This window comes from Pleurodeles waltl, chromosome 2_1, assembly GCF_031143425.1.
Source record: "Pleurodeles waltl isolate 20211129_DDA chromosome 2_1, aPleWal1.hap1.20221129, whole genome shotgun sequence".
In the NCBI taxonomy this organism is placed as follows: Eukaryota; Metazoa; Chordata; class Amphibia; order Caudata; family Salamandridae; genus Pleurodeles; species Pleurodeles waltl.
The window spans coordinates 304,730,916-305,307,631 of NC_090438.1; the positions used below are offsets into that span (position 1 = coordinate 304,730,916).

Below are 576,716 nucleotides of genomic sequence, written 5' to 3' on the forward strand. Positions count from 1 at the left end.
ATTGGAATCATAGCCTGAATATCGTGAACTTGCTTTTCGGGAGGATAGGTCCGAAACTGCACTGTGTCCCGAACAGCTCTGATGATAGGGAGCGCCTAAGAAGGAGCCAGGTGTGACTGTGGCACGTTTGTAGTGAACACCAGCGTGTGCAGGAGGTTCGCCGTAGTCTGAAGTTGGGAGACTACTTTCTGGGGCGAGTCCGCCTTCAACAGCCAGTCGTCGAGGTACAGGAAAGACTGAAAGTCCCAACCTGCGCAGATGAGCTGCAACTACTGCCATTACTATCGTGAACACCCGAGGGGTGCTTGTAAGGCCGAAGGGGAGCACGGTAAATTTTAAGTGCTCGTGACCTACCACGAATCGTAGATAACATCTGTGGGCAGGCAGTATGGGAATATGGAAATAAGCGTCCTGCAAGTCCAATGCTACCACCGGTCTCCTGGGTCCAAGACAGACAGGACCTGAGCCAGGGTTAGCATTTTCAATGTCTCATTCTTGAGGAAGGATTGAGGGTCCGATGGTCTAAGATAGGACGTAAACCCTTCTCTTTTTTGGGCACCAGAAAGTAGCGGGAATAACAACCACAACCTACTTCTGGCACAGGGAGCCTCTCTATGGCTCCCTTGGCCAAGAGAGAGACAACTTCCTGGCGGAGAAGTGCCAAACGATCCTCTGGTATACAGCTAAATGATGGAGACATGGATGGTGGGACAGACTCGACGGGGAGAGAGTAGCCCCCTCAAACGATCTGCAAAACCCACCTGTCTGTAGTGATGGATTCCGAGTGGGGCAGGTGATAGCGAATCCTACCGCAAACTGGACAAGAATGAGGGAATGGACTAGGAGGGTTTGGAGGCTGTAGCATGGTCATAGGTGGGCTGGTAAGACCTCTCTGGTTCCCTGTCCCACAACCAAGTGTGATTCTGCGTCCTCTGCCTAGCAGCGGCTGAACAGCATTGGTGGCACAGTGGCTGGGAAAGGGACACGACAAGGAGCCCCTTCCAAGGCCATGAAAGGCGAACTGTTCGGGACGAGGGGTAGTGGAAAGGCCGAAGGACCGAGCCGTAGCCCGGGAGTCCTTGAACCTCTCCAGCGCCGAGTCCACCTTGTCACCAAAGAGAGAGAGCCATCAAAGGACATTTCCATGAGGGTCTGTTGTACATGTTCATAATCAGGTGTGGCGCCTCAAGGTCACCATCGTTGCAACCGATCTACCCAGAGAGTTGGCTGGGTCCAGCCCACATCGGATAGTGAAATTTGCTATGTCTCTCCCATCAGTAACGGCTTGGGAGACGATAGCATTAGCCTCCTCCGGTATCGGCGGCAAGACTTGCACAACCATATCCCACAGAGAGTGAATATAATGGCCCAAAAGGCATGCAGTGTTCATTGGCCGCAACGCTAGAATGGAGGAAGAAAACATCTTCTTCCCAAATTGTTTCAGTCTTTTTGTTTCCCTATCCGGGGGTGCGCAAGGGAATGCCTGGATAATTAGGCTCTCAGGTGGTGGGTATTGGGACAGGAATTTAGGGTCGTTCAGGGTGGGCCAATGGCGGCGTGTGATTGTCCTGTTCACAGGAGCCCCTGTGTTGGGTCTGGACCAAGTACCCAAAAGAACATCGGTGAGGACTTCATTGAATGGGAAAAGAGGTTCAGAGGTGGAACCACCTGGCTGAAGCACCTCCTTCTGGAGTTTAGATCTGACCTGAACAATAGGCAGATCAAGGGCGAGGACCTCAGCCGCCCTACTGACCACCATGGAATAAGAAGCTCCCTCTGCCATAGCCACAGTAGGAGGAGACAGCATGCCAGGGTTTGGAGAGGTATCCAGACCACTGGCCCAGTCCATTTGAGGATCAGCGTGGTATTCATAAGGGTCCAGAGACCCCTCCAATCCTTACCTGTATTCAAACCCATAAGCAAAAGGTTCAGAATCGAACCTGAGGTGAATAGGCCCCATCGAAGGAGGCGGTGTCGGCCGTTGCGTTCCGACTCCGAGTTGCCGAGCATCGGGTCGACATCGATAGTGAGCACCACCGACATCAGGAGCGTCGTTATTCGAACCGGCAACAGGGAAGGTCTTGAAGGTACGACCGGCGTCAGTACGAATCAGAGGGCGGACCCCGGAGGGGACTTCGGTGGCCTGAGCCGAAGCCTCTGGCACGGAACCCAAAGATCCTCAAACCGAACCCCCTGGGCCTGAAGGCGTTGTAGCGCACGGTCTCATTGAATTCTTAATTGGGCAATGGTCGCCCAGGCTCCCGGAAACTCGGGGAGGTGCAGAGTGGACCCAAAAGCAGGCTCTGCGGATGGAGGCCTAGAGTGTCAATGCTCTTCCCGTGTTGCAACAGCTGAGTCAAAGGATGACAAGACTTTTTCAACTTCTTCTTACCTTGACCCCGAAGACTTCAAGGAGGACGAGTGGTGATGGCTCTGTGAACGGTCTTGAGAACTTTCTCTCGAGCGAGACTGGGACCGATGTGGAGTCGAGCACCGGGCCGCCATGAGCTTGAGGGACCGCTCCCTCAAAGCCTTCGGGTTCCAGGTACCAGAAACAGACCCCATGCAGATCAGTCACTGAAATCATGCGGTGACAGTCCTCGTATGATGTGAAGACAACTGGGGACATCATCAACGCTCCAAAACTTCATCCCAAAAAAAAAAAAACACAACAAAAAGGGTTGAAGCCGGTCAAAAATTGACCTAGGGTAGCTCTCTCCGGATCAGCGCATGGCACGGAAAGAAAAGAACTAACGTCACTGCACTGAGGTGGCATTTATATACTACTCCCGATGTCATCACAGCAACTACATCGCTAACGACACCCACGGAGTTGACCGACACCACCTAACGATGCGCATGGGTATTGTTCGAAGAAAAATCTCCAGATCCAGTCTGACTCCTGGAAGAAAATTCTACGGTAAGGGATCTCCAACTAGAAGTCTCTCTCAGATGTACAAAATACTAATGCTCTTTTTTTGTGGTAGTGTGGTTGAGCAGTTAGGCTAATCAGATGGTAGTGCTAAGCACACACAGTCAAGAAATGAGGCACACTAACTCTAGGGCAATGCTTAGGTATCAAAAAGTATACTTCCTTACTTTATTTCTAGAACCAAAGGATTTTTGTTGCAGTTAAGTACAGTTTCAAGAGTGTAGCACTTTCAAGTATCAAATGCACTTAGTTTAGAATTCACAGATAAAACAGTTTTCAGGTAAGTAATACTTTTTCATTTCAAAAGTACACAGTGCAATTTTCATAGAAAGCAATGCAATGCTAGGGGGAGGAAAGGTATCAACAAAGTTTGCAGGTAATGACTTGACTTAGGATCCCAGCCTTAGGGGGCCAGGGTGTCCACAGGGCAAAGTTTAGGAAGACACCAAGGTTGCACCACCAGCAACACGGGGCCAGCCGGGTGCAGACGTCAAAGTTTGTGTGGGGCGCCCAATGGAATCCTATGGATCCTGGGGGCACTTAGAAAGAAACAGCTTGCAGGTAGGTTCCTGCAACTTCAGGGCACATACCTGGGGAGTTTAGAGCAGCGGGAGGGGGGGGGAAATCACAGGTCACCACCAAATCCACACTCTTAGGCCAGAGGCAGGGTGCGCAAACAGCTTCGGGAGACTAATGCTTTTCAATTTTTCAATGGAGGAAATACAGGGGTCACAAAGAGGCTGCAGGCTTGGTCCAGGGAGTTGGCTGAAGAAGATTAAAAGCTGGACAGGTAAGGAAGGGGTACCTTTAGGTGTTGGGAAATCTTCACTGGAGCCTGTCACAATCGGGGGGGGGGGGTTCTCTGTATTTAGGCTGCAGGCATCCTTGTGTTGGTCAACCCAGGGTGGACTCGAGGTCGGAATCGCCTGGGGACCTTCTCTGGACTGGTGGGCTACCTAGACTCAGGCTGTGGGCGTCGGGTGCAGAGTGTGGATCCGGGAGGGTCTGGACTGCGGGTGTGGCTCTTCAGTCCTTCTTTTTCTTTAAGGTTTCCAGGAATCTGAAGAGTAAGGTTCAGGGCTGCCCCCAAATACTAGATTTAGGGGCGTTAACAGATGGGCCCATCCTGTGCCCACTCCCTTTTGGGGAGGGGGGCACATTCCTATCCCTATTGGCTATCTTCCTCCAAAACAAGATAGAGGATTTGCCAGGAGGGGGTCACCTCAGCTCTGGGCACCCTAGGGGTGGTCCTCACTGGGGTTGACACTCCTCCTGCTTAATAATTTTTCCGCCAGACCTGCTGACAAAAGTTGGACGGGCATCTCCACTAGCCGAAGTGCCCTGAGGCAGCAGAACAAAAGGCAGGAACCTTTGAGACTCATCGGCAAGTGTTGCTGTTCCTCCAGGGGGAAGTGTGAAGCACCTCCACCCAGGGCAGGCTTTGTCCCTGTCCACAAAGGCCGTCGCCCCAAGGGGGTCAGAAACTTGTCTGGTGGTGGCAGGCTGGCACAGACCAGCTAGTCACACACTAGAGAGGTGAATTTCAGGGTACATCTCTAAGATGCTCTCTGTCTGCATTTTAAAATAAATCCAACACTGGCATCAGTGTGGTTTATTGAGCTAAGAAGTTTGATAGAAAACTTAAACTTCAGCATTCAGTGAAGCCATCACTGAGCTGTGGAGTTTGAAATGACAAACTCCCAGCCCATGTACTCAATATGGCTAAACTGCACTTACAGGGTCAAAGAATGCTTAGACACTGTATGGGCATATTGCTCATTCAGCTATGCCCTCACCTGTGGTATAGTGAACCCTACCTTAGGGTTGGAAGGCCTGCTAGAGGGGTGACTTACCTATGCCACAGGTAGTGGTTTGTGGGCATGGCACCCAGATAGGAGTGCCATGTCGACTACACCTTTTTCTCCCCACCAACACACACAATCTGCAATGGCAGTGTGCATGTGTTTGGAGAGGGGTCCTTTAGGGTGGCGCAATACAAGCTGCAGCGCTTAGAGACCTTCCCTGGCCACAGGGCCCTTCATACCACTGGTACCTTTTACAAGGGTCTTAGATGTGTGCCAGAGGTGTGCCAACTGTGAAAGCAATAGAACAGTTTAGGGAAAGAACACAGACGCTGAGGCCTGGTTAGGCGTCTCCCAGCACACGCTTAGTCAAGTTAGCATCAGATATCAGGCAAAAAGTGGGGTAGGGGTGTAACCATGCCAAAGAGGACCCTTTCCTACAAAGATCACACCAGAAAGTCCTGCAGTACCAAACAGACAAAGTACCCAATCCCTACAGACCTGACCGTCCGAGAAGTAGTACAGATAAACCTGCGCAGAGATGCCCACGTTGCTGCCTCAACATATATCAAGGACTGGAACTCCATGTGCTAACGCAGTGGTCGTGGCTGTAGCTCGAGTAGAATGAGCAAGCAATCCCTTAGGGGGTTGCTTTTAGGCCAGTGCATAGCAGATCTTAACGCAGAGTACAACGCATCTGGAGATGGCCTGCTTCTGCACTGCCCGAGGTTTATGGGGCATAATGAATGGGGATGGAAGAAAAAGATGTGTAAGATCTTTGAGGAACCTATACAATAGGGGACTTAAGAAGAGAAGTTTAATCAGGCAACCTCAAAAAAGCAGAAATAGCAGATAGATAACCTTTAAGAGTACCCAAAGCAGAGCCTGCTGGGCCGAGGAAAGGATAATCAATAGTACCGCAAAGAGAGGGGGAAGAGGGGTCAACATACTTGTCTGTGCACCATGCCACAAATTTCTTCCGACAGGTGTACACAATATTGGTGGAGGGATGTCTGGCTGCCAAGATTACGTTACAGACTTCTGGAGGAACGTCAAAAGATGTCAACTGTCACAGCTCAATCTCCACACAAGAAGGTGGAGAGTGGACTGGTTCGGATGCAAAACCCTCCCCTGCTGCTGCTGCGACGATCCTCCTGAAAAGGCAGTTTGAGCAGAGGATTGATGGACATGCTAAGCAGCTTGGTATACCAGACCCTCCTTGCTCAGATCAGATCCACAAGGACTGGGCTTAGTCATTCTTGATCTTGAGAACTCTAGGCATTAGTGGTATGGGCTGAAAGGCATACAGGAGGCCTGAGTTCCACTCTAGATGAAAAGCGTCTCCGAGCGATTGCCACTGGGAAACTCAAACACGCAAAACTGCTGACATTGCGCATTCTTAGAGGAGGTGAACGGATCTAATCAATGCTCTCTCCATTGCTGAAAGACCTCAGACACCTCTGGATGGAGATGCCATTCGTGATCCGCGAGGCATTTTCGGCTGAGTCTGTCTGCTCTGGCATTCAGAGATTCTGCCAGATGTTGAACCACAAGGGATATGCCCTGCTGTTCCAGACAAGACCAGAGGTGCACAGCCTCTTTACAAAGGGATCACAACCCCACCCCGCCGTGCTTGTTGCAGTACCGCATGGCGGTGGTACTGTCCATGAACACCTGCACCATATTTCTTTGATAGAGGGAAGAAATGCTTTCAATGCTAGCCGCATCGCATGGAGGTGCAACAGGTTGATGTGGAGTCTGGATTCTGCCAGACCAGATGCTTCTGATTTCCACCTCTCCCAGATGACCACCCCATCCCAGGAGTGACCTATCAGTCACTAATGTCAGATCAGGTTCCAGAAGGGAGGGGGATATGCCTTTGACCCAATTGCAGTTCATTAAACAACAGTGCAGATCTTTCTCAGTTCCCTCAGAGATCTCTGCACCCCCTAAACTTAGAAAACAAAAAAAACAAAAAGGGCCCAGAGGATGCGGTGCCAGGGGCCCAAAGTGGATCATTGAGGGGGTCTGTAAGCCTTGTCCATTGAGAAAAAAAAGGCCCCTTGGGATGAGGTCCCAGCGGGCCACAAAGTGGTTTGTGGAGCAGGGGCTGCACCAATGGGTTGGATGCAGAGCCGTGTTGAAGGCCAATCATGTGGCCAACCTCGTGCCGTGCAAGGCCGAAGGCTATGTGCAGCAGGGTCAGATTTATGTATGGTAATGAAATCTTACTTTACGTAAAAAAAAAAAAACTAGAAATTCACCGGAAAAAAGAAAAGGTTTAAAGCGATGTTATAGTAAGATGACAATTTAAAAAAAAAAAAAAAAAACATTTTTTTAAAAATAAAAAGCATTGGCTAAACCAATATGTTTCACCTATGTGAGAGCTACATGCTTTGCCTATTTTTTCTTGGCCAGGTTGTACAGCAGCATGGACTGAAGTATAGGAGTGGAGTAGAGTGGCTGGGAGTGGCATGCTGCACAGTGAAGTGGCATACAGTGGCATAGCGAAGAGTGGAGTGGATAGATGTAGAGTGACGTAGAGTAGAGTGATGCAGAGTGGACTGGCATAGAGTGCATTGGAGAGGGGTACACTACAATGGAGTGGAGTGGTATGGCATAGATTGGTGTAGAGTGGCTTGGAGGGGCATAGAATAAAGGGGCGCAGAGTGCACTGTGTGGAGTGGGGTAAAGCGACACTGTGTGGAGTGGCATGGCATTGAGGTAAGTGGCAGAGTGCAGTGGTGTAGAATGCAGTGATGCGGAATAGAGTGATATACTGCACTAGAGTAAAGTGGTGTACAGTGCAGTGGCATAGAGTACAGTGGTGCAGAGTAGAGTGCAGTGGTATAGAGTAAAGTGGTGTGGAGTGCAGTGGCACAGAGTGGAGTGGTGCAAAGTGCAGTAGTGTCGAGTTGAATGCAGAGGCAAAGTAGAGCAGAGTGGAGTGGCGTAGAGTGCAGTGACGTGGACAAGAGTGGCTTAAAGTGCAGTGGCATAGATTAGTACAGTGTAGAGTGCAGTGGTGTGTAGGGCAGTGCTGTATAACAGAGTGCAGCAGTGTAGTGGCACAGAGAAAAGAAGGGTGGCAGAGAACAGTGGCACAGAGTAGTGCAGCGTGGAGTACAGTGGTAAAGTGGTGCAGAGTGCAGTGGCATTGAGAGGAGTGGTTCAAAGTTCAGTGGCATAGAGTGGCATAAAGTGTAGTTGCAGAGAGTGGTGCAGAGTAGAGTGCAGTGAGAGTGATGTAGAGTAAGATGCAGTGGCACAGAATACACTGCAGGGGCAGAGTGCAGTGGCAGACTTCAGTGCTGTGTAGTGCAGTGGTGCACAGTAGAGTGGTGCACAGTGGAGTGCAATCGCATAAACTACAGGGTAGGGGGAGAGGGTAAAGAAGCTACATGAACAGGAATATAAGAGACTGACTGAAAAATAAACACTCATAAGGTGTGTTTGATCACAAAGAAAAAAAGCATCTCCAAAAACAGGAGCAGTGGATGTACACAGGTAATTGGTCATGTTACAGCGGAGGGCAAAGCACAAGAAGAAGAAGAAAGAATGCTCACATGCTGTGACAAAGGGGGACAAAGGGAATGACAGCAACATTGAAGCTAACAAGTGGTAAGCTATGGGCAGGCTGTAAGCCCAGTGTGTACATAACCTGTCTACCAGAGAAAGCCCATGCACTCTCTACAAGAAACCTAAAAACACTGAAATTACACAGTTATAGTTATCTTAACTAATTATAACTTGTTTCCTTAGGTACCTACAACTTGCACTCTCGCCATGTACATCTAATCACCCCACATATTACATCACTCAGGACATGTTCCATGATATCAGTGATAGCATGACTGCAACATTTGAAATGACATCACTGGTGACAAGACTGTGCATAGTGGGGATGTGAACTATATTTACTTTAGGGCATAAGTTATAGTTACTTGATATAACTATACCTAGTCAATTTCAGTCGATCTTTTTTAGTTTAAACCATTACGTTGTCAGTGAAATTTTCACCTAACTATAACGCCACATATGTGACGTGCTCACTGGTGATTGGATTAACACACACAGTAATGAAAATGACTTTACGTAGAAAAAAAAATAAAATCACTGAAAAAAATAAAGATTACAGGGACGTTATAGTTAGGAAATAGAATTAAAAAAAACATAGAAACTCACTTAAAAAAAAAAAAAAACATAGGTTACAGGGATGTTATAGTTAGGTTCTGAATTTACTCGTACAAAACCTTAGAAATGTACCAGTTATAGTTATTCCAAGTAAATATAACTTGTGCCCTAAGGTAACTATAACTTGCGCACCCGCTATGCACTGTTTTTTTATGAAGAATTTTAAAACAAATATTAGTGATATTATCAATGATGTTATAAAGGTTGTCATGAGTGCAGTAATATCTGGGGTGACTAGAGGTGCATGGTGGGGTTGGCCACAGGGACTGGCCGCCCCTAACCACCCAGCACTGATAGAGAAATACAGAGAGAAAGTGAGAGAGAGCGATTTAGGCTTTGATGAATGGTATACTTAGAAAGACATATTTCTAGTCAAATTGAAAAAGAAACTGTTTTTGTCAATTAAAAAGAGTAAGATCACCTTTCAGTATATAACTAAGTATTACTGATAAGAAACCAAAGCAGGATATGACCACAGACTCACCTAGACTAGAACCCTTAACCTTTTGTGTGGATGTCTGGGGCCGTAACCACTAGGCTAGAGGTGACTCCTTACTGTGCAATGTCCAGACTTAGCTATAACATTCAACCCACAGATTTTGAGGGGGAAAGACCTCAACTACTAGGAACAGTGAAAACAATATAAAATATGCAGACACACTGCCAAGTGGTACTAGGATTTGAACCTTTTGCCTAATGACTGACAGCATAAAACCTTGACCATTAGGCCAGAAGTGACTGTTCTGCATCCAAATCTAACTATAACATTCGTACCAAACATCTTGGTAGTCTGACTCTGACGTCACTGTATGGAGAGACCATTGCAATAACAGTCTCTCTGGGGGGGGAGAGAGAGAGAGGGGGGAGAGAGAGAGAGAGATATATATAGAGAGAGAGAGACTGTAAGGAAATGCCTCCTTGGCATGGTTACCCCCTAACTTTTTGCCTTTGCTGATGCTAAGTTTTGATTGAAAGTGTGCTGGGACCCTGCTAACCAGGCCCCAGCACCAGTGTTCTTTCCCTAAACTGTACCTTTGATTCCACAATTTGCACAGCCCTGGCACTCAGATAAGTCCCCTGTAACTGGTATCCCTGGTACCAAGGGCCCTGATGCCAGGGAAGGTCTTTAAGGGCTGCAGCATGTCTTATGCCACCCTGGGGACCCCTCACTCAGCACATGCACACTGCCTCACAGCTTGTGTGTGCTGGTGGTGAGAAAAAGACTAAGTCGACATGGCACTCCCCTCAGAGTACCATGCCAACCTCACACTGCCTGTGGCATAGGTAAGTCACCCCTCTAGGAGGCCTTACAGCCCTAAGGCAGGGTGCACTATACCACAGGTGAGGGCATATGTGCATGAGCACTATGCCCCTACAGTGTCTTAGCAAAACCTTAGACATTGTAAGTGCAGGGTAGCCATAAGAGTATATGGTCTGGGAGTTTGTCAAACACGAACTCCACCGTTCCATAATGACTACACTGAAATCTGGGAAGCTTGGTATCAAACTTCCCAGCACAATAAATGCACACTGATGCCAGTGTACAATTTATTGTAACATGCACCCAGAGGTCATCCTAGAGATGCCCCCTGAATACCAATCCCACTTCTAGTGTAGGCTGACCAGTTTCTGCCAGCCTGCCACAAACCAGACAAGTTGCTGGCCACATGGGGAGAGTGCCTTTGTCACTCTGTGGCCAGGAACAAAGCATGTACTGGGTGGAGGTGCTTCACACCTCCCCCTGCAGGAACTGTAACACCTGGCGGTGAGCCTCAAAGGCTCACCCCTTTTGTTACAGTGCCCCAGGGCATCCCAGTTAGAGGAGATGCCCGCCACTCCGGGCCACCTCCCCCACTTTTGGCGGCAAGGCTGGAGGAGATAATGAGAAAAACAAGGAGGAGTCACCCACCAGTCAGGACAGCCCCTAAGGTGTCCTGAGCTGAGGTGACCCCTGCCTTTAGAAATCCTCCATCTTAGTTTTGGAGGATTCCCCCAATAGGATTAGGGATGTGCGCCCCTCCCCACAGGGAGGAGGCACAAATAGGGTGTAGCCACCCACCAGGACAGTAGGCATTGACTACTGCCCTCCCAGACCTAAACACCCCCCTAAATCTAGTACTTAGTGGCACCCCAGAACCCAGGAAATTAGATTCCTGCAACCTGAAGAAACAAGAAGGACTGCTGACCTACAAGCCTGCAGATAAGATGGAAGATGACAACTGCTTTGGCCCCAGCCCTACCGGCCTGTCTGCTGACTCAAAAACCTGCAACCAGCGACGCATCCGACAGGGACCAGCGACCTCTGAAGTCTCAGAGGACTGCCCTGGAATAAAGGACCAAGAAATTCCTGTGAGCAGCAGCTCTGCTCAACAGCAGCAACTTCTTTGCAACAAAGAAGCAACTTTTAAAGAACTCACGTTTCCCGCCGGAAGTGTGAGACTTCACACTCTGCACCCGACGCCCCCGGCTTAAGATCCAGAGAACAAACACCACAGGGAGGACTCCCTGGCGACTGCGAGCCCGTGATTAGCCCGAGACGACCCCCCTGAGCCCCCACAGCAACGCTTGCAGAGAGAATCCAGAAGCTCCCCCTGACCGCGATTGCCTGTAAAAAGGGACCCGAAGCCTGGAACCAGCACTGCACCAGCAGCCCCCAGGACCTGAAGGAATCGAACCTCAGTGCAGGAGTGACCCCCCAGGCGACCCTCTGCCTAACCCAGGTGGTGTCTGTCCCGAGAAGCCCCCGTGCCTTCCTGCACCGCTATAGTGACCCCCAGGTCCCTCCATTGTTTCCTATCTGAAACCCGATGCCTGCTTTGCACACTGCACCCAGCCGCACCTGTGCCACTGAGGGTGTGTTTTGTGTGCCTACTTGTGGTCCCCCCAGTGCTCTACAAAACCCCCCTGGTCTGCCCCCCGAGGACGTGGGTACTTACCTGCTGGCTGACTTGAACTGGAGCACCCCTATTCTCCATAGGTGCCTATGTGCTTTGGGCACCTCTTTGACCTCTGCACCTGACTGGCTCTGAGCTGCTGGTGTGGTAACTTTGGGGTTGCCTTGAACCCTCAACGGTGGGCTGCCTATGCCCAGGAACTGAGACTTGTAAGTGTCTTACTTACCTCACAAACTAACCTTTACTTACCTCCCCCAGGAACTGTTGATTTTTGCACTGTCCCCACTTTTGAAATAGCTTTTTGCCATTTTAACAAAGACTGTATATGGTACTGCTTTTATTCAAAGTTCCAAACTTACCTATGTGAAGTACATTGCATTTTATGTGTGTATTTCAAATCTTGAACCTGTGGTTCTTAAAATAAACTAAGAAAATATATTTTTCTATATAAAAACCTATTGGCCTGGAGTTTGTCATTCAGTGTGTGTTCCTCATTTATTGCCTGTGTGTGTACAACAAATGCTTAACACTAACCTCTGATAAGCCTACTACTCGACCACACTACCACAAAATAGAGCATTAGAATTATCTAATTTTGCCACTATCTTACCTCAAAGGGGAACACTTGGACTCTGTGCACACTATCTCACTTTGAGATAGTATATACAGAGCCAACTTCCTACACGTGACAACACATTTTTCTGTGTAGGGTATACAATGTACTCTTTGGACCGGCAATACCGGGTAAATATTGTGCACAGTCGTGGGTTGAGCACAGGATGAAAATGTTCTGCAAAGAAATGATTAACAAATTCTGCGTGGGAGGGCAACTTAATGAATGAAAAAACATCTCCACTACAATGAACCTTTGCTAAAATAATAAAAGTGAGCTGTAACTGGGTGAGAGGGCACACACCTCAGGCCCGGGGTAAATAATGTATCCATGTAAATGCTTGGTGAAAGTGAGGGTAGACGACCAGGTAGACCGCATATATATATCTACAGCAAGTACATGCTACGAATAGCCCTGTTCATTTAGAGGCAACCTTCTAATAATTCTTCCTTACTGAGGATGGATGGTGAGGTTCTGTTGCTTGATGTTGAGCTCCTCCTGGAGTCGAGGAAGGATGGGTTGCTCCTAGACCTCTGACAACAGGGCTTTGGCTGCCGAACTTTCAACGTCTTATGCTGAGCGAGAGGCAGTTCCTCCGCCTTGGAGTCTGACTGTGAGCTTGGTTCTGGACTGAAGCACAATGCCAGTTGTCCTGAAGTCTATGGCTGTGGCTCCCCATCTTCATCCTGGTCCCGAAAGAGATCAGGGGTGTTGTCTTCCTTATGGTGCACCCTGGCACATTGAGCTAAGTGTCGATTTCAACGGTAACGGAGTGTCTTTTTGGATCTGAAGGTGAGGCAGGCAGCGCAGGAGGTCTCATCATTCTCCATTGAGAAACACAAGTTGCAGAACCAATGATGATCTGACCGGGGTTTTTGAATGGCATTGTGGACAGTACCAGAAAGGTGTTCTTTTCGTTATTGAGCATGCATTCTTGGTGAAAGAGGCTAAGGAGAAGACCCCATATTGGGGGCAAATGCCCCAAGGGATGGGGGGGAGATGTAGATAGGAACATGGATGGTGAAGTCCAATGATAAAACGAAGCTGCAGAAGACTGATTTAAACAGGTCAGGGGGGAAGAACTGGGAGGTACCAGTACCAAACAGAGGGCACCAACCCAGAGCTCATGGGATGAACGTCCAAACTAAGTGGCGGAAAGAAACCATTTAACAAAGGAGCCGATGCCCATGCACATTACCAGCTATTGGTAGAGTTACCAAACCTTGTGCGTCGAAGAAAGATAAGATGCATAAACCCGAGCCCAACACTAAATTGCAGGAGTATGCACAGCATGTGCATCTACAGTTACAAATGCCACAAATATATTTATGATAGATATAAATATAAAAAACAATACATATTTACAGGGGCTTTCAGTCAGACCTTTTCATCCATCTGTCTACTGCAGTGCTGTTCACATTTTGTTTCTGTCCATCACTGCATAGATCATGGGGCACAGGGTCCCCCCAATTTGCACATCTACACAACACGGAGTCCCCTTCAGTGCCAGAGGTCACTGGTGCAAACACGTGCTTTCACATAAATTATATACATTGTGGCTTTTAGACAATGCTAGTTCTCAAACAATGCATGCAGACATACTAAAACTATTCACAAATTAAATAAGCGTTGGCAAAGCTAAAACGGTCAGAAGGCAAAATCACACCTATTGGCTTTGACAGTACTTGTTGTTACTGGAGAAACTAGCATGCAGCAATTATATTTCAGACCAAATCCGGACTAAGTGACTGTAATAAAGCTTTCTCTACACTTATCACTTTCTGGTAAAAGAAACAATCAACTTATGCACGTCAGAAATAATAGAACCTTTAACATATGAATTATATTGGACAATGAAAGTAGTAAAAGCTTAAAAAAAGAGACCCGATTCTACAAGAATGACCTATGGGCCAATATTTTTTTTAGCAGTTTATTGGTACATTTTTGTTTCTATGTAACATTGGACCATCAATAACATTTTATGGGTTACACCACCCAAAAAGTTATTTCATTGGTACATCTGATGACTATTTACAGATACTTTCGATTCCCGTAGCTCTACACTTAGAACACAACTGAAAGCATTTTGCCTACAATATTTAAAAATATGTAAACGGTTTATTTTTTTCATTGTTGAAAAAGGTACTAAACATGTCCTATAATAGCTTAATTATATTAGATCACCATAGCCTGTGCCCATGACCGAAGGAATGAGACATATTTTTCACGTTATGCTCCAGTGCAGAAATAAAAAAAGTACATTAAGGGGTCTAATATTCACAACATTTAAAAGACAACAACGATGAACATGTCTTGAAATTAACTGTTTTTTAAATAAAAATGACAATGCATTTATTGTACACCTGACCCATCAAAATGTGTTATAGACCCAGAAATATATCGCAAACTCATAATATACCTTTCTTAGAAATTTAAACTTGTGCAACAGAAAGGATTTAGATCTCCCCAAAATGAACTTTCGAAAATAAAGTAAATTAATTTTTCTCTCGCTTGAGAGGCAATGCAGTCAAATATTTGATTTTTATTGACATGTTCAGGATAGTGCATGTATCAGTAGAAGGCACACAAACGTGTGAATATATTAATATAATTTCATGCAGAAACCTGCAACAGTTCACAATTATGTAACAAAACACAAACATAAAAAAGAAAGACTTGGTTTGGCATTGTTATTTTTTTCACATGTTCGCAATCTAGGAGCCCAACGGTTACTGGGTTATAGAATTTAACTGATACGTTAAACATTAAATTAACTAGAAATGAAGAAAGTGACACATAAATCAGCCTTGTAACCTGGATCATAGTAATATGTGGAATTTTACCGATACCATTTGCCAGATTGTTGGCTGGCATTGTCCCCACTTTTTAATGTACGTGCTTCTTTTTGTTAACAAACACTTTGATAGCACCCGTAAAGTCTGCAGATAAAAGCACTTCAGTGTGATCCGATTTCAAAGCACCTTGAAACAAAAAGATAGAAAAATGTTAAATTAATACTGAGTACGAACCCAGCTGAGTGACTTGAAGGTTCGAGATTAATGGGGCGCAAATTTGCATGCATAATTTCCTATCTTGTCATGTAATTAAAGTAAATAGCTCAAACTGAAAAGGTGACTTAACCTTATAGGCCAAAGGTAAACCCAGATTAGATATTAAATGCAGGGTGTGTTTCGAATAACGCCCTACTCACGCATTACATCAGTTTGTAAGGTCTGAAATATTATTTATTAGGTGTTTTGAGTGAAAACATAATGAATCGTGTTAAGTGGTAGTATTTACTTTTGGGATTGCTGGGGCAAGAACATCATAACAGAAGCACATTGGAAAACTCTAAAAAAACATTATCACATACAATTGTTGATGTACACCCTTTTGTAGCATTTAGGCACTTTTGGATCAAACTGTGATAGGTAGAATACATTTTTTCAAAAATATATATATATATTTTTTTTTTCTCCAGAGTTATGATATTAGGCTATGTCTGCAAATATCCAAGTTATTCTTATTTACCGAGTTTTATTGGAAAATGCAGAGTTCTTGTTTCTGGGTAACTTACGAACTGGCGTAGCTATCTAGGTACGGGTGTGAAGTGGACAATCTGGGTTTAGGCTATAGGTGTAGGATATAGCTATAGGCTATATATTATTGTGGAATGATATACCAACTGTACCTTCCTTAAAATGAAGTAACCCATAACATTCCATGGGGTAATCCAGAACTCACCAAACTTCATCTACCCATGCACAAGAAAAGCATGAGCAATATATCTTGTCTACAGAATAGCTGAAGGAAAGTCATGGAACATCTACCAGCAAATAAGGTAGGTGGCGTTATATAAATTTAGCATAAGTTAAATATGAGAGATATTTATCATCTCAGAAACTGGAATTATCAACCATAGTCCAGGCAGCAGGGTTATGTAAGGAGAGGTGGTTAGTTTAAATAGGTAAAGGAATTTGGCACCTTGACTATGAGTAGTATGAGTGTAGGGAAAGGGTGAATCCAAAACTACTAGGATGAGGAAATCTGAAGGTGGAAACTTGTGGAGGACTGAGGGGGAACAAGGCATTTAAGTAGTTTTCATTCTGGTCATCGTCTTGAGACATAGAGGTGAGAGGAATGGTGGTGCGTCAGTTGGAGGTCTGTGTGATCTGGTCTTTTTGGGCGTTCAGTTGGGTTTCTTCACCTGCTTTTGGTTTCTGGGGCATATGACCTGCTACTGATTGTGTCTAGGTAAGGAACCTGCAACTAGATGTCTATCAGATATACCTGACAGTTCTCCTTTTCTCTGAAGAGAGTGCGTTTTTAGGAGGATAAGTGGATCTAATGAGTATGACATAATATAAATTAATACTGGCATGACTATGATACTACAGGCAATTCAGGCCTCGAAGAGGGGTCTCTTCTTTGTCTTTCCCATTTCCATATTAAAAAACAGATGAAAGTGCTCAGACTGCCACAGCAGAAATGGAAGATTCTATTTCCAGTAACAACCTGAGGCCAGGAAAGCAGTGTGATTCTCAAGGGTAGAGCAAAAATTTACTGTGACGATATGCAGGTTTTTCATTGTCAGTCAGACAACCTGTTTTTTTTTTGCTTTCATCCGTTTTCAGTTAATTATTTTGAAACCTCAAGTCCTTCAAGCATGAGGACTAAGTGTTTAATTACACTAAATATCTGCCTCTGAGTCATCCAAGGACCATATCGCCCTGCAGTAAGAAATACCTGCTGAGAAAGACCTGGATTGTAAATACAAGGTGCTGTTGTCTTCATAGTCTACATTTAAAGGTGTACAAAGACAGTTTAAGCATAACCTCATGAACAGAATTAACAAGATGTCTGTAGACGAAAGCCTCTGAGCTCACCATTTGGTTCACCAAAAAGATAAACTATGGATATCCCCAAGACACCAAAAATGGCAGCTTTGCTATTTCATATAGATTGTCCGCTCTACTAGATTAAGAAGAATATACCAGATGGCAGGTGCTTGCTAAAGTTCAGAGGTCTTGCACTGGAAGGTGGCAAACTGTCTGGCAAGTGTACCAGAAAAGAGGAAAATTCTCCTTGAAATGTGGCATGTTGTGACTTGTAAGTATATAAAGGTAAATACAATAAGAAGCATTCACTTCATCTTATTTCATTGGGGCAATGATAATTATTGGAGCATGAGTGACATCAGTCATAAGAACAGAAGGACTGTTGAAATCAGACATGCGTAACAAATAAAGATTTATGCATGAATACAGAAAAAGTCATTTAGGAACTTGTTTTGGTGAAAATGTGGCATCACTGGATAAGTCTAACCTGTGTGGGGTGAATTACTTTAAAAGGTGCACTGCACTTGTGTAAAGTCTTCTCTCTGTTGATTCTCTTCTGAAAATTGATTCCTTGACACCATTAAAGTCATTGTGAGATGTAAGTTTCCAACTCTTGTTCCTCCCTAATGGGTGACTGATCTCTTTGTGGCTATTTACAAATGATTTTACACCAGAGTTGATTATATTCAAAGGTTATATATGCAGCTGGAAAAATAAAAACTTGATTTACATAATTAGGATTCAATGATGAGTCTGAATGCAATATCCATCTATTATTGACAAATCCGTTAGCATGACAAACATGTTACCATGACAACGATAATGCTGATAATGGCCAGGAACATGGGTCTTCACTGGAAGAGGGCAGGTGGGTGCTGGCTGCAGAGAGGGAGGCGGACATACAAAAGGCCACATAAAAAAGGCCTTGAGGCTGACAAGGTTGCAACGCTGTGGTTATTCAGAAGCACAGTCTTTGGTCAGGACATTTTAGAACCCTAAACGTCCACTCCACAGACCACGGAGGAGAGAAAGAGGCAAGGAATCTGCAATCAGTACCTACCCAAAAGGTGGAGAGTCTGAGAAGTGGACTTAAAACAGCAAAACCTTTAGAAATTAATGGGTAAAATGGCATCCCTTGTGTAGTTGAATGTCAAGACAGTAATACCATGTGAAGGTGTATAAAGACACCCATGTTGCAAGCTTGACAAATGTCAATACCAGAAGTACAAGTTACTTACCTTTGGTAACAATACAGGGAGTGCAGAATTTATAGGCAAATGAGTATTTTGACCACATCATCCTCTTTATGCATGTTGTCTTACTCCAAGCTGTATAGGCTCGAAAGCCTACTACCAATTAAGCATATTAGGTGATGTGCATCTCTGTAATGAGAAGGGGTGTGGTCTAATGACATCAACACCCTATATCAGGTGTGCATAATTATTAGGCAACTTCCTTTCCTTTGGCAAAATGGGTCAAAAGAAGGACTTGACAGGCTCAGAAAAGTCAAAAATAGTGAGATATCTTGCAGAGGGATGCAGCACTCTTAAAATTGCAAAGCTTCTGAAGCGTGATCATCGAACAATCAAGCGTTTCATTCAAAATAGTCAACAGGGTCGCAAGAAGCGTGTGGAAAAACCAAGGCGCAAAATAACTGCCCATGAACTGAGAAAAGTCAAGCGTGCAGCTGCCACGATGCCACTTGCCACCAGTTTGGCCATATTTCAGAGCTGCAACATCACTGGAGTGCCCAAAAGCACAAGGTGTGCAATACTCAGAGACATGGCCAAGGTAAGAAAGGCTGAAAGACGACCACCACTGAACAAGACACACAAGCTGAAACGTCAAGACTGGGCCAAGAAATATCTCAAGACTGATTTTTCTAAGGTTTTATGGACTGATGAAATGAGAGTAAGTCTTGATGGGCCAGATGGATGGGCCCGTGGCTGGATTGGTAAAGGGCAGAGAGCTCCAGTCCGACTCAGACGCCAGCAAGGTGGAGGTGGAGTACTGGTTTGGGCTGGTATCATCAAAGATGAGCTTGTGGGGCCTTTTCGGGTTGAGGATGGAGTCAAGCTCAACTCCCAGTCCTACTGCCAGTTCCTGGAAGACACCTTCTTCAAGCAGTGGTACAGGAAGAAGTCTGCATCCTTCAAGAAAAACATGGTTTTCATGCAGGACAATGCTCCATCACACGCGTCCAAGTACTCCACAGCGTGGCTGGCAAGAAAGGGTATAAAAGAAGGAAATCTAATGACATGGCCTCCTTGTTCACCTGATCTGAACCCCATTGAGAACCTGTGGTCCATCATCAAATGTGAGATTTACAAGGAGGGAAAACAGTACACCTCTCTGAACAGTGTCTGGGAGGCTGTGGTTGCTGCTGCACGCAATGTTGATGGTGAACAGATCAAAACACTGACAGAATCCATGGATGGCAGGCTTTTGAGTGTCCTTGCAAAGAAAGGTGGCTATATTGGTCACTGATTTGTTTTTGTTTTGTTTTTGAATGTCAGAAATGTATATTTGTGAATGTTGAGATGTTATATTGGTTTCACTGGTAATAATAAATAATTGAAATGGGTATATATTTTTTTTTGTTAAGTTGCCTAATAATTATGCACAGTAATAGTCACCTGCACACACAGATATCCCCCTAACATAGCTAAAACTAAAAACAAACTAAAAACTACTTCCAAAAATATTCAGCTTTGATATTAATGAGTTTTTTGGGTTCATTGAGAACATGGTTGTTGTTTAATAATAAAATTAATCCTCAAAAATACAACTTGCCTAATAATTCTGCACTCCCTGTATGTATGGTAGAGACATATTCTAGTTGCAGATTCCTTAACTTAAAATTCCCCTGAGGCGTCAAACTGGATCTGGAGATTTTTCTTCGAGCAATACCCTTGCTCGTCGTTAGGTGGCGTTAGTTGACTCCGCGGGCGTCATAGTGATAACGTCAGGAGTAGTACATAGACACAGCCTTAGCACAGTAACGTCAGTTTATTTTCACGACTTTCCGCGCCAAAGCGCAGAACTGCAAAGAACACTGAAACTGGTGCGCCAGAGCTAAGACCCTAAGTGGGGAAGCCCTGTCCCTAGAAATCAGTTGGCAAATGGGGAGGAGGGACGGGTTGGTAAGGAATCTGCAACTAAAATATGTCTCTACCAAATATATCATTACCAAAAGTAAGTAACTTGTACATCTGATAGAGAATTCTAGTTGCAGATTCCTTACCTTAGAATAGGTACCCAAGTAATGCCTTTCTCGGAGGTGGGCTGCGAACCAAGATCATACTAGATAGTCTTGCAGAACCGAACAACCAAAGTAGCCGTCACTATCGACCTGACTGTCCAGGCTGTAATGTTTAGTAAACCCGTGCAGGGATGCCCACATTGCTGCCTGGCAGATATCCAGGACAGTAACTCCGCGTGCTAACACTGTGGAAGCAGTAGTTGCTCAGGGGGAATGAGCGTGCAAGCCCTCAGGGGATTGCTTCTTTGTCACAGCGTAGCAAATCTTGATGCAAAGAAGGACCCATCGCAAGATGGTATGTTTTCGCACTGCCTTTCCTTTCTTCATACCCACATATCCAATGAAGAGTTGATGATCTACCCGGAAATCTTTAGTACAATTGAGATAGATCGCCGACGTTCTTTTTGGATCCAGGCGGTGGAGTCTCTCCTCCTCATGAGAAGGATGTGGAGGTATGTAAAAAGTTGGCAAAGTGATGGACTGGCCTACATGAAAAGGTGTAACTACTTTGGCAAGGAATGAGGCCTTAGTGCGTAACACCACTTTGTCAGGGTGCACAGACAAAAATGGGGACTTTGAAGATGGAGCCTGAAGCTCATTCACTCTGCGAGCAGAAGCAATGGCAACAAGAAAAACAGTTTTGAAAGTAAGGAGCTGTAGGGGACAATTGTGCAATGGCTCAAAGGGAGCACGCATTAAGTAAGGACAAGATTGAGGACCCACTCAGGCATTATAAGCGGAGTGGGAGGAAATAAATTTGTGAGACCCTTAAGGAATCTACTAACAATAGGAGACTTAAAGAGGGAAGGCTGATTAGGCAACCTAAGAAAGGCTGAGATAGCTGATAAATAGCCTTTAAGGGTGCCCAAAGCAGAGCCCTGCTGGGCCAAAGAAAGAATGGACAAAAGAACCTCAGCTAGAGGAGCGAAGAGGGGATCAACAGATTTTTGGTACATCATGCCACACATTTATGCCAAAAGGTGAATACTGTTTTGGTGGAGGGACGCCTGGCTGCTGAGATTACCTTCGGGTGGAAGGTCAAAAGCCGTCAACTGCAGCTGCTTAATCTCCACGCATGAAGGCGGAGATTCGACAGGTTCGGGTGGAGAACCGTCCCCTGTTGCTGCAACAGAAGATCTTCCCAAAGGGGAGGATCGGTGGCCATGCTCAGTAGCTCTGAATACCAAACTCTCCGTGCCTAGTCTGGAGCCACCAAGATTACTTGGACCCGGTCGTTCTTTATCTTCTTGAGACAGAAGTGGTATAGGCAGAAAGGTGTAAAGGAGGCTAGAGGTCCACTCGAGACGAAAAGCATCGCAGAGCAAGTGCCGCTTTGGAAACTCCAACGTGCAAAACAGCTGACATTGGGCGTTCTCTGCGGAGGCGAACAGAACTAACCAAGGCTTTCACCACTGCTGAAAGAGACCTTGCACCACCTCTGGATGGAGACACCATTCGTGATCGGCTATGCATTGACGGCTGAGTTCGTCTGCTCAGGTGTTCAGCGAGCCTGCCAGATGTTGAACCACCAGGGTGATGTCCTGATGTGCCAGCAATGTCCAGAGGCATAGCGCCTCCTGACAAAGGGTCCAGGACCTTACTCCACCCTGTTTGTTGCAGTACCACATGGCGGTAGTGTTGTCCATGAACACTTGCAGCACTTTCCCTTTGAGAGAGGGAAGAAATGCTTTCAGTGCAAGCCTGATCGCCCGGAGTTCCATTCCAAAAGTTTGATATGGAGTCCAGAATCTGCCGGAGACCAGAGGCCTCTGATCTCCACCTCTCCGTTGTGGCCGCCCCATCCCAGAAGTGACACGTCCGTCATTATGGACAGATCTGGTTGGGGAAGAGAGAGGGATCTGCTGTTGACCCAATGCCAATTCAAAAGCTACCATTGCATTACTTTCGCAGACCCCTCCGAGATCTGGACCAAGTCTACCTGATCTGGGCAAGATCTCCCAGATGCTGCGCCCACTGGAATGTCAAGTCACACTGCAGAGCCTGCACATGCCATCTGGCATGTGTCACTAGCAGGATGCAGGAGCCCATGAGGCCCAGCAGCCTCAGAATCATTCTCACAGAAAACCAAGACAGAGGCTGAAAGACCGGCATCATAGCCTGAATATCCTGGACTCACTTTTCAGGAGGATCGGCATGAAACTGCAATGTGTCCAGAACAGCTGTGATGAAAGGGAGCGTCTGAGAGGGAGTCAGGTGTGACTTCGGCATATAGTGAACACCAGCAAGCAGGAGGTTCGCCGTAGTCTGAAGTTGGAAGATGACTTTCTGGGGCGAGTCCACCTTCAACAGCCAGTCAACGAGGTAGGGGAAGACAAACTCCCAACCTGCGCACATGAGCTGCAACCATCACCATAACTTTGGTGAACACCCGAGGGGCACTCGTAAGGCCAAAGGGGAGCACAGTAAATTGAAAGTGTTCGTGACCTACCACGAATCGTAGGTAACGTTTGTGGGCAGGCAAGATGGGGATATGGAAATAAACTTCCTGCAAGTCTAACGCTATCGTCCAGTCTCCTCGGTCCAAGGCAGACAGAAGCTGAGCCAGGGTGAGCATTTTGAATTTCTCCTTCTTGAGGAAGAGATTGAGGGCTTGAAGGTCTAGGATACGATGTAAGCCCTTGTCTTTTTTGGGCACCAGAAAGTAGCAGGAATAAAAACCGCAACCTACCTCTGGCACAGGGACCCTCTCTATGGCTCCCTTGGCCAAGACAAACCGCGACTTTCTGGCGGAAAAGTGCCAAATGATCGTCTGGTATACGGCTGTATGATGGAGGCATGACTGGTGGGGCAGTCTCAAAGGGGATGGAGTAGCCCCTCCGAACAATCTGCAAAACCCATCTTGTTCATCAATTCTGTTATTCATAAAGGTCCAGGCACTTCTCCTATCCTTCCCCGTATTCATAAACCATAAGAATAAGGATCAGAATCCAACCTGAGGTGAATAAACCCCATCAAAGGAGGCGGCGTTGGCCAACGCCGTTCTGACTCAGAGTCGTCTGGGGTCAGGATTGGGTCGATGTCTATAGTGGGCACCACCGATGTCAAGAACATCAATAGTCGAACCGGCGCCAGGGAAGGGCTCGATGGTACAATCGGCGTCGGTACGGATCCGGGAGCAGATCCAGAGGAAACCTCAGTAGCCGAAGCGGTCGGCACAGAACTTAAGGGCCCTCAAACCCAACCCCCTGGGCCTCAAGATGCCGTAGCAGGGTTGGACTGCCCAAAAATGAGGCGCATGGCCTCAAAGAATTCTTTAAATGGGTCAGGGGTCGCCCTGGCTCCTGGAAACTCGATGAGGCATGGATCGAACACAAAAGCAGGCTCTGAGGAACGAGGCCTAGAGCGTCGACGGTCCTCCCACATTGCATCAGCCGAGCGATGGGGTGAAGTCGAAGGATGACAAGATTTCTTCAACTTCTTCTTACTTTGACCCGAAGACTTCAAGGACGAGTGGTGGTGGCTCCGCAAACAGTCCCAAGACCTTCCTCTTGAGTGAGACTGGGCACTTGGAGCACGACTTCGGGTCGCGGTTGCGCTCCAGGCACCACAAGCAGACCCGATGCAGATCAGACACCGACATCGTGTGATGAGTCCTCGCAAGGTTTGAAGCCGGTCTTCGGGGACATCTCGACGCACCAACTCTTCACCAGCAGTCAAAAAATGACCAGGATAGCTCTCTCCAGATCAGTGCGTAGTGCGGAAAGAAAAGAACTGACATCACTTTGCCGAGGTGGTGTCTATGTACTACTCCCGATGTCATCACACCGACTACAACACCAACAATGCCTTTGGAGTCGACCAACACCACCTAACGAGGCACAAGGGTATTGCTCGAAGAAAAATGCCCTGATCCCATCTGATGCCGCTGGGAAATTCTCAGGTAAGGAATCTGCAACTAGAAGTCTCTATCAGATCACCCATTCTCAATGCTGTGGTGGCAGCCTTGACTCTGCTGTAATGTGGCCCAAGACCAGCAGGAGGCTCCTTTCTGTCCAGGGTATAGCACACTTGATTGGCCTAGATAACAATTATTTCTGAAATGCAGTCCTCTTAGCTCCAGGAAAGCCAATAAAAACTAATCACTTAGCTGGCAATCTTTAGTGCACTCAATGTAAAAGGTAACATGTCTTTCTGGGTCATACTGGTGAACATTTTCCTTCTCCTTAGAGGGGTGTGGAAGACCAAATAAGGAAGAGAGAAAGATGGCATGTTTTATATGGAAGGGCGCACCACTTTCAGCATAAAAAGTGTCAGTTAGCAGCACCAATTTGTCAGGAAAGTAGGTGGTATACGGAGGCTGCGCTGACGTCACCTGTAGCTCGTTTTTAAAAGGAGAAAATAAGTATTTCAATTGATAAATACCATCTTCATGATCAGCAATCTCAGTGATCAACTGCCAATTGAAAACCCTAGAGAGGAATAATAATAGGTGCAGGAGGAAACCTTTATGCAACAATGCCTACTGCAAAGCCTTGCTGGGCCAGTGATATAACAAAGAGCAAAACATTAGATAGTTTGGCCAGCAGATAATAAGCCTGATGACCTCCACACCGTAGCAACGAAAGGGGCTAAAAGCAGACTGAAGTGGACAAGGGGCAGCTGTGAGGCCAAGAGATTTTGCCATAGCCCGGGACTCCTTAAAGCGCTCGAGCATCGAGTCTGCTTGGTCTCCAAAGAGACAGGTGCCATTGTGCGCTTTCCTCTGTCCTCGGTTTGTTCAGCGCTTCAATGCTTTTGCCGGAATGCACTCTATAAATATAATCAATACAATACAATACAATACAATTAAAGGGCATGTCTATCAGTGAAGAGTGGACATACCCTGAAAAGCCAGATGTCCTTAACCAGGCGCGGTGCCTCAAGACCACCTTCAAAGCAACCAATCTGCCTAGCGAGTCAGTCATATCCAGTCCACAAATTATTGTGAACTTAGCTGCGGCTCTCCCATCAGCAACAGCTTGGGAGAGAATGGCCCAGGCCTCCTCTGGGACCTTTGACAGCACCTGTGCAACTGTGTCCCACAAAAGTATGGGTTTAATGGCCCAAAATGCATGTGGGGTTCACGGACTGCAGTGCCAGGCTGAAGGAAGAAAACTGCTTCTTCCCAAGGCGATCCAGCCTCTTGGATTTGCTATCCGGGCGAACAGAAGGGAATGCGCCATGGGATGTTGAGGCTTGGATGACCAGCTCTTGGGGGTAGGGTGTTGGGTAAGAAACACTGGGTCGCTAGGAACAGGACTATGGTGTCAGGCTGTGGTCCTGTTCACAGGAGCCCCTGTGCTGGGTTTGGAGCAGGTCCCCAGCAGGACATCAATGAGGGTTCATTAAAGGGCAAAAAGGGTTTTGATGTGGAAGCCCCAGGGTAAAGGACCTCAGTCAGGATGTTAGCCCTGAAAGCCACTGAAGGCAGCGCAAGACCCAAGACCTCTGCCGCTCTCCGCACCACCATGAAAAGAAATGCCCCCTCCTCGGTAGCCACAGTAGGGGGAGAAAGCATACCAGCTTCAAGTGAGGTTTCCAGACCGCTGGCTTCACCCAGTTCCAGCATCAAGTTCATAGGTCTTTAAGCTGGTATTCTAGAAGGTCCAGCGACCCCTCCATACTCTCACCGAATAAGGGTCAGGATCCGACCTAGGGCGCAAGATCTCCACCAAAGTCGTGATCTGTGTTGAACGACACTACTTCGGCTCCATGTCGGCAATAAGTATGGGATCGATGCTGCCGGTGGGTGGTATCAGGAGCATGGATGCCAGAACAGTTGTCGGGGAAGGTCGCAATGGTACAACAGATGTGGGTTCGGATCCGGAAGCGGATCCCTGGGTGCCCCTGGAGCCGAGGCCAAAGCAGATGGCACAGAACCCCAAGGGGACCCCGCGGGACCCAAAGGCACTCCGACAGGGGCAGACTGACGAAAGATGAGGCGCAAGGCCTCGTAAAACTCCTTCAATTCGGCAGGGGTGGCTCTGGCTTCCGGAAACTTGGGGAGGCATGGAGCTGACCCAGAAGTAGGCTCAGAGGATGGAGGCCTAGAGCGAAGACACTTCTCCTGCGTCACGTCATAAAACAGACGGGGTGAAGTCAAAGAATGCCTGTGCTTCTTCATCTTCTTCTTATGCGTACCCGAGTGTGCTGATGATTTTGATTGAGACAACGAGTGGCGAGCTCTCCGTGACCTCCCTTTCCATTGAGACTAGGACCTTCCTCTCCACTGAGACCGTAAGTGATGGGCACCGGGCTGTGAGTTGCTTTAGGGACCGCTCCCTCAAAGATTTTGGGTTTATGGCCCAGCACTCAGGGTACGACTTAAGGTCGTGGTTGAGCTCCAAACACCACAGACAAGCGAGAAGCAGATCCCTCATGGACATCATCCGGTGACAGAAGTCGCATGGCTTGAAGCTGGCCGCCTGTTGACATTCTCGACGCACCACGAAGTAAAAAAACTTCAACAAGAGGTCGAAAGGCCAGTCAAAAAGCGACTGTGGGGATAGCTCTCTTTGAATCAGCGTGTAGGCTGACACGGAAAGAAAAGAACTGATGACAGGTCACTGTGTCACCTGTGTTCAGCTACCTGATGGTAACTCCGAACCTGAGCATGTGTGGTATCAAACATGTTGCCAGTATTGGTGGTATGATTCCATGCACTCTGGGGGCTCCTGAGAGGACCCCCAGCATTGCTCCTAACAGTCTTCTGGGGTTTTCTGGGCAGCCCACGCTGCTGCCACCCCACAGGGTTTTGCCCTCCTGCTGCTTGAACAGGTCAGAAAGAGGAAGGCAGAACAAAGGATTTACTTTGAGAGAGGGAGGCAACACCCTTTCCCTTTGGAAATAGGTTACATGGCTTGGGAGGGGTAGCCTCCCCAAGCCACCGGTATGCTTTGAAGGGCACACTTAGTGCCCTCCTTGCAGAAACCGGTTTGCACCAGTCCATGGACCCCTGTCCCTGCTCTGGAGTGAAACTAGACAATGGAAAGGGGATTAACTACTCCCCTGTCCATCACCGGCCAAGGGGTGGTGCCCAGAGCTCCTCCAGGTGGCCACTTGATTCTTCCATCTTGAATCCAAAGTAGGCAGAGGCCCCGGGAGCATCCGAGTGGCCAGGTCAAGCAGGTGACGTCACAGCCCGCTGCTAATAGGTGGTCACCATGCTAGGTGACCAATCCCCCTTCCTGGGCTACTTAGTGTCTCCCTCCAGGATGGCTCTTCAGATTCGACGTGCAAGATTCCAGCAGGACTGCTCTGCATCATTTACTTCATCTCCTGGCCACCAGGACTACAACTGGACCCTCCAAGAACCAACAATCTGCAACTCTGATTTGAAACATTGTTTCTCTGGCGCCTTCCAGCAACTGCAACATTTCCCTGGCTGTGCATCCTCTGAAGGCAACGAATCTTGAGCCTGCACAAGATGCAAGGAATCTCCCTTGGAGTGAAGGAGTCACCCCCCTGCATTCGCAGGCACCAACTGCAACGTCCGGATGCATGGATCTTCTCTCCTGCAAAACTGTGTGAATCCTGCAACACAGGCGGTGGTCTGGAGTGGTCCCCTCGGTCCTCTCTACCAGCTGTCCAATTTGGGAGACGGTAAGTCCTTGCCTCTCCTTGCAGGACAGTACCCCTGTGCATTGCGACTCTTGCAGCTACCAAGGCTTTTTGGCTCTCCTTCCAAGGGATCTTCAGGCTTTGTGTAGCCCCGGCCTCCAACATTCTTCCCTGGAAAGCACAGACTCTTGTCTGGTGCGCCAGCGACTTAGGACTCCTCTTCAGGCGTGCTGAGTGGGCCTCACTGCGACCCCTCTGCCTGCGAGTTGCCTGTGGGGGCTGCATCCTCGTCTTCTGACTCTCCTCACTGCTGAGGGTCACCTGGGACTCCCCTCCTTTGGTTGAGTCCCCCTGGACCTTCATGGTCCGCGGCAGCTCTGCAACTCTTCATCTACCATTCTTGCCTTCACCAAGGCTTGTTGGTAGCTTTTCCACAACCCTGACTGACTGCAACTCTTCTTTCGACATAGGACATCGTCGGCATCAGTTCTGGAGCTCTTCTCCTGCTCCTGTGCTGCACAGCTGATTCTTTGTTGTAGGAAGCTTGCTCTGTACATACTATATCAAAATGAGATATAGTGTGCACAGAGTCCAGGGGTTCCCCAGACTTAACAGAGGCTAAAGTAGATAATACTAATGCTCTCTTTTGTGGTAGTGTGGTCGAGCAGCTAGGCTTATCAGAGGGTAGTGCAAAGCATTTGTTGTACACACACAGACAATAGAAGCAGCACACACTCGATGACTTAACTCCAGAACAATGGTTTTTAATATAGCAAAAATATATTTTCTTAATTTATTTTTAGAACCACAAGATTCAAGTTGCAGGTAAGTACTTCAATAGATTCATATTTCACAGAGGTATCAACAATACTTTGAAATCAATAAGTGATACAGTTTTTGAAATATTGGCAATAATCTGTTTTAAAAATTGACACCATTTTCAGAAACAGTTCCTGGGCGGAAGGAAAGTTAGTTTGTTTTACACGTAACTTCAACACTTACAGTTCCAATCTCCAGGGGTTAGGAAGTCTACAGGTTGGTGTTCAAGTTAACCCAAAGCACCCACCACCAGCAACACGGGACCGACCGGGTGCAGAGGTCAAAGTGTAGACAAAATTAACATGGGCTCCTCTGGAGACTGGGGGCACTCGGTTTCAGATCTGCAGGCCGGTACCAGCGACTTCGGAGGGCATACCTGTGGGGTTTAGAGAAGCACTGGGGGCCACAATTAGGCACCAAACATACACCCTCAGCGGCAATGGGGTGGTCGGGTGCAGGGTGCAAACAAGATGTTGGGTCTCCAACGATTCTCTACGAGGGGATCCCAAGGGTCACTCAGAGGCTGCAGGCGAGGTCCAGGGGGTCGTCTCGGGCAGGCCACAGGCTGGACAGGAAGGAGGGCCACCTGCTGAACGTTGCTGCACTGGGGATTGGTTCCTCCAAGGCCTGGGGGTCTGTGGGTGCAGTGGGTCTTTAGGCGTCGGATATCTTCATCCAGAGCTTTCTCAGTCAGGGGGGGTCCTCGGGATTCCCTCTGCAGGTATCATCAGGGAGGGGTGGAGAGGTAAACCAAAGGTGGGCACTTGCTCAGAATTGCCTGATGATCTTCACAAGCTGGTTGGGCCACCTGGACACAGGCCATAGGCGTTGGGTGTAGAGTGGTTAGGAGTCACGCATTCGGAGTGAGGTTGGAGTCCTTAGTTGTTGGTTTCTTCTTGGATAGGGTCGCTGTTGACTGGAGTTCTTGGTCCTTTTGGGTGCAGTACAGTACACTGGACCTTGGCAGTGGTCGCTGGTCCCACTGGATGCGTCATTTGTTCTTTTGCAGGTTTTTTGAAGCGGGAGACCGGCAAGTAGGGCTAAGGACAAAGTTGTCGTCTTTCTTCTCTGCTGGGGGTTTCAGCTAAGCAGTCCTGCTTCTTCTTGTTAGGTAGCCAGGAATCTGGTGAGCTGGGTTCACGGAGGCCCCTAAATCATAGATGTAGGGGTGTGTTAGGGGTCAGAGGGAATTAGCCAATCGCTACTGCTCCTGAGGGGGGCTACACCCTCCTTGTGCCTACTCCCTTTGGGGAGGGGGGCACAAACCTAATCCTATTGGTACCTGTCCTCCAAACCAAGATGGAGGATTCTGCAGGGAGGGAGTCACCTCAGCTCTGGGCACCCTAGGGGTGGTCCTGGCTGGAGTGGTCACTCCTCCCTGTTTTCCCTTAATTTTACTGCCAGACTTGCTGCCAAAAGTTGGGCTTTGCTTGGGGGAGGGGGGAATAGAGGGGAGGGGGAGCAACTCCACTAGAGTTATGAGTGAGGCCTTTAAGAAACTTCCCAACAATGGGAGATTGATAAAGTGAAGGTTGGTCTGGTAGCCTTAGGCAGAGAAGACAGACTAATATCCCTTGAGGGTGCCCAGAGCAGAGCCCTGCTGGGCAAGAGGGAGAATAAAGAGGAGAACTTCTGAGAGAGGTGCAGAGAGGGGATCAACAGATTTGTTGATACACCATGCCACAAATTTATTCCAACAACAGGCGTATACCGTTTTGGTGGAGGGACGCATGGCTGCCAAGATGACATTACAGACTTCGGGTGGAAGGTCAAAAGTCGTCAACTGTCACCGTTCAATCTCCAAGCAAGGAGGCGGAGACTGGACAGGTTCGGGTGGCTAACTGTCTCTGGCTGCTGCGACAGAAGATCCTCCCGAAGGAGCAGTCTGATCGGAGGATCGATGGCCATGCTCAGTGGCTCGGGATACCAGACGCTTTGTGCCCAGTCCAGAGCTACCAAGATTACTTGGGCCCAGTCTTGTCTGATCTTCTTCAGAACCCTGGGCAGAAGTGGTATTGATGGGAAGGCATACGGGAGGCCCGAGTTCCACTCGTGACGAAAACCGTTGCCAAGCAAGTGCTGCCTTGGAAACTCCAACGCGCAAAACAGCTGACTTTGCGCGCTGTCTGCGGAGGCGACAGATCTAACCAAGGCTCTACCCACTGCTGAAACCTTGCGCCACCTCCGGATGGCGACGCACATTTGTGATCGACTATGCATTGATGGCTAAGTTCGTCTGCTCTGATGTTCAGAGAGCCCGCCAGCTGTTGAACCAGAGGGAAGGAATGCTTTGAATGCAAGTCGGATCGCTCGGCGCTCCAAAAGGTTGATGTGGAGTCCTGAGGCCTCTGATCTCCACCTCTCCCACATGGCTAACCCATCCCAGGAGTTATGCATCTGTGATTACTGTGAGGAAGGGAGCAAAATCAGCTGTTGACCCAATCCAGATTCAACAACCACCAATGCAGGTCTTTCGCAGTTCCCTCCGAGATCTGAACCACTTCGGAGAGATTCCCCTGATGCTGTGCCCACAGGAACTTCAGGTCCCACTGCAGAGCCTGCATATGCCATCTGGCACGTTGCACTAGCAGGATGCAGGAGGCCATCAGGTCCCACAGCCTCAGAGTCACTCTCATCAAAATCCAGGATAGAGGCTGAAACATCAGTATCATAGCCCGATTATCCTGGACTTGCTTTTCGGGAGGATAAGCCAGAAACTGCACCACGTCCAGAACAACGCCGATGAAAGGGAGTGTCTGAGAGAAAGTCAGGTGTGACGTGGGCATGTTAACAGTGAACCCCAGCAAATGCAGGAGGTTCGCTGTAGTCTGGAGGTGGGAGATGATTTTCCGGGGCGTGTCTGTCTTCAACAGCCAGTCGCCGAGGAAGGGGAACACTGGAACCCCTAACCTGCACAGATGAGCTGCAACCACTACCATCACTTTCGTGAACACCCGAGAGGCGCTAGTAAGCCCAAAGGGAAGCACAGTAAACTGAAAGTGCTCATGACCTACCATAAATGGTAGGTAACGTCTCTGGGCCGGCAGGACGGGAACGCTACCATCCAGTCTCCAGGGCAGTAAGGACCTGAGCTAGGGGCAACATCTTGAACTTCTTCTTGAGGAAGAGACTGAGGGACTGGAGGTCTAGGATAGGCCTAGCGGGAATAGCGACCACGACCTACTTCTGGCACAGGGACCCTCTCTATGGCTACCTTGGCCAGGAGAGCCTTGACTTCTTTGCGGAGAAGTGCCAAATGGTCCTCCGATAGATGACTGAATGATGGTGGCATGGCTGGAGGTCTGAAGTCTCGAAGGGGAGGGAGTAGCCCCTTCGGACGATCTGTAAAACCCACCTGTCCGTGGCAGTGGATTCCTAGTAGGGTAGGTGAGGGCAAATCCTGCCGCCAACTGGTCCAGGATGTCTCAATGGACTAGGAAGGTTTAGAAGCAGAGGAGGGGGTGGACCAAGAGGCCCGCTGACTCCCTGATCCACGAGGTTGTTGGATACTGTGTACGCGCAGGGTCTATTCAGCATGCGCGGGTCGGTGGCCCGGTGGAAATGGACGCGGTTGGGTGCCCCTTCCGTAGCCACAAAATCAGCGAGAGGCGGACTGAGGGGGGCGAGGAGTGGCTGTGAGGCCAAGGGACCAAGCCATAGCCCGGGAATCCTTAAAGCGCTCGAGCGCTGAGTCTGCCTTGTCTCCGAAGAGATGAGTGCCATCAAAGGGCATGTCCATCAAAGATTGCTGGACATCCCCCAAAAAGCCAGATGTCTTCAACCAGGCATGGTGTTTCAATGCCACTATCGATGCAACCGATCTGCCCAGTGAGTCGATCGTATCCAGTCCACAACGCATCCTGAACTTGGCTGCTTGGGAGAGAACGCTCTGGGTCTCTTCCGGAACTTGAGGCAGCACTTGTGTGACCATATCCCAGAGAGTATGAGAATAGCGGCCCAAAAGGCATGCGGTGTTCACGGACCGCAGCACTAGACTGGCAGAAAAAAACATCTTCTTCCCTAAATTGTCGAGTCTTTCTGATTCCCTCTTCGGGGGAGCGGTAGGGAATGCGCCAGAGGATGACAAGGCTCTCAGGCCTAGGGTGTTGGGTAAGGAAATTTGGGTCACTGCGCAGGCCGATGGCGGCGGGCAATCATCCTATTAACAGGAGCCCCTGTGCTGGGTTTGGACCAGGTCCCCAGTAGGACGTCCGTAAGGGCTTCGTTGAAGGGAAGAAGGGGTTCCAAGTTGCAGGCCCCAGGCTGAAGCACTGCGGTCAGGAGGTTAGGCCTGACCTCCACAGAATGAAACTCAAGGTTTAAAACCTCACCAGCCCTTCTCACCACCATAGAATATGATGCTCCCTTCTCCTTAGCCATGGTACGGGGAAAAAACATGCCAGTGTCAGGGGAGGTGTCCAACCCACTGGCATCACCCAAATCATGTACCCAGTTCAGTTCAGGCTCAAGCTGGTCTTCTAAAGGGTCCAGCGACCCCTCTACACTATCCCTGTATCCATACCCATAGTAATATGGTTCATGATCAACCCTGGACACAGCAGAGCCCATAAAAAACGGAATCAGCGCCGAGCGCCTTCGTTCTGGCTCAGGGTAGTCAGGAATGCATATAGGGTTGACGTTGATTGTGGGTCCAATTGGTGCCGGGAGCGTCGACGTCTGACCCGACACCAGGGAAGGATGTGTTGGTATGGATCCGGAAGCGGATCTCGAGGTGCCTACCGGAGTCGGGACTGAAGTCGCCGACTTGGAACCAGATGGGACCCTCGCCAACTCCCCTAGGCCCGAAGGTGCCGAGGGTGGGTCGGATTGCCCAAATATGAGGCGCATGGCCTCATAGAACTCTAAGTTGGGCAGGGGTAGCACCGGCTCCTGGAAATTCGGGGAGGCGCGGAGCACACCCAGACTGAGGCTTCCTAGATGGAGGCCTACAGCGTCGACATCTTCCTGCGAGCGATGGGGGCGAAGTCGAAGAACATTTTACCTTCTTCAACTTCTTCTTCTTACCCGAATGTCCAGATGACTTGGACGAAGATGAATGATGGTGACTCTGCGACCGGTCTCCTGACCTTCTTCTCGAATGGGACCAGGAATGACGCAGAGTCCAGTGTCGGACTGCCATGATCTTCAGGGACCGCTCCCTCAAAGCTTTCAGGTTCATGGCCCGACACACAGAGTACGACTTTGGGTCCTGGTCGCACTCCAAACACCAGAGGCACACGAGGTGCGGATCCGTTACTCACATCATGCGGTGACAGGAGTCACAGGGTTTAAATCTGGTTTTACGGGACATCCCTTGATAAAAACCAAAACGCGTGAAAAACGAATTAGACAAAATGTCATAGTTAGTCAAAAAATGATCGGGGTAACTCTTCTCCAGATCTGCGCATATTCTGGTGCGGAAAGAAAAGAACTGACGTCAGCGCACTGGGGTGGCGCCTATATACGACCGTGATGTCATCACAGCAACCATGACGCCAATGACGCCCGCGGAGTCAACTGATGCCACCTATTGGCACACAGGAGTACTGCTCGAAGAAAAATTCTCCGGATACAGTCAGACGCCTTGGGCACTTCTAAGGTAAGGAATCTGCAACTAGACATCTCTATCAGATTTACCTATACAGTATTTTAGTAACTGTGTTACCAAAACAAAGTACCTTTATTTTCGTAACACTGTGTGGTTCATTCATGTGTTTAAGGGCTGTGTGACTGCAGTGGTATTGCATAAGCTTTGCACGTCTCCTAGATAAGTCTTGGCTGCTCATCCACAGGTACCTCTAGAGAGACCTGCCTTCGTAGACACTGCCTACACTTCACTAAAAGGGGATACCTGGACCTGGTATAAGGTGAAACAGCATAGGTGGCTCATCACACACCAGGCCAGCTTCTTACACCTACCTCCAGAGTCGTAGTGCTTTGTGGCACAGAACCCCTAAGTCTACCCTGCTTGGTGCAGTACCACAAGCATACCCTTCAAGGAAGGGAGGAAGGCTTTTAGAGCCAAACAAACAGCACTAAGTTCCAGTATGGGGCCTCCACTCCACTGGGGATTAGAAGCCATATTTTCCACCTCACCCAGAAACACTACTGTGAGCTTTGGATGGGATAGAGAGACCAGCCTACCAAAGGCCAGGGTTGGTGTCTGGCAGACACCACCAGAGTTCCCAAGCTCTCTTTCCTCAGATAAATATGTGGCCTGGGAGGTAACACTAGTGCTGCATTCGCTGCAGGCAGAGGTTCCACTGAGAGGCTTGCATATGACAATGGCAAAGGGAAACCAGCAGGATTCCTCAGAACCCTTTGTGCTGGAACCTAGGAACTAGCCTGAAACATCTGGATCATAATTGGATGGTCCCATTGCGTGGGTGGAAAAGTCTTGAAAGCCACAGTGTCAAAGGTGGCCCTTACTAAAGGGAACCTGTGCATAGGCTGCAGGTGGGATTTTGGCTGGTTGATGGCAAGCACCAGGAATGGCAGAACAGCTGTCTGCAACTGACTGTGGTGAGCTCACCTTCAACCACCAGTTGCCAAGGTATGGGAATAAATGTATCCCCAGCTGTGCAGATGGGCTGCAACCACAGTCATTACTGCAGTAAAAACTAGTGGGGCAGAGGTGAGGCTGAAGAGCAAGAATGTAAAATCAAGGTGTTCACACACCACCACGAAACAAAGGAAGCATAAGTGAGACAGCAGAAATGGTGCATAAAACTATGTGTCCTACAAGTCCAAGGACACCATCCCATCCCCTGGATCCTGGGCAGAAGGAACCTGAGCCAATAGAGAATTAAGTTCCCAGGCTAGAATGGGGGCATAATCTGCTAAAATATGACCAGACATAGGTGGGACAGAAGGAGAACATATTCCACAGGGCATGTGTATAGGTATGTATCACAGCAGGCAGAAGGCATTCAGGGATCTCAAAGTCAATTTGGTGGATGGAAAGACTTATTGCCCAAATGCTTCAAATGTGCTCAAATTCCTGATCTGCCAGGACAGAAGTAAATGCACTGTGATTAACTTGGCTGGTAGAAGCCTGAACTACCAATCTCCCAGGGTTCTGGTGCTGGGTCAGAAAATCTAGGGCACTCAGTGGCAGACCTGTGATGCCCAACCACCAGATAACATGCAGGGGTGGGGGGAGGGGTAGAGAAGAAATACATTTTACAGAAGGTTGGCATTAATGTTTTTTTCAAAGTTTCATAAAAGGGCAGTAAAATGTCTGAAGTAGCAGGTCCAGGCTGCAAGATTTTAGTCAGTAAATATGCCTTTCACTTTATCGTTGGCAGCAAAAGTTCTAGCACTTCTGCTGCTCTTTGGACCCTACCACAAAACACGCACAGTCCCCAGTGAATAACAAAGTAACAAACTTATGCTTTCTGTCTCCAGGGCATACGTAGCCCACGTTGGGGGTTCAAGATAACCCCAAACACACCAGCAACACAGGGCCAGTTAGGTGGAGAGGTCAAACAGGAGCCAAAATAACATAGGCGCCTATGGAGACCGGGGTACTCCGGTTCCAGTCTGCTTGCAGATAAGTACCCACGTTGTCGGTAGTGAAGACCAGGGAGGTTTAGAGGAGCACTGGATGGGCCCGAAGTAGGCACAAAACCATACCCTCAGCAGCACAGGGGTGGCCGGATGCAGTGTGCAAACGGCATCGGGTTCCCAATGGAACTCTATGAAGGGACCCGGGGGTCACTTAGGTGCTGCAGGCAAGGCACAGGGGGGCTTCTCAGGCCAGCCACCGATGGGCAGGGATGAGGGCTGCCTGCTGGTTGTCGCTGCACCGCTGGTTATTTTCTCTCGGGCCTGGGGGCGGATATTGGGTCGCCCTTGACGGATGGAGACTGGCTAAAAATGTGGGAAAATGTCCCTAGAGTGTCCCGAGGTGCCTGATTCAAGCGTATTCACTATTATATTCCACATCGGGAATATCTTGCCCCTCAAATGCTTAACATCCTACTTCCCTGCTTACAGTACATGCAGAGAATGGTGCTCTACTTCACATGCTACGGAACTGTGTCCTCCTGGGTCCTAGATTCTACACCTACCGGCTGAGGTCACGGAGAGCTCGCTGAACTTCTTCCCTAGGCTCTGTTTGCTGGGGATCTTTCACCAACTGGCTAAATTTAGAGTGACGTCCAACTTCATTGAATTGGACCTGCGCTAGGCAAGCAGTGGATAACAATGCAATGGAAGGACACTGCTGGCCCTAGGGTTCAGTGCTGGGGAGCTGACCTGCTTGGATGGGCAAGCTGGGAAGGGAGCACATTGCTATAGGAGGGACAGCAAAATATTGTCCCCACTTTATTATGGAGATTGTCGACTCAGTCCACTCGTCCCAGTGCAGCAAGTAGAAAAGAGAGAGAGGGATGTGGTTACTGCAGGGTTGGGGGTGGGGGGGATGTTGGTTGTTCTGCATGACCCTGGGGCCTTCCTTCGATTGCAACAATACGTTCCTTGCTTGCCCGCTAATTTGGCTAGGAGAGTGAGCCACTAATACAGAGGGATGTTGTCTTTATTGAGGAGTTGTGCAGTGTAGGAAAATGCCACTGATGGCATGGTTATCCCCCACTTTTTGCCTAGTGTTGATGCCAACTTTGATTGAAAGTGTGCTGGGACCCTGCTAACCAGGCCCCAGCACCAGTGTTCTTTCCCTAAAACTACCTTTGTTTCCACAATTGGTACAGCCCTGGCACACAGTTAAGTCCCTTGTAAAAGGTACCCCTCGTACCAAGGGCCCTGTGGCCAGGGAAGGTCTCTAAGCACTGCAGCATGTATTATGCCACCCCGGGGACCCCTCACTCAGCACATGCAAACTGCCTGGCAGCTTGTGTGTGCCGGTGGGGAGAAAAGACAAAGTCGTCATGGCACTCCCCTCAGGGTGCCCTATCCTTTAAACCACTGCCTGTAGCATAGGTAAGTCACCCCTCTAGCAGGCCTTACAGCCCTAAGGCAGAGTGCCCTATACCACAGGTGAGGGCATAGCTGCATGAGCAATATCCCCCTACAGTGTCTAAGTCAATTCTTAGACATTGTTAGGGCAGGGTCGCCATACTGAGTGTATGGTATGGGAGTTTGTCATTACGAACTCCACATTACCATAATGGCTACACTGAACACTGGGAAGTTTGGTATCAAACTTCTCAGCACAGTAAACCCCCACTGATGCCAGTGTGGGATTTATTGAAAAATGCACACAGAGGGCATCTTAGAGTTGCCCCCTGTATGTTAGCCCAACTGCTAGTGTAAAGCTGACCGGTCTATGCAAGCCTGCCACTTCCAGACGAGTTTCCGACCACATGGGGTGAGTGCCTTTGTGCACTCTGTGGTCCGAAACAAAGCCTGTCCTGGGTGGAGGTGCTTCACACCTCCCCCTGCAGGAACTATAACACCTGGCAGTGAGCGTCAAAGACTCAGGCCTGGTGTTACAGTGCCCAGGGCTCTCCAGCCAGTGGAGATGCCTGCCCCACCGGATGAGCCCCCACTTTTGGGCAGCAAGTCCAGAGGGGTAATGAGAAAAACAAGGAGGAGTCACCCGCTCAGCCAGGGCTACCCTTAAGGTGTCCAGAGCCGAAGTGACCCCCTCCTGGAGAAATCCTCCATCTTGCTTTGGAGGATTAGGACCGATAGGGATGTACCCCACTCCCCAGACAGGAGTGGGCACAAGGAGAGTGTAGTCACCCTCAGGGACAGTAGCCATTGGCTACTGGCTACTGCCCCCTGCCCCTAACACACCCCTAAATTTAGTATTTAGGGGCAACCCTGAACCCAGATCACCGGATTCCTTATGACCTCCAAAAAGAAGGACTGCTGAGCTGAAAACCCTGCAGAGAAGAAAAAGAGACAACAACCGACTCAGCCCCAGCCCTACTGGCCCGTCTCCTGCTTCAAAGACCCTACAAAAGAAAAGGGACGCGTTCTACAGGACCATCGACCCCTGAAAAGCCTCCAGGGGACTGCCTGCATCACCGAGGACCAAGAAACTCCTATGGACAGCGGACATGTCCAACAAGAAGAAAAAGCAACCATCTTTAAAGGGACTCCCACCTCACTCCAGAAGCGCGAGTCCAAAACTACTCTGCACTCGATGCCCCTGGCCAGTGTCCAGAGGAATCAACTAACCAGAGAGGACCCCCAGGCGATTCTGACCAAGTCTCCACATTGGGCTGCCCTCTCCAGACTCCCACGACGACGCCTCCCACAGTTGAGTAAGAGGCCGTAACCATAAGGACCACAACACCAGTCACTGAGTGAAGGCACCATTACAAATTGACAACTACGATGCATCAAGGGGTTTAGAGTCCCGTCCCCCCACACATCCCGAATATCTGCACTGCTACAGTCAAGAGTCCCATTTAGCAGAAACTGCCCCGCCAGGAGGTCAAATTCCTCATGCAGGTCCTCAAAAGAAGTTGTTCTAATGACAGCCTCATTACTAGATAAATGTTATTTCTCTATAGTTCAAATAGAACATTTTTATGTGATAGGTGTATTACTATCAGCATGATTGGTAAGCACTTTATCGAGCTCAGAAAGAAGAACGAATGAGTATCCTCTGACAGGATTCCGTCATTCAGCCTGGAACTTAACCACATACATGCCTCTGCAGCAACTGCTTCAGTCACACAGTTTTCATGCTTGCTAGGTCTTGTTTATGCGGCTGCAGATTCATAAGTTGACTGGGGCTAGCTTGCTAGCATGTTGCATTATACAAGGTCCCACACAAACCATACTTAAAATTGCTTTATGATCCTGCCTGCTCATCACTGGACAATACATGTTCTGAATAGTGTATTGGCAGAGTATATTACAGCATGTATGACAAGAAACTCTTACCCTTACTCCAAAAATGTCAATGAAACCTGAAAAGGTAGGAGTATAGATTCACAAGGAGATGTTAAGAGTAATATGACACAGCAAACATGCTTTTTGTCTACTTTTATATAATTTGATCCATTAAGTTCTGTATTAGAGCAACAAAACTTTAGGAGCTTTTTGCAAAATATTTATCATAGAGCGGACAATAACTAATAATATTGGCCAACAGATAAGAGCATGTCTAAGCAGCTACACACTACAGTTTGACAAACTGAATGGCAGCTCCAAACTCAACATCTTAATGAAAGTTTAAATGTTTGGTACAGCCAAATACAGGGTCTCGGTGCAGCTTCATTGTGAACCAAAAACACAACATGCAGGTCAAAGGGTATTTTAGGTTTCAAAACTAAAATACATAAAACTGTACATCAACATGGTTACACTAATCGTTAACATATTCTTAAAGGTGATTTCTGACTAACTAAATAAACAATAGGAAAACACTGTATTCTTAAGCATATTAAAGTAATGACTGATTATAAATGCTCCAGTTCATAGGGCCTCATAGGCCTCTTTGCCATTAGTTTTTCTCACCTGAAGGTATTTTATCAGATACTTCATCATCTTCCCCCTTGCTGTCAGCTTCCAGTTTCTCAGATGGTATTTCTGGTGACACTATCAAACTGGGGTTTGGTGCAAAGATAGCAGATGTGACAACTGCATTATGTGCTAAAATGGAATAAAGAATTGAATTCTGTGTTAATAACTATCAATTAAATTCTGTAAATCTATGAAATAATTCTTAGATAGTGAGAGCAACATGGGGAACCTCACATACTTAGCACATGTACTGTAAAAACCGAAAAGGACCAGTTTGGAACAAAAGAAAAAGGCAAATGATGAATGAGGCAATGCATTTTATGAATCTATGATGCATTTTAGTACACATAAGGAAAACAAATCACACACTTTAGCCCTGAGTCCGAAGGCTTTTCACCATATTACCAATGAGAAGTAAGTTTGTTCTGGGCGAGAGGTCAGGAAACCATGCTTGGCAATTGTTGTGGAACACAAGCTGGTAATGCCAATTGGCCTGGAAATAAAATTACTGAGCCATTGCAAGCCACAATGGATTTAGGCATTCACTAAACTACAGCGGCGGCTCCTCCGCTATTGTGGAAGAGCAACGCCCCCCCCCTCCCTCGTACAGCAGCTGCAAACCGAAAAAACATTATAATTGTTTTTATTTTTCAGGGGGCGGGACCACAGGCGATGACAGGGACAGAGGGGGAGTGCACAGGACTTCCCTCAGTGCGCATGTATGTTTGGCCGACTGTCTCGGGCTGGTCAAACACACATGCGCACTGGGCTCTCTCCAACCCAGGACTGTGTTGCCGGGTTGGACACAGCAGGCAGAGGCTCCCACTCTGCCTCAGAGCACCAAGCCAGGGCGCTATGGCCAATCTGGCAGCAGGGCAGGCTGGGAGCCTGCGCCTGCTGTGACGAGGAGCGACGCAGCAGAGGAGGAGGGACGTCAGGTAAGTTTTTAAAAAAAATGTATTTATTGTTTGTCATCCCCCTCCGCCACACGCCGCCCCGCACCTCTGAATCACTGTAAGCTTTGACTGCTAAACCATCATACATATTTTGGCACACCTGCAGCCAGGACACCATCAGACTGCAAAGTAAAAAGTGAAAAAAGAAAATATAAGGCATCAGGCAGTTTCTAACTATGCACCCAGGATCTGGAAGAACGTCACTGTATCCAGCAGTACTACCCCAAAGCTGCTCCAATTTAGGAAATAATTGAAGATGCACCTCTTGAAAGAATACTACATCGCAATGCATTAACAGTCCACAATCCAGCTACTTCTCCTATCACTCTTTGTGCTTGCTCCGTAGTGCTCCTCTGCTTTCTAGTAAGGTTTGGGCTATGAAATAACAAGTTATTTACCTTTGGTAAAACTCTTTCTTGTGGATACTCCTATTTGACCACTGATTCCGCACCTTGTGAACACCCCAGGCACCAGACCGGATCTGAAGATTTTTCATAGCATTGCACCCGTGCACCGGCAGGTGGCATCGTGTGGCTCCAAGTCTACTTCGTCCTGTTCCGGAAGCAACATCAGAGTCGCATATAAGCACCACCATGAATGCAGACTTCTTGACTTTGTCTGCACCCTTTGACACAGAGCTCATTAGCTAATCAGATGCGACAGTGTACAGGTCTGTATATTGGGATCTTTTTATGTATGAAAAAGAGACCATTCCACAGAGCAGGGAGTTTGGATTGCAGTGAGGAATCTGCATTGGGGAGGAGTATCTATCGGAAACAGCCTTAGCAAAGGTAATAATCTTGTTCTTCTTGTAGACACTTCTAAATGCAGATTCCTCACCTTGAGATAAGATACAAAAACAGCACCTGTTAAGTGGTGGGTGTGTGGAATGGCTCAAACCAAAATGTCCTTAAGGTCTGAATGGCAAACCACCCCTCTGACCGGACCTGGCTAATCAACAATAGTGCTTTGTAGATGTGTGAACTGATGTTCACGTCATGGCCTGACAGGGGTCTATGACAGGTACTTTGCGTGCTAGGGCAGTGGTAGAAGCCTTAACTCTGGTCAAACGAGCCCTCTGACCTTGTGGATGCTGTTTATTGGCTAATGTGTAGTAGATCTTAATACAGAGAACTAGCCACTTTGATATGATCCATTTCTGCACTGTCTTACCCTTCTTTGCCTCTGAGAACCCCAAAAGGAGCTGATTGTCTGCCCAATGACCTTTGGTACAACTGATGTAAAAACCCAATGCTTTTTTGGGGTCCAACCGATTAAGTCTCTCCTCTTTCAAGGGGTAAAGTGGCACAAAGAATGCCTGAAAAGTGTTGGACTGCCTGACACGACATGGAGTCACAATGTTTGACAGAAATGCTGCTCTGGTCCTCAATACCAGTGTGTCCAAGAAAAAAGTGGTGCATGGAAGCTGAACAGAGGGAGCCTCTAGTTCATTCGTGTGACGTACTTGAGTTATCGAATTGAGAATGCTTTAAGTGTCAGGAGACACAAAGGACAGCTGTGCATTAGCTCAAAAGGGATACACATAAGGAATGTTAGACCCAGAGTACTGTCTCACTTCATTCTCACAAAAGGACTGGGTGGGAATATGTGAAGTAATGCTTTAAGAAAAAAAACTACAACTGATGGTGTAAAGAAGGACGGTTGTACTGGCAAACACAAAAAGGTAAAATGGGGCATGAAATAACCTTTAACAGTACTCATGGCAAGAACTTGCTTGGCTAAAAACACCACAAAAAGCAAAACATGAAACTTCACTTGAAGTGGTTCTGTGTGATGGGACTACAACAAACTTATCCCGCTTCCTATGGTAAACAGATGGAAGCTGGCCACTACAATGACATCCACAACTTCAAGAGGGAGTTGAAAAGCAGTTAAAATGTTGCCACTCAATCTCCACTAATGGGGATGGAGAGGTCACTGGCCTGGGCGCAGGACCTTGCTTTGATGCTAGTGACAGAAGGTAGTCTTAAAGCAGCAGCCTAGTTGACAGACGCTCATGTCCATAAGTTCCAGATTCCATACTCTTGTGGCCCAATCCAGAGCCATTAGAAGGATTTTGGCTTGGTCGTTATTGATTTTTTTCAGAACTTGGGGGCAGGAGAGAAGACATAGAGGAGTCCTGAACCCCACTCTAGGCAGCATATATCTCTGAAAGTAACCGTTTTTGAGAACTCCAGCATGCAAAAATGTTTACATTGAACTTTCTCAGAGACGGTGACGAGATCGAGTCAGGGTCATCTCCACTGCTGGGAGACATCCTGAACCACCTCCGGATGTTGCTGTCGTTTGTGATCTGTAGGTTTGTCCACTCTGGTCCTTAAAGATCCTTCCACGTGGTTTCACGACAACAGAGACTGCATGATGGCTCAGCAAGATCCAGAGGCAGAGAGCTGCCTGGCAAAGGAACCAAGACCCCACCTGGTCCTTCTGAAACAGCCTCTCTTGGGTGGTCAGAAGAAAGGCTTTCAGTGCCATGAGAATAGGCAAGAACTCCAACAGTTTGATGTGAAGTCCCCTGATCTCCACCTTAGGTTAACTTCCATATCCCAGCAGTGATGCTTCTGTTACCCTGATCACCTCTGGGTGGGAAGGGCTCTGCCACTGGTCCAACTGCAGTTGACCGGCTACCAATGCACATCTGAGGGGTTTTCAGGTGCTGAGCTCACGATTAGTGAGATCTGGTGCAATCGACAAGTAGGATAAAGGAGGCCAAGAAGTCTCACAGTGACACTCACCAAGACAGAGGCTGAAACATCAGGATCATAGCTCGAGTATCACAGACTCATCGGTCCAGACAAAAGGCTCTAAGCTGCACTGCATCCAGAATGGCTATGATGAATAGGAACCTCTGTAAAGGAGTCTGGTGTGACTTTGGCATGTTGATCAAGAACCCAAAAGATGGCAATCGTCTGGAAGTGGTCTACAACAGCCAGTCCTCAAGGTAGGGGAAGACTGGTATACACAACCTTTGAAGATATGCTGTGACCACTGCAAAACCAAGGAGCACTGATAACACAGATGGGAAGCACAAAAAACTGAAAAGGCTCTTTGCCCACCCTGAACCGCAGGTAACACCTCTGGCATCGCAGGGCCAGGATGTGAAAACAGATGTCTTGCTGGTCCAGCCAACAATCCAGTCTCCTGGATTCGGGACATACAGAATGTGGCCACTGTCAGCATCTTGAATTTGTCCTTTTTCAGCAGAGAAGGTGAAAGCCACAAATCTGATGAAGGTCCCAGACCTTCTTTGGCACCAGTAAATAACAGGAATAATAATATCTAGTCCTGTTTCTGATGCCGCAAGGAGCAATGCTCTCCATTGCTCCTTTGTCTAAAAGAGCCCAGACTTCCTTTCACAGAACGTACAAATGGGTCTCTGAAAGCCATTGTGATGTGGGCTCGGTATGTAGTGGCATCTGACGGAAATGGTAAGGTGTATCCTTGTTGAATCTTTTGTAGCACCCATTTGTCGATATTCTAAAGCTCTTGGAGGTAATCATTACTTTTGATTCCTACAGGGTGGCCATGTGCTGCCATGGGCAAACCAAAGCAGCTTGGAAGTTAAAGCTGAAACAGGGGGAATTTGGGGGTCGTGCAAGAGTCTGTGAAGTATGCTGCCCCTGCTGGCCTGGGTGCTGACAGTTAAATCCCCAGCTTTGAAATGAGTCCGTGGCTGCGGCGAAGGATCTTGGTGTTGCCTTTGCAGTACATTCCCTTTCAAAGAGTCAAAAGGGGTGAAATTACTGAGAATATTGCCGCAAAGGTGCAAAAAAGGCCAGAGGAGCGAACTGTGGCCCTGCTTTCCTGGTGTATCTTGATACATGTGTATCTCATCCAAGTATGGCATCGAAGTACCATGCTGGCACAGACCTCACTACTTAAGTAGCCAGCAGAGTCCAGCGCAGAACGAATCACATACTCCGCTGCATCCTGGCCATCTGGTCAGATTTGTGCTCAATTGGCACAAAATTCTTCAAGGACTGCAGCAACATTTCGATCACCATATACCACAATGCATGAGTATCTCTGTAACAGGCAGCTAGGAATTACTGAATGAGCAGCAAGTCTGGCTGCAAAAAACACTTGTTTTCCAAACACTTCAGTATATTCGGATTCTCTGTCAGGACTCGTCGCATGAAAAAGGTTCGGATTAAGCCAGCTCAAAGGACTCGGCAACCAGGCTTCCAGGTGTAGGGTGCCGGATGAGGAAGGCAGGATTTTCTGGAGCAGGTCTGCGGAGCGTAGTTACTTGCTGTTTACTGGTGGACAAGAGAAAGGTTTGGTTGAGGTGTCCATTATGTGTCAGTGTGAGGCTTGTTAAAATGAAGAGGTGGCTATGCAGACGCCTGCTTGGGCTGCAGAACTTATGTCAGCACATTGGTCTTGACCTCAGCTGAAGGTCTTTAACTTTGGCTGCACACTGAACAATCATACAAAAGATGCTGATTCCTCCATGGGGGGCCGGAAACGTGGGGGCTGGGGATGTGTGGCACTCACTCTAAGGTCAGGGGAATTATTCATACTACCAGTCATGTAAATGCATGTACAAATTAACAACATCATCATGCTAGCTTTGGTCAGAGTCTGAAAAAACACAACCTGTGGAGGGCTTGTGGGTGGTTCGGTCTGAGCCACAATGTAGCTGATGGCTGGCATTGAGACATGGAGGTAACCAGTGTGTGTCTAAGAGCCAGTATTGAAGTAAGGTTGCTCATCAGCAAAAGAGTCTGGGCAGACCCCATAGTGGGGTCAAGAGGCACTGATAGAGTTAAGGATGGAGGTTTATTGTCTGGACGCCTCGTTGGAACCGTGGGGTCTGAAGGTGCACTGGGGGAGCCAGAAAGGTAGCAAATAACAGCAGCATGGTTCCTTTGAAACAATCTACAATCTGAAACGATGCAGATGGAGCTGGAAATGTTGGGTGCAACAACATAACTTGGGAAATTAGTTACTAGGGTGTGGACCATGTCAGAGTTAGAAAGGCATCTAGACATTTGTGTGACTTCTCAGGTTAAGGGTTGCAGGACGGGGAGGAATTCTGCATCAACAGATTGCTTTTTTTTGTTTTTTCACTTACCTGAAGACTTAGAATAGAAAGAGGATCTGTCGCCAGAATGCCTTTGAGAGAAGTTCTCAACGTACATAAGGGCTCAACGCTGACTGGGAGCTGGACATATTTGCCCTTTGTCGGTGTTCAATGATGTAGAGTTTGGCCTTGTGACCCCGTATCACCTTGGGGTTCATTAAGACGCAGGCTCTGGAGTCTTGCAATGAGCCCTGAAACCAGGGTCAGACCACCTAGGGATCAGTCACAGACTTCTGCTTGTAACAGTGCCTACCAGGTGTAAAACCTATTTGAGGTGGGGATGTTTTCCCTTGCACACTGACCAAAAATTTTGTAGCACACATTCTCATGAAAGACGAGGAAAAACCTGCGGATCTGCATTTGAAATCAGCATGGAGAGATAGTGCTTATATGCAGCTCAAAAGCCATTTCTGGGGTGGGTCAGAGCCGCATGACCCCCATCTGCTGGTGCATGAGAGCAATGTAATAAAAAGTTTCTGGATCCCGTTGGCAGAATGGTCTGTAGGTGAGGAATGTACGATTAGAAGTAACTATAAGAAATCCAAAATACATACACTCATGAATCCATTCATCCACCCACGAAGGACTTCTTGCATTTACCTACTTTCATGACCACAATAAAACACAAAAAACTCAACAACATAAGCAAGGTTATGTTTCCAATAACAACTAAAGCTGAACACAGCAGTGGTCATGTTTATAACCAACATGTTGGCCAAAGGTTGGTACACCATGGACAATACCATTCCATGATGACAGCCTGGTTTAGAAGCAGTGGTCACGCTGGATGTGGTGCACTGAAGGTGACAAACAGCAAGCAAGTGAGCTGCAGTATGTTCTAGAAAATGAATAAAAATGAAGGAAATAAAATGGGACCTATAAAAGGAAAACATGGGAAGTTAAAGGACTGCAACACCAGCCCTTGTACTGAAGAACACTCATTTCCAGACAGGTGTGTACATGTGATCAGACAAATGGCACTACTCACAGAGCAACACAGACAATGGCTGAAGTGGGTTTATCCATTGCCCATGCTGAGTTCTATCATGGATTGAAGCACAGCATAAGTGGCACTCGTACAGAGCAGTGGCAGAAGAGAGCTGACCAAAACCCCTCTATGTGCACGCAAGCTCACACACATGCATAGTAGTAGAAATGCTTTATTCGGTCGCTTATAAACAACCATAAAAGCACATAAAAATAGAATAAATAAGATAAACATTACTTATTTGACTTAAAATCCGAAGTAATTTGCATCAATTAATAATAATAGAAACAAAAATATAATTTGTTATAAAACCTCGAGACATTTAAAGAGTTAAAAACATCTGTAAACTTATCTAAATCCTTTTCTGGCCTTCAGAACTGCACATAGATAAACAGCGAGACTGTTGCACAATTTGAATGATGGAAGAGTTCGTAGGTACAAAAAGGGCAGGCGACACTGTTGTATTTGTAACAATGGTATTAAAAATGTCTTTCTCTGGTTAGTGTACAGTTTACAAAATAAGACTGTATGTATTGTACTGTGCTTTGAAACTGAATCACAAGGGCAGTTCTCCAATTCACCACTCCAGTCATTCATTACAGGAAAGCTAACCAATCGATGAAATGTCTTTAATCTTAAGCAGGTGAGAACAAAGAGATGCCTAGGGTTCAAAATATGTTGCAAATATGGTTCCATGCCATCCGTCATCTGCATCAGTGGGTTCCTCATAACACTGGGTTTATGTGCTTCTACAGCCTACCTTAAATCAGCCAGATGGGTGAGGCATTTCATTTTGAGTTCTTTCCTGGTCAGTGTTTCCATTATTTCTGGAGTAGCGTAATAGTCTGGATAATACAAGCCCATAAAAAAGTTCCTAATATACTTCAACCAAGAGATTTGCAGTGAATAATTTGAAGTTTGACAATCTTTTATTATTGCCCTATTCAGACTTGCATGTTCTGAGAATCAGACTTTGGGCCTGATTCTAACTTTGGAGGACGGTGTTAAACCGTCCCAAAAGTGGCGGATATACCACCTACCGTATTACGAGTTCCATAGGATATAATGGACTCGTAATACGGTAGGTGGTATATCCGCCACTTTTGGGACTGTTTAACACCGTCCTCCAAAGTTAGAATCAGGCCCTTTATGCCATAACAATACTGGTTGTATCCTTATTAAATCAGCAATTTACGTAACCCCCCAGTTCTGAATGGCACACAAATGATGAAGTAGATTTAGAAACATTCAAAAGTGACTTTAAAAAAATAATTTTCCGCTGTCTTCAACACATTACACTCTCTATATTCCCATAGGCCTGTCCCATACACTGCAACAGAAACACATTTGGCATTACAGATTGTCAGCATATCTTTTGGAGTAATCCTCCCTAATCTTTTAGAACAAATGTTTATGGCCGTATTAGTTTTGATAAATTGTAGTTTCCTAGAGTTAATGCATTGGGACCAAGTGCCTTTATTATCAAACAGGATTCCTAGGTACGAGAATGTCGATGTAACATCTATTTTCTCTCCCTTTATTGTGATGGGGTAGTTTTTAGTAAACTTAAAGCCACATTTCATCACAAATGTTTTAGAGTGATTAACCCTAAGGCCTAGTTCTCCCATATAATTGACAAAAGTTGCCAAAAGACGTTGGAAAGCTAATGGGGTTTGTGCCAAGAGAATGGCATCATCAGAGTACATAAGGGCTGGTATTGGTCGGTGTCCAATTTGTGGTAAATCCTTACATACATTAACTAACACTGACTCAAGTTTATTTATATATAGTGAGAAAAGGAAAGGCACTAATACACAGCCTTGTTGTACCCCCTGATTTATGTTGAATGAGCTGGTGCACTCTTGTGCACCCCAAACGGTAAGTACCTTTGCACTGTTTCCAGAGTATAGCTCCCTTATGAAGTGGACTATTGTTTCATCTACTCCTAGTTGCAACAGGGTAGACCATAGTTTGCTGTGGATCACACAATCAAACGCTGAGGTCAAATCTACGAAGACCATTTATAGGTTTCCTTTCCTAACCTTGGTATATTTGCCAATCAAGATGTCTAAATTTAGCACCTGTTCCACCGTTCCTATCCCTGCACGGAAGCCATATTACAAGTCTGTTAAGATGTTATTCGTTTCAGCCCACTCCTGTAGTCTGTTCAAAATAATACGACCAACTATCTTTGCAAGGGTGTCAAGAAGCGAAATTGGTCTGTAACAGGCAGGATTATGACGATCGCCTTTTAAAAATATTGGTACAATAATAGATTTTGCCCAGGTTGAGATAAGACACGTGGAACAACATGCTCTAAGAACCTGTGTCAATAGGGGGCCCCAAAGAGCACTGTTGGACTTGTATATGTACACTGGGACTCCATCTGGACCTGGTGCTTTCCCACTCTTGCTTGCATTAATGGCTTCAATAACCTAATTTATACTAAACAGTGGAATAATAGTTGGTAAATCGCCTCTATAGGCATCTGAATCTGAAGTTGCCATTTTTGAGCAGTATATTTCGGAGAAATGGACTACCCATTCCTCTTCCGTAATAGCTATTTCTAAGCTGTGAGATTCACTTTCTCCCAGCAACAAGGAATTTACTACCTTCCAGAATATACCGTTATTGTTTTGAACACTTGCTTCATACAGGGTATTCCAAGCGTCCTCTTTTATAAGTTTTTTTCTACGTTTTACAGCCTTCTTATATTCCTGTCTATAGATAGAGATCTCGCTCCTGCTTCTTTCTGGATTATGTAGGGCCTTCTTGAGGGTTTTATGAGCCGGTGTGCATTCGGAGACGAACCAGCCCTTTTTTTCCGAGGACTCTGCTTTTTCGCGTTAACACTAAGTGACTTTTTAATCCCACGTGTGATTGCTGTAAAAGCTCTAATACATTCTTGTGGGTTTATATGATCATTAAGGCAAATCTCAAAGTCATTGGCGTGATCACTAAGCAACTGCTTCATAAAGCCTATTAGCTCAATCTGGGGCCAGCATAGAAAATACCAGTTTCTTGAGTCCAATTCTATTTTACTAAGATTATCCACATTTCCCACTTTTTACCTGAAGGCAAAGCAAGATGTATGCTTTCAGGATAGTGATCATTAAGTGCAATATCATGGATATGAGGATTAGATGTGCTATAGGAAAAATTATTAGATATTAAAATAAAATCTATTGTTGTGTCTGTGCGTCTGCCGTTAGAGGTAGGTTTAAATTGTGAATTACTGCTGTGAATTCCATTTGTGAATGATAAATCAAACTTGAACATGGTATTGTTACATATACTACCATAATAGTTATGGTTGAAATGGAATTGGACCTCATTACCCTCTACATAGAGGCTACAAGCTTTCTCATTCAAGTGTGTGCATAGGTGTGTATTAAAATCACCTCCCCATACAATCAAAGTCGCTCTCCCGGTGGAATTACACGCTAATCCCAAATCATCCTGCAGTTGTCTGATTATATTGGAGATTTTATCCAAAGCGGCGTTATTGTAAACATTTACAATAACTAACTGTAATAGCTTTTGGAGTTTACTCACAATCAGCTGGTAAAAAACAATTGAAATTAAATTGATCTCCTTTATCAGATCAGACTTATTTGAAATATAGGTGCAAGGCCCCACCTTCGGCCTGCCGTGTATGGAAGGAATAGCGGGAGTATGGAATGTCCTATATCCATTTATATGTATGGGGTCTGTACACCAAGTCTCTTGGAGGCACAAACAAGGAAATGATCCAATAAAGCATAACCATTTAGTGTTATTGGTTTTTACTACGGAGGCCTGCCACATTCTAAAACAGAAGGTTGAGGCCTGGTCTTGCAGCCCTTGAATCATATAGATCAGGGGTGGCATGATCTGCCTCATTACAAGTGGGTAAATGAGTGAACAAAATCTCCTCTATCACACCCTCCAGGTCTGATGTTATCCTGTTCATTGTTGGTTCCCGCAGGTACTTCCCCACTATTGCCCACCATACTATTACTATTATTTAGTGGATTAAGTGGAGGTTCCTGGAAGGTAACCCCCCCCCACTACCACCAGCCTGATCATCCAGCAGTCAGTCCAAGTCTTCTAAAGGTGAAAGAGCTTGAAATTTATTGCTAGTGGGGACAGCATTATTACGCTCTGTTCTCATCCACAATGAGAGGGTCCCATCTCTAGGTTGAACCCGGCCTTTATTACCTTGACAAAAATAGTCTAAATGTGAGTAATGAGATACCGTCATTAGACACCCATTCAGGACTTATTTCTCATATAATTCTTTCTACCAGTTTTGGAGATTTGAATGAGAGTACCACACAGTCTCCCATTAATGATTCCTGGCTCCTACCTACCCATTTAACTCTCCTGGCCATTTTTTTTTATCTTTGAATAATGTACCAATCATGCCGGGTTCCATTCGAGATCTTATCTAGTTTAAGCATTTGTTTCTTAACGCCGTCCGTGTTTCACGGTTCTCGTCTGATATGGTGGGAACATTCGTAAGCACCACTACGTAGGGAGTTGCTGCGGGGGTAGTTGTAAAGTATCACTCGGTAAAGGTGAAAAGGTGAGATATCCGAAGGGGGGTGGGATATATTACGGGTCTCAGGGCCTCTTGTACTTGTCTGCACCATCATCATTTGGTGTGTACTATCGATGCGACCTGATTGTGTACAGGGCTCTATGGGAAGCTGCTTAACTGAAGATGAAGTTTGCAACTCCATTACTGGACGTAGATTTAAATCAACTATACCATTTGGTTGAGGGGTTATAGAAGTTAGATCAACCGGTCGTGTCTTCACTAAATCAAGTATAGACGGCATGTTACTCTCCACTTGGATTAAGCGATTTAGAAGAATATCAAGTGATGTTTTAAATGTGAGTTCTAAAGCTTTAATTGTATCTAATATGTTTACATGTGCTTTTACCGTAGTTTCGGTCATCTTCTGTGGGGGCTTCTTAAAGGTGGTTTTAGTTTGCGACTGTCCGATCGGTTGAATACTTATAACATCCTTATAACGAGGTTCAGCTGTCGAAGGGCTTAAAGAGCTCCCCCTTTGCAATACTCGAGGTTTCCGTATACGTTTGGGTAGTGGGGGAAATCATCAACCTCTAATATGGACTTGTTTACATATTGAATACAGCCGTTTTAGGCTTCATCCTGGTTCCTAATCCCTGTAACTGGTGTATGAAGTCAGGGTCTGAGTTTAAGAGGTTACTATGGACGGGAAAGGCCTCTATAGGACTCCCTTGTAATAATAACCTTTCTTCTACATTTGTAACTTGCTTATCTATAGCCCCCATTGCCCTTAAAATATACTTTAATATTGATGTATGCTCTTTATAAGGGGGTGTGTTTTTTTGCATTTGATTGCTTCCTCTAACCCATGTCTGGATTTTGAATCTGCCCTGGAATATCCAAAAATGCTTTTGCTACACTTATTTCCACGCTACCCCGGACTTAAATGCATGTGTTAATATAACATTAATGTTAAGAGAAATGGTAAAACTGCACTTTCTAACATTAACATTAACTTTAACTTTAACATTAACATTAACATTAACTTTAGAGGGGTGGCCCAGCCAAGTCTCCCCGCGGGCGCGCCCAGGCGCAGACGGGCCCGCTCTTGGCCTGGTCTTCCCCCGGGTGCACACATGCACCTCCCGCGCAGCGGGTGAAAGATCCTGTTATAAGCGCCTCCGGGCACGAAATGGCAGCAGAAGCGTCTTCATGCCGCTAAGTAATCTGGGGAATGTAGTCAGCAGCCCCCAGTCCCCTCTCGAACCACCCCGCGCAGTGGGTGCAAGATCCGGTGATAAGCGCCTCCGGACACAAAATGGCAGCAGGAGCGGCTTCCTGCCGCTAAGGAATCTGTTGAATGTAGTCAGCAGCCCCCAGGCCCCTCTCGAAGCGTCCCGCGCAGCAGGTGACCGATCCGGTGATAAGCGCCTCCGGGCACGAAATAGGAGCAGTTTCCTGACACTAAGGAATCTAGGGAATGGTAGTCAGCAGCCCCCAGACCCCTCTCGAAGCGTCCACATATACACATGTATATATATATATATATATATGGAAAATGTCACTTACTCAGTTTTTCTTCGAAGAAGTCTTTTCGGAGAGGGAGAAAAGCGTAAGCAAATATACCTGAACAGCTGATCCATAGAGCATTGCCCTTGGACTGAGGGTGTGGCTACCTGGATGCGAAGTTTTGGCATTTTGCATTTTGTTTTGTTGCAAACAGATCTATGTTTGGTGTTCCCCAGCGGTAGAAGTAATCTTGTATAATCTGGGGATGTATTTCCCACTCGTGAGTTTGCTGGTGATCTCGACTGAAATTGTCGGCTAACTGATTGTGAATGTCCACCGCATGCCCTGCTTGTAAAGCCCCGTGGAGAATCTCCCTCACCTCCTTTTTGCATGCCCCGCGTATACTGCCCCCCGTAGGAAATGGCTGGCCCCGGCATGCAGACTACTGGGAGCACGCTGCTCTGCGCTAGCTCTGCGAATCCTTAGATCAGACACCAGACCAACGCTAGTGATCGCTATCGCCAAATTCCTCGGAGCTAGTTGGCTTATTAGAGGGAAAACTCTCCTGGACAAAGACTCCAAATAAGACTGTCCCAACATCCTGCAGAGTGCATTTCACTTCATTTCATTTTTTCTAATTTCATTCCATTTTATTCTATCTCATTTTTATTCCATTTTTATTTATATTTCATTCCCTTTTATCACCATATTTACCTGCAATTTTATTTTATCATGTGCATTTATTTGTATTTATTACTGCTCGCGCTTTTTTGGCTCTTGTAGCCGCAATAAAGCTTCTTTGAATTGATTGTGAATGTCTGGTATATATTGTGCTATCAGGCGAATGTTGTTTTGAATTTCCCAATGCCAAATTTTTTGTGCTAGGAGACACAGTTGTGACGAGTGTGTCCCCCCCGTTTGTTTAGATAATACATTGTTGTCATATTGTCTGTTTTGACAAGAATGTGTTTGTGGACTAGAAGGGGCTGAAAAGCTTTTAGTGCTAGAAAGACTGCTAGCAGTTCTAAGAGATTTATGTGAAGTTGTTTTTGTTGTCCTTTCCCACTGACCTTGTATGCTGTGATTGTTGAGGTGTGCTCCCCACCCCAATCATGGGGGCGTCTGTTGTGATAATGGCGTGAGGCACTGGGTCTTGAAAAGGCCACCCTTTGTTTAAATTCACAGGGTTCCACCATTGAAGCTAAGAGTGTGTTTGGCGGTCTATCAACACTAGATCTTGGAGATGACCCTGTACCTGCGTCCATTGTCTTGCTAGGCACTGTTGTAAGGGCCGCATGTGTAGTCTTGCGTTTGGGACAATAGCTATGCATGAGGACATCATGCCTAGTAGTTTCATCACAAACCTGACTGTGTGTTGTTGGTTTGGCTGTATGCTTGATCTTATATTTAGAAACGATTGAACACTTTGTGGACTTGAGTGGCAATTGCTTTTTGTGTGTTGAGTGCGGCTCCCAAGTATTGCTGTATTTGGGATGGTTGTAAATGAGATTTTTGGTAATTTATAGAAAACCCTAGTTTGTGTAGAGTATCTATTACATATTGCGTGTGAATTTGACATTGGTGTTGAGTGTTGGCTTTTATTAGCCAATCGTCTAGCTACGAGAATACGTGCATGTGATGTCTCCTTATATGAGCTGCTACTACGGCTAGGCATTTTGTAAATACCCTGAGTGCTGCTGTTATCCCGAAGGGCAACACTTTGAATTGGTAATGTTTGCTTTGTATTACAAACCTGAGGTATTTCCTGTGAGATGGATGAATGGGTATGTGAAAATATGCATCTTTTAGATCCAGTGTTGCCATGTATTCCCCTTGTTTTAGTAACGGAACTACGTCCTGTAGTGTTACCATGTGGAAATGATCTGATTTGATGAAGAGATTTAACGTTCTGAGATCTAGAATAGGCCTCAACGTTTTGTCTTTTTTTGGAATAAGGAAATATAGGGAGTAGACCCCTGTTCCTTTCTGGTGATAAGGTACTAGTTCTATGGCTTGTTTTGCAAGTAGTGCTTGGACCTCTATTTGTAATAGATCTGGGTGTTGTATTGACATCTTGGGCATTCTTGGGGGAACATCTGGAGGGAATTTTGTGAACTCTATGCAGTAACCATGTTGGATAATTGATAGAACCCATGTGTCCGTGGTAATGTGTGCCCAATTGTTGTGGTATTTTGTTAATCTCCCCCCCCCACTGGTGATGTGTGTTGGGGAAGTGTGACATTGAAGTCACTGCTTGCTACTAGGGGTCTGCTTGGCAGGCTGAAATTTCCCTCTTCCTCTTGGGAACTGTCCTCTGTAGGAACCACGAAACCCCCCTCTCTGGTATTGAGACAGGTAAGTGGGTTTTGTTTGGGAGGTGAATGGTTCTGAGGGTTGGTGTCTAAACCCTCCCCTAAACTGTGGTTTCCTAAACGTTCCCCTATACTGAGAGGAACAGAGCGCGCCCATGGCTTTGGCCGTGTCCGTGTCCTTTTTCATTTTTTCTATTGCGGTGTCCACCTCCGGCCCGAATAGCTGGTGTTGATTGAACGGCATATTCAATACTGCCTGCAGTATCTCTGGCTTAAAACCAGAACTTCGCAGCCATGTATGAATTCTAATATTGACTGCTGTATTGTCAGTTCGTGACGCTGTATCAGCAGAGTCTAGTGCAGAGCAGATCTGGTTGTTGGAGATGGCCTGTCCCTCCTCCACAAATTGTTGGGCACGCTTTTGATGCTCTTTTGGTAGATGTTGGATAATATCCTGCATCTCGTTCCAATGTGCTCTGTCGTAGCGGGCAAGGAGGGCTTGTGAGTTGGCAATACGCCATTGATTGGCTGCTTGCAATGCCACTCTTTTCTCTGCCGCGTCGAACTTACGGCTTTCTTTATCAGGGGGTGGCGCATCCCCTGATGACTGAATTTGCCCGCTTTCTTGCAGCCCCCACTACAACTGAGTCCGGAGGGAGCTGTTGTGTAATAAACACAGGGTCTGACGGGGGCGGTTTATATTTTTTCTCGACCCTTGGCGTGATGGCTCTCCCTTTTACTGGTTCTTGGAAAACCTGTTGTGCATGTTTAAGCATGCCTGGTAACATTGGCAGGCTTTGGTACGAAGCATGCGTGGATGCCAAAGTGTTTAACAGAAAGTCATCCTCCACTGGTTCTGAATGCATTGTAACATTGTGAAATGTTGCTGCTCTGGCCAGTATCTGCGTGTAGGACGTGCTATCCTCTTGAGGTGAAGGTTTTGAAGGATAACACTCCGGACTGTTGTCCGAAACTGTAGTACACCCAGTAAGTGTGGGTGACTGTGCCATTGGTGTACCCACTGGTGACAGTTGAGGCGAGTGAAGTGGGGACGTTTGTGGTGAGAAATGTGGGGGTGGTGACTTTTCTCTATCCACTTTGGCCTTTGGTTGCATTTCAGTCTCATGAAAAGGCAGTTTTCTTTTGAACTTGAGCAGAGGGATGGTTTGTATTTTCCCTGTGTCTTTTTGGATTTGTAGCCTTGATTGTGTTTGGTCTAGCTCTTCCAAATCCAGTTCTTGCTCAAATCTGTGCCTTTCCTTGAGATGTTGAGAGAGCCACTGCTCTTCCGTATAGGAAGTCTTTTTTGGCTCCGAAGCCGTTTTTTTCGGTACCGAAACCCTGATGGATACTGTCGGTCTCGGCTCCGAGAGGCTTTTCCGAGGTTTGCTCGACTCTTTTCGGTGCCGGTTTCTCAACCCGAATCGGAAGTCTTCGGCATTATTTTGGCTTTTTTCGGTGCCGATGATGGTATTTGGTCACCGCCTTTTTTGTGGGTCGAGCCATGGCCTTCCGGCAGTGGCGTCCCCGAGGCTTTCTGTTTCTTTATGTGACCTTGGGTCTGGGACGGGGCAGGTGTACTAACTTTTTGCACCGCCGTCGGTGGCCGATCCCCGTCGGAGTCATCCGAGTCCGAACCCTGAATGGAAATTCTCGTTTCTTCCTCCTCGACGTCGAGGTGTTGTGTCGGCTTCAACGCCATCTGCAAACATCTTGCGCGTCGATCTCTTAGGGTCTTATTGGATCAAGAAGCTTTGCAGGCTTCACAAGTATCCTCTCTGTGTTCGGGCGACAAACACAGGTTACAGACCCGATGCTGGTCTGTATAACGATACTTGGCGTGACACGTCGGACAGAAACGGAAGGGGGTCCGGTCCATGAGTCTTCGACGACGGGTGTGGTCGGGCCGACCAGGCCTTGGTTAAATGTGGAAGCCCCGAAGGGCCGCCGAAGCGGTCTTGTTGTCGGTGCTGATGTCTTTGTACTAAACCGGTCCTGAACGCAAACAATACCGACGGATTTAGATGATTTTACAAGTTTTCCCGATTCGAATCACGGAGCAAAGAGGAACACGTCCGAACCCGATGGCGGAAAGAAAACAATCTAAGATGGAGTCGACGCCCATGCGCAATGGAGCCGAAAGGGTGGAGTCACTCGGTCCGTGACTCGAAAAGACTTCTTTGAAGAAAAACAACTTGTAACACTCCGAGCCCAACACTAGATGGCAGGAACAGTGCACAGCATGTGTATCTGCACCTACACATGCCATCGAACATATACATATATACATTTATGTATATACACACACACACATGACATACATATATGACATACATATGTATACACACAGAGGGGAAAAAAAAGGTTAAAGGGAAATTATAAGTTGTTAGACTGAATGAGATACAAGCTAATGTTAAAAACAAAAAAACAAAAAAATAATAATACACCAGTGATAATTTAGTGAACTATTATCTGCGACCCCTCATGAACTGCTTATAATATCACTCATGACGTTAAATGACATCACTGTTTATATTTCATTAACAACCGTGTTGAAATTACTAATGCGATCAACTAACGTACACTGTGCTTATAGGCTTAGTAACATCAGTGGCTGGACTCATAAGCTAGCCCATAAGCTTTCAAAAGATACAAAAGAAACTGCCTATTTCACAACTGAAGCACTCTTGAAATATGCCACTGTCTTTTTACCTGCATTCACTCAAAGGATGAGTGCTGTGAGTGTAGGTTACTTGCGGACAGGCTGCTGATCATCACTGATCAATAGATCCTTTAGTCAACTTTTGCTGTGAAGGCTGAACAATTAGGGTGGTAGGTGGTCATGGAGGGGCGAGTCCAGTGCCTGGACAAAGGAAGAGCCCACCACTCAACTGTTATATTATGCTTGATGCAAGGTCTGGTGTGACATGAGGCACAGCAAACAAAGTCCACTTTATATATCCAAAGTTAGTGCACAGTGAGCGTTGGTCACCTGGGGGTTCGGGAGGTGCAGATCCTGGTCACAGGCTAAGCCCTGTGTAAAACCTGTCTTACCTATCATTGAAAAGTGTGTGCAGTGGAGGTTGGATGGTTACGGAGGATTGGATGCAGGGCCTTGCCGTAGCCTAAGCACTGATGCGGAGTGGAAGCAAAACCTGGGGGACGTCTATTACATTGGTGTCATGAGTGATGCCATCAAGTACGTCATTCGGCATGTCATGAGAGATTTAATATGTGATGTCATAAGCAGTGCAGTACGGGGCACAAGATATAGTTAGTTCTCTAAATTATAACTGGAGTATTTCAAGGAACTTCTATTTTGTATTTTTTTGTAATTTAGGTAAAGTTAAGGTCATAGCACTGTACCTAACAAACATCACATTAACCTTATTTTTGCACTGAATATTAAAAAGAGGGAGCTGTTAAGTGACTGAGAAAATGGGCAGGCTGAGTAAACAGATGCAGAAAGTGGTTGCTGTACGTATGCATATATATTATGCCTCAATTTACTAAAACCCCATTCCTCCCCTATTTAACCCACGGGTTACATAACTGCATTAACATTTCAATGCCCATTTACTTCAGCCAGCTCCTCAGAAAATGTTTTAAATGCAACAATCCATATTCCAACAAAATGGCATTAGGAAGTGTCTCACTTTAGTCATGAATGCAAATTGTCAGAACTCTAATTGTTCATCAGAACTCCTTGGTGACGCTGCAATTGATTACTATGGAGCTAACTGACAAACTGCTGCTGGTGTTTGAATTACGTTTCGCTCAGCATGTCACAATATTTTACTGAAACGGATGTGTAAGAAATTGAAGAACTCACAGAAAATGTGCCCTCATTTTAGCTTTGTTGAGCACCAACTATAATTTCTATGACCAAACAAAACTATTCATTTTGTTAATCTACGTCAGTATACTCAGTATAAAATTCCTATAAGATTTTCAGCTTTGATTCCATCAAAATGGTATTCAAGTGTGCTACACATCTATCATGAATGAACAAGTTACTTACCTTCGGTAATGCCTTATCTGATAGAGACTATTTCTACCTGCAGATTCCTTACCTTAGAATTATCCCATGTGTCAGACTGGATCCAGTAGATTTTCATGAACAGTATCCCTGCGCACCAGTAGGCAGCATTGTTCAGCTCTGCGTGTGCCATCGGTGTCGGGTGTGACACCTATGGCACCTACATAGACATCACCCAGGCATGCTGACGTCAGTTACTTTTCACAACTTTGCACGCCAGAAGCACAGAGCCAAGAAGAACACTAACCACTGGTGTGGAAAACAAAGGCCATGATAGGTTAATAGCCCTGTTCCTAGAAATCTGTTCGCATAGTGGGGAGGATGGGTGGTCCGGTAAGGAATCTGCAGCTAGAAATAGTCTCTACCAGATAGGGAGTTACCAAAGGTAAGTAACTTGTTCATCTGATAGCGACTTCTAGCTGCAGATTCCTTATCTTAGAATAGCAACCCAAGCAATACAATCCATAATGGTGGGTGTGCGGACCAATTTCAGATAAGGAAGTCCTGTAGGACTGAAGGGGCAAAATGCCTGTCACAACAGACCTGACTGTCCAGGCAACAGCGTGTGGTAACCGTGTGCAGGGAGACCCACGTTGCTGCCTGGCAGATATCCAGGACTGGAACTTTGTGTGCTAACACCGTGGTCACAGCTTTGGCTCTGGTGGAATGAGCACGCAAGCCCTCCGGGGGTTGCTTCTTGGCCAGTGCATAGCAGATTTTATTGCAGAGCATGACTCATTTGGAGATGGTTCTCTTTAGCAGAGCATGATCCTATTTAGCTCCAGCATACCCCACGAAGAGTTTATCATCCACCCAGAATTCCCATGTGTGGTCAAGGTAGAATGACAATGCTCGTTTGGGGGCCAGATGATGGAGACACTCCTCATCCTGTGTGCAGAGTACCACTTTGTGAAGATGGATGAATAAATAAGGCAGCATAGACGAGAAGGCCTGTACCTCACTAACTCACTGGGCAGATATTCAAGCCACGAGGAAAGCTGTCCTGATGGTGAGTAACCGCTTAGGAAAATTGTGAAGCTGCTCAATGGGAGTGCACATTAAGAACTTAAGCAAAAGATTTAAGTACCACTGAGGCAGTGTAGAAAGAGAAGGGGGAAAAAGATTAACTAAACCTTTCAAGAATCTATGTACAATAGGTGGTTTGAAAAAAGAGGGCTCATCACTTAATCATGGAAATGCAGAGATAGCTGAAAGATAACCTTCAAGTGTGCCCATGGGCATGAGGGAGATTGCATAGAACAACTTGAGAAAAAGGATCAGAAAGGAGATCAACATTTCTGTCAGAACACCAAGCCAGAAGTAGCCCTTTTGGACTATCTATAAAAAAAAAACACCTGTCCAGTGTCATGGACTGCCAGTGGAGCGAGTGATGACATATCCTGCCCGCCAACTGGGTGCCTGCGATGCTATATTGGCAGATTAAAAGGGTTTGGAGGCTGCAGTTGTGGGTGGGGAGGAGGAGGAATGTCTGGGGGGTTTGGTTTACTGACCCAACCTCTGGCTGCTTGATCCACTAGGCTTGTGAATACGACACCCTTGGCCGCACAGGGACTGGGAAGCATGCGCAGCACAGTGGCAAGGTGGGAGCTGGTACAGTTGGTAGCCTCTTCTGTAGCCATCAAAGGGGTGAAAAGTGGATTAGGGTTGACGCGGGTGAAAATGAGCCCAAGGACCAGGCTGTAATCCAACTGTCCTTAAATCTCTTGAGAGCAGAGTCCGCTTCGTCTCCGAAGAGATGGCAGCCATCAAAAGGCACAGCCATTCAAGATGATGTGACATCCCCCGAAAAGCCTGCAGTATGTAGCCAAGGGTGGCACCTGAGGCCACAGTCAACTAAACTGAACTGCTGAGCGAGTCAGTCGTGTCAAGTCCACATCCAATTGTGAACTTTGCTGCATCTCTCCTGTCTGCTACTGCATGGGAAAGCACAGCCCGGGCCTCCAATGGGACCTTACACAGCACTTGTACAACCGTATCCCACGTTAGTAGCAGTCCAAAATGCATGTGGTGTTAACAGATCGCAATGTCAGGCTGGCGGAAGAAAACATCTTCTTCCCAAGTGTCTCCAGTCTCTTGGATTCCTCATCCGGAGAAGCAGTACGGAACACAGCCGGGCTGACATGGAAAGTGGAAGCCTAGACCACCAAACTCTCAGGGATGGGGTGTTGCATACGGAAACTTGGGCCCCCTGGGGCCTGGCAGTGGTGAAGGGAGATTGTCCTGTTTACAGGAGTCCCTGTGTTGGGTTTGGCCCAGGTACACAAAAGGACATCTGTGAGAACTTTGTTTAAAGGGAGGAGTGGTTCAGATGGGGAGGAGATTGCCGGTTGAAGCAGCTCTGTCAAGACATTAGTTTTGACCACCATTGAGGGCAATTTAAGGTCGAGGATCTCGTTGGCCCTCCACACCACTATTGCAAAAGACCCTCCCTCCTTTGTAGCCGGAGTAGGGGGAGAAAACATGCCCACATCTGGGGAAGTATCCAGCCCATTAGGTTCAACCACTTTCTCACACCAGTCAATGTCATGTACAGAAGGCTGGACTTCAAGGGTCCAGTAATGACTCCCATTCCTATCCGAAGCCTAGCCCATAGGAATAGGGCTCAGGATCCGACCTGGGAGGCTAGGCTCCCAATGGCACCAGATATGTCGTCAAGAGATGCCCCTTCGGCTCTGTAACAGAGTCGGGGATCAAAATGTTGATGCTGCCGCCAATAAGTGCTGGGAGTGTCAGCATCGGGTCAGGTGCTGGGAAAGGTGGAGGAGGAACAACTGAAAGTGGATCCTTCGGGCCCCATTGTTGCCGGAGCAGAACCAGCTGGGGCCTCTCCCAACCCCTCAGGGCCTGAAGATATGCCAGAGGGGTCGAGCCGCCCAAATATGGTGTACGTGACATCAACTCTTTGTGTTGGGCAGGTGTTGCTTCAGCTCCCAGGAACTCGGGGAAATGCAGTCAGCCCAGGCTCAACTGTGGAGCGAGGCTTAGAATGCAGACGCTTCTGTGTCTCATTAGGAAACTAACACAAAGAAGTCAAAGCACGTCTCAACGACTTCTTCGACTTACTTGAGTGTTCCCAAAGATTTTGAATAGTACGACGATCTCGAACTATGCAACCAATCCGAGGACCTTCCTCTCTACCAGTGCAGAGTCGCACAACAGGCTACCATGAGCTTCAGTGCTCGCCCAAGGCCTTCGGGTTCATCGCGCGGCAGTCGTAGCATGACTTGTGGTCTCGCTCAACGCACCACAGGCAAACAAGATCAGGGTCTGAAAGACGGCCTTCCTGGATGACATCCTGCAACACCAGGGGGAAAACCTGAAAAAAAAGCTTACACAAAAAGTCAAAAAAAGCTCAATTTAAAAGTGACTGTAGGGGTAGCTCTTCCTGGATCTGAGCTGGCTGGCAGAGAAAGAAAGAACTGATGTCATTACGCCCGGGTGGCGCCTATATAGGTATCAAGGACATCACATCCAGCACGGAGGATGGCGACGACACTCATGGAGCTGAATGACGCCACCTGCCAGTGAGCAGGGTTACTGCTCACAAAAAATCTTTCGGATCGGTCTGATGGCAAAGGTAATTCTAAGGTAAGGAATCTGCATCTAGAAGTCTCCATCAGATACAGAATGTTAGAGTTCTGGTTGTTCATTTGAACACTATGGTGGAGCTGCAAAAGAACACCCGGAAACAATATGACAGGCTGCTGGTGCTTTGGGAAGCACATTTTACTCAAAATATCAGAGTTTACTCACACACTGCTGAAGAAGATACTTTGAACTTATAGAAAATGTACTCTTATTTTAGAGCACTTCTGGAGCACCTTCAATAACCTCTATGAGTAAATCATGAGAGAAAACAATTTTCTCGCGAACAGGCTTTGTCACATTCTGGTGGAGGGTCAGCATTATTCACAGTATAAAATGACCTGAGAACTCATCCGAATTCCTAAAATGAGTAAAACACCAGCAACAAGAGATCCCCCCAACACCCCTTGGGAGTTAAGATGTGTCCACGCTGCCAACTTATATATATATATATATATATATACATATTTTTTTTGTATTCAGTGTCAGGATGCAGGGACTATGTCATTGAGTCCTGTAAAGGCTGTCACAACATATTGTTCACACTGTGTCCAGCCTATCCGGAATAACTAGTCCCCTTTAAACTGGCCAATCGGAGCATATCTGCAAACAAATGGTAGATATCTACCTAACTTTTGAACATCTTCATGCCTAACCTGAGCCTCTCTTAAACCCTAAATTCTCCAAAGCAGAGGAACGGATTAAGACCAAATCATAAAACGCAAGCTTTCTAACCATGGTTCTAACCTTTTGCTAAATTTATGGCTGCACTGCACTGCAGACAAAATGCCAATCATACAGAAGGAGGTGACTGGAGAGCAATAACAGACAAAAGGTTCTAAAGCCAATGATGATCTACCCCCTTAAGCCCCCCCAAAAATAAAAGAGAGGAGGACGAAGATTATGAGCCTACATAGATGACAATAATGGCCACATTTGTTAAAATTCAGCTTACTCTGGCACGGACTACCCATAACAGTTAACAACCAGATAGAGATAAACAGGCAGCTTATCAATAAGTATCTTATGTGCCAACATGAAGGGAGTAAAATAACTATCAGAGAATCCATTGCTAAAGTCTGCCTTCAAGCACATGACCTACAAGACATGACTCAGAACTATGTGAAAGAGATTCAATCTCTTCAGAAACAAAATTAGAGTTTTGGGGTTCTCTTCAGATCAGTGGGAAAATCACTCATGTCCCACTATTCATATTAATAGTTCACTTGAGGAGCAGGGTAATAATAAGTATTTAAAAAACATGGCTGCTGATTAATTTACAGAGAATATATCCAACCTAAAATATGTAGTTTTACAGCTGAAACAATGTAAAAATTGCAAAATGTAATTTGCCAAGAAAAAGACTCCACAAAACTAAACAAGGTTTTGGTAAATTTTCTAACCTCCACCATGACATGAATACTCCAGATCACAAGGAAACCACTTAATTGACAAAATGACAATCTAAATCTGCCCTGATTTAGTGTGTCATTCAGATTAACACAGTTAGGAGGAGAAGCAATGCAGCACTAGACCAAAAGCAGTTGTCAAAGCTCTCATTGCTGCACGCATCTAAACTGGAGACGTTAAGTGGCACTCTGAAATTTGTTTTCTCCAGAGCTCAGGCAGAAAAGACACTTCAATATTCTCCATCTACTCAATGTTATTTGTGCCTATTGGTGAGTGGTAGATTAGTAGAAATCAACATTAAAACATAAAAAATGACTTGATCAAGGAGAATAAAATAAATGTTTGATATTAAGTGATGGAAACACTCTGAAATTTGTTTTCTCCAGAGCTCAGGCAGAAAAGACACTTCAATACTTTCCATCTACTCAATGTTATTTGTGCCTATTAGTGAGTGGTAGATTAGTAGAAATCAACATTAAAACATAAAAAATGACTTGATCAAGGTGAATAAAATAAATGTTTGATATTAAGTGATGGCAACACTTAAAATAAATACACAGAACGTTAATACATTATTTTTTTGATAAACATTTTTTATTATTTTCAAAAGGAAGGGAAAACAAAAAACGAACAAAAAAGGGGGGGAAGGGTACAAGGCAAGGGAGACAAACATCTTAAAAATTTTTCCATTTCCGTCTTCATAGTAATAGTTAGATAGCATCTTTGTTGTTAGATAGGTTAACAATTATAGTAGCAGCCTTTCCTTCCTTTTGAGCCTTTTTATAATCATGTGTCAATACAATATTTTCAGTGATTTTTCCCCTGTGATCAGTCTGGTTTATGTCAATAGTTCCAACCATCGTCCCCATATCTTTCGAAATCTTTGTGGGCACCCTCTGGATTCGAAGACTATCTTCTCCTGATTGGCACACCAGTCCACTCCTCTCTTCCATTTTTGGAGCGAAGGGCCCCCCGGGAGGCTCCATGCTGCTGCAATGTCTCTTTTGGCAACTAATAATGCTGTGGCTACTAGGGCACGTTTTGCACGTGTTCCCTTCATTTCTTCCATTATCCCTAATAAAGTTAATTTTGCAGATTTGTGTAGTTCTTGCCCCAGGGTTCTTTCCAGTTCCTGAAATACCCCATCCCAATATTTCTGTATTGTTGGGCAGGTCCATACCATGTGGAAGAAATCTGCTGGGTCGCATGTGCATCTTGGGCATCTGGAAGAGGGGCGGGCTCCCATTTTATGAAGCCTGGATGGTGTCAGGTATGCTTCATACAGGTAATAAAATTGTATTACTCTGAGTCTAGTTGACACTGCCAGTACCTTGGGTGCCATTAGGGCCTCTCTCCACTCCGCTTCCTCAAGGGGTCCCACCCAGGTTTCCCACTTGGCCCTAATGGGACTAGTTTGTCCGGAGTGTTGTTAATTAGTGTCTTGTATATTCGCGAGATGCCTTTCCCTTCTAGGTTTCCCATGAGTAATTTGGCTTCAAGCGGGTTAAATTCTGGCATGTGGCCTGTGGTGGGTAAGTGCATTTTTAGTGCGTGCCGTAGTTGGAGGTATCTGAAGAATTGTGTTGTGTTTAGTTGAAATTCTGTCTGGAGCTCCTGAAATGTTTTCATGGATCTCCCCCTCCATACGTCCCCCACCATTGAGATACCTATTCGGTCCCATTCTGTAAATCCCTTTAGCGCAGCTAGGGCGCTCAGCCATTTCCCCCTCCACAACGGGGTCTGGAGGGTGATAATGGTGTTCCAGTTGGTGTACCGCAGAGCCGCTCGCCAAACCAGGAAGACTGCCTTAGTTATGTCTTCCATATCTCTGGGGAGCGGCGATCCGTAGAGCACCGGGGAAGCCTAGGATTGTCAGTTCTGTTTTGTAGGCCGGGTCATCCCATCCTGCATTAAACCAATCGTGGATCATGATTAGTTGGGTGGCCAGGTAATACAAGTAGGGATTTGTTGCGCCTAGGCCCCCATCGAAAACATCCTTCCGACAGTTGTGTATTGCCAATCTGTGTCTGGCTCCTCGCCAAAGAAATTTCCCTGTGATGCCTTCGAGGTTCTGGAACCAGGAATGGGGGATACGGAGGGGAAAATTCTGAAACATGTATAGGAGCCTTGGTAGGATCATCATTTTATATAATGCCACTCGGCCCATCACGTTTAGTGGCAGGGTTTGCCATTTCTGTAAATCTGTTTTAATTCGTGTTAACAAGGGGGATAAGTTCTTGGCCCATGTCATCTCGGGCAGAAGGGATACCCAGATACCAAAGTATTTGAAGCTGAGCCTACGCAGGGGTATTGTGCTTTGCCAATCAAAGCAATCCCGTGAAATTGCCAGCGGGATCAGAACCGATTTGGTAGAGTTCATTTTGAGTCCTGATATTTGTTCATACTTTCGTAGGAGGTTGAGACTTCTTGGGCCGGTTATGCTGGGCTCTTGCATGTATAGCAAGACATCGTCTGCGTACAGCGCTATTCTGTCCTCATGGGAGGGGCCCCATTTCCACCTGCGGTAGATTGTGTCAGTCCTGATCATCTGGGCCAGAGGTTCGATGGCCAGGGTAAATAAGAGGGGGGACAAGGGGCATCCCTGTCGCGTGCCCCTGCGGATATCAAATGCAGGGGACAATATCCCGTTGACTAGCACCCGAGCCGTAGGGTTGGTGTACAGTGCTTGGACCCATCGACAGAATTGTGCTCCGAACCCTGTGCGTTGGAGCACCAGGAGAAGGAAGCCCCAATCAACCGAATCAAATGCTTTTTCAAAATCGATGAGCAGGAGGGCAATGTTTCGGGGCAATCGGTGTCTCTCTGTTAAGGCTACATGTAATCTGCGGCTGCAGTGCCGTGTACTACGGGCTGCCATAAACCCACATTGATCTGGGTGTATTAATTGCGCTAAGACCCTCTTGAGACGAATGGCTAGGATGGATGCAAAGATTTTAACCTGTGTTTATTAGTGATATTGGTCTATAGTCTGCGCAATGAGGTGAGGGGGGTTGGGTTTTGGGAAGTATCACGATCGTGGCAGTGTCTAGTTCTTGGGGGAAGGATCCTTTTTCGCTGACTTCCATGTAAAGGCGCAACAGGTGTGGGGTCAGTTCTTCTTTATATGTTTTGTAGTATTCCGAGGGGAACCCATCAGGGCCTGGCGTCTTGCCCGTGCCTAGAGTTGAAATTGCGCCGCCAATCTCCTCTATCCCAATGGGTTCTTCCAATGATTGTTCCTCCACCCTGGGGAGCTGTGGGAGGGGGATCCCTTCTAGTGTTTGACGGGCCTGGTGTAGGTCTACTTGTGTGGATGCTTGGTATAAAGTGGTGTAGTATGTGGCGAAGGCATTTGCAATTTTGGCGTGTCCTTTGACCAGGGTGGTTCCCTTATCATAGACTTCGGGGACAATTCTGGAGGCATGTTGGTTGGAAATTAGCGAGTATAGCATTTTCCCGGTCTTATCTCCCCACCCGTACAGTTTCCCGGCGTTTGCCCTTCATATGTATTTTGCCGTTTCTAGGGAGCGGTCTCGGATTTCTTCTCGGATCAAAAGGAGTTGTCTCCTAAGCTTTTCGCTTGGGCTTGTTACGTTTTGATTTTCGAGGGCAATCGCCCGGAGTTCTAATTGTGTAATTTGTTGGGTTTTGGCACCTTCTTGATTACGTATCAGGTTTTTTGCTACCCCTCGCAGTACCGCTTTACCCGCTGCCCATAGGGTGCTTGATTTGGACACTGATCTATCATTAAGGTGAAAATATTCTGTTAGTGCTTGCTGTATTTGTTCCCTGTATTGTTTGTCTTGGAGTACCACGCGTTTAGTCGCCATATCGGGCGGAGCTGGGTTTGGGGTTGGCCCAGAGTGAGCCGGAGTGGAGCATGATCTGAGATTCCCCTCGTCAGAATTTCAAAGTGTGTAAGGGCAGCGCATTCTGTGCTTGGGAGAAGTATCAGGTCTATTCTAGATTGGGAACCATGGGCTGCCGAGGTGTGAGTGAACTGTCGCTTTCTAGGATGCCGTATTCTCCAGGCGTCGCATAGCCCTGTCGCTGAGAGCCAGCCGTTGATTTCTGTCGCTAGTGTAGTCCTAAACGTTGAAATTGGTCCGGTTACGTCAAGGGCTGGATTTGGAGTTGCATTGAAGTCCCCACCTAGTATAGTACGTCCCGGGGGTAAGTCAGAGAGGAGTGTGTTGAGTGCTTGGAGCGTTTTGTTGACCAGGGGCAGGGGAGTGTAGACACTGATTAAATTAATTGTGGCTCCCTCGATTTTGCCAGTGAGGGCTATGTATCGACCTTCTTTATCTCTTCTTATCTGGATGTGTGTCATGGGGAATGTGCGGCGTAATATTATAGCTACTCCTCGTGATCCGCGTGTGAATCCTGCATGATATACTCTGTCAAACCCGCGACGGGCTAGGAATGGACAACTATCACCCAGCAGGTGTGTCTCCTGCAGCATAAGTATTTCTGGTCGATATCTTTGTATATACGAGAATATTGCGGTGCATTTGATTTTATCAAGGAGACCATTGACATTCCATGAAATAATTTGTGTCTGGTTCATGGTGGATGGGTGGTTTGGTTTTGGGTAGCTTGCCACAATGGCTGACCTCGTTTTGGGTTAATGAGATTTGTGTTTGTGAGGGGTTTACGTTATGTTTTCTCTGTATCTCTAACTTGTTTGGTGCCTCAATTGTGTCAGTAATGTTTTTAAATCCCTTGCCCTGTGTGTGAGTTAACAAATAAGAACATGAACATTGCAGTAATAGAACCGAGTGAACAATGGTCTTGAGAACTAGGCCTGAACCCCTTTGCCCCCCAACTCCCTCCCGTCCCCATACTTCCCCCCAGAAGCATCTGTCCCCCATAAATATGTGACATCTCACTTTTGTAACTTGTGAGGTGGCTTTCAACTGGTGGGTTGTGGTATTAATGGCGGTGGACCCCTCCATCGTGTCGGATCGACGAAGACTGCATAACGAATAAATAGTAGATATTTAGGTTGTTCAAGTTCAGCCTTGCTTTCATCCATTAGTTCAATTTCAGTTTCAATTTAGTTTCAGTTTCCCCCTTTGGGGTGTTCTTGGCCTGTGGCTTCATAAGGTCGGGCTGCGGGATAGATCAGTGTTTTCAGGTGTGTCCTTTGGTGTCCGGATGTCCTTCCGTGGACTTTGCTTTTCGGGGTTTTTTACAAAGTTTTCGGGAGACCGTGATTTCCTTGGTCCCGGTCGGTGAGTCCCGGTAGGGGAACTCGAGCAAGATCCTTGTCTGTCTTTTCCTCGCTGTGAACGAGTGCGCCCGCGGCGACTGGGTGGTCTTCCTTCTGAGTGGGTTGGTATTGTTTTGAGTGGTGGCCTTCATTCCAGTTTGTCTGTGTTCAGCTGGATCTCCTCTGTCAACCACATCCAGGCTGTGTCTGGCTGTTCAAAGAAGTGTGTCTTATTTTTATAGATCACCCGAAGTCTCGCTGGGAATAGGAGGCGGTATTGGATATCCATAGATCTTAGTTTTTGTTTTACTTCGATAAATGACCGGCGTTGTTGTTGGACCTCGTATGTGTAGTCTGGGAAAAGGAGGACTTTGGTTCCATCGTAGAGAAGATCTCCTTGGGAGCGTGCCTCTTGCAACACCATGTCTCTATCTTTGAAATTAAAGAGGCGGATTATTACCGGTCGGGGCGGGGATCCAGGCGGAGGCCTAGCTCGCAGCGATCTATGGGCCCTTTCAATCATAAACCATGGCGTGAGGTGGTCCATGGGTACCCAGGTTTTGATCCATTCCTCCAGGCGGGCGGCCAAGGATGATTCTGCGGTGGTTTCGGGGAGCCCCACCAGGCGAAGGTTGTTGCGTCTCGATCTGTTTTCGCCATCTTCTGCTCTCTTATGCAGTTCTGATGTGCGCTTAGTTAACAACGAGATCTGGGTTTTGAGTGCAGCTATTTCATCCTCTGCTGTGGAGATCCTGGATTCAGCTTCCGTGATTCGAGCCGTGGCATTGCGCAGGTCTTGTCGGACCAGGGTGACATCCACCCTAACTTCTCCAATTTTGGATTCTACCGCCACATGGGAGGCTTGGATCGCCTGAAGGATTGCTGCCAAGTCGCCAGATGTTGTCCGCTGCTCACCAACTCCGCCCGGATTTGGGTCCTCCGATCGAGGGCCCGTCGCCCCTGTGGTGAATTGCTCTATGCAAGTTTGTGCTGTTGCCTGTTTGGCAGATTTGTCTTTACCCATGGCGTTCGCTGTTGGTCTTGAGCTTACTTGGGCCGCCGTGTTCGGCTTTTCGTGTGTTTTATTGAGGTTGTCCTGTTGTATTTGGAGGTTCAGCGGTATTTTCAGGTTCAGAGTTGTGGTATGTTAGTGTCTAGGTTCAACCTTCCATTTGGCGGCACCTCGTATTTGGGGGGAACCGCGAAGTCACAGTGGGCGTTTATGGCATTTAATGGCCTTCCTCTTGTTGCGTATCTCTCTTCAAGATGGTTCATCGCGATGACTCCATTGCTCTTTCTTAGTGGGTTTTCTGCTGTTTAATTACTTTCTGTAAGGGGGGGAGAAAGGAAACCTTCCCCCCCCCTTCCCTCTATGTTTGGGTATTATGCCAGAATCGTGCGCTCCGGAGGAGGTTCGGTTTCGCGCCACTTTCTGCGTACCCCGTAGTACCCCTGCTTTTTCAGTCCCCAGCCGCGGCTCACCTTTCAGGGTTTTGCAGAATTGGACCGATTCGTTAGGCTCCTTCTGTGTTCCACCTTCGTTTACTACCTTTGCGTTGCCACAGGATCCCAACCACGATCCTGGGCCGGGGACCGCACCTTCACCGGGCGCCACCTCGCAGCCCGATTGCGGATTTTCTTGCTGCCGAGGCGTTTCCTTGTCTCAGCACCGGTCCAAGGTTAGGGGGGATTTTACCCCTGGTCGTTTCTTCAGTTTCTGCCGGTAGCAGAGCGATGTCAACGGGAGGGAGGAGGAGGGAAGCGCGACCGCAGGCCGCACGGCCGTCGGTCAGTGCCCCTCAGGGCCGGCTCCGCGTGCCGCATCCCCGTTCCCGGAGCTCACCTCTCAATGCCGAGGTCATTCGGCAGGCATCCAGGCACCACGAGCCGACACCGATCGTTCGCCCCGGGCCCCTCGTCCTCTGGTCTCACTCTCCGGCCGCCATCTTGGCCCGTGGTGTTTCTGACCGGATCGTTCAAAATCAGGGCCAAGAAGGATCGGAAACCCCTCTGCCGGTGTGGGGTGGGGGGGAAACTGTGGGACCCCCAGGGGTCAATCGTAGCGCGATGGGAATGGATGGCCTGTCCTTACTTTAGGCGGATGACGGAGGGGTCCGGAGCACTATTAAAGTGCGACCGCCATCTTGACGCCTTGGCCGCGCCCCCTAATACATTATTATTTAAAGAGAAGAAAGGAAGGCTACGTTTCACAAGTGGCAAATCAAATCTGTGATATCTAAACAAATATCAATTCAGAAGTCATCAATATACTGCTCAGGAATATCAATGGAATAACATTCCTTATAAAACATGTAGATCTTCTGTGTAGATGGGCTGCTGTTACCTTAAAAACTGATAAAATGCAATTTAATATAATGAGTGTCCATCATGGTCTCCTAACTTAGATGAGTACGTTATGTTAAAATAAACTGGGATAGAGCTGGTTAATATTCCCTAATTATTTCAGGTGCTGGCGGGATTGAAATATGGACTTGACTCCCAAAGACCAATTTACAAAAAGAGTGTCAACTGATAGAAGCAACAAATGTTGTCATGTGCCATCTGAGCTTTTATGACATGCGTCACAGCACATTTCTTAGCTATAAAAAACTTTTTTCAAGTTATAAGTCTTTGCCAAAAAGTATTTTCTCACGCCGAACTAGGTTTTTCAAATTAAAATATAAATTAAAATAGACCCCACAAATATACTGGATCGTTCAATGCTTTTGCTATCAATTCAGAATTTTAAGAACATTAAAGGAACCCACCAGTAATGGATCATGAATCGTAACTCACTGAATGAAGAGGACTATATCTCAAAAGCTGATGAATTTCAAATGGAACGATGAGGCAGGTAAACTAGTAAACAGTATGTCAGCAACATATTCAGAGTCTGGTGTTTTGGATCTGAGCTTATGGGATCAATAAGGTGTTAACCTCTGTCCACCCTTTCTGATGGACAGTAAACACGATAAAATACTTACTTAAATATGTGAAAAAAACGGTGGATCAACTAATAATGGTAAAGCCAAAGGTTCTCTTGGGCTAGCTGGTGAATGCTGGAAGGCAATAGCACATCAAAAATTAAAATCGCTCACTTTGCTCTCACCATAAATATTTAAGCAAGGCTGCATACCACTATCTTGTCAAGAAGATAAGATCAAAGTTTCAAAACTGATAACACTGTTAAAACTAGAAAGGAATGTCATATTCAAATTAACAGTTACTAATTTTCAAAAAGTGATAGGTAATCCAGTACCTCTAGAAAAGGTTACTTATTCAGTCTCAGGGTCATCTTTCACCATTTCTGGTTTGCACTGATGTTTTACCTACTCCTTCCTGTCCCCTAAACGCCACTTAGATTGTGGCAAAGAAATTTGTTGACTTTTTTCAATGAAACTATATTTGGGCGGTCTTTAATAGATTTGCATTTCCTTTAACTATGATTGTAAGAAATGGGATTACTAATTGGAAAGGATGACTATCCTCCTCCAGGATTAATCACAACACTTGTCAGGTTGAAACCCTTGAAGTAACCAAATTAACCGGAGGTCAACCCACTTGTAGTTATGCACAGAGCAGACAGGCTTAACTTAGAGCAATGTGTAAGAGATTTATGCAGTACTAAGAAAGTAATAAAGCTGAAATGCAACACAATAAGAATCTGAAAACAAATTGGGAAATCAGAGTAAAATGTAATAAGCAAAATGACACAAATCCAACAGAGGAACAAGAGACATGATTTTTACATTTTTTTAAGTAGAAATAGCACCAAGAAGCATGAAGTGCTAACAATAGACGTGATAGACCGGGCCAGAGAGCAATCTGATGTTGAGCATGGTGAAGCGTGGATAGGATACATCAACCAGGTTCATCCTGGTAAAAGATTTTACCTTCTCATGTTAGTGCTGTATACCCTAATCCACCATAGGATCACAAGTCTAAGCCCCTCAGGAGAGGTGCTCAGAGACTCAGAGGGTGTCAGGCAGAGGTTCAGTCCAGGTTTGATTGACACTGGTCAGTTAGGCAGCTGCAGATAAAGGCTGGTTGAAGCTTGTTGTCCTTCCTATTGCTTTAACATGAGGACAGTCTTATGACCCTTGGGGCCCACTTCTTTGTCCTGGGTACAAAAGAGGGCAGGTACAGTCATTTCACGGCTCTTCTCAGGTCACTGACAGGTTCAGTCCTCTTCTGATCTTCCTCAGGTCCAGGAGTTTTCTGAACTGAGAGCCTGGAGATGCCACATTTCACTGGCACACCTAGTGGGTAGGAAGACTCCTAGGTACACCATAATCAATGGGGTAAAAGTTCCTGTGGTCAACTCTACCCACTTTAGGCATTTTCATTATGGCAGAAGTCTTCAGCCACACAAAGGTTGGGCTCTGAGGGCTGGGGGTGTGAGGAGTGTACTATGATAATCCTAATTTGCACTCACATTTAAGAGTGAAATTGAGTTTCGGCCATCACTGTACCTCAATGTACCTACTAAACCTACAGATACAGGTCTGGCAGAATAAAGCAGGGTTTTCAAGTTACCAGACATTAGATATACAAGAATTATTTTGGCATCCTGTTTCCCTGCCTTTCAAGTGCACCCCCAGTGTGACCCAGAAGACCTGTAAAGCAGGATTTTACATTCCAGCATGGATTTGAAACTGTAATTAAAAAATAGGCCAAGTGTGATTGAAGGCTGTCTGGCTGCGGAGACAAAGTAAGGGCCCAGTCCAGGTTTCAGCAAACACTTGCCTGTGGACAGGGGAGACCTCTCTGAAGTTATTAAATTTCTCTGCCTCAAACCACTGGTCATCCTGTCAAGGGAACATAGTCACCTCCCCACACCCAGGTCGTTATTCTCCGCTATGGAGGCAGTTTCCACAGCTTCTCAAATACTAATTACTGGCTGGCAGGAGTGAGAGAGCAAATGCACCTCCAAAGGCTTTAGGTGGGAAATAAGATACTTTCTGAAACTAAGTTTACCTTACGGTTTACCAAAACTTTGACATCACCATTAAATTAGATTTCAGATAACAGAAGTTAGCATTAATAAATGTAATATGTAACTCAGTGTTTTCCTGTGGAACAGAAGGCCTTGCTACAGTGAAATTGCTTGAGGGGCTTTGTCACTGTAAAAACATGTTTAACATTAAATTCCTATATGTCTTACTTTTAAATACCATGTGTCCTGCCTTATGGGAAATTAGGCCCAGATAGGAGAAAATTATAAATATTTAAAAGGAATATGTTACTTACCCTGTAAGTATCAGTTCGTGACATGCAGTGCTGTAGATTCACATACTCTGCATGCTCCTGGCATAAGTGTTGGATCTGGAAGTGTGCAGGCTGTTTTTCTTAAAGAAACTCTTTCAAGTCACGAGGTAGAGTGACTTTTCCTTCTTGGTGATACTGTGCATGGGCATAGACTACATTGTTTTCCCGCAGGAGGGTGAGAATGGAGTGTAGGTTAGGTGTAAGTCATGAGATGTCCCTGGGAGAAAGAGAAGAATAAACTGCAACAGACATGTATCTGGGGAAGAGGGTGGGCACATTTGAATCTACAGCACTACATGCCACAAACAGATGCTTACAGGGTAAGTAACATATTCTGCTCGAGGTATGTGTGGCTGTAGATGCACATGCTCTACATTGACTGAAGCAGTTCCTCTCAAAAGTGTGGGTGTTGCAGTTCTTTGCTAAATAGTACACAGCACAGCCTGACCTATACTCCCTTGCAGGCATGATAAAACATCCACACAATAATGTTTGGTGAAGGTGTGTGGTGTGGACCATGTAGCTGCTTTACATATGTCAGCAATGGGAATGTTTCCTTGAAAAGCCATGGATGCTCCCTTTTTTCGAGTGCAGTGTGCTCTGAGTGGAAGAGGTAATGGTCTCTTGGCCTTAGCCTAATGAGTTTGAATACACTTTACTATCCATCTGGCTACTCCTGATTTGGATATAAGGTTGTCTTTACGTGGAGGTGAAAAAGTTACAAAAATATATTTTTCTGAAGGTTTTAGTTCTATCAATATAGAACAAAAGGGATCTTTTAACATCTAATGTATGAAGAGCTGTTTCCTCAACAGAAGCTGGCTGTGTGAAAAAAACTGGCAATTCAATGGCTTGGTTAAGGTGAAACTGGGAAACCACTTTAAGGAGAAATTTAGGTTGGTGCAGAGAACAACCCTGTCCCTATATAGTCTAAAGTAAGGTTTTTCCCAGGTTAAAGCTCACAGGCTTCAACCTGGGAAAACCTTTCTTCCAGGCTCACTAACATGTCTAAGTGAAGTGATGGCAACTAAAAAGGCCACTTTCTAAGATAGGAACTGAAGAGGACATGAGTGAAAGGGTTTAAATTGAGGGCCCAACTGAGGTCCCATGAAGGTGCGGTTGGAACCGGTGGGGGTGTAGCTTGTTTGAGCACCTCTATTAAGTCACTTGTACTTTGAACAAAGAAAGGAGTTGCCTTTATTGAAGATAAGCAGCCGTTACAGTGAGATATAATTATATAGATGTAAACGCTATCTCAGCATTTTTTAAGGGACACAGGTAGCACACAATGTACACTGGCTTTGAAATGGTTGATTTGTTTTGAGTGACAGTAACAGACAAAAATGTCCACTTTGCTGCATAGCAAACTTTAGTGGTAGGTCTAGGGGCCTCCTTAAAAACGTCTATACATTCTTGTGGCAAATTAAGGTAACCAAATTCTTTTTACCTCAGGAGCCAAATTGCTAGGTTGAGGGGTTTGGAATCTGGGTGTCAGATTTCTCCATGGAGTGAGAAGGTCCGGCCTGTTGGGGAGCTTCTTGTGGAGAACTACAGAGTGGTCCAGTAGTGTCGTAAACCAGGGTGACAAGCCCAGGTGGGAGCTACTAGGATCATTGTGAGACATTTGCCTGAGTTCCAGACCAGAAGTGGAAGGAGAGGGAGAGGAGGAAAAGCTTAGACAAATGTCCCTGACCAAGTCACTCAGGGTGCGTTGCCCTTGAATAGTGGATATGGGAATCTGGAGGAAAAGGTTGGGCATTTTGTGTCTTCTGCAGTTGCGGAAAGGTTTGTGTGAGGGAACCACCATCTGGGGAAGTACGAAATTAGGATTTGTGGGCGGAGATCGCATTTGTGGACTTGTTGCTGCATCCTGATCAGCAGGTCTGCAAAGTCATTGTTCGTGCCTGGGAGATACTCTGTTATCAGGTGAATGTTGTAACGCAAAGCCCATTTCCAGATGGGCCGTGATAATTGTGAAAGTTGCAGTGAAAGTAACCCCCCGACACTCCCCCACCCTTGTTTTTCTATATAATACATGGCTGTGATATTGTCCATCCGGACTAGGACAACCTAGTGAGGTGAGGAAGGAAAGCTTTCAAGGCTAGGTGAACAGCTTGAAGCTCAAGGAAGTTGATATGGTGACCCTGGTGCTTGGTGTCCTGTATCATGAGATCTTTCATATGTGCACCCTATCCTATAAGTAAGGCGTCTATTGTGAGAGTAATGTGGGGAACAGTGTCCAGAAGAGGCTGCCCCATCGACATGTTGTTTGGATTCCACCATTGCCAAGAGTGATAAGTTTGGCGGTCTACCAACCCTAGATTCTGTAAGTGACCCTGTGACTGGGACCACTGATAAGCTAGCCATTCCAGCAAGGGATGCATGTGTAGATGGGCATTGGGTACTATAGCAATACAGAAGGCCATCATTCCTAGAAGATGCATGACTGTCTTCAATGTTATCTCCTGGTTTGGCTGAAAATGAGGTAAAAGGTCTGAAAATTCTCAACTCTAGCGGAATTGGGATAGGCTAGCCCAATGTGTGTTCAGAATTTAACCTAGATATGGTTGTATCTGTTGCGGTTGTATATGGGATTTGAGAACATTGATTGTGAATCCCAGGCTGCAAACAATGTCTATTGTTACCTGAGTATATTAGTGGCATTGTTGCTGGGTTGTGGCTTTGAGAAGCCAATCATCCAGGTAGGGAAACACGTGTATTTGTTGTCTGCGGAGATAGGCCGCTACTACTGTCCGACATTTGGTGAAAACTTGTGGTGCAGTCGTGACCCCGAATGAAGGGACTCTGAATTGGTAGTGTTTCTCATTCACTATAAACCTGAGATACTTGAGATGAGCTGGGTGGACTGGTATGTTCAAGTATACGTCTTTGAGATCTAATGTAGTCATAAAGTCACCCTGATGAAGAAATGGAATCACTTCTTGCAGAGTGACCATGTGAAAATGTTCTGAAAGAATGTATTCACTCAGTGGCTTTAGGTCTAAGATTAGCCACAGAGAGCTGTCCTTTTCGGGTATGAGGAATTATAGAGAGTATACTCCCCGACCTTGGTGCTGGAAAGGGAGTTCTATTGCCCCTTTGAGAAGGAGAGCCTGAACCTCCTGTTTGAGTAATGTTTGATGTTCTATTGAGATCCAATGATTACGAGGTGGAATGCTGGGAGGTGTGGTATTGAGCTGTAGACAACAGCCAGATAGGATAATATCCAACAACCACTGGTGTGCATATGTCTCCCGACAGATGGTGTGTGATCGAAGAGAAAGCGAAGTGAGTCACCGTTTGCTGGTGGTGGTAGCACCACTTGGGGAAGCATTTTTGCCTCTACCTTTGGTGGTGTTCTCTCTACAGGAGTAAGCCTTTGTGGAAGAGTAATGGCTCCGGCCACGCTGGTAGGCGGTGGAGGCTTCTGGGGTGGTGGTCTTTGAGTCTCCACGATTTGTGGAGTGGCAAAATGAGCCCCTAGATGTAGAGGTCTGAAGAGCTCCCATGGACTTCCCTGTCTCAGTGTACTGTTTATTTTTTGTAACATCTCATTAACCTGAGGGTCGAAAATATGTTTTTATCATCAAAAAGGGAATTAAGAATGTTCTGTTGGACATCAGGCGTGAAGCTGGAAATATGCAGCCATGCGTGTTGTTGAAGAAAAACACTAGTAATAATACTCCTGGCTGCTGTGTCAGCAGAGTCAACAGCACATCTAATGTACTTGTATGAAATTAGTTTGCCTTTAGCAACTAAATCTTGCCCCTTTTCCTGTGCTCATCTGCTGGAGGAATTCTTCCCTCTCACACAGTGAGAACTGTCCTATCGTGCTAATAAGCTCATGGAATTGGCAGTGCGCCACTGATTTGCAGATTGCGCTGCAAACCGTTTACTCACAGCGTCAATTCTTTTGCTCTCTTCATTGGGTGGCAGAGTGTCACCCGACGCTTGGGAATTAGCTCATTTTCTAGCACTTCTTATCACTAGAGAGTGAGGTGGTACTTGGCTTCGTATGTATATTGAGCCTGAGGAAGAGGGTTTGTACTTTCTGTCGACCCTGGGAGTGAGAACACGTGGCCTAACAGGGTCCTTTAAGATGTCTTCAGCATGGCAGATCTTGCCTTTTAACTTAGGCAGGTACTGGGTGCCTCTGTGAGTGGAGAAGAGTGTCTGAAATAAGAAATCCTGTTCTAGTGGTTCCTTATCTAGTTGTACTCCATGAAAATTAGCCACTCCTGCTGTAAGCTCCTGGTATGTGGCTGAATCATCAGGAGGTGATGAGGGTGCTGGGTACAGGTTCGGGTCTGTATGCCCTGATAGATCTACATCATATCAGTCCCACGATTAAGTGTCTTGGAGAACATGAAAAGAATCATCTGCAGGGTTGGGGGGGATGTCATCTCCAGGGGAATCTTGAGGGGGGATATCTAATGGTTCTACAACAGAGTGTGGTGAATGAGGCATGTCTGGTAGAGGTGGTGGAGGCGGGATTGGTGGTGGGGAAGGTGGTGTTGGAAGCAAAGGGCTGGTGGCCTTGTCCAACTTCTTCCGTTTGGATGAAATGGGTACACCCAAAGCCTCCTGAGATTAGAGTTGTCTCTTGGAAGATAGTGGCTAAGAAGATAGGGGTTTCGCCAATATGGTCCCAGTTTTGGCTGAATCTGGAACTGTTTATGTTTAGAGTCCATTCTTTCTTGCAGTTTGAATGGGCTTCACAGCAGTTTCAACATTTTTTTTTGATGATGGCAGCTCTGAAGCTGTTTTTGTTTTGGCACCAAGCAGTCCACGGTCACATGACCCTAGAGGGAGTGGAGGCCGTAGAGGGTGCTGGCACCAAAGCTTTCAGCTTCGAGTGGTGTTTCGACGCCGAGTCTGAGGGCGGGGCGTCCGAACTGGATGCTGGGTGCCGACCATGGCCTACAAGCAGTGGCGGTCAAAAGCCTCTTGATATGGAGGCGTATTTTTTTTAGGAGGTTCGACTCAAGGCTGAGGAGTAGGGAGCAGCGTACTCACCAGACTCCATTGATATGCTGGTAATCTTAAACTCTGAATTGGATTCCGAGATGGCCTCAATGGAAAAAGCCTGCTCTTCAGCCACCAAAGCCTCTGGGTGTTGTTTCTACTTCACGTACTGATATTCGAAAAGTGGTCAGGAGTCTCGTCGGCAAATCTTCGCTCCATCTTGAGGCGGTGTGCCCGATGATCACAGAGCGTTTTCTTCTAGCGAAAAGCTCAAAAGCCTTCACAGTCAGCTTCTCTGTGGTCCAGGGAGAGCCACTGATTACCGAACTGAAGAGAGTCAGTCTGAGGGTACTTTGCATGGTAACACGGACAGAATTAAAATGGCATTCATTCCATCACTGGGAGGGGCACTGTTTAGAAAACGGATCCAGATACGAAGAAGGAAGGCCCTGAAGGGTGAAGCCCCTCGATGGACCCCAACAAATTTGATTAGACTCGATTGTTTCTCTATGTGCATAGGAAGAAAACACGATCAATACCAATACGGAACCTGAAGAGAGATCCAGCAACAGTTTTGACTGACAGTGGTAGCACAAACGGCCAAACCCAACGGTGGAGAAAAAACAATATAACAATGAAGTTGAAGCCCATGTGCAGTGGCAACAAAAAGGTCACTCTACCTTATGACTCGAAAGACTTTCTTTGAAGAAAAACAACTTGCACACATCAGGACGCAACACTAGATGCCACACATGCCTCAAACTGAAGGTTTTGACTTGTCAAAAGGAGTTACTTTGACATACTAAATTTGCAGTTTAAAATCGCAACAGCCAGGCTAGCAGTGGTACTCCTGTAGTAATGTAAGCACTGTAACTGTAGTAGATGGTGCAATGGGTGGTGCAGTCCAAAAGTGCCACTTAACGTAAAGAACCTGCGTACCTCTTGTGCCATATAGTAGGGACTTACAAGTAAGTTAAATATGTAATTAAGGGGATTCCAGTTTCATTATGTTTCAAGGGGGAGCACAGGCACTTTACCCCTGGTTAGCAGCAGTGAAGTACACAGTCAGACAGCCAACAAAAAAGGCTGTTTGTTGTTCCCACTACTTTTTTGCATTGTTCTATAAGTGACAGTTTCTAATATGCAAGCTAATATCAGTATACCAGGTTTTCCACTTGGACCAATATTTGTAAAAACACATTTATAAACACAGTACATTTTTGTCTTACAAGTTAGAGACACATTGTATTCTTGAACCACCCAGATCCTCAATTTATTGGCACCTCCTCTGGGTATATGATCAACAAAGGATAAATTATGGTGTGACCCACGTCACATTCTGATAGTGAATCAGTATTACAATTTGCAAAAAAGCTAAATACCCACGAGTAGTTATCCATGAAAATAAATGATATTTGCCATTTAAATTATTGAAGTAAGTGGTCGGAGGGGTCAGAGAGAGAACAAAATATCAGATTAATTCTCTACCACTTCAGTAACTGGTAAAATGAAAAAAACAAAATGATTATTGTTCAAAAAACATTATTGTTCCAACATCTTTGTGGTTATGTCCCAACATAATTTATCAACAAATTAGAATATAGAATTATTAACTTTATTTTATGAGGCAAGACACCTTGACTAGCTAGTGAAAAATCTGGTTGCATGATTCAAGGAATGGGATACTGACATCCAAATTGTAGACATCTATTTATGGGCTGCTAGTAAATAGTTGTCTCTCCATCCTCTTTTGTCATGTGGTTATGTGAGTCTGACTGAGATGCTTCAAATGATTTGACAAGAGTAACTAAGTGTCTGACATGGGTCTGCAGCCAGGCAACGTTTGGATTTTCTCCAAGGATAAGAAAATATCTATTTATCTAACAGTCCCCAGGCTCCGCTAAGGGGTGTAGAGACATATCTGTGCCCCAGCATGGAGTCATACGCTGTTTGGAATTTTTGGAGACAAAAAAAAAAAATTCCAAACAGCCACCCGTTTTCTGCTGGGGTGTAGATATGTTTGTCTACATCCTAGAAAGGAGCTACCTCGTAGATGTATTAATAAGATAAAAAAAGCAAACAGTCTCTGGCTCCTTGCTGTGGCACAGATGTGATTGTCTGTGCCCCGGAAAGGAATCTGGCACTGTTTGGGTTTTCTCTTAGGCTAAAGAAAATCCAAACCAGTGCCTGGCATAGAGGCACGGCCCCTTCCGCTCCTAATGCTTCTCTGGGAAAGCACTGAGAGACAAACGGGCTGAATGAAACTGAATCTGAAAGTGGGGATATGAAGGTCTAGTAGATTCCTCTTATAATCCCCCACCTCCTGGTTCATTTCTTCTGTTGGTGGGGAGGGAGTTTAGGATGAGCTGGAATGCTCCCCCCCCCCCCTCTCATCCACCAATATTCCTCCCATCCACCCACCAACAGAACAAAAGTGGTTTATGCTGGTGGGCATGATGAGGATGGAGCTGAGGGCCATATCAGCTTCACCCACCACATCTGTGTTTGGATGGACCCAAGAGGGCAAAGCGAATCCCTCTGAAACCCATCTGATAAGTATGCAGAATTTCACATTCGTATTAAGGAGACATCCCAGGTGCACCTGTATACTCCTTCCTACCAACCCCAAGGCAATAAAAAAATGGTCTCCCCCATTAGGGGGGACAAAATATTATTATGTTATTTAAATGGCCATTGAGTGCAGTGGTCCCTCAGACCTTCTTGATTTCAATGTCTCTTATGGGTGCCTTGTGGACACTGTTTCATGACAAATATAAATATCAATAGAGTAATGAAACAGTAAACCTGGCGATGCCAAAGCAGAGAATATGCCAACTACACAACTCTTGACTACACCAGTGTTAAGCGTTTTCTAATCTCCATTAGTTACATAGAGGGGCAATTAGCTGCATACCATTTCACAGCCCCTTACACCTCCAAGTTGAAGTCCGTGCTGAATTTAGAAACCGATTCCAAACACACTTCTTAGACTGCTTTCAAGTGTAAATGTTCTAGGCAAGTACAAACTTCCTGTCACAAAATCATGACTAATTTTTGAGAGAATACTTTTTGAGGGTAAGCTTGTAGTAGATAAAAAGGTGCAATTTTTATTAGTAACTACAATTTATCCTTCCTAACATAAGCTCTTTAACTGGTTATGAAAATGAAAATGTCACTTACCCAGTGTACATCTGTTCGTGGCATCAGTCGCTGAGATTCACATGGTATGCATGAGCTCGCCATCTGGTGTTGGGTCGGAGTGTTACAAGTTGTTTTTCTTCGAAGAAGTGTTTTCGAGTCACGGGACCGAGTGACTCCTCCTTCTGTGCTCATTGCGCATGGGCGTCGACTCCATCTTCGATTGTTTTCCCCGCAGAGGGTGAGGTAGGAGTTGTACTACAGTAATAGTGCCCGCGCAATGAAAAATGTAAGTATGTACCTATTAAAGGATTAAATAATATATATACAAATGTACAAAATTGAAGGTAACTTCTGAACTGCTACAGGCTTCCGGGGAGGTGGGTGGGTCCATGTGAATCTCAGCGACTGATGCCACGAACAGATGTACACTGGGTAAGTGACATTTTCAGTTCGATGGCATCTGTCGCTGTAGATACACATGGTATGCATAGACTAGTAAGCAGTTAGTTCCCCATAAGCGGTGGTTTAGCCTGTAGGAGTAGAAGTTGTCTGAAATAGAGTTCTTAATACAGCTTGACCTACTGTAGCTTGTTGTGCGGATAGCACATCTATACAGTAGTGTTTGGTGAATGTGTGAGGCGTAGACCAAGTGGCTGCCTTACATATTTCCTGCATTGGGATGTTTCCTAAAAAGGCCATTGAAGCACCTTTTTTCCTTGTTGAATGTGCCCTGGGAGTAATGGGCAGTTGTCTTTTTGCTTTAAGGTAGCAGATTTGGATGCATTTAACTATCCATCTGGCTATACCTTGTTTTGATATTGGGTTACCTGCATGAGGTTTTTGGAATGCAATAAATAGCTGTTTAGTTTTTCTGATGTTTTTTGTTCTGTCAATGTAGTACATTAATGCTCTTTTGACATCTAATGTATGTAGTGCTCTTTCAGCCACAGAATCTGGCTGTGGGAAAAAAACTGGTAGTTCTACCGTTTGATTTAGATGGAATGGTGAAATAACTTTGGGTAAAAATTTTGGATTAGGTCGTAGGACGACCTTATTTTTATGTATTTGTATAAAAGGCTCTTGTGTTGTGAACGCTTGAATTTCACTTACTCTTCTTAGAGATGTAATGGCGATGAGAAAGGCAACTTTCCAGGTTAGGAATTGTATTCCGCAAGAGTGCATGGGTTCGAAAGGTGGGCCCATGAGTCTTGTTAGAACCACGTTTAGGTTCCATGAAGGAACAGGTGGTGTTCTTGGTGGTATAATTCTTTTAAGCCCTTCTATGAATGCTTTGATAACTGGTATCCTATACAAGGAAGTTGAATATGTAGTTTGCAGGTATGCAGATATTGCTGCAAGGTGTATTTTAATAGAAGAGAAGGCTAGCTTTGCTTTTTGTAAATGGAGCAAGTAATTTACTATATGTTTTGGAGTTGCGTCTAGTGGTTGTATCTGATTATGATGGCAGTACCAAACAAATCTTTTCCACTTACTTGCGTAGCAGTGTCTAGTGGATGGCCTTCTGGCCTGCTTTATGACTTCCATACACTCTTGGCTAAGTTGTAAGTGTCCGAATTCTAGGATTTCAGGAGCCAGATTGCTAGATTCAGCGATGCTGGGTCCGGGTGTCTGATCTGTTGGTTGTGTTGCGTTAACAGATCTGGTTTGTTGGGCAGTTTGATGTGTGGTACTACAGACAGATCTAGCAGTGTTGTGTACCAGGGTTGTCTTGCCCACGTTGGTGCTATTAAAATGAGTTTGAGTTTGTTTTGACTCAATTTGTTTACTAGGTAAGGAAGGAGAGGGAGAGGAGGAAAAGCGTAAGCAAATATTCCTGACCAGTTCATCCATAGGGCATTGCCTTGGGATTGCTTGTGTGGGTATCTGGACGCGAAGTTTTGGCATTTTGCGTTCTCTTTTGTTGCAAATAAGTCTATTTGTGGTGTTCCCCAGAGTGTGAAGTAGGTGTTCAGAATCTGTGGGTGGATTTCCCATTCGTGGACTTGCTGGTGATCTCGAGAGAGATTGTCTGCCAGCTGATTCTGGATCCCCGGAATAAACTGTGCTATTAGACCAATTTGATGGTGGATTGCCCACTTCCATATTTTTTGAGCTAACAAGCTTAACTGCGTTGAATGTGTTCCTCCTTGTTTGTTTAGATAATACATCGTTGTCATGTTGTCTGTTTTGACAAGGATGTATTTGTGGGTTATGATTGGTTGGAAAGCTTTTAGTGCTTGAAAAACTGCTAATAATTCTAGATGATTTATATGCAGTTTTGTTTGATGTATGTTCCATTGTCCTCTTATGTTGTGTTGATTGAGATGTGCTCCCCACCCTGTCATGGAAGCATCTGTTGTTATTACGTACTGTGGCACTGGGTCTTGGAAAGGCCGCCCTATGTTTAAATTTATACTGTTCCACCATAGAAGCGAGAGGTAAGTTTGGCGGTCTAGCAACACCAGATCTAGAAGGTGACCCTGTGCTTGAGACCACTGTGAGGCTAGGCACTGTTGTAAGGGCCTCATGTGCAGTCTTGCGTTTGGGACAATGGCTATGCATGAGGACATCATGCCTAGGAGCTGTAGTATTGTTCTTGCTTGTATTGTTTGGTTTGGAGACATGTGTTGAATGACCCTGTTGAAATTGTGGATCCTTTGTGGGGTTGGCGTTGCTACTCCTTTTGTCGTGTCTATTATGGCTCCTAGATATTGCTGTACTTTGCTTGGCAGAATGTTTGATTTTGCAAAGTTGACGGTGAACCCTAGTTTGTAGAGGGTTTGTATGACTTGATTTGTGTGGTTTGAGCATTGTGTGAGCGAACTGGTTTTGATTAGCCAGTCGTCTAGATACGGGAACACATGTATTTGCTGCCTTCTGATGTGTGCAGCGACTACTGCTAGGCATTTTGTGAATACTCTTGGAGCGGTTGTTAAACCAAAAGGCAATACTTTGAATTGGTAATGTATTCCTTTGAATACAAACCTTAGATATTTCCTGTGTGATTGATGTATTGGTATATGGAAATATGCGTCCTTGAGGTCTAGGGTTGTCATGTAGTCGTGTTTTTTGAGCAATGGTAACACTTCTTGTAGTGTGACCATGTGAAAGTGGTCTGATTTGATGAATGTGTTTACTACCCTGAGGTCTAGAATTGGTCTCAGTGTTTCGTCCTTTTTTGGTATCAAGAAGTACAGTGAATAAACTCCTGTGTTTATTTGTGTGCTTGGTACTAATTCTATTGCATTTTTTTGCAGTAGTGCTTGAACTTCTATCTCTAGAAGCTGTGAATGGTATTTTGATAAATTTTGTGATTTTGGTGGTATGTCTGGAGGGAATTGCATGAATTCTATGCAATAACCATGTTGGATAATTGCTAGGACCCATGTGTCTGTAGTTATTTTGTCCCATGCTTCGTAATATTGACGTATCCTCCCCCCCACTGGTGTTGTGTGGGAGGGGTGAGTGACGTGTGAGTCACTGCTTGTTGGTAGTGGTTTTGGGGCTTTGAAATCTTCCTCTATTCCTAGGGAATTGCCCCCCTCTATACTGGCCCCGAAAACCTCCCCTGTACTGTCCCTGGTAGGTGGGCGGTGCGGACTGTGAGGTGCTAGCTTGTGTGGCCTGACCCCGAAACCCTCCTCTAAAAGGTGTTTTGCGGAAGGTGTTATAAGATCCTCTGCTCTGCGGGGAGTAGAGTGCGCCCATGGCCTTGGCAGTGTCAGTGTCCTTCTTGAGCTTTTCTATGGCTGTGTCGACCTCCGGACCGAACAGAAGTTTTTCGTTTACTGGCATGTTAAGCACTGCCTGCTGAATTTCTGGCTTGAATCCAGACGTTCTGAGCCATGCGTGCCTACGGATGGTAACCGACGTATTAATGGTCCTTGCGGCCGTGTCTGCTGCATCCATGGAGGAGCGTATTTGATTGTTGGAAATGTTTTGACCCTCCTCAACAACCTGTTTTGCTCTTTTTTGCAGATCTTTTGGGAGATGTTCAATGAGATGCTGCATCTCATCCCAGTGGGCTCTGTCGTATCGCGCTAGCAGCGCTTGTGAATTTGCGATGCGCCACTGGTTTGCTGCTTGGACAGCAACCCTCTTCCCGGCTGCATCGAACTTCCTGCTTTCTTTATCTGGGGGAGGTGCATCCCCAGAAGTGTGTGAATTTGCCCGTTTTCTGGCAGCCCCTACCACCACAGAATCTGGTGGCAGCTGAGAGGTGATGAATACAGGGTCCGTAGGAGGCGCCTTATACTTTTTGTCCACCCTAGGCGTCACTGCCCTACTTTTAACTGGCTCCTTGAAAATGTCCTTTGCATGGCGTAGCATGCCTGGGAGCATCGGCAGGCTTTGGTAGGAGCTGTGGGTTGAAGAGAGGGTGTTAAATAAAAAATCATCCTCTACTTGTTCCGAGTGTAGTTCCACATTATGGAATAGTGCTGCTCTAGCCACCACTTGTGAGTAGGCTGTGCTGTCTTCCGGTGGTGATGGCCTAGTTGGGTATGTGTCTGGGCTGTTATCAGACACCGGTGCGTCGTACAAGTCCCACGCATCCTGATCTTGGTCATCGTGGCTCATGGCGGTGTGAGCTGGCGAATGTGACGGGGTGTAAGTTGGCGAAGCCGGAGTTACAGGTGGAGGCGAGGGAGGAGGTGTTACCTTTTGTGCTGTTTGTTGCTGAGGAGTAAACTGAAGCGTTCTCTTTCGTTTGACAGGTGGAAGGGTACTGATCTTCCCAGTCCCCTGCTGAATAAAGATACGCTTTTGCGTGTGATCCACGTCAGTGGATTGCAGTTCTTGTTCAAATCTATGTTTCTTCATTTGTGAAGACATAGAATGCTCTTCAGTATAGGAGCCTGAAACAGGGTCTGATGTCGCTTTTTTCGGCTCCGAAAACCCTGTTGATTGTTTTTTCGGCTCCGAGGTAACCTTCCTCTTTTTCTGTGCCGAAAATTCTTGGCCTCTATGGTCTTCGGCGCCACTGTCTCGGCGTCGATCCGTGTCGACACCGAACTCTCGGTGTCGATGCTTCTGTTTAGCACTCTCTCGGTCCCGAGGAGGCTGCGTGCCGGTGTCTCGACCGAAGTCGGACGATCTCGACACTGAATGGGCCTTTTTCGGTGCCGATTGTTGGTCACCGAGAATTTGGGTGGAGCCATGGCCGGTTGGCAGTGGCGTCCCCTGGGCCTTCTTTCCTTTTTTAAGTTCTGATCTCGACGTCTTACTCACAGTTTTTGTAGAGTCTAGCTCGTCGGAGTCTGAATCCTGGATGGAAAAGGATTCCTCCTGTTCCTCTTCTGTCTCGAACTGTCGACGCTCCTTTGGCGTGGACGCCATCTGCAGTCTTCTCGCTCGACGGTCGCGCAGAGTTTTTCGGGACCGGAACGCCCGACAGGCCTCACAGGATTCTTCGCTGTGCTCGGGTGACAGGCACAGGTTACAGACCGAGTGTAGGTCCGTATAAGGATATTTGTTGTGGCATTCGGGGCAGAATCGAAACGGGGTCCGTTCCATCGGCGTTGTTCTCCACGCGGTCGGGCCGACTAGGCCCCGACGGGGTGCCGAAATCTACCCCGAAGGGCACCGAAGCGCTTCGATGTTCAACGCGTCGTCGTATGTGTCTATCTCGAACCGGATCGCAACGATACCGTCGAAAATCTTCTGGTTTCAGCTATCTTTCCGTTCCGAAACTCGGAGCGACAGGAACACGTCCGAACCCGATGGCGGAAAGAAAACAATCGAAGATGGAGTCGACGCCCATGCGCAATGAGCACAGAAGGAGGAGTCACTCGGTCCCGTGACTCGAAAACACTTTTTCGAAGAAAAACAACTTGTAACACTCCGACCAAACACCAGATGGCGAGCTCATGCATACCATGTGTATCTACAGCGACAGATGCCATCGAACACATTAATACATTTCACTATTCTTTCCAGATAATCATGTTTACAAAAAAAAAAAATTTTTCAAGACAACATGGATTTATAGAACATACATGTCTTACCCGATTCAATCTATTTTTTTTAACATAAAAAGATGTACAAGTTTGGTAAATTGATGCCATAAATGAAACACCGCATCCTTTTGTGCTGTGGTTGTTCAGAGGCAGGTGCGACACCCTATAATAAGCCTCCCCCTTTCTCTCTTAGTGGTTGAACTTTGCTGCATCCCAGCCACGAGGATGGTGTGACCCTACTCAGGAAGTATCACAAGCAGCAATGCAACCGAAATTAAAAAGTTTTATACACTGCAAACAAATGTTCAAAGGAGTCACGGTGCTAATGGGATTACTCCAATGGGAGGAAAACTGATGGAACTAAAGAGTAAAGAATATAGGGTTCCAGAACCTCTATTAAAGAGTGAAAAGCTAGTTTTGAAGGCCTTTCAAAACTTAGTGTGAACAGAGTCCCACAGTGCATGGGAGTAACGATTCACCCGTGTGGTGCTCACCGGCCACAAGGCTGGTGGGGAAAAGAACGCACTTGACAAATGTGTCCAAGCCTCTTGAATTCTCCTCCCGGTGAGGTGGAATGGAATGCGTTGGGCTGATCTTTGAGGTTGAGGCATGCACAACCTAGCTCTAAAGGAAAAGAGTGCAGGAAGAGGAAGGCTTATGTCACCTAGATCAGGGAAATGGCATAGGACAGTCATGAGTGCACAGGAGCCCTTGTGCAAGGTTTAGCCAAGGCCCCCAGGGGAAGTCTGAGAGGGTTTCATTAAAGGGGAGCAACGCCTCATCCGAACCAACTCCTGGGTGGAGCATCTTTTTCAAGACATTGGTCTTAACCTTCACTACTAGCAGCTGCAGGTCAAGGACCTCCACTAGCCTTCACATCACGGTGCTGAAGTATGTGCCTTCTTCCGAAAATAGTTAATGAGGGAAAAGAATGCCAGAGTCCAAGTGTCCAAACCACTGGCATAACCCAGCTCCTGGTAACAGTTTTCAACTGGATCAGTGTCCTAATCCATGGATCCAAACAATTTCTTCTCATTTTCCCCGTAGGGGAGGAAGGGGCTATCAAGTGGCAGGAAGTCCGAGGGTTGGTAGGGTCTGGACAGCGCAGGCAACAACATCAAATGACGTGGCTCGGACTCGGAGACAATGACAGTTTTGACGCTGAGTGGTGCAGGCACGGAGGGAGCATGGGTGAAAGATGTCATCTTTGGCAGGGGTGGATCCAGGAGGTCCAGCTGGCATCAGGGCAGCCCTATGGCGGTAACCCAGTCGGGGCACCATGTGGCTCCGTGGAGCCCAAAGGCAATGTCAGAGGGAGTCGGTGCCCAAAAGATGGTGTGCATGGTGTCATTGAACTCTTAATTGGCTGGGAGTCCCTTCTGAGAACTCGGGGTGGCACGGAGCAGGCCTGATGCTAGTTCCACAGGTGGAGTGCATGAGCGGGACCTAGAAGCACTGAGAGAAGCTGAAGAACGATTCAACTTCTTTTGTGCTTCTTTTACTTACCAAACTTAGAGGAAGAGGTCGGAGTGTTAAGACAACACCTGCAGAAATGGCTCCGAGATCTGCCTTGAGAACCCGACCAGGAATGATGTGGAGCCTTCTTCATTTGCAGAGGCATGAGCTTCATCACCCATTTGCAAATCGTCTTGGGCCCATCGACTTGCACGAGGAGCAGGCTTGACCAAAGCCACCAGAGAGAGACAAAGTAGGGATGAGACACGACACAGACATCCGCCTGTGACATGCCCTTCAAGGTTTAAACCTTGAAGGTTTCGTAGGTAACATGTCCCTAACACACTGGGAGCTGTAGCTCACAAATAGTTGACAAAAAGGTCGAAAAAATGGTAAAAGAATGACCAAGGTAGCTTGCCGGATCCATGCTGTTTGATAGAAACAAGCGGATAGTGGGCAGGGGTGAGGCTTATATGGGCACCACAAAACCCTTTCCGATGTGGACCCTGTCAATGCCACCTACCGGCATGCTGAGGTACTGCTAAAGATTTTCCAGATCCAGCCTAGGACCTGGGGAATATTCTAAGGTGAGGAATCTGTGGTCTCTTTCAGAAGTGTATGTTTCAGCATATTTCAAAACAGAAGAATCCATTCTAGCCTGCTGTGAGGCAGCTCTCAGATGGTTGATAAGGTGGAAGTACAGTATTAAATAGTACATGGAAAAAAATGGGGTTCAATACACTGGAAAGACTCAAAACTGTATGGGCTCATTAATTGAGCATTTAATAGAAGAAAAAAATGCTATTAAGTTGATCACTTGTTATTCACCCATTGTAAACAGTTATAAGTATTTAAACAAGAAACATTTATTTTAAATCCTGACTGAACTTTGAAAAGCTATTGCAAATCACCACGGTATTACAACCATAACATATAAAAAATAAGTACATTTAGAAAAATCATATTTACCTTTAATACCTTCCCAGAAGTCATTACGATCTCTTCTTACTGACGTGAATTTGCTTAAGTCGTGATAAGTGTTCCAAGTATATACATATTTATCCTCAGAACCACTGACTATGTAAGTATAATCGTGGCTGAAAAACAAATGAAAATACCAAATTAACCGACTGACATAAAGACACGATTTTACTTTGCAAATGGACTTTAAAGTCACTGTAGAGTTAAGAAGCACAGTCTGAAACACACTCAACTGTCCCTCAAACGAAAGAACAGCGTCACAGGAAAGGGTCCTGAACCCCAACGCAGTAAAAAAAAAAAAGCCCTCCAACCCACTGGTAGGCAGTAAAGACAGCCATAATTGATGTGCAGTGGCCTCCCACATGCTTGGGCTGGTGCTACTGCACCTGTTACAGTAAAGACAGCTGCGCACCCGGAACTACATGTAAATAAATAAGAGGGAGTACAGACTATTTGCTATGGGCCCAAATATTCCTATCTGTCCACGAGGAAATCTGAAGAAGGAAAAGTGCCTTAGTGAACTAAGAAGGCACCACCATGTACAGGCCTTTAACAATGCCCCAACATTTTCTTTGGATATGTGAAGATTCTGCACCCCAGCAGAATCCGTTACGAAAGTCCTTACAATATGGCACTAGAAAAGAATACACGCATTGGAAGAATAGACTAAGTTAAGTACACAGTGAAGAGGTAAATACACAATTTGAATTAGTTTTTTTAAGGATGTGAAGATACATTTTACTGAATAAGAAACGTAATGGCTTAAAGGGCACCCTTTGCCCCAAAAGAAAAACGGGTATGACAGGTGGAAAAATAAATGTTTGTCAAGAGGAAAGTTTTTTAATTAATTTAAGTAAAGAGGCATCAGGTGCAAGCACAGGCGCAAGTACCTGTCCACTTTTTTTTAGTTACAAAAGGTGCTTCATCTAAATCCGGAGATGGATACTTTACTGGAACCCGGCTGCTAATCTACTGTTCGGCTTCTGTTGTAACCCAAACACAACTAAAGCTGAGCCTAAAGCCCTCTCACGAATCAGCGACCAAGCAAGGTAGCCAAATACATTCAGTGTTAAGTATCGAAGCAGTTCCAGAGGAACTCTGAGATGCAACCACAGATCCCAAGAGACAAATAGTGAAACCGGTAGCAGGAAGCAATATAACGAGAAAACTAGAGGCAGACAGAGGCAACTATGGACAGAGACAAACACTCAGAAAAACACTCGGAGAAAGACACCTAGAGGCAGTGGTTGAGAGAGACACTGGGGAGAGGGACAAGGTGAAGACATTCACCTAGACAAGATTGATGGCCGTGTAGCAGGCCCCAGCCATCAAGTATCCTCACACAAGTGCACTTCTATCACGTAAAAGAGCAATGTATCGAAGCAGTGGGAAAATTAAAGATTTTGATTAAATAGGTCATGCCACTCATCTTTACTAAGATTTCTTGCCCACTACGCTACAAATAAATAATCTTTAGTCCAGTAGTCGAGTTCAATAGGGTACCTAACAAGGACTACAGATGGGGGTCACCTATTTTGTTAAATACTGAATGGGCAAGACTAGGGAATTCAAGCCTTGTTAATCAAAGCAAAATCCATCCTTCAAATGTCGGTGGATAGATCAAAATAAAACTGAATCATCTGTTTACTTGCCCCTAACATCACAATCCCTTTGACCGAGCAGCAGATGGAAAAGAGTCATCAACAAGCGAGTGATCCAGAAGCCAGGAACGTCTGGCATGGATCATGTACAAACGACATTGAGCATCTCAAACAAACAAGTCCCTAGCTGCAGAACAGACAATTTTCTCTTGACTCCTCAGATAAAGAACACAAATAAATGTGATGACTCGTACTTTGCAGGGATGAGAGAATGCAATGATGCGGTTGGTCAGGGTAGTGGGGGTGAGTAAGGAAACAACTAACATCTCTGCATAGTCTCCGAGAATCAAACAAATGGTAATTTATACGCTCTTAACGACATCTTTTGGAACTATCCGTTTCATTTAGTGAAACAAAGATAAGAAATGTTTTGTTCAAACGGTTATCTGTCATCTTTAGGAGAAACAGAGGGTAGTGTTCTGTAGGGGGATAGAAGCAAGCAAGTTACTTACCTTTGGTAATGTCTTATATGGTAGACACTCCATCTAGTCACATATTACTTACTTTACAGTATTCGCCAGGTGTCAGACTGGATCGGACATTTTCAAGCATAACCTCTCCGTGACGGTAAGAGGAGTTGTTAGGTTCCATGTAGGTGTCGTCCATGACATGTGCAGTGCCTATATAGGCGCCACCCCAGCACACTGACGTGTTACTTTTCATGACCATTCCACAACAGAAATACTGAGCTACAAAGGTTACCAACGTATTGTGCAGACACTAAAGAGTTCATAAGGGTTTACCCTACATGGAGAAATCTGTTTGCAGACCAGGGAGGGTTGGAGGGTCGGTAAGGAATCGATGGCTAGTTAGAGTCTCTACCAAACACAACGTTACCGAAGGAAAGTAACTTGTTTGTTCGATAAAGACTTCTAGCTGCAGACTCCTTCCCTTAAAATGCAGAAAGTCAGTCTGTGAACATAGTTAGATCAGGAAGTTCTGAAGGACAGGATGGGCAAAGTGTCCCTCACAACAGCCCTGACAGTCGAGGCCGTAGTTCTTAGTAAACATGTGTAAAGATGCTCATGTTGAAGCCTGACAAATGTCCAAGACAGGGACTCCTTGAGCTAACCGAGTGGTTGCAGTTTTGGCTCTAGTGGAATGAGCCCTCAAGACATTGTGAAATGCTCTGTTTCTGCACATTCTTACCTTGACAAACCAAATTAAAAGTTGATCATCCACCTGGATCTCTCTGGTGTGATCAATGTGAACACTTCTTGGGTCAAGGCGGTGGACTCTCTTCTCCACTTTGGAAGGGGGAGGCGGGGCAAAGAAGGCAGTTAATGTGATTGTCTGGCCTACGTGAAAAGGTGTTACCACGTTCAGCAGAAAAGAGGCAAGTGTTCTCAGAACCAATTTGTCTGGGGAAAAAAGTTGTGTAAGGATGGTTCATAGAAACTGCCTGCAGTTCACTAACCTACCTGTCTGATGTAATGGCCACTAAGAAGGCCGTTTTATGGTCAACAGACAGACAGCAATAGTGCACAGGCTCCAAGGGTAAGCACATCAGGAAGATCAAAAAAAAGGTTCAGGTCCAATTTGGGCATGACAAAGGGTTTTGGAGGGAACATATGCTGTAGGTTTTTCAGAAAACAAGTCACAAAAGGTGATTGAAACATTGAGGGCTATTCAGGCAACCACAAGAATGCCAATATGGCGGAAAGGTCCCATTTAACAGTGCCCAGAGCATAGCCTTGAACATGCTAACCAGAGAAGAAACAGCAAAACCTCAGACAAGTGTGCAGAAAGGGGATCCAGATTTTTTGAAGCACACCAAGCCACAAATGTGTCCCAACTGCAGGCATGTGCTATCTTGGTTGAGGGATGCCTGGCTGCCAGAATTACATCACATACTTCTGGAGGAAGTTCAAAAACTGTTAACTGCTGCTGCTCAAACTTCATGCATGAAGGCAGAGTAGGTGCAGGATCCTGCCCGGTTGCTGCAACAGATCATCCCAAAAGGGTAGCCTGATCGGAGGACTGATGCTCATGTTCAGGAGACCATTCTCTCTGTGCCAATCCGGAGTCACAAGAATGACTTGGGCCTGGTTGTTCCTGATCCTCTTGAGAACACTGGGCAGGAGTGATATCGGTGTAAAGGAAAACAAGAGGCCTGAGAGCCATTTAAGACAAAATGCATCTCCTAGCGAGACTCCCTTTGGAAATTTCAGTGTGCAGAAGAGCTGATATTGCCCGTTAGAAGTGGTGGCAAATAGATACAACCAAGGTTCGACCCAGTATTTAAAGATACCTTCCACCATCTCCAGATGGAGCCACCTTTCATGATCTGCTGGTCATTGATGGCTGAGCTAAATCACCAAGGAAATGCCCTGATATTCCAGCCATGTCCAGAGCATGTCTTGACAGAGGCTTCACAACCCTACCACATTGCAGTGGTGTTGTCTATGAACACCTGAAATAGCCTTCCCTTGATGGAAGTAACAAAGGCTTTCAATATCAGTAGGATCGCTCCAGCTCCAACAGGTGTATGTGGAGCTGAGACTCTCTTGGATTCCAAAGTCCTCAGATCTCCACCTCTCCCAGATGGCCACTCCAGTCCAGAAGTAATGCGTCTGGCACTAGTGTGCCCTGGGTGGGGAAGGGACAAGGGTCTGCTGCTGATCCAATTGTGACTCATCAGCCATCGGTGAAGGTCTTTTGCAATGCTCTCAGATATCTGGACCAGGTTGGACAGATTCCACTGATGCTGTGACAATGGAATCTCAGGCCCCACAGCAGAGCCCACAGATGGCAACAGGCATGCGTCCCCAGCAGGATGCAGAAATCCATAAGTCTCACCAGCCTCAAGGTCATTGCCACCAAAATCCAGGTTATCCAGAATCATAGCCTGAATATCTTGGACTAGTCATCCTGGAGGATAGGCCCAGATCTGAACTGTGTCCAGAACAGCTTTGATGGAAGGAAGCATCTGGTAGGGAGTCGATGTGACTTCATCACACTTAGAGTGAACCCACTGGGAATGAAAGTGGTCTGCTGTAGTCTGGAGGGGTGGCCTGCTGTCGACAGATCTGAAGATGATGACATGGGTGGTGGGGTTTCTAAGAAAGGTATGTAGTAACCCAATGAACAATTTGTAGTACCCGCCTGTCTGATGTGATGGTCTGCCCGTGGCACAGGTGATGACAGAATGTGCAGCCAACTGGGTGCCTGTGATGGTATGAGAACAAACTAAAGTGGTGCTGAGGCTGCAGCTGCCGGAAGGGGGCGGACTGGGTAAACATCTGGCTGTCTCTCCCACACAGCTTATGGGAACCGCGTCCATGGCCACAAAAGGACTGGGGAGCATATTGGCTTTGGTGGCTGGGCAGAAATGGACAAGGTTGGCAGCCCTTACAGTAGCTACAGTAGCCTCATGTCCGGCGCCTCAGCACCCTTCTTATCACCGTAGCATAGGAATCCCCTTCTTCCAAAGCCACACTAGAAAGAGAGACTAAGCCATTGTCAGGAGAGGTGATCAGACCACCGGCATCTGCCAGTTCCTCGTACCAGCGGTCTTCTGTCTCATCAAGGGTGTTAATGTACCCAAAGAGATCCTCAGATCCTGCTCAATTATACTCCTTCCCAGGCCTGCTGAAAAAAGCACGTCCTGGCTCCGATCCAGAAGGTTGAGATCTAGCCAGCACCAGAGTCCAGCTTACGTATCTGAGTCAGGTATTGTTAAACCTGTCAGCCTCAGGGTGGGCCCCCCAACTCTTTGCCTTTCTCCTCCATTTTTGTGCTGATCTCGTTTTTGCTGGTCTTAGGACTCTGTACACTTCACCACTGCTAATCAGTGCTAAAGTTGTGTGCTCCCTCCTCTGTACATGGTAATATTACATTACCCGCTGTAGTTAGTCTGGACCAGGGTAGGAAAGGCAAGCTGCCTAAGGACATCAAAGGGAGACCTATAGATGCTTCTCCCCCACTTCAAAGGAACAACTGCGTATAAATACTGGACCTCTGACACCAACAGTTCAGTATATTTTTGAACCTGTGGATACTCAGCTAGGAAGGACTGCTGTGCTGCTATAAAGACTGACACTCTGCTGTTCAAAAGGAACTGCTGCTGTACTGCCCTGCTGCCTTTTTGCCTGGGGAACAAGAACAGGACCCGCAACTTCATCTTGAACCCGGGACCCCAGAGTGACTCCAAGGGCTGGTCTGCTAGCCTCCGGATTTGATCCTCAGGGATGTAAAAGGTTCCCCAACCAGCTCCTGGACAGAGATGCAGCGAGTTCCTGACCCCCCCCGCACTCCCCCCCAAGTGGTGCCTCTCAGGACCTGGACCAGTGGAGTCGCTCAAAGACTCTTAAAGAACAAGTTACTTACCTTCGGTAATGTATTATCTGGTAGAGACAGGAACTAGCCACTGATTCCTTACCTTAGAACTCTCTCCTAGGTGCCAAACTGGATCCAGAAATTTTTCCCAGTAGTACCCCTGCACGTCAGAAGAGGGCGTTGTGCAACTCCATAGCTACGTTGTCCAACAGATGTGATGTCAATAGAGTCCAAATAATCCCTTCTCCGACGCGCTGTCAGTTTCTTCATTGACTTTTTTCTGAAGCAAAACATAGTCCCCCAGTGTAACTGCCTAAGGAAACCGGGTGCCAAAAAAGAGAATATTCATGAGGCATGTCCCTTACAACACAATTGTGAATCGCAAACAGTGTAGTTAACACTGATGTACATTTTGTTTTGTGACTCGCAATTTGAGATTCACGAATGGAAAACAAAAGGTTGTACATCTGGCCCAAAATTAGGGCACTGGAGGAAGTATCCTAATCCTAGAAATCTCTCCTCAAAGCAGGGAGGATCGGTAAGGAACCTGCAGCTAGATCCTGTCTCTCCTAGATAAGGAGTTACCAAAGATAAGTAACTTGTGCATGTGATAGGGACATCTAACAGTAGATTCTTTAACTTCAAATTGATACCCAAGTAATACCATGTCCAGAGGTGAGACTGCGGACCAATTTCAGAGAAGAAGGCCTACAGGTCAAATGAGAAAATTGCCCATCACAACAGACTTCACTGTCCAACTGGTAATGTTAGGTAAACATGTGCAGGGAAATGCATGTTGCTGCCTGGTCAGTATTCAGGATCGGAACTCCACATTGTAATGCAGTGGTCGCAGACCTGCCTCTGTAAGAATGAGCATGGAAGCATTCAGCGAGTTGAGTCTTGGACAATACACAGCAGATTGTAATGTAAATGTGACCCAACCTGAGAAAAGCCTAGAATAGCTGATCTATAAAAGAGACTGAAAACTCTGAGGAATTAGGTGAATAAAAAACATACTCCTCACCATAAGAACTGTGGAAGTACCAGAGGCAAGTAAAGCCCTAAAGGAATTCAACAGGGGAATAGCATTACCCTGGCAGTGGGACAAATATGTCGGAGGACAAATGACAACATGAAGATAAAAAAAACACCTGCTCCAGAGGCGGAATGAACCCATGTTCGCCAAGTACATGGAAGATCAAAGTCAACAAGCAGTACCACTGAGCAGTAGCACATCGCCATAAAAACATCACTGCAGCCAAAGCTGCTCTGCAAAAACAGAGATAAGAAGCATTGAACAAACATGGCAGACATACATGGCAAAGACCACAACAGCAAGTATTGGAATAGAGCAACCGTTGCCCTAAGAAAAAACTGGGAGGAATAAAGGAAATGCCTCTGGGATCAACTAGAAATAAAAGAATGGAACAAGTGGAGAACAGCATACACTCCAGTTGGGCGAGGGAAGGTATCTACAGGCACCACCGGCGCCGCACCTGACGGCATCCAGCGTCGGGTAGGGTGATTTGTTTGGTGTCGACCAGCTTTGCTGACATCAGCTGATCGAATTCCCGCATGGCAGGTGGGAGCCCCAAAGGTTTGTACACTGGAGCCGGTACAGATTCAAGTATGGACCAGAGTATGGATTCAGAGGGCCTAAATGACACAGAGTGTGAACCCACCGGCAAGGATTCAAGTAGGACACCTTTTGGGGCTAAAAAGCACGCCAGAGCAAGGTAGGGGCCAGAAGATGGTGTGAAGGGAGTTTTAATAATTCTGCATCTGGGCGAGAGTCACTGGGCTCCAGGGAAGATATGGAGACACGGGGTGGACTCATGCTCTGACTCCTCAACTGGGGATTGGGAGCGGGCAGTGGAAACGCGCACTTACCTACCGCAGACAGATGCCGCAACTTCGACTGTTGGTGCTTTGTAGTCTGCTCCTTTGAGTTGGATGGACGACTGTGGGAACAGGTCCTGGAACAGACTCACAACCGCTCCCTGGACTTGGATCAAGACTGATGAAGGTGGGGGGTCTCTGCCAGACATGCCGTCAAGACCTTCATACAGCGTTCTTGCAACACCTTTGGATGAAGGCGATGAAAGGTGCTGCAATCCTCTGAGTCATGGTGTTTCCTGAGACACCACATGGAAACTGTATGAGGGCCCGTGGCAGACATATAGAAAATTGGCACACCGTTCCCTCATCATAAGAAAGTGTTTTTGAGATAGGCCAAAGGCCAGAGAAACACTCCGGATCCGCATTGTACCACGTAAAAGAAGGAACTGACATCAGCGTGTCGAAAAGGGGATTATATTGACTACGTTGAAGTCACATCTGGTGGAATACTTCATTACAGAGTCGCACAACACCGTCTTCCGGCATGTAAAGTTACCAATGGGAAAAATTTCCGTATCCAGTCTGGTGTCTGGGAGGGATTAGATTTTTGTGAAATTTTGGTCGTTTTATTTATTAACCTTTGCTCTATTGTTCTAATCTTGTGTGGGATCTAATTGTGTGGTGATATCACTGTTTTGCTGCTTAAGTGTTGCACAAATACTTTGCACGTTGCCTCCAAGCCAAGCATGAACACTCTGTCCCAATTACTAGGGGGCTGTGTACAGGTTAGTTTGGGGTTTGCTTGTGCCTTACCTGACAAGGATTGTGGTTGCTCTTTGACCAGGGCTCACCCCCCAGTCAAACAGAACCCAATTTTTTTACAGGTATGATGAATCGGTTGGCGGACTTAGGAACAACGTTACTGGAACAGGCTCTGGGGAAGGTTGCTGTCTGCTGATCGGAGTTGACACAGATCCCAAACCAGACCCAGTAGGCCTGACCCACACCGAGTGTAGACCAGCCAGTAGAAATCCAGTGGGGGCATTCTATGAACCTATGGGCCCAAAGCTTTACAGAGGGCTAGGGCCGCCCAAAAATTAGACGCATGGCCTCATAAAATTCTTAGAGTTGGATGGGGGTTACTCTGGCTCTGGGAAACTCAGGGAGGCACAAAGCAGACCAAGAGGCAGACTCTGCGTGGGAGCAGAATTAAGTAACACCATTCCTGCGCCTCGTCCTAGGATTTGGACTGGAGGAGTGAAGTTGAAAAGTGCTTCAACTTCTTGTGAGACTTACCTGACAGCTTTGTGTGTGACAACAAGTGCAAACGGGTCCTGGAACACCGGGAAGGGTATCAGCATCGGGTGACTTGCAGCTTAAAAGAACACTCGGTGCCTTGGGTTTAATGATGTGGCAGCCCTCACAAGTCTTGGAGTTGTGGTCCAGCTCCAATAAGCAGGGGCAAACCAGAAGGAGCTGGATTCTGGTACACTACACCCCCTGCCTGGTTTGTAGATGCAACTTCTACTGATGTGCACTGGGTTCCTGCTAACCTGGTCCCTAGTGCCAGCGTTCCATCCTTAAAACAAGACACCTGGTCACTTGATTCCCAAATGACCAGGCCCTTCAGCCCCCTGTATGTCCCTACAAAATGCTACCCCTTGTACCTACGGGCATGGGTACTGAGAAGGACCCCTCAGAGCTGCAGCACAACCTTTGCCATGCTGAAGGACCCAGCACCAACCTTAAGCAGACTGCCATTGCAGACTGCTTGACAAGGTGCTCCAAAAAACTGAAAACACAACATGGCACGCACTTGTGTGCCATGTCCTCTAAAATACTGCTTGCAAAATCTATAAGTCACCTCTACAGCAGGCTATAAGGCAGGGTGCATTATATTACAAGTGAGGGCATAGATGCATGAGCAAATTTGCACCTACTGGGTCTTTGCCCATTCTTAAGCATAGTAAGTGTACATGGAAGCCATTTTAAATACATGTGCCGGACACTGGTCACTACAAATTCCCCAGCTACATGATGTCTTCTCTGAACCTAGGGATGTTTGGTATCAAACATCTTCTATTACAGGGAGTGCAGAATTATTAGGCAAGTTGTATTTTTGAGGATTAATTGTATTATTGAACAACAACCATGTTCTCAATGAACCCAAAAAACTCATTAATATCAAAACTGAATATTTTTGGAAGTAGTTTTTAGTTTGTTTTTAGTTTTAGCTATGTTAGGGGGATATCTGTGTGTGCAGGTGACTATCACTGTGCATAATTATTAGGCAACTTAACAAAAAAAAATATATACCCATTTCAATTATTTATCATTACCAGTGAAACCAATATAACATCTCAACATTCACAAATATACATTTCTGACATTCAAAAACAAAACAAAAACAAATCAGTGACCAATATAGCCACCTATCTTTGCAAGGACACTCAAAAGCCTGCCATCCATGGATTCTGTCAGTGTTTTGATCTGTTCACCATCAACATTGCGTGCAGCAGCAACCACAGCCTCCCAGACACTGTTCAGAGAGGTGTACTGTTTTCCCTCCTTGTAAATCTCACATTTGATGATGGACCACAGGTTCTCAATGGGGTTCAGATCAGGTGAACAAGGAGGCCATGTCATTAGATTTCCTTCTTTTATACCCTTTCTTGCCAGCCACGCTGTGGAGTACTTGGACGCGTGTGATGGAGCATTGTCCTGCATGAAAATCATGTTTTTCTTGAAGGATGCAGACTTCTTCCTGTACCACTGCTTGAAGAAGGTGTCTTCCAGGAACTGGCAGTAGGACTGGGAGTTGAGCTTGACTCCATCCTCAACCCGAAAAGGCCCCACAAGCTCATCTTTGATGATACCAGCCCAAACCAGTACTCCACCTCCACCTTGCTGGCGTCTGAGTCGGACTGGAGCTCTCTGCCCTTTACCAATCCAGCCACGGGCCCATCCATCTGACCCATCAAGACTCACTCTCATTTCATCAGTCCATAAAACCTTAGAAAAATCAGTCTTGAGATATTTCTTGGCCCAGTCTTGACGTTTCAGCTGGTGTGTCTTGTTCAGTGGTGGTCGTCTTTCAGCCTTTCTTACCTTGGCCATGTCTCTGAGTATTGCACACCTTGTGCTTTTGGGCACTCCAGTGATGTTGCAGCTCTGAAATATGGCCAAACTGGTGGCAAGTGGACTCGTGGCAGCTGCACGCTTGACTTTTCTCAGTTCATGGGCAGTTATTTTGCGCCTTGGTTTTTCCACACGCTTCTTGCGACCCTGTTGACTATTTTGAATGAAACGCTTGATTGTTCGATGATCACGCTTCAGAAGCTTTGCAATTTTAAGAGTGCTGCATCCCTCTGCAAGATATCTCACTATTTTTGACTTTTCTGAGCCTGTCAAGGCCTTTTTTTTGACCCATTTTGCCAAAGGAAAGGAAGTTGCCTAATAATTATGCACACCTGATATAGGGTGTTGATGTCATTAGACCACACCCCTTCTCATTACAGAGATGCACATCACCTAATATGCTTAATTGGTAGTAGGCTTTCGAGCCTATACAGCTTGGAGTAAGACAACATGCATAAAGAGGATGATGTGGTCAAAATACTCATTTGCCTAATAATTCTGCACTCCCTGTAGTAAATCCTCATTGATTCCAGTGATGGGTTTGTTAATACATGCACCCAGAGGGCACCTTAGAAAAACCTCAGGTGCACCCTGAAAAACCTATCAACTGCTGGTGAACTCACCAACTGGTTCTGGCCAGCCTGCCACCAATAGATGAGAATTTGAAATCCCAGGGGGAAAGCCTCCGCTCTCGAGAGGTCAGAAATAAAAACCTTTCCGGGCTGGAGTGTTACCCACCCCTCCCCACAGGATCCCCTTCATTCCAGGGCAGGAGCTTTAAAGAATCTCACTGCCTTTGGTACGTAGATCTGGCCTTCCTCAGAGGAAGATGCTAACCCCCCTGCCTCAGGGCCCGTCTGGCACCTGGACAGGCGGGAAAATTATCTATGCAGGAGGGGTGTCACACTTCCAGACAGGGAACTTCCCTAAGGTGGCTAGCCTGAAGTAGACACCACTTACAAAATTCTGCCATCTTGCTTGTGGTGGAATTTAGGGACTCTGGACAGGGTGATAGCCACTCCCCACAGAAAGTGGTCATCTAGGGGGTTTAGTGAACCCAAGGGTAAGCAGCCCATTGTCTACTAACATTCCCCTTAGTGGTCCCTAAGTTGAGTATTTAGGGTACTCCCGGATACCAGATCTTCGCTGGACTCAAAAGGAGAAGTAGACGAGAAGCCTGCTTAACCTGAGAACCGAGGATAACAACTGACTTAGTGCCAACCCTTCTGGCCTGCTGCATCAAATCCTTGAGGAGCAATGCCCTGTCCTGACGCTGCAGCCTCCAAGAAACTGGGAGAGCTGCCAGTGCTCTGCAAATCACCAAGAACAACTCCCTTGGAGTGAAGGAGCTGCTGCCCTACATCCACAGACACCCAAGAAAAAACTGTGAGGACCGGGACTGCCAAAAACACAATGCCGGACATCACCACTGCATTTGAGCCACTTACCCAGAGCTGAAGTGGGCCAATGGTGTCAGCATGGTCCCCAGGCCCTCCAGAGATGAAGCCCACCCCAAGCTTGCCCTCTGGGGACTTCCTGATGGCGTCTGCAGAATGATTCTTTAGGACCCCCCCTTCACTGGGACTGCCACCGGTGACGATAAGCCAGACCAAACCACTGCTGCAACTAGACACCCCGGACCGAGGAGAGGAGGACCACTGGTGTCCATACGTCCCTCAGGCTCGTGAGACCCATGCCCACCTGTTGGTTCGGCCAGACCGGCCCCCCAGTCCATGTCTGCAGCCTGTTTTTGTGGGTCCCCTGCACAGTGACTGCCTCCAGTGACGGTAAACTCGAATGTCCAAACCACCTCTGCACCTGGATGTCCCAGGCCGAGGAGTACAGGACCACTGGTGACCCTACAACCCTGAGTACCACAAGAACTGAACCCCCTTGATCATTCACACCGATTGGACTCTCAGTCCACCTCTACTTCAACTTTGTGACAAGACTGATCCCCATTTATTTACACAGGGGACCCGACACTGAAGTGCACCACTGCACCCAGCTGCCTCTGGGCCACCCAAGGTGCCCTGTTGGTGCTGCCTTGGACCTTGCCTCACACAGACCCTAAGTCCAGGTGATTGGTCCCATAAGTCACTGTATTATATCTGTACGCAGGGCTTTTTCTTCCTCCACAGGATAACATTACCGCATCAGAAAAACACTCTGTCTACATTTGAAAACGATAAAAATTCATAACTCAAAAAGCGCTCACCTGATTCTGATAATCTTGGTATCTAAATTTATATAAAAGTATGTGTTATTTTTATAAATTGGTGTTGGATTTCTTGATTGAGTGAGTGTCTCACTTACTGCATTAGTGTGTCCATTACATGCTCAGAACTACCCCCTCCCATATGGTAAAGTGTTGGACCACACCACCAAAAAAGAGAGCATTTGGGATGTCATTTATGTCTCTGTGCTATCTCTAGGGATTGCTTGGACTCTTTGCACAGTGTACCTCATTTTGGTCCACTATATAAAGAGCCAGCTTCCTACAGGGGTCTGTCGCAGATATCTGTCTGTGACAGGAACCATAAGGTTTAAACCCCATCATTTTTTGGGGGGGGAGGGGGGGCATCCAGTCAACATTGGGAGACAACATCTTGAAAAGGGCTTGACAAAAGGTCAAATAAGTCAGTCAAATATTAACTGGAGTTAGCACTCTCCAGATCTGCACTGACTGGCGTGAAAAGAGAAGAACTGATGGCAGTGTGCTGGGGTGGCGCGTATGTAGGCACAGCGCATGTCACTTGTATTGCGGACAATATGGAGATGAGCAATGCCACCTACCGGCATGCAGAGGTAATGCTTGAAAAGTTTTGGGGGCTCGTCTGACACATGGGGCATATTCTAAGGTAAGGAACCTACGGCTAGAATTCTCTATCAGACAATAACTTTTAAGAGGTAGGAAACAAGAACCAATCTGGAGACTTGGGGTCAAAAAAGATACTCAGCACTGAGGCCCAAATTTTAGGAAGAGTAGATGATCATCTTAAATTCATGGAACCATGATAAGCTGCTAAAATTCATAGAACTACACCAGATAACAAAATGACAGAAGCGTTCAAAGCCTGGAAAAAGACATGCAGCATGAAAATAGGAAACATTTTTAAAACAGAGGTGAATAAAATCTATTGAAGAAATGAGGGTACAATAACAAATGCAGGAATCAGAAAGCGTTTGATACATACAAATGCCAATCAGAGTTTTAAATCCAAGTATAAAGACACCTGAAACTCAATCTCTTACCACATTTGAAAACAACATACAGAAAGTCTGACAAAAAAAAGCACTTGATATCTAGGATATATAAACTAATTCAAGAAGAAGAAACACAAGGGAAATACAGATACCAAACCAATTGGGGAAAACAACTAAGTGATAATCTTAATGAGGAGCAACGAGAAGAACTAATAAATGGATGGACAAAAGGTATCACACATGAAGATGGGGTGAAAAACGGTGGCAAGATTATTTATTGAAGGCATCTCAGTCCTGCCCACCTTTATTAATCTAGTGTATACCAACCTGATGAATGTTGGAGGGGTTGTGGAAACAAAGTGACCTTCTAGGGTGGTTCCAAAGAGCAAGTTGGACCAATCTGAAGAGAGTGTCTCATGCTTCTTACAATTAAACAACAGATCTTATCTACATAGGGCAAATCAATTACACAACAATGCTCCTTTAAGGACTGGTCTTTACTCTCCTATACTATTTTGAGAGTGTCTGAAGAGTGATTACATGCCCCCGAATGCTGACAGCCTTGTAGTTCGTGCAGTGTTTCCCTCCATCCTCAATTTAATGCAAGTATCGACACCAAAGAAAGCTGCAACATAAAGACTATGTGCCTAGCTAGGTATACTGGGAATCCAGGTCGGTCTGGGGTATGGAGTGAAGGATAAAGTTTGGGGACGGTCTTACAGTCTCTAAATTTGATGTCAAAAATGTAATAAAAACTTACTAAAATATAAACAGAGCCACCACTTAAACGCATCACAAGTAAAGACATATTTTTGTGAGATGCAGCACAGTGTCAGAATATTGGCAACATGGCATCTCATCACCAAGGGGCATGTGTTTTAGAGAGCAGTATACAAATTTAATAAATAATCCAATAAATCAAGCAAATAAATCGAAAGGGGCTTCTCCAGCTGGGTGCAGCCGTCTCATAGTGTATACACTTCTCAGCTTCCACTATGCTGCACCCATTTCTTCCAGCATTTGCAGTCACATAGGAATCAATGCAGTTCAGCAGTCTGAAGAACATCTCAGGCTTCACTACCATCCAGAATCCTGTGTTTGGCATCTTCTTATCCAGCAGACAAACAGATTACCCCTGCATCATATGATCAAAAATGTCTAATTGACACTGGTCTAGAATCTGGCTACTCCTGTTCTGCCACAAATTTAAGGAAGAGGGATTAAAGCAAAGGCAGAAAGGTCTTCTAGAGGACCCCAGGCAGTCACAGCTTCTCTCTCTCCTCTTCCAAATCATGAGCGTCTTCTAAACTGGCACTGCCAAAACCTTCAAGGCTCCGCTACGATCTATTCAGCCCACCTCACACTAACTCACTGAGCCACATACACTTCAAACACATTCCTGTATAAAACACAGTAGATCTCTGAAGACACCATTGCAGAGTTATGTGCCACACCACTTGAGAATGTTAAATATCAGACATACAACACATCCCCATAGCCGTAGGCTTGAAATCCCGCTCTGAAGACGGTTTAATGTAAAGACTTTTCTAACAAAAATATATAACGCTGTGCACTGCAGTAACTGGCAAAGCGCACACACGCACAAAAATCAGGTCAACCTGCATACAGAACTGATCTCTTCAGATCAATATATGTCACCCTTGCCTACTTTCTGATTTACGATTGCCTTTTCCAGTTTCTTTCATGAAATAGGCCCTAGCAGTAGTTAATGACATCCTTGTGGTTCCATGAGTAATGTTTTCACAGTCCTTATGAAACAAGCCACTCACAGCCTCACGCATCCCACATAAAAAATGACAAAGGGGCCTGTGACTCTATGGTTGCTGTGTGTTTGGTGAGGTATTTGTGAAAGGTATTCATGTTATACGCCCCTCTAAGTGATTCAATTGTCAATCAGGAGTGTTCTGACTTTGGGCCCGATTTAGATCTTGGTGGAGGGGAATACTCTGTCACAGATGTGACCAATATCCCGTCCGCCATATTATGATCTCATTATTTACTAGGGAGATCATTGGATGGGATATCTGTCACGTTTGTGGCAGAGTATTCAATCCACCGAGATCTAAATCATGCCCTTTGTGTCAGGCCACTTAGATTGTCACAGAGATCTACACTGAAAACAAGAAAGCGTCAATTCTCACAAACCACATTGGTTAGAAGTAAGCATCAAGGCCCAGAAGAAAATCTAAGCGTGAAGGTAAAATAAATGCACATCTAGAGACACATCAGGGCAGGTCTAATTTGCTAAACGGAGATAGCCACTGATATGCAAGGACTATAAACCTTGACAGAAGTGTACACGCAGACTGCGCAAGAAATATACACAGATGTATGTTCACTGTATTTACAAATGCTGTCACTGCCACAGAGAAACTTCCACATGCACAGATAGTTAATGAAAATATGATATGAGCACCCAAGGGATGCATGCAGTTAAGGAGCTCAGAAGAAATGCAGCTAGAAGAAGAAACAGACTTCAGAGAGAGGCATGCACAGGCACATCCAATTACTACGAGTCGGAAATGTGAGGTAAAGGATAAGAGATGTGGGCAACAAACTGGTCTGCCTGAATCCCACAGTTCACAGTGCTGAAAATTACTTTCACCTCACTTGGGGCATAGATTGACTGGGCACAGGGGGTAGCCTCAGTGAGCTAGCAAGACGCGATCAAGACCTACTGGTCTTCACAAAATGATCGGAGCAACGTGCTGCCTCTGGACCTGTTGAACCTATTTTCCATTCTGCTAGTAAGAACAATTAAACAGACTCTAAAGATTTTGGAGCGTACAGGCTCAACCCTTTGCATGTTTCTGATCCACATCTGCTTGCAAGCAAAATTTATATTATTACTTCCAAGTACATGCTTTTAACGTGGTATACTTCTTTAATTACTTTTTTTTTTTTACAACTGTAAAAGGAATTCCTCAAATCAAATTAGCTCAAGGTGCCTTTCATGATGGGCCTTAGAAAGCATCAACTGCTAGATACAGCTTTTCTCCCTTCCAGTAGCTCCTTCTCCATGCTCCTACCCTTGCTTTGGTACTCTCTCGTAGAGGAAATACACAAGAGTGCACACCCCTGGGCAGAGGATGTCACTCTGCCATAATGTTACTTAGTACACAAATTGGATGTTATGACTCCTGTTTAGGGTTTTATTAACTTCACAACAAAGCCATGTCCCCGATGAAAGTTTCCTGTATAAAACACAAAGCCATTAATTTCTGTCAGCCTTCTTACCTGAATAAAAGGGAAACAACATAAAGTGCCTCCAGAATATCACTGAGTTTTTCTATGTTATATTGTAAGTCCCAAACCTTTTTGGAACACCATAATATGACGTGCACCGTTTGAAGTTATGTTATCCAGTATAAACAGGTAGGATTTTTTACATGTAAATACTTTTATTTGGCCTTCAAATGCACTGATCATGTTATGAAAATGCATCTTAAATGATAAATACCTTAGCAAACCTTAAAAATATGTGATGAAATAACTAGAAATCTGAAAACAGGTATATACAGTGGGCAGTCAGCTTGAGCCAAAGGGACCCTATATTATTAGTGAAATAAATGATGATGTTACTTTAAGCACGTACCTATGTAAAATACTGTTTTGATACATGCAATTCCAGTGCCAAGTTAACAGGCTCAATGTATTCTGAACATATGCAGTAAAATGCAATCCCACCACTACAGACAATGGTAGACTTAATTGAAACTATACTCAGTAGACTGTTCACCATTTTATCCAGCACTTACAGAAAGATTCACAACCAAATTTGGCTTCCAGACCTATACCCCGACTAAATCACTAAAGCTTGTGCATCACATTGTCCTCCCACTATGATGACAGTCACCTAGAACAAAATGGGACATGTTCTACTTCGCAAATTACCACTATTGCCAAAAAATGGCTTGTGACCACAAGTGCTGTAAAAAACAAAACACCAATATACAACACTGCAAGTCAGGACGACGTGTGCAATACCCTTTTTATACCGCACTTCCCTGTGCTCCTTCCGAATGCAAAATATTCACACATACTGTCCTTTGTGTCTCAGCAGGACTCGGACACTTAGGGCCCAAATCCAATCTTGCCAGACAGGGGTACTCCATCACAAACATGATGGCTATCCCATCCGCCATATTACGATTCCATTATTGTTTATGGAGATCATAATATGGCGGATGGAATATCCGTCACATTGATGACAGATTATTCCATCCACCAAAATCGTAATCAGGCCCTTAGTATATCGAGCAGGAAAACTTGACCATGAGTCGTCATTACTGGTGAATTAAATATGGGACTTCACAAACTGCATTGAATCTTGGTGTTCATTAAGTTGTATGAGCAAGCATCTCCATTAGTATGAATTAAATGTTGACTATCTCGCCTGTTATTTAAATATGTGAGCTGTAAATTACATACAGGTATCTATCTAAACCATCCAATCAGCTAAATAGGTATTATACTGGATTATTTACTGTTAATTCTACACAGCCTAACCAGACAACAAAGGTGTGAACTAATTTGCAAAAACGCTTTATGCTTAGAAATGTGTACAGAAATTGCACGATTTAGAGTATTTTGACTTTATGAATTTTACCTGAAACTTGCTTTGATCTGGCTGCTGCTGTTCACATAGCCTTTGTACTTCATGGACAAAGATAAATCTCTTAAATCATACAGGCGTATTCTAGAGTCGTTAGATGTCACCAGTATCTACAAAACAAACAGGAACCTTTTGTAAATTTTTACAAATGAACCAAGAGCTATACACAATGTTAGAAATTGGGTCTTTGGTTGGCAGTCAGGTTATCCCCTGTCCAAGCAAGGACCCTCACTCTAGTCAAGGTAAAGGAGAATCACCCTCCGTTAACCCCGCTCACCTCCCCCCCGCCCCCGGTAGCTTGACACGAGCAGGCAGGCTTAACTTCAGAAGCAATGCGTACAGTATTTGTACCAACACACACAGTAATACAGTTAAACACTACAAAATGAAGAAAAATAGTTAATATTTAACTTAAACAATACCAGAACGGCAAAAATCCAACATACAGAAGTCACAATATGAAATTAAGAAAGAATAAGAGTCTTAATCCTTAGAAAACAGTGGGAATGCTGTTGTTGCGCAAAGTACCAGGTTAGCGTAAAAAATAAAGCTGCAAGGGTGCACGTGCGTCGAAAAAGGCCAGCGATGTGTCGATTTCTAACTCGCAAGCGAGGCAGTGCGATGTTCTTTTTCCGGTTGGGTCGGCGTGCGTCATTTCTTTTCTCCCGTAGGAGAGGAATGTGTCGATTCCCAGACGGGCACCTTGGGTCTGGATAGGCTTTGCGTTTATTTTTCACGCCCAGCGATGTTGCGCTGAAATCCGGTCACATGTTGGCAAAAAACTGTGTTGCGTGGGGCTTGCGTCGTTATCAGCAGCCGCTAGTGGGTGATGCACATCATTTCTCCAGTCGCGATGCACCTATCTCCCAGCTGCGATGCAGGTGGAGTGTTGATTTTAGCCGCGAGGCCGGTGCTGCGTCGTTTATCAGCTGCGTTGCAGATGGTGCGTCAAAAGTTTCCCTGCACTTTGTTCTCTGCGTGGATTTCTGTCTTTTTCCACCAGCTTCACCTTTCAAGGGCCCAGAGACAGGTTACGGCACCGTTTGGCAGGGCAGGAGTCTCACAAGAGATTCCAGGTGCTTGCAGAGAGAACTTTTTGATGTCCCTGAGACAACAGGATGCAAGCTCAGTTCAAGCCGTTGGAGATTTTTCTCCAGTGGGAAGTGACACAAAGGTCAGTCTTCGTCCTCCTTCAGGCAGAAGCAGCTACTGCAGGCCAACCCAGCAAAGCACAGTCACAGGCAAAGGGGCAGTCTCCTCCTCCAGCTCTCCTCCTTGGCAGAGGTTCCTCTTGGTTCCAGAAGTAATCTTGAAGAAATCTAGCGTATGAGGTTTTGGGTCTACTACTTATACCCCTTTCTGTTTTTGAAGTAGGCAAACTTCAAAGGAAAGTCTCTGTTGTTCTGCTTAGCCTAGGCCAGGCCCCAGACACACATCAGGGGGTTGGAGACTGCACTGTGAGAGGGCAGGCACTGCCCATTCAGGTGTTAGTGACCCCTCCTCCCTCCACTTTAGCACAGATGGCCCATCAGGATATGCAGGCTGTACCCCAGCTCCCTTTAACTCTCTGTCTGGAGGGGATTCACAAACAGCCCAACTGTCAAACTGACCCAGACAGGGAATCCACAAAAAGGCAGAGTCATTGAATGGGTTACACAAGAAGATGCCTACTTTCTAAAAGTGGCATTTTCAAACCAACAATCTAAAAACCAACTTCACCAAACTCCAAATTTCTATCTGCTCCCAAAGTGAATCTGCACTTTGAAGTTATTTAAAGGCAGCCCCCATGTTAACCTAGAAGAGAGATAGGCCGTGCAACAGTAAAATTTGAATTTAGCAGTATTTCACTGTTAGGACATGTAATACACACCAGTACATGTCCCACCTTTAAAATACACTGCACCCTACCCATGAGACTACCTTGGGCCTACCTTAGGGAGTCTTATTGGTATACAAAAGGAAGGTTTAGGCCTGGCAAGTGGGTACAATTGCCAGGTCGAATTGGCAGTGCAAGACTGCACACACAGACACTGCAGTGGCAGGTCTGAGACATGTTTACAGGGCTACTCATGTGGGTGGCACAACCAGTGCTGCAGGACCACTTGTAGCATTTGATTTACAGGCCCTGGATACCTCTAATGCACTTTATTAGGGACTTACTAGTAAATCAAATATGCCAATCATGGATAAATCAATTAACAATACAATTTACACAGAGAGCATATGCACGTTAGCAGTGGTAAAGTGCACAGAGTCCTAAAGCTAACAAAAACTGGTCAGAAAAATTAAGAGGAAGGAGGCAAAATGAATGGGGATGACCTTGCAAAAAGGGCCAGGTCCAACACACACAAACAAGGCAGCAACTGGGAATTACAGATTATATTTCTATGTCTAAGGTATGGATTCTGGCAATAAAAGAAGGTAATACTTTTTTTAATGAACGTGACAAAAAAGCTTGGTGCTGCATTCATGATTACTGACAGGAGTGTAGACATTTACTTAGAACGAAAAAGTCTCCCTTTCAGTTGGATGGTACAGAAATGAATGTAATAACGACTATAAAGAAATACTTCTTGGCCATGTCTAAAACCAAACTGGATGAGATAAAGATAAAATAGGAAAAAAGATGTAGGTTCTATAACGAAGACTGGGCGACAGTGACAAACAAGTTATTTACTTTCGGTAGTGCCTTATCTGGTAGAGACATATTCTAGTTGACGTTGCAGGTCCAATACAGGCACCACCCCGGCACACTGACACCAGCTTTTTTCCATGACTTTTCACGCCAGAAGCGCAGAGTCATGAATAACATTGACTACAGGTGCGTCAAAACGAAGGTCCTGAAAGGGGAGTCCCTGCCCCTAGCAATTAGTTTGCAGAGCGGGGACGATGGGTGGGTCAGTAAGGAATCTTTAACAAGAATATGTCTTTACCAGATAAGGCATTACCAAAAGTAACTAACTTGTTCATCTGTTAGAGACTTCTAGTAGAAGACTCCATCCCTTTTGAATAGATATCCAAGCAATACCATCCCCAGAGTTGGTTCTGCAAAACAAGATCATACTAGAAAGTCCTGCAGGACTGAAGGGGCAAAGTACTCATCCCTGCGGACCTGACTGTCCAGGCAGTAGTGATCGGTTAACATGTGCATGGGTGCCAAGGCGCAGCAACTCTTAATGCAGAGTACAACCCATGTGGTGGTGGTCTGCTTCTGCTCTGTGCGGCCTTTCTTCACACCCACATAGCCCACAAAGAGTTGATCATCCACCCGGAACACTTTTGTATTATCAAGGAAGAACGTCAATGCTCTTTTTGGGTTCAGGTAGTGGAGTCTTTCCTCTTTCTTAGAGGAATGGCGGGGTGCGTAAAAAGTAGGCAAGGTAATGGATTGGCCTACATTAAAGGGGTGGAGGGTATCAATTTTTGGCAGAAAAGAGGCCCTACTGAAAAACACCACTTCATCAGGGTAGATGGAAAGGTACAGCGACTTAGATCATAATGCCTGCAACTCACTCAGCCTGCGGGCAGATGTAATGGCCACAAGGAAGGCTGTTTTCAAAGTGAGAAACCCGAGAGGACAATTATGGTGAGGCTAAAAAGGAGCGCACATCAAAAAGATCAAGATCAAATTCAAATCCCAATAGGGCATAATGAATGGGGATGGAGGAAACATATGTGTAAGGCCTTTAAGGAACCTGTAGGAAGCTGACTCTGTATACTGGACACTGTGGAAAGAGTCCAAGCACACCCCAGAGGTATCACAGAGGCAGAAATCCCAAATGCTCGCTTTTGTGGTAGTGTGGTTGAGCAGTTAGGCACATCAGGGGGTACTGCTAAGCATGATTTGCACACTCATAGGTAGTAAGAGAGAGACAAACTCAAAGAAATCCAACACCAATTTATAAACACAATACTACTTTTATATACATTTTGATACTAAGATCATGGGAATCAGGTGAGTACTTTTCCAGTTATGAATTTTTACAGTTTTTAAAAGTTGTCATGGTGAATTTTTGGAGAATGTTATCATACCGGTAATTAGCAGTGACTTACAGGACCAATCTTCTGGAGTTAATGTAAGTATGGGGCAAGGTCCAAAGCAGCACCAACAGGTCATTTTGGGAAGCACTGGGGCGTCCCGTTGAAGAGGTGCTCTTCAGCGTGGGTGCCTTATGTTATCCTAAGGGGAAAAAACATGTACGGCATTTGGGCACTTAGCAATGACCTACAGGAAAGATCTTCTGGACTCAAGTATGGGGCAAGGCCCAACGCCACACCAACAGTTCACCTTGTGGAGCTCTGGGACATCTGGGTGCATAGGTCTGTTACGGTATCAGGTATCCCATTCACTTCAATGGGAAACGGTGAGGTCACAAAGTTGCTGCATGAATGGACTGGAATGCAAGTCCAGGAAAATCCACAGGGGGGCTCGACACTTGAGGTCCTCGGACATGAGGGGACAACATTGGTCCACTCCTCCTCGGGCTGTAGGGTGCAGGTACAGTGGCGTCTTCTGGCATCGAGTCCGGTGCTGGAGTGTCTCACGGTTGCAGGGGGGACCACAGAAACAGTCTGCAGGTGTGGACTGGGGATCCACTCTGACCAAGCCAAAAAGTGGGCTCTGATATCATGAAGTTGGGAGACGTGGGGACACCCTTAGTCCTCTTCTCCTTGGTCCAGGGCGGTTGGGTGCAGAGGTGTCCTGAGACATTGGGATTTTGTCCCCTGGTCACTCGCGGTTGCAAGGGAGTCTGCAGACTGCAGACGCTGTTGTGAAGTTCACAGTGGGTGCACTCAAAGTGGGCTATGTCTCTGGTGGGCCTTGGGACCACGCTGACACCATTGGCCCACTTCAACATGGGCTACGCGGCTCGGGTGCAGAGGTGGTGTCCTGCGTTGGGTTTTTGGTGGTCCTGGTACTCTCAGCTCTTTCTTGGGTGCCTGCAGATGTAGGGGAGCAGCTCCTTTAATCCAAGGGAGTTCTTCTTGGCAATTTGCGAAGCACTGGCAGCTCTCCCAGTTTCCTGGAGGCTGCAGCAGCAGGTCAGGTCAGTTGCTCAAGGGTCGGGTGCAGCAGGCAGGCTGGCAGTGTTGGCGCAAAGTCGGACGTACTTTTGGGTTCTCGGGTTCAGCAGGTTTTTTTGTCCACTCCTTTTGTGTCCAGCGAAGATCTGAGGCTTCAGGATCAGGGGGTCCCCTCAATACTCAATTTAGGGGGCATTAAGGGGAGTGAAGGGTAGCAGCCAGTGGGCTACTTATCCTTGTGGTCACTACACTCCCTAGATGACCACTTCCTGTAGGGAGTGGGCATCACTCTGTCCAGAGTTCCTAAATTCCACCACAAACCAGATGGCAGAATTTTCTAGTTGGTGTCCACTTCAGGCTGGCTCTCCTAGTGGTATGCCCAGAGCAGAAATGGAACACTCCTCCTGCATAGCTAATCTTCCCGCCAGTCGAGGTGCCAGATTAGCCCTGGGGCAGGAGGGTTGGCTTCTTCCTCTGAGGAAGGCCAGATCTGCATACCAAAAGTGGTGGGCTTCTTTGAAGCTCTCTACCTTGGAATACAGATCATCCTGTAGGGAGGGCCGTTCCACACCCTGGGCCGGACAGTGGACAGTTTTTGTTTCTTTCCTCCAGAGAGGCTCTCAACCTAGGGGGTCAGATTCTCACCTGTTGGTGGCAGGCTGGCCAGAACTGGTCAGAAAGCTCAGTAGCGGTTGTTAGGTTTTTCAGGGGGCACCTCTAAGGAGCCCTCTGGGTGCATGTATTAATAATGAATTCACTGGAATCAGTGAGGGGTTACTAATACAAGATGTTTTATACTAAACACCCTATCTTCAGGGAAGCCATCATGGGAACTCATATTGACCAGTGTCCAGTACATGTATCTAAAATGTCTAAAATGGCTTTCCTGTTCACTTATGTCTGGGAATCGACTAAGAGACAGAGCAGGGGCATATCTGCTCTTGCAGTTATGCCCACACATGTAATATAATGCACCCTACCTTAGGGCTGTAAGGCCTGCTGTGGGGGTGAATTACAAATATTACCTGAGGTGTCTGCCACTGTGTGCCATGTCGGGGTTTCCCTTTTAGGGTGCACGTGTTCATGCACCCTACAATGGTACTCCGACATGAGATTGGTGCTGGGTCCCTTAGAGTGGCACAAGTTGTGCTGCAGCTGTTAGGGACCCTCTGCAGCACCTAGGCCCTAGGTACTAGAGGTACCACTTACTAGGAAATTACAAAGGTGCTACAGGGCCTGGGCACTTGGGGATCACGCGACCGAGTGTCTTGTTTTGCGGGAAGGAACACTGGCAATGGGGACCTGGTTAGCAGGATCTCAGTGCACGTCAGTCAAAGTTGCATCAAAAACCAGGCAAAAAGTTGGTGGTGGGATGGGGCGGTACTGCGACCAAAACCCAGCTTCCTACAGAACCTATTTTACAATAGGAGACTTAAACTAAGAAGGTTGATCAGGCAACTTCAAAAAAGCAGAAATTGCAGGCAAATAACTTTTGAGAGTGCCCAAAGCAGAGTCCTGCTGGGCCAGAAAAAGTATAATCAGAACCTCAGAGAAAGGGGCAGAAAGGGGGCCAACAGACCGGTCTATGGATCATGCTTAAATTTCTTCCAAAGACAGGCGAACACTGTTTTGGTGGAGGGACTGCTGCTCAATCTTCACGCAAGAAGGGGGAGAGTGGACATGTTTGGGTGCAGAACCCTCCCCCTGCAACAGAAGATCCTCCTGAAGGGGTAGTCTGATCGGAGGATCGATGGACACGCTCAATAGCTCAGAATACCAGATTCTCCGTGCCCAGTCTGGAGCCACAAGGATTACTTGGATCCGGTCGTTCTTGATCTTCTTGAGAACTCTGGGCAGTAGTGGTATGTGCGGAAAGGAGTACAGGAGGTCTGAGTTCCAATCGAGACGAAAAGCGTCTCCAATCGATTGCCACCTTGGAAACTCCAACACGCAAAACTGCTGACACTTCGCATTCACTGCAGAGGCAAAACAGATCTAACCAAGGCTCTCCCCACTGCTGAAAGCAGGTAGCAAGGATTGCGCTTCCTCTGGATGGAGATGCTATTCATGATCCAGTAGACATTTTCCATTGAGTTTGTCTGCTTTAGTGTTCATAGAGCCTGCCAGATGATGAACCACCAGGGACATGCCATGCTGCTCCAGTCAGGTCCAGAGGCACAGAGCCCCACCCAGCTTGTTGCAGTACCACATGGTGGTGGTGCTGTCTGTGAACATGATCTCCACCTCTCCCAAATGGCCACCCCATCCCAAAAGTGATGCATCAGTCACTATTGTCAGATCTGGTTGGTGAAGGGAGCAGGATCTACCTCTGACCTAATCGAGGTTTGTTAACCACCACTGAAAATCTTGCACAGTTCCCTCCAAGATCTGGACTTTGAAAGAGAGATTCCCCTGATTGTGCGCCCACTGGAACTTCAGGTCCCACTGCAGAGCCTGCATATACCATCTAAAATGTGTCACCAGCAGGATGCAGGAGGCCATGAGGCCCAGCAGTCTCAGAGTAATTCTCACTGAAATCTAGGATAAAGGCTGAAACATCGGCATCGTAGCCTGAATATCCTGGACTCGCCGCTTGGGAGGAAAAGCCCAAAACTGCACTGTGTCCAGAACAGCACTGATGAAAGGGAGCACCTGAGAGGGAGTCAAGTGTGACTTCAGCACATTTATAGTGAACTCCAGAGAATGTATGAGGTCTACCGTAGTCTGCAGGAGGGAGACAACAGCCTGGGGTGAGCCCCTCTTCAACAACCAGTCGTCAAGAAAGGGGGAAGACTGACACCCCTGATCTGCGCAGATGAGTTGCGACCACCGCCATCATCTTGGTCAAAAACCAAGAGGTGCTGGTAAGGTTAAAGGGAGCACGGTGACCTGAAAGTTCTCGTGGCCTGCTGTGGACTGCAACTAACGTCTGTGGGTAGGCAGGACAGGAATATGGAAATAAGCATTCTACAAGTCCAATACCACCATCCAGTCTCTTGGGTCCCGGCCAGATAGAACCTCAGCCAGAGTGAGCATTTTGAACTTGTCCTTCTTGAGGAAGAGGTTGAGGGTCCGAAGGTCTAGGACAGGGCAGAGGTGCTTGTATTTTTTGGGTACCAGAAAGTAGCGGAATAGCAATCACAACCTACTTCTGCCACAGAAACCCTCTAAATGGCTCCCTTGGCCAAGGGAGCTATAACTCCCACTCAGAGGAGTGCAAGTGATCCTCCGTCATCTGATCATAGGATGGTGGCATGGATGGAGGGGCAGTCTAGAAGGGGACGGAGTAACCCCATCGGACTATCTGCAAAATCCACCTGTCTTGACGTGACAGATTGCCAGTGGAGAACATGATAGTGAATCCTGCCTCTGACTGGCCCCTGGTGTGGGAGAGTCAGACTGGGAAGGTTTGGAGGCAGCTGCAGAGAAGCAGCTTTAGTGGGGGTGGACTGCCCATACCAATGGCTTCCTGATCTACGAAGACGCTTGTTCTCACGTCTCTGGCCATGCCAAGCCTCAGCAGAATTTCGGCATGGTGGCTGGATAGGAAATGACATGCCTCTAGATGCCCCTTCTATAGCCACGAAAGGCAGACTGAGGGGGATAGGGGAAGCCAGGCCCAATGACCTGGCCATGGCAGCAGAATCCTTGAAGCCCTTGAGCGCAGAGTCTGCTTTCTCTCCGTAGAGACACGTGCCATCAAAGGACATGTCAGTAAGATTAGGTTGGACATCCCCAGAAAAGTAAGGCGTCCTCAACCAAGTGTGGAGCCTAAAGGCCATTGTAGATGAAACCGCCCTGCCCAGTGAGTTGGTCGTGTCTAGTCCTCATTGGATCCTGAACTTTGCTACATCAGTAACTGCTTGGGAAAGTACAGCCCGGGGCTTCTCCAGGATCTGCACAGCGGTATCCCACGGCATGTGGGAAAAATGGCCTAAAAGACATGCAGTGTTCACGGACCGCAATGCTAGGCTGGCGGAAAGAAACATTTTCTTCCTAAGCGTGTCCAGTCTCTTAGATTCCCTATCCGGGGGTGTGGAAGGAAATACTCCATGTAAGGTAGAGGCTTGGATAATCAAGCTCTCAGGGGTTGAGTGTTGAGTAAGAAAACTTGGGTCACCTGGAGCAGGGCGAAGGTAGTGGGCAATTATCTTGTTGACAGGATTTGGACCAGGTACCCAGGTGGACATCTGTAAGGGCTTCAATTATGGGGTGCAAGAGTTCGGAGGATGAAGCTCCAGGTTAAAGCACCTGTGTCAGGAGGTTAGTCCTGACTGCCACTGAAGGAAGCTCAAGGTCCAGAACCTTAGCCGCTCTTCTCACCACCATAGTGTAGGACGCTCCCTTCACCATAGCCTCAGTACGGGGAGAAAGCATTATGGCATCTAGGGAGGTATCCAATCCATTGGCTTCACCCACGTATGTATGCCACTCTATAGAGTCTTGGAGCTAGCACTCCAAAGGGTCCAAGGACCCCCTCCCATTCCTCACCGTAACTTAGCCCATCAGAAAGGCAAGGGTGCTGCCAGTGTTGGCGTCGTACGATGGCTATCTGGTTCCGTCGCTGAGTCAGCAATGAGGATGAGGCTGCCTATGGGCACAGGTGGCACCGGGACCGTCTACGTCAGGACCGGCATCAGGGCAGGTCGGAGTGGTACAACCGATGCCAGTCCGGAATCAGATTCATGGTTTCCCCCCTCCCCCACAATGCTGAGGCCAGAGCCATAGGGGGGGAACCCATGGGGCCCAAAGGAACTCCAACAGGGACGGGCTCCTCATAAATGAGGCACATGTACTAATAAAACTCAAAGATGGGCAGGAATCGCGGAAACTCGGGGAGGCGTAGAGTTGGCAGGGGCGCAGTTTTCCGCCGAACAAGGCTTAAAGTGCTGACGCTTCAACGTCTCTTTGGCCGATGAGAAGTCGCAGAATGCTTCGACTTCTTGCTCTTATTCTTGTGCCTCGACTTACCCAATCGTCCTGAGGAGTTGGGGAGGGATGATGGAGGACCCCGTGACCACTTCAGGGACCTTCCTCTCGGCCAGGACCTCGACTTGCATGGAGTCAAGAATTGGGACACCATCAGCTTCAGGGACCGCTCCCTCAAAGCCTTCAGACACATGGTCTGACACCCTGAGCACGACTTCGGGTTGTGGTCGCGCTGCAGGCATCAAAGCAAACAAGATGTGGATCCGTCATTGACATCGCCTGATGACACTACCCGCAGGGCTTAAACACAGCTTTCTTCGATGACCTCCTTGACTCACCCGGTCAACTGACACCACATAATGGCGCCCAAGGGTGTAGGAGGCTGACTCAGTTTATGGGGTACACCTATGATGTGGCACCATAAGTGAGTCCAGGCAACCCTTAGTAATAGTGTTTAGGTGTCTGTAGGAAGGTGGCTCTGTATATACTATCTCAAAGTGAGAGATAGTGTGCACAGAGTCCAAGGGTTCCCCTTAGAGGTTAACAGAGGCAAAATTAGATAATACTGATGCTCTATTTTGTGGTAGTGTGGTCGAGCAGTAGGCTTATCAGTGGGTAGTGTTAAGCATTTGTGGTACACACACACGAAATAAATGAGAACAGACCTAACACCAGGCCAATAGGTTTTTATATAGAAATATATTATTTTCTTCATTTATTTTAGAACCACAAGATTCAGAATGTAAGGTACTTCACAGAGGTAAGTATTGAACTTTGAATTAAAACAGTAATGTACACAGTTTTGGCAAAAATGGCAATAAGCTATTTTAAAAGTGGACACTGCAAAAATCAACAGTTCCTGGGGGAGGTAAGTATTGCTTAGTTTCTCATGTAAGTAAAGCACTTACAAGTTCAGTCTCCTGGACTTAGGCAGCCCACCGTTGGCGGTTCCAGTCAACCCCAAACACCCAGCACCAGCAATAAAGGACCGGTCAGTTGCAGAGGTCAAAGTAGGGCCCAAATAACATAGGCGCCTATAGAGAACAGGGGTGCTCCGGATCCAGTCAGCTAGCAGGTAAGTACCTGTGCCCTCGGGGAGCAGACCAAGGGGGTTTTGTAGAGCACTGGGAGGTCCCAAACAGGCACAAAAAAATACACCCTCAGCGGCACAGGGGCAGCCGGGTGCAGTGTGTGAACAAGGCGTCGGGTTTTGTATTGAAGTCAATGAAGGGACCCGGGGGTCACTCTGGTGATGCAGGCAGGGCACAGGGGGGCTTCTCGGGCCAGCCACCAACTGGGCTGGGATGAGGGCTGCCTGCTGATCACTCCTGCACTGGTGGTTGGTTTCTCTTAATCCTGGGTGCTGCGCGTTCAGTGCTTCTTCCAGGCGTCGGGTTCCTTTGTTACCGGGCAGTCGCGGTCCGGGGGAGCCTCTGGATCCTCTCTGCAGTCGTCACTGTGGGGGTGCAGGGAGGTCGACTCAGGGTGTCTACATCGTTGGAGTTGCCTGGGGGTCCTCTCTGCGGTGTCGGTTTCTCTGGACATGAGCCGGGGGACTCAGGTGCACAGTGTGAAGACTCACGCTTCCGGAGTGAGGCTGGAGTCTTCTTTGGAAATGTTTTCTTTGTTGCAGTTTTGGACAGAGCCGCTGTCCTCAGGAGTTCTTGGTCCTTTAGGTGCAGGTCAGTCCTCTGAGTCCTCAGAGGTTACTGGTCCCGCTGGATGCATCACTGTGCAGGTTCTCGGAGTCTGGAGTCAGGTCGGTAGGGCTGGGGCCAAGTCAGTTGTTGTCTCCGTCGTCTCTGCAGGGCTTTTAGGTCAGCAGTCCTTCTGTCTTCAGGTTGCAGGAATCTGGTTTCCTGGGTTCAGGGTCGCCCCTAAATACTAAATTTAGGGGTATGTTTAGGTCAGGGGGGAAGTAGCCGATGGCTACTGTCCTGGAGTGTGGCTACACCCTCTTTCTGCCCCCTCCCTGTGGGGAGGGGGGCACATCCCTAAACCTATTGGGGGGCATCCTCCAAAACAAGATGAAGGATTTCCTAAGGCAGGGGTCACCTCAGCTCAGGGCACCTTAGGGGCTGTCCTGACTGGAGGGTGACTACTCCTTGTTTTTCTCATTATCTCCTCCGGACTTGCCGCCAAAAGTGGGGGCTGTGTCCGGAGGGGTGGCCATCTCCACTAGCTGGAGTGCCCTGCGGCATTGTAACACCAGGCTTGAGCCTTTGAGGCTCACCGTCAGGTGTTACAGTTCCTGCATGGGGAGGTGTGAAGCACCTCCACCCAGTGCAGGCTTTGTTCCTGGCCACAGAGTAACAAAGGCACTCACCCCATGTAGCCAGAAACCCATCTGGATGTGGCAGGCTAGCAGAAACTGGTCAGCCTAACACTAGGAATTGGACTGGTATTCAGGGGGCATCTCTAAGATGCCCTTCAGGGAGCATCTCTAAGATGCCCTCTGTGTGTATTTTTCAATAAATCCCACACTGGCATCAGTGTGGATTTATTGCGCTGAGAGGTTTGATACCAAACTTCCCAGTATTCTGTGCAGCCATTATGGAACTGTGGAGTTTGTGTTTGACAAACTCCCAGACCATATACTCTTGATGGCTACCCTGCACTTACAATGTCTAAGATTTGGCTTAGACACTGTAGGGGCATAGAGCTCATGCAATTATGCCCTCACCTGTGGTATATTGCACCCTGCCTTAGGGCTGTAAGGCCTGCTAAGGGGTGACTTACCTTTGCCACAGGAAGTGGGTTGTGGACATCGTACTCGGAGGGGAGTGCCATGTTGACTTCGTCATTTTCTCCCCACCAGCACACACAAGCTGTGAGGCCATGTGCTGAGTGAGGGGTCCCCAGGGTGGCATAATACATGCTGCAGCCTTTAGAGACCTTCCCTGGACGCAGGGCTCTTGGTACCAGGGGTACCATTTACAAGGGACTTATCTGTGTGCCAGGGCTGTTCCAATTGTGGAGACAAAGGTACAGTTTAGGGAAAGAACACTGGTGATGGGGCCTGGTTAGCATGGTCCCAACACATTTTCAATCATAACTAGCATTAACAAAAGGCAAAAACTTAGGGGGTAACCATGCCATGAGAGGCATTTTCCTACAGTGTCCATATAGCAAAAACTCTCTAGGGGTAGCTGTGGTGAGCAGCTAAAGCTTATCCAGGAGTGGAAAGCACTTGCAATATCACAATAGTCAGTCAGTAACTGTTCACAAGAAAGAACCACACAAGGTATTGCAAAAATAAAGTCTGCTTTATTACAACACTAAGGATGCACTAACATTGGCATATCTCCACTTGGAGATATATGCACACAAAATATATGCTTAACAACAAAAAGGAAAATCATAAAAATACATGGGAGCCCCACTGGGGGCCATAAACTAAGAAAGTGATACAAGAATGGAGGGGCCCAACCAAGTTAAGTCTGTTACAATCCCAGGGGCTGTGGGGAGTAGTTACCAGAGGTTAATCCTAGAAAACCCACACGCACCCAGGTGCAGAGTTGTTATCGAGTCGGATGTCACATGGGCTTACACAGGACTGTCGCAGTTGGAGTTTTATAGATTCAGGACCCTTCCAAAGGGACCCAGAGAAAACCAGTTGGCACAAAGAAGGTTGGTGAGTGGCCCCACCCGTGGATACCCAGAAGACCGAAGTACCTACTTCAGGGAGCCCAGGTGCATAAGGGTGAAGTGGCGTCAGGAAATCTCGTTAAAGACAATAAAAGCCTCGGTTGTCCAGCTTCTGTCACAACCTGTGGACCAGTGAAACCCAAAGGTGGATTACATATGAGAAGAATCTGAAAAAAGGGAAATGTGTCCAACCACTCAGAGATGTCCAGGCGGTGTAGGTAGGCAATGCCCACCCTCTTGGAGGTGAAGTTCCTGCAGGACGGTGAAGAAAGGAGTCTAGCTGTGGAGTCCAGGAGGATGCAGGAGTTCCTTGGAGTCACCCACGAGCTGTCCCACTTCGGTCGCGGATTGCAGGAGGTTCAGTGGCCAGCAAGACCACCAACAAGCCTTGGCAAATGGAAATAGATGTTGCAAGGAAGACTGTAGGTTTTTGGGGACCAGCAAATCTTAGTGTTTCGACCCTTGGGGAAGAGTCGGGGCAGGCCGTCAGCAGGAAGGAAAGCCAGCCGAGTCAGAGGAGCCACCCACGAGTGACCCACTGGCAACAGACACAGAGAGGCCTCAGCAGCCCAACAAAACAGGAGTTCTATGTTTCAGGAGCTGCAGAGTAGAAGCTGGTCTTGGAATTGGAGCATGGTGGAGGATGGGGCTTCTTAGAGCCCCAAGATCTCTTGCAGGAAGAGCCGACAAGCCTTGGCAAGAGCAACAGTCGCGATGCACAGGGGTTCCGTTCCAGTCACTGCAGCAAGGGGACACCATCTCCCAAGTTGGTCAGAAGACAAGTTGGACCTAGAGAGGACCACAGAACCACCATCTGTGAGCAGAGCGTTTTTGTTGCCCGTGGGACAGCAGGATCCCCTAGACGATCTTTGTCTTGAGGTGCCTGCAGGGAAGTGACTCCTTCACTCCAAAGGAGATTTCTTCTTGTTTCTTGGACGCAGGCAGAGTCCTTGTGACCGTGGAGGATACACAGCTATATGTTGCAGATATCTTGCAGGAGCTGGAGAAACAATGTTGTAGTGGGAGCCCTCCCAACTGGATACAGTCTTTTTTCAGTTCCAAAAGCCGACCAGCAGCGGTTCTGGAGTCCAGGAGCAAAAGATGTCTTGCAGAGAGTTCTTTTAAGAGTCTTGCCCGACTAATCTAAGGACCCACCCTCAGGGGAACCCTTAAGCAAACCTAAAAGGGGGAGTGGTCACTCTCTGTAGTGACCCACCTATCAGAGGGGGTCAGGGACTTCATCTACCGGGCCAAATCAGTCAGATGCTCCCAGGGGCCGTTGCCTACCTTGTTTCCAAGATGGCAGAATCAACTGGCCACCTGGCAGAGCTCTGTACACCTCTCTACAGGAGGAGCTGGACAAGGGGTGGTCACTTCCCTGTCCTTTGTGTAAATTTGCGCTAGAGCGGTAAGCAGGGGTTCCTGCCATAGTGTAAATCAGATTATGCAAGGCGGGCACCAAATGTGCCCTTCAAAGCAGTCTGGTGGTGCTCAGAGGCCACCCTACCGAATTCCAGAGAACCCTATTTCAAAGGGAGAGGTGGTCACACCTCTCCCTTGCACAAAATCCTTTGTTCTGCCTTCCCTTGCTTGAGTTGGGCTCATCAGCAGGAGGTCAAGAACAGTGTCTGGGGTCGGCAGAAGCATGGGCTGGCAGCCAGACCGCGTAAGACTGCAAAAGCAGAACCAGGGGTCCTCTAAGGAATCCCCAGAGTACATGGAATCATGCAACAAGCACTGGAATCAATGAAGTTGCATGATTCCAACATGTTTGATTTGAAACATACCCAAGCTATGTAGCTGGACACCTTGTGCGGCACATAGTGCGGCCCATGGGAGACCCCTAGTGTACCAATGTCCTGGGTACCTAAGTACCATATACTAGGCACTTACCTGGGTGCACCAGTATGACAATTGTGGGTTTAAAAGTTTACCAGCAACCAAATTTAGAGGAGAGAGCACATACACTGGGGCCTTGATTTAGCAGGATCACAGAGTACTACAGTCTAAACACACTGACACCAGGCAAAAAGTGGGGGTCCCTATATCAGAAAGATGCTACTTTCCTACAAAAGGTACTGCTCAGAAAATTCTCCAGATCAAGCTGATGCCTCGGGGAAATTAAAAAGGTAAGGAATCTGAAACTACAAGTCTCTATCAGATAGGATAAGCTGTGAGGATGTCGCAAAATGCCCAGTTCTAATATATACCGTTCAATATTTCCACTTTATGCATCTGACCCAAAGGAGTCTGCTTTGACTATATGGCACTTATCCCAGTACATATCCCTGATGTCAATTGGACAAAACTAGGCTTTATCTTCTGGTTTGGGATTGTTCGATGCCCTCAGGTTTCTGGTGTAAAGTGATGAAGGCCTTGCAGTTTAGATATGGGCACCGTCTGTCCAGGACAGAGTGTTGAATTGTGGGACAGTTTAACGTTTCTTAAAAAGGAGGCACAGACTACAAAATCTGTAGATCGCCAGTTAATATTATCAAAGACGTGTGTTATGATGACACTGAATGTGAATACCTCTCCTGTGCAAAAACAAGTGCAGACAAATTAGTTGGTGCAAGGTAGAGAACACTTTTATTAGGTTGAGAAAGAAATCAAAAGATCTCCCAGCATGGACATCCCACAATGACTGCTAAAAATATCTGCAAACGAGACAAACTGAAACTGTGTATTAGGTATGTATTATGGGCCTATGGTAAATTGTATTGGTTATCGACTCTGTACTCCGTGCTGTGGAAAGCACTTGGCACTCCTCGAGAGAGGAGGTTAATATAAACGATTACCACTGTGTTTCGAAACTCCTGGGATAGTATTGTTGCTGTCAATCCTAGGGAACTCATACTACTCAGGTGTCTGCTTCAGTGTAATAGCCCTGTGAATCTTTACTGATACTTTCCAGCATAATTAATACCCCTGAGTTTTGTACTGCTTGAAGTACTGTTTATAGAGACAGTAATGAATATATTTGAATTATAAAATACGCTCTCCTGGCAACTCCAACATTATCTGATCATTTACTATTTACTTTTGTGAACTACTGTAAAGCCAGATAAACTGATACATGCAAACCTTTACAGAACTCGGAAAAAATGACTCTCTATGTCCATTAATGTGCTGCTAATTGCAATACACTATACAATGGTGTTCATCAATCACATGGCAGGTCTGCCTTTGTGCCATTAAACTATTTCCATTTTGGGCCACGTGTTTGCAGTTGACTACCTTCGAGTGAAACACAAAGGGCGCAGACTGATAGAGGTAGATAGCAAAATTGGATTAATATTGCCCATAAATCGTTTCCCTTTGGTTGAATTCTAAGAAACGTCCAGACATTGAGGGTGTACTATCCATATTCTAAATAAATGCTGGATATAAGGAGTATACATGCTACAAGTTAATTGAGCTACCAAATACATAACAGGGTAAATAAGAATGAATAAGTAAACAATCATAAACCAGTTTGCTCGTTGAATTAAACATATTAGAACGGAAAATAATGGAGTACCTTATTTTCTCCAGGTAAAGGCTCAATTCCGGTGATTTTCCTTCCCACTTTGTTTCGTCCTCTGGTAGAACGTACATGTATTTGAGTGTGGTACTTCAAATGCTAATGAAATAAAGTGAAAGAGTTTCAAGGTGAGAGACAGATTTTCAAAATTTTCACGGCACTGAGAAACCATCTTTTCAAATGACCAAAATATTCTAAAAAATATTCATTAGAATAATTCTATTTTACCACGACAGACTAGAAATGCTAAGGACTTAAGTATTTCCTCAATGTTAGTGCTATACGATCTCAAACAAAACCATCTACGCAACCAAATGTTTAGCTGAAAACGAACAGAAACTGTTTCCAGGCACAATGCTTCTTACATTTGGTCTAAATCGTGTTCTACTTTCAATATAGAGAGTCGGTATTACATGGCGAACTGTTATATTTTATTTGTTGTCCACAAGGTGCGCTGAGATAGTAGGTCATGGATTTGCAGAAAGCAAACTGAGTCACTGGGCGGTGGATGATGTCTGATTAGGAGACGATCACATTTAGGTGCACAGCAGCATAGAGTCAAGAAATTCCTTCTGCATGAAAGCCACTCCTGCACTTTTGTTAAGTACGTTTTTTTATTATAATCTCACATCCTGGTGGTACTGCCTCGTGCACAATGGGGATTGCATCTGCTGCTAGCTATCTTTCAAGTATGAAGGCAGTTGTTAGTTGGATATCCATGATTAAGTCATGTGCGTTATATTTACTTTTTTGCTACAGATCTGTTGATAAGTTTGCATTTGCACTCTTTTGATCTTAATGGAATGCAATTGGATTTGGTCAACTGGCGGTGGTCTAGGCAGTAAGGGCTACTTGTAATTTTACAGTGCAAAACTCTTGGGATCATTTTTCATCTATTAAAGACCTCGGCTGTATGTGGACAGGGCGTCGACTGGCATGCTTTTGAGGTTTGAACATGTAAGGTGGACTTGATTTTCATCAGCGCTGCGACAGGTGAGCTAAAAACCCTATCTCAGAGTAATATTTGGGTGTCCCTATGCTGTGGTTGCATATAGCATGCATGCTTCTGCTAGCTGCCTTATTAAGTTAATTTAGGCATGTCTTGATCATTTGCGATGTAATAATGATTGCAGTGTCAGGTGTGGGGTTTCAGCTAGCTTGCTTTGGAAATACACCTATTTAGTTAGTTGCAAATCTAATCCAGATCACTGTAGGCATGAACGTTTTTCACTGGTGACAATCTTGGCGCTTTTTAATATCAGGATGCACATTGTGGGGCATTTCAAGATGGCAGCTTTAAGTGGTTTGTTTAAAGACCTTTCTGAGAACCTAATCCCTACTCCTAGTTGCCACAGCTGCCTGGTTCTCTCACTACAAATCTTCAAAGATGAGCCTCTCCAGTGATAGGTTACAGAGGTCTGGCCTTTTCACTTTGTCCCTCTTGGGATGAGTCTACCCTGGTGCACTGTAAAAAAGCTATTATCACGTGCAGATGAACAAGTTACTTACCTTCAGTAACACCTTATCTGATAGAGACCTCTAGCTGCAGATTCCTTACCTTACAACTATCTCCAGGAATCAGAATGGATCTGGAAATTTATTTGTGAGCAGTACTCTTATATGACAGTAGGTGGCATCATTCGGCTCCGCATGATATCCGCACCAGAAGTGATGTTTGCTGTGCCTATATAGGCACCACCCAGATGAGCTGACATCAGTTTCTTTTCGTGACTTTCCACGCCAGGAGTGTGGAGCTATGAATAACACGGACCACTGGTATGGAAAACTAGGGCCCTGAAAAGGTAGTAGCCTTGTTCCTAGGAATCTGTTGGTGGAGCGGGGAATGTTGGGTGAGTTGGTGAGGAATCTGCAGCTAGATACAGTCTCCACAAGATAAGGCATTGATAAAAGGTGAAGGAGGGAACATAAGTTGAGACCTTTCAAGAACCTATTTACAACACTGGATTTGAAGAGGGATGGCTATTCAGGCAACCGCAAAAAAGCAGAGACAGCCCTTCAGAATGCCCAAAGCAGAACCGTGCTGCAAAAGAAGAAAAAGAAGAACTTGAGAAATGGAGGCAGAAAGGGGATCAATTTGCGTTTCTGAACACCATACCACAAACGGCAGCCATATATCATATTGGCGGATGGACGCCAGGCTGCCAAGATAACATGTCAGATTTCAGAAGGAAGGTCAAAAGCTGCCAAATGCCACCACTCAATCTCCATGCAAGAAGCCAAAGAGTTGACAGGTTCGGGTGGAGAACCTTCCCCTGCTGGGCAGCCTAATCGGTGAATTGATGGGCATGCTCAACAGCTCCACTCAAGACGGAAAGCGTTCCAAACAACAGTCGCCTTGGAAACTCCAAAGCGCAAAACTGCAGACATTGCACGTTCTTGGTGGTGGCGAAGAGATCTAACCAAAGCTGCCCCCAATGCTGAAAGAGGCTTTGCACCACTTCCAGGTGCAGAAGCCATTCGTGATACATAGGCATCTTTGGCTGAGTTTGTCCAACCTGGTATTGAGAGAGTCCACCAGCTGTTAAAATACCAGGGAGATATTCGGCCAGGTCCAAAGATGCAGGACCTCTTGACAAAGAGTCCACGACCCCACCACCACTCTGTTTGTTGTAGTACAACATGACTGTGATGTTGTCCATGAACACCTGCACTACCATTTCCTTGACAGAGAGTAGAAAGGCTTTCAACACAATTGGATCAACATAGCTCCAACAGGTTGATGCGTAGTCCGGATTCTGCCAGGGGCAGAGTCCTTTGGTCTCCACCTCTCCCAGATGGCTGTCCATCCAAGAAGTGATGCATCTGTCACCACTGTGAAACCTGGTTGGGGAAGGGCGAGGGGTCTATCGCTACCCCAATTGTTATTTGTTGACCACCACTGCAGATCTTTTGCAGTTTCCTCTGAGAACTGGACCATTTTGGAGAGCTTCCCCTGATGCTGTGCCCACTGGAATTTCAGGTCCCACTGCTGAGCCTGCATATGCCAGTGGGCATGCGTCACCAGCACGATGCAGGAGGCCATGAGTCCCAGCAGCCTCAGAGTCAGTCTCACTAAAATCCAGAACAGAGGTTGAAACATTGGTATCATAGCATGAATACCCTGGACTTGCCATTCAGGAGGGTAAGCCCGAAAATGCACCATGTCCACAACAACTACGATGAAGGGAATCATCTGAGAGGGAGTCAGGTGTTACTTTGGCACATTGATAATGAAACCTAGAATTTGCAAGAAGGTCGCTGTGACCTAGTTGTGGGAGAAGCCGGGGGAAAGCCCGCCTTCAACAGCCAGTCATTGAGAGAGGAGATGATAGGCACCTCTGATCTTCGCAGATGAACTGAAACCACTGCCATCATCTTGGTGAACATCCGAGAGGGGGAGGTGTATGCTAGCAAGGCCAACAAGATGCACGGTGAACTGAAAGTGCTTGTGGTCTACCCTGAACCACAGGATACGAATGTTAAAGTTTACGTCCTGCAACTCCAATGCTACCATCCAATCTACTGGGTCGAGGGCAGGCAGGACCTGCGGCAGAGCTAGCATTCCGAACTTCTCCCAACTGAAGAAGAAACTGAAAAGGCATGGGTCTAAGAAAGGACAAAGGCCTCCATCTTTTTTTGGCACCAAACATAGCGGCAATAGCAACCAAAACCCACTTCTGGTGTCTGCACCCTCTCTATGACTCCCTTGGCCAAGAGAGCCACGACTTCCTGAAGGAAAAGGGGTAGGTGCTCCCCTGTTAACCTGTTAGTCACGAAGGGAAGGGAGTATCCCCTTCAGACAATTTGTAAAACCCACTTGTCCGATATTATGGACTGCCAGTGGGGCAGGTGCTGTAGAAGAGCCATCCAGTTGCCGGAAGAATATCAATAAACAGATTTCACCATAGAGGTCGAACAAGATATTTAAATAAAATTGTAAAAAACAGCATACAGTCCAAAAAAGGGTCTCAAGATCACTGATGCCCACTGCAAAGGCAATGGTAACCAGGTATGCTGTCTTTCATGAAAGAACATTTAAGCTTACAAGAAGCCAATAGCTCAAATGGCGAAAACTGTTGGCTAAGAGGCTCTAATGTCTAAAGCCTGATTCTCGTGATAAACAACCCAATTGGGAAAACGTGAAGAAGGCAAACGAGAGAGAATGTAATGGCTTTACTGGAGGTTGGGCTAGAATACCTGTATGATAGCAAGTGCTGATCGCTGTCAGAAAGGTCATGCAAGAGTGAAGTTGTACATGTACCTCAGCCAGGTACCTTGAAAAGTATATTGCTTTGTTCACTGAACAGATGAGGAAGTTGATGTTCTTGCCTAATGCCCAGGCACAAATCTCCCCTAGTTAGTTCTGTACTTGAATGTGCTAGAGACTTACCCTGCAGACACTGGCATATCCTCACTGTCAAAAGAGACACAGTGGGGGCAAACGTCCTTTACCCAGGACTCTCACCAGTTCAGTAGTGGTAGTGAAGAAAAAGCTTTCATTCACTGATGTAGTGAAAAAAGGGCATAACATCCTTCACTTTCTGAATTAAGTTTAAAATCTTAGCCAATCTTTACCTTTTTTTTATAATGGTTATATCTGTTGTCAGTAGAAGAACTAATGATTGAGGTGATGGCTCTAGGCTTAGAATGAAAGGGTGTTCTACTTTTTAAAAGCTAGAAAGCAACAGTGCACCGGAAGGATTTATTGGCCAGTCTTGTCCCGATTAATCTAAGCAATTCAGGGAGGCCACCACTTCTTCATATTTGTACAAGGGAAAAGCCTCAAGGTTTATTCAGGCTACTTCTGTGGATCTGCAATGGCTCTGCCTTCCTACCCACCATTAGTAAGGAAGACACCTTCTACTTCAAAAGGGACTGTCCACTGACATAGACCGCAGATGTGACTGTTGTGTAGGAGGATTTTAGTCTCCCACTTCCTGGAAGCACTATGCAATGGCAACCTCAACCAAAGCTGGTGAAATTGACAAATGATACCTACACTTGTGTGTCTTTCTTGTGTTGTGATGGAGAATACAGAGGCTTACAGAACCTTAGCCAATTCCTGTAACCAAGCAAATAGAGAAAATCCCCAGAAACAAAAGCCTTCCATCCAGCCCCAGGAGCAGACTACGACATCTGGTAGTACAGGTTTCAAAGCAATGTAAGTGCAGTAGCAACTTCAGTCCTTCCCTGCAAAAGAGAGCTCTGGTGATCACTCATTCTTGGAACAGCACCACCATAAGCGTTCAGATGATGCAAGTCGCAATCTTAGTCTCTCCACTGGATGAGGCCATGGCCACTTCTGCGCCAGTTTATTCTAGGTCTGGTTGATTGAAAAGGGTCTTACTCCTCGCTGTTAGCACAGGGCAGGATTCCACATCAAAATTTCACACAGAAGGGCCGCAGTATCTTCAGGGAGACAATGACCACCAAGAAAGGAGCCCAAGACAAGGAGCCCAAGACAAGGAGCCCACAAACAGACATCTCACAAGCCTGCATCCCCTTGAAAATGTTATTTCTTTCCTTATCACGCATTAAAGTGCTATTTCTAAAAAAAAGGAAAAAACACAAGTGACTTACCAGTACACTTTAGTTCTCCAATATGGATATCTTTCATAGATTCACATTTGAATCATCCCTGCCATCGAGGTAGGAGTCCCACGGAACACATAGAGCTAAGCTTTTTAAATTTTATGGTCAAACAAGTGACAATGTTAACCAATATATTGTTTTACAAAGAAAGGAACTCCAGCCAATCAGAGAGCAACACATGAATCATCCTGCCCCGCAATACCTCAGATTTCTCAGTACTAGTGTAAATGTAAAATGACTAAGGTATTTAATCTGGTGAGTTCCAATAACGGGGAAAAAGGAAGGATTGCATGTGAATCTACAAAAGATATCAATATTGGAGCACCGCAGTGAACCCATAAGTAACTTGCTTTTTCTCCCATATTGAACTGTTCATATGTTCCCATGCTTGAATTCAAATAGCAAGCAGTATCACATTTGAAGGAATATGAAATTGCGGTGGTGGGAAGCACTTAACACGATCTGAACGCATTTCAAGTGCATCAAAAAAGGATAGCTCAGCTCACTGGAACAGATGGCGAAGAACCGCATGACCCACTGGTGCATCGTCTCTTGCTGGGGCATCTAGGAAGTAGTGCCTAGACAGCGTTTATCTGATCTTCCATGTAGTCACTGTGCATACATCAGGCAATGAAACTCCACTAAAGAGGACTGTAGACTTAGCCACACTCCTTGTGAAATGTGTACGAACTTCAGCATTCAAGGGTCTGCAGATGTTTTCATAACTGAGACCCACTGGATTATACTGCTTCTTCAAAGAGATTGTCATTTCTTGGGAGGGGCGTATTCTATGAGGAGCTGGTCTGAATTTCTAAAATATTTTATTCATCTTCTGAACACCTCAACATTTCAAGTATGAAGAGCTTTTTCTGCCGTATTAGTTAGATTTAAAAGAGAGTCTTCAATAGTATGGGTTCGGTTTAATGAAAATCAAATGGAACTTAAGGATAAAGTGAGGATTTGTTTGCAAAATTATGCTTTTCTTGAATTGCATAAATAGAGGCTGCCGTATTAGTTGGATTTGGATGAAAGCATTCAATATTATTGGTTGTGTTAAGTGAAAACCAGATGGAATTTAAGGATAAACTGAGGATTTGCTTTCAAAATGAAATTTTATTGAATTGCATAAATAGATGCTCAATAGTGAACATTTAAATCTCTCTGATCCTCCCGGCATAAGTAAGGATAAGCAATAACGTAATTTTTCAAGTGAGATATTTTAGATCTGCCTTACGAATGGGTTCAGAAGGACTTCTCATCAACTGAATCAAGAGTGTGTTAAGATGCCAAGGAATCAATGGTTTCTTAATTGGAGAGAAAGACCTAAGGAGTTCCTGCAGAATTTCTTTGATCACTCTTTTCAACCATAGCAACTTTTGATTTGAAGATCTCCTAAAGCTCGAAAATCCTGCAAGGCGGACCTTGACTGAGTTATATGAGACATCAGAACACGGCAGGTTAGGCAGGTATGGTAAAACTTGTTCAGGTGAAAATGCGAAAGGATGGTTATTGGTAGGAGAGCCCCATATCCAAAAACTTATTCAACTTTACATTATATTTTTTTTGTAGATTCAGCTCTCGCCCTTGCTAAGGTATCTCTGCATTCCTGAGAAATACTTAGAAGATGGACCTCATTATACTCAGGAGCTAAGCCAATAAACAGAGACTGTGATGGTGATGTGGATGAACAACTAGGCCTTTGCTGATCGAGTGGATTGCCTACACTGTTTTGAGTGGAATGTGATGCTGGTAACAACAGGAGGAGCTCTGTGCACTAAAATTATCTTGGCTATGCAGGGGCTATCTGGATAACACAAACCAGCTCCCTCTTCATTTAGTTGAGTAGCCTGGAAATCAGTGAGTGAGGGGGAAAAGTGCAGGAGGAAAATCGCTGCCCACACTATTTGGAAGTCTTCTTCACACAATCACTTGTGAGGGTATTTGCTGGCAGCAATTCGGCATTAGCTTGTCAGAGATGTTGCAAATAAATCTAGGTTTGGCTTTCCCCATTTCTGGTAAATCACGACAGATATTTATTGAGCTCTCATGCTTGACTCTCTTTTAGGTACTCTGCTTAAATTAACTGTCCTGATGGTCTATACCAGGGATATGCTCAATCTTCATTGTGATTTGATTTCATATAACCTATTCCCATATTGTATGGGCTTGCACAGAGAGCAAATGTGGCTTTGTTGAAATAGAATGCGTTGTTTGTATTGTCTTTCTGCACTAAATCGACAAACCTTTTTTTTTTAATCCTGAAGGCCTAGAACCACTGCCTTATGCACTAGCAGATTTATGTGCATCTTGAGTTCCTGGAGTGATCGCTTGCCGTTTACTTCAAAATCCTGCAGGTGAGCTCACCAACCTTCCACTGATGTTGCTGTTCTGCATCGAGCAGGTTATAGCGACCTTCATTTCAGGAGTAATTATGATAATATTGTCAATCTTTGGATTTGAATTTACTGTTTGTCTAAGTGTTCTTAGAGCAGCTGCGTGAATAGACAGGGCTGTATAAGAGGGATGCAAGAAGACATTATTCCTAAAAAAGACTTGTATACTTCACTTGAAGCAGACCTTTTTCTGAGAAGGATGAAGAAAGGTTTGTCATTTTTGGATACTTTCCTTTGTAGAAAAGGCTTTACGTAAGATTGCATAGAGCACTACTCCCAGAAGTGTTATTTTTCTGGATGGATGGAAACCGGATTGTTTCTTGTTCAGTTTTAATCCTAAATTTATGAAAATCTGGAGAAAGGATTTCCCGCTGTGCTTTGCAGCATGGAAGGATGGTGCTTTTATTATAGCCAGTCTAAATATGAAAAAACCTGAAAACCTTTCCTTCTTAAATAAGCCGCGATAGGTGCCATTCATTAGGTAAATATTCTGAGAGTGGACTTTAAGCGTCAGGACAGGAATTTGAATTAATAATGGCATCCGGACCTCTCCTGTGTTTTATATGGATATGGAAATAATCGTCCATGTTTTGGTGAGCGCAGGGGACCTCCTCTATAGCATCCTTGAGTAAGATTGACTGAATGTCCTCCTTTAACAGATAAAGATGTTGGTGTCACCTCCAGCGAGGTGGATTTCAAGGAGGTTTCTGATCAAAATTGAGGGTGTGTCCATGATAGATTAGGTCTAAAAACTGCCAATTTCAAGCTCCAGAACTCCAGTAATTGTACAAGGTTGAAATGTTTTTTGCTTCTTAATATAGGTCAAATGCTGGGGGGGACCAATGGCGAGAAAAGACGATGGCACTGTCGTCTTGCTGATAATTGTCTATTGGATATCTGTTTCACTACCCATGTCCAGCTACATAACGGTAACTCCGAACCTGGGCATGTTTGGTATCAAACATGCCGGAATCATACCCCAATACTTTTGCCAGTATTAACTGTATAATTCCATACACTCTGGGGGCTCCTTAGAGGACCCCCAGCTTTGCTCCTACCAGTCTGCAGGGTTTTCCCAGGTAGTCCGTGCTGCTGCCATCCTACAGACAGGTTTCTGCCCTCCTGCTGCTCGAACAGCTCAAGCCTAGGAAGGCAGAACAAAGGATTTCCTTTTGGAGAGGCAGGCAACACTCCCTTAGGAAACAGGTGTTACATGGCTTGGGAGGGGTAGCCTCCCCAAGCCACTGGTATGCTTTCAAGGGCACATTTGGTGCCCTTCTTCATAAACCGGTTAGCACCAGTCCATGGCCCCCGATTCCTCCTCTGGTGCGAAACTGGACAATGGAAAGGGGAGTTACCACTCCCCTGTCCATCACCATGCCAGGAGTGGTACCCAGAGAGCTCCTCCGGGTGGCCACTTGATTCTGCCATCTCGAATCCAAGGTGGGCAGAGGCGTCTGGGAGCATCTGAGTGGCCAGGTCAGGCAGGTGACGTCACAGCCCTGTCCTGATAAGTGGTCAACCTGGTAGGGGACCAATTCCCCTTTTAGGGCTATTTAGGGTCTCCTTCTTGGGCGGTCCTCGGTTTTGACGTGCAAGATTCCAGCAGACATTCTCTGCCAAGTTTACTTCGACTTCTGAACACTGGACCTGCAACTGGACTTCACAGGAGCCTACAATCTGCTGCTCCAGCGACGACTGCACTCTACAACATTGTTTCTCTGGTTCCTTCCAGCAACTGCAACATTTCCCCACCTGTGTATCCTCTGAGGGCAGCAACTCTTCAGTCTTCACCAAGAAACAAGAAGGAATCTCCCTTGGAGTGAAGGAGTCACTCCCATGCATCTGCAAGCACCAACTGCAACGACCGGCTGTGTGGATCCTCTCTCCTGCAACTCTGCATGGATCTTGCAACACAGCTGGGGGCCTGGAGTGGTCCCCTCACTCCTCTCTACCAGCTCCCAACTTGGGAGGTGGTGAGTCTTTGCCTCTCCCTGCAGGAAAGTACCCCTGTGCACTCCGGCTCTTGCAGAGACCTTGACTCTTCTTCCGAGAGATCTTCAGGCTCAGTGTAGCCCTGGCCTCCAGCACTTTTCTCTGCAATGCATGGTCTCCTGTCTGCTGCTCCAGCGACGTGAGATTCCTTTTCATGTGTGATGAGTGGGCCTCACTGTGACTCCTGAGTTGCCTGCGGGGGCTGCATCCTTGACTTCTGTCTCTCCTCACTGCTAAGGGTCACCTGGGACTCTTCTCCTTGGGTTGAGTCTCCTCAGACCCTCCTGGTCCCCAGAAGCTCTGCGACTCTTGCCTTTGCCAAGACTTGATGGTGGTTTTTTCACACCACTGACAGACTGCAACTCTTCTTCCAACGTAGGACGTCAACTGCATCACTCTTGAAACTCTTCCCCTTGTCCTGTGCTGCATAGCGGACTCCTGGTATTCACTGTCGGCCTGATCCTGCATCTCCAGATGGGTGGGTAGTGGCTCCTGGCCCAACCAGACATGCCAACTGGAAATGGACTTGGTCCCTCTTCATTTGCAAGTCCTCTTCTGTCAGGATCCATCTTCGGTTTCTTCCAGCTTTGCATGGGTCTAGTACAGTCCTTTTACTTACCTCTTCTCTCCTGGTCGCTGGGGGGGCACCCTGGTACATAGCTTTTGGTGTTCCTAGTTCCTCCAGCTCCCCTCTACAGATTCTACTTACCTGGGTGGGTCTGCCTTTCGCATTCCATTTTTTTAGTATATGGTTTGGCCTCCCCCTCTCTTGTTTACTGTTATTTCAATGTTTTGTATTGCTTTATATGCCCATTCCTGATTACTAAGGTGTATATAATAGTGTGTTTATTCACCTGCTAGTAGAGAATTGCCTATACAGTATTTTAGTATTTGTGTCACTAAAATAAAGTACCTTTATTTTTGTAACACTGTGTGGTTCTTTCATGTGTGTAAGTGCTGTGTGACTATAAGTGGCATTGCATAAGCTTTGCATGTCTCCTAGATAAGCCTTGGCTGTTCATCCACAGCTACCTCTAGAGAGCCTTGCTTCCTAGACACTGACTACACCTCACTGTAGAGATGGACTCTTGTGACTTGAGAACCTTTTCTAAAGGTTCTTCTGCAGCTTCCTCTTCTTTCTGCCTCTGTCTTTTGTGAGCTTCCCTTGGAGGAAAAGACGTTCACTCTTCCCCATCTCCAGAAAATGAAGTCTCTTTTGATCTTTTTCTCCATAATCACAAAAATAGCCCTGGATATCCTATCCTTGAAGGTTTTTGCTGAAAATGTGTGGTAATGCTTGCATTCCTTTGGTTTATGTCCAAGTTGCAAACAATATAGGCATTTCTTATGTGGATCATCAGAGAACAGTGAGTTTATTTGCAGGATCTCAATGCCCTAAAAATCTCTTAACAAAAAAAAAAATCTGAAAAGGTTTTGTCAGTAAATAAGCCAAGATGTTCCTTTCTGTTAGATGATGGTTGGAGTTCAGCCAAAGGTCAAAGAATGCTGAGAAAGAAGTTGTCTTAAGAACTGAGCGGAGCTCAGGGAGACTCCCTTCACACCTCATGTGGTTAGTAATCTGAGGCATAACGGCCCTTGAGCGAAAAGATGATTCATGTGTTGATCTCTGATTGGCTGGAGTTCTTTCTAAAATGATCTGAACTGTTCAATAATGTCACTTGTTTAAGCATAACTGTTAAATGCTTGACTTTACACAGCTTACTATGATTGCCATGGTACTCCCATCTCGACGATGAGGAAGATTCAAGCATGTGAATCTATGAAAGATTCAATACTGGAGAAGTGAAACTACAGTAAGTGGATGTAGCATTACATTTCCATACGCCCAGTAAAATACACGTCTACACAAAAGTAACATTTTTAAGCAAAAATAAGTTGAGTTCATGTAACAATTTTAGAATGAAAACTGAATAATTAATTGATAAGCTAGACAACAAAACCACGTTTGTATCATAAAACACAAAAACAGTCAGAAACAGTCAAGTTGCATTAGAACAATGAATTGATCCACTACAAATACACACAAAGATCCATTCAACATCATGAAGTACATTCAGATCCGCAAACGTTCACAACATTTGTGGCATGTACTAGAAGAAAAAATACGTACGTAGAGTTTGGTAGACATCCTGTGCTGTCAAAGTGCCTAGTAATATCCCATCTTACACAAATGTAATATTTTTAAGCAAAAAAGCTTAGTTCACTGTAATGATTTAAAATATTTAGAATAAAACTGAATAAGAAATTGATAAGCAAGGCCACAAACCCGCATTAGAACCATAGACACAAAAATAGAAACACCCAAGTTGCATTATAACACAGGTTAGGTCCACTACAAATGTACACAAAGATCCATTCAATACACTCAACATCAAGAAGTGCATTAATGTTACGCAAAGCTTCACAACTGAAAAACTGTGCACAAAGTATTAATAATAAAATACTTAGGACATTATGTAGAGTTTGGTGGACATTATATGCTGTCTGCCATATTTAGAATGCCATGGACCATAATACACGTGTAATACAGTGGACGAGACAACCACTATGCTTTTGATGGCTAAACTGTAAATAAGGCCCTTAACTGGTTTCCGAGGCTGAGTCAGTACACACATTTCACTTTTTTCTCCAATTTTAGAGCCTCTGTATTTTTTTAGGGGAAAAAAAACATTAGCATTTGTTTCAGAAATTCGGCTTAGGAACTGACAAAATGGAACTGACAAACAATAACTGACAAAGTTAACAATGTTGCTAGTTCTTCCAAGAATGCAATGTACCTCTGTATCATAGAAGATGCATCTACCATCATAAGTGCCAATCACTGCATATTTGCCATTCTGACAGAAGTTTGCTGCTGTTATTAGCCGTGTTTGTCCATCAACTTCATTCCATAACGCAACTTTTTTATCTGGGATATTCCACAGTCTAAGTTTTCCATCTAGTGACCCACTCAAAAAATAACGGTCATCCTGAAGAAAAACAGGAAGGTTATATAATTTAATGATTACAATTCATTTCATTACTAAAAAATACTATTGCTTCATAGCTACCTTTTGGACCTTCATTACATAATCATGATACAGCAAACAAACACCCAGAAAACAGCAAACAAATACACATAATTACTTATATTTTAAGGGATTCAGTGTACATAATTTTGAAAATTTCAACATGAGCAAGCAAAACAATATCACTGTGTATTAATGTGTAAAAATATAATACGCCTTTTATTATCAGAACAAACACCAGATTACTTCAAATATGTTTAGTGCTAGGATAAGCATACAACCCTGAACCATAAAAAGATACCTCTTCATTTACAGGTTTTAGTCTCAGAGCCACAAGAATGTCAGGAGGAGGAAGTGAAAGGCAGACTGCAGCTAAAACACAAAGCCTCCAGATAGGGATGATGTGCTTTCCCTACTAGACTTGGGTGTACTGAACTGCTGTTATGACCTTGTGGGCATGTTGTATGTTTTGCCTTATTTCCGTCTCTGAGAGCCCCCTTAAAGATTTGTGCTGGCTCATTGCTGCTTAAGGCCACTCATTTGCTCTATAGAGTATACCTACTGTGTGTCATTTTATTTATAGACATTTGCAGTGTAACAGTGTTTTATTATTCTTTGGTAGTGTACTTCTAGCTCGTGTTTAATATTCATGAAGTGTCCCCTTAGAAAAAAACAACAGTGACGTTAGATGAATATGGAAGAACATCCACATGCTTATGTTCTGATACCTTGGGTTAAGTTTTCTCAAGATAAGGTTAAAAAAATATATTATGTGTGTTGGCAAACCTCTCTAAGAGGGAGGTGGTGAAGACATTCCAGAAAGGACATTTACAACAAACAGTTTGCACCAAGGTGTTGCTTTCCTACTATCTTACCTTATTATTTTAGAAGCAATGACAACTGAGGCCAAACCAGAGAGGCGGAAGATGGGAAAATATGAGCAATGAGAACATATATGTGTAGGTCTTTTGGAAAGCATTTATTTTTTGGCAAGATTTTGGTGCCAATATGGACATTAAGAAGAACTAAGAGAAAAGTAATTTCATTGAAGATCATAGCACAGTACGCTGCCTATTTTCATATTTCCCTGTAGTTTCGTTATATTATCACCATAATTTTTATATCTGCAATGAGGTTTTTATATATTCTGTGCTTAAACAGACCTTAACATTTAATTAAGTGTTTAAAAAAGACAGCAGTGTAGAATTCTCGTGAATCCATTTTTTGAGAGAAAAACAGTACAAATAACACACTACAAATATAAATGTACTCTGAAAGTGTCTGGGGGATGACTCCTGGCCACAATATCTTCAGGTAAATTGTGGGAGATGCATGGGTTACAGATTAGATGTTCGTTCGGTTCAACATAGCAGGTTGGTACAATCATGTGCTTGACTGAGGGCCAAGAACGATCTACAGGGCTGTGGTGACAACAGAACTTGTAAAAATGTAACAGAAACCAAGCTCAAGTCAAACAGTTGTGGAAATGCACCAGATAAGGCTCCGGGAAATGCTATTATTGAGATACAGATTAAACAAGCTTGCCACTATCGCGGCAGTGATTTATATATACAAAGGTAAGCATCATAAATGTTTGAAGAGCTGATCGTCCAGAACAGTAAATAATCCTCAATCATTTTCTTTCATGAAAAAGCAGAAGTAAAACACCGGACAATATAATCTAAAGAAACATGATTCCATGCAGTAGTTCTTCTGAATCTTGAACTCTAAACGTGCAGTTTAACGATTCCCACAGGGAACCTCAGTGCGCGTGCTAACAGTCAGAGAATTGAAACTTGACAGGCTCTGGTGAATGTGCCTGTAGGGCTCTGGTTCTGCAGCAGAGAACCTTAAATCTTGGAACATGACCTCTTGCAAGATGGATCAGTAAAAAAAAAAACAGTGTTATACAGACGTATTGCTTCCTCTATCCCTAGAGCACATACAAAAATTTCTAAGGACAAATGACTACTTCACTGAGGTGAATCCCTTAAATGCTCGAGGGACAGGGACAACTGGAAAGGATGGATCTATAGACAGAATATTGCTTACCAGTAGCCAACTATTTGGCTTGTCGTGTTCTAAATCCATATGCAGTGCACTATCCTGCTACCAAGCCCTGAGGTCAGAATATTACAACCTGTTCATTTTGATGAATGAGTTCTGGTTTCGAGAAGGACCTTTGACCACATACCTGAAACCCCTTATGCATGAGAACATAGACTCCACTCAGATATAGTTTTTCCACACTTGCAGTAGGTGTGTTCAGTATTGAAATTAAACTGTTTAGTTAAGAAACCCCTATACATTCCCACCACAGGGGAGGTAGGAAGTGCATGTCAGTCTACAAATGGCAAGCTGCAAACAGTTGCTTACAGGTAACATTTTCCAATACGAGCATGAGATGTCGTAGATCACATGCTGTGCACAATCCTAAAAGCAATTCCCTAATCTCCCTAGAATTGAGGTGGATGGAAAAAGGAGGTAGGGGCTAAAGTTTTTAAAACAGTTTGGTCCACTGTATCACCTTTCCTTACATGAGTGTCCACAAAGTAGTGTTTTGTGAATGTGTGTGCTGATGATCATGTTGTAACCTTACAAATATTACTTAGGGGTGCGTTACCTAGAAAGGCCATGCTTGCACCTTTTTTGCATGTGGAACGAGCCTGAGGAATTTCAATGAGCTGTCTGATTGTTCATACATAGCAGGCCTGAATGCATCACGCAATCTATCTGGCTATATCCTCTTTTAAAATGGTTTACCCACATAAGCAGAAACAATTAAATGTTTTGTTCTGTGTAAGGTTTTGGTTGAGTCAATGTAGTACTTGAGCACATGCTTGCCATCCAGAGATTGTAATGCCCTTTCTGGTCCCTGCTTGAAGGATTTGTAAGCATGTAAGCAGTTAAACTGCTCGATTAAGGTGAAAAAGTGATACTGTCTTCCGTTGCGGATGGGGACAGGGAGGGGCAATATGTGTTGAGGCGCTCATCACTTTGTGAACCGGATTGAATGGTTCATTGACTGAAAGAGCTTGTAGGTCAATAACAGAGTAAGGAAGCGATTACTACTTGGCTTGAAGTGAGCAGGAATATTGTGGTTCTAAAGGTGCACCCATTAATATTTTCAAGATAATATTAAGAAGTCAAACTGTGCACATGAGGTGCACTAGGTGATTACCCATGCTTAACCCTTCCATGAATGCTTAGACAAAAGGAATTTTCACAAGTGTAATGAATTGTGGACCAGCCGTGAATCGAGTTGGGACTCCAAGCCCCAGCGACGCTGACTGTTAGGCGGGAGAGGACCTCCACAGCCTTTATAGCGCCAATACCTTTCCCGCAGTGAGGGCCCAGCCACAAATCAAGTGGGGACTCCAATCCCCAGCCACCCTTACACCAGGAGTCGTCCCTAAACCCATGTAAGGCGAGGGAGAACCCCTGCAGTGCTTCATAGTGCCAGCACCTTTCCTGCAGCGTGGGACCAGCTGTCAATCAAGTGGGGACTCCAAACCCCAGCAGCCCTTATGCCAGGAGGCATTCTGCACACCTATAAAGCAGGGGAGGACTCCACAGCACTTCATAGTGCTGACACCTTTCCCACAGCGCAGGACGCACACATGTGAAGTTCGGGCCAAGAGCAGGCCTGTCTGTGCCCGTCAAAGCCTGGAAGAGGCTGAGCTCGGCCATCCCCTTTGACTCGTTCCTCTCCAAAAGGTACGTCCTTCCTTTTATCTCATGTTATACCGCCTTGAACCATCGTCAGGAGGACTTATGTGTGACCTCAGTCCTAACACCCACCCTAACTTCGTTTTTGCTAGCAAGGCATCTCCCAACTAACTCTGCACCTAGAATAAATAGTGTATTTGCATCACACAGCCTATTCTGCAATTTGCTCTAACTAGCCGGACATTTCAGAGACTGTAATTTGGCACCCTTATTGTTGCATTTGTATGTTTATTCGTGACCTATTGTGGTCTGTTTTGCTTTCTTTTTCTCTTTATCAATAAGGTCTTTTGCTTACTCAGTTGATAAAGAAGAGGTATAGTTAGCAAAGACAATGGTAAAAAGGAAAAGCATAAAAAAACATTTACGGGAGCCCACCAATAAGAAAGGCCCAGGGTTAGCCCCAAACAATGTTACCCTTCAAGAAACTGATTATCTAATGAGGGCTATACACAAACTACCCCTGGACAATAAAAATTCTGTCCTAGATTCTTCCCCAGAAAATCGGGCAACTACTCCTAGAGGTAGCAAGGCCTCCGCTCCCCAACCCCAAATCCATGCAGAACCCCATGTCCTGCTAGAACCAACAATACTTTGCACCAGCCACTTTGTCCCATTAGCCACCAACGATCCACTAGATTTGGGGCAGAGTCTGCAACCCTCCAATGATCCCCAGATACTATGCCGTGATGAGCCTAGGTGGTCATTAAAGGAACTATGGGACAACATCAGTATTATGAGGGCAGAGATTACAAACCTAAAAGACAAGGTGCTCTTGCTGTCAGTCGTCTCAGTGGCTCACCTCGAGTGCTATGCCTCCAAACCACTTCACCAGGGAGGCGGGGAAAACAGCCGTGGGGTAGCTTCTAATCTTTTCCAGAAGGTAAGCTATCCCTAAATCCAATAATGTTCACCAACAACGAGGACCCAACAGTCCACTCAATATGCTCCATCCTGACAGGCATTGGGAAGCTGATCTAATAACTTATGTCCAGCTAAGGGAGTAAACTGCATGCTACCTTTATATACTGGCCCACCATGGACCCACCTCCTTCCTCCAAGACAACGGCTGCCATTATGGTTCCTTAGATTCCCCTCAGGAAGTGCATGCTATGAAAATAGGAGAGCTCAGTGTCCAGAAGAGACATCTCCTCACCTCAGACTTTTACGGATAACAATTTGATGACTTACAGACCCCTCTATAGGTTATAGTCTTATCATTCCTCGAACCCTGAAGCTCCCACTGCCCCTTAATTGTTTGACTCAACCTATTCACACACACACACCAGCTAAGGAAGGAGCCCAGAGGTGGGTCGGTATAGTTCAAGTCCAACCTCTAGCAGGATTGTTTACATGACAGGCGTCCCAAAACTACAACCACATCTAAGAGAGAACGAGGTGTCAATATTTAAAAATGTTAATCAGGGGTGGTCAATAGTATTACAGTATAATCCATTCTGACATCCTTGGGGCAACTCGTTAATCCACTTAAGCAGACAACTCTGACTATGCTATGTTGACACAAGGTCCACACACCTTGCAAGTGGCCTTCTATCCCTTGAAGCCAGCATGCTCCCGCCATTAAGCTCCTGAATTCATTTTAAAACTCAACCCCCGGTATTAGAAGGAGCCACAACACCCCAAGTTCCCTCACATACATCCCTTATTGAATAACTAGGGACAACTGCAGTTCAATTCCCCAGTGAATTAGACAGCGCCAAGTTGAACCCAGATCAGGGGAATGTTTTAGATAATGTCAGCATGACTGTAAGCTGTCCCCCCGACTCCTCTGAATCGGCCATTAACAATCATACAAGAGTGGGTGATGCACATATCCCCGTCCCACAAAATAGGATCCCATTAGCAACAACACCAAACTCACAAGGTCCTTGGATAGTCGACTCTCAAGCAACACCACCACCCTCACAAGGTACTTGTATAGTCGACTCTCCAGGAACTACCACTTCAACAGTAGTATAATGGAACATAGCAAGTTAAGGCGCAAATTGCCCTAAGAAGACTGGGAGGGATTCATTGATAAATCTAATGTAACCAAGTTCCATGAAACATCAGATCTGTTTCCATCTTATAAGCAAGGCTTTAAAACTTTCCATATACTGGCCCTGGGAACACAGGTTGGTAGATCTTCAAGAGGTCTTGTCATATAGGTTAGTACCTCAATAGGATGTTAAAGTTAAACTACTAAATATTTACCTCCCATTATATATAATAGGGCTGGAATTTCTGTCTTGGAATGCTGAAAAACTCTCTCTGTATAATATTTATAATAGAAGAACCTCAAAGACCACTGAATCATGGGTCATATCGCTGCTGACAGAGTGCATGTCGACGGCCAGTAGGACCTCAGCAAATGTAGATGGAGATGACTAACTTTTGCTTTGAGCCCTCAGCTCTCATTAGGGACATAGCACATGATGAAGACAGGAGAGGGGTATTCCTCAACTGCTAGGTCCCTATACACCATCTATGTCTAAGGTCACTTGCAGATGATAGATCTTTTGTTATCTTGTCGCATGAGAGCTTGCAATAGTCAAAGCACCTCAGATCTAACTAGGAAACCCACATGTAGAAAGGGAATGTACTTGAGTAATATCGACTACGTCCTCCCAGATCCCTATTCGTGGCCAGTCCTTAATGACATGGAAGTCCTGTCTCAGCATTAAAGTAACCATTTCCCTCTGCTCCTAACTCTCCAGGGCAGCCCGGATATCACTGTCTCTGACTCCGGTCTGTCCTGTGGAGATATACAATAGGAGGAATGTTAGATGGGATACTGTAACCAACAACGAGGTCGTCCATGACCAATTATGTTGTTGCCTAATCCCCACTCTATCTGCAATAGGTGACCCCAGCCTTTCTATGCATGCTGTCATGAGTCTCCACGTTAAATGCTCGGAGGACCTCAAGAACTTTTGCTTTACCCAACATTTCTCCCCTCACAGTCTCCCACAAAGAGCCAATTCCATCTGGTACAACAGAGAATGTAGAGAAGAAAAATCCCATTTGATTACTACTATCTACCTCAAATTCAGGCAGCTTGGACCAGATACCAAAAGACCCTTAGCCTCTTCGCTGCCTGGCCATTTCCTCTTCAGGTGCCAGGCCTTTTTTGGGGCCATATGTGCATCCTTTTATTCCAACATACTAGGGATTCTAGAGGTACCCAGAGTTTGTGGGTTCCCCTGGAGACCAAGAAATTAGCCAAAATACAGCAAAACTTTAGTTTTTTTTTAAACTAATAGGAAAAAAGGGCTGCAGAAGAAGGCTTGTGGTTTTTTTCCCCTGAAAACGGCATCAACAAAGCATTTGTGGTTCTAAAATCACCATCTTCCCAACTTTCAGGAACAGACAGACTTAAATCAGAAAATCAAATTTTTCAACACAATTATGGCATTTTACTGGGACATACCCATTTCAATTGTTTGTGCTTTCAGCCTCCTTTCAGTTAGTGACAGAAATGGGTGAGAAACCAATGCTGGATCATGGACAGATAAACATTTCTAAAAAGTAGACAAAATTCTGAATTCAGCAACGGATCCTTTGTGTAGATCCTACAAGGTTTTCCTACAAAAAATAACAGCTGAAATAAAAAATATTGAAACTGATGTGATTTTGAGGTTTGCAAAGGATTCTGGGTAACAGAACCTGGTGAGAGCCCCACAAGTCACCCCATCTTGGATTCCCCTAGGTGTCTAGTTTTCAGAAATGCACAGGTTTGGTTGGTTTACCTAGGTGACGGCTGAGCTAGAGGCCAAAATCCACAGCTAGGCACTTTGCAACAAAAAAAAAAAAACAGGTCTGTTTTCTTTGGGAAAATGTGATGTGTCCATGTTGTGTTTCATGGCATTTCTTGTCGCGGGCACTAGGCATACCCACACAAGTGAGGTACCATTTTTATCGGGAGACTTGGGGGACGCTGGGTGGAAGGAAATTTGTGGCTCCTTTCAGATTCCAGAACTTTCGGTCACCAAAATGTGAGGAAAAAGTGTTTTTGGCCACATTTGGAGGATTGCAAAGGATTCTGGGTAACAGAACCTGGTGAAAGTCCCACAAGTCACCTCATCCTGGATTCCCCTAGATGTCTAATTTTCAGAAATGTCTGGGTTTGGTAGGTTGTCCTAGGTACCGGCTGAGCTAGAGGCCAAAATCTACAGCTAGGGACTTTGCAAAAAAACACGTCAGATTTCAATGTAAAAATGTGATGTGTCCATGTTGCGTTTCCTGTTGGGAGCATTAGGCATGTCCACCCAAGTGAGGTACCATTTTTATCGGGAGGCTGGGGGAAACACAGAATAGCAAAACAAGTGTTATTGTCCCTTTTTCCTTCCAAATGTAAGACAGTGCGTAAAAAAGACGTTTATTTGAGAAATGCCCTGTAATTCACATGCTAGCACGGGCACCCCGAAATTCAGAGATGTGCAAATAACCCCTGCTTCTCAACACCTTAACTTGTGTCCAATTATGAAATACAAAGGTTTTCTTGATGCCTATTTTATATTTCAGCAAATGAATTGCTGTATATCCGGTATAGAATGAAAACCCATTGCACGGTGCAGCTCATTTATTGGCTCTGGGTACCTAGAATTCTTGATGACCCTAGATGTCCTATATATCTCCACAACCAGAAGAGTCGTGACGGTATACTGCTTTCAAAAATTTGACATCGCAGGAAAAAGTTAGAGTAAAACGTGGAGAAAAATGGCTGTTTTTTTCACCTCAATTTCAATATGTTTTTAATTCAGCTGTTATTTTATGTACTAAACCCTTAAAGATCTACACAAATTACCCCTTGCTGAATTCAGAATGTTGTTTACTTTTCAGAAATGTTTAGCTTTCTGGGATCCAGCATTGGTTTCACACCCATTTCTGTCACTAACTGGAAGGAGGCAGAAAGCACACAAAAAATAGTAAAAATGTGCTATGTCCCAGCAGAATGGCAAAATTGAATTGAAAAATCAGGCTTTCTGGTTCAAGTCTGCCTGTTCCTGAAAGTTGGGAAGATGGTGATTTTAGCACTGCAAACCCTTTGTAGATGACATTTTCAGGGAAAAAACCAACACGTCTTCTTCTGCAGCCCTTTTTTCATTTTTTTTTGCAAAAAAACCTAAAATTTCGCTGTATTTTGGCTAATTTCTTGGTCTCCTTCAGGGGAACCTACAAAGCCTGGGTACCTCTAGAATACCTAGGATGTTGGAAAAAAGGACGCAAATTTGGCATGGGTAGCTTATGTGGACAAAAAGTTATGGGGGCCTAAGCATGAACTGCCTCAAACAGCCAAAAAAAGGCTTGGCACCGGAGGGGGAAAAGGCCTGGCAGCGAAGGGGTTAAGGAAATACAGATAATATAGTGTAGGAAGGATTTAGTGTAACTCGAACTATGAATATTTGATCTCAGTAATGAACAAATCATTTCAATTTGGCTAAATGACACAATCATCTAATAAAATGATGAGCATCCCTAACAATAGTCATGCACTCAGATGGTAGGTTAATCTTGTGCTAAATTTGTAAAAGAGCGAGTGCCAATGCCCGAACAGAGCAATATTTTGGTGCATCAAATATCAAGGCTGATAGTTTTAAATCCCCTTCCTGCCTCTTTTCTCCACTACCACACATTCCCTGTCCCTTTATCTCACTCTTGCATGTTTCTGTTTTCTCTGTTTAAGACCTTTTTTTGTCTTTCTCAGTCTTTCAGATGGGTGCGTTTTTCATCTGTTATGGTCGGTAAATATTAGATGCACAAAAAAGGTAGATTTGTTTGTGCTTCTTGTCACCTGTGAGGGTATCCAGGCACAAGCAGGGTCCAGTTGATTAGCCGAACAGCCAGCTCTTCAGGGACATTAGGAACTCTGGAAGAGATCTAGATGTCCGGAGATGAAAGGGTAGCTCATTCCATGTCTTGGCTGCTAAGTAGGAGAAGGAGCGACCTCTGAATCTGCTGCATCAGATGCAGGAGGTGAGAGTTAGAGCAAGGGAAGCAGAGCACAGGTGTCTAGTGGGCTGATGGAAGTTCAGGTGGTGGTTCAAGTAGGCTGGTCTTGAAGGTTCTGTAGGGCCTTGTATGCGTGGGCAGGAGCTAGAACTGGCATCTTTGCTGTACAGGGAGGCAGTGGAGTTCTCTGAAGTAGGGGGTATTGTGGATTCATCTAGGGAGATCTGGGATGAGTCTGGCTTTGGCATTCGGTATGGTCTGTAGTTATCAGCGAAAGTGAGCTGAGATCTCTGGGTAGAGACCATTGTTGTGGTCCAGTCAGCTGGAGATGAGGGCCAGGGTGACTGTGCGTCATGAGCTTCAGAGTAGCCATTTGAATATGTTAAGAAGTATGTTGGGGATGAAGAAGCAGGAGTAGGAGACGGAGCTGACCTGAGTCGTTATGGTTAGCTTGTTGTAGAATGATGCGTAAGTCCCTAGCATGATCAGTAGGGGTAGGAGTAGGTCAGAGTTCTTAGGGCCACCAGGATACATCCCCTGGGGAGCGTTTGCTTCCAAATATCAGTACCTCTGTCTTCTCCGTATAGAGCTTCAGGCAGTTGTCCTTTATCCAGTTGACAATGTTTGTTGTTCAGTTGTGGAAGTTGGTCTTGTCTTCGGAGAGGGTAAGTTGTGTGCCGTCAGCATAGGATATGATGTTGAGTTTGTAGGTTTTGACAATGCTGGCCAGAGCTGTCATATGTTTGAAGAGGGTGGGGCTGAGCAAGGATCCTTGGGTTACTCAACCAATGATTTCCTTGGGTTCAGAGATGTAGGGGAGGAAGGTGGACTTTTTGCATTCTACCAGTGAGGAAAGTGGCGATCCAACTGAGAGCTGCTCCTTGGATGCCTATGCTGTGCAGTCTTATGATGAATGTGAGGTGAGAGACTGTATCCGTATCAAAGGCTGCTGAGAGCTCAAAGAAGATCGGAACTGCAGTCTCTCCTTTGGCAACCACACTTTCAAATGAAGAACTGGGTAAAGGTAACTCAATTGTATGACTTCAAGAACCAAATGTAGAGTGTAAGGATTGGGATGGTAAATTTGGATGTTAGACAGTCTGGCCATACATTGAGCTTGATCAGTGGCTGAACTGCCATTTCAAGCAAACATGAATACCATTACTTGTGTGTTCCATGATGGCGCACTAAGATTATTGTCACTGACTCCTTCCGAGTATTTTGACCACAAAGGTTAGTATCTTCTGAAAGGGGTGGGAAAGAGTATGGAACTGACGCTGGGCAGTTTATCCACAGATCCCTGTCAATGGAGGTGAGGGAAACTTCAAGGCGAAGCATGGACATATTTTTTTTAAGCTTGGTGAATAGATCTATGTCTGTGTGTACGCTTTTGAAAGTATGGAATGAGAATCCTAGGATTTAGTTTCCATTCCTGCATGTTTCAATTGTGACTGCTGAGGGGGTCTGCAAAATCGTTGGCAGTGCCTAGCAGGTGTTCTACAAGGAGATTAATTTTGTGTTTGAGTTCCCAATGCCATATTTGTTGAGAGAGAGAAAAAGAGAACAAACAAATGTGTCCCTTCTTGGTTTCAAACGTAATACACGGTTGTAAAGTTGTTGGTTTGAATGAGAAACATTTTGCTCTGCAGATGTTAGAAAGCTTGCAGGGCTTTAACTACTGATGTCAATTCTAACACATTGAGGAGTAGCAACTGCTCTGTACTGGTGCATTTCTCCTCAATAGTGAAATTAGCATGATGTGCTCTTGTCCATGAAAGGAGGGCTTTGATGTTAAGACTTATGTGAATAGTGGAGCTGCAAAGAGTAACCCTGTTCTGAGATCTGTGTGCATCATCAAAGTAGTGTGTAGCAGCAGCTCTATTTCTTCCTGTTAGACCTGACATGCCTTAGGGTGGTCACCCCTAACTTTTTGCCTGCCTCCCTCCACTTTTTGGACTCTGTTTTTGCTGGCTTCTAGACTCTGCACACTTTACCACTGCTAACCAATGATAAAGTGCATATGCTCTCTCCATTTAAACATGGTAACTTTGGATCATACCCAATTGGACTATTTAATGTACTTAACAGTCCCTAGTAATGTGCACTGTATGTGCCTAGGGCCTGTAGATTAAATGCTATTAGTGGGCCTGCAGCACTGGCTGTGCCACCCACTCAAGTAGCGCCTTTGCCTTGTCCCAGGCCTGCCATGGCAAGGCCTGTGTGTGCAGTTTCGCTGCCACTTCGACATGGCATTTAAAAGTACTTGCCAAGCCTAAAGCTCCCCCTTTTCTACACATGTCACCTCTAATGTGTGCCCTAGGTAACCCCTAGAGCAGGGTGTTGTGTGGGTAAAAGGCAGGACATGTACCTGTCTAGTTTACATGTCCTGGTAGTGTAAAACTCCTGAATTTGTTTTTATAGTAGTGAGGCCTGCTCCCTTCATAGGCTAACATTGGGGCTGCCCTCATACATTATTGAAGTGGCAGCTGCAGATCTGAAGGGAGTAGGAAGGTCATATTTAGTATGGCCAGAATGGTAATACAAAATTCTGCTGACTGGCAAAGTTGGAATTAATATTACTATTTTAGAAATGCAACTTTTAGAAAGTGAGCATTTCTCTGCACTTAAATCTTTCTGTGCCTTACAATCCAAGTCTGGCTAGGTTTAGTTGACAGCTCCTTGTGCATTCACTCAGACACACCCAAAACACAGGGTACTCAGCCTCACTTGCATACGTCTGCATTTTGAATGGGTCGTCCTGGGCTGGGAGGGTGGAGGGCCTGCTCTCACACAAAGGACTGCCACACACCCTACTGGGACCCTGGCAGACAGGATTGAACTGAAAGGGGACCTGGTGCACTTCTAAGCCACTCTTTGAAGTCTCCCCCACTTCAAAGGCACATTTGGGTATAAAACAGGGCCTCTGCCCTACCACCTCAGACCCCTGCTGGAGAAGAAACCTGAACCAGAACCTGCATCCTGCCAAAAAGAACTACCTGGCTGCTCAAAGGACTCACCTGTCTGCTTTCTACAAAGGACTGCTGCCTTGCTGTTGGCCTGCTGCGTTGCTGAACTCTTGTCTGGCTGCAAAAGTGCTCTCCAAGGGCTTGGATAGAGCTTGCCTCCTGCTCCCTGAAGTCTCAGGACCAAAAAGACTTCTCTTTTTCAGTTGGACTCCTCGTGCGCCCAAACATTTCACGCACACCTTGCTCTGCGGTGAGAAAATCGCTGCACGCTGACGCTGCTCGATGCAAAGCCTACGGTGCGACCGGAACTTCGACGCACGGCCTCGCATGGACAACGCCGCCAGACTTCCAGAGAGGAAATCGACTTGACGCCTGCCGTGACAAAGAAAATTCCACGCACAGCCTCCCGGAACGACGCGCAGCCGAATAACAAGCCGAGGAATCCAAGCAAGACCCTGGGACATCTGGTAATCCCACGAACCATAGTAGGAGTCGGCCCGCGTGCCGGAAAACGACTCCCGTCTTCCCCGAGTGAAAAATAACGACGCAAGTCCGTGTGTGAAGGGGCGAAACCGACGCACACACCATTTTTCTTCCCGCAGAACGACGCACGTCTCCCGTGTGAAAAATAACGACGCAAGTCCATGTGTGAAGGGGCAAAACCGACACACACACCATTTTTTCACGCATCTGCTCCTCTGCGGCCCTCTGCGGAGATTTTCCACTCCAAACCAGGTACTTTGTGCTTGAAAGAGACTTTGTTTGCTTTTTAAAGACGTAAGACACCTTATATCACTTTTCAGTGATATTTCTACAAATTCTTATTGCATCTTTTATTGTGTTGATCTAAAAATATCCAGATAAATATTCTATATTTTTCTAAACACTATGGGGGTCATTCTGACCTCGGCGGTAAAAGGCGCCTACCGCCGGTCAGAAATCCTCCATAATCCCGCCGCGGTCGCGGAAACCCGCCACGGTCATTCTGACCCGCAGAAGGCAAACCTCAGAAAATCCGACCGCCACAACAGACCGCCAGACCAGCGGTCGGCGGAAAGGTGGAGGTGACCAAACCTCCACCGCCACGCCAACAGAAATACGCCCATCCCATTACGACCCACGAATCCACGCGGCGGTCATTCAAACGCGGTATTCCATTGGCGGGACACACCGGCGCGGTCAGAATACCCACAAACGAACAAAACTCACCCACATTGGATGATTTGAATCCCACACACCTGATACACATACACACACCACTCCCACACACACAATACAATATAAAACACCCACCCACATCACCCACAAACCCCTACGCTTACAAAATCGTAAAGAAGGCAAGAGAGAGACACCAGCATCCAAAACATAACAGCCACAGCCACTCAACACCATCACCCACACACTATCCACACACAAAACAACACACACCACCACACTCAACTCACTTAAATACACATACTCCACCCCACACATCATACACACCACCCCATGGCACCCCAAAGACAACCCCGCTTCACAGACGAAGAACTCAGGGTTATGGTGGAGGAAATCGTTCGTGTAGAGCCCCAGCTGTTCGGCACACAGGTCCAATACACCAGCATTGCCCGGAGGACGGAGCTATGGCAGAGGATTGTCGACAGGGTGAACGCAGTGGGACAGCACCCCAGAAATCGGGAAGACATCAGGAAGCGATGGAACGACCTACGGGGGAAGGTGCGTTCCATGGTATCCAGGCACAACATCGCCGTGCAGAAGACTGGCGGAGGACCCCCACCTCAACCCCCACAATTCACATCATGGGAGGAGGAAGTCTTGAACATCCTGCATCCTGACGGCCTCGCAGGAGTCGGCGGAGGAATGGATACTGGTAAGTTGAAGCTTCAATACTGCTTCCCCCCCACCTGCATGCCAAATCAGACCCCAACCCTCACCCCCATCCTCGAACCCCACCCTCACCCCCACCCTCACCCCCACCACCATCCTCACCCCCACCCTCACCCCCACCACCATCCTCACCCCCACCCCCAGCACACCTATTCCCCGCCAATGTCTCACCATCACAACCCACACATCCCAAAACCTAGGCCTGCATGCGTCCACTAAGCATGGACACCCATCACCAAAGCATGCCCAATGCATATACACATCCCCCCCACAAGCCACCCTCACCAAAGCCCCCACACACGAATGCCAGCACTTGGGGACACGGGAACCCACAGATACACCCATATGCCACACATTGAAACTATAACCATACCTCTATACCCCTGCAGGACCCGACCGTCAACACACCGCGGCGGAGGGGCCAGAATTATCCACACCCCCCACCCAAGAGGCCGTCAGCGATGACAGCAGCTCTGTCGATCTGGACACCGATGACCAGCCCGGACCATCGGGGACCTCTGGACAGTCGGTTCCCCTCACACAGGCACAGGCCACTATAGACCCTAACCCCTCTGGGAACACCAGCACAGCTCCCACCCAGCGGGCCCATGCCTCTGTCTCCAGGGCGCGTCAATCTGCGGTGTGTCTACCACTACAGGGCACCCAGGATAACCCACCACCCCAACAACAACAGGGACCTGGGGGCAGTGGTAGTGGGCACACCGGCCAGGGGGCAGAGGCCCAGGGAAACAGGGCAACTCGGCGGGCAGCTGTGCGACAGGGGGGGGAGGAGAGGCCCAGGGAACCCACTCTCCACGAGGTCCTCACCACCATCATGGGAGCATACAACCGCTCCCAGGAGACGATGGCGACGGTACTGGCCCGGTTCCAGGAGATCCAGGTGCTGCAGGAGGAACACTATCGGGGGTACAGGGAGGACATCCGAGCCATCAACACCACCCTGGTTACCATGGTAGGGCTGCTGCAGGACCTCGTAAACAGCAGGGCGGACACTGAACAACACCCAAGGGCCCCTGCCACTAGCCGGGACCAAGAACAGCCATCCACCTCCGCCGGCGCTAGTGGACAGGAGGCCCCCGCACAGCAGCAGCCCACCAGACCCCCACCTCCTGCAGGAGAAGAACCACCCCGCAAGAGGGCCCTGAGATCTCGCAAGACAGAGTAGGATGTCAAGACCCCCGCCAGCAATGGATACCACCTGATGTCATCCCACTGTCCCACATTGTCACCCTGTCCATCCTCGAACTGCCCATGCTCCATCTCTCCACAGGCCTCTGGACAATGCACCTGTGTGACTGTTACTCTGGACTCTGCCATGGACATTCCTTCACCATAGCCCCCACCCACTTGAAACCACCCATCCCATTTTGAGCACTTCAATAAACACCTATTTTGCACCAAAATATCAGGAGTCTGGCTGTGATTTCAATAGATTGTAATTGACATGACAGTGCAAATATGTCCTTGTACATGGTGAAGTCAGCAAACAGCTGCCACAAAGCTGTAGTCCATGGGGAAACGAAGCACAGGACTCGTAGTGGGGACCCCAGATCTGAAATAGGGAGGGAAAAGCCAAAACTCAGTCATCATACACTGGGGCAAATAGACAGGCAGCAGAGATGCTGCAGAGTAGTTAACTTTTACTAAATTATCTTTGAAATGTTACCTGTGTCCTATTGGAAGTACTGTTCAATGATTCTGTCCCTGTTGTCTGTTTCAGCCCCGTCGTCTTCCTCCTCGTCACTCTCCTCAGGTTCCACCGCTGCCACAACACCACCGTCTCGACCATCCTCCTGCAGGAAAGGCACCTGGCGGCGCAAAGCCAGGTTGTGAAGCATGCAGCAGGCCACGATGATGTGACACACCTTCTTAGGTGAGTACATTAGGGATCCCCCGGTCATATGCAGGCAGCGAAACCTGGCCTTTAGGAGGCCAAAGGTGCGTTCGATCACCCTCCTAGTACGCCCATGGGCCTCATTGTACCGTTCCTCTGCCCTGGTCCGGGGATTCCTTACTGGGGTCAGTAGCCACAACAGGTTGGGGTACCCAGAGTCCCCCACTAGCCATACACGGTGTCTCTGTAGCTGTTCCATCACGTAAGGGATGCTGCTATTCCGCATGATGTAGGCGTCATGCACTGACCCTGGGAATTTGGCATTTACATGCGAGATGTACTGGTCAGCCAAACACACCACCTGGATGTTCATTGAATGGTAACTTTTTCTGTTCCTGTACACCTGCTCCCTGTCTCTTGGGGGAACCAAAGCCACATGGGTCCCATCAATGGCACCAATTACGTTGGGAATATGTCCAAGGGCGTAGAAATCACCCTTCACTGTAGCCAGTTCGCCCACCTCAGGGAAAATGATGTAGTTCCTCACGGATTTCATCAGGGCAGACAACACTCTGGATAACACCTTTGAAAACATGGGCTGAGACATCCCAGAAGCAATTCCCACTGTTGTCTGAAATGACCCACTTGCCAAGAAATGGAGTACTGACATGACCTGCACCAGAGGGGGAATCCCTGTGGGTTGGCGGATGGGGGACATCAGGTCGGTCTCCAGCCGGGCACACAGTTCATGGATAGTGGCACGGTTAAGACGGTAGGTCAGGATAATGTGGCGTTCTTCCATTGTCGACAGGTCCACCAGCGGTCGGTACACGGGAGGATTCATCCGTCTCCTCGCCCAACCCAGCGGACGGTGCCTAGGAAGGACAACATGGAGCACACAGTCAGGCAACCCACAGGTACGTACTCACAGCTAGCACAGTATACGATTCTCTATGCAGTGAATGGCGTGTATGAGTGGCTATGCAAGGCCTAGGCCTGTGTGACGCAGTTGAAATTGAGCCATGTGGGCCCTGGAAATGGCGGCTGCCTGACCTGTGAAGTGTGACAATGGGATGTGAGGTCAATGCGCTGGCGTGGCACACCGCGGCGGGCGGCGGGCCAAGACCGCGGCGCGAAGCCGCATTGGTTAACATTGAAGCCTATGGGTTTCAGGAGCCAATGGCAAAGGGCGCCGGCGGTGGCGGGACGCACCGCCGCGGTACGCACCGCCGCGGACGTGACCGCCATTTTCTATCTACTTATCCACTTGCGACTTGAACTTTCACAGGAGAGGACCTATACTGCAAGTGTTGCTGTGACCTCGGTCTGGAAGGGACAATGGCTGCTGCGACTGGGGAAAGGGCCCCTGCCTTCACTGGAGAGGAGTTGGAGAAACTTGTGGATGGGGTCCTCCCCCAGTATGCGCAACTCTACGGTCCTCCAGACCAACAAGTGAGTTTAATTCTATCTGGATTTGGGGCCACTGGCTGGCTTGGGGGCCTGGCGGGGATGGGGTGCATGTTGGGGCTGGCGGGGGGCCTGGCGGGGATGGGGTGCATGTTGGGGCTGGAGGGGGGCCTGGCGGGGATGGGGTGCATGTTGGGGCTGGCGGGGGGCCTGGCGGGGGGCCTGGCGGGGATGGGGGGCATGTTGGGCATGGCGGGGGGCCTGGCGGGGATGGGGGGCATGTTGGGCATGGCGGGGGGCCTGGCGGGGATGGGGTGCATGTTGGGCATGGCGGGGGGCCTGGCGGGGGCCTAGCGGGGATGGGGGGCATGTTGGGCATGGCGGGGGGCCTGGCGGGGATGGGGGGCATGTTGGGCATGGCGGGGGCATGGCGGGGGGCCTGGCGGGGATGGGGGGCATGTTGGGGCTGGCGGGGGGCCTGGCGGGGATGGGGGGCATGTTGGGCATGGCGGGGGGCCTGGCGGGGATGGGGGGCATGTTGGGCATGGCGGGGGGCCTGGCGGGGGCCTAGCGGGGATGGGGGGCATGTTGGGCATGGCGGGGGGCCTGGCGGGGGGCCTGGCGGGGATGGGGTGCATGTTGGGCATGGCGGGGGGCCTGGCGGGGATGGGGGGCATGTTGGGGCTGGCGGGGGGCCTGGCGGGGATGGGGGGCATGTTGGGCATGGCGGGGGGCCTGGCGGGGATGGGGGGCATGTTGGGCATGGCGGGGGGCCTGGCGGGGGGCCTGGCGGGGATGGGGGGCATGTTGGGCATGGCGGTGGGCCTGGCGGGGGGCCTGGCGGGGATGGGGGGCGTTGGGCCACTGGAAAGGAAAATGCTGAGTAACTTGAACGTGGTATTTCTCCCTCCCTGTACGTGTCACATAGGTCCGCGCCCATGAGAAGATTGGGATTTGGCGTGCCATCGCCAAGGAAGTCCGGGGCCTGGGGGTCCACCATCGATGGGGATGGCCTCCCAACGTAGGCGGGGTGCCTGCCGTCAACTGAGCCCCCTGATGTTCCGGATCCTGGCGGTGGCCTACCCTGATTTGGATGGGCGCGTGAGGGCAGCACAGCAGACACAAGGGGGTGAGTAGAAGCATCATCTACTCTGTTGTCGTGCAGTGGAGGTGTCTGGGTGGGGGAGGAGGGCTGTGGGTCCCCCTAGGCCAGGGCGATATCTGTAGGCTGGGCACCCCCGTAAGCCCCTGTGTCCCCAGCCACCACCCTCAGTAGTGTGTCAGTACAGCCATCCCTGGGCCGTGTCATCCATGGGTGCAGTTGACAACTCTAGGCGTGTAGGGCATGTTCCACGGAATGCGTAGCGGACCCCAAGTGCGCAACTTAGTGCAGGGGGCATCTGTGTCTGTCATGTCCGCTAACTGTACCGGAGATCCATGTACTCAATATCCCTTTATTTCTCTCTCCCCCCCCCTTTTTGTTTGTCTTTCTGTGCTTGTGTGCATCAGCATCATCAGGCGGAGGAGAAGTGGCATCGGGGCAGGAGGGAGCTGCATCTCACATGGCCCAGGAGGGCCATGCCACAGAGTCAGACTGGACCAGTGAGACGGAGGGCGAGGGGAGCTCCACGACGGGGACGACTGGAGCCTGCAGCGACACGGACACGTCCTCGGAAGGGGGCTCCCTTGCGGGGGTGGCACCATCCGTGCCCCCCGCCATTACAGGTACAGCCGCCACCCAGCGCACCATCTCCGCCCTCCCAGCAGCCCCTCCGCGTTCGCCCCGTGCCCGCTCTGCCAGGAAGCCGGGCATCTCCTTCGCCCCAGGCACCTCAGGCCCTGCCCCTGTTACCCCCGCTGCCCTCAGTGAGGAGGTCATTGACCTCCTCCGAACGCTCATTGTTGGGCAGACTACCCTTTTGAATGCCATCCAGGGGGTGGAGAGGGAGGTTCATCGCAGCAATGCGTACCTGGAGGGCATTCATTCGGGTCAGGCTGCCCATCAGCGATCGTTCCAGGCTCTGGCCTCAGCACTGACGGCAGCCATTGTCCCTGTCTCCTGCCTGCCTCTACTAACTCCCTCCTCCCAGTCTCCTGTTCCTCTGCCTGTCCCACCCACACCATCAGACCAGCCTGCACACACCTCAACACCCAAGAGAAGCTCATCCAAACATAAGCACCACAGATCACCCAGACATTCACACACGCAACATTCCGATGCAGACATGCCAACAGTCACTACCACCTCTGTGACCCCCACCTCCTCGTCTCCCTCTTTCCTCCCTGTGACGTCTACACTCACACCTCCATTCAACTCACCATCAGCCAGTGTTTCCATCACCAGCACACCCTCCACTCCAGTCCGCACACGTGCAGTCACCACCCCCACTGCCATTTACACGTCCCCTGTGTCCTCTCCCACTGTGTCTGTCACCCCCTCTTCCACACCACACAAACGCAGCCACCTACCCACCCAACAGCCATCCACCTCACGACAGCCTATCCCTCCTGCACCTGCACCCAAAGACAGCAAACGTGACTCACCTACAACCACATCCTCTCCCTCCACTCCCATTCCCACTGTACCTACCACTCTCCATTGTCCCAAGAAGCTCTTCCTCGCCACTACTAACTTCTTTCCTGACCCTGAGCCCCCCCCTCCTTCTCGTCGGGGTAAGAAGAGCACCTCAGCCACCACCAGCCCTGCAGCCCCCTTGACAAGGGTGCAGGGGTATTGGAGCCCGCCAGCCCGCATGTCTGGATCTTCACCCAGCAGCAAGGGGACAGCCAGCCCACCCCCTGGGAAGAGGAGCAGAAGGCGGAAGGGGCGCCGCAGGAGCCCGCCTTCTACATCCCCCCCGGACACCACCCAGAGACAGTCACCAGCCACAGCTCCAAAGGGAGGCAAGGGCCACAGGCCGACGACTAAGGAGGGCAAGGGCAGCAAGTTGGAGAGGTCAGGCAGCAGGCCTGCTGCCCAGGAGGAGCCCACAACCCCCATAGCCGCTGGCCCGGGAGAGCCCACCACCCCCATAGCCGCTGCCCAGGGAGGACCCAGCCCAGCTGGCCAGGAGGGCCCCACCACCCACAGCCCAGGTGGGCAGTGAAGGAGCACCATCCCCGCTGCCCAGGAGGGCACCACCATGCAATTAGCAGTTGGCCATAGACCGTCCGCCGTCTCAAGAACCGCTGAACTGGGCCCCGCCGTCTCAAGAACCGCTGAACTGGGCCCCGCCGTCTCAATAACCGCTGAACTGGGCCCCGCCGTCTCAAGAACCGCTGAACTGGGCCCCGCCGTCTCAAGAACCGCTGAACTGGGCCCCGCCGTCTCAAGAACCGCTGAACTGGGCCCCGCCGTCTCAAGAACCGCTGAACTGGGCCCCGCCGTCTCAAGAACCGCTGAACTGGGCCCTTCAAGGCAAGAACCGCTGAACTGGGCCCCGCCGTCTCAAGAACCGCTGGACTGGGCCCTTCAAGGCAAGAACCGCTGAACTGGGCCCCGCCGTCTCAAGAACCGCTGAACTGGGCCCCGCCGTCTCAAGAACCGCTGAACTGGGCCCCGCCGTCTCAAGAACCGCTGAACTGGGCCCTTCAAGGCAAGAACCGCTGAACTGGGCCCCGCGTCTCAAGAACCGCTGGACTGGGCCCCGCCGTCTCAAGAACCGCTGAACTGGGCCCCGCCGTCTCAAGAACCGCTGACCTGGGCCCTTCAAGGCAAGAACCGCTGAACTGGGCCCCGCCGTCTCAAGAACCGCTGAACTGGGCCCCGCCGTCTCAAGAACCGCTGACCTGGGCCCCGCCGTCTCAAGAACCGCTGAACTGGGCCCCGCCGTCTCAAGAACCGCTGAACTGGGCCCTTCAAGGCAAGAACCGCTGAACTGGGCCCCGCCGTCTCAAGAACGGCTGGACTGGGCCCTTCAAGGCAAGAACCGCTGAACTGGGCCCCGCCGTCTCAAGAACCGCTGAACTGGGCCCCGCCGTCTCAAGAACCGCTGGACTGGGCCCTTCAAGGCAAGAACCGCTGGCCCTTTGGCAGACGTGGCAGGGCAGGATCTATCTCGGGCAGGGCTGCAGGATGTCCTCTGGCCAACTTGCCTCCTCCAGTGGCAGTGGGGTCTGTTATGGACTGTTTGGACTGTGGCTTTGCTCTCCCCAGGATGGCCCAGTGGGCAGGCCACCCACTGTATGGACTGTATGGACTGTGGCTTTGCTCTCCCCAGGATGGCCCAGTGGGCAGGCCACCCACTGTATGGACTGTATGGACTGTGGCTTTGCTCTCCCCAGGATGGCCCAGTGGGCAGGCCACCCACTGTATGGACTGTTTGGACTGTGGCTTTGCTCTCCCCAGGATGGCCCAGTGGGCAGGCCACCCACTGTATGGACTGTATGGACTGTGGCTTTGCTCTCCCCAGGATGGCCCAGTGGGCAGGCCACCCACTGTATGGACTGTATGGACTGTGGCTTTGCTCTCCCCAGGATGGCCCAGTGGGCAGGCCACCCACTGTATGGACTGTTTGGACTGTGGCTTTGCTCTCCCCAGGATGGCCCAGTGGGCAGGCCACCCACTGTATGGACTGTATGGACTGTGGCTTTGCTCTCCCCAGGATGGCCCAGTGGGCAGGCCACCCACTGTATGGACTGTATGGACTGTGGCTTTGCTCTCCCCAGGATGGCCCAGTGGGCAGGCCACCCACTGTATGGACTGTTTGGACTGTGGCTTTGCTCTCCCCAGGATGGCCCAGTGGGCAGGCCACCCACTGTATGGACTGTATGGACTGTGGCTTTGCTCTCCCCAGGATGGCCCAGTGGGCAGGCCACCCACTGTATGGACTGTATGGACTGTGGCTTTGCTCTCCCCAGGATGGCCCAGTGGGCAGGCCACCCACTGTATGGACTGTTTGGACTGTGGCTTTGCTCTCCCCAGGATGGCCCAGTGGTCATGGAGTCCCCTCGTGGATCTGGCGTCGTGTACTCAAGTGGCTGAGGTGCCCCCCCTTCCCTTCCCCCTGAGGTGCCTGTCCTATTTTCTTTCTGATGCCCCTGCAGTGTTCTCTCCGTGGAGTTCTTGTCGTGGGACTGGGCCTTGCCCCTTTGCACAGGACCCCTGTGATCCACGGACAGTGGTTGGACTACATTTAGTAGCTGTATATATTTTGTACATAGTTTATTTCAATATATCTGGCCGTTTATGATCTCTTCTTTTGGTCTTTGCATTATTTCGGAGGGGGGTGGTTTGTGGGTTGTGACAGTGATCTGTGGGAATGCATTGATGTGTGTGTTGTAGTGGGTGTGGGTGGGTGGATGTGTGCCGGTAATCTTTTCCCTCCCCTGTGTCGTAGGTGCAGTACTCACCGATGTCTTCCGCGCCGCCGGGCGTGCTCCTGGTATATGAGGAGGAATAGGAGTGCGGGGATGACCTGCAACTCTGGCTCCATACTGCCGGAATCTCCCGTGGAGTGCGTAGAGGTGAGCGTTTTCCCGTTCGTAGTCTGTTTCCGCTGTGTTCTTATCGGCGGTGCTCCCGCCCCGGAAAAGGTGGCAGATTGGTGGGTCGTAATAGGGTGGGCGGTACTTTGTCTGCCGCCGGGCTGTTGGCGGGAACCGCCGCGCTGTTTGTTTGTACCGCTGTGGCGGTCGGAGTGTTAAGTTGGCGGGCTGTGTTGGCGGTTCCCGCCAGGGTCAGAATGCCATTTTTAATACCGCCGGTCTGTTCGCGGTCCGACCGCCGCCTCTCCGCCGACCGCCAGGGTCAGAATGAGGGCCTATGTGGTGTATTTTTGTGGTGCTATATGGTGTTATTGTATGATTTATTGCACAAATACTTTACACATTGCCTTCTAAGTTAAGCCGGACTACTTGTGCCAAGCTACCAGAGGGTGGGCACAGGATAATTTGGATTGTGTGTGACTTACCCTGACTAGAGTGAGGGTTCTTGCTTGGACAGAGGGTAACCTGACTGCCAACCAGAAACCCCATTTCTAACATTGGTGATCAGCAGTGAGGATAGGACTTGTATTTGTGCAGTGACATACAGTAGCTAAGTATTTCGCTACCTACCCACAGTTGAAGGTCAACTTGATTTTTATCTCTTTTTTTGCAAATTCGTTTTTCCTGACAATTTTCAAAAACTAAATCCTCACTCAACATGTCTCTGGCTGGGTCTCAAGTGGGAGATTTGGACCTAGCCCTGTTGGAGACATATACTGTCAAACAGCTAAGAGGGTTTTGCAGGGTGATGGGGCCTCCAAAAGGAGGACTTTCAAGTGGCGCTGAGGGCCTGGGCAGAAGCCCATTTAGAGGAAGATGATGAGGAAGAGGAACCAGAAAATGGCCTCTCAGAGGATTTATTGGTAATGTTACAACTGCAATTGTGCCCTCTTCCAGACCAGGGAGCAGAGTCTCTGAGCAAAGCCTGACCGCAGAGGAAAGGAGAGAAGAAAGGGAGTTCCAATTACAAATGGCAAAACTGAAAATTGAGGCCCAACAGGAGGAAAGGAGGGCAGAGAGAGAAGCCAAACAAGCTGAGGCTGAAAGAGCAGCCAAACAGGTGGAAGCTGAAAGAGCAGCCAAACAGATTGAAGCTGAAAGAGCTGAAGCTGCAGCTGAGAGAGCTTTGGCTGAAAATAAACTATTGTTGGCTCATGAACTGAGTCTCAAGGAGCTGGAGATCAAGGCGAGACAGTCTGAATCCAGCAGTAATGGTGGCAGCATACAGACAGGACCTGCTGGAGAAAAGAAGGTTTGTATACCCAAAAATGTGGTGCCCAGTTTTGTGGTGGGAGATGACATAGATAAATGGTTAGCTGCTTATGAAGTTGCACTAAGGGCCCATGAGGTTCCTGAAGGGCAATGGGGTACAGCTATGTGGGGTTATGTGCCGCCATTAGGGAGGGACACACTTCTCACATTGGATCAACCTGATCAAAACACATACCCACTTCAGAATGCCACTTTACTTGCCAAGTTTGGGCTGACCCCTGAGAGATACCGTCAGAGGTTCAGGGACAGCACCAAACAATCCACACAAACATGGGTAGATTTCTTTGACTTTTCCAGTAAGGCACTGAGTGGATGGGTGCGGGGCAACAAAGTAGATGATTATAAAGGGTTATATGACTTGATTCTGAGAGAGCATATGCTCAATACTACTTTTACAGAGTTGCGCCAGCACTTGGTAGATAGTAAGCTGACTGATCCCAGGAAGCTTGCTGAGGAGGCAGACCTCTGGGTTAGCACCAGAGTGTCCAAAAAGGTACCTGGGGGGGGGGGGGGGGGGGGGGACCCACAAAGGTGGTCAGGGTCCCCAACAGAAGAAAGAGGGGGGAGGTAAGCTTACAGATAAGGAACTCTCAAAAGGCCCCCAAAAGAATTCCCAGGGAGGGGGTGGCAACCATTCCTTTTCCAGATTTGGGAAAAAGCCAAGGACTTATGATAAATCATGGAGATCCAACCCCAAATGCTTAAAGTGCTACCAGTATGGTCACTATAAAGGCGACCCCCAGTGCTCCAAGAGGGCACCGTCCACTACTGGACAGACACCTGGGTTGTCTAGTGTAGCGCTTGGGGGGGGGAGATGGACCCAGATAGCTTTGGGGAGCAGGCAGAGGTTTCCCTAGTGTCCCTGGGAGAAAGAGAAATGGTGCCCAAAGCCCACATGCCCCAAAATACTTCCAAGTACAGGCAGTGGGTCACCATTGATGGGCAAAAGGTGGAGGATCTGCGTGACACAGGAGCCAGTATGACTACTATCAAGAGTCAGCTGGTGTCATCAGAGCAGATAGTCCATAATACATTCCACCAGGTCATAGTCGCTGACAATCGTGAGAGTCACCTACCGGTGGCTCTGGTTCCCTTTGAGTGTTGGGGGGGGGGGGGTGGGGGGGGGGGGGTGTCTCTGGTACTCTGAAATAAGCTGAGAGTCCTGCCATGCCTGTAGATTGTCTGTTAGGCAATGATCTTGAGCATACTGCTTGGAAAGAAGTAGAGCTCAGATCCCACCTGGAGATGTTAGGGTTACCTGAATGGGTCTGCATGACCACACGGTCCATGGCTGCCCGAGAAGGGAGTCAAGGGCGTCTGGAGCCTGGAAAAATGGCCCAGACAGCTGCAAAAAGGAAGGGCAAGAGGCGCGGGAAACCCGCCTCAAATGTTCCCACTGTGGTGGACGAGGCCCCTGAGGAGGAGGCGGCCCCTGAGCCAACTGGGGAGGACATAGCTGACCTGGGTAACCTACCTGAACTTGCTGGCTGGCAAGTAGAGGGGGGCCAACCAGAGCAGAATTCTGCAAGGCGCAGAAGGAATGCCCCGCCCTTGAAGGTCTGAGGCAACAGGCCACAGCCCAAGCAGCAGGTGATGCCTCTGACACTCACCATATTTACTGGGAGAATGATCTCCTTTACAGTGAGCGTAAGGTTCCAGGTCCTGGGGCAGCCCGTGTGCTGGTGGTCCCCCAGTGTTACTGGAACTTCCTACTGGGTCTGGCTCACGACATCCCCCTGGCAGGACACCTGGGCCAAGACAAGACCTTTAATAGGCTTGACACCCACTTCCATTGGCCCAGAATGAGGACAGCCTCAGATAACTTCTGCAGAGCTTGCCCCACCTGCCAGGCTAGTGGGAAGACAGGGAAACGGCTTAAGGCTCCCCTGCTCCCACTCCCAGTCGTTGGCACCCCCTTTGAAAGGGTGGGCATCAACATTGTTGGTCCCTTGGACTCCAAAACTGCCTTGGGCAACAGGTTAATCCTGGTTTTGGTGGACCATGCCACCCGCTATCCAGAGGCAATCCCTCTGAGAACAGTGACTGCACCGGTGGTAATCAGAGCCCTGTTGGGAATATTTACCCGTGTGGGATTCCCTAAGGAGGTCGTGTCTGACAGGGGCACAAACGTCATGTCTGCATACATGAAGTGCATGTGGGATGAGTGTGGGGTGACCTACCGGTTTACCACCCCTTACCATCCTCAATACAATGGCCTTGTTGAGAGATTCAACAAGACCCTGAAAGGCATGATTAGTGGCCTGACTGATGCCATGAGGCCTAAGTGGGAAGTCCTCTTACCCTGCCTTTTGTTTGCTTACAGAGAGGTGCCCCAGAAAGAGGTGGGGTTCAGCCCCTTTGAGCTTCTCTATGGTCACCCTGTCAGGGGACCCCTAAGCATTGTGAAGGAGGGCTGAGAGAAAGCTCCCAAGTCACCTCCCCAGGATGTGGTCAGCTACATGCTGGCCCTCCGCAACCAAACCCAACGCTTCTGGAAGCAGGCCCAGAGTAACCTCGAGGTCAGTCAAGAGGTGATGAAGGAGTGGTATGACCGGAAGACCACTCTGGTTGAGTTCTCAACTGGAGACAAAGTTTGGGTGATGGAGCCAGTAGAGCCCAGGGCTCTCCAGGACCGCTGGACTGGCCCCTTTGAGATCAAGGAGTGTAAAGGGGAGGCCACTTACCTAGTGGACCTCAAGACCCCTAGGCACCCCCTAAGGGGCCTCCATCACAACCGGCTCAAACCTCACTTTGAGAGGTCTGAGGTCAGTTTGCTCCTGGTCACAGATGAGGAGAGTGAACCTCTCCCCGACCTCCTCTCTGTCAAAGAAGGAGATGGGTCAGTGGGGGGTGTCATTCTCTCTGACCCTAACCCAGAGAGGAGACTGCTATGAGCTGTTAGAGCAGTTCTCCACCCTGTTCTCCCTTACTCCTGGACTGACCCACCACTGTGTTCATGACATTGACACAGGTGACAGTCCCCCTGTGAAGAACAACATTTACAGGTTGTCGGATAAGGTGAAGGCCAGCATCAAGGAGGCGGTCTCCAAGATGTTGACTTCAGGGGTTATTGAGAAATCTAGTAGTCCCTGGGCCAGCCCGGTGGTATTGGTTCCTAAGGCTACTGCCCCAGGTGCGAAGCCAGAACTCCGGTTCTGTGTGGACTACCGGGGTCTCAACTCAGTCACCCGGACTGATGCTCACCCCATCCCCCGAGCTGATGAGCTCGTTGACAGACTCGGCGCAGCCAAGTTCCTGAGTAAGTTCGATCTTACTTCAGGGTACTGGCATATCGGCCTGACTGAGGGGGCTAAAGAAAGATCAGCATTTTCCACCCCTGAGGGCCATTACCAATTCCGGGTGATGCCATTTGGACTGAAAAATGCCCCGCTACCTTTCAACAGTTGGTTAACGGGGTCCTAGCTGGTAAAGATGCCTACTGCACAGCTTACCTGGACGACACAGCTGTCTACAGTTCCAGCTGGGAGGAACACCTGCTCCACCTCAAGGAGGTGCTTCAGGCTCTGCAACAGGCAGGCCTGACTATCAAGGCTAGTAAGTGCCAGATTGGGCAGCGTTCCGTGGTGTAATTGGGACACCTAGTAGGTGGTGGCAAGGTGCAGCCACTGCAGGCCAAGATTGAAACTATCAAGGCCTGGCAACCACCTAGAACACAGACTGAGGTGAGGGCCTTTTTGGGCCTCACTGGATACTACCGCAGATTCGTCAAGGGCCATGGTACCATTGTGTCCCCCTTAACAGAACTCACTTCCAAGAAACAACCTAGGTTGGTGAATTGGACAGAGGCTTGTCAGAAAGCCTTTGATTCTCTGAAGGAAGCCATGTGCACGGCCCCCGTGCTCAAGGCCCCTGACTACTCCCAGGAGTAGTTATTGTGCAGACAGACGCTTCAGAGCATGGCATAGGGGCTGTTCTAGCACAGCTAAATGAGGAGGGCTCAGACCAACCATTAGTCTTTATTAGCAGAAGACTATTACCACGGGAAAAAGGTGGAGTGCTATTGAGAGAAAAGCGTTAGCTGTGGTCTGGGCACTGGAGAAGCTAAGACCCTACCTATTTGGGACTCAGTTCCGGGTTCAGACAGACCACAGGCCCCTCAGATGGCTCATGCAGATAAGGGGTGAGAATCCAAAACTCTTGAGGTGGTCCATTTCCCTACAGGGGATGGACTTTACGGTGGAGCATCGCCCAGGGGTTGACCACGCCAATGCTGATGGTCTCTCCAGATACTTCCGCCTTAGTGATGAGAGCTCCCAGGAGGTCGGGTAGCTGTCCCCACTTTCAGCTGGGGGGACACATGTTAGACCTGACATGCCTTAGGGTGGTCACCCCTAACTTTTTGCCTGCCTCCCTCCACTTTTTGGACTCTGTTTTTGCTGGCTTCTAGACTCTGCGCACTTTACCACTGCTAACCAGTGCTAAAGTGCATATGCTCTCTCCCTTTAAACATGGTAACTTTGGCTCATACCCAATTGGACTATTTAATGTACTTAACAGTCCCTAGTAATGTGCACTGTATGTGCCTAGGGCCTGTAGATTAAATGCTACTAGTGGGCCTGTAGCACTGGTTGTGCCACCCACTCAAGTAGCCCCTTTACCTCGTCCCAGGCCTGCCATGGCAAGGCCTGTGTGTGCAGTTTCACTGCCACCTCGACTTGGCATTTAAAAGTACTTGCCAAGCCTAAAGCTCCCCTTTTTCTACACATAAGTCACCTCTAATGTGTGCCCTAGGTAACCCCTAGAGCAGGGTGTTGTGTGGGTAAAAGGCAGGACATGTACCTGTGTAGTTTACATGTCCTGGTAGTGTAAAACTCCTAAATTCATTTTTATACTACTGTGAGGCCTGCTCCCTTCATAGGCTAACTTTGGGGCTGCCCTCATACATTGTTGAAGTGACAGCTGCTGATCTGAAGGGAGTAGGAAGGTCATATTTAGTATGGCCAGAAAGGTAATACAAAATCCTGCTGACTGGCGAAGTTGGATTTAATATTACTATTTTAGAAATGCCTCTTTTAGAAAGTGAACATTTCTCTGCACTTAAATCTTTCTGTGCCTTACAATCCACGTCTGGCTAGGTTTAGTTGACAGCTCCTTGTGCATTCACTCAGACACACCCCAAACACAGGGTACTCAGCCTCACTTGCATACATCTGCATTTTGAATGGGTCTTCCTGGGCTGGGAGGGTGGAGGGCCTGTTCTGACACAAAGGACTGCCACACACCCTACTGGGACCCTGGCAGACAGGATTGAACTGAAAGGGGACCTGGTGCACTTCTAAGCCACTCTTTGAAGTCTCCCCCACTTCAAAGGCACATTTGGGTATAAAACAGGGCCTCTGCCCAACCACTTCAGACACTTGCTGGAGAAGAAACCTGAACCAGAACCTGCATCTTGCCAAGAAGAACTGCCTGGCTGCCCAAAGGACTCACCTGACTGCTTTCTACAAAGGACTGCTGCCTTGCTGTTGGCCTGCTGCCTTGCTGAACTCTTGTCTGGCTGCAAAAGTGATCTTCAAGGGCTTGGATAGAGCTTGCCTCCTGTTTCCTGAAGTCGCAGGACCAAAAAGACTTCTCTTTTTCAGTTGGACTCCTCGTGCACCGAAAAATTTAACGCACACCTTGCTCCGCTGTGAGAAAATCGCTGCACACCGACGCGACGCCTACGGTGCGACCGGAACTTCGACGCGCGGCCTCACATGGACAACGCCACCCGACTCCCAGAGAGGAAATCGACGCAACGCCTGCCGTGAGAAAGAAAATTCCACGCACAGCCTCCCGGAGCGACGCGCAGCCGGATAACAAGCTGAGGAATCCACGCACAGACCCTGGGACATCTGGTAATCCTGCAAACCATAGGAGTCGGCCTGCATGCCGGAAAACGCCGCACGTCTTCCCTAGTGAAAAATAACGACGCAAGTCCGTGTGTGAAGGGGCGAAACTGACGCACACACCATTTTTCTTCCCGCAGAACGACGCACGTCTCCCCACGTGAAAAATAACAACGCAAGTCCGTGTGTGAAGGGGCGAAACCGACGCACACACCATTTTTTTACGCATCTCCTCCTCTGCGGCCCTCTGCAGAGATTTTCCACTCCAAACCAGGTACTTTGTGCTTGAAAGAGACTTTGTTTGCTTTTTAAAGACTTAAGACACCTTATATCACTTTTCAGTGAAATTCCTACAAATTCTTATTGCATCTTTTATTGTGTTGATCTACAAATATCCAGATAAATATCCTATATTTTTCTAAACACTGTGTGGTGTATTTCTGTGGTGCTATATGGTGTTATTGTATGATTTATTGCACAAATACTTTACACATTGCCTTCTAAGTTAAACCTGACTGCTCGTGCCAAGCTACCAGAGGGTGGGCACAGGATAATTTGGATTGTGTGTGACTTACCCTGACTACAGTGAGGGTTCTTGCTTGGACAGAGGGTAACCTGACTGCCAACCAAAAACCCCATTTCTAACACTTCCCAATACCTGGGTGCTTGTGCCTCACTAGGATGCCAGACACACTTGCAAATGACTCATGCGTAGATATGCATTGGTAAAAGCTCTTTGTATGACTCATGTCCAACAGAGTCATGACTATTATTCCTGTCAAGAAAATGTGATGTATGGAAAATTTGAATCAGTCTCTAAAATTCCTGTACTCTATCCAAGGTCGAGAAGCTGGGCAAACCGAGGGATTATCACTGCTGCCAGATATTTTTTGAGTTTGCAGGAGGATAGAGATAGGATTTTTCTTTAGCTTTGATGACCCCCTAACTTATGGATTTTGGACATCATTTTCAGCTTAGGAGATAAGCACTGCTGAACTGTTTTCCCTTTTAGAAAACCATGATCCAGATAATGGTTAATATGGTGAGCCACCAAGGAAATACAATTGGTAAACATTACTCGTGCAAATTATATTGTAAATGTTAAAAGTATGACAGACTGCGCCCATCATAAATGGAAAGTATTTGTGACGACTTGACAGAATCAGGTGTGTGAATAGGTGTCCTTAGAGTCAACTACTGCTAGGGAGCTGCTTTCTTACAGGTGGGAGATCACCTCCTGGAAGGGGACACGGGGGAGGGAACGGAGCGAGGAGTCTTCCTGATGTGAATGGTTTGCCAAAAGGTGTTTAAAATCCACTGAACTAAAATAGGAAGCAGTATACTCTCCTTGTTTGATATGAAGAAGTACAATGAGTAGAATCCTGTCCTTGTTGATGCAAAGCTATTTTGCCCCTCACTTAACATTGAGAAAATGTAGGGGGCGTGGCCAAGGACCCAGAGATGGCGCACGCCTGAACTTCTCGCTCCGGAGGGGCCGGCGAGAAGGTGCTTGAAATCGTGCCCTCTCCGGGCCTGCCGAGGTCCGAGCGGAGGGACTGGGCCGGAGGAAGTGGCCAAGAGTGCGTGGACCCTTGCGGCGACCACGGAGAGTGCCGGGGGGCGAAACCGGCCAGCTATAGGGCTCGGGGCCCGGAGGCCTGAGAGAGCGGCCAAAGCCGCGGCCTCGCGCTGGGCCGAGGCCCGAAGCGGCGTGTGGGCAGATGGAGTGGAGAGGCAGGGGACCCCGGACGGGTCTCCCCGCGGCGGCGCGGGTTCCGGAGGGGGCCCGAGAGCCCAAGAGTGACCGCGCCTAATCGGGGTGTGGCAGGGCAATGCTCCTAGAAGCGGTCGGCCCCAGATGAATACGGGGGCCGGCCTACGAACGAGGTTTGTGGCCGCGGGCGGAACTGCGGGCCGAGGCGGCACGAGGGCGATCGGCCCGAGGGCAGCGGGGGACGCCAAGGGAGTCGCCCCCGCTGCGGCGGGGTCGCCGGTTGGGGCCCAGTGGCCCAATAGTGGGCACGTTTTGAGGCGCTGCTCTTAGACAAGAGCATGACCCCAGAGAAGAAGAGTGGGGACGACGAGTGGCCGATAGAGAGAGTAGGAGCGGCGCGACACCGGGGTGACGGTGCGACCCGGGAGCAGGCCACGAGGCCGCTTGACTGGAGGTGGAGCTCGGGCCCCGGCAAACTCCGAAGAGGTGAAATGATTAGAGGAAAGCGGACCCTGGTGAACCCCTGTAGACATCGGTGAGTTCGCAGTGCGACTGGTGGCCCCTTGGGGTAGGGTGCCAGAGAAGAGTGGCCCGGGACCGTGCCTGCCTGAGCCCCCTGGGGGCGGACTTGGGGCCCGGGGTGGGAGGATCCAACTGACAGGATCAAATCAGCTGGGCAAGAGGAACAGCCTGTGGAACCGGTGAGTGGCGGATCGCGCCCTGGGGGTGAGCGGAACGTGGAAGGACCAGTGGATGGACTTGTGGATTCCCTTGGGCGCCCTAGAGGGCCGGAGACCCCTAAGCAAGTAGGGCAGGGAACAGTACAAGGGGGATTAGCCCCAGAGGGGTGAAACAGGTTGCCCAGAAATGTTATTGGTGCAATAAGGAAGCCAAGTGGGACGCAAAGCGGAGCCGCGAAGAGGGGAGACAGACGTGAGCCCACGACGTGCCAAAGGGCCAAGAACTGGAGAAGCTAGCGGCTAAACAGGAAAAGTCGGCGTAAAGACCCCCCGGTGCCGCGGCCCGAAAACAGCGGGTCTGGACGGAGCGCAGGGGCCCAGCTGAGGATCAACCAGGAACAAAAAAGGTGCCGCTTATGGTGAGTGGAAGTGATGCCCTGGAGGGGAACTATAAACATCGTTGGGGCCACTGCTGGGGCCCTTAGGGCAAGGCCGGCAGCCAGTCTGATGTCCCCCAAGAGCCGCCGCAAGACCAGAACCATGGATACTGCGGCTCCGGCTGAGAGCGGGGGACCGGGCACGCAGGACCACATGCAGCTCAAAGTCCAGGATACTCTAGATAAAATACTCGGAGCGATTGAGGACACAAAAGCAACGCTGCAGCGGGAGATAAGCCAGGTCGCGGTTGAGGTAAGCCTACTGTGAGCGGACCACCACAAATTGGTGGACAGAGTCAAAGAAACAGAAACTGCACTGGCGGACATTGCACCAAAACAGAAAGACTTGGCGGCCGAAATGACCTCCCTGGTTGACAGAGTGACGCGCCTCGAAAAGAGAGCTGAAGACGCAGAAGGTAGGAACAGAAGGAGCAATGTACGCGTAGTGGGCCTCCCGGAGGGGGCCGAGGGGGCCAACATGGTTGAATTTCTGGAGAAGTGGTTCAGCACAACAGTGGCGCCCGGGCGCCTGACTCCTTTCTACACGCTGGAGCGGGCGCATCGAGTGCCGGCGAGACCCCTTGCTCCGGGCAGGCCCCCCCGGGCAGTGATAGCTAAATTGTTACACCACAGAGACAGGGACACCCTCCTGCAGAGGGCCAGGGAGTCGGGCCCGTTCAAAGTCGCAAACAGGGAGGTGACACTATTCCCGGACTTCACCCTGGAGGTGCAAAATAAGCGAGCTTCATTTCTGACTGTCAAGAGAGCCCTAAGGGATGAAGGAATCCAGTACTCGCTACTCTACCCAGCCAGGTTAAGGGTAATGCTGGAAGGGAAGACAACGTTCCTCCAATCCCCTGAAGAGGCGTGGGAATGGCTGGAGTCACACAGTTCACGGGCGGAAGGGCCAGCAGGAGAGGGCGCGAATGGGGGCAGGGCTCACCGAGCTCCGAAGGGAAGGAAATCCAGAGACCGCAGACGACTGGCGCCTACGCAAACACAGAAGGAGAAAGGAAGGAAGGAAGCACTGGAAGCAGCAGCACGCATGGGTGGCGAGGCATCCCCCCAGGAAGGCTCTGGGGATGAAACGGATGACACGCTGGTGTCCTCTGCGGGAGACCTGGAACACTCAGCCCGGGCCCCGAAGGTAACCCCACAAACGGCTGACGAACTCGGCTAACATGGACCTGCGGTGGGCGCCGGAGATAGAGCGTGTCTTGGGAACTAACGGCCCCTCCGGACTTGGCCACCCCCCGGACCAGAATCTTGCCTATCCAAAAATGGCGAGTACTGCTGTTAAGAGACTAAACAAGTTGCACTGTTGCACAATTAGCTGGGCAACCTACAGGCTTAGAGGCGCCCTGGGGATCGGGAGTTGGGATACACAGTTAAAAGTTAATATGGCACAGTGGGTGGCGGAATTAGTTTGCGGCAAAGTCATGAATATGTGGAAATACAACTCTGAGGCTTGGGAGGGCCGGGGACAATGTTACCAGTCTGAAATCACAAAATGGCAGATTACAATCTCTTGACCTGGAACGTTAGGGGAATGGGTACACCAGCTAAAAGGCACAAAATACTCTCCTATTTAAAGAGAAGGGGTGTACAGGTGGCACTACTGCAGGAGACTCACCTGGCGCCTGGAGAGGGAGAGAAGCTAAGACGCAGGTGGAGGGGGCAGGTGTTCGCATCAGAATACTCAGCCTATGCAAGAGGTGTATTAATATGGATCAGAGCGGGGGTCCCCTTCACAATGATTTCTTCTAACATAGACCGAGAGGGAAGATTCGTGATATTAGAGGGGAGGCTACAAGGTATACCATTGGTCTTGAGCTGCATTTACGCCCCCAACCAAGACCAGGTACCCTTCATATCGGGCCTATCGAGACACCTCACACGCCAACACGCCGGAGAACTATTAGTGGGAGGTGATTTTAATGCAGTGATAGACACAAACATGGACAGATCCACCCCACCTCTACAAGGGGCAGCTACAATTAGAACAGCCAAAAGGTTAGGCGAGTGGTTGGGCACGTGGGGGTTGTCGGATGTCTGGCGAGTGCATCACCCAACTACTAGGGATTACTCTTATTACTTGGGTCTTCACCGGGTGCACACTAGAATTGACAGGGTAGTTTGTACTGCAGGCCTGATGAATAACATGACACGCTCAGAATACTTAGCCCGCACCTTGTCTGACCACAATCCCTTGCTAATAACGATGAGGTTGTCGGAAGATAGACCCCCCATACCATCATGGAGACTGTCCCCCTCAGCACTTGAGGACCAGGCGTACAGAGAGGTCCTGCACTGTCACCTAGCAGAATATATTGAGACGAACAGTGGGTCCACCCCATCTAGGGCCTTGGAGTGGGAGGCACTCAAGGTGGTGACGAGGGGCTTCTGTTTGGGGCAGTCAGTGGGGGTGAGGCGCACGCTAGAAAAGGAACTGGAAGCCCTAGAGAAGGATATGCATGATGGGGAGTTGAGACAGGGGAAGGCAGTCCAGGAGAATGGAGAATACAGCCGTGCCCGCAGAGAACACTCCCGTATTGAAGAGCAGCTCAGATGTCATGATAGGCAAAAATACATAGCATCCTTGCAGGCGGAGGAGGGCAGCTCAGGAAGGCTGCTGGCATGGCTGGTCCGCCCAGGGGGGCAGGGTGAGCCGGTCACATGTATGCTAGATGGGGAGGGATCGCGCAGACTCAGACCGGGCCCCATAAATGACGCATTCAGGGAATACTACACGCAGTTGTACGGGAAACCCAGTGAGCTGCGGACGGAGGTCTTTGATAATTACTTACTACAAACTCCACTGCCTACACTGAGTGCAGAGGAGAGAGACGGCTTGGGGGGTCCAGTGTCGGTAGAAGAAGTAAACGAAGCAATAGCACAGTTAGCACCTGGAAAGACCCCAGGAACAGACGGCCTCCCCATGGATTTTTATAAAAAATACAGATCACTGCTGGCTCCCCAACTGATGGAGATGTATGCGGAGGCACTGAAACAAGGAGAGCTACCGTGCACATTGCGGGAAGCCTTGGTGGTGCCACTCCCCAAGACAAAAGACAGGGAAGCTTCGGTGGCGGACTTTAGGCCTTTATCAATGCTAAACAGCGATTTCAAAATTCTTAGCAAGATCATGGCTGCTCGGCTACTCCCCCTTATGACCAAGCTAGTGCACGCTGACCAGAACGGTTTTGTCCCCGGCCGTAATACCTCCCTGAACCTGAGACGGGTTTTTACGGTTCTGCACATGCCTAAGAACCTGAGGCCGACGGCGGGGGTCTTGCTCGCGGTGGACTTCGAGAAGGCCTTCGATTCTATCAGGTGGGACTACTTAAGAACTGTGATGCTTAAAATGGGGCTGGGGGAGGAATGGGTGAAATGGGTGGATCTGTTCTACTCATCCCCACTAGCAAGAGTTAAGACCGGAAGGACGATTTCTAGTGCATACCCAGTTTACCGGGGAACTAGGCAGGGCTGCCCCTTGTCCCCACTGCTGTTTGCTCTGGCAATTAAGCCCCTGGCCTCGCGGCTGCGATGTGAAGGCATGGGTAGGGGAATTGTGTGGGGTCCGGATGAGCATATTGTTTCTGTATGCTGATGATATACTTATCTACCTGAGAGACGGGACGAGCGGACTCACGTGGGCACTGGGGACGCTGGAAGACTTCGGAGACATATCTGGTCTCCAACTTAACCGGAGGAAAACATTTGTATTCCCGGTGCTGTCAGACGGCATGCGCCCTGATGCATGCCCAGCGGATATAAACTGGGCCCCGCGGACTTTTAAATACCTGGGCATACAGATATTTCACGAATTGAACGACCTTAGAGACGGGAATATTGGCAGGACACTCAGATCCCTGCGCACCTCGGTGGGGTTCTGGAGATCATTGAAGCTAACAATAATGGCCAGAGTGGCGCTCTCAAAAATGATCATGCTTCCGCGCCTCCTTTACTACTTTGCTAACTTACCGCTACAGGTCCCCTCTGCATGGTTCCGAGAGCTGAATGCTCTGCTCAGAGAGCTGCTATGAGATGAGGGTCGCAGGAGAACAGCGCTTTCGACCATCTGTAGACCGACACACTTGGGGGGGCTGGGTGCTCCTGACTTCGAGGCTTATTACTTGGCATCCCAGCTACAATGGGTGGCCGGCTGGCTAGCGGGCAGGGGACGGCTGGACCTAGCTACCGCGCACGGAGTAATAGACACAGCTCGGATAGCAGCAAGTATGGTGGGCAGGAAGATTGCCCCCATAAGAGACAACATAATGTGCAATGTGGCGATGAAATGCTGGAAACGGTGCGAGAAAAGGACTGGGGTGGGGCCGCCGTACTCTCCCGCTCTGCCGCTGGTGGCCGTCGCTCTGGACCCGGGAGTGGGGGAGCGAGGGGGGCTGGGATTGGGACCATGGACGAGAGCAGGGATAGTGACAGTGGGGGGGCTATTCAAGGAGGGGGTGCTGAGGAGCTTCGCTGATGTAGCAGGGGGGGGGAGTGCCGCAAGGACAATTTTTACTCTTCAGGAGGCTGGTGCACACCCTGAAAGAGCATTGGGACACGATCAACGCGGAACTCACGATTCACGGGGTGTTGAACCTCCTGTTGACAGCAGGAGAGGAACCTCACTTGATTGCAAAAATATACCGGGCCCAAATAGAAGCAGCAGTGGACCCCCTGCATTCCCTAAGAGAAAAATGGGTGAAGACAATTGGGCGGGATCTGTCTGAATCCAAGTGGAACAGAGCACTAGCTTATCCCAGGATGATCTTGCGCAACACGAGGCTGAGATACATCCAATACAACTATCTACACAGAACATACCTCACTCCTCAACGGCTGCACCGCATATATGGGGGGGTGCCCAGGACATGCCCAAGATGTGGGGACGGTGAGGCCGACTTTGACCATATGGTGTGGGGATGCACGATACTCCAGAGGGGTTGGGACGCGATGATGGCAATCCTCACGGAGCTGTTCGAGATGGAGCTCAGGCCAACCCCTGTCATGTGTCTATTGGGCCTTAGAACCGGCATCAAGTGGAGTAAGGTAGGGGTCAGTTTCCTTGACCTGTCCCTAGCCCTATATAAAAGACTGATTACTAAGGGTTGGAAGTCTCCCACTCACCCATCTCTGACAGAATGGAGAAGCGATGTCACAAGATGGTCCAGAGCCGAGCTGCAGGTCCTTAAGGCCGAAGAGGCCAGGGGGGTACGCCAGACTCCCATCGCCTCGGAGTGGGAAAACCTAGTGACAAACTGGGACGACCTAACGAAGAGACCAAAAGCACCTGAGGGGGTGGGATGAACTAATTGAAATGGCCAGCGGATAGGATCGTGGGGGAAGGTCCCCGTAACTATGACAGGAGGAATACTAGGCGCCCCTCCGAGCCAGACGCGGAGAGTGAGAGAGCGGGGGGACAGGACACAATAACTAAAATGATAGAGGACGGAGGGGCGCGAAGCACAGGCCAACCCTACATAACAAGTAATGCCCTGACAATTGCCCCATTAAGAAATTAAGCAGATCCACCCACTTAAGCCAATAAGTTTATTCAAAGTTTGAAGTTGAGTTAAGTCTGTTATTAGGTCACAATATCCAAGAGGTAACAAGGGGTACTGAAAGTACTGACAACATAAAAGCGATCTGATTTAGAATTGGAAATACTGATGTATAAGTATTATATTATAATATCATTGAAATGTACAAGTAATTGTAACACGCATCGCAAGAAAAGTATAACAGAGTTGTGGCTCAGTGAGCAGAAATGTACAATAAGGACAAAATGTTACAGTAAACAGACCTACATATGTAAAACAGCAAACAGTTAATAAAAATATATTTGAAAAAAAAAAAACATTGAGAAAATGTCTTCCAGTAATAGATACATACGGTCTTTATTCATCTTGTGCTTGCAGTATAGAGGTATAATAATAGGTAGGTGCATGAACTCAGAGAACCCTCTTAACATAATTGACAATACTAACTTGTCTGTTATACTGGTTGCACTTGTGATGGCAACTGCTCAGTGTTCCCCTGACAAAGGGGTTGGTTGATTTGCGAGGGAATGACCAGAATCGCCAATGGTGGCTGCAATGGCTTCTTTGCTAGTACTTTTATTGGTTTAATGAAATGCTTAATTGAAAAAGCTGGTGCTGGGGACTTTCTGGTTAAAGAACTGGTTGGAGAAACACCGTAGGCTGGTAAGTCTGCATTTCTCCATGAGATCGAAGCAGGTTATGGAATTACTGTCTTTGCTGCAAAGCACCCAGAGACTTTACAATGTATTTTTTTTCTGAAGCCTCATTTACATGTAGTCTAGACAGATGATGCTATGTTTCAGGACAGAACCTTGTAGTATGTAAACAAACATGCGAATGTAAATAGGACATTGGTGTTAATATGACAGCATGCTGTAATCGGTAGAGGTTTAACATGCAGCAAGTTCCAGATTTGAAGGAATTCTGACTTCCACAACGATGTTCTTTGTTCTTTTACTATATATGTTATGAAGGTGAAGGTGCTACTGTTGCTCTTGCCAAGGCTTGGTGACTCTTCCTCCAGGAGATCTTCCGGCACCAAGCAACGCCAGCCTCCAGCACTCTGCAACTCAAAAAACAACTCATGTCCAGCAACTACTTCTACTCAGGACTTCTGTTTGGTTGTGCTGTTGAGGCGTCCTTGTGACTCCCTGTGTCCATGTCTGTGGGTCACTTGTGGGGTCCCCAACGACTTCTGCTGGCCTTCCCGCGTGCTGAGGGCCAGCCCTGACTCCCCCTCAAAGGTAGAGACATCTGGACCTTGCTGGTTCCCAAAACTTTGGAAATACATCTTCTGCTTGCATTTGCTAGTGCTTGCTGGTGGCCTCGCTGGTCACTGACCCTCCTGCAATCCGTCAACTATCAAGGGACAGCTCGTAGGCGACTCCTGGGTTCTTCTGCATCTCCTAGACTTCTTTCTCCACTGACCTGAGGGACCTTCACCTATAGGAGGGTGGGCATTGCCACCAGCACTAGTGGGGCACCTCCAAGGGTGCTGGACTCTGTCCCCTTCCTTTTCATGTCCTCCACACCTGGAATCCGTCCCTGGGTTCCACCAGCCTGGTATACAGGTCGTGATAGCAGCTGGACAATCCGAGGCTTCCAGTGACCTCAGTGAGAGTCTCTTCCTCCCTCTGCATCCTGGTCCCTGGTGTTGGTACCCCTTTCTTCTGGATATCCTGGGTGAGGAAACTCTCCAATCTTCCACTTGTCCGATAGTTTCCTCAGAGTCTGCTGGGAAGGGTCCCTAGACACACGAACTCCAAACACTACTTCCCTATGTTAGCCTACGAGACAACTGGGTAAGTAACCCCTCTGCACCTGGTTGCTGAGAACACTTTCTGTGCTTACCTCTGATGTTTTCATCTTTCCCCAGCTCCTAGCTAACTACCATACTCACCTTAGTTGGATTCACTATTTCGCATTCCACTTCCTTAGTACATGGTTTGGGCCCCCAATAAGGCCCTGTACATTTTACGCTATTTCTGCCTGTTATTTTGTGTATATATTGTGTGTAGATATCTCCAAAGGGATATATATCAATGTTAATCTAGTAGTTAGTGCTGCACCAAAGAATCCTTTATTTTGCAAAACTTGTGTGTTTTTTTTCTTGTGAGTAAGCCACTGTCTGACTACTGTGGTATGGCAAGTGCTTTACATTCCTCCTGGATAAGCTTCAGCTGCTCGTCTCAGCTACCCATAGAGAGCTTTTGCTATCTGGGCATCTATTCACTATCACTAAGGTTTACCTGGACTCAGTATAGGGTGCCACACCATAGGTGTACACCATAAACTGAGCCAGCCTCTGACAAGGAAAAATGTATCCTATTGTTTATTATCCAAAGTGATGCCATGCTGCATTGCAACCCTATGCAGGACTGCATTTACACTGAAGGATCGCCGATAGGAGATGCCCTAATCCCCCACGGGTCTACATTATATGACTTAAGTATGCACGGATTCAATACATCCTCATGTTGTACGACAAGAGCCTCACACAAGTAAGCCAAATCCATTTTTCCATTCTGTGATGATGCAGCAAAGATGGTCAATGTGTGGTGTCAACTTGAAGGTGGATGGCTGGAGCTCTCTATGTGACTCAGTGTTCTTAATACACTTAGGAATGAGACAATGGTGAATAGTTGGTGAAATTACACTTCAAATGATATTTTCTGCCTCATTTCAGTCTTGGCACACAATTATAAACTATGTAATGAAGGGCTGGTTGACTAGGAAGTGTGTGCTATCCTAAGCATATCCCTGTGATGCTTTGCCACAACACAGGTCAATGGATATTCATTGTTGTCTTGAGCCCCAACTATCCTTTTCAGTAAATGTCTTTTGAATATGCTTCTCTGTGTTTGTTTTCACGGTTCAGCAATATATGGCTCCAAAGAGACTGAACCTCCTCATGCTGCATGGCAGGCTTTCTGGTCTACTCAGGTGACAGGAATAGAAACTTGGAATGAGTTTGTTCGGACTCTGTAAATCGTGCTGCATGTTCAGAAAAACCATCATGTGGAGGTGGCACTTTTTTTAACCTGTGGTGAAATTTCTGTGCCTTTGTGGTATTCTTCGGTCTGGTAACAAAATCATGTTCAGATCACTCTTCTGTGAAATAAGCCGGTAATTCTGTATGACCCATCATATTTCTTGGCTCAATGCATATTTGACTTGTCCAATTGCCTGGCTGGAAGAACTGTTAAATAGGGCAGATTTTCTCCAAAACTTTGTAATTCCCTCTAGTCTTCCTAATGGAGGAACAATTCCATGCTAAGGCTTAACTCACATCTGTGTTCCTCTGAGTGTGAGAGCATAAGGCATGTGGGTTTTCAATTGGTTGATGCAGGAATTTACACACTAAGCATAAGGACATGTTTTGATGGAAAGAGCTGTCAAAGAGGATGGCCTTAGTAGCTTCCATTTAGTCATCCAGAACCCAGGAAAAATAGAAACTCCCAACATTTCTAAAAACTATAGACCTATGGGAATCCCTGAATACCAGAACATTTTATTACTTAGGATGCCCTGAAAATGTGAACTACTGGTTGCGAATTCACAACTTTTCAATGACAGAACTCTGGGCAAATGATCCAACATTCCCCCACTTCTCTCAATAAAAACAGTACACCAAATGTCTGAGTGGGCATACTGCACAGGACCGGAATAGGCTAACATTTAATCCACCAGGGAAACAAACTGACATCACAATGACTTCACATGATCAGTTTGCCATGCTTCCATTAGTTACCATCAAACCTTCCACACATGTAAAGTACTGTTTTTATATGTACAAGTGTGAGAATGCTGAGTGGTCCATTTTAGCTACTGTGCACAAACTTTTCATCACAGAAATGTGAGAACATTCTGTTATTTAGGGCAGGATGCTTGCAGGGCATTCCAGATACCCACAACCCATGGAATCCAAGCAGGTCACACCATTCATGACTCCTCTGGTGTCTACTTTTCAGAAATGTCTAAGTTTGGTAAGTTCCACTGGGTAACTCAAAGCTAAATACAGCATTAGCATACAGACCAAATATCATGTATAATTCCAAGCACCTTTCTTGCACTTTCCATGGAGGCATGCCTGAGCTTTCCTGCCTCTTGCCACATGCAGAGTGACATTTTAATCAGAGAATTGGGAGGATGCAATATGGAACTACATACATTTGAGATTATCTATTGAACTTCTCTATATCTGTGAGTAAATAAGTCAGTGTAAAACAAAAACCCTTCTTGAAAAAGCCTGATCCACATCACCTGGCATTATGTTTAATCTAATAATTCGAGTGGTACAAGGAGCTCAAAACTCAGGCTTGCATAGATTTAAACAAGCATTTGCAATGCTATATGTCTCGCATTTTCTTGAGTTAGAGCTATTGGCGTTGCAAATGCGTAACTGGACTTTTCTTGCCACATAGGTTGGTCAACCCTGCCGCATAATTTGGTCCTCTCTGCCATATAATTCCAGTGGCCCTGCATACAACTAAAGCACTTCCATTTACCTTCTTCCTCTATCTGCAGCAAAAAACAGAAAATATTGCCTTTATTATATTTGTTATATTATTATTTTGAGGTCATGCTATATGAAACTTCACGTAATCATGTAAAGTGCTCCTCCGATCGAGTTCACGCTATATGAAACGTCAGCACTCCTCTGAGTTTTCGCTATAGGAACCTTTTAAACAAAATGTATTAAATAAATAAAAAAAGAACTCCCACTCAGTTTGAAGGCTTTGTGTGCAGATACCACAAAGAAACAGCGGCACGCCCAACTGACAAGAAACAGGAAGAAGCAGCATACGGCCATGCAACGCAAAGAAGCGAGGCAAAAGAAAAAAACAGTGCATCACACTAAGGTATCTGGCCCATCATGCAATAATATCCATGTAACTGATCAGTCTGCAAGGCGTACCAAAGCAGCCTCACGGCAGGACAAACGTAAAGCATTTATGGACAAAATAAAGGGAATTTTGAAAGGCAGGCCCAAGAATGAATGAAAGTGATGGGCATGGTTAAAGCCCACAGAGTAGATTACAACATATCGAAGAGCAGAGCTTGCATGCTGCTAAGCTCAACCTAAAAATCACATTAAAACATCCATCCTAAATAGGGTTGGTGGTATAGGGTAGGTGGCGCAATGCCATTCCCCCGTTTCATCCTACTTTTTCTAGCCATTGGAGGAAGATTCAGGAGCCAACTGAGGTTGAGAAGATGGAACGTTTACAGGCTGCTTGTTTCTTAATGAGGTGGGAGGACTGAACGATTGGTGGACAGGGTACTCCACTGGGTTGGTGTTTAAATTCCTTGTTCTACAAATTCTAAATCAACTCCAAGGTCCTGTGTGTTTGTCTAGGCGTACACCCATAAAAAATAGGATAGCAATGCACTGTAGCTGTAAAAGCTGTTTCATAAGGCAGTATTGCAGAAGCTAGCGAATTAATGTTAAAGATGAGACTAGCGAGTGGTATCATATTTGTCGATGGTAATCCACACATTCACTGAGCAGTTTTATGGGAGCTTGAACATCCTACAATTGCCACAGTTATTATTATTACTATAAATGAATAAGTACGGCAGAGAGGTAAAAATACTCCGCAACCCATTTCACCAGTTTAGGTACAAGAGGCAAACCGACAGAGAATTCATATCATTGAATGCGAGCGGCTTACCAGATCTTATGTGTCTGTTAGTACCAGGACATCGCAGCAAACATCAATTAAATTTGTTAGTGGCATTAAGGGTATAAGGTTTCAGGATAAAAATCAGCAAATCAAGTAGGATATGAGGCTGGCTATTCCTAGGCCACTGATGAAAGCAAAGGCCACGGACACAGAACCTTTTCACATTTCTGCTGACCCCCACCTGCACCACATTAAGAACAACTTGGTAATGTCTTCGAAGGGGCCGGATACATCATTAGGAAAGGCACCGCCTTTCACTCGCACAAAAGTAGAACAGAAGTGACGGAGAACCTCATTCAAAGGGATGTTTAATTAAAACGTGTTATTTATTTATTTTTTTCAATTCTTTTTAAACTTTTATAAGTGAACAAATAATTATAGATTGTACAAAAAGAGAAAAAAAGAACTTAGATTCACATTAAAGAGATTCCAGTGTACAGTGAGATGTTTAGATATTTTCCATAAATAAAACATTGTTAATTATATTATATCTGATATTCCTGACAGAGATGTAATAAACAAATATATATTATGTCAAAATGATCAAATATATTATTACAAAGTTACACTTGTCTACAACCTAACTAGAAAAAAAAAAGATTATTGTCAATAATATTGAAAATATAATAAAGGCATGAGGTATTATTTATGAATTATTGAACATTTAAAGAAATACACAAGAGAAGTGAAATTATTAGCTAGTCAAGAATACATTCCATATTTGGTCAAATTGTTGTAAGTTATCGTTTGGTCTGGTCACATCTCCAGCAATTGGAATCATTACTAAGTTTAGCAGAGTAGAGTTTCGAAGGTGACCAATGCCATCTATGTAAAATTTTTAAGTAATTAAGTTTCAACCTTGCATCACAAAGCCCTTTATTATAATTCTCTAAAAGTTTAGCCCAGTCTTTTTCTGTATAGGTAATGTTAAGTCGTGTAGACCACCAAGATTGTAGATCTTTGGATGTATTATCTGAAAAAGATTTATCAATTAGTAAAGAATACAGGCCAGATACCGTGCCTTTAAAATTTCTCCATATATAAATATGGCGTGTAATGGATGAGTGAATCAAAAGGTCTGAATTCAAGGATGTTATAGTGTTTAGAATCGATGTTAGTAGTATATAGTTATGAAGTTGTGATGTCGGGAGTCGATGTGTTTCTTGTAGTTGTGTAAATGATTTCAAAGAATTGTTTCGATTATATAAGTCTGATATGTTGACTTTACATTTTTTCCAGATAAACCAATTTAGCTCTTTTCCTTTATGTATAATCGCTGAGTTATTCCATAACGGAGCATTTAAATGTATATGGACGTTACAGTTTATAATTTTATGTGCTTTTTGCCATGCTAATTGGGATGAATAAATGATTGGATTGGAGGATGAGGAGAATTTAGGACATTTAGTATAATAAATCGCCAAAGAAGTGGTAGTTTTCAATAAATGTTGTTCCAATTGACCCATATAGGTATCTTGTCTTTCTCAGATATCATGGAGGTCGAGTGAGATAATTGTTGTGCTATCCAGTAAGTTTCCAGGTGTGGGAGTCTAAGGCCACCTTTTAGGGAGGATGAGTGTAATTTCGCACCACTTATACAGGGGTTTTTCCCTCCCCAAATGAAACGGCTTATTAGAGAAGTTGTATTCTTTAAAAAAAAAAAAAAAAAAAAAAAAAAAAAATCGAGGTAAGGGGGAGTGATAGCATGTTAAAAACATAATAAAATTTCGGAATTGTGTTTATTTTAATAATCTGCACTCTTCCCCATAATGACAGATTCAGTTGAGACCATCTAACAAAATCTCTTTTAAGTTTGTCTATGATGGGGTTCAAATTATCCATCGCAATATTTTTTAGTCCCGTATTGAGAAGGATCCCAAGATATTTCAATTGAGATGTTTTCCAATTGAAAGGTAGATCCCCTAAGGTTGTTGAAGTGGTACAGGTGTTCATTGGCAAAGCTTCACATTTAGACCAGTTGATCTTATATCCAGAGAATGCCGAGAAGTGAGTTAATAAATCAATCAGAGTGTTAATTGAGGTATTTGGGTTGGATAATGTGAGTAGAATATCATCAGCATAATAAAAAGCTTTTATCTCACCGGATAAAGTAGCGATACCATGTATATCGATATTTTGCCTGATTGCAATAGCTAAGGGTTTTAATGCTATGAGGAACAACAAGGGAGAGAGAGGACATCCTTGACGGGTTCCACGCGAGATTTTAAAGTAGGGGGAAGTGAAGCCATTGCAGGTAATCGCAGCTGTAGGGGAGTTATACATTCCTTTAGCAAGCGTAATAAAGTCTGGACCTATACCCATTCTATCCATGGTATGGAATAAATATCCCCATTCTAATCTATCAAATGCCTTTTCAGCGTCTAAAGATAAAAGGATATTTTTGTCTAGTTTATTACGTTGTTGCCATAACAAGTGCAGAATGGTTCGTAGATGGTTAGAGGAGGAACGCGATGGAACAAATCCCACTTGTGAGGGATGTATGAGAGACGTGATGACTGAATTTAATCTTGTCGCTAATATTTTGGCCAAGATTTTAATATCAGAATTTATTAAAGATATGGGTCTATAGCTGGAGCATTCCAAAGGGTCTTTATCGGGTTTAAGAAGTACAGTAATGCGCGCTCTTAGAAATTCAGGTGGGAAGTGGCTTTTGATTAGAGATGCATTAAAAAAAGGAGTGTAGAATTGGAATAATTTGAGTTTTTGTGATTTTATAGAATTCTATGGGGAAGCCATCTTCTCCCGGGGCTTTATTTGTAGCTAGACATTCAATAGCTTTAGCTATCTCTTCTATTGATATATGTCCTTCTAATCTTTGTTTCTGTTCTTGAGTCAATCTTGGGATTTTTTATTTTTTAAAGAATTCATCTTCCATTAATGTATCTTCACAGTTCAAGGAGGTATAGAGTGTTTCATAGTATTGTTGAAATTGGGTTATTATATCCGTAGGTAGGGTAAGTAAGTCATTTGAAGAGTTCCCAATAGCAGAAATCGTTCTAGACGATTCTTGTTGGCGTAATTGATAAGCTAAGAGACATCCTGCTTTCTCCCCCCTTTCATAATGATGTTGTCGTATTAGGAATAAGCATTTTTCAGCTTGAGAGGTATATAAATTATTAAGTCTAAACTTAACTGATAGTAATTTTTTTTAGAAGGATAGGTGATTCTGATTTATTATAATTTTTCGTAAGCGATTGAGCTTCTTGTTCCAATGAGATCCTCTCTGCGTTCAATTTTTTTTTAAGTAGATAAGAATCCCTCATAATCATTCCTCTTATGACAGCCTTGCCTGCACCCCATAATACGCTAGCATCTGTGACGGAATCTTTGTTCTCATCTAGAAACTGATCCACATGTTGACATAGATCTAGTTTAGCTTGTGGTGTTTTATACATTGAAGTATTAAATCTCCAATGAGTTCTAGGAGATTGAGTAAGTCCAATATTGATGTGCAAATCTATTAAATCATGATCAGATATACTACAAGGACTAATTCCTGCATGTGAAATTGACTGTATCAATGTTGGTGATGTTAAAAAATAATCTATTCTAGAACGAATGGAGTGTGCACAGGATGTAAAAGTATAGTCTCTATCATGTGGATGCAGTAAACGCCAAGGTTCTTGTAGAGCAAAGTCATCCATAAGATCTTTCAGGATATATCTGTCGGTGGAATGATGGGTATCTGGTTTACCAGATTTGTCAATAAATGGGTCTATTGTAACATTCCAATCTCCACCAATCAGTACTTTGGTGGGTCCAAAAGATTAAAGTAATCTAGTAATTTTTGTAATAAATATCGTTTTGGAATCAGTAGGTGCATATATTGACCCTATAATCATATGGCAGTTTCGTTTCTGACACGTATTTTAACGAATGCATATCTGCCTTCATCATCTGTCCAGGTTTGTAAGATTTTATATGGTAGGTTTTTATTGAAAAGGATAGCCACTCCACATTTCCGGATGGGTGTGGCAGTATCCATAGGATTTTTATGAGTTATATTGGCGTGTATTACTTGACCTATCCATTCTCTCTGCAGTTTCTCACTTTCTGATTCAGTAAGATGTGTTTCTTGTAATAAAGCAATATCTGGTTTTTGTTGACCAAGATAACTAATTATTTTTGTTCTCTTAATAAAGTGCGTCAAACCGTTAACATTTAAAGATACAACATTCAGAGGTTTTAACTTGTTAGAAGACATATTATAATGATATCAAAAAATATTTAAAAAAAAGAAAAACCCAAAATATAGAAATATATAATGCCAATCTATGAAAATGGATAAAAGAAGTAGAAGAGTTGAGAGAAAAGAATATGAGAGAAGAAAAAAAGAATTTAGAATATTATGATTATAGTTATGTAATTATATGAGATTTGAATCTTTAACTCAATATGGATTCGTTGAAAATGTAGTAACAGGAAAGTATCACTTATCAGAAGAGTCGATTATTACTGGACTGTCCAACTTAATAGATAAGACAGTATGTACACTGAGTGATTGAACTTTAATCAGGGGATAGAAGCCTGGAAGCTGTGAAAGGAAGATAGAGAAGAGGAAAAAAGGAGAGGGAACACTATTGTTAGGACATAGAATATATTTTCCTACGTCATAGATATAACAAACCACCCCTCTAGGATTAATATACTGAACTTTACTCATGGTTTGATGGGAGATCTGGATTTGTCTCTTGGGTGATTTTTTTTCCATGCCTTAAATTTACCACCATGTGTCCATTGTCCCTGCACAGGTATCCATTCACCTTGATCTGTATCCTCTGCAGAGATAGAAGGTGTGGGTTCTATAACGTCTGTATTTGAGGTACATTTGTGTTCCATTTCAGTGTCTTTATCATCAAGGTCATTCAAAAAGGATTCTAGATCGTGAGGGTCAAAATATTCTTTAGTTTTCCCTTGAAAAGTCACAATCATGGTGGCAGGTTCCAAAAGGCCATATTTGATCTCTCTTTTCTTTAACCTAGTACGTAAATTTAGAAATTGTTTCCTTTTGAAATTTGTAGGTGCAGAAAAATCTGCTGTAATTATTATCTGGGATGAGTCATATTCATAAGGTCCATGTTTTTTGGCGGCCATTATGATTTGACGGGCCTGTTGATGTAAACAGCATGCCAAAACATGTCTAGGTCTCGTAGATGATGTGATTCCACGTGAACGTACACAGTGGGCTCTTTGAAAATCAAGTGGCTGTGAAAAGGTGATTTTCGTTAAGGTTGGAAGAAAAGTGGTCAAAGTGTCCAAAATATTGTCCTTTTCTATTTGTTCCGGAAGGCCAATGATACGTAGATTATTCCTTCTGCTTCGGTCTTCTAACTCGATCACTTTTTGTTGCAGGTATCCAATATCTTGACTATTGTCAGGTATCTTGTCGATGAGGTTTTCAACAGCCGAAAGACGAGCATCCGTTGATTGCATATTAATCTGGAATTTTACAACTTCATTTATCAGTCCTTGGACTTCCGTGGTATTAGTGGATACTGTGTGTTCTAAAGAGGAAATGGACGATCTTATGGCTAGAAGTTCTTTCAAGATAGTATCCATATTCGTTGTAGATGCAGCAGCGGATTCAGCCATTATGTGCTGTGAGTTTGCAATCTCTGGTACTGTTTGTAAGGTTGCACTATATGATAGTTGACGCACAACTTTAGGATCTGACATGTATGGTATCTATTACGTTCCAGAAACTTATTTATGGTTGGTATCAAAGTTGCCTTGATAAGGTAAAGCCCACTGTGTAGTGCCTTCAATGAGAAAAGAGAGCAAGATTTTTCCAGATTTAGTTTGTAAATTTAATATGAGTTGTACTTTTGATGTGTAGACCCATGTATTTGACGGAGCATTACTGCTGTGAAGAGAAAAAAAAAAATACGAGGTTGCTTGGGCAACGCTTTGTGTCACGTTTGAATAAAGAACCGATATATAATTTGTTGATAACGAGTTTGAAGTGGATTTTATTTTTGCAAAGTTTAATCGTCATGTAGATTTTATGATTTACTACACTACAGTAGTATTATTTAAGTTGTAGAAACTGAACAAGCAACTTTGTTGGTTATTAATGCAGTCTTAGTATGCCTTTTCTCTGGAGGAGAGACCAATGAAAGAAAAAAAAAAAAGAAAAATGGGAAAAGAATAAAAACTGAATCCTTTATACAATCACCCATGTAGATGTCGACTGCAGAGGTTGAAATTAAGAAGAACACTTATATTCAATGTCCGAACATTTTAGTAACCCTCCAGGGTGAGAGAGAAAGTCTCAAGCATATAAGTCCACGTTATGCGTTTCGTTTTTATAAGCTTTAATTTATATCTTTTCCCCTTGTTCCTTCGTTTCTATCCTCTTTTCTCCTTGTTTTTTTTCCTTTAAAAGAAAAAAAAACGTGAAGTAGTATTGTCAAACAAACATAAGTTCAGAGTGTGTGTTTCTTAATTATTTGACGATATCTGGTGCATCGTGGTTGCATTATCCAAAAGTTATGGATCGGAAAGTTACATTGCATGTCTGAATTTCCTTTCGTGACTTTCGATTTGAAGTGAGCGTCGTTCAAGTCCACATTTCCCCCTATTGTACACTGTGCACTGTATATTTTAAGATTTTTTGCATTATGGGGTTAGCGTGGAGTGCATGACCGATGATATCCAGATGGCAAGCATTATTTGTTATTGAAGAATGCAAAGAAAGAAATATCATTTTGTCTTGGTGCTCCGATTTCCGTATCTTTGTTTCCAAGGGAGTGTCAATAAACTCCACAGCAGTAAAGATAAGGCGAGTCTTATTTAAATTTTCCAGTTTCAGTAGTTTCCTGTGGGGTTCCGATTAACTATTTTTGGCTTTTTTATATGATTTGACGGGGGAAAAGCATGCTTAGTCCCCTTCCTTCTCCCCGTTCCGTCCGGCTCTAGAATTGAGCCGCCATCTTCCTCGGCGCTTGGCTCCGCCCCCTAAAACATGTGTTTAAAGGGCTTGAGTTCAGTACAGAGAAAATCTATGAATGTCCGTAAGAGCAAACCGTTCTCTCAATGGACACAGAAACCACAACATACGCAGCAGAAGAGTTGTAAATTAATAACTGCTGAAAGAATGCAAACATTAACGAAGCCCCTTTAATGTCCACCCAAAAAAAGACAGGAAAGGCAGAACACTAACTAGAGCAGTTAAGTGATGTGAAGCTGTTAAATGACAGAACAGAGTGCCTTCCTGCAAGGCGGGTCAGCAGTTAGCATATACAGTCTGATAAAAAACTGCACTAATTAAAAAGCTTTCCAGAAATGCAGTTTGATAGTGTGAGGGCTAATTTTGACAGGGCCAAATGCGGTGTCAGTGGAATCAGGCCGCAGTGACAGCAACGGGGAGATTTTGGGGGCACAAAGGTGAGAGACAAAAGAAAAAAGTAAACGACTCCGATTCGGTTACAGTGAAACTGATACTCATGCAAAGTGGTGCTCCGATGTAGTTTGCGCTATATGAAACTTTAAAGCGCCATGGCCTCTGCGCAAAGCAGCAAAACAGGAGAAAAAAGTAGTGCACACACACAAAGGTACATTGCCAATCATGCAATAATCCATGTAACAAAGTCAGTCCGCAAGGCATAACAAAGCAGCCTCAAGGCGGGACAAACAAAGCATTTACCTAGAAAATCAAGGGAATTTTGAAAGGCAGGCCCAGGAGCTAATGAAAGTGTTGGGCGTGAGATGGGCGTGGTTATAGCCCACAGATTACATTACTGCAGATGGAATGAAACCGGTACATTGTGAAGGACACAGTGTGAAAATTGTAGAAAACAATAAATGAGAAGTGCAAAAGTTAGGTCCTTCTCTGTGAACCAGTGGATATATATATGGTTTGTTCGGATACAAATGTACTAAATTGATTGACTTGCCACAATTAGTTCTGTGTTCGAGCTTCCAAATCACATTAATACACTTAAAATGAGTCTAAACTTTCCATCCTGGCAAATTACTTTACAGGTCTGTCGTCATCCAGAATGGAGGCAATTTTTAAAACAGCATATGACAGAACTCTATTTGTCGAGTACCATAAGAAATGCGTGGAATGGCAATGAATACCCCCAAAAAAGAGATACAGCGCCTGGAAGTCTAACAAGCAGACTGCCACTGTTTGTATCTTACTGGCAACGTTGTTTTGAGGCCCAGACACACAATCCTTGCATGCTAAATAATGTACCCTTCCGAGGTGCATAATTTGCTTGCCCTTACTTCATTAATGCATTCGTCTGTTGTTGCTCAATTCCAGTGGCACCGAGTATGAATCTTCCTCCACAGTAATGGACCCTTCTGCTCGCCAGAGACCATGGAAATTTGGGCCATCTAACACTTAAGGGCTGCTACCTCCCCCTGCAGCACCTTGATATTGTCTCCAGCAGTTGTGACTTTATCTGCTACTTTCCACAGATCAGCATGAAGGAGATTGACATCTATAGAGACAGTCTCTATTTTGTGTTAGAACGCAGTCTAGAAGCCATGTATGGTCGCCAAAAGCTCAGCCCTGGAGGGCTCCTGATGCCTCTTCCGGGAGCCCTCAGTATTGTCCGCCCCTCCCTGTCGCATGAGTCTCTGGGTCTGCTGGCTCGGAGCAGTGTACTAAGTAATGGTGTTTGCAGGATGTGAGTAGGCCAATCTGTCCTTGCCCTTGGTCTTCGTGTGGGAGCATCAACGCATATCCACCAGCTAGTTCCAATTTAAGTATCCACTGCCTATGGTCCTCGTGCCTCTGAATCATAGCCCTCAGTCTCCAGGCCGCGTACGCAGTGGTCGACAGCCAGACGCACTCCGTCTGGGGGGTAACAATTGATCCCACTCCTGCTCCAAACTGCAGGCCCTAATGAACAGTACACTCCATGTCACCCACCAGGCCTAAGGTACCACCCGCTTCGGCAACATAGCTCCAGCGGTCATAAGGCACCCCCATGCTTGCCGCACCGGCGCAGTATTGTCCCAATGGGTCATTCCACTCCCACTTGTGGCAAAGTGAATCTTCGCAGGTCAAGAGCACCAGCCCTGCTCTTTTGCCATAGTCCTCAGTGTCTGCCACCCATCCAGGCCACCTTGCGGTCTACGGCCGGACCTCAAGGTGTCTTTCCTGGCACTTCTCAGGGGCCTCTCCCATGAGCCAGCAGGCAATCAGTCAGACTGCCCCGTGATCAGCCGCTCTTCAATTTAGTCACCAAGTGGGCCACAGCGCACCCCACATCCCCTGGATCTAAGGCAGGGCCATGTGACCACAGCTGCCGAAGAAAGAAAGGAGAGAGAGGTGCCCGGGACGCTGGCCAAGACCAGAGGGCTGCCTTCAGTAGGTCCACTCTGCCACTCAGCAGGTAGGCTGTGCCCCCTGGCGTCCGCCAGCCACGGTCCCTAAACAGGCAGCAGTGTTCCCACCTGTGCTCCCCCAAGGCAGCTTAGCCACTCTGCTCAGGACTGCAGGAGAGACTTATGAGGACGCTCTCTTGGCATCAGATTGCTCTCTGCTGAAGCAGGTGACACCGGTGCACCCCTCGGTTTCAGCAAGGACTTCAGTCAGCAGCCCACTCAATTCCTGGTACGTTTGGCCAATTTGCTTGGCCGCGCTCCTTGTACTCATATATTGGCCTATACAAACAGCACCTTGTTAAATAAGCAAGATCAAGCTTCATCACCATTAAAACACTACAATGCATCGTCCCCCACCTCGGATTTGTACACAAGGTGCTGGTTACTATCTCTCTTGTACTATCTAAACTGGATTACGCTAATTGCCTCAATCATGGATCACCTGTATCTACTATGAAAAAACTGCAACACATTCAGAACTCAGCTACCAGACTACTACTGCAAGCCACAAGCCCACACCTCCCCTGCCTTGAGGGACCTATATTGCCAGAAGATCCACCTTCAAGCTGCTTTGTATCACCCACAAAACAATACATGGAACAGGACCGCTTTTCAAAATCACCAAATACATTCAACAAAGAAACCGCCACACATGATTGGCACCCCGCCTCAATAGACACCATATAGGAAAAAAACAACAGAAGGAACATCTTTTGCTTTTCAAGCGGCCAAACTATGGAATTCATTACCCCCAAATATAAGATCCACAGATAACTAACTTATCTTCAGAAGACTACTCAAGAGTTGGCTCTTTCCTACATAACCATCAAATTTAAACAGCAATGGGCTGTGTATCCCCATGTACGTAAACATTTATAATCTGATTATATGTGAATATCTAGATATGTGTATTTCTTTGTACAAATAGGTATAACTATTTTATCTTAAAATATATACATACTCTTTATACCTGTTTTTAACAAATGTATAGTTTACTTACAGTTAAATGTATATATGTGTAGGTTTATGTATGAATATATATACACATATATATATATATATATATATATATACACACCGTACGTTTAACATGTTAATTGGTCATTGCATAGTTTATATGTAAGTTGTTTGATTAGATGATTATGAGTGTTTTTATTTTATTTATCACAATAGGTAAATATCTTAACTATTTATCTACAAGCATTTCAGTATTGAAATATTGAGTAAAGATAAAATAATTTTTATAAAAGTGCACAAATAAATTAACTTCAAATACTGCAACTCTTGAAAGTCTGTTTATACAATAAAACTTACATCTCAATATAGTACATTCCTTACACACATATTCCCTTACCATGTAATCATGTATATGTATATTTATTACTTTAGTCCTGCTGTACAAGAGGAAAAAAAAATACTCTCTCAAAAGCTTTATTTTCTCACCATCACCCTATACCTCTATCTATCTATCTATCCTCTATCTCCAATCTCTGATTCATACCAAACCCATTCTCATACTATGATCTCAAAAATAACTCTTCCCTCCTCTACCTCCTCCTGGCTCACCCCAAACCTCAGTTTACTCCTGTGATCTCACAAACAACCCTACTAAATTATCTCATGTATCTCTCCTTTGACTCATCCTAAACCCCATTTTACTATTATGAATTCCGTAATCTCTTTCCACAAACTCTTCCTTCCTACATCGCTCCTTTACTCATCCCAGCCCTCATCTTACAACTATGATCTCCCAGTTAACACTTTTGGATTCTTCCCTCCTCTATCCCTCCATTATTCTATTCAATCCAAATACAGACTCACATGTCCTCTACTCAGATTAAATCAGACCTCCCTATACTAATTCTGTACTCATATTTCCTTTTACTAATCCACCACTAATCCTTTTGCGTTCCGGAGTAGCATACTACTCGCGGAAAAGCGATTCAATGCCTCATCAGGAGCAGTATGCGCTATATAAATACAAGTACAACTGCAATCCCAGGTAAATCCACAAAATCACATACAACAGTTGCAGGCAGTGATACAAAGTTTCAAAATGAATTGGTGGCAGCTCTGCTGCTAAAGAGAGAAATACTCACTCTTGGGTGAAAAGCTATTGCAGTGACAAAGTCTATATGCTGGAAGCAACATAGACATTCTCTTCTAGATATGTGCCACAGTCGTACCGTCTTGTCCATAGAAGAAGAGAGTAAAAAGTAATTCTGTAAGACAGAAAAGTATAGAATGGTAACCATCTTTGAAAATTGACAACATCAAAAGCACCTTTCACTGCGATTATAAATCAGATGTGATTTAATCTGGAACACGTTTTAAAAACACAGAATTAATTTTAATGTATTAATTTATTTGCAGTGTTAGAGCATTTATCAGCATAAATTATTAATAAAAGTCCTTTGCTACCAAGCATTGCCTTTTACAAGTGTTCCCAATGTTCAATCTTAGGCAAAGCAAGTGCGGTAATTGGGCTATATTTCCCAATTTCTACGAAAAAAAGTCTCGATCTGTAATATCTGCACCACTCCAACCACTAAAAAATACTTTTTAGAAACTGGGTCTATAGTTGGTAGAGGTATGTACCCTGTCCAAGCAGTGACCACAGGAATGTCAGGGTAAGTCACAACACAACCTAAATTATTCTAGGGTGTTGCTGCTGTCCCAATTTTGATTTGTTTGCCACCACCGCAGATCTTCTGAGGTGTCCTCCGAGATCTGGACCATGTCGGAGAGATTCCCTTCAAGTTGTGCCCACTGGAACTGCAGAGCGTGCATATGCCAGTGGGCATGTGTTACAAGCAGGATGCAGGAAGCCATGAGGCCCAGCAGCCTCAGAGTCAGTCTCACGGACATTCAGGATAGAGGTTGAAACATCAGTTTTATAGCCAGAATATCGTGGACTCCCCGTTCAGGAGGATAATACCAAAACTGCACCGTGTCCAAAACAGCTCCAATGAAGGGGAGCATCTGAGAGGGAGTGAGGTGTGACTTTAGCATACTGATAGTGAACCCCCGCGAATGCATGAGGTCCACTGTAGTCTGGAGGTTGTAGGCGACAGCCTGGGGCGAGCCCACGTTTCACAGTCAGTCATTGAGAGAAGGAAGCACTGGCACCCCTGATCCCCGCAGATGAGCTGCAACCACCGCCATCACTTTGGTGAACACCTGAGGGGCTCTGGTAAGTCCAAAGCAGAGCACGGTGAACTGAATGTGTAGCACTCTTTCACTGGAACAAGTGAAAAATGGACCTGTAATTAGACAGTTGGCAAGGGTTGGTTGATTTAATGGAAATCTAATCTGAAGTGCACACCTGGAATCTACAGAATCCCAGTCTTAAACAACAATAGGGGGTCTAACGAAGTTCAGCAAAGAGTTTGAAGGACCTTTCCTATCCCTATAATATACCGCTTACAGAGCAGTGGTTCACCCGCAATGTCTACGCACTCTATTTGTCACTTTACTGGATATTTTTGTACCTTAAAATGCATAGTTACACACAACGAAAAAGTGGAATTATGATGTTTTAGATTTTAAAACGGTTAATAGTCAAAATAATTTTTCATGGAACCTCTTGTGGAATTGCTGCTTTGAAGTAGCAGTATGGTGAAGACAAAATGCCACTTAACTATAAACAACGCAATTGTCTCTTGCTTGCTGCGCTGTATGTTCCTGAAATGAGCATTATACCGACATCTAGTGCTGTTTGTTCCTTAAGAAATGTACTTATGGTACAAAATTTAACTTGTGATTACATATCTGAAATCTACAATGCAAGAGCATGCCAACTCCAACGTTGATTACTGTATTTACCCAACCTTCCATTCAGAGAACGTGTCTGCTTGTAGATCACAAAAACAGTGTGAAATGCTTAATAAAGCTAACTGTCAACCCCCTAACTTGACCTCCATACAGAAGGCGGGTGGCACACTCAAATCTACAGGATGGCAAGCTGCAAACAGTTGGTCAGAGGTAAGACACATTTTCTGTTTGCAGCATGTGTTTCATCCTCATGAGACTGAGATGGACAGAAAGCAGAGTTAGCTGTAGATCATTAGACCTACTTGTGCTTCCATTTTTTTTAGATTATCAAATATTTTTTTTAATGTACAGGCAGATTACCAGTTGTCTTGCAAATATCCATATGATTCATGTTACCAGGGAAAATTGTAGTGTTCCTTTTTATGAATGGGCCTGCGGAATTGTTTCGCGTTAATAAGAAACCAGAATGCCTCGCAATATTCACCAGGCTATGCTCCTTTCAGAAACAGTTTATGAAACACATTTAGTATTCAATTAACATATAGTGAATGGAGTGCCCTTTCGGTCTTGCTTGAAAGTTTGAAAAGAAGGTTAGAAGTTCAATGCTTCGAGTGAGGTGAGAGGCGATGCCAACTTTGGAAGGAATTATAAACTTACCTTTGTGGACATGAAAAAGTGTCTTCCACTGATGGCACTTATAATTCACTAACTGAACAGGTTAGTAATTGCTACCGGAAATTCAACTTGCCCTGTTAACGCCTAAAGTGAGAATGACTGCAGTGGCTCAAGAGGACACAGGATAACATTGATATCCCAAGTGTGGACACAGCATGCCCTAGATTGGATAACTCTTCTTAATCCAAGCATGAAGGATTTAATGATAGCGATTTCCTAAACAGAAAATGATTGGCTATTTTGCATGCAGGCTGCCACAAATGCACACGAATTGAGCGTAGACTAGACCATAAAGGTATTGCTCTAGGTGTAACGGAATTACAGTAAGCTGAAGAACAAAGTCCATTCACAGGAGTGAACAAAGCTTTTTCGCTTTCCAGCTTAGCTCGCTCATAATGTGGAGAAGATGCTTCCTTAACAAATTGACTGTTTTACACTGTTAACATGTTTGGGCAAACGCTGAGCCTGCAACATGACTGTATGGACATCTTATACACCAGGAGCACTATACCTTTTTGGCACATGATAGTGCAATACTAAGGACATGGGTAAATGACAACATATTGAAAACCTGGTGTACTATACCTTTCTGGCATATGTTAGTGCAAGATTAACATCATGAGTGTGTGGACATTTTCTGTACCACCCAGTGAATCACTGGAAGAAGTGGAGAAGTGTATGAAGCTGCCTGATCATTTAAGACATTGAGGAATCCCTATAGACTGGGGTTGTGAAAACTGAGATGCAAAGCATGGGCATTTATTATTTTTTATTCAGATGTATGTGGAGTGTCCCCCTCCCTTGGAAGAACAAGTAGGCAAATGTCGTGGTTGGGAGAGCAGTGCTACATCTTTGATATAGACGTAGGAAGTATGCTCCTCGCTTTTCTCCAAATTTACTACATGGCTGTACTTATGTGGTGTTGAAATTAGACAAAAGCTATTATTCTAAAAACAAAATCTCACTGAAACAGTTTACGGAGCTGTCACTATAGGTCTTGATCCCCGTGTCCTGAAAAATTTATTTTTCAGTTCAAAAGTTTTTATTAGGTTATCCTGAAAACATTTTTAAAAATGTGAAAAAGGTGGCAATTTAGGAATACCCAGACTCCCCACATGTTGGTGGGGAGGTGGGGGTTGGGGGGAATTGGGTGGAGTGTGTGTGTGTGGGGGGGGGTGCGGGGGGGGACAACCCAGTGATTATATTTTTTTTCCTGGGCTGCTGGTTCTGCAGGACCCAGGCACAGTGGTACTCCAGCAGAAGCTGCTGCACAAGTTTCAACTTCATGACCACAGTGCTATGCAAGCTTCCCAGTGGAACCATGGGGTGGAAGCTTGTGTGGTGAGTACCGTGGTTCTCAAAAATAATTTAAAATAAAAAATAAAGAAGAGAATGTGAGTTGGACACGAGGGTATATGTGTGTGTGTATATATATATATATGGAAAATGTCACTTACCCAGTGTACATCTCTTTGTGGCATGTAGTGCTGCAGATTCACATGCTATGCATAGGTCACGCCATCCAGTGTTGGGCTCGGAGTGTTACGAGTTGTTTTTCTTCGAAGAAGTCTTTTTTCGAGCCACGGCATCCAATGACTCCTCCTTTCGGTGATAGTGTGCATGGGCATCGACTCCTTTGTTAGATTGTTTTCCCGCAGAAGGGTGTAGGAAGGAGTGATAGAGCGAAAGAATGTAAATGTACAACTAAATGTAGTAAGTAAATAAGATGTCCATGTAAATATAAAAAAATATATATATGTACATACATATGTACAAATAAATACTGCAACGACTACAGGCTTCCGGGGAAGAGGGAGGGTGCATGTGAATATACAGCACTACATGCCACGAACAGATGTACACTGGGTAAGTGACATTTTCCGTTTGATGGTATGTGTAGCTGCAGATCCACATGCTATGCATAGACTAAAAAGCAGTCCTTCTCCCAAAACAGTGGTGGCTAGCCTGTAGGAGTTAAATAGTTTGAAATAAAGTTTTTAGTACAGCTAGACCAACATTGGCCTGTTGCTTTGAAAATACATCCACACAGTAATGTTTTGTAAATGTATGTGGAGTGGACCATGTGGCAGCTTTACATATGTCTGCCATTGGTATGTTACCTAGGAAAGCCATGGAAGAACCTTTTTCCTAGTGGAATGTGCTTTTGGTGTTATTAAAAGTTGTCTTTTTGTTTTAATGTAACATGTTTGGATGCATTTTACAATCCATCTAGCTAATCCTTGTTTAGAGATAGGATTTCCTTTATGTGGCTGTTGAAAAGCAATGAAAAGCTTTTTAGTTTTTCTAAACTCTTTTGCTCTATCAACATAGTACATTAGAGCTCTTTTAAGGTCAAGAGTATGAAGCGCTCTTTCAGCAGTTGAGTCTGGCTGTGGGAAGAAGACCTGCAATTCCACTGTTTGGTTAATGTGAAAAGGAGAAACTACTTTTGGCAAACATTCTGGATTTGTCCTAAGTACTACTTTATGTTTGTGTACTTGGAAAAATGGTTCCTCCGGAGTGAATGCTTGTATTTCACTAACTCTTCTTAATAAAGTCATTGCTACTAAGAAAGCAACTTTCCAAGTTAGAAATTGAATATCACATGAATGCATGGGCTCGAATGGGGGTCCCATTAATCTTGTGATTAAAATATTCAGATTCCAAGCAGGAACTGGTGGGGTTCTTGGTGGAATAATACGCTTAAGTCCTTCCATAAATTCTTTAATAACAGGAACTCTAAAGAGAGAAGTATGTTGTATAGTTTTTAAGTATGCTGATATAGCAGTAAGATTAATTTTAATAGAGGAAAAAGCTAAATTTACTTTTTGTAAATGAAGTAGGTAGCATACAATATCTTGTATTGATGCTTTAAGTGGGGCTATATTTTTGGGCTGACAGTAGTAAACAAAACGTTTCCACTTGTTAGCATAGCATTTCCTAGTTGTAGGTTTGCATGCCTGTTTTAGAACTTCCATACATTCTAATGGAAGGTGTAAGTATCCAAATTCTATGACTCCAGGAGGCAAATCACTAAATTGAGAACACTGGGATTGGGATGTCTGATTTCACGTTTGTTCTGTGTTAACAAATCTGGTCTGTTTGCAAGTTTGCGATGAGGTACTACTGACAGATCTAGGAGTGTTGTGTACAAATGTTGCCGTGCCCACATGGGGGCAATGAGTATCATGGTGAGAGAGGTGTGACGCAGTCTGTTGACCATAAATGGAATTAACGGGATGGGGGAAAAGCATAAGCAAATATCCCTGGCCAGTTGATCCATAAAGCATTGCCCTTAGACAGAGGGTGTGGGTGTCTGGATGCAAAGTTTTGGCATTTTGCGTTTTCACTTGTTGCGAGTAGGTCTATTTCTGGTGTTCCCCACATTTGAAAGTACTTTTGAAGTACCTGAGATTGAATCTCCCATTCGTGTATCTATTGCTGTGTCCTGCTTAGTAGGTCTGCTAGCTGATTGTGTATCCCTGGGATGTATTACGCTAGCAGGTAAATGTGATTGTGAATTGCCCATTTCCAAATTGTTTGGGCTAGAAGGGACAGTTGAGATGAATGTGTTCCTGCTTGTTTCCTCAGTTAATACATTGTTGTCATATTGTCTGTTTTTATCAAAACAGTTTTGTGCTTGAGAAGGGGTTGACAAGCTTTTAGGGCAAGAAACACAGCTAACAATTCTAAATGGTTTATGTGATAAGTTAACTGTATTGAATTCCATTCCCCTTGTATGTTAAGGATACTGAGGTGAGCTCCCCAGCCTATCATTGATGCGTCTGTTGCTATTGTGGTCTGAGGCACAGGGTCCTGAAATGACCGCCCTTTTATTAAATTGTTGTGATTCCACTATTGAAGAGATTTGTGCGTTTGGCGGTCTAACAACACTAGATTCTGCAATTGACCCTGTGCTTGAGACCATTGCTGTGAGAGACGCTGTTGTAGTGTTCTCATATTTAATCTTGCATGCAGTACTATTGCTATGCATGATGCCATCATTCCCAATAGTTTCATGATAAACGTTACAGTGTAACGTTGATTGGGCTGTACCTGTGATATAAGATTTTGAAAAGCTTGTATCCTTTGTGTATTTGGATAGGCTAAGGCTTTTGCGTATTGAGAAGAGCACCTAGGTAAGATTGAACCTGTGTTGGTTGAAGATGGTAATTGATTGTGAACCCCAATGTGTGTAAGGTTTCTATTGAGTATTGAGAGTGTTCCTGGCATTGTATGATATTGTTTGATTTTATTAGCCAGTCTTCTAGATAAGGAAAGACATGTATGTGTTGTCTTCTTAGGCAAGCTGCTACTACTGCTAGACATTTTGTGAAAACCCTTGGAGCTGTTGTTATGCCGAAGGGAAGAACTCTGAATTGGTAGTGGTTTCCTGCTATTACAAACCTTGGGTATTTTTGATGAGCTGGATGTATGGGGATATGAAAATAGGCATCTTTGAGATCTAATGCAGTCATGTAATCTTGTTTTTGCAGTATTGGAATGACGTCCTGCAGAGTTACCATGTGAAAATGTTCTGACAGGATATATAGATTAAGTGGTCTGAGATCCAGAATGGGTCTGAGTGCGCCATCCTTTTTGGATATGAGGAAATATAGTGAATATACTCATGTTCCCTGTTGAGATTTTGGTACCAATTCTATTGCTTCTTTTATAGCGATTGTACCTCTTGTTGTACCAGAACGCTGTATTCTGGGGACAGCCTGTGATGGCGAAGGAGAATGTTTGGAGGATTAGAAATGAGTTCTAGGCAGTAACCATTGCGGATAATTGAAAGTACCCACTGGTCTGTGGTGATATTTTGCCATTGGGAGTGGAATTGCTGCAGTCTGTCCCCCACAGGAGATGTGTGGGGTTGTGGTATACTGAGGAAGTCACTGTTTTGAGGGAGTGTTTATACTTCTAGCTGCTGTATCGGCTGCGTCAAGAGCAGATCTTATTTGGTTATTGCTAATTGTTGAGCTCTTTTTTTATGTTCTTTTGGTAGGTATTGTAAAAATTCCTGCATTTTGTCCCAGTGTGCCGTGTCATATTGCACTAGCAGGGCTTGTGAATTGGCAATGTGCCATTGGTTAGCTGCTTGTATAGCTACACTCTTACCAGCAGCATCAAACGTTCTGCTTTCTTTGTCAGCAGGAGGGGTATCCCCTGAAGATTGGCTATTGGCCCTTTTCCTAGCAGTGCTGACTACAACAGAGTCTGGTGGTACCTGTTGTGTAATATAAACCGGGTCTGTTGGTGCTCGCTTGTATTTTTTGTCTATTATGGGAGTCAAAATTCTCACCTTAACAGGTTCTTTAAATATGTCGTCTGCGTGTCTAAGCATACCAGGCAACATCTGCAAGCACTGGTATTGTGAGTGATTGGAGGACAATGTGTTGAAAAGAAAATCCTCCTCCAAAGGCTCAGCGTGCATTTGAACCCCATGGTATGCAGCTGCTCTTGAAATGACCTGTGTATAAGCCGTGTTATCTTCTGGTGGCGAATGTTTGGACGGATAGAGGTCTGGGTCATTTAGTGGTATGGGATCTGGATCATACAATTCTCAGGGGTCAACTTGTCCTCCACGCGAATATGTATGGGAATGTGTTGGTGAAGGCAATGGTGATGGGGTAGTAGGTGGTGGAGAGAAAGAAAGTTGTGGCGAATGTGGTGGAGAAATATGTAAAGGTAATGGTTTCTCCTTCCTTCTAAACATCTTTGCTGGTGGTGGAGCAGTGTCAAGAGTCTCTTGAAACACCAGCTTTCTCTTGGTTAGTGGGGGAGGTGAAGCAATGATCTTCCCAGTCTCCTTTTGAACATGTATCCTTCCTTTTTTGGTGACCAAGATTTCAAGGACTGGCTGAATATCTGAGTCTTCAGAAAGATATTCTGATGTTATAGCTGTTTTAGAGGATTGATCATCAATTGTCTCTGACCTGTGTTTTAATCGGCTTGAAAGTCATTGTTCCTGTGTATAAAAAGATTTTTTTCGGTTCCGAAGTGGATACCTTTTCAGTCCCGAAGGTACAGCCTGTGGTTTCGACTCCGAAGCCGGACGTAGAATTTTCGACTCTGAAGAGTGTGGACGTCGGCTCGACTCAGATGTGGAGCTTTTAATAGATTTGCTCGACTCCGGCATCGAAACAGGTGTTGCCATTTTCGGTGCTGACCCCAAAGTTCAGTCACCGCTGATTTTCTTTCGGGTTGAACCATGGCTCTCTGGCAGTTGTGCACCCAAGGCCTTTACAGGTCTCTTGGAAGTGGGCGTAGGGGCAGGTGTACTCACATGCTGAGCCGCAGTGATCGGTAATCAGTTGGCTGTCTTCATCCGACTGCTTTGGAGTCGGTGTCCTGGATCGAAACAGCCATCTGGGCCTGCTCTTCTTCTAAGGTGTCTGGACTCTATATGCTTCGACGCCATTTCGAGTCTCCTAGCTCTCCGGTCACGCAGTGTCTTTTTTGACTGGAACGACCGACAAGCTTCATAGTCTTCTTCTCGATGTTCGGGAAAGAGACAGATTACATATCATGTGTTGATCTGTGTAGGGAAATTTTGAGAGCATCGAGGACAGAATCGGAATAGAGTCCGATCCATCAGGCTCCGGCGTGGTAGGCCTGAATAGGCCCGAGTAGGGCGGGAGCACCTAAAAGGGCGTTGTTTGGTTTCCGACAGTACTATCAGCTCGACTGCAGATGGAAACGCGATCTAAACAATACAGACGGTAGAATGAAGTTATTATAAAGCTTCCAGTTCAAAAGTCTCGGAGTAAGAGGAAACACGTCGACAGCAGAAAGAAAACAATCTAACAAAGGAGTCGATGCCCATGCGCACTATCACCGAAAGGAGGAGTCATGTGTTCCTGTGACTCAAAAAAAGACTTCTTCGAAGAAAAACAACTTGTTTCACTCTGAGCCCAAGACTAGATGTCGGGCTTATGCATAGCATGTGTATCTGCAGCTACACATGCCATCGAACAGATATATATGTGTGTATATGGAAAATGTCACTTACCCAGTGTACATCTGTTCGTGGCATGAGACGCTGCAGATTCACATGCTGTGCATTATCCTACCATCTAGTGTTGGGCTCGGAGTGTTACAAGTTGTTTTTCTTCGAAGAAGTCTTTTCGAGTCACAAGACCGAGGGACTCCTCCCTTTCGGCTCCATTGCGCATTGGCGCTGACTCCATCTTAGATTGTTTTCCCCGCAGAGGGTGAGGTCGGAGTTGTGCATATACTAAATGTGCCCATGCAATGGAGTAAGTATGTATGTACATAATGTGTATTAAAATAGTATTTATTTTCAATTTTCATTCAACTTATAACGGCTACAGGCTCCCGGGGAGGTGGGAGGGCGCATGTGAATCTCCAGCGTCTCATGCCACGAACAGATGTACACTGGGTAAGTGACATTTTCCGTTCGATGGCATGTGTAGCTGCAGATACACATGCTGTGCATAGACTAATAAGCAGTAATCTCCCAAAAAAGCGGTGGCTTAGCCTGTAGGAGTTGAAGTTGTCTGAAATAATGTTCTTAATACAGCCTGTCCTACTGTGGCTTGTGTTGTTAACACATCTACACAGTAATGTTTTGTGAATGTATGAGGCGCAGACCATGTGGCTGCCTTACAAATTTCTGTCATAGGTATATTTCCTAGAAAAGCCATTGTGGCGCCTTTTTTCCTAGTGGAATGCGCTCTTGGTGTAATAGGTAGATCTCTTTTTGCTTTAATATAGCAAGTTTGAATACATTTCACTATCCATCTGGCAATGCCTTGCTTGGATATAGGATTACCTGCATGAGGTTTCTGGAAGGCTACAAACAATTGTTTTGTTTTACGAAACTGTTTTGTTCTGTCAATGTAATACATTAGTGCTCTTTTTATGTCTAATGTATGTAAGGCTCTTTCGGCTACTGAGTCTGGTTGTGGAAAGAAGACTGGGAGTTCCACTGTTTGGTTTAGGTGGAATGGTGATATAACCTTTGGTAAGAATTTGGGATTTGTACGGAGAACCACTTTGTTTATGTATTTGTATAAAGGGTTCTTGTATAATGAATGCTTGTATCTCACTTACTCTTCTAAGAGATGTGATAACTAATAGGAAGGCTATCTTCTTGTAGTAGGTTTTCTAGCTTGTTTAATGACCCCCATACATTCTTGTGTAAGGTCTAAGTGTCCAAATTCTAAGACTCCAGGAGCCAGATTGCTAGATTGAGCGATGCTGGATTCGGGTGTCTGACCTGCTGTTTGTGTTGTGTTAGCAAGTCTGGCCTGTTCGGTAACTTGATGTGAGGTACTACTGATAAATCTAGCAGTGTTGTGTACCACGGTTGGCGAGCCCAGGTTGGTGCTATAAGTATTAGTTTGAGTTTGTTTTGACTTAGTTTGTTTACCAGATAAGGAATGAGTGGGAGAGGGGGAAAAGCGTAAGCAAATATCCCTGACCAACTGATCCATAACGCATTGCCCTTGGACTTAGGGTGTGGGTACCTGGACGCGAAGTTTTGGCATTTTGCGTTTTCTTTTGTTGCGAATAGGTCTATTTTTGGTGTTCCCCAGCGTAGAAAGTAATCTTGTAGGATCTGGGGATGAATTTCCCATTCGTGTGTTTGTTTGTGATCTCGACTGAGATTGTCGGCTAACTGGTTCTGAATGCCTGGGATGTATTGTGCTATTAGGCGAATGTGATTGTAAATTGCCCAATGCCAAATTTTCTGTGCTAAGAGACACAGTTGTGACGAGTGTGTCCCTCCTTGTTTGTTGAGGTAATACATTGTCGTCATGTTGTCGGTTTTGACAAGAATGTGTTTGTGGGCTATCAGTGGTTGAAATGCTTTTAATGCTAGAAACACTGCCCACAGTTCTAACTGGTTTAGGTGCAGTTGTTTTTGTTGATTGTCCCATGTCCCTGAATGCTGTGCTGGTTGAGGTGTGCTCTCCACCCTATCATGGAAGCATCTGTTGTGATCACGTCTTGAGGCACTGGGTCTTGGAATGGCCGCCCTTGGTTTACATTTATAGGATTCCACCACTGAAGAGAGAAGTGTGTTTGGCGGTCTATCAACACTAGATCTTGGAGTTGACCCTGGGCTTGCGTCCATTGTTTTGCTAGGCACTGTTGTAAGGGCCGCATGTGTAATCTTGCGTTTGGGACAATGGCTATGCATGAGGACATCATGCCTAGAAGTTTCATTACAAACCTTACTTGGTAGTGTTGATTTGGCTGTATGTTTAATGTAATGTTCTGAAACGCTTGTACCCTTTGTGGACTTGGTGTGGCAATCGCTTTTTGTGTGTTGAGTGTTGATCCCAAGTATTGTTGTATCTGGGATGGCTGCAGATGTGATTTTTGGTAAACCCTAGTTTGTGTAGAGTTTCTATAACGTATTGTGTGTGAAGAAGACACTGTTGTTGAGTGCTGGTTTTTATTAACCAATCGTCTAAGTATGGGAATACGTGCATGTGCTGTCTCTTTATATGAGCGGCTACTACTGCAAGGCATTTTGTGAATACCCTTAGGGCTGTTGTTATCCCGAACGGTAACACCTTGAATTGATAGTGCACGCCGTGTATTATAAACCTTAAATATTTTCTGTGCGAAGGATGTATGGGTACGTGAAAGTATGCATCCTTGAGATCTAACGTTGACATGTAGTCCTGTTTTTTGAGCAAGGGAACCACGTCTTGAAGTGTTACCATGTGGAAGTGATCTGATTTGATGAAGAGATTCAGCGTTCTGAGATCTAATATGGGTCTCACCGGTTTTGTGACATTGAAGTCACTGTTAGGTTTGACTTGTTTTAGGGCTTTGGAATTTTCCCCTTGCTCTTGGGAATTGTCCACACCCTATATGACGCTTCGAAACCCTCCTCTGTGGTATTGCCCCTGATAGGTGGGTCTGGTTTGCGAGGTGGAAGGCTCTGGTGTTTGCATACGAAACGCCCCTCTAAATTGTGGCTTTCTAAATGTGCGTCTGCTTTGTGGGGAGTAGAGCGCGCCCATGGCTTTGGCCGTGTCTGTGTCCTTCTTTAATTTCTCAATTGCTGTGTCCACCTCCGGCCCAAACAATTGTTCCTGGTTAAAAGGCATGTTTAACACAGCTTGCTGGATTTCTGGTTTAAATCCTGAGCTCCGTAACCATGCATGCCTGCGAATGGTTACCGCAGTGTTGACTGTCCGTGCTGCTGTGTCTGCCGAGTCTAATGCGGACCTTATCTGGTTGTTGGATATTGCTTGTCCTTCTTCAACAACCTGTTGGGCATGTTTCTGGTGTTCTTTGGGCAAGTGCTGTATATTGTGTTGCATCTCGTCCCAGTGTGCCCTGTCATAGCGAGCCAGTAGGGCTTGCGAGTTTGCGATCCGCCATTGATTGGCTGCCTGTACTGCCACTCGTTTGCCCGCTGCTTCAAACTTCCTACTCTCTTTGTCAGGCGGTGGTGTGTCTCCTGACGATTAAGAGTTTGCCCTCTTTCTTGCTGCTCCCACAACCAGCGAATCTGGTGTCAGTTGCTGTGTTATAAACACAGGGTCCGTTGGGGGAGGTTTGTATTTTTTCTTCACCCTAGGCGTGATAGCCCTTCCTTTCACTGGCTCCTGGAAGATCTGTTTTGCGTGCTTGAGCATGCCTGGGAGCATTGGCAGACTTTGGTAGGAAGTGTGGGTGGATGCCAAGGTGTTGAATAGGAAATCATCCTCTATTGGCTCCGAATGCATTGCTACATTGTGGAATGTAGCTGCCCTTGATAGTACCTGCGTGTATGCAGTACTGTCCTCTGGAGGTGACGGCCTTGTTCTGTAACAATCTGGACTGTTGTCGGATACCAAGGCATCATATAAGTCCCATGCATCCGGATCATCCTGTGTCATCCATGTATGTATCGGTGACTGCATTGGGGGTGTTGTTACCGGGGACAGCTGTGGTGAATGTAGTGGAGAAGGCTGTGGCGAAAATCTTGGTGGTTGTGTTTTATCTCTTGCCACCTTTGCCTTCGGCTGCATTTCTGACTCATGAAATGCCAGCTTTCTTTTGATTTTAATTGGAGGAAGAGTTTGTATTTTTCCAGTCTCCTTCTGGATTTGCAGCCTCCTTTGGGTATGGTCTGGTTCCCCCATACCTATTTCCTGCTCAAATCTATGTTCATGCATTTGGCCGGAAAGTCCTTGCTCTTCCGTGTAAGAGCCTAATTTCGGCTCCGAGGCTGCTTTTTTCAGTACTGAAGGTTTCGAAACAGTCTTTTTCGGTTCCGAGGTAACTTTTTTCACCTTGGGTGAGTCGAACTCTCGGTGCCGAGATCGTTCGGAGCCTGAATCTCGACCAGAGTCGGATGTCTTCGGCAGTTGTTTGGCCTTTTTCGGTGCCGATGTTTGGTCACCATCTTTTCGATGGGTTAAGCCATGGCCTTCTGGCGGTGGCATCCCCTTGGCCTTTACGATCTTGGAGTGAGTCTTGGACGGGGCAGTTTTACTCACAGTTTTCTGCATTGTCGCGGGTTGCTCACTTTCGGAGTTGTCTGAGTCCATTCCCTGGATGGAGATTCTTTCCTCCTCTTCGACGTCGAGCTGTTCTCTTGGTGTCGACGCCATTTGTAGTCTTCTGGCTCTTCGATCGCGTAGGCTCTTTTTTTGATCGAAATGCCTGACAGGCCTCACAAGTATCCTCCCTGTCTTCCGGTGATAGACACAGATTACAGACCAAGTGTTGGTCTGTATAAGGATACTCCGCGTGGCACTTCGGACAGAAGCGGAAGGGGGTCCGGTCCATTAGTTTCGTCGATGGACGCGGTCGGGCCGACCAGGCCCCGCTAAAGAGCAGAAGCCCCGAAGGGCCGCCGGAGCGCTTCAACTATCAGTGTCGATATGCTAACACTAAACCGTTAACAAGCGTGAACAATACCGCTGAATTTTCGATATTTAGCTAACTTTCCCGATTCGAAATATGGAGCGAAGAGGAACACGTCCGAACCCGATAGCGGAAAGAAAACAATCTAAGATGGAGTCGACGCCCATGCGCAATGGAGCCGAAAGGGAGGAGTCCCTCGGTCTTGTGACTCGAAAAGACTTCTTCGAAGAAAAACAACTTGTAACACTCTGAGCCCAACACTAGATGGCAGGATAATGCACAGCATGTGTATCTGCAGCTACACATGCCATTGAACATATGTATATATATATATATATATATATATATATATATATGGAAAATGTCACTTACCCAGTGTACATCTGTTCGTGGCATTAGTCGCTGCAGATTCACATGCTGTGCACATCCCGCCATCTGGTGTTGGGCTCGGAGTGTTACAAGTTGTTTTTCTTCGAAGAAGTCTTTTCGAGTCACGAGACCGAGGGACTCCTCCCATTTCGACTCCATTGCGCATGGGTGTTGACTCCATCTTAGATTGTTTTCCCCGCAGAGGGTGAGGTAGGAGTTGTGTATGCTAGTAATAGTGCCCATGCAATGGAGTGAATGCGTATGTACATAATGAAGTTTAAAGAATGAAAATGTCACTTACCCAGTGTACATCTGTTCGTGGCATCAGTCGCTGAGATTCACATGGTATGCATGAGCTCGCCATCTGGTGTTGGGTCGGAGTGTTACAAGTTGTTTTTCTTCGAAGAAGTGTTTTCGAGTCACGGGACCGAGTGACTCCACCTTCTGTGCTCATTGCGCATGGGCGTCGACTCCATCTTCGATTGTTTTCCCCGCAGAGGGTGAGGTAGGAGTTGTACTATAGTAATAGTGCCCGCGCAATGAAAAATGTAAGTATGTACCTATTAAAGGATTAAGTAATATATATACAAATGTACAAAATTGAAGGTAACTTCTGAACTGCTACAGGCTTCCGGGGAGGTGGGTGGGTCCATGTGAATCTCAGCGACTGATGCCACGAACAGATGTACACTGGGTAAGTGACATTTTCAGTTCGATGGCATCTGTCGCTGTAGATACACATGGTATGCATAGACTAGTAAGCAGTTAGTTCCCCATAAGCGGTGGTTTAGCCTGTAGGAGTAGAAGTTGTCTGAAATAGAGTTCTTAATACAGCTTGACCTACTGTAGCTTGTTGTGCGGATAGCACATCTATACAGTAGTGTTTGGTGAATGTGTGAGGCGTAGACCAAGTGGCTGCCTTACAAATTTCTTGCATTGGGATGTTTCCTAAAAAGGCCATTGAAGCACCTTTTTTCCTTGTTGAATGTGCCCTGGGAGTAATGGGCAGTTGTCTTTTTGCTTTAAGGTAGCAGATTTGGATGCATTTAACTATCCATCTGGCTATACCTTGTTTTGATATTGGGTTACCTGCATGAGGTTTTTGGAATGCAATAAATAGCTGTTTAGTTTTTCTGATGTTCTTCGTTCTGTCAATGTAGTACATTAATGCTCTTTTGACATCTAATGTATGTAGTGCTCTTTCAGCCACAGAATCTGGCTGTGGGAAGAATACTGGTAGTTCTACCGTTTGATTTAGATGGAATGGAGAAATAACTTTTGGTAAAAATTTTGGATTAGGTCGTAGGACGACCTTATTTTTATGTATTTGTATAAAAGGTTCTTGTGTTGTGAACGCTTGAATTTCACTTACTCTTCTTAGAGATGTAATGGCGATGAGAAAGGCAACTTTCCAGGTGAGGAATTGTATTCCGCAAGAGTGCATGGGTTCGAAAGGTGGGCCCATGAGTCTTGTTAGAACCACGTTTAGGTTCCATGAAGGAACAGGTGGTGTTCTTGGTGGTATAATTCTTTTAAGCCCTTCTATGAATGCTTTGATAACTGGTATCCTATACAAGGAAGTTGAATATGTAGTTTGCAGGTATGCAGATATTGCTGCAAGGTGTATTTTAATAGAAGAGAAGGCTAGCTTTGCTTTTTGTAAATGGAGCAAGTAATTTACTATATGTTTTGGAGTTGCCTCTAGTGGTTGTATCTGATTATGATGGCAGTACCAAACAAATCTTTTCCACTTACTTGCGTAGCAGTGTCTAGTGGATGGCCTTCTGGCCTGCTTTATGACTTCCATACACTCTTGGCTAAGTTGTAAGTGTCCGAATTCTAGGATTTCAGGAGCCAGATTGCTAGATTCAGCGATGCTGGGTCCGGGTGTCTGATCTGTTGGTTGTGTTGCGTTAACAGATCTGGTTTGTTGGGCAGTTTGATGTGTGGTACTACAGACAGATCTAGCAGTGTTGTGTACCAGGGTTGTCTTGCCCACGTTGGTGCTATTAAAATGAGTTTGAGTTTGTTTTGACTCAATTTGTTTACTAGGTAAGGAAGGAGAGGGAGAGGAGGAAAAGCGTAAGCAAATATTCCTGACCAGTTCATCCATAGGGCATTGCCTTGGGATTGCTTGTGTGGGTATCTGGACGCGAAGTTTTGGCATTTTGCGTTCTCTTTTGTTGCAAATAAGTCTATTTGTGGTGTTCCCCATAGTGTGAAGTAGGTGTTCAGAATTTGTGGGTGGATTTCCCATTCGTGGACTTGCTGGTGATCTCGAGAGAGATTGTCTGCCAGCTGATTCTGGATCCCCGGAATAAACTGTGCTATTAGACCAATTTGATGGTGGATTGCCCACTTCCATATTTTTTGAGCTAACAAGCTTAACTGCGTTGAATGTGTTCCTCCTTGTTTGTTTAGATAATACATCGTTGTTATGTTGTCTGTTTTGACAAGGATGTATTTGTGGGTTATGATTGGTTGGAAAGCTTTTAGTGCTTGAAAAACTGCTAATAATTCTAGATGATTTATATGCAGTTTTGTTTGATGTATGTTCCATTGTCCTCTTATGTTGTGTTGATTGAGATGTGCTCCCCACCCTGTCATGGAAGCATCTGTTGTTATTACGTACTGTGGCACTGGGTCTTGGAAAGGCCGCCCTATGTTTAAATTTATACTGTTCCACCATAGAAGCGATAGGTAAGTTTGGCGGTCTAGCAACACCAGATCTAGAAGGTGACCCTGTGCTTGAGACCACTGTGAGGCTAGGCACTGTTGTAAGGGCCTCATGTGCAGTCTTGCGTTTGGGACAATGGCTATGCATGAGGACATCATGCCTAGGAGCTGTAGTATTGTTCTTGCTTGTATTGTTTGGTTTGGAGACATGTGTTGAATGACCCTGTTGAAATTGTGGATCCTCTGTGGAGTTGGCGTTGCTACTCCTTTTGTCGTGTCTATTATGGCTCCTAGATATTGCTGTACTTTGCTTGGCAGAATGTTTGATTTTGCAAAGTTGACGGTGAACCCTAGATTGTAGAGGGTTTGTATGACTTGATTTGTGTGGTTTGAGCATTGTGTGAGCGAACTGGTTTTGATTAGCCAGTCGTCTAGATACGGGAACACATGTATTTGCTGCCTTCTGATGTGTGCAGCGACTACTGCTAGGCACTTTGTGAATACTCTTGGAGCGGTTGTTAAACCAAAAGGCAATACCTTGAATTGGTAATGTATTCCTTTGAATACAAACCTTAGATATTTCCTGTGTGATTGATGGATTGGTATATGGAAATATGCGTCCTTGAGGTCTAGGGTTGTCATGTAGTCGTGTTTTCTGAGCAATGGTAACACTTCTTGTAGTGTGACCATGTGAAAGTGGTCTGATTTGATGAATGTGTTTACTACCCTGAGGTCTAGAATTGGTCTCAGTGTTTCGTCCTTTTTTGGTATCAAGAAGTACAGTGAATAAACTCCTGTGTTTATTTGTGTGCTTGGTACTAATTCTATTGCATTTTTTTGCAGTAGTGCTTGAACTTCTATCTCTAGAAGTTGTGAATGGTATTTTGATAAATTTTGTGATTTTGGTGGTATGTCTGGAGGGAATTGCATGAATTCTATGCAATAACCATGTTGGATAATTGCTAGGACCCATGTATCTGTAGTTATTTTGTCCCATGCTTCGTAATATTGATGTATCCTCCCCCCCACTGGTGTTGTGTGGGAGGGGTGAGTGACGTGTGAGTCACTGCTTGTTGGTAGTGGTTTTGGGGCTTTGAAATCTTCCTCTATTCCTAGGAAATTGCCCCCCTCTATACTGGCCCCGAAAACCTCCCCTGTACTGTCCCTGGTAGGTGGGCGGTGCGGACTGTGAGGTGCTAGCTTGTGTGGCCTGACCCCGAAACCCTCCTCTAAAAGGTGTTTTGCGGAAGGTGTTATAAGATCCTCTGCTCTGCGGGGAGTAGAGTGCGCCCATGGCCTTGGCAGTGTCAGTGTCCTTCTTGAGCTTTTCTATAGCTGTGTCGACCTCCGGACCGAACAGAAGTTTCTCGTTTACTGGCATGTTAAGCACTGCCTGCTGGATTTCTGGCTTGAATCCAGACGTTCTGAGCCATGCGTGCCTACGGATGGTAACCGACGTATTAATGGTTCTTGCGGCCGTGTCTGCTGCATCCATGGAGGAGCGTATTTGATTGTTGGAAATGTTTTGACCCTCCTCAACAACCTGTTTTGCTCTTTTTTGCAGATCTTTTGGGAGATGTTCAATGAGATGCTGCATCTCATCCCAGTGGGCTCTGTCGTATCGCGCTAGCAGCGCTTGTGAATTTGCGATGCGCCACTGGTTTGCTGCTTGGACAGCAACCCTCTTCCCGGCTGCATCGAACTTCCTACTTTCTTTATCTGGGGGAGGTGCATCCCCAGAAGTGTGTGAGTTTGCCCGTTTTCTGGCAGCCCCTACCACCACAGAGTCTGGTGGCAGCTGAGAGGTGATGAAGACAGGGTCCGTAGGAGGCGCCTTATACTTTTTGTCCACCCTAGGCGTCACTGCCCTACTTTTAACTGGCTCCTTGAAAATGTCCTTTGCATGGCGTAGCATGCCTGGGAGCATCGGCAGGCTTTGGTAGGAGCTGTGGGTTGAGGAGAGGGTGTTAAATAAAAAATCATCCTCTACTTGTTCCGAGTGTAGTTCCACATTATGGAATAGAGCTGCTCTAGCCACCACTTGTGAATAGGCTGTGCTGTCTTCCGGTGGTGATGGCCTAGTTGGGTATGTGTCTGGGCTGTTATCAGACACTGGTGCGTCGTACAAGTCCCACGCATCCTGATCTTGGTCGTCGTGGCTCATGGCGGTGTGAGCTGGCGAATGTGACGGGGTGTAAGTTGGCGAAGCCGGAGTTACAGGTGGAGGCGAGGGAGGAGGTGTTACCTTTTGTGTTGTTTGTTGCTGAGGAGTAAACTGAAGCGTTCTCTTTCGTTTGACAGGTGGAAGGGTACTGATCTTCCCAGTCCCCTGCTGAATAAAGATACGCTTTTGCGTGTGATCCACGTCAGTGGATTGCAGTTCTTGTTCAAATCTATGTTTCTTCATTTGAGAAGACATAGAATGCTCTTCGGTATAGGAGCCAGAAACAGGGTCTGATGTCGCTTTTTTCGGCTCCGAAAGCCCTGTCGATTGTTTTTTCGGCTCCGAGGTAACCTTCCTCTTTTTCTGTGCCGAAAATTCTTGGCCTCTATGGTCTTCGGCGCCACTGTCTCGGCGTCGATCGGTGTCGACACCGAACTCTCGGTGTCGATGCTTCTGTTTAGCACTCTCTCGGTCCCGAGGAGGCTGCGTGCCGGTGTCTCGACCGAAGTCGGACGATCTCGACACTGAATGGGCCTTTTTCGGTGCCGATTGTTGGTCACCGAGAATTTGGGTGGAGCCATGGCCGGTTGGCAGTGGCGTCCCCTGGGCCTTCTTTCCTTTTTTAAGGTTTGATCTCGACGTCTTACTCACAGTTCTTGTAGAGTGTAGCTCGTCGGAGTCTGAATCCTGGATGGAAAAGGATTCCTCCTGTTCCTCTTCTGTCTCGAACTGTGGACGCTCTTTTGGCGTGGACGCCATCTGGAGTCTTCTCGCTCGACGGTCGCGCAGAGTTTTTCGGGACCGGAACGCCCGACAGGCCTCACAGGATTCTTCGCTGTGCTCGGGTGACAGGCACAGATTACAGACCGAGTGTAGGTCCGTATAAGGATATTTGTTGTGGCATTCGGGGCAGAATCGAAACGGGGTCCGATCCATCGGCGTTGTCCTCCACGCGGTCGGGCCGACTAGGCCCCGACGGGGTGCCGAAATCTACCCCGAAGGGCACCGAGGCGCTTCGATGTTGAACGCGTCGTCGTATGTGTCTATCTCTAACCGGATCGCAACGATACCGTCGAAAATCTTCCGTCTTCAGCTGACTTTCCGTTCCGAAACTCGGAGCGACAGGAACACGTCCGAACCCGATGGCGGAAAGAAAACAATCGAAGATGGAGTCGACGCCCATGCGCAATGAGCACAGAAGGTGGAGTCACTCGGTCCCGTGACTCGAAAACACTTCTTCGAAGAAAAACAACTTGTAACACTCCGACCCAACACCAGATGGCGAGCTCATGCATACCATGTGTATCTACAGCGACAGATGCCATCGAACATATATTTACAAATGTACAAATGTTTAAGATCTACTTCTAAACGGCTACAGGCTCCCGGGGAGGCGGGTGGGCGCATGTGAATCTGCAGCGACTAATGCCACGAACAGATGTACACTGGGTAAGTGACATTTTCCGTTCGATGGCATGTGTAGCTGCAGATACACATGCTGTGCATAGACTAGTAAGCAGTTATCCCCCCAAAAGCGGTGGTTCAGCCTGTAGGAGTTGAAGTAGTTTGAAATAATGTTCTTAGTACAGCTTGACCTACTGTTGCCTGTTGTGCAGTTAACACATCTACACAGTAGTGCTTGGTAAATGTATGAGGCGTAGACCATGTTGCTGCCTTACATATTTTGTTCATTGGAATATTTCCTAGAAAGGCCATGGTAGCACCTTTCTTTCTGGTTGAGTGTGCCTTTGGTGTAATAGGCAGTTCTCTTTTAGCTTTAAGATAGCAGGTTTGAATGCACTTAACTATCCATCTGGCAATGCCTTGTTTTGAAAATGGATTTCCTGTATGAGGTTTTTGAAAGGCAATAAATAGTTGTTTTGTCTTTCGAATTAGTTTTGTTCTGTCAATGTAGTACATTAGTGCTCTTTTGATGTCTAATGTATGTAGTGCTCTTTCAGCTACAGAATCTGGCTGTGGGAAGAACACTGGTAATTCTACCGTTTGATTCAAGTGGAACGGTGAGATTACTTTTGGTAAAAATTTAGGATTTGTCCGTAGAACAACTTTATTTTTGTGTATTTGAATAAATGGTTCTTGAATGGTAAATGCTTGAATTTCACTCACTCTTCTTAGAGATGTGATGGCAATTAAAAATGCAACTTTCCACGTTAAGTATTGCATTTCACAAGAGTGCATGGGCTCAAAAGGTGGACCCATGAGTCGTGTTAAGACAATGTTGAGGTTCCATGAAGGAACTGGTGGTGTTCTTGGTGGTATAATTCTCTTTAGGCCTTCCATAAACGCTTTTATGACTGGTATCCTAAATAATGAAGTGGAGTGCGTAATTTGCAGGTAAGCTGAAATTGCAGTAAGATGTATTTTAATGGAAGAGAAAGCTAGTTTTGATTTTTGCAAATGTAGTAAGTATCCTACTATATCTTTTGCAGATGCGTGTAAATGTTGAATTTGATTATTATGGCAGTAATAAACAAATCTTTTCCACTTATTTGCATAGCAGTGTCTGTCTAGTGGTAGGTTTCCTAGCTTGTTTTATGACCTCCATACATTCCTGTGTGAGGTCTAAGTGCCCGAATTCTAGGATTTTAGGAGCCAAATTGCTAGATTCAGCGATGCTGGATTTGGATGTCTGATCTGTTGTTTGTGTTGTGTTAACAGATCTGGTCTGTTTGGTAGTTTGACATGAGGTACTAATGAAAGGTCTAGTAGTGTTGTGTACCAAGGTTGCCTTGCCCATTTTGGTGCTATTAGTATGAGTTTGTTTTGACTCAACTTGTTTACTAGATATGGAAGAAGTGGGAGAGGGGGAAAAGCGTACGCAAATATCCCTGACCAGTTCATCCATAGTGCATTGCCCTGAGACTGATGTTGTGGGTACCTGGATGCGAAGTTTTGGCATTTTGAGTTTTCTTTTGTTGCAAATAGATCTATTTGTCGCGTTCCCCAAATTCGGAAGTAAGTGTTCAGTATTTGGGGGTGAATTTCCCATTCGTGGATCTGTTGGTGATCCCGAGAGAGATTGTCTGCTAACTGATTCTGAATCCCTGGAATAAATTGTGCTATTAGGCGAATGTGGTTGTGAATCGCCCAATGCCATATTTTTTGTGTCAGGAGACACAACTGTGTCGAGTGTGTTCCTCCCTGTTTGTTTAGGTAATACATTGTTGTCATGTTGTCTGTCTTGACAAGAGTGTATTTGTGGGTTATTATTGGTTGAAATGCTTTCAGCGCTAGAAACAGCGCTAACAGTTCTAAGTGATTTATATGAAACTGTCTTTGCTGAATGTCCCACTGTCCTTGGATGCTGTGCTGATTGAGGTGTGCTCCCCACCCTGTCATGGATGCATCCGTCGTTATTACGTATTGTGGCACTGGGTCTTGAAAAGGCCGCCCTTGGTTTAAATTTATACTGTTCCACCATTGAAGCGAGATGTATGTTTGGCGGTCTATCAACACCAGATCTAGAAGTTGACCCTGTGCTTGTGACCATTGTGATGCTAGGCACTGTTGTAAGGGCCGCATGTGCAGCCTTGCGTTTGGGACAATGGCTATGCATGAAGACATCATGCCTAGCAGTTTCATTACCAATTTGACCTGTATCTTTTGGTTTGGATACATGGCTTGTATTACATTGTGAAATGTTTGGACTCTTTGTGGACTTGGAGTGGCAATTCCTTTTACTGTGTTGATTGTTGCCCCTAGGTATTGCTGTGTTTGACACGGCAGAAGGTGTGACTTTGAGTAATTGATTGAGAAACCTAGTTTGTGTAGGGTTTCTATGACATAATTTGTGTGTTGTGAACACTGTATTTGCGTGTTGGTTTTGATTAACCAATCGTCTAGGTACGGGAACACATGTATTTGCTGCTTTCTGATATGTGCAGCTACTACTGCTAGACATTTTGTAAAAACTCTTGGCGCAGTTGTTATTCCGAATGGCAACACTTTGAATTGGTAATGTATCCCTTGGAATACAAACCTTAGGTACTTTCTGTGTGAAGGATGTATTGGTATATGGAAATATGCATCCTTAAGATCTAGTGTTGTCATGTAGTCTTGTTGTTTGAGCAGTGGGATTACTTCTTGTAATGTAACCATGTGAAAGTGGTCTGATTTGATGTATGTATTTAATATTCTGAGATCTAGTATAGGTCTTAGACTTTTGTCTTTTTTGGGTATCAGAAAGTACAGTGAGTAAACTCCTGTGTTTAGTTCTTGTTTTGGTACTAATTCTATTGCCTCTTTTTGGAGCAATGCTTGAACTTCTAATCCCAGAAGATTTATATGTTGTTTTGACATACTGTGTGTTTTCGGTGGGACTGTTGGAGGGAATTCGAGAAATTCTATGCAATAACCATGCTGGATAATTGCTAGTACCCAAGTATCTGTTGTTATCTCCTCCCAATGTTTGTAAAATTGGCTTAGTCTTCCCCCCACAGGTGTTATGTGATGGGGATGTGTGACTTGTAAGTCACTGCTTATTTTGAGGAGTTTTGGGGCTTTGGAATTTTCCTCTATTTTTTTGGAATTGTCCCCCTCTATATTGCCCCCGAAAACTTCCCCGCTGATATTGGCTTTGGTAAGTGGGCCTTGTTTGTGATGTTGTGGTTTCTGTAGGTTGTCCTCGAAACCCTCCCCTAAAAGGTGTTTTGCGAAATGTGCCTCTGCTCTGCGGGGAGTAGAGTGCGCCCATGGCTTTTGCTGTATCAGTGTCTTTCTTGAGTTTATCAATAGCAGTGTCGACTTCCGGCCCAAACAACTGCTGTTCATTAAATGGCATATTTAGCAAGGCTTGTTGAATTTCCGGCTTGAACCCTGACGTGCGCAGCCATGCGTGCCTTCTTATTGTTATTGCCGTATTTACTGTCCTTGCAGCCGTATCTGCTGCATCCATTGAAGACCGTATCTGATTATTAGAGATACTTTGTCCTTCTTCCACCACTTGTTGTGCTCTTTTTTGGAACTCCTTGGTTAAGTGTTCTATCAAATGTTGCATCTCATCCCAGTGAGCTCTATCATATCTTCCCAAAAGTGCTTGTGAATTGGCAATGCGCCATTGGTTTGCTGCTTGTGCTGCAACCCTTTTGCCTGCAGCATCAAATTTGCGACTCTCTTTGTCTGGAGGTGGTGCGTCCCCCGAGGTATGAGAGTTTGCTCTCTTACGAGCTGCCCCGACAACTACCGAGTCTGGTGTTAACTGCGTTGTAATATAAACTGGATCTGTTGGCGGTGGCTTGTACTTTTTCTCCACCCTTGGAGTTATGGCTCGGCCTTTAACAGGATCCTGAAAGATTTGTTTTGAATGTTTTAGCATTCCTGGGAGCATAGGTAGTCTTTGGTATTGGCTATGAGTGGAGGATAGCGTGTTAAACAAAAAGTCATCCTCAATTGGTTCGGAATGCAAGGTGACGTTATGGAAAGCAGCTGCCCTTGCAATCACCTGTGTGTAAGATGTACTGTCCTCAGGTGGGGACGGCCTGGCAGGGTACGAGTCTGGGCTGTTGTCCGATACTGGAGCATCGTAAAGGTCCCATGCATCGGGATCATCTTGACTCATGGTAGTATGAGTCGGGGAGTGCATCAGTGGAGGAGTTGCTACTGGTGATGTGTGCACTGATGGTGGTGGAGACGGTGGTGGAGTTGTTTTCCTTGCCACCTTTGCCTGTGGCTCCTTGTCCTTTTGTTGAAAGGCAAGTTTTCTTTTTATTTTAATTGGGGGAAGAGTGGTTATCTTCCCTGTGTCTTGTTGAATGTGGAGCCTCCTTTGAGTATAGTCTGGCTCTACTGCTTGAAGTTCCTCTCCGAATCTATGTTTTTGCATTTGGGAGGACAATCCTTGTTCCTCTGTATAGGAACCTGTTTTCGGCTCAGAGGCTGGATGTTTCGGAACCGAAACTTTTTCGGACGTCTTTTTAGGCTCTGAAGAAACCTTTGTAATTTTCGGCGTGGTGGTGTCTCGGTGCCGAATTTGTTCGGTGCCGCTGTCACGGTGCCGAAATTTCTCTGAGCCGATGTCTCGGGTCCGAGATTGCTGTGTGGCGGTATCTCGACCGGAGTCGGATGACTTCGACACCAGCGTGCCCTTTTTCGGTGCCTTGGATCGGTCACCTATTTTTTGGGTTAAGCCATGGCCTGTTGGCGGTGGCGTCCCCTGGGCTTTTGTTGACTTCTCGTGAGTCTTATGTTTCGACGTCTTACTCACGGTTTTCGGCATTTCTTCGGCCTCGAGCTCTTCCGAGTCCGACTCGTGGATAGAGAAAGCTTCCTCTTCCTCCTCGAAACGCTCTTGTCCTGTCGGCGTCGACGCCATCTGCAGTCTTCTGGCTCTTCGGTCTCTTAACGTCTTTCTGGACCGAAACGCTCGACAGGCCTCACAAGTATCTTCCTTATGCTCTGGGGACAAGCACAAGTTACAGACCAGATGCTGATTCGTATACGGATACTTGTTATGGCATTTTGGACAGAAGCGGAATGGGGTCCGTTCCATCAGCCTTGAAGTCACACGTGGCCAGGCCGACCAGGACCCGACGGGGGATCGGAAAAAAACCCGAAGGGCCACCAGAGCTCTTCAAAATTTGGTGTCGATCTGTTGTAACTAACCCGATACCGAACGCAAACAATACCGACGTTTTTTCCGAGATTCTAACTAACTTTCAGACCCGAAACACGGAGCGAAAAGGAACACGTCCGAACCCGATGGCGGAAAAAAAACAATCTAAGATGGAGTCGACGCCCATGCGCAATGGAGTCGAAATGGGAGGAGTCCCTCGGTCTCGTGACTCGAAAAGACTTCTTCGAAGAAAAACAACTTGTAACACTCCGAGCCCAACACCAGATGGCGGGATGTGCACAGCATGTGTATCTGCAGCTACACATGCCATCGAACATATATATATATATATATCATAATAATAGGTGCTGAAATGAGATCAAAACTAATGTCTGCCCCCCATGCCCCCTTCAGGTGCTCAACTCCCCAACTCACATTCTATTCTTTCTTTTTTAAATTATTTTTTACGTACCACGGTACTCACCACAAGGGCTTCTACCCCATGGTACTACGAAGAAGCTTGCATAGTACTGTGGTACCATGGAGTGGAAGCTTGTGCAGATGTGGAACCAGTAGTCCAAAAAAATATATATATATATTTTAATCTTTCGGTCTCCTTCCTCCATCCACCAGGCGACTGGAGGTCAGGGTGTTCCTACACTGCCTCTTTTTACACTTTTTTGAAAAAGGTAGTCAGGATAACCTAATAAAAACATTTGAACTGAAAAATGTTTCAAGACATGGGTACTGAATCCTATAATGGCAGCCAGAATATATTCTTCACACTTGTGGCTATCCAATCAGATTGCTCAGTACTGCCATACTGACGCCTGCTCCCTCAGTCTATCAGAAGGCCCTATTTTTTTTCCCATTTTCAAGCCCAACTCGAGCTCCACTTTAAAAGCTAATTTCTCGAAAACAGCTGATTTACAAAAAAATAGTAACAAACATTGGTAAATGCATTAGATTGCGCTTATGTGATTTTAAAATTTTTTGTAGTAATTCAATTTTGACAGTCGGATACAAGTTATGTTTATCAGTGGAAAATGCAGTATTGAACCTCTAATAGTTAACATGCTGTTGACAACAACAAAAAAACCAGCAGCTTCACGACATAGGAGTGCGTGCAACTAGACGATATGTTCAAAGATATTATGTAAAAACAGTGTGTTCTCATTACACTTGTTTTTAATAAAAGACCATGCAGTGAATGAACACTGCACTTTTAGCTGTGGCAACATAAAAACCTACAATAAAATAAAAAACGAAACAAAAAAAACGTAACACTAAAAGATGGCATTAAGCGATGACAACTTAATTTCCCTATGAAGGCATAGACCGAGGCCAACAGGATACGTCGATCAGAAGTATTACACACAAAACTTTCTCGTTGGGGGCGGAGCCAACCGCAAAGATGGCGGCCGCATAGACGACGAGCTCTGGACCGGCCCATGGTGATCCTGAAACTACAAGGCCGCGGCCAGGAGTCAAGGTGGGATGACGTGGCCCCTAGGTGCATCGACTTAAGGGAGCGAGCAGCAGTCTGCTGCTGCCGTCAGCTGGCACAGAAAAGGTGGGGGAGACGGTCGGCACCGGCAAGAGTGCAAGATGGCAGCTGCCCAGCTGTGAAGACGCTGAGCCGGCCGCAGAGGGAGAGGAAGACGAAGCCACAGCGCTTTGGCCTCCCTGCCGGCGGCAGCCGTAGAGGTGGGAGGCCCGACTTCAGGGGGCATTACAGAGGAGGCGAGGAGGGAGGAGACTGGTGTGGCCCTGGCGCCCTGCACCCCCCTCGCCGAGGACCTAGGAGCCCCAGGAGATCTACACATCGGGGCCCAGACGGCCCCCTCCCGGCCAGGTGCGGAGGAGAGTGCTAGTTGGGGGGACGCGGGCGGGGGAAAGAGCGTACAGGGTGCCGCCTAGACCCCTGGCGCCGGACTGGCCTCCCAAACCGGTAGTGGCTAAGCTTCTGCATTATAGAGACCGAGACATCCTGTTACAGAGAGGACGAGAGGCAGGCTCTTTTGCAGTAGAGAACAGCAGAGTCAACATCTTTCCCGATTAGACAGCAGCGGTGCAGGCGAAGGGAGCTTCATATCGGTCTGTGAAGAAGGCACTATGTGACAAAGGGGTCCGTTATGCACTGCTCTTCCCCTCGAAGCTGAAGATAATGTGGGAAGCAAAAACGCACCTTTGCCAGACCTCGGAAGAAGCATGGGCCTGGCTTGAATCTTCTAAAGGTGGAAAAGTTGACTGTGTGGGGAATGACACCAGGGCAGCTGGTCGTCGTAGAAAGCAACGCCGCTCCAATGATGGAACTGTCACAGACCGCCAGGTGCTACCAACGCAACTACAAGCAACCCAGGAACAACGCGCGGTGATCCAGGCTGCAGCTTCGCGGACATAATCGCCCGCCACAGATAAGGACAGAGACTACTCAACTGATGTATACGAATAAAAGGACACCCTTTAATCTTGAGTCTGTCGCCAGTCTGAATGAGGAGCTGCCCCAAGTGAAACCCCAAACAGCAGAGAACATAATTTGACATTAGATGGAGAGTCTGCCCTTGCTCTGCTAAAAGCTCCCGGCGGGAGCCGCGACTTGCAACTGGGCGGTGCAGGTCCAGTCAAGCTGGATGGTTTGTTGTAGGTTTACGGCCATATTACCTCCACTCGCCCTTGGACTGCTCAAGAAGGGCGACGATGAGAGAATGTCAAAGTTTGGTTTTGCCTGTTTTTAGTTGCTGGACTGCTCTTGGGTTGGGATGTTGGATTTTGAATATTGTTGTTCTTGTTGAAGCCAAGCTATGCAATTGGGGTGAGGGGTTGGTAATATGGGAGGGACGTGGGGGACATAGGAGGGGAGTCAGGAAAGTAGATCAGTGGACATTGCAAAAATATGTTGAATACTGGCACTGAAATTAAATTAATGCCCTGGAACATCCGAGGGATGGGGACAACATTAAAACAGTATAATATGCTGACATACACGAAGAGGAGAAGGGTCCATATAGCATTCCTTCAAGAATCCCACCTCACTAAGGCAGAGGCTGATAGTCTTCGCAGGCGCTGGTGGGGACACCTCTTTGGCACTGTTTATTCAAAATATGCATGAGGCGCACTGATATGGGTGAGGACGGAGTGCCCTTCGGGGCTATCACAGTAGACATTGACAAAGAGGGATGATATGTCTTGGTGGAGGGACGCCTTAGTGGAAGACTGATAGTCCTGGGGAGCATATACGCCCCTAATGAATTCCAGAATCTCTTTTGTCAGGTTCTTTCAGCCCACCTGGCACAATTCCCAGATGGGCCTTATTTGCCTGGGGGGAGGAATTACAACAGTATCACTGACCCAGATCGCAACCGCTCCTCTCCCCCTCTGCAGGGAGCCACAACACTTAGGGGCGAAGGGCCTGGCACAATGGATAGACCAATGGGGTATGGAAGATACATGGCAGACTCTCCACCCTCACAGTAAGGAATACTCACATTATTCTTCCCTCCACCAAGTACACACAAGGATAGATCACATGTTCTGCTCCTGAAACCTCATGAGCGATGATCTACATACCGAATTCCAGGGTAGAACAGTCTCTGATCACAGCCCATTGCTGCTGGCACAGCAAACACTGGGGAGGTGCCCACCGATACTGAAATGGCAACTATACCGTAGGGCCATAGAGGAGGAGGTCTTCCAAACTGCATTAGGCTCTGAACTGACAGACTATCTCTCCCTGAACAAGGGAACTGTCTCCTCTAGGGGGATGGAATGGGAAGCCTTGAAAGTGGTCATTAGGGGCCACTGCCTTGGACAAATAGTGGGAATTAAGAAGGAACTAGAAACATAACTCACCTGCCTTGAGACAGAGCTGCGCAGGTGGGAATCAAGGCTGGGGACAGACCTGTGGGCCACTCGACAGCTAGCAGCAATGCGAGAAGCCCAGACAGAAGCCTTAGAGTGCCTTAGATGTCATGATTACGAGGCATACTTGGGCAAGATACATGAAGAAGAGGGTAGGGCAAGGAGATTATTAGCCTGGCTGATCGAACATGAGAGCAAGGACACCCCACTTCCCGCTTGAAGTCCAGAGCCGGGACTCCACTCTATACCTGACAGACATCAATGACGAGATTAGAGCCTACTACAAATATTTGTATAGCACACCAAGGGCGGCTGACTTGGACTCTCTCCAAACTTACCTGGAGGGTCTAAGGCTGATGACGTTAGCAGAGCAGGACGGTGCGGAATGAGGGGCACAGATGTGCACTCAGGAGGTGGGAGCTGCCTTCAAAGCCCTGGCAACAGTGAAAACCCTGGGAACAGATGGCCTCCCATCAGAATTCTATCAGAGATCTACCAGAACCGTGGTGCATGACTGGTAGAGATGTATACAGAGGCCTATGAGAAGGGCGAGCTACTGCCATCCACTAGGGAGGCCTTGGTAATACCACTCCCCAAGGGTGAACGGACTGACATGACGGTGGTTGATTACCACCCATTATCAATGTTAAATACTCACATTAAAGTGCTTAGCAAGGTCCTCACGACCAGGTTACTACCCCACATGCAGACTCTCATTTATAAGGACCAGAATGGGATTATTCCTACATGTAGTACATCACACAACCTACGGCGACTCTATTCCCTACTTTACAATGGCCCACGTCCCCCAGAGATGGCAGTTACGAAAGTGTTGGTGAACTTGGAAAAGGCCTTCAACACTGTGCGATGGGACTATCTAGAAGCGGTGATGACGCATATGGGGCAGCAATGGGCATGGTGGGTTAATCTGCTTTACACCCGACCCACGGCAAGGGTGAAGACGGGACACAAAAACTCGAGTAGTTATGAAATCTGCAGGGGAACCAGGCAGGGCTGCCCCCTCTCACTCTTATTGTTCGCCATAGCTACAAAGCTGCTATTGGATAGCTTCGGGGCTGTAGCCAGAGAGCGGGGAGTGATCAGGTGGCAAACACCACACATTATTTCCCTTTACGCTGATGACCTCCTCATTTACTTACGGGATGGGAATGTGGTGCTGCCACAGGTGTTGCAGATGCTGGAGGACTTTGGCAACCTCTCAGGCCTGCGACTCAATAGACATAAGACGTGTGTCTTCCCAAAGATAGCTGGGATGCCACACCCTCTCTTCTGTCCAGAGGATGTCCTGTGGGTCCCCAGCAGATTTAAGTATCTGGGAATACAAATTTATCATGACTTTAAAGACCTTTGCGAGGGCAACCTGGGGGTAGTATACCAGGCATTGAAGACTGCAGTAGCCATTTGGCGATTGTTAAAACTCCCCATTATGGCACGGATCACCCTGTCCAAAATGGTGATGCTCCCCAGGCTTCTCTATTACTTTGTCAAACTATCGCTGCTCATCCCAGCATCCTGGTTTCGCACCTTGGACGGGCTCTTACGAGAATTGGTGTGGGACATGGGGAGCCAACGGGTGGCCCTGACAACACTCCGCCTGCTACCTGGAGAGGGTGGGGCTTGAGGTACCCGACTTCGAGCTATACCACTTGGCAGCTCAGCTTCAGTGACTGGTGAGATGGCTCACTGGGCTGGACTCCTCGATGGTCGACCTAGATGAGGGGCCTACCCGAAATGAGGGACTCCTGGCTTGCCTACTTTGGGGGAAACAGGCCCTCCCTGGATTGAATATACTGGTGGCTGTGGCCTTGGCAGCCTGGCGCAGGGCCCTTAGGCAAACACACATGACAAACCCCTATGTCCAAGCCATTCCCCTAGTTGGCTTCAAACATGGTGAACCCTGCTCCTCCTTTACCGCACAACAGCTAGAACCGTGGACAGAGGTGGGCATTGCAATGGTGGGTGACATGTACCAAGGAGGGATGTTTATCCCCTTCGGCAACTTGATGGAAAAAACAGGCTTAGTCACTGCCCAGCTCTTAAATTATGAGGCCATCTTAAGAGCCCTGAAAGCCATTTGGGGGGACGGAAGTGAGGAACCCACTGCGGCTGTGATCTTACAATCCATGCTGATTATTGGGGGTGGATCCCACCTGATAATGTGGTTCCACAAAGCCTGAATGGGATGATAGACCGATCACTGGAAAGACTAAGACGTAAGTGGGACACGGATCTAGGTAGGCAGATGACGGACACTGAATGGACCCGAATCCTGGCATACCCATACAAAATCTCGCGAAACACGCCTGAAGTATATACAGTATAACTATGGCCATAGGATATAGGACCTATCTTACCCCGCATAGGATTAATCGGATATATGGTGCAACGCCTAGGACATGCCCATGATGGCGGCTGAGCGACGCAGACTTCTGCCATTTGACTTGGGGATGCCTGGTGTTGCAACACTTCTGATGGGAGGTTATTACTAGACTTAATAGCACCCTGGACAGGCAGATGGATAATAGCCCGGCTGTCTGCTTACTGGGACTTTTCGATAGGCCCACCCAAAAAAAGGTGGAAAACAGGTTTATAGACCTGGCATTGGGACTAGCACGTAGGAGGGTAGCGATGGCCTGGAAGAATATACGGACCTAGGTTGAGCACATGGGCGGCAGACGTTACTTGCTGGGCCAGAGTGGAAGAACTGGCACTTCAGAGGGAAGAAATGAGAGGGTTGAGGAACAGACCAATAGCCCCCTTTGGGCGGAGGTGGCGGGAACATATGACAAACTCGAGGCGACTATAGATGACACCGCAGACGGGCCGCTTAACCTGCGGAGTTAAGACTACAGCAGGGAAGGGCAGGACGCCAAGTTTAAGCAGCCAAAGAGCTGCCGAGCGTGGATCTGAAACTGTTAAAACTTTGGGACAAACACCTAGAGCTCATGATTAACCGAAACTTAACGACCCCAGACTCAAAGACATCTTTGTGCTACTGCAGCTGACACGCATTTGGAAGTATGCAGTATTCTTCCGTCTGTAAGCAGAGTCCCTGTTTTTTTACGATAAACAGAGGTGTTAGGTCGAGCAGAGCCGAGCCTTGCAAGTGTCTGGCTTGTGCTCGACCTGAGCCAAGCACTGAAAGACATTTCTTAAAAGTAATTTTATAAAGCAGCAGTAGAACCAGTTTTGCAATGCTTTCTTTGTATGTTTACTGTTTAATGCATTTACTGTTAAGGGGAAACAATGACACCGCAAGCGCTGTGCAGTGAAAACATTAAAAGAATGTTCCCCAAAAGCAGATGTAAACAGTACTTGGGTCTCAAGACACTGATACATGCAAACACACAAGGAACAAGCATTGGTAAATGCAGGAAATATGCTTCAACCAACAGTAACAGAGGAAAAGTAAGTGGCAAGCACAGGGACCAATGAAAAGAAACGGGGTGGGATTTAAGCCCCTTGTAAGATATATATTAACAATAGATTTCACAAGCATAGCCCAAGCGCGGTGCAGGCGAAATGCAAAAAGCACAATTTCCCAAACCAGGCAATAGGTATTGGATTCCCCTCTAGAAATTAGCCTTGACTTGTGTATTCAGGCTAGGTACTACATACAAAATATTAAACGTTTAGCCACTTTAAATTTACGCTTACTATTGGAACATTAAAAATCCATTTTATGGTTGTGAGTTTCACAAAGCCAAGTTAACAGTAAGCTGTGTTTGAGAGAACAAAAACAAGCATTGGCAAAGCCAATAGGTCTCGTCTATACAAGAGCTATTGGCTTTGGCAATGTGTTAGTTCAGCATTACTAAAAGTTAGTAGTGTGGAGTGTTATAGAGTGGAATGGGGATTAGATTGTCGTAAAGTGGATTTTCTGGAGTTTAAGAACGGAAAGGGGGAAGTACAGTGGCAAAGTGAATTTGTAGGAGTGTTGCAGAGAGGAGTAGGGAAAGAAGAGTGTCGTTGAGTAGAGAGGAGCGGAGTTTAGTGGTTCAGTGGCAGAGTGTTGTAGATTGGAGTGGGGAGGAATAAGGTGAAGTGGATAGGAGTGGATTGAAGTAGCGGGTGGATGGACTTGGGGGTTTATTGGATTTGAGTGGGGTGGATTGAAATGGGGTGAAGTGGATTGAAATGGAGTGTAGTAGACTGAAATGGGGTGAGGTGGATTAGATCAGATTGGGGTGGGTGGTTTGGATTGGAGTGACAGAACTGGGGTGGATTGGACGCAAGTGGGGTGAAAGGAATTGGACAGGAGTGAGGTGGATTAGATTGGACTAGAGTGGGGTGGATTAGATTCGACTGGAATAGGGGTGAGTGGATTGAAATCTGGTGGGGTGAACTGAAATGAGGTGGGGTGGGTTAAATGAGGTGGGGTGGGTTTGATGGGGTGGACTGGACTGGAGTGGGGTGGACAGAGTTGGAATGGGGTATATTGGAGTGGGGTGGATTGGAGTGGGGTGGGCTGGATGGACTGGTTTGGAGTGTGTGAACTGCAGAGTGGGTAGAGAAGGGTGGATTGGAGTACAGTGGGGTGGGTTTGACTGGGTTGGAGTGGGGTGGACTAAAATGGAGTGGGGTGGGTTAGTTTGGGGTGGAGTGGGTTGGATTGGGGTGGGGTGGATTGGAGTGGGGTGGATTACATTGAAGTGGGAGGAATGTTTTGTGGTGGGATGGACAGAACTGGTGTGGGGTGAATTGGATTGAGTGGGTTGGGATAGGATGGGCTTGGCTGGATGAAATGGACTGGGGTGGACTGGAGTGAGGTGGAGCAGACTTGAAATGGGACGGATAGACTGGAGGAGGTGGACTGAAGTGGGTGGATTGTAGTAGAGTGTACTGGATTGAGTGAGGTGGACTGGAGTGGGGTGGATTGGAGTACAGTGGATCTGAGTGGGGTGGATTGAGGTGGAGTGGACTGGGGTGAGGTGGACTGGATTGAGTGGGGTGGACTGGCTTGAGTGGGGTGGATCGGAGTCAGTGCAGTGGATTGGACTGAGTGGGGTGAATTGAGGTGGGGTAGATTGGATTGGGGTGGCGTAGAGGGATGGATTGGAATGGGTTGGATTGAAGTGGGGTGGATTAAGGTGGTTTGGAATAGGGTGGCTTGGACTGGAGTTGGGTGGACTAATGTGGATTGAATTCGAGAAGGATGGATGGGGTGGTGTGGGTGGATTAGATTTGGGTGGACTTGATTGGAGTGGTGTAGATTGGATAGAGTGGAGTGAAATTAATTTGAGTGGGTGGATTGGATTTAAATGGATTGGAGTGGGGTGAAAGGTACTGGACTGGATTGGATTGGAGTGGAGTAGAGAAGGGTGGAATGGATTAGTGTGAGGTGGACCGGAGTGTGGTGTGGTGGATTGGAGTGGGGTGAATTGAGATGGAGTGGGGCATAGTTTTGGAATAGAGTGGGGCATATTGTTTTGGACTGCACTGGGGAAGATTGTTTGGGACTGGAGTGGGGCAGATTGTTTTGGAGAGGTACAAATTATTTTGGATTGGAGTGGGGAAGATTATTTTGGATTGCAGTGGGGAAGATTATTTTGGACTGCAGGGGGGCAGATTGTTTTGGATTGGAGTGGGACAAAATGTTTTGGATTGGAGTGGGACAAAACGTTTTGGACTGGTGAGGGGCAAACTGGACTGGTGTGGGAGGAGTGGGGTGGATTGGGCTGGGTGAGTGGTTTGGACTGGAGTAGGGTGGGTTGGTGTTAGGTGATCTGGGGTGGACTGTAGTGGGGTAGATTGGGATGTGCTGCACGGTTATGTGTAAAAGCATCATTTCATATATTGTACATAAGAAAGAAACAATGTCCCTTTACAATATTTAGAACATCATCACTTGAGAACAGCGCCCACAAGCAAAAACAAAAGAAAATATGAGTACAAAGTGATAAAAAAAAGGCTTGGCAAAATAAAAGTTAGTTAGCCATAGAAAATAAAACTTTGCAATTTTGTTTGTCCTGCTGGGCACGTTTTTGTTAGTCACAAACCTGTTTGCTGGGTACTAGAGTTTGCTAAAAAAAAAAAAAAAGAAAAAAAAAAAAATATATATATATATATATATATATGTCCCTCAATCATTTCAGGAGCAGCGGATGGGCACTGATTAAGTTGAATCAATCAGGTCTTGGTCCACACAGAGGAACGGAAATGGTGCCAGGACTGCAGTGATGAATTACAAGGCTGTAAAGACGAGTACCACGCAAGCCAACAAATAGTGAATAACGGGCAGGCTACAACCCCTATAGCATTAACAACGCAGTCTCATAAATGAGACACATGAGCAAGCGCATGCACTCTCAGGCTCAACCCTAAAAACAGGTTACACAGTGGGTAGCTGGGAATCCACACACACTAGCTCAATAATTAAGTGGTGGTACAGTGAGGTGAATGGTAGCTGCTCACATCTGCAGGTCACAAGCCCAAATCACAATAAAGACAACAGAGTCCTCTATCATGTTAACAGTGGTAAATTGAGGACTGTAAATTAAAGAAGAATCGCACTGGCTAGTCACAGCTCTTAGAAGCAGTAGAAGTGTGAACTGAAGCACTATATTGTAAAATAAAGGATTATATATTTATATATTGCACTCCCTTTTAAAATGGTGAATTACCTTTCATATAGTTCTTGCCTTAGAGTAATGGTTGGAGGATGCACCTTTTAGTGGATGGTAGTATGTTTTCTTTCCATTAAGTATGTGGGATGTTAAGGTATTTACAGGATTTATGGTTCCAGAGTGGCAACAAGGCACTTTCAGAGGACAGAGGCAAATTAAAGTAAAATATGGGTGTTTCTAGGATTTTGCAAATAAACAACAGGTAGGAGAAACCAATTTCAAAACGTACAAATATAAGCCGGAATGTAAAAAAGACATAGCCTTGATTTAAGCCTTGATGTGAATGCATGCAGTTAGAAAATCGGTAAAAAAACACACCAAAGACATCAAAACTGTCCAAATCCAAGTAATGAAATATTAACCCACAATATTTTAAAGGGAGACCTAGTATTTCTTTAGATCAATATGATAAAAGTACAGCTTTAATTTGAGTGGGACATGCACACGACTACGTGTCTGCTAATGCACAGCGAGTCAACAACAAAGCTATTGCTTAAAGCAAAAGGCAATCTGATGCCCACTAGATAGTCAAACTCCAGTCACAAATGGTCGGTAAACTCAACATTTTTTTTTATAACATTTTCTTATACCTCTGACGGGTTTATCTTGTCACTGTTCAACAGACGTATAGCGTAAGTAACATCTTCTAGAGGCAATTAGCACAGTTGTGATAGAAAATAAAGTTGTCTTACTTTAGACCATGATAAGTCGAGGAGGTCTGCAGTGTGTCCTTTATATTTGCAAAATGGAACCTGTCGAAAAGGTGCATTTTTATCATCAGTGTCCGAGTCATCTGTGCCGCTGTTCAGCTGCAAATAAAACATACAGCTAAAGTTATCGCACTCATAGTACTATGATGTTTTTACAAAATTAAATGCAATTGCCATCTTTAAGTGAAACTAGAATGTGCATTTAAAACCTGGTTAGTGTTCAGATGAGACCGCTCATGTATTCCTTCAACATGTAAAGTAGAATAAGGACTTCGCAAGTTTACAATCTCCAAGGAAACTTCTGATTTGGCAAAGGAAGAGGTGATACCAAAGCAGCAACTCCTCTTGAGGAGAGGTGCATACAGCACAGTATTCCTTAAGTGGCTGAGAGAACTGTAAGAATGCACCAACATACACATGCACTATCTAAATGTGACAAGTATCCACTGAGTAATGTTACCGCCCAGTTACCCCTTCACATGGCAGAGGTCGAGTCCTCTAAGACTGTAAAGAACCTACTAGGATGGCTGACTGATATGTGCTAGGCTGTTCAACAATGTCCTGGCTTGGGATGCAGGTTGAGAATTAGAACTGTTGGCACTTGCGGTCTATTTAGGGTAAGGATAAAAAAAAGTATTTATGAACACAACATTCATCTATGGAAGAGGATCACATGGCACTTCAGGGAGGACAAAGTGACTGCCCCACGTAGGGGAGGTGCACAATGCTCAGAAGTTCAAAAGAGAGTCTGGAAACTTTAGCAACCCAACACAGTGGACAAGATTGTTCTGGGAAGCACTCTGGTAGTGGCACATCTACAGGGACAGCTTCTCTTAATGGTCGTGCTGTGTGTTCCCCGAGGAAAATATCCCCCCCCTGAGCCAGAAGGTGCCCTTGAGAAGACAGAGGATTTGGCAAATTGAAAGTCTCTACTCATTTTCACCCCTGCCCCAGACTTGCTGCTGAAAATATGCATATTATAGTTACTCTAGTACTCTAGTAGCACTCACTCACCACATTCAACTACGACGACAGAAGCACTGGCATCTGTGAGGGGGCTCTATGGCTGGTACTATGTTTGGTGCTTGGTACAAGAGGGTTGGACAGCAATAATACAAGTTGGAAATGAGCAAGGACAATAGATAAATTATACATTTGTACATGACTTTACAGATGATGACTATCGGGATCAGTCTCGGGCCAAGCAAGATCTCAGAAGCTCTAAGAAATCTTGTGGTGCTTCAGCCATCCTATTGGGTCCACCCAACTATAAAGGGGGCCATCACAAAATGACATATTTTCTCACATGGTTATGTGAAGTGAAAGAAGACTTGGCATTGACACACAAACAGAAATAGTAACAAAAAAGGCCACAGGCTGCTGAAGGAAGGCCAACACAGAAAACCTTCTCAGGTGACGAGACAGACCTGTGCAGAGAACATGTTCAGCAATGCCTTGTTTTTTGGCAACAGGACATCTTGAGTATGCGAGAGAGTAAGTGCAACATATTGTTTAAGACTTGAAGTTATCACTTGTGCATGACTTCAACATCACAAGTGTGCGAGACTGTGGATACTTGTGAAATTGAGCGCTGATCCGATAAATTCAGGAAAACGTTATCACAATACATTTGCAAATACAGAAAGGCACCAACGAGCAATAGGAAGTTAGATGTAATTGCTGAAGATACCATCCTTGAACATTTGCCAGAAGATTGAAGTACAGTATATGTGCTGATTTTTATGATTGAAGATAGATGAATAGCTTCAATGGTCTGACACTAGATACTTGCTTTATTATTGTTCCGTTTTGAGATTTCTCTTGTATGTGTAAGCACGGTCAAAAAACAGGAGAGAAATTTAACTGTAAACCTTTGACTACCATTGAGGCAGTAGTTGCCCATTAAGATGCACATGTTGGTAGGTTGGTTCCAGCAACTGCTGAGTCTGCCACATGATAACACTTATTGATATGTACAGCAATCAGAGACATCTTAATAGTTTTCAAAAAGAGATTCAAACCTGATAGACTCATGTTACATGAGAGGTAATGTTCAGGTGTTGTCTTCACAGGAATACTACTTGTTGGATTGGTTAGAAATTAGTCCATGGTGGGCTTGAAGGGGAGATGGAGAAATTCTGCTGTCCTTTACCTTATCCAAGTTGTATGTGTTTTTTGGATTCCTAGATATGGTCACTCTACTGTCAGTCTGAGACCTGCTAAACAGGCCTCGGCCACTGCGTAAGTGGCATTCCTTGTATTCATTATTTCCACAGCAGAGTTCCAAAATCAGAGGTCCACAAAATATTCCATTGACAGACACAGTTGCACACTTGGAGCTCAGAATATGCATTATTCTACTAATTATGGCCCTACTCCTTGACCACAGGTTGAGCACACCCTCAGGACTTGCAATTTCAATGGTAAAAAGAAATCAATCTGATGTTGGATTTCACATTTAACAATTTGTATGGAGGAAGATACAAGCAAAAATGAATGATAGTTTGTGTACTTTTTATCAGTGCAGATACTTTTGAATTGTCAATTTAATGCCACACAACCTATCTTAGCAAGAGTGTTACCTCTTATGTTTTCATTTTGTTGGCATGCAAGTCTTGTCTGGAAGTACTTGAATAAATAATTAATACACTCCCAAGTCAATACGAACAAAATGACTACAATTTAGGAAATAATCACAAATCTATACGTCAAGAAGAGTAATAGAACTAGATATTCGATATGACGATAAATGAACACTCAATTCAAAACACAAAAAGGAGTGCATTAGAATTCCTCATATGGAAGGGTTAACAGATTCTCCTCAAATGCAACAACTTGTTTTATTTATGGCACTAAACTTATGAATTGTTTACAACACACACAAAAATCATTGCAAGCTAATTTACACAAATAAAATGATGCACTATGTAACTTATGAGGTAAATATTAGCCACATACAATTAGTCTTCAAATACTTTTTTACCCAATGCTCTAGCGTATTTCCATATACTGTATAGTGATGCTACAGCTGTTTAACATACCCCAGCATCAGTATCTGACTTGGAAGAATTCAGACTTTCCTGAGAAGGTGAAGGAGAAACGCGTCCTAAAACAGAAATTAAAAGAGGTATAAACTGTTAAAGCAAATATATCCCATTCTCTTTAAAAAAAAAAAAGAAAAGAAAATGAATGCTATATTTTGCTTTTAGCACCATTTATTCCCTACTTCTCTTTTGTAAATGTTTATTGTTTATATAGATTATGCTGCAAAATTGTTTTTGGTGTAGTAAAACAAAATATAAATATTATACGTCTACATTAAACCTTTGTCCAAACATAATGTATTCTGTACATCACATAATGTATTCAATGCATAATCACGCAACCTTCACAGTGCAGTAATACGAGACCTCTTCAACATTCCTAACTGTGGCTAGCTATACCCAAAGAGCATCCTGCTGGGTTGTGGCATCTGTAGTAGTGCTAGTTTTCCACACCAAAGTGATGAGGATGGCACAATGTTCCATTTCAAAATGTTCACCGGCAGATTAAGTCTACATCATGAAGCTACGGTCAGTTACCACATAACACTCAAAATTGTCTGGAACAACTTAGTTTGGTGAATCGCAAACTTGTTGGAGTTGTCACCAGACTTTCTGTAACTTACATAAGTTACTAAGATTACATTAGTGTTTTGTTGCGTGCTGCCAAAAGACAGCAGTGAAAGTAGTTTATTTTTAAATATCACAGTTGTGATTTAAATGTTGAAACTCATGCCCACCCTGCTGGCAAGGATTAGCATTCTTTTGTCTTGGATTACCTCACCTGGTAGCACAACCTCGCATCATGGTGATGTCAATGGCTGTGAAAAATTGGGCCACAATTTCTATCGGGGTGACCACAAAAATCACTAAATTAACCTGTGCTTACCCGCTGGTAGCTTAGCACAAAAGCAGTCAGGCTCAACTTGAGGCAATGTGTAAAGTATTTATGCAGCACACAAACAGCAATAAAGTGAAAAGACAACACAAGACAAAATTCACATCACTTTAGAAAAATAGAGTTAAATGTAAAAAATTGACACCAAAATGACAAGAATACAATCAGTAGAACCAGGGTTATGACTTTTAAGGTAAAAGCTAGTGCCTAAATTATTAATGAGCCAACCGCAGACACCTAGTGATAGAGCAAATGTCCTGGACTCATGGTGGAGGCAAGGCCCAAAACTAAACCATATCCAGGATTACACCAATAAAAGGGATTTCCTGCAAAAGAGTTGATGTGATGTTAGCATGTTAATCGTGAAACCAAATAATGTCAGGTTCACTTGCATCTGGAGGCTGTCTACAACTAACTATGGTGAGCCCGCTTTCAACAGCCTGTCGTTCAGGTAGGGGAAAACTGAGGTCTCCAATCTCTGACGGTTTGTACAGCAAACTGAAAATGATCTTGGCTCACCTTGAACAGCAGGTGCTGTCAATAGGACTACAGGACAGGTGCATGAAAGCTGCTAACAAACTAAAACAGCTTGGAGGTGGATGCCAGTGGGGTGAAGAACTGGTATGTATATGGTCTCTTTATGTAGGAAAAATGTCTCTCCAAAATTAATTAATGTGGGTACATATACTTTATATTCTAATTAACAAAACATATTCTGGAAACCAAACAATACATTTTGAATATAAAAAATATACATTTATTTTGATCATATCAAATATAATTTTTTTGCAATTTCTTGAAAACAGTAAAAAATTTGATAAATAATATAGTAGAAACAAAATTGTTAGAGGTCCAAAATGCAAGAATCTACTCTCATTCACACAACAATCAACCATAACACCATCCAATAGTACAGAAGACAGAGAACTAAAACCTAAATACAGACAAAATAATGGAATAGCTATAATCTATAATATTGTCTATCTATATTTATAATAATTTCACATCTCATGTATCTTGAAATGCCATAAGTGGTGCAGATTTGAGCAACAGACAGTCTGGGAGCCAAAACTCTGGATTCTGTTAAAAGCAAGCTGTTGAGGAGCTGTATTTTCTGAAATTTTAATTTTAAATTTTTTAACAAAATGTTTAGACTGCAGCTCCTAGAGAGCCCCTGAGTATGCCAACACCAACAGGTGTGAAATATTAGCTACACTAGTACGATTATGAGTTTCCTGAGGTCTTTTTCCTCAAAAAAGTAAAGTTGCTCAAACAAATAATCTCTTGTAATTACCAGGGGCGGCTGGTAGCCTTTGTATGTGGTGGGGCAAGTGAAGTGCTCCACCACATCCCCCCCCCCCCAAAAAAAACTCCTCCTCCCGCTAAAATCCCAAAGTAAACCACCCCTCCCTCCAAAAGTCCAAAATAAAATACCCTCTCCCCCAAAAGCCTAAATAAAAACATAACACTAACTACAAAGTAAAACACAACCAGTACACTTGCATGCATTACACACTTACGTGCATTACACATTTGAAATAAATGTTTTTTTTTGTTTTGTTTTTTTAAAGGCATTTACTCACAGGCTGCACGTCCTCCTCTGTGTTCTTCTGCTCTCCGATAGAGGAAGAGCTCATCTAACCAATCCAGACACTACTCTCATGGTGGATGGAGTGGGCTTGCTGGACGCAAAATAAGGCCCTGGAGGCCTGTGCCTGGTCTCCACCTAGTTGTCTTAAGACAGCTGAATGCAGAGCTTCAAAGTGTGCATGTCACAAAACAGTCGGCCAAAGTGACATGCACACTTTGGATGTCTAGTCAGCCCTGCTTCTGTCTTCTGCTGCCAATCGGCAGCATGTCTCAGCATGCGGGGTCAGCATGCTGCTGCAGTGTGTAACGAGCAGGTAACAAGTAAAACAGCAATAAATAAATCTATTAATTTCCATTTTATTTTCGCCTCTGTGGCCTCGCACCATTGGGGAACCACGCTACCCCACCCTCGCAAAGAAACCGCTGCAGGTAATTACCCCTTAAAATAAAGATGTCCTGGAATAATTAAAGTATATGGAAAACAAAATCATAAACGATGCACTATAGATCAGTAACGTGTTCTTGAGTTACCTTCAGTGTTATATTTCATTCGCATGTTGTTAAAATAGTCAAAAGCATTCTTTAGGACCCATATCCTTACGACGTTGTCTTGTCCTGCTGATGCAAGTAATCGACCGCAGTGAGAAAATTTCATAGTCCACACCGCACCCTATCAAAACAATAGAGAAATTAGGCACAATTAAATGGTTTGTTGCACAACAGCATTTTACAGGCACTGCTGACAGTGGACCAAGGTGCAAAACGCATTTACATATTAGCCAACTCAGGCAAAGTAAACTCTCAGTCCACCTTCAGGTATTCCATTTGAGCTGCTTTATAATGTGCCCCCACTCCAAAAACAACCTTAGCTTTTGGCAGCATATAACGAAACCTGCCAACCTTGTATTGCTCCCCTACCCCACCCTAGAACTTCTACTTAAAAACATATGTAATTGCACCCAACTATAAAATGAGCGGACTTAATATGCTAACACATGTAAATAATGGTATGCACAAATGTTGTTTCACTTGTATTTTAACCACTTCGCTGTCAGGCCTTTTCCCCCACAGGTGCAAAGCCTTTTGTTGGCTATTTGGGGTAGTTTGCGGTTAGGCCCTCATACCTTTTTGTCCACATATGCTATCCAGGGCTTGTAGGTTCATCAAGTACCCTAGGGACCCACAACCAATAAATGAGCTGCACCTTGCAAGGGTTTTCATTGTATACTGGGTATACAGCAATTCATTTGGTGAAATATAAAGAGTGAAAAATAGGTATCAAGGAAACCTTTCTATTTCCAAAATGGGCACAAGATAAGGTGTTGAGAAGCAGTGGTATTTTGCACATCCCTGAATTCCCCATACAAGCATGTGGATTACTGGGCATTTCTCAAATATACTTCTTTTTTTTTATTTTATTTTTTATTTTATTTTTTACACACTGTCTTACATTTGGAAGGAAAAATGTAGAGAAAGACAAGGGACAATAAATAAGGCTTGTTCTTCTATTCTGTGTTCCCCCAAATCTCCCGATAAAAATGGTACCTCACTTGTGAGGGTAGGCCCAGTGCCCACAACAGGAAATGCAACATGGATACATCACATTTTTACACTGAAATCTGACGTGTTTTTTGGAAAGTGCCTGGCTGTGGATTTTGGCCTCAAGCTCAGCCGACACTTAGGGAAACCTACCAAACCTGTGCATTTTTGAAAACGAGACACCTAGAGGAATCCAGGATGGGGTGACTTGTGGGGCTCTCACCAGGTTCTGTTACGCAGAATCCTCCGCAAACCTCAAACTTTGGCACAAAAAAAACTTTTTCCTCACATTTCAGTGATAGAATGTTCTGGAATCTGAGAGAAGCCACAAACTTCCTTCCACCCAGCATTTCCCCAAGTCTCCTGATAAAAATGGTACCTCACTTGTGTGGGTAGCCCTACTGCCCGCGACAGGAAATGCCCCAAAACACAACACGGACACATCAAAATTATCTATTACAAAACTACCTGTTTTTTGCAAGGGGGGCACCTGCATTTTTGGTCCTGGGCTCAACAGCCACCTAGTGAAACCTACCAAACCAAGACATTTCTGAAAACTAGACACCTCAGGGAGTCCAGGGAGGTGTGACTTGTGTGGATCCCCCAGTGTTTTCTTACCCAGAATCCTCCACAAACTTCAAATTTAGCACACACAAAAAAAAAAATCCTCACATTTCTGAGTGGGATCACTGCACCAACACCAAATGTTCCCCTCAGTCACCCGATAAAAATGATACCTCACTTGTGTAGGTGAACCAAGTGCCTGTGACAGGAAAGCGCCAAAAACATGTCAAAATTGAGAGGGAACCAAAGCGGGTCCAAAAGGACAGTTTGGAAAAAAAAAATTTTAGACTGATAAGTCGGGCAGAATTTTTATCAGTATAGATGCGACAATGCTGGGTGGTAGGTATTTTGTGGATTCCTTCAGATTCGGGAAGGTTCAATCACAAAAATGTAGGGAAAATGCATGATTTCAAGCAAAGTTAGAGGTTTACAGGGCATTGTGGGTAAGAAAATGGTGTGACTGCATGTAAAGTACACCACTCTGGACTCATCCAGATGTTTAGTTTTCAGATGTGTGTAGGTCTGGTAGATTTTTCTAGGTGGCAGCGTTCCAAAGTCCAAAAATTCCCTGGCATAAGTAGGATTTCTGCCCCCCCTCCCACGAGTGGATCGGGGGTAATTGCCCTATCTGCTCTGGTGGGCAGATCAACTGTGTCCCCATTTATTTAGGGTGGGGGTATAGCCATACCCCCACTCTCTTTAAAAAATAAAAAAAAAATCTTCCCTGGTGTCAAGTGGGCTCTCTGCCCCTCTGGTTGGGGGCAGAAGGGCCTAATATAATATACCACCCCTGGAGAGCGACCCTTCCCTGAGGGCCACTCCCCCCTTGATAAATTATCCCTGGTGTCTAGTGACTTCTACCCACCTTGGGGCAGAAAGGGCCTCATAAAAAATGCCCCCCCTTGGGGAAGACCTTGCTGCAGGAATGCTCAGAGAGACATGAAAGGGAAAGGAAAAGTCTTTACTTTCCTTTTCATGCCTCTCTGTACTCGCGTGCCCCTGTCCCGAGGAGAAACTAATCGGACGGCACTGGGGAACGGGATGAAACATGGGGAGGGGGTGGCAGGGGAAGCCGTATGCAAAAACTGGTGACAAGGGCAAAAGAGACATGCCTGCATGGAGGATTGGGTTCTGGTGGAAATTTCCTTGTCAGATTGTCTGAGGTGCTACTTCTAACAGCGATTATCTTTTGAAATAACTGGTGGTGTAACTTGAACCCATGCAAGGGCTGTCCAAGGATTAAATGTATATAAATTATGTAACCATTGCGTACACTGATGAAGAACTTCCACCATATACTTATATCTGTGTCAATTCAAATGCACTGCAAAAACAAATCTTTATTTTCCAAATGCATCTCTCCCATGGACGGAATAAAATTAGTTATTTGTAACATCAGCTTTGCAGTGTAAGCTGGTTTAAAGTCACATGGTGTGAACTAATCCATCATCTAGAGCGTGGATCAGATTCGCTGCTAGAGAGAGTCACGGAGTTGTATTGATTATAACGCACACAAACAGTGGTGCAACTCAAAATGATGGGCCTCCCCTGCACTATATGTTGAGGGGCCTGAGTTTCACAGTTATTTATTGACCTTGAACTAAATGGGGCCCCCATTTAAAGGTTGCAGGCATCCCTGCACCACAGCACCTGCGTTACACCCCTGTACAAAAGACCATAGCATATTTTGATACGGCTAAGTCCAGGAAATTGCTTGCTTACTCAAACAGGGCACAGACAAGATTCCTATCTCGACTACCCGTTTCTACCCAGACAACACTCTACATTCAATCAGCCATTCACTTCCCCTTCTGCTTCTACTACTGTGCTCTGTATGGTCCTCAGGGCCACCCAGTGCAGTGCCACATTACCAAAAGGAGTGCATGGGGAGACTGGCCATGGAGCAGGAGAACCGGTGCACCCTACACAACTTTGAAATGTATAAATCTCCCGGCCTTGATGGCCTTCCAATAGAGTTCTATAGCACATACACTGAACTACTGGTCTAGAGGTTGGCGGAGTCATACATCTATGTGCTTCATGAAGGCACGCTAATGCTTTCTATGTAGGAAGCCCTTCTGGTTTTCCTACCCAAGCCAGGTCGCAACCCCATGGATGTTTACTACTACAAGCCCTTTGCTATCCTTACTACTGATGACAAGATATTAGGTAAAATTCTAGTGGCCATATTCCAGTGTTGCATGCCCCCTTGGTCCATACTGACAAAAACAGTTTCATTCCTGGCAGGCCAATTTCCCTTAACATTTCTCGCCTTCACAGACTGCTAAAGCAGGTACAGTCAAAGTGGCCTTTTGCATCCTGCCTTGTGCTGGACTTGGAAAAGGCGTTTGACATGCTAGATTCAGACTATATATTGACAGTATCAAAGAGTGTGGGGCACACATGATCAGACTGCTGTGTACACAGCTCTTAGAGTCAAAATTCAACAGTTAATCTCTCATTCCTTTTTCATAAAAAGAGGCATTCTGGAGAGGTGCCCATTCCCGCCCTTGCTATTTAAACTTGGGATGGAGCTGCTGACCTTTTGGCTTCACCAACTAGGTTGTGGCTGGGGGAACTGCACTGGATGGTGAGAACCATATTGTGTCCCTATATGCCGACACTGTCCTGGTATATTTCAGTGAAATCTGGGAGTGTCAAAGGGGTGCACCTACTCGGTGCCTTTTAAGGCAGCTTTGGGCCTTGGGGTCAATTGGTTGAAATCTTCAAGCAACGCTGTTGACTGCGAGGCATATGCACTACATCATGCATTTTCAGATCAGCCTTTTCTTCATGAAAGTGGTCCGAGCTCTCCGTTCCCTGCACCACTACATGCCACTGCCATCCACTGACCCTAGCCACACCAGACAGTTGTTTCTTCTCCAGTGGCACAATACTATGAGAGTGCCAATAACTAAAATGGGCTGAGTAGCATAGTCCCAGTACAAAGTAGGAAAGGTCATGAAGAAGAAAGAATCCTGAGCTTGGCTTTTAGATGGGATTAGCTCCACTAAATATAAAACTTGTTATCCATGTGGTAAGCAAACAGTGATAAAGTTTTCAGGTTAATAACATCACAAAATAAAATGATGGACAGAGTGTTGAAACTTTTCAAACACTCACCCCCAGTGACAGATCTGGGTTTTATTCATCGTTATTTTGCTTGCCACATCACCCACGTTTGGACCCAGCCATATGCAAATCAGTGTTGACCCTGCTCCATATGGGAATAGCCCAGCCCAAAATGCCATGCCAGGTCCTACCTCGACAGGAAACAAGCATTCTGGGGCAGGCTTTGGGGTATCATCTCTCATCTGCCAAGCTAGCTTGAATCCAGTGGTGCAGGGAGCAAAGGATGCACGTCTGGGCAACCCCTAGCCCCTTAGGGCGCACAAAGCAACATCACAAAATAAAACGATGCACAGTGTTTAAACTTTTCAATTACTCACCCCAAGTCACAGATATGGTTTTAATCCATCATTATGTTTCAGAAGATTAATGCCATAAGACCTTATTAAACGTACCCAGTATATTTGTGTAATGACAATAAAAGTTAGATAGCTCTCAAAAAGAATACCATTGCTTGGACTTCATATACTGAGTGAGAAGTGTGTTGCTTTGACCTAGACTTTTACCCACTCAACACCATTCCCAACGAGTAAATACTCATGGTTTGACTTTCCTATCCCTTAAAAGTTGACACCTCAAAAAATGTATTCAACATTTCAGTGAGCTTGTGGTACTATATGGTGCCTGCATTTTCATTCACGGTGACAAACAATTGTTGCAAGGATTACCTAGTTGCTGGAGTTCAACAATCACTAGTATTAGAGAATTGGCTTGACAGAAGGGCTTTCTACAAACCACACGGATCTCTTGAAGAGGCAGAAAAGAAACAGCAGTATCAAGGAGTCCTCAGTTCCAAAATAGATATGTGAAGGCGCAGGCAGCAAAGAACAGACAAAGTGGGAAGAAACAGGTGCTTCAAGCACTAGTGAAACCTGAAGTGTACAGACAGCCACAAGTGGTATAGAAGGAGCCTCTGAGTGATTAGTCCGAAGATAAGTAAACCAGGTTACTACTGCAGAAATAAGATCAATAAAACAACACATCTTCAGAACCAATGGGGACAAAGCTGAACATCAGGGGGAATGTGGTCCAAGACGAATGTCATAGAACATCTCAAAGGATAAGTCCCATGTTAAAAAATAAAAGGATGACCAGGTGAGCTCCAAAAATATGGATCACCTACCGCCATGCAATAGTCCACAAAAACTAGGAGGAATTTGACTCGCATAGTAAATCCGTAGAGGGCGCAAGCCATTGCCTGCAGTCACAGTACAAGCAAGGCGCTCAAAACATGTTAAAAGGATCTGCTAAACACAAAGACAGGGCCGTCTGTACGGGGAAAACTAATTGTCCAAACAGCCAGGTAGCACCCTTGTATGCTGTCATACTGTACCCAGAGTAAAAATCAGGACCTAATGTATGAGCTAGTACAGGAATGGTACATACATCTCTGTGCTTGAGAAAGACTGCTAAAATATTAAGTGAAAGAGAGGTATAAACTCAAAGTCATGTTAAGGTCGTAGGAGATTCTAGAAATTAAAGGGTCCACAATCACATGACAGACATCTGAAATGAAGTGCTTGGAAAGTGTATATTAGGAAACACAAGCACAAGACCTACAAGTGTTATTGGAAAAGGCTTAAGGATCGACACAACCCATAGAAGCTGAAGGCCCTGGAGGGGCAAGTAGGGGTGGCAGGAGGAATTTGGTGAAGTTCAAGAAAGCATACCAGTGCCAAGGGCATGAGCCTTGGAGGGGAAAAAAAACACCCAGAAAATGCGTAATGATGCAGCTCATGTCACAGGCCTTAAGGGCATTTATGAAAAGACATAAAAACGTCACATGGCCTGAATAACCCCACCCCTTCCAAACACATCCTGTGAAGCGAGACACCCATGCAGTTGACTTTTTCAGAATGCTAGATAAAGAACACTTGGATACAGAACCTATGAAGGTCACAAGGAACAGAGCCCAGACCCAGAGAAGATACTACCAAAGTATTTTCAGGTGAAATCTGAAAGAAGGCATTTGAGACCCAGACAGCCGAACAGCAAGCAGAATGGTCTGGGGACGGGGTCTCCAACCTGTTTGCTGATAAGAGCGACTTATGTTCAGTGAAACTCATTGAGAGCTATTATTATCAGTGTTGCAATAGTGACCACATCATACATGCTTACATAGTGGCTCTAATATGCAAGATTACCTCAGGGTGCATCAGGGTGGTTGCAAGCTGTAAAAATGGCTTAGCCAATATGGAATGCTTCTACATGGGTAATAAATAACAGCCATAGCAGCAATGCCTCTGGTACCAAGATATTGTAAAAGGTCTCCCCAGTGCCTAAATTATTTAATCCTCAAATATCAAACTAAATATATTTTGGGAATTTGGCAATTATTCTTCAAATATCAGCTCATGAGTTCCTAAAATAAACACTTTTGTTGCTCAAATATACACTTTCAAGTTTGTTATACATAGGTTAATTCAACCAATTAAAAACTATTGACTTATTTGGCATGGATGGACAGAGAAGAGGTATTTACAGGTAGCTGAAGAGCTACTAGTAGCTCACAAGCTACTTGTTGGAAAAGCCTGGCCTGGGGTACAGAACTGAGTGGAGGACCTGAGGAGCACCAGTGGAGAAGCCACAGTCAGACCATCAGTACATCAGTATTAAACTAGTGAAGGACAAAATGTCCTGCATTTGTTCCTAAGTGCACAAAGTGTTGCAACTTTTGTGGAATGCAAACACTAGTTTTCATAGTTGGGTTATGCATTGTAAGGCTTCTTTTCAGATCGTTGTATGTTAGCCCAAATATCTCTGGGCCGTGTCCCCCCCCACCCCCGGTCTATCGACTGAATGAATATGAAAACAAAGGACTAGAAATACTTGTACAAAGATGTGATTTAACGAACAGACACTCTCTCTGCGCTTCGTTACTGTTGTCTGAAAGGCTTACATTGTTGCACTAAAAATGCTTCCTGTTTACTTATTTGGAGTCTATGTGATATGGATGAGTCTCTGAAGGATTTCTTATGTTTAAATCTTCACGCCAGAAACAACTTCATCAGCATTATGTTTACAACCATCCTACAAGAGGAAACTGCTTTCTAGGTACATCAACTGCTAGAAACATACATGGTGCAGTACAGATATGTTAATAATGATGACCATGCAGATTATTATCAATGTTACATTAGCCAGTGTGATGTAGAAAATGCTACACTCACAGAATAACACGTAATTTACTTAGTTTTCTAAGGATTATCGTCAATACAGTTCATGAAGAAGAGAGGTTCCATAGTGTCAAGCAAAAGGAACAGCAAATGAGAGTTGTAAAGAAGGTTTTTGCCTCATGCTGTCTGCGTCACATGGTGTGGATCGCAGAGTGAAAGAAATTTATCATGATAGCTTTTGTAAAGTCTAGCAGCACCGCGCAGAAAGAACAGAAGTTAAACAAAAAAGCCACAGCCCTCAATTATACAGCTGAGGTGCATTCAGCCAACTAGGCAATACAACTACATGCATGCTTATCTGTCACTAATCACTGGAAACAAATGAGAACCATTAGCCAGGACTGAGCCTATCAGGGATTGTGATTACTGTATTTTTGTAAAAGATAATACGCACTACATGACAACAAGCTACAGTTAACTGTAATCTTCTGCTAATCTTTGCATTTCATACAACTGTTAAAATAGGTAATTTCCAAACATGGACTTCAATCACTAGAGAGATTTGAGAACAGAAAGAATTAACTTGCCATATGTTCTCCACTGAGATCCTGCACCACTTTAATTTGTTCAAAGTCGAACGGTCCCTTGAAGCCATGAGCAGCTTTGAATTTGACTGGCCTTGTGTATGGCATCCCTTCATCATCACTCGAAGATGGGTCATCTTGGTCAGTGTGAAAAACTAAGAGTCAATAAAGAAAATGTCACTTTACATGCAAGAGAAGGACATAACTGAAAATTCTAACCGTATTTAGCCTAACGAATGCAGACTATCCCTTGCACAGTTTATACAAAGCACTCACATATGATGGTAGGTGAAGAGATGCTTCAATGATGTATCAGGGATTCAACTGGGAGTCATTGAATCAAACAACAAGGAGGGCATTTCATCATGACTACCTTCCTCAGCAGCTTGCTCAACACTAAATATACTTTCTTGGAAGATGGAAGCAGACAATTTCAAACTAAGCCTAAATGAACGAAACCACCGTCACTGTATCACTCTTCCCCACTTGTCCTCCCATGAACATCAACTTGGCAACTAAGTGGAAAAGCTCTCACCCATGAGGTACAGTAAGCAGATGTGAGTCATTGCCTAAGGAAATCTTGCACCCACTTTAATTTTTCACATTTTTGTTGTGTCAGTGCCTCCAAGCTTCTCGTCTCTACTTAAGGGTTTTTTCGACTTATTTAACATGATACTTCACAGTTTCAAGGGGGAAGGAACATGTTGTTGCTGTGACAAATGTGTGTATATTACAAATATTTAACTGAAGTTTCCACTCTCTGAATTATTGGTTGCTGACTATTTGGCAACAATCATGGGTGTGAGGCTGCTCAGATAAGTCTCTACTAATTTTTCTCTCCTAGATTTGGAAACATTTAACCATTCTTGTTTACAAAGCAGTTGAAGCTCCTAGAGGAGCACTGGTGAGCATCCTTCACTTCACATGTTCCATTAGATTTAGGTTGAGGCTCTCACTGGACTACTCAAGAATAACCTGCTTAGGTCTGATTTGTGACTGTGCAGTATTCAAACAAACCTACTGCTAACAATATACACTGAGTGGGACTTGGGTTCACCACATTCAATCAATAGTTTTACTAGACCAGCCTCTTACAGCCCTGGGCCTGGGACTCTGTCAATCTAGTCTTGGTTCAGTCAAGCAGAGTATTCATCTCTCTCTTAGCTGTTTGGGTGTATGAATATGTAATTGAATTACAGCCTGTACTGTGATTTCCTCTGTCGGTTCCTGCTACTTCTGCCCCTTTGTTTCTCGCTCCAACATACTAAGGCTATGATCACATTAAACATAGACCTATTAGCTTTGGCAATGTTTGCCATTCCTTAGCTATAACAGGGAAGCACTGTCTATGTGTTTCAGATCGATATCATAAACAAATAAACAAAGATTAATTAATTTCCAGTTTCAGCTTTCTTGTAGAGGGCAGTATTTTTTCGTCAAAGACTTTTCTGTACTTTGGTTCATTGATACTTCCTTCTATGTACATCGCAGCCTGAGTCCATGCCTATAAGCAATAAAACCATAATATGCTGCTGTTAGCACCATGCTCCACAAAAGGGGTGGTGCCCTTTAGGTGGTGTGCTATTCAACGTTTTTATATATGCCAAAATGTTCCATACCGTACTACCACATTACATTTTGGCAGAAGGATATTCTCCAGACTTTTTTTTCCCATTGTTCAAATGAGAATCAAGGTGGACTTTGCTTAACAGTTTCATTCTTGCCACTCTTACTATTCAGGCCAGATTTGTGGAGCACCATGTGAATCACTATAATTCAAGAAGTGAAGGTCAAATTATTGCTATGCAACTTTGAAATTGATGGGTTAAACCTTAGCTAATTTAGGGTTGTTGTGATAACAGGGGCACGACACGTAATCCATCAAGATATTTCAATGTATACTTTTCATGTTTTTATTAAATGTTCTATAGTATATTTGCCAACTGAAACTTGAGGGCGGGGTGTAGGCAACAATCTTTTTAAACACAATTTCGTTTCAGAATAAGCACCAAAAAAAGTTGAACATTTGAAATGGCTGAAGACTTTCTATAAGCAAGTTACATGGGATCAGGAAGTGAAGAAATTGGAAACAATTCAGGATCGCACACATTAAGGGATGGAAGCAATTTAATAAGGGCATGGTCATGAGGGGCAGAGTAAATGACAGTTTAGGGTCTACCATATATCTTCATCTATGGGATCTTCCCTCAAAGAAACTGACGAGGAAAACATGTTTAAAAGATTTTCAAGCATGCTTAATTGATCATCAACAGACAGTTTATGTTATCAAGTCATATGCTGCAGATGTACATAGGCACCCAACAGGTCTCTATGAGTAATACTAGCCAACTAAATCAGGTGATTAAAGCACTTTGCTGGGGGTGGGGGAATGAGTGTCTATAATCCACCGATTAGAGGTTTGAATCTTTATAAGTTAGCTAAAATTGCAAACTATTCATACTGTAAGTAGTTGTTCATTAACTGCAGATGTTTCCTAGTTAGATAAATCATTTGTTTAACAAGTTTGTGGCATAAATAGATGGGCAAGTTGTCAAAGGTATATCCCGGGTAAACACATGTCAGATGCACCTACAGCAAAGAGTTGTCTGCAACCTCCACGGCATATAAACCCTTGCGGATTTTAAATTAACCTATCATTCTTATCAGGGAATACTCAATCACACGTTCATTGTATACTCTTTGCTACTTCTCTCACACCTTCACTAACCGCTCGTCACCAATATATTTTGAATACAAATTCTGGGTTTTTAAACAGTACCTGTGCCTCAGTAATAAAGTTAATTTTGAAAAGCTGGCCTTTTGAAATGATTTGTGAATGTTAGAATAATGGACCAAATGGGCAATTTTAAGCACACCTTCAATATTTCCGAACAAAATGAAAATAGTTAAGATGATGAATATCTCGAATCACACGTCTTTTGTGTACTCAAGAGGTGGTTCAGTAAACAGTAAAAGCTAAATAAATTGTCTGACTTCACCAGGTCAATCTTGCTAGCCAACAATATACTTACTTTAAAAATGCGCGCTCCACTGCTTCATTAAGCGTCTAAACCTCAATATGTAATTGTCCAAGTCACTATAAATAACCACAATATCAAATATGCCCATTATCTTGCTGGAAAATACTGTCCATGAGTGAGAGGGACTATCTTGTACTTCATGATTGAGCTTCCAGGGTTCAGTAATTAAGTGTGGTAAGAAAATTATTATTATTCATTGACCTGAAATTAGTGTCAAAGACGCCGCAACTGAAAAAGTGCCTTAAGTGCAAAAAAACAAACAAACCCCCCCCCTCCCCAAAACACAAAAAAACGCCCCCAATCGCTCTGAACTTGTAATCATTTTCTAGCCACAAAATGAAGGACCACTGAGCATCTACCACACCACTTATTCTGAAGGATGCTCATTTAGTCTCCCACAACTCGTCCCATTTACTTTCAGAAATAGCAACTCTCAACCTAATTCTATTCAACCTAACAATTCCATTCTGAAAAAGAAAATAGTGCTGTACTCATGCTTCTCGCATATAAACAAACACCCAACAATTGACATTACCCTCGGGTGCAAGCTGTGAGAACTGACACGAATCCCAACTCTTCAACTCCCATCCTTACCTAAACTGTCTCCATTAACAACACGCCTCTCATGGCCGTGTATAAATCAGTCAACCTAATGCCAGAAAACAGACCCCTCATGACAAAACAGACAGCAAGAGAGGATGTGGGCTAGTAGGCATTTTCAATCCATATCACAAATTACTCCCAGAACCATCGCCATTCGCATAGATGATACCCCGATGATTCACATATATTTTGAGTGTCAGCGAATCCCACCATTATATCGACTTGCTAACATATCTGCCCGTTTATCCTCCCTAAAAGCAACCAGTAACAGAAAAATAGGATTACCTCACGATTTAGCTACAGAAACTCACTTTACTTTCAACTGTCAAAGCACCAAAGTAGACCTTTCCAAGCAGCCTCGAACATCACAGCAAGGCCGGTAATTAACAAAAAGCTGCTCTGAGATTGAATCAATCCAAATCTGCACACTCTATCCTGGCTACCACTCAATACCTGGGTCACCTGAAAGATCTTTTTACCAGTCGCAAATGTATCTGCAATAGAACCTTAAATAACTTTGTGAAGATGATATCTTTTTGCACCTACCTGCACATCCAACAAAATGTGCTCCATGTTGAAAGGGAGAGGGTCGCTTATTGCAGTCCAAGGGCACCAGCTTTTGAAGAAGTTCTTCATGACCACACACAAATGAGGCCATCTCCCTGCCTTCAGGAAAATGGCAGAGCACTATTTTCAAACCCACCCATTAATTATTTGACTGAACGGTGTATGGACTGATTATTTCATTTGTTTGTTTATTCATCCGTTCATTACCACAGTATCTATTCCTTGAGTGACCTAGAAACCTCAAAACTCCAAAAGCAGACTTCGGCATACCACACATCGTAGGGATAAAATAAAGAGATGGAGGAGAGTACAGTCAATACTTTGTTTATGTATTAATTACGTACCAATTAAATACTGTTCTAAGTGGCTAGAAATACACAAATAGGATTTCAGACGCTATTATACCTTTTATATATGTAGTTATAACTTGTGACTCATTAGAAGCTACAGCAGTTTTTTTGACCACATGCATGAAAGAAGTGGCCTTGCTCTTGTAAGGTAAAAGTGAAACGGTGACTCAAACTGAATAATTTTCATATCACTAACATTTACTCTGTTTGCGGTCTGATCTCATCAAAGCCTCCCTATTGTCCCCAAGGTGCAAGAAGTGATATATATATCATAACATCTCTGTCAGTTTGGAAATAAGAATGGGTTATATCAGCAACTCACAAGAATGAGTTTCTTTTTTTTATAATCAAACCCCCATCCACCGAATAATTCCTCATTGATAGTGCAAACCCTTTTAAGTATTAGGGCAATGTATTGGGCAACCAGGACTTCCTGAGCCTTTGTCTTAGAATAGCCCTGAGGGACCCCGCTGGTGTTCCAGTAATTTGGGAAGTTTGTCTAGGTTAATATAATTAGGACAGTGATGGACAAAAAGGAAAGAGTGACCCAGCACTTCAGCTAATTAAAACAAACAAGATATAGCATCCCAGAACTGTAAAGGCAAATTATTACAGGAAAGAAGAAAGAAAACACGTATATAAACTCAAAGGACAAGTTAGTTACCTCTAATGTATCGAATTACAAATTCTTCACCTTTTGTTTATTCCCCAGGCAACAGACTTGATCAGGACACCTTTAGCAGTACTCCCGCGTGTCAGTGGGTGGTGTTGTGAACCTCCGTGCCAGTTCGTTCTGCTCTGGAAGTTATGAGCAAAGCCACATATAAGCCCCTCCCATGTGTGATGATGTATTTTGCTTTCTTAGGCCGTTCGTGTCAGCAGAAGCCAAATCTATTGGCAGATGGGCATGACCAGTGAAAGATCCGGACTTTCTAGATGGAACAAAGGAGCTCAGTTTACAGAACCAGGAGTTACAAGGGTCGGTGCGGAATCTGTGGTAAGCCAGATTATCCACCGGAAAGAGCATTAATAAATGTAATTAACTAGTTCTTCTGATGGATAGTTCTAACTGCACATTTCTCACCTTCTGAATGGATACCATGGCAGTACCTCCCCAGGTGATGGGTCAGTGAATTGTCTTTGAACAGTAAGTCCTGCAGGACCGAGTGGTCAAAATGCCTCTCTCAACAGACCTGGCTGCCAAGGCAGTAGTGCTTTGTGAACATATTTACCAATGCCATTGTAGCCACCTGACAAATGTCCAGGGCAGGTACACTGCATGCTAGCAAAGTGTAGCAAAGTGTAGCAGACTTAGCTCTAAGGGAATCTGGTGCAATTAGTCTATACATCCACTGGAACCTGCTTCTTTGGCAATGAATAGCAGATCTTTATGAAGAGAGCAATCAAATCAGATGATCCATTACTACACTACCTTGCCCTTCTTTGCCCTGGAGAAACCCACAAACAGCTGATCATCCACCCAGTTTTCTTTGGTGAACTCAGTATAGAATGTTAGTGTCCTGTTAGGGTCCAGATGATTATGCGGAAAGTGTAAAAAGGTCATAGCCTTTTGGAGGAAGGTCAAAAGAGGTCAACTGACGCTGCTCAATCTCCGTGGAGATGCAAATTGTGCAGGTGCAGGTAGAAGACTCTGCACTGCTGCTATGAGAGAAGCCCCTCTCGAAGCTTCAGCTTGTTTAAAGGGCAGGCATTCATGCCTGGAACTTTCAGGACTCTGAGACGGGTCGCTCTTGATCTTCTTCAGAATTAGGGGGAGAAGCAGTAGTGGTGCAAAGGCATACAGGAGTCCCGAGCTCCACTCTAGACAGAAGGCGTCTCAGAGAGTCCTTGGAAACTCCAATGCGCTTAAGTGCTGACATTGCGATATCCTGGCAGTGGAGAAAAGATCAACACAGAGTTTTCCCTATTGAAAGAAGATGCCCTATGCTTCCTTCAGGCACAACTGCCATTCATTACCATTAGAGAAACACTTTGGTGGTCCAGCCACTTCCAGATGTGTAGAGCCTTCTGGCACAAGGCCCAAGACAGTACCTCTAGATGCTTGTTGCAGCACTACATGGCAGTGGTGTTGTCGATGAGCACCTGCATGAACCTTCAACTGTTGGTGGGCAGCAAGGCGTTCAAAGGTAACTATTTACACCCTCAACTCCAACAACTAATGTGGAGTCCAGTTTCTACCAGAAACCACAGGCCTCTGATTTACATCTCTCCCAGATAGCCTTTATAACCCAAGTAGTAATGCATATGTGACCACTATCAGCTCTGGAAGGGGTTAGGAGCGGGATCTGCCAATTACCCAAACACAGTCCAGCAGTTGCCACTGTAGGTCTTTTACGGTTCCCTTCAAAATCTAGATAAAATATGACAGATTCCCCTGATGCTATGCCCAGTGTGGTCGGAGGTCCCACTACATGGCTGCATATTCCAACTGGTATGATTGGCCAGTGGGATGCTGGAGGCCAACAATCCCAGCAGCCTCAGTTTCACCTATACAAAGATTCAAGACACAGCCTGAAACATTGGCATGTTGATAGTGAACAATGTCAAGAGGTTCACTGTCATCTGAAGGTGGTTTAGGAAGGTCTGGTGCGAGCCTGCTTTCAGTAGCCAGTCATCGATATAGAGGTAAACCCGTACCCCCAACTTTCAAAGGTGTGCTGCAAACACCGTCATCACTTTTGTGAATACTTGATGAGCGTTGGTGAGGCCAAATCAGAGCACTGAGCACTGAAAAGGCTTAAAATCCACTGTGAACAACAAGTAGCGCCTGTGGGCCTGCAGAGCAGTGATATGGAAATAAGCATCCTGCGGGCCCCATGCCACCATCCAGTTTCCACGGTCTATGGCAGACAAGATCTAGGCTAATGTCAGCACACTGAATTTGTTATACTGCAGGAAGTTATTGAGTGGACAAAGATCTCAATCTTCCTTGGGCACAAGGAAGTAGCAGGAGTAACACCCAGTTCCTACTTTCACTGCTGGAATCATCTTTATGGCCTGTTTGTCCAAAAAGGCCTGCACTTCCTGCTGCAAAATGGACAGATGGTCCCCCATCTGTCCGTGGGACAGATGTGGGATGAGCAGAGTCAAGCAAAATAATATAAAGTAGCTCTGATGACCTAATTGGAGGACGCACTTGTCTGAAGTGATGGCCTGCCAACCTTGAAGGAAATTTCAGATCATGTCTCTGAAAGGGTGGCTGTGTGCAATCAAGTACACAGTAAAGCGGTTAAAGCAGTAGTTTTGAGCCTGCTGATGTAAAAGGGGGGAGGGGGGAACTGAGCTGCATATGCCCCTGCTGTCCTGGGAAATTAAGAACCATAGCCTTAGCCATGAAAAAGGCTGAAAAGCCTGCTGATGTGGTGGAAGGGCCTGCCATTGGTGAAACTGAAAACCACAGCCATGGAGTGTGTTAAACTGCTAGGAGAATTATCAGGTGGGTGCACAAAGACCCAAGAAAGATGCTATGGCTTTACTCTCCTTAAACCTTTCCAGGGACGAATCCGCTTTTTCACCAAAGAGGCAACAACTGTCGAACAGCATGCCCATTGAGGATGCCTGAACATCCCTAGAGAAGCTGATAGATCTCATTTAAGCACAAAAACAAAGTGCCCCGCTGGTTCCCACAGCTCGACATACGCAGTCAGAAGAGTCCAAACCAGAAAGTATGACAAATTTTGCTGCATTGCAACCATCTGGAATAATTTCAGTATGGGACGCCTTAAGGTCATCCGACACAGCTGATAAAACTTGCACCACCGTGCTTTAAGGGCATGGAAGTAGCAGTTTAGGAGGTAGATGTCATTCAATGATCTCGGTGAAAGACTCCCAAGAGAAGAAAATCTGCTTGTCAAGCTTCTCCATCCATTTTGTCTTATAATCAGGTGAGGTGGTAGGAAAGGCATTTAGATTAACTTTATTTGTGGACACTTTTACCACCAAACTCTCTGGTGTCGAAAGGTGTGTAAAGAATGCTGTGCCACCTGGTGCAAGACAAAGTGACCTGCCTATTAACAGGTGGACCCAAACATAATTCCATCCAAGTGGCCAGAAGGGGATCTAGAAGGACCTCAATAAATGGCAGCCCATGCTCTGTCGGGGTCTCACCTAGCTGAAGTACTTTAGTTAAAACAATTTTCACCTCCATAGTGAGCTGGTCTAAAATTTGTGGCACCAGTTACATAAGAATTTTCAGAGGTGCTTTTCTCCATGGCAGGACTAGGGGCAGACACAAGGTCAGTATCTTGAGAAGTATCTAGATCACTGGCATCTTGGAGTTCTTTATACCGGTTTTTCTCATCATGTTGTGTAATACAATCATTCCTTTCATCAGAATTATCATTGTCAGACTCAATGCCGAAATGATTGCGCAGCAATTGCAAGTGTCAAAACTGGAAGGATTGGAGCCAGGTGCAACCTCAGTCTAGGTTGGGACTGATTCTGCGTGGAGCTGGACAGCACAATGGGCAGCAAATCTGCCTCTGACATCCGTGAAAAGATACACAGGGTGGCAAAATAGCCGGGGCTGAACCTGATGTGGGGTCAAGGAGCACAGAGGACGCAAGGGTGGACTTTCTAGCGGAAGTCTGACTGGAAGCCCCTGCAGATTTTTGAGGGCCAAAGGCGTGGCAAAGCAAACTGATAACAGGGCAAAAATGTGCTGCATGGCGTCCCTGAAGGCCTCTACTTACTGCAACGTCACAAACAGACCCATAAATATGGAGTATGCCAGTACTAGACTTCAAACCGGCTCCAATAAAGATTGGGGTAAAGATTGAGAGGCATGCTGATGCCCTCTCTGGAGTCTTAGCAGTAAATTGCAGATTCTTGCTTCAACTTCTTATGTTTTTTTCTTGGACTTACCTGAAGACTTCAACAGTGATGACGATCTGCCATGGACAGATGCCTTCCTTTCGACTTCCACTGGTCGCAGGGTAGAATCTTCTTATGTTTGTTAATGGAAAGTTTAGTTTTGTGGGCCTGTATGGTCTTTTGATTCATCACGGTCAATCACGTTTTAGCTCCAAGCACCAAAGGCACACTTTGTGAGGGTTCATCATAGACCGTCTCCACACAAGGTACATCTGAACCCTGATTTCTTAGGGGGGGTGACATTTCCCATGCACACTGGATAATTCTTTGATGAAAAATAGGTCTGGATCTGCATCTGAAGGCCCAGAAAGAAAGAAAATGACATAAGAGAGTATGGGTGGTACTTGCATACGACGCTGCTCATCAGTTCCAGAGTGGAAAGACACTGGTGCAGAGCAACAAGACGCCATCTGCCAGTGTGCAAGGGTACTGTTTTAAAGTTTCTGAATCCATTCTGATGCCTGAGGAATACTCACAAGGTAAGGAATTTGTGGTCAGAAGTATCCATCAGAAAATGTAAAGTACTTACATAAATTCATTACAGTTGGAGGATCACTATTTGGTTCGTTCCAGTGCCACAAATCTGGACCATTAAACATCCCTTCAATGGCTGCCGACATGCCCAGATTAGAGGAGGTGCTATTACATCATAGAGATGTCACTTTCACCAGCAAAGTCCAAGTATTTGTACCAATCCTACTTATCAGTCGTGGTATTTTGTGCAGGAGTACAATGTCTGTTTGTAACCTGAGAAAGTGGAGACTTTGTGAAGTTTAGCAGTGTGAAAGGTGCCTTTCACAAGCAATAGTATAAGTGAAGCTAAAGAAATGCAGACTAACATAAGGAAAGGCCAACATAAAGCAAACGTTCTGCACAGAAGGAACTCAGTCTTGCAATGAAAGGGGAGGACCCTAGCAGGTGCTTCTTGCATGTGAAATATTATGCTTGTAACACTGCCAGTCTGGAGTATAAAAAATTAATTGGGCATTCCCCACAAGGGACTTGTGTATAATGTATATTGGGGAATCATCTCACAGGCAAACAACCTCAATGAAACCTTGACGATGGGTTTCTGCATCTTTATATACGGTGCAAAGGTGACTCAGTACTATTATTTTAATGTACCAATGAGAGTCCCCACTGCCCTCTTTCAATACTTAAGTTTATTTTATAACTGTTTTCATTTTAATTTTCATACATTTTGCCAAGGTCAAAAGGAACTGCTCCTCAGCCATCTGACTCGCCAAAAAAAACGTCAAACTGTAATACACAGGCTTTCTTTTTAAAAAAACAAAATCCTTTATTTTCACTAATTAATTTGAAAGTCAACTGCTTAAAACATATTAAAAGAGAAATTATAGGATGACAGGAAGTGGTATGGAAAATATTACATACCCAGTATACATCTGTTTGTGGCATGTAGTGCTGTAGATTCACATGCTTTGCATAAGTCTGCCATCTAGTGTTGAGCTCGGAGTGTTACAAGTTGTTTTTCTTCAAAGAAGGTTTTTGAGTCACAGGATAGAGTGACTCCTCCTCTCGGTAATAGTGCACATGGGCATCGAGTCCTTTGTTAGATTGGTTTCCCGCCGTAGAGTAAAGTAAAGGGTGTATAAATGTATATACAGATATATAGTAAAGAAATGAGATGTCCATGCAATGTATATGCATGTTTACAATATAGTGTACTACAACGGCTACAGGCTCTCGGGGAGGAGGGAGGGTGTACGTGAATCTACAGCAACACATGCCACAAACAGATGTCTACTGGGTAAAGTAACATTTTCCGCTCAATGGCATGACTAGCTGTAAATACACATGCTTTGCATAGACTGTAAAGCATTCCTCTCATAAAATACGTGGTGGTTAGCCTGCAGGAGTTGGAGTAGTATGAAATAGTGTTCTCAGCACTGCCTGTCCAACGTTTGCTTGTTGGTGAGATAACACATCCACACACTAGTGTTTAGTTAATGTGTGTGGTGTAGACCATGTGGCAGCTTTACATATGCCTGCCATTGGTATATTCCCCAAGAATGCCATTGAAGCTCCTTTTTTCCTAGTGTAATGTGCTTTAGGAGTTACTGTGAACTGTCTTTTAGCTTTAAGATAGCAAGTTTGAATACATTTAACTATCCATCTGGTAATCCATTTTTTTAAAAATAGGATTACCTTTGTGAGGTTCTGAAAATGCCACAAAGAATTGTTTTAATTTTCTGTAATCTTTTGTTCTATCTATATAGAACATGAGATCTCTTTTAACATCAAGGGTGTGAAGAGCTCTTTCAGCAACTGAATATGGCTGTGGAAAGAAGACTGGCAATTCCACCGAGTGATTAATATGAAAAGGTGAAACTACCTTTGGTAGGAATTTTGGATTTGTTCCAAGAACTAATTTGTCTTTATGGATATGAAAGAAAGGTTCTTCTACAGTGAACGCTTGAATTTTACTAACTCATCCTAAAGGAGTGATTGCTACTAAGAAAGCAACCTTCCATGACAGAAACTGTAAAGCACAAGAATGCATGGGTTCAAATGGTGGACCCATAAATATTGTGATTACAATATTAAGATTCCACACAGGGGCTAGAGGAACTCTAGGTGGAATAACCCTTTTAAGATCTTCCATAAAGGTCTTTATAACAGGAATCCTGAACAGGGAAATATGTTGTCTGTTTTGAAGGTAAGCACCTATAGCTGTTAAATGAATCCTAATAGATGAATATGCCAGGTTTGCTTTTTGTAAGTGTAGGAAATAGCAAATGATATCCTATACTGAAGCTTTAAGTAGATCAATATTTTGGGTTCACAATAGTAGACAAAACTTTCCATTTAGCTGCATAACGTTGTCTAGTTGTGGGTTTTCATTCTTCTTTTAGAATATCCATACATTCAGATGGAAGTTATAGATAGCCAAACTCTATGACTTCAGGAGCAAAATCGCCAGGTTGAGTGTGCTGGGATTTGGATGTCTGATTTGGCCTCTCATTTGAGTCAACAAGTCTGGTCTGTTTGGCAGATTGTGATGTGGTACTACAGACAGGTCAAAAGTGTTGTGTACCAATGTTGGCGTGCCCATGCGGTTGGGAGCTACGAGTATCATAGTGAGTGAGGTTTGTTTCATCTTTATTATTAGAGATAGAATTAGGGGAGAGGTGGAAAAGCTTAAGTAAATATTCCTGACCAATTCATCCATAGAGAATTACCCTTGGATTTAGGGTGTGGGTACCTGGATTCAAAGCTTTGGCATTTTGCGTTTTCTTTTGTGGCGAAAAGATCTATTTCTGGGGTTCCCCACATTTGGAAGTATTGTTGAATCACTCAGGGTGAATTTCCCATTTGTGGACTTGTTGCTGCGTCCTGCTTGAAAGGTCTGCTAGTTGATTGTGTATCCCTGAAAGATACTCTGCCACTAATTGAATGTGATTGTGAATCGCCCACTTCTAAATTGACTGAGCTAAAAGAGACAATTGAGATGAGTGTGCCACCCTTCGCCCCCTTGTTTGCAGATAATACATTGTGGTCATATTGCCTGTCCGTATGAACACTATCTTGTATGTGATTTGTGTCTGAAAAGCTTTGAATGCTAGGAATACTGCTATTAATTCCAAGTAGCTTGTATGATAAGTCTGTTGGATTGAGTCCCATTACCCTTGTATTGTGAGGTCGCTGAGATGAGCTCCCCAACCTATCAGTGATGCATCTGTTGTAACTGTGGTCTGAGGGACAGGGTCCTGATAGGGCTGCTCCTCTGACAGCTTGGTGTAATTCCACCATTGCAGAGAGCGGTGAGTCTGGTGGTCCACAACACTAGATCCTGAATTTGACCCTGTGACTGAAACCATTGCTCAGAAAGGCACTGCTGTGGTTGTCGCATGTGCAGGCTTGCATTGGGGACTATGGCTGTACATGAAGCCATCATTCCCAATAGTTTCATCACTAGCGTTACTATAGAAGTGTGGTTGTATTGAAGTTGAGATATGAGATTGTGAAATGCCTGAATCCTTACTGGGTTTTGATATGCTAATCCTAACTGAGTGTTCAGAATTGCTCCTAGATACTGTTGTATCTGTGATGGTTGAAGGTGAGATTTGTGGTAACTGATTGTGAATCCTAAATTGGGTAGGATATGTACGGAATACTGAGTGTGTTTTTGACAAATTTGAATTGTATTGGCCTTTATAAGCCAGTCGTCTAGATATGGGAAGACATGTATGTGTTGTCTTCTGAGGAATGCTGCAAACACCGCTAAGCATTTGGTGAACACCCTTGGTGCTGTTGTTACTTCAAATAGTAGCACTTTGAATTGGTAGTGCTTGTTGCACCTGGCCCTTTTTGCAGGGTCATTCCCCAGTCTTTTTGCCTCCTTCCTCCTACTTTTTCTGACCAGTTTTTTTGGCTTTGAAACTCTGAGCACTTTACCACTGCTAAAACAGTGCTAAAGTGCATATGCTCTGTTAATTGGTTTATCCATGAGTGGCATATATGATTTACTGGTAAGTCCCTAGTAAAGTGCACTAGAGGAGCCCAGGGCCTGTAAATCAAATGCTACTAGTAGGCCACTGTAGTGTCTGTGTGTGCAATTTTAAAATGCCAATTCGACTTGGCAAGTGTATTCACTTGCCAGGCCTAAACCTTCCCTTTTACTACATGTCAGGCACCCCTATGGTAGGCCCTAGGTAGCCACTGTGGCAGGGTGCAATGTATGTTTAAGGTAGGACATATACTAGTGTGTTTTATATATCCTAACAGTGAAATACTGTCAAATTAGTTTTTCACTGTGCAAGGCCTTTCTCTCTCATAGGTTAACATGGGGGATGCCTTTACAAATCCTTAAAACTCATATTCCCTTTGAGAGCAGATGAAAATATAGAGTTTGTGGTCTCTGAACTCACAATTTAATTCTTTTAGTGAAGTTGGTTTTTATATTGTCTGTTTGAAAATGCCACTTTTAGAAAGTAGGCATTTTCTTGCTTAAACCATTCTGTGACTGAGCCTGTTTGTGGATTGTCTGTCTGGGTCAGTTTGACAGTTGGGCTGTTGTGCACCTCCTCTAGACAGTGACACAAAGGGGGTAGGGGTGTACCCTGCATATCCTGATGAGCCATCTGAGCTAGAGGGAAGGGAGGAGTGGTCGTTCACACCTGAAAGGACTGTGTCTGCCCTCACACAATGCAGTCTCCAACCCCCCGGTGTGTGTCTGGGGCCTGGCCTGGACAGAGAAGGATTTCACAAACACCTGAGACTTAGCTTTGAAGTTTGCCAACTTCAAAAGCAGAAAGGGGTATAAGAAGAAGACCCAAAACCCCAGACTTTTAGAATCGTTCTGGAATCAAGAGGAACCTCTGCAAGGAGAAGAGCTGAAGGAGTACTGTACCTTTGCTGTGTTGCTGTACTGGACTGGCCTGCAGTTGCTGCTTCAGCCAGAAAAGAGTGCAAAGGGTGAACTTTGCTGTGTATCCTGCTTGTGAAAGTTCTCAAAGGGCTTGGAGTAGAGCTTGCCTCCTGTTGGAAGTCTCCGGGTTATCAAAGACTTCAGTTTCATCTGCATACAGCACTTGGAACTGTGTGTTTTGTGCTGCAACAGAAGAAAAACCACTGCAACGCCACCAACGACGCCGCTGGCCTGCACTGTGACCTGTCGATACCGCACTGAGTCGCATTGCCCCACTTTGCACCACGACCCTGGTCTCACCGATGCTGTCATCGGACGACTTCACTGAGCCGCTGCTCACACCGCAACCTGTGAGCCCCGCACTCCGGCATCGCCTGCTCACAACGCAGACTGGGCATCCCCGACACCCCTGCTCCTGCTGACACCGTTGCTGTCTGCACCGTGGCCTGTGGACACAGCTTGTGAGGAGCACGAAGCACCGTTCCGTCCTGCACCACAGTCCCGGTCCACTGATGCTAGCACCATCGACTCCGGTGTCGTCACCAGGCATCCCTGCCTGCACCATGGCCTGTGGACACAACTCGTGAGGGTCACAAAGCACCATCCCGCACCGCTGGCTTGAGCATATCGACAACAGCGCTTCAGCAACGACGATGACGCTGCCTGCACCGTAACATGTGGGCACTGCATGTCGCATCGCCCCCCTTCGCACCGCAGCCCGGCTGCCAACCACGCCAGCACTCCTGCCTTCATCAGCCTGGAGTTCGATCTGCAATGAATGTGACTTCAAGGGCCCGACGACTCCTGCACTGGCTCCGGAACCAAAACCGTCCTGCAGATCCAAAGGTTTCACTTTGTTACTGTGTGTTATGTACAAATGCTTCACACATTGCTTCTGAGATAAGCCTGACTGCTCGTGCCAAGCTACCATGGGGGTGAGCAGGGGTTATCTGAGCGGGTATCTCCCTTATCCTGACTAGAATAAGGGTCCCTACTTGGACAGGGTGCAAACTGACTGCCAACTAGAGACCCAATTTCTAACAGTAGTGCTTTCCTGCTATGACGAATCTCAGATATTTTCGATGTGCTGGATGCATGGGAATGTGGAAATAAGTATCTTTGAGGTCTAATGCTGTCATGTAATCCTGTTTTTGTAGTAGGGGAATGATGTCTTGTAGAGTGACCATATGAAAGTGTTCTAAAAAGATGTATAAATTGAGGGGTCTGAGATCTAAAATTGGTCTTAGAGTACCATCTTTCTTTGGTATGAGGAAGTATAGTGAATATACTCCGGACCTCTGTTGGGGTATAGGTACTATCTCTATGGCTCCTTTGAGTAGTAGTGACTCCTGTTTTAATAGAGTGAGATGCTCCTGAGTAAGCCTGTGTGAACAAGGGGGAATGTATGGTGGAGTGGAAATGAGTTCTAGACAATAACTATGTTGGATAATAGACAGAACCCACTGGTCTGTAGTAATGTTGTGCCACTGTTGATAGAAATCTACCAGTCTTCCTCCCACAGGAGATGTGTGCTCTGTGGAAATGGTGAGAAAGTCACTGTTTGTTTGAGTTAGAGGACCCTCTGGAAGTAGATGGTTTACCTCTTCCTCTATAGTTGGATCCCCTGTAGAAGCCTCTAAATGGCCCTTTTGTGTAGAGGATTGTTTTTGTTGAGAAGCTGCTGTTTCTGTGGCTGATGCTTTGAACCCCCCTCTAAACTGTGGTCTACGAAAATTCCCCCTAGTAGATGTGGTGTATAATGCACCCATTGCTTTAGCGGTTTCAGAATCCTTTTTAAGTTTGTCTATAGTTGTATCAACATCTGAGCCGAATAGATGATCCTTGTTAAAGGGCATATTTAAAACTACTTGCTCTATTTCAGGTTTGAATCCTGAATATCTTAACCAGTAATAAGTACACTGGTGTTGATTGCTTTGGCTACTGTATCAGCTGCATCTGTAGCAGATCTAATAGCATTATTAGATATTGCCTGCCCTTCTGTTACTATTTGCTGTCCCCTTTTTTGGTGCACTGGTGGAAGGTATTGCAACAGTTGTTGCAGTGGAGAAGTGTGGCACAATGGTTAGAGCGGCAGACCCTGATGCAGAGATCTGGCTCGGGACCATGGTTCAATTCCCGCCTCGGCGGGTCTTGGGCTCAATTCCCTTGGACCAGATAATTCTTTCCTCAGTGCCTAATCTAATTAATGGATCCCACTCTGTAACTCTGAGCAATAGCTTGCTTAATCTCCCCAACGGCCCTGACAGCGCTTGGAAGCCTGGCTTCACCCTGGGGGTTGCCCAGGTGTGGGCGCATCACAGGGAAAAGCCAGGAGCGGTTCCACAGCGGTATGCGTACAGCGCCTTGAGACCCTAACTTGTGAGTAGTGCGCTTTACAAGTGCGAAGTTTACAGTTTGTTTCACCTTGTCCTACTGAGCCATATCATATCTAGCTAATAGAGACTGTGAGTTGGCTATCCTCCAGTGATTAGCAGCTTGTGAAGCTAGCCTTTTACTTGCTGCATCTTTTCTCTTGCTCGCATCTCCTGTGGACTCTTATCCCTCTTCCTTGCTGCGCTAATCACAGTCGAGTCAGGTGGTAACTGAGCTTTAATAAACACTGGGTCTGAGGGGGCAGTTTTATATTTTTTATCTAGTCTAGGAGTGATAATTCTGGCCTTCACTGGTTCTTTAAAAACGTCAGAAGCATGTGTGAGCATTCCTGGAAGCATTGGAAGACATTGGAATTCTTTGTGTGTAGATGCTAATGTGTCAAAGAGGAAATATTGCTCTATATGATCTGTATGCATCTGCACATTATGATAGACAGCAGCTCTGGCTATAACTTGGTTATATGCAGTAGTGTCCTCTGGTGTGGAAGGTCTAGCAGGATACAAGTCTGGATCGTTTGGAAGAATGGGATCAGGATCATATATATATCCCATGGATCTATAGCTTGCTGGTCATCACTAAAATCATTCCGGTGTGGGGAGAGTGAGGATGTGTGTGGTGATAACTGCATTTCTTATGTGGGTGATGGTGGCGGTGTGGAAAGAAGAACAGCAGAATGTGGTGATTTCGGCTGTTTTTGTCTTGTAGCCTCTTCCTGTTCTTTGTCTTTTGAGACCTTTTTTGGTGAAGTGCATCCTTTAAGGTCTTTTGAAAAGTTAATTTCTTCTTAAAGGGCATTGAAGGAGAAGAAAATATTCTTCCTGTGTCCTTTTGAATGTGTAATTTTTGCTGTTTAGCATCCATCTAAAATAGGCTGTATTCTTGGGTAGAAGTAAGATGCTTACTAATTGTGGCTTTCGACTCTGAAGGTTTTGATATTCGTGCTTAACCCGAACCGAAAAAGTCTGCTCCGAAGTTGCTGCCACCTTTTTCGGCTCCGAAGATGTACCATTTTTGGCTCGATATTGAGACAGCTGTAGCAGCCTGTTTGGTCGATGCCGAATGGACTTTGGTCTTCGTTCTCGGCACGAACCCGAAGGTTGGTCATCCGGACTTTCTTTTCGGATCCTACCATGGCCCGAAGCAGTGGAGGACCAACGACCAGTGATGGAGTCTTTCTTAGTGTCTGAGTATGGTGTGATGGGGCAGTTATACTCACGTACTGTGCCGGAGGTATGTCATGGCTATCATCATCGGAGTGCTGATCAGAGGCCGAGTCTTGAATGGAAAATGCTGCCCCTTGTCAAAGCTCTTCCTGTGCGTGTTCTTCACCGAAAATATCAGCTGTGTCTTCTGTGGACTTGGACGCCATTTCGAGACGACGAGCTCTATGGCCCCGGAGAGTCTTTTAAGATCAAAATGATCGGCATGTGTGGCGCAAGTCTCTTCTCGATGATTGGGAGATAGTCAGAGATAACACACAGAATGTTGGTCGGTGTACGTAAATTTAGTGTGACACAGAGGACAGAAAAATCAAAACGGAGTGCATTCCATCAGCCCGACATTGAAGTGCACCTTAAAAGGGCAGGAATTCAATCCTGACATTCTAAATTGGATCGAGTATAGATGGGAAACGCAATCCAAACAATACCGAGGGTATTATAGAAAGGTGGAAAAAAGTTCAGAAAAACCGAACAGAGATCCACCGGAGCAAGAGGAAACATGTCTGAACCCAACGGCGGAGAGAAAACAATCTAACAAAGGACTCGATGCCCATTCGCAATATTACCGAGAGGAGGAGTCACTCGATCCCCTGACTCGATAAAAAACAACTTGCAACCCTCCGAGCCTAACACTAGATGGCGGACATATGCAAAGCATGTGTATCTACAGCTACACATGTCATCAAACATTTGTTTTACACATGAAAAATAATGTAAACATCTTCTTTTGTAACCCTCAATCATTAGTGCAAATGATAATGAGAAACTCCGAGTTTGCAGAGACTGTGCGCTTGGGATCCACCAGTTTTTCCCAGAAAAATGCTTATTAGTTATACTGAACCTGCACTAAATAATTGGGTCTATCACTGATCCACCACTGAGAACTTCCAAAAGGTAATCTCTGGACATAAGAGCCTAAAATACATACATTCAGGTGGTTTGGCATATCTATCAGCAATAACATTTAAGTTATATGCGGGTCATCTGTCTTTGCATCCATGTATAACAATACACGCTGAATTTAGGCTGCCTATATTTTCTTTAAATAAAATACAATTATCTGTGTTTTGGAGCTGGTCTTTTAACCAGAAATACACTTCTGGGCTCTAAGCAGAGCCCTGAATCCCGTCCTATCCTTTTGTTACACCATTACTATGACCTTCCTTGTACAGCCCTTTCCTCACATCGAAATCTAACACAAGGGAGCTAAAATTACTTGCAGGATTTTTAAAGGATACGTTTCTTAAAACCTTTATTTGCCATCTTCAAATCCAAACATGCCACTTAAACAGTAAAGGAAATGGGACCCTGATGCAATCCGAAGCAGGGAAAGGTTGGGAGGTGGCAGGCTGTAGTGATGCTATCAGCAAGTTGTGCAAAGTGGGTGCAGACTGGGAATGGAGCTAAAATTTGATTTCCAAACCAGCCCTGTTTTTATGGTTCCCATTACTGTCCACAACTATACATGCGCAGTTTTTCAAACTAAGAAGTCAAAGCAGTAATAATGTCCATAATAGGCTGCCTAAAAACGTTGCTGCTGAAATCCTCAATCTCTAAAATTAAACAGATCAAAGAAAATGTTCTCCCAGATTATGACCTAACCAACCTATTTTATATCTTCATCACTTCTCTTAATGCAGGCGTCGGTATTGCACCTTAGTATTTAGTAATTTATTGCAGCTAAATAGCAATATACCATGACGAAATCATTTCAATGTGTATTTTCTGAGCATAACTACATTTTAAGATCAATCTGAGGGGATGTTTAGTGTTGTATAATTACAAATGTGCTTCAATCAGGGTGATGAGCAGTGGTGGCTTTGAAACATTAGTCTCTGTGCGCAAGAATCTTTTCAAATCATTTAATAATGTGGAGTCTGATAAAAAGAATAATTTGCTTAACTTGTAACATTTTAAAACCCCTCTAAACTGAACATTTCCGCCCTTAGCAGCAACAAGTATGCCAAAAATTGTGATGGGTAGTCAGTGGTACAGGCCCCAGTTTCACACTGGTGTCAACTAAATAAAGATACTATAGAGCCATACTGTTATAATTTCATACCATGTACACTACTTAACCCCCAGTATTCTCAAGCCGGGGCAGAATGTTTTGAAATGCTCCATGGGTTGTCAGTTTAGGTTTGTCTTCCCTGCTGAAATCTGCGGTTGCTCTGTGTCCTCCATAATAAACGCTTACCTGCTACTGGTCTTCCACTGTGTCTTCACTGCACCAACAACACAACAACTGATTAATGTTGAGATGGAGCTGTGAGTCACAATTAAAGAAGGACCCACAAAGACGTTACAAGACTCTTCACACTGTGTCCACCTTCATGAAGTTTGTCACAGGTGCCCAAATGGTATCTAAGAAGATATCCTCTTCTCCGTTAGGCAACAGATCTAGAGGACATAAGGTAATTTGCAGCACGCCCATCATAGTTACAGCTGTGGCACGCATCCATCATCGGTCCTAGAAGACCATGGAGACGCATGTAGAATTGAGACCTTCATTTCCACATATTACAATGAATTACATTTGAGTATTGTGCACCGCACAGGCGAACATAGTTTGACACTGAGGCCTGGGGTTGTTCATGCCTCATTTTTATCTTGCAACCAAGCCTCATTTCCATAGTTCAAGCAGTTTATTTGTTTTAATAGCGCCACCTGATACCGTCAATCTGCCACTGTGATAGCAATTGTTAAGTAAAAGATTGTTTTATGTGGGCGGCATTAACAACTTATTGACATCTCTGTTTCCATCTTGAGGCAGATACCTAATGCAGTTAAGTTCCTTGCTAGAGCCCTGATTCAGCTTTTGTGCAAGCTGGTCATTTGACTTTATACTGCACCCAGCTCTTCAGATGTATTCTTTTGTGTTATATGTTTAGCAAACCAACTTGATTGATGCTACAGTGACACATCGTTTTACTTTCAGCTGTCAGAATCTATAGTGACAGGCACACCTGAACAAATTTGAGATATGTCTTTTATTTTTATTTTTTTATTTTTTACACAAGTCAGTCAATACTGCGGTTACACAGTGACCACTGGGTTTTGCTGCCTGTAACTACTGTAATACACACATTTGTCTAATTTGTCTTTGAAACATTGATGGCTCATCTCTAAACTTTATTTTCCACAATATTGAAGGAACTTAAATATGCTGTTATTTTGATATCAACAATGGGTGCATGTCAATCAATAGTTTCAGTGCACACTGTATTTAGTTCGTATGTTTAGCCTTTCTTCTTCATAAAACACAAAGAGAGAGTAATGGGAGTGATACTTTCCCACACAAGCTCCCAAGAGAAATCTATGTAACCACTAAAGGTGTGGGATAGTTAGGGTTGAGGGTGGAGTTGGACCAGTGTTCCCTCAACGGTAGGTCTGTAAGGTATAATAGATAAACTGCAGATTATAAAAGGGTGAAGGGTGGCACACCACTGCACACAACACAGCAAAATATGGTGGTAATATACACGATAAAAAGTGAAAAGGAACACTCAGACACACATGCAGTGATAACTTACCCCGGAAATAGGGGCGAATGGCCTCTGGTCTGGGTAACGCCAGGGGTGGGCTTTTCCCTTGTAGTCACACTCTTGGGGGTGGGGGGGGGGATGGAGGGGTGGTTGGGGGGTAGGAGAGGAAAAGATTAAAGAGGGCATGAAGGGGAGAGATGCCAAGGATAATCAGGTCTAGGTCTAGGTAGGAGAGGGAAGGAAAGACAAGGAAAAAAGGAAAAGCGAGGGAAAAAAAGGAGAAAAGAGAAAGACAGCAGGGCAGAAGAAAAGGAGAATACAGAAGAGGAAGAGTCCAGCAGAGTAAAAAAGACATAAAAAGTAATGCTGGTATCCGGTGGGGTTACCACAGGACTGGGATGAAAGAGAGATCCAAAATGCAAGAATGACCAGAATAAAAACTTACCACTCCAAAGGGAATACCCGGTGAGAGTACCTACATGCCGGTGCCAGACCGCTCTGATGCCCAGTGGCGGGTGGGCCCGGTATTTAAGGTAGTATTGGAGGTGGAAGAGCCAATGAATGCTGGGCCTTGCAGGTTCCGGCGTTCATAATATGTTTTGTGGCAATCCCGGAAGTTCGGGTACGTCAGGAGCGCCATTAGGCTGACGCGCTGTAAGTTAAGGGCGCGTCTAAGAGGTTGGTGTAATCAGAGTGTGGTCGCTCCGATCGCGTCCCAAGTCTGAGACGCGACTGGGCGCATAGGGATGACGCGCCACGGAGTACGCGACGCGCATCCCTGGTCCCACGGGACCCTGGGAAACCGAGTCCCGTGGCGCGCATCAGCCATTCAACACAGGCATCCGTTGTAGAGACACTCTCCACACACGCTCTCCTCCCATCACGAACCCCGACCCAACTGGTACTGACAATTGAGGGAACACTGGTCCAACTCCACCCTCAACCCTAACTATCCCACACCTTTAGTGGTTACATAGCCTTTCTTCTTAGCATTACCATGCATCACCATACAATCGATCAACCATTTTTTAAATAACAGGGGTACCACCTATACACTGGAATGAATGGTATGATGCATTTGAGAAGTACAAAGGAGCTATTGGCGCATTACATTTCAGATTTGAAATAAATAAATATTTATTTTTGCTGCTGAATTCTTTGTAACTTGTGGAGGCTTCTCTGTGATTATTTCCCTCTAGTGGTAGCCTGTAAACAGAATTAAGAAAAGAGAATCTGTGTAGATCTGCACAGCCTCAACAAAGGAATTTGGGTGGAGATTTATCCCATACAAAAAACGTAAGCTTGGTGGTGATGAATGATTCTCTAAAATTGATCTAGCTTACACACACCATCAGGTGGAGTTAGAAGAGTCTTGAAGACACTTCACTCCTTTCAATTTTCCAATTGCAACATTCCAGTAGTGATACTAGCATTGTCTTATGGCATTGCAGCATTAGCTTTTCAAATTATTATGTCTGAGTTTCTAGGAAATGTACACGGTGTTGCTGTCTTCCAAGACATGTCTTTGTGTGTGCTAAAAAGTTGCAAGAACATGACAAAATCCTATACCATGTTTTTAACATTTTTGCTGAAAGAGGGGGTTACCATCAAAAAAGAAAAATGTGAGTTTTGAAAGAAAATCATTGAATTCTTCGTCCATGTTATTGCCTAAGAAGGAATTAAACCAAGGCCATGTGTGGTGAACACTGTGGTGGATTGCCCAATCCAAAAGGACAAGGTTGAACTGTAATCATTTATTGAGCTTTGTGAGTTCTACTCAGAGTTCATTCTGAATTATGCATCAAAAATGAAGGGTTTATTCTAACACGCTAAAAAAGTCTGTTGTTTTTGCTTGGGACGATGTGCATCAGAAACCTTTTGATGTATTCAAATATGAGATGACCAATGTGAAAGCACTCAAACCTTATTACTCTGATCTTCCTTGTATCATCACCGTTGATGCCAATAAGTACAGTTTGGGTGTTCTCACGCTGAAATTAAGTGTCAAAGAAACCACTGTGTGCTTTGCAGCAAGAGTGTCACAAAATTCTGAACTGCACTATTTTGGGATTGAATAGGAACTCTTACTTTGTTATTGGGCTACAGAAAAACGTGTTGCTATGTTCCGGGGAAAAAACTGATCCTCCAAAGGGATTATAAGCCTTGCATGTATATTCTCAATGCTGAAAATTTAAATAATGCCACCCTGCACATAGTTAGATTGTCCACCAAAATGCTACACTGGCAATATATACCTTGTAACTCCACTCTCAGAGCTGATTTATTTCTAGGCTTCATATTGATGAAAATTAATATCTGAAGGAAGATGATGATGTTGAAAATTATTTAACTGAAGTCACTGATGATGTGCAGGCCAGTGCATGTTCAATAGAGATGTCATTTGATGCAATCTAGTATGAAGAAATTCTAAAACGCTTGAAGACATACGCTCAAGAAGAATGGCCAATAGAAAAAAACAAAAATGTTCAAGTCCGTCTTCAACCTTTTACCAAGACAGTTGAAGAGCTGACAGTGGAAGACTATGTTTAGTTGAGAGGTGAAAGATTAGTACTTTCATTCAATATGGACAACATTTTCATTCAGAATGATCATGAAGGTCATTTTTGTTGTACCATGACCAAGAAAATAATAAGAGTTGCATTTTGGTCGCAAGCCATGGATAATGATATAGCTCTAGCAATTAAGGTATGCATCATTTGTATCACTTCTGAGACGAGATTGAAGGTGTATTCTTGCCCTTTTTGTCCAATCTAATTTCCTTTTAGACTGCAGAATGAGTATTGCTTAAGACTGTGTTCTATTGTATAAGTATTTTTCTTGTTTCCCAAACCCAAATAAAATTAAACATAATGACGTTTGACCCCGGGGCCTGCATTTTCAGCCCACTGGTCACAATGAATGTATCATAATCCACCAAGCAGCATTACTAGAGGGTGAACACAGGTGTTTTTCAATTACATTTCAAGTTTGTAAACCTTTATGTTCTTTATAATATTTCTTAGCACATCAACTAAGATTCTACCTTCACTTGTAACTGTAATTTCAATGGAACAGTTTTTTTTTTTTTAAGTGTCTAGTGAAATATAACATTTGTTTAGTGGAAAAGCACTTGCCTTCATCTCGAACACTCTTTACTTTATTCACTGCACGCTCGCCGTACTCCTCTGCAATACATTTTGCCCTTTTCACAGATTTACCAAGAAACTTTTTCAGCTGGGTCCTTGAAAAACAGACAGATGGCCATTTTGATAAACATTTAAGTTAGCATTCATAAAGGAATAATAAAAATAAGACAATGGGTGGGGAGAGGGCATTTCCAAAGTAAACAATCAATTTAACATTTATAAAGGAATAACAGCAATAGGACAACGGGTGGAGAGAGGGTATTTCCAAAGTAAATCTGCACAAAGTCAGCAACTATTAAAATCAAAGAGTGGTTTTCAAGACCATAAAATACTGATGCTCTCTAACTAGGGAAATTAATTTGTAGCTGTAATTTTGTGGTTTTGAGTGCACTTTTGAGAGGCGCTAGAGTTACAAGGGATAAAAGACTGCTAAGAGGCCTTAACAACACATACTGGGTAACCTGAGGAATGGGGACTTTTAAATTTGCAATTTAATAATTCAATCTGAAATTCATGGCAATAGGCTTTGAGGAAGCAACTACTGTATGTTAATTGTGACTATTCCAGGTTCATGCACTATGCACAGAGTGATTGGAATTATGCAATATTTGCATCACAGCATTATTAGCATTATCATGGGTTTGCCACATAATCCGTCATCCGCCGTATAATCTGAAGATTTCTACAAAAAACAGTTTCTAGCTCAAATGGATCACAAGTGACGAAAAACACGGCAACACATGTTGCCAGGAAAAGGAAGGCCCTTGACAAAGGTTAACTGGTCTTGTTTACGTTGCTTATTGCAACTAGTACATGGATAAAAGCTTTGGTCAGACGATGTTAGTGCCAAAATAATAAAGTAATATAAATGCAAAATGTGCAGCCTTGAGCTACATAATTTGCCTATTTATGCTACATAAAAATTAGCAAATGCTGCCACATAATTTGGTCTTCCCATGCACACAATTCCATTGAATCATAACTCATACTCAAAGCCTACAAACAACCCACAGGCAATCTTCAAATACTACCGTCTATTAGAACAATTTATGCAATCAAAAAACAATTCAGAACTCTTAATACACTAGGGAGGAGGAAAGAGTGTCATACGTATCTAGAAAACACTTGAGTTGAAAACCTATTTTAACTTGTTTTGCAGCATAAAGCTATTCTAGATTTACATTTTGTGCATCGACTGCAAAGCAGTATTTCAGTCATGTTCGTGGGCATGAAGAATAAGCACTAGCAAAAAGATTTTTCAGTATTGTCTGTTATCTTAAGGCCCACTGAACTGTTTTAGTAGTCGCAAAGTAAAGATTTCCAAAGTGTGTGAACAGATGACAGACTGCCCTTCATGTGTCTGATAATGAAACATTACAAATACATTAGTCCACTTTTTTACTGTCTTAATAAAGGTCTACAAAGCCAATAAGTCTCGACTATGGGACCTACTGTCTTTACCAATGGTTTTAGTCATGCTGTATAGCATTCCTAATGCTGTGCAGCACACCTAAAAAAAAAGAAAACAGAGAAATAAAGACGTTTTTGCTATGCCTACAGATTGAAGCACTTTTGTTTTGTTACTGTATACTAACAAAAGTTGGATCAGTTAAAAAAAGAAAAAAAAAGTAGCACAAGTGGGTGGGGGAAACAACAAAGGTCAGGGGTAGCAAAACACGAAAACAAAAGGAGAGCAGATAAAGCACACAGGGCAGGTGGAAGCAATACCAATGGTGCAGGAAAAGAAGTAAACAGCAAGAGAGATACGTGAAGGAGGGAAGCAAACTGATGAGAGAGCAGAACATGAAACTCTGGGCAAAAAGCAGCCAGGTGAGAAAGCAATGCAGATTGGGAGAAGCAAGCAAGGGTGACAGCATCACATGGGTAGAGAAAAGCACACAAGGGAGCACAAAAACACTAACTCTCCTGGAGTTCTTAAAGAAAAGGATGGCGCCAGAAAAGTGAGCTGTGGAAGGACACAAGTATAGTATTAATGCTCTAGGGAAGAAAAACACATGAAGAGGAAGTAAAGCCCAGGGACAAGTACATGAAGAGAAAGCAAAGCCCACATAAGAAAACAAATAAGAGGCAAGCAAATGAAAGTGACAATAAAGCCAACCAACGGTAAGTAATCTAGGCCCATTTTAAGGCAAAATGACTCTCAGCAAACGAGCTGCCTATTAAGCGAGACCTAAAACTTGCTAGCGAAGGTTTATCATACATGAATGTACTCAACTCTCCATCTTGCATCTGTTCTCTTTATGACTAGCTTTGCCAGGAATTACAGAGCATGGGAGAAGTGAGGATGGTGTTTTTCTGATGGATCTAGTATGGCGTAAGGAATAATTAAAATATTTCCCTAACAATCAAATTATGCTATGCCTTTTCTGACACAGATTGTGGGATAAAAATTAAAGATGGAAATTGTAGTTAGATTTTTTTGTAATCTTTCGTAGATGCGTAACACCACCTTGAAGCAAGGTAATTAAAGTATGACTGTTGATCTTCAATTCTCTGAATATCTAATAAACAAGACACCTTTAACATCAAGTGTTTACGAACACTGGGGGTGTGGTTAGCCAGCCATTACGGCAAAAGTGTAAACTGCCAGCTCTGCATCGGCCCGTAACTAATCCTGCTTAATCTCCCCTGTTGAGTGCCATTTGCCCTAAGCATTAAAGGCGTGAGACGACAGAATGTTTTTTTGGGGGGGTAGCATTTCTGTAGGTGAGCCCCCTCGAACACCTACCTGACACCAGTGAGTGCTCATAGGTCGTGAGCCTACTCGCAAAATGGTGGCCAGTACAGGAACAGTCAACTGGTAACAAGGAAAGTCTTTGAGTGGCAAGTGCCATATACCCAGCGATGCCCTTGTGATTGGCTCCTGTTCTGCCTGAGTCTGCCTAGGGAACACAGCGGTGGGGGAAGAGGGAGGGGGTGGTTACTTCTGACTCGGCTTGCTTGAGGTCTGGGATAGCAACAATGGGGGGCTACGCCTGTAGGTACAGACTGTGCAAGTTGGGCGTCGAGTGGCGTGGCACGAGGACGAACACCCGAGTGGTCTCTGGCTCCTGCTTGGGAAGGGCAGCGCTAGATGAGTGGCATGAGGGTATACGTCTCTATCAAGCGAGGTGGGCGTGGGAAGACACCTACTGAAGTGTCGAACATAGGCACCTACCATGGGCAAATTCAGAGTCTAATCACAGGAACCACGCTCACTGCCACCGGATTCGCAACAAGACATGTCTCACCTGGAGGCTTTACTGGGCTCGTATCCACCCACTTTGAAGAGTACCCTGGATAAGATCTTAGGAGCCACAGAAAATCTGAAATTTACTCTCCAACATGAAATAGGAAAGGTGTCTGTTGAATCGGGATTGCTCGGTGCAGACATCAAAAGCTGGCTACTAGGGTGCATGACAATGAGACTTCCCTGGTAGACTTGCACCCCTGACACCAAGCCATGAAAGCCCAACTTACTCACCTATCGGATCGGGTGTAACGACTGGAATACAGAGCGGAAGACACAGAGGGACGCAGTAGGTGCAACAACACGTGCGTCATTGGCCTCCCCGAGGGAACAGAGGGCCCCAATATGATAATCTAGTTGGAACCCTGGCTGAAAACGGTGGTGGCCCCGGCCCAGCTCACACCTTTCTTTGACCTCAAATAGATGCACTGCTGCAACACAAAGCACAAGAAGTGGGCCCCTTCTAGGTTGACAACGGTCAGGTCACAATGTTCCCAGACTTCACTGCATTGGTACAGACCAAATGAGCCTCCTTTTTGGAAGTAAAATCGGTGCTCTGAGAGGAAGTGAATCAGTGCTCTCTTATATTCCCAGCTAGGCTTAAGATAAAGTTAGACGACCAGTCCCACTTCTGCCTGACCCCAAATGAGGCTTGGCTTGAGGCTCACAGATCTAGGACAGACAAAAATCAAGCTGATGCAGAGGCCCCTCTGTGGGAGGCTGGCTCTGTATATACTCTACCAAAGTAAGGTACAGCGTGCACAGAGTCCAGTGGATCACCAGAGGCTTTACCAAAGCTAATGTAGATAATACTAATGCTCTCTTTTGTGGTAGTGTGGTCGAGCAGTTAGGCTTGTCAGAGGGTAGTGCTAAGCATCTGTTGTACACACACAGTCAAGAAATGAGGCACACACTCAATGACTAACTCCAGGACAATTTTTTATGCATCACAAAATTTACTTTGTTACTTTATTTCTAGAACCAAAAGGATCTTTGATGCAGATAAGTAAAGTTTCAAGAATGTATCACTTTCAAATCTCAAATGCACTTTGTTTAGAATTCACAGGTAAAACAGTTTATAGGTAAGCAATACTTTTCAATTTCAAAAGTAGACAGTGCAATTTCTCATAGAAAGCAATGCTGTCCTAGGGGAGGAAAAGTAACAACATAATTTGCAGGTAAGTATGCGACTTACGATTACAGTCTTCGGTAGTTAGAGTGTCCACAGAGCAAAGTTTAGGAAGACGCCAAGGGTGCACCACCAGCATCACAGGGCCGGACAGGTGCAGAGGTCAAATTTGGTGTTGGGTGCCCAGTGGAATCCTATGGAGACAAGGGGCACTTAGAAAGAAACAGCTTGCAGGTAAGTACAAGTGACTTCAGGGCACAGACCTGGGGGGTTTATATCCCTAACAGGGGGCCACAGGTCAGCACCAACCACACCCTCTGTAGCACAGGGACGGCCAGGTGCAGGGTACTCACACAGCATCGGGCGTGGATATGGGGGAACCCCGGGGGTCACAGAAATGATGCAGGCTTGGTCCAAGGAGTTAGCTGAAGGAGACCAGTGGCTGGACAGGTAAGTGGAGATCCCAGTGGACGATGCTGCACCATCGGTTGGGGTCCCCAAGGTGAGGAGGCTGGGATGCAGGGGTACCTTTAGGCGTTAGGAAATCTTTATCGGAGTCGATCACCGTCAGGGGGGTCCTTTGGATTCAGGCTGTAGGCATTATCGTGTTGGTCAGGAAGTGTCAACCCAGGGTGGATTTGAGGTCAGAATCGCCCGGGGACCTTCTCTGGACCCGTGGGCCACCTCGACACTGGTCTGTGGCGTCGGGTGCAAAGTGGGCAGGACTCGCGGATCCGGGGTGGATTCAGAGCGCTGTCCTCAAGAGATCTTGGTCCTTGCATAGGCAGGCAGACCTCGGTGTTTGAAGAGGTCGCTGGCCATGCAGGATGCCTCACCTTTTTGTAGCAGGAGTCTTGAAGCTGCAGACAGGCCGGCAGGGATGGGCCAAGTCAGTTATCGTCTGGTGTCTTCTCTGCTGATGCAGCTCTTCAGTCCTCCTTCTTTTCAGGTCACCAGGAATCTGAAGAGCAAAGTTCAGGGGTGCCCCTAAATACTAGATGTAGGGGCATTACAGAGGTCAGTGGGCAGTAGCCAAAGGCTAGTGTCCCTGGGGGTGGCTAAACCTTTCTTGTGCCCACTGCCTTTGGGGAGAGGGGCACATTCCTAGCCCTACTGGCTATCCTCCTCCAAAACGAGGTGGAGGATTCTGCAAGGAGAGGGTCACCTCAGCTCTAGGCACCCTACGGGTAGGCCCAACTGAGGTGGTCATTCCTCCTTGTGTTTACTAATTTTCCCGCCAGACCTGCTGCCAAAAGTGGGGCTTGGTCCAGGGGGATGGGCATCTCCAATAACTGTAGTGCCCTCGGGCAGTGTAACAAAAGTCAGGGGCCTTTAAGGCTCACTGTCAAGTGTTGAAGTTCCTGCGGGGGGAGATACGCAGCTCCACCCAGAGCAGGCTTTCTCCCTGTCTAGAAAGACTCTCACCCCATGGGGTCAGAAACTTGTCTGTTAGTGGCAGGCTAGAACAGACTGGTCAGCCTTACACTAGAGGGCTGGGTGAAATACAAGGGGCAATAAATCCAACACTGGCATCAGTGTAGGTTTACTGAGCTGAGAAGTTTGATACAAAACTTAACAGACTTCAGTGAAGCCACCATGGAGCTGTGGAGTTTGTAATGACAAACTCCCAGCCCATGTACTCTATATAGCCACATTGCACTTATAATGTCTAAGAATGAACTTAGACACTGTAGGGGCATATTGCTCATGCAGCTATGCCCTCACCTGTTATATAGTGCACCCTGCCTTAGGGCTGTAAGGCCTGCTAGGGGGGTGACTTACCTATGCCACAGGAAGTGGTTTGTGGGTATGGCACTCAGAGAGGGATGCCATTCTCCTCACCAACACATACAATCTGCAATGGCAGTGTGAATGTGTATGGTGTGGGGTTCCTTGGAGTGGCACAATACATGCTGCAGACCTTCCCTGGCCACAGGACCCTTGATACCACTGGTACCTTTTATATGAGACTTTACTGTGTGCCAGAGGTGTGCCAATTGTGGAAGCAATGGTACAGCTTAGGGAAAGACCACAGCTGGTGGGGCCTGGTAGTAGGATACCAGCACACACTCAGTCAAGTTATCAACAAGTATCAGGCAAAAAGTGTGGGGGTAGGCGGTGTACTGCCACTAGGGGCCAGCTTCCTACACTCCTCTTCCCCCCAACACCACCAGAAGCGACGTAAATCAAGAGGGCACCTCTGGGCGAGACACTGAAGCCCACGCAGGCTCAATTTGAAATGAGTTAAGTGGCAGCGCTATAGGCTGCAGCGTTACTGACTGAACCTGGGACCTCAGATCACCAGGAAGACGCCACGGATTCCAATTCACTTCACATCGAGGGCGATGGGCTTCTGGAAGTCACACTCACCACCCCCTCAGAAATGCCTTTTCTGCCTGGGCTGATGCGGCACTGTGAATTGATTGACTGTCTTTGACTTTCTCCCCCTTTCTAGTTACTTTGGAAGCTCAGTAGTGAGACTGATGTGTGGTATTCCTCCTTTTTTTGACTTACACGATTTGGGTGGCTGGCCATTGCTGGACTGCTCTGAGGAAGGGGAGTTGGCATGTTTGTCTTTTTTTGGTGGCCTTTTCTTTCTCTGGAGTGCAGCTGCAATGTTAGGGGGTGCTAGGTGTGGGGAATGGTTGGAGAATAGCCTTTGCTGGTTTGAGGAGTAGCAGTTTCTATGGCTCACACACTACACGTCTACAAATTGATGACATGGAATATACGTGGCCTGGGCATAGTGACCAAACGGCACAAAATCCTGACATACCTTAAAAGATGGGGGGTGCATGTCGTCTCGCTTCAGCAAACACACCTCACTCTTGCAGAGTCTGGCCACCTCCAATGGAGGTGGCGGGGTCAGCTACATGCTACCATATACTCAGCCTTTGCGGGGGAGGCCTTGATTTTGGTGCGGGCTCCTTTTGAGGCTACCACAAATTATATTGATAAAAAGGGCTGTTACGTCTTAGTAGAGGGACAACTCTGTGGCCAACCTGTGGTCCAGGGTAGTATCTATGCGCTGAACCAAGAACAGGTCCTGTTCTGTCACACTCTGTCAGCGAGGCTCACTCACTTGACAGGGGGGAGGGCATGTCTCATTGGTGGCGATTTTAATTGTCCCCTTGACGCCTTGACGTGGTCAAAGACCATTCATCTCCCCGCTCCAAGGGGCCGCGTCTCTGAGTGGCTGTGGCTTGACTGCTTGGCTCACTCAATGGGGCATGGAGGACCCTTGGAGTACCCAACATCCGAAAGATAGACTACTTTTTCTACTCTGGCCTGCACCAAGGTCACACTAGAACTGATAGTTTTGTGTGCACTAATCACTTAGCGGCTACATAACATATACTGAATATCTGGCCTGTACTTTATCAAACCATAGCCCCTTCCTCCTGACCTTGCGCCCCATACATGAACCCCCTTCTCATACAGACATGGAGGCTCCATTCAATGTCCCTGGAAGAAGCCCCTTTTAGGGACTGCCTAGCTGACAGGCTTACAGATTATTTTACCTCCAACTCGGAGACAACATTCAGCAGCAGCATACAGTGGGAAAGGCCTTGAAGGTGGTGGTGAGGGGACATTACCTAGGACAGTCAGTGGGTAGTCAGCGTGAATTGGAACAAGAACTTAAGAAACTGGAAGATGAGCTTCATATTCAAGACGATCAACAATTGGGAGACCTGAGACACTCCTGTGGCTACTGGAGGCACCTGAGTCACACAATGTGGCCTTGGAACGGCTTGATGCCAGGACTATAAAAATAATGTGATAAGAGCCCATGAAGAGGAGGGGAAATCAGAGAGACTCCTAGCTTGGTTGATCCGCCCAGAGAGCAGGGGTGCCCCCCTCACTCACCTTAACGGCAGAGGGGGCAGTACTATTTCACTCTTCCTCCCAACACGTTGGTTTGGACCCTTTCAGCGTAGGAGCAAGAAACACTAGGCCCTCCAGTAACGGAAATCAGGGCTGCTATTAAGGAGATGGCGACCGATAAAACGACAGGTGCACACTGCCTGCCCTCGGAGTTTTCTAAGGTGTTTGCTGGGGTATTAGTGTAGAAACTGTCTGAAATGTATGCAGAGGCTTACAAGACGGGGATTCTCCCAGCGACAAGGGAGGGGATGGTAATACCCTTGCCCAAATCCACCTTACGGAATGTAACGGTATAAGATTTCAGAGCCCTTTCTATGCGGAGTTCAGATTTTAAGATATTTAGTAAAGTACTGGAAACCTGCCCGTTGCCCCACATGCAGGAACTGATCCATGGCTACCAAAACGGATTTATAACATCCTGTAATACCTCTTTTAATCCCTGCAGTAATCATACCTGTCGACTTGGAAAAAGCATTGACAAGGTACAATGGGATTTCTGCTTCGAATGGGGCTTGGCACTGCCTGGGTGAGATGTGTAAAACTTCTTTACGCTCACCCAACGACGAGGGTTAGAAAAATGTGAACAATTTCTGCAGCCTACAAAAACTTTAGAGGCACTAGACAGGGCTGCCCCCCTTCACCCACAATGTTTGCCATGGCTACTAAACTGCTGACAGCAAGGTTCCATATGGAAGGGCGGGGCAATACGCTTAAGGGCTCTACCCACATTATTTCACTGTATGCAGATGATCTGCGTACTTATCTCCGAGATACCCCTCAGGTGCCCCACTCCTTGAGGACTTCGGCCAATGCTCGGGCCTTAGGGTGATCCGCAGCAAAACCTGTGTGTTCCCAGTGGTGGCTGGGGTGGACCGCCCCACTTGATATACTCTGGGCCCTGCGTACCTTTAAATACCTTTTCATCCAGGTATTCCACGACTTGGCCGACCTCTGAAATGGGAACTTGGGGAAGACTCTCCGGTCCCTGAAGTCCCATGTCTCCTTCTGGAGCTCCCTTACGGTGCCCACCATGGCTTGAATAGCACATTTTAAAATGGTCATGCTCTCAAGACACGTTTACTTCTTCATGAACCTCCTGGTCAGAATCCCAGTGACCTGGTTTCGGGGACTTGATGCACTTCTCCAGGAACTAATCTGAGACAGGAGACGCCAGAAAGTCACCTTGGCTACCCTCCGCCGCCCCCTCCTAGAGCGAGGATTGGGACCAGACTTCGAGTTGTATTACATTGCGGCCCGACTACAGTGGATCTCAAGGTGGCTCGATGGAACAGGCCTCTTGGAAATTGGCCAGAGGGGCACTGAGCCTAACCAGGATCTGCTGCTGACAAAGCTGTTACGCCTGTGATGCGGACTCCTAGTCCAAATGTCCTGCTGTTCTCTGCCTTGACCTGCTGAAGATGAGTGCTGTGACGCACCGGGGTGCAAACACCTTACACTCCTGAGTTCCCCCTTCCCCTTGGTGGGCCTTCCCCATGGTGAGCATCTGAGCTTCTTTACCACAGGGTAATAAGACTCATGGACTGAGGCGGGTCTGGTGACCCTTGGAGATTGCTTCTGGATGAATGCCGTGATCCCATTTAGTGAGCTGGTGGAGCAGGAGGACCCACCACCGGGTCAATTTCTCACTTACAAAGCACTTGTTCGCACTTACAAGACTGAGCGGCACTGCAGAGGTGGAGACCCTGCTCATGCAGTCCTCCAGGTTCTCTTGATGCAGGGCTTCTACATTTGATGGCCTTTCCCTCCCTTTTCTGCCTGACTGTTTTCCCCCTCCCCTAGGGCCATGGCAATCCTTTCCTTCTCCCCTTCTTTTCCTTTCCTCCCCGGATGTTGCTTGCACACTCAACCACGAGATTCCGACACGGTTCTAGATTACACGTAACATAGAATGCTCTCTTGCTATTGTTTGTATGGCATACAGTTCTGCTGAATAGGTGGCCACACCACTACTCCCTGTGAGATTTGATTGTTATGGAATGGTTGGCGAGGCCCAAATTATCTTGTCACCACAATGTATGCTTGGAAGTGCTTTACGTGACTGAGGTTACTAAACCGCCTTCCAGTGTATTGATCTATGGTGTCAAATAATGTGTTGATGTGATTACAGAAATGCCAATAAACAAATGTATTAAAAAAGTGTTTACAAACACTGACAACTGCAGTCATATATTGTTACAGGATGTTCAACACATGTACTTTCCACTGTTGTTAATCTTGCAAAATGATGTGTAATAACTGTAAAATGACAGGCTGGTGCTATACAAAACATCATAAATAAATAATGAAATACACTGCACATATGTCCCAAAGGCATGTGGGCACAATTGGGCAGAGGGTGGTTAAACATGTATAATATCTTCAATAAGGGCATGTATGACTGGAATTCACAATAGCATTCAGCTGTCTGTACACTTTATAAATATGATAATGCTGTTAAGTGGACTCCAAATAATGCATAGTTAAGTGAGAATCTGACAAATGTCAGCAAGTATTAAGGCAGATGGTGGGAAATGTGGTAGGCGGTCTACTTGAAATTAACCCCCAACACTCTGAACAGTTCTTTGTGATGCGTTAGGAGGACCTATGCATTTCTGCCAGAGATTCAGATACCTCTGAAGTTGCGAAAGTGAAAAAATTGGAAATATTTTCAATCTGTGAACATTATTTCTTGCTTTGAAGGGCTCTTAAGATGGAGAGTGGAAAACAGAAAGCGGGGAGTGGCAAAACTACTTTTGCTTTCTTCTAAACTTTGAGGTAGAAATAGACATGAGGACTGTCTCTGGTTTCTCACTGTTACAGCTAAATGCTGATATCTTAATGTTCCACTGAAAGTACAGGTGTCTGGTTAGAGTTAAGGAGTTAAAAATCTCCAAAGATGTGATGTGTTGGCATAAAGTTTTGTTTCTCAAAACAATTGTACCTGGCTGAATAGAGGGCGTTCAGGTTTATGGAAGAAATTGTCTTGTGGCAGATGAACTGGAAAGAGAGGAGACCATAGATCGGAGCATGTAGGCCCTCGTGCTCTGCATAGAGACCGGATCTGAGACCTTTATTTAACCAAAATTCACTGTGCTGTCTCCTGTAGAGGCTGGTTCTGGTCATTGCAGCTCAGACCAAAAATTAACCGGAATGCAGAGTTATCTCTGCAGTATGGAGAGTGTCTTTGTTGGAAAACAAATGTCAACAGTATTGTAACAATTCAATGGGAAATTACCTTCAATATGACCAAGATAAGGTACAGTAAGGGAAGATAGTAAGATTTATTCATAACACAGTAATTAAAATAGTAGGTTTGAGAAGCTGTTGAAAGGCAGCAAAGATCCCTCTAACAAATTAATGACAATTATATGAATCTTTCAACTTTGCAGACTCAAATACAGTGTATCCAAAACAGGACATATGTCAGATGGTCAATTATTTGCTGCCTATCTCTAGTTCTCTTCTGTAGGTTGAGACTTCATGCCATGTACTGCATATATGTAGTAATTATGTAATTGGCTAGTAATGCCACTTTGCCATTTAGGAGAATTCATGAAACGATAGATCCTCAAAGTATGTCGGAGGTGATAAATATCAGACAGGGACTGATATTGTAGTGGAAAGGGCCAACAGATCACCCAGACTGGCAACCACTACTGGGAGCGCCACCAAGGCCCATCATATCTAAGATCATGATTTATCTTGGCTGAAGTGCCTTGCAGTAGGCCTCCTGCTCAAAGGACCCCAACAAAGGTGATAAAACTAAAGTGATATTTCAGATTTCACCCAGGTGGTGCAGAAACGCAAAGCTACCTTCAATACGATTAAGCAACGATTGCGAGAACTACATATAAAATATGCACTGATGTTCACGGCCAGACTGACAATTATGACAAGCGCAGCAAACAACTTTCTATACTAACCCTGGGGAAGACACAGAGTTTCTTGATCACTTTCAAAGAGACCCAAGTGCCTACAGATGACTGGATAGAGAAAACCAAGGCAGCAGTGCCCTAAACACTGCCAATGGAAGCATGCGGCAGGCTGAGGCACCCTCCAGATATCAAACCAGAAAGGGCAGAAGATGGTAGGTCCTGCAGTCCTGACACATCAGAGGATATCACAGGTGAAACTGAGGCTAGTGTGGATTGGATTGGAAACCACTCCGCAAACTGCAGATTAATTCCTCAAACGGTACTTGTCTTGCATTCAGATTGCTTGCCTATCCCACTCCTTTGGGGAGCATTGCTCCTGAGATAGGGCTAGGGCAGCTCCCGTCCCCTCCTCACCGAGTGGGCCCCAGTGGGGGCCAGTATTAGTGAGGGGGGGGGCGACAACTCTGACAGCTCTCCTCAGCCCCCTCCCACCTCCCAAACCAACAGGCTAGGTCTGTAGGTAGAGACACTCCATTCTAAAAGACTGACATAATTAGCTACAACAGCTATACAACATGTGATAATCCCTCAAACGCAAGTGTCTGAAGTTTCAGTTTTCCGCCATGAGCATCATGTTACACAGGTTTGAGTTTAGGGATATGTTAATTTGGTTGAAATATGTTTAAGTACATGACATGGAGTTATGGGGAGGGAGTGCTAAACCTGATGAGTACTGCATCTCCAAATACCCACACGGCCTGAGCCTACACTCCAAGCACCTATTCTCCTCCATCCGCCCTGCAGATGACCCCTATGACGGATGGTCTGGTAGGCAGATATCTCTTTGCCACATTGAAAATTAAGGGGATGGGTAATTCAATCAAACGATACAAAATACATGCACAGATGAAGAGAAGACATATTAATATAGCGTACTTTGTTCCTCACAACGACAGAAAAATGCTTACATGTCTGAGTATACCAGCAAAACAGTTTCAGACAATTGTCCTCTGGAAAGTGTGTTTTCCATCACCTACTATCATGTAAACGTATTCCGAGCCCCGGTGGAATTGATCGAGGCTGTGGCAAATTTTTCAATGTTGTGCTCAGTGTCATATAAGTGGCTTTTTGATGGTGAATCTTTCAATCTTGTCAGCATTCTATCTTTTCACGTGAGGTGAGGTGAAGTGTTGTATTGTACAATTTGAGCTGGATTCTCTCAATGTTGTGTCACAAACCTTCCTCTTTTGCAGACCTTCCCTTATGCTTCCCAACGCAACAGATGAAAAAGGAATCTAAAGATAGCAACTAAGTGATAGTGCACTGTGGGATTACACAAAATGTAACAGGTAGGTCCTTTTGACTTAGCCTGTGGTTGATGATCATAAAGAACAAAACCTTCACTTTTACACACAGTTTGCAAACCCAACATGATGGATGTGGGAATAATGCAGAGCATGTGAATCTAGAGAAGATTCACACTGCAAAAAATGCATTTAGTGAGCCTCAAAAAAACGAATTTTCAAGTGAGGAAAATTAATTTGTCAAAAGAACTCAAAGCCTTACAAAGAATTGCTAACCTCTCCTTCTACACCATCTTTCATGGCTCCACTGCACCAACTGGGTTACAACTTACTGTCCCATTTTCAAAACAAGATTATAGACCCATAAAAACAAAAATTCAGCCTCCTCCCCATGACTTATTGTACCTACCTGTGCAATGCCTCCTTCTACCAACAGGTAACTTGAATTTTCTATTTTTGTCTGTCCAGTGCCCCAAAGATGGGAACATTTCCTCATGAGACAATGCTAAAGACATTACACTCCCTCAATAAGCTCTCACCCCTCCCATCACCAAAACTGTCAGTTCCTAACTTCAGCTTGGAGAAGCTCCACAGCCACTAAAACAATCCATGATTACTCTGCTACTGAGGAAGCAGAATGTGCACCCGAATCTCTTACCAACCATCATCTATCAACTGAGCTTCAATGCCTAGACAAAAAACTAGTGTCTCTGGTTATCATCCATATGATCTCACTTGAAACAGCCCAACCAAGTGATTTATAATCGGTGTGTGTCCTTTAAGAGGAACTGAGACCATCACCAACATTCAAGAAATTCTACTCACGATCATTCTCTTGGATATCAACAAAAAATGCTCCTTAAATGGACTGCTACCAAGGGCCACATCAAGAAGAAGGACCTCATTTAGCTCTTCTCATTTAATTCACTGGTCTTACCAGTGAGAATTAACACCTCCCTGCTCAGCATCACCAGAGTAGTTCCCCAAGAATCATCTCTCATCATCATTCTTTGGAACATCAAAACAAATGCAAATATCTTTAAGAGCTTCAACCTGGGCTGCCATGCCCATATGGATGTCACCCAAATACACTCAGTCTACAATGATTTAGGCAATCACCAATAAACCTTGGATTGACAGCAGAGCATCAAAAACTAAATTCATTTAAATTAGCTCCTCTAAGAAAGATAATGCATTATTTTTAGCCAAGGGAATGCGCATTGCTCTAAATCGACTGGCCTCCTTTTAGTTGTATCATCCAACTCCTTTACAAAATGTACGCAGTCAGGATGTTCTCAGTTCGGTCATTAAACCACAAGTGAAAAACTCCACAATAACACTAGCACTTATATGTGCTTCTACCAATCCTACCTCTGATGCACCTGTCTCAAAAGATCACACTGATGTTTGCCATGGTGATATTTAAAGGAGACTACTGCAACTGAAAATGTTAAGGTATCCCTTGCAGGAAAATAGCTAAACTGTAAAAACTTCACAATTACACTGCTTGCTTTTTCCTCACTATGAAACACAATGACCCCACCACTCCTGCTTTGACCCCACATAACTGGCTCCCAAAAAATCTAACAATTGAGTTCAAGACCCTCTGCTTTTTGCAGAACGCTAGTCATAACTGAGCTCCATCTCATGTTACAAAACCAAAACTACAAAGAGCCAACCGGATCAAAACAAGGCCAATCACCAGAAACGGCCTTCTTGTACAAAGAGAAAGATACAGAACCTCTGGTGGCAGATCACAATATCTTCAGAACACCTCCTTCTGGAACTCACTTTCACTTGCTCAAACTTAGCAAATTCCAGAAGACTCAACTATTCCAACAGGCTTTTGCTCTGACCTGGCTGATAATTAGACGTCTGAGTTCCTCTTATATTCTTTGGCTGCCATTTCAGCTTGGCCACCATTCTAGTCACTTTTGGTAATCCCACTATCTAAAACACTAGGAAGTGATCTCTGGGATGGCCGAGATCTAGTAAAAAGAATAAACAAACACAGGAAAAGGCATGACGTCAATTTTTTAATGATTATTAGGACAATGCCTCACTTTTTTTTTTAACAACTAAAAAAGAAAACATATGGTATATTCTTCATACTGCCAGACTGTACTGTATGTTACTCTTAGGCAAAACGTTCCAATAAAATAAGAGTAGGAGAGAATGGTCTTGCTACATGATAGGACAACCGTTGATGTAGGGAAAATATTACCACTGCGAATTGTGTTAGCACAAAGTTCACACAACCAAACAGCACTATGCTACACCAACAAGTAACAAATTTGTTATCAACATTATGTGCAAAGCTCTTATGGGTTGCATAGATAAATCACACTCATCCATTAAGGTATTTCACCCAGGATAAAAATACTGTAGTCAATTTAAAGTAAATTTAAGAAAAATGAAAAAATATTTACTCACGTTTTTTGTTTTAACTTTCCCCCATCAGAATCGATTTGTTGTGGGTGAAGTTTATCCTCATCATCTGACTGTGCTGCATCATTACTATAAAAATAAAAGATCAGCGATGTCAAATACTACTGAACAGTTACATATGGTATATAATAGTTGGGTCTTAAAGTAACAAAATGTGACAGTCACTTGATAGTTGAATTCCATTGACATTTCTCCACTACCCATCTTACTTCTGTCGTTATCATCATTATTTAACTTTATTTCGTGAGTAAAAACAAACCATTAAAGTACAATACACAACAAAGAAAAAGAGGACTTCTAAAAGCACGGAGATGATAAAAAAAAATAAGGTAAACGTACAGTTAAAAGAAACAAGACAGGTTTTAAAAAACAAACAGGAAATAAGCAGTCAAATAAACATCACTTAATATAATGAAAAGCAATACTCAAAAATAAAAATAATTCCCTAAATCAGCACTTGTTAAAAAATATAATACACCAATATCTAAATACTGTGGAGCAATCACACATCCAATTTGATAAATATAAATAGATAAGTCTAAAAATGAGTTCCCCACTCTTGCTCCTTGAAGTTGCTGAACTCAGATATCATAATAATACAAGAGTTTTCCCCTTTTTCCCCCCATTAAGAAAACTGTCTGGGTGGATTGCTTTCGCTTTAAAATTCTCACGGCATAAAATAAGGGAACAGTTCCATAGGTCTATAAATAATCCATAAGGACCCAAGCCAAAATCCATGTCCTGTACAAAAAGAAGCTACAATCATACATCCAAGTCAGATAAATATACATAAATAGTACTAAACAATAACTACACCATTTTATCCCTTAAACTTGCTAATCTCAACCTCCAGATAGACTAGAGAAAACTTGCCACTGGTAGAGCTATCTTGACGGACGGGTCGCTTTTTAAAATTCTCTCAGCATGGAGACAGGATCTAACTCCTAATTGTTTAAAAAGCGGGATGAGCCAAAGTGCTCTTTGTTTGTGATATGCTTGACAGTGGAAGAAATCGTGTGAAACAGTTTCGACACTTTTACAACCCATCGGGCAACCTTTAGATCTATTAGTTGAACTGGACCATTTGTACGTAAGGCAGCACAGGGGGAGGGACCCAATCCTAAACCTGATAAAGAGGGCACGAGCAAATGGAGATAACTTTGCATCCAAAAAGGGCTCAAATTCGTAATGGCATTTAACAAGTAAAAAATTGTCGGACATGGACAATGGAATAGAACCAGCAAATTGTCCAACCTGAACATTATCAAGAACGCCAGTTATACCTTCTGAAGAAAAACAAATCCACTCACCTTTCCAACTTAATTCCACTTTTCCGCCTCCTCTAGACATTCTGCCTTTATCACCTCCCATCATATGATTAACAAATCAGATATTGGAATATAATTGAGCTCCTCTTCACCCCTTCCCAGATAAACAAACAAAATAAACCGCAATTTGCTCAGTCAGTTTTAGACATGGCATCCTCAGTGTGGTCTCCATGACTTTGTTTTCCTTCTGACCTCCTTCTTGTTTGCTGACTTCATTTTTGCTGGCCTTGAGATTTGCTGGGCGCTTTACCACTGCTGGTCAGTGCTTACGTGCACGTGCTCTTACCCTAAAACATGGTAACATTGGCTTTTCCACAATTGGCATATTCAATTTACTTATAGGTCCATAGTAAACTGCACTACTTGTGCACAGGGCCTGTAAATGAAATACTACTAGTGGGCCTGCATCACTAAATATGCCACCTTATTCAGGAGCCTTTTAAACATGGCTCGGGCCTGCCATTGCAGAGCCTGTGTGTACAGTCAAACTACCATTTCGGCCAGGCCCAACCCTTCCTTTTTAATACATTATGTCAATCCTAACGCAGGCCTCGAATAACCTCAAAGACAGGGTGCAGTGTATTTAAAAAGTTGGACACGTGCTTTTAAGTTTAACATGTCCAGGTACTGAAAAACTCTTAAATTCGTTTTTCACTAGTGCAAGGCCTATCTCTCCAACATTGGGATTGCCTTATTACATTGCAATTGCCTTATTACATTGTAGAAGTGTAATTTCCAATTGGGAAGAGCTGGGACCCCCAGGTTGGGCATCTCTGGAATATCAATTTAAAACTACAACTGATGGTAAAGTTGGATTTTAAGTTGTAATACTGAAAATGCCACTTTTAGAAAGTTGCCTTTTTTTTTTTTTTTACCTTAAATCATCTAGTGCCTTCTACCCATCTCTGAATACATGCCTGGGTGGGTGACAGCTGGGCTCTTGTGCATTACCTCCTGACAGCTACACACAAACGGAGATTAGGTTAGATTGACGGGCCATATGCATCCTCATGGGCCACCCTGGGCAGTTTGGCAGGGAGGAGCTGAGACTTACACCAGAATGGGCTGTGTCCTGATACCACACAAACGCTGAATTACCCCCTGTAGGGAGTCTGGAGTCAGAGCAGGAATGGCAGGGACTCTGTGCACTTCAGAGGCCTCTCTTTGAAGTCTCCCCCCTTTCAAAGGCACCACTGGGTATAAGAACTGGAGTTCTGACTCCACCCAACCAGTACACTTCTGGAACTGAGGACATTCTGCCAGGAAGAAGGACTGCAATGCGGCTGAGGGGACAGTCACTCAGCTGGACTATTGCTGGACTTTGCTAGACTCCTGCTCTGCTGTGTCTGCCCTGCTGCTTGCCTCCCTCCATGCCTGGGAGTGAGAAAGACTGGACCTGCATCTCCGAAGTAATTCCAAGGGCTTGCTGGCTTCCTTGTTCCAAGTGGTGCTAATCAAGTCCTGGGCTCTTGGAAGTGGTTATAAAGCACTGGAACTGTAAAATCTGCGCATCGCCGCGTAGTGCAGAACAGACGCATTAGTTTGGTGCCAACGCACTGCCACTTCAAGAGACATCGTATCACTGGCTGCACAGCTCAACGATGCATTGCCTACACCTAATGCATTAAGGGGTTCAGCAGCAGCATATCCCGATTGCACAGTCCAGAACTGACGCATGCATACATTGCCAGGATCTACAATGACTCCTCCACTCTGACGCTCATCCCATCCTCCCTTGATGTCAATGCCACACTGAACCAAGGTACTGATTTCAGCGGGACAAGGTGGATCCCTGTATCAAACCTGTGCTCCATCACAGTTGGCCTGACTTTTCAGATTTCATCTGGTCTAGAGTAAGCAAATAGCCCGGTTGACGCTTCATGCTTTTAAGCACTATATTGCAGATATTATTTAAAATTTCATATTTCTACTTCTACTTATTGAATTGTTGTTGATTTGGTCTCGTTTTGTTCATTAAATTAAGCTCTATCCATCTAGTCAGTGGTGTCTTTTTGTGTGGTGTTTCCACTGCTTCACTGTCTGAAGTGTTGTACAAATCCTTTACACAGTGCCTCCTAAGATAAGTCTGACTACTCTGTGCTAGGGTAGCAGAGGGTGAGCACAGGCTATTTTAGGGCGTGTATCTGACTTACCCTGACTAGAATTGTGGTTCTTGCTTGGACAGGGTGCAAACAGTTACCTATGCTTGAATATGAGTATTTTACCGAACACAAAATCCTAGGATTAGTAAACATCGCTACTTTTTTACTTTATGAGCTATCACCATAAGTGGATAATTCTGCAGCTGAAAATGTACACTAAAAAGTTCTATGCTAACATTTACAAAACTAAATGCCAAATCATAGAGTAGGAATAATAAAGGAGCATATATAATCACTCTCGCTTTTACTTCATTACCTTACATAGGGAGATTGATTCTGTAAATGAGTGTTACCAACAATATCAATAAAAAGTTCAACAAAAACGTTATAATGAAGACATTTTGTTGCCCACTTGATTTTCAGGTTTAAATTCACCTAAATTTCAATTTCAGTGGTGCTTGGTTCCTCCGGTTAAATACCTATGTCTGTGAGGTAACTGAAACGGAGTTTAGGGCCACTCACCTGCGCACTTCAGTTAACTGCCTGTGAAGTCCAGTTTAACACACAGCAGAGTGGGCCATTGAATAGTGATACATTTGGGAGTAAAAGGATCCCCGCCTACAGCAAGCTATGTGGAAATTTATAATGAACAAATTAAGAACGTATATTTGTTACAGAAATGAGGCTGAGAAAATGTAACCTAGGTAGAGGGAAAGAAGGGGGTCAGCAGATATAACTGTTACCTGTCATTACGTGTTATAATGACTTTTCGATAAAGATCATTAAAAAAAAAAAGACTCATATTTCTGTGTGTGGGGGTGATTACTCACACCCCAGGATTCTTATAATGGCTAGATTTTGCAAATAAGGGTTATATCAGAGCACAATTACGTTCATAGCTTTTTTATTACAGATAGGCAACATGTCACATTTACTCCAGTTCTTTGCACAGTGCAATAAGACATTGTCAAAACTTCTTTATTTATTTAATTAGTGACAACTATCGCATGTAATGTAGGTGGCAAGTACAACACAAGCAGTTAAGCTCAGCGCTCTGCAGTTTGTAAGCATTTTCAGATGAGCACCATACTGAATTAGAACTTGAATAATTTTAAAGACTGGCAAAAAAGCCATTTTTAAGTGGCTGTATTTGCTGATCTGCATAATTACCTATATCATTACAGTAAGTAAGAGATGAAGGGTAAAAGGTAGGCTCTATTTGCTGATCTGCATGATCACCTATATCATTACAGTAGGAGATGAAGGGGAACAGTTAGCAAACCATACATCCTATAATGGTAAACATATCCAAACACAAAGCTATGGGGCACATAACTGACCTAGTCAGTGAACTGCTCTGTTGCCTCGTAGCTCCACCGGCAAGTACAGCCCTTCGTTCCTCTGAACTCTGACCTCTGTCAAGAGTTCGAGGCCCTCCTCCACCCCCAGGCTTATGCCTGTGCCTCATCCCTGGTGTCTAGTGGGAGAGCTTTGCTCTCGCCATCGTCCACAGGTCCAACCTCCGCCTGAACACACACACTCCGAAGACTCCGAAGAAGCAACTAACCTGATGGAACACCTCCACTTCAAGCTACACACCAGTCCGACATCCACCATCAGGGGAACCATCACTTATCGCCCTCGCGGACCCTGCACACCTTTTGCCGACTCCATCACGGACTTCATCTCTGCACAAGCCATCGCAGCCACCAACTACACCATGCTGGGAGACCTCAACTTCCACCTGGAGAAACCACAAGACCCCAACACGGCTTCCCTCCTAGACAACGTCCACAACATAGGACTCAACAGATCATGAAAGAGCCAACACACTCGGCAGGACACACCCTTCATCCCATCTTCACTACAGGAACCGCCGCTACATTCAGCCACACCACAGAACTCCCATGGACAGATCACCGATGCATCCACTTCACCTTCAACTCACCCATCATCATCAGACCCCAACCCCAGCCATCGCGTAGAAACTGGACAAGATTAACCGACAATCAGTTCACCGCCACCCTCTCCATTGCCGCACCCACCATCGCACGCAACGAGGACCCAAACACCGCAGCACGCACTTTCCACAAGTGGATCACCGACCGCGCCAACACTCAAAAAGAACACCACCACCCACACAGAAATCCAGCTGGTTCACCCCCGAACTCCGGGAATGAAGACTCACCTGTCGCCGCCTTGAGAAAATCTGGAGATACACTAAATCTCCAGAAGTCAACTGCAACTTCAAAGCCGCCACCACCACCGCACACCACCAACTCATCAGAAACACCAGAAAGAAGGTTATCCAAGACAGGATCTCCTCACAACCACACAACACCAAGGAACTCTTTGACATCATCAAGGAGTTCGCCCAACCCAACAGCGAGACAACGGACATACCACCCTCACAGGACCTATAAGACAGACAACACCTACTTCCACCACAAAATCAAGACCATCTATGACAGTTTCAACAAGGACAAACCACCTGCTGAACCCCCTATCCAACAACTGACACCAACAAACCCTCTATCTCCACCTGGACGTCCCCCTCTCCACTGAAGATACATTGAAAACCATGAAGTTCATCCACTCTGGGGCCCCCACGGACCATGCCCCCATCACTTCTTTAACAGAGCTGCAGACGCCATCGCCCCCAAGCTCTGCCTCACCATCAACTGCTCACTAGCTGCCACCACCTTCCCCAATGACTGGAAACATGCCGAAATCAACCCCCTCCTCAAGAAACCATCAGCTGACCCCACCGACCTCAAAAACTTCAGGCCCATCTCCCTACATCCATTTCCTGCGAAAGTCATAGTAAAAGCAGTCAACGGCCAACTCGCCACGTTTCTAGAAAGCCACAACATCCTCGACATCTCCCAATCCGGATTCAGATCAAAACACAGCACCGAAACAGCCCTCATGTCCGCAACAGATGACATCCACTCCCTACTGGACAAGGGAGACATGGCGGCACGCATCCTACTTGACCTCTCGGCAGCGTTCGACAGAGTCTCTCATCATACCCTGATAAGAAGACTCCACAAAGCCGGTATTAGAGACAAGGCCCTCGATTGGATCCTATTCTTCCTCTCCGGCAGAACGCAACGAGTGAGACTCGGCCCCTTCCTCACAGAACCCACACTACCACCTGCAGAGTGACCCAAGGATCCTTCCTCAGCCCCACGCTGTTCAACGTCTACATGGCCCAGCTAGCCACTATCGTCAGAAGCTACAGAATAAACATCATCTCCTAAGCTGACGACACCCAAATCATCCTCTCCCTCTCCAACGAACCAGACAAGGCCAGACAACTTCCACAAGGACATGAAAGCAGTTGCCAACTGGATGAGAGATAGCTGCGTACAACTCAATACAAACAAGACCAAGGTACTCATCCTGGGCCCCCAACTCAAAGCATGCAGAGACTCCAGGTTTCCACCCACCCTCAGAAACCCACGCACCCCCACCAATCAGGCCCGCAACCTCGGAATCATCCTGGACCCCGATCTCAGCATGAACCATCAGATTAATGCTGTCACCTCCACCTGTTTCTGCACCCTCTGCCTCCTACGCAAGACCTTCAAATGGATCATTCTAGATCATAGAAAGACCGTCACACACGCCCTCATCACCAGCAGACTGGACTACGGCAACGCACTGTACGCCGGAATCAACAAAAAACTCACCTGCAAACTGCAAAACATCCAGAACGACACTGCCACATTGATACTCGACCTGCCCCGACAATGCCACATCTCACAACACCTGCGCACACTGCACTGGCTCCCTATTGAAAAAAGAATTACTTTCAAAATCCTCACCTATGCACACAAAGCCCTCCACAACACCAGCGACTCAACTTTCACATATCCCACAGGACCCTACACTCAGCCCAGCTCTCCCTCACAGACGTACCCTGCATAAGGAAAACCAGAACAGAAGGATGCTCCTTCTCCTACCTCGCCGCCATCACCTGGAACACCCTACCCATCCACATCAGACAAACCACCTCCCTTCCCAGCTTCACAAAGGAACACATGTTTTTTCTAATCCACCTCCGGTACATGCTACACCCTCCCCCCCCCCCCCCCCCAACCACCCTGCGCCTTGAGACCCTAACTGGTGAGCAGCTGCACTCTATAAACTCTGATTCATTGACAGTGACCACAAATACAGAACAATAATTTTTGTTTCATGTTGGTTACCCTAGGCTATGAAACAAGATCCATTTGTTATGGATAAAGAAGTCTCACCCTCTAAATGTGGCATTTTCCTTGTCGGCTACCTACCCAATCCTGGTAAGATGATACTACCAGGGCAGACTCGACCTCCATTTTGTGAGAGAGTTCTCAGATAAAGTATGATAGCTGGATAGAGCAGAGATCCAGATTTTAAAGGACTTAAAATCCATGGGAATTCCCTTCATTGATGGGTAACCTTTGTTAACTTAAAATTTAAAAAACAAAAAGGCCGTGTATGTGTACAACGGTCAATACATCCAATTAGCTGCTGACATGACAGCCTATGAAAAATACAAGGAATTCAAAAGGGGGATTAAGATACAGGATCCCTATACAATTGGGGAGCACATCTGCATGCAGATGAAAGAAGGATTGCTTGCCTTCACTATGCAAAGGTGGTAGCCCAACTCTGGGCAGGTGCTAACAACACTGTTAGGACAGGGGTAGGCACGTCCTGTAGTCACACATTTGTCTCTTCAGTGGACTGAGGGGATTTGGACTACGTTATGTGCTGGGCACTTTTCTTGATGAATGCGTGACTACAGGAAGTACTCGACCCGGTCCTGAAATGTACTTACAGACCTGCAACATTTTAAGTCAACTCAAAGGTGCACTTTGGAATAAAACCAGACAAAAACTGTATTGACTGTTAAATGTGATGTATAATCAGGGCCTCTGGAATTATGTAGCAGGAGAGAACAAAAGTATGCAGCAGAGCTGGCAAAATTATGCCGCAAGAAAGGGCAAAGTATGCTGCATAATGGAGCACATTTTATATTACTTAATTATTTAGTCATTTTTACACATATTAAACTTTTCTGGAGAAAGATTTCACTTACAAGCTAAACCCAAATACAGCAAAAGCAAGAAAAATTTGAGTAGTGAAACTTTGCGAAGGACATTCCCCTGCACGGATAGACGTGTTACTGTGTTTTTAGTAACGTCTGATCCGTCTGAGGTAGATGCAAAAAACTTTTGTTAAAATCTGCAGGTTTTGCAACAGATGATGGATTATGTGGCAAATTCATAATTATGCGGAAAAGGCTGTGGCTGCAAAATAACATAATTCCAGTGGCTCTGTGTATAATAGCTGTTCCTGAATTCAATAAAAGCCCTGAGATTGCTTATATTCCCATCTGGGGACCTAGCCTTTCAGTTCAGGCTGGACTGTTCCTTCTAGAGCAGGACCAGGAGTGATTTGCTGACGGGTGGACCCTGTCTAGAGTGGCAAAGTAGACGTGAAATAATGAAATGGACGAGCAATCGCTGCGGCTGAAATTAATAATTAATTCAAGCATTCCTTCCATCACTTTGCTGCTGCTGCAAAAAAAAACTCTAGTAATTTAACCTGAGGCTTCATTACGCTTTTGAATTCATTAAAAGAACACAAACTTTAAAATGATACAACTTAGGGACTTTAATTTTGGGAAACAAGCTTGTTAACCTGACATGCTGTAGACTGAAATGAGGTGAGGATATTTTTATGCAACAATGCCGTGGGAAGGTTAAAACATGTTTAGATCTTATTCTCCAGACATGCAAAAACAAAAAATAAAATTGTCTGCACGATGCGAATTCGGACCAAAACAGAAAGGAATTGACCTAATAAAAAAAAATATTTTCTTGTTACCCAGGCACCCGAAACCACTGCTGCGTTCTCAGTGGTTGCTTTCGTTTGCCCCATGGACGCCGGAATGTCACTCTTACACCACATGCTGCACCTGGTACGGATGCTATCAGATTTTCCAGTCACTTGATGCAGATAGTGCCCATATGTTGACGTTGCTTCTGTGTGCCTTGTACAGACAAGATTGCTGACGCCTTGTTTCTGTATACGTGACGTAAATTGTACTTTTGATTTACTGTTTTTGGTGCACATAGCACAACATCTATCCAATCTATTATTTAACATGTCAGAAACAGCAATGCTGCTATCATATTGTGGTAATATAATTAGTCCCAATAATGCTGCTAATTTACGCCTATTGAGAGTGATGGTACTGCTGCCATTGCAGTTACATACAATCGTCCCAAGTTATAGTGCTGCGATCAAACAACTTATGCACAATTTATGCAGGTGCTTCTACTTCTTGCACACCCTATATGAACTCCTCGATCTGGTAATAGAGCTTCCGACAAATACTTTCTGTGCACCTCATTTAGGTAGCACCCTCTTTCCATATTCCTTCTCCAGCTAGTACTGCTCCCATCACTCTGTCCGTACACCTTAGGGAGGCAGTGCAGCTACTTTCGCACAGCCAACTGAGCAGCTCGAAATAAACAGCGTTCATGCTTATACCTTTTAATGCAGGAAACGCTATCACTTCAAGGCACTTTCTGAATAGGAACAAGTCAATAAGTAACTTACCAAAAAGTTCTCCCAGGGAGTTATGGGCCATGGACTCATAACCCAAAATGAAATGAAGGCCCTATATCTAGCATACATATTTACCAAAAAAACCTTCTAACAGATGGCCCTCAAGTGCCTTCTGGGAATGGTGGAGGGCAGACAGTTCCATAAAAGCCGGTTAAGATATAGAAGGCCCCGATTGCAAACCAGATGTGCATGAAACACAGAGCAATCAAGAGAGTTAGAGACCCACTTCACCCCCCAAAGAGTGCGCCGGGCCACGGGGGAATAGACATCTAATGCATCTGGTCCATCGCTCATAAAAACCGGCCTGATGAGCAATGAAAAGAACCTTGATCTGGCTATCTTCAGCTATTGGAATGCAGTTAAGCTCATGACTTGCATTTGAATATGATCGAATGTTCTACCGTTATGAATAAATAAATTAGACAGATCTGTTAGTACTACTTGTACCTTCTGAGTCCACCGTACAGAAGAGCCAGAAAGCACGCTTTAGCATACTATAATCTAGCAAGGATCCCAGCTACAATTACCAGTGTTTGACGCTTGGCACAAGAACAGAACTATCTTTCTAAAAAATGCTTCATTTGTGTAAGAAGGAAGCCATTACAAAATGTACGCATGCTCCAAGCTCCGGGTTTTTATATGAAAGCAAAGGCTCTTGGCCTTGTCCCATAGAGATGGCCTAGGCCCCATCTTCTTCAGCCAGAAGGCAGAGCTCCACAAGCTGACAGGCCCAAGATCAATATTTATGTCTTGTTTACATTCATCCGTTAAACGTTGCTGCTCATCTTAGCATCGGTGGAAACTAGACTAGGGTAGAGTGCGCTCTGAGAATCTCAGCCAGAGGCCTATCAAAGTACAGGGTCAGCTAGGCTTCATCAACATATTAGAACTCTTCCACTTGAAAAGAACGATTGGTCTACGCAAAAGGCTGTATGTAAACATTCAAAAGGTTAGGATGACAAAGAAGGGCTGTATGACCCCCCTGGCACAGCAGCCTGCGGCTTTAACAGTAGGCATGACTGGCTTTGCCTAGACAGAAGGTAAAAGAAAAGAATAAGGCCACTCAGAGGCCAACCTGTGGTTTAAGGGTAAATGATTCACAACCTCAAAAGAGGCAGAAAAATGAAGCAAACTGAGAGCCAGGGGGTTGCTTTTATCCAATCCCAACCGTAAATCATCAACACACAGTTATGAGAGCAGTATGTGTTCTCATGCACACGCAGAAAACCGAATGAGACAAACCAATGAGCTTGTAAAGCCTAGAAATGATCAGAAAGCCAAGAATATTTCTTCATTTTTAGGGTTGGGAGCAAAAGCGCTCCGTCCCGGTTGTAATCTCTCTTTCGACTTTTAACAACGCTCATGTCATGCCTGCCACTTTCACTGGTTCCTGGGCTTGCCTTTTAAAATGTGCTTGATTTCATTATTGAAAGGCATGCATACCTCATGTATGGTGTTTAGCCCTCCTCGAGCGCACCGGCCACCTACAGAAAACATACGAGGCTTCATTTTTTCAGCCTGATTTCTGCACTACATTATCTTTTTATTTCCCACGTAGCGCGAGCACGCTGGGTTTTACATAGCACGATCGAGCTCGTTGTTTTTTTTCTCAATTTCAGCGCAATGTTGGATGGGTGAGAGGTACTGGACCATAAAGTAGGGTAATGAAAATGTCACTTACCCAGTGTACATCTGTTCGTGGCATTAGTCGCTGCAGATTCACATGTTTGGCACAGTCCGCTGCCTGGTGTTGGGCTCGGAGTATTACAAGTTGTTTTTCTTCGAAGAAGTCTTTTTGGTCACGGGACCGAAGGACTCCTCCCTCTTTGGCTCCATTGCGCATGGGCGTCGACTCCATCTTAGATTGTTTTCCCCGCAGAGGGTGAGGATGGAGTTGTTTGGTATAAATAGTGCCCATGCAATGGAGTGAATATGTATGTATGATAAGAGTTTCTAAAAATTATTTACAAATGTTCAGATGTTTAAGGTTTATGATCTACTTCTAAACGGCTACAGGCTTCCCGGGGAGGTGGGAGGGTACATGTGAATCTGCAGCGACTAATGCCACGAACAGATGTACACTGGGTAAGTGACATTTTCAGTTCGATGGCATATGTTGCTGCAGATACACATGTTTGGCATAGACTGTAAAGCAGTTACCTCCCCTAAAAGCGGTGGTTTAGCCTGTAGGAGTTGAAGTAGTTTGGAATAATGTTCTTAGTACAGCTTGGCCCACTGTAGCTTGTTGTGCATTTAGTACGTCTACACAGTAGTGTTTAGTAAACGTATGAGGCGTAGACCAGGTTGCAGCCTTACATATTTCGCTCATAGGAATGTTTCCTAGAAAGGCCATTGTAGCACCTTTCTTTCTGGTTGAGTGTGCCTTTGGTGTAATAGGCAATTCTCTTTTGGCTTTAAGATAGCATGTTTGAATGCACCTGACTATCCATCTAGCAATGCCTTGTTTAGAGATTGGATTTCCTATGTGTGGTTTTTGAAAAGCTATGAACAGTTGTTTTGTTTTCCTGATTAGCTTTGTTCTGTCAATGTAATACATTAGTGCTCTTTTGATGTCCAATGTATGTAGTGCCCTTTCAGCCACAGAATTTGGTTGTGGGAAGAACACTGGCAATTCTACTGTTTGATTTAAATGGAATGGTGAGATTACTTTTGGCAGAAATTTAGGATTTGTTCTTAGAACTATTTTATTGTTGTGTATTTGAATAAATGGTTCTTGTATGGTAAATGCCTGTATTTCACTTACTCTTCTGAGGGATGTGATTGCAATGAGAAATGCGACCTTCCAGGTTAGATATTGCATTTCACAGGAATGCATGGGTTCGAAAGGGGGACCCATGAGTCTTGTTAAGACGATGTTAAGGTTCCATGAAGGAACTGGTGGTGTTCTTGGTGGTATAATTCTTTTTAGCCCTTCCATGAATGCTTTAATAACTGGTATTCTAAATAGAGACGATGAATGAGTAGTTTGTAGGTAAGCAGATATAGCTGCGAGGTGTATTTTTATAGATGAAAAAGCGAGATTCGCTTTTTGCAAATGTAGTAAGTATCCTACTATGTCTTTAGTAGAGGCATGTACTGGTTGTATTTGATTGGCATGGCAGTAGTAAACAAATCTTTTCCACTTAGATGCATAGCAGTGTCTAGTGGAAGGTTTTCTAGCTTGTTTTATGACCTCCATGCATTCTTGTGTGAGGTCCAAGTGTCCAAATTCTAGGATTTCAGGAGCCAAATTGCCAGATTCAATGATGCTGGGTTTGGATGTCTGATCTGTTGTTTGTGTTGTGTTAACAGATCTGGCCTGTTGGGTAGTTTGACATGCGGTACTAGTGAAAGGTCTAGTAGAGTTGTATACCAAGGTTGTCTTGCCCATGTGGGTGCTATCAGTATGAGTTTGAGTTGGTTTTGACTCAACTTGTTTACTAGATATGGAAGGAGAGGGAGAGGGGGAAAAGCGTACGCAAATATCCCTGACCAATTCATCCATAGAGCATTGCCTTGTGATTCGCGGTGTGGGTACCTGGATGCGAAGTTTTGGCATTTTGAGTTTTCTCTTGTTGCGAACAAATCTATCTGGGGTGTTCCCCAAATTTGAAAGTACTTGTTCAGAACTTGGGGGTGAATTTCCCATTCGTGGACTTGTTGGTGGTCTCGCGAAAGGTTGTCTGCTAGTTGGTTTTGTATTCCTGGAATAAATTGTGCTATTAGGCGAATGTTGTTGTGAATCGCCCACTGCCAAATTTTTTGTGTTAGGAGGCACAATTGTGTTGAGTGTGTTCCTCCTTGTTTGTTTAGATAATACATTGTTGTCATGTTGTCTGTTTTGACAAGAATGTATTTGTGTGTTATTATGGGTTGGAAGGCTTTTAACGCTAGAAATACTGCCAACAGTTCTAGGTAATTGATATGAAGTTTTGTTTCGTGTATATCCCATTGTCCTTGAATGCTGTGGTGATTGAGGTGTGCTCCCCACCCTGTCATGGAAGCATCTGTTGTTATAACGTATTGAGGCACTGGGTCCTGAAATGTCCGCCCTTTGTTTAAATTTTTGCTGTTCCACCATAGAAGCGAGAGGTATGTTTGGCGGTCTACCAACACCAGATTTTGAAGTTGACCCTGTGCCTGTGACCATTGTGATGCTAGACACTGTTGTAAGGGTCGCATGTGTAGTCTTGCGTTTGGGACAATGGCTATGCATGATGACATCATGCCTAGAAGTTTTAGCACAAGTTTTGCTTGTATCTTTTGGTTTGGAAACATAGCACTTATTAGCTTGTGGAATGCTTGCACTCTTTGTGGACTTGGAGTGGCAATTCCTTTTGATGTGTTGATGGTTGCTCCTAGATATTGTTGTGTTTGACACGGTTCTAGGTGTGATTTTGTGTAGTTGATGGAAAACCCCAGTTTGTGAAGGGTTTGTATGACAAAGGTGGTGTCGTTTGCGCATTTTTTTACTGTGTTGGTTTTGATTAGCCAGTCGTCTAGGTAAGGGAACACATGTATCTGTTGTCTCCTGATGTGTGCTGCTACTACTGCTAGACATTTTGTGAACACTCTTGGTGCAGTTGTTATTCCGAATGGCAACACCTTGAATTGGTAATGTATTCCTTTGAATACGAACCGTAGGTACTTTCTGTGAGAAGGGTGTATTGGTATATGAAAGTACGCATCCTTTAGGTCTAATGTGGTCATGTAATCTTGCTGTTTGAGCAGTGGAATGATGTCTTGTAGTGTGACCATGTGAAAATGGTCCGATATGATGTAGGTATTTAGTGTCCTGAGATCTAATATTGGTCTTAATGTTTCGTCTCTTTTTGGAATTAGAAAGTACAGGGAGTAAACTCCTGTGTTTTTTTGTTGTACTGGTACTAATTCTATTGCATCCTTTTGCAGTAGTGCTTGAACTTCTAGTCCTAAAAGTTCTAAATGATGTTGTGACATTTTGCGTGTTTTGGGGGGGATGTTTGGTGGGAAGTTGTGGAATTCTATGCAATAGCCATGTTGGATTATTGCTAATACCCAATTGTCTGTTGTAATCTGTTGCCAAGCTTGGTAGAATTGGCTTAGTCTTCCCCCCACTGGTGTTGAGTGAAGGGGTTGCGTGACTTGAAAGTCACTGTTTAGGTGGAGGTGTTTTTGGAGTCTGGAATCTTCCCCTACTCCTTGGGAATTGACCCCCCCGATATCCCCTGAAACCACCCCTTTGGAAGGAACCCTGATATGGTGTGGTTCTTGATTGTTGGCTGGTGGTGTCTGTGGGTTGGCCACGAAACCCCCCTCTAAATGGAGTTTTTCTGAAAGAGCCTCTGCTCTGCGGGGAGTAGAGTGCGCCCATGGCTTTGGCCGTGTCTGTGTCCTTTTTAAGTTTTTCAATGGCTGTATCCACTTCCGAGCCAAACAGTTGTTTCTCGTTGAAGGGCATATTAAGGACAGCCTGCTGGATTTCAGGTTTGAAGCCTGAAGTGCGTAGCCAAGCGTGTCTCCTTATGGTGACAGCAGTGTTGACTGTTCTTGCTGCAGTATCGGCTGCGTCTAGTGAAGAGCGGATTTGATTGTTTGAGATCGTTTGTCCCTCTTCCACTATTTGCTGCGCCCTTTTTTGGTATTCCTGGGGAAGATGGTCTACGAGAAGTTGCATCTCGTCCCAGTGTGCGCGGTCATATCTGGCCAGCAGCGCTTGTGAATTTGCGATGCGCCACTGGTTGGCTGCCTGTGACGCCACTCTTTTCCCTGCCGCGTCAAATTTTCTGCTTTCTTTGTCCGGAGGTGGGGCGTCGCCAGATGTATGTGAATTTGCTCTTTTGCGAGCTGCCCCTACTACCACAGAGTCGGGTGGTAACTGTGAAGTAATAAACACTGGGTCTGTGGGTGGTGGTTTGTATTTCTTATCCACCCTTGGGGTGATGGCTCTTGATTTTACGGGCTCCTCAAAAATTTGTTTTGCGTGCCGTAACATCCCTGGTAGCATTGGGAGACATTGATATTGGCTATGTGTAGCCGAGAGGGTGTTAAATAAGAAATCATCCTCTATAGGATCGGAATGCAGTTGGACATTGTGGAAGTCTGCAGCCCTAGCCACCAGTTGCGAGTATGAGGTACTGTCCTCTGGCGGTGACGGCTTTGTGGGGTATGACTCGGGATCATTGTCCGGCACTGGGGTGTCATACAGGTCCCAAGCGTCTTGATCCTGATCGTCATGACTTATGGTAGTTTGCGCTGGTGAGTGCATTTGTGGCGGTGTTTGTGCCGGCGATGCCTGTGGAGGAGAGGGCGGAGGCGTGACTTTTTTAACCACTTTGGCTTGTGGTTGTGTGTCATCCTTTGGAAGTCCGATCTTTCTTTTCCTCATGATTGGGGGAAGGGTTGATATCTTCCCTGTATCTTGCTGGATGCACAGTCTCTTTTGTGTGTAGTCCGATTCTACACTTTGGAGCTCTTGTCCAAATTTGTGCATTTGGCCACTTAGTCCTTGTTCCTCTGAGTAGGATGAAGGTGTGGTATTTTTCGGCGCCGAGAGAGAATGTTTTTTCGGTTTCGGCACCGACAGAATTTTTGTTCCTTTCGGCACGGATTCTCGGTGCCGATGTCTTTCGGTGCCGGTATCTTGTTTTTGTCTCTCGGAGCCGCTTTCTCGGCTCCGAGGTTGCTCCATGGCGGTCCCTCGACCGGAGTCGGGTGTCTTCGCTATGGGCGTGCCCTTTTTCGGCCCCTTCGACGGGTCGCCTGATTTATGGGTCGAGCCATGGCCTGTTGGCAGTGGCGTCCCCTGGGCTTTTGGTTTGTCGATGGATTTACTTTTCGACGTCTTACTCACAGTTTGTTGCTGTTGTTCGACGTCGGAGTCTCCGGATTCTGATTCCGGAACCGAGAATGTTTCCTCTTCGTCGTCGAAACGTTGTTTTGTCGACGTGGACGCCATTTGGTGACGCCTGGCTCTTCGGTCCCGGAGTGTTTTTCTGGACCGGAAGGCTCGACAGGCTTCACAGGTATCCTCCTTGTGCTCGGGGGACAAGCACAAGTTACAGACCAAGTGCTGATCTGTATAAGGATACTTACTGTGACATTTTGGGCAGAAACGAAACGGGGTCCGTTCCATCGGCTTCGATGTCGCACGCGGTCGGGCCGACCAGGCCCCGATGGGGGATCGAAACTGCCCCAAAGTCTTCCGATGATCGGTGTCGATGTACCTAACTATCCCGATACCGAACGGAACAATACCGACGCTTTCTTCCGAGATTCTGACTAACTTTCCGAACCGAAACACGGAGCGAAAAGGAATACGTCCGAACCCGACAGCGGAAAAAAACAATCTAAGATGGAGTCGACGCCCATGCGCAATGGAGCCAAAGAGGGAGGAGTCCTTCGGTCCCGTGACCAAAAAGACTTCTTCGAAGAAAAACAACTTGTAATACTCCGAGCCCAACACCAGGCAGCGGACTGTGCCAAACATGTGTATCTGCAGCAACATATGCCATCGAACACAAGTTTCCACTGGGACATTACTTGCCCCACTTTACTTCTTTAGTATGGCTAAAGAGCTCTGATGGAGGCTTATTTGTCAAATAAACAAATGGATCACTTTCCTAGCCTTAAACGGTCTTTAATTATCAACGAAAGATACAGAAGTGGCTGGGTGACATAGTGCACTCTTACATAACTTCTACAATTTGACAGTAAATACATTGGGAGTCGGTGCTCAAGAAGAGAAGACAGGCCACCCAAGAGTCATCAAAAGAACAAGTCAAATGTATACAAATTTGCCTTCAAGCACTCGATGATGAAATAAACAGCAATCAGTCTTGCATCAGTCTTTCCATGATTTTAAACTCATCGACAGATCTTCATAAATCCTCTAGCCAACACATATTTTGTCTTTGGATCTTACTGCTATCAACTTCTTTAGGGCTACACATTCTGTAATATTCGATCAATAGTAATGTGTCCACAGGATGATCTAAATATGATCCACTTTAATTTAATTCTTAATCCCAATTTGTGAATTGTGCGGAGATTGCTGTGGTTTCCGCATGGGGTGTAGGTGCCCCCAATGTGTCTCGGAGAGTACCACGTGTATACAGTGTGCCCGTGCTGGCTTCCTCATTTGGCTGACCATGGGCACTGTGCATACCCCAATGTGTGTTGGAGAGTGCTCTGCACATACAGACACTCGTCTTCCACGGCTCTTGGGAACCCAGAACACCAGGGCACCAATGAAAGAATGCGACAGAGCTGCGCAGGACACTGAAGCACACTTTGTAGGATATATGGAATTTTTGCTTCTTAACACTGTATTTGTTCCTTAAGGTGAATCTGGAATAGCTATGAAACGCAACTGTTCAAGTGGCCCTAGAAATCTGGTTGTGCAAGAGTCAGTGCGATGTGCTGGACACTGAGAAACACAACTGGAGACAAAAGCTAAAGATCTAATCAGGCAGAACTAGAAATGAGCGGCACCTCATCATCTGCTGAAAGAATCTGTTTTTGAGTACGTGAGTAACACTTTAAAGTAGCAGCATAGGGCTCTCTGCAGGTACTCGTTGACTCACCAGTTTTTCCTGCTCTATTATTTCAAAACCGAAGGAATAAAATATTGGGGAACCCTCTTGCATAACGTGCAATAAAAAGACGAGCAATTAACACTTCACTCCAAAACTCGAATTAACCACTCTCACGTTTTAATATACTTGGGGGAGTTCGACATCACACTCAAGTGGAGCTGCAAGCCCCTCTGTTGGCCACACTCTATTTTAGATACCGAGTGACAGAATTGTACAGTAGCACCGAATATAACCAACTGTTGTTGAAGACGCAATTATCTTAAACGAGCTGTCCCACATTGGGCTATGGATACTCTGGGACAGTCCTGGCACTGCAGACCATGCTCAGCAAAGCATGGGGACTCCCAGAATCAGATATGCAACTGCCTGGGTCCCGGAATGGGGTGGGAAGCATGCAAATGTAAGGGAAACACACACCACAAAGAAGTGAATGAAATGGGCAGGGACAGTTTCGCTATGGAAATGCAGACACACAAATACTGTTTTGTGAAAAAGTGTACTTAAGACAAATGCAAATACGGATAACATATCAGTAACTTGAAAGTGTTATCTTAACGACAATGCTTGGCACTACAGGTGCCACATACCACCAGGAAAACTGAAATGTATAATATCACTTACAAGACATTACAGAACGCTTTTCAGTGGTGATCAACTAAAGCAGACGTTTCAAATCTTTCCATTGCCACTGACAAGGATTATCTAATACATGGTTCTAAAGTTGTGTCAGGTGTATTTTAGTTTTTAAAACAAAGTACTAAAACCGGACACAACAAGGAAGGGAATACCAGAGGTATTTTTGTATCCAGCACTAATGGTTTTGTTCCCATATAAATTATAAACAAAGATGACCAACACAAGATATATTACGGACCCAGATCATCATGATCGACATCGTCATCATCATCATCACAATACTCAGTTTTATTCCAGAGACTGAAAAAATACTTTCCTTTACACATTGGAATTTTTTATTACATACAATGCAGTGAAGGACAAAACCAGATGATTCTGTTATGGCATCGAACAGAACCATAGTCACCACCGAAATAGTAGAGAAGCAGCAGAAGATTGGCCGTAGAACTTTCACTTGCTAAACCTAAAACTAATATTTAAGAAGCGCCTCAAGCAGGGTTGGATTTTTAAGGCGGACAGCAGGGCATTGGGCCGGTGCCGAAAGGTGACCTATGGGCCGTTTTTTTCTTTTCTTTTTAAGGTCTCTGTCAATCACCCCAAAGCGTGCCACTTGCTTTATTCCTCCCCTGCCAGGCTATCGCTCTTCAGGATATGATGAGCGAGGGAGGGGTGGAGTCTGAGGGGTGGAGTCTGAGGGGTGGAGTCTGAGAGGCGGCCTCGCTGGGGGCCAGGTGTTGCTCTGGCCCTTGGGCCATTCTCACCTCGGCCTCCTGCGGCACCACCATGCCCAGAAGCAGTCTCTGGTCATGATCCCTCTACCCGCAGTTCCATTACACTCAGGGAATAGTTGTATGCAGGGCCTCGCAGTGGAGAGGGGGACGGGCAAGTGGTTTTCTGACCACTGGGTCATTTTCACCTCAGCCCCTTAGAGAAGCAGCAATGTGTTTTTCTTAACCCCTTCCCTTCAAGGTGATCGCACAGAGGCTATGGTGGGCTAGAAAGAGGTGACTCAGGGCCAGGTCATTTGTGGCCTTTGGCCCCCACCTTGTTGCTGGGGCAAAACCAGCTACCTGTTTCACTGCTAAGCAAATCAAATAGCCTTTCATGAAATGGCACTGTTCAGGAATACGGGCCTCTTGTTTGTGACTGCCTGGGCCTAATTATGATCCCAATCCGACCCTACCCCCAAGCACAATATGCAGGCACCTGAAAAATTGAAGCCCACATACTACTTAAATAACCTAGATGCACGATAGGAACTAGGCTACGGAACCAATATAATACGAGCAATCAACTTAGGAAAAGCCACAACATTATTAAGATAAGTTTATTTTTAGATGTAAATTAAAGGTGCTACTGTTACACTACTCAGCTGCTAACTTTGTTGCATGCAGAACCATGAAAGCCTGAGTCTGCCATTGCTGGATACCAACCACTGGCCTTTAGTATATTGTCAGTGGAACACCCTGAGATGTTTCATCTGACAATTATATTTATCACAGTATTAGAACTACAGAAAAACTGACACTTTATTTTTCGATCAACTATAACAAACTTTTGTCATCAATGGTAATATGATATCCTAGCACTTCTCCATAACCTCGAATTCCCTTAGTATCATACCTTGGGACATAGGACTGTATCGTAATACAGGAGTACAACCCATTTTCCTACAAGGTACACTACATTAGTGACAATTCTACAAAATCAAATCTAAATATGGCATGAATTTCAGCAGATGTTAGGATATTTACACTACGTGTTTGTGATGCTCTGTTGCCATCAATATTTCTTCACTGTCAAACATTTCTGTGACTACTGTGCATCTTCCAGATTTTAGCTAACACAGGGTATACTCAAAGTTCAGTAAATGAGTTTTTTGGTGCTGAACAGTCTCAAGGAAATATCACAGACTGGTGGTGACCTTTATTAAAGTGTATGCACATTTATTTGACCCATTCCACATTTCAGCCCTTCCTCTTAACATATTGTAAGTAAGAGACTAAGGTGTGCTGCGTTTTCTTCATGTAAATTTATCTAAGAAACAAAAGCATTTTCCATGGTAAATGTTGCTCAAATGCAGATTTACCTTAAATAAATGTAAGATGTGGTGTTTGGCAAAACAGGAACAGTTGGTTTAATTAAACACAGTGGCTGGGAGAGCAGTAGAGAGTTGAGTCTGATGGCTGACTCTCAAAGGTACAGAGTTCTTTGTGCCATTATATACAACTAATGAAAGGTCATAAAAGAATTCTATGCAATCATTGGAGAAAGGAATCTGGGCCTAGTCACAAAGCAGTAAATCTGACCATTTGATAAAGTGTGCAGGTGGCTCTCGACCTTGCGTGGACATAACGCAGGCCAGTATGTAACATATCCAGATGTCCGGCATGAGGAGCGCATGATCACTGTGTGTGCATCTAACCTTTTATGGAGTTTTTGGGAACGCGCACACGTCTGCCAAATGTGTTTTTTTGGGGCCAATCTCCTACGACTACTGAGGTGTCGCTGCCTAGCTCAGGGAACGATCTGGGATTTTCCTGTTTGTGCGTTTGTCTATTGGCTACGTGTCACCACCAACTGTGATCTGTCAATCAGCTGCTTCAGGCCTACATTTCGCAGGGCTTGCCTGACCAAGGGGTTGATGAGGAGGTCACACTGGGCGGAATCAACAACAATGATGTGAGTTCGTTGTTATGCGCACACATATCATGGCGTACATTGATATTTTTAACATATGTATAGCTGATACTTGGAAAATCCGTAAGCATTTTTTTCCATATTAGCAAGGGTGTATCTTTGACGTTACCTCTGCGACCAAGCACAGATGTACTCTGCACAGTCCTTTGCCATATTAGATCTATGACATGTAACCTAAACGCAGTTACGATTTGCCAGACCTTTATATCTATTTACAAAATGTGTGTGATACTTTGTAATTATACTGTTCAGTTCAGTCTTTTTAAATGTCTTGCACAAGTTTATATCCCTGTGTTCCCTAGTGCATTTCCCAAAACTAGCTGATATGGTCTGGTTTACTAGGTACATTCCGAAAGACTGCCCTCTGCATGAAAATAAATTAATGTCCTTGGATCAGTAGTGAGTTGTATTAATGGAGTCACTTATTATTCAAAATCTCAAACAAAAATTCCTATGTGTATTAAGAGCTCATCTTGTGGAGAGACTACTGGTATCGCTAGGGAGACCACAGGCTTTGCTTGTGTGCCTGTCCATCTCTTATTGTATGGTAAATCTGCAGACTGGAGATTACTGAGCTGCTAAGTTTGGTCTCTCTAGGGCACATGTGGGAAGTCAGTGAACACCGAAGATACACTTGGATTACTTAGGATTTTAGGCATCTGAAGCACTGCTCTTTCTCTTTTGAAAGGACTGGCCCCCACAGACTAGGCAGTATGAGGCAAGCTAGAATATGGTGTAGCTTGCATGAAGGCTCATACCCTTACTGTGAACCTGTGTCATGCTGGAATACTCCATTATTTAAACGGGGAAGGGAGGATCTGAATAGATATCAGGAGGTCACAGGTAAAATTTATTTGTTCTCTGCAGTCTGAATCCTTCAACTGTCACGGATGAGGGTAAATGCATGAATAAGAAAGGCAGAAAAGAAAAAAGCATGGGCAAAGCCAACAAGTTTCGCCAATGCCAAATCAATTGGATTTGTCAACATTTTTTTAATCTGTTGTACAAGACCAAATAAACAATATGGGGGGGGGGGGGGGGAGAAGCAGCAACGAAAACAGCTGACAACTAAGAAGGAAAACGTACATGTCACATCCTAAAAAAAAATTAACAAAGCCAAATAGCTCTGCACACTGTTTTTGTTAATGTATTTTTAAAAACGGCTTAATGTAAATAAAGCAAAGCACTATTTGCATTCTCAGTGCTCACTTTGCGTGGGGTCCTAAACACGTGGATATTTAAAAAAATAGGCACCTTTTCAGGATTTTGTTCAAAAAAGAGGGGTTTTACTGTAGAGGTGGCTGATGGGACCACGCAGTAACTGCTCCGGCGGCACATTTGCTTTCTGTCTCACATAGCACGTTGTCTGACTTAATTTCTGCGCTCATATCTCATCACAACCATATGGCCTGTGAACGCACAACTACCATTTCGGCAACCTTTTCGAAAGAAGGAATGTGACCTACAGACACAAACATCAAATTTCAATCCTAAAGTTGAACTAAACTTGTACCCTTTTTTTTTTACATCCCACCGTCAAGATTTTTATAAAACTTGCATTGAGATAACGCCCACTTACACGCGAAAGCAATTCACTTGCAGAGTTTTATTTTTTTAAGAACGAAGTAGAAGTTTTCTTGAAAATTAAAAGTAAAATATATACCTACAAAATATGACACATATTCAATTAAAAAGTGCATATGAGTAACAAACGAGCGCGCATGCACACAACATTCACGCACACTTGAGAATACGTTCTCTTTCAAATGACACGTAGAAGTATTTTAAATAAAGGATATCCAGAAGAGCACGGAGTTTTTTTTTAGTAAGGCAGAAGCCACTGTACAGACACAGTAAAGAAGCTTGGCGGCTGCAGTGTTGCATAGTAACAGCGAGGTGGAAAAGGCTGCAGGGCCCTGTGTAGTACGCTCGGTCTCGGTGATTTATAAGGGTGAGAGCCACGTGGAAGCCAACCCACAGTCACTACAAGCTGGAAAAGGGATTTTACAGAAGCTGTTCCGAGCCATCCTCCAAGTCCCTCACACAATTAAAGTCAAGCCACACTCACTCCACAAGCTATCCTTAAATACATACCACCTTTAATCATTAAAAATGAACAAAATTACCGATTTCTGTGCATGAGATATCCCAGGACCATCTCAGGACACCTCGCCAGGGGTAGTAAGCGCTATAAATGCAATTTTAACAGCGCACGGTGTATTTATCAAAATTACTGTTATGCTATGAATTCGTATGCGTGAAGGGGGAAAAGAGTAATAATAAAAAATAAAAAACAGTACAACCAGAAGCATGCAGCTGCAGCGAGTGGAAGGAGTCTGGCCACCGGAAGCAATGCTTGGTCCAGACTCCACAGCACGATGACAGAGGCAAGGAGGAGGCAGTGACCAGCAAGGAGCTTCGTGGGAGCCAGCCAATGGTTATTAAAGGTAAGTAATGGCTCAGCCTAAGCCTTATCACTAAGCCCTAAACAGGTGCAAAATCAAACAAAATAAATAGGGTCCGCTGCTGATCACCGACTTGTTGCTGTGCCGAAAACTGGGGGGAAAGAAATATAGCAGTATTAAACCTGACTCGCATCACAGCTGCTGAGGCTTTCTCTTTCCTCTCCCTAGCCAGTGCGGAGCATGTTTTTTTTAATGTCTGGCATAGAAGCAGCATTAGGTGTCTCGCCAGCCTTATGTATCTTGACAGTTCATGCATTATTCACATCTTACTTCCACCCACCACAGCATATAGACTGGAGTAATGGATCAGCCTACCTCAGCCATAGTCTCTCTGGTACAGATTGCACATCTGCCTACAAAGTAGAGCACTTCAGTGCAAAGGGGAGTTCATTTATGTCTCCTTCTGAACATGCGTTTTCCTTTTATTTTACAGTCTACGGCCACCCTTCTGCTTTTCACAGTAGAAGGCAGATTTTACTGCAGGACAAGAGGCAAAGATTAGGTTGTTCTCTCTAACAAAAATACTTTATTTCGGGGAGGCATGGCCACGCGAGCCATCATGGTGGCCGCTAAATAAAAGAGCTCCCACTCCTCCAGAGTCTTTTGTAAATCCTGCCTGACAGCAAGCTTCCGCTTATCCGGAGGTGAGGGTTGAGGTGACCCGTGACACCGGGCGGGGCCCGCCGAGTTCCGAGACGGGCAGGGGCAGCCACAGGATTGGCTGTGGGTGCACAGGCTGGAGCGAGGGTCGGCCCAGAGAGTCGGCGCTCGGAGGGGCCGGGAGCTGGATGGTGAGGCCCAGGGGTTGTTGCGGCCAGGAGCGGAGGGGTCCTGGATGTGGACTTTGTGTGTGGGGGCCCCAGAGACCTTGATCTAAAGACGTGGCGCTGCAGCCTAGTTTGAGGCCTGGAGACCGCGGATGGGAGCGCTGCAGTGCCTCCCTGAATGCTGCCGCCCCTCCTCCCCCCTTGTGGGGAACCTCGCACGGGCCACTTGGGGTCGCGGCCGCTGCTGTTGTGCCTCCGCCTGTGGTCGAGAGGCCAGGTACGGACCGAGACTGTGCCTTCTGGGGTGCGCCGGATTGGAGTGGAGTGGAGACGGCCGCTGAAGAGGTCGGGCCCTGGAGGGTTCGCTTGTTCTAGAACGTCGTGCACATCTCTGTTGCGGGGCCTAGTTGGATGCTGCCTCGGGGAGCTGCTGGTTCTGGGGGGGCCCACTGGAGCTGTCCCTCTGATACTTACCTCCTTGGAGTCTGTGGACCCCCTCCAGCTGCCTGGAACGGCTGGACTGGGCGGGCGGTGCAGGCGGGCTGCTGGGGCCCTGGTACTGGGGCGGCAGTCTGCCCGGCCCACGGTGTCGGTTCGTGGGGCGCTACTGGGGGGCCCCACCTGATTTCATGGGGGCCTTGGCCTCTCATGACTGGAGATAGCTGCGCCTCTGTTGGGGTTCCTTCACAGTGACTCGCATCCTCCCGGGCCCTGGAGTGCAACGCTTCTGTCTGGGGCCCTCTGGTCGGGTGATGCCTTGCGGTCTGTGTGCCTGGACCGGATATGAGGGGAGAGCTGCACTGTGTGTTGCCATGGCCCTGGTCTCCCGATCCTGACCCTAATCCTGTCCTGCAGTGGAATCCTGCTTTTCTTGGAGTGGGGACATTGATTGAAGGATCGTAGCAATGGGGCGGGACAAACACCCCCTAGACTAAAACAGCACAGACTAAAATGGATCAGTACACCGCACCCAGAGACTCCTCTACCAGCCAGGCATCTGGTACACTAAGGGAGGTCGGCATAACCCCTGCAACCCCCCCCTCTGGACACAGAGTGATCTAAGGAGATCAGTGCTGGAACCAAGTGCCCAACGTGTCCTGGAGGTGAAAACTCGTTAATCCCGACCACAGGGTCCCCTGTGCACACCAAAACTCCAAGGAAGACTTCCCTGACTGGTGGCACCAGTCCCCTGCAAATTGCAGGGGTAAAGAAGTGCTTAAGTTAAAGAACTGCGACCCGATAGGCTCTGAGTGCCCGAGCCCAAAGAAACTCAGTGTACAGCATCTAAAGAGTGGAAGTGAAGCCCGTGCCAAGTTTCAAGCCTTTGTTCCCCACCAAACGACCTCCAACCGCCAGGAATCGGGTGGACCACCCCTGCAGCTACCAAGGCTTGTTTGTCACCTGCACGGAAAACTGACAGCCACACAACGTTTACTGACTCCACAGCACCCCCCCAGCATAGGGACCGAGGATGCCAGAGACACCTCTCCTGTGGGTTTGCAGCCTGAAGGAAGTGACTGACTGGAGAACAAAGCAGCTTTGGCACGACCAGCCAGTGATTGACAGCTAGGAGCTACCTCTGCATTTGGAGCCACCGGACAAGGTGGTGATGATCCAAGCGTCAAATTCTGGTCCTGGCCCCCTTAAGAGCACTACATCCAAACAGTATAGTGTGAGTCCACCCACAAGTCCAGTTTTGCAACGGTGTGCAAAAGCGACCCAACCACTGCGGACCGTTCAGCACCAAGGACAGCCAAGTCACCTCTGCAACAGTACTCCCTGGGCAAGGTATCAAAAGTTTGACTCTACTCTTGGTCTAGGTCCCCGTAGCACCTTAAGTTCCTGTGGGTTCGCCAGAACTCATCCTACAAGTGCCCGAATGAACACTGCTATTTTTCCCTATTGACTTCAATGGAAGTCCTTAAAATAAAAAAATCTGCCAAGTACTGCATTTTCCAAAGACTTAAAAATTCACAACTCAGGTTGTACAAAAGTTACAAAGTTCACTTTGGTGTCTAAATTAAGATGAACATCTAATCTAATTTTCTAAATTGGTGTCAGATTTCTGTCAAGTCGTGCTATTTACTTATCATCCATGTTGTTAATGTGAAATGCTTTACATGTGTTCCTCTAAGTAGCCTGACCTTTGCCACACTACTAGCACTGAGCTAGGGTTTGCTGAGAGTAATTCTGAGGTCTACCGCTGGGTACTGTGTTGGTATTCCATGGTGACTATCTAGTCATTCCATATAATACCTTTACCTTGATACACCTGCATTATTGAGCCTTAAAACGAATCAAGATTGTCCATCTCTGTCGGGGCCTCACTTACTCCCAAGTCTGTACACCTCTCAGAGGAGGCCAGGGAAGAACTCCATGAGTGGATCACCCATATGAAAACCTGAAAGAGGCAGGCTATCTTTGAATCTCAGCCAGGGATCTGAATATAGCGTCTGAGGCTCAGGCTGGGGAGCCCGCTGCAGGGAATTCTCCGCAGGAGGAAAATTGTCTTCTGCAGAACAAGCTCTCCATATAAACTGGTTGGAGTTGATGGCGGGATCCTTTGCAGTGAAATGTTGGACTGAGGACAGATCCCAGTGCTGTGTCCTTCTCAAGATGGACAATGTAGCGGCTGTTCGCTACATCAATCAGATCGGAGAAACGAAATCCCAGCCCCTCTCTGAACTAGGCTGAAACATTTAGTCTTATTGCCTGGACTATCAGATCTCCACCATGGGGGAACACCTCCCGAGGACAGTCAGTCGGGTGGCAGTTACATCCTCTCGTGTTTCAGCAGATTCAATCCATGTGGGGTCCTTTCACAATGGATCTTTTTGCTTTTTGTATGGATCATCAGCTGGACAGGTACTGCAGCTGGAGACTGTATCCCAATATGGTGGCGACGGATGCCTTCTTACAGGACTGGAGCGGGGAGAAGGGGTATGCCTTTCCTCCATTATTCATGATCATGAGACTGTCCACCCAACTTCTGAGACAAAAGGCAGATCTGGTGGTAATCACTCTGATTTGAAGATTTCAAGTCTGGTTTCTAGTTCTGATGGAACATTCTGGGAATTTTCCAATCAGTCTACCCATATTTCTGGATCCTCCCGAGATCCCCAGGGGAACCAGCATCACCTGGTTCCGCAAGGTTCTCTCCATCTCATTGCCTGGAGGATTACCGGGAACGCTGGAAAGTACCAGGTAATTCATGAGAAGCTGCGTTACTACTTGCCAAATCCTGGGTGGACAGTACCACCAAGAGATATTGCTCATCCTGGTCTTGATGGCTGGGATGGTGTCATCCACAACAACTGGATCCCGTGGGGGTAGACACTGTCCATGTCCTAAATTTCCTTGCCTCTTTGGCTTCAGAATGTGTGGCATAGATCCATTAACACTTTAAGATCGGCCATTTCGGCAGGCCACTCCCCTACTGATGGTAAGTGTTAGAAATGGGGTTTCTGGATGGCTAGGGTATGCACCTCAGCCAGGAAGAACCTACCCACTCTAGTCAGGGCTTGGGAGTTACACGTCCAAGATAACCCCTGCTCACCCCCTTGGTAGCTTGGCACGAGCAGTCAGGCTTAACCTGGAGGCAATGTGTAAAGCGTTTGCACAACACACAACACACGTGACGCAAAATGTATACCACAAAGTAAACACAACACTGAGCTATGTAAAAATAATCTGTATTGCACAAAACATAATTAGACCAACATTACACGTAAGTAATACCCTGCTACCTTAGCAGTTGTCAGAAGGTTACACAAGTTACTAATACTCTGCAAGAATATGCAGCTGTCACATTAGAACACGTAAGTACTCAGGATTCTGCCACATAAGCAGTGGTCAGGGATTATAGTAAAAGGTATATGCACTTATGAACAATTCCTAAATACCCATGAAAGGAACATTAGAGAATATACCACAATTCATATACATACATATCAGCTTGACATGCCTAGAGAGGAACATTAGCACATATATGTATCACCAGTAAACAGGGAGGAAGCCTAAAACATTATAATTTATATCAGGCTCCTAAAGCCTGGATTTCCTACAAAGTACCTGTTAGTTGGTGGAAAAGGCACTTCCAGTGCCCAAAGACTAACACGGGGGATCCCAGGCGCTCCTGGGCGCACAACGGGGGCCACACGGTACTCCAGGGGGGAGAGGGGCGGTTGGCGCCCTCTCCTTGCAATCGACGGGCCCCTCCGGGGGCCTGTGGTCCTGTTGGGGCCCCCTCCTAAGAGGTGGGGGGGGTCGCCCAAAAATGCCCAGATTAAGTTATGGGGGCGTTAGCGCCCCTAGGGCAGTGGCCGGGGGGAAAGGAACTCCCTTTCCGCTCCCCGGGCCCTGCGTAGGGGAGACAGCCAACCGCGTCCTCAGGAGGCTGTCTTACACAATGATACGGTGGAGCAGGGGCCTCCGATGAGGCTCTCCTCCTGCTCTGGGGGGGGCGGCGGCACCCAGACGGTGCACAAGCCGCTCTCTCGCCGTCCCCAATGCTTCAGATCGGGCAGGCACCGAGGACGGTGCCTGCGAGTGCCCTGGGGCGCCTCTGCGAGTGCGCCTTGCCCCGGGGGCACGATAGGAGCATGCTGCTCCTTGTTTGAAGTAAGAGATGCCCCGGGGGTTCCGGGAAAGATAGTTTCGGCGCTCGGGTCGCGGCGGTGAGAGTTTTCAGCCCAGGAGCGCTTTTAAAAGCGCGGAGACTCGGTGTTTCGACCCCGGCCACAGCGGTGATCAAAACCCAGCAGGGAAGCGCTCCTCCAGTGTGGGGGCACTTCGACCAGCCCGGGCTGCGGCAGTGATTCTTACAAACACAGAGGGTGCCTGAAAGGGCACCTGGTCATCAAAAAGGGGGGCGCTCTCTCAGCGCTAAGAATTGTGCTGAAGGAATTGTGCAGGAGTCAGGGGCCCCAGCACCCTGCCCCTGGGAACGGCAAGGCAGAAAGGAGCACAGGGCTGGTGGGCCCAGCTACAGGCCAGCACAAGGGATGCAGATGGTGGCAGGTCCTCCAAGTGACCAGGCAGGTAACAGGTCAGCGCAGCAGTCCAAGGTGGTTTCCTGGTGAGTCCATTCATCAGCGTTCTTTGTCCAGTTTCCAGTTCCAAGAATGTTCAAATTGTGGGGAAAATTCCCCTGTACTTATAGTCAGTTTTTACAGTGTTTCACAATGGTAGGGAGAGGAGGTTCCAGCCAGTTACAACTGGTTCTGGGAGTGCCCCCTCTCTCCTTTCAGCACAGGCTCCAAACATCAGTGGGGGGTTAACGACCCTATTGTGTGAGGCCAGGGCACAGTCTTTACAAATGCAGGTGTGCCCAGCCTCTCCCTTCTCTCAGCCCAGGAAGGCTTTACAATATGTAGATGCACCTCTGTGTCACCTCCACCCTCCCTGTGTTCAGGCTGTCTGAGAAGTATGCACAAAGCCCCAACTGTCAGTCTGCCCAGACGTTGATTGGAAACAAGCTGAAAAACACCAAACTTATAAGTACAGATAAATGCGCACTTTTTAGAAGTGGCATTTCTGTGATAGTAATAAAAAATACACCTACACCAGTAAGTAGCATTTCTTACCACGGTCACAACCATACCAAACATGCCTACGCTACCCCTCATAAATCAGACAATACCCCTTACACATAAGGCAGGGCATTTCCAATGCAATCTTATGAGAGGGCAGCACTCACCGTAGTGAGACACCAGTTAGGCTGTTTGTCACTACCAGGACAGGCCACGCAACATGGCACATGTCCTGCCTTCTACATACATGGCACCCTGCCCAGAGGGCTAGCTAGGGCGTACCTTAGGGGTGACTTACATGTAGTAAAAGGGGAGTTCTGGGCCTGGCAAGTAAATTTAGATCCCTGTGGCAGGAAACTGCGCACACAGGCTCTGCGCTAGCAGGCCTTAATTAGGTTTGACAGGCTACTTCAGTGGGTGGCGCAAGCAGCGCTGCAGGCCCACTAGTAGCATTTAATTTACAGGCCCTGGGTATAGGGATACCACTTTACAAGGGATTTATAGGTAAATTAAATATGCCAATCAGGTATAATCCAATCATACCAAATTTGTAAGAGAGAGCACATGCACTTTAGCACTGGTTAGCAGTGAAAAAGTGCTCAGAGTCAAAACGTCAGCCAACAAAGGTCAGAAAAATAAGGAGGCAAAAGCAAAAAGTCTGTGGAATGACCCTGTAAAAAGGCCAGGTCCAACAGTAAGCCAGTGGGGGAGCATCCTTTAGTATGCAAACTCTTGAAGCGTGTTAGACTGTCTCTTTCCCCTGAACGTAGATACTCTACTCTATGGGACATCAATAAGGTATTGCATCTTTTTAAATCATGGCCTGTGAAAAAGTATCTCTCACGGAAACAACTGTCTGCAAAATTGGATACTTTACTATGTTTGGTATCCTGTTTCCGGGTTACTATCTTTGGTATCCTGTTCTCCGGGTCTAGACGTAACAGGTAGAGTATTAACTCCAGATGGAGTGACTTTTCACATTTCGAGAACATTGTTTAATTCCAGAATTGTTTCCAGATGTTTCTAAATTGTGTGCAATCAGAGCTGTGAAGGCTTACGAGTCTATAACAGAGCAAATCCATCCGCATGGGAAGAAACAACTTCTCATAGCTCTTACCAAACTTCGTACAGTAGTATCAACTCCTACTATATGCAGGTGGTCAAATGGGCCAAGTATGAGGCTGACACTGATGTTTCATTGTTTTGAGCCCATCCTGTGGGAGGGGCAATGATCTTGAAAGCTTTCTACCTACGAGCCTGTATGGAAGATGTTCTTAACGCAGGGGAACGGTTTCGGACTCAACAGTTAAGAGGTTTTACTTTAAACCAGTCCAATATCTAGCATTGCTAGTGGCGGAGAAGCTTTAAACCAGCCTAATCCTCACCTCCAGTCCTGACGGATTGAAAAATGTCCTAGCTAATGTCACGGAAGGTTTCAATTCTATTAAGGACACAGAGGCGAGGATTAGCCCAGGCTCATCTGATGTCTTTCTCCTCACAACATAAAGGGACTGTACCATGACATCCTTCAGGAGGTCCACACACATTATCCATCAATATGGAATGTTTTGATGTGCACTGTAGTAGGATGGTTACATTTATTGGGTTGAAGCTGTCACAGTACTGCTGAACAACCGAGCTATTTCTCACTTTGCCAAAATTCGTCCCGTTTCGGGGAACGGTGTTTACACTGGTGTTTCTTCAACTCAGGAACGGATCCCAATAACCAAGAGTGAATGCAGTGTTCACAGGAAGAAAGGAGAAGGAGGGTCTTGAAGGATACTGCCATCTGACTGGGTAATATGTTGATGCTGTGTCCCCTGTGCTTCATGGGAAATTAAGTTTTGTTCGTTATTTGTTCCTGACTCAACTCTTTGAACAGCTGCTGGTATAAATAAAGTGAAGAAAGGACACCCTAGTTCTCGTTTTTGGTCCTCTATAGACTTGAAACTTCCGTTATGATAGCTAGGAAATTTTTCATTCCATTTCGGCGGACTGGAATGTTTCCAGTGCATCCACGCTCATAGTAGGACACCACACTTAATTTCATTTTCATCCTGTAGATTACAAAGTTACCTCTCAAATTACTTTATTACCATCCCCCCTCTTTAAAATGTCATTTTTTTTAAGAGCCATGGTTGGTAAGTAGCTCCCCAACCAATACTGCCATTTTCGAACAGGCAGTTGCGCTAAACACTGCAATTATAATCCTCTCATAGGTTTCATTTCATGGTTGCCTTGCCGAGATGTGCTACTGTGTACAGTGGTAAAGTTACTTTCACTCCATAAACTGATGTGTTACTGTGTATAGTCTGAAAGTTACTTATCCTAGGAAAAGCTGTATTCTTTTTAGACATTTTTTCATGTTGCATTTATGGCTCAAAAAATTTGGAGCAGGCATGTAGGCTTTACCAGAAACAGTCAGTGCCTTATACCAAAGAAAGACACATTTCTATATTACTGTTAAACAATGTTTTAGGTTTGACTGTCAGAACTTGAGTGTTTGCATCTATTTCTGGAATATTTTCATAGCGCTAAAGCTCAATCTTGTATAAGGAAAGGCTTAAATTATACCCAAAAAGAAGCAAAAATAAAATCGATGTGCTTTACCGACAGATTAATTGCTTGCCAAGCTTCGTGGAATGAATTAGTAAATCAATCCGCCATTCTTCAGCTTTCTAAGTAAACAATGTCCACATTCCCTGTTATGCAAAGTACTGATTCATCATGCAGCGCATTATAAGCGCAAATAAATTAAACTTCACTAGTCCAGCCCTTTCTTCTATGGTTCGCTTTCCCCCAGTTGCAGGCAACAAGTAGGTTTATTCAACCCGTTCTCATACTTCAAGACTTAATCTAAAAAGACTGACATAGGTGGAGCCTTGCCTGCCTCCTGCGGTACAAACCTTTTCACCCAGCATCTTTCTAAAGCAGCACATGGCCCTGTAGCCATGTTCGCGCACTGTGAGTGCTGCTAACCAAAACAAACAGGAAGGATTCCAGGGCACCACTTTGTTAAATGGGGTTAAACTGTGTTTTGGATCATTTTCTGTCATCTTTGATTTTCTAGCCCCTTTACATTTTAAACTATTATTGACAAAACAGACAAAGCGTAGCCATATACCAAAAAAGTGTACTCGCCTGCTCTCTCTTTTCAAATAAATGTTCCTTTCTGGCATTTTGCCCTTCCTATATTTCCGATGGCATTTAAAAAAAAAAACAAGAGCCATCACTGCTTTGGCATGGCAAACTAAGTTTTTCTTTTCTGGGATAGCACATGCAAAACAAACAAACTGTCACCCACTGTGGCACAATATCTGCCAGAGTGTTGTCTTACCGTCAGAGTGGGTCAATTGTCATCCCTCTATCCTTTGTCCATTATGAGAAAGAACTCTTGACTTTTTCAATTTCCATTTCTGGATAGAAAGTATAGGAATATATTTTTCTTATTTTGAAGCATGTGAAATAGTGTTGTAACCGAAAGAAGTAAAAAAACTGAAAAGAAAAGCTAGCATATTTCTATGTGAAAATGACCAGTACATAAAGTTACTGCATAGGGAGTGAACATTCCTTAGTGCCTTACATAATATACCTATAAGCAGCTGCTGGTGCATTATTGTGATTACTTTATTGATACTGGTATTTAGCAGGTTTCAATAAGGAATAAAACGACTCCTTAAAATAAGCAAAGTCTGGTGTGATGTTTAGTTTCTACTTCTTTTCATTTTAAGCATACAGCCACAAAGTTTAGGTAGAAACAGTTTTTCTTTTTCCTTCTTTTAACCTTTCTTCTTTTATGTGTCATACGGTGGCGAAGAAAAAGTAAATACCCACTAACATCGACAATTCTGGCTCACTGGCGGGAGGCGCGGGGGAGAGATCTTCACGATATGCCCCTTCCCACTCATCCCCCGGCTCCCAACCCAAACTTTTCTCCAGGCGTCACTAATCCCAGTTCTTTTAGCTGCAGCCAAAACCCGTCTCCCATTTTTCTAGACTTCAATAAAGATGAGGATATTGGGATATGGGGAGATCTTGCTGAGAAATTCACTTTGACCAGATGGGATAAATACAGGCTTAATCAGGCACTACACTGGGCAGGTAGACCTCCAGCATGCCAAGGTATGCAATGGGGGGGGGGGGGTCCCATAGAATCTCTGTATCTTAACAACAATTGCAGGAGAGACATGCCATGGCAGGGTCAACATATCCTGAGCCCTACCCCCCCCCCAACCAAAAAAAACATGCATATCCGATACAATGAGAGAGGGAATTGGCTACTGATATCTGAGAAGACACATGGGGTGCTATCTGGCAAAAGGCCTCCTCATTTTCTATTTGTCTTAGATTTATGAAGAATGCATACAAAATACTAACACGCTGGTACGTCACACCTGTTCGACTCACCAATATGTTTGATGGTTCAGACCTGTGCTGAAAGGGGAGTGGAGAATGCAGCACTTTCCTACACACCTGGTGGGCATGTCTGGTAATTCAAACATTCTGAGTCGAGGGTCAAATAATGAAATTCATCTCAGATTAGTATTTTTTTTTTTTTTGCACAATGAGGATTTGAGAAGTACACAGAGTACGAGGATTCTCACGGAGGGAACCGAAAAAATAGCCAACGTTTTGGCATTATGTTTTTTTTTGGCGTGGCGCTAAGATATGAAAAAGTGAAGTGTAAAGAAGACTTTTTGATTTCTTAAAGTGCTGAAAATTGCATCAAGAAAATGTTTGCTGTGTGAAGATCAACGTACTTCTGCTTTCAGGAACAAGATGAGCTGTAAAAAAAAAATATTTTTTTGTCACCACAGTTTATGCATTTTTAAAAGAGATACTTGATTGAGTGTTCTGTAAGTTAGGACTCACTCAGGCTGGGTCCAGGTGTGGGTACAAAATGCTTGGAGCCTTTCCTGTCCCCGAGGCTCTGAGGAGGAGACCAGCCTACCAGACCTTTGAGTCACTCTGAAAGTCTGGGTTCAAATAGAAAAGTAGGCCTAAAGCAGCAGTACAGTCCTCTAAGGGCACATAGCAATCCTCTGAAGTACATGGCAGATTACAGGCAGTAGGACAGTCCCCTGAGAGTCTTCAACAGTTCAGGAAGCAAATTGAAGAATGAGCCTGAGGGTCCCAATTCTATACTTGGTGCCAGCTTTGAAGTGGAATAAACTTCTATAGTTTTCCCCGCACAGTCTGTGTTGGAATGTCCTTCCTCCATGTCCTAGTCCTTGGATGTCTCAAGGCACAAAAGGCTAGTGTTAAGTTCTCTCTGAGTGGCTCAGGCAGCTTCTTTGAAGTGCAAGTGGGGATGTGCACTCCTCTTCCCCTCGCATCCTGGCAGCGTGGCCTATCCTGACAACAACGGATCTCCCTTTTGTGCTACCGCCTGGTAGGAATACACAAAGGGCCAACTGCCAACTACATCTAGTCATGTGACCCAGGACACAGGGTGCAAGCACCAAAAGTATAGGACAAGGAAATACCTACTTTCTAAAAGTAGCGTTTTCAAACTCGCGATGTAAATTCCAACTTTACCATTAAAGAGGATTTTAAAATACAATTCCTTAGAAACCAAACATGATATTTCTCTCTGCTCCCAAACAAAATGTATTACTTATTCAGTGTAAGACAGTAACTCAATGCTAGCCTATGGGGGAGGCATGTCTCCCAGTAGTGAAAAACAAATCTGAGAGTTTTTCACTACTAGGATATGTAAAACTTGAAAGTTCATGTCCAAATTTTCAAATAAAATGCACCGTGCCATATGGGTTGTTTAGGGTCTACCCTAAGGGTGTCATATTTATTAAAAAGGGAGTTTAAAGCTTGGCAAAAGTCTAACTGACTGTTTAAAACTACACACAGGATGCAATGGTGTACCTGAGCCATGTTTTAAGGGGCTACGTAAGTGGGTGGCACATTATGTGCTGAAGGCCCACTAGAACCATTTAGTTTACACGCCCTGGGTACATGTTGTACCATTTTACTAGGGACTTACAATTAAATTAAATATACCTATCAGATGTAGGCCGATTTTACAATGTTTTAGGGAGAGAGCACAGGCACTTTAGCACTGGTTAGCAGTGGTAAAGAGCACAACATCTTAAAAGCCAACACAAATGGGTTCAGATAACAGGAGGGGTAAAAGGCAAAAAGTTTGGGGATGACCATACAGAGAGGGCTAAGTCCATCAGCTTGTTTCTAGAGAGGTCCTACCCAGGATTTACAGGATACAATACCTGCTCTAAAGCTATCACAACATTCTATATTAATATTATTAGTATTTGGCTACCTAAACTGATGCTGCAGAAAAGCCTCCTCCAGGAGTCACTTCGAGACTCTGTCTTCCGAGTAGATATCTCTGCTACCAAGTTATTTTTTTTTAAGTGAATACAGGATCTGTATCTGCCTCCTCAAAGATCTATGGGGCCTTTAAGGCTTATATACTTGGCATATCTATGGGGAAGCAAGCTTGTGTACCGAAACCTATATTTGCACAATTCAATAAACTAGAAGCCTCTCTGCGAGACGCAGAGATGGTTTATGAGACCAAACATGACTTATTTGCACTTAAAGATATAACAGACCTACATTACCAATTTAAAGATCTGGCAGAATAGTGCATACCTTGGCGGAAAAAGAAACGTGCCTGAGTTTACGACGAGGGCAAGAGGCCTAGTAGGACTATATTTTGTCTCCTTAGAAAAACACCCTACCCTGTAATGTAAGACCCTCACTATATCTGTGATCTAGTGTGGTGGTGTCTGGTAACTATGTCATATTAAATACTTTTGATGATTACTATGGAAGCATGGACGATTCCAAATTACTGTTGAAGCTGAATGTTTGACTGTTTTAAAAGAACGCCATGTTGGACAAAGATGTAGCATCCTACTGAGTAAAAACAGTCAGATAGTTAAAATCCTAACGAGAAATAACATAAAATACTGAAAATAAAATGTACACAAAAATTCAGAAATAATAAAACACACATTTTCAGCTCAAACAGCTTATGAACACACATTATGTTAGGTAAAAAACAGTGATGGCCATATTTTTAACAATTCTGAAGTGTCTTATACAACACATTCCTTAGCTTACAGAGGACTGTGAAGCAGAGCATGGGCACACATGAAGGACCAGTGGAGTGCCTTGTTGAACTGTGGCATCATTAAATGAAAGTAAGCCACAATATGGTAGAGAGCTGAAGAATGGGTAAAGGTGATAAGACATGCAAGGGTACTAAGGGTTATGGAGTGTTTCCTCCGACTAAAGATACTTGCAAAAATGTAAGGTACTGCTAGTGCTTTGAAACCGAGGAGTGGTCGGTAAAGCGATAAGCAGGGAGGGTTATTTGCATACCTGTGATGAAAATGAAATATTCAAGTTTTTGATCTTTTGAAGGATGTTTCACATCATTGGGGAATTTTTTAATAATATGAGGAGCAGCAATATTTCTCAATGTTTAAATGTTAGGTTTAGTTTTCATATTATTGCATTTCCTATAATGTACCTCAAGGAAATGATCTACATGCAGGTCATCAGCCTAATTAACTACTTCATAGACATGGTAGCAATAGGGACCAATTCTGACAAAAGGATTCCAAATTCATGTAAATTCATACATTTAAACAGGAACACAGATAAGAAATGTATGTATATATCATCAGAGTAAATATGTGCAGCAGCAATGTACTACATGTTCCTACAGCTTAAATGGCCTGGAGCAAATTTCATTCATACCTTGCATATTCTTTAGTCCTTCTCATGATATGTAAAGTTAGAGGGTTAATGCCTGTTGGGAGCTTCTCTTCTGCTAAGCTTAAAGGTATTTCTTCACCAGTATCAAGGTTCTTTATCATGACACTTGCAAGAATTTCCTATTAAAAAAAAATATGGACACATTTCAATAATTTGCAGTACTAAGACTTTCTAATACTTGTTTTTAAATTGAAGTAATAATTCGAAAAAAATATTGTGTAATCTGCAATATCAGTTCATAGTGATAATTTTGAAGTCTATAAAGCAATGGTGGCAAAGTTGGGTCACTTGGTCACCATAAAACCAGTATTTGATCGGACAAAGTGGTATCTCAACAAAGTACATCTTCTTTCTGCAGCATTTTCAAAGAGTGCTATGACCTCAATTGTGTTACAATATATTTGCCCATGTCATTTAAAAAAATAACTGTGCAATTCACCTTAAGAGTCCAACTCTATACATCCCTCCAAAAGCAGGTCACCATAAATTGTGAGTGATGTGAAATATTCAGCTATATAGGTGTCCAACTAATTTTGCTGAAATTACCATGCACTATTATATGCAAGAACTTCAACATGTTAGTTTAATGCAGAGACAATGTTGTGCTGCATCATTCAGGGGATTCATTTAGTCTCCAATTAGCCCAACCGATAACGCTGATTAATCAATTTAAAAAAAATGTTTTTGTTTACTGCGTATGAGACCGTTGACATTGTCAGAGTATTAACAGGAGATTCAGGTAGCAGACTATAAAAAAAACATTAGAATGAAAAGGTTACTTACTCTAATCCTCATTGTACATCACAGGAATCCTCACTGACGTTAGAAAGACTGAATAATTCCCACCCGCGAGCCGGGACCCCAGAACAATTTTGCTATATGATTTTCTTGGAAAAAAATATGATATACACAATATTTTATTAAAAGAGGTGGGTATTTTTCTTAAAAGCATCCAAATACAGAACACACGTGTGTGTGTGTATGTATGTATGTGTGTGTATATATATGTATATGTATTTATATTATATATATATATATATATACATATATATATATAAAATTTCACTTACCCAGTGTACATCTGTTCGTGGCATGAGACGCTGCAGATTCACATGCTGTGCATTATCCTGCCATCTAGTGTTGGGCTCGGAGTGTTACAAGTTGTTTTTCTTCGAAGAAGTCTTTTCGAGTCACGAGACCGAGGGACTCCTCCCTCTCGGCTCCATTGCGCATGGGCGTCGACTCCATCTTAGATTGTTTTCCCCGCAGAGGGTGAGGGAGGAGTTGTGTATATAGTAAAAGTGCCCATGCAATGGAGTGAGTATGTATGTACATAATGTGTATAAAAATAGTATATATTTACAAATGTACAAGTTTCATCAACTTATAACAGATACAGGCTCCCGGGGAGGCGGGAGGGCGCATGTGAATCTGCAGCATCTCATGCCACTAACAAATGTACACTGGGTAAGTGACATTTTCCGTTCAATGGCATGTGTAGCTGCAGATAAACATGCTGTGCATAGACTAGTAAGCAGTTATCTCCCCAAAAGCGGTGGTTTAGCCTGTAGGAGTTGAAGTTGTCTGAAATAATGTTCTTAATACAGCCTGTCCTACTGTGGCTTGTTGTGTTGTTAACACATCTACACAGTAATGTTTTGTGAATGTATGAGGCGTAGATCATGTGGCTGCCTTACAGCTTTCTGTCATAGGTATATTTCCTAGAAAGGCCATTGTGGCGCCTTTCTTTCTAGTGGAGTGCACCTTTGGCGTAATAGGCAGATCTCTTTTTGCTTTAATATAGCAGGTCTGAATACATTTCACTATCCATCTGGCAATGCCTCGTTTGGATATTGGATTTCCTGCATGAGGTTTTTGGAAGGCTACAAACAATTGTTTTGTCTTGCGAAATTGTTTTGTTCTATCAATGTAATACATTAGTGCTCTTTTGATGTCTAACGTATGTAAGGCTCTTTCGGCTACTGAGTCTGGTTGTGGAAAAAAGACTGGGAGTTCCACTGTTTGGTTTAGGTGGAACGGTGATATAACTTTTGGTAAGAACTTTGGATTTGTACGGAGAACCACTTTATGTTTATGTATTTGTATAAAGGGTTCTTGTATAGTGAATGCTTGTATTTCACTTACTCTTCTAAGAGATGTGATAGCTATTAGGAAGGCTACTTTCCAGGTTAAGTATTGCATCTCACAAGAGTGCATGGGTTCAAATGGTGGACCCATGAGTCGTGTTAATACAATATTGAGGTTCCAAGAGGGAACTGGTGGTGTTCTCGAGGGTATGATTCTTTTTAAACCCTCAATAAATGCTTTGATGACTGGGACTCTAAAGAGTGATGTTGAATGTGTAATCTGCAGATAGGCAGATATTGCTGTGAGATGTATTTTGATAGAAGAAAATGCTAATTTTGATTTTTGTAAGTGTAATAAATAGCTTACAATGTTTTTTGCAGAAGCATGTAGTGGTTGAATTTGATTATTATGGCAGTAATAAACACATCTTTTCCATTTGTTTGCGTAACAATGTCTTGTAGTAGGTTTCCTAGCTTGCTTAATAACTTCCATACATTCTTGTGTAAGATCTAAGGCGGTCATTCTGACCGCGGCGGGCGGCAGTAGCCGCCCGCCATGCGGTCACCGCCATTTGGCCGCTCGAGGCCATTCCGGCTTTCCCGCTGGGCCGGCGGGCGCCCGCCGGCCCAGCAGGAAAGGCCCTGCAACATAGAAGCCGGCTCCAAATGGAGCCGGCGGTGTTGCAGGGGTGCGACGGGTGCAGTTGCAGTTGCTAAGCAGACAGTGAAAATTATGCTGGGGCCCTGTTAGGGGGCCCCTGCACTGCCCATGCCAGTGGCATGGGGAGTGCAGGGGCCCCCAGGGGCCCCACGACACCCGTTCCCACCATCCTGTTCCTGGTGGTAAAAACCGCCAGAAACAGGGTGGCGGGAAGGGGGTCGGAATCTCCATGCGCCGCCATGGAGATTCAGCCCAGACAGGGGAAATCCGGCGGGAAACCACCGGGTCCCCTTTTCTGACCGCGGCTTTACCGCCGCAGTCAGAATGGGCAGGGAAGCACCGCCAGCCTGTTGGCGGTGCTTCCGTGGTCATCCACCCTGGCGGTCGATGACCGCCAGGGTTGGAATGACCCCCTAAATGTCCAAACTCTAAGACTTCAGGAGCCAGATTGCTAGATTGAGCGATGCTGGAATCGGGTGTCTCATCTGCTGTTTGTGTTGAGTTAACAGATCTGGTGTGTTTGGTAGTTTGATATGAGGTACTACTGACAGGTCCAGTAATGTTGTATACAATGGTTGGCGAGCCCAGGTTGGTGCTATTAGTATTAGTTTGAGTTTGTTTTGACTCAATTTGTTTACCAGATAAGGAAGGTGTGGGAGAGGGGGAAAAGCATAGGCAAATATTCCTGACCAACTCATCCATAACGCATTGCCTTTGGACTGAGGGTGTGGATACCTGGACGCGAAGTTTTGGCATTTTGCGTTTTCTTTTGTTGCGAATAGGTCTATTTCTTGTGTTCCCCAGCATAGAAAGTACGTTTGCAGTATCTGGGGATGAATTTCCCATTCGTGTGTCTGTTGGTGAGCTCCACTGAGATTGTCGACCAACTGGTTTTGAATCCCTGGGATGTATTGTGCTATTAGGTGAATGTGAATCGCCCAATGCCAAATCTTCTGTGCTAAGAGACACAGCTGTGATGAGTGTGTCCCTCCTTGTTTGTTTAAGTAATACATTGTTGTCATGTTGTCTGTTTTGACAAGAATGTGTTTGTGGACTATTAGCGGTTGAAATGCTTTCAATGCTAGAAACACTGCTAACAGCTCTAAATGATTTATATGCAGTTGCCTTTGTTGAACGTCCCATTGTCCCTGTATACTGTGCTGGTTGAGGTGTGCTCCCCACCCTATCATGGAAGCATCTGTTGTGATTACGTTTTGAGGCACTGGGTCTTGGAATGGCAGCCCTTGGTTACATTTATAGGATTCCACCTTTGAAGCGAGAAGTGTGTTTGGCGGTCTATCAACACTAGATCTTGAAGTTGACCCTGTGCTTGTGTCCATTGTGTTGCTAGGCACTGTTGTAAGGGCCCCATGTGTAGTCTTGCGTTTGGGACAATGGCTATGCATGAAGACATCATGCCTAGGAGTTTCATTACAGACCTCACTTGATAGTGTTGGTTTGGGTACATGTTTAGTATTACATTTTGGAAGGCTTGTACCCTTTGTGGACTTGGAGTGGCAATCCCCTTTTGTGTGTTGATTGTTGCTCCTAAGTATTGTTGTATTTGACACGGTTGTAGATGTGATTTTTGGTAGTTTATTGAGAACCCTAGTTTGTGAAGGGTTTCTATGACGTATTTTGTGTGTAGAAGACACTGTTGCTGAGTGCTGGTTTTCATTAACCAATCGTCTAAGTAAGGGAATACGTGCATGTGCTGTCTCCTGATGTGAGCGGCTACTACTGCCAGGCATTTTGTGACTACTCTTGGGGCTGTTGTTATGCCGAATGGTAACACTTTGAATTGGTAATGCACGCCTTGGATTACAAACCTCAAGTATTTCCTGTGGGAAGGATGTATGGGTATGTGGAAATAAGCATCCTTGAGATCCAATGTTGACATGTAGTCTTGTTGTTTGAGCAACGGAATCACGTCTTGAAGTGTCACCATGTGAAAGTGATCTGATTTGATGTAAAGATTCAGTGTTCTGAGGTCTAATATGGGTCTCAGTGTTTTGTCCTTTTTTGGAATTAGGAAATACAGGGAGTAAACACCTGTTCCTTTTTGATGGTTGGGTACTAGTTCTATTGCTTCTTTTTGTAATAATGCTTGGACTTCTAGTTGTAACAGGTCTAAGTGTTGTTTGGACATATTGTGTGCTCTTGGAGGCACATCTGGTGGTAAATGTAGGAATTCTATGCAATAACCATGTTGGATAATGGCTAGGACCCACGCATCAGTAGTTATGTGTTCCCAGTTGTGGTAATAATCTGTAAGTCTCCCCCCCACTGGTGTTGTGTGGTGGGGGTTTGTGACATTGAAGTCACTGTTTAGTTTGTGGGGTTTTTGGGCTCAGGAATTTCCCTCTTGTTTTAGGGAACTGTCCACCCCTATATTGTCCTCGAAAACCTCCTCTCTGATACTGGCCCTGATATGTGGGTCTGAATTGTGAGGTGAAAGGCTCTGTGGTTTGGGCCCGAAACCCCCCTCTAAAGTGCGGCTTCCTAAAAGTGCCTCTGCTATGTGGGGAGTAGAGCGCGCCCATGGCTTTGGCTGTGTCCGTGTCTTTTTTCAGTTTTACTATTGCCGTATCCACCTCCGGCCCAAATAATTGTTGTTCATTGAAGGGCATATTTAGCACAGCCTGCTGAATTTCGGGCTTAAATCCGGAGGTCCGTAGCCATGCGTGTCTCCGAATGGTTACCGCCGTGTTTACTGTCCTGGCCACCGTGTCTGCTGAGTCCATAGCCAACCTTATTTGGTTGTTGGAGATAGTTTGGCCCTCCTCGACAACCTGTTGTGCACGTTTCTGGAACTCTTTGGGAAGGTGTTGAATGAGATGTTGCATTTCATCCCAATGTGCCCTGTTGTATCTTGCCAGTAGAGCTTGGGAATTGGCAATTCGCCATTGATTGGCTGCCTGTGCTGCCACCCTCTTGCCTGCTGCATTGAATTTCCGACTTTCTTTGTCGGGCGGTGGTGCGTCTCCAGAAGTTTGTGAGTTTGCCCTCTTCCGGGCTGCTCCCACTACCACCGAATCAGGAGTTAACTGTTGTGTGATGTACACAGGGTCAGTATGGGGAGGTTTATATTTTTTCTCCACCCTAGGCGTGATGGCTCTGCCTTTGACTGGGTCCTGAAACACCTGTTTGGCGTGTTTTAACATGCCTGGCAGCATTGGCAAGCTTTGGTATTGGCTGTGCGTAGATGACAGGGTGTTGAACAAGAAGTCATCTCATCTTCTATGGGCTCTGCATGCAATGCTACATTATGAAATGTAGCTGCCCTGGAAACCACCTGCATGTAAGCAGTACTGTCCTCAGGTGGTGAAGGTCTCGCCGGGTAGCAATCAGGACTATTGTCAGAGACCAGTGCATCATACAAATCCCATGCATCCGGGTCATCTTGGGTCATCCCTGTGTGTGTTGGTGACTGCATCACTGGGGGTGTTGCTACCGGGGACAGATGTGGCGACTGTGCTGGCGATTGTTGTGGCGAAAACTGTGGTGGTGTTTTTTCTTTAGCCACTTTCGCTTTTGGCTGCATTTCCGCCTCTTGGAATGCGAGCTTCCGCTTCATCTTTATTGGAGGAAGAGTTCTGATTTTCCCTGTGTCTTTTTGTATATGGAGCCTCCTCTGGGTATGGTCTGGCTCTCCCATGCCCAGTTCTTGTTCAAATCTGTGACCTTGTAATTGTGTGGAAAGCCCTTGTTCCTCTGTATAGGAGCTTTGTTTCGGCTCCGAGGCTGCATGTTTCGGCACCAAAATCTTTTGCGACAGTCTTTTTTGGCTCTGAGGAAACCTTTTTGACTTTCGGGGTGCCGAACTCTCGGTGCAGAGTCTGTTCGGAGCCGGTATCTCGACCGGAGTCGGATGTCTTCGGCTGCTGGGAGGCCTTTTTCGGTGCCGATGTTTGGTCACCGTGTTTTCGGGTTAAGCCATGGCCTGTTGGCGGTGGCGTCCCCTTGACCTTCATTATTTTCGAGTGAGTTTTTGCCGGGGCTGGTTTACTCACGGTTTGCTGCGTCTTCGGCTGCTCACTCTCGGACTCGTCCAAGTCCGAATCTCGAATGGAGAATCTCTCCTCTTCTTCGACGTCGGTGTGCCCGGCCGGTGTCGACGCCATCTGAAGTCTTCGAGCTCTTCGATCCTGCAGTGTCTTCTTGGATCGAAATTCCCGACAGGCCCCGCAAGTATCCTCTTTGTGTTCGGGGGACAAACACAGATTACAGACCAAGTGTTGGTCTGTATAAGGATACTTTGCATGGCAGTTGGGGCAGAAGCGGAAGGGGGTCCGGTCCATGAGGTTTGAAGATGGACGCGGTCGGGCCGACCAGGCCCCGCCGAGGAGTGGAAGCCCCGAAGGGCTGCCGGAGCTCTTCTTTCTTCGGTGTCAATGTGCTAGCACTAGCCCGGTACCGAGCGCAAACAATACTGTCGAATTTTCCGATGGATAACTATCTTTTCCGAACCGAAATACGGAGCGAAGAGGAACACGTCCGAACCCAATGGCGGAAAGAAAACAATCTGAGATGGAGTTGACGCCCATGCGCAATGGAGCCGAAAGGGAGGAGTCCCTCAGTCTTGTGACTCGAAAAGACTTCTTCGAAGAAAAACAACTTGTAACACTCCGAGCCCAACACTAGATGGCAGGATAATGCACAGCATGTGTATCTGCAGCTACACATGCCATCGAACATATATATATATATATATACATATATATATATATATATATATTCACTGAAAAAAAAACAAAGGTTACAGGGACGTTATTGTAAGGTTCACGTTTTACCCACACAAAACCATACACATTCAGAAGTGAAAATGTCACTTACCCAGTGTACATCTGTTCGTGGCATCAGTCGCTGAGATTCACATGGTATGCATGAGCTCGCCATCTGGTGTTGGGTCGGAGTGTTACAAGTTGTTTTTCTTCGAAGAAGTGTTTTCGAGTCACGGGACCGAGTGACTCCACCTTCTGTGCTCATTGCGCATGGGCGTCGACTCCATCTTCGATTGTTTTCCCCGCAGAGGGTGAGGTAGGAGTTGTACTATAGTAATAGTGCCCGCGCAATGAAAAATGTAAGTATGTACCTATTAAAGGATTAAGTAATATATATACAAATGTACAAAATTGAAGGTAACTTCTGAACTGCTACAGGCTTCCGGGGAGGTGGGTGGGTCCATGTGAATCTCAGCGACTGATGCCACGAACAGATGTACACTGGGTAAGTGACATTTTCAGTTCGATGGCATCTGTCGCTGTAGATACACATGGTATGCATAGACTAGTAAGCAGTTAGTTCCCCATAAGCGGTGGTTTAGCCTGTAGGAGTAGAAGTTGTCTGAAATAGAGTTCTTAATACAGCTTGACCTACTGTAGCTTGTTGTGCGGATAGCACATCTATACAGTAGTGTTTGGTGAATGTGTGAGGCGTAGACCAAGTGGCTGCCTTACATATTTCTTGCATTGGGATGTTTCCTAAAAAGGCCATTGAAGCACCTTTTTTCCTTGTTGAATGTGCCCTGGGAGTAATGGGCAGTTGTCTTTTTGCTTTAAGGTAGCAGATTTGGATGCATTTAACTATCCATCTGGCTATACCTTGTTTTGATATTGGGTTACCTGCATGAGGTTTTTGGAATGCAATAAATAGCTGTTTAGTTTTTCTGATGTTCTTCGTTCTGTCAATGTAGTACATTAATGCTCTTTTGACATCTAATGTATGTAGTGCTCTTTCAGCCACAGAATCTGGCTGTGGGAAGAATACTGGTAGTTCTACCGTTTGATTTAGATGGAATGGAGAAATAACTTTTGGTAAAAATTTTGGATTAGGTCGTAGGACGACCTTATTTTTATGTATTTGTATAAAAGGCTCTTGTGTTGTGAACGCTTGAATTTCACTTACTCTTCTTAGAGATGTAATGGCGATGAGAAAGGCAACTTTCCAGGTGAGGAATTGTATTCCGCAAGAGTGCATGGGTTCGAAGGGTGGGCCCATGAGTCTTGTTAGAACCACGTTTAGGTTCCATGAAGGAACAGGTGGTGTTCTTGGTGGTATAATTCTTTTAAGCCCTTCTATGAATGCTTTGATAACTGGTATCCTATACAAGGAAGTTGAATATGTAGTTTGCAGGTATGCAGATATTGCTGCAAGGTGTATTTTAATAGAAGAGAAGGCTAGCTTTGCTTTTTGTAAATGGAGCAAGTAATTTACTATATGTTTTGGAGTTGCCTCTAGTGGTTGTATCTGATTATGATGGCAGTACCAAACAAATCTTTTCCACTTACTTGCGTAGCAGTGTCTAGTGGATGGTCTTCTGGCCTGCTTTATGACTTCCATACACTCTTGGCTAAGTTGTAAGTGTCCGAATTCTAGGATTTCAGGAGCCAGATTGCTAGATTCAGCGATGCTGGGTCCGGGTGTCTGATCTGTTGGTTGTGTTGCGTTAACAGATCTGGTTTGTTGGGCAGTTTGATGTTTGGTACTACAGACAGATCTAGCAGTGTTGTGTACCAGGGTTGTCTTGCCCACGTTGGTGCTATTAAAATGAGTTTGAGTTTGTTTTGACTCAATTTGTTTACTAGGTAAGGAAGGAGAGGGAGAGGAGGAAAAGCGTAAGCAAATATTCCTGACCAGTTCATCCATAGGGCATTGCCTTGGGATTGCTTGTGTGGGTATCTGGACGCGAAGTTTTGGCATTTTGCGTTCTCTTTTGTTGCAAATAAGTCTATTTGTGGTGTCCCCCAGAGTGTGAAGTAGGTGTTCAGAATTTGTGGGTGGATTTCCCATTCGTGGACTTGCTGGTGATCTCGAGAGAGATTGTCTGCCAGCTGATTCTGGATCCCCGGAATAAACTGTGCTATTAGACCAATTTGATGGTGGATTGCCCACTTCCATATTTTTTGAGCTAACAAGCTTAACTGCGTTGAATGTGTTCCTCCTTGTTTGTTTAGATAATACATCGTTGTCATGTTGTCTGTTTTGACAAGGATGTATTTGTGGGTTATGATTGGTTGGAAAGCTTTTAGTGCTTGAAAAACTGCTAATAATTCTAGATGATTTATATGCAGTTTTGTTTGATGTATGTTCCATTGTCCTCTTATGTTGTGTTGATTGAGATGTGCTCCCCACCCTGTCATGGAAGCATCTGTTGTTATTACGTACTGTGGCACTGGGTCTTGGAAAGGCCGCCCTATGTTTAAATTTATACTGTTCCACCATAGAAGCGATAGGTAAGTTTGGCGGTCTAGCAACACCAGATCTAGAAGGTGACCCTGTGCTTGAGACCACTGTGAGGCTAGGCACTGTTGTAAGGGCCTCATGTGCAGTCTTGCGTTTGGGACAATGGCTATGCATGAGGACATCATGCCTAGGAGCTGTAGTATTGTTCTTGCTTGTATTGTTTGGTTTGGAGACATGTGTTGAATGACCCTGTTGAAATTGTGGATCCTTTGTGGAGTTGGCGTTGCTACTCCTTTTGTCGTGTCTATTATGGCTCCTAGATATTGCTGTACTTTGCTTGGCAGAATGTTTGATTTTGCAAAGTTGACGGTGAACCCTAGATTGTAGAGGGTTTGTATGACTTGATTTGTGTGGTTTGAGCATTGTGTGAGCGAACTGGTTTTGATTAGCCAGTCGTCTAGATACGGGAACACATGTATTTGCTGCCTTCTGATGTGTGCAGCGACTACTGCTAGGCATTTTGTGAATACTCTTGGAGCGGTTGTTAAACCAAAAGGCAATACTTTGAATTGGTAATGTATTCCTTTGAATACAAACCTTAGATATTTCCTGTGTGATTGATGGATTGGTATATGGAAATATGCGTCCTTGAGGTCTAGGGTTGTCATGTAGTCGTGTTTTCTGAGCAATGGTAACACTTCTTGTAGTGTGACCATGTGAAAGTGGTCTGATTTGATGAATGTGTTTACTACCCTGAGGTCTAGAATTGGTCTCAGTGTTTCGTCCTTTTTTGGTATCAAGAAGTACAGTGAATAAACTCCTGTGTTTATTTGTGTGCTTGGTACTAATTCTATTGCATTTTTTTGCAGTAGTGCTTGAACTTCTATCTCTAGAAGCTGTGAATGGTATTTTGATAAATTTTGTGATTTTGGTGGTATGTCTGGAGGGAATTGCATGAATTCTATGCAATAACCATGTTGGATAATTGCTAGGACCCATGTGTCTGTAGTTATTTTGTCCCATGCTTCGTAATATTGATGTATCCTCCCCCCCACTGGTGTTGTGTGGGAGGGGTGAGTGACGTGTGAGTCACTGCTTGTTGGTAGTGGTTTTGGGGCTTTGAAATCTTCCTCTATTCCTAGGAAATTGCCCCCCTCTATACTGGCCCCGAAAACCTCCCCTGTACTGTCCCTGGTAGGTGGGCGGTGCGGACTGTGAGGTGCTAGCTTGTGTGGCCTGACCCCGAAACCCTCCTCTAAAAGGTGTTTTGCGGAAGGTGTTATAAGATCCTCTGCTCTGCGGGGAGTAGAGTGCGCCCATGGCCTTGGCAGTGTCAGTGTCCTTTTTGAGCTTTTCTATGGCTGTGTCGACCTCCGGACCGAACAGAAGTTTCTCGTTTACTGGCATGTTAAGCACTGCCTGCTGAATTTCTGGCTTGAATCCAGACGTTCTGAGCCATGCGTGCCTACGGATGGTAACCGACGTATTAATGGTTCTTGCGGCCGTGTCTGCTGCATCCATGGAGGAGCGTATTTGATTGTTGGAAATGTTTTGACCCTCCTCAACAACCTGTTTTGCTCTTTTTTGCAGATCTTTTGGGAGATGTTCAATGAGATGCTGCATCTCATCCCAGTGGGCTCTGTCGTATCGCGCTAGCAGCGCTTGTGAATTTGCGATGCGCCACTGGTTTGCTGCTTGGACAGCAACCCTCTTCCCGGCTGCATCGAACTTCCTACTTTCTTTATCTGGGGGAGGTGCATCCCCAGAAGTGTGTGAGTTTGCCCGTTTTCTGGCAGCCCCTACCACCACAGAGTCTGGTGGCAGCTGAGAGGTGATAAATACAGGGTCCGTAGGAGGCGCCTTATACTTTTTGTCCACCCTAGGCGTCACTGCCCTACTTTTAACTGGCTCCTTGAAAATGTCCTTTGCATGGCGTAGCATGCCTGGGAGCATCGGCAGGCTTTGGTAGGAGCTGTGGGTTGAGGAGAGGGTGTTAAATAAAAAATCATCCTCTACTTGTTCCGAGTGTAGTTCCACATTATGGAATAGAGCTGCTCTAGCCACCACTTGTGAGTAGGCTGTGCTGTCTTCCGGTGGTGATGGCCTAGTTGGGTATGTGTCTGGGCTGTTATCAGACACTGGTGCGTCGTACAAGTCCCACGCATCCTGATCTTGGTCATCGTGGCTCATGGCGGTGTGAGCTGGCGAATGTGACGGGGTGTAAGTTGGCGAAGCCGGAGTTACAGGTGGAGGCGAGGGAGGAGGTGTTACCTTTTGTGTTGTTTGTTGCTGAGGAGTAAACTGAAGCGTTCTCTTTCGTTTGACAGGTGGAAGGGTACTGATCTTCCCAGTCCCCTGCTGAATAAAGATACGCTTTTGCGTGTGATCCACGTCAGTGGATTGCAGTTCTTGTTCAAATCTATGTTTCTTCATTTGAGAAGACATAGAATGCTCTTCGGTATAGGAGCCAGAAACAGGGTCTGATGTCGCTTTTTTCGGCTCCGAAAACCCTGTCGATTGTTTTTTCGGCTCCGAGGTAACCTTCCTCTTTTTCTGTGCCGAAAATTCTTGGCCTCTATGGTCTTCGGCGCCACTGTCTCGGCGTCGATCGGTGTCGACACCGAACTCTCGGTGTCGATGCTTCTGTTTAGCACTCTCTCGGTCCCGAGGAGGCTGCGTGCCGGTGTCTCGACCGAAGTCGGACGATCTCGACACTGAATGGGCCTTTTTCGGTGCCGATTGTTGGTCACCGAGAATTTGGGTGGAGCCATGGCCGGTTGGCAGTGGCGTCCCCTGGGCCTTCTTTCCTTTTTTAAGGTTTGATCTCGACGTCTTACTCACAGTTCTTGTAGAGTGTAGCTCGTCGGAATCTGAATCCTGGATGGAAAAGGATTCCTCCTGTTCTTCTTCTGTCTCGAACTGTCGACGCTCTTTTGGCGTGGACGCCATCTGCAGTCTTCTCGCTCGACGGTCGCGCAGAGTTTTTCGGGACCGGAACGCCCGACAGGCCTCGCAGGATTCTTCACTGTGCTCGGGTGACAGGCACAGATTACAGACCGAGTGTAGGTCCGTATAAGGATATTTGTTGTGGCATTCGGGGCAGAATCGAAACGGGGTCCGTTCCATCGGCGTTGTCCTCCACGCGGTCGGGCCGACTAGGCCCCGACGGGGTGCCGAAATCTACCCCGAAGGGCACCGAAGCGCTTCGATGTTCAACGCGTCGTCGTATGTGTCTATCTCTAACCGGATCGCAACGATACCGTCGAAAATCTTCCGTCTTCAGCTATCTTTCCGTTCCGAAACTCGGAGCGACAGGAACACGTCCGAACCCGATGGCGGAAAGAAAACAATCGAAGATGGAGTCGACGCCCATGCGCAATGAGCACAGAAGGTGGAGTCACTCGGTCCCGTGACTCGAAAACACTTCTTCGAAGAAAAACAACTTGTAACACTCCGACCCAACACCAGATGGCGAGCTCATGCATACCATGTGTATCTACAGCGACAGATGCCATCGAACATATAGTTATGTTAAGAAACTATAACTCATAGCCTAAAGTTACTTTTACGGCACAATTTATAGTTATTCCTAGCAGAAGAAACTATAAGTGTAGGAAGCTGGCTCCAGGGGTTCCCCAGAGGTTTAATAGAGGCTAAAATAGATGATGATAATAATAATGCTCTCTTTTGTGGCAGTATGGTCGAGCAGTTACACTTATCAGAGGGTAGTGCAAAGCGTTTGTTATACACACAGAAGCAATAAAGGAAGCACACACTCAATGACTAACTCCAGGCCAATGGTTTTTATATAGCAAAAATATAACTACAAGATTCAGTTTACAGGTAAGTACATTTGCAATTAAGTATTCAACATGTGTATCAATACCACTTTGGAATTGGCAAGGTATACGGTTTTCAAATTAATAGCAATAATCTGTTTCGAAAGTCGACACAGTTCCAGTCTGGATGTCCACAGGTGGGGGTTCAAGTAAAACCCCGAACACCCAACTCCAGCAACACGGGGCTGGCCGGGTGCAGAGGTCATAAGACAAGACAATTTTAACGTGGGCTCCTATGGAGGCTGGGGGCACTCAGATTCAGGCCTGCTTGCAGGTAAGTACCCGTGCCTTCAGAGGACAGATCTGGGGGATTTAGTAGAGCACCGGTGGGGGGAAATGGGGAGACATGGAGCATAGGTCTGCACCAAACACACACCCTCAGCAGCACCAAGGCGGCCGGGTGCATGGTGCAAACACAGCAACGGTCTCCCAAAGCTTCTCTATAGGGGGACCCCTTGGGTCACGAAGATGCTGCAGGTTGGGTCTAGGGGATCTGTTCCGGAAAACCACAGGCTGGAGAAGGACGATGGCTGCACTGGAGATCAGATCCCCCAAGGCTAGGGGGCTGCCGGTGCAGAGTACGTTTTGGCGAGAGTTAGCTTAGTCCTGTTCGGTCGCTGTCAGGGGGTCCTCCAGATTCAAGCTGCAGGCTTCGTCGCATTGGACAGGAGGGGTCAACCAAGGGTGGACACTTGGTCTGACTCGCCTGGGAACCAGCTCCAGTCGATTGGGCCACCTGGACACGGGTTGTGGGCATCGAGTGCAGAGTGGACAGGACTCACGTATTCGGGGAGGTTCTGGAGTCCTTGGATGGAGTTTCTTCTTGGACAGGGCCTCCGTCCACGGGAGTTCTTGGTCCTCTTGGGTTCAGGCAGTTCTCTTGAGGCTTTTAAGAGGTCGCTGGCCCTGCAGGATGCGTCGCCTTCCTTTAGCAGAGCTTTAGAAGGTAGACACAGGCCGGTAGGGCTGGGGCCAAGTCAGTTTTTGTCTTCAGTTTTCTCTGCTGAGGTTCAGCTTAGGGTCCTTCTTCTTTCTTTTGTGAGGTCGCCAGGAATCTGACTAGCTAGGTTCAGGGGAGCCCTTAAATCCTGGATTTTGGGGTGTTACAGGGGTCAGAGAGCAGTAGCCAATGGCTACTGTCCGTGGAGGTGGCTACACCCTTCCTGTGTACACTCCCTTTGGGGAGGGGGACACAGACCTAACCCTATTGGTCCCTGTCCTCCAAACCAAGATGGAGGATTCTGCAAGGAGAGGGTCACGTCAGCTCAGGTCACCTTAGGGGTGGTCCCAGCTGAAGTGGGAACTCCTCCTTGTTTTTCCTAATTCTCCCACTGGGCTTGCCGCCAAAAAGTGGGGCTTTTTCCTGGGGTGGGCATCTCCACTAGTTGGAGTGCCCTGGGGCACTGTAACAGGAGGCCTGAGCCTTTGAGGTTCACCACCAAGGCGTCACACTTCCTGCAGAGGGGAGGTGTGAAGCACCACTGCCCAGGACAGGCTTTGTTCCTGGCCACAGAGAGCCAAAGGCTCTCACCCCTTGTGGTCAGAAACTCGCCTTAAAGTGGCAGGCGGGCAAAGGCTGGTCAGTCCTTCACTAGCAGTTTGGCTAACATACAGGGGGCTTCTCTAAGATGGCCTCTGGGTGCATTTCTCAATAAATTCAACACTGACATCCGTGTGGGTTTATTGTGCGGGACGTTTGATACCAAACTTCCCAGTATTCAGTGAAGCCATTATGGAGCTGTGGAGTTCATAATGACAAACTCACAGCCCATATACTCAATGTGGCCACACTGCACTTACAATGTCTGAGAAAGGACTTAGACACTGTAGGGGCATATTGACCATGCAGCTATGCCATTACCTGTCGTATAGTGCACACTGCCTTAGGGCTGTAAGGCCTAATAGAGGGGTGACTTACCAATGTCTTCCCCCACCCCCATCAGCACACACAAGCTGCAAAGCCATTGTGCATGTGCTTGGTGAGGGGTCCCCCAGGGTGGCACAACACATGCTGCAGCCCTTGGGGACCTTCCCTGGCCACAGGGCCCTTGGTACCATAGGTACCTTTTACAAGGGTCTTAACTGTGTGCCAGGGGCGTGCCAACTGTGGGGACAATAGTAAAGTTTTGGGGAAAAAACACTGGTGCTAGGGCCTGGTTAGCAGGAACCCAGCACACACTCAGTGAAGTTGGCATCAATATAACGCAAAAAGTGGGGGGGGTAACCACGCCAACAAGAGCACTACCCTACAAGAAGGATGTGGCAGTGTGTAAAAAAGTAGGCACGGTGATGGACTGGCTTACTTTAAAAGGGCATGACCACTTTAGGTAGGAAAGAGGCCTGGTACGAAGCACCACTTGGTCAGGATGGACAAAGAATAAAGGGAAAAAGCCATTACAATGCAGCTGTTTCCCCGACTAGCCTTTACCACACATGCGTTACAACCCATGCGCCATTACCACAAATAGCCTTTACTATGTATACCATTACAACAAATTATCTTGTAATGGTATGCATGGTAAGGTCTATGCAGGGTAATGTTGGTGAAGGCTATCGGTGTCGAAAGAAGAAATGGAAAGATCATTCCATTTCCACAGAAGAGCTGCGCCGCACCTTAGGAGTGAGGTTAGGGGGGAACAGGGGGGTGGCAGGGGGTAGGGTTTAGGGCAGGGGAGACTGTTTTAGTGTTTAGGGTGGGGGATTAGGTCTGGGAGTGGTGGGGATACTGTTTTAAGGAGAGGGTGAGTGTTAGGTTTTAGGGTGGGGCAGTTTTCAGGCTTAGTGCAGAGGTAGAGGGGGATAGGACGGGGGGTTGGGGAGTACGGTTTTAGAGAGGGGGTAGAGGGTGGGGAGGTTAGGATTTAGGGTGGGGAGATGGTTTTCAGGCTTAGGGCGGGGTGGGATTGGGCCTTGGGAGGGGGGTAATGTTTTAGGGAGGGGGTGGGGTGAGTCTTAGCGCGGGGCGGTTTTCGGGCTTAGTGCGGGGGGGATTAGGCATGAGGTGGGTACTGTTTTAGGAGAGGGTGTGGGAAAGGATTTAAGGCAGGGTGGCTTTTGGGCTTAGGACAGGGGGATTGGGTCTGGAGGTGGGTTGCAACTAGCCAATCTGAGCACAAACTCCCATTGGGGCAAGGCAGCCGTCATAGAAATCATGAGATTCTTGTGAGCCTCCTGTGAACTCAACTGTCAAGACATACAACATTTACTTATCGAAAACTACTCCACAGATTTGCACTAAATCACAAAAGGACACTTTTTGGACCAAGACCTAGCTTTCTGACAAATTTGGTGTAATTCTGTTTATCTGAATTTCTGGTATCAGTGTTCACTTTTCCTGTAGAAAACTGCATAGGGAAATTGTGTTTTGGGACCCCCTCCTTCTCTACCCCCCCACCCATTTTTTCTTGTGTGTACTTAACGGATGACCCCAAAGCTTTCCAGAAAGGAGCTGAGGTGAGTGAACTTTTTTGGAACATTTCATGAAGATTCGTCAAGTGTTGGCAAAGTTATTAGCTAACAAAAAAAAACACTCTTCCTCTGGTAACTAGGTCTATCTCTATAACTACACAGTAGCAACCGCCACAAGAAAGAAAAAAACACCTCTTTCAAAAAGGAAAAGCATTTGTTTGTAGCAGGAAGTCATGTAGATTCACAAGCTCTGCCTACTTAGGCCATCTAGTGTTGGGTCCGGAAGGTTGCAATTTGGTTTTCTTCTAAAAGTTTTTAGTCACAAGGTATAGTAACTCCTCTTGTTGGCAATGCGCATACTTATCAACTCCATAGTTAAACTGTTTTCTCATAGGCGGTTATGAATGGAGCGTAGTGCAAACGTAACAGAAATTAATTGTCCATGCGAGTGAATACATATAAAAAGACTGTAACTGCCACAGGTGTTCAGGGAGGTAGGTGGGTGCATGTAAATGTGCAGCACTACATGCAACAAACAGATGCTTACTGCGAAAGTAAAATTTTCTGTTTGATGGCATGCGTAGCTGTGGATACACATGCTCTACATAGGCTGTAAAGCAGTGACTCCCGAAAGCGCCGGCTAACTAATGGGTGTTGCAGTGTTTTGAAAAACAGTACAAGCACTGCCTCCCCTACATTAGATTGCTGGTGTGCTAAAACATCCACACAATAATGTTTAGTGACAGTGTGTGGTGTTGACCACGTAGCTGCCTTACATATGTCAGCTATGGGCATGTTACCTAAAAAGGCCATAGGCGCACCTGTCTTGCGAGTTGAATATGCTCTAGGGGGAATAGGTAGTGGCCTTTCTGCTTTTGCATAACAAGTTTGGGTACATCTAACAATCCATCTTGCTATACTGGCTTTGGTAAGAGTTGCCTTTGTGTGGTGGAGAGAAGGCGACTAAGGTTTTAGTTCTATCCACATAAAACAAGCACTTTTTTCCAAACTTTCATTTGAATATCCACAAATAGGGCACTGCAATGGTTTAATATGAAAATGACAAACACATTAACTTATAAGTGCAAGTCTGAAATCAGATGTTTTATATTTCTCAGGAGACAGAGCTGAAATTGTGTTCCTTTCGAATTTTTAGATCTGGGTAATGTGTTGATGCTTCAGAATGCAGACAAAACCTGCATCTCTGATTCTGGACGTTAGATAGATGAGAGGAGTAGAAATTCTCTCTGTTAGGAGTTCCGTTTTAGAACAGCGATGTGGCATCTAGTTCGTGATTAAATCCTGGCAGTGTGAGTATTTGTGGATTCTTTTTTCATCTCGTATTGACTCACTTAGGCAATTTGTTTAATGTCATTGTCTTTTCCTCTATTATGAGATCAAAAGTTCATAAAGGTGAATATCAGAATTGCAAATCCACTTCTTCAATGCTGCGGTGAACACAGAGCTATGTGGAGAAAAGCATATTCCTGATGACACATAATTCAGTGTAACTAGAGCCTGATGTACCAAGTGTAGGAAAATGCCTCTGTTGGCATGCTTACCCCCTAACCTTTTGCCTTTTGTTGATGCTAGTTATGATTGAAAGGGTGCTGGGACCCTGCTAACCAGTGCTCTTTCCCTAAAATATACCTTTGCCTCCACAATTGGCACAGCTCTGGCACACAGATAAGCCCCTTGTAAATGGTACCACTGGTACAAAGGGCCCAGTGGCCAGGGAAGGTCCCTAGGGGCTGCAGCATGTATTATGCCACCCTGGGGACCCCTCACTCAGCACATGCACACTGCCGCACAGCTTGTGTGTGCTGGTGGGGAGAAAAAGACTAAGTTCACATGGCACTGCCCTCAGAGTGCCATGCCCACAACCCAGTGGCTGTGGCATAGGTAAGTCACCTCTCTAGCAAGCGTTACAGCCCTAAGGCAGGGTGCACTATACCACAGGTGAGGGCATAGATGCATGAGCACTATGCCCCTACAGTGTCTAAGCCAATTCTTAGAGATTCTAAGTGCAGGGTAGTCATAAAGAGTATATTGTCTGGGAGTTTGTCAAACACGAACTCCACAGTTCCATAATGGCTACACTGAATACTGGGAAGTTTGGTATCAAACTTCTCAGCACAATAAATCCACACTGATGCCAGTGTTGTATTGATTGAGAAATGCACACAGAGGGCATCTTAGAGATGCCCCCGGTATTTTACCCAATCCTTCAGTGCAGGACTGACTGGTCTGTGCCAGCCTGCTACTGAGAGACGAGTTTCTGGCCACCTGGGCTGAGAGCCTTTGTGCTCTGTGGGGCCAGAGACAAAGCCTGCACTGGGTGGAGGTGCTTCACACCTCCCCTCTACAGGAACTGTAACACCTGGCAGTGAGCCTCAAAGGCTCAGGCCTGGTGTTACAATGGCCCCCAAGGCACTCCAGCCAGTGGAGATGCCCACCCCCTGGATGAGCCCCCACTTTCGGTGGCAAGTCCAGTGGGATAATGAGAAAAACAAGGAGGAGTCACCCCTTCAGCCAGGTTCACCCCTAAGGTGACCAGAGCTGAAGTGACCCCCTCCTCGAGGAGTAGGACTAATAGGGATGAGAATGTGCTCCCATCCCCAAAGGGAGTGAGCACAAGGAGGGTGTAGCCACCCTCAGGGACAGTAGCCATTGGCTAATGCCCTCTGATCCCTAAAACGCTCATAAATCTTGTATTTAAGGGCTCCCTGAACCAAACTAGTCAGATTCCCGACAACCTCACAAGAAGAAGGACTGCTGAGCTGACAACCCTGCAGAGAAGAAAAGGAGACGACAACTGACTTGGCCCCAGCCCTACCGGCCAGTCTCCTGCTTCAAAGACCCTGCAACCGAGAAGCAACATGTTCTGCAGGACCAGCAACCCCTGAAAAGCATCCAGGGGACTGCCTGCATCACCGAGGACCAAGAACTTCTATGGGCAGCAGCTCTGCCCAACAAGAAGAAAAGACAGCCATCTTTAAAAGGTGTCCTACCCTCCAGAAGCGGGAGTCCCCAACACTCTGCACCCATCACCCCCGGTCCGTGTCCAGAGAAACCAACTGTCCAGAGAGGACCCCCAGGCAACTCCGTGTCCACCCTGGGCTGACCTGCCTGCACCCCCACGAGGATGCCTGCAGAGAGAATCCCGAGGACCCCCCTGACCGCGACTGCCCGGGATGAAGATATCTGATGCCTGGAAGTAGCACTGCACCTGCAGCCCCCAGGCCTGTGAACATGTGTGTGAATATATATATATTATATAAGTTTTTGTGTCAACACGTGTATATCATTTTAGTGGAGGGCCGCCTGGCCACCAAGATAACTTTACAGACTTTGGGAGGAAGGTCAAAATCCATCAACTGTCGCCACTCAATCACCACCCCAGGAGGCGGGGAGTTTACAGGTTCAGGTGGAGGACCCTCCCTGTTGCTGTGAGAGGATATCCTCCTGAAGGGGCAGTCTGATCATAAGATCAATGTTCATTTTCAGAAGCTCTGGTTACCAGACTCTTGGTGCATAGTCAAGAGCCACAAGAATGACTTGGCCCAGGTCGTTCCTGATCTTCTGTTCTCCTAGAGAGTTATGGCCAGAAATTGTATGGGCGGAAAGGCGTACAGGAGGCCTGAACTCGACTCAAGACAAAAAGCATATCAGAGTGACAGCCTCCTTGGAACCTCCAACGTGCAATACTACTGACATTGTACATTCTTTTTGGCGGCAAACAGATCTAACCAAGGCTCTCCTCATTGCTGAAAGAGTCCTTGTGCCACCTCTGAATGGATACGCCACTTATGATCCACTAGGCACTGACAGCTGAGTTTGTCCACCCTGGCATTCAGAGAACCTGCCAGGTGTTGAACCACTAGGGTATGCCCTTCTGTTCCAGCCAGAAAAGCAGGGCCTCTTGACAAAGGGTCCATGACCCCACCTCACCCTGGTTGTTGCAGTACCATATGGCGATGGTGTTGTCCGAGAACAATACTGTCAATGCTAGCCAAATCGCCCGTAGCTCCAGCAATGATGTGGAGTCAGAATTCTGCCAAATACCACAATCCACTGATCTCCAACTCTCCCAAATCGCCACCCCATTCCAGGAGTGATGTATCTATCACTACTAGATCTGGTTGGGGAAGGAAGAGGAGTCTGCCTTTGACCCAATCGCAGTTTGTAAGCCATCGAAGCTGTTCCCTCCAACATCTGGACCATGTTGGAGAGATTCACCTGATGCTGCACCCACTGGAACTTCAAGTCCCACTGCAGAGCCTACATATGCCATCTGGCATGATTCACCAGCAGGATGCAGGCGGCCATGAGGCCCAGCAGGCTCAGAGTCTTTCTCACCGAAATCCAGGATAGAGGCCAAAACATCGTTATCATAACCTGAATATTCTGGACTTGCCGCTCGGGGAGATAAGCCCGAAATTAACCTGTGTCCAGAACAGCTCCAATGAAAGGGAGCGTCTGAGAAGGAGTCAGGTGTGACTTTGGCATGTTTATAGTGAATCCCAGAAAATGCAGGAGGTTTGCCATAGTATGGAGGTGGGAGAAGACAGCCTGGTGCAAACCAGCATTCAACAGCGAGTCGTCGAGGCTTCTCCAAAAATCGATCAGGCAATGACCTAGGACCAATTGGCCCTGTTGGCACTGGCATTGGCGCTGATCGACTCCGTTCTGACTCGGATGTGGTCAGGGCTCAGAATGCGCCTGGCGCCGTCGTGGGCACTGGCAGCACAGAAAGAATTGGTGTTGGGATGGTACGAAATGCACCGATCCAGATCCGTGATCAGATCCGTAAGGGCCTGAAGGCACCCCAGAAGGGTCAGCCCGCTCAAACACAAGGCTCATGTCCTCGGAGGAGTTTTTCAACTGAGCTGGGGTCACTCCAGCTCCCGGAAATGGCAGAGGCAGAGAGTCGGACCTGGCAACGGCTCTGCAGAACCGTGCCTGGAGCGATGATATTCCTCACTCGTGTCAACTGACGGATGAGGTGATGTTTAAGTCCGTTTAGACTTCTTCATGTGCCTCTTCCCCGAGTGTGCCAAGAAGTTTAAGTGCAATAAAGACAACTTGGGGCTCCTGGATGGGTCCTGTGACCTTCTCTTTGATAGGGATCAGAATCTCCTAGAAATCGTGTTGCTGGCTTCAACCGCCCGGCCGCAAGCAGCTTTAGGAACCTCCCCCTTAAAGTTTTCAGAGCCCTGGCCCAGCACTCCAAGCATGACTTTGAATCTAGGTCGAACTTGAGACACCATAAACAGATCAGATAGGTGTCCGTAACCGACATGGACCAAAGACATGCTCCACACAGCTTGACACTTGTCTTCTTCGACATCCTCACTTCTAAAAAAATAGTCAAGAAAAAGTTGAAAAAAACCTGTCATAAAATAAGAAAACTTCTCTGGATCACCACTAACTGCTGCTGAAATAAAACAACTGACGTCCGCCTGCCTGGGTGACACCTATGTAGGTGACCACAACATCACTTCTGGAACCAATGACGCTGCACAGAACCGAACTAAGCCACCGATGGCACGAAGGGGTACTGCTCATGCAAAAGTTTCTGGATCGAGTCTGATACCTGGAAAATTCAAAGGTAAGGAATCTGCAGCTAGAAGTCTCATCCACGATAGATATTTATTTGAATCAAATACATGCCAACAGAATGAATTAGCTAACAATACGTGAAGCGATTCACTGGCTTTGCGTTTAACTCTAAGTATTAATTATTTCTTACGTTTGTTTGCGTTTTGATGGGAGATTTATACAATACCTCATCTGTGAGCTCCCTGCCAGAGTTGGATCTTGGTCGCTGTGGTCCAAGCACTCCACTTGGTAGAGATGGTGTCTGACCATCTGCTGCCTTTCCATTTTCCTGAAATATTTGAATAAGAGCATAGCACAAATACATGAGTACCCCATAGCCAAGCCACAGCACATGTCCAATATACAGAATAAGGGGGCATGTGCAAATCTATAAGAGTACACATTTTTATATAAAGTAACAGGAGCTCCTTGCAAGCAAGACTTATGACAACCTATATTAACTTATCCTTTAAACAATATCCTTTAAAGCTTTCCCAGCTGAAGGTTCCAGCACAATGTACATGGTTGAAATAAATTTCCAGTGAGCCAGTGCATAAACACTATTCTGCTTCCACAATACACTATCAAAAGAACCAATACTAGGCTAGTTATCAATCAGGCCCACTGCCAATGTTTGTTTTTACTGCAGCCCAGAGCTAACTCAATAAGTTTCAAAGACTGAAAGCGCTAACTGAACACTCACAGAACTTACATAAAATAAAATCATGACTGCTGTATGAAGTATTGTTTGATCACAAGCTAGTCCTTGCAGAATCATGTGGTACTATTCTGTGCTACAGCTCTGGTTCACTTCCAGCCATCCAATAAACTGTACTAGCTACCATTAAACAAGTTAAATTATTAAATTGTCTGGGTCCATTGACAAACAACCCCTAAGGAGTATTTGATTTGAACACTCAAACACTCCACAAGCACAATAAAAATAACACAATTCCACTATAAGTACTACGAACCTGGTAAGTTATAGTTAAAAGCAGAGCCAACAGCACCTTAACTACATCCTCCATCTGACTACCTTCTCCAAGTATCTGACCACCTCAGGCAGGGCACTTATGCTGACTGAACTGTTTTTACTTAATCATTTCCAGTAACCAATCATCCAAGCCCTGCCCTTCAGGTTCTAGTGAGCCGACATTCACACACCTTGTAACCACGCACATCTATCTGCATTCCTTGACAGTAACCTAAATCCCAACTCTACCTTAACTCCATGACCTCCCTTTCACTCCTCCTCGCTTTCTAGAAGCATGTGAAAAATCCATGGAATTTCCCCCCTGATTTTGGATGTGCGCCTGTCCATCAAGTCCACAGCAAATGCTGGTCATTGCACTCATCAGTTCCCTTTTCAAAGCAGAGAAGCTTATCTAGCAGACAACATTTGAAATTTCATACACCACTGGAAAAATACAGCCATGAAGCATTGATTAACATTACGATTAGTAAAGTCAAATGGAAAGCTAAGTAGCTGCACTACCAAAAGCAAGCCGTACAAGTGAAGGGAATATGTAAAATGTCTCATATCAAAAACAAAATTACTACAACTTAAATCAGCAACTGTTAATGGAAAATGAGATTCATAAACAAGATGACTGTGGAAAGCACAAGTTGGCCCTATCATCAAATAAGCAATAGACCATTAATATTTCTCCAAACACTGATTAATATATATTCTTCCAGCATCGGGCAGTTGAGTGAAGGCAGTTCAGTATATTGAATAGCAGTGTTCAAATAATTACAATTTTAAAATGCACCAGGATGAAATAGTCGTCTGGAAAAAAATCTAATAGTGTACAAAAGGGCTACTTGCAGTCAAGCTATAATGAGCTCTGCACAGAGAGAGAAAGGGGGGGCAAGATGGAGCTGGTAATCACCAACCTACACATAAATTTGCTTTGTAGTTAGGATCATCCTTTTCCTGACTTCCTTAATACAAGCCTACTAAATAAAAACCATTTCGATGGTTAAAATGGCTCACCTGAGCAGTAACTATTTTAACGCCACTTGTAGCACTTGCTAGGTCCAATGAAGGCAAAGATTCTTTGGTCAAACCCTCGCTGGCGATATTTGGAGATAACAGGCCAGTAGATGTAAAACTGTCCCTGGTAACTGAAAAATACTCAAATTAGACAACAAATATAACTGGACATAATATTATCAAACAAAATATCATTAGCAAAAACCATACAGCAAATCTAGATGAATACAAAAGTATCACTGCCTGCTGTTTTTTTAACTAAATAACGGAGTAGAAAGACGTGATACCTAGGATAGCCTTCACATTGCAGAGTCTCTCAGTTGTCCCATATTTATTTTCGTATTTCTCTCCAGAAACAGTCTTTTTCCCACCTTTGTTTCTTTGAGTAATTTTAAGCATACGCTCTGAAGAACCTTAATGAGCAAGTGTAGTTGCAATCTGCGTAATTTTGAAAATTTACCTTCTGAACCAAGTTTACCAGTTGTCAGTTGAGCTACCCGTAAGGGCTTGGTCAAATGCCACCAATGATAACCTTGCAATAATGTTCTGAAGGAAATGACACATCAAAACTGACATTTCCAGCAGAAGATAAACAATTCTTCCAGATAATTAACAATCACAGTTGCATTTTTACCTGTTTGAAGCTCATGATGATGAAGTGAATGTGTAGAAGGGTGTAATTGCCTAAATGGTACCCTGGTGTTGTGAAAGGGATCAACTGTGACAGACTACTGAAGGCCCATGCGAATGAGAAAAGACAGGTCCTAAATAAACTGGAAAATGCAAGGTGATTACAGAAGATGCACAATGAATGTGTGGTCACAAGGAAAGAGAATGATAGACAAAAGAGAAACTCCCCCCCCCCCCCCCCAAAAAAAAACTATTCAAACTTGGAAGCGTGTAGAAAGCGGACAGACAGGGTCAGATTTAAGAATGACGTGGAAGGCCATAGAAAAATTGAGCAGCCTTATTTTCATATCTCTAAACCACAAGGGAAGATGAAGGGGAAGCACAAAATAAAGAGTTGCCGTAGTCCAGATAAGACAGAATGCTCCGTCTAGAGTTTGATGGGAGTAGAAAGTAAGAGGGAAGATCATATGGAGGACAAGTTGAAGATGCTCTATTGAACGTGGTGGAAAGGTAAAGTTAGGCATCAAAAAAAAAACTATGATTGCCTTCTGAAGGTAAGGAACAGGTACTGGAGGGGAAACAGATTTGCAGACCATCAACATGCTTTTAAAGTTGTCTCAAACATCAATAGATTGAGGGTATCATTGTGAAAAGCTAAAAAAGCTGAATTAACCTACAAATTACACCAGAGGGGGAACATACAGGTTGAATAATTTAGGACCGACACATGAACCATGGGAAACTCCATGTAATAAACTTCAATTCAGATTCATTCACTATGGCGGAGTCAGAGCTTTGGTGAAGTTAGAAGCTGTACTGCAATGGGCTCTTGCATATAGCTGTGAACAGGCATGGGCTGGTAGAGTTACTCCATGCCAGACAAAGAACACCGATTACCAGAGGAGGCGTGAAGTCTGACCTTCAGTTGAATGAGAAAAAAATATGAGTCATAGGACACTGTTCTGGAGACATGAAGTACAGACAAAGACAGAGTGCTTGGGTTTTATGACTCATAATTTACTTCAAGGTCAAAACATGAGGGGAGGGTTGACGCTTTAGCCCAGACAGGGCCTGTCCGTGATTGTTCTTCTTCAATCACACAGTTCCATGAAGATTGAGAAGGTATGGGACAGTCAACAAAAACATTTTCACTCCTGTGCCCATCTTCAATATATTTGTTAAATGATAAATTCATCTCATGGCAGTCCTCCTGTTAAGAAGAATGGATGTTTGTTATATGTCATGGGTTTGTTAAGTAGTGTTGGGAGGCACTTGGACATTAATTCTTCCCCCACTTACCTCGATACTGGGCTAATGGGTTATTTTCATGGCTACTGAGAAAAGATCCTTGGTGTTTTAAGCAACAAATGCATGTACATATGAATGGTATTTCTATAGCTTGACCCTAACCAAAAGTCAGCGGAGCACTGCACACGGCACGCAACAGTCTAAAATTATGATATTTGGTGCAACCCATGGCATGGGTCAATATTGCCTTTTGAAATGTTGGGCTGAATTGACAATGTGCCCCATTTGATAAGAAAAGCCATGTTGTGTGCTGTTGTATTAAAATACTAAAGTGAAGCTCAAACCAAGACAAGTAAAACAGCCCCTTTGCAGGACCTGCCCAATGTTTACATCAGGGAACACTCAATGTTAAGTAGTAATAATGTAATTTGAGATGATAGCTGTTTGTTACAATGTCTTCATGTATATGGATTCAATGTATATGTCATCATCTAAAGTAAAACAAAAATAATTATGTTCTGAAAAACAACAAGCTAGGAAGTCTCTTTTGCTTTTGCTGTTATTACGTAGAAATCCTTATTATGTCAGGAAGCCACTTTTTATGACTCAACTTTTGGCATGAAATAACATAGGAATATTACAGGAAAAAAAACAGCAGGCTTACCTTCCAAGCCAGATTTGTGTACTTCAAAATCAAACTCATTTTTCTTTTTTCGTGGTGGAGGTGCTGGCCGCGCAGGAGGTGGTGGTCTTGGAGGCGGTGCATTTACTGGCAGTGGTGGGCGAGTTGGAACGTTTTTCTTTGTGCTGGCGACTATGTCTGGTTCTATACAAAGCTGCCTGGGAGGTTTAGCAGGAGGGATTTCTTCTGTGTTGGAAAAATCTTTGGTAGAGGAGGAGTCCAATAGCATCTGCTCTACAATATTTTTGTGCTCATCGTCTGTAACTTTCTCTTCTGTGGAAGTTGTTTCTGAGTCACTAGTTTTGTAAATATTAAGCTCCTGAGAGGTATTTACATTTTCTTCTAAGTTCAAAGTCTCCTCTGGCCGTTTCTCAGTGGTCTCATCAGAGATCAAACAGGGAATGGAATTTGTCTCAGTTTGTTCACTAGAATTATTATTCAGAGTATCTTCACTGTCCTCTTGTGCCACAGTCTCTGTAACTAACAGTTCAGGAATATAGTTAAGTGTACTTCTGTCAGAGTTCAGTGCACTTGCATCTGATGTAAGATCCACTGGCTCTTCTTGAACGCTGGCAGCCAATGGTATGACTTCCACTTCATTTTCCTTTTGGCTTTCTTCAATAATACTGTCAATTATCTTAGAAAATAAGATAAACATATTTTAGATTTGTAAACATGTAGCTAAAACACAAATAAGAATTCAAGTTATGCTGGCACCAGAGGAAGCCCAGACCCAACAGGAATGCGAAGAGCTGCATTCTATTAAAGAAAACAAATAAAATATTCATGCACTGTGGTAGGGTTGAACTCAACAATGAAATCTAAGGCAAGCAATACTAACCAGCGATGTGAATTGTCCTCCATCAGAGCTCAGCTTGCTTCCTCTTTTGCGGGTGTGTCGACTCCTTGTTTCTCATCATCCCTCCCTCTCATTGCTCCCTCCTGACCCTTCCTCTTTCCCCTGGAGTGTTAACTGAAATTCGAAGTGGCTTCTCATGAGTGCCACTAATTCCATTTTCCCCCTTTCTTTTTTCCTTCCTTTGTATTTCCTTTAACTGCTTGGCTTTGTTCCTCATTGCCAACCTCACCACTCTTTATTCCCTGCTAAAGCTCCTAGGCACTCCGCATCAGGGCTGCCAGTCATTTTTTTAAATGCATTTTTTAAGCCTTAGTTATGTTCCTCCATTTCTTTCCCTCTCATGGAAAGAAAGCTCAAGACTACAATGGAAGCTCCACTGTCATTCCATATTTGTTTCCCATAAAAATAAAATCAGGACTAAATTAAATTGAAGCATTCTGACATTTTGCTTCTATGTGAAACGAAGATCAGATGACAAGAGCGTCAAACCTAGAATAGCCCTGTATTTCTTTTTCTCACCGAAGCAAAAGAAGGAAAATAATGAAAGCTCCCCTACTATTTAACCTTTGCGCCACTTGGAAAAATAGCAGGACAAACATAAAGGTGAGTATGCATTCATTGTAGTACATTAAAAAGAAGACAATTAAGTATACAATGTAGTAATTCCTTCATTTCTAACACTGCACTCTTTCTGGCTTTAATGTGCTAACACAGGAAAACAAAAGCCTTAAATTCCACAGGTACTTGCCTGTGTTTCCACCAGTGGTGGGGCGTAAAAGTTGTGGATGAATGCCCCAGGGAAAATGTTGATGAAAGAGTGGGGAAATGGTGCATTGTCAAGCAAATTTGAGAAATATAGGAGGTTGGTGGAGCAATTGTGAAAGTACAGTCATGAGAGCAATAAAGACTATTTCACATGGAAATGGTGTAGATAGCTGCTTATTCAGTATATCTAGTTGGTTTTGATGCCAAAGTCCATTGTGAAATTGCATTCTCATTCATTCTCTGAAGAATAACACATATTGCAGCATTCACAGAATGACACATTACTTAATATGCATATCTCTTGTGACATTGCACACAGTTTCCTTTGCCAAAGCATATCTGACTGACAATATATAATATATATTTTGCTTGCTGGCCCGTAGGGTACACCTTGAGTAAGAAGCCTTTCTCTTCCTGAGAACACGGAGCTGAGGTAAATCTGAATGAATCAGAAAGCGGAGCAAGCCCTCTGAACAGGCCTAAGTGCTGGGGCTGATTGACTCCAGCTGAGTCACCATCGGGACTCAATCCGCATCTGAGGGCAGGGGCTCGCAGCTTCCAAAGCGGAGTCAGTTAAAAGACCCAGGCAGCTGAGGCTAGGCAGCTGGCCGAGCAGCCACCTCCCGGACCTCTGAGGCCCAACACCACACAGCAGGAGTGGGACTCTGTCTCTCTGTCAGAGCCTAGAGGCTTGAGGATCAGACTGTAAAATTATAATGTAAGAAGAGGACTCCCGAGCTGATCTGTCCTGGCTCTTCGCTTTGTACACAAGAACAAAGAGCAGAGCCAGGGCAGATCAGCCCTGGACTCGCTCATCTTCTTATGTTAGAATTTCCCAGTCGGCTTATCTGTGTTGTTTTCATCATGGGCCCGCCCACGACGCACACTGATTGAGGGAGATGATGTTAATCTCCCCTGTACTGATTTACAAGTTGGTATGGCCGGTGACGTGGAACCAGCGTTAATAAAAGGCCAAGGGATGTTTCCCTCGTGGCCATTAACCAGCTACCTGTGTCTGTGTATTGCTACAACACTTCCACACGAAGTATTCAGTGTTGTAAGGTGCTGTGACCTCACGACACAACAGATTGGCTGACGAGCGGGAGACCATTCCTAGTGTCCTTCGTGCCCGTACCTGCTGTCCGGGACGTGTGTGTTCGGCACCACGTATGTGAAGCGGCTGTCCGTACTGCACTCGTGCCATGGGTGTCACCTGCTACTGAGGACTGCCTGCTGCGGCCTTCCGTCAGAGAGAGGTGCCGGGGCACTGTCTGCAGTGCTCTGCTGCACGCGCGTCCTGACGCTCCCTCCGCTGTTGCCGGGACAACGATGCTGCCTCATTCCCTCAGAGTCGGAAGAAACCTCCTCATGTCGGCGCTGGGCGTCTGGAGGCCTACTACATTGCACGCACGTGGAGACAGCCAGAACAACGAACGGTCGTAAGCACACGACTGAACAAACGTTCAATGAATGTAATACTGTACAAATAATACGAAAAAAAACATTTTTAAACCAATGGGTCTCGCATTTGCTCGAGTCAGAGCTATTAGCGTTGTAAAGAAGAAAAAAAAGCAGCGCAATCGCACTATGTAAAATGCAGAGCGACCGCGCTGCGTGGAAAATAAACAAATAAAGTAGTCCAGACACCATGCTGAAAACATCGAGCCTCATATGTTGTTAGTAGTTAACCGGACAGTGTAGGTGGGCTAAACACTGGAAAAGGCATGACGTATGCATGCCTTTTACAAATGAAAACAAGCGGATTTTAAAAGGCAAGCCCATGAACCAATGTAATTGTTAGCCCAAAGAGAGATTACGTAATGGGACGGAGCGCTTTGCGCTCGCCCATAAAAAAAGGAACAACAAAATCAAGTATTTCAATGAACATTGTGCTGCAGCATAAAAACAAAAAAACAAAAAAGAACTACTAGAGGATATATATATTACAATAAATCCCAAGCACTATATAGATTATGAGGTGGCAGTGAGACCTCCCACACATGCATATCTACACTGGACTCTCTGTACTTTGATGTGGGTGTTCTATAATATTCCCAACAAGGGAGACATCATCTGGCAGTTCAGTTATAATGCGCATGTCGGGCTGAACACAGGTTAGGGCGAACATTAAGTAATTGGCCAACATTTTGCAACACAGCAGCCATGTTGTCAGTTCCTGCGCTAGAACCTTTTATCGTGGAGGGTCCTCCTTCTTCCCAAGCAGCTCGTTGGAAAGAATGGGTGGTTAGGTCAAAAACCTATTTTGCGGCAACGGCATTGAACAATGAGAGACGCCGCCCCATGCTCCTACAATTAGGAGGTGCAGCTATTAATAAACTGGGAAAGTCTGTGGTAGAAGAGGGCCCACCCTTCACTTTCCAGTCATTAAAACAGGCTCTGAAGGCTCATTTCGAACCTCTAGCGAATCCAGACTATGGGCGTATTTTGTTAAGGCAAGCTAGACAACTACCAAATGAATCGGTTGATACATTCTACGCCAGGTTAAAAGAACTAGCACGCACTTGTACATTGCTGGATGACGAAGATGAAATTTGTGCGCAGTTCATACAGGGCTGTGCATCTGTCAAGCTGCGAGAGAGCATCCTACAGGTACCTGGTATGTCTATGGCAAATATTCTCATGATGGGCCGATCCAAAGAACTGTCAAAAGTACGTGCAGCCCATATGGAAGCAGCGTTGCAGACTCAGGTTAAGGTTGAACCGGTGAATGCCATCACCACAGCAGTCGCAGAAAAGAAGAAAAACCGGCAAAAGGTTGCCACTTGCTCACAAACTTGTTTCATGTGTGGCGGCCCATTCCCTCATCAAGGCGCGTGTCCTGCCCAAGACAAGAAATGTTCACCCTGCAATAAAATGAATCATTTCGCCAAGGTTTGCCGGTCATCCGTACGTCCAAAGTTGCAGAAACACAAAACTGTCAACTTAGTGCAGCCACATGTAGTCATCGGAGACGACGACGATCTGGATGAAGAAGAAGAAGAAGAAGAAGGGACTGTTCATGTGGTACATGCTCTGCAGCCTGGAGGGTATCCTCAAAAACGAATACCACAATGTCCCATTTTTCTTGCAGGTCAAATGATGCATGCTTTAATTGACACTGGTGCATCCATTAACATACTGGCGCAGTCACTATTAAAAACTCTTACCATCCAGCCTCAACTGCGGCTGACATCGACTCAGGTATACGCATTTGGGTCGTCGCAACCGCTGCCACTGGCGGGAGTTTTCACCACCAACTTCCATGAGGAGAGTTCAGGGCGCACCAGGGAATTTGTGATAAAGACTGGATCTGATATGCTACTAAGCTGCAGAACAGCTGAGCAACTCAACCTTATCTCGATGGCCTTCAGTGTGCACCTCGGAACTGTGGAAAGTCTTTTAACTGAGTTTGGGCAACTTTTTTGAAGGGATTGGTTGCCTGAAAGACCGTATGTTACGGTTGCACACTGACAAATCCATACAGCCTGTGGCATTAAAACATCGCCGGGTGGCATTCCATCTGCGACCAAAGGTGGAAGAAGAGCTCAGGAAACTTTAGCAGGCCAACATAAATGAGAAGGTTTAAGGTCCCAAACCATGGGTGTCACCAATCGTACTTGCACGGAAACCCAAACAGCCAGGAGAGGTGAGGATCTGTCTCGACATGTGTCTGCCAAACGTCACCAGTAAGCGAGAACGTCACTTGACACCAACCGTAGATTATATCATTGCGGAGGTTGCAGGATCACGGGGGTTCTCGAAAATGGATCTACATGCTGGATACCATCAGCTCATGTTAGATCCTGATTCCAACGGCATAGTAACTTTCTCAACTCATGTGGGTCTCAGAAGGTATAAGCGTTTGAGTTTGGGGATTTCCAGTGCAGCTCAGGTTTTTCAGGACACTATTCGTGGGGTGCTTGCTGGTCTCCCAGGAGTCATCAATGCCAGTGATGACATCCTAGTGCACGCTCCCACCATAGAGTCACATCTTCATCGTCTCAGAGCAACATTCCACAGACTTCAAGAAAATGGTCTTACACTTCACAGGGACAAGTGCGCCTTTTTGCAGCCTGAGGTAGCATTCTTTGGTTACCGTTTCTGTGGAGAAGGAGTCATGCCTGATCCTGCCAAGGTAAAAGACATTCAGTCAGCATCAACACCTACCAATGTATCTGGTGTTCTCAGCTATTTGGGCATGAAAAATTACTGCAGGCGTTTTATTAAGAACTTAACAGCCCTTACCGGCCCCTCTAATAAAAGCCAATGCAGTTTGGGAGTGGGGACCTGAACAAGATGCTTCACTCCAAGCTACCAAGTCAGCGTTATCAGAGCACACCACACTAGTATATTTCGATCCTCATAAAGAGTCAGAGCTATCTGTTGATGCCAGCCCCACTGGTCTGGGGGCACTGTTGGCGCAGAAACAACTGGATGGGAATTTGGCTCCTGTGGCCTATGCCAGCCGTGCTTTGATAGAGACTGAGCAACGCTATTCTCAAATTAAGAAGGAGGCCATTGCGGTGCATTGGGCTGCAGACATTTCCACCTTTATCTGTACGGCCAGCCGTTCATGGTACACAGAGATCACAAGCCCCCAATACCTTTATTTAATGGATATACCTTTATTTAATGGATCCTCCTCCAAACCCCTGCCACGAATAGAAAAGTGGATTCTGCAGTTGCAAGATTATCGTTTTCAAGTGGGTTACAGACCTGGCTCTCTCAACCCTGCGGATTACCTGTCACAACATGCCCGGCCTGCTACTCCTCGAGAGGTTGCTGATGCAAATGAAGTAGAGGAGTATGTGAGGTTGGTGGTAGAAAGATCTCAACCACTGCCTATTTCCATTGACGAAATCAAAGTAGCCACGGACAGTGCTGAGTATCTGCAGCTGGTGCTGTTGGTTCCAGTAAGTGGCACAATGTTCTTCAAAATTTGACTCTAGGGAAGGCGGAGGCCCGGAATATGTTATCCTCGTTGCATAAGGTCAGGCATGAGTTGGCTGTGTCTCCTGAAGGATGTTTACTGAAAGGCCCAAGGCTGGAGATTCCTGTCTCCTTGCAGAATCCGGTAGTGGAATTGGAACACTCCTCACACCAAGGATTGGTCAAGACGAAGTCAAGGTTGAGGAGTAAGATGTGGTTCCCGGTACTTGATGAGCACGTAGATAGAGTAGTGCGTCAATGTGTGATGTGTCAAGCAGTTGATCCGGTTGAGACTCCCCCACCGGTTACCACTCACACCATCCATCCTGTCCCGTGGTTTCGGGCCAGCGCAGATTTTGGGAGTTTGCCAGACGGTTGTCACATGTTCATAGTGATAGACGATGTCTCTAAATATCCGGAAAGAGAAACTGTTGAGTCCCTCACTGCTTCTCAGATCATCCCAAGTCTAGAAAACATCATGACCACCCATGGGTTAGTACAGGAGATACGAACGGACAATGGACTGCCGTTTTCTAACCAAGATTTTGCTGAGTACCTGCAGTCTTGAGAAATCATTCATAAAAAGATCACTCCTCACTGGCCTCAGGCTAATGGAGAAGTGGAACGCTTCATGAGAACCCTCAACAAGTTGTTACGAATTGCAGTAGCCGGTGGTCACTGGAGAAACGCCTAGTTCATTGTGTATGAATCGAAGAGTATGAGATAATATTCCTCATGTCCATGATCGAGTAAGTGAGGCGCTGTCAAAGAGGAAGGACAGAAATGATGAGACGTCAAGAAAACGTAGAGCGAAGAAGAGAGACATCCAAATAGGGGACCATGTTCTTGTACTAAACAGAAGAGGGGGAAACAAATTTATGCTGCCTTTTGAGAAGGACCCGTGGGTGGTGAGTGCAGTAAAGGGCACCATGGTAACTGCCAAAAGGAACCAGGAGACCATCACAAGGAACATTTAATTTCTGTAAGTATTTCGCAGGGCAGATGGTGAGGTGGTGATGGAACAGAGCTCCCCACCAGCCAGTGCATTTGAGGATGATGATGGAGGAAGGGTGAATCTCCATGACAGCTGTTCTGTGTCTGGAGTCCTGGGGTGGCTGTTGACAACCCTCCGTCATTTGATTGAAGGGGTGCAGAACTCGGAGCCTCCTCAAGTTTCAGATCAGGAGGTGCTGGACTCTATGCAAGTCAACTCACTGCCTCCAAGACAAGGGGTGGATTATTACAGTCTATGTCCTCGCCCACCACATTCAGCAAGGTTGCAAGGATTTGTTGTAGACTGATTATATGTGGGATTTATTCTACATACTGAATTGTGGCATATTGTGTTATTATAGTGATTTTCTCCAAACATATTTTTGTGTTTTGTTTTGGGTAAAGGAGGAATGTGTTCGTCATGGGACCGCCCATTACGCACACTGATTGAGGGAGATGATGTTAATCTCCCCTGTACTGATTTACAAGTTGGTATGGCCAGTGACGTGGAACCGACGTTAATAAACGGCCAAGGGAGGTTTCTCTTGTGGCCATTAACCAACTACCTGTGTCTGTGTATTGCTACAACACTTCCACACAAAGTGTTGCAAGGTGCTGTGACCTCATGACAACACTCTGAGCTGCTGACAGAGTGGAGTCTACAATCTGAGGGTTAATTAAGTTAATTCTAACGTAAGATTTACATTAGAATTAACTTACTTAATCCTCGGTTCGCAGAACCCACTACATTGGCATCACTCTTGGGTCGACAAGGCCGTTTCTCAGACTCCGGACCTGGGAAGTGCTGGCTTGGCTTCCTATAATTTACTTTTTTGCCAGCAAGCCAGCTGCACACAAGTATAGTAGTACAAAAATAAATAAAATCAGAAATACACATGGGTAGACCTCCCCCAAGACAGTTATGAATCATCTGAGTATCTAAGTGCGTAAATGTAAAGAAAATAAAGGACCCACCCACACAGCCTGACTTACTACTAGTCAAGTACTGTACACCGTTGTTGTTGAGTTTTCGTTATATTAGTAGTTCACAGTCACAGCAACATGCACAATCATCCACAGAAATCCAATTTTAAGCGCTCAAAATAATACTCATCAAGAACTCATCATACATTTTTAAATCTTTTTTTTAAACACTTCAGCAGACTGACTGCTTCTCCGACTTGACGTAGCAGGAAAAGGTGAACTGAAAGAGAGGGGGCCAGCTGAACAAACGAGACACCTCAATTCATAACAATTATTTAAATAAATAATTGTTGTTGTGCTGACCAATGACATTCATTAGGAGGATCGATGAGTTCAGAAACTCAGAGCAGAGGACAATTCTCAAGTATGAGACCAGGCCAGTGGAGGTCAAGAGGTCAGATCACAGGTGTGGTGTCTTTGTCTCCCTCTTTTGGTCTCAATGCCGTTAAACCCAATGCACACAAAGAGAAGAGAGAAAGAAACAGAGCAGCAAGGGAAAATGGCCAATCACTGCATGGCTTCATCATAAGGCCATATTGTGATTGGCCATAGTCCGTGGTCAAAAGCCTTCCATCCCTGCGCCGACTCATGTTCAGACCCTGCATCAGAGGTCTAGTACCACGCCACCCTTGAGCCAATGCAGCTGCTGCTCCCTTGCTTTCATTATACAGACACAGCATGAAAGTAGCACCAGGATTGGCTCAACAGCAAACTCCCCCTCCCCCACTCACTAATTGTGCAGGTGGAGTGGCTTCTAGTGCGCATGTCGGGCTGACCAGAGAAATGCAGCCAGCAAACCCGAAATGCGCACTTGGACCCAGAGTCACTGAGCATTTCATCCAGGGGTGCTTCTGTTCAATATTCTTAAGCCTCAACCAGCCCCCGCAGGTCCACATTGGCTTACAAAGGCTGCCTCAGGCTCTGCAGATAGTTTAAAAAAAAGTTGGAATATTTTTATTTATAGTACAACCGCCCCTGGTTTGTACATGTTAACACCTTACAACCAAATTATATAGGCTTTACCAGTGCTCCTTTAATGTGTGAATTAGACACATTTCTCACACAAGCTCAAATCACTGAAATATTCAGTTAGTTTAAGTCCTTTTGGAAAAAGCACATGTTCTTGTGCATTGGGTCAAAAAAAAAAAAAAAAAAACATGTGGCATCTGCACCTTGCCAGGAGTTTCATATATAGGTTGCTGCACTTGAAAAACACAGTATAAATGCAGGGCACCAGCTTTCCTAAGGCGACATTTCTAAAGAAACAAATTTCCCACATCTTCTTAAATCTTTATGACAATGTAATTCTCCTGAAGGATTATCGAAACAGTTAACCAACAAGTGTTTTCCTCTCCAAGAATGAAGCTGCAGTTGGCGGTAGTGATTTTCCACCCTTCAAATGCACTGATTGTACAACAAAACCACAAGGAAATTCAGCTGCATTATAGAAGTTTAAAACACAAAACCTTAGTATTGGAGTACAGTTAAATGAGGGCTGTAATATTCAGTGAAGTATATGGTATTTCTATAGCCCGAACCTAGGCAAAAAACAATGGAGCACCATACATATTAAGCGTATGACGACACATAATACAAGTGGCTGACTTACATTACATAAAGACATTTTTGCTACAAGGAATTTGTTTATCAAATCAACACACTATCTTTGTGAAGGAAGTTTTGCCATCACATTTAAAACAGTGCACTATTCTCATGTCATTTTTAGATTAGTAAGTCAAAATGTATAGCTACCATACATTTCAAGTGGGTGCCTGAATGTATAGCTACCATACATTTCAAGTGGGTGCCTGCCTTACTCAACTATCATCAATAACGACCTGGCAGCTTTTACCATCAAGACGGGAGAAACTCAGCATCCTACTCTACAAGCCTATTGAAGTAGGATGCATTCTGCTAGTAAAGTTGAAGCGGAATGCCTGAAACCATTTGCTTCTTAAACACTGTATCTGCATTTGAGTCTTGAGAACGTGGGTAGGTCTATGTGAATGGGATACATTAAGGGATACGGAATAAAGGTCTTGTCCCCTATATAATGTGAGTCTTTGTGTTCATTGGTATTTCAGTTGGTGTCTGCAATTCAACAAATTCTGAGCTACTAAGGTGACTTGAGGCCAGTGTACCCTTATCTTTTTGAGAACTTGGGGCATGAGTGGTACTGTCGGGAAGGACACTGCCACTCAAGGCAGAACACATCTCTAAGCGAGAGACATCTTGGAAGTTGCAATGAGAAGAAGTACTGACATTGCGCATGATTGATGGTGGCAAACACATCAAGCCAGGGTTCACCGCATTCGCAGAAGAGGCCTTGCACCACTTCTGGGTGTAATTTCTACGTATGATCAATTTCAACGAGGTACTAATAGTTAATCTCATTTACCCTGGAATTCAAAGACCCTGCCAGGAGGTTCACCACTAGTAAGATACTTTGGGTGTCCAGCTATCTCCAGAGGTGCCAGGAGTCCTGGCAAAGGGTCCTTTACCCAATCCCGTCCTGTTTGTTGCAGTACCACATGGCAGTGGCGCTGTCCATGAGCACCTGCACCAGCCTCCCTTGGATGGACAGCAGGATGGCCCTCAGATCCAGAAGGCTGATGTGGAGTTGGAATTCCGCTGGAGATCAGAGGCCCCTGATCTCCAACTCTCTCGGATGGCTATACCAACCCAGAAAAGATGCATCAGCCACCACTGTCAGCTCTCGGTGAGGAAAGGAGTGAGGTCTGTCACGGAACCAATCACGTTTCAGTAACCTCCTTTGCAGATCCTTTGCAGTCTCCTCTGAAATCTGAACATGGTAGGAGAGGTCCCCTTGATGTTGAGCTCACTGGGACCTGCGATTTCACTGCAGAGCCCACATATGCCACCTAGCATGCCCAGCCAGTAGGATGCAGGAGGCCATCAGTCCCAGCAGCCTCAGAGTCGACCTCACTAAAATCCAGGACAGTGGTTGAAAGATTGGAATCATAGCCCGAATGTACTGGATTCTCTTCCCAGGAAAAAGACACAAAACTGAGCCATGTCAAGAATGGTTCCAGTGAAGGGGAGACAAACCGCAGGTAGCGCCGATAGGCCGGCAGGATGAGAATATGGAAATAGGCATCCCTGCAGATCCTAAACCACCACCTCCAGGATAGAGACCAGACAAAACCAGGGTGAGCATTATTATCACCTCCTTCTGGAGGAAGGCAATGACAAGGCAGAGATCCAGAATGGGCCAAAGACCTCCTTCCTTCTTTGGTACTAGAGAGTAATGAGAATAGCAACCACGCCATACTTCTGGCACCACCGCACTCCCGACAGCCCCTCTGGCCAAAAGGGTTTCCACTTCCCGCCCAAAAAAAATGGATAGATGGTCCCCCATCAGTTGCTGGGGTGATGGTGGGAGGTACAGTGCGGAAAAGAAGAAGGATAGGGTATAAACGTTTCCGACAATTTGCAGTACCCACCTGTCGGATGTGGTGATCTGCCAAACTGAAAAGAATTGGTGGACTCCATCTCCCATCGGATAGCTGTGACTTTGAAAGGGTAGACTAAAGAGGCTTGACAGGTGAGCTTACCAAGGGGAGGGTGTACTGAGCAGCATGCGGACCTTGGCCACGGGCGCAGTGGGCATCATGGTCTCCCCCGTGAAACTGCTGCGTCCCTGCTTGGGAGGAACAGGCTGGTAGTAGGGAAAGCCTCATCAAAAACCACAAAAGGAACACTGAAATTGTTGCTAGTGAGGCTGGTTACAAAGGCCCAGGGAGCAAGTGAAAGCCTTACTCTACTTGAAACTTTCACGGGCAGAATCAGTCATGTTCCCAAACAGGTGAGTCCCATTGAACGGCATTGTCCATCAGGCAGGAATGGACACTGTCTGGTAAACCAGCGGAGCACAGCCATGTATGGCAACGAATCGCAACACTGGTGCCAATAGCCCGTCCAGCGGAGTGGGTGATGTCCAAGCCACAACAAATTGTGAATTAAGTGAATTTACAAGTGTTCTGAATGTCCTGTTACAGGAAAGGGTGAAGGTCGCCAGGAACATCTGGGAGGACTTGGGCCGCCACAAGTCAAAGAGGGCATGAGTATAGTGACCCAGCAAACAGAAGACATTAATTGATCACCCGGCAAAAATGGCCAATGAGGAGAGGCATTTTCCGAATGCCTCCATTCGCTTCAATTCACTATCAGGGGGAAGGTCAGGAAAATTCTTGTGGTTCATCCAGCTGGTGGAGGCCTGCATCACAAAGCTCTTAGGAGAAAAGTGCTGTGACTAACAGGCCCGGTACCCTGGAGCAAAACAATGGCATCTGGCGATAAGCTGTTAACAGCAAGGCCGGTATAAGGCTTAGCCCAAGAACATATTAGGACTTTTGTCAAGGCCTCATTAAAAGGCAGAAGAGACTCAGAAGAAGTGCACCAAGGCTATAGGATTTATGTCAGGATGTTTGTTTTTACCTCCATAGTGGGGAGGTGGTTTTCAAGGACTTCAGTGGCCCTACACATAACCATGGCGTAGGACGCAGATTCTTCTGTAGATGGGCCAGGAGGAGAGGAAAGGATTGACTTAGGAAAGTGTTTAGCCCACTAGCAATCTCTCATACCAATTGTCATCGGCATAATGCTAAGCCAACTCATTACCCTGGTCATAATCTTTATCAGAGTCCATTCCAAAAAGAAAACGTAAAGAGTGTTCTCTGCCTTGTGTAAGAGAGTGCAGAAACCTCAGTTGGATTTGGCTGTGATGTCGGTTGAATTCGGACCAGCGTTATAAAGGATAATCAGGCCACCTCTTTGGGCAGCGAAGTCAGCATCAGCGTCAACTTACCTAAGTCCGGTGTGGGCATGGGTGATAGAGGTGGCATGGGTGATAGAGGTGGCGCAGGTACTGGAACTATGGGCAGAAGCAGCTCAGAGGGTCCAGGTGGTGTTAAGACTGAACCTGCTGTGGAAATTCGGGTAGTAGGCCTCTCGATTCTGTGAGGCCCGAATGTGCACAAGAAGGAGATGGAAAAGAACCAAAGAGCTGAAGCAGAGCTGATCAAAACTGTTCAATCTGGCGCAGGGTGGCTGAAGGCCCGGGAAATTGCAGAATCGGCTCTGAAGTATGCCAACTTCAGAAGCAGGAATTAAATTGCTGGCACCACCCACACAATATATCAGGGGAGTGGAAATGTAGAGAAGGAGTGAAACTCAACTTCAACTTTTTATGTTTCTTGTGCTTACCTGAAGATTTGGAGTGTAATGAAGGCTGGCCTTGCAAGCGGCTCTATCAACCCCAGGGCTGAGCTTTGTCCTGAGCTTCTTGTGCTCGGCAGTGTAGAGTTTAATCTCGCATTCCCTGATGGCCTTCAGGTCCATCGATGCACAGATCCTGAAGGTCTTGAAGTCATGTCTCCACCTGAGACACCACAGGCAAACATTGTGGGGATCTGTTGCAGCCATCTGTTTGGGACACACCTTTAAGGGCTCAAAACCTTTTGCCTTAGGGGGTCACTTGCACAATGTTGAATTTTTGGTAGAATAATAGCAAAAAGTGATCTCTGCAGTCTAGAGACTTGGAAAGAAAGGAAATGACACCAGTGGGGTCAATATAGGCCCTGCTGGTTACTTCCGGAGCAGAATGGCGTTAGTACGAGTACGCATGGTGCCACCTTCCGGAGCGTAGAGGTACTATGAAAAAGGTTTACGGATCCAGTCTGACACCAGCGTAATATTAAAAAAGTGAGGGATCTGCAGCTAGAAATCTCTATCAGAAAGCCTGAGTCAGTGGTAGCACTGTACGTGTGGAGAGACAGAGTGGGTTCAAATATAGTGTTGGAAGCAGCATGTAGGTGCTGTGCTCACCCATCACCAATGAGTGGGGAGTTTCTAATGATGGTAGCAATATCCACAATTAAGGTTTATGTCACTAGCACGGAGAAAACAACGGAAGTGCTCTATATTAAAGTGCAGGAGCTGAGTGTACCTCTGCAGAAATGGAGACAGCTCGGTGAGATTTCTTCAGTTGATGCAATCTTGCCTCTTGGAAACTGCCCTCTATTGTGCAACTTGAAGCCAAGAAGGAAATCTAAACATCACGTAAGAATGCCAAACTAAATGTCTTAAGAGTTTCCAGAGGTTCAAGGTGAAGAGCATCTGAGGCAGAGGACTTCTTCAAGATGGAGGTATCGCTAGAGATTGAGTCAGTAATAACAAAAAATACAGAGACCCTAGATATTAGAAGAAGGCATTGTGTGAATCCATGACCAGCATCTGCTTCCTGCAGCCACGGCAAGATTTGAAGCCTGAGGTCTGCAGGAGGGGGATAGAGGGGAACATTTCCCTAGCATACTACCTGGAAAACTAGTTTTTTACAGCTTTTTTGGAGTCCTAAAACAGAATTTTGAGAGTAAAGCTACGGATCTACGTCAAAGGGCTAAGAAAATAAATGATGTCACTTGCCAGAATAGCACAAGGTTTCCAGAGAGCCAAGGGCACCACCTATCACAGCAATCACTTTGAAACGCCTGGATCCAATCTAATACCAGAGGGTATTCAATAGGTGAGAAATCTGAGGTTACAAGTTTCCATCAAAAAGAATGAGCAATTATTTGATTTTCATTTAGAGCAGTTCACTTTGAAGTACCCACCACAAGCTATCCCACTCCCCTTTTGTGGAGCCCAGACACCTAGTGCAGAGGTAGCGTTTAGGTGAGAACATGAACATAGACCGTGTAGGTTGGTCATTAATACTTATATTGTTGCACTAAGTCCAGTATTTAAGGCACTAAGTCCAGTATTTAAGGCACTAAGTCCAGTATATAAGGCACTGACCATCTATCAAAAACGTTTGTGAGCAGAACTGTCCCTATGTTTTGGGGTGCGTTTCAAAGTTCATTTTTTCTCTTGAAAAAACTACATAAAAGAAAGAGTAGTTTAGCAGCCAGAAATTGCAGCACTTGAAGGGTACAGCGGTGGTTCATTTAACTGATAGGGGAAAAGATGCTGTAGATGTCTGGCTGTCTGTAACAATGAAACGTTAAATATAGGTGGAAGGTACTGTGCCTCTCGGTTAAGCAGGTGTTGGGTTTGACCTAAGAGACAACGGGCCAAGTAGAAAGTTATGGCTTCAACCTAATACCTACTGGCATAGATTTCTCTGTTTAAAAAGAGCAATTACTGTTTGGGAATTGCTCGAAACGTCCACAAGAAGACGGACAAATACATCTGGCAGTACAAGACAAATTTCCTTTTTTGGTGTCCATGCATCGAGGCAGTGCAAACATTATACCGATCAAAGTGGAAATGAAAATGAGGAAATATTCTGTTTTATGTTAATCAAACCAATAAAAAAGTGTTCCAAATAATATTTATCTAGCTTAGGGAGGTTGTTTGGCCTAGCTCCAACTGGAGGACGATGGTATGATCAGTGAGCATTGGTGTGTGGCTGGTGAGTGGGAAGAAATATTATGGCACTGTATTGTGCCCTTCAAGCAACATAGGGTAGGTCAGGCTCTGAGTTGCTGATTCAGTTTTTAACGCAATACTCAGGCAGCAATTGTGCCGAATCTTTCTGAAACACCTTGTTCTCTTATCAAGGGACAGATAAATATATCTTGTGCCCAAAGAAGGGCAGCCGTTTCTTCCTACAGTACAAGGCGTTTTTTTTTTTAGCATCCGAACATTATTATAGAGAACCAGAACCCTATCAAAACTAGATGAATTACAGGGCCTGCAAAAGTCAATAAACGTCTCACTGTGAAACAATTATTTGAGGATTTAAAGCGCTGCTTCCAAATATGAAATAATGAATCATATTAGGTCACCTTTGCGCTGATACGAAAATTTAAAAAATATTAAATCATTTTGCAAAAGTGTTGCTGCTTGCTCAATAGGCAATCGAAAAACAGATTTTGGACACAGGTAAAAATGTAAGAAAGCGTGTCGTAACTATTTAAAAAAACTATTGCTTAAAACTTTTTTTACTGTGTTATGTTTCACAAATATCTGATCCATAAATAACCTCTTGAAATATAGGTTTAGAAAACTGAGTCTGAACTATTTTAGCTGTCTATATGAGGTTGGTACTCCCCCTTCTGTGTAGGCTACAGGATACAAAGCATAACAGGGCAGAAGCCCCGTTGATTAAAAATTGATGGAAGGGCTAGAGTCAAGCCAGAAGAACTTGAGAAGAAAATTAAGTTGACATAACACCAGCAGTGAGGACAGACTCCCGGCGGGACTATGAAAACCCCTGTGAAGGGCAGACGGTAGGAAAGGAAACAGGCCATGAAGGCGGGTAGCCATGCCTGCTCAAAGGGAGTAGACAAACATAATCTGGGTGAATGTCTGAGCAGGAAGTGGTTGGCTCTCCCCCAAGAGAGTTTAAATTAGGACTTTGTTCCTTGAGGCAGGAAACAAGTGAAATTACAACCCCCAAGTCAAGATTAGTCAAGTATGGCAGCTGAGGCAAATGCCTTGTACAGGCCAGATGACGAGCTTCCTGGATATGGTTTGCAAAGAGAGCGAAAGACACTGCCCCACTGAATTTGTAATGCTCCCTTGGTGAACAAAGTTCAATAGAGTGTGGCTACGCCCTGGTGTTGCAGGTGGAACGCACTGCTGATGAGGCTTCTGAGGCCCAGAAGAAGAGGACTCAATGGAGAGAAGATTGCCGGCTGCATATCTGCTGGCTGCTTTAGAAGAACAAGAAGAGCAAGAGGACTAATTTCCATCATCCACCTGCATATGAAATGACATCACTAGATTTCCCACCATTCAACTGCACAAGCAGTGACATCACTGGATTCCCCATCATCCATCTGGACAGGATGTGACATCACTACTCCACCCTCCCAAGTCCTACTTAATGGTGGCCACAGAATAGGCACACTGCTAGTGAACCAGAGGCAAGCGTGTCTGCACCTATCTAATCCTGGACATTACCCAGCAGCAGTCCTGGTTCTCCAACCTCTACAACTGACACACCCTCAACCAAGGTATCTTGCTCCATATGCTGCTTCTGCTCCCTCGCCGTACCACACAACGAGGGATCATTTGCCTGTGAGTCCTAAAAGTGTCATGTAGTTACCCACAGCTAACACTCACAACACCGACACTAACAGCACCAAACAGCCGAATTTCTCTCACTCATACAGTCCTGAAACCATCCACACAACAATAAACACTCATATGCATGCTTCTCAATACCCACTCTCTCACCAAACACGCCAGAGAGATCTGGGACCTGATGCACGCAATGCTCAGACCTACTTTTCCTCACAGAAACCAGGCTGAACACTGCTTCGACTACACAACCCCAGAAAAGGAATAACTATCATCCACAAGAGCACCATCAGCTGCACCACTTCCACAGACACATCATCCTCCAACATGGAACATGTACTAACTTCACCAACACCATTAAGGACTTCGTTGCATCACTTGCCTTCAACGCTCGCAACTACATCCTATTTGAATACTTACTTCCTCCTGAAAGACTAAGTTGATCCTCAACTCAAAAGCACTCAAAGACCATGGAAGTCTGGGCCTCACCCAACAATTAAAGGGACATCACCAGACATCTCTGGACCATATTTTCATCACCTTTGACAACATCGAGTTGATGAGCCCACACCAGGCAGTCTCCAGGACAGAGCACGTTCGGGTCAAGTGTCCCGGTCCAACATATACGCACCACCACCACCAGACCAGCCCGCAAAAGTGGAACAGCATCACTGACAAGTACTGGAACATGGCTCTCAACACACATAGCTCCCAGTACAACAGCAGCCTGCCCAAAGTAATCAAAAATTTCAACAACTGGATCACCTCCTGCTCCCTACCCTCACAGCAATACAACAAGATCTAGACATCAGGCCAGTTGGTACATGGAGGATCTCATACTGATGAAATTCCACTGCAAACACTAGATTGCAAATGGAGGACAAGCAAGAACAATGCAGACAGGAGCACATTCAAATTTCCCTCAGACTCTAATACCAAATTATCTGGACTAACAAATGCACCGCTCTTGCGGACTGCATCGAGGCTAGCACCAACAGAAGGATTTCACCTCACTAGTGGCTACCTCCAACAGAAGGATTTCACATCACTAGTGGCGATACTTTCAACTTGATCACCTCCTCGCATGATCTCTACAATCTCTCTCAGTACTTCAGCATTAAAAACAACACCATTTATAGCAACTTTAACCTGCAACTGGCCCCAAAAGAGCTCACCAAATGCTTCTCGTCCTTATCCAAAGAACCATTGCTAACCACATGGCCTGTCATAACCCCAGAAGAAATAGCGGCCACCATGAAGTCCATCCACTCAAGGGCCCCATAGGAGCTGCTGCCCCACTACACCTGCTCCAGAGGACTACAACCCATGAGCCTGTGCTCACAACCATTTTTCCACAGCCTACCCAGGTGCTTGGAAACACGCAACTGTCCTCTCATTGTGGAAGAAACACTCTGCAGACCATTCAATGCTCAGCAACTACAGACCTATCTCCCTGCTACCATACCAGACCAGGGTCTTCATCAACAGGTACCTCGTCGAATCCCTCAATGACCACCAACTCCTCAACACACTCAATCTGGTTTCTGACCCAATAACCCATGGAAACTGCCCTCCACAGATGACATCCATGTGTCTCTGGACAGAAGACATACGGCCTCCCCTCATCCTCCTACACCTGTCTGCAGTGTTTGATGCTGTCTCCCACCATATCCTCATCCAATGCCTACACAACATTGGAATCCAAGCACATGCACTCGGGAGGACCTCGGGAGACAGCCTTTTAACATAAACCTTGGTCGCCTGTGCCCTCATCTGCGGAGTTCTGCAAGGAACCTCCCTGAGCCCAAGCCTCTTCAACACAAACATGATCCCTGTAGGCAGCATCATTCATTCTCACAACATGAGTATCGTCTACGACGATGACATGAAACTCATTCTCTCCTTCACAGACAAATAGCCCAGTAACGGGATCAAGTTCAATGCCTGCATCACACACTGAATGAAGAGGAACTCTCTGAGGCTTAAATTGTGACTGCCTGAGGTTTAAATTGTTACTAGAATCATCTTCAGGAAGTGCACTTACCCGCGGGCCTCCACCAATTGCCCATCAGAACTAAGCTTGACACCCAACACCCAAGTAAAGAACCCCTGGATTGTCAGACAGCAAAACCCAACCTGACCGCTCAAGTTAACGCCATCACCGCCTCATGATTCCACACCCTGAGAAAGATTTTCAAATGGCTTCCAATCAGGACCCGAAAAAAACATCATGTACACCCTTGTCACAAGCAAGCTGTACTATGGGTAAACTCTATCCCAGGATCAACAAAAAACTCACCAGAAGCCTGCAGACCACTCAGAACCCAGCTGCCAGAATCACTCTCAACCTCCCATACCACACTCACATCCCACCACACAGAAGGGAGCTCCACTGGCTACCCTCCAATGATCTACCTGCAAGTAGCCCTCCTGTGCGCAGCCCAGCCTACTAAATTAGAAGCTTTTGCTTGGTTGAAAAAACTGACTGATCTAGTGCCCTGTCTTGTCTGGTTGTAGGACTCTGACTTCCACTTTGAAGAATAAGCATGGAGGTAAAATAGTAGACTGGACCAACCTGCTAGACTTACCCAGCCCACACTTCATTGCAGTCAGCCTGAAAATATACTTCGTAGCATGCCTCCCATGCCCACTAGTTGACATTGGAACATCACTGTTTCTTAACGCTTTTTCACTTTTACACTCCAAAAATTCAACTCCTATCCTATTTTACAAAATTTGGTGTTATTTTACATATTACAAATTCAATTCTCCATTTTAATAAATTCGTATGGGAATTTGACAGATTGGTTTGTTGTCCTTACTGCTGTCTAGTGCTCCTGAATTTGCATTTCTTTGAGAAAAAAACCTGCCATTTTATGTCAAACCTTCCAATGATTGATTAAGATTTTTTCACTAAATAACAAGTTACTTACCTTTGGTAATGCCTTATCTGGTGGAGACTATCTAGCCACAGATGCCTTACCTTAGAATTATCCCCAGGCATCAGACTGGATCCGGACACTGTTTTTGAGCAGTACCCATGAGCACCAGTAGTTAGTGTTGTTCGGCTCCACGTGACATCGTCCGCACTGGAAGTGATGTGCACAGTGCCTATGTAGGTGCCACCCCAATACGTCAGTTTCTTTTATCAACTTTCCACACCAGAAGCACTGAGCCACGAAAAACACTGAACACAGGTGTGGAAAACTAGGGCCCTGAAAGGGGAAAAAAACACTGTCCTTAGAAATCCATTTGCAGAGCGAGGAGGATGTGTGGGCGGGTAAGGAATCTGCAGTTAGGTAGAGTCTCTACCAGATAAGGGATTACCAAAGGTAAGTACTTTGTTCATCTGCTAGAGACTTCTAGCTGGAAATTCCTTACCTTAGGATAGATACTCAAGCAGTAGCTCCCCGGAGGTGGGTCTGTGAAACAGTTTCACACTAAAGAGTCCTGCAGGACTGAACAAAGTGCCCGTCCCGACAGACCTAACTGTCCAGGCGAAAAAGTTACTTACCTTCTGTAACACTTTTTCTGGTGGATACAGTAGCTACCTGTGGATTTCTCACCATATGAATTCTCCCAATGCGCCAGCATTCGACAGAAACTTTCTTCCCAGCTCTTCACGTCAACGAGGATGTCACAATTGCACGGCTCCGCACGCGACTCCGTCCGACGTCATTGTGGCAATATCAGGTCCTAGCTGGCGTGCTGATGTCAGTTTCACCATTTTTTTACAAGCCTTTGAGGCAAACAGATGAAAACCGACCTCACAAAAAAAATATATATATATATATATATATATATATATCACAATCCAAATACAATTTAAATACAACATTTATTCATATAAAAAATACCCCAAAACATATATACTCCTCTAGTAAAAGAAGTCTTGGTATGACCAACTGGGAGGCGGGTGGGACTGTGAGGAATCCACAGGTAGCTACTGTATCCACCAGAAAAAGCACTACCGAAGTGAAGTACGTTGTTCTTCTGATGGATACAACTACCTGTGGATTCCTCACCTTATGAATAGAGTGCCAAAGCAGTACCACACTCGGAAGTGGGTGCCTGACCGGTCACACCAAGAAATCCTGCAACACAGAACATGCAAAATGCTTGTCCCTCCTAACTTCCGAATCCAAGCAATAATGCTTCGCGAAAGTGTTGAGGAAAGCCCAAGTTGCTGCCTTGCAAATATCCACTACTGGAACACCTCTAGCCAATGCCGAAGTAGTAGACTTAGCCCTGGTAGAATGAGCTCTAATACCCTCAGGAGGATGAATAACAGATCTAAATGCAAAGAATGACCCACTTGGATATGGTTCTCTTATGGATAGCTTTGCCTTTCATCTTACCCACATATCCAACCAAGAGTTGGTCATCACCACAAAAGTCTTTTTGTTCTTTCAACATAAAAACTCGGAGCTCTTTTCAGGTCTAAGGCATGGAGTCTTTCTTCCTCTTTTGAAGGGTGAGGAGGAGGATAGAAGGATGAAAGAGTATTAGACTGCCCCATATGGAAGGGAGTGACAACTTTAGGAAGAAAAGCCGCCCTGGTTCTCAACACCACCTTGTCAGCATAAAATTACGCTAAGAGCCTGGAGCTCACTCACACACCTAGCAGACGTGATAGCAAAAAGGAAAACTGTCTTTAAGACTAACAGCCTTGATGAAAAAGAATGCATAGGTTCAAACGGTGAACCCATTAAAAAAGTTAAAACCAAATTTAAATCCCACTGAGGCACAGGTAACGGAGTGGGAGGAAACTTATTAGTCAGAACCTAACAACTATAGGTGATTTAAACAAGGACGGTTGATCAGGAAGGCACAGAAAGGCCGACAGCGCCAATAAATAGCCCTTGACAGTCCAACTGCACAACCCTTCTAGGTTAAAGTAAGGGCAAACATCAGAACATCAGATAAATGGGCCTTTAAGGGATCAATTTGCCTCTCTCCACACCAAGTAACAAATGTTGCCCATCTGCAGGCATAGACTGTCTTGGTGCAGTGTCGCCTGGCCGATAAAATAACATCCACCATCTCTGGAGGGAGAGAAAAAGAACTCAGATTGCCCCGTTCAATCTCCAGGCATGTAGGTGCAGGCTCTGGAGGTAGGGGTGTAGAACCTGCGCCTGCGACTGCAAGAGGATGTCTGCCATATGAGGTAGACGGAGCGGAGGGCACAGTGAGAGTTGAAGAAGGTCTGAGTACCACACCCTTCTTGGCCAATCCATAAAAATAACTTGAGCCCGATCTTGGCAAATCTTCCTCAGAACCTGAGGAATCAAGGGTGGGGACGACGCATGAAGTAACTGGTCGCACCAACATATCTGACACGCGTCCCCCAATGCTCCTTGCACCGGATACTGGAGGCTGCAGAACAATGGGCAATGCGCGTTCTCCCGAGTGGCAAACAGGACTATCTGTGGAAAACCCCACATCCGGAAGATGTGAAGGACCAGGTCTGAATGGAGACGCCACTCTTGATCGGCCGAGAAATGTCGACTAAGACTGTCCGCACGAACACTGAGGACCGAGGCTAGATGGTTTGCTTCTAAGCAAATCCATGGTCCTGAGCCCATGACCAGAGCCGCAGAGCCTCTCTTTAGAGAAGCTACGACCCTACTCCTCCCTGCTTGTTGATGTACCACATCGCAGTAGTGTTGTTCGTCAAGACCTGAACTGACTGACCGCGAAGGGACGGGTGGAAGGCCTTGAGAGCCAGGCGTATCACCCGCAATTCTAACAGATTGATGTGAAACATCTGTTCCACTGGAGACCAAAGACCTTTGATCTCCAGGTCCCCCAGATGAGCTCCCCACCCTAGAGTGGAAGCCTTCGTTATGACCGTGGCTACCGGTGGTGGTAGAGAAAATGGCCTTTCTTGGGAAAGGTTGCCGTACACAGCCCACCATCGCAGATCCGCTGCAGCGTCTCTGGAGATCGTTATTGACTCAAGATCCTCTTTGTGTTGAAACCACTGTTTGCGGAGGCACCACTGCAGTGCCCTCATGTGCCAACGTGCATGAGTGACTAACAGCATGCAAGAAGAGAACAGACCGAGCAGACGTAAGACCATGAGGACTGGAACAACTGCTCCATTTTGAAACATTGGAATCAACACCTGAATGTCCTGAGTCCGCTGAGGATAGGCTCAATTCAATGTTGTATCTAGTACTGCCCCTATGAACAGGAGGCGCTGAGAGGGCTCCAGGTGAGACATGGGCACTGTGTTGTCATTTGGAGGTGATGCAGCACAAGCTCTGGGGACTTGGCTTTTATCAGCCAATCGTCCAGGTAAGGGAATACAGATACTTCCTTCCTACTGAGATTTGCTGCAACCACCGCCATCACTGAAGACTCAAGGTGCAGAAGTAAGACCAAAAGGTAGGACCACAAACTGGTAGTGTTGAGACCCCACCACAAACCGGAGATACTTCCTGTGTGACTTGCGAATGGGGATATGAAAGTAAGCATCCTGAAAGTCGACAGGCACCATTCAATCCTCTTTGTTCAACCCCAGAAGCATCTGCGCTAGAGTCAGCATTTTGAATTTCTCCTGCTTGAGGAACCAATTCAAAATCCTCAGATCCAGGATAGGCTGCAATCAATCATCCTTCTTGAGAATCAGGAAATATCTTGAATAGCAACCCTGACCCCTTTCATGCTCTGGAACTAACTCCACCACACCTTTTGATAAAAGGATTTGAACCTCCTGCTGCAGCAACAGGAGATGATGATCTGAACAAAACGAAGGACAGGGAGAGATGGGAGGGAGATACTCCTGAAAGGGAAGGGAATAACCTTTCCCCACAATATTTAGTGCCCAAGAGTCTAATGTGACTAAATCCCACTCGTGGAGAAATGAAAAGTCCTGCCCCCTACGGGAGAAGTATGACTTAAAATGGATGGAAACTAGGGCTGCTTTCCTTGTTGTGCTCCCCCAGAGGATGAGGCCTCCAAAGCTTAGCGGCTCCACAGCCAAACCCCCTAAACCTCTGAAAGGATCTGAAGGGAGTAAAAGTAGAAGCCTGCAGTCCCAAAGTCCTTGCCATGGCCCTGCTATCTTTGAAGCGCAGTAAAGCAGAGTCCGCTTAGGCCCCAAACAGCTTTTCCCCGTCAAAAGGGAGGTCCAATAAAGTTGTCTGGACATCAGTCGAAAACCCAGAAGACATTAGCCACGCATGTCTCCTGGTGGCAACTGAAGTACCCATTGCCCTGGCCACTGAGTCTGCTGTATCCAGACCAGACTGGATGATCTGTTGGCCGCAGCTTGGGTGTCTAACAGGAGCTAGTCAAACTGCCCCTGCATATCCTGCGGCAAGTTAGGCAACACAGCTCTAGCAGTGTCCATCAGGGAATGCACATATCTACCAAGCACACAGGTAGCATTGACTGATTTTAGGGCCATACTGCAAGATGAGAAAGTCTTTTTAGCTGCTTGATCCATCCTCTTGGATTCCCTGTCCGATGGAGTAGCAGGAAAGGAACCAGGTGCAGAACGAGCAGAACAAGAAGCCGGGACCACCAAGCTCTCAGGAGTCGGATGCTGGTATAAAAATCCTGGATCTCCAGGATCAACCCTGTACCTCCTTGCTACAGTTCTGGACACAGCTGGTGACGTAACAGGCTTTCTCCAAACCTCCAAAATAGGCTCCACAAGAGCATTATTGAAAGGGAGCAGGGGCTCAACTGAAGTGGAGGAAGGATGTAATACCTCAGGTAAAATGTTTGTTTTAACTTCAGTAGCTTGCAATGGAAGCGCCAAAATATCTGCAGCCTTCTTTATGACAGAATGATAGGAAGCCGCCTCCTCCGTAAATTCCCCTAGGGATAAAAGATCCCACTCAGGGGAGGTGTTCAGTCCACTAGCTGAGTCCAGACCCTGAAACTCTCCAAAGGGCTCAGAAATCTCTCCTTCCTCTAATAATAGTCTCCGATATTCTCGCTCTTCCAGGAGTCTCAATGCTCTCCTCCTCGACCTCAGTCTTGCCTCCAACCTCGGCGTCGACAGTGAGTTAACCAACGTCAACGACGCCGGCTTCAAGACAGATGGATGTGGTAAAGGAGAAGAAGGTGATGCTCCACTGGCACCGTCGGCATATGAGGCGACGTCATCGGCACCGAACCGGCACTCTCAGCCTGATACAAAGGTAAATCCGAGCTGGAGAGCCCAAGGAGAACACCAATGGACCCGTGGGACCAGACAGTGCACCAGCAGGGGCCATAGCCTTATTAAAAATACTGAATATGGCATTCAGAAAAGCCACCAGATCCACTCCCAGAGTCGGGAAGGCAGGAAACCTTTGTTCTTCATGCGGCGATTGGGTCGGTTCCGGAACCTGTGCCACCAACCCAGGCGAAAAATTAGTTGGACGACTCACCGGGGACTCGACCACCTCGATGAGTGATGGCGCTGGAAAAGCCTGAGGACTTTAAGGCTTGGGTGTAACAGCAGGACTGACCTCCCACACCATACGTCGTCGTCTAGAGGGAGACAGAGATTGAGACCGATCTCTAGAAGAACGACATCGAGAATCGTGCCGGCACTGCTTCTTGTGTGACCTCGACGACTTATGGGATGATAAGACACTTGTCTTGGACCTTTGGTGACTTCTGTGTCCTTTCTTCGCTTTCGCTAAGAAGAGCTTAGCTTCTCTTTCTTTCAACGCCTTTGGATTCTTCCTTTGGCAAGACACGCGCTCTTCCACGTCGTGGTCCAAGCTAAGACTCCATAAACCGTCTTCATGAGGGTCCCTGACCGATATACGACCCCGCACTCACGTCAAGGCTTAAACCCTGACTTCTTAGGAGGAGACACTGTAACAGATACAATCTGACACCTTCGAAACAGTAGCTTCTCGAGAGCTAGGAGAAAAGCGTTAGTGTCGAAGGCACGGTAAAAAGGGAACTGACGTCAGCACGCCGACGAGGACCTCCTATTGCCACAATGACTTCAGACGGAGTCGCGTGCGGAGCCATGCAATTGTGACGTCCTCGTTGACGTGAAGGGCTGGGAAGAAAGTTTCCATCAAATGCTGGCGCATTGGGAGAATTCATAAGGTGAGGAATCCACAGATAGTTGTATCCATTAGAAAATGATGCTTCATGAATGTGTGTAGAGAAGCACACTGCTGCCTGGCAGATGTCAAGAACAGGAACTCCATGTGCTAATGCAGTGGTTACAGCCTTAGCTCTGGTGGAGGGAGCACACAAGCCCTCGTGTGTTGTCTCTTGACCAATGCATAGCACATTTTAATGCAGAGCATGATCCATTGGGAGATGGTCTGTTTCTGCATGGCCTTCCTCTTCTTTGCTCTGACATACCCTAAGAAGAGCTGGTCATCCACGCGGAACTCATGTGCGGTCAAGGTAGAAAAACAACACTCTTTCTGTGTCCAGTCAGTGGAATGCCCCACTTCCTTAGATGGATGTGGCAGAGTTCAAAAGGTATACAAGGTGATCGACTGGTCTACGTGAAAGGCAGTAACAACTTTTGGGAGGAAGGAAGCTCTAGTGTGAAGAACCATCTTCTTGGATGACAAAGCCTGAAGCTCACTGACTCTCTGGGCAGATGTTATTGCCATAAGCATGGCCATCTTGATGGGGAGAAGCCTGAGAGGACAGCTGTGCAGTGGCTCAAAAGGAGTCCACATCAGAAAAGTGAGAATGAGATTAAGGGTTCCACTGAGGCATGATGAAGGGTGAAGGTGGATGTGTGTTGCAGACTTTTCAAAAACCTATAGAACAAAAGGGGATTTGAACAGAGGTGGCTGATCTGGCAACCGGAGAAAGGCTGAGATGGCAGAAAAATGACCCTTTAAAGGGCCAAAAGCAGAGCCCTGCTGGTCAAGAGAAGAATAAAGAGAAGAACTTGAGAAAGGGTGATCAGAAAGAGGGTCTATCTATTCCTCTGCTCATCATGCCACAAACTTGCCCCAATGGCAGGCATACACTGTCTTGGTAGTGGGATGCCGGGCTGCAAAGATAACATTGCAGACTTCGGGATGCAGGCCAAAAGGTGCTAACTGTCGCTGCTCAATCTCCACACATGAAGGCATAGCATTGACAGGTTCACATAGAGAATCCTCTCCTGCTGCTGTGATGGAAGATTCCCCTGAAGTGGCAGCCTGATCGGAGGATTGATAGCCATGCTCCACAGCTCGGAATACCAAACTCTCCGAGCCCAGTCCGGGGCAACAAGGATGATCTTCTTGAGAACCCTGGGCAGGAGTGTGGTATGGGCAGAACGCAGGAGTGGTATGGGCAGAAAGGCGTACACGAGGACTGAGCTCCACCCGAGACCAAAAACGTCTCCAAGCGAGAGCTGCCTTGGAAACTCCAGCATACATAACTGTTGACACTGCACATTCTCGGCTGTGGCGAACGGGTTTAACTAAGACTCTCTCTATTACTGAAAGAGACCTCGCACCTCCTCTAGCTGGAGATGCCATTTGTGATCGTCTAGGCATCTGTGGCTGAGTTTGTTTAACTTGGCGTTCAGAGAGCCCGCCAGACGTTAAACCACCAGGGATATGCCCTGAAGTTCCAGGCATCACCAGAGGCCAAGGGCCTCTTGACAGAGGCTCCACAATGCCACCCCACCCAGTTTGTTGCTGTACCACATGGCAGTGGTTGTCCATGAAAACCTGCGCTAGCCTTCCCTCCCCTGGCTTTAAATGCCAGTTGGATCACCTGGAGCTCCAGTAGGTTAATGTAGAGTTCATATATCGCCCGAGAACAGAGGACCCTGATTTCTACCTCTCCCAGATGCGCCCCATCCCAGGACTGATGCATCTGTCACCACTATCAGATCTGCTGGGGGAAGGGAGAGGGGTCTGCAGCCGACCTCTGCAGATCTTTTGCAGTTCTCTATGAGATATGGGCCATGTCAGAAAAAGTTCCCTGGTGCTGCCCTCACTGGAACATCAGGTACCACTTCATAGCCTGCATATGCAGTGTGCATGTGTTACATGCAGGAGGCCATGAGACCCAACAGCCTCAGAGTCAGTCTCACCTAAACCCAGAATAGAGGCTGAAACATCGGTATCATAGCCTGAATATCCTGGATTTGCCGGTCGGGGCGATAAGCCAGAAACTGCACCATTTCTAGAATAGCTCTGATGAAAGGGAGCGTCTGAGAGGTAGTCAGGTGTGTCTTTTGGACACTGATAGTGAACCTCAGCAAGTGCAGGAGGTTTGCCATCATCTGGAAGTGGAGATGATTGCCTGGGGATGGCACGCCTTCAACAGTCAGTCGTCGAGAAAGGGAAAAAATGGTACCCCTGATCTCCAGAGATGAGCTGCAACCACTGGCATCACCCAGGTGAACACCCAAGGCGCTCTGAAAAGGCCAAAGAGTAGGACATGGAACAGAAAGTGCTCGTGCCCTGCCGTGAACCACAGGTAACAACAGTGGGCAGGCAGGACGGCAATGTGGAACTATGCATCCTGCAAGTTCAATGCTACCATCCAGTCTGCTGGGTCCAGGGCAGACGGGACTTGTGCAAGTATGAGCATTCTGAATTTCTTCTTCTTGAGGACAAAATTGAGAGGGCACATTTCTAGGTTAAGACGAAGGCCTCTGTCCTTTTTGGGCACCAGAAAGTAGGAGGAATAATAACCACAACCTACCTCTGCCGTCAGCACCATCTCTATGGCTCCTTTGGCCATGAGAGCAATCACTTTCTGGCAGAGTAAGGAGAGATGGTCCTCCGACAGCCTGTCGCAAGTGGGTGGCATGGATGGAGGGGAAGTTATGAAGGAGAGGTAGTAGCCCCTTTGGACAATCTGGAGAACGCAGTGGTCTGTTGTTATTAACCTCCAGTGGTGCACGTGATGGCGTATCCTGCCTCCCACTGTTTGCCTATGATGGTTGAACGGCAGGCTGCCTGGGGGTATAGCACGATTTCTGGCTGCCCGACCCACAGGGACTGGGGGTACCGCGTTCTCACCATGCAAAGGCTGGGGTGCTTGCATGCCATGGTAGCTGTGCAGGTAAGGACCTTCTGTGGCTATTAAATGAGCGAAAGGCAGACTAGGGTCCATGGAAAGGCCCAAGGACCTGGGCATAGCTCTGCTATCCTCAAAACACTCCATTGCTGAGTCCACCTTGTCTCCGAGGAGATGAGAGCCCTCAAATGGCAAGCCCATAAGCAAAGCTTGGGCATCCCTTGAAAAGCCAGTCATTCTGAGCCAGGCGTGGTGCCTAAGGCCACCCATGAAGAAACTGCTCTGTCTAGTGAGTCGGTCATGTCCAGCCCACATCTGATCGTTAATTTGTCTGCCTCTCTCCTGTTTACCGTAGCTTGGAAGACTATGGCCCAGGCCTCCACCAGGACCATGGGCAGCACAAGCACAACCAAATCCCAAAATCCACACAGTGCCAAGCTTGTAGAAGAAAACATTTTCTTGCCTAAGGTGTCCAGCTTCTTGGATTCCCTCTCCAGTATGATAGTAGGGAATGCATTGGGGTTTACATGGGACATGGAGGCTTGGACCACTAAGGTCTCTGGGGTAGGGTGATGCATGAGGAATTTGGGGTACCCTGGGACAACGCACTGGTGGTGGTTAATTGTCCTGTTCACTGGGCTTTGACAAGGTGCCAAACAGGATGTAAGTAAGGGTTTCATTAAATGGGAGAAGTGATCACTTTGGGTCACTCCCAGTTGAAGCACCTCTGTCAAGGCTTTGGTCTGGACTGCCACTGAGGGTAGGCTAAGGTCCAGGACCTAACCTGCAAATAAACATTGTGTTCAAAGCTCTACTGGCATTTGCAAGTGGAACTTTACTCTGGCAATGAGCACTGGACTTGTGGTTAAATATCAGAAGGTGGTACTCTTGTTGACAATCCAGTCTGTTAAACCCGACTGCGTTAGGCTGGTCTTCGCCCAAACTTTTTGCCTACATTACCACATTTTTGCGGGAAACTGCCTTAAAACACATGTAAAATCATGCATGCCATTTCAACACAAGCGTAACCACACTTGCCAGAACCACGACTCTGCCTTAACCTTGCATATACCTAAACCACGCATATGAGTGGTTAATGCAAAAAGCAGACTACCTGTGCGGATGGGCGGAGAGAGGAACAGGAAGGATCGGGATAGGTAGGTGTGGGTTTGGGAGAGAGTTTTTAGGGCTCGGGTGGGGGAGGCCGGGGTAGGTTTTTTTTGACAAGGGACTAGGTTTTAGGGCTCTAGGGAGGGGAGTCGGGGTAATTTGAAGGGCCTGTGGTGGGTTTTAGGGATCAGGGCAGCAGGGAAGGGGCAGTTTTCAGAGGTGGTGTCAGTTTTAGGGCTGAGGGCGAGAAGCTGGAGTCAGGGTAGTTTTTAGCATGGGGCAGGGTTTTAGGCCTCAGGCAGAGGAAGGGGGAGTATTAAGGGCAAGGCAGGTCAGTTGTAGGGCTCAGGGTGGGATTGGGATCGGGGTAGTTTTAAGGGCAGGGCGGGGTCAGTTTTTAGGGCTCAGGGCAGGAGGGGGAAGGGCAGTTTTAAGGGCTGGGCTGGGGTCGGGTTGATTGCAGGGCTGGGGTATCAGGTGTTAGGGTACAGGGCCGAAGGGCTGAGGTGTGCAATTTACCATGCATATTCCTTCAACGAAATTTGTTGTAAAGGCATTTGTGGTAAAGACGCAGTTGTGGTTCCGATTGCATTGTTTAGGCATGCGTGGTTCAGGCATGTGTGGTTGTATCATACAACCCATTTTTGCTTATCTGGTTTTGTTGGCCTTAGGACTCTGGGCACTTTACCACTAGCTAACCAGTGCTAAAGTAATTGTGCTCACTCCCCTAAAACATGGTAACATTGGTGAATCCCCAATTGGCATATTTAATGACTGATAAGAGCCTAGTAAAGTGCACTATATGTGCTCAGGGCCTGGTAATTAAATGCTACTAGTGGGCATGGTGCCCTGATTGAATAGGGCTGTGACTGTCCCCACACAAAGAGCGGCATTGCTCCCTGTAGTATCTCTGGAACCACAACAGGAAAGAGAGGGCCTGGGTACAATACAAAGCCCCTCTCTGAAGTCACCCTCACTTCAAAGGCACCACTGGGTAGAAAAACTGGACTTTTAACCCTACCAAATCAGTACACTTCTGGACCTGAGGATACTCTGGCAGTAAGAAGGACTGCTGTGCTGCTGAAAGGACTGCCATTCTGCTAGACTTTGTTGGACTCCTGACTAGCTGTACCTGCCCTGCTGATGCTCTCCTTTCCTGGGAGTGAGAAGGACTGGACATCTTTTCATACAGAGAAGCAAGTAACTCCAAGGACTTGCTGGCATGCCTCCTGCTATGCAGTCCAGAGGACATCAAGGACTGCCTGCATCTTCCCTACAGCGCCTGGACTCAGCCATCTGTGAGTCCTGCCCTACCAAGAGGTGCTAATCCAGGCCTGGGCCCTTGACAGTGGATTCTTCTGTGCTGCAAACCTCCACGTCGATGCATTGCCACCACTGCGCTGACCGGAACTGCTGCATCTCTCCTTGAAGCATACTGCGGAGGAGGAGGGCGAGGACTTTGAATCGCTGACTGCATGGCTTCAAGATCAATGCATCTCCATCAGCGCCGTGGCATCCCCTTTGCATCGCTGGCTGTGCAGCTGGACGACAACGCATCCCCTCCATTCTAAAGGGCTCAATACCGCACCTCGAGGAAATTGCATCCACTGCTGTGCGGCTCAACAGTGACGCATCCCTGACTGCCCACATCAGAACAGATGCATCATCTCTGCTGCTTGCATTGGATCTTCGATATCGACGTAACCCTCCATCCAAGGTACTGTTTATGCCGGACAAGGTTGGTCCCTGGAGCCAGACCGCAATGCACTGCGGTCACCTAAATTTTGGTTTTACCCAAGTGTTGCATCACCAGATATAAGCTTTAAGCTTTAAAGCACTACAACTGCAGATATTCTTTGTCTTAATCTTAATCTTATCTCGACTTTTACTTATTGGATTCTTGTCGTTTTGGTCTTGTTATCTTTATTAAATTAAGATCTATGCATCTAACGTGGTGTGGATCCTTTTTATGTGGCGTTTTTCACTGTTTTAAGTATTTTACAAATCCTTTACACTTTGCCTACTAAGTTAAGCCTGATTGCTCAAAGCCAAGCAACCAGAGGGTGATCACAGGTTGATTTATGGTGTGCAACTGACTTACCCTGACTAGGATTGTGGTCCCTACCTGGACAGGGTGCATACCTCTGGCAACTAAAGACTCAATTTCTAATACATTCTGAATGTGACAATGTCTGACATGCAAAGAGCATGTCAAACTCCTGCCCTTGAATACATCACTGCTTATAAGATTCCTGGAATGAACAAAGGAGCTGTACTTTGACCTCCCTTTTAGAGATTTTTTTTCAATTGCTGTTTTATGTCACACTAAATAAAAAAAACATTGAAACTGGAAAGCACCCTTGTGTACTAGTGACTGTGTGTATATATGGATAGGAAATTTGTTATGCAATCTTCACTTATTTTTTAATAGATGGTTGGTTGTCCTGAAATTAAAGCACTGGATAGGTCAATATATGCAGACAGTTAATTATCTTTTTTGCAGTGCAACTCTTTTTTTGGAATGTATTTTCAGTTTTAGACTGACACAAGGTTGTCAAAAAAGCCCTTCAAACAGAACACAAACAAAACAAGTACAGCGATATTCGGTCACATTTCCTCCCTACTCTCCTCCTCACACCCCCATGAGATTCCACAATACAAAACATGTTACGTTTGGCAGATCTTTCCCATACTGTCCTCATTTCTAGGCCTAGGCTCCCTTTGTATGTCTGTTCTCCACGTTTGTGCAGTGTTGTTCCCGTATAGTACACCTCTTAATAAATATTTATAATGTGAATACTGTCCCAGTCAAAGTATGTAGTCTTTTGCAAGGATTTGAGACAATCTTTACTTCTGATATTGCCTGCAGTGAGAGTAGCATGTACTGATAAAGCTACCAATGAGACAAACTCCTTCATAAATACATGCCAAATTAATGACCCCACTTGATATTATAGTCAGCAAATGCTCAAAGTATATATTTGTGCTGTGCACAGATTGCCGCCTTATGAAAGTGTGGATGGCACCCACACTGTCAACCCACAATGATTAACATTTATATGAGTCACCAAATTTGTAGGGGATCTCAAAAGAGAAACGACAACAGCAAATCATTTGCATTTGCCCAAAAGGAGCTAAAGGCAAACAAACGGTAACATGAGACAATATAGTGGGAACATGAGGCACTAAAGTGGGAGCATGAGAGTGCACTCAATGTTTGAATCTTCAGAGATTTGTAAACAGAGGATCCAGTGAACGGTAGAATGAAAGTCATAATGACAGTAGTGCACAGGCCTCAACACCCACAGAGAGACATTCTTCTCTCTTACCATTTAGTCAGACTAAAAGCTTACAGGAAACATTGTAGAATCAGCAGATGGTTTGTGAATGCAAAATCACAGCAACTTCGGACACAACTAGGTGTTTCTCTAATGAGATTGACCTTTTAAAATCTTTCCAGTCTTGAAAATATTCACAGTCAACATATACTTTATGGGGGTGATTCCCTCAGCATAAAATCAGCATATAACACTTAAAAGAGGGGTTAGGAAAGGCTTAGTTTTAGAGCCTCTGAGTTTTGCTTTGAAGGATGAGTGCCCCCATCAGCAATAAAGTAACAATCTGCAGAGCATCATCATATGCTTTCAGTGCAAAAAGTATTCTTACTGAAAACGTTCTTAATATAATGGAGTCAGATTATCGAAAGTTGGGCAAATCAAGAACTGATAATGTAAAACGAACTTCACACTGGTTGTATGAAGTGGACAGTTGTTAAAAGTGGCCCAAGGACACGCTGTGACGGGGCAGCTAATACAATGTTTTGGAACTTGGACAAGATTCAAAGTTTTCTATTTGTCCTCTAGACATCAGTTTGCTAAAGCCTCGTTGGTGGCGTAATCAGATTTGCTACCCCTAAACAAGAAATAAAGTCAGAGAGAATATCACGTGTAAGTATTGCTAACCAAAGCACATACATAAAGAAGTAATCTGTATTGTTAATATAGCAGTGATCACAATCAAGTTTCAATAAGTTACTCAGACTTGGGGAAACAAAATCACTAGGTAGGTTCAAAGCTCAGGCATCCCTTGATTTTGCACACTGATAATGCATCATTCTTTTTATACCTACACTATCACCCACTCAACACTAGAACGATTTGTGGACAGTCCCTAAATCAAACATTTCATGTTCCTCATGAGCTGATTTTTAGAATAACGTTCTCAGAAACAGAATCAATGAACGTTTATTAGAACTTCTTTAAGCAGAACTAGTCCTTGATCTACTACAAGTACTAGAGCTATGCAATGCCTGCTTTCAAGCACTTCTCTGACAATTCAAGTTTGCGACATCCACAGTGAAAGTCAACCAGACTCTACAAAACAGACTGGATTAAAACCATGTCTAAAGATACTAACTCAGCTAGAGTTTGGCAGTGTCTAGCTCTCATAGCCTGCTGGAGAAGAAAATGCAAACGTGGTGACAAGCGTATGTATATCGCTAAACATCTAACATAGAGTAAAAACTAAAATGACTTATACGGTCCAGCTGCCAATTCTACAGTTCAAAGTATAAGTCGAGTTTCTAGGCAGCCTTGCACCGAATATGTGGACCAGCAATAGGAAACACACACCCCAAGCTACATGCATCATTCGTTGTTGAAGTGTGTGACAGTCAAACTGCAGAGGGGCAAACTAAATTGAAAATTTGGAAGATCTGCTTAAGCACGCTTTGCACAAAGTTCTAGAAATAGGACTGGCCAATTAGGGGAGCCATGACAACGTAAAGAAAATTGATTTATAAGTATTTCTCTGTCAGTGGCAATTAGGTGACTGGGTATGTGTGGAATGCTCTTCAGGCCCATATTTGGGAGTGCGTAGGCATGCATAGCTCCAACATGTCAATATAGTGTAGTGAAATTGTTTCACAGAGATCTGTATAATGACAACTTATGAAAAGGACCTAGTATAAAAGAAGTGGTTGTAAGCAAACATATACAACTGTATTTGCATGGTGCAGTAAATGTTCTCAATAGTGCTAGAAAAATTCTCGCAACGCTGTATCAGATAAAATGACTTAAATAACATGCACAAATAAAAAAGATTCCCTACGATTTCTTTTACTGCTTCATTTACAAAAATTTCCTTGTGCACCAAAACAACCTTCGCACTCTTTGTTTACATTTTGGTGACTTTACTAACCGCTTTAGAATCATCTTGTTTCTTTTCACTGAAAACTGGATCTTTCACAGCCGGCTGTCCTTTGTCTTCAGTTTCCTGTGGCAGAACAGATTAAGGCATGTATAGTCAGACGATATTGTGTCAAATAAGAAACAGAATCAACCAGACTCAACTTAACATTACTGATGCAAGAAAGGAGCTAGAGGGAAAACATTTATTGCACTGTCTCTACCAATCCTAGATATTTTTAAACTACAAACAAGGGACTGCAGGGTGGTGGGTCTTGCATGGATCCCATGAGGTTTTCCTGCCTTGATGCCCTTACAAACCACAAACATTGGCTAAAACACAGACTTTAGTCACAATTCTGTGAGTGAAAGTACTGGAATTTGCAGGGTAGGAGAGCCCAAGAATTTATTACCACCCAGCATTCCCACGTCGCCAACTAAAAATTGGTACCTCACTTGAGTGGGGGGCGTATATAATCCTGCAACAGGAAAAGGCACAAAACGAAATGTGGAGACATTTCTAATAAAAAATGGCCTGATTTGACAATGAAGGAACTGTGGTATTTAGGACCGGGCTCAGCAGTCACCTAAGGTAACTATCCAGTAAAGACATTTCTGAAAACTAGACAACCGGGGAGGACAGGGTGGTGTGCCTCGTGTATAAATGTGATGAAAATAAATAATTACGTTTCCCGGGCCTTCGTGGGTAAAAAACATGCTGAGAACCACACTAGTAAAATTATCCTAGACTACCCTTGTTGTCTAATTTTCAGAAATGTGGAGGTTTGATGGTTTTCTAGATGCCTGCATAGCTAGGGTTCAAGATCCACAGCTACCCAAATTGCACACAAAAAAAAGGTCGGTGTTCAGTGGAAAAGATGGAAGTGTCCATCTTGCGTTTTCAGGCGTTTTCTGTCACAGGCACTAGGTCCACCCATACAAGTGAGGTAACATTTTTATCTGGAGACTTAGGGAACGATGGGCTGTTGGAAATTTGTGGCTCCCCACACATGCCAGAATTATCCCTCTCAGAAATGTGAGGAAAATGTGAGCTTTTAGGCACAGTTTGCAAGAGCGCCTGGGTAAAAAAACAAACAAAAAAAAAACACCTTGTTAGAACAACCAAAGTCACACCACCGGATGTCTAGTATTCAGAAATGGTTGGGTGTGGAAGGTTTCACTAGGTAGCCACAGAGCTAGGGCCTAAAATTTGCAGCTTCCCACGGTGTAAACAAAATCATGGACTCTGCTGGGTAAAATATGATGTCTCCAGGTTGCGTTTTGAGGTCTATTTGGTATACTGCGCCAAGACCCTAAAACAAATACACAAGTGGGGTACCATTTTTTTAGGAAGCTGGCTAGGAACACAGATTATTAAAACATATGTTATTACCAACTAGATATTGCTGCATTTGTGCCTTTCCCGGGTAAGACAATATGCAAGAAAAAATACATTTTGCCAACTGCCCTATGATTCATATGCTAGTATGGGTACCCACAAATTCAGAGATGTACAAATAGCTACTGCTCCCAAACACAGTATCTGTTGTACATTTCAGAAATGCACTCGTTTTCTTCATGCCCATTTTTCAACCCCTTATATTTTACCATATGAGTTGCTCTGTCCTCAGTAAAGAATGAAAAAAACATTGTAAGGTGCAGCTCAGTTGTTGTCTCTGGGTACCTCAGGTTCTTTGAGAGCCCACAAACTATATATTCCTGGGTCCAGAAGGGTAGAGAAGACAAAGGAATAATGCTTTTATAAACCAGGCATTGTGACATGAAATTACAGATAAAATGTCACAAAATGGTTTTTTTCCTATGCAGTTTCAATATTTTTTTCATTTGAGCAGATGAGTTGGGAAACCTTTGAGGAATCCACACAAGTGACCCCTTCTTGAGTCAGAATTGTGTTACTTTTAAAAAACTTATGGCTTTCTAGGTTCACCCTTGAGCTTCACACCTCTTTCCACCACATACTGGAAGTCAGTTGAAAGCAACAAAAATTAAGAAAAATAGGCTACCTATGAGAAAATGCAAAAACTGTGGAAAAATAAATGTTTTTTCGATTCAGCTTTGCTTGTTCATGAAAGACGGGAAGATGGTGATTTTAGCACAACATACCTTTTGTTGATGCCATTTCAGGGAAAAACACCAATCACTTTCTTGAGAGGAGCATTTTTCCCCCGTTTCCCAACCCCGTCCCCCCCCCAAAAAAAAATGTACCTATAGTTTTAGATTGCTGAGGAGGAGACTGAGAAAATAGCCCAACACTATGTACCCTTAGAATTCTCGTATTGGGGAAAAAAGGATGCAAATTTCGCACAGAAACCTTATGTGGAAAAAAAGGTTGTGACAGCATAAGAATGAAGTATCCCATATATAAAAAAAAAAAGACTTAGCATTCTAGGGGAAATGGCTCATCAGTTAAGGTAGCAATGTGTTTTATTAAACAATTAAATACTTAATAATAAAATTATTTTTCATTATACTCTATAGTAGACTGTTTTTTTAAGGCGCTGATCAGTTTTGTGTTGTTTCTTTAGTGGCAAGAAGCTTTGCGAGTCAGCACTCTAACAATTATACTACCCGTACATTATATTGGGCTTTGCTGTTGTTTCAGTGCAAATAGAGAAATTCTGAGGCTGATGAATATACAATTTTTTTAAGGTAAGGAATATTTGTGCTGCCGGACTGCTTCATTTACAGTTTTTGTGCATGGAAGCTAGGCATGTCTTAGTACGAAATACTGTAGTAGTGAACCCCGACGACGATCCATGCTTTTCGTTAGTCCAGTAGCTGTAGTTCAGCATTAGTAATACGTTTCTCATGATGCTCATCTGGTGGTTCATGACCTTTGATAACTTTGCTCATTTTACAATTTTATGTACACGGTACAAGACAATGATCTATGTCTTTTGTACCAAGATTAAGCTTATGCAGCAACTAGGGAAGGTAAGAAAGCGACAGAGACTGAAAGAGTGTCAACAATATGACTAAGCTTTAGGATGATGATCATCTTTATCATTAGAGGTCTACCTGAAAAAAGACGTAAAGGGACACAAACAGCACAGGACAGTCCAGTAGGGGCCTTCCAAAAGTAGGTCATTTCCCCTTTGAGTACTGTAGTGTCTGCCATCCTACATACACCACAAAGACACTGGATCTAGAACCAGGAATAGTATGGATCATAAGGATACACACACACACTATGACTCATCACAGATAAATTATATGATTACCTGACCTTGAAAGTTACGTTACACAGGCATGATGGGCAGAAAGGCTAAGGCGCAAATCTGTAAGCACCTGAGTAACATCCGTTGCCAGATAAGTACCACAAGAATGACTGAGCATTTCTTAACAACTGGACACACAACCCATGACCTTAAGTTGGTTATTATTGAACAACTGGAAATGGGAAATCATAAACACAGAGACGGTCCTCTTTGAGAAGGAGCAAAGATGAATATATCATTTGTCTACCCACAAGATAAGACTAAATGATAATATCCCTTGGAATTCAGTGCCCTTGTGATACATTTTTCTACCCTCACTACATTTGTTCAGTGACTTTGAGTATCCATCTAGAGAACTATTTCTGAAAAATGGATAGTAGATAACTGTGAATGTGAAACAATTTGCTACTTTGAGTATGCCAAAAAATACACATTAATGCAAGCAGATCATATGAGGTCTTTGAACCTAGCAAACACATTGCACATTGTTATTTACAAGGAATGATAGGTGAGGTGCCGTTTGTTCTGTAATAGGGGTTCTATTACTCTTAGGAGTGGTCTCCCCATTGATCTCCCCTTGCACATATTGGCACAAACATTTAATGGGAATATGTGAACCCACCCTTCCATGAGCTTATGTAGCTCAGACTGTCACTCCTAAGAAAATGGTAGAATCCGCAGATTCCTTACCTTAGAATCAGATACCAAAGCAATACCATCCCCGGAGCAGGGTGTACGACCAATTACAGACACGGAAGTCCTATCTGGCTGAATGGGCAAAATGCCAGTCAACAGACCTGAATGTTCAGAGAGAAACATTAGGTAAACATGCAGGGAAACCCATGTTGCTGCAAAGTATTTATTCAGCGCTGAAACTCTACATTCAAATGCAGCAATCGCAGATCTAACTCTGGTAGAATGAGCATGCAAGCCCTCAGGGAGTTGCTTCTTGGCCGATGAGATATAGCTCTTTGCCATAAAAAGCCATGATGTTAGCCAAAACTGGTCTGTAAAAGCACAGAGAAAGGGAAAAAACTAAGAACTTGTTCATGAAGAAGAAGCATTGAACAATGCTGTAACAAGTATGGCGAAAACCCCAACAGCAACTATTGGAATAGAACAACAGTTGTCCCAAGAAAAAACTGACAGAGATAAGGCATCTGGGACAATCTAAAAAGCATAACACTTATATATATATATATATATATATATATATAAACTCAACACAGAAGCCGTTACTACAATGATGCCATAAATATGTATGAGGACCAAACAGTGTAAACAGCCAGATTGTACTAGTATGAGAAAAAGGAAAGTGTGAAGGACATCACGCACAACCCAGAAAATAAACGTTATTGAAGCATTTAAACCTACTGACTGAGTAGTGCTCATCAGGTCCCTGATCACAAAAGTGGAAAAGAAGACTAAGGGGTGAAACCAGGCTGATTTACAGCACAAAAAGTAAAGTACATAAGAACAAAACCCAACAAAGTGGATGCCCGCAAACTGAAAACAATGTACTTGAAAGCTGAATCAATGAAAGAGCAGCAATTGCCCATTCAAGGAAACAATGTCCTCACAGGAAATCGAAGGAATTAAAATCACCAGAAAGTAAAAGACGAAGAATGTCAACTGCCTGCATTATACCAATATATATCGGCATCTCCCAAAGGGAGTAAGGTACACAGCAAAAAGGAATATACCCTTACGAATTAAGGAACCTTAATAATAACACAGAAGCTTCATAACTACCCCCAGAGGGGTAGAAATATTATGACACCCTGAATAAAGAGTGAAAGGAACCAACAATGGAGACTGTGTCCAAAGGGAGAAAGCAGTCTCCTTATGAACTAATCCCAACATAAGACGGAACCATAATGTTCAAAGAACATGCGTAAACAATCAGGTATCCACCACAAGATGAAAGTTAGCCATCAACACAGAAGATGACTGCATGCGGCGTCTGTAGAATAAATAGAATAAATATAGAGAAATTTGTAGCCCCTGGATGGAGTGTGGCCTCTTGCCTAAGAGGAGCCTGTAGCAGCCACGGTACATGACCTTACGTTAAGCGATAAGAAAGCATTACACATTTCCTTATGAAGAAGCAGCACTGTTAGGACAGAAAGACCAGCAGCACAAGAGATAAATGATGTGACCGTGACTCACACAGACAAAAGAAGGAATGTGCACCTGTGTACTACCAGTGCTGGAGACACCAGTGGCACGAGCCCATGCCGCTGAAGTACAGCAAGAAAAAACAACACTAGAATGAGAAGCATAATAATACTCCAATAGCAATAGCAAGAGAAACCATACAATCAAAAGGTTAGCTATGTTGCCACCAGAAGTGAATTTGTCATCGAAGGCAGGATTCAAATCTCTGCTCTGGAGAGCCTGTCCCGCCAGAGCCACAAGACCTTGCCACTAATATAAAAAGACAATTGTGCTAGCAAAAGGTCATGCATAAAAGTTCTGAGGGAGACAAAAACAAGTTCTCTATAGGGGATACAAAGAGTGTCACACAATAGTCAGTAACACATATAAAGCATAGAGAAAATACTCTACACAGAGTAGGGAGATACCATACCGGTACCAGCTCTTGAGCATGAAGCCCATCATCATAGGAAAAAGAAAAAACCCATTGCCAACAGGTGCTAAACCCACTTACGGTCACAAAGAATAGACATCTCCCAGACAGCATACAACAAAAAGCTGTCAGAAACAGCAATAAGAAACAATAAGATTACCTGCAGAGGACGGAACACCATATGAGGTGCCACCAGATGGCTCAGACGAAGTGAAACTTGGTTCAACAGGACGTATAGGACTCCACACTGGATAGGGTGCATCTCCAAGTCATAAGAATAAACATATTCCAAACCCCTGCATTTAAGGGGTCTGACACCAAATGCACATGATGTATTAATCTTTTCCAACCCAGCGGACCCTAAACTGCTGTAATGCGGAGTCAGCATAAGTGCCGAACAGGCAGGTGCCACCGAAGGGCAGGTTTACCAAGGTCGATCAGACAGCCTAAAAAAGCCAGAGTGGCATAGCCAGACATGATGGCGGTAGAGAGTGAGTCATGACACAGCCAATTGAATCTGTGGTATCCATACCACAAATTATAACAAACCTAGCTGCCTCTCAGCCATTCTGGAGAGTCTGAGCAAGTTTGCTCCAGGTCTCCTCTGGAAGCAAAGGCAGCAGGCGCTATCGAATCCCACAATGCATGGGGAAAGATGTCGCAAAATACAAAAAGTGTTTATTGACCGCAGGGACGAGCTGGCTGAGGAGAAAATATTTTGTTCACAAGATTCCAGGCACCTGGACTCACTCTATGAAGGAGGGTTGGGAGGACGCTGAGGTTAAAAGAGGCTGTAGAAGCCTGTCCCACGAACCTTCTCACAGTCAGGTGCCGGAAAAAACTGGGTCCCCGGAGGCAGGCCAGTGTCTATGGGCTATGGATTACTCCACAGGAGCCCCAATAGCGGGCTTAGTCCATGCTCCTAATAAAAAATCACAGTGTTTCAGTATATGGAAGCACAGGCTCTATGCCCATTTGACCCTGGTGAAGTACTGTTACTAAGAGGTCAGTGGTCACCTTACAGAGGGGAGCTGGAAATCTGGTAGGATACCTCTCACACCTCTTTGGGGATAGGAAGAACACTAGTGGGAGGTTGGGGCCTGAAGAAGGCATGAAGGGAATTGTAATAATCCTTCATCTGTGCCGGAGTTACCCCACCTCCAGAGAACACAGGGAGGCACGGCGTAGACTGAAGTGCCAACTCCTCAAGCTGTGATCGGGAGAGGGCGCCGGAAACGTCAGACTTACCTGATGAAGGCTGATGTCTCAACTTAGACTGCTTGCGATTTGCAGTCTGCTCCTTCGATGTCAAGGAGGACGTATGATTGCGGGAACGGCTCCTGGAACAAACTTGTGGCTGCTCCTTGGACCTGGAACAAGGCCGGCGCAGGTCCTCCACCAGACATGCCGCCAAGATCTTTATACAACATTCCTACAACACCTTCGGTCATGGTGTTTCCCCCGAGGCATAACACACAAACAGTATGAGGGTCTGTGGCCATCTGCCTGCCACAGGACGTACAAGATTTAAACCCATAAGACATGAAGAAAAAAAGGGCACAATGTTCCCTGGACAAAGAAAAATGTTGTCGCGATAGGCCAGCTTGGCCTGAGGAGCTCAGGATCTGAGTTGCAGCGCTGAAATGAAGGCACTGATGTCAGCGCCTTCACAAAGGGGGTTACATGGACACTGTTGACGTAACATCCAGTGGACAATGTCACTATGGAGTCGCAAAGCACCCTCTTCCGAACAGCAGAGATACTGCTGAAAAAAGTTTCTGGATCCAATCTGGCACTGGGGGAGAATTCTAAGGTAAGGAATCTGCGCTTACTAATGGAAAGGAAGTTGTATGACATCAATAAATAGTCAGAGAAATTATAATAGGATACCGTGTACTCATGCAGGTCGCATAAATGTTTGTGACAAAGATACAGTTTCAATAAGAAACATTATGTTATAACCAAAGGACAGTATGTGGGTTGGAGGACAAAGGCTTACAGTTAATTTTCTTACTGAGCTCCTGTGATTGATGGAACTTAAACAGCTCATTATCCAACCTCCTATGGAGACTGCACTTCGTGAACATTACCTCTGCAGAGCAACAGTATTTTTATTGTTTTCTGCATATCGCCCCGCAAACCAACAGATAGAGTTCTTGACACAAGAGAAGTCGGAAATCTCATGACTTAGGTATAGGATTCAGTGATTTCGTTTTTGGAATCTATAGATCGCGGACGCAAAACTAGGGCAGTTCCACATGTTTTTGCTGATTTCCCATCCACCTACTCCGGTTTTAAGGAAAAAAATGTCAGCATGAAAACAATGCCCTGCAACACAAAAATTCTTAATTCTGTGCAGTGAGGAATCCAAGGAACTAAGAATTCTTGTGCAGTCCAGCACTGAAAAGCAACATACAATGTAATTACCTTAATGTTAATTAGTTCATCACAATGCCTGGTCCATGACAGTGCACAAAAGCAAGTTTACCTGCAGGGAATGTGCAAATCTGTGTGCTAGAGCACCAGGAGGAACCTGCAGTAGGAACAACATACAGCAGGCCCGGTCTGCTGTGAAAGATGCTTTGCTGAGATCTATTAGGGGTCCAGTCAATACATTTTTTCTAATGCAATTTTCATTGACGTAAATAATCTGCTTGTTCCCTCACAATGTTCCAAGGATTTGGCCAATTTGTTCCTGCCCATGGAGCTGTGGCTCAGCCCCATTTCCATTCTACAGGCACAAAAAGATACAAGGGCAAAATGCAGCTAATCTGAAATTCACCCACCACTACTTATGGATTAACGTTTGGTGGTCAAGTTTCACCAAGAGCAGCCTGACCCTCACATTCTAAATTGCCCATTTGGGTGTGTGAGGAGTTCTTGGGCCCTAACGAGCAGGTTGGCACCTCTCACTGTTGTCGAACTTTAACGCAGAGCAAAGGCTCACTTGCCCTCCTGCACAGGTTAGGCAACTAGCCCAGAGATCCAAGCATACAGCAGTGAATTGAGAAGGTGTATAGGTCCTCTTGTTCAACTTTGTATCACTCACACAGTAACTGATGAGATGACAGCACCAGGTAGGACCTTCGGTGCACCCTGGGGTCTCGCAATCCAGGGGGAAAAATACAGCAGTAAAGTGCAGAGACACATGGGCAACCAAGCACACATTAGCAGAACTTGCAGCTTCTGATCTTGGCTGGGCAGCAGTAATAGGCATTTAGTCTTATTATTCTGGGTCCCATCTTACAACAGTGCTCTTCAGAGTTGTACTCATTCTTGGGGCAATAAAGCAAGGCATATATTCTATGTACAAACAGCCCAACTCCTCTTTCAAGTTGCAGTAACAGGTCTTTTTCAAAACTGAGGAGTTCGTTCCACACTCCTTCCTTAGAGAACGCCAAAGATTCCTACTTCAGCTCTTAGGCTTTCTCTTCACTGGTGTAAAAAGCTCTTCCAGCTAAAAAGGATAACTTCAGATAAGCCAAGGCAGCTAGATGACATCACCCAAAAGAAGTAGTTGGGCTCCAGATACAAAAGTGGATCTCAATCCTCTGGAGTATGCCAAACATTTAAAAGTGCATTTTCTTTTGAGTGTGATGCAGCTCCACAAATCAACTACCAAGGTTAACTTTCATTCAAAGACTGAAACCAGAAGACTGCTGTAACTTCTGTTTGCCTGATGGACAATGCAGTCGTTCTCTTGTCTGATGATGTACTGTAAGTGAAGTCATTCAGCTTTGCACTGGGACAGACACTATGGGAACTGAGATTTACCATTCTGCTCGGAATCAGACACTAATCTTTATCCCTGAACTACCTATCTTTTGTATAGGATTCAGTTGTAGAGGTAGTAGTATACCACCGTCTATCATTTTATGAACATCTTGTGTCGGGCTGCCTCTCAACTTGGCTCTGGACTGCTCACTGACTAGTCGATGTAGTCAGATATCATTTTCTTAAGTCTATGTAATGAAAGGTCTTATTATGGGTATAAGAATTCATTCTGTAAATTTCACTAGCATTATATATATTTAAAAGACAAGTTTCTTAGAAGTGCCATTCAACAAGCACCATGATTGGTTGCCACTTGTGTAGTATTGCCTACCTATACCACAATTTGTATTAACACTAGTGTGGCTTTTAGCTGCACAAAATCACCTTAATACACACCACATTTGTGTGCTGCAGAGGCTTTAAATTTACAACCTGATCATATTATGTTAGCAACTTGGACGGGCTTTGCCCCGCGTGATTACAAATGCAAGCATAGCCTTCTTTTACGACATATCAGCAAATTAAATGCTTGCCACTGAAATCTGATGTAATCAAGTGTCTGACTCCTGGCAATTCGGTCTTTCATTGTTTGGTGATCTGTGAAACTGAGTATCACTGTGTAATAGTAACACCTGCATTCAAAATAAATGTATCTAGATATATTACCATTAGTATGCTAAACAGAAGTAAAAAGAAATGGCAATCATATTGCAGTTACCACCCAAATGACATTAGTTCAGCACACACCTAACCTGTTGCTATATACCTGCTGTAACAGTTTGCACGGAGCACACGGTCAACATGTGAGCCTTACAGGCGAGTGTATTACAATAACCTCAGAATCTCTTGGCGGTATGGTAGTAGTTTAGGTGGATAATGCCCTAGAAAACGAAAATCAGGAAGATCAATGACAAGAGAAGGAATTGTGAGCAATCCCTCATGAAACTCAAAACACAGACTTATAAGAAAATGAATGACAATATTTGGAGAGAGATTGATCAAGAACCCCTTAAGGAAGGTCGCGCAGATCGAATTAAAATGAAGGCAGTAGGTTAGACTGTGAATTGCCGTGGTTAGCATTTGTTCAGAGCCCTAAAATCACAAAATGAATACATATTCTTGTGTTTCATAAATTTACTGAATGAATGAACATTGAGAAAAAGCGTACCTTTAATGAGTTAGGGCCAGTTTTCGTTGGTGACCTATTGACAAAAAATAAAACAATTAAAGAATGTTAATGTGAAAATGTTGACCTTATTCAAATAACAGACAGCCGGTTGCAATGAAATATTTTACAACATTAACATTCTTATATGTTCTGGAATAATTAAGGTGGAGGGGGTGAAGATAATTTTGTTTTGTTTCACTTCTGTCAAAGGCTCAGAGTGCTAACTTAAATAGGGGAAAATAAACAGCAATAACACATACAACTGACTTTGAGAATTGTGGCGGCGCATAACACTTATTAAAATAACTTAACTTCATTAGTTAAAATGGTGACATCTCATTACTACCGCGGTGTAATGGATTCTGTACTTATTAGTGCCGCACAAACCTGGACCCTCACTATTAGAACATTCCTCCTCCGACTTAATAGTCCTTTATTGCCTCATAAATGCATGAAGGGTGAGACGAATAAAGATCAATATAACACAACACAAAAGAGCTACACAGCAAATGTAAAAATATAAATACCCACGATTTACGTAGTTAATCATCCATCCAATTGCTACTATGTGTGTTGAAATACCTTTAGGTAGCACATAGCAAACTTTAAAAAAAAAAATGTTTTTAAAACACTGCAAACTCACCCCAAGTATCGTCATCAGAATAGACTCCATCGATCCCTACCTAACAGGCATAGCTAAAGTGTAGTACCAAAACAATACTTACTGGAAAGCAGCCCCCTCATAAAGTAAACCACTGAGGAGGCAACAGTTGCGCATTGATAGTTACATTACAAAAACACTGTTGTAACTACAACAAATTCTTGCAGCCTTAGTGAATGGCCCTTATTTCACTACACTATGTGGAAAAACATGATCTTTTGTCACTCCCCTTTTATAAAGTTATACCGGGAAGAGAAATGACCTTAAAAGCAGCTTAGTCTACCCCTTAGGAAATCAGTTACAACTGGTTAAACTTCTTGCTAGGACTTTTCTTTGCATATAGGAGCACAAAATTGAACCCAAAGTTTACAACCTAACCTTGGTGGGGGGACTCTAAGCAGATGAAGCACTCCCGCAGCATATTATGTATGCTAAGCTTTTAGCGCACATACTCTCATATATCCCAGGTCTGAGCATTTTTGAAATGCACATGCACCAATCATGGAATAGTAGACACTAAGCAGAAACACCCTAGACACCAGGGATAATTATTTTTCTTTATGTTTTATATGTGGGAGCGACCCCTTAGGCAAGGGTCGCTCCCCAGGGGGGAAAAATAATTTTTAGGCCATCTGTGCCCCCCTTGGGGGGAGATCAGCCTATTTTTATTAAGCCAATCTGCTAGACACCAGGGATTTTTTTTGTTTGCAATTGACATGAGGGGAGGGGCCCATTGGGCAAGGGCTGCTTCCCATGGGGCCAAATTATTTTGAGGCCACCCCCTAGACACCAGGGATACATATATATATATATATATATATTTTTTCACATGTGGGGCGCGAGCCCTTAGGCAAGGGTCGCTCCCAGGGGGGTAAAATTACTTTTAGGCCATTTCTGCCCCTCTTGGAGGCAGATCAGCCTATTTTTATTAGGCCAATCTGCCCCCAAGGGGGGGCAGAAACCACTAGATACCATGGAATTGTTTTTGCAATTGACATGAGGAGACGGGCGGCCCCTTGGGCAAGTGCTGCTTCCCAGGGTGCCAAATTATTTTTAGGGATACCAGGGATTTTTTTTTTATTTATTTATTGAAGGGAGTGGCCCCTTGGGCAAGGGGGGGGGAACTATTTTAGGTCTTTTCTGCCCCCCCCACCCCCACCGGGACAGATCGGCCTATTACAATTAGGGATATATTTTTATGTTTACTTTTGTCTTTAAAATATAGGGCGCAACCCCTTAGGCAAGGGTCGTTCCCCTGAGGGGCAAATTTATTTTAGGTCATTTGGCCTATTTTTATTAGGCTGATCTGCCCCCAAGGGGGGCAGAAACCACTAGGCACCGGGGATTTTTATCCCCGTCAATTTCACGCAAAGGGAGCGACCCCTTAGGCAAGAGTAGCTCCCCTGGTGGGGGGTCAAATTTATTTTAGGCTATTGAGCAGATTGGCCTATTTCTATTAAGCCGATCTGCCCCCCGGTGTGTGAGTGGGAGGGGGGAGAAGAAACCTCTAGACACAGGGATATATTTTTGTTTATGTTTACTTTGGTTTTTTATGGATGGGGAGCGACCCTGGATCGGTTCCCCTGAGGGGCAAATTTATTTTAGGCCATATGGCCTATTTTTATTAGGCTGAACTGCCCCCAAGGGGGGCAGAAACCACTAGGAACCGGGGATTTTTTTTTTGCGCCAATTTCACCAAGGGGAGCGACCCCTTAGGCAAGGGTCGCTGCCCTGGAGGGGGGGGGGGAAATTTAGTTTAGGCTACTTCTACTCCACTTGGGGGCAGATCGGTCTATTTCTATTAGGCCGATCGGCCCCGGTGGGGGGGGGGGGGGCAGAAACCACTTAGCCACAAGGGATTGGTGTGTGTTTTGTTTCGGGGGCAGCCTCTTGGGCAAGGGTTGCTCCCCATGGGGGTACATTACTGTTGGCCACATCTGCCTCCCCCCTTGGGAGCAGATCAGCCTATTTTTGAAAGGCCCATCACAAGCCATTGGGATGCTGCCAAGTAGAAAAATCCACAAGGCCTAGACACATCTGAAACTAAACATCTGGGTGAGTCCAGGGTGGTGTGCTTCACATGTACCGCACCATTTTCTTACCCAAAATGCCCTGCAAATCTCCAACTTTGCTCGAAATCACAAATTTTTCCCACATTTTTGTGATGAAACCTTCCGGAATCTGCAGGAATCCACAAAATTCCTACTACCCAGCATTGTCTCATCTATACCAATAAAAATTCTGCTGTTTTTTTCCAAACTGCCCTTTTGTACCCGCTTTGGTTCCTCCTCAATTTGGACATATTTTTTGGCTCTTCCCTGTCGCAGGCACTTGGCCCACCTACGCAAGTGAGGTATCATTTTTACCGGGAGACTGAGGGGAACGTTGGGTGGTAGGAAATTTGTCCCGGTGCGGTGATCCCACACAGAAATGTGGGAACATTTTTATTTATTTTTAGCTAAATTTGAGGCTTGCTGAGGATTCTGGGTAAGAAAACACTGGGGGATCCACGCACGTCACACCTCCCTGGACTCCGTCAGGTGTCTAGTTTTCAGAAAAGTCTGGGTTTGGTAGGTTTCCCTAGATGGCTGCTGAGCCCAGGACCAAAAACGCAGGTGAACTCCCCCCATCCCCCATCCCACCGCAAAAACAGGTGGTTTTGTATTTTATCATTTTGATGTGTCCAGATAGTGTTTTGGGGCATTTCCTGCGCAAGCACTAGGCCTGCACACACGTGAGGTACCATTTTTATCGGGAGACTTGGGGGAATGCTGCATGGAAGGAAATTTGTGGCTCCTCTGATTCCAGAACTTTCCGTCACTGAAATGAGAGGGAAAAGTGTTTGTTCGGACAAATTTTGAGGTTTGCAAAGGATTCTGGGTAACAGAACCTGGTGAGAGCCCCACAAGTTTCCCCATCTTGGATTCCCCTAGGTGTCTAGTTTTAAAAAATGCGCAGGTTTGGTAGGTTTCCATAGGTGCCGGTTGAGCTAGAGGCCAAAATCCACAGCTAGGCACTCTGTAAAAAAAAAAAAAAAAAACAGCTCTGTTTTCTTTGGGAAACTGAGATGTGTCCACGTTGTGTTTGGGGCATTTCCTGTCACGGACCCTAGGCCTACCCACACAAGTGAGGTACCATTTTTATCAGGGACTCGGGGGAACACTGGGTGGAAGGAAATTTGTGGCTCCTCTCAGATTCCAGAACTTTCAGTCACCGAAATGTGAGGAAAACATGGGGTTTTTGGGCCAAATTTTGAGGTTTGCAAAGGATTCTGGGTAACAGAACCTGGTGAGAGCCCCACATGTCTCCCCATCTTGGATTCCCCTAGGTGTCTAGTTTTCAAATATGTGCAGGTTTGGTAGATTTCCCTAGGTGCCGGCTGAGCTAGAGGCCAAAATCTACAGCTAGGCACTTTGCAAAAAACACGTCAGATTTCATTAATGTGATGTGTCCATGTTGCGTTTCCTATATTTCACCTATATTTCTCATTGGCTGTGTAGGGCTATGACATTGATACATGGCATAATGCCATTAGAAGACCAAATGAATGAGAGACCCTCTCCTTCTCCCAACCTCGTGACTTCCAATTTAATCGGTGTATAGTTTTAAACAAGTGTGTGACATCCAGTGTGAAACTGCACTAAGCAGGAGCAAAAAATGCAGCCAGCCAAGTGAATATTCCCATCTATCCTGAGTATAAGCTGGATGCCATCGCATAGCACATACAGGCCATACTGAAAGATCGAATTAGACTGCTCACAGAGGTCACAAACGAATTAAAGAGTAGGGCAGATAAGCCTTACGAAATTCCACAGGTGACGAGCTGTAAGGAGGCACAATGACCGTGGAGTACCAGATACAAAGGAAGAAATTTAATATTTATTTTTTTATTTTATTTTTTACAAATGCACACTTTTAATTAATTGGAGATTTATTAAGCATCATTTGAAATATTGAAAGCTAGACTAAGGTAAAATGTGGCTGAACATAACAGTGAACGCATTTACAATAGTAAAGACTACGAAGACTCACAAATGAAAGTGACGTCTGTATGATCAAACACTGGCGAATTGGTGTCAATTATTTCTAAGAAAGATTAGAAACGCCACAAAAATTACAGAGGGTAGGCACGAAAAGCGAACAAAAACATTGGTACATTAAAAGCTGTTCTTTACCCAAGTTAACTTCAACAGACTAACCTGCAGACTTCAACTACCCACAGCATGGGATCAAAAAAGGAAACCTCAAGGGTCGTGGCATGCAAAACAGTAAGCAGAAATTCAACAGATTGAGCACTTTTACCAAACTCATTACTCAAGTCTAGAGACAAAAAATAAATAAACAAGGGATCCCACATTCCTGGAATGACTGCCAAAACATTCTGCCAGGGAAGTGCAAACATTTACCATTCTAGTTCTTTTTAGAGCATTTGAGGTCATTAAAAATGTGAGGGTCAGTAAGACAAAAGAGATGTTACCAAAGGTTCTGAAAACAGAATAGCAGTTTATCTGTCTTGCAAGGTGCGCCGACATGGCCATATACTCACTACTAATTGTGAAGGGCACGTAGTTTCAGTGTAATGTATTCGAACATTTTTTTTAAGTGTAATATAACGTTGAAATAATATTAATTAAAAAAAAAAAATCTTCTTTTCATTTCGAGAATTAAACGGTTTTTGCATACATGATCCAACAGGATTTTTTAAATCTAAAATAAAATCACACTGCAGGTTTGATAGAATATTCTCCAAAATGACTAACAGATGCTTGTATGTCATTAACTTACACACAACTAATGTGTATCAAATATCGTGGCCGAAACATCATTTACAAAAAAATTGACACATAGTATGCAGATTTTCTGTTATTATCGCCAATGATGCAATATTTCTGTAAATGATATTTGGAACACAATATTTATGTAAGACGATATTCAGACAACAATATTCTGGAAGCAAACCCAGCAGACATATTAGAAAAATCCAAATTTGATCAAATACACAGTGCTGAATATCATATCATACAGTGGATTATAGCCACTCGGCAGGCTGAAGAACTGTTGTTTGTGGTCAGAGACAACAAGTTTTCATGCTCATTTGCACAGTGGTCAAGTAGCTTCAAACCCATGCAGCACAAACTCTTTGGCAGCCAGTTTACAGTAGAATGAGAGAGGATTGCCTGGCACAAAAAGGCAAGATTTGAATCCAGATGTATATGGCATGTTGTTCAAACTTGAAACCCAGAAACACGTGTACAGAGAGAACGACACTACCTGCACGAACTTTGGTGAAAAACTACAGCAACTTTGAAGTAAGTGTACTGCATTTACAGGGATGCAATTGGGTAAACTGTGCTGGGATAAGAGGCAGTGGTGCTCCACTCACCCCCCTTTTGCCCCCCCCCCCTCGTGTTTAAAAGGCTCCCTTGAACCAATGAGCTGGCGAGCATACCAGGGATGCACCTGTGTGCCTAGGGAATGGTACTGTGACCTGTGAAGACTTGGGCAGCATACCAGCAACCCCAGATGACTTTTCTCTGCTCTCTACTACTTCTGTTCTCTACTGATGGAGGGCTAAACCCAGAAACATGTGTCGAGAGATAACAGCACTACCTGCCCAACTTTGGTGAAAAACGACAGCAAATAAAAATTCAAATAATAGTACACAAAAAAAACTGGGGAAAAAACATTTTGCTAACTGTTATGCAACTTGACATACCATTTATCTGAGGCATCATGTACTGAAACCCGTTCAATGTGTGCCAATATAAAAAAAAAGGTTAATAATGGAGAACTGTGTAAAACCATTAAGGGCAACGTGACCATAACTCACAATATCTAAGGGAAACAGTGATGCCTCAGTTGCACATCCTTCTCAATGTAAGCACTGTGATATAAACTCAACAGTGGTGTTCTAATACTATAAAACACCTGTTGCCACGATATGTACAGATGAACCCTAGAAACTTTGCAAGTCAAATATTTACAGAAAATACAGAATGGCGGAGCACTCATTATGTATGAATCTCGACTGTCATAATAGTTTAGGTCCGTCTCTTTATTCATTGGTACATCATAGTATACACATTTATATTGCTTAAATAGTATAGAAACAATGCTCCACAAATCAACTTCAAATATTCAGGTGATTGATATTTTCTTTTTACTTGAATCCAGTATCACAAGGATTACACTTCGTATCTTCAATCCAAACTCAGTTGTGTGTCAGTCCCTTGATTACGGGTACACTTATTTGGTAATGATTTATACATATATTGCGGTTAATTCCCTTAATTACAGGTACAATTGTTTGGTGGCAAATTGTAGATACGTTGCTGTTAATTTCTCATGGATGATCTTGGCCGACATAGGTTTCGTCCTTTACGTGACTTTCTCAAGGCTGATTAATGTGATACACAGAATGAAACAAAAAACATTAAAAACATTAATTTCATTCATGAATAATGAAAAGAAGAAAGAGAAGTGTTTCTGTACTTAGTCAAAAAGCCATCAGACCCAAAAAACAAATTTGTGTCCCTAATTCACCAGTCCTTGTTCTAGTCTAGCGTTAGTAAAAAACTGAACATTTCTCTAATATTGTGATACATTCTGAATGAGTGAAGTACAGAATAGAATACAATTCCTCCACCAGTCCCAAACATCTGTTGTGATTTTAAAATAGGTAGACAGAGATAAACATGCCTAGTCTTAAAGATACCTGATGCAAAAGGAGAAATGTAGTGCTAATACAACACATGCATGATCAAGGGATAGTATAAAGAGTGAGTCCATAAAGAACACCCAGAGGAGAGAAGCAAGCTAATACATAGTGCTGAACACACCCCGTGAATGGGGAAGCACAGAAAAGAGTATTTGTCATATACATTAAATTACCTATGTCAAAGTAGAATGTTTCCAGTCAATGACGTAATGGTTACTAATGGAGGACAGAAAAGACGTACAAAAAAAAAAAAAAAAATGAGAAGATATGCTCCGAAACAGCCTGACAAGAAAAATCAGATGAAGTCATGTCGCAAACTGACCTCGAGCTTATTGAAAGCGGAGAGGCAAAATCTCGAAACAAGCACATGAACTTATCAATAAACTCTCATTCAAATGTAACGATGTACCGGAAAGTTACTGGCTGTGCAATCCAAAGCATGCATGCAGAAAATTGTTGACGACTGCCAAACTGAAACCAAGACACATGCGTGAATTACAAATTTGTATTCCAAAAGTTAACTAAGGAAAATCAATAACTAAGAAAACTTCATAAAGTAAAAAAATTAAACGTATGGAGGCAAAATGAACCCCAACACTTAGTACCCCCAGAAACATAGCACCATAATGTCTATCTAAGCCTTTGTGTTTAAAAAAAATGCCGAGTGCTCACAATAACCTTTCAAACCCACCAGTTCACAAATCAAAGGTTCCAACTGGACCCTTAACTACTACCGAGTATAAATCCAAATCAAGAAAACTAACTTTATTTTGCTAATTAAAATCGCCACGTGTGTCTCATTTGATATTCATATATGAATCTATCTTAGGTTGCCTACGGATGTAAACATCGGCATGCAGCGTAGCCTGTTCAGCGTTTGAAATGTGTGCGGTCAAGTGAAAATCTCCTCCATCGGCCCTCACTTTAAAAAGAGACGCAAGTCTACGTCGAAAGCAGCAGACAAAGAATATATCAGATATCGACCATTTGTAATAACCGACATATTGTAGTGTGCAATTTCAGATGTCTTGATAAAGGAATACCCCATCATTCAATTTGATATCACATTCGACATATGTAGCGAAAGCGCCACTTAAATTAATTTTAGACTCGAAAAAAAATGTAACTTTTAGAAAAGCATCCAACATAAAAATGGAGTCCATTCTTATCAGCAACGTGACTTGTTTTTTTTTCAAAATCATGAGACTATAGTTTTCAGGGGCTATTTGTGCTATCCAATTCAAACAGAGAAAAAATACCATAGTCCTAAAAGTGTAAGACGACAGTGACAAACTATTTCAATGAAACTTTTGTTTGGCTCACTATGATGACTAAAAGAAACGAGGAAAACACCAGATAAAAGATATGAAGGAAAAGGAGCTTTATAGCAAAAGAAAGATAAGGGGAAAGATACACACCCCACATGAATTATTGTCAACAACCTTTTTACATTGTCGCAAGTGCAACTGTTGCTCTTCAATGTTAAATACTTTCTTCACTGTAAAGTTTTATCCTTGCATCTTTCGAGGACAATCCCCAAATAATACTCTATTAAGACATATAATGGGACCAAGTGGTTGCTTAACAAAATTGTTTTACATCTCCACAAACCTTTTTGTTATCTTAATGCACATAAGCTTAAAGATACAGATGAAACATGGCAATTCTACATCAGATCATACCATCTGACCTTTTCTAAAAGAGAATTACATGATATACAAATGAAATGCATTCCTAGTTCAGTTAGACAGATGACATCTATACTGCTCAAACAACTGGTCTTCCGAAATTAACATGAAATCTATTTTGAAGGTCTTTGTAGAAAGTATATAATACCTATAAAGAATGATGCATTTCACTATCTTGGTTCACGCCCAATTCCACAATTTTCAGTTTGAATTAAGAAAAAAATGAGGCACAGTGGATTATCAGTCATTCGATTTCCAGCCCTGGGGTTCAATTTGGTCTGGCTGATTCCCATAAACTTGCTCACAGGAGTTTCCGATGTTGAGTGCATCTCCCCATGTTTCACTAAGGGGGAGGACGGATCATTGTTTCTAAATGAGTGCATATGCTCTTCTATTCTTTCTTTTAGGACTCAGATTGTACTTCCCACATATATGACTCCACATTCGCAAATCAACATATAAATAACATATATGGTGTGGCAATTTATGAAGGTCTCAATTGTATATGTTTTACTGTCATTAAAACTAAAATCATGAGTTATCCATCGCTATGGTCCACAAATTGCAGGTGCTACTACATCCGAAGAATTATCATAGCCTGGTAGGCAACCATGTATTAGTTATTTCACTTTGGGTGTAGAACCCTCCCCTGGTGCTGCAACAGAAGCTCCTCCCAAAGGCACAGTCTGATCGGAAGATTGGTGGACATGCTCAGCAGCTCAGGATACCAGAGTCTCCGTGCCCAGTCCGGAGCCACACGGATTACTTGGTCCCAGTTGTTCTTGATCTTCTTGAGTACTCTGGGCAGAAAGGCATACAGGAGGCCTGAGTTCCACTCAAGACGAAAAGCGTCTCCGAAGGGTTGCTGCCTTGTAAATTCCAACACTCAAACTGCTGACATTGCGCATTCCCTGTGGAGGTAAACAGATCTAACCAAGGCACTCCCCACTGCTGAAAGAGACCTTGCGCCACCTACGGTTGGAGCCATGATTTGTGAATTGTAAGGCATTTTCGGCTGAGATCGTCTGCTCTAGCATTCACAGGTCCGCCAGGTGTTGAACCACCAGAGATATACCCTGCTGTTCCAGCCACATCTACCGGTGCAGAGCTTCTTAAAAAAGGGTCCACGACCCCCAACCGGCCCTATTTGTTGCAGTGCCACATGGTGTTGCCCATGAACACCAGCAGCATCTTTCCCTTGATAGAGGGGATTAAAAAATGCTTTCAATGCAAGCCAGATCACACAGAGCTCCAACAGGTTGATGTGGAGTCCAGGTTCGGCCGGAGACCAAATGCCTCTGATCTCCACCTCTCCCAAGTGGCCACCCCATCCCAGGACTGTCCCATTTGTCAGATCTGTTGGAGAAGGGAGAGGGGTCTGCCTCTGACCCAATCGTGGTTTGTTAACCACCACTGCAGATCTTTTACAGTTCCCTCCAAGATCTGGTCCTTTTCAGAGAGATACCCCCTGATCCTGCATCCACTGGAACTTCAGGTTTCACTGCAGAGCCTGCATATGCCATCTGGCATGTGTCCCCTGCAGGATGCAGGAGGCCACGAAACCCTGCAGCCTCAGAGACATTCCCACCGAAATCTAGGATAGAGGCTGAAACTTGGGTATCATAGCCTGCATATCCTGGACTTGCCGCTTGGGAAGATAGACCCGAAACTGCACTGTGTCCAGAACAGCACCCATAAAAGGGAGCATCTGAGAGGCGTGACTTTAGCACGTTTATAGTGAACCCCAGCGAAGGCAGGTCATCATAGTCTGGAGCTGGGAAACGACAATCTGGGGCGAGCCTGCCTTCAACAGCCAGTCATCGAAATAAGGGAAGACTGAAACCTCTAATTTCGGCAAATAGGCTGCAGCCACTGGCATCACCTTGGTGAACACCCGAGGGATGCTGGTAAGGCCAAAGGGGAGCACGTGAACAGATAGTGCTTGTGGCCTACCGTGAACCGCAAGTAATGTCTGTGGGGATATGAAATAAGCATCATGAAAGTACCACGCTACCATCCTGTCTCCTGGGTCAAGGGCAGACAGAACATGAGCCAGAGCGAGCATCGTGAACTTCTCCTTCTTGAGGAAGAGATTGGGGGACCAAAGGTCTAGGATAGGGCAGAGGCCCTTGTCCTTTTTTGGGACCAGAAAGTAGCAGGAATAGGGATGTATGATGGAACAACGCATGCCTTTCCAACACCGTAAGCACAATGCATGGTCATTACCACGCATGCACTTACCACAAAATGTTTTTATAATGCATATTCTTTTACCACGAATGTCTTTACCACAAAAATTTCACAGTAAAGGCAAAGTTGGTAAAGTCATATGCAAGGTAAAAACTAGAGGTAAGTATAACATACAATACCCTTACCACCTCTAAACCCATACCCACCCTAAAACCTAACCACCCCAAACCCCATACCCACCTTAAAACTTAAAAATACCCTTACTACCCCAAAACCCAAACCCACCCAAAAACCTAAAAATGTCCTTACCACCCCAAAACCCATACCCACCTAAAACCTAAAAAATACCCTCATCCCCCCAAAACCCATACCCACCCTAAAACCTAAAAATGTCCTTGCCACCCCAAAATCCATGTTCACCCTAAAAGCTAAAAATACCCTTACCAAAACAAAACCCATACCCACCCTAAAACGTAAAAATATAATTACCAATTACCACCAATAACTGTAACCCACCCTAAACACTACATATATATATCACTCAACCCACTTAATACTTACCTGTACTTACCTTTAAAACCTTTACCACACATACACCTTTCCCATTAAAGCCTTTACAATGAAATTAGTTGTAAAGGCATGCGTGGTAAAGGTATATTCGTGGTAAAGGTATATTTGTGGTAAAGGCATGCGTGGTAAACGCTTATGCGTTGTAAATGCATTGTGGTAAATGCATTTTGTTGCATTCACCGCGATGTAAGTGATGTTTCGCCAGGAATAGCAACCACAGCCTACTATGGGCACGGAAACCTTGTCTATGGCTCCCTTGGCTAAGGGAGACATAACTTCTGTGAAGAAGGGACAAGTGATCCTTCGTCATCTGATCCTAGGATGGTGGCATGGATGGTAGTCTCGAAGGGGAGGGAGTAGCCCGTTCGGACTGTCTGAACAACACACCTGTCTGACGTGACGGATTACCAGCAGAGGAGGTGATGGCGAATCCTGCCGCCAACTGGCCCTGGTGGAGAGTCAGACTATGAAGTTTTAAAGGCTGATGCAGGAGGGGGGGGTTGGGTGGACTGTAAAGTCCGCTGGCCACCTGATCTGTGAGGTTAGCAGATTCCGCACCTTCAGCCACGCAGAGGCTTGGCAGCATGCACAGCACTGTGGCTGGCAGGGAATGGATGCAGTTGGAGGCCCCTTCTGTAGCCACAAAGGGGCGAAAGGCAGGCTGGGGGGGAATGTAGGGCTACAATGAGGCCCAAGGCCTTTGCCGTAGGCGGAGAATCCTTTAATCACTCGAATGCTGAGTCTGCCTGGTCTCGGAAGAGACGGGTGTTATCAAAGGGCATGTCCATCAAGGAAGCTTGGACATCCCCTGAAAAGCCAGATGTCCTCAGCCAGGCATGGCACCTCAAGTCCAAAGCTGATGAAACCGCTCTGCCTAGCAAGTCCTGTGTGTCCAATGATTGTGAACCTCACTGCATCTCTACCATCGGCAACCGCTTGAAAGCGTACAGCCCGGGCCTCCTCCTGGACCTGTGGCAACACTGGCGCAACCGTATCCCACAGCGTTTCAGTATAACGTCCCAAAAGCATGAGGTTTACACAGACCGCAATACAAGGCTGGCGGAAGAAAACATCTTCCTCACAAGTAAGTCCAACCTTTTGGATTCCCTTCCTGAGGGAGCAAAAGAGAACGGGCCCTTGGAGGGCCCAGGCTCTCAGGGGTGGGGTGTTGCATCAGAAAACCTGGGTTGCCTGGAGCTGGGCAGTGGAGGCAGGCAGTCGTCCTGTTCAGAGGAGCCCCTGTTCTGGATTTGGATGAGGTACCCAGCAGGACGTCTGTGATGACCTCATTAAACAGGTGCAGGGGTTCTGAGGTGGAAGCTCCCAGTTGTAGCACCTTTGCCAGGAGATTAGTCCGGACGGCCACTGAGGGCAACTCAAGGTCCAGAACCTCAGACGCCCTCCTCACCACCAGAGTGAGAAGCTCTCTCCCTATAGCCACGGTAGGAGGAGAAAGTGTAGGAAAGTACCATCTTGCCTGACATGTTACCCCCATTTTTACTTGTGTGTCAGTTTGTTTTTGCCTGTGTCACTGGGATCCTGCTAGCCAGGACCCCAGTGCTCATAGTTTGTGGCCTATATGTGTTCCCTGTGTGGTGCCTAACTGTATCACTGAGGCTCTGCTAACCAGAACCTCAGTGTTTATGCTCTCTCTGCTTTTAAAATTGTCACTGCAGGCTAGTGACTATTTGCACCCATTCTGATTGGCACACTGGAACACCCTTATAATTCCCTAGTATATGGTACCTAAGTACCCAGGGTATTGGGGTTCCAGGAGATCCCTATGGGCTGCAGCATTTCTTTTGCCACCCATAGGGAGCTCAGACAATTCTTACACAGGACTGCCACTGCAGCCTGAGTGAAATAACGTCCACGTTATTTCACAGCCGTTTTACACTGCACTTAAGTAACTTATAAGTCACCTATATGTCTAACCCTCACTTAGTGAAGGTTAGGTGCAAAGTTACTAAGTGTGAGGGCACCCTGGCACTAGCCAAGGTACCCCCACATTGTTCAGAGCAATTTCCCCGGACTTTGTGAGTGTGGGGACACCATTACACGCGTGCACTACATATAGGTCAATACCTATATGTAGCTTCACAATGGTAACACCAAACATGGCCATGAAACACATCGAAGATCATTGAATTGTCCCCTCAAGCCAAATATGGTATTGGGGTGCCAATCCCATGCATCCCAGGGGCTCCACCATGGACCCCGGGTACTGCCAAACTAGCTCTCTGGGGTTTTCACTGCAGCTACCGCTGCTGCCAACCCTCAGACAGGTTTCTACCCTCCTGGGGTCTGGGCAGCCCACTCCCAGGAACGCAGAACAAAGGACTTCCTCTGAGAGAGGGTGTTACACCCTCTCCCTTTGGAAATAGGTGTTAAGGGCTGGGGAGGAGTAGCCTCCCCCAGCCTCTGGAAATGCTTTGAAGGGCACAGATGGTGCCCTCCTTGCATAAGCCAGTCTACACTGGTTCAGGGATCCCCCAGCCCCTGCTCTGGCGCGAAACTGGACAAAGGAAAGGGGAGTGACCACTCCCTTGTCCATCACCATCCCAGGGGTGGTGCCCAGAGCTCCTCCAGTCTGTCCCAGACCTCTGCCATCTTGAATGCAGAGGTGTGAGGGCACAGTGGAGGCCTCTGAGTGGCCAGTGCCAGCAGGTGACGTCAAAGACCCCTCCTGATAGGTGCTTACCTGGTTAGGTGGCCAATCCACCTCTGAGGGCTATTTAGGATCTCTCCTGTGGGTTTCTCTTCAGATAACGAATGCAAGAGCTCATCAGAGTTCCTCTGCATCTCCCTCTTCGACATCTGACAAGGATCGACTGCTGACTGCTCCAGGACGCATGCAAAACCGCAACAAAGTAGCAAGAAGACTACCTACAACATTGTAGCGCCAAATCCTGCCGGCTTTCTCGACTGTTTCCTGGTTGTGCATGCTCTGAGGGTTGTCTGCCTTCACCCTGCACTGGAAGCCAAGAAGAAATCCCCCGTGGGTCGACGGAATCTTCTCCCTACTAACGCAGGCATCAAACTTCTGCATCACTGGTCTCCTGGGTCCCCTCTCAGCTTGACGAGTGTGGTCCCTGGAACACAGGAGCTGGATCCAAGTGACCCCGACAGTCCTGTGGTCCTTCTGTCCAAATTTGGAGGAGGTAAGTCCTTGCCTCCCCATGCCAGACAGAAATCCTGTGCTCTGCGTGATCTGCAGCTGCTAGGGCTTCTGTGCACTTTTGCAAGGATTCCTTCGTGCACAGCCCAGGTCCCCAGCACTCCGTCCTGCATTGCTCAACTCGCTGAGTTGACCACCGACTTCGTGGGACCCTCTTTTGTTGTGTTGAGATGACCGCCGTGCTCAGATTTCTTGAACGCCTGTTTAAGTGCTTTTGCGGGTGCTGCCTGCTTCTGCATGGGCTCTCTGTTGCTGAGTGCCCCCTCTGTCTCCTCCTCCAAGGGGCGACCTCATGGTCCTTCCTGGGCCCGGGCAGCAACCATAATCTTCAACCGTGACTCTTGCAGCTAGCAAGGCTTATTTGTGGTCTTTCTGCGTGGAAACAACTCTGCAACCTCCAGCACGCCGTGGGACATCTTCTGACCAAAGGAGAAGTTCCTGGCACCTTCCGTTGTTCTTCCACCCGGAGGCAGCCCTTTTGCACCTTCATCCGGGGTTTAGTGGGCTCCTGCCCCTCCGGACACTTGCGTGACTATTGGACTTTGTTCCCTTCCTTTACAGGTCCTCCGGTCCAGGAATCCGTCTTCAGTGCTTTGCAGTCAGTTGTTGCCTTTGCAGAATCCACTATCTCGACTTTTCTGTCTTTCTGGGGTAGTAGGGTAACTTTACTCCTACTTTTCAGGGTCTTGGGGTGGGGTATCTTGGACACCCTTAGTGTTTTCTTACACTCCCAGTGACCCTCTACACACTACACTAGGCCTGGGGTCCATTCGTGGTTCGCATTCCACTTTTGGAGTATATGGTTTTGTGTTGCCCCTAAACCTATTGTCTCCTATTGCATTCTATTGTGTTCTACAGTGTTTGCACTACTTTTCTAACTGTTTACTTACCTGATTTTGGTTTTTGTGTATTTTACTTACCCCCTAAGGGAGTATATCCTCTGAGATAGTTTTGGCATATTGTCACTAAAATAAAGTACCTTTATTTTTAGTAACTCGGAGTATTGTGTTTCTTATGATATAGTGCTATATGATATAAGTGGTATAGTAGGAGCTTTGCATGTCTCCTAGTTCAGCCTAAGCTGCTATGCTATAGCTACCTCTATCAGCCTAAGCTGGTAGAACCCTACTAATAAGGGATAACTGGACCTGGCACAAGGTATAAGTACCAACAGGTACCCACTATAAGCCAGGCCAGCCTGCAAGCACCAGAATTGGCGTCATACGACACCAATCCGGCTCCATGTCTGAGTCGAGGATTACAATTGGGATGGCGACCCCTGTAGGCGCAGACGGCACCGGGAGCTTCAGTGTGGGAACCAGCATCTGGGAAGGCCGTGGGTGCACAACCAACACTGATCCTGATCCAGGACTGGATCCTTTGGTGGCTCTGGGAGCTGAGGCTGAAGCTGCTGGTACAGAACCCGAAGGAGCCCATTGTGAATCCAGGGGGCCCAAAGGCGCTCCAGCGGTGTCAAACTGCCCAAAAATGATGTGCATGGCTTCATAAAACTCTGAGTTGGGCAGGGGTTGCTCCAGCTTCCAGACACTTGGGGAAGTGCAAAGTCAGCCCAGCCAGAGCTCTGCAGAGTGGGGCCTAGAATGTCAACGCTTCCTTGTTTCGTCAGCCAATGGACGAGGAAAAGTCAAAGAACGCTTCGACTTCTTAGAGTTCTTCTGTGCCTCAACTTACCCGATCACCCCGAGGACTTGGAGTGGGACAACAATGACGATGGAGGGCTCCGTGACCGATCCCGGGATCTTCCTCTAGACTTCTGCAGAGTTGAACTTCGGGCCACCATCAGCTTTAGGGACCGCTCCCTCAAAGCCTCCGGATGCATGGCCTGACTTCAAGTTGTGGTTGCGCTCCAGGCACCAAAAACACACAAGGTGCAGATCCGTATGAGCCATGGAATAGTCAGAGAGGCTATAAGCAAAGCTATAATATAATGAGAATGGTGCCAGGAATTGTCACATTACTGCAGGGCACCGGGAAGTTTTTTTTTTTTTTGTTCACATTTTCCTTTTGGTAAATAGACATTTTATAAAAATCCTTGAGTACCACAATAGCAGCAACACAGCTTTGTGGGTGCCACGCTAGAAATTACAAACCTATATCAGCTTAAAGAACCCAGCCACATTACACAAACCGAAAAAACATTAAAGTGGCTTCAGATCAAACAACTTATTAACTAAAGAATCTTTAGGGTAACCCACAAAACTGTATGATCAAGCACCTCACAACATGTCATGAGAGCTGAGATTAGCACTATGCATTCTCGCCCAGGGACCCCCCTAAGAATGTGTTGCGGCCCACAGGTCAACAATCGCTGTTCCAGCAGCCCTAATTTTGTGAGACTTCACAACAGCGTTTAAGACAGTGAGCCATAAAATTATTCTTTCCAAATTGTCTAATTAAGGGATAATGCAGATTAAGCCCTTTCATGGTTTTCAGGATCTGTGCCCGCTACAGCGCTTCAAATTTTTGTTCCACCATTTGTCTCTCATGTCAGGCCATGTCTGTGATCAGTGCTTCTAGGTTCAATTTGTACTTGCTTGGCTCACTTTATTTACTTTCTTGGGAGTAATCTATAAATGTATGCTGATGATACACAAATTATCTTCAGGCTTACAGATAATGCTATCCTCACAGCCTTGACATTTCACGTCTGTCTTCTGAAAGATCAATAATGGACATGTCTGAATAAACTTAACAGCAACAAAACTAACATTCTATGCCCATTTGCGCCTTCTCTTCTTTGGGAGCATTCTTTTTTAGCCTAGGATTCCGATTGTCCTACATCGCCAGCACCATGTGTAAAGAACTTGGAGTCAGAATTGATTCACCTTTGACTTTGCCTGATCCAATTCCTTTCGTAGTTAAATAAAGGATTTTGCTGCCAGATTAGCTCTGAAGCTTTGCCCTAGAGATCATATTTCTCCAGTCTTGGCTGTATTTATACTGGCTGCCCTTTTAGGTTAGAATATTTTTCAAATCAATGTGTTTGGCACATAAGGCTTTCTATTCTCTCAGTTATCTCCATTGCCAGTGGTTCCAGTAGTATTATTGTCCCAGATTTCTTAGGAAAACAATTGGTGAGAGGGATTTTTTTTTTACGTATCTGCAGCTCAAAAATGGAACTCTATGCCCTTACCTCTGCATCGAGATTCAAATCTAACTAAGTTTAAAGACTTGGCTGTTTCCATCTACTTAGAAGCTAGGTATTTGAATATGTCCTCTTTTTCTACAGTGGCCTGTGCCTTTCTGGTGACATTTCTCTTGGTTCTATCATTATCATTTGACAGTTCCACTTTATAAATTCAAACTACACACTATGTGAGAAATAAACCTTTGGCATTCCCATCCAATTCCTGACTCATGGGAAGTCAACAGCTTCCTGCAGGAGAGTGTCTCTCTTACTTAGCATTATAAAACATGACTTGGTATTTTTTTGCTCAGAACAAAACTATTCAACTCAACATTGCTGGTTGCAAAACAATCAAAAGGATAATCCCATTTTCAGATTTTTTTTCAAGCCCAAAGCGAACTCAATGAATGGAAATCCAGGTGAACTCCTAAATCTAGTTCTATACTATACACTGTTGCTAGGACCTGCATCCAAAGTGAGAAACATAATAACAGAACGTCCTTTACCTCAATCAGTAATTTGGCAAGTAGATTTTCCATGTTAATAGCATGGACCAGTAAAACTTTCAGAATGTCACAGAAGGCAAAGCCATCCTAAAATGAATTCCTGCAGAGCACATATTACAAGTGAGCCAGTAGTTACCAGGCGCGCAACGTCCACTGGGCTAAAAATGTTTCACCCCTGCCCCCTCCTCTCCCCTGTCGTCTGCTTTAGCAAACACTGTTTCAGCCTGCAGGACACACACGCCTTCAGATGATGTGTGCCGGACTTCGCTGAGATTGAGACCTACGTGATAGTATTTAAAAGTATTTTGTGATTCATTCACACGTTCAAGTGCGTAAAGAAATGTACGGGAACTATGATTCTGGGTGCAATGGGGCAGGGGAGTTTGGGGGCAGACCAGAGAAGTAAGTATAAAATACAAATTATTTTGCAGGCCTTTAACCTTCAAAATAAATACGTAAAAAATATAACATGCACACTAAACATGAGAAATGAATACTAGTTGAAGTAATAGGTAGTAAATGTACCATTTTATGTTATATAAGAATACCTAGTTAATGTGATTACTGCAGAATGCTGGGTGTGTCACCAGAGACACAGAACTGAATCCTGGTTGCTACAATGGTGAATAGTAGTTATGTGCAGTGCTAAGAGCTCCCAGCCTGCGACTGAAAGGACTGTTAATATGCAAGTCATTATTTTAAAATTCTATTAGGTTGCACCACAAGTTGCGGAGAGAGTTAACCCCCGATTTCGAATTAGATCGAAGTTTTTTTTGTTATCCTCCACCCTCTCCCCCTTCCCTCCCCCACCAGAAAACCCTTTTTAGGCAAACGTTTGAATTCTAACCTGGATGATATTTAGTATAACAAGTGACATTAATTTTTAATTCTTGGTTAAACTTAGCCAAGTCAAACCTTCCGGAAATTAGCAGGGGAAAAGTGTACAGTATTTAACATACCGTGAAAATTATGGTGCGGTAAGGAACAAAAGCTACATGCAACTCTACAAAAACTTGTAATACCTAATATTTGCCGTGCCCAATAAAAAATACACCTTTAAGGTATCATGATTTACCCGATGCAATAAAAAGCACATTTCATTCCGACAAACTCGGAATCAGGGCTGTACTGTTTAAGATAAAACAAGTGTGTTAAAATATATATCTTTACTAATACGAAATCAGACCGCCTAGTGTAAATCATTTTTATTTTTTGCAACGTTATTGGATTTTAGCAACAGCAAACAAAATACAAAAAGCTGTCTATATCCTTTCCCTCCTCAAGTCCCTCAGGACATCAATCTCCCTCCACCCCAAAAAAGCCCTTACAGTCAGACTTTGCTATCAGAATCCTAGTTTAACAAGACGTGTTAACATTTCCATGGCTCTCACAATCTCGGTGACAATCCAGGTCCGTCAGTTATCTTGATTTTTTTTTCACAATGAGCTATCAGGAGCATGTGGGGAATAACCATCTAGTTTTCTCTGTCACAATTGTTGCCAACTGCAGATTCGTATGCCCTGAATTAATGCCAATGGTTCCTGTGGTATTGGTACCCCGGTTATCTTCTTGATAGGACTTATAACTCCCTTTCAAAAGATTTTGTTTTGTGGGCATGGCCACCACACATATAACTCTGTTCCCTTCTCCCCGTAACCTCTCCAGCACAGATCATTCATATTTGGAAAGATCGGTTTCAGTTTTTGTGGTGTTTGATACCAAAAGAACATAATTTTATACCATGTCTCCCTGTCTTGTCCATGTCGCAACAACTTAAGTTTATCATTACGCAATCAACACCAGTAGTTCCCAACCTGTGGTGCGGGGACCCTTAGGGGTCTGCGAAGCCTTCCCAGGGGGTCCGTGACTGCTTCGAAAATTGAATAATATGAACAGATTAGGTCCCCAGCTTTCAGTAATAACTTACTGGGGGGGTCCCCGGATTCTAATAATTAATCAGTGGGGGCCCCCGGGTTCCAGTAATGATAAAGTGGGGATCCACAGAAGTCAAAAGGTTGGGAACCACTGATCTACACCATTCCTTTTGGGTGAAATCGGAACCCGAAACTCTCACCCATTAGTTCATGTAAAGCCATTTGTGTATATCTGGGAGAGTTTTCAATGTATGATATCTGACTGAGATCAGCCATGTATTAGAAAATCATATGTAGGATATATTTTCTCAAAGGTCAATTTTCTAGTTCCCACCTTCCTGTTCCCTGGGGGCACTGCCCAGCGTCTCAACTGGCAGTATCAGAGTGTTTCAGCCTACGTCACTTTATACTCAGACTTTCATTGATTTAAGAGATTTAATCGATAGCCCCACAATTAAGACCATAGGCATGGTGCAGTCCCCGATGCATACTGCGTGTAGTTCATGACCGGAGTAAAATCCAGATTGGTAAGCACAGGTGTAAAAGTGGAGGGGAAAGGTTTGGTAAGTGGGCACTTCGTCAAGCGGTCCTACATTTCCATAAGTGGCCTCGTTACGTTAGACAGGTAGGCTACTTTCGGAATGCTGTGTTTTGGGAGCCAGAGTATGTCCCACAAGGGTCTTCCCATGAAGAGTAATTCCATTGTAGGTCAATCTGTTTCAGTCTCCCTAAGAGACTATTCAAAATTGTGCCGCTGATTAGTATTTTGGGATATCTGGATGATTCAGGCCTCTACCCTCTTGCTAGAGCCCTGTAATACCCTATGGGCTATCACAGGTCTGCTGAAGCTGTACCATATCTTGTTTGGGATTCAGAACGGGAATCAGGCATGAAAAAAATATAATATTATTGAGGAGGATATTCATCTTGAGGACATTCATTCTGCCCACCTACCAGATAAACGTGGAACTCCATCACATCAAATCACTTCTAATCTCCTGTATTGAAGGGTCTCCCATTGACCTAGGTTTGATCCATTCCTGTTGCGGGCACTAGGTCCAGCCACACAAGTGGAGCAACGTTTTTAATGGCACAAGCAGGTTAATTTTGGGAATTTTGCGATTCCTTCTGATTCTAGAAATTTTCATCACAGAAATGTAAGACAAATGCAATATTTTAGTGAAAGTTTGAAGTCTGCACCTCATTGTGGGTGAGAAAGCCTTATGAGATTCACACAAGAAGCTAGGTGTCTAGGTTTTAAAAATGTACAGATTTGCTAGGTTTCCTTATGTGCCGGCTGGCTAGGTTCCAAAATCCACCGCTACCCACACTGCAAAAAAAAAAAAAAAAAGGGACAATTTGTAGTACAAAAATGAGATGACCATGTTGCATTCTGGGCCATGTCCTGTTGCAGGCAGTGGGCCTAACCACAAAAGTGAGGTATCAATTTTATTGGAAGACTTGGGGAAATGCTAGGTGGCATGAAATATGTGGCTCTTCACAGATTCCAGACTATCTATCACAGAAATGTGAGGAAAATGAGTTTGTTGTCAAAGTTTGAGGTTTGCAAGGGCTTCCGTGTCAGAAAATGTGGCGAAAGCCCTGCAAGTTATCCCACTCCGGAATCCCCTAGTTGTCTAGCTTTCATAAATGTACAGGTTTGTTAGGTTTCCTTAGGTGCAGGCTTAGCTAGGGCCCAAAATCCACAGCTACCAATGCTGCAAAAGAGGATTTGTTTTGGGTGGGAAAATGTGATGTGTCAATGTTCTGTTTTGGTCCCTTTTCTGTCCTAGGCAGTATGCCTACCCACACAAATGAGGTACCATTTTCATCAGAAAACAAGCGAATAAACACAGCAGTACAACATGTATTATTACCAGTTGGATTTCTGTGTATTTGTACCTTCGAACTGTGAGCCAGCGTGTAAGAAAAAAGACATTTTGAAAAATGCCCTCTAAATCACATGCTAGTATAGCTACACACAAATTCAGAGATACATAAATAACCACTGCTCCTAAACTTCATATATAGTGCCCTTTTCAGAAAAATATAAGCTTCCTTAATACCCATTTTTCTCACTACATATTTTCCACATATGAATTGGTCTATACTTGTTACATAAGAAAAAGCCATTGTAAGGTGCAGCTCAGTTTTTATGGCTCTGGGTACCTCGGGTTCTTTGACAACCTACAAACCCTATATATCCCTGCAACTAAAAGGTTTTAGCAGACATAACAGTATATTGCTTCTGTAAATCAACCATCATGGCAAAAAGAAAACATCACAGATGGGCGGTTTTTTTCATACTCATTTTTCAATATTTGTTTTTTCAGCAGTTAGTTTATTTGGAAAAACCTTGAGGGAACTACACGTTTGACCCCTTGATGCATTCAGAACTGGGTCTACTTTTAAAAAATGTATAGTTTCCCTTAGTCACCCATAGGTTTCACACTGGTTTCCACCACAATCTGGAAGTAAGTTCAAAGCATAACAAATAGCAAAAATTGGCTACTTCTTTGAAAAATGCCAAACTGTGGTACCAAAATAGATTTTTGATTCAGCACTTCAAGTCCAAAAAGCTGAGATGGTGATTTTAGCACAGCAAACCTTTGGGTTATGCCATTTTTAGGGGGAAAAAACACTTTTGGCGGAGCACTTCTTTCCGATTTCTCCCAAAAAACACAAAATGTTCTATATTTTGCCTATTTTCTAGGTTCCCTTCAGGGAATTCACAAACTCTAGATACATTTAGCATCCGCAGGATGTTGGGAAAAAGGCACAAATTTGGCAAGGATACATTATGTGGGGAAAAAAAAGTTACAGATCGTTAAGTGCAAACTACCCCAAATAGCCAAAAACGGGTTTAGCACCTTTTATTTTGTTTTCAGCAGTTTAAGGGTTAAAAATATAATAATGTCAGAATGTACTGTCATGCTCATTTTACAAGCAATAGGTCTGTCGCTTACCCAATGAGAAGTGTAGCTGATAAGAAATCAATGCCCTGGTTGGTGTCAATTGTGCGCTTTTGAAGCCCCGAGGGATAACTGAGAAGTTTTAACGTCTGCTTTGGTTCACTGATAGATGACATTTATTTGTTTTATCACTGGGATACACTGCACTTGTGTCTTGTTATCTGTCACTTTAAAAATTGAATATATACCTAGTGCTAATTTGCATAATTGTTTTTGTCTGTACTTACTGTTTGTGCAGAATAAAAATCTAGATTAGGCTAGATTGTAATTATGTTTTATTCTACATAATTTGCATGTATCAAATTATTTCTCTGCAAAATGACAACATTTATTTAATTTAATGAGTTCCAGACAAACCACTGTTTTGTTTTTATAAGAAGGTGAGAAGCATTAGGGAGACCTGGATCTTGTTCTGTTCATGGGTTAATCCCTTGTCCAACCATGTCCCAGATAGTCATCTCTGGCAGGACCATGAATAAACTGGCTTGCCATTCCTGGATAGCCTCCGGGTTCTTTCGCAGGAGGAACTTACATGTCAGCAAGTCATGTATAGGGCCAAGACATCACTAACAACTGTTGTGCAGGTTGGCAGGGGACATTTGTCCATCGCACCTCAGGAATGGCTTAAAACGTAATATTCAATGTTGGCACATTCTCTCTAGAACTGCACCAATTTTGAGAATACATATTTGTACCTCTGAATTGGAGAAGATCTGGAACCGCATTGAACAGCACAGAAAAACAAGCATTTGCAATGCAATGAGTCTCGCATTTGCTCAGGTTAGAACTATTAGCATTGTAAACTCCTAACCAGACTTTTTCTTGCCACACAAATAGAAAGAAAAAAACGCACACCATCCCGCTATGTAAAACCCAGTGTGATCGCGCTGCGTGGAAAATAAAAAGATAAAGTAGTGAAGAAACCAGGCTGAAAACATCCAGCCTCGTAAGTTTTCAGTAGTTGGCCGGTGCGCTCTAGGAGGGCTACACACCAGAAAAGGCATGACGTATGCATGCCTTTCACTAATAAAAGCAAGCGGATTTTAAAAGGCAAGCCCACGAACCAAAGAAAGTGACAGGCGTGACATAGTTGTGGTTACAAGCCCAAAGAGAGATTACAACAGGGACGGAGCGCTAAAAATGGCCCGACCCCTGCCCCTAAAAACTAAAAATACCCGACCCCCTCCCTCTCCGGCCCCTAAACCTAAACTACCCCAACCCTCCACCCCAAAAAAACTAAAATACCCCGACCCCCACCCTCAACCCTAAAACTACCCCCACCCCACCCCTAAAACTGGCCCAACCCGCTGCCCCCACCCCTAAAAGTACCCGACGCCACACCCCACCCCAAAATACTAAAAACGCTCCGACCCCCACCCCCAAAAAACTAAAAATGCCCCGACCCAACCCCAAAAACTAAAAATGCCCCGACCCCCCCACCCCAAAAACAAAAAATACCCAAACTCCCCCACTCCCACCCCTAAAACTAAAAATGCCCTGACCCCTCCCTTCCCTTCCCCGCCCCTAAACCTAAACCACCCCGACCCCCACCCCCAAAAACTAAAAATACCCTGACCCTCCACCCCAGCCCCTAAAACTAAAAATGCCCCGACCTCCCACCCCCAAAAATTAAAAATGCCCCGGCCCCCCACCCCTAAAACTAAAAATGCCCTGACACCCTCTTCCCCGCCACTAAACCTAAACCACCCCGACCCCCCACCACCAAAAACTAAAAACGCCCGACCCCCCACTCCGCCCTTAAACCAGCCCCAGACCCACTTACCTGATCACGTCCTCGACGAAGCAGACTCCCTTCTTCTGTGCCTTAACCACGCATGTGCGTTGTTCAGCACATGCGTGTTTAAGGCACCGAACAAGGAAGTCGTGGTTACAGAAAGCGTTGTTCTATTTTCGGTGTCCACGACTTCGTTGTTCTTGAGTCGCGGTTGGAGATGTTTCCCTTCAGTGAAATCACCACTACTCCATCTACAGCGATTGAGTAGCACCCCCTACTGGCACAGGAGAACTATGTCAGACGTTTCTGGCTCCAGAATGGCACCTGGTATATATTCAGAGCTGAGAAATCTGCAGGTAGAGGTATCCATCAGAAAAAAAATGCAAGCGTTCAAGTCATCTAGCTTACAGTGTTTCCCAACCTTTTGATTTCTGTGGACCCCCACTTTAACATTAATGGAACCCAGGGACCCCCACTGAATCATCATGGAAATCCGGGGACCCCCGCCTAGATCATTACTGGATTCTGGGGACCTAATTTAGGAATATTTGTTAATATTTTTTAATTTTCTAGGCTCTCGCTGACCCCCTGAGAAGGCTTCGCAGACCCCCAGGGGTCCCCGGATCACAGGTTGGGAACCACTGATCTAGCAAGAAACATGGAAAAGAAGAATGCCACTGAGGCTGGCCAAAGAAAGAATTGGGAGAAAAACCATACAATCTAGAGGAAGGCGTTGATCCAAGCCAGTATATGTACGTACTTTAATGTATTGGAAAGCAAGTCTTCAACAACACAGCTAAGCTACCATAGGAAAGACATAAATAAATTGCAAATGCTAGCAGATAAGGAGCATGATGTTTAGGGGCCAGATGATATATTGCGTCTCTCATCTGACAATATACTAAGTTTCTCCAAATGCTCTCTCCAAGGGAAAGATTTGGCGAAATTTCAAAAGCATAAACACAGGGGCTATTTGAACTATGGCCGTCCAACCTGAAACAGCTTTGCCCAGCAAACCTTTCCCCTCTGAATCCACATTTTGAGAAGTGTATTCTGTTGGTGTCCTTCCCTGAAAAAATCTGATGTTCTCAATCCAGCAAAAAAAAACAAAAAAAAAAAAAACACGTGGGTGGTTCTTGAGCATTTCTGTGTCACACAACAATTCGAAAAAGCTGAAAATGAGCTAGTGTACCCCTCGGGGATGAGCGTTAATTGGTAGGGAAACCGAAATACCCCCACTCTTACAGGGCAGTCCATCGCTTCATTGGACTCCAAAGCAGAACAGCAATGGGTATAAACTGGAGGACACTTCATCCTTTTAACCGAGATTAGAAAAACTTGTGGGGTGTTAATATGAGGTGCGCAGAGTTTGCCGGTTCTTCAAAACGGAGTCCTCCAGTTTGAATCCAAAATTTCCACACAGACATCTACCTCACCCAGTGTTCCTTTTCCAGAAATCATGACTCCTCCACCATGTTTGGCATCCTAATTAACTTAATGTGTTTGCAAAATTGAAACTGCAGAACGGTTAACACTCACGTGCATTTAGAAATACACCTTTAATATAAAATTAACATCGTCTAAGTCGTGCTTGTAAGGTTTACTTGACGGTACGTTTCAACAGTAGACAAAACAAATACAATTGTGTTTTTTTTTTTACTTCATAGACCACCACATTAACAGAATTACCCGATAATGTCTCATTACCTTATCCGCATACCAGGAAGGCATTTGTTACAACCGCCTATTCGGTTTTACAATAGATATTTCTTTCCTCCGCAAAAAGAATAATATGCAATATGCTAAGTCATCTAACCTACTTTTTCCTCATTTAATATTGCCTATACAGCGGTTGCTGATTATCAAGGTCAAACTTCATTCAGCAGCCTCCCTTATCAAACACTGCAGTAACATGTTGCTTTGTTTAAAAAGAAAAACAATGGGAGCATTTTCTCTGCTGCAATATTTACACAAGCTCAGGAAGGGAAAGTTAGATCTAAAGGATACAACAATATAGTTGCGACATAACTCGGTGGCATATTTTACAGAAGAGGAGGAAAGTCCTTCGCCACTCAATGTTGAAAGCAGACATAAGACGCATACTTATAGAATTGGCATTTCTGAATCCTTAACAGTCAAACAGAATCTTGCCTCACGAAGTAGTTGGAGTGGAGAGAAAGAATCACTCAAATTGCAAATACTCAAAAGTACTGTTTTCGAAAAGTTAGAAGGGAAGGGACAAATAAAAGGGGAGCATGTAAAATCAAGAAGCATTGGCAAGGTCAACAGGCCTCGCCCATGCAAGAGCTATTGGCTTTGCCAATGTGTTTTAGCCATGTTGTACATCAGCATGGCTAAATGTTAGTGACACCGAGGTGAGTAAAGTGGAGTGGCAAAGAGTGCAGCAGAATAGGACAGAGTGGTGTGGAGCAGAGTGTTGTGAAGTGGTGTAGAGGAGGGAATTGATGTAAAATGTCGTGGTGGGAGCAGAGCGTTGTAGAGTGGAGTAGATTGGAAGCCTTAAAGTGGATGGGAGTAGAGACGTAGAGTGGAGTGGCAGAATGAAATACAGTATGGTAAACTGGAGAGGAGTAAAGTGGCGTTGAGTTGCACATAGGAAATTGCATATAGTGGAGTAGAATGTCATATAGTAGAGTGCATAGAGTGCAGTAGATTGTTGTAGAGTGGCACAAAGTGGACTAGAGTCAGAGTGGAACAGTGTCTCATGAATTAGAGTGGACGGGCATAGAGTGTCAGAGAGGAGTAGTGTCAGAGTGGAGTGGCATAGAGTGGAGTGTCACAATAAAGTGTCAGAGTGGAGTATCAGAGTGGAGTGTCAAAGAGGGGAGTAGTAGAGTGGAGTAAAGTGGTCTTGAGTGGCTTTGAGGGAGTGTCGTAGAGTGGCACAGAGTGTTGTGAATTTGCACAGAATTGAGTAGAGCGGAGGGGCTTAGAGCGGAGTGCCGCAGAGTGGAGTGCCACAGTACAGAGTGCAGTAAGGTATCACAAAATGGAGTGTTGTAGAGTAGAGTAGAGTGGAGATTTGTGGCGTGAAGGGGCGTAGAGTGGAGCAGTGTGGCATGCCATGGAGTGGATAGGCATGTCAGAGTGGAGTGGGGCATCGTAGAATGGCATCTCAGGGAGTGTCATTGCAGTGGCATAGAATAACATAGCAGAATAGAGTGGAGCGGTGTCATAGTGTGAATTGGAGTGGAGTGAGGTGGAAAGGAGTGAAGTGACGTAGAATGGAGTGGTGTTGTGGAGTAGTGAGCATACAGTGGTACTGAGTGGAGTAGCCTAGAGTCGAGTGGCATAGAGCTGAGTATGCATGGTGTGGTAGCACACTGGGTAGCACACTGCCATTACAGACAATACATTTTTCATTGAAATTAGAATTACATTTGGGAAGACATACAGTTTTACTGATGCAACTCTACAGTGCATCACCTAGTGTATTGATTTGATCAGAACATATTGTTTCCACCACACTTCAGAATTTTAAAAAATGTACTTCATTTGTGCTTTCTTAATTCTGATATATTCTGAAATATCTGCACAGTTCATTTACAGGCATTTAAACTTTGTTGTGTGCTAAAAAAAAAAGCCTTTCCTTTCACAGAAAGATTGTCACATAAATCCTATCACTTTGAAGTAAGAGAAAGAGAAGTAAACACCAAGCTCCCTGGAAGATGGGGTTTCTGGTTGGCTAGGGTATGCACCTCAGCCAGGCAGAACTTACCCACTCTAGTCAGGGCAAGGGAGTTACACGTCCAAGATAACCCCTGCTCACCCCCTTGGTAGCTTGGCACGAGCAGTCAGGCTTAACCCAGAGGCAATGTGTAAAGCGTTTGCACAACACACACAACACACGTGATGCAATATCCCCACCACAAAGGAAACACAACACCAGATTATATGAAAATATACTGTATTGTACACAAGGCAATTATCAGACCAAACATCACATATCAGTACTATCCTGCTACCTTAGCAGTTGTCAGAACGTTACACATTTGTTACTCTGCAACCTAGCAGTAGTCACACATAACACACAGGTTACTCAGTATTCTGCAACATAAGCAGTAGTCAGGAAAACACGTTATTACATCACAACACTTGTCATAAGAATATCATAAAATGCCCATAGTAGGAACATTAGAAAACAAATGGCAAGTTAGAAAAACATATTAGCAAGCATGTCCATAAAAGGAACATTTGCATACACATATGTAAAAACATCAAACGCAGGTAGGTAATATATGAATCAAACAAAAGTCTGTAGAAAGAACTTTGGATTGCAACTATATTGGTCCTTTAAACAGTACCTGGTTGTATGAAGGCACCTCCAGTGCCTAGAAGGCGAACAATGGAGCCCCGGCGCTCCCATGAGTAAAACGGGGGCCTCCCTTATACTCTGGGGTCAGAGGAGGGCGACATGCACCTCCTCTCTTTTATAGACAGGCCCATCTGGGGACCGTGATGACTGGGGGCCCCCCAAGAGCCTCAACCGGCCCTCACGAGGGGGGCCAAAGCCAGCAAAAACAACTTAGGGCAGGAGGGGGGCACCACGCACCCCCTCCGGTTTATTAACTGGCCCATCCTGGGACCCGCGATCTCTTGGGGCCCCCCCGGGCCTCCACTGGCTCTTCCACCAAGGGGGGGCCCACAATAATGCCCGTTTTACCTAACAGCAGAAAAGGAGCGTCCTGCTCCTAACGCAGAAGCCAGGGGGAAGGGGGCACTCCCCGTGCCTTCCCCTGGTCCTGCCGTGAAGCCACAAGAAGATCAGACCCCTCCTGGGGCCCGAGCAGACACTCGCCTGAACCCGATGCGGTGCGCAAGTGTTCTACCAGCTTCCCGGGCCGCTGCGGTGATCTTATTTAAAGGGGCACAATGCAGCAAGGAGCCTATGAGCTCCCAAGGCTCCATAAGCGCGCTGCAATCAGCGCTATGGCATCCGCAACCATGGAGCAGCACCCCTCGTGAAGAAATGGATGCAGGGGCCACAGCACCCTGCCCCTGGGGAGCAGAATCTTAAGACAAGGTCCTCATGTGGAGGGCCCAGCTACAGGCCAGCACAAGGGAAAGGCAGCAAGTGGCAAATCCTTCACAGTGACCAGGCAGGTCATAGGTCAGCACAGCAGCAGCAGTCCATGGCGGTTCCTGGAGAGTCCTTTCAGCCTTTGGTGTCCAGTTCCAAGATGATTCCAAGAGTCAAGATCTCAAAGCTACAAGATCGCCAGGAAAGACCGCACCAATCAAGTAGGAGGAGGAATCGCCATCATATTCAAGAACTCCATTGACGTCACTACCTCCATGAAGACACCCCCCCTCGCCGCCGAACACATGCACTTCCAGATCCACACCGACCCCAGGACCACCCTCAGAGGAACGCGCCCTTTTCAGCTAATCCTTCACAGACCTTATCTCGCCGCACGCCCTAGCCTCGCCAGACTACATCCTCCTCGGAGACCTGAACTTCCACCTGGAGCAGAACAAGGACACCAACACCACCACCCTGCTCAGCAAACTCGCCAACCTCGGTCTCAAGCAACTGGTGAACACCCCCCACCCACATCGCCGGACACACGCTCAACCCCATCTTCTCCGCCAGCAACCACGTATCCTTCAGCCACTCCTCCGAAATACACTGGACCGACCACAGATGTGTCCACTTCACCTTCAGACGCAAGGCTCTCCACCTTCGCACACAACCCATCTCACGCAGACCTTGGAACAAAATCTCCACAGAACAGCTACTCTCCACTCTCAACCACAACCAACCTACCTTCACCTCCGACGCCAACAACGCAGCCCTCAGCCTCACACAGTGGATCTCCAACTGCGCCGACAACCTCGCCCCCCTCAGACGTCTCCCAAGACAGACCAACACCAGGAAACCTCAATGGTTCACAGACGCCCTCAAAGAATCCAAAAAAATCTGCCGTACCCTCGAGAAAACCTGGCGCAAAGATCACACCGCAGAAAACATGTCAGCCCTCAAAATCGCCACCCGCGAACACCATCAGCTGATCCTCGCCACCAAAAGAGCATCCTTCAAAGAAAGACTGGACAAGAACACCCACAACAGCAAAGAACTCTTCAACATTGTCAAAGAGCTCTCCAATCCCAACGCCAGCTCCAACTCCATCACGCCCTCACAAGAACTCTGCAACTCCCTCTGCTACCTTCTTCCATCGAAAGATCACCGACCTACACGACAGCTTCGGTCCACAGACCCCGCCGACCACCACAGAACCCACAGCCCCAGCCGCAACCCTCTACGCCTGGACACCCATCAGCGCCAAAGAGACCAAAACTACCATGAACACCATCCACTCCGGTGCCCCCTCGGACCCTTGCCCACAATACATCTTCAACAAAGCTGACGACATCATCGCCCCCCATCTCCAGACCATCATCAACAGCTCGTTTCCATCTGCCACCTTCCCCGAGAGCTGGAAACACGCGGAAGTCAATGCTCTCCTGAAGAAACCCACAGCGGACCCCAGCGACCTGAAGAACTTCCGCCCCATCTTGCTCCTCCCCTTCCCGGCCAAAGTCATCGAGAAGGCCGTCAACAAACAACTGACAAACTTCCTCGAAGACAACAACCTGCTCGACCCCTCCCAATCCAGATTCCGGGCCAACCACAGCATGGAAACTGCCCTCATCGCAGTCACCGACGACATCCGAGCTCTACTGGACAACAGAGAAACAGCCGCCCTCATCCTCCTCGACCTCTCGGCTGCCTTCGACACCGTCTGCCACCGCACCCTAATATCCCGCCTCCACTCCACCGGTATCCAAGGACAGGCCCTGGAGTGGATCGCCTCTTTTCTCTCAGACCGCTCCCAAAGAGTCTACCTCCCGCCGTTCCGCTCGGATCCCACCGGGATCATCTGCAGCGTCCCACAGGGCTCCTCGCTCAGCCCGACTCTCTTCAATTTCTATATGAGTCCCCTCGCCGACATCACACGCAAACACAACATCATCTCCTACGCCGACGACACCCAGCTGATACTTTCCCTCACCAAAGACCCAGCCACCGCCAAAACCAACCTGCAAGATGGAATGAAAGACGTCGCAGAATGGATGAAACTCCGCCGCCTGAAGCTGAACTCAGACAAAACGGAAATCCTCATCCTCGGAAACACCCCGTCTGCCTGGGACGATTCCTGGAGGCCCACGGCCCTGGGCACCGCACCGACTCCCTCAGACCACGCATGCAACCTCTGATTCATCCTGGACCCCCTTCTCACCATGACCAAACAAGTCAACGCCGTCTCGTCTTCCTGCTTCCTCACACTCCGCATGCTCCGCAAGATCTTCCGCTGGATCCCCGCCGACACGAGAAAAACTGTGACCCACGCCCTCATCACGAGCCGCCTAGACTACGGAAACACCCTATACGCAGGAACCACCGCAAAACTTCAGAAACGTCTTCAGCGAATACAAAACGTCTCTGCACGCCTCATCCTCGACGTACCCTGCCACAGCCACATCTCCGCCCACCTGAGACACCTGCACTGGCTCCCCGTCAACAAAAGGATCACCTTCAGGCTCCTCACCCACGCACACAAAGCCCTCCACAACAAGGGCCCCGAATACCTCAACTGTCGCCTCACCTTCTACACGCCCACCCGTCAACTTCGCTCCACCAGCCTCGCACTCGCCACCGTCCGTCGCATCCGCCGTACCACTGCAGGTGGGAAATCCTTCTCCTACCTGGCAGCTAAGACGTGGAACTCCCTCCCCGCCCACCTCAGGACCACCCAGGACCACCTCGCCTTCCGGAGGCAGCTCAAGACCTGGCTCTTCGAGCAGCAGTGACCCCCACCCCCTAGCGCCTTGAGACCCTCACGGGTGAGTAGCGCGCTGTATAAATTTGATTGATTGATTGATTGATATTTAACCCCGGTCTCTAAAGGCACAGCAAATGTGACAAGATAAGAACAAACTTTAAAGGCGGTTTACAGAAAGCACATGTGGAAGAATACAAGAAGCCCTAGTACGCAGGCTATGCTCAACATAGGGGACCAACTAAAGCTGGACACCCTAAAACAAACAAGCATTGGCAAAGCCAATAACTCTTGCCTATGCTACACATATTGGCTTTGTCAATGTTTTCAGCCATGTTGTACAGCAACATGACTGAAAGCAAAAAAAAAAGTGCTATGTGGCAGTCAGCTCTGGCCATGTCATACAACTTTATTTTCGTTACTAGAAGTTATCTAACTAAACAAAACAAGGTAATAGGCAATATCTACTGGCTTTGCCAATGCTCATTTTATTTGCCGACCTGGGCCATAACAACTGTAAGACAAACAGCTGCCATCTTGAATATAGGCCTGTGTAAAGAGAGCCAGGCCATCACGTGATGCTCAACTTCAAAGATAGTCATGCCGTGATCTGGTTTCACGATAAGATAAGAGACGTGATAGCTGCTTGTGGTTGCAGCATTGAAAAGAAAATTGTACTCTACCTGTATATCTAAACACGTTCTCAATGAAGAGTTAAATAGGAATATCAAATGATACATGTTTATGTAGAGGTCCAGGAACAAAACAAAAGGAGTTGTGAGGCATGATTGTCCCCCTCTGAAGGCTCATTTTATTCTGCAAACAAGAGGTCAGTCATGTAATTTCTAAAGACCATTGACACCCATAGAGACTAACAAGCGTTAGTGCATTATTTCCTACAGGCATGGGATTTGAGAAAGTAGAACAGGTGGCCCATTTTCAATAGATTAAACAGAGAAACCTTCTAAAGTGTAATTTCATGGTCAGATTAAGTTAGAGAGTATGTCTGAGGGTAAAATAAGAGGTACTAACAGAAGCTCGGAATATTAAAAGACATTTGATTTCAATTATAAATTTGTTTACATTGTTTTACATTAATTCAACTCTGTTGGCTCAGTGGGCGAATGCCTACACTGCAGAGGTATGTTTCACCTCCTTATCAGAGGTTCAAATCCTGGCAGTTCATCTCAATCTGTGATCCTCCTGAGGCCAATAAAACGAGCACCAGAGATACCAAACCATAAACAAATGCTATTTAATGTTGAGATGCCCAAGGCTCTCTGTGCTTTTCACTAATTATTTTGTAAGTTATGTTTGTAATTATTTTATGTTAAATTACAAATTATACTTTGATCAGCTTTTGTGTTGAGAGATTTAAAAAAAAAAAAAGGTTTGATAGAAGTCTGTTGAGAAAACACGGAGGAGTCAGAGGGATGACAAAGAAATAGTACCCCAATCAGAGCGCAAGCATTGAACGAGCACTAATGAACTTTAATCAATCTGTGCTTGTTCCATGCTCCACAGAAAGAACAGAAGTGGTGCTGTGTCCTGCACATGCCTATTAGGAAGTAGCAAAGAAGAGTGGCATTGAATCCAACATGTGCTGTAATGTTATTTAGTTTTAATTGTAGGTTACTGAAGTGCTTCCTCGTGCATGTCTGTGCTCAAGCTGCATGAGCCCCTCGTTCCAGGTTTCCTTACTGCTATGTTCCTTTTCAGAATGTATAGTTTGAATCCCTCAGCAGTTCAGCTCTGGCCATCGCTGCCATTGGTCACCTACTCTGCTGCTAGGGACATTGCATTCAATCAACAGTTATTTAAGTTTTACATGTTTCCAACTGCCTCTACTACATTTTGGCAATGTGGATGGGATACAAACTCATGCATGCAAGGCACAATATGGTAAGCAATGGGTGGGTTGCAAGCATTTTTCGTAAACAATAGTCCCGTGCAAGTGACAGCACTTGTGCTGTCACAGGCTCGACCGTAAAAATGGCAAGATTTCACTCCCATCTTTAGAAAGGTTTGTCAGACATTTTCAAGTCTTCAGCTCATACAATGATTCAAAAAATAGTGTCAGTCTCTAACGAGGCTATTCTATCATTTTCTAACATTTGTAGTCCATAGCTCCACTCCGAATATATTTAAATCACATATGCAAAACACAAGAAGAATAACATGACTACAAAACATTTCTATACTTTCACTTACAAAACTTTTCTTTAAAGTGACAACATGATTTGCAAAAATGATTTCTTTGGAAAGGTTTTCTTGGAAAACAATGGGTACACGGCTAATACACATCCATAAACTTCACTCACACCGTTCATCCATCTATGCTCGACAAAGACGGTTACACATAGAACATTAAGTACTATATATAGAAATACAAATGGTTAACAGTGAACTACGGGGATGTTTTTCACAAAGGGTACTGCATGACACCAAACAGACAAGAGTTAAGTTTGAGTTATCCATTATATCACTCAGAACCCAGAGGTGAAAAACATCCCTGTAATTCACTTTTTACCCATCTAACGTTTTATGTTATGTATGGCCCCCAAAATCATCTGCCCCTGATTTCAACTGCTATACAGTGGCAGAGGAGTAATATTATGTGTCCATGACCAACTCCCACTATCTTCCCTATCTTCCTCTCCTCCTGAAGCTGTAGTTTCTACTTGCATTCAAGCAGACAAGCACCGTTGTGCTGACAGCCTCTCAGGGAGCCCTGTAAGCCTGTCCTGGAAGGTCTTTATGGTATCCCAACAGTGGGGAAATCAGTTTAATTATCAACTGTTGCTTTATTATAGCCGTGGCTTATGAAATTCATAAACTAAAATAAATAATAGAGGCTCTCTATGAGAGCTATACGTAACATTTTTTTTGCACCCGAGACTAGTCAATAATTTATTCTATTTGCAAACAAATTATGTCAATAAGTGGTAATTGGCTATGGGAGGGCAACATACGTCAATGGAGTATTATTCTACAATTTTCTTTCAAATTTATGAAGAAGTGTGTATTCCCTCAATGTGTCAGAATGAATGTTGAACTCTACCCAGCTCTGTTCACAATTGCTATACGGGTATTTGTTCGCATGGGTTGGAACTGTCTGGGGTGGAATGCTCAGGTTTGGAATGTTATTATTGAATTTGAGTGAGTGGGTCGGGTAGCTTGCTTCCCTGGAATGGAGTGGTTGTTAAGCTATTCTGTTGGAAATAAACTTATATTTTACAAACTATACAAGGAGTGTGTTTGCTTTGCTTACCATTGGCCACCGGCTGAAAAGTATCAGAGCAGTGTTCACTGTCCCAAGCCGACGTTCTAGTTGCTGTCCAGACACTGCTGTCTCTACGGTTTCTGATTTTCCCTTCAACACTGGGCAACTCTTGGGAAATTCACCATCCGTGAGTGATTTGAGAAAGTGTTGCAACCATGTTCAAATGATTTTTGGATTGTTCTCGTGTGTCCATTAAATTGTGATTGATGCGCAACCAATTTAATGCAATCCTATGGGAATATGAGTGACGTCATGCATCAGCAGCCATTTTTGAACCTGTCTGTTTTTGGAAGATTATATTTTGGGCGTGCTTATTGCAGAGCACACAATATTGACAATCATCTTAAATTGGGCTGCTTTCTTCAGCATCTCTGTTCACAGGAATCTCAGAGTACATATTTTTTGCGGCCATCTTTGAATTGGAAGCTCATCACTTACAAGCATATATTGCTTGGGAAATGTGCTTAATTTATTTGAATATTTCTTTTGCTTTCTTCATTGCTGCAAGTTTTTTATCCAGTATGAACAATATTATAGTTCAACCTCCCTTTCTACAGATGGCCAGCGAATTATAGTATCCCGGTTTTCTTGTGCTGTGTTGAAGGTCTGGAAGCGGAAGAATGCTCATCACAGTGAAACTTCTAGAAGAGGAAGAATGCTCATCCCAGACGGAGTTGGCTTTGTTAAAACGTTGACTTGGGGATATGGGTTTAAACTAAAGGAATTTAACAACCTACCAACTGTGGAGCTCAGCAGTGAAGTGGGTATTTTTGAGCAAGCTATAAAGAAAATGAGCATTAGATTTGGGAAGCAAATAAACACAGCAATGGAAAGTGTTTTTTTCACATACTGAAAGGGATGATGAATCTATTGAAGACTACGTCTCAGCATTACACGTACTGGCTAGGTTTTGCAAATTTGGAACTATAACTTTTGATCAGACTCTGCAAGACCAAATTATGATGAAAACTAAAAACAAGAAAATACAGTAAAGGTTATAGGCTGGTAATGAAACAATGATTAGTGTTGTCATAAGCATTGCTAAAGGCACAGAGCAACCTGACAAATTTGTGAGTGATATGAGAGGTAATTTAAAAGTATGAGTAGAACAAATGAAATAAGTAATGAGGTTGATGTAGTGAAAAACAATTCCAATACTAAATATATAAAAATATTTTGATAACAAAATAAAAAGAATGGTTTAGTATGTTTCAGATGTGAAGTTCCTACTATGTAGGAAATGTTAAAGGTTGCCTGGCAGTAGACAAAATGTGTCTTAAATAAAAAAGAAAGGGGAACTTTGCAAGTGTATGTAAAGCCGATATATCCAGTAGAGCTGTGTCATCAGTGATGAATATGAGAAGGAGGTGGTGAATATTATCTTGATTCTGTGTTTCACTGAAATATTATGTAAAGAGTTTCCAAAGTGTGTTCTCAGGACGGACAGGAAAGATGTTTCTGTAATGGTGGACACATGCGTGGTACACAGTTACTGGGAAATTCATGTTTGGACGTTATACGATGTTAAGAGTTATCTGCAGATGTACAACCTGGTGAAATTCTGGTCCCAAAATGCAGCTGGAAGGGTATTTTTGATCTCATTTGAAGTTTAAGTGGAGGAGAACAAGAGCAAAGTCAATGTAGCAAAAAAAGTGGATGTTATTTTGGGATGGCCTCATCAACAGGAACTGGGTATGAAATTACATCCACCAGTTTATACAGTCATGTCAGAAATGCTAGATTCTGATTTTGTAACCAATCTTAAGTCACTGTATCCTAATGTGTTTCTAGAAAAATTGAAGATAATGTTGGATGATTTGTGAAAAGAAGAACATATATTAAACCTGTTGAGTCATCTCCATAGGTATCTCTTGGGGTTATATAAGATCATCTGAGAAAAATAATGGAGTAATCAAGAAAGAGTTGTTTACGGACTCAGACTTGCAAAACTTTAGGCAGCGTCTTTGGGAAATCGGGATTATTCTAAGGAACGGTTAAAAAGAAAGCCTTTGGTAAACATGTTATCTGCAGGTGGTGGTAGAACCCAGAAGTCACGTTTAGCAAGTTTGGCTGCTAAGCTTCAAGAACATCAGTGTACTGTCCAGTATGTTTCAAGGAGTGATAATGCACATGTGGATTGCATGCCACACTTTCCCTGTGACAACAATGAGGAATTGGGTGATGGACAGGAGAATGACATACCATTCATTGTTCACAACATAAGAGAGGGATATGTGAATCAATCATGGAGGATAAGTGGAAAAAAGCATTATTACATGATGAAAATGTGAAAGTGTTTGAAGTTGTTTGGTCAATGGATGGCCTGAAGAACGGAAGTTGAATAAGGATGTAGTTTTGTGTCATGAAGAATGAAATTATGTGATTATGTAGTTGTATTGTGCCAAGAGTCAAAGTAGTGCCGTCTCTTCCCCCCCCTGCCCAAGGACTTGCAGAAAAAAATATTTTTATTAGCTAATGAGGGACATCATGGTATGTCTGCTCTAAAAGAAGAATTCATTAATTTTAATGGTGTCCTAAAATTTATGACATGATTCATTGCTGAGTAAGTGAATGCACACCGTGTGCTGGTAGTAATAAGCCTGCTAAAGCCTGTTTGGTTGAGACCTCAACCGTGGAGTGTGCAAAGATCCATAGAAGAAATCAGGAATTGACATTCTTGCGCTGTTTGCATCCCTTCTGAAAAATGAACTTATACTATGTTCTGACTGATTATTTTTCAAAACGACCAGATGTAAGGACGTTTGAGAAGACGGATACCAATAGTATTACTGAGTTTTTGAATTACATTTTTCCAGAGAAAGATTGCCTGAAGAGTTGATTGCCGACAATGGTCCTTAAAGAATTGGATGTTTTTCTTTATCCAGGTGTGGAGTAGTGCATTTGAGAGTTGGTAATTACAAACCTCAAGTTAATGGCCAGACAGAGATTTAAGAGAGTAGTGAAGGAACCTATTCAGCTAGCAGTCAAAAAGGGGTTGCCCTGCAAGCAAGCTTTTCATGCATATTTGTTGATATAAAGACCTTCTCCTAATTTGATTACTGGGTTGCCTCGTTTTAAAGTGTTGAGAAGTAAAGTTAGACCTGCCATCCTTGGCATGGCTGGCCCCTAGCTTTTTGCCTTCAATCCTGCTGCCTTTGTTTTAGCAGACCTTAGGACTTTAGCACGGGTTAGCTGTAGTAAAGTGCAGAAAGTGCTTGTACTCTCTCTGTAAAACATGCTGGATTGGCTTATACCCACTTGGCCTATTTAACTTACTTGTAAGTCCTGAGTGAAGTGGCGCTACCTGTGCCCAGGGCCTATAAATTAAATGCTACTATTGGGTCTGCAGCATTCTTTAAGCCACACACTTAAGTAGCACATTAAACATTTCTAAGGCCTGCCATTGCAGCCTGTGTGGGTGTAGGTTTAAACTGCTATTTCAACCTGAAAAAGTTAACATTTTGCCAGGCCCAAAACTTCCTTTTTTAATACATATGTCACTTCTACATTTTAGGTAGCCCTGGACAGCTCAGAGAGAGCAGGGTGCAATCTATTTAAAAAGTAGGGCATGTACGTTTAAGGTTTACATGTCCCAGTAGTGAAAAACTCAACTTCGTTTTCCACTGCTGAAAGAGGCCTATCTCTCCTATTTGATGACACTGAAATTGCCCTATAACATTTTCTAAGTGTAATTTCCAAATAGAAAGAGGTGACCAGTTCATGTTTGGTGCCTCTGGAATTGGAATGAAAAATCCAAACTTATGGTGAAATTGGACTTTAAGTTACAATTCTGAGAGTGCCACTTTTAGAAAGTGGGGATTTTCTTGCCTTCCGCATTTGGTGCCTCTAGTCTCTGATAGCCACACACAATAGAGAGTTTAGGTGTGATTGGAAGGGCCATCACTGGCAGACTGGGAAGTAGGAGCTGGGCCTAGCCGCACTTATACTTGAATAGGCTGCATCCTGTCTCCACACAAAGAGCTGCATATCCCCATAGTTAGTCTTGAGCCAGGGTCATGGCACCTGCGCACTTCAAAGGCCCTCAAAGCTTCTTCCCACTTCAAAGGGGCAACAAGGTATAACTACTGGACCTCGGACACAAACTTTTCAGTACACTTCTGCCAGGAAGAAGAACTGCTGTGCTGCTGAAAGAGCTACCACTCTGCTGAACTGCTGCCCTGCTGTGCTGACCAGCTGCCTCTTGCCCAAGTGAGAAAAACTGGACCTGCATCTCTTGAAACTAGAACTCAGAGTGACTCCAAGGGCTAGATGGCTGGCCTCATGATCTGAAGCCTCAGGGACACAATAGGCTTCCAACAACCTTACACCTGCAACTGGACTCTGCCATCTGGGAGTGTACCCTGCCAAGTGGCCCCACCCCAATCCTGGACCCTTGGAAGTGGGTCCAAGGGTCCAGGATTGGATCCAGCGGAACCAATGCATCTCCTATGCTGCTCAACATCAAGTAGAACCAACGCATCAGCGCTGCTGGGTGGATTGGACCTGTAGCAAAGTCCCACATCGCAGCCCATCAGAACCATCACTGTGCGACGGATCCTCAGTGCAGGCCTTTGCATCCCTCACCAACTGCAGCCTCACAGCTCTTCAGGACTGGCGCATCGACCCAACTGCACTCCACATCCTAGACGCCGGACTTCACATGGCAAGGCCAGTCAACAGGATCTTCAATGGCACAGGCCTATGCACCAAAGCCTTGCTGCACTTCAAAAGCAACACATGGCTTCAGCTGCACGATGCATCTTTGACACAGACCCTCACAACAGTCTGAAAGCCAGGATTTAAGGTACTTTGTTCAGCGGGCCTAACTGGGTCACTGTAGCCAGCCTGCGTTCCATTGTAGTCGGCCTGAACTTGAGACTTTGTCCCGGTCTGGAGCGGCCAGCTATCCAAATTGGCACTATGTGCTTTCTGGCTCTATTTTCACTAAAATCTTTAAAATTTCATTTCTCTGGTTCTACTGATGACATTTTTTTCGTTTTGGTTGTTTTATTTATTAAAGAAAGCTATATTTTTTTAACCTAGTGTGGGATTCTTTTTATGTGGTGTTTAACTTTTTCACTATTTGAAGTGTTACACAACTACTTTACACATTGCCTCTAAGTTAAGTCTGACTGCTCTGTGCCAAGCTAACAAAGGGTTGAGCACAGGTTAATTTAGGGATGGCTTGTGCCTCACCCTGACTAGGACCGTGGTTGCTGCTTGACCAGGGTATGTTCTTAAAAAAAGAGGGGAGTCTATATGGGTATTTGTCTGCGTGGGTTGGAACTGTCAGGGATGGAATGCGCAGGGGTTGCAATCTTGATAGTGAATTCAAGTGAGGGGGTCTGTTGCTTGCTTCCTCGGATTGCTGTGGTTAAGTTGCTCTGCTAGAAATAAACTCTAATTTGACGAACCACTCAAGGAGTTTGTTTGCTCCACTTACCACAACAGACAAGATAGTTACTTGCTATTCGTTACAAAGGTTAAGCAGTTACTCAACAGTTTTTTTTCCTTAGATCATCTTCAATCTCCCAAGTTTATTCAAGATGATTGCAGCTCAGACCAATATAAAAGCTAAGATGACATTGGCATAACCTAATACGATACAAAAGCACATGGCCACTTACCATACAAAAGTGGATGACAACTAACCAACTGCATTACTGATACAAAAATCCAACTTAGTATTCATTAGAAAAAAAAATGCAAATGCATAACTGCTATGCACAAATGGTCTGTACTGGGATACTCAAGGAAATTTAGGACAGTCCTAAAGTTCCTGCATGTTCCAGAAGTTATTTGCAGTTCCTTAAAAAGTCACAACTGTGCTCCAAATGTATGTAGCAGACACTATGCAAGTTAATTTAAATTTTTCCATGATTCATGGCTTACATATGTGCCAAACAAGAATAAAGTACCAATGGGCCAATTTTGAAACTCAAGAAGACATGCAAGTCTTGACTAAGACATCAAACTAACCTGGGACAAGGTAGCTCAAAAATAGGTGTCATGTTGGATTATGGAACAGAACAACCAATTGAAAAGACCCCTTAGATAAGCTTTCTATCCACTGCCACAGGTTAACGGGGGATAATTCTTCCCCACAAATATAGTATTACAGCAAGCCAGCTATCAAAGCAAACAAACAATTCAAAATAGACATGACACTACCCAATCCATGTTAAGAACATCAGAACTCAGCTGACTATTACGGTTTCAATACAAAGGACTCTATTAGTACTGCAAATGTTGCTGTTTGGAGCAGATGGGGAGAAGAGAAAAGTAGAGGAATACAGTGATGCTGCACAATATTGATGCAACAGAAAAAATGATCAAGAATATCAATAAAATCCTCAAATAGGGGAGCTTGAGAACCAAGTCAGAAGAGTGGGATTTGAGGCCAACAAAGCATAGACCACCACAGAAACTAAGGTAAAAAATGAAGCAAGTGGCTGCTTTCTTAAGTGGCTCTTGTCACCTGCTGCATAAATCCCCTACTATCTGTCGAAACATCAGTCTGCCACAGCAACAAAAAACAAATGCCTGTATCTTAATAGCAACACAGCAACCATCAATGTATCAGGACCCAATATGTGTACCCAAGCAAGAGAAATGGTGCGGCCTATGCTGTGAGGCGAAGTGACAGCCTTGCATGCGTCAGCACCACATCAACTGGGAGTGCCAGTGGTGAAGGGTAGCCGACCTAGCTATAATTCCTTCTCTGAAAACACTCGCCAGGGCCTGCCGCTGGACCACTACACAGCCCAGGGATTGATGTCAATGATGGTGCAAGAATCTGTGTTCACCTCATGGGCGAGATGACCTGGGAAAAGTCCAGCAGGGCCTTGGGCCTTGACTGTGTGTCCAGTGATCGGCAAACGGTGCACCGGAGGTGAGAGTGCCCATGTTCCACACTGTAACTGACATCCCGGCGCAACACTTTTGGCTCCTTGGGCACACGTGGGACAGGTTGAGGCATGCCGCTTGCTTTGTTGTGGTGCTTGTGGCACCCCGCCATAGGAGCCTGCCTATCCCCAAGCTGGCCCCATACGCAGCATCTGTTGAAGCGGCACCACATGTCAATAATGCATCTGGGCTTTGCTACGCTGAGCAGCCAACAGTCTAAATTGACATGGGTGAATCTCAAACAACCGCAAGCTTCCAGAGAGGGGGCTGACCGGAATAAGCAGCTGCTTCTTCCCTTTGAGCCCCCATTCTCATGCGCCAACCGAATTCTCTGGAGTGGGACACAATGCAGAGTGCCTCTTCAGACAGCCTAGGAGAGACATGCCCCAATTGGTTATAGTGACAAGGCGATGAAGGCAGCACCGCCTGAGGAAGCTGACTATTACTCTGCTGCCTTGGGGCACTATCAGCAGGGGTACCTCCTCATCTTCCCCTCCGCTAGACTAGAAGCCCTGCCCCCAGCATGCATTCCTGGAGGGACAAGAGACTTGCCGTCTGCCCTACTATTGGAAGTGACGTGCCCTACACCAGCTGAACCAGTCGTAGAGAACAGTCTCCCCGGGAAATCAGGGACAGAGGAATGAAAAACCAGCAGGCCGCAGGAGGGCTCTACATCTGCGCTTATGCAGGTGACGGCGAGTACCCTGCTCTTATGCAGGGTACGGCGAGTACCGAAGTACCCTCCCCTCCTCTATCTCAATGAGGACAGACGTGACATGGAGTTGTGCAGGGCGATCCATTAGCGATGACTGGCGGAAAGGGAAACAGCACTGTCCACTAAGCCGAGCTGGACAAGTATACCCAGCCAAGAGAGCCCATAGCAACCTCAATGGCAGAGGAGCAATGGATTCTTGATGACCAAGCCCCTCTCGTCGCAGAGACACCCACCATCACAAATGTAATGGCGGCAAAACACAGAATTCGCACCACCCTCAAATGCAAAATAGACACAGTCACCACTGAGGTTACTTTGATGTGTGCAGATCTCCGCAACATGGGTGCCCGACTCAAGGATGCAAGGGAAATCAATCACCACCCTGCAGACAGATGCCAAGGCTTTGAAGGCCCAAGTCAAGGAGCTACGTGATAGTACAAGTATCCTAGAAGCCAAACAGGAACATTTGGAGGGGTGATCGAGGAGAAACAATGTCCACATAACAGGAGTCCCTGGGCATTGAGGGGGGCGGTGGTTGATTTATTCGCTTAAGACCTTACACTCAAATAGCTTCAACCTAGCAGGCTCTCAAGATACCTCACTGTAGAACAGGCCCACAGATTTCCAGTCACTCCACCGAAACTGGGTACACCCCCGCACCCAATAGTACGCATCTTCAACTATTGTGATTTAGACGTAATCTTGCATGCCACCTGCAGTGCGCCACTGGCGACATGCAACAGGTCTTCTATCACCTTCTTTCTGGATTTCACACACTGGGTGCAGAAAACTACGTCGCTATTTTCTTGAAGTCAAAAAAGCTTTGAGGCACCATGAAAGTACTCCATGATATTCCAAGAGAAGTTGCAAGATGTTGCAGATGGTAAAACCTGATACTTCACTGCCCTTGAGGAAGTCTGGGGCTGTCTGAATGGTTGGAGAGGGGTAGGAGGTGCAGGAAACCATTCCCAATTGGACAGACGACAGACTGGCACTAGCACTACAGACAGACTGCAGAAAGCAACTGGCTAGAGACAACGAAATGACCTAGCCAGGAGCGAGGATCTCTCCTCTGCCTTTCCAGAGAGACATTGTATGACATCGAACAGCTGAGACGGCTCCTTGCGCCTCCAGATTCACCAGAGCAGACACTGAGATAGCTAGGGCGCTAGCCCTCTGCCCCAATGGATGCCATACTTTATACCTTGGGACTGAACTCTTAAAATGTTGACAATATCAGTAGTAACATTATGTCTTTTTGTATGCAGGGAGGGCAGTTAGGTGGCAATCTGGCGGGATCCACAAGACTCCTTTAGTTTGTATTATGTTTTGTGACAGCAGGCAGTTTCAGGGAGGCAGGGTGGGGATATGTTAGTGGGGTTTGAGTTGAACCGTTAGTTTATTTTTTGTTATTTCAATGGCATGGTGAGGCTCTCGCATTTGCACCACAACCGTTCAGTATGGTCATTCCAGCACTCCATCTATTGATTGCCCCATCGCTCAGGAGACCCGGCTCTGTCCCACAAATGCAATTTTCCATGACTTCTAGAATGGCATTGCTGTTCCTCCTGTTGTTTGTTGGATATCCCCAGAACAAGGTGGGGGCCTTCACTCGCGGGCTGCCTCCATACTCCGTTACTATCAATAATCCATTGCTTCCACCCTAGGAATTCCTAGTTTCAAGATCCTCTCCTGGAAAGCCAAAGGATTGGGTAGAATCAAAAGGGGGTGGTATTGCAATACCTTAAGAGGCACTCACCTTGTGCAGTTCTATTACAGGAGATGCACTTGCAGGGGAACACCTACCACGCCCTAGATAGATGTTTTTTTTTTTTTAAATGGTTGCCCATGCAGGATACACAACAGGATCCAGGGGGGTGGGCATCCTTATAAGCAGATCCCTCCAATTCATCATACAAAACACCTGGCCTGACTCACACAGTAGGTACGTGGCGATCACAGAACAATGGGAGGGCAAAACCATCAACATCACCTCTTTATAACCTCAAACCTCTACGATGCAGCATTTTCAGACCTCAGCAAGCTTCTCCTCAGGCTCTCTGAAGGCAGTTTGTTGCTGGGGTGAGACTTTAATGTGTCCCTCTGCAATGCCAAAGACCACTGGCCTCCTCGACTGTCGCTGTCAGTCTGTCGTTCACCGGCCGACTTTATGTTGGCAATTGGCCTTGTGGACACGTGGAATACCTTCAACGCTACTCCATAACAGTATACATATCACTAGGGAGCATACGGTAGCCTCTCACGCATGAATTATATATTTACCATGGTTCAAAAACTTTCCCACAATGGTGAGATTCACCACTTTACCAGAGGCATCTCTGATCACTCCTCAGTTTGTGCAACCTATATATAGACTGGTGGACGGTAGGAACAAACCAAAAAGGGTGCTCAATCCCTGGTACCTCCAGATGCCTTACATATGGGCGAACCACCATGACACCACAGAAAAATATTTTGACGACAACAAGGGTTCGGTTGACTCTGGACAGACATTGTGGCAAGTGTATAAAACTGCCATAAGGGGTTAGGATATAGCATTGATAGTGGGGCACAAAAAAAGAAGAGAGAGCCAAGCTGATAAATCCAGGAGTTGGAATCCCAACTTGCTGCAGATGAACTGGGGAACTTACAATATAATATATCCCTGAAACAAAAGGAATATAGGGATGTTGCAACAGGGGACGCACAAGCTCGTCACCATGCAACTCAGCATTGCCTATACGAGGTGAGCAATAGGGATAGGAGGCTTCTGGCTTGGCTAGATAAAAGAGAGGCAAAGTCTTGGTGGGTCCTCAAGATCTTAAACGATATAGGCGAAAGTGTAAGGGACAGGCAAGGCCAGGCTGATGCTTTAGCAGATTGCTATGCTCCCTGTATTCCCCGACACTTACAGCTCCAGAATCTCGTGAGTTGGTGTCTGAAATTCAGATGCTGTCTTTCGTAGACAAACAAAGAGTTTCTAGAGCAGGGACTAACGGAGATCAAAGTATTGCAGGCAATCTGCAATTTGACATCAGGTAAAGCTGTGGGTCCAAGAGGCCTACCTATTAAACTCAACACACTTACGGCATCTCCTGAAGATGTTTTTGGAGTGCCATGATGCAGGAGTACTGCCCAAAGACCAGAGTAGCTAACATAGTTGTCATACATTAGGAGGGTAAACCTACCCTACCTAAATTCAGAAGTGAAAATTTGGGCGAAGCATTTAGCTATGTGATTGGCTAAGGTGATTCGATTGTTGGTCCACCCAGATCAATCCAGCTTCGTGTCGAGGAAAAATACTGCAATAGATCTGCGACGTCTACATGGTGTGTTGGGCCGTGCGATGAGAATCCGAGAAGCAGCTCTTGTTTTGTTTCTCAACCACAGATGGTCTTTGACACAATGGAGTGTACTTTTACATATGCGGTACTGCAGAAACTGGGGTTTGGCCCCCACTTTTGTCTCCTCGATATGGCTCCCATCTTCTGATCTTCCTGCTCACCTCTGAAGAGACAGGGCTGTCTGCTCTCCCCTAATTTTAGCTGTGGTCCTAGAACCACTCGCAGACTGGATCCCTAGCAATCACTTGACTACAGAACTACAATGGCCTGCTGATTGGGAGGATAGAATCTCCCTCTACGCAGATGACATCCTCCTCTATATAGCTGACCCAATTTTCACTCTCAATAGGATAAATCCTACGTGCATAACCTTGAACCATCACTTACAAGGTTATGAGGGGAAATTCAACACTGGAGGGCCTTCCCTCTCTCCCTCTTGGCTAAGGCAGCCTAATTTAAAAAGATGGCCCATTCCCGATTTCTATAAGTAATTCAAAACACACCTTACCCAGTCCCGCGGTTCTACTTCCAAGAAATAGGCAGTGCAACCAGTACACTCTTCTGGGATGGGGGACCTCCTCGGATAGCGCTCCAGGAACCAACATGGTGCTGGAATGACAGAGGGATTCCTCTCCCTGATCTCCAGAAATATTACTGGGTATCACAATGAATTTATGTCACATTCACTGAGTTAACCTCCCAAAGGATGAACTGACCTATAGAATGGATAAGGGAAACATTTAGCCCGGGGGTTGTCTAAGAGCCACCTATTTGTGAACGAGCACTACAGCCCTTCCAAGCCATAGAGAGGTCATCCTTGCTCTTTGGCATGCAGCACTGAATGCTATGAGCTGGCGGGGTAAGATTCTGCAAGCCACTCCCTTATGCGACAATGTGCAGTTATGCACTCTGGCCTTACAACGGAGCTTTGACAGATGGGATCTTTTGGGCTTTTCTAGGGTGGGTGACTTGTGGAAACAGGGTGAGGTGCTTCCATTCGCACACTTACAAAGAGATACCAAATGGCACCCACTGAGACCTATGGTTATCTGCAAATCTAGCATGCCTTACAAAATGTACTCTCAAAGGATGAGGAGTTGCTTGAATTCTCCCTATTAGAAGATTGGTTGCTGGCCGAATACATACCCAAGAAGATGATCTCACTTACCTACCAAAAATTGCTAAATAATTCCCTGACACTTTGACCCATTTACGAGGGAGTTGGGAGCGTGATCTGGGAGGCTTGGAGGACGATGAGTGGCCAGAGGCTTTGGCATTCTCTAGGGACGTGGCCTTAAGGTAAAGATTTCCCCTGTGATAGATCAAAATATCCTCCATAGGTGTTATTATGCACGTATGACATTGGTCAAAATGGGTAAAACCGATATAGCACAATGCCCCAAAAATGTGATCAGGAGGGGACATTTTTTTCGGACGATATAGAGATGCCAGTCACTCCAAAAGTATTGGATTGATGTTACTGTTTTACCAGCGTCTGTGGGTGTGACATGGTACCAGCAGGAAAATGGTGCCTCCTAAATATTTGGTTTGAAACTGATCTCACTTGCATGGACCGCCTCTGGCTTACTCTGGGACTGAGGGTAGCTAAAGGCAACAAAGCACGGCTATGGGGAGCTGAAACAACCCTGTACCTCAGTGGCTGGAAGAGCGATATGGACTGGTGTATGCAGGCGGAGAGGGTTATCTACAAAAGCGGGGGTTGTCCTAGCAAGTGGGCAAAAATATGGGGAAAATGGAATGTATATCTGTGACAGCTGTTTGCTCCTATTATAAATACCAATTGAGATGCCTAAGGTCAATGATGCCAGAACTTTGATGTTGCCCTGTGAATTGCTGGGGGTAGGGGGAATGGCTGGTTGATTCCAGGGTTAGAGATCTCAGATGGGAATTAATTCCAATGTTTTTCTCATTTAGATATTTGCTGTTTAATGTCACCATGATTCTCTTTGATACAAGTGCACAAAGATCTTTAAAAAAATGAAACAAGAAAGGGAGAGGTTTCCAGTGCAGATTTGAAAATGTTTGGGGACCATGGAAGAACTACAGGTATCTTCTATAAACTTGACTAAATGAGGGAATACCCTTGCAACTTGCACCATCCCCCTGGGCAGTGGTGGCGTGTTTACAGCCCTTTGGTAGTTGATTAGTCATCACTGATGCCATCTGGTATTGCTTAAAGTATCTGCCTGCCAGCATACTGGGCCATATTACTACATCCTGTACTCTGTACAGCTGATTTCTTTTTCAATAAAAAAAGAAAAAGAAAAATAATTGAGCAAGATGTAGGCTGAAAATCGGATTTCCTCATCGATTACTGACAACGCACTAACCAGGTCTGGCCTACTCAAAGCTTTGCACTTCAACGGATAACTGCCATCTCAATTTCAACCTAAAAATATAAAAAGGCATAACTTTAATAAGAAATGTGTTTATGAAGTGCCTTTGATGCCCCCCACTATCTGTACGCAGAAGTGTATCAACAAACACTTCAACAATATCATTCAGCTTGGCTACCATTGAGGAACTATTGGGACATTGATTACTGTCCACCCCTGATGAAAATAAACCACTCTTCCTTAATTCCTCACATGAGCAGCACAACTATACAAAGAAGGATGTCTAAGTCAGCAGAAATTGAAAGTCATTCAATCAAGGTTTACAGGATAAGTAGTCACAGTAGTGAACGTTTTAATATACAGGCATTGTAGATGTGTTGGGTACCTCGAAGGCAAATGATGCTAAAGTATCGAACAGAAAACCTTCACATGTCCCAGATATTGTAAAGAGCAAAGATTGAAGTGAAGATGGAAAGAAAGTTTCAGCAGTAATAGCTGTTTTGTTACTGTTATAGCCTCTCCTTCCTGATTTATATCAGATTTCCATTTGTAATTTTCATCAGACCTAGTTATAGAAAATGAGATCTGTATGGATCCAATTATTAAATCATTATGCTCCTTTGCGCAAAGAGAAGGGCATTTTGCTAACTGTTTCTTTGTTCAAATAATATCATATGTTGTACATTTCTCCCAGAAAGTTCTGAGTCTGTACACTGCAACTTCTTGAAATTTACACATATTGTTTTAATGTTCAATATAGACACCTCTCACTTCTTAAATTGGTCTGTCTTTAACAAGCTTATGCTACATGTGTTTGCATATTAAGTATAGATCAATTTACTTTGCCAAGTAACTTGCTTAATATGGTGCCTGCAGTTTCCCTTTTAACAGTGCTACAACAAAAGAGAGCCATATTCAGAATTTTTGGGATATCATCTATTTGAGGGTCCCTACATCTATATCTGACTATGCTGATCTTAGACACAAACTTTAAGCATGAAAATAGTTCTGTGGGTCATTATGTATCAGCAAAAATACTGACAAGACATTTTTGGGAGCGAAAATTGAACATTCGATGCCTATAACAACAGCTGTGCAATTGCTAAAGTACACTAAGAACATCTAGATATACCCCAAATTATGAGAGGAATACCGTAACAAGCAAAATCAAAGGATCTCATCATCAAGCTAAAGCATGAGTGAGCTACCACAAGACTCTTGACTGGAAACGATCAGACACACCAGATTCTATTAATCTCATGAGCTATACAATACTATTTCAGAGAACACAAAGTGCAGTCCTATTTTGCTGATTAACCGTATGCAAACTAACTGCTACAACTGTTAGTGCATCAATATTTCCTAACACCTAATGAAACAACTCCACAAGTTCAGCAAAAACTGTCAAAGCAAACTATTTCATAATTGAAAGGCATTAATCGCTAGCAAAGCAGCGAGGTTGACTAATGATCCTGTTTATTATCAATAAAAAAACAAGACTCAAAAACAGAAAAAAAAACTAAAATAGGCATATGTTATACAAGTGTACGAATTGGTATCTGTTATGTGTAGAGTGTACAACTCATCAAGTTGATTATATGGGTGCAGAGACGCAGGAGCAGAGTAGATCAAGTCTTCAGTTTTCTACGGGAACCAAAACCTGACAAGGTGGCAGGTGTAGGTTATTCCAGACTTAAGTAAGTAAGGTAAGAGAAGGCCCACACCATATCTGGTTTTGCATATGCAGGGAATATGTGTGCCTAGGAGTCCCATTCAGCTGAAGTTAATGAGATTGTTGAGGTAGGTGGGGCCGATGTTGAGCAAGGTTTTGCTTCTGTGTGTAAATTCCTCAAACAGTCTTCCAACAATACTGGCCGTTTGTGAATGGGGGACAGTCTTTGAAGTGCAGAGTGATGTAGGTTTGGGTTATGGAGTGGGTTGTCTTGCATGTGAATCTGGCAGTTGAATTCTATGTGGTCTGAAGTCTTCTGGAAAGCTGCACATTGATTCCTATGTAGAATGTTTTGCCACAGTCCAACTTGCTGGTCTGGATGATGGACGGTTCTACGGGTGTTGATGGGAAGCCACCTGAAAATCTTCTTGATCATTTTAAGTTTGTGGAAACAAGGGGTGTCATAGTGAGATGGTTGTCAACAATTACTCTGAAGTTCTTCACATGGGTAGTTGGGTTATGTGTGGTGTCGAGATCAGCAGGCTACCAGGTGGAGTCCCATAGCCAGGTGTCTTTACTGATGTTAACTACTTCCGTCTTGTCTGTGATGAACTCAAGGTAGCTACTTTTACTTCATCTGGTGACTTCAGACATACAGGTGGACAAGTTGGTTTGAGTGTTTGATGTTGTTTAGAGAAGGAGAGGATGAGCTAGGTATCATCTATAGGTATCATCTGCCTAGGACACAATGACGATTCTTTGGGTGCAAATGATGCTGGCGAGTGGGTTTATGTATTCGTTCAACAGCATGGGGCTGAGCGAGGAACGTTGGGGAACTCTGCAAATGAGTTTGGAAGAGGCTAAGGTGAAAGGAGTCACGCTGACTAAGCGGGTGCAGCCTGTGAGGAAAGAGCAGATCCAGAGGAGCACTGGACCCTTAATGCTAGCATCACCATGCATGTTTAAGAACACGCCATTATGCTGAAACAGGCACTTTTACGTTTTAGTGTACTGCCAGCATCAACATGTTGATGTATGTGTGCAAAAGTCACAATGCATGCACATGGATTGTCATGTTGCTAAAGCAGCCATTTCTTTAACCGCTTCTGTGCCGCGGACGTAACGGTTACGTCCCGCGGCACAGTGCTCATGTGCCGAGGACGTAACCATTACGTCCTGGGCACTTAGCTGAGAGGGAGCGCTAGCGCTGCCTCTGTGGTCTTCCCTCCCACCCCACCAAGGTAGAGATGGAAGGGGAAGCCCTTCCCCTTCCACCCCCCACCCCTGAGCTGACATCATTACAGGGTGCCGGTCACACTGGAAGCCATTTGCTTCCAGTGCGATCAAGGAGAAAGAGGTGAGTTTCTCCTCCGGCGGGTGCGGGGTTGTAAACAAAGAGGCACCAGGAGAAAGGAAAGGGTTTTCCTTTCCCCCGGTGTCTCTTTGAGCATTCCTGCTGCCGGAATGGCCACTAGACGCCAGGGATTTTCTTTTTTTTTGTTTTAGTGTGCTGTGTGTGTCGGGAGCGGCCTCTTGGGCAAAGGTCACTCCCATTTTGGGGGCATGTTACCTGTGGCCATTTCTGCCCCCCTTGGGGGAAGATCAGCCTATTATTTTTTGGCTGATCTTTCCCCAAGGGGGGCAGAAACCACTAGAACACCAGGGATTTTAGTAAAAAAAAAAAATTATGTGGGGGGGCAGAAATGGCAAGGGGCACCCCCCCCCAAGGGGGGAATTGAACTGTTGGCCATTTCTGCCCCCCTTGGGGGCTGATCAGCCTATTATTTTTAGGCTGATCTGCCCCCAAGGGGGCAGAAACCACTACAACGACAGGGATTTTTTAAATATGTTAATTTATGTGGGGGGGGTCCCTTGGGCAAAGGGTGCACCCCCCCCCCCAAGGGAAGCATTGAACTGTTGGCCATTTCTGCCCCACTTGGGGGCAGATGGGCCTATTTTTTTTTAGGCCCATCTGCCCCCAAGGGAGGCAGAAGCCACTTAGACACCAGGGTTAGTGTATGTGTGTTAGTGGAGGGGGGGCGGCCCCTTGGGCAAGGGTCGCCCCCCTTTGGGGGCACGTGTGCGAAGGCCATTTCTGCTCCCTTGGGGACAGATCGGCCTATTATTTTTAGGCTGATCTGCCCCCAAGGGGGGCAGAAACCACTAGAACGCCAGGGATTTTTTAATATGTTTATTTATGTGGGAGGCGTCCCCTTGGGCAAGGGGGGCATTGAACTGTTGGCCATTTCTGCCCCCCTTGGGGGCAGATGGGCCTATTTATTTTGTATGCCCATTGTCCCCAAGGGGGCAGAAGCCACTTAGGCACCAGGGATAGTGTGTGTGTGTTTTTTTTGTTTTGTTTGGGGGGTGGCCCCTTGGGCAAGGGTCGCTCCCCGTGGGGACACACTACTAAAGGTATTTTCTGCCCTCCCTGGGGCAGATAGGCCTATTTTTTAGTAGGCCCATCTGCCCCTATGGCAGAATCCAGTTAAGCACCAATTTCTAAATGCTTGATGGTGGGATGTTTGTCAACTGACGAAGTATTTGCATTTGTGATACATTTTTTTCCTCCTTTTTGTTCTAGTTCAAAGCTTTTGCTTTCTTTGCTGTGGATCCTTGCGGTTCTGGTGGTGGTTGACCTGCGGTTTGCATAGTTGCATGTTTTAGGTAAGTAAAAACAATTTACTCCAAAGGAGTATTGTTGCCATGCATGAATGACAGGTTTGTAGGTGGTGTACTAAATGCAGGTTTGTGTGAAATTGTCCTTATATTTGTGCACAATGATACTTGTGTTGTCTTATTTCTAACTTACTTTTCTTTCTTTCTTTTTAGTGGAATATCATTGGTGATTGCTATGTCTGTGCAGAGTAGTTGCTGGTGATTCAAGCTTTTTCAGGCAAGTGAGCAGTATAGTTTTTGAGTTTATAAATCTTACTGATAAAGCTACACTTTATTACTTATCTTACACAGAGCTGGTTGTTGGGGGTGAATTTGTCCAGTTAATATTAGTAGGAAAGATCATGGCTAGCCGCAGGATGACCGCTCAGCAGGTGGTTGGTATGCTTTTTGAGTCATTGTCTGATCATGATTATGAGACGGACTCTGCATCTGAGGCAGAGGAGGAAGTGAGAGATTCTGGCAGTGAAGTTTCTGTCGGAGACGACTCTTCTGATGAGGAAGCCACACTCAGTGCAGATGAAGGGCCTGTTTTAGAGGAAGACACTGATGTGCCATTAGTGCAGCAACCTGGGGCTGAAAGGTTTCCCGTTAGAAGACCTGAACTCTGGGTTGCCCCAAACATGGAGCAGCCAGAGTTGCCTGCCTTTACTGGTCTCCCGGGGTGTAGAGTCAATACAGAGAACTTTTTGCCTGTCAATTTCTTTGAGTTATTTGTGGATGATGTGTTTTTGGAAGAGATTGTTGAGCAGACTAATTTGTATGCAGACCAGTATTTGAGGGACAACGCTGCTAAACTTAGGGCACACTCTAGAGCTACCCAGTGGATTCCCTCAAATTTGGAGGAGATGAAAAGGTTTTGGGGTTTTACTTTTTTGATGGGGTTGAAAAGGAAGCCGTCACTGGCTTCTTATTGGTCTACTAGTCCTTTGATGACAACAGCTATATTTCCTGCAACCATGAGTCGTAATCGGTATTTGCTTCTTCTTAGGATGCTGCATTTTAATGACAATGCATTAGCCTTGCCACGAGATCACCCTGATTCTGACCGTCTTTTTAAGATTATGCCTGTCCTTGATCATTTTGTAGATCGTTTTTCAGAGGTCTATGTTCCAGGCAAAGAAATAGCTGTGGACGAGTCTTTGGTCCTCTTCAAGGGTCGTTTGGTTTTAGCCAGTACATTCCTAGCAAGAGGGCACAATATGGAATTAAATTGTATATGCTGTCTGAAAGTAGTACAGGATATGTGTATAATTTCCGTGTCTACACTGGTAGGGGTTCCAGTATTGACCCCTCTGGTTGTCCTCCCACTTTTGGAGTTACTGAGAAAATTGTGTGGGAACTTGGTAGACGACTGTTCAACAAAGATCACCATTTGTATGTAGATAACTTCTACACTGGAGTGCCGTTGTTCAAGGAATTGTTTAGAGTGGACAGTGTTGCTTGTGGCACAATTCGTTTTAACTGGAAAGGCTATCCAAGGGAGCTTGTCTGTAAAAAACTTGAGAGGGGACAGTGCAGTGCCTTGCAGAATGATGAGCTGCTAGCTTTGAAATTTTCAGACAGGAGGGATGTCTACATGCTAAGTACCATCCATGATGATAGTACTTCCCCCGTGACTGTTTGGGGCCAGGTTGCTGAAGTGTGCAAACCTGTGTGCATTTTCGATTATAAGCACATGGGAGGTGCAGATAGAGTTGATCAAAGGTTGGAACCTTATACTGCTATTCGTAAGTCTTACATTTGGTATAAGAAGTTAGCAATTCACCTCTTCCACTTAGAAACTTTTAATGCTTTTTTTGTGTTTAAGGTTAGGTCTCCAGAGTCAAAGATGACATTTGTGAAATTTCAGGAGTCCGTGATAGAGAGCCTTGTGGCGGAACAGGCCAGAGTTCCTAGAGAAGCAGTGGTGGAGGATGTGGCTCGATTGAAAGATCGCCACTTTGCTGAGCACATTCCTCCCACACCCAAAAAATACTTTCCAGCTAAGAAATGTAGAGTGTGTTTTCGAAGAGGTATCCGGAGGGACACTCAAATGTACTGCCCAGATTGTCCTTCAAAGCCTGGGCTGCGTGTGGGTGGTTGTTTTAAGAATTACCACACCCAGAAGAATTACTGGGAGAAACCATGAGTGTAAACTGCCTGTTTAGTATTTTCATGTGTTCAGTTTTATGGATGGCATTTCTGTCATGTACTTAGTGAGAGCTTTTGTGTTTCTAGTTTTCTAATTATTTCTAATTAGTAAGTGGTTTCTCTGTTTAAAAAAAAAAATAAGTGATGCCATTGTGTGTGGAGTGGCGCTTGGCTGACGTTGTACATATTGACTTGCTGTTGGTTACTGCAACACACTCCCAGCCAAACACCAGTCCACACACTCCCATCAGCTGGTGTGATTGCTGTATCAGGCATGTGTGGCGTATGTAAGCGATGGGCCCTTCAGTGGCGCTGTCTGTCGATGCGAGTGTTGTAGTGGGCTGGGCCCGTGGCTGGCGGCGTGAACGGTCTTGTGCATGTCATGTATGAAAGGTGCGTGAATGGACTGTAAAGCGGTTGGTGCCTTGTCGTGGCTTTACAGCTCACGAACTGTGAGTCATTGGTTCAGTTTTTTGGCCTTTCAGTTATTAACAGTGCATTTCATTTTTGTGAAATCTCTTGTTAATAAAATTTGATCCACTAGACAATCACTCACCCTCGTGCCAAATCCAACGAGTATGTGTGGTAAAAATGACAAAACCTGCTCCGCTGTAATCAGGCGTCGCAGCACACCTATGACACGCTAGGTGCCTCGGGTGGGACCCCGAAGATGAAGCATGCCACCAACTTAGTTGGTGGGTGAGGGGTCTTTTTAACATAACCTAAGTACGTTTCTTTTCACAATTTTTGTGTTTGGAACATCACATAAGTATGCGGACACACCAAAATGATCTTTTACAAAACCACCTGTGTTGGGAGGGGGCACCTATGATTTTGGTCCCGGGTGCGGCCTTCATCTAGGGAAACCTACCAAACCCAGACATGTTTTAAAAATAGACACCCCAAGGAGGTGTGGCTTGCCTGGATCCCCCAACATTTTCTTACCCAGACTCCTCGGCAAACCTCAAAATTTTCACAAAACATCATATTTTCCTCACTTTTCTTTGTAGGATCACCGCTGCTGCACAAATTTCCTACCACCCAGCGTTCCCCTCAGTCCCCCAAGTAAAATGATACCTCACTTGCATGGGTCCCCAAAGCAGAGTCAGCCTAAAAGATATATAAAAGAAAAATATGTGCTTATCAACTCGCTGTGCTATCCCCTCAATCTCTACAAGTTTTTGGCCTTTTTCTGTTGCAGGCACCAGGCCCACCCCCACAAGTGAGGTACCATTTTTATCGGAAGACTGGGGGGAACGCTGGGTGGAAGGAAATTTGTGGCTCCTCTCAGATTCCGGAACTTTCGGTCACCGGAATGAGAGGAAAAAGTGTTTTTTTGGCCACATTTTGAGGTTTGCAAAGGATTCTGGGTAACAGAACCTGGTCAGAGCCCCACATGTCACCCCATCTTGCATTCCCCTAGGTGTCTAGTTTTCAAAACTGCACAGGTTTGATAGGTTTCCCTAGGTGCTGGCTGAGCTAGAGGCCAGAATCCACAGCTAGGTACTTTGTAGAAAACAGCTGTTTTCTTTGTGAAAATGTGATGTGTCCACGTTGTGTTTTGGGGCATTTCCTGTTGTGGGTGCTAGGCCTATACACGCAAGTGAGGTACCATTTTTATCGGGAGACATGAGGGAACACAGAAGAGCAAAACAAGTGTTATTGCCCCTTGTCTTTCTCTACATTTTGTCCTTCCAAATTTAAGACAGTGTGTAAAAAAGACATCTATTTGAGAAATGCCCTGTAATTCACATGCTAGTATGGGCACCCCGAAATTCAGGGATGTGCAAATAACCACTGCTTCTCAACACCTTATCTTGTGGCCATTTTGGAAATACAAAGGTTTTCTTGATACCTATTTTTCATTTTTTATATTTCAGCAAATGAATTGCTGTATACCCGGTATAGAATAAAAACCCATTGCAAGGTGCAGCTCATTTATTGGCTCTGGGTACCTAGGGTTCTTGATAAACCTACAAGCCCTATATATCCCCGCAACCAGAAGAGTCCAGCTGACGTAGCAGTATATTGCTTTCAAAAATCGGACATCGCAGGAAAAAGTTACAGAGTAAAACGTGGAGAAAAATGGCTGTTTTTTTTCACCTCAATTTCAATATTTTTTTTATTTCAGCTGTTATTTTCTGTAGGAAACACTTGTAGGATCTACACAGACCCCTTGCTGAATTCAGAATGTTCCAGCATTGGTTTCTCACCCATTTTGGTCATTAACTGGAAGGAGGCTGAAAGCACAATAAATTGTAAAAATGGGGTATGTCCCAGTAAAATGTCAAAATTGTATTGAAAAATTGGGTTTTCTAATTCAAGTCTGCCTGTTCCCAAAAGCTGGGAAGATGGTGATCTTACCACCGCAAACCCTTTGTTGATGCCATTTTCAGGGGAAAAAACCACGAGCCGCCTTCTGCAGCCCTTTTTTCCCATTGTTTTGAAAAAAACAAAATTTTCACTGTATTTTGGCTAATTTATTGGTCTCCTTCAGGGGAACCCACAAAGTCTGGGTACCTGTAGAATCACTAGGATGTTGGAAAAAAAGGACGCAAATTTGGTGTGGGTAGCTTATGTGAACAAAACGTTATGAGGGCCTAAGCGCGAACTGCCCCAAATAGCAAAAAAAAAAGGCTCTGCACAGGAGGGGGAAAAGGCCTGGCAGTGAAGGGGTTTAAGTTTACTGTAGCGAGACGGTGCACAGCTATCATGCAGTGGTAAAATGAAAAAGTGTGCAAAAGAAGCAGCTCAATAGCAAAATGTAACTTCCAGGCTCTCTGAAAAAAATTTATATTAAGAAAAGGGGGCTGGGAGAGAGGTTAGCAACGGAGGTGCTGGAGCAACTTAGTGCCTTCGAGCAGCACTATGAAGCAACAGTGAGCTGGGGGCGCAGTAGAGCTGGGGAGGGGTAGAAATTAAAATAAAAGTGTGAAAAAGCCAAGCTGGCCAGGGGGGCTCGGGAAGCAACAGATAAACTTGGGGGAAAATAAACACAAAGAGCACAGGAACCGGGATGTGAGGGGGAAGGAGAACATGAGAGAGCGAGCAAGAAAATACATTCACTCCCATGGAAGGGAGAAAGAAAAACTATCCACTGTACTGAAGCTGCCTGCAGGAAACGTACAACTGAGCTGCTTATCTGAAGATGTCAAGGCTGATTTCAAAGCACCAAACTTTGCTAGCCACTAAGCCAGGTTTAACATTTAAAATACTCAGCCCGATATACAGAGTATTTCACACACAAAATTCCTGAAAAATAAGCATAACATCACACATTAAGAAAGTTATGAAATCTAAAAAAAAAAAAACTTCCTAAAAACAAAGTTCAGTGCTTAATCACAACTGCAAAAATTGGTGAAGAAATATTTTTTGGGGGAAAAAAAAAAAATCTAGCTTGGAACTTTGTTCCCATTTAACAAAAAAATGTGACCCTATTTTCTATGTGTTCTCCAGAAGAATCCACTAACCCTGGGTATCCTTAGGCTGTACAACATTGGGGTGTGGCTTAACTACTTTTTGTGGGGAAAAAACTATGAAAGCTTAAATACGAACTGCCCAAAATATAAAAGCAAAGCTCAGCACTTTTTGGAAAGGAAAACCCTACTCTTCAGGATTTAGGAATCTATAAAGGCAACGACAAAACTCAACGCGGCCATAGCACAGAGGGGGAGAACACAGTACTGGAAAATAGTAAGTCTATATGTAAAAATATTTCAAATGAATAATTAATGTGCTCGTTTGTGAGAAACATCTAGCCCATGACAAAGGGGTTACTGAGACAGCTATGAACATGTTATTGACATTTCTAGAGCCCAATGTGCGAGGCACCTAACATTATTCTTAGGCAGATCGCTGCATAACATAACTGTTAAAATATGAACCACCCATAAAGTAAGAAGACAATTATTTGATGTACTTGGCAGAATGGCAATCGCTAGAATGGTTGACTACTGCGCGGGAATCGGTAGAACAAGTATACATTCAGAAGAGACAGAGTTTGGAGACAAGAAACCAACTACAGAATACAAAGGTACTCAATTTTACTGTTTTATCCACATTCAAAATGCATTAACGAAATGGTTATTAAAAAGAAGATGAACATCTGCAGAAAACCCAAGAAGATGAACATCTGCTGTGTCACACTGAGACACAAGCCACACACCTATAAATCTAGAAAGGATCTAAAACACTATGATATCCCACTAAGCCTAAATATATGAATCGTCAGTAAATATTGGCCCAACCCACCAATGCACATGAACACTATGTAGAACATGGTCTTTCAGAACCTTAAAACAGCATCTTGTAATGTACACAACACCATAACCACCAGGGGTAAGAAAATAAATTGCATTAGGCATTCGTTGTGTGGAATGGTAAGGGCAGAAACATTTCGTCTGAAAGTATCAGCGTACGTCTGGGAAACAGTGAACTGATGCATTGGACATATTGTAGTTTTTCTAAGTTAATACCTGTGCTCATTTTAAATTAGTGTCTCACTAGGAGTCAGGCATTATCCTCTTGTATCAAACGAAGACTGCAGTACGCTGGCTACAATCCTCTGAATCAAACAAATAATTTACTGTCAGATGTTCAAAACATCGAGACAACTGTGGCGTGGGATTATTCACAGAACTAATATACTGTTCAATACACTGTTTGTACAACACAGTGATGTAGTCTTATCTGGGATACGGCTAAAATCCAGCTATACAGGGAGAAGCAATACAGTCACAAGCAATCCCGAATGCGTTAAAATAAGGGCTTAAAAACGCTTTTGTTGTTAATTTTTTTTGCTATTTTTGAATTTTAAGATCATACTGTTTCATTACAAGCCACACAACTTTTTTTTTTTTACGAAATCATCATTAGCTTACCAAGCCTTGTGTTCAATTCATTGTCTTCTGAAGAATTAAAGACCTTAACAATGCCCGGATCTCAACTCATGGGCTGCAGGCCACCCCAGGTCTCATCAATGAAAGCTTATTTCGCTGAGCTTTAATGAAATATGAATGCAGGATTTCAAAGAAGATACACGAGTAATACCATCCCAAGGTGATTAAGCACAATGATCTTTAGGTGCGCCGTAGACCAAAAGACTGGAAAGTTTTCTTTCCATGATGCTACCTCCTGTAATGTATTTTTTTTTTTTATTGCATTTGTAATGTGATTATGTCTAAACTCAATACAGAAAATAGTGACAGGCAGCAACAAGCATCTGCAATGCAATGGGTATCGTGTTTGCTCGAGTTGGAGCTATTAGCGTTGTAAAGTCCTAACTGGACTTTTCTTGCCACATAAATTGAAAAGTAAAAGTAAAACAGCTGACCTAAGCAAACTGGTTTAAAGCGCCATGGCTGCCATGAGCATGAGCACGAAGAAGAGACACAAAAGGAAAACATTTGTTTTGCTTGCAGTCAAACGTATCGGCAAACGTGCAATTCTCCATGTAACAGGGTCGGTGCCGAAGGCAGTAACAAAACCGCCCCAAGAAGGGACAAACGTAAAGCATTTACCAATGAAAACAACGGACATTTGAAAGACAAGCCCAGGAACAACTAATAGTGATGGGCGTGCGGTGGGTGTGGTTACAGGCAACAGATAGATTACAACAGGTCAGAGTGCTTGTGCGCCCGACCTAAAAATGGTACATAACAAGGAACAGTAAAACATGCAAAAAAGGGTTATTTGGCTAAGCTGCAATTTAGATCAAGTTATAGAGGAAGTCTTGTGAAGACATTGGCCATTCAAATTGGTCCAAAAGAAGTGAAAGGAAAAGGATACAGACAGATGAAGTTCTACAGCTTAGAAACGAAAAGTGCAAAGTATTAAAACCGACAATGGGGCACATAAACAAGGAAGAGGGGAAAACCAGTCTAAATAGAGAAGCAAAGTCTATTGGGAGAGAGGGAATGTAGAGTGGAACAAGGGAGGAAGGCAGGAGCATGGACATGGACACATTTAAAGGCAATGCATGAGAAATGGAATGGAGATGAAAAGAAAAAAGGTAGTCAAAGAAGAGAAGATGTGATAAAGCAGAGAGCTGAACAGTGAGGGGAAATTTTAAAGACAGAATTAAGGAGCAAAATGAAAAGAGAACCGACAGGAAGATCAATTAGCAGAGTAAAACAACAGTAGAAGTGGTACAGAATGAGAACCGAAAAGTCAGAAGCAGGGGAACTGCACAAAGTCTAAAGTTGAAAGCCACAGAGAAGGAATATGCAGGGAGAAAGATTAGGGTCGAAACTAATGCCCAGATAATAATCAGAAGTACAAAGAATTTCAAATATATGCAGAAGCCTGAAAAGGCATCCTGGATTTAATGCAGAAAGATAGGATAAGAAGGTATTGTGGAGAATGGGAGGGCAGAGGGTAAATGAGGAAAACGTGATATAAGATTTGGTACAGAGATGGTTGAAAAGTACATAAAATTAGATGATCCACAAGAAAGGCGTGGTAAAGATACAGAAGAGAAGACAGCTTCCCACCCCCCTCCAATGAACCACAGAGCAGAAGAGGAAGACAGACAGAGACAGTGAATAAGTAGTCAGGAAAAAGAAACAAGGAAAGTGCTGTGCTAGTTGTGCTAGAAATAAAAAAGGGGACAAAGTAAAGAGAGCAGGATAGCATGGTACACTGTATTAAAGGAAGTGAACACATGGAAAATTGGGGACAATAGTTCAGAGAACCAAGGAATAGTAAGGTGACTGGAGGGAGGAAAATGGGTGTTTTCTGTAGAGAAGGCCATGGCAGGCTCGACTTAAGATGAGAAGGGAGGGAATGAGAATCAAGCAAAGATGAAAGTTGTTGGTGCACAGTTGATTTGAGAAATGTACAGAGAAATAGGCAGAGACGTACAGTAAAAATTAGAGGGCACTAAAAGGTCAAGTGTGGGTTTTTAAGAAGTAGTAGGATAATTGTGTGTTTAAGGGACAGGGGAAAGGACCGAGATACGACAAATATTTAAAAATGCACGAGAAGGCCAGCAAAAGTCACAGGGGGTCGTTGTAGGAGTAACTCACTTAAAAAAGTGGAGTTCAGATTTAGAAATAGAAAAGAATAAAGCAAGAGAGACACTGTGCTGATAAAGTGGAAGAAGACAAACTGAGGGAACACAGGTTACACCACAGACTGGACAACGCTCAATCAGGATTCAGAAAGAACCAATGCACCAAAGCTGCACTCATCACAGCAATGGATGACACCTGGACCATCCTAGACCAAGGAGAGACAGCTGTCCTCATCCTGCTCGACCACTACAAGGCATCTGACACCGTGTGCCACAAAAAACAATCGCCAGAAGACTCCACAAAATCAGCACCCAAGGACTCGCACTTACATGGACCTGCTCATACCTCACTGGAAGAACCCAAAAAGTTAGACTGCCACATGTCACATCAGAGACCAAGAACCTGATCTGCTGAATCCGTAAGTGCTCGTCCATCAACCCTACCCAGTTCAACATCTACATGACACTACTCGCCAACATTATCTGATCCCAAGGCATCAACATCATCTACGCCAATGACAAACAACTCATTCTTTCCCAAATGGACAAGACAACCACCACCAGAACCACCTTCACCAACTGCAGAGCCATGGTAGCACAATGGATGAGTACCAACTGCTTGAAGCTCAACTTCGACAAGACTGAAGTACTGGTCCCTGAAAACAAGACCTCCCCATGGGACGTCACCTGGTGGCTCACAGAGCTAGAAGCTATACCAACAAACCACACCAGGAATCTGAGCATCATCCTGGACAAAGAGCTCAACATGATAGTGCAAGTCAACGCAGGGTGCGACTGCTGCTTCCATATCCCATGCATGCTACAAAACTTACCATCGCGTAAGCACTCATCACTAGCAGGCTCAACTAAGGCAACGCACTCTAAGCCAGAATCTCCAAGCAGCTTCTAGACATACTTCAGACCATTCAGAATGCTGCCACAAGGCCCATACTCTAACTCCCACACCAAACCCCCATCTCACTCCACCTCAGAGAGCTCCACTGGCTCCCCATTCACAAACAGTAAATTCAAACTCCTTGTGCAAACATACAAAGCCTTACACAACACTGGCTTAGCATACCTCAACAACTACATGCATCTTAGGCAGCCTAACAGACATCTACATTCAGCCTTATTCTCATACATCCTTCGCAGTCACAAGTGCAGAACAGGAGGTCGTTCTTTCTCTTACATCACACCAAAAACACTGGACTGCCTCTCACAACACATCAGAGCCTCCTCCTCACTTCTTGAGCTCCGAAAGAAGCTGAGGACCTGGCTTTTCGAATTACTCTAAAGGGTTACTAACCTACACACCTTCTCAAGCAACTGAATAGCCTCATGGGTGATTGGTGCACTATGCAAATAGACAAAACATAACAGCATTTAAGATCAATTAAGGAGATAAAGTTAACTAAGTCAGGAGCAGAGTAAGAACAGCAAAAAAAAAAGATCTGGGAGAAAGACGATCATTCATACAGTAACGAGTTCAAGGCATGATAATAGATCTGACTGTTTTCCCCAGTAAATCCAACATTTGCACCCCTGACAACAGTTGCCAGTCACTTAGAAACATCCTTTCAGTCTCCTGCTTTATACAACTCGTCTGCAGCCCAAACTAAATGCAAGCAAGACAAAAATTGAATGACGAAGCCAAGTAATTTATTTTAAGAAAGTTATACCTCCAAGAAGGTCCAAGGAAAGCCAGTGCGAGGTATGACTTGAATAATGGTCTGTATCCTGACATTATAACGTGTGTATAACGTGTCTTCTCAATACACATTCCCCTCTATTCCTTTCATTTTCTCTTATTTTTACCTTCCCTTGTTTTCTCAGAAGCCATGATACACAAGACCACCCATGTCTCTTATTACCTGTTGTTAGAAGTTCTCATCAGCATAATGTAAGGCAACAGTTTAGCAAAATAGGCAGCTGCAATCTCACAGAATACTTCAGTTGGGTATTGTAGTTATAAAGATATATTCCAACAACAAGACAATAATTGCCAAAACGCTGGGTTGAAAACATTAATCAATGTTAAGTGCTCAGAATTAAGTGCAATTTAGCATGAACAATGGAAAATAGTAGTATTCATATTTCACTGAGCTGTGCTGCATAAGAGCGAACACGGTGGTGTTGCAAAAAGCTGGGAAGGCAAAGGAGGAGTCTTCAAAATGACATTACTGAGTAAAAGCCATGGTGATTAGGGGGACAAAAAAAGAAAGGGACGGCAGAAGTATCATTAGGGAACCCCGATGATCAAAAAAGTCAGGAGAGAAAAAGCAACCAAAAAGAACACATAATAAATAAGTATGTTTCGATTTTAAGATTATATATTTTAATGTTTTATTTCACTGGAATATTTAAAAGCAATCCTTTCTCAACTCCTGCCAGATTGCTTCTCGAGCTAAATTACAGGTATGCCTGCACTGAATCCTCCCATTAGGACTCAGAAGTAATGCAAACTATGCTGCACTTTCCTAAGTGAATCCCAGACGACCTTTCGGGTGACTAAACTTGGTGGATATTGGATTCAGATGGAAGTATCAGAATCGCAGTTTAAACCAAGCTGGTAAAGCCGTTCTACCTCTCCGGAACTAGAGAAAATCTTCATTTGTTTAAGCTACCTACAACTACCGAACTCTTACAAAGTTCAGCACTCAACTAGGCTGAAAATGAATTAATAAATGACATCTCCATGCATATGTCTGCAATTAATACTTTGTTTTCTCACATCAATTCACAAATTATATTTTCTCTTCGGTGGAAAGGTATGCATTCTCAAGGCATAATAATTATTTGCTGGTACTTTCTTCTGAAAAAAACTCCTTGAGTTTCACCTAGATCAAACTTTTCAGTAGTCCTTTCTGCACATACTAGAAGTCATAAAGTGCCAAAAAAAGAATGGAGGATAAGCATTTATTACTACTTCCCAATTGTTTTTTGTTGGGAACTTAGTCAATCAAAAAAACGTTTGCTGATCCACTAAAATCTGGCTCCAATGGCATTAAATTCAGGGTTTCTAAGACTGGATAGTTCATTTCAAACAGAGCCAGGGTGTCCAACCAAACCAAAGTGCGCTCAATAAATGGTGTAATAGTATATAAGTGAAAGAAACCGCTACCTGGAAAAAAATCAGGGAGCTTTTTCTGTACAAAGAGCTTTTTTTGAGCCTACACCACTCCCTTATTTTTTTAATGGCTACACCACTTACATTGTTAAACTATAATGTGACACTGTGCAAGCAGAATGTCTATTTTTTATCTATTTTAATTTCAGAGCTTTTGATATAGCTGCTAGACACTAAAGAGTAACACTTGTTTACAACAATGGTTAAAAGAATAAGAAATTGCTCAACATCTTTAATTGGAAGGGAAATTGAAAAATAAAAACATTGGTTTACAAGTGGGAGATATAATACACATTTGTGATGGGCATCAGCATTAACCTAGAACATTTCAAACATATATAGGTTTGTAGTGAGTAATGATAAAGACATATAGAGAATAGCAGCACAACAGATGTTGCTGGAAAGATGACTGGTTGAGAGTTTAGTTAGTGTATGGCTGATACATGGAGGTCACTTGAACCTCTTTGTGGTGTTCGGAATTCGACATAATGTGCCTAGCAGTGGTGCAAGTGACAGGTTTTATGCAACAGAGTCAGCAGCAGAACAACAGTAATAATTATATACCATAAACAAAGTAACTTAATTGGCATGAACAAAGTGAGCAATGTTAAGACAGGTTAAAATGTGATCTCATATTAAGAAGATTTGCAATGGGGAAGCTAGTGTTGTGTGTTGAAGGGCATGGCATATCGAAGAAGCATTAGTTGAGTAAGTGTATGTTATTTGTAGAAAATTTTTAAACAGGGTTTTTTGAGAAGTAATTTATTTTTGCTTCTTAGATTGACACTTTTACCAGACAGTTTCAGTTTTTCAGTTTTGTGCAAGGTCGAGTGTGATTAAGATGCATTGACTTTTTATGGGTAACAAATTGTTTTATAAATAGCGCCAAGTTTGGATTTTAACTTTTTGGGAGTTTAGAATATGAGTAATTCTGTTAAATTTTCTTATTTGTGCGACCAGCCAAGCTGCTGAGTGGAGGATGGTTTTGAGAGGGTTTAAACAGGGCTTAATTAGTCTAGTCAGAAGAGAGTCCCCATTTTCTATGCAAGACAACATCAGTGTCTGTACAATGGTGTGTATATCAAACCAGGGATAAAGGGACTGATGTAACAGGGCAGCTTCAGTTGAAATCAAGCAAACTTAGTGAGTTATTTGATAAGAAGGTCAAGCTTGATAGATCTAATCAGTGTGTTGCCAATAGATTTGACTGATTTCACAATCTTGGGGAAGATGTTTAGGAACTGTAGCTTTGCTATCCTGTCAGGACAGAGATACTTAGAACTGTCAGGTAGTAATAGGACAATTCAGTCTTTTGAGGGGAAAGTTTAAATGTTATCTAGAACATCCCTGGGTTTACTTCAGATGGGCATCTGTGCCATCAATCTTGAGGTGCAGCTATTTATGGTGTGCATGCTACTGGACCTTAATACCTCACCTGAAGAATATCCCCCCCAACCAGTGGTTCAACATTCAAATGGAATAATGGGAGGGGCTGGGGTATACTCTTGTCGTATTTCAAATGGAATGACCGAATACAATAAAGAAAATAGCTGTTACTTAGAACTCTAAATGTCACCCGGTACTCGCAGAAAACGTTTCTAAAGATGCAAAGCCAGACTGACATATAGCATTGCTGGTGGACTTAAAAGCAAGTCCTTGTTTAAGTCCTTTATTACCACCAATAAAATGTAAACCAATTGCATCTCACACTGGCTCCATTCCGCCTACAAGTTTTATTCTGACTAATACCGCTACAAAACAAACTGTAAGAAGACCCTAGGTTAACAGCTGAGAAGATAATCTCAAAATCAACAATTCTTTCCATCTATTCAGGAAGCATTATTAAGTTGACTCCACACTCACCACTATAGCCTCTTCCAGTTGAAATGACTTCGGGACCATAGCGAGGAATTAATGCAAATTAAAACTGGCAACTCTTGATAATAAACACGGTATAAACTTCACCAATCAAGATGTCATGCTAACAGCTTTGCACAACACAGGCTGCCCTGCAGACTTAAAGAAACCAGTGATTGGATATAAAAAGTTATAGGCCTAGTACATAGGATCTCAGGTGACCTCCAGATCATGAAACCTGTACCTCCTCCAGTAATATTACTTCCTTCCTTGCATTACACGGATGCCTGCAGCAGAAAAATATCATGTTTTGATCATGTTTCCTGCAACTAAACAACTCAATAAATATATTTAAAGGCACTGGTAGGACAGTGACAGGGACTTTGCACATACTGTGTAAGCATTAAGAATGTTCTGCACTATAATATGTTGAGCAATCAGCCGCAGCCAAAGACAAATACTGACCAGAGTTTAGCACAACACACCTTCTGGGCCATACCACTGTCAAAGAATGAGTCAAGTAAGATCTTATTCTGCACATACTTAAGCATGCACCTCTTAAAAACGAACAAGTACATCTATGAAAGTCATGCACACAGAGACGCTCATATCCCAGACAACAGACAAAACAAATAGAATCACTAATTCTTAGTACGTTACCACAGAAGAGCTAACATGCTTGAAAGCATTTAAGGTATTGATAAACCTGCTCCATCTATGTCTCTTTTGTTCTTTGGCGGACCGGTCTTTCAATATCGCTGTGTACAACCTTGCACTACATGGCCTTGCATATCTATTCTACAATACAAGCACTGGAATACCCGGTCTTCATATAACTCATTTGTCATGTCTGAATGATATAATCCTGCAAAAAAAAAAAAAAACTGGGCTACAGATACCAAAGCAAACCCAGAACCAGCCACTTGCCAGGACACAATGACAATCTTGCTCTTGCCCACATGGAGATCTACTTTTATAAGTACATGTCAAAGAAGAAGGACATTGTTGTTTTTCTTTTTTTTTTTTTTTTTTCCTTATTACACTAAGGCAAACGCCTTACAATAATCATTCAAAAAGACATGTTTGTACCACGAATTTCAGAAAGCTCATCTACTACGATTAGAGCTCTAATATTTAATTCAACCCCTCAATCATCAATTACTCGTTATCAACGGTCAAATTTCATTAAACAGGAAACTTAAGTCATAGCTTGCTCTCTGCTCCTGACCTACGAATAGGAATCATGGTCACAACTTGTAATCTCAGTGCCATAAGCCTTAAATACATAATAATGTGAAATGCACTCTTGTATACAAGATATTGTCAACTTATTTATCTATTTACACAGATTCACGCCATCATGTCTTAATGTAACCGTCTCGCCCCCTAAAATGTATTGTACAGTTGAACTGTATATAATTTAACTATGCAACATGTAACTTTGTTATAGTTTCATTTAGCTTAAAAAATCGTCCTCATCTCTCTAAGTGGCTACTCCACTGCCTTCTGCTCTACTGTACTGCCATGCTGCTAGTATAGTATAAATGATTGTCATCAAAAAACGCTGAAAATTGGTATGATCTTCTTGATATGACAGCTGCTGTTTACAAAAGTGGATTTCTAAATGACCACGTCTTCAGTACTTAAAGAAAGACAGGGAGTTAAATATAATAGTAACTAATAATTTAAAGAGCTACTATATTGCAGTACCTAACCAGAGCTTATTGTATAATGTAAAAACAAGTTCATGCCTTACGTTGTCTGACAGCTGTACTTCCAAACGTGTTTAGTTTTGTGGTGGCCATCTAAATAAAGAATGGGCAATTAGGCCTTGACAACAGTTAATAGGCTTTCAACAACGTTCACAGCTATTATCCCAACCAGCTGATTACTTTGAACGGCGCCTCTATATTCTAAATGGATGTGTTGATTCAATTTCCTTAAAAAACGAACACGCACGATCAGTATTGCTTGCATTAGGCTCGGCAGTGTAGAAGGAGCACCGTTTTAAAAAAGCAACACAAATATGAAGTACGCCTGTTTATGTATGGACTGCTAACTTCTAATGCATGCTCAATGACCTCAAATAATCAGACTGTTAACAAGTATAGTTTGCTGCCATTTCATTGTAACTCTGCTAATGTGCTGTCCTGCTGAGCTCTGTAAAGCGCTCTAATACCCTTTGGGGTCTAGTTCGCGCTATACAAGACTGCAACTAAATAAAATGAGTAAAAAAAGAAAACAATAAGTCATTTAAACAGGATCACTGTATAATTCCAATTTTTTTAAAATCCATGAAAAAACATTTACCAATGCAGCTGTTTTGCCAGGGACGTTTTGGAAAGAACAATCATTTAAGGGGCAGTGTATTATTATTTTTTGAAGGCGTCAAGAATAAACAAGCATTTGCAATGCAACGGGTCTCGCGTTTGCTCATGTTAAAGCTGATCGCGTTGTAAACTCCTAAACCGACTTTTCATCTATCGGCAAAAGTGCTTTTCTGTACGTAAAAAAGTGACATTAACTGTGTAAGCGCTCGACTTTTGCCAAGCGAAATCGCGCTAGGAAAATAGAGAAAAAGTAGTCCACGATCCAACAGAAAACAGCGAGCCTCGCATGTTTTCTGTACTTGGTCGCTGCACTCGAGGAGGGCTAACCACCGGAAAAAGCATGACATGTGCATGCCTTCCACTAATGAAAGCAAGCAGATTTTACTAGGCAAGCCCACGAACCAATCAAACACACTGACGTTACATCGACAGGGCTCCGAGCCCTTTTATAATAACTAAAGCGTCTTGCTGCAATACGCATATGCAACGCAGGCTCGACCCTAAAAACAATTGTCTAACGAAGCACTCAACTCGAAGGCACCTACAACATTCTAATGCCAATTGAAAACTATAGCAGCAACTATTTAAAAAGGAGCTCAAGCCAAATAAATAGCTGTTTTGCATGTAAATATCCAGTATTTAAAGTCAATATAGTAAATGAGATTAATATGTACAGGTACAATCAACTTTAAACTGAAAAAAGAAACTTGTTTAACGGATGTGAACAATATACACAGGTCTTGTGCTGTGAAAGGTACCAGTGGGAATAGTGGACTGAACTACTGCCCCATGCTGTATTAGGTGGGAGCAAAAGGTGAAGGACAATTTAAAACACAAAATTCTGTAACTAAATTATGTGTGACTTTTTTTTTTTTTTTTTTTTAAAGCAACAGCCTGGAGAAACAGCTACAGCTGTCTCAAAGGGTAGACCTAATCATACTTTAGCATGTTTCAGCAGGTCCCTTGGATGAACACTAAAACAGGTGGTGAAATTATTACTGGGAGCAATTTTTGCACTGTAATCTTTGTTGATTGACACCTACTGAGCCAAAAGCACAGTCAGTATGGGTCAATGAACGGACTGATAGACTAACACTGAATCATAGCTCCTCACTACTCAAGCCTAGGGTGTTTTAAAGCAAACACAGAAAAGCGCCTGCATACAATGTACTTAACAAGCAAATGCAAGTGAATTCTGTGAAGTGTTTTCCTGTCCCACAGTACATACTGAATTTTCAAATATGAAACGAGAATACAACACAAAATGACAGGAACGCACATTTCTGTTTATCTAGCGACAGAGTACTGCAATATGCCTACCTCACTGATTACATTTTGCATTATCACAATTTAAAGTAATTTTTTGCCGTATGCATTTTCAAAAACTGTTCTGCAAAACAAAATAAGCAATGATCTAGGGTAAACACGAAAACATACCCTTTTTCACAAGCCTGCACAGTGTGCACACCTTCACACCTTCGCCCAAAGGAAAAAAGGGCTGTATCATTCACCAGAGGAAACTTCCTGACATGCAAGCAGCCACAAATGTCAGTTTTCTGAGAAGTTTAATCCGCAGTCACCAATCAAACATAACCATAATAATAAAGCAAATAATAATTGTAGCAATAGTAATCAAACCTGTTGAGGCCAGTCATTACCATGTTGTCACACCTACGTTATTAAACCCTAAATAGTCCCCATTAAACATTCCTAACAACTCTTTAGCTGATAATCCAGACAAACGTATTTAACAAGGTAAGGTGAGTCAAAACTTTATGGAAGCATTGGAAGATCAAAAAGGGGATAAAGTATAGAGCAGCAAGGCTTTAAACATGCAACTCTATCCAGTTTGCGTTCCAGACAATATGACCTAGTCCCATTTTCGATAAGGGGTGCATCATTGCCCGCTCACCACATATACAAAAAATTGTTTACTGCTCTTACAGGGTGTGCGGCCTGCCATTATGATGGTCAAGACCAAATGGCACTAGTCTTCAGGACAGGCAAAGCCCACATCTTACTCTGGGTGACAAAAGCAAAAAGAAGAGATGATGGACGGAATGATGAACAATGCAAACATTCATCCCCCAGTCACAAAGATCTTGGTTTAAACCATTGTTTTTTTGCCCATCACGCCACAACAGTTTTGACCCAGCCATATGCAAATCAGTCTTGACCCTGTTCCTCATGAGAACAGTCCAGCCCAAACTGCAAGGCCAGGTCCTCCCTGGACCAAAAACAAGCATCCTGGGACTGGATTCAGGGCATCACCCTTCATCAGCCAGGCTAGCTTGAATCCATTGCCACAGAGAGCACTGGACCCATGTCTGGGCACACCCTCCCCGTTTAGGGCAACAAAAGCAAAAAGATCAAATGATGGACGGAATACTGAACAATGTAAACATTCACCCCAGTTACAAAGATCTGGGTTTAATTCATCTTTTTTTGCCCACCACGCCACCCCAGTTTGGACCCAGCCATATACAAATCAGTCTTGACCCTGTTCCCCATGGAAACAGTCCAGCCCGAGCTCCCAGCACACTACTTGTTGGTGTAGACTTGTACGGCATTGAGGACCCAAAGCCTTGATAGCGCACTATGTTACTAAATTACATGCATGATGAATTTAGTTGGTGTGTCTGTGTGTTTCATAAACCCTGTGAGGGCCCCCTTTCACAAACATAGATAAACAATCAAATAGAATGTTGACACCTTTACGACCGCTGTTTAGTCATTTTTTCTAAATTCAATTGAAATTCAGATTTTAGAGTCCAAATGCTAATTTAATGTACGTAAGGCGTAAGCATTCTGTTTATGATTACAATGATAGACTGCTTGCAGTTAACGTCCCGAATGAGTATCACACTATTCCGTGTGTTCAATGTATAGAAGGATGGAGCCCACCTATACTGACTACCCAGGAACAGATGATGTCACTTTTAGACACTAGCAAGTCTGAGCACCCTCTCCAAGGAAGTGGGTAAATCCTGGCCATTGTACAGAGGAAGGGTAAGGAGTTGCCTACATGCATTTGGAGTACCCTGCATTCCCCATGGTCGTAAGGAGCAGTGGGAGCTAAGATTAAATTCACATGGGGGGTGAGTGGAATCCTCTGTTTCAGAAAAGGTTTTCCATAATCGCCCAATGAGTAGGGCAAGTCCACAGCCTGCACTCTATGGTTGCTATCCACTGTCTCTCAAGCTCTCACTCACTGGTCTTGTTTGTGCATCTTTTCAGGGGCTCACCAGGTTGCATCTGTTTATCAGCTACTGATAAGCAAGGCTTACTCCTTTGCCTTGTGCAGAGGTATCTCATTTTGTTTTTGATGCCTTCAGAGATGTGGAATTCCTATAGACCGACGCCCAGGACAATTTGTTTGGCACCCAGGACTATTGTTTAGCGTCAAAGACAACATGTCCAGCAGCACAAACACTTTGGCTGCCAGTTTACAGTACCAGATTATGGAGCAGGGAAAGGAATTGTCTGCAGTTGAGGTAATGTGTGCCCATATATTAATACTATTTGAACTTGTTTTCATGGTCCATTAATGCAAAGCCCTTATTGTTAGGGTGAGTGCTCTAAATAAATGCTGTAAGCTTGGACTGCACTATTGAAAGTGGCTACAGTAAAAAACATGTGCATACACATTCACAAAGTTTAACAATATCATTCGACATTTAATGCTCCCAAAATGCTCGCTGATTAGATGCAAATATATATGCAGAAGCTTGGAAACAAGATTGATGATTTTTTGCTTTAAAAAAAAAAATGTCCACAAAAAATGCTATTAGGAAAAAAATATTTTGTTAAATTAGTGTGAAATGTTGGGTACCGTTTCTTTGAACCATCAATTAGTAAATGCTTTGATGCATGCTAGTACTTCCCCAAAAAATAGTTATAATGGAAAATCAGTGTAAGCATTTTCAACAAAATTATGGGAAACATAGACAAGCATTGGCAAAGCCAATTGGTCCAACATTGTTGGTCAGTCTTGTCAATGCATGTCTTGTTTTGACATGGTTTTTGTAAAACGTTATTGTTGCAGGAGCTTCCTGCTATCACCAATATAACAAACATTGGCAAAAATAATTTTTGGTCTCAAAAAGCACTCATTGCCACAGTAGTTCCTCGCACTGAAAAAAATGACTGTGTGACAATATGTTCCTTGTGAAAGAGCAAATTTTCATCACTCACAGTGAAGCCATCCGACACGTGGATAGAAAGAGAGACAGAATTTTAATAAAAAACAAAAAGTCTTGGTTAAAGCCACACCCAATTGGAGGCCCTGTTATTACAGAAAGTGACAAAAATGCACCTACGGTATATGTCTTTGCATTAGCGCAGATTTACGCATTTCATTCATTCACAATAATTTACAGAGGCAGACCAGGAAATTGTACTTCAAGAAAATATTTGTGGACTGTATTTTAGCATGAGCAAATATGCATGTGTAGATTTTCTCATAGAAAGGGCTTAGAAGTTCACTTTCCCTCAACCACTTTTTTTCTCAACCCTGGAAGAAGTTTTACTTCTGCCCTTGTCAGGAGTAAATTGCCAACCTTTTTCAATACAGAAAAAGATTAGAGAAGAGTTAGTGAAAAACTCTATAACATGCAAGTTAGTAGGTCTGCCCAGACGTGAAAGGGCATTCAAACCCTGGAACGATTGCTCACCACTACCTCCTGCCACCAGCATGGTGGAAAAATAAAGAAATTGCTAGTATTCAAGGCCTACTATAGTATTAGCCTTGTCATAATCAGAGAGGCTCCTATCAGAGCTCTTTTATAATGTGTTGCTGCACCTCATAGCGCCAAAGGGACAAGTAGATTTATGAGTACCATGAACTAGTAGATATCTTATTAAATTCCACACCCCTGTGACTTCCTTTCTCTGAGTTATTAGCCTTCTCTTACCTGTAATTTTTGGACAACATCCCTTCCCTTTCCTGCTTCTCAACAGCATCTTTCCGTGACTGCACCCTAGTGGTGTAATTCATTGCTTGTTTTCCGATAACCTTGACTGCTTCCCAAGTGGCAGCTATCATTGTCTACCCCCAGTGTTTATCCTTGTCTAAATAGGTGCCGAGACTTCTCTTTTTTTCAAACTCTTTGTATTGATTGCCAACATAGAACAGCATACAGCAGTTATCAAAAGGAGGAAAGTCAACTCCCAAATAAATGGTTCGAAGTACAACGCAAAACAAATATAAAAACATTCAATAAGCAATATGTACGATTAGCGGCCTCTCAGTGTAAAAATGCCAACCAGTGGTCCCAGACCTTGTGGTATTTCTGGCTGATGTGATGTCTACCCTTGTCTGCACCCAAGTGATGCCAACCCATGCCTTGACTGCCCCCAAGTGGTGCCAGTTGGGCCTACCCTTTTCTGTCCCCAATTAAGCCTATCCTTTTCTGCCCCACTGCCGCCTATCCTTGACAGCACCCACGCCAGCTGAGCCTACCCTTCTCTCCCATCAACTGCTGCCTATCCTTGACTGACGTGAAGTGTTTTCTAGAATGTTATGCACTACTCCCGTTTGACCTCTCCCGAGAGTTAACTAACCTGTGGGGTCTTACTCTGTAGTGCCCTCCCTTGTCTACGGCCCTGGGATGCCAAGCCCCACCAGTGTCTCCTCCTGAAGTGATGCATGCCATTTCTGGACGCCAGCGGTTTCTTCCCAGGTCTGCCCCCTAGGGGTACCCTTACCTGCCTACCTCCCTGGCGCTAGCCTTCTCTACCTGTACCATGGGGCGCTTTCTTCCAGCCTCCTCTCTTTGCCCCTCTGGGATACTCACACCGCAGGGGAGGTGCTCAGGTTCACATCTTCAGGAGCATCGTAGAACTCCTCTGTGTCGCTGTCAGACGCCATGGGGGCTGTGCAAAGGCCGCCCGATCCCGGACCCTCCGAAACGGCCGGGCGGCTCCAATGTGAGAGCCGCAGCAGGCAACCGCCTCCCCGGGGGGCAGAGGCCCGGCGCTCCGGAAGGAGCTGTCACAGGCTGGGACGGGCGGTCTCCCCCGGGGCGACTCAAGGCCCCGGTCTCTATCCGGCCAGTGGGGCTACCCCGAGCTCAGCGGCCGGAGGGTCGGGCCATGGCCAACCCGTGATACCGGGGCAGGGGTTCAGTCTCCGGGGTCTCTGCTTCAGCACCAGCAGGAACTACAGCAGCAACAGCGGCGCAAAGCTCGCGAGATGTGCGGAGCACGGGGAGGGGACACCGGGAGGAGGAGCCGAGGAGGCCGGGGAAGAGTAGGAAGGAGCACCGTGGACGGGCGGAGGCCGGGAGAAGTAGCGCTCATGCTGCAGCGTCCGTGCCCCACTCATGCACAGAGCCCCTGGCACCATCACCGGGCTCCTTCCTGTCCCGGGGGGTACGACGCGCCACGTCCCTCGGACATTCCCCCAGACCTCTCGGGGATTGTTTTGCGCTACTGAAAGATCCTCTCCGCCCTTCCTTCATGTGTTCTCTTTCTTTCCGGATACATTTTGTGCTGTCGTCAATATTTCCCTTTCTGCCTCCACTTTCGATCTTGTCTCGACCCCCTTTTTTTTCTTCTTTTGTGATTTTTACGTAGTTTTTTTCCGTCTTAGACAATTCGCAGATCCTCTCGGATACTCTAAGCATCTTCGCATATTCCTGCAGTTGTTGGCACTTTAAAAATAGTGATTACTCCAGGGTAAGCCAACTGTATAGATGGCTTGAGTGACACCCCCTTGCAGGAAGCTCTCAGTATCGCGTGAGATTAAATCGGTGGATGATTTATTAATTCGTAGGCCTGGCTGATTGTGTTCATGCTGCTGACTGTAGTTTTTTGCCCTAGTCTTGCATTTCAAATCCTGAATGGTCTGCATTTGCCTTATAAGAAGTTAGGTTACTTTCCCAGTTTTTGGTTTTAATACTTAAATAATGTGTGTAATTGCTTATGTTTATGTATAACACGCACTAGCAAAGCCAACAGTTCTGCCATGGCATGAGTGCATTTTTTTTATTCAGCTAATAACCTCTCAGATTATGCCAGGGTTCATACTATCGTAAGGTTTGAATACTAGCAATTCCCTTATTTTACAACCTTTTTGCAGATCCACATACTGGTGCTGGAAGTAGCCGTAACCAGTAGCTCCAGGGTTAGAATGCCCTTTTGAGTCTGAGCAAACCTATTAACTTGCATGTTTCAGGGGTTTTCAATAGCTCCTCTTTAATCTTTTCCCATACTGAAAAAGGTTGGAAATTTACTTATGACAAGGGCAGAAGTAAAACTTCTTCCAGAGTTGGGAAAAAGGTGGTTGGAGGAAAAGTGAACTTGTAAACTTCAACAGATTTTGATGTGAGCAAATCTATTCAGGTATATTTGCTCATGCTAAAATGCAGTGTATAAATATTTTCCAGGAGTACAACTTCCTGGTCTACTTCTGTAAATTCTTGTGAATTCACAAAAGCCATACATCTGCAGTAATGCAAGGACATATACCACATGCTCACTTTTGTGACTTTAAGATTTGGGTCCTTAATTAGATCTGGCTTTAACAAAAAACTTTTGTTTTTGTTAAACTATATCTTCTGTCTCTCTCAGCTGGCTTCACTGTGAGTGACAGCATTCTGCTCTTTCACCAGGAGCACATCAGCACACAAAGTAATTTGTTCAGGACCAGGGACTATTGTGGCAATGTGTGCTTTTTGAGACCCCAAAATATTTTTGCTTTTTGCAAATTTTTGTTATAATGGTGAGGGCCTAGCATCTCCCACAACAATAAAGTTATACAAAACCCATGTCAAAACAAGATATGCATTGACAAAACCAATAGGCTGACCACCAATGTTAGACCTATGGCTTTGCCAATACTTGTTTATTTTCATGTTTCCCATATTCTTGTTGAAACTGGTTAAACTGATTTTCCATCATATAAACTTTTTGGAAATACTCGTACCCATCAACACATTTAGCTAGAAATGGTATCTAAAAATTCACAGCAGTTTATCAACACTTCTTTTTCCTAGTTGCATTTTTTATGAACATTTTATTTTGAAAGCAAAGAATCATCAATTTTGCTTTTAATTTTTTGCAGCTATTTGCATCTAATCAGAGAGTTTTCTAGGAACACTGTAGGTAGCCTCATATTGGTAAAATTTGCAAGCGTGTGCACACATTTTTGTTCTGGAACTATTGTCATTAGTGCAGTCCTAGCTTACAACACTTCCTTAGAGCGTTTCCCTAATAATAAAGGTGTTGCATTAATGAACCATAAATAAAAGTTCAAACAGCACTAACATATGGATCCAAATATTACCTTAACTGCAGACAGTGCCCTGTCCTGATCCGTAATGTACGGTAAACTGGCAGCCAAAGTGTTTGTGCTGCAGGGGGTTGGGTGTACTTGTCGCAAGGACAAATTAAACATGAAAACTTGTTGTTCTTGACCACAAACAATATGTCCTGGGCATCGGGCTATAGGAATTCCATACCCCTGAAGACCGCTTTTTATCAGGAATAAAATCACCAAATACATTCAACAATGGAACCTCTACTCAAGTTTGGCACCTCACCTCAAAACCCCACCATACAGAAAAAAGACAATAGGTGGTATGTCTTTCTCTGTTCAAGCGGCCAAACTAAGAAATTCATTGCCCCCACATATAAATAACTTTCTTGTCTTCAGAAGATTACTCAAGAGTTGGCTCTTCCCTACAAAACCACCATACTCAAACAGCAATGTACTGCATATCCCAGTGTATTTAAATATTTATAATTCGCTCATATGTACATATTTAGATTTGTGTATTTCTTTGTACAAATATGTATAAAAACTATTCTGTTTTCTTAAAATAAATACATACTCTTTTGGACTGCTTAACACATGTATATATTACTTACATTTTTATATGTTTATATAAATATATATATATTTATAATTATATTCAGAGTCACCAGATCCTCGGGGTTTGTGCACGTTCCCAACACTTCCACCACAAGACAGCTCCAATACTCGGATTTGAATTGTCACACAGTCTAAGAGAGTCCAAGTGGGGAAAGGGGATTAGGAAGGGAACAGCTGGGAAGGAGACCTGTAGGAAGCAGAGGGTTAAAACACACAATATCAAGATTACATCATATGAATCAATACTAGGCTATGACTCTAAGCATTGTCATTCTGAAAACATGGACAACCTAAGGATAGACATAAAGTGACTAGGCTTCAAGATGACTGGATACCTGTGAGGAAATCAAGAAAGGTTAAATGAAACTTTCAAATTCAAGTATTATCCTTTACATGAGGATCAGGAAACAATCTGAATGATTTCTAAACCATCATATGAATCGTGTTTGAGAAACATATTAGGAACACACAACATTACATCTAGAAATCTGGCTTTTTTGTTCTCTCAAATTTCCGAAACATGAATTGCGCACATTGCAGATTTTTACATGAGTAGCGAATACCATAGAATGATTGTGCACTATGAATAACACAGATTAGACTCGAGAAATAAATCACGCAACTTGCCAACTCGAAAGCCACCAAGTAAATACCTTAAAATGGTAGCGCATAATGAACACCGTGATTTTAAACACAGAAAACGAATCGCGCGGCTTGCCGATTTGAATGTCATCAAATAAATGTCAGGAAATGGTAGCTGTTAGACCTGACAGCCTTAGGGTAGTCACCCCTAACTTTTTGCCTGCCTCCCTCCACTTTTTGGACACTGTTTTTGCTGGTTTTTAGACTCTGCGCACTTTACCACTGCTAACCAGTGCTAAAGTGCATATGCTCTCTCCCTTAAAACATGGTAACCTTGAATCATACCTGATTAGACTATTAATTTACTTATAAGTCCCTAGTAAAGTGCACTTCATGTGCATAGGGCTGGTAAGTTAAATGCTACTAGGGGGCCTGCAGCACTGGTTGTGCCACCCACTTAAGTAGCCCCTTTTTCCTTGCCTCAGGCCTGCCATTGCAAGGCCTGTGTGTGCAGTTTCACTGCCACCTCGACTTGGCATTTAAAATTATTGCCAAGCCTAGAACTCCCCTTTTTCTACATATAAGTCACCCTTAATGTGGGCCCTAGGTAACCCCTAGAGCAGGGTGCTGTGTGGGTAAAAGGCAGGACATGTACCTGTGTAGTTATATGTCCTGGTAGTGTAAAACTCCTAAATTCGTTTTTACACTACTGTGAGGCCTGCTCCCTTCATAGGCTAACATTGGGGCTGCCCTCATACACTGTTGAAGTGGCAGCTGCTGATCTGAAAGGAGCAGGAGTGTCATATTTAGTATGGCCAGAATGGTAATACAAAGTCCTGCTGACTGGTGAAGTCGGATTTAATATTACTATTCTAGAAATGCCACTTTTAGAAAGTGAGCATTTCTTTGCACTTAAATCCTTCTGTGCCTTACAATCCACGTCTGGCTGGGCTTGGTTGACAGCTCCTTGTGCATTCACTCAGACACACCCCAAACACAGGGTACTCAGCCTCACTTGCATACATCTGCATTTTGAATGGGTCTTCCTGGGCTGGGAGGGTGGAGGGCCTGCTCTCACACAAAGGACTGCCACACCCCCTACTGGGACCCTGGCAGACAGGATTGAACTGAAAGGGGACCTGGTGCACTTCTTAGCCACTCTTTGAAGTCTCCCCCACTTCAAAGGCACATTTGGGTATAAAACAGGGCCTCTGCCCTACCTCAACAGACACTTGCTGGAGAAGAAACCTGAACCAGAAACTACATCCTGCCAAGAAGAACTGCCTGGCTGCTCAAAGGACTCACCTGTCTGCTTTCTACAAAGGACTGCTGCCTTGCTGTTGCCCTGCTGCCTTGCTGAACTCTTGTCTGGCTGTGAAAGTGCTCTCCAAGGGCTTGGATAGAGCTTGCCTCCTGTTCCCTGAAGTCTCAGGACCAAAAAGACTTCTCTCTTTTACTTGGACGCTCCGTGCGCCGAAAATTTCGACGCACAGCTTGTTTCGCGGCGCAGCCCCGCAGACCGACGCGCAGCCGGAGAACAAGCAGGAAAATCCACGCACAGACCCGGGACATCTGGTAATCCCCACGATCCACAGAAAGAGACTGTCCGCGCGCCGGAAAACAACGCCCGACTTCCCTTCGTGGAAAATAACGACGCAAGTCCGTGTGTGCTGGGGAGAAATCGACGCACACACCCTTTTTCCACGCACCTCTTCTTTTGTGGCCCTCTGAGGAGATTTTCCACCAGAAACCAGGTACTTTGTGCTTAAAAGAGACTTTGTTTATATTCTAAAGACTTAAGACACTTTATATCACTTCCCTGTGATATTTCTACAATTTTCCATTGCAACGTTATTCTTTTTGACCTACAATTATCCTGATAAATATTATATATTTTTCTAAACACTGTGTGGTGTATTTTTGTGGTGCTATATGGTGGTATTGTATGATTTATTGCACAGATACTTTACACATTGCCTTCTAAGTTAAGCCTGACTGCTCGTGCCAAGCTACCAGAGGGTGGGCACAGGATAATCTTGGATTGTGTGTGACTTACCCTGACTAGAGTGAGGGCTTTTGCTTGGACAGGGGGTAACCTGACTGCCAACCAAAAACCCAATTTCTAACAGTACCGTACAATGAGTAACATGAATTATACAAAGGAAATGAATCACGCGTCTTGCCGATTCAAGTACCACCATATAACTGCCAAGGAATGTTAGCGCACAATGAATTTCAAAGGTTAAAGCACAAGAAAACGAATTGCACGTCTTGCCGATTCAAAGGCCACTATGTAACTGCCAAGGAATGGTAGCGCGCAATGAATAACATGAATTAAGCACGAGAAAAGAATCGCGCGTCTTGCCGATTCGAATGCCACCATGTAACTGCCAAGGAATGTTAGCGCACAATGAATATCAAGGGTTAAAGCACAAGAAAACGAATCGCACGTCTTGCCGATTCGAATGCCACCATGTAACTGCCAAGGAATGGTAGCGCACAATGAATATCAAGAGTTAAAACCCAAGCAAAGAGTTGCACGTCTTGCCGATTCAAGTATCAGCATGCAAATGCTACGAAACGACCAAGCGCACATTCACACGCCCAAGAGTAAAATTGTTTATCAGACAAAGATTAGGCCCAAGGACTCAAGAGTCTTCGATAACCGGGTCGGGGGCCCAGCCCGACCTCCGTCTTACCGCCCTGATCTAGGATCACCAATTAAAGTGAAAAGGGCAAGGCCTGGAGGATCAAAGTGAGCCACCTGAATAGGAGCTCAGGAAGTTGCTGCTGCTCTGCACCGGGACCTCTGAATAGTGAGCACGTGGAGCTGGGCTGGCTCCCTCATATAGAGTCTTGGCCCAGCCCACAAACCACACCCAGGCATGCTGCAGGGAAAGCTTCTAGAAGGGGACCACACTCTAGCACAGTCTGAAAACCTGCAGCAGTACTTAGCATGTGAACAGTATTTATATGCATGTTGAACATAAGTCTTTAAGATTAAATTCTGCAATGCAAAAGGTTAAACAACATCATATCAGCACAATGCATAAATTATGTTAGCTTGAAATTGTTAGGTTTTTGCATTCTAGTCGCCCGTAGAGCACGCACTGCCCAGATGTTGACAGTACTCCCCGCTCCCAGACGCGCTCTAGGGCCTGGTTTGTCTGGATTGAGACGATGAAAACGCCTCACAAGTACTGGAGCATGGATATCAGATGCAGAAACCCATGAGTTACTTTCAGGGCCATAACCTTTCCATGAGATTAAGTACCATAGGTTACGCCCTCTTAGTTTAGAATCCAACACTTTCTTGACTTCGTATTCTTCTTCCCCCTGTACTAAAACTGGAGCTGGATGAAGGCGGACCTTCTGGACTGCTTTTTTCAAGAGGGAAGTGTGGAACACTGGATGAGTCCGTAATGATTTTGGCGATTGCAGTTTATAGGTCACAGGATTGCTGAAGGACAGTGTAGGGACCTATGAATTTGGGGTTGAACATGTGCTTCTTCTTGAAGTCTATATGTTTTGTGGAAAGCCACACTTTGTCACCTGGTTGATACTGCGGTCCCTCACAATGTTTCTTGTCATAATGCTTTTTGTATTTTTGTTTGGCCTTTTCTAAATGCTGTTGAATCAATTTCTGTGTTTGAGCAAATGTTGAATGGTTTCTGGCACAGCTGGAGAAAGAGAACTTTCTTGAGGGATTGAGATGGGCAAGGTGTCAGGATGATAGCCAAACAAGCCAAAAAAAGGTGTAACGCCAGTAGAAGTGTGGAATGAGTTATTGTAGGCTAACTCAGCTAGCCAGAGCATTGATGTACAAGATTGAAGTGTTTTTTCAATGTAAGTACATAGGTATTGCTTCAAGGTCTGATTTAGCCTGTCAGTTTCACCATCTGTTTGAGGATGGTGGCTAGTAGATAGTGTAGATGTCACTTGGAGTGTTTTACACCAGGTCTTCCAGAAATTGGAGGCAAATTGCGACCTCCGATCGGAGAGGATCATTTTTGGCAGTCCATGATAACGATCCACTCTATTCAGTAAAATAGTTGCCAGTTCACTGGAGGTGGGCAATTTCTTACAGGCAATTAAATGTCCATATTTCGTGAGACTATCTACTACCACCAGAATTACTGAATGTTGTTGAACCACTGGTAGACCGGTGATAAAGAAATGAGCTCCCACGGACGACTTGGTGTTGGGAATGGATGCAACAACCCTTTCGGTTTTGAAGGACTCGTTTTAGTGCGAGCACAGACTTTGCAGTTGTTTACCATTGCTTTTACATCTTTTGTTAGAGTAGGCCACCAGAAATAGCGTTGGATTAATTCAAGAGTTTTAGGAGTACCTGGATGACCTGCCATAGGTATAACATGCAACCAATGAAACACTATCTTGTGAAGTTTGGTAGTGGGCACGAACAAACGAGCGTCATGAAAAGGTAATCCTTGTTTGATTGACCTTTTTGGATCTGCTTGGGCCCATGTCTGCCATTTCTCCACAGTGAAAGAATTGCGGATGTCTTCAAAGAAATCTTCAGTTTTTATGATACATAGGACTTTGTCGGGAGCAATAATAGCTCTGGAGGTTTGAACTGCAGGCAACGTGGTAGGCTCTTGGCGGGACAAGGCGTCAGCTTTGCGTTTGTCTTTGCCAGGCCGGAAGGTTACCACAAAATCAAATTTGGCAAAAAACAGCATCCAGCGTAATTGCAGAGGAGTCAAAAGTCTGGCGGAACTCATGAACTGAAGATTGCGATCATCAGTATATACCGTGACAGTATATTTGGCACCCAACAAATGATGTCTCCATTCTTTAAAGGCATCACAAATCGCCAGAAGCTCTTTTTCTGCAATTGCATAGTTCTGTTCGGCTTCATTCACCTTCCGAGACATGTAAGCTACAGGATGAAGTTGACCATGTCCTTGTTTCATTGCGACAAGACTGCTATTGCCACATCTGAAGCATGAGCTTCCACAATGAAGGGTCGATGCACGTCAGGATGAGTCAAGACTGGGGCAGTGAAGAAAGCTTCTTTCAAAGTTGAAAAGGCTTGATCAGCTTCTGGGGACCATACAAATTTCTCCTTCTTTCTTAATAACTTAGTGATTGGAGCCACTGTCTGGGAGAAATGATTTATGAACCTCCGGTAAATATTTGCAAACCCCAGGAAACATTGTACATCACAAACAGTTTTTGGGGTGGGCCAAACAGATACGGCCTCTACTTTCTTTTCTGCCATCACCATACCTTGAGGGGTAAGGATAAGCCCCAAAAACTCAACTGTGGTAACATGAAACTCACACTTGGTTAGTTTGCAATATAAATGGTGCTTTCGAAGGGCTGCAAGAATTTTCTTGACATGTTGGACATGTTCATTTTCATTTTCTGAGTAGATCAAAATGTCATCGATGTAGACTATGGCAAATATGTCGAGGTATTCTCTAAGAACGACATTCAAGAAAAATTGAAAAGCTGCCGGAGCATTACACAGACCAAAAGGCATGATGGTGTATTCAAAAAGGCCATATCTTGTCTTGAACGCTGTTTTCCATTCGTCACCCTCTCTCATTCTGCCCAAATGATAAGTACCTCGAAGATCAAGCTTCGTGTAGATTTTTGCTTTCTTTACTTCCTCCAGTAAGACCGGAATTAGGGGCAAAGGATATTTATTCTTGATGGTGACTTTGTTCAAACCCCTATAGTCAATACAAGTTTGAAGTTCTCCATTCGCCTTCAGAACAAAAAACAAAGGAGATGCTGCAGGAGACTTAGAAGGGTGAATGAAACCATTCTCCAAGAATTGATCTAGATATTTTCGTAAATGTTGATTTTCATGTTCTGACAGGGCATGTACACGACAGTTGGGAAGTATCGCTCCTGGGACTAGATCAGTTTGACAGTCATAAGATCTATGAGGAGGTAAGGTCTCTGCTTCTTTCTCATCAAATACATCTTCGTAAGAAGAATACTGTTTGGGCAATTGAACTTTCTCTGCGGCAGTAGCTATGTAAGAGTTGCAAACTTTTGCTACTTGAATCTTTTGGAGGCATTGTTCTTTACATAGCGCAGATGAGAACACAACCTTTCTTTCTGCCCAATTAATCTCTGGATTGTGATGAGTTAACCATGGTAAACCAAGGATAATTCCATACTGGGGAGCATGGATCACGTCAAGGATGAGTTTCTCTTTATGTTTCTTTCTTTGATTCTTATCCTCACAAATCACCGACAAGGGGACAGTCTGAAGAGTTACTGGACCTCCAGTCAAGGGTTTTCCATCGACTGCCTGGATGATTTCTGGGGTCTTCTTTTCAATACATGGGATGCCCCATGCACGAACCAATTGGGCGTCAACAAAGTTCCCGGTAGCCCCAGAATCGACTAGAGCCTTCTTGAAATAGGTATTTTTCTTAACCTGAACTCTTATTCCCAGTTTGAGATGTCTAGATTGTGAAGGGTCCACAGTGACACCCAAGAGCAACCCTTCTCTGCATCTTGGGTGCTTTAGTTTTTCCGACTCGACTTGTGCATTGGCTGCAACCTTCTGAACTGGACCTCGTTTGCTCTTTGGTTTGATTGGACCATCCTTGGCAAAATGACCCTTGCGCCCACAATAGAGACATTGTCCATTTTTTCTACGTAGGTCCTTTTCATCTTTGGTCAAAGGTCTCCTGATGGTTCCAATTTCCATTGGTTCCGGCGTTCTTTCTTTCGGAGTTCTTGAGTCTCTATTATCGTGAACACGTCAGGAATATTTTTCAATCTTTTTGCGTGTTCCATTTCATTCTGTTAAACGATGATCAAGCCTCAAGACAAGGTTTATCAATTCTTGACAGTTTGTAGGTTGCGGGTCGATTTGAGCTAGGATATCTTTTAGCTCCTCTTTGAGTCCCTTGTAGAACAAGGCCGCTTGTTTTTCTTCAGGCCAGGATGTCTCAGCGACCAGCCGATTAAAGTTGGCTAAATATGACACTAAGTCCTGATTCCCTTGGCGTAAGTCTAATAATTCACGATCTGCTGACAGTGTTACAGTTCTACGATCAAAAACTCGCTCAAACTCACGAACAACATTTCTCCAGGTGTACAACGGGACTATCTTTACGCACAAGAGGAATAGCCCAGGTAGCTGCATCTCCAGACAGATATGATAACAAGAAAGCTACTTTAGACTGGGCATCGGGGAAAGTATGTGGTCTGCAGGTGAAGTGTAATTCCACTTGAACCAGGAAAAATTGCGCTTTCAAGGGGTCACCTGAGAAACGTTCTGGGGGAGCTAAAGGAATGGCTGAAGGAACACTGTGGGAAATGTTTGTCGGATTACCTCCAGAAGTCTGAGAAGAAGGACCTGGCCAAGACACACCAGGGGGATTTTGTTCCTTCTTTTCTAACTTATCCTGTAACTGACTCACTCTCTCAGCTAGGCTAATTGCCAAATCTTTTGATGATACTGTAGTGTAGCCATTTTTAATGTAGCTTTATGCACGTTTGCTTAAAGTATTAGGCCTCTGTGCACTTTGCCCTAGATGTATTTTATTTAGCCTCGCACTGTTATTTTACAATAACCAGTTTCACGGTCTTGTTTTATTTCCTTCTATCACACCTTTTAGCTTACTTCAGCGCTGTGTTCACAACAATACATTCTTGCTCACTCTGTGCTTCAGTCAAGGATACAGTCTGGTACATTGCCAATAGACGTGGTAGAAGTTTAGTCTTTATGGTTAGTAGACAGTACACATTCTTACGCAGGAACATCGGGGTGTTAGTTCACATTAATAGTATAAAAACACTTTCTAGTCCCAGTACACGTAAGAGGGAGATTCTGACCAGGAACCCACAACTAGATGCCGACTGCCCTATTGCAGATGCTGATTCAGATCACAGGCTTTTGCTCAGGTATGAGGGTTGATGTCCTCCCGGGGGAATCTGAAAGGGAGGCTTAGAGCTTAACATGCTGTGCTCAAAGTATAACTTAGAGAGAGTACGTAACCTAGTTGCAATATGATATCATTATTCTTATGTTTCACTCTCCTTGTTACTATTTCAATCCTACTGTGTTGTATGGTTCTGGTTATTGCGGCTCACGCCTTGTTATCTAAAATGCAGTCGTTTTATTAAACCAATCTTTAAAACTCAAACTGCCTTTGTCATTTATATATGAGACCGCACTGTGTATGAGAGAACTGGTCGTGACCTGAGTGGCCACGACTTACCTGGGAAGCACTAAGATGTCATGCGCTCGGCTGCCCAATTGTCTCTTCCCTTTGGAAAAGATAAGGCACTGCTAGTTAGCCGGAGCTTATCCCGGATTTGGGGTGACAAGGGTCCGTCGCCGTGGGCCAGACTTATTCCCCCACACTGTGAACTATCTTGCCGCCCAAAAATCCAGTAGTCTCATTAGGATAATGAGAGCCTACGCGACAATACCACCTCTGCTTGGAGCTGAGTGGTAGCCTTGACTAGCTTGTCCAGTGTGGCCATGTTGAGAACAAACACAAACCAGGAGGATAATAAATTGTGGGCTCACTATTCTGTCAGAGTCGCCAGATCCTCGGGGTCTGTGCACGTTCCCAACACTTCCACCACAAGACAGCTCCAATACTGTGATTTGAATTGCCACAGAGTCTAAGAGAGTCCATGTGGGGAAAAGTGGATTTGGAAGGGAACAGCTGGGAAGGAGACCTGTAGGAAGCAAAGGGTTAAAACACACAATATCAAGATTACATCATATGAATCAATACTAGGCTATGACTCTAAGTATTGTCATTCTGAAAACATGGACAACCTGAGGATAGACTTAAAATGACTGGGCTTCAAGATGACTGGATACCTGTGAGGAAATCAAGAAAGGTTAAATGCAACTTTCAAATTCAAGTATTACCCTTTACATGAGGATCAGGAAACAATCTGAATGATTTCTAAACCATCATATGAATTGTGTTTGAGAAACATTAGGAACACACAACATTACATCTAGAACTCTGGCTTTTTTGTTCTCTCAAATTTCCGGAACATGAATTGCGCACATTGCCAATTTTTACATGAGTAGCGAATACCATAGAATGATTGTGCACCATGAATAATACAGATTAGACTCAAGAAATAAATCACGCAACTTGCCAACTCGAAAGCCTCCAAGTAAATACCTTAAAATGGTACCACATAATGAACACCGTGATTTTAAACACAGAAAAGGAATCGCGCGGCTTGCCGATTCGAATGTCACCAAATAAATGTCAGGAAATGGTAGCGTGAGTTATACACAGGGAATGAATTGCGCGTCTTGCCGATTCGAGTACCACTATGTAACTGCCAAGGAATGTTAGCGCACAATGAATTTCAAAGGTTAAAGCACAAGAAAACGAATTGTGCGTCTTGCCGATTCGAAGGCCACCATGTAACTGCCAAGGAATGGTAGCACACAATGAATAACATGAATTAAGCACGAGAAAAGAATCGCACGTCTTGCCGATTCGAATGCCACCATGTAACTGCCAAGGAATGGTAGCGCACAATGAATATCAAGGGTTAAAGCACAAGAAAACGAATCGCGCGTCTTGCCGATTCTAATGCCACCATGTAACTGCCAAGGAATGGTAGCGCACAATGAATATCAATAGTTAACACCCAAGCAAAAAGTCGTGCGTCTTGCCGATTCAAGCATTAGTGTGCAAATGCTACGAAACGGCCAAGCGCACATTCACACGCACAAGAGTAAAATTGTTTATCAGACAAATATTATGCCCAAGGGCTCGAGAGTCTTCGATAACAGGGTCAGGGGTCCAGCCCGACCTCCGTCTTACCGCCCTGATCTAGGCTCACCAATTAAAGTGAAAAGGGCAAGGCCTGGAGGATCAAAGTAGGCCACCGGAACTGGAGTTCAGGAAGTTGCTGCTGCTCTGCACCGGGACCTCTGAATAGTGAGCACGTGGAGCAGGGCTGGCTCCCTTATATAGAGTCTTGGCCCAGCCCACAAACCACACCCAGGCATGCTGCAGGGAAAGCTTCTAGAAGGCCCTGGAAGGGGACCACATCCTGGCAAAGTCCGAAAACCTGCAGCAGTACTTAGCGTGTGAACAGTATTTATATGCATGTTGAACATAAGTCTTTAAGATTAAACTCTGCAATGCAAAAGGTTAAACAACATCATATCAGCACAATCCATAAATTATGTTAGCTTGAAATTGTTGGGTTTTTGCATTCTAGTCACCCGTAGAGCACGCACTGCCCAGATGTTGACAATTATGCTTAACATGTTCATAGGTCATTGCATAGTTTCTATATAAGTTGTTTGATTAGATGCATATAAGTCTCTGTTTTATTTATCCATCACAATAGGTAGATATTATCTTGACTATCTGGAAGCATTTCACTATTGAAATGTTAAGGAAAAGATAAAAAATAATGTTATACAAAGTACACAAATCAATTACCTTAAAATTGTCAGACCTCGGGTGGTGTGCAATCTAGGGCCCGCCCCCACCAAGTTGACTGTGGTGTCCTTGAGACCTCTGTACGCTAAGCCATTATGTGGGAGAGCTCATGAGGCCACCTGTGCTGCTAACTGGTGGTCTCGTTGTTCATACTTACATTAACATATATAGAAAAGTTGCAGAAACTCACTACATACTATATTGTGCTTAAGTACATGTCTAAAAGTAACGATTGTCATTGGTATGGAGCTTGTATGCTTTAAATTATGGTTATCGCTGTTATGCTGCACTTTTTCTTTTCTAGGCATGCCGTAGTCATAATAGACTACATTTCCCTTTCTTCTTCTTCCGGTGCCAGGTCGTTGACTCTTGTCGTGCCTGCGGATCCCAGTTGGCCAATCTTGGGCGCTTTCATTTGACTTCGTCTGATCCTCTGAGGGTGCGACTTGCACAAGAAAGATTCTTTCCTCACGCACTGGCTCAGAACAGGCCACGTTCTGAACAGTAAGGTTTATTCTCCTTTCTTTTCAAGACTCATTAACAAGCACATTACATGGTAAAGTTACTACAAATTTATTGAGGCAACAAAACAAGGTCTATTCTAAAAGAACATTTACCTATGACAACTGTGCATTCCATAATGCTAGTTGACATTGACTTAATAGGTTTATCGGACTTTATTAAGGAAATGCATTCTTGGCATTTCTTTTAGAGAGTATGATGTTTGACTTATGAATGAGACTGCGTTTTGGATATTTGAAGACTATTGAGAGCTAATGATTGGTAATAAGAATCTCAAGCAAGTCTTATGATTGTAATAAAGAGACTTCCTTAAGGCAGCATCACAGCAATAGGAGACTCTCCAGACAGAAGTTTCAATGAATGAGTAAAGACTTACAGAACATTGTTTTCTCATGCCTAAGAGATTTATTAGAGAATTGTTTATTCATATAGCTTTTCAGATCCCTTTCCCGCTGAACCCTTCCCACACACTTCCCCTCGCCTGGCCACTTTAATAATCTGTGGTATTATAGCATACAGATTTGGAGGTGCCTGGAGGTGGGACTTATAGAGCTTCGTACAGATCCTGAGGAAGTGATGTTCATCTGACAAAAATTGTGCAACACTTGAAAGTCTTTGTTTATACGATACAACTTTAAATCACAATACATATCTTCCTTATATATTCCCTTTTTATGTAATCATGTATCTATATATTTATTACTTTAGTCCTTCTGTACAAGAGAAAAGACCTTACACTCTCCAATGCACTACTCTGTCTTACCCTTTACCTCTCTCAATCTAGCCTCTATCTCCACTCCCTGACTCACTTCAAACCTCATTCTATTGCTATGATCGCCAAAATAACCCTTCCTAGACTCTTCCTTCCTCTGTCTCTCCTGGCTCACCCCAAACCTCAGTTCATTACTATGATCTCCCAAACAACCATACTAAATTCTCCCTCATGTACCTTTCCTTTGACTCACCCCAAACCTCAGTTTACTACTATGATCTCCCTAATCCCTTTCTACAGACTCTTTTCTCCTCCTTCTCACATTTTCCTAAACCCAAACCTCATTTTACTACTATGATCTCCCTAATCCCTTTCTACAGACTCTTCTCTCCTCCTTCTCACATTTTTCTAAACCCAAACCTCATCTTACTACTATGATCTCCGAATTATCACTTTCTGGATTCTTCCCTCTACTATCCTTCCAACATTGTATTCAATCCAACCAACAGACTCACATGTCAACTACTCACGTGAACTCATATTTTCTTATTCTAATACTATACTCATATTTCCATGTACTAATCCACCACTAACCCTTTTGGGTTCCGAAGTAGCATGCTACTTGCCGTAAAGCACTTTGACACCTCGTCAGGTGTAGTAAGCACTATATAAATACAATTATAATGCCATAACCTACAGCACAAGATAGCCAGTAGATGAAGTGGGCTCACACTTTGCCCCATGTTGTGGGGTATGGCGGGCCAAAAGCAAAATATGAATGACACTTGAACAGTCCAAGGAATGAAGAGGGCAGATTGAAAGCCCTCATATGTATTCATTTCGATTATGAATTTTTCAGAAAACTTGATGCAGTGAAACAAATAAAGCCTTATCTAGGCCACACCTAAAATGGAATTGGAAAAATACAGAAAGTGGGTATTCTTTCAAGAGACCGTCTATGCTTTCAAACAGACATTGCTGTAGTGTTGCTTTATTCAACATACTTAATGTGCTACGTGATGACACAGGACTTCCACTGTGAGTGCTGTCAAGGAACATGGGTGGAAGTAAGAAGGAGAGGCCATGGGGAAGTGAAAGGAGGTGTTAAGCTGTGGAAATTCTCTTATTACTGCTCCAATTATGTAGCCCTTCATTTTCCTTCCAGCCTCAGCTGGCAGCCTATTACTATTAAAATGTCAACAAAGTTCTAGTCATACATTTAATCTGGTGTGTGTCTGTTATCAGAACAGTACTCTGGCAAATAAGCTGTGTTGACACTCTCAGCACGTGATTGGTATTGGATGTGCTGTAGAGAATAGTGTCTAGAAGTTACCCACCACCTGCCAGTATGTCCGATACTGGCATAGCACAGTGAAGTCCAATGCAACAGCTCATGGTGGCGCTGATCTTCTTACTTCTGGTGATTCAATGGCACTGAGTGTTCTGGCTACAGTTTAATATCAACAGGTCCAGGTGTTTGGGTCCCAGATGGGAATTGTTGGTCTGATGCTTTGACATCTACATTACTGCAGTGGATGATGAGTGTAAGTGGGGCTTTTTGCTGCACTGTACAGATCCAGACACACAAGAGAAAGAGGCCTGTTTACAAAAGCATTTTCGGCTACAGGAAGTAGAACTATTGTAGTCCTCTTTTGCGTACTTTTTGACTAGGCCCTGAAAGGTGTAACTAGAAGAGGGTGTGGTAGTTTCTGTTTGCACTAATTGTATATGAATATGAAACAATTATTTCAATTTTATTCCTAGTTTAGTTATTTTGAGGCAGATTCAGAATGGCATGTAAGAGCATATGTACAAGAATACTATAGGAGTACTTTTTTACATACTTTTACATGCATGTGTGAATCGGCTCCATGGTGTTTGAAATCTCGGAATTGGACATTTGCACCTAGGAAGGCCTCAGCGACTGCTTCATGCAATACTTTCACCCAAAGAAAAAGATGATTATGAGTGCTGTATGTTTTAGATAATGCAGCAGAAACCTGTGGATTCCAGGGATGCATTTGGCAGGAGACTGAAAACCTGTGGTATATGCTGCGATTTCATTTCAATGTAAGAAAGTTTTAAAATTGCAGCTGGTTGTAGGTCTTGAGCCTCTTGTATTAACAAAGAAATTCTTACAGAAGCCTGAAAGCTAAAAGACATTGTCACAATGGTGCTAGTGGCCCACATCTCTGACTTTCAGGATAAGGTGATGAATCGTCACTTGATCCTGATCCTTTGCGTGGTGAGCTGTGTCGTATGGGAGGCAACAGCACTATGCCGAGGAACACAAGGTGAGAGTGTGATTGCTGTGGACACCAGCTTCTTCCCCTTGGCAGCTGTCCGATAATCTACAAGTGCAGAAGTGCAAGTATGGGGAAGGGTCACTTCAAACAAGTCTCCAAATTCAAAGTCCCTTGGCGAATCTTCAAAGCACGCAACAGTATCAAAAGATCATATGCACAAACCAAGACGTTGCTTCCAAAAGATTACCAATGAGGAACATTTTTCCTTGACTCGTGCACAGCATACAGGAATGTCAAAACAACAGCACGATGAATGAGGAGGAAGATATTATAGAATGTATTATAGACACTGAACTAAGTTGTAGCAAATTCCTTCTTCTGATTGGCATCTATGTAAGTGATACTGAATTCTCCCAGCTATCAAGTGGCATTACACTTAAACCAGCAAATGTTAAAATATACACGTGCGTGTCTCACAAGCAGATGCTTTGCAGATGATATTTCTGTGCTCCACTATCTCTTGAATGCTATTGTGGTGACTGTGAGGTGTATATTGTTGAAGTCAATTCAGACACATGTAGAGAATCCTAGTTCATTTTAATGGGATAACAGGAGTTAGCTTAGCCTCTGGCTTGCAGGCTCGTGCCCCCGTCACCTAGTGACTTTTAACCTACTTAGCTTGCTCTGTCTTAGCCCATTTAATTATTTAATTCTTCTAAGATGGCTGCCTTGTTTATAGTTAGGCCACTTGTTATGCTTTGCATTATCAGTGTCACCGCGCTAAGGCGTCAAGATCAAGCAACAAAGACAAACAAACAGTAGGTGTTCACACTTAGGGATTTTTCCTCTCTATACTTTCGAGGGATTGTTTATGTTAATTGCCGTCCCAAGCATGTCTGTTATCTCTTGTTTGGGAACACACCTACGTCAGGGGTCCTTGTAGATCTGTATAAATACATTGCACTTTAGACAGATAATCAGAGGGATTCCTACCAGAGGGCATCGCCACCATCGCTGATATCGATGCTGCACGTCGTCTTGACTCTGACCCAGTCTTCGTGTCCCTGCCGAGTCTGAGATAGAGACCTCATTCCACGGTAACGAGGGTTGGGGGCTCCTCTCATGGACATGGCATTGGCAGATTATTTTTAGCAAACCCAGCTCTCCTTTAGGTAGGAGGTTAGGCTTTTCACATAAGGGTTTTAGGGCATATTACATCTCGTATGTCTTTTCTATGCATTGCAAGATGGTGGGGGTCTTCGTAATAATGTCTCTCGTCTTCTCAATTCTGTTGCTTGCATTATTCATTATCCTAATCATTGCAGTCCATGCAACTCATCGCAAATTGCAGTTATGTTAAATAAAAACTATTGAAACTTTACTGCATCTTTGTCATTGCCTGTGTTTGTATGAGACATGATATATCTGTTAGAAAGGGTAATCTCCGTTTAACCACGACATTCCCTGAGATGTCTTATTCTCGAGTCCATGCGTAAAGGCTGCCACAAATCACCTTTTACTATTGTGTTTTTGTTGAGGTGCTGCTAGTGAGCCAGTAAGGTTGGGACAAGTTGCGACTTGTTGTAGGATAGTCATAGTCGCCTACAAGCAAATGTACTGTCATCCTCTAACCAGCAGTCTTGCCCAGAGCAAGAGTCCAAACTACGACACACAGAAGTACATGTTGCACTTTTGTATGGCAAACTTGCTCTGCTTCAGATTCTCTGCTGGTTGATAGCCAGGATAGACACATCAGAGGGCAGTGATGTTTTTAATATGTACCCTCAATTATTTCAAGATCTTGGCAGGGCTTACAATCTAGGTGTGTCCAGTTCACCCTTCACCCAAACTTCAATCAGGTGGTCATATTTGTGTAAAGTGCGAAAGCCCAGTCTGGCAGTTTAGAGGAAGCAAGACTAAGTTGCAGGGATTCCGGACATGACTCAACCATTGCATTTGTTCAGCTGTTTTCTAAACTGAACTTAAATATTATCATTAACCAAACTGGAAGAGCCTTCGTGGAATACCACTACATTTACCATTTTCACTGGTATATTTTGTCACACGCAGCTGAGTTATTGTGGATAACAGTGTAAAATGTACAGAGTGCAAAACATGAGTTCAGATCCTGACGGTAGTCTCCTTGTGAAACTAGCAAAGTGCAAACTATGACTTCATGATCGTAATGGCCTAATACTAGAAAGATAAACAAGTGGCATTCTGTATCCTTATATCCGTGGGGTGTAAGGTATATTTCTCTGATTACAAGATGCCCTTCATCGATCTCTCAAAATAACTGGTTACAAGGACTCCCAGGTCCTACATAGCAACTCTTGGCTGTGGCAATTATGTATCATGATTGACTAGCAAGGATGCTGTGGAAACTATGAGTGTCATTTCTGATGGTAGTCTCCTTGTGAAACTAGCATAGTGCAAACTATGAGTTTGTGATCCTAATGGAATAAACAAGTGCCAATATGTATCCTTATATGATTGGGGTGTCTCTCATTGCAAAATGCCTTTCATTGATTTCACAAAATAACTGGTTACTAGAACTCCCACTCCATCATAGCAATTATTGGCTGCAGCAACTATGTGTCACAATTGCCTCGCAAAGATACTGTGGGCCACGAGCACCTTTGTATGCTAAGTATTGAAGATGTCCACTACTATCTGCAAATGTGGTCTGAGTCCTGCGGCTCTATGGGCTGTGTAGCCCTGTCGTTTTTACTCAGGTGTTTTGCATTACATCTCTTTCTGAAATGCAAAGCTTCTATCCACACAGTGCCAACAATCTATGCATCTCTCCCTTCCTCCTATTTTGAAGACATTCATGTTCAGAAGTTTTAGGGTAGCTCATCACACAGGACTGTCGTACAGAGGTAAGCATGTCATGAGCTGTGTCCTGATACTATACTAGTCTCAGCCTGATTGTTAGAAATTGGGTCTCTAGTTGGAAGTCAGCTTACACCCTTTCGAAGTAGGGACCCTCACTCTAGTCAGGGTAAGGCAGTCACACACCTATGATAACCCCTGCTCACCCCATTATTAGTTGCTTGGCATGAGCAGTCAGGCTTATCTCAGAAGCAATGCGTAAAGTATTTGTACACACACACAGTAACACAGTGAAAACACCACAAAATACTCCACACCAGTTTAGAAAGGTAGCCAATATTTATCTGAGTAAAACAAGACCAAAACAACAAAAAATCCAACATACACAAGAAAAGATATACATTTTTAAAGTTAAAAGAGTCTTTATCCATAGGAATCAATGGATGCATTGTTTTAGTACAAAGTTCCTGGTATGAATTAAAAACAATAAATCCGCAGGAGAGGTGATGCGTCAGAAAAGCAAGCAATGGTTTGATTCTATACTCACAAGTGAGGACATGTGTTGATTTTTCCCCGCCAGGTAGGAGATGCATCAGTTCTTTCCCCGCAGGACAATGATGCATCGATTTCCGGCCACACAACCTCGGTTCCTTGTGCTGATGTTGAAGATTTGATACCCAGGGATGATGCATGGAAAATCCAGATGCATGACAACAATGGATCCATGCTGAAGCAGGTGATGCATTGATTTGCCGGCGCTGTGTCAATTTTTCAGCCGCGGTGCAGGCCCTGCATCAATTTTTCTGCCTTAGCCGCTGTGGTGCATGGATTTTTATTTAGGTCACCAGCTTCCACTTCCCAGGGCCCAGGGACTGGATTTGGCACCACTTGACAAGTCAGGACTCTCAGCAGTAGAGCCCAGGCACTGTCTTTGATGTCCCTGAGACTTCACAACAGAAGGCAAGCTCAGTTCAAGCCCTTGGACAACCTTGGAGAGCAGGATGTAGAAAGCAAAGTCCAGTCCTTTTACTCCCAGGGCATAATTAGCAGCAGCAGGCCAGTACAGCAAAGCAACAGGCAGAGTGACAGGCCCTACTCAAGCATCCAGTTCTTCTCCCTGGCAGAATGTCCTCAGTCCAGAAGTGTTCTGAAGTTGTGGGGTCAGCAGTCCAATACTTATACTCATTTCTGCCTTTTAAGAAGTCAAACTTCAAAGGTAAGTCTTTGTAGTGCACAAGACCCTGCCTCTCCCTGTCCTGGCCCCAGACATACTCAGGGGAGTTGGAGACTGCTTTGTGTAAGGACAGGCACAGCCCTATTCAGGTGCAAGTGTCAGCTCCTCCCTCCACTCCAGCCCAGGAAGACCCATCAGTATATTCAGGACACACCTCAGCTCCCTTTGTGTGACTGTCTGGAGTAAATTCTAAAACAGCCCAACTGTCAGTCAGACCCAGACGTGTATTTCACAGCCAGACAGAGGCACAGAATGGTTAAGCAAGAAAATGCCCACTATCTAAAAGTGGCATTTTCAAACTTACAATCTAAAAACCAACTTCACAAAAAGATGTATTTTTAAATTGTGAGCTCAGATGCCCCATACTCCATATCGCTATCTGCTCTCAATGGGAAACTGCATTTAAAAGATATTTCAAGGCAATCCCCATGTTAACCTATGGGAGGGATAGGCCTTGCAATAGTGAAACCGAATTTAGCAGTATTTCACTGTCAGGACATGTAAAGCACACTAGTACATGTCCTACCTGTCCTATCTTTTAAATACACTAGACTCAGCCCATGGGGCTGCCTTGGGCCTATCTTAGGGGCGACTTACATGTAGTAAAAGGGAAGGTTTGGCCCTGGCAGGTGGGTGCACTTGCCAGGTCAAACTGTCAGTTTAAAACTGGATATGTAGACACTACAGGTGGCAGGTCTGAGACATGTTTACAGGGCTACTCATGTGAGTGGCACCATCAGTGCTGCAGGCCAACTAGTAACATTTGATTTACAGGCCCCGGGCACCACTAGTACACTTTACTATGGACTTCCTAGTAAGTCAGATATGCCAATCATGGAGAAAACCAATCACCAACCCAATTTAGACAGAGAGCACTTTAGCACTGGTCAGCAGTCGTAAAGTACCCAGAATCCTAAAGCCAGCAAACATGGAGTTCAGCACAGGATCATAACAGGAGGTCAGAAGCCAAAAATACAGAGGAAACCACACCAAGAGCTGGTAGGTCTTACACTGATCAGACCTCAAAACGTATTTTCACAAGATAGGGAAAACCTTGCCATAGTCCTGGCTTGTGAGTATTCTGGTTTGTCATGTGTGGGAATATTTCATAGTTGTCATGGATCATCATTACCATTTTTGGGTACTCCAAAGTGAAGAAGCCTCTAAGGAGTGATAATGCATTAATATGTAGTCATATCTTCAAAGCTCTGAAACAAGGAAAACATTACAGTTCTCTGACCTCTCTTCTTTTCCACTAGAAAATACCTGTACAGAATTTTCAATTGTAGAATTTCTACAGTGCCTTGAGAGTCAAGCCAGACATGAAGTAACAAGTTGGAAGGGTATGTTACAAGCTGCACAGGAAAACCCCATTCTAATTGCAGTGACTGAACTCATTAAACTGCAATACTGGAGAGATCTTGAGCGTGTCAAGAAATTGCACAGTTATCTCAAAGAGATTTTACACAATGTTTATGGTGAGCTGGTGTGACATTGGAAAGGACTGATGCAAAGAGGGAGTTGTTTTATTCCTACTATACTTAAAAGATTGTTGAAGTGTAACATGAAGGACACAGAAGCATAGTGGTCACTAAGTGAAAGTTGCACCAGAAATTGTGGTTTCCCATTAGAGATCAGCTGATCAAAAATATGTTTGAGAGCTGATGTGTATGTAAAAGCCTGGGAGAGGGCAGTGCTTCAGAACCACTTTAAATGTCCCCACTGCCAAGTGGGGTATAGAATGGAATAATGTTAGATTTTTTTTTTAAATGGTCGCAGTGCATCAGTATTCACTTCTGGAGGAAGTAGAGTCAGTTCCAAACATGGCCGTCAATGTAGTCTTTAGGACTTGATTTTGAATATACTTGACATACACAATCCCTAGCATAAAAAAGTCAGAGAGTGGTCTCTTTTCAGTGGTAAGGACTTCAACATCACAACATAACTCTGCTCTGAACTTGGCGGAATATCATTGTTGAATGATTCATAGCCACGCTCAAGAAAGCTTGCAAATTGCTGAGTTGATCAAAGACCTAGGGGGTCATTATGAACTCTGTGGGAAAACCCGCTGAGTTCGGAGCTGGTGGTCAAAAAAAGACCGCCAGCAAGCAGAAGTCCCTGCTGGCCACATAATGTACATTCAGCTGGGCCGGCGGACGGAAACAGTGTTTCCGCCATCCGGCCCAGCTGAATGCAGGGTCTGAACATTGACGCCAGCTCCAAAAGGAGCCAGTGGCAATGCAGCAGTGTGGCGGGTGCAGCAGCACCCATTGCACATTTCACTGCCTGTAAATCGGGCAGTGAAATACGCGACGGGGCTGTGCATGGGGGCCCCTGCACCCATTTTGCCAGCCTTTCCCTTGTGGGGTAAACCGCCAGGGAAAGGCTGGTGAAAATTGCCTCATTATCTGGCGGGCAGCGCTGCCCTGTCAGATATGTAACACTGCCATCGCCAGGCAGAAGCCTGGCGGTGGCGGAATTACAAAAGTGGCAGTCGTGACATGAACATTATATGCCGGTCTGGACCGCCATGTTAGTGGCGGTAATTACCACCACCGCCGGCCTGGCGGCCCAGAGCGCCATGTTCATAATGACTGCCCTAGTTTCAAAGGTATTGTGCTGGACCTTAATAAATTATGAGGGCATTCTACCACAGGAAAGTCTTCTGCTTAGTTGTTGTGTAGAAGAAAGTAGAACACCTACACCCGTAGGGAAAGGGCTTTCATTCCCTCAGGTGCCACGAGCACATGGTTTAGCTCAGAGGGAAAGGCTGACATAAGGATGACCCAAATTGGGTCTTCACTCTTAAATCTTAAAGGCTGTGAAATGATCCCAGTTTAAGGATATGGCTACACCTTGAAAACAAACTCCTTGCACTTTTGTGCTCTAAATTGTGACTTGTGCATTTTTTACTCACAAGAGAGTGATAATGGAAAATAATTTGAAGAACTAAGAGAAAACATCTCTAAAGCTTTCACTCTTGACTCTCCTCCATGCTCTGCACCAAAATGACAGTTCTTGTAACTTTTCTCCGTCCATCCCATCTTCCCCCCTTCTAATCCTAGTCGCAGAACAGCATCCAGGTGAACTCAGTCAATTAAAACCACCCTAGAAACCATTGCAGTCCTGAACTGAGTGTTAGGCGCGTGCGAAACAAGGGAGAGAAGTAGTGTGCTACAGCCAACGTGCGTCAGAATCGTCAGTGATGACACAAGATTTCTGATATATGTAAACTAAAATGGGCAAAGGTGAGTGAATGGAGCTGATGGGCAGAGCAGACACTGTTCTGACTGCTCCCATGATGTGGTCCGAAATGCTTCTTTCAACTTAAGCTGACAACCTTTAAACAGTCGAAAAACCTCTAATCACTGTTTTAATTTTTTGTATGCGTGTCAGTGTTATTAGAACAGTTGAATTGCCAGGTCGCTGTGAGTGCATATTGACAGTTTGTGGAGGAAGGAAGGGGACAAGATTTCATTAAACAGCTGTAGATGCGCACATGGACTACAACACTTGAGAACATTGGTGTATTATTTATAGTTGCATTTAGTGCTAAGTGTTGAATGGCAATCAATTTGTGAGTGAACAGTTTTGGGTTACAAACATTTGGAAAAACTTTTGCTAAAAGCAGTTTTTTCACAGGACACCCAAAATATGAATACATACTGCAAAGATACAATAATGGGTAAATAGAAGCTGATTTGTAAACAACAAATAAATACCATAAAGAGCCTTCGTTATTAGTGACTAACCTCTGACCATCAGAATATAGATTCAAAGGAAAAGTGAGTTAAAGTCTAAAGTGCATTTGCAGACACACTGCATGCTGTCGTTCAGCCCTTGGAGTGGGAAACTCTTAGAGTACAAGTGATCAAGCTAAAAATTCTGATTGCACAAGCATCTAAGCAGACACTGTCTCAAAATCTTAGTAATCGCAAACAGAAAACAAAGATGTCTTCGAGCCAGTAAGGCACATGTTGCCAATTATAAGGTCTGCCTCTTCGAATGCAACCCCAAACAACACATGTTCATGTGAGACGTCATGCAAGGAGGAGAGCCCACCCAGAAAAAAGGTTCAGGCAAAGTGCACAGACTGCATTCACCTGCAATGTCTAGAGAGATTCAGAGTGACCAAGCCTATAATCAATACATTCCTACTCCAGGTCTCTCCCTACATTTCTTCAGTGCTTAATTTGAGCCAGTGGTTGCAGATGGGACTCATTTGTCTGACTACAAACACACAAAGTGTGTGGGATGGTGGTGAGGGAAAGACAGATCACTTATGGCCTGTTCAATATATGCCTGTTAGGCAAATGCCTTAGTGGATGTGGACATATGGATGTGACTGGTGGATAGACCTATGAGGGAGTTCCCTTTACAGACTAGGTGGTCTCACACACATTATAGTGTCATGCCTCCTCATATGACCACCTAGCCCCACCCAGGTAAGATAATACTACCTGGGCAGACTCAACCTCGTTGTTAAAAGAACTTCGGAGGGAGTACTGAAATTTTATCTTGCTGGATAATACAAGGGATCCAGTTAAGAGTGGTGATAGATAAAATTACCTAACAAATCACCTGTTTGGTTTGAAAGTTTAATATTGGTGTTTGTAAGTAAGGATACTCCCTACAGCCGGTTGCTCCACTTGTATGAGTCAACCAAAAGGTATGTGGTATACAGGTACTCAGATGAGTCCTTTATCAATCCGTGTTGCATCCTTCATCTGTCAGTACCAAGTAAAATCCAGCCAACCATGAGAAATAAGGCAATGTCACATTACTCAAAGATGTAGTCCACTACAACAACTGAAGTAAGAAAAAAATACAGCAGTGCATAATGTTACACTTTTGTGACCTTGTTTGCCACGTGATGATGTAGGTGATGCTGATGCACACCTACCTTTGAGATGTGGAGTCTGTGGTGGAGAAACGGTGATGGAACATTGGAGGGCCAGAATGCTACAGTTACTATGTTGGCAAAATGCTGTGATATGTGATACATACTTTAAAGTTCGATTTCATAAGGAAATTATACTGTGCTGGTTGGTACCAATGACAGCGTCAGTGTTCTTTTCTTTATCTACCATCTCCAGGAATCATAGATTATTTCCAAAGTGGTCTGCAATAGATTTGTGCTGTAAAAATACATGTGTAAGTCCCCTGTACGAGGGCCCTCTGTGTTGTCAAATTCTAATATAAATCACAAGAGTCAGGTAACTTGTGAGCTACCTTTATCACAGCCCTGGTGCGCATCCAAGGATATTAGTTCCAGACTGCTCTCAGCAACGGTTTCTCCAAGAATGCCCATTTCTGACAAGACCTGGTCTTTTAGGCGATGCTTGGGGAATCTTCTTGGAGAATCTTCTTGGTTCGTACATATGGCCTTCTATTTCCAGAGATAGTACCAGATGCTACATTGTAGCTGGGAGACTAGAAATGCTTTAGGATATAAATTCAGCAGGAAGGGAAAAACTGGAACTAGAAAAAGCCTTTCCGCTGACCAGGCTAAGCAGCAAGACGAAGAACAGGCGAACAACAGAATCCGGAGAAGGTGGAGAGCCCACAAAGTCCCGTGAATGAGCAATGAGGCAGAAACAATTGCAACGCAACTTGACTCTAGATGGACTTCTATTTTATAGCGTGCCGACCTGCCAGGTCTCCTGACCCCAGGGGCGAGGATGAACTGGATGACTCTCTATGGCACGTTCCCACCATTTCCCCCTGTACTGTATATGGTCTCCTCTGTTTTCAGCCCATAACAGGAAGTCCGGCATGAGAGACCGGGATGGGTAGTCCTTCCATTGTCTTTAACTACGGAAGCCCATAGCAAGAAGAAGGCCTAATGCATACACAGGAGGACAAGCCCTTTAATTCCTGAAACTAAGAAGAACACTTGGGCAGGAGTCAGACAAATGTAGGAGCTTCTCAGGACATAAGAGGAGGTGGAGTCTTGCAAGGGATGGAGGATTCTATGTCAGGATCGGAGAGTTTGGATTATGCTTCTCCTTCTTAGCTGATTATTATTACCAGTTCCAATCAATATAGACTTTTTTTTTAAATAAACTACATTTCCCATGAATCATAGCACATCACATCTCCTGCACCAGCCCTAATGTCTGTGCACCTATAAACTGCCTTGTCGCCATATTGACATCCTCTTTCTTTGCTGCTTTTGAACAAGACAAGTAGACTTTGATTTCACCATTAATATTTGTTATGTTTAATATTCGTTTTAGTTTGTTATTCTGCTTCAGGCCATTTAATATTGGCACCAGAAGGTTGTGCTCGGAGGCAGGGAGGCAGTGCGCTGAAGTCCTGACAGTTTCTGTTCTGTTTTGACCTTGCTTTCGTGCACATGCAATTTGCACTCTGGATTTTCCGGATTATATCGGACAAGCAAGTACACACGTAGCTCTGCAAGAGTGAGCTGGCTCCTGCACAGTACAAGCGGTAGAGCAATAATCACCTCCCCCACTCCCACATTCCAGGGCAAGTCAATTGGCTAGGCAGGTTCTCCTGAGAGGCTTCTAGAGACATTGCCTGTTCATGCTCCGTCTCTGACGACATCTTGCCTCCGCCCACAGCCTTTTTAGGGTTGCCCCCTCCTTTATCTTCAACAGTTTTTTCAATACTGTTTTCTGTTCAATTGGTTATTGTTTATTGGTTATTTCTTACACTTTGGTGTACCCCCCATTGTTCTCCCTCATGGCCAGCGACCGTGCTGTTCATGAAAAAACCCATGACCTCGAGCAGGTAATCAGAAAGTTAGTTAATATTGTGGAAGCCGTAGACACTTCCAGGGCCCAGCCCGCCACATGACTTGGTGGAGGTTTTTAAACTGTTGTACTGACATCTAAAGCAGTAAGCCAGGTTCAAGCAATTTTTAAATTCCACGGCAGCCACGCAAACCCTATCCTGACAGGACACTACGAGAATAGGGATGATGTTTTACCCCACATGACAGTGACAACTCCTAGGCCTCAAGTCCTGCCTTATGACCCCCTTTACCTCACAGTCAGAACACTTTCCACTAGCAGCTTTTCCCTCCCTCACTCTTCCAACAACCAACTTCGATGGTTTGCATTCATTTCCCATGACTCATACGATGCCTCCACCTAGGTCACAAACAAGTTCGCTGAAAATCCCAGGACCTGTCCCAGTATGCGACCTCTCACGCTACTTCCGTCCCTGACAACCCCTGGACTTTGTCTCTGACATATTCCGACATCCCCATTCCTCGAAGGGCATTTCCGCTCCTGTTGCCAATACTTATGACAGGGACATTTGTAATCTACCCCACACAGACTGCTTTCTACCAGACGACCCCTATATCGTAATATTTAACCCATTTTGGACACTTTTTTTTAAAGCTCCTGCTGTACAAGATATGTGACATGACGGCTCTCGCCAAAAACGCAAATAACCGGTGGACCTTGACGTCCTTACAAGATGGCTCCAAAACGTGTTGTATACTAGGCAATGGCGCTGTGAGCTATTTGTAGAACACTTTCGGTTGGTGTCTGTCCAAAGGGACACCTAACAACAGAGTTTTCTACCGCAGTCCCTGTGGTCAGCGTCATGTTATCGAGCAACAAGTGAGCCAAGGACCTGAGCAACCCATATCACCCATCTACGACCCATGATAGGTCCCAGTCGTTGTGCCTCAAAATATCCAGCAGAGTCAGCTAGAGCCACCCGTATTCAGGGATACCAACAGGCCCTATATACTTTTGTGGTTCTCAATCATAACATTTGCCCAAAGACTGGGGTAATTCCTCCCACACTTGAGAAACCTCCTATTGCTGCGGAAAAGTTCCTTCAGATCCCAAGACACCAGTACTTTTTGGATTAATATTGCCAGAGTAAGATTGACTCATCTTTCCATGTTGCCATCTGAGACAAAACACAGTATTTTCCTTCTACCGAAAGTTTGCTGATTGCCGACCCATGGGTCCTAAACAGAGTGACAGGATACCAGATAAGGTTCTTCACTAGAAGGAATTCTCTTCCTCTGAGAACTTCTGTAGGACACACTTGTGAGAGCACACATCGACCATAGGTGCACCTATCTCTCTTCCAAGGTTTTGCCCTTGAGATAACCAGTAGCAGAGGGTCATAACACTTCCTTGCAGCATTCCTTACTCCTTGGTTATATTTTTACCAAAGTCATCGTCCTTCAGTCAAGAGTCTTTGCACCAAAAGTGCTTGTCTGCCTATCCATCTCGATTCTCATTATGGCACAAGACGAGCAACTTTTGCTCTGCCATTGGAGCTGACCAGTCCATCTCTTTCAGAACTTAGATTTTCTGGTTCATCAGGGAGAATTTTTTATCATTCTCTCTTGATACATACAGTTTTTTCTTGGCCTTAGACTGATTTCATGTTGGCTCTCCTACCCCTCATGTCACAAGGGCTTATGCACTGTCCTCAAGGTAATTCACTCCACCTTTTGCAATTACTAGGTATCCTTATCAATTTTGGCCAGGATTGCAGGCCCTTGGGCCAGCACTAGCTCTTTCTCTTCAACCCTTTCCTAGGGAGGAATTGCTCCGAGCTGATCGACCTGATTCCATAGTCTAGGTCCTGACTGCAATGAGAGTTATGGCACTTGTCTACCTGGAACGACAGGGCCATTTTGTGGCTTCTGTCAGACGTCAGTTCGACTTTCAGACATCAGTATGTGGGGGTGAAGGTCCTAATATGGAAAGATCTATTACCGGACTTCAGTGGCCCTCGGAAATACCCTCCTTTTACTGGTGGCCTGCTTGAAGATGTTGGAGATCCTGTGTGAGTGGTCTCTGTTTTTTTCACTCCAGTGGGGTGTTCGAATGAGAATAAACAATATCAATTTTTTTCCATTAGGTAACCTCACATTGTTATTCTGGCCTTTCACATTTAATTTCAAAGTGCCAAAAGACCTCTTTGCCAGGTCAGAGCAATGTAAGAGCTGACTGTTTCCTGACATTCCTCTGAAATCCCAGCACGGGTAGGCTCCTCCTCACCCATTTCAGACACTACAGTGTAGTTGAGATCAGCACTGCAAAGATCAAAATTGCATAGTACTGTCTACTGATTTGAAGAGATTCTTTCTTTTAGAGATCAGATTTAGTGGCCCCTAGACTCAGAGGTCTTCTGTCAAATTTGGAGAATTTACATGCATTAGACTTCCGTCCCATTTCTGGTCATCCTGAGCGTATCAGCATATATTGTCCAACCCCAAATGGAACTATTCTAGTTACCCCTTAAGGAAAGCTCACACTGGCTTCCGGCCCTTTTGGGATAACCTCGGACTATTCAGTAAATTTTTGTTTTCTCCCTGATTTTCTTTTGGATTCAGCGATTCTATAACCCCGTTTTATCTCTATGACCACCTTTGTTTCGGGTTCTAAAATTTCCCTTCCCTTCAAACACTATATGCTGCCTGGAAGAGATGACGGTTCGACGGAAGGGTTTTTGTTCCCTTAGAGTCCCAGGTGTCTTTTTCATCAACTCCCTACAAGAATTCATTTCCATTGGATTAATATGATTTCTGGGTAACTCTATCTGTGTACAATTTCAGACAAACCTTTTCCCTCTTTGATAGTAGACCAGTGGGCAGACTTCCTCTAGTCAGTGGAATTTGTGGGCAATTTCCTTCCCCTCCGTTATCTCTGTTCTCATAGTTGGCAATGTCATCATTGGGTTCCTTCTCAGATAGTATGCTAGATCGGATGCTAACTTTATTTTATCCTGAACACCATTTTTAACATAACTGACCATTCTATTATGTTCAGTTATGTCTGCAGAATGTTTGGATGTATTAGCTGCAGACTCTACAAGTAGGTTGGGTTTGTTTCCTAGACATGGTGTCTATCACCATTACAGGAGGGTGAAAGATGATTCCTAAGCAGACTACTTACTTCATTTCCAGACAACTCCAGGTTGAGTATAGTGTAATGTCAGGGGAATCACAATGACCACACTAGGTGGTTCAGCATCCTAATGGTGGTTCCGTCTTCCTAGACCCTTAGCTATCCTTCCTTTAATTTCTTCTGATACTTTACCACACCAGATGAATGTTTTTTTTCTTCAGAGCAGGTGATGATACCTTTAATTTTAGTGCGTACTAGAAAATTATGACTTAAAAATACTATGACCTAGGTCCTCGGGTCAAGATATAATTGGAGCAGCATCTTGGGTTACTGATGGTACTTTCAGAATTTCTTCCTTTTATTACAAACTACTCAAGATATGGCTTCAATAATGTTAGAACAGCTTTAAACAAGCATAATCCAAAGCCTTTGGTCCTGACATAGGATAACAGTTTTTCTAGCTAACGTGTCAAGAATTTCCAATTCTATTAAGGGCGTGGAGGCGAGGATTATCCTACCCGCACTTGTTGAATAAGGTTGTTTATCATACTGAAGTGTTAGCAGGTTGTTTCTGTTATCCCACCCACAGGTACTAATGTATTCATATATGATGTCCTTTACCCTACATATCTCTGGGTATTAAGTACTGATATATTCTTATGTGGTGTTTTTTACCTATATGAGAAAATATTGTGTATTGAGGTGTACACATGTAGTGTTTTGGACCCTATCTAGCATTAGGTGTTTTTGTCTCTAATCTTCCCAGAGCCTGAATAAAAATCTAAATAGTTGAACAAGAAGAAGTTCCAAAGTTCAGTTTTCTTCAAGATTCTGTTGATCTCTTGGAAGTCCCTAGTTCCTGAGTCTTATCCTCAATGTTCCAATATGGTTAAGATGCTGTAGTGGATTCCGTTTGATTGACATTGAGGTTTTTTAGTTACAAAGTTCACTAAGCTGATGGGACACTGAAAAAGGACGTCAATATGGTGACAAGGCAATTTATAGAGACATTAGGATTGGTCCAGGAGGTGTGATGTCATGCTATGATTTATGGGAAATGTAGTTTATTTTAAAAAGTCTATTTTGATTGGCTGTTGTTGGAATTGGTATTAATAGACAGCAATGAAGGAGAAGCATAATCCTCGCCTCCGTGTCCTTAATAGAATTGAAAATTCTTGACGCGTTTGCTAGAAATAATTTTAGTGCAAAACTGAAGAAGAGGGCTTTGAGAGAGCACTGCAGAGAGAGAGTGAGAGATAGAGAGAGAGATAGAGAGAGAGAGAAAGAGAGAGAGAGAGAGAGAGAGAGGAAAGCCCCAGCCGAGAACAAGAAGGCTGATTGCCAGAACGAGGATGGAAGAAAGCCAGGAGGCCACCTTCAAAATGAGTCATCCTGCCACCCTCCGCGTGGGTAACCCAGGGACGCCATTGTTTGCTGGGAAGGTATGGGAGTCAAAAGGGTGGAGGGCAGAATGTAGTAGTCCACCAGGGTCCAGAAGATTCCCCTCTGTAAAGTGCCCATATCCAGAGATAATACAAGACGCCTCTAGGTTTTGGATGCACGCCTTTCTTTTTATTTGAGCATTCCCCTTGTGCAAGCTACGACTAGTATCTTTTGCATCTCCAAAATCTCATTCTTTGCGAAACCCCAGCCTAATGACATGTATCTAGGGTTGCAATAGATGGAGCATATTTTTCTTTTTTTTTGTACATTGTGACAGAGCTAGGAAACTTAGTCTAAACCGGGTATACTCCCTCACAAACCCTTCCCCATTTATGATACTGGTCAAACATTGAACACTTACGTGTGGATTTTTTTCCTTTGTTCAAGGGGTGTCTGTCTTCCCTGGTGGTCCCAGCCTTCGAATACCTAACGGAAAAGAACAGAAGAGTACCAAATTGTAGAAGCGGGAAAAGGGGAATGGAATTAGAGAGCAAATAGAGACCCCAAATATTGCTCCTATGTCTCATTACACTGGGACCTGGCATCTGTAAGTTGAAAAGCATATATAAAAGTAATAAGGAAATTGTTACTTTCATGAATGTTCAGCATCTAACTTTCACAGTGAAAGTGATATCCATTGAAGTTAGCTCTGTGTAACTGATCTATGTGACTCTCCTGAAAATAAAGCATAGCAAAACATAAATAATCACACAGATATTGTCAAATCATGTTGGGGGGCACAAAGGAGGCAAGTGCTACTGGTTGAGGTTGTTTACCACTGCTATCCTGGAATCCTTCTACAATGGTTCTGCAAACTGGGCCTAGTACACCCTTTCCACACCTGAATCTCGGAAAGCGAGAATGAGCAGCCAATGGCTTCTCAGGAAGGTGAATTGTGGGCAAGAGCTCAGAACTCAACAGTCAACCACCAGACACAGTAATGTATTGTCCAGCACTAATCTTTTGAGTAAAAATAAAATACTTTTGTCACACAGCATAACTTAATACTACAAAGACCAATTAGGGAAATCAGATATGTGGTTGTAATCCTGTTGTAGGTAGGAGGCACCTTCTATATGCACCTGCCCGCTAACGGAGTTTCGCCAGTGCCAATAATCCCTTATGTACAGTACAGGTGCAGTCCACTCAAAACACCCCCAAAGCATAGATGCACACATTACTGCATCTAGACACTTTTACTGTGAAAGTCAGAAGTTCAAACAGCAGATATTTGCTTCCTCAGTCTTTCATTCAATGCACAGTTTAAGCCTCTAAGTTACCTGCAGCTCTGGTGGTGTAGGACAAGCTCAGCCAGTGGTCCAGATCCTGCAGCTGTGGCTCTTGGGCTGTTGGGGCCAAGGCTATGTCCTCACTCTTAACAGCTGGTAGAGATCAGAGCAGTGGTCCACATAGCACCACTGGTCTTCTGCAGGTGTGGCCTCCCTATGGTGGATGTAGATGGGACACATAAATGGCAAGTGCAGCCTCCAGGCTGATCATCAACAGACAGCTGTCTTCATCAGTGGCAGCATCTGAGATGTTCAGGGCTCCTATTTCAGTGACTAAAAATTTTAAGTCACACACCAAGCTGTGATCACACACAATGCTTGGCAATTTCAAAAGTCCTGATGCAGTTCATAACATGTGGCATGCAGGTAGAACATGGAACCACTCTGTACACTGGTCGCTCCCAGCCTTTCCCCTCGTTGATGTTTGCTTTTTGTGTTAGTTCCCCAAGCTGAGAACATGATGGTATTCTCCTCCTGGACAGTCTCTCCCCCTGCAGGGCCAGGCACACTTCTAACCTCTCTTTGCAAGCTGTCAGGCTTCTAGGCTCTAGGAAGCCATTGAGCTCCCCCAGCACAAAGTGCAGAGTTTAGGTGATGTCACTTCATCTCTGGGAAAGTGGGTGTCATGCAGACAGAAGCCCTGGTCACACAGCAGTTCTTCAGCTACTCTGCAGGGTACTCCCTTTGTTGGTCATGACGAACTTGGAACTGGAACAAAATAGGGTTGTTTTGATCCCACTTTTATGCACATTTTCCTGGTAGGATATGGATCCACTATCTAAGATTTATGTTGGTTCTCATTCAATGTAATTTTCTGGCTATTCCTCAGACATAGGCTTTGAGTAAAGAGGGCTCTCACAGCAGGTAGCAATGGTGCTGGTCCCAGGCAGCAGCACCCAAAACGATGGCATAATAAAGTGTGAAATATCTGCACTTGCTGTCATCTGTGTTCCTGAAACAGTAATCAGAGTCAGACAAAAAGACAGCCCATTCCTAGAAAAGTCCTCACTTTGAACAATGCAAACTGCTGTCCCACCCTTCACACCTACCATCCACTGAATGGCAGTGCCCAGGAAGAAGTAATCAGTAGCCCTTTGCTAACAAGGAGCCCGTTGAATTTCTAAGGGCAGCCCTGTCCCCATTCTTCTTCACTTCAGTGTCTGAGTCTCCATCCTTCAGCCACAGCAATGCACTCAATACACTTCCATTGGCTGGAGAGCAGTATCCACCCTCTTTCCTCTGCCATGCTAAGCCAGCAAGCCATCCAGTCCTCTGACTCTCACCACATTTTACATGCACACTACATGTCAACACAAAGATTCAAGGTTCATACAACAGTAGAAGTATCCATGAGAGGAGTCAGTAGACCACACTCTCCTTTACCCAGAGAAAAGGTACTAGTCACACTGATGATTCACAAAAACTCGATACGTTGCAGCCACTGCTTTTTTCCGAATTACGCTGGGCAAACACAGCATTCGTTTGTCGATTCTGAGAGCACAATTGGTGCACCCCTCCATGTCACAGAATAGGTTCAGCACCTCCCCTTACAACAGACAGACCTAGCCCTCTGTGAACACGCTAAAGTAGCATGACAGCAGGACCCACAAAAAAGTAGGTTACCAATCGGGCACCATGGGCTGATGTATACACCCATTCATCAGGCAGGGATCTTTCAAATCTAAACAGAGATGCATTAACCTTCCTCCTGTTAATAAGATAACTACCTCTAACTTCATGTATGTGTTCTTTCTCATATGGGCGTGTTTTAAGATCTGATTTGTCTGTAACACAAGTTCAAAGTAATTAACATTACATAACATACTATGATTCCTAATCTCGAAAAATATGTGTCACTTCCTCAATACACCTCAATACCACTTGTGCCTTAAATGCTCATCACATACAAATATCATAATCACGCATGCTTGGTGATAGAATTCTTGTTACTTCACAAAAGAATTCAAGTTCAAAAATAATGCAGTGGCCCGAAGTATATCATCACTAAATAGTTCAAAGTTTGTTTTCCACTATAGAATGCTGGCTTTTTATGTAGTGAACTAATGTAGGGGTATACATGCAAAAGTCCAGATGACCCGTATTGGTTTACGGGGGCTTACGTTAATAATCCCAAGTGTTCTATTTGTGGTAGTGTGGTCAAGCAGTTTAGGCTTATCAGAGGGGATTGTTGAGCATTTGTTATACACACAAAATCAATAAGTGAGACACTTTCAATGAGAGATCCAAGACCAATTTAGAAAAAGAAGACATATTTTTATACGTACTTTGACATCAAGATCAACGTTACAGGATAAGTGCTTTGAGCGTTTTTGGAATTTTCAAGTCAATAGCAAGAAAATTCAGAACTGTCAGATTTGAGGCATGAACAGTTATGTTATCCTGTGAAAGAAACATACATTGCAGAGGGTTATCTGCACACGGCTGTGGGGGTCTCCTTTAGGACTTAAGGTGCTGGGTTGTAAAAAGTCCCAAGTACCACCAGCAGTTCGGGTTTACCTGCCCTGGTGGGTCTGGGTGCAGAGGTGCTGGTCATGTTGGTAGCCTCAAGCACTACAGCGGGAAAGTTTAAAGAGACTTGTCAAACAACAGACTCTGCAAAGGGGAACTTGGGAACACATCTGGCAGAACCCAATGTGCTCCTGGAGGGTCTAGGATCATGCAACTTGCCAGAGAGACAGGGCTGACCTCCTAGAGCCTCAAGAACCTCCTGCTAAAATGTTGGTTTCTTGGTGGGCCAGATGGCCAATAACATGGTGTCCAGGTCAAGTGTGATTGGTGCCTACAGATGTACTGGGATGGCTCCTCCACCCCAAGGGAGATGCCAATTGGTTGTAGAAGCACTGGCAAGTCTTCCACAGCTTTGGGAGGTTGCACAGCTTTTGGACGAGTCGGGTCGGGGCAAGTGTCAAGATTTTAGCAGCAGGGCAGAGTTTAATGCAAAGTGCTGGTGAAGTCCACCGTTCTTGCAGTGACTGCTATTCTTGTGTCCCTCTTTGGTTCCCAGTAGACAAATCTGCAGGCCTGAAGTCAGGGAGACTCCTAAATACTAAATTTAAGGGAGTGTAGCGTAGCAGCCAATGGGCTACTTACTCCTGGGGTGACTTCACCCCCTAAATGAACACTTCCTGTGGAGAGTGGTCATTTTCCTGACCCAAAATTCCTAGTTCCACTCAAAGCAAGATGGTGGAACCCTTCCTCTAGTGCTCACCTCATGTTGCCCATCATAGGGGTGTGACTAGCTGTGAAGTGAAACATGCCACCTGAATAACTAATTTCCCACCTGTTCTGGTGCCAGATGGACTTCAGGGCAGGGGGTGGCAATCCCTTGGTCTGGGGGAAGCCAGGGTCACATATCAAAGGGCGGCAGTCCAGATATGATAAATTGCTAGTCTTCCTGCTGGAGGAGGTGATAACACCTTCCTCCAGAGCAGACATTGCTTCTGACCTCTCAGAGTGCGGGCTCCCATCTACAGGGGGGCAGAAACCTATCTGTGGTGGCAGACTGGTCGATACCAGTCAGCCAACACACTAAGGCCCTCATTACGACCCTGGCAGTTGGTGATAAAGTGGAGGTAATACCGCCAACAGGCTGGCGGTAACTACTGCCAAATTATGACCATGGCGAAAAGATCTCCGAAAGACAGCCAATGTACCACACCGACCGCCAGGGCGGAAACAACAGGCACCACGGTGGTAGCCACCTACAGCCAGGCGAAAGTCAATGTTCCACCCACCATATTAAGACCCTGCAAACTGCCACCTTTTCCGGGGCGCTACCAGAGTTCAGAAGTGAAAGGAATCACCATTAGAGACACAAGGAAGAACCACGCCGCCATGGAACCAGAACTGCATGTTTTTCCGATGATATTCTACGTTCTGCTCCACCACAAACACCAATGCCGGCGAAGACTGCGACAGTGAGTACAGCCGCCTAGCACACAAGGTGGGGGGAGGAAAATGAGAGTGACACACACACGCACAACACACACCCCACACAAACACACCATAGACACAACCAGATGCACTACAAAAACAATTTGACCCCGTAACTCGGCTGAATAATGCAAGGATAAAAACGATTTCGCCAAAATGTTTGTAATTAGATCAACACAGTAGAAATAATAAGTCAGGCAAGATAATAGATTTATACATATTTACAGAAAAAGGGACACAGCCCAGTCCTCAATTTGTGTGGGCCACATGGCCACAGGCCAAATTCCAAGGCCACACTTGTCACCTGCTTCAACACGGAAAGAACACTGTAGGGGCATCAGTTGGAAAATAGGCAGGCACCTCAGGGATACAGGGGACAAGTGGGGATACCTCAGCCGGGAGATGAAACAAGACCACTAGTTCTGGAGGGAGCAACATCCCCTGTGCTTGATCCTGGGGAGTGATGGGCCACAGACTCTCATGTGGGTCTTGCCCACTGGTTCTGGAGGGGGCAACATGCCAGGTGCTTGATCCTGGGGAGTGATGGCCCACAGTGTTTCATGTGGGTGTCTTGCCCAAAGGTTCTGGAGGGGCAACATGCCCTATGCTTGATCCTGGGAAGTGATGGGCCACAGTCTCTTATGTGGGTGTCTTGCCCACTGGTTCTGGATGGGGCAACATGCCCTGTGCTTGATCCTAGGGAGTGATGGGCCACAGTCTCAGGTGGGTGTCTTAACCACTGGTTCTTAAGGGGGCAGCCCGCACAGCAACCCATGGAGGCAGGATTACATAGCGTCCGCCGGCAGTGATAGTTCCACAGTGTTGGTGCTGCTGGTGGGGGAGGCTCCTGCACATCCCCTGCACCCTCTGACGGCTGCATAGTGTTGGTGCTGCAGGTGGGGGAAGGCTCCTGCACATCCCCTGCACCCTCTGACGGCTGCACAGTGGTGGTGCTGCTGGTGGGGGGAGGCTCCTGCACATCCCTTGCACCCTCAGACGGATGCACAGTGGTGGTGGTGCTGGTGGGGGGAGGCTCCTGCACATCCCCAGCATCCTCGGATGGCTGTACAACCATGGTTGGTGGTGGGGGCTCCATCACAGTTCCTGGTCCAGGCTCCTTGCACTTCCTGCCTGCTGGTGCAGGTTCCTTGCTCTTCCTGCCTGCTGGTGCAGACTCTTTGCTCTTCCTGCTTGCTGGTGCAGGCTCCTTGGCCTTTTGGCTGGCAGATGCAGGCTTCTTGGCCTTTCGGCTGGCAGGTGCAGGCTCCTTGGCCTTTCAGGTGGCAGGTGCAGGCTCCTTGGCCTTTCGGGTGACAGGTGCAGGCTCCTTGCCCTTCTTGCCTGCTGGGGCAGGCTCCTTCCCCTTTCGGCTGGCTGCTGCAGGCCCCTCCCCCTTCAGTACATGTGGCCTGGATCCCTTTCCACCACAAGTGGGTTTGGTTAAGGCTGAGCCCGTGGACTGTGTGGCTGAGGTGCTTGGCTGGGTTTGTGATACCCTGGCCATACGTGCAGGCCAGGGGGAGGGGGAGGGAAGAGGTAAATGGTGGATAGGAACAGTTTTTAGGGACATTGAGGCGGGAAGAGGGAGAAGGAATGGGAGTGGAGGATGAGGGAGTGGTTGTTGGAGGTGTCTGTCTGCTGCTTTTGGGTGCAGGTGCATGGGCTGTATGCTGTTATGAGGTGGATAGCTGTTGGGTGTCTGAGTGCTCGCGTTTGTGCACTTTAGGAGGGGTGGGACCGACACAGTGGGAGAGGACACAGGGGACATGTGCATGGCTGTTGTGGAGGTAACTTCCAGTGAGGTGTGTGTTCTGCTTGGTGTGGTAATGATGCTGGTAGTGGATGATGATGTAGTGCATGCAGGTGAGAGTGTAGACATGGCTGGGAGGGAGGTGGCTGAGGTGGAGGAGGGGGAGACAATGGAAATAGTGGATGTTGTTGTGTCTGCAACTGGATGGTGTTTGTGTGAGTGCCCGTGGGATGAAGTGTGGTGCTTGTGTTTGCCTGTGACACTTTTGGGTGTTGTTGTGTGTGCATGCTCATCTGTATGTGTGCCTGGGATAGGTTGGGGTTGAGGGTAATGGGACTGGGCAGTGAAAGTTGGAGGGGGGACGGTAGAAACAGGGACAATGGCTGCCATCAGAGAGGAGGGCAGAGCCTGAATTTACCTCTGTTGGGCCGCCAATCCAGTGTGAATGCCCTCCAGGAATGGATTAGATTGTTGCATCTGGGCTGCCAGCCCCTGGATGACATTCACAATGGTTGACTGCCCTACAGAGATGGATCTCAGGAGATCAATAGCCTCCTCACTCAGGGCAGCAGGGCTAACTGGGGCAGGGTCTGAGGTGCCTGGGGCGAAGGAGATGCTCACCCTCCTGGGTGAGCGGGCATGGTCACCTCGATGAGGGGCTGCTGGGAGGGCGGTGCTGGTACGGGGTGGCAGCTGTACCTGTAGCTGGGGTGGTCACAGAAGTGTCCGCCACCAAGGAGCTTCCATCGGAGGAGGTATCTGTGTCTGAACTGTCCCCTCCAGTCCCCGCCATGGTGCTCCCCTCGCCCTCCGTCCCACTGGTGCCCTCACCGTCGGTAGAGTCTGCCTCCTGGGTCTTGTGGGATGCAGCTCCCTTTGTCACCGGTGCCTCTGCTCCTCCGCCAGATGATGCTAATGGACATAAGAACAGGATGACAAAAACAAAAAAGAGGGGGAAAGAGACAGAGGATACACAGGGTCAATGGCTGCACCAACACCACCGTTGGCATACACAGCACCCTCACACACAGGGAACAGGCCTATGCAATATGCATTGGACTACCAGAGAAATAGCTTGCCACCAAGCCATGGGGAGGGGCACATACCGCCAAATGCAGCACACCTTGGACCCACAGAGCCCTGACCAGTAGTGGATGCCTACGAGCTAAATAGCAAGATTATCCCTTCAGAACCTTAGCCAATAAGGGACCCTATGCTGCAATGTCAGGCCTGGCCTATGGGTACCCACTGACACACATCCCCCACCGGGATACCACCCCACCACGCGTAAGTAGAAATGATGGGCACTGTACTCACCCCCTTGTGGCTGCTGTGATGCTCTCAAGCACCCATCCAGCTCTGGATAGGTCACCGCCAGTATGGGGGCCATCAGGGGGCTCAGGGTTCAATGGGCACCCCTTCTTCGTTGGGAGGCCATCCCCAGCTGGGCCTCTGCCGTCTTCTGTGCCCAGCGTCTCAGGTCCTCCCACTGTTTGCGACAGTGGGTGCTCCACCTGCCATAGACCCCCAGGGTCCTCACCTCCTTGGCAATGGCACGCCATATACCCTTCCTTTGATGGGCGCTGACCTGCAGAGGCAGTACACACAGGAAAATAGAATTAGACAAACAGTCCTGCCTGTTACACATATGGCCCACCATACCCCTTCCCATCACCATTTACACACACATGGTTCAGCACAGAACCTGTACGCTTCCAAGAGGACATCCACCCACCCCCTTACATGAGGCCTTCACAACCACAACTCAATGCCACATACATCATGCTCACATTGGTGGTCATTACAACCCTGGCGGTCGGTGTTAAAGCGGCGGTAAGACCGCCAACAGGCCAGCGGTAAAAATTTAGCAATTACGACCGTGGCGGAAACCGCCAACAAAGACAGCCACTTTAACACTCCGACCGCCACAGCGGTACAAACAAACAGCGCGGCGGTCACCACCAACAGACAGGGGAAGGACAAAGTACCGCCCACAGTATCACAACCTACCAATCCGCCACCTTTTCCGGGGCGGATTCACCGCGGATAAAAACATGGCTGAAAGAGGATTCCGAAGGGAAAACGCTCACCTCTACACACCCCACGAGGAACTAGGACACCATGGACCCGAAACTCCAAATCCTCCCTGCGATTGTCTTCCTCCTCCTCTACCAGGAGCACGAACGCCGGCGGCGAAGACCACAGTGAGTACTGCACCTACGACACAGGGGAGGGGGAGGGAAAAACAGGGACACACACACGCAACACGCAACACCCCCACCCTCACCCACCACAACACACACACTAATACATATTTATACATCACAGTTACACCCCCTAGCCCCCCTGGAAGAATGCAAAGACAATAGAAAATGAGTGTAATCATTGTAATATATTAAAATCAAGTAGGCAAAAAAATATATATACACTATTAACAAAACATACACCAAGCATAGTAGTCCAGGTAGTCCAGGCTTGATTGCACGACGCCAAATCCACGAGAGGGCCACATGCCCACTGTTACATCATGGGGAGTGCAAAGCCACAGTCTCTCAAGTCTTTCCAGTTGTTGGGTTGCCCTCTGCCATATCCTGTGGGATGCAGCCCCCTCGTGCTCTGGTGCCACTGCTCCTCCGCCTGATGATGCTAATGCACACAAGAACAGGGAGACCACAAAAAGGGGGGGGATGACAGAAGAAAGACATGTTGGCTGCATGCATTACCGCTACCTTTGGCGGACACGACAGACACAGAAGCCCCCTGCACTACGCCACGCTCTTGGGCTCTGCACACATGGATGACAGAGGGGCATGACTAGGTATAGTTGGCACTCTACAGAGGTGCGGTGGGGTGCCAAATGGCCTGCCTTACAGAGGGACCTTGCCTACGGAACTCGCCCTGGCCTAGCGAAACCCACAGCCCACCTACCCCACCCAGACCCCTCCACTGCGTGCAAAATCAGCAGAATGAGAGTGTACTCACCCCCCTTGTGGCTGCTGTGATGCCCTCAAGCGCACATCCAACTCCGGGTACACCACCGCCAGGATCCTGAACATCAGGGGGGTCATGGCGCGACGGGCACCCCTCCCACGTTGGGAGGCCATCCCCAGCTGGGCCTCCGCAGCCTTCTTGCTCCAGCGGCGAATGTCCTCCCATCTTTTACGGCAGTGGGTGCTCCATCTGTGGTAGACCCCCAGGGTCCAGACGTCTTTGGCGATGGCATGCCAAATATATTTTTCTGGTGGGCGCTGACCTACATGAGTTGTACAGGGGGAAGAGAAACTTATTACCAACTGCACCGTCAAAGTGATTGTCCCCCATCCCTACCCTTGCCATGTGGCACATGCACTCACTGTCGTTTCATGCATGCCGCACTCTCCCCCCTTCCTTCTTACATCCACCCCTCACCACACAGGCATAGCCCATACAGCATGCTCCCAGTGTACTTACCTGTTTGTCTGGAGGACCGTAGAGTAGCGTGTACTGGGGGAGGACCCCATCCACGAGTTTCTCCAACTCCTCCGATGTGAAGGCAGGGGCCCTTTCCCCAGACATTCGAGCCATTGTCTCTTCCAGACCGAGGTCACAGCAGCACTTGCAGTGTAGGTCCTCTCCTGTCGAAGATCAGGTATCGAGTGATTGAACAGATAGAAAATGGTGGTCAAGTCCGCGGCGGTGCGTACCGTCAGCGCCGGCGTACATCGTCATTGGCTCCTGGGACCCATAGGGTCCAATGTTAACCAATGCAGCATTGCGCCGTGGTCTTCGACCGCCTACCGCGACGGTGTACAACACCAGCGCAGTTACCTCACATCCCATTGTCCCACTTTACAGGTCAGGCAGCCGCCATTTCTGGGGCCCACATGGCTTCATTTTCAACTGCGTCACACATACCTAGGCCTAGACTCAACACACATACATGCCACTTTTTAGATTATGATTGGTGTTCTGTGTAAGCTGTGGGTACGTACCTCTGAGTTGTTTGACTCTGTGCTCGCTGTTGTCCTTCATAGGCACTGTCCGCTGGGACATGTGAGGAGATGGCGGCATCCTCCGGTGTACCGACCGTTGGTGGACCTGTCGACAATGGAGGAAAGACATGTGATAATCACATACAGGCTTGACCGTGCCACAATCCAGGAACTGTGTACCCAGTTGGAGCCAGACCTGATGTCAGATATCCGCCATCCCACAGGAATCCCCCCTCAAGTGCAGGTGCTGTAAGTACTCCATTGCCTTGCAAGTGGGTCATTTCAAACAACAGTGGCCATAGCATTAGGGATGTCCCAGCCCATGTTTTCCAGCGTGTTGTCCAGAGTGTTGTCTGCCCTGCTGAAACACATGGGAGCTACATCGTTTTACCTCAGGTGGAGGATTTGCCTACAGTGAAAGGTGATTTCTTTGCCCTGGGACATATCCCCAACATCATAGGTGCCATTGATGGGACACATGTGGCTTTGGTACCCCCTCACAGGAGTGAACAGGTGTACAGAAACCAGAAGAGTTATCATTCTATGAATGTACAGATGGTATGTTTGGCCGACCAGTACATCTCCCATGTGAATGCCAAGTTCCCTGGCTCAGTGCATGACGCCTACATCCTGTGGAATAGCAGCATCGCTTATGTGATAGGTCAACTCCAGAGGCACCGTGTGTGGCTATTAGGTGAGCACCTGGAAGCTAGTCAGTGGGAATGATTGTCTGGGTCTGGGGATATCCCTCCAGGTTAGTGTGTGTCTAACAGTTGTCCCTCGCCATTTGCAGGTGACTCTAGTTACCCCAATCTGTCATGGCTACTGACCCCAGTGAGGAATCCCGGGACAAGGGCAGAGGAACGCTACAATGAGGCCCATGGGCGAACTAGGAGGGTGATCAAGCGGACCTTCGGCCCCCTGAAGGCCAGGTTCAGGTGCCTCCATATGACAGGTGGATCCCTATTCTACTCACCAAAGAAGGTGTGCCAGATCATCGTGGCCTGCTGTATGCTTCACAACTTGGCTTTGCGACGACAGGTGCCTTTTCTGAAGGAGGATGGTCCAGATGGTGGTGTTGTTGCAGCTGTGGAGCCTGTGGACAGTGAAGACAAGGAAGCAGAGGAAGAAGACATGGACAACAGGGATTCAGTGATCCAGCAATATTTCCAGTGAAACACAGGTAAGAATACAAACCTGCCTACTACATGTACTTAAACACTACTACCTCTCTACTGTCTGTCGTTTTCACCCAGTGGATGGTCACTGAGTTGCCTCTTTCCCTTACGATTTCACAGATCTGGGTCCCACAGTGCGACATCTGCTTTGATTCCTCATGGACTAGAGCTGTGTGACATAGGTATGTTGACATTACAAATGAAAGAGCTTTCTGCCACAGTAATTGCTAATACAGTATTCCGAAATCACAGACTGACTCCAGATTGTTTTATGCTTTAAGGGTGTTTATTTTAGTGCTCAAAATAGGAGGGGGTAGCAAAATGGTGAGGGGTGATGGCGGAGGAATGTCCATGGCAGAGTCCAGTCTATTAGTCTCACAGGTGCATTGCCCAAATGGGCATAGGAAGTGGAGCTGGGGCAGTTTAAGGATGGACAGGGTGACAAAGTGGGACAGTAGGATGACAATCAGGGTGGTCTCATTTCTTGGCGGGGGTCTTGGCATCGTTCTCTGGTGTGGTGGTCCTGTGGCGGTGCCTCCTGTCCACTTGCGCCAGTGGAGGTGGTGGGCAGTTCATCGTCCAGGCTAGTGTCAGGGGCCCCTTGTAGTGCCACAGTGTCCCTCCTGGTGTTGAGTACTTCCTTCAGCACCCCTACGATGGTGCCCAGGGTGGTATTGATGGTTCAGAGTTCCTCCCTGAAGCCCATATACTGTTCCTCCTGCAGGCGCTGGGTCTCCTGAAACTTGTCCAGTACAGTTGTCATTGTCTCCTGGGAGTGGTGGTGGGCTCCCATGATGGAGGAGAGGGCCTCGTGGAGAATGGGTTCCCTGGGCCTGTCCGCCCCCTGTCGCACAGCAGCCCTCCCAGTTCCCCTGTGTTCCTGGGCCTCCGTCCCCTGGACCGTGTGCCCACTACCACTGCCCCCAGGTCCCTGTTGTTGTTTGGGTGGTGGGTTAGCCTGGGTTCCCTGTAGTGGTGGACACACTGCTGTTTGACGTGTCCTGGGGACCGAGGTATGGGCCTGCTGGGTGGGTGCTGTGCTGGTGTTTCCAGAGGGAGGAAGCTCTGTGGTGGCCTGTGACTGGGTGTGGGGAACCGACTGTCCTGAGGTCCCCGATGGGCCGGGCTGGTCATCTAGATCCAGTTGGACAGAGGTGCTGTCATCACTGTGGGCCTCTTCGGTTGGTGGTGTGGACCCTCCTGTCCGCTGACGTTGGGTAGGGGTCCTGCAGGGGTATAAAAGAATGTTTATTACATCTGTGTGTGGCATGGTGTGCAATGGGTGGGTGACCGTGTACCCCAGTGCTTGCATTCCTGTGTGGGACCTTGTGTGATGATGGTTTAGGGGGGTGTCTGGGTATGTGCAGTGGGCATGCTTTAGTGATGGGTGTCCATGCTTTGTTGTTGCATGTAGGGCTTGGGGTAAGGATGTGTGGTTTGTGATGTTGGGACATTTGTGAGGAGTTAGAGTGATGGTGGTGAGGGTGAGGGTGGGGATATGTGCTGGCATGCAGGTAGGGTGGGGGATGTAATAGTTAAGATTTTTCTAACCAAAGTCCATTTCTCCACCTACTCCTGCGAGGCCCTCAGGATGCAGAATCGCCAAGATCTGCTCCTCCCATGTTGTCAGTTGTGGGGGAGGAGGTGGGGGTCCGCCGCCAGTCCGCTGAACCGCCAGGTGGTGTCTTGAGACCACAGAACGCACCTTCCCCCGTAGGTCGTTCCACCTCTTCCTGATGTCCTCCCGATTTCTTGGGTGCTGTCCCACTGCGTTGACCCTGTCCACTATTCTTCGGCATAGCTCCATATCCTTGCAATGGAGGTGTGCTGCACCTGTGATCTGAATAGCTGTGGCTCTACCCGGATGATTTCCTCCACCATGACCCTGAGCTCCTCCTCTGGGAACCTGGGATGTCTTTGCTGTGCCATGGGGTGGTCTAGGTGATGTGTGGGGTGGGGTGTGGTGTGTAGTGTGAGGTGCGTGGAAGTTATGTGGGTGATGGTGTTGTGTGCCTGTGGATGCTAGTATTGTTGATGGTGGTGTCTCTCTCTGGCCTTCATTCGTGATTTTTGGTCGTAGGGGTTTGTGGGTGATGTGGGTGTGTGTTATATATTGTATTGGGTGTGTGGGAGTGGTGTGTGTATGTGTATCAGGTGTGTGTATTTGGAATTGTCCAATGTGGATGTGTTTTGTAAGAGTGTGTGTATTTTGAGCGCGGCGATGTGTACCGCCAATGGAATACCGCGGTTGAAAGACCGCCGCGTGGATTCGTGTGTCGTGATAGTGTGGGCGTATTTCTGTTGGCGTGACGGTGGAGGTTTTGTTTTCGTCAGTTTATCACTGACCTTTGGTGTGGCGGACTTGTGTGGGTGTCTGAATTTTGGTGGATTCCGTGCTGTGGGTCATAATGGCTGTGGCGGTTTTCCGCGGCCGCGGTGGTGTGTTGGCGGTCTTCTGCATCGCGGTATGCGGCTTTTACCGCCAGTGTTGTGATGACCGCCATTGTATTCACCTGTTGGTCTGAAAGCCCATACAGTAGTCTGTGCTGGGGTAGGACCCCATCCACCAGTCTCTCCAACTCCTCCGAGGCCCTTTCCCCAATCACGTGTCATGGTAGGTTCCAGACACAGGTCACAGCAGCACATGCAGTGTAGGTCCTTTCCTATGGAAGGTCAGGTAGCAAGTGAGGAATCAGATAGAAAATGTCGGTCACATCCACGGTGGTGCATACCGTCACCGCCGGCATAGATCACCATTGGCCACTGTACCCCACAGGGCCCAATGTTATCCAGTGAGGAGTTGCACGGCAGTTCCCGACTGCCTCCTGCAATGGTGCACAACGTCAGTGGAATTACCTCACTTCCACCTGTCTCTCCACACAGGACAGGCGGATGCTATTTCAGGGGGGGCAGGCCCTGGAATAATGCTGCATCACAGGAGATATTAGCACATACTGGACAAATCACAATGACCCATTACATGTTTACAGGATGCAAAGTACTGTTGTAGCTCCATTGTTCAGTTTGTGACCGGCTTCTCACTCTTTTGTCCCTTAGATTCCTACCGCTGTGGATGAATAAGAGATGGAGACATACCCCATGTACAGACCCCTTTACTTTCCCTCCTGCAGCCACCTGTTCTCCTGCACATTGTCCAGGATCTGGCCCATTGTGTCCTGGGAATGTTGATAGGCTCCCAGGATCTCTGCAAGTGCCTCCTGGAGAGTCGGTTCCCTGGGCCTGTCCTCCCCTTGGCGCACAGCAGTCCTCCCAGTGTCCCTGGTGGCCTGCGCCCCTGTCCCCTGAACCGTGTGTCCACTGCCTCTGACCCCAGCTCCCTGATTGTCTTGGGTGTGAGGTGTGCCCTGTGGTCCCTGTAGAGGTGGACACACTGCTGATTGACGTGTCCTGGGGACAGAGGTATGGGTACGCTGGGTGGGTGCTGTGGTGGTGTTTCCTGATAGGGGAGGCTCTGTCGTGGCGTGTGACTCAGCTGTCCAGTGGTCCCTGATGGGCCAGGTAGGTCATCCAGATCCTGAAGACCGGAGTTGCTGTCATCGCTGTGGGCCTCTTCAGTTGGGGGACTGGATAGTGCTGGCACCTCCTCTCCGCTGACATTGGCTGGGGTACCTGAGGGGATGTAAATGATGTGTTATGGTTTCTGTGTCTGACATATTGTACATCCGTGGCTTCCCCTCTTTGGTTGGATTTGCCCTGCCAGCTTTCACTTGTGTATGTTAGTGTATGGTGGGATAGTTAACTCTCTATAGTGTGCATGCTTTAGTGATGAGTGCCCATGCAGGGCTGTGAGTGGTGCCCATGCATTGTTAGAGCATACAAGGCTTGGTATTGGGATGAGTGAGATGTGATGGTGGGGTGTGAGGGAAGTAGTGTAGTGTTTGGAGTGAGGGTGAGGGTATGTGATGGCATGCAGGTAGGGGGGTGATAGTAGTAGAGAGTTGACTTACCAGAGTCCAGTCCTCCTCCGACTCCGGCCAGGCCCTCAGTATGCAGTATTGCCAAGACTTGCTCCTCCTGTGCTGTGAGTTGTGGGGGAGGAGGTGGTAGTCCACCTCCAGTCCTCTGTATAGCGGGCTGGTGTCTTGCTGCTATGGAACTTACCTTCCCCGTAGGTCATTCCACCTCTTCCTGATGCCATCCCTAGTTCCGGGGTGCTGTCCGACGGCGTTAACCCTGCCCACGATTCTCCGCCATAGCTCCATCTTCCTAGCTTTAGATATCTGCTGTGGTTCTACCCTGACAATTTCCTCCACCATGACCCTTAGCTCCTCCTCTGTGAAACGGGGATGTCTTTGTGGTGCCATGGGTGTTGGGTGATGTGTGTTGTGAGGGTGTGTTGGGTAATGTGTTGGGGTGTGTGATGTGGAGTGCATGAGTGGTGTATAGGTGTGAGTAGTGTGTGGGTCTATTTGTGTCAGTGGTCTTGGTGTCTCTCTGCTGTCAATGGTTTGTATTCCTAAACGGTTGTGGGTAATGTGGGTGTGTGTTTTATAATGGTGTGGGTGTGTGGGTGTGGTGTGTGTATGGTTGTCAGGTGTGTGTTGTTTGAACTGTCCAATGTGGTATTGTTTTGTATGTGGGTGTCCATTGCGAGCGCGGCGGTATGTACCGCCAATGGTTAACTGCCATTGAATGTCCGCCGTGGTGATTCGTGGGTCATAATGTGGTGGGTGTAGTTCTGTTGGCGTAATGGTGTGGGTTTTGGGACCGCCAGTTTATCACTGACCTTTAGTCTCGGGGATTTGTGTATGTGGCTGAATACTGATGGATTGGTGTGTGTGTGTCATAAAATGGTGAATGGATATCCGCCGCAGCAGAGGTAAGTTGGCACCCATCAACGTGGCAGTAAGTGGGATTTACCGCCAATGTCCTAATGAGGGCCAAAAAGTCTAGTATGTTTTCAGGGGGCACCTGTGGGGCCCTATGGGTGCATGTCCTAATAAATCCATTACTGGAATCAGTATGGAATTATTAAGATGAGGTGTTTGATTCCAAACACTTGTATTTTAAGTGCATCCATAATGTAGCTGAATAACCCGTAATGACCAGTGCAGAGCACATGTCTTCAGCATGGCTGCCTGAACACTTGTAATCTCTGGTAATGGAACTAGGCATCACAGGGGTACATCTGCTCATGCAGGTGGTCCCTTGAATGTAATACATGCACCCTGCCTTAGGGCCCTAAGGCCTGCTGTGGGGGTGACTTACATATGTTACATACAGTGGCCATGGGCATTGCACACATGGCACACAGGGTGTGTAAAATGTGTTTTTGAAATGGTTTGAACCATTTCACACATTCTGCGATGGAAGTCTGCATGCAATTAGTGTGGGTCCCTGAGGGTGGCATATTACCTGCTGCAGCCCTTAGAGACCCTCTTTAATACCCGGCCCTGGTTACCAGGGGTACCATTTACCGGAGACTTAAAAGGGTGCTAAAGTCCTTGCCAATTGGGTTACAATTTTACACTGGCACTGGGGGCCTGGTTAGCAGGAATTCAGTGCACCTTCAGTCGGAATGAATTCAGTACTAGGTCAAAACCTGGGGGTGACCAAGTCAAAAGGGGCACTTTCCTACATCCATCTGGCTCGTCAACCAGGATACGTCTCTGAAAACCAGGTTGTCTGTCAGCAATTTCTCAAGTAGAATATAGTTCATCCGAGAACTCAAATCATAGTCCATGAAGCAAGGGTCCTGGCTGCTGCAACATCAAAACTTGATTTTGTGCAAGGATATCATGAAACACAAAGGCAGTTATACTCAAATTATCCAAGACAGCATATTCAACCTCAACAACTGTACAGAGGATTCTGGGGTGTGTAGTTTGTTGTCAAGCTGCATCATGGAAAGCACACTCCGCAAGTGCGAAGCCTTCCTCCAGGCTGTGCTGATGCTTTTTGTACACTGACAGTCCAGCTGCCTTCATGAAACACTTATCACAGGCAATCTCAAAGAATGACACTCGGTGCCTGCTTCACAGCTAACAGTAAGCCCTGCATCCTGACACATTGGATAGAAGCAATGATATAGAACTTGACTGATGTTATCACCCATCTGAAGTCCCTAAAAGGCACAGGAGTCTTGGGCACTTTAGAGAAGGTTTACTTAAGGAATAGTATTTGGCAAAATGTGGCAAGTAACAAAGCCTTCTACTTAATTCAGCTCAGAACATGTTCCACATATCATGTTGTTGGACATGTTGATGCCCAGTGATGCAGATGTACACACAGATCATATTTGTGGACAACAGTTTTGTAGCACAGGACTTTGAGGATCTTTATCTGTCTAAAGTGAGTCCATCTTCTTTAATTTTAGACCTTTGTTTTGGTGTCTCTGCTCTGTATGGAGGCCGGCTATATGGGTCAAAGTCCCACACACTCTGTTAAGATTGGTTGGTCATTGTTGTCTCAGTGCAGACCATCCATAATGTTGGACTGGTATGGCTTAGAAAAACAGGAGAACAAAATACCAATAATTAGCCAAATGTAAGGCCATGGTAGAACCGTCAGCCACCCTGCCTGTTGGGTCTGGGTTCATTTATGGAACTGTTGAGAAGAATATTGTTCCTCACAGTTCAAAACATGTAAGGCAAATTAAATGTTGCACAGACAAATTGACAATGTGTCTCATTGTGGGATACACTTAATTAACTCAATATGAATATAGGGTCTTGTGGCACAGTTAATAAAATTGAACCCAATAGGTTAGTTAGACTGATAAAACCAACTCTGCAATCATTTTTTAATTTTCTATCCTATTTTGAGTAGGTGCAAGATAAGGACAATGGAGTGAGCAGCCAGAAAAATGAATGAGTTATTCACACCTATGGTACGGAATGCAGCACCATTTTACACCCATTGGACTCTTGACCAATTGCCTACTCAGATTTTCTAAAAGACCAAACAAAATACCAGGAGATGGGTAGGGGTACCTGGCTTGGTCATGCTGCCAAGAGTTTTAACAATGATTATCCTTGCTATTGCCGAGTTGTTTATCAGAAGAGGTCTACTTGAGACCCTGACTTCACTTCAATGTGGACTATATCATGGTGATGCTACCAGGAGGCAGCAGATTTACTTTCACGTGGATTGGCTTGGCTTGAAGGCAGTAGAGAGTTCTGCTTTACTTAACTGAATAAACATTAATTGGTATTTTTTTTTAAACATTGTTTTAATGAGTTAAAAGTGTCAATAAACAACATTAGGTACCTTATGGTCCCTAAACACCCAATGCAATTTACAGTGCCACATTTCAAAGTGTTCCTCTTAACCCTCAATTTCCTCGCCCCTGTGCCCATACATGGAACTCTTATGTTCAGCTGCTACAGATTACCTTTATTATAAGGTACAGCTATATGTACCATTGTCGGAAATGGCCCTTTCTGCAGGGTTATCCCCAAACTTTTTGACTTTCTACTCCTATTTTTCTGACCATCTTTGTGTTGGCTTTAGAACTCTGGGCACTACACCACTGCTGAACAGTGCTAATGTGCATGTGCTCGCTCCCCTAAAACTTGGTATTATGTGCTGTACCTGTTTGGCACATTTAATTTACATGTAAGTCCCTTGTAAAGTGGTATACCATATACTCAGGGCCTGTAAATATAATGCTTCTAGTGGGCCTGCAGCGCAGATTGCACCACCCTCTGAAGTAGCTTTCAAACTTGTCTCAGGCCTCCCACTGCAGTGCCTGTGTGCGCAGTTTACTGCCACATTGACTTCACTTTTCAAATTAATTTCCAAGGCCTAAACTCCCTTTTACTGCACCTACGTCACCCCTGAGGTAAGTCCTAAATAGCCCAATGGGTAGGGTGCTGTGTATGTAAAACGTAGAACATGTACATATATGTTTTACATGTCCTAGTACTGACAAGTATCCTATTTTGTTTTCACTACTGTGAGGACTGCTTCTCTCATAAGATAGTATTGGGAATTCCCTTACGTATGGTTAAGTGGTAATTTCTGATTTGTGAGGAGTAGCCTGGGCATGTTTTGTGTGTTTGAAATGGTAGTGAGAAATCCTGCTTACTGGTGTAGTTGAATTTTACATTACTGTTTTAGAAATGCCACTTGTACAAAGTGGGCATTTCTCTGTGCTTCTCGTATTTGGCAGCCTGACTCCAATCCACATCTATGGCAGAGTGACAACTACTCGGGATGCAGACTTTCCAAACAGCCACAACACAGGAGGTGTTGGATGTGATAGAGAGACAGCTGCATCCATCTGCAAACCGATAGTCATCCTGGGCAGGGGAGAGGGAGGTTCATTCACACCTTACATGTCAATAAGCTACGTCCTGCACTCACACAATAGGTTGATTACCCCCTACTGATGTCTGAAGACAGGGCTGGGTTGAAAGGGGGTTGTGTTTCAATTGAAAGGGTTGCTTTGAAGTCACCCCTTTCTTCAAAGACATTTTTGAGTATAAGTACATGGGCTCTGACCCCATGAATTTAGAGCACTTTGGGGACTGGGACTGAACCTCTGCCTGAAGGACTGCTGCGCTGCAAAAGGACTCATGTGGACTGCTCTTCTGTGGTTTCCCTTCTACCTGCTGTGTGCTGGGTGGCATAAAGGACTCACTGGATTGCTTTTCTGCTTGTAGCCCTGCTGCCAGCTGCTCCCTGACTTTGGAGTACCCAGGCACTACCAGGACTGCCAGGAGTAACCGCCATAGAGTCTACCTGCTTCGTGTGCTGGCCTGCCTGCCCCTTTGTGCCCCTCAAGTGTCTCCCAAGGAATCCACCATGGGGGAGCACTGTGTCCTACTCCTTGGTTCCTGCAATCCTAGCGCTGTTGGAGTGCTTCACTTTTGCCCAGACTCTAAATGTTTATCTGCACAAATAGAGTGTGGTGAGCGCTTGTTATTATTCCCCCCTCAGTGAGTGTTGATCACTTAATTTCTTGCCAGTCCAGCATGTGTTGAGCGCTACGTGCCCTCTGGCACATCGGCACGTGTTGAGTGCTGCCTCATTGAACCCTTATGAAATCTGCCCGAGCCGTGCTACCTGCAGTTCAAGATCATTCACTTTGCATGCACAGTGGCACGCAGCGCTGAGGGAGGCAGGTGAGCGAGGACCTCTGTGTTACCTAGGAGATCCTGGGCTTCCCTCCATGATGGAATGAGTCTCCTATGTCACTTGACCCTGGACGGCATGAGGCAGGGCTGGCCGGATGGTGAAGCTGCCAAAGCCGCTCTCTGACGGGAACCCAGAGGGAGAAGTCCGACCTAGCTAGGGATCACCATGCTCTTGCCCCATTACAGCCCATGCTGCCCTGAATCTTAAGGCTGTCACTCCCCTGCCACTCCCCTGCCACTTCTACAAATGAGGTGAGGCAGGCAAGAGCAGTCGCTTGGCATACTAGGAGATGTGGGCAGTGAGAGGTGCACAGTCACAAGAGACCCCTGCGGGGCCTCTCCTGGTTAAGAGCTGTATGCTCCGCAGTTGGGGGGGGGGGGTAGGTGCCATCTCTAGGACTTTCTGGAATACTGTTTTGGCCCGCTCCCGCTTGAGGAAGCCCTGTGATTCATCCATGATGGGGATCGTTGTCTTCCACTGATTAGTTAACACAAATGACCTGGGAGAAGCAGAGGTGTTTTAGAGTTATTGTTTACTCTTTGCCTTTCAGGGGGTTGTAACGTCTCTCTAGGAAGCAAATGCATATTTAAACACTGTTTTCCCCCTTCAGACATTTATTTTGATTACTAGCACCGTACCAGTGTGATATTTTTATTGTCATTGTCTAGTATGGATGACTACCCAGAAAGTACTGTAAAGCGAGTAAATGGAGTGCAGATGTCCTCAACTCTACATTCTTAGGGAATGTTTTATGATTCATGTGCTTTGTCTCCAAACCAGGTTGCGTTAATTGCACTACTGTGGTAATTCATGTACCCTTTTTCATAATCTGATGTATTTCATGCCCTAAGTGTCCCCTGATGTTATGATGTATATTGTTGATTCTTGCCTCAGCAGGATAACGAGTCCTATCGCCGAATTTGCATAGTATGCAAAGTATTTATGATTCATTTAGTTTTGGTCTGAGTTTATGTACAATATACCATATATTTTTATATAACCCTGTGTGGAGTCTCTTTTGTGGTGTATATCTTGTGTCGCTGGTGTGAGTGTGTTACGCAAACACTTTACATATGACCTCTGAGAATAAGCCTGACTGCTTTGTGCCAAGCTACCAGGAGGTGAGCACGGGTTATCTTTGGTGTGTAACATACTTGCCCTGACTAGAATGGTGGGCTCTGCCTGGCTTAGGTGCATACCCTAGCCAACCAGAAACCTCATTTCTAACAACCCTCAACTAAAATCAGACACTGGTGCACCTCCTTAGATGGTACCCTACTCAATGTGCTAGGAGGACAAACCCTTATCTTTCCAACTAGTAAGGCATGTAACATTTGGGAAACCCAGACCGTGTAATCAAGAAAACTATGAATATCTCCAAACCAAACTGTGGGTTCCACATTCCAAAGCAAGGATGTTCCAAAGTCTCTGATGCCACCAACCTAATGATAGAGATTCTAATTTCCTCCATTGAAATACTATTGACAGCTTCACTGGACTAAACACTACCACAGTAAGTCATACTCCTATCTCTCTGGCATGAGCCCTAGCAGCAATACCTACAGGGTATAGGGTCCCCCAGTATGTCTCCCATAGCTTTCTTTATGTCCCCCAGAAGGTTATTAATACATGGTAGGTCCTGCAGATGTGCATGGCGTCTCCTCACACCTCTGCATCACTGCCTGCATTCCTCATCGGCTGTTGGGTCATGTGGTACAGTCTCATGAAAGTATAGTGCCATCCGCAAAGAGCTTACAGTTGACTTCATGGTTCCTAACAAATGCAAAGTGTTTGTGAAAATATTTCCTCAGGTTTTGCCATTCCCAAAATGTAATTTGAATTTGTCTATTCAATGATTCTCCCAGTTATTCATATGACCCAATTGGTCATGGATAGTGAATTGTTGAGAAGTTTCCAAACCATGGAAATAACACTGCTAGTCCCAATCAGTTTCTTGAATGTAGTTTCAAAAAGTGTCTTCTGCCTTACAGCCACGAGGTAAACATTTTTGAAGCTGAATTATTCTTAATTGCTGGGTTTCAGAGAAGCCATATCCTTTTTTCGTATTTATGCATTTGGTTCGTGTTTGCCTTATTTTCTCATTTTACTCAGCCCTGCCATGGACCTTTAACTTCAAAATGTCAAACTTTTTAATTTTTAGCTGTTGTTTACACATATATTGTACCTATTACATATGTATTGTTTTTAGAAATTGCGTTGCTGCACTGGCCAACCAAACAGACATACGCCAGTACACTCTGTGTGACAACTGCTTGACTCTGTAGATTTGTTTGATTGGGTATCGTTGGCCTTTAGTCATATCTCACATCGAAATGTGGCCTCTCACTTTCCAGTAAGTTGACATCCCCAGAATTAGTTTTCCCGCGAAGGATAGACAGAGACTGCACTTAAAGCCAGCAACAGACAACATGCAAAGAGCATCATTATTTGTATTACATGCTGGGTCTAATGCAAATGGAACCCAACGAGAGGAGGGCCAAAGTGGAATTTCAGAATTTCCTGCTGAACCAATGGTAGATGGCAGTGAAAAAAAAGTATCTGTCATTGGTCCATGCGGAGACAATAGCACCGCTTGAGCTGGAGGCCCAGAATGCCACTACAGCCAGCTGTCCTGACATCAGCAACAGCATTGGCAGAGGAAGGTAAGGCAAGGGTAGAAAGCAATGTGGGTCATTGATGGCGATATAGGTAAATGGTTACAGGCATGGATCTTCACACAGCTGGTAGAATAGGAGTATTAGGTCAGCTTTAACAAGAGGTTTTCCTGTGAAATCAACAGACACCAGTTTGGAGTCTGAGGTGGATAATACACAGCATGCAGCAGCTTGGAACCATGATGATGTATAAAACATGAATGAAGGAGTGATTACCTCTTTGAATAATTGCTTTGAGGCAATACATTGAAATTTGGTTGAAATCAAACCCTCTCAAAGAGCTGGAAAAGGCAACTAACAAGTCTACCAGAGTGTACAGAATGTCCCAGGATGAGCCCATGAAAACATAGACCAACCTACTGAGGTGGAGGTGAGATTAATGGGGGTAATGAACGACATAAAGAGGAGTTTTCCAAAGGACCCCAACCTTTCACTAAGTGAGGGATGTCTGCGAACAGTTTGAGGAAAAACGGTGGAAGATTCCAAGAGATCATAATCTCACTTCACGGCTCAGGGTGTGTGTTGGAATTGCATCTGCTCCGTCAATAAGAATGGAGACATGAATTGCCTATAGAAGCCAGCCACTAGCAGGTTTGCTGTACAAAGTAGACTGGTATGGGATGACAGGGGAATTAAATTACACTTGTACCTATACAAAGTACACTGGTGGGGGCTGACAGGCATATTCAATTACACTTGTTTCTATGAAGGCCTCAGAAGTTGAATCTGAGGCCTTGGCGTTGTGTCTACCAAAACGTTCAGATACCTTAAAAGGTCTCTATCAATGGGATCCCAGCTAGCCAGACGAGGGTGAAGGAAAGCCTGTTTTCTGCAGGTCATTATCTTTTCTGAACAATTGTGTAGGATTGTCAATGTCACGTCCAACCCCAAACAAAACTATTAGAAGAGGGGAGGTCACCACACAAAGGAAAATAGCCACTTGCCCTTGTATGCCAGTTAATTGTTTGGTTGGCATTGACCTGGCAAATGCTTTGTGAATTGTTGTGGAAACACAGGTACAAGCTGTCATGAAGGGGAAGCATAGTTGGTACTGTAGCTTTGAGAGAACATTTTGCCAGGAAGGGGAATTCTGATGGTAGCATTCCTGAGTTAGAGGTCTAGGGACTCCAGAAAAATGGGGGATACGAATGAAGGTTAAGCCTGCTGTAAAAAAGCTTAAAGGACGCAAAGCACCTGCTACTCAGGAACAGATGTCCCTGTCCGATGTGGCTGATCTTTCTGCCCTGGGTAGGTTACTTCTCTAAGGTAGAAAACATACAGTTTGATAGATGCTTAACTTTGGCACTTATGTAGCGTTCACAGAGGGTATCCAACCTGGAAAGACCTTCGTAGAAAGGCCACAACCCAAGAGTAAATGAACACTGTCAGTTCTTCAATGTACACTCAAAGATTGTAATTGTCAATATGAGTTTAAAGACCTCGAGCAATGGATCACTAGTACGTTAATTGTGTCTCAGCCTTACAGAGGATTCTGTCATGATGTGTCTCATGACATCTTAGTATTACCAGGATCCATAACAGATTTTTAGGCTATATTTGTCAACCCAGTTGTGAGGTTAGGAGGTTAAACTTAAGATCATGTGATTCCACTGCCAGTAGTAGGAACTGTTTTGAGTGGCTTGGATCCATATTGTTGAGCCTCTGCATCCTAACACTTCTTAGCAAACAAATTGGCAGTGGCATACCATACCACTAATTAATCCTTGATGATGCTCCTCTGGATTGTCAAAGCCTTTGCGGTGGTGGGTTCCACCCGATCCACTTGTATATGACTGGATTCCCCAAGTAGTTATTCTCTGACAAGTGGTCAAATGTTTGTTTAAAGGACATGAAGCCTCTGTGGCAAGTAATAGTAGGCAAAGTGTAAGTACTTAGTTTCATCCCTCCAACAAATTAATGCACTTTTAGAAAGCTTCATGCTCCATAAATGCATGATTTATGAGACTGTAACAATTCCTATTGAGACATCAGGCATACTACAAAAAGGAGTGAGCTTCAGTCCATGTAAACGTCATTGAACCCAGTGATAGTCCTTGGCCAATTATGGTGGTTCTGGTCCCAGGTTCACCATTCAGGAAGTATGCCTGGATTTTATTGTTGTGTGCCTGCAAAGACACCAGTGCTATCATCAACATTGATGAACACCCAAAGGTTTGAGCAAATGAGCACACTGACTGATCAAGGGCTGTCAAGCTGATTTTGACCTACAGATACTGACAGAACACAATAAATAGGGGTGCTTAGGAAAGGGGGCAATTCTCAAATCCAGAGAGCCACATTCATTTTAAGGTGATGCCCTTTGAGTTAAAAAATATCCTGCCATCTTTCAGAAGCTTGTCAATCAGGATCTGACCGCGTCGGATAACTTCAGAATTACTTAGCTATATTTTATTGCTGTCTGTAACTCTAATTGGGAGAACTACCTAGTGGTCGTCATGAAAGTGGTTCAGGCCATACAAAAGGATCATGTGTTTTCTCTCTCTCTATGCCTGTAAGTGCCAAATCGGACAAAGCACAGATACCAGGTTAACAGTGCCAGTGTTTGTACCTTCCAATCCAAAATCTATTAATAAGTGCATTGGGACCCTCTCAGCATTGAGTGCAACGTCAGGGCCTTCGTATTCCTCATAATATCTCACCACACACAACCTATGTAGAAGGGAATGAGATCATTTGGCAGGTCAAAGTTTTAAGAAGAAGCCAGAGCTTGTCAGCTGGAGCTCAGAGTTCAGGAAAGCATTATACATTCTGAATGGGGTCCTGTGCTTAGCCCAAGTGATGCAAGTCCCTAATTACAGTAATGACTGCATTCTGCATAAAGACAACTCTGCCAATGATATGGGATAGTGTTATTTCAGGATCATCTGAAAAGTTAAGACCAACATACTATTAGTTTACATTTGTTACAGATAGATTTACTTTGGACCTTGACCCAGCAGGAGGAGGAGACTGAGTTTACCTGGCGGGTCATGGATAGGGAGGAGTTGAGGATGATGCCTAGGTTGCAGGCGTGTTCAGTCAGTGTGGGGGGGTGCTAAAGGATGTGGGCCACTAGCATTTGTCCCAAGCTGAGGTGGCGTTTCTGAAGATGATGAGCTCAGTCTTGTCAGAGTTGAGCTTGTGGACACTTTCTCACCTAGGTGGCAATGGCTTCCATTCTTGAGTGGAAGTTCCTTTTGGCCGTGTCCGGGTCTCTGGTGAGGGAAACGAGTTTTATGTCATCAGCATATGACACAATGTTCATACCGTTGCATCCTATGATGGCTGCCAGAGGGGCCTTGTACACGTTGAACAGTGTGGGACTCAGTGAGGATTCTTTGGGAACTCCGCAGTTGACTTCTGTGGGTCTGGATGTGTAGGGCGGGGGTATGACCCTCTGCGTATTCCCGGAGAAGAAGGAGTGGATCCATTCCAGGGCTCTTCTGCGGATTCCTATTTCATGGAGATTGGTGCATAAAGCTCTGTGGGAGACCACATCGAAGGCTGCTGAGAGGTCGAGGAGTATGACCGCTGAGGTGTGGCTGTGGTCTTGGAGTAATCGGATGTCGTTGGTGGCTGTCAGGAGGGCTGTCTCCATGCTGTGGTTGCTGAGGAACCTGGACTTGGAGCTGTACAGGGAGTTGTCCGCCTCGATGAAATTCCGAAGTTGTGCGTTGATTGCGTTCTCAAGTACTTTTGCGGGGTAGGGTAGCAGCGAAAGGAGCCTACTTGTATGTACTGCTCTCTCTAATGCACTCTGCTGTGTTTCCCCACAAATGCTACAAATAACAGTCCTTTTTTTTTATTACAGCTCACTCCACTGTTAATGAATTTCAAACTCTTCAAACTCACATACGACAAAATTAGCTCATTTTCCCTCAATTACAACGTGCTATTTTGCCTTCCTGATTTCATTTTTCCTTGCTGTTCTTTCTAGTAAGACACAAATCTTTTAGCACATACAGCTATGTATTCCAAAATAAACACTTTCTCACTCCGTTCTTCGATGGCTCACTTTTTGCACAAAATAACAGATTCTCTTTTCTCCTCCATTTAAACCTGAATGCATTCCTGCTGTCTCTATTTCTTATGTTTTTCTATTCTTTATCTCTGACTGCATTATTCGTTGGGGGACTGCTATAAAGGGTCCAACACTCATCTCTCACAGTAATCTGCTTTAATGTCACCTCTGCAGCCCCAAACGAAAAAGGTTTAGGGGCCAGATGTAGGTAGCAAAAAAATTGCGAGTCGGAAATTGCGAGTCTTTGCGACTCGCAATTTCCGACTCGCAAACAGGTATCCAACAAGAAGAAGCGACTTCATTTTGCGGCTCGCAAATGAAGTCACACCGCAGATTGCAAGTCCGCTGTTTGCGAGGTCGCTTTTTGCAACCTCGCTAAAAACGAACACGCAAATTGCGAGTGGGTGTCGCAAATTGCGACTGTGCCGCAAATTGCATGCAGGTGCAGCAGAACACTCTGGAAAACACTTCCTGGCTCTTGATGATGACATCACAGCCAGGAAGTTTACAAATACACCTGGGAAGAGGGAGGACCACACCCATTTCCAACTGCTGAACAACCACCAGGAGGAACAGCAGCAACAATGGAGGAATCAGGCAGAAAGAGGAAAATCAAATTTTCTGAAAAGGAACTGGAGGTGCTGACAGATGAATGCTGCCAGCACCATGATCAACTTTTTGGAAGAGCAGCCCTCAGTGTGCCTGAGTTGGACAAAAGGAGGATTTGGACGGACATCCAGGAGAAGGTGAATGCAATTGGGGTGAGCCACAGGAGCATAGACAAACTGAAAAAAAGATGGGATGACCTGCGCTCCAGGACCAAGGAGAAGGTGGCAGAGCGCCTCCAGGAGATGAGGGGCACAGGAGGAGGCCCATCTACCGTCCCACCACCCACACCCATGGAGGAACGAGTGCAAGAGACCCTGGAGCCAGAGGCAGTGTCTGGAATAGGAGAGCTGGACACGTCAGCGCCAGGACCATCAACCAGTGAGTACCATGAAACATGCATGTACACCCATATCTGCCATACCCCCACCCACCTAGTACACAGCAGCATGCACAACCAAAATAGCTCCATTTCAGAGTAGCAACCACCAGAATGGTGCATTATGGGCAATGTAGTCCAGCAGGCAGCTGATAGGCAACAGTTTATTAGGAAGCATACAACAGATGGTAGATACTGACAGTGTGTCCCCTATGTCCCACAGGTCTCCCACAAGACACCACCACCAGCCACACCGTCCAGGGTGCAGAAGTCAGCCAACAGGCAGAACAGGACCCAGGAGCAGCCACCACAGGGACCTGCACCACCCGACCACAGTCCCCTCCAGATGCACCAGTGGACATAGTGGAGATTGACCCAGCACCCGGTCCCAGCCACAGTGGCAGCCAACAGGACACTGATGCTCCACCACGTCGCAGACGACGTGTCCATGTCCCTGCAGTGTCCCAGGGAGATCTAGGGGACTCCTCCATGTCCGCCGCTGAGGCAGCACTCATCGAAGGTCAGCGCCTGCAGACAAGGCCAATGAGACTAATATCAGGGGCCATGCAGCGAATGGAAAGGAATCACACAACAGGGCTGGCACAGGTCCACACAGTCCTTCAAAACCTGAACAGTCATGTAGGTGACCTTGCACTCTCCATCAGGCAACTAGTGACTGAACTTGTTACAGAGAGAGAGAGTGCAAGGCGCTGTGAACGCGAACTAATCCACCGTTTAGACGTCATGGCTGCCTCCATCTTCCGCCTGGCTGTGAATACTACAGGGCTGTCACGCCGCACAGTCAGTCTACAAGTAGACATGGGCCACTTTGCCAGCGATGTGTCTCGCGGCCTGGGACGGATAAGCCACGCTGTGGACATGATGGAGGCAAGACAGGTGGCTAGGGGCGCGGCAGACACGCCGCAAGATAGTGAGGAGGGCTCTACTATCAGTAGTGCATCTGCCACAGACACCAGGGTCTTGCGTAGTGGCAGTGCACGGCAGGGATCTGCAACCGCTCCAGGCACTAGCCATGCTGGGCGTCCCAGGTGTAGGATTTGAGCTACGCACTTACGAACAATTGAGGCACATGAGGTTAATGTGTCATCATAGCAGGTGGACATTTACAGCCCCTGATCAATAGTTCAGTTCTATAGTTTTTTGGTTCACTTCATTAAAGTTCTTGTTTGTTCCACTTCACATCTGGGCTCTTTGTGTGTGACATTCGTGTGTGTGGTGACAGGCAGCACATACCTTCCAAAGTATTGGTTTGAAATGTGGTCCCGTCTCTGCCTGCCTTGATTAGCAATGCTTCTATCCCCATGATGGCGATGTGGTAGCTCTTGCTCGTCATCCTCCGAATCTGGGTCTTCAGGGGTGAGATGTAGCCCACGGCTGGTGGCAATGTTGTGCAGTATAGCGCATGCACCAACGATCTTGAATGCTGTTATTGGGGCATACTGGAGGGCACCTCTACTTCTGTGGAGGCATCTGAATCTTGCCTTCAACAGTCCAAATGTCCTCTCTATAACATTTCGGGTCCTCCTATGTGCACTGTTGTATCGCCTCTCTGTCTCATTGCTGGGTGTTAAGTACGGGGTAAGTATCCATGGTCGTAGTGCATATGCACTGTCACCTGTTTGGCAAAAATGAACAATGTTAGCAGGGCATGGATGGGTTCCACATTGACCTGTGTGTATGTCTGCAAGGTGTATTCAGCTATACCTAGGAGATATCCGTCTCCAAACTCCCCACGTTCTAGGCGTTGGTGTATCCAACTGTGCCTGAAAATGTAAGAGTCATGTGTACTCCCTGGAAATTTGGCTACCATGTCAGTGATGACATAATGGGCGTCACATCCGGTTGCAGAACAGATATTCCAGATTTGCAGGAGGGCATATTTGTATATGTGTCCCATCTACACACCCTATTACATGCGGGAAGTTGGCAATCCTGTAGAATTCCAACTTGGTGCTGTTGATTTTTGCCTCATTCCTGGGTAGGTATATGTATCTTGACATGTGTGTGAGTATGGCATCTAGGAATGCTCTGAAGAACTATGAGAGTGCACTTTGAGATACCCCACCTGCCACAGCAATGACCCCCTGATAGCTACCCGAGGCCAAGAGGTGCATTGAGCATAGCACTTGCACATGTGTGGGGATGGCGCTGCCGTGCACAGTCTGGCGTTGAAGCTGCGGATTGAGTAGATCTATTAATTCTAATATTGCTGCACTGCTGAGTCTGTATTTATCATATATCTCCTCCTCAGTTTGTTGGAAAAGTGTCTGTCTGGTTCTGTATATCTTCTCCTGTCTCTGGCTCCTCCTCCTCATCTGCTGTGCGGCGTGGGCTCTCCTCCTCCTTGCTATCACATATATCTCCGCCATCTTGAGTAACCCAGATGCCTTCTGGGTCTCCTTTTATACTTTGGTTCTGGTTACCACCTGCTTTGAGTTAGTGGTAAATTGGGTGTGCAAAACGGGCTTTTTTGCGACTAGTCGCAATTTGCGAGTGGCTTTTTCATATGGTTTGCGACTCGCAAATTGCGACTTCCTATTTGCGGGTCGCACAATGGGGTCGCAATTTTTGCGAGTCGGTAATGGCTCGCGGCGCAATTTGCGATTCGGAAATGGGGTTTTTGCATCCCATTTCCGATTTTGCGGGGTCGCAAATTGCGATTCGGGCCATTTGCGACTCACAAAATTTTGCTACATCTGGCCCTAAGTTCCCTCTTTTCCACTACACAATCAACACTGTCAACTAATACCCTGCTCGTTCCACCTAGCAATAGAGCCTCGGTTAGTGCTAGGTGAGAGTGCAGTTTGGCCCCATTTCAACTTCTCTGTCTGTTTCTCTTTTCTGCTAGTTTCACACACTTGGCCTGAATTCCATCTTTGTTGCGATTTGCTTTGACAGATGTGCTCGGGTATCTACACCTAACTCAACGTCTTCTTTGAATACGGGCAATTACCACATGGAAACAGCAGGCGTACACAGCATATACAGTTATAATGTGATTTAATTGATAACATTTAGGGGGTCGTTACAACCCTGGCGGACGGTGTTAAAGCGGCGGTAAGACCGCCAACAGGCTGGCGGTCTTTTTTTGAGTATTCTGACCATGGCGGCTACCGCCATGGTCATCCGCCGCTTCTCCGTTCCGCCCGCCAGGGCGGAGACGACTACTGGGCTGGAGACCTGGGTCTCCAGCCCGGCGGCCGTCACTATACCGCCGCCGGTATTTTGACCCGGCTTACTGCCGTGGATTTCCAGCAGTAGGAACTGCCATGAAATCCATGGCGGTAAGCACTATCAGTGCCAGGGAATTCCTTCCCTGGCACTGATAGGGGTCTCCCCCACCCCCCACCCCGACTCCCTCCCCTACACCCCCCACCACCCCTGCCACCCCTCAAAGGTGGCAGGCCCCCCTCCCCACCCCAACCCCCGACATTACCTTACACATACACACCCGACACGCACGCAGGCACCACCAACACACATACACGCACACACCCCGACATACATGCCAACATCCACACACACAGTCAGACACGTACACCACATTCACACATTCACTTACACATCCATACAGACATACCTACAGACATACACGCACTCATTCCCAAAACACGCAACACCCCCGCAAGCATACACGCACTCACACACCTCCCCTACATACACAGACGCACACCCCCATGCACCCACACAACACACAACATCCCCCAACCCCCCTCCCCTAATGGACGATCGACTAACCTGTTCCGTCGATCCGCCCGGAGGGGACGGGAGCCATGGGGGCAGCTCCGCCGACACCACACCGCCAGCAGAACAGGACGTGATTAGCTGGGCAGTGTTCTGTTGGCGTGGCGGTGGAGCAACCTCCACTTCCCCACCGCCCGCAAGTATGGCTGTTGGCGGCTCTCCGTCGGAAAAACGACAGAGGGCAGCCAACGGTCATAATACGCCGAGCAGCAAACCGCCACTACTGGCGGTCTTCCGCACGACGGTCCGTCGGCGGTCTTGTTAAGAGACCGCCGATGTTGTAATGACCCCTTAGGTAATTAATAAATTAGCTGCACTGTTTTAAATGCATTTGTTATATCCCATAACGGTTACATTAATTAAAAAACACAAACAGTCATTAACATGAGAGTGGAGACAAAACAGACAAGGGTGCCTGATTTAATTCCTGGCAGACGGCATGCTTTCTGCCATGGTGACGGTTTAAGTTACTCCTTCACCCTGACAGAAGTTCGGCACACCAGATTCAGAAATGTCATGGTGTTTCCTGTCAATGCATTGTAATTTTGTCATACAGCTAACTTAACAAGTTTTTTTATTTCTAAAAAGATAATCCCAAAGTGGAATTTTCTGTTTGAAAATACTGTAAAGGAAAACAATGCCCTCACACCATAGGAGTTTCCTTCTATTGCCAGTGTGGTATTGAGCACTTTTTAGGACTCCCTCCTGCCAAGTATTTCCTGGCAGTGATGGGCTTTGATAAACGGCTATATGTCTGCCCATCTTCATTTGTTGGGAGGACCGCTAACCAAACCTCCGACTGCCTTTAGTTCATCAAAGAAGTTTGACGACAACGGAGACAGAATAGCCTCTCCTGTCGTCAAACGATGGTACGCCCTAATTTAAATCAGGTGGGTGGACCATAGTCTTGATGGGGAAGGAACTCCATGGGCATTGCAGCTGTATGCACTACCCTGCTTCAGAGTACCACAAATGTCAGGTGATACAGCCTTTTATAGGTAATATGTTGGCAATCATTCTCACTGATTCAATGGGTTTAATATGTTCAACTTAGTTGGCTCCTGGGGCATGTTTCGAAGGGCTACTTAAGTGGGTAGCATAATCAGTGCTGTAGGCCCACTGTAGCATTTAATTTCCGGGCCCTGGGTACATGTACTACCACTCTACTTACAAATAAATTAAATGTGGCAATTGGGTATAGGCCACTTCCACCATGTTTTAAGGAGAGAGCACAAGCACTTTAGCTGTGGTTAGCAGTGGTAAAGTGCACAGACTGCGAAAGGCCAACAAAAATGGGTTCTGAAAACAGGCGGGTGAAGGTAAAAGGTTCGGGAATGACTGCACTGAGGGCCAAGTCCAACACAGCAGCCCTCCAGCTAAAAGCCAGGGTAGAGTAGTCAGTCCCTTGATGGACTTCCCTGCTTAGGCGATAAAACATCGGCAAAGGCACTGTTAGGCAGGGGCACTTGTCTGGTCTATGCCTCTCTAGACTCAGACTGTCTACACTCTCATGGCCACTGAACTGACGCAATGGGAACCCTTCCTCCTCCTGTGGACCCCATCTGTATAGCACAGAACCTTAACTTGCTCACAGATGCATCCCTGTTTGCTGACAGTACCACCATGGCAAACAAAGTGAGGTGGCCCACTCCAGCCCTTTAGATCAGACATCTGTCCCCTGCCCAAGGAAAACTCTACCCTTTAGTATAGTAGCCAGCAGAGGCCACTGAGGCAGAGACCACATCTGCTAAGGCTCTCTCAGAATTATCTTCCTTTGCCTCTAGTCTCATTTGGGCCAACTTCAGCTTGAGCTCCCTTAGTGACTTCTTATCTTCTAGCTCCTCTGGAGACACAGTACTGTTTGCCCTCCCACTAGTTGCTCTCTTCGTGGGTAGAGGACCGCTCTCATCTGGGAGCTCCTGCTCGGAGCACACAGCCAGGTCATCCTCCACTCCCAAATCAGGTTCCCCCTCATTAGGATCCTCCACATTAGGAGCCTCATCCTCAGAGTCCTCAGGCTGGGATTGCATTCTAGTGACTTTCTCATACGCACAGAGGGCTTTCTGAAGGTCTGAGTTTGTGACCTTCTTTCCTCCATGTAGCACCCCTCTCCTTGTAGAGTGACTGCAGCTCAACCCTGCTGAGGTTATTCACATTGAGCCTCTCCACTTTGATGGTATGAGACAAAGAGGTAGTGAACTTAAATTAAGTAAAAAGAGAAAAAGCCAATCATACACTAGGGAGAATTTAAAAAGGGTTGTATTGGTCTTGAATCAAAATCACTGTATGGCACTGCACAAAACAAGTCCAAAGCCTCACCACTGATCACCAATGTAGGAAAATGGGTCACTGGTTGAGGAGGTGAAACCGTATTCAACCAGGGACCACAATCCTTGTCAGGGTGAAGTCCCCTTTGGTAGGTTGTCACAGAGCAGTCAGACTTAAACTTAACAGCAATGTGTAACATGTTTTTGCAGCACTTCAAACAGTAATAAAGTGAAACACAACACAAGAAAAATCCCACAACACTTTAGAAAAATATAGTAAATTTTAATAAATAATTTGAGATAAAAATTACAAAAATCCAATCAGTTGCATCAGTGATGTGCAAATTTGAAAAATGTAAGTGAAAATTCCCCCAAAAAGCAGAAATCGCCAACTGTGGATATTTGGTTGCGCTAGACCAGCACAAAGTCACAATTCAGGCTAACCATGATGGAGCACGGGCCGGCTACAGGGGCCGAGTTAGGACAGCTGAACAAAGTAGGCAATGAGAGGTCTAGTCGGAGAGTCAGTTCCTAGGAGCTGCAAAGCTGTGTTGCGAGGTTCTGTGTCATCGCAAAGGAGGCCGCTGATGAGGAGGCTTGCAATGCGAAGTCCTGTGATGAGTATGCTTCGCGCACCGGCTGGATCCGAAGAAGCTGCGGGGCTTGTGCTGTCATGTCCTGCCCCATCTTTGAAGCAGCATTGATGAGAGGCTTGTGATACATGGGCCTACATTGGGGGATGTGCTAGTTCTGCTCGGGGTTGTACTGTGCAGCCGAGAGGATGCATCGGTTCTGCTGGGTCCTCAGATGAACTTCAGGCGCACCTCCAGGCCCACTTCCAAAGGTGCAGGACTAGGTGGCACCACCTGACAGGGTAGGACTCACAGATGGCAGAGTCCAGGTGCTGGGCTCAACGTTGTTGGAAGCCTGTTCTGTCCCTGAGGCAGGAGGCCAGCCAAGTAGCCTTTGGAGTCAATCTGTGGTCCTGGGTTTAGTGTTGCAGGTCCAGTCCTTCTCACCCAGACAAGTGGACAGCAGGGTAGCTGTCCTTCAGAGCAGCAGTCCAACAGAGTGGCAGTCCTTTCAGCAGCACAGTAGTCCTTTTTCCTGGCAGAGTCCACAGGTCCAGAAGTGTACTTAAGAGTTGGTGGCTAAGGCCCAATATTTATACCTGGTGCCCACTTTGAAGTGTGAAAAGCTTCCAGAGGATTCCACCACCCTCAGAGGTGATTACAATTTAATTTCCTGTCTCCCTGCCCTGGCCCCAGAAAGTCTGGGGTCAAAATGGACAATAGTGTCAAACCTCTTAGTGAGAGTGCTCAGGCAGGGCCCTTGTAATGTACAAGTGTGGTAGGTGACAGCTCCTCCCCCTTGTTAACTCAGAATGGTCCATCCTGCCAACGCCAAGCTTCCCTTTGTCTCACTGTGTGTGAGCAATACACAAAGACTAACTGCCAACTACACCTAGTCATGTGACCCAGGATACAGGCAGCAAACACCAAATGGTTGTGAGAAGAAAATGCCATCTCATTAAAAGTTGCATTTTCAGAATTGTGATTAAAAATCTGACTTCACTATTAAAGAGGGCTTTTTAGGCACCAAATTCTACCCGCCTACCTGCTTCTAATTGGAGGTTACAGCTTATTAAATGTAATAAGGTAACTCCAATGCTATTCTGTGGGAGAGGCTGTTCTTGTGGTAGTGAAAAACAAATTTAGGAATGTTCAAGACATGTAAAATTTAAAATTACATGTCCTACTCTTTAAATACAAGACACCCTGCCCTGTGTGTTGTTTAGGGCCTACCCTAGGGGTGATTTGTATGTATTAAAAATGAAAGATTGTGCCTGACAAAAGGTTTATATTGCCAGGTTGAAATAGCGGTTTAAAAACTGCACACACAGGCTGCAATGGCAGTCCTGAGATATGTTTAGAAAGGCCACTAAAGTGGGTGGCACAGTCTCTGTGGCAGACACACTAGTTGCATTTAATTTACTGGCCCTGGGGACAGTTAGCACCACTTTACAAGGGATGTACAAGTAAATTAAGTGTGCTAATTGGCCATAAGCTAATTCCATCATGTGTTAACAATAGAGAATAAGCACTTTAGCACTGGGTAACAGTGGTAAAGTGTGCAGAGTCCTATTTGCCAACAAAACATAATCAGAGAACAGGAGGGTGAAGACAAAGTTTGGAGATGACCCTGTAGAGAGGGTCAAGTCCAACAGCTCCTGTCTCTCAGGATGTGGCTATTTGCCTTAGTGAAGCAGTTGGTTGATATCCTTTTATGAATAAGGCATATCCCAATGAACTCTCCTCTTCTCCCTTGGAGGAACCAGGTTAGTGTTTCCACGTCCCAAACTGAAGTTTCTGTCTTTATCAATTATGTATATGTGTATTACATGTTATGTTAGAGTGCCCCATCCCTCCAGGAAATAAATCAAACCTTGGTTGGCTAACTAGGTAAAAGGAAACTCTGGCTAAATATTTAGCTTGTTTGAAAATCCTTGGAAGCATATGTGTAAGCAGAAGCTACATGTTTATAATGCTGTCAGCAAATGCAGCACGCATTGACATTTGCACACACACACATTACCGAGGCTAAGTTAAACCTCTCATGACATTGATATCCTTGAGCAGACCGAACCCTTCACACAATACCCAAACATCTGATATGAATTGGAGGACCCAGGCCAGGCATCTTTGTAGTGGGCCACACCTCAAAGCGTTTATAAGATGAGATAGTGGTTATCATTGAATCCAGGAAGTTTCCCCAACCTTCCCTGGCCCTTTCTATTTAGAGGGGTAACCCCCTACCTCTAACATTAAGAAGCAGCTGAGTAAGACACTCCACATATGTTTTTTGCCCTTGCTTTACGTTTCTCCTAACATAAGACTCCCAGCTCTACCCCACCATCCTGCTCACACTCTGGATCACAACCGTTGCTGGACTAATCTGCATGGAAATAGCAAGAGTGGAGAACTGCTCAAATTGCATGATACTGAGTTGCTGGAATACACAAAGCCTGTCTGACAGGTCTCACTTACAGACTGCACACGTACACCCCCCTTCTCTTTTTCTTTCTTAATCTCCACCCTTATTCTCTAGTTTTTTTCCCCTCTCTTCTTTATCTATTTTCCCACTATAAGCAGCTCTCCCACTCTCTTTCATTCCTCATTTTTCTACTCCCAGTTACTCCATGTACCAGTTCGGTTGAATTAAGTTTATTACAGTGTTCAACTTATGAACACTGCAGGTACAAACAAGTGAAACAAAAGTGAATATGAGAAAGAATCACTATTTGACTCGTACTTTGGGAAACAACTCTTGGGGGGCAATCTCAGGAGTCTTAAGTATAACAATTCCATTCTTGAATCAATGTACAAGTTGCAGTTATATTTAAATATTGGATGCAGACAATGCCTACAGGAGTATAGGATACTTCAACCTAGTGTGCAACATATGCGCCAGCATGTCAGAACCCTTGTAACAGCAAGTACATTTGACAGATTTCTTAAATGTTATCTATATGTCAGTGGAAAAAGTGATGAATCAACAAAGGAGGCATTTTCCCAAAAACACTGTATTGGAAGATATGCCTTTTCAGTATATCAGGAATTGATGATGAATATGACAAATGTGCTAATCACAACTTTCCTGCAATTCAAATTTAGCTTGTCCTTGCACAATAATTGGAGGGGGTTGCAAAGCTAAATGATGATACTGATCAGGGACATAGGGTTTTAGTTGTAATGCGTGAGATAGCCAAGTATGAAGCAACCTTAGATGGAAATATGCTAGATTGATTTGGTGAGTGATAAGGAAGGTGATTGAAAATTGACTGGGAAGGTATGAACTGGAAGCAAATGAGAATATAGCTATTGCTTAGTGCTGGTAATAAAAAAGGAGTTGTTTAGCTTTGTCTTGTAAATGGCTTCTTTCATCTAGATATTGGAGTGACGTTATTAGACTTTTTTGATCTTCTGGATGTTTGATGTAACCCACAGTCACATTAATTAAAAAATCAATAACACACAGCGAGCGCTCGGGGACTAGCTCTAGGATAGAAACTTTTAAAGCAGAAAAACAGTCATACCTTGGTAATACTATATGTTGCACAGTTGTATAAAAGTTCAGTAATTCGCAACTAGAATGCCTAGCTGTCTTGAGCAATTTTACAGTAACAGTTAAGATAGGGCTCCACACATTGGTTAGGTCACTCTGTTGCTGGACTGGGAATGAAAAGCAGGGGGTAGTGCATGTTCAGCGCCAGGAGCCATAGAGAAAGACTTCCAAAATGTGGTACACATTGCCTTCCTCTACAAGAAATGAGTGTGGTAGGAAGGCCATGAAGACAAACAAATATTAATTTTGAAATGTTTGACCATTTCAATGGCTCTGCATAACTTGGTGAAAGGAGAAACATAAGTCATTTTAGAGAAGGTGTCTTCAGTGAACATGATTACTCTACATCCTTTGGAGGAAGAGAGTGGACCATGAAATAGTTGCAAATAGTGTGCCATTATTCAAGAGCCGTTGATGAGGGTTGTAAAAGTCCAAAAGGTTTAAAATGCAATAACGTATTCTGTGCACAAGCAGGACATGCAGAAGCATAGTCTTGCACAGCAGAATGGTGAGAAGGCCATCCAAAGGAATGCAAAACCAGATTCATAGTGGGTCTAATTCCTCTATGACAGAACTAACATAATTGTCAGGCATATGCATCACCTCAGGTTGTAATTCCTCTGCATGTTATATAACTGTTGTATGTTTCAATGTTCTGTTCAAATTTCAAAATGTTGTTTAGTATCTAGAAACAAATGTATAGACAATCTTCATAGCCAACTCTTCTCTTTCCAGGACTGAATAATCTGTTCACTTCTAGACAATATGTGAGGTAAGTAAAAGAATGGATGTTATAGACCATTATCATCTTGAAGTTACAAAGGACAGCCCCCAATGCCCTTTTAGAGGCATCTGTCTCTACTTTGATTTATATGGTGGGATGAGGATAGTGAAGACTGGAGCCAGTGTAAATAATAACTTCTTGAGAGTTTTGAATGCCAGTTTTACTTGAGAGTCCAATTGAAAACCTTTATTCATGTTTTCCTTCTTCAAAATGTGAGTGATATCACTAATCAATTGTGTGAATCTTTTAATAGATTGCTGAGAAAAGTTTGCAAACCAGAGAGATTTTGACCCTCCTTAACATTTATGATATAGGGCCATTTGAAGAGAGGAGAAATCTTCTTCAGATTCATTGACAAACCAAAGGGAATAAATCGAAAGTCTGGATAATTCTTGTCTTCTTTTGAAACCTCATTCCTCTGGCGAGGAGATCAGATGATGCTGTTGTAACCCATATAAAACTGTAGACAGATGATCACATTGATCCCTGATACTTTCAGAAAGTATGAGGATATCATCTGAATAAATCAGTAAAAAATTGTATAATGTATATGTAAACACATATGTAAAATCCATCAAATCCTGGAAAAAAGCGGGTGCATTTTACAACCTGAATGGTTTCCACAGTATTCAGGATGCCCAAATGGGGTGAGGAAGTTGTTTTCCACTCATTACCTCCTATTTTATGTAAAGAATGATAAGCGATGTCCAGATACATGTTCCTAATTGTAATTTCATTTAATTATCTGTAGCCAATACATGGCCTTAGATCTTCATTGTTCTTTAGAACAAAAAACAGGGATCTTATTTTGTGAAGAAGAAAGTAATTCTGTAGTCATTCTGTAGGTTTTCTTACAAATATCCTTTAAGCAGCACATGTTCCTTTTCAGACAATGAATACATCCATTGGAAGAGAACAATGGAACCTGTTAAAAGTGATCTTTGTTCTTAAGACAATGACTATTTAATTGTATCCCAAAAATGAATTTTGATTATTGACAGTTGCAACATTTTGACTTACCACTTATTGGAGGAAATGTTCTATACTTGATGCTGCGATGCAATAACATTATTGTCTTAGCTGGGAGTTTATAGTGATGAATGCTAAGCAAGGTGCTTAGACAGATAGCCACTGTCATGGTGAGACCTGCCAATTCACTGCAGGATGAAACATCTATACTTTACCCTTGGTTGTATCTGGATTAACTCATACAAATCTCAGAACATTCAAGTTACAAGATTCTGGTTAGTTTAGAGTAAGATATTAGCTATGAGGTATAATAGTGTTTTTATATTATTTTGTACATAATGTCACACTTGTGAACACTGCACATTATACACTGTATCACATAATGCATTTTTTTTGATTGAATGGAAAATACATCTCTATGAGAAGACAAGAGAAGGCTCACATTACTTGGTGCACATTGAATAAATGCTTTGCTATATTTCATGAATGAGAACACACAATGATACACTCAGATACTAGGGTTTGTTCTGAATGGTTCAAATAAGAATTAAGTCTCATGGAACCCTTTGTTCTGTATATTATAAATACTCCAGTCCTTTTGGGTTAACGGGTCTTCCTCGTTCACGTATTATAGTGTGTTACTAAAGCACGGAGAGAGAATGTCTGTGAATAAAATCCCCTGGCATTTATGCTGCTCTGTGTATAACGTCCCATGGGACGTATAGTGCTTAATAGCCAACAACCTCTGAGTCCCCATGTGACATGAAAATGAAATACTGTTCTGGCCAAACACCTGCACTTGAATCTTGACCCCTTTCTCAATACTAAATTAGTGTCACAATAATTAGCTATACGTTCAAGCTTACGTGAGATTCCGACCCTGTTTCTATCTGAAATAAATAATTTGTCAGCTCAGAGTAAGAAAGTAAAATTTTATGAATTTTTTTTAGGGACAGCTCCTGATTTTTATTACAAATTTTGGCAAGTCATCCAGATACAATGAGAGCAATGGGGATGCCAGAACCAACCCACCATTTCACTTTATTTGAAGTCACAATCCTTTTTGGACAGGGAGCCACCACTAACCAACTGCACCCAAGTCCAGGTGGAATTATGGAGCTCTGTGATCAGGTGGAATATGACAGATGCAATAGCTTATTGTAAAAGTTTGCAAAAAGTATGTCCATGGTCCACTGTATCAAATGCTGCACAAAAGTCCACAAAACAAAAGAAAATATGTCTGAAATTTGCTACTGTTGGATTCTGTGCAAAGAACACTATTTGGTGATTTCAAACACTAATGTACTAAAGTGTGTTTAACACTTTTTGCGATTCCCAGTTGGTTGCAAATAGACATACCTGAAAATGAATAAGGTAGATCCCAGTTTGTAACCCATTGGGAATCGCAAAATTCACAGGGATGGTGGCCTGCTGGGGTCAGAGACCAAAGTGTCTGTGACTCGTTTTAAGTAAATCAATTATTTTTAACCAGCCTGTTTTCCTTAGAGGAAAATGGGATGCATTTAAAAAAATGAAAACTTTTCTTTTCATTTTTTAAAGAGTAGACAATGGTCTGTGGGACCACTGCCTGATCTGAAAAAATATTTTTACAACCATTCTCGATTATATGACAGAACACCTAATTAAAAACAACTACTAACCTTAACAACGAGGTCGGAACACCGACCTCGTCCTTACTACTAATGATTTTACCACGAATGCCTTAATAACGATATTTCGTTGTAAAGGCATTCCTGATAAAATCATTAGCAATAGGCACCATTCACCCTACATCCCTCACCCCACCCCCCCAACCCCACCCCAAAACCCGCTGACCCCCCACCCACTCCCCAAAACCAAAAACGCCCCACCCCCCAACCCCACCCTAAAACCTAAAACCCCCTGACCCCCCACCCACTCCCCAAAACCAAAAACGCCCCACCCCCCCAACCCCACCCCAAAACCTAAAACCCCCTGGCCCCCCCACCCACTCCCCAAAACCAAAAACGCCCCACCCCCCCAACCCCACCCCAAAACCTAAAACCCCCTGACCCCCCACCCCTCCCCAAAACCAAAAACACCCACCCCCCCAACCCCACCCCAAAACCTAAAACCCCCTAACCCCCACCCCCTCCCCAAAACCAAAAACACCCCACCCCCCCAACCCCACCCCAAAACCTAAAACCCCCTAACCCCCACCCCCTCCCCAAAACCAAAAACGCCCCACCCCCCCAACCCCACCCCAAAACCTAAAACCCCCTGACCCCCCACCCCCACCCCAAAACCTAAACCCACCACTTACCTTCGCCAACTCCCTTCTTTGTACCTTAACCACGCATGTTCGTTGTTCAGAACATACGTAGTTAAGGCACAAAAATACGAAGTCGTGGTTAAAAAAAGCGTTGTTACGCTTTCGTTAACCACGACTTTCGTAATTATAAAGTCGTAAAAAAGGATGTTTCCCCCATTCTCAAAGGGTAAGGGGTCCCTAGGGACCACTTCACATTTCTGAATGGATTACAACCATCTGAGTTGGTGGTGAAATGCAAATGCTTTGCATTTGCATTTTGTTTGCAAAACATTTGTACATATCAATGCAAATCAGTACCAGGAAGGGGACACCCTAAACACGTCCCTTCCAAATACTGATTCGTAGTCCCAAATTGTGATTGGGCTTGGTAGATACAAAAATGCCATTAAGTGTTCAAAAATGGCCCGATTCTGCTAATTAGGACTTTTGCAAACACAAAAAATATTTGCACATCTGGCCCTTATTTTCTAAAATGAGCAAATACAGGATGAGTTATACTTGCCCACATTGTTGGACATCTTTTTATAACCACACTGGGAATGCCATCCATGGTAGGTGCTCTTGCTTTACACTTATGTTTATTATTAGTTGAGGATAAGGTCAAGCTATTAAGTAAGATGTTAGAAAATACAAGTAAATAACTATTGAGCTCATAGCAATTGACTTACAAAAATTAGTTAGGATTTAGATAAGGTACTACTTAGGGCATGAGGGAGATGGTACTTTCCTTTTTGGCATGGTTAACACAACAACAGTGGTACAAAGTGCTGAAAATGTAGCTGGCCAAAACATCATGGGCCGATTTACAAAGGTAAAGTTAGACCAAAAGTCTAGTTTTAGACCAAAAGTCTAACTTTACTACTTTTCGGTATTCACAAAGGGACTTACAACTAGTATCTCTACGAGTGTGGAGTTTCCACACTTGGGGTGGAATCTCCACACGCAGGGGGAAAATTCTGCACTCGAGGTGGAGTCTCCACAAGCTGGGCAGAGACTCCGCTATTGGGGCAGAATACAACACAGCGAACAAGGAGGGCATTAATTGGTATATGCCCCAACATACATGCCTAGATACACAGATCATGACATTTATGACCTCTACTTGTACAACCAACTGAGCATGAAATATCCCACTTAAAATAGAAAAGAGCTACATGTAGGCATTGGTCTGTTACATATATATGGGAATGCATTGGAGAGGTATATGTGATAGCAAAACACACACCACAACAACAGTGTACAAATATCATGTATGAAACAATACCAGAATCCTAAACTTGTGACCCTTCAACTGGCAACCAGAACATCACAAGTTTGAATACCACATCCCTACTATAGTTGCACAATTAACTGATAGTCATATGTCATGTAATGTCTACCACAAACTGTCCAAATGTGAATGTAAAATACAAGTCAAAACCTCTGCTTCACAGATCTCAGTCCAAATCCTGGCCAAGTAAGTAACTTAAAAGGGTGGCCTAACCAGGTATGTTCTGCAGTAGGGCCTGGCTTCTTCAGTGTCAGTAAAAAGATGGAATTGAGCCTTCACCAATACTGTAGGTCTGGACTGCTAAACAATTGATGCATGCATACCCTTGGTCTTGAATAGATTGATCATTTTGTTAAATTCTCTACATCTGCGTGCAGCTATTGTCAACATATCAGAAAAACCTTGAACTGGGACACTGCTAGAGTTGAGAATGTTCTTTTCTCTATATCACAGGAAAAGAATGATCTTTGACAACAAGTATTGTGCACGAATACTTAAAATTAGGAAGGCGTTGAGCAGGCAGCCAATGAGCCCGGGTAATTGTGAGATCACCCGTTAACTCTGGAATAGCTTTTTTCAATTGAGTGTCTATCCAATCAGGCATCTTTTTATCTTCAACCTCTCCTGGCACTCCAATGATCCTAAGATTGGGGCACCTATTATAATTTTCTAGATCCTGTAACTTATCCCTCTAATAGATATTTTTTTCATCTGAATGACTTCCCATTGCATAGTCTCTACCTGGTTCTCTAGATTGGAAATTCTATCTTCTGCTTCCTTTAGCCTTATAAGTGGCTTATCACTTCCTCTGTTTTATCCAAGTGATTATGAAGAGCCGCAATTTCCTGTGCCTGCTTGGCCTTCAAATCTTTAATTTCCGCTAAGATGACCTCAAACATCTTTCTAGTAGACTGTTCAAGTTCGTCCCAGGCATTAAGGAGAGTTGAGCTATCCTTGAGTGATCTTCCACTTTCAATAATGGACCTGGTGGCTTTGATTGGAATGTCAGATTCGCCACTATGTATTTTCTTATTTTCAGCGGCTCCATGCACCCTTCAGATGAACATTTTCAAGGAATTAGAGGGTATGTTCTCGAGCTGCATATGGGCGAGTAAGACACCTAGATTGGCCATTGATGTGCTTTCTAGACCTGTGAAAGAAGGTGGTGTTGCTTTGCCCAAGTTGAAATTATATTATTTTGCCAATTTTGCACACTGTTCATATACATTCTTCAAAAGAATTCATGGTAGGATGAGCATAGATAATTTTTTTATTAATCTGATTTTTCAGGAGTGTAAGATTGTTGACTTTCTCCACCTGACAAGATCTCCATAAAAAGTCAGATATAAGACTTTAGGGTGGCTTCTCAAACTTAAAGGCCAAATGTGTAACCATTATAGTATTCCAGTCATTAATGGTACAACCCGCTTGGCTCATATCTGGGTTGGGAAGAGTCCCTTATTAGATAAGAATATCTTGGTCAGGTAGGATTCCAATGGGTACAACAAGGTTTCAGATTTTTTAAACTCAGCTAGCTGGAAAACCTGGTGAGAAATAGAGCATTCAATTCAACATTTCTGGATATTGATGGAATGGTCTTTCATAAGTATAAGACCATTTTTAAGTAATTTAGATATCCATAAAATTTGGGACAGCTTAGAGTTGACTGAAGATTTGATAGAAACCACCACTCGTAGATCTATTAGCTCTTGTGTCTGTATTCTCAGGTGCAGAAGGTTAATACACTATACCTAAAAGTACGTAATAGGTTGCAGTCCAAGGAAGGTCTCCTGGTCTCAGAAGAGATATGAAATAGGCTAAATATGCTACATTTCTCATTATTAAAAGGGGCTAATTTCCATAGTGTGCAGTTTTATGGAAAGTGGCTACTCCATAGAACTCTGGCTTTTCTGCATAGAATTCACCCTCAGATCCCTGATAGATGTTTTAGATGTTCAGCGGAGAATGGAGCCAACTGGACTCACATTATCTGGGTCTGTCCACGAATAACCCCTTTCTGGGAGGAGATCCAGATGAACTGCGCACGCACTCTAGGATTAGATCAAGATATAGACAGATACACTGTTATCCTTGGGTATGCTACAGATATGATTATTTCATCTTGGCTAAAAATAAGATTGTTTTATGTGCATTAGTAGTCAGATCTTTAATATTGCAAAACTGACAATCTGTATTGACCCCCACGTATTTACAGTAGTGCTTCAAAATGCAAAAAAATTTAAGAACTAGCACAGCGATACACACTTAGGTCTGGATCTCTTAAGAAAGTTCATAGTCTATGGGAAACTTTGGGTGAGGGGATGTAGTGGTGCGCCTTTGAGGATGTGAGATCAGAGATGGCAGAGCTTGACAATAATGGATGTAGTGGTGCGACTTTGAGGATGTGAGATCAGAGATGGCAGAGCTTGACAATATTAATGTAATGCCACGCCGAAAGTGTGGACTTTTGCAAATCCTGGCTCTGTGGTAGTTATTAATTTTATTCATTGCACACTAAGGCGGTCATTCTGACCGCGGCGGGCGGCGGTAGCCGGCCGCCATGCGGTCACCGCCATTTGGCCGAGCCGCGGTCTAAAAGACCGCGGAGGCCATTCTGCCTTTCCCGCTGGGCCGGCGGGCGCCCGCCAAAGGAGCGCCCGCCGGCCCAGCGGAAAAGGCCCTGCAACAGAGAAGCCGGCTCCGAATGGAGCCGGCGGTGTTGCAGGGGTGCGACGGGTGCAGTTGCACCCGTCGCGATTTTCACTGTCTGCTATGCAGACAGTGAAAATCATGCTGGGGCCCTGTTAGGGGGCCCCTGCACTGCCCATGTCAGTGGCATGGGCAGTGCAGGGGCCCCCAGGGGCCCCACGACACCCGTTCCCGCCATCCGGTTCCTGGCGGTAAAAACCGCCAGAAACAGGGTGGCGGGAAGGGGGTCGGAAGCAGCGCTGCCATGGAGATTCAGCCCAGACAGGGGAAATCCGGCGGGAAACCGCCGGATCCCCTTTTCTGACCGCGGCTTTACCGCCGCGGTCAGAATGGGCAGGGAAGCACCGCCAGCCTGTTGGCGGTGCTTCCGTGGTCCGGTTGGAATGACCCCCTAAATTATTTATAATATACATTGCCACAATGTTGTTACTTTTCTTTGCTATAGTAATGCTTCTTTATGCTGTATGAATTATCCCAAATTAAAAAAAAGTCAAAACTTCAGAATTCTACCATTCACCCAAGCTCACCCCGCACACCTGTGTCAGTGGTTACCATCCCCCACCCAGCTGAAAGTTGATAGCATAACAGCCAATCGCAGCCTGGTTATATAGATAAACCAAGAGCTGCCACATACAAATCATTTCAGACAAGTCGGATATGTATAATTGTTTTAATATGCACAACCATGATACATTACAAAATCCTTTTGACACATACATGACCCCAACAGACACTGCATGTACCATATCATACATTATGAACTCTACAGATGCAGGAGGGAAATGTTCAAATATTTCCTTATTTTCCTCCTCAGGTGATTCTGCATATGCACTCTCCCTCCATCTCCTCACACCATACACACGTGCAACCACTTTATCCCAGCACGGGTACAATAGGGCACACATATGTAGCCATCTTAGAGCACTCTTTTGGTCTCCTAAACTCACGATTCAGATGTCTTGACCATATATAGGGGTGCTGCTCTACTCCCTTTAAGCTGTGTGCAAGATAATAGTAGCCTATTGTGTCTTACACAACACTGCAATAAATCATGGCTTACACATACCTCTGAACCCTCACCTAGGTCTGAATCCATGGAACCAGGACTTTATACAAAACAGGAGACAGGAGCAGGTGCATGACCAGCTGGTTGCAACTTTTTTCTCTTGAGCAACCAGTTGTGTTATGCCCTTTTTGTGGTTTCACAATCTGTTGTCAATGATAATTGGTAGACATTTAACACTCTGTCCAAAAAATCCATACTGAGACTACTCTGTAAGCCATACATAATTTATATAACTAACAGCTGTTGTCAGGCAAAAGATTGACCAAGCAACACATATTGTGTACATGTTAGTGATTAGTGTGGACACCGTCTCAAAGGTCTCCATTGCCTTAGGGGATTAAATGTAACTGCATGTGTGAATCCTCTAAGTAACATGCATATCTGACAACCGTGTCACAATGATTCATGTCTATGCATGAGGATTGCCAGTGTGTACAAGATGGTACCTACAAGTATATGTGAAACAGATGAGCTTATGAATAGGTGTTAACTTTCTTAATCTGGGTCACCCATACTACACACAATCATGTATTCCCCATGTTCACATATGGCTTGTTGTGTGGCACACTATACTTTGGACAATGGTCCTTACAAAGATATGTGCCATGGGGGTGACAGGAAGTGTTGAAAACGTATTGGTCCACTCAATGGACATGTTTCTGAAAAAACCTTTACAAAGGTAACACATTATATACTATGTATTACAATTGGAATCTAATGTTGGTGTTAGAGACCCAGTAGTTGTGGTGCTGACATAGTGAGGATAGGATTGTTCAATACTTCATTGGCCATTACCTACTGTTTACCCATGTTGTATCATGATGGCTAGCAAGATGCGATAGTAACATACTACACACTTCTTTGATAATAGTCATATATGTGAAGTTGTATTTAGGATTTATAACATGAAATATATGAATATACAGGTTTTGAAAATGTCTTGTATTTGTGTGTGCTGCTACTCATATGTCTGTCACAGATACACCATGGTTCAAGTGTACCTGTGCAATGCCATGGATTGTCCATCCTCAGAAATAGACTCCTTCATGCATCCAACTAATGACTAAGGGTCTGATTCAAACACACATGTCTAATGTCCACCCATTATCATGTCACTGTCTCATGGATACTTTCAGGTACCATGTGAAATATTTTCCAAAGAGTCTCTTGCACTGTCTGATCAGTTAATGTTGTACTAACACATCCTCCTTTGCAGCACATCTTTGGCTGCCCCAGGTACACGCCCACTGCATTGCAGCACACAGCAATATCTCTCCAGATGCGGTGTGTGCTGCATCACTCAGCTGGTTGTCAAGTCATTGTTTAAATCTTTTGATATTACCTGGCACCACATTAAGGTCATCATTCACTGGCAGCCCATGCAGCAGGTGGGGGTGCCAGGTGGAGAGGATGTCCTTCTTAAGTAAGTGAGACGGAGACAAGTTCCAGTTTGAGACCTCGAAAGATCTACTTGTCCACTTGCTATGGTGAGTAATTTTTGATCAGGTCAAGATATTTTTGAGTTGACAAAGAACAGGTATTCTACTAAGTCAGAAAGTGAATGCTTCTGACTGCAGAGTTCCATGATTTTGTAAGTAAACTGTCTGACCTGCTGTAGAAAGAGTGTGAAATGAAAGGCTGTAGAGAGTCAGGTTTTTCCTAACACACAACATTTAAATAACTGAATGAACTGTACAAACATTCCAAAATATATTTCAGTAGTTGTGAAAGCCCATTTTTTGTAATTCTGTATGATGAAAAAATATTTTAATAGGATGAAAACAAATCACAGAACTTTACTTGGTGATGTGCAAAGGATACATGCGTTTTCTGAGACCCAATTTTCAGATTATTGATAGTACACTATATAGTTTTATCAGTAAAGCTGCAAGTTAGTGGGAAGGTTTTTAGACATTTTTTGGAAATATACAGCCTGTACATGATAATGTGCTACCACATTGTGCTTTAGTAATATATTTATTTAAAGTGAGTGTTTAACCCCTAGGGTGCCCTGGACGAGCTGGTCTCACCCTCGGCACCAGGCACAAGACCAGCACGTCCGGCTATGGGCCCCCGGGGGGAGCGAGCTCTCCCCCAAATCGCCGAGCACCCCCCTCCCCTGGGCAGAGATGGAAGGGGAATCGCTTCCCCTTCCACCCCTGACCCATGTGGCGTCTGAGGAAGTCAGCACACTTTCGCGCGCTGACCTCATCAGAGACCTTCCCCCCCCGATCGATGGAGAAATGCAAAAGCATTTCTCCTCCGATCACGTGGAGGGGGCAGAGAGGCATGGAAGGAGAGGAAAGGCCTTTCCTCTCATTTCATGTCTCTCTGAGCATTTCTGCTGCCCGATCGCACAGCAGAAATGCCCACTAGACACCAGGGATTTTTTTTTTTCTTATATGAAATAAGGGGAGCGGCCCCTTGGGCAAGGGCCGCTCCCCAGGGGGACAAATGATTTTAGGCCATTTATGCCCCCATAGGGGGAAGATTGGCCTAATAAAATTAGGCCAATCTGCCCCCAGGGTGGGCAGAAACCACAAGACACCAGGGATTTTTTTTTTTTTATACTAACGCATAAGGGGAGCGGCCCCTTTTGCAAAGGCCACTCCCTGGAGGGGGGGGCAAAATATTTTTAGGCCTTTTCTGCATCCCGTAATATAATTAGGCGGATCGAAACCTCTAGAGACCAGGGATATATATATTTTTTTATTTACTTTATGTTTTTATGTATGGGGAGCAACACCTTAGACAAGGGTCGCTCCCCTGGTGGGCAAATTGTATTTAGGCCATTTCTGCCCCCCTTGGGGGCAGATCAGCCTATTTTTGTTAGACCAATCTGCCCCCAAAGGGGGCAAAAACCTCTAGACACCATGGATTGGTGTGTGTGTATGTGTGTGTTTTGTTTGGGGGGGCAGCCCCTTGGGCAAGGGTCGCTCCCCATGGGGCACATTACTGTTGGCCATAACTGCCCCCCCTTGGGGGCAGATTGGCCTATTTTTGGAGGGCCCATCTGCCCCCAAGGGGGGCAGAAAGCCCACCAGAGACCAGGGAAGATTTGTTTTCAAAATAAGAGGTTGGGGGTATGGCCATACCCCCACCCAAAATAAATGGGGCAAAAGTTGTTCTGCCCACCAGTGAGCACATTGGGCAATTACCCCCGATCCACACCCAGGGGGGACAGAAAGTCTACTAGATGCCAGGGAATAAAAAAATAAAAGAAAATAGTTGGGTGGTGGTTACCAACCAATATGGGCCTGGTTATGCCCCCACCCACACTGAAGGGGCTAACAGTCTTTCAGCTCTCCCCTGCACACTGGGACATTTGATTATTTTTGGTTTTTGTTTTACATTTGGGCCATGAGAGCTTGGTAACTCTCAAAAACGTCCCACTTGGAATGGTGAGGGCTGCACTTTTTTTTTTTTACATTGGGATGCTGCCATGTAGAAAAATCCACAAGACCTAGACACATCTGAAAACTAAACATCTAGTTGATTTCAGGGTGGTGTGCTTCACATGCACCCCACACCATTTCCTTACCCACAATGCCCTGCAAACTTGCAACTTTGCTGGAAAGCACACATTTTTCCCACATTTTTGTGATGGAACTTTCCGGAATCTGCAGGAATCCACAACATTCCTACCACCCAGCATTGTCTCATCTATACCGATAGAAATTCTGCCCCACTTGTCAGCCTAAAAATGTTTTTTTCCAAACTGCCCTTTTGGACCCGTTTTGGTTCACCCTCAATTTTGACATGTTTTAGGCTCTTCCCTGTCACAGGCACTTGGCCCACCTACACAAGTGAGGTATCATTTTTACCGGGAGACTGAGGGAAACGTTGGGTGGTAGGAAATTTGTCCCGGTGATCCAACACAGAAATGTGGGAAAAATGTGATTTTTTTAGCTAAATTTGAGGTTTGCTGAGAATTCTGGGTAAGAAAACATTGGGGGATCCACGTAAGTCACACCTCCCTTGACTCCCTTGGGTGTCTAGTTTTCAGAAATGTCTGGGTTTGGTAGGTTTCCCTAGATGGCTGCTGAGCCCAGAACCAAAAACACAGATGCCCCCTCCCCGCAAAAACAGGTAGTTTTCTATTTGATAATTTTGATGTGTCCAGATAGTGTTTTGGGGCATTTCCTGTTGCGAGCACATGGCCTACCCACACAAGTGAGGTACCTTTTTTATCGGGAGACTTGGGGGGATGCTGGGTGGAAGTAGCTTTGTGGCTCCTCTCAGATTGCAGAACTTTCTGCCACCGAAATGTGAGGAAAAAGTGTTTTTTTAGCCAAATTTTGAGGATTGCAAAGGATTCTGGGTAACAGAACCTGGTGAGAGCCCCACAAGTCGCCCCATCTTGGATTCCCCTAGGTCTCTAGTTTTCAAAAATGCACAGGTTTGGTAGGTTTCCCTAGGTGCCGACAGAGCTAGAGGCAAAAATCCACAGGTAGGCACTTTGCAAAAAACACCTCTGTTTTCTTTGAGAAAATGTGATGTGTCCACTCTGTGTTTTGGGGCATTTCCTGTCGCGGGCACAGGGCCTACCCACACAAGTGAGGTACCATTTTTATCGAGAGACTTGGGGGAACATAGAATAGCAAAACAAGTGTTATTGACCCTTGTCTTTCTCTACATTTTTTCCTTCCAAATATAAGACAGTGTGTAAAAAAGACGTCTATTTGAGAAATGCCCTGTAATTCACATGCTAGTATGGGCACCGCAGAATTCAGAGATGTGAAAATAACCACTGCTCCTCAACACCTTATCTTGTGCCCATTTTGGAAATATAAAGATTTTCTTCATACCTATTTTTCACTCTTTATATTTCAGCAAATGAATTGCTGTATACCCGGTATAGAATGAAAACCCACTGCAAGGTGCAGCTCATTTATTGGCTCTGGGTACCTAGTGTTCTTGATGAACCTACAAGCCCTCTATATTCCCGCAACTAGAAGAGTCCAGCAGACATAACAGTATATTGCTTTCAAAAATATGACATTACAGGAAAAAGTTACAGAGTAAAACGTTGAGAAAAATGGCTGTTTTTTTTCATCTCAATTTCAATTTATTTTTTTATTTCAGTTGTTATTTTCTGTAAGAAACCCTTGTGGGATCTACACAAGTTACCCATAACTGAATTCAGAATGTTGTCTACTTTTCAGAAATGTTTAGGTTTCTGGGATCCAGCATTGGTTTCACACCCATTTCTGTCACTGACTGGAAGGAGGCTGAAAGCACCAAAAATCGTAAAAATGGGATATGTCCCAGTAAAATGCCAAAAGTGTGTTGAAAAATTGCGTTTTCTGATTCAAGTCTGCCTGTTCCTGAAAGCTGGGAAGCTGGTGATTTTGGCACTGTAAACCCTTTGTTGATGCCAATTTCAGGGGAAAAACCACAAGCCTTCTTCGGCAGCCCTTTTTCCCACTTTTTAATTTTAAAAAAACGAAATTTTCACTATATTTTGGCTAAATTATTGGTCTCCTTCAGGTTAACCCACAAAGCCTGGTTACCTCTAGAATCCTTAGGATGTTGGAAAAAAAGGACGCAAATTTGGCGTGGGTAGCTTATGTCGACAAAATGTTATGAGGGCCTAAGCGCACCCTGCCCCAAATAGCCAATGAAAGGCCTGGCACCTGTGGAGGAAAAGGCCTGGCAGCGAAGTGGTTAAACAGAAACTGAGAAACACTCCTGCCCTGATGGCAACTATATTAGTAAACTACGAGGAAAGTCATGGATCATGTGTCCCCTATACGTGGGGTAAAATCTTATTATATATGGAGCAAACGTTTAGTCTATTTAATCTATTTGAATTTTTTGTGCAGCACAAATGCTGAACTCTCATATTCAAAGGTACACTCACATGTGAGAATGAAGAAAAAGGTGACTCTGTAAACTATAATATTTGCCTAGAACCATACAATTTATGACCCGTTTATGGGTGAAGTACATTACAGTTAGGTTGAGTAGATTATCAAGTTACTCGACCTGCAGGTCTGGTAACATTTATATGATTTTTCAAGGCCTAAGTTTGTCTACCAGGGAGAGCGCTGGCCACCTGTATCAGGGTGAACTTCTCGTTCACTCTCCTCCTCTCATCCTGCCACTTCTTTTTGATGTCAGTGACAGACCAGACATCCTCCCCCATTGGACTCACTGCAGTAGACAACTGCTGCCGTAGGGCTGCCTTTTCTGTTACACTGCAGCGTTATGGCAGTACATCATGCAGTTTTTTGGTAGTTCCTCACTACAAACGTTACATTCATAATGGTCTCTGCCTTGGTGTAGTTCTTCCTCCTCACATGTCGCATGCCGATGGCAAGGCAAGGTGCAGAACAGACAGGTGAAGTCTGGGTGTCAAAAACAACAGAGACTAGGATGTGTGCTGCCCTTATGGGGTTTGTAGTGCATTCGTTGCATGCGCAGAACCTCCACAGTCATAAAGATACTACTCCTATGTCTTTTTGTGAATGCCGAAAAGTAGTAATGTTTAATTTTTGGCCTAAAGTTAGACTTTTGGTCTTAGGTATGTCCTCTTTCAAAACCACACTGGGTAAGGTGTAATTTCTGTCCTCAAATATTTCATCTTGGGTTAGCAAGTTGGATCTATGCTGACAGATACATCTGTGATTTGGACATGATCTGTGCTTGATCACACCCAGATGAGTATACTTCATTTGTGAGTTGACAAACAGATGTATTGGAACATGTGATCACTGTGCTGGTGGTTGGAATTAGAGAAACAGTGCCTATTGGGCTTTGCATTCAGGTCATTCCCTCTACTATACACACAATACAAATTGTATCCTTCCAGGGGAGTATACTTCATTTGAGAGTTCAGTAACAGATAGATTTGGACAAGTGAACCCTGGTCTGGTGTTTGTAGTTACAGTCAGAAGGCGTCCTGGCCTTTGCAGTCATGTCACTCCCCGTACTACACACACTATACAAATGTTATCTTCCCAGGTCAGTCCACTTCATTTAAGAGTTACCAAACAGGTGTAAATGGGCAAGTGGCCACTGTGCTGGTGTTAGGGGTTACAGGAACAGGGCCTCCTGGGAGTTGTAGTCAGGTCAGTCCCTGTACTACACACACTATACAAATATTATCGTCCCAGGTGAGGACACTTCAATTGAGAGATAACAAACAATAGTATTTGGAGAAGGAAACAGTGGTCTGGTGTTTGGGTTTATGTAAACAGTACCTCCGGGGAGTTGCAGTCATGTCAGTCCCTGTACTACACACATTATACAAATGTTTTCTCCCCAGGTGAGTACACTTCAATTGGGAGTTGCCAAATAGGGATCTTTGAACAAGTCAACACTGAGCTGGTGAGTGGAGTAACAGTAAAAGTGACAAAAGGTGAGCTTTGAGCATGCATGACTTTGACAGTCTTCTTGGCCTGCAGCTGGTACCTGGAGACCAGGAAACGGACCTTGCCCCTGAGGTCATTCCACCTTTTTCTGATGTCCTCCTTTGTGCGTGGGGTGGTGCCTACAGCATTCACTCTGTTGATGTTCCTGTCCCACATTTCCATTTTTCCAATGAGAGGAGTATGCTGGACTTGTGCTCCAAACAATTGAGGCTCTACTCTTATGATTTCATCCACCATGACTCTTAACTCATCTTCTGAAAAGTTGGGATTTTTAGAACGTGACATGGAAAAAAAACTAAAGGTGACTCACTAGAGGAAGTGTAAAAGGGTGTGAATGGACAAAAGAGTGTGCAGGGTGTTCTATCAGCTGGTGAAAAATAAAACGTGTGCCTAATCTATGGAGCATTTGTGAAAAAAGTTGCTTTGGCTTCCTTGTGTTGCATTAGGAATGCAAAGGATTGTGGTCGGAGAAGGGTGCATTTTATAGTATGCTTTGCAGGTGTGTCCACTGTGGCAATGTGTGTCAGCTGTATTGTTTTCAAATTCATCCAATGTGCTGTGCTGACCGTGAACCTCCAACGTTTGGACCACCATTGGCTGACCTTTATGGCAGACTGCCATGACGACTGTGTGCTTGTTAGACCACCTATTTCCAGGCTGGCGTGCCGCTGGCAGTCTGACGTTTTTGCTTGACGGGCAGTGGTCCAACATGACGGTCTGGTGGTCCAACCGACAGGCTCATAATGAGGCACGAAGACTGTTTTTTTTGGGGGGGTTACACCTGTTCCTGCCGGCAAACGTTAGAAATCTTACGTCTATGCATGCACACAATTATGTGCAGACTTTAACCTGTTGTGTGCCCTCGATGTAACAGTTAAGTCATGGGCAGCACCACTCGGGTGCCTAGGACATAACTGTTACATCCTGAACCAGGCCCTCAGGGGAAGCGCTAGTGCTCCCCCAAGGGCCTCCCTACCACATCCCCCGCTGGGCAGGGCTGGAAGGGGAATCGCTTCCACTTCCACCCCCGCTCCCAAACCCATGACGTCAGCGCGCAAATGCGAGACAACATCATTAGAAGCCGCCAGACGCACTGGAAGCCACTTGCTTCCAGTGCAGTGAGGGAGAAGAATGTAAGTTTCTTCTCTGGTCGGTGGGGGGGTGGTGATTCCTCTAAAAGAGGCATCGGGGGAAAGGAAAGGGTTTTCCTTTCCCTCAATGTCTCTTTCAGCATTCCTGCTGCCTGATCACATCACCCACTAGACACCAGGGATTATTGTTTATGGTATTTTTTGTATTGTTGTATGTGTCATGGAGCGGCCCCTAGGGCAAGGGTCACACCTCTAAGGGGGCATAATTTTTTCATTGTTTCTGCCCCCCTTGGGGCAGATCAGCCGAATGTTTTTAGGTCAACCTGCCTCCAAAGGGGACAGAATACACAACAACACCAGGGATGATTTGCTCTTTGTTTTTTTGTGTGGGGGTGGCCCCTTGGACAAAGGTCACCCCCCCAAAGGGGGCAATGCTCTTGGGGGCAGATAGGCCCCCATGGGGGGCAGAATCCACTTAGCGCCAGGGATCTTGTGTGTGTGTGTGTGTGCTTTGTGTGTGGGGGGGTGGCCCCTTGGGCAAGGATCGACCCCCAAAGGCAGCAATATATTTGATGCCATTTCTTAGATTTTTAATCCCATCTTCCCCCAATGGGGGCAGAAGCCACTAAGGCGTCAGGGATTTTGTAAGTTTTTTTTTTGTGTGGGTGACGGCCCCCTGGGCAAGGGATTCAGCACAGTACTGGGGGCCATTTCTGCCCCCCGGGGGGGAAGATCGGACTCGTTTTTTTAGGCCTCTCTGCCCCCAAGAGGGGCAGAGAACACTAGATACAAGGGAAAATTTCTAAATGTTTGGTGGCAGAGTGTTTGTTAACTGGTGAAGTATTTGTATTTGTGATTATAACAGTTTATTTCTCCTTTTTATTCTAGTTCGAAGCTTTTGCTTCCTATGCTGTGGCTCATTGCGGTTTTGGCAGTGGTTGACCTGCGGTTTGCGTAGTTGCATGTTTTAAGTAGGTAAAAACAATTTACTCCAAAGGAGTATTGTTGCATGCATTAATGACATGTTTATAGTTGGTGTACTAAATGCAGGATTGTGTGTGAAATTGTCCTTAGATTTGTGCACAACGATATTTGTGTTATCTAATGTGTAATCTGCTTTTCTTTTCTTTTTTCTTTTTAGTGGGATATCATTGGTAATTGCTGTGTCTGTGCAGAGAAGTTGCTGGGGAGTCTAGCTTTTTCAGGCAAGTGTGTGGTATAGTTTTTGAGGACATAACTCCTTTGATAAAGCCACACTTTGTTTATTACTTCTTTTAGACAGTGTTGGTTGTTGTTGGCGCGTTTGACAAGTTACACTTTTTAGAAAGGATCATGGCTAGCCGCAGAGTGACTGCTCAGCAGGTTGTTGGCATGCTTTTTGAGTCATCTTCTGATCATGATTATGAGACTGACTCTGCATCTAAGGCAGAGGAGGAAGTGAGAGATTCTAGCAGTAAGTTTTCTGTCGAAAAAGAATCTTCTGATGAGGAAGCCACTCTGAGTGCAGATGAGGGGCATGTTTTAGAGGAGGACACTGATGTGCCAATAGTGCAGCAGCCTGGGGCTGAAAAGTTTCCCATTGGAAGACCTGACACCTGGGTTGTCACAAACATGGAGCAGCCACAGTTGCCTGCCTTTAATGGTCTCCCAGGGTGTATGGTAAATACGGAAAACTTTTTGCCTGTCAAGTTCTTTGAGTTGTTTATGGACGATGTATTTTTGGAAGAGATTGTTGAGCAGACTAATTTGTATGCGGAGCAGTATTTGAGGAACAATGCTGCCAGACTTAGGCCTCAGTCTCTAGCTACCCAGTGGATTCCCACAAATCTGGAAGAGATGAAAATGTTCTGGGGTTTGACTTTTTTGATGGGGTTGTTAAGGAAGCCGTCACTGGCTTCCTATTGGTGTACAAGTCCCTTGATGGCAACGGCTATATTTCCTGCAACCATGACTCGTAATCGGTATTTGCTTCTTCTTCAGATGCTGGATTTTGTTGATAATGCTTTAGCCTTGCCACAAGGTCACTATGATTTCTGACCGTCTTTTTAAGATTAGGCCTATCCTTGATCATTTTGTATATCGTTTTTTCAGAGGTGTATGTTCCAGGCAAAAAAATAAGTGTGGACGAGTCTTTGATCCTGTCATTTGGTTTTTAGGCAGTACATTCCTAGCAAGAGGGCACGGTATTGAATTTAATTGTTTATGCTGTCTGAAAGTAATACAGGATATGTTTTATAATTTCCGGGTCTACACTGGTAGGGATTCCAGTATTGACCCTCCTGGTTGTCCGCCGACTTATGGAGTTAGTGAGAAAAGTGTGTGGGAACTTGGTAGATGACTGTTTAATAAAGGTCGCCATTTGTATTTAGATAATTTCTACACTGGAGTGCAGTTGTGCAAGGAATTGTTCAGAGTGGACACTGTTGCTTGTGGCACAATCCTCTCTAACCGGAAAGGCTATCCAAAGGAACTTGTCTGTAAAATACTTGAGAGGGGACAGTGCAGTGCCTTGCGTAATGATGAGCTGCTAGCTCTGAAATTTGCAGACAGAAGGGGTGTGTACATGCTAACTACCATCCACGATGAGAGTAATTCACCTGTGGCTGTTTGGGGTCAAGTTGCTGAAGTGTGCAAACCTGTGTGCATTTTAGACTACAATAAGCACATGGGTGTTGTTGATAGAGTAGATCAGAGGTTGGAACCTTACACTGCTGTTTGTAAGTCTTATGTTTGGTATAAAAAGTTGGTGATTCATTTGCAGGGGTGTGGAATTTTTAAAATAATCTACTTGGCCAAGGGACAAAATGCTAATGAGATCTACATGTCTTGAAAAATCCACTTGTCCCACCTTCTTCCTACATCAATAACAAGGGCTGACACAGAAATATGTAATATATTTTTATTTTGATTTATTAAACCAATAATTATTCAGTGTTTCGTAATGATGCTAGAGAAAAACTTGAAAAGCAGCTACATTATCCCTATTATCCAAAAGTATAGAAATTGTATAGGAATACAGCAGTAAATGATCTTGCATGGCAAGCTGCTCTAAGACTCATTATTGACAATACTTCAGTAGTTATGATATATGTGGCCTCTTATGTCCCCACACATGCTTTTTGCCTCCTGTTGTAAGCCAGAGATCAATATCTCTGCTGGGGTCATATTCCTCAAAGTTCTTCTATTTTAAGAAGCGTGAGATCTTGGAGAACATCTTGATTTAACTGTTGATTTCACTTAGTGGGTTCTTAATGACATTTATTGCAGAAGACATACGTTCGGCTTCTGCTGTAGACACACTAAATGTGAACATCATCTCCACAAGCTTTAATATATTAGTTAACATAGTAGGTTTTGTTGCTAGCAGGGTGGAGTATGCAGAAAATACAGGAATGCCTTTGCTCCGGAAGCTTTTCATATTGTTTTAAGTCCACAAAACTCCTCTACAATTGCCAACCGCTCGTCTGTGGTAAAAATTACTTCAAAATGTTGATCAATTGCCTCAATGTCAGAGAGCCCATATTTCTACAGTTCCTCTCTACTCTCTGGCCATAGTGTATAATCAAATGCCTGAAATCCTTGAACTGGCATGGAATTAAAATTTGCAAACCTCTCATCAATGTACTTAACTATACTGTCAATTAGCTCACTGTCACTTTGGATTGTTGCTGCTGGTGGACAGCAGCCTGATAACTTTATTTCCCAGCCATCAGTAGAAATGTTTCAAACCTTGTTTTCTTCAGGGTCGTACAGTTTTTTAAGCTGCTGCATGTATTCGCCCAACTCACTCTTAAGGCCTACTAAGGTCAATGGACACCTCTCTACAGCAGGTGGAACATGCAATAAAAGCAGTTCATTAGACTGAAAGAATTCTGAAAGCTGAGACACTGGCTTCAGAACATCTCTCAGGCTGTAGAGGTTTTTTATAAATGTGAAGCTAGTTATAATTGAGAGGCAGTTTTTTGCCTTAGCAGCAGAATCATCACTCCCAGCTGCAACCTGCCCAGGTGTAGAACCGCTGTCTGCAGGTTTTGTTGCATGGCTGCCAAAGATTGGGTTCTGCTGGATACCCATCTAACCTGTTTAATATCAGTGAAATGTGCAAAGTTTTCATCAATTATTCTTGAAATTTCTTTGGCATCTCGTCGCCTCTTAGGACTATACCAGTAAAATTTGAAAATCCATATCAAAGCTTCTTCAAACCGACAAATATAGGGTTTGGATTTTACAGCGTCTAGAATCCCAAGCTGAAGTTTGTGAGCTACACAGTGGAACGGTAGAAGAAAAGGAATGTCTTTCTTTAGAAGTGCTGCCACTCCTCCGTTAGATTCTATCATAACTGCAGCACCGTCAAAATTGACAGCTATTAGTGATGGCCCTGGATATTCTGTGGACCTCATACTGTCACGGGGTCCTTTCCTCGGGATCTGCACGTTGCTGAACAAAAGGTCCACCTCCCGGCGTCACCAACTCAGAAAGCTATTATAGCACAGAGTTATGGTGAAGCCAGTCGGGGGAAGGGAATTTAGTGAAGGGATCAACAGGGAGAGAGATCTGAAAAGGAAAGGTTAGAACAATATGAATTTACTCATTTATAGAAAAACTTAAATCGTTTATAGACTCTTGACTAAATGTGTCTCCAAGTTATCAGGTGGAAACCTCTTCTAAAATGGGGGCGAAGCCCCTTGTGAAAACACGACCTCAGATTCAAGAGATGGCAAAAACATTGAACTATGATTTTACACAGAATATCAATCCTGTAACATTTATGTATTCACATCATAAACCTTTGATCATGACTTAGAAAATCTCAAAGACTTAAATGTTTTTTCATATCTTAAGTTATTCAAAGATCAATTAAAACTGTGCTTAGTTTTATCTCCAAAATACTTTCACATTCATAATAATAACTGACAAAATGTTTCACTAATCAAAACCTAAAACACCAGGAAGTGCTTTTTATCTGGGAACTGAAACACCTTGAATTACTTGTGCACATAACGTGTTTTCTCTGTAAACTGAAACGCTTTGAATTACTAAGCCCAAAGAGCGTTTTACATCTGTGAACGGAAGCACCATCAATTACATGTGCACTAAGAGCGTTATCTCTGTGAACTGAAACGCTTTGAATCACTGAGCCAAAAAAGCGCTTTACACCTGTGAATGGAAGCACCATGAATTACATGTGCACTAAGGGCCAGATGTAGCAAAAAAGCAAATTGTGACTTGCAATTTGCGAGTCCGTGCGACTCGCAAATTGCAAGTCGCAATTTGCTATGCAGAAAGGTGTCTCAGACACCTTCTGCAACTCGCAATGGGGTAGCAAAGACCCACCTCATTAATATTAATGAGGTGGGTCGCAGTTTGCGTCCCCATTGCGAGTATGGGCACTCACGGGGATGGTGGCCTGCTGGAGACAGCAGACCACCATGTCCGTGACTGCTTTTTAATAAAGCATTTATTTTTTTCTATCTGCAGCCCGTTTTCCTTAAAGGAAAACGAGCTGCACTTAGAAAAAAAACCAAAACCTTTGTTTCTGTATTTTTCAGAGCAGGCAGTGGTCCATAGGACCACTACATGCTCTGAAAAATTATTTTTGTTTCCATTCACAAAGGGGAATGGGTCCCCTGGGGACCCCTTCCTGTTTGCGACTGGGTTACCATCCACTTTAAGTGGATGGTAACTGCGATTTCATTTGCGACCGCTTTTGCGGTCGCAAATGAAATTGCATAGCATTGCAAGTCGCAAATAGGAAGGGAACACCCCTTCCTATTTGCGAGTCGGAAATGCATTTTGCGAGTCGGATCCGACCCGCAAAATGCATTTCTGCATACTGGAGAGGCTTTTGCGCCTCGCAAACGGCGTTTTTCACCATTTGCGAGTCGCAAAACCCTTTTTACATCTGGCCCTAAGTGCGTTATCTTTGTGAACTGAATCGCTTTGAATCACTGAGCCAAAAGAGCGCTTTACATTTGTGAACGGAAACACCATGAATTACATGTGCACTCAGCGTGTTACCTCCTTGAACTGAATCGCTTTGAATCACTGAGCCAAAAGAGCGCTTTACATCTGTGAACGGAAACACCATGAATCACTTGTGCACTATGTGCGTTATCTCTGTGAACTGAATCGCTTTGAATCACTGAGCCAAAAGAGCGCTTTACATCTGTGAATGGAAACAACATGAATTACATGTGTACTAAGCGCGTTATCTCTGTGAACTGAAACACTTTGAATTCACTGAGCCAAAAGAGCTCTTTACATCTATGAACGGAAAAACATGAATCACGTGCGCTCAAAGCGCATTACCTCTTGGAAGTATTAACTTCCTCCAAACTTGGGTTCAGCAAGGCCCTGCCACTACGAGTACGACCTACTCATTTTTGGATGCATCATGGACTCTGGTTATACGATATTCTGCCATTCAGAAACTCTGGACTTTTCCAGAGAAACCTCCACAAGGTCTGGCTGCATCGAAGTCTTCAAAATAGTGAGCAACATGCTTGGGTGTGGCTGGGCTTTATAGGCCTGCCACACCCCAAGATGGCCGCTGCCTCTAAAAACATGGGAAATTTAGTCTTTTCCTAGGATAACACTGATAAGTGCATCTTGACCACCAATGCCCTGAATCTGCAGCTACGTGAGCTTTACCACAGGGCAGACGACGCTGATGGCCATTCTTGGAAGAAGCGGGATGACCAGTGGTGCGCATAAAGCGCTGCAGAGTTGCGCAGCGGAATTTTGGGCGAGACCTGGACTGCGCCTGGCCTTATTCCTGACACATACCTACTAAATCCAAAGATAACCTTTGGATTCCTTTAGCTATACCATCCAGGACACCGTGAGCATGTGCATGTCCATGTGGAACAAGATCTGCAAATAGAGTGTAGGGTTTCCCATCACTGACTACTCTCACCAGCACAGTTTCCTGTTCAATGATGGCCCTATCTGTGCTTCCATCCACAATAATGCAAATGAAGCGAGAATTTGAAACTATTTTTTTTAATGTCCTGTTGCACTATATCTGCCTCACATCTTAAGACCTCTGTGGCCTTTTCACGGTTTGTATAATTTTCTCCTACATCTACACCAGCTTTCTTCATAGCCTTACATATGGTTTCCATGTCTGAGAGTGGCTTTCCTTGTTTTGCAATTAGGTAAGCATTGTTAAACAAGATGGTCAGTTTCTTTCTTTCTCTCGCCTTCAGCTTTTGCAGTGCTTGCATGATGAGGGGCTGCTCTGTAGGGAGATTGGAATTTGAGGTACTCGCTCTAAGAGTCTGAGACTGCAACGCCATTTCTTTCATTTCCTGGCAGTGCCATCAAACAGATGTCATATGTGTCCTGCTAGTTTCATGAGCTCTAATTGGTTCAATGCGCAACTTGTCACATCCACTTAAGAATGCATTTCTACCTGAACCTGAATAGCTGACTGCTACAGTAGGATATGTTTAGCAAATAGTGCAGTACATTTTTGGTCCTTCTTCTACCTGGCTTTCCTTCAGGGCTAGCCATGGCCAGGATTCCACCCAGTGAGACTGAAAAACTTGTTTTCTTTTTTCAGCATCATACTTTTTGTTCTTGTTTAGGTTAGGATTATGTGGGGTGGTACAACACGGAACCTCAGTTGGTTCTTTTTGGTTTCCTTCTCCTGGCTTTTCTTTATCAGTGTCTTTACTTCTTTTAAATCCAAAGTTGAAAAGACTTTGCTAAGACATACTTGCTGTCAACAGGACAATGTGATCAAGTCTGAGACTACTTGATTCAGTTTTATACTCACAGTCCAGAAATGTAGAGCCAGTTGCAACAAGCCTTTCACATAGGAGACTCCAGTAAATCTAGAGACTGTATACCAAACTCTGAGAACAAAGGGTTGAGGCAGCCTGCTGCAATGAAGCTTTATGCTGCTATGGTTCATAGTGATTTCCTGCCAAGTTGTGAACGCACTGAGTCTGGTGCTACACTGGCTGCACAGTAGACCTACAAACCAAGAAAAGATTTACACTAAGAACAAGGATGTGGGCTTTGGAAAAGGACAAGCTTAACTAAATGGGATTCAAATATACCATTCATGTTACCATAACAAAAATTCAAAACCATTAGAAATTATGTATAATTGACTGCTTAAGAAAGATACGTCTTGTGATACGTCTTGTGATTAATGTTCCTGCTAGGGAGAGAGATGGGAGTTTTCTCTAGTGGCAGCCATGAAGTTAGCGTACAGGGTTAATAAATATGCCTGCTGCAAAGAACAGACTTATACATTTATGTCATAGTTAAGTGGATAAGTAAAGTCAGAGCCTTTACAAGTGCTTTCAAACAAATTAATGCATGTGAAAGAGGGCATTGGAAAGATAAGGGGCTGGGTGACAGTGAGGAAATCCGAGGTGGTCATGGGGTGAGGGGGGCACCAAAAAAGTCTGTTGCACAGGGCGCCACCAGCACTAAAGCTGGCCCTGAACTGACATCACAGTATGAACGACAACAGTGCAGACAAGGTCAAATGGAGGAAATTGAGCAAATCCCAGCAGCACTTTTTGCTGGGATTTTCACATTTCCTGACCTTCGTTATTTTGAATGTTTGTGCAAGCCCACTGTGATGTTAAAGAAACCAAATTTTTACATAGCCCGAAAAACAGCATTAAATATTCAATATGTAAGCAAAGGCAATACAAAACGGATGCTGAGCAATCTTCTCTGTGCACCTACTTGTTGGATCTGTTTACCATATATGTCCAGGAATGAAAGAATGAGTCGTGCTTGCAGGAATTTGAAATTGTGACTTCCCATCAGAGACAAGCAGGCATCTCACTGAGCCATCTCTGTAAGTTAACTCTGTCTGTGTGAGCCATAGTTTCTTGTCTGCAAAAATAGGGAGCTCTTAGAAGCTGGCTAAATGATTATGTATTAAAAAACAGGACTTGTTATGTCCCTTCTCAGGAATACCAATTATAACCATATTGGACAGAAGCACCAGTGGAAAGTGTCCAGCGCCTCAACTGCTCTTTCCCCTCTACTTCCATGTGTTTGGACCAGATGCTTGTTCAGCTTTGTCTAGCTCCGCCTAACATACTATATTCAGGAGCCTCTTTTATATGTTTTTCTGCTTAAAAGAAATGAGCAAAATCATATTGTCTCCTAAATGGAACATCTTTTGTTTTAGGGTTGTACGCAGATTACAAATGTACTGGCGCCA

At 45.2% G+C, this 576,716-nt stretch overlaps 1 protein-coding gene across 1 annotated transcript; it reads right to left on the minus strand.

Annotated features, from left to right (window-relative positions):
* Nucleotides 1-14,334: 14,334 nt before the first annotated feature.
* On the minus strand, nt 14,335-478,502 carry WDR44 (WD repeat domain 44). The gene is made up of 20 exons (XM_069212536.1): nt 477,919-478,502; nt 401,667-401,700; nt 390,909-390,983; nt 355,049-355,703; nt 352,507-352,637; nt 350,698-350,799; nt 327,712-327,848; nt 289,222-289,305; nt 273,334-273,440; nt 248,258-248,409; nt 239,854-239,992; nt 236,835-236,899; nt 233,776-233,892; nt 196,602-196,724; nt 140,444-140,635; nt 127,663-127,764; nt 110,535-110,650; nt 91,770-91,897; nt 40,351-40,485; nt 14,335-15,416 (listed from the first exon to the last, which is right to left on the minus strand). Exons 1-20 carry the CDS (start codon nt 477,990-477,992, stop codon nt 15,322-15,324), a joined length of 2,763 nt encoding a protein of 920 aa, XP_069068637.1. The 5' UTR covers nt 477,993-478,502; the 3' UTR covers nt 14,335-15,321.
* Nucleotides 478,503-576,716: the final 98,214 nt, after the last annotated feature.

What these genes read in the sequence shown, in the direction of transcription:
- WDR44 (XM_069212536.1), bottom strand. Translation starts at nt 477,992, where the DNA reads ATGGCGTCTGACAGCGACACAGAGGAGTTCTACGATGCTCCTGAAGAT. An exon ending in ATCTCAGTGGAGAACATATG is followed by an intron (nt 239,993 to 248,257) that starts GCAAGTTAATTC and finishes TTGTTTTGATAG; the next exon opens with GGTGCGGTGTGGACTATGAA. An exon ending in CAGATCAAAGCAAGTTTCAG is followed by an intron (nt 91,898 to 110,534) that starts GTAAAATTCATA and finishes TTTGTTTTTCAG; the next exon opens with CCACGATTATACTTACATAG.